General features: G+C 41.6%; 1 protein-coding gene and 1 pseudogene across 1 annotated transcript; one reads left to right on the top strand and one right to left on the bottom strand.

Moving 5' to 3' along the window:
* Positions 1-429: 429 nt before the first annotated feature.
* On the bottom strand, positions 430-321,709 carry STK39 (serine/threonine kinase 39). Its single transcript, XM_070357864.1, has 18 exons — positions 320,970-321,709; positions 254,518-254,630; positions 233,671-233,779; positions 230,384-230,525; positions 229,102-229,157; positions 198,211-198,320; positions 197,842-197,943; positions 195,070-195,203; positions 186,351-186,399; positions 186,184-186,249; positions 130,288-130,410; positions 130,158-130,187; positions 122,163-122,225; positions 119,532-119,599; positions 66,295-66,347; positions 61,779-61,847; positions 14,933-14,997; positions 430-1,979 (listed from the first exon to the last, which is right to left on the bottom strand). The coding sequence occupies exons 1-18, from the start codon at positions 321,154-321,156 to the stop codon at positions 1,905-1,907; spliced, it is 1,614 nt and encodes a 537-aa protein (XP_070213965.1). The 5' UTR covers positions 321,157-321,709; the 3' UTR covers positions 430-1,904.
* Positions 142,536-154,525, top strand: LOC138990453 (tudor domain-containing protein 10-like; annotated as a pseudogene).
* Positions 321,710-413,041: the final 91,332 nt, after the last annotated feature.

The following is a 413,041-nucleotide window of genomic DNA, read 5'->3' on the forward strand; positions in this document are numbered from 1 at the left end:
AAAATTAAGCATTTATTCATCAATGTATCGCAAAACAGAGTTCTATATAGTTCCTCATGTATGTTTTACTCTGAATAGAATGTGTGGGTTTTTTCTTGCACTGTTTTGGCCACAAGTTGTGCAGCAGATGTCAGGAGGCCAAGAAGCTGTGAAAGGCCCTGGCCAAGTCCCCTAACCGTTCTGGCCTTAGTGGTTGGAAGGAATTCTTCCCACTTGTCTGTGGCAGCCCTTTGTTTTTGACGTAAAGATAGACTGTCTACATTGAGAGTGAACGTCTCGCATTCTTTTTGTCAAGCTAATTGTCAAACCTGATTCTCCGCGACTAGCTGGATGCTTTAGTCTTCCTCCAGGGCACTTTTCACCAGGTAATTCTCACTAGGCCTTTTACGAAAGTGCTAAATGTCACTGCAGCGGGAGGAATGAGACAATGCCACGCTCTCTCTTTGTGCAACAATACACGTTTATTGTCCTTTTACCTCTGCAGTCATCTTTGAGTAATTGTTGTGTAAACAATAGAATGGAATGAAATTACATTAAGTTGTATGCAAATGGCTCTAGAACACCTTAACAATTATGACAAGGCAATTATAAATAACTTTTTTCCTTAGTAATATATATTTGCTTTTTAAAGTACATTAAAGAGCTGCCATATCTAGGGTTAGCTAGGAAAGAGCAAATGGTACCATCTGGGAGCCACTACCCTGAAAGTTTAGACTCCAATTTTGAAAATCTGATGGTGTACTATTCCATAATGTATAGTCAAGCAGAGGGCGATTTGGGTTGAAAGTATGTATTCTTGAAACTTAACAGCGTTTTACCTTTTAGTCATTGCACAAAACCCTTTCTATTATTTTTCACTCCATCTGGGTATTCTGCAGAATTTCAAGTAAAACACGGATTCTGGTATTTTTCAAGTTTATCGCCTTTGGAACGACAGATTCTATCATTTCAGGAGACATCAAATCAGAGGTGGGTACAGAATTAGCAATCTAACAGAATGGCGCCATTTTATAGAGCATCCTAAACGTTCCAGTGAAGCAAAACTTACATATGCCACTTTATGTAGAGGAAATTTTAGATCTGAGACTATTCCAGAGTAAAGCAGCCTCAGGCACATTCTTAATATGAATTTTTTTTTCCCACAAGGCACCTCCCTCTCCCAGGAGACAATCAGATTGTGAACTGGTTTTCAGGCAAACCAAGAGAGTAAGCATCCTAGTTCCTAATTCAGTCATTTCAAAAATCACAAGTTATAAATACTCGAAAGATAGACCTGAAATTTTTTGTTGAAATAACAAGAGTAACTGCAGGAAGCATATATAATCAAAAACTTTTTTTTTCTTTCTTATAGCTAAGGTGTGTAATGCATAAATATATGAAAAATAAAATTCACAGTCAGTTTTAAAACTAGAATTCAAGTTTGGCTAATAAATCTTAATTTTATAAGTATATTAATTTCTAAATACAACATAAGAGGCAGTATTGTCAGATGTACAATTAAAGTATTATAACAGAAAGGACAACTAAGAGAGAAGAAATAGGCTTCTGATAGAAAAGATTCCTTTTGTTGCCAATAAATCGGGCCACCTGAGTGTTTCAGCTTCTTTTCACTTAAGGGAGATCCAAATTGGTTGCTGAGGATATTAAATAGATTTTGAAAAACTGAGCAACAGTCGTGCAGCTGTGGCATTTGCTTGTTCTCATACTGTGGGTTGCTAGAGAATAAAGCAGAACTCAGTGTTGTTAAGTTTAAAAAAAATACTCTTTTATCCCGTTACGTTGAAGCCGGCCTCTTCACAATCCTCTGATTTTGCTAGGGGGTGGGAGGAAGTGGCAGGAAAGGTTGGAGGGAGGGTGTGGCGAGGGGAGGCATGACAGATCAGGGCGACATCAAGGGACAGGTATCAGCTGACACTCAACTGAGCAAACCCGATCAGCTTCACTTCGTCGGGAATCTCCGACCCATCACAGCCAGAAGCCTGAAAAGGTAAAAAGAAAGCCTCAGTGCCGGCTGGTTGGTAGCGGCCTTTTACGGAGTTGTTCGTGGGAAGGCGGGTCCATGTGCAGTCTATGGGGCCAGGGGTTCCATCTCCGCCAGCAGACATGCTAAGAATCCCTTTCTTCAGTGACTCCTGGGTGTCAACTGCTCTGAGAAATCTGATCATCAAGCCCATTGAGGACAGAGGCGAGAGGCTTTGCTGCCCATGAAATGGAACCGCCAGTGAGCCAGCCACAGGACTGCCGGGAAGGTACATACACATTCTCAACAACTACTATGTAAAATGTAGTTTTAAATATGCCTACTTTTAAAAGACTATTATGAAAATGAGCAGAAGAGATCTAAGAGGCCACACTCAAGGGTAAGTTGGTTTTTACCAAAATCATCATCTCTGTCAAACTGGTCAGGAAAAAAAGGTCACCAAGTAGTAGAATGGCTCATGATAGACAACTGTTGTTTAAATATGAGTACTTTTTACAGGGAAAGGTACCATATGTTTTTTTCTATAACAGAATTTGTAAAACTTTAGGACATATTTAGTGCCTTAAAACTGGCCCAGATTACAGAATGCAAAGTATTTTATCATGTCAAAATTCAAAGAAACTGTAAATAAGCCCTTGCCCATCAAAATTCTCACTGGCCCTAATCGACAACTTATTCTCCTCTTTACCTCCCTTTCCTATATGGTGGCTCAGTAGTAAAGAATCTGCCTGCAATGCAGGAGACGCAGGTTCGATCCCTGGTTGGGAAGATCTCCTGGAGAAGGAAATGGCTACCCACTGCCAGTATTCTTGCCTGGAGAATTTAATGAACAGAGGAGCCTGGTGGGCTACAGTCCATGGGGTCACAGAGAGTCGGACACGACTGAGGAACTAACCTATAGACACACAGAGTACTCAGACCACCATTCTAAATTGCCTCTACAGTACATAAATCAGAACTGGACATTACGTAAGCACCACAAAGTGGGGTGAGAAAAGTTTGAATGTCTGGGAATGGGCAATTAATTACCAAAGGGACATAGGAACCTTTTCTTGGCTGACCGCCTGCTAAATAATGGTGAAAACAGCTAGTTTCCCAGGGTCCAAAGCCCTTTCCAATCCTCACAGTGAAGCCGCTTAGCACCGTTCCAAAACACTACAGAACTCAGCCCTTTGCCAACCCCAGCATTTTCCTTTAAAATAGGCAGCTAATTAGAACATATAACTTGAATATTTGAAATAATTATCCTTAACATTCAGTGTGAGCAGTTATGCTTAATAAGAAAATCCATAGCGTAAAGAGTAGGAATATTAGATAACGTTTAAATAATTTACTTTGTGCCTGTCTCTAGTTTCAACTGACAGATAAAGTACAATTTTCATTGTTTGCATTGCCAGGGGCAGAAAGATCAGAAGCTCTCCTTATCACTGCTAACAAAGCAGCACTGGCAGAAACGGCTTCTCAGCTGAGATTTCTGGTGGGTGTTTATCACACCAACACTGTGACCTTTACCACCACCACCACCCCGCCCTCCCCTGCCACCCGACCATTCTTCTCGTACTACCACTGTTTCTTGACATCTTTCTAAACCTTCCCTTCTTCTCTCCTTGTAGCTATTGCTAACAGCACTTCCTCAGCTCACTGATGGGGGCAGAGATGACCTGTGTAGAAAACTGACAAACATCTGAGGCCAAACTGTTGCTTTTAACAAGTGTGAAGCCACATCCATGCATTTGAAAGCTGTATCTAGCTGTGACTAGCAGGAGCTGAAAATAGCTAGAAATAAAAACTAAGTCTTGTGGTGAAGACTAATGAAAGTGAGAATTTGTGTAACCAAAGCAGTGATTATGTGGGTACAGTGAGGTCATGTCCCATTCTAGGTTCTGTCTCCTGGCAAAGAGGCACAGGCCAGGTGATTGGCTTTGCTTCAGGACACTCAGCCTTCCCTCCTCCATGTTGCTAGCTCTGATTTAAGCCTCTTAAATCAGAGGCCTCAAATCCTCTTAAATCCTTACCTCTTTGTGGCCTGAAAAATGATCATGAGGACAACAAGCAAATGATACTGAAATCTCCACAAAAGAGACCAGAAACCCTTAAGGCAGCAGTTCTCAAACTTTATCAAGAACTCCAAATGATATGTCCACGTGGATTGTATTTATTGTACTTAGAAATATTAAATATTTATATAAACACATGTGACTTAGAAGCTTTTGCACAGTAAAGAAAATCATAAACAAAATGAAAAGATAACCTACGGAACGGGGTAAAATATTTGCAAACGACGCCACCGACAAGGGTTTAATTTCTAGTATACAAAGAACTCAAAGAAACAAAAAATCCAATCAAAAAATGGGCAGAGGACCTAAATAGAGATTTTTCCAAAGAAATACAAATGGCCAATAACCACACAAAGAGATGCTCAGCATCACTAATTACTAGAGAAAAACAAATCTACAATGATGAACCACCTCATACCAGTCAGAACAGCCACAGATGCTAGAGTATGGAGAAAGGGAGCACTCCTACACTGCTGGTGGGAATATAAGTTGTCGTAGTCACTGTGGAAACCAGTACAGAGGGTTCTCAGAAAAGCAAACATGGAATTACCTACCCTACAATCCAGCAATCCCATTCCCACCATTGTAGATACCAGTTCCAGTCTCTCATTTACAACACATAAACAGACTCACAGACATAAAGACTTGTGGTTGCCAAGGGGAATGAGAGGTGGGGGAGTGCTGCATTGGGAGCTTGGGGTTAGCAAAACTACTACATGTAGAAAAACAAGGATCTACTTTATAGCAGAGAGCTTACAATCAGTATTCTATAATAAACCATAATAGGAAAGAATGTGTGTGTGTATATATAACTCAATCACTTTGCTGTACAGCAGAAATTAACACATTGTAAATCAACTTCAATAAAAATATTTTTAGTAATGTTAAAGTATTGAATCTATATTAAAACAAAATATGTTTAGGTTATGTTGTATTTACTGTCTTAGAAAATAAAAGGTGTTTCTAAAGTATTCAGTTACTGATTCATTAAACATCACAGAAATAAGCCCACTGCATGCTAATAGTTTCCCAAAACAAAATTAAGAGTGGCACTGCTTTTTACACTTTCTCAAATCTCAAATGTTTTGCTTAATAAAAATGGCCAGATTCTCACACCTGCATGCGCAGTCACTCCACTGCTGTTTTCCTTAAAGTATACAAAGAAAATCCGGTCTCTCACAAATATCTAGTTGGAAAAGGGGAGAGTATCTTAATAGCCTTTCCAAGTAATTGTGGACATCATTTGTCACTATGCCAAAACTTTCCAAGTGCTATTTTCATAAAGCTTAGTTGCAATATAAAATGTAAAACCAACATGTTAAACTTTTCATAAATGTTATGGTAAACATTGGTCTATTTTGATGGATCTTTTACCCATGTATAATTTTTCAGCATCACTGAGCTAGCAAATGTTCCAAATGTTGACATATTACACAGTATCAATACATTATTATTACCAATCTCATCGGATAAGGCTTTAAATACTGGGGGTAGGGTTGTGGGTGTCTGTCAAACTTACTACGGCAGATACAAGTTTTCTAAAATCCTGTTTTTTGCTTGAAATGTGAAATTTCTTATTGACAACAAATACTGTCCATTGTTTTCCTTGATGTGTCAGGCTTACTGGGTTCATTTTGAAACAAATGTCTGCCAGATCCCTAGTCTGAAGAGCCAATGTTTCTCAGCTGTTCTTCCAAGTAAAAGTGATGTTCCATGAAAAAAAAAAAAAAAGCTAGTTTGGCTCACAACTCAATCTCACCAGTGCTTTCCCTAGAGACAACCATCACACTTAAGTACTGAAGAGATGCTTCCCATCTCATCGCACAGAATATTAAAAAGATGTGTTCTCAAGTGGGGATTTAAGCCAGTTGCACTTTTTAAATTTTTATTTATTTACGGAGTGATAGAGTGAGTGCTTTAAAGATGATGGCTATTACTACAGTTTGATGTTTCTGCTTTGGTTTCTGCCAACATTACTAGGTTTGACCACAGTGGCTTTTACACCAATGTTAACACTACGGAAAAAGCCAAGTAACATCTTAGTGTTCTTATGAACATTCAGGATCCCTTAAAATAGAAGTCTCAAGGAACCCCAGAAGTTCAAGACCCACGTTTCAAGAACCTCCACTTCAAAGGAAAATGTACACGCTATCAGGAACTTACCGTGGTGGTGTAATACCACTGTCACTCAAGTGTCTGAACTCTGATTCCTGAACGTGCCCACCAGACCAGCAGGTGTGGCCTTCATCGTGTAGAGGAGCTTAAGATGTGGCTGTCCAACGTCAATCCTAAGAATTCCCTCCACTGCCAGCCTGGGTGCACTTTGGAACCACCAGGAGAGTTTGAAAACATACCCGTGCCCATGTCCACTCCAGAAGTTGTGACTGAACTGGTCTGGGGTGTGGCCTAGGCACTGGGATTTTCTGAGCTCCCCAGGTGAGTCAGTGGAGTTTGAGAACCTCTGTTTTACCCTAGCGTCCCTTTCCTTTAGAGCCATGGTTCCCAAACTTTAGCATCAGAATCACCCCAGAGTGTGTTAACGCAGGTTCCTGTGCCTGATTCCCTCCAGATTCTGATTCCTCAGGCCTGGGATGGAACCCCAGAATTCACATTTTTATAAAGGTTCCAGGTGAAGCTGACACTATCCGTCTGAGGACCACACTTTGCAGAACCATTGTTTCAGACGGAATAGGACACAGAGCTGCTACATGGACCTTCTTGAACTGACACTTTCAGCAGGAGGAGTAAGTTAATACTCTCAGCTACTTTTTATATCATTTGAGTCCTGGCTTTACGTGTACTTTGGGAAATATCACCTTAATCACTCAGCCTTGATAAATCAGGCTCTTTGGCCATTAATTACCAAAATGCATATAAAACTGCTATCTGTTCAACATCACCAATTATTAGAGAAATGTACCAGCTCACAGCAGCCAGAATGTCCATCATTCAAAAGCCTACAAATAACAAATGCTAGACAGAGTGTGGAGAAAACGGAACTCTCCTATGCTGTTGTCACAGCCACCATGGAAAATAGTATGGAGGGCCTCAGAACACTAACAATAGAACTACCATGTGACCCAGCAATCCCACTTCTGGGTACAAATCCACTCAAAACTCTAATCCAAAAAGATACCTGCACCCCTAGGTTCAGAGCACTGCTATTCACAACCGCCAGCACATGGAAACAGCCTGAATGTCCACTGACAGATGAATGGGTAAAGAAGATGTGGTGCATATACACGATGGAATACTACTGAGCCATAAGACAGAATGAACTATGGACATGAGTTTGAGTGAACTCCGGGAGATGGTGTTGGACAGGGAGGCCTGGTGTGCTGCGATTCATGGGGTCGCAAAGAGTCAGACACAACTGAACTGAACTGAACTGAATGCCATTTGCAGCAACATGAGTGGAACTAGAGATGATCATACTAAGCGAAGTCAGAAAGACAAACACCATACTGTAACACTTATATGTGGAATCTAAAATATGACACCAACGAACGTATCTTTGATACAGAAACAGAATCAGGCATATAGAGAACAGACTGATGGTTGCCAAGGGACAATGAGTTGGGGGAGGGTTGGAGGCTGGGGTGAGCAGATTCAGCAGATGTAAGCTTCTATATATAGAAGGAATTTTTATATATAGAAGGAATAAACAACAAGGTCCTACTGTATAGCTCAGAAAACTATATTCAGTACCCTTTGATAAACCACAATGAAAAAGAACATTGAAGTATATGTATAACTTTTCTGTACAGCAGAAATTAACACACTGCAAATCAACTAGACGTCAATAAAAAATTGCTATCTGCAATGCACGTTAGTAAACTTTAGAAACTAAGTTCATACTGCTCATGTGGGTACCAGTTGGGTGTTAATTACATGTATAGTTGACCCTTGAACAATGGAGGGGTTGGAGGTGCCAGCCCTCCAAGCAGTCAGAAACCCACATATAACTTACATTTGTCCCTCCTTAAATATGGTTCCTCTATCTGCAAGTTGAACTAACCACAGATTGTTATTACCTGTTTATTGAAAAAAATTCATGTCTAATTGGATCATGCAGTTCAAACCTATGTTGTTCAAGGGTCAGCTGTACTTACAATTTGTGTTCTATCTTCTCTCTGTCTCTCTTTAGTCATTAAGTCATATCCTACTCTTGCGACCCCATGGACTGTAGCCTGCCAGGCTCCTCTCTCTGTCCATGGGATTCTCTGGGCAACAATGGGTTGCTATTTCTTTCTCCAGTTCTATCTTCAAGGGGAAATTAAATATTTTGTATTGTCACTAACGCAGTTTCAAAAATTCTACATTGAAAGCAGCAAGACTTACCTACTTTACACAACTGCAAGGTAGCAAATTAAAAAATGACTTAAAAAACATTTATGAAAACTAGCCTCAAGGCTTACAACAATAAAACCATACTGATAATGTCAAACCCAAAGCACGTACTACTTGAGCTGAAATGCCCTCTATGCCTGAACTGCTTTGTTGAAAGTGAAAAGGTTTCTGATCTCCCAGTTCCCAGCAGTGCCAACAATGAAAATCATACTTCACTTATTATCTTTCCTGTCAAATGAAGCTAGAGATCTCACTGGGTGGAGGAAAAAAAGTGAATGTATTTCTTTAAATAACAATATTCTTGCTCCTCAAGGCCATTTTTTTTTAAAGTTAAAATATATACACAGATATACAAGAGACACTTTTTTAAGCTTGAGCCAAATATTTCTTAATAGCGGTGGGAGTTAAGAGGAAAGAGACTGGAGAATGAGTTGTCCACATACAACATGCTTTCCAGCCTTGGCTAAACACTGGGACCACCAGAGGGTGCTTTCAAAGTTCCCAAAGCCCAGGCTGCAGGAAGAACAATTAGGCTATTTGGAATAGGACCCACGCATGAGTAATTTTCTAAAGTGTCCTCACCATCCCTTGAGTGAAACCACTGTGCAGCCAGTTGAAGAACCACAGTATTAATAATTACATCATTTTCAGGTCCCTGACATTCTCCTTTAGAAAGCAAAGAAAGCACTGAGATTAAAATGATGAACAGTTGACAGGACTATAAGCAGTAGCAGCTTAGGAGGAAAAATGCTTCCAAAACACTTTGATCTAAATAACCAGACTGGATCTCTGTGGTTTTACCAGGATGTTAAGTGTCCCACAGACGATTAAGCCAAAAAGCAGTTCAAACGAGCTGTGTCAAGTGGGTCTCAAACTGGCTGGCAACAGAGAACCACAAAGAAAACCTTCTCAGGCTTTAACTAACTAGAGCTAGATGGAAAGTTAAATGACAGAAATAGAAGGTCATTCCTGAGTTTGGCTTTATTTAACATCTTTATCTTTTGAGGAAAAACCATCACTTTTCATTCACCGGGAATGCCGCACATTACCGCCTTCTCAAGCCATAAGGGAGAAGGAAGACTTGCATGCTTCTCCTGCAGGTCTCCTGCACCAGACAGGCCGATATTACTCTGCTTAAGGGACAAAGGAGATCCGGTCTCAACCAGTGTGTGTCCAGTCCTCCAAAAGGTGAATCCGTAAAGAACCAGAAAACTGTAATACCATAAGGGTGCGAGGTCCTGACTGTAAGACTGAACAGTTGTTGAGCATGGGGCCATGATGCTAGACCAGAGTTGAACTCCCAGCTTTTGCACCATATGATCTTGGGCAAGTTAACCTCACAGAGCCTCTGATTCCCCAAACATGGAATGGACCCAATGACATCACCATCTTGGGGGATCATGAGGACTAAATTAACTGAAATGATGTAAAATACTTCATGCTCTGTTCTGCAAACAGTGGATGCACATGAAACAGCAGTGATTCCTGTCATTTCTACAGGCAAGGCCAACGGATTTTGACAGAGACTTCAAAAGAGGACATGAAGCTGAGGTCACAATCTTAGTTTTCAGGAATCAAAACAAAGGTAAAGAAAAGAATGATGGCTCAAGTTTTTAAAATGAGGCTTGTGTTATTCTGATGTATTTTAATTATGATCAGTTGAGTTCAGTCGCTCAGTCGTGTCCGACTCTGCGACCCCATGGACTGCAGCATGCCAGGTCTCCCTGTTCATCACCAATTCCTGCAGTTTACCCCAAACTCATGTCCATTGAGTCAGTGATGCCATCTAAAAATCTCATCCTGTGTCGTCCCTTTTCCTCCTGCTTTCAATCTTTCCCAACATCAGGGTCTTTTCAAATGAGTCAGCTCTTTGTATTAGGTGGCCAAAATACTGGAGTTTCAGCTTCAACATCAGTCCTTCCAATGAACACCCAGGACTGATCTCCTTTAGGATGGACTGGTTGGATCTCCTTGCAGTCCGAGGGACTCTCAAGAGTCTTCTCCAACACCACAGTTCAAAAGCATCAATTCTTGGGCACTCAGCTTTCTTCACAGTCCAACTCTCACATCCATACATGACCACTGGAAAAACCATAGCCTTGACTAGATGGACCTTTGTTGACAAAGTAATGTCTCTGCTTTTTAATATGCTGTCTAGGTTGGTCATAACTTTCCTTCCAAGGATTAAGTGCCTTTTAATTTCATGGCTGCAATCACCATCTGCAGTGATTTTGGAGCCCCCCAAAATAAAGTCAGCCACTGTTTCCCCATCTATTTGCCATGAAGTGATGGGACCAGATGCCATGATCTTAGTTTTCTGAATGTTGAGCTTTAAGCCAACTTTTTCACTCTCCTCTTTCACTTTCATCAAGAGGCTCTTTAGTTCTTCTTCACTTTCTGCCATAAGGGTGGTGTCATCTGCATATCTGAGGTTATTGATATTTCTCCCGGCAATCTTGATTCCAGCTTGTGCTTCCTCCAGCCCAGCATTTCTCATGATGTACTCTGCATGTAAGTTAAATAAGCAGGGTGACAATATACAGCCTTGATGTACTCCTTTTCCTATTTGGAACCAGTCTGTTGTTCCATGTCCAGGAGATCCAAGACAGAAGGGCCTCTAGATGTACATTAGAGACACAAATAAGATTCTACACAATTTTGTTAGGTAGAAAGTTAAGGGATGAGGGATGAAGGTGACCTAGCCAAAAAGGATGCAAGCTGATCTCTAAACCCTACCCCAGAAACGCCCAGGAGAGCTCACAGATATGCTACAAAAAGAACCTCAAGAGATTTTTCTAACTCCTGCAAGTAGGCCCTAGGCACACAGTGGATACAAACTAACCACAGGGGCTTCTCCAACTCCAGCACATGCACACATGCACAGCTGTGTCAAGTAACCTTAGGCAGCTAGCAGTCTGTTAAGGATTCATAAACATTCTATACATACATACATTTGATTATAACAGACTGAATTATGGGAAAGACATAAGTAATAGAGCCTGCTGTGCAACTTGCAACTGTCAATCAAAACTCAGTCCACACCCATCTAGATGAATATGTAAAATGACTATTTTGCATGTGCCCAGACATGTCCCATTCCCTGATTGTCCTCGAGTGTACCTATTTGCATTCTGCACAGGGCATGAACCAAGAGGAGGAGACAGGGAGTATAAAAAGGGAAGACAGGGAGTATAAAAAGGGAAGTCAAGAGGCATCATTGCCACTCCTTCAGGGCTGGCCATCTTCATCCTATTTAATACAAGAACTTGAACTGTAACCAGTCTGTTGTTTCAAACCCTTGCTATGATGAGACAGGAGCCGAGAAATCCTGCCTGCTTGAGCTGTAACAAGACTAGAACTGAGGGAGAGAAATACACCAACCTAAAAGTTTCACTATAATATAACCTTCCAGAGAGAGAATACTGGAGGAGAACCAAGACCAGAATTGGATGTCCAAAAGAGCTTGCTGGATAAGTGAAATTAAAGCAGAAAACTGGAACGTGCCTAGGTGTTGTGAGTCAGAGACCAGGCTGGGTAAAGTTGGGAGACAAGGAAATTTTAGTAAGATGGAAAAGTACATTCAAAGGGTCAGTGGAGGAAAATAGGAACAGGACTAGAGAAAAAAATGAATGAATGGGGGGTGGGGTAAAGAAAGGCAGAGCAGGATCTAAAGGAGGTTTGATTGGGGTGTACTTCCTTAGCCACATTGTTTGAGTTTCAGAAAAGGACAGTGGAGAGCCAGTCAAGTATCTGTGGGCATTCTGGAATTAAGGATTCATGGCAAATAGATGGGGGAACAGTGGAAACAGTGGCTGACTTTATTTTTGGGGGCTCCAAAATCACTGCAGATGGTGATTGCAGCCATGAAATTAAAAGGCACTTAATCCTTGGAAGGAAAGTTATGACCAACCTAGACAGCATATTAAAAAGCAGAGACATTACTTTGTCAACAAAGGTCCATCTAGTCAAGGCTATGGTTTTTCCAGTGGTCATGTATGGATGTGAGAGTTGGACTGTGAAGAAAGCTGAGTGCCCAAGAATTGATGCTTTTGAACTGTGGTGTTGGAGAAGACTCTTGAGAGTCCCTTGGACTGCAAGGAGATCCAACCAGTCCATCCTAAAGGAGATCAGTCCTGGGTGTTCATTGGAAGGACTGATGTTGAAGCTGAAACTCCAATACTTTGGCCACCTGATGTGAAGAGCTGACTCATGTGAAAAGACCCTGATGTTGGCAAAGATTGAGGGCAGGAGGAGAAGGGGACGGCAGAGGATGAGATGGTTGGATGGCATCACGGACTCAATGGACATGAGTTTGAGTAAACTCCGGAAGTTGGTGATGGGCAGCAAGGCCTCACGTGCTGCAGTTCATGGGGTCGCAGAGAGTCAGACACGAACGTGCGACTTCACTTTCACTTTCAGTACTGTGAAAGGGCTGGGGTAGCCACTCTTATTTTATAGGTAAGTGAATTTAGAGACAATGGGAATACACCAGCATAAAAGTTTTAATCTCTTGTCCCTAGGTTTACGTGTTCAAAGTTTGGAAAATGTCCTGGAGGTATTATATGCTGTAACTTCTTTTTTTGCAGAATAAAAAATAAATAAACGTTAATTCTGACTCGAAATGCAGACACGGGGTGCCATTTTTCTCGTCCATATATCCTCATATAAATGAAATATGTTTACAAGATGCAGGTGAATTAGAAACATAACAGAAGTGAAAAGAAGAGTCCTAAGCTAGAAGATAAAGTTTCCAATTTGTTAATTTCTCACTCTTTGTCTGACTAAAATGTTCTTTTGTTATCAAAACAAAATTGATTTCTTCAGCTGAATTCTTTCTGTGAAAATCCTTGTGTTTTTCTTTTATCACCCAGCCTGGCCATCTGAAATTAGATGAGGAGCAAGGTCCAGAAAGTTAATTAGCACTAGGCTAACATTTACTGTAACGAATCATTTAGCATTTTTTGGCCATGCACATTTTCCATTAAATTTTCACAAGAAATAAAAAAGACCATTAATATGTTGTGCACAGCAAAGTGTTGGTCATCTAGATCTTAAACTGCTTAGCACTCTGGCTGGCCCTTGCTAAGATTAATTTATAGTTTAAAAAATTTGTCATTTACTATACCGTCTGCAAAAACTTTCCAGAAAAGCATCACTTTTGACTAGTTGGATTTCTCTCCATTTCTAGCCAGGATCACAGGCTCTTAGTTTCACAAAGACCCCAGAATGCTCCATATCTGTATCTCTGTGGCCACCCTATTTATAAACCTAAAATCTACCAGTGCAGAAAAACTGCTGGAATATTTCCTCTCCATGAGAATCTGTTACTGTGATTTGAAATGTGGAGTTAAAACGTCATGTCTTTGTTCATTAGCTTTCAGAGGGCAGTTCTACAATCGCTTCCAATTACTTAAACCATTTCTACAACAATCGGCCTCCATTTTTAAAAGTTAGGACCACTTGGCTTTTGCTTCAGAAAAGGTTTGTTAAAAGTGTTGCTTCAAACTCAGATTAATTTGTCTTTCTGGTCAAGTTGCCGTACAAACTGGAAGCAAAAGGGTACAGACTTCAAGACTTCTCAAATGGTTAAAGATATGATGGTAAAAGAACAAACCACACTTATGGAAGAGGAAATTTCCAGTCATGATTAGAACGTATTCCCAAGTCATAAAAAAGAACAAAATAATGCCATTTGCAGCAATGTGGATGGATATAGAGATTGTCATAATGAGTTACAGTAAGTCAGAGAAAGACAAATATCATATGATACCATGTATATGTGGAACCTAAAAAAATGGTACAAATGAACTTATTTACAAAACAAATAAAGTCATACATGTAGAAAACAAGCTTATGGTTATCAGTGGGGAAAGGGAAGGTGACGGATAAATTGGGAGACTGAAACTGCCATATACACACTGCTGCTGCTACTGCTAAGTTGCTTCAGTCATGTCCGACTCAGTGCGACCCCATAGACGGCAGCCCACCAGGCTCCCCCGTCCCTGGGATTCTCCAGGCAAGAACACTGGAGTGGGTTGCCATTTCCTTCTCCAATGCATGAAAGCGAAAAGTGAAAGTGAAGTCGCTCAGTCGTGTCTGACTCTTAGCGACCCCATGGACTGTAGCCTACCAGGCTCCTCCGTCCATGGGATTTTCCAGGCAAGAGCACTACATAAAATATATAACTAGTAAGGACCTACTGTATAGCACAGGGAACTCTACTCAATACCCTGTACAGACATATACAGGAAAAGAATCTGAAAAAAAGAAGTAGATATATGTATAACTGATTCACTTTGCTGTTTCCCAATTCACTTTTCTGTACACCTGAAACTAACACACCCTTCTAAATCAATTATATTCTAATTAAAAAAAAAATTTCTCATGTTGACCAGCCAAATAACGAATCCAAAAATGGATTCCCACTTCCCTACCCCCCAAAACCAACAACAGAATTATGGAACAGGTTATTAAATGACATTACTATTACTTGTTGGCACAGCATGGCGAAATCTTTACCTTCATTCCGTAACTTTCCACTTACCAACTTAAATGTCAATGTTTTTAAAGCTTTGGGATCATCTACAATCTTCTGTAAATTAGCAGCCACTGTAAAATATAAACACAGAGAAAAAGTGTCCAGATTATTTCCAATAACACTGGATTTTCACATCAGTGCTTCAGAAAATTTGACTAATGATGCAATAACCTGCAAAATAATTTCTTTCACAGACATTACAAAGTCCATATAAATGACCAAATTACTCTCATAAAGACATTTTCTACCACAACCTGCATCTTCAGTGCATCAATTAATCAGTATACACTGGTCCCACATTTTCTACAATAAAAGAGAAATTACTTACTAGTGGAAAGTAGAAAATGATAGTAGCCCCCAGTGTTTCCACTACCTGGACTTTCTCAACACTCATTAATAAGAGATGTATTAGCCAGGACGGGGCAGTTCAAAACAAAGAGGAAACTGCTTTCTCTGGAAATAATAGGTCAGCATTTTGAACTCCTGTCCCTATAAATTCACTCAGTTCTCTGCACCCATTTTTCTCAAAGTAATAAAATACAGTGGATACCCTCCACAACTCAGGCATGTGTCTTAGTGCTTTCAGAGCATGGCGATCTGTCAAAGCAGTGATACCACCCTGAGCAACACCTGAGCTGGGTGCACAGGGCCAAGCACTAAGGTTGTCCATTTGGAGCTCAGCAGGGCAGATACGTTTTTAGTAATAGCCAGATTCATCAGAGATCTGTCCTGCTCTCTGTGGTGCCATGATGCTTCATAGAGAAGTCAGCCTTCCCTGCAGAGGGTCCTGTTTATGAACAGGATTCTCATGAGATGATGCTGATAAAAATTTAACACCTTGCTCCTTCTACCTCCAAACCCAAAGTATAAAGCTGAATGTCAAGTACGTGCTGTTGGTCAAAGAAAGAGAAGTTGGTATTGAAGAAATTAAGAAAGTCCTGTCCATCATTTTTATTTTCCAAGAGGAAAATCCCCTGCTGCTTCAATAATCAGCCATCTAAAAAGTTATCTGAATACTTGAAGAAAAAATTTAAGAGAAAAATAGTAAACATACAGATATTTTGAGAAAAATGTTTCAAGTATAAAGTTTCTAAGTAGAAAAAAAATCTGTGCAAATTTTATTTTTCTCTAAGGTAGGCTGAAAACAACCTAGATACATGGATTTTTGACTGAATAGTTTCATTTAATCCATCTGCTGCAGAGGAAAAAAAAAGAAAATTAAATCTTCACTATGGCCTGTTTCTCTTCATAAACCGTTGCAAACACCGTTTTATCTTCATCTTGACCTCTTAATACTCCCAAGTAACTGACAAAGTTTCATTTGTGCTAACACCCCTCACCCCCATTCATCTTTTTCTCTCCCATGTTTTTGCCCACACAAGCAAATGTACACATATATCACATAGAGATCCTGAGCCACCAACCTCCATCTTCTTTTGGCTTCCTCTACAGTTTCCCAAACTTATCTCAGATACAAAAATCATCTGCTAATCAACAAAAAATACCAGCTCATGGAGTGCAAAGCTCTGCTGTAAAATTCTGCCCACTAAAGCCAGTACTGATGATGTCAGGGCGTTCTGACTATATACAGATTGCAGCAACTGAACAGAGTCACCCTCTTTTTAAAGCATAAAAGTGTTCTAATAGTTCTTTGGATCTGAGCTGATTTCATGAGTGGCCATAAAGTCTCCACATGAATTTCAGTCCTTTCATTAGAGTCTCTCCATTAATGTAGATGATTTACTGCCTTGTTCTGGGTCATCTATTTCCAGTCTGCTCTCTAACGTTCCGCCAAAAGCAGAGCTGCGTCCTACACTAATTCACAGCCCTCTCTCTGGTGGACACACATCTGCACTAGGGCCAGTTTCCAAGGAACGTGGCTAGAAGCAGGCTATAGCCTAGAGGGCAACACTGAGCTGCTGGCATCTTAAACAATCGTCCCAGAAACCACATCCCCAGTTGTGAACCCTGCACCTCGAAGAACATTAGAAATTCAAATTCTGTCTTCTGCTCAAAGCAAAAATAGCAAAACTGGCCACTTACCTGATTACTTATCCCAGCTGCTAGGCTTATTTTCAATTTAGTTGATTCTAATTTGTTGTAAAGTGCTACAAAATAACTTCATTTAACTGACATCACATAAAATTCAGGGTGATGCTAATTTCTCTTCTAGTAGCAATGCTCATTAAAAAGATGGGTGTCACTGTTTTCTCCCTTCTCCTGACTGCACCTGGAGTTCTAAAATAAAAAAATGCTCCTTACCTGGAACGTGAGCTGAGAAGGAAGGGCTGGGTGTTACTTTAGACTTCCTCAAGTATGTGCTGAAACTTCATGTTTTAAGATACTCTAGTTTCCAAAAACAAAAAAAGGCGGGGCGGCGGGGAGGTTCCTGAACTCAGTGACTGTCAACTCATTTCGGACCCCTCTCAGCTTTCCCAAGACTCACGCGCCTAGTTTCTGAGGCAGACTCTGTTACTCCTTGAACTTGTCCGTTCCCTCCTCCCCAGCCCACTGTCTTTGGTCTTGGTGCTTTCTCTGTGTCTTGACCACACAAGACACAGGTGATACTCACTGAGGCCTTCTTGCCTACACTGGGGTACGTGACACCTTTTTGTGAACAGTCTATTTTTTTTGTTTGTTTCCTATTCTTGTGTCCCTGCATCACACTTCAGGGTTGAATCTCTATCGGGGCTAGAAGTTTCTGTCTGCTCTCTCGGATAACATCTGGCCTAAGTATTGTCCTTTATAAAGCTGTAATAATAACATTAACCACATGGGAGAAGGATGCTAATGTTCAATACTCCCGTGAATCTAACAGAGAAGGAAATAGGACTGTCCCAGGGGATAATGGAGTTGATATCTCTCTGGCAAACTAAGTCAGGCATTTCCCAGACACTAGCTTCTCCATAATTTCCTTGTACTACTCAAATTCTGCACACTTTGACAGCAAAATCACAGTTAGATAACGAGTATTTACAGTTTGTGTTTGTATTCTGAGTGATTATTCAAAACGTGAACTTTTCTCCCCCCATGCTAGTGTGTTTCACCTTAATCTCATATAGTAGTGATGTTCTAATGGAGGTGACTTAATTGGAGCTATCCTCAAACAAAAGCTTTGGGGAAAAGCACACCAAATGAACCCCAAAGCTGATGTATTCCCCTAGCAAGAAATTCTAAGACAAGGGCACAGACTTGGGTTACCTGACAAGATGATAATAACATCATAATATGTTTTACTCAAAGACACACCCTGTAGGTTGCATGGGTACAGAAAGGTGGCATGAGATTACAAAGACAGAGACATGGGTGCCAAAAGAGAATTGAAGCCCTAAATAAGGAGAAGAGGAGAGGCTGGGAGGCTGGGTTTCTGAGATACTGCTGTAACACTAATGCAAAGTTGTGGCTAATTAACAACTCAGTTCGGGACAAAGGAAGAGATCTGCCCTATAATTTTCTCTAAATGTCTGGGCTCCTATCTTCAGGAGATGCAGTGCAGCACAGTCTGCAACAGCCTGAATTCTCCAGCCAGGGTGTCTGCGTTCAAATCCCCCTCCTTAGAGCTGTGTGGCCCCATGAACTTGGGCAAGTTTCCTTAGCCTCTTTGTGCTAGAAGTTATGCGTCTGTAAGAGGTGGATGGTAACGGTGCCTACTAATAGGGTTGTTCTTAGGATTAAGTTAGTAACAAAGTGCTTAGAATGGTGCAGGATGTGTAGCAAGTGCGTAATAAACATTAGCTTATTGCCTCTACCCGGGACACATGCAAATCGTAACTGGTTTCCTTGCCTTCAGTCTAAACTTCTCAAGAGTCCCGTTTCTCACACCAGAGTTACCTGGAGAATTTAAGTCATAAAATGGAACATGTTGCCTCCTTAGGTAATACTTTTGAACTGTTCCCATCAACTTTGGGATAAAGCTCAAGTTTTTAATGTGGTCCATCAGACCCTCCACGGTCCAGCTTCACCTACCTCCCTAGTTTTTTGTTTTTTGTTTTTTTTCCCATTTCCTACCCTAAAATTTTCCCAGGAAAAGTTCTGCAACCCTCACTCTCCTCTACATCTCTACCACCAAGTACTGAAATTGTGTTTTTTTTTAATAGTGATTTCCCCACTATATACTGATAACTCAGATAAAATCTTAGCCTTCTACGCAAAAGGTTTAACTTGGACATACATGCATTCATTCCTGTTGTTCAGTCAGTAAGTTGTGTCCAACTCTTTGCAACCCCATGAACTGCAGCATGCCAGCCTTCCCTGTCCTTCACTATCTCCCAGAGTTTGCTCAAACTCACGTCCATTGAGTCAGCAATGCCATCCAACCATCTCATCCTCTGTCGCCCTCTTCTCCTCTTGCCTTCAGTCTTTCCTAGAATCAGGGTCTTTTCCAGTGAATCAGCTCTTCACATCAGGTAGTCAAAGCATTGGAACTTCAGCTTGAGCATCAGTGCTTCCAATGAGTATTCAGGGCTGATTTCCTGTAGGACTGACTGGTTTGATTTCCTTGCTGTCCAAGGGACTCTCAAGAGTCTTCTCCAGCACCATAATTAGAAAGCTTCAATTCCTCAGCGCTCAGCCTTCTTTATGGTCCAACTCTCACATCCGTACATGACTACTGGAAAAGCCATATATGTCATATATATATATATATATGTCTCATATGTTTCATATGTATATGAGACACATATCCACCTACACAGAAACTGATAATTTCTCACGACCTCACAAGTCGTGAGAAACACGACTTGCTAGAACACAAGTATAACCTCCACCATCTTCTCTAGATTTGTACAATAACCTGTTGTCTCCCTGCTCCCATCCCACTCGCTCAGGTCTGACCTCCACCCAGCAATCAGATGAGCCCTCTAACATATAATTAAAGCATGTGACTTTTCTATTCAAAGTCCCCTGCCAGCTTTAGAGCTCAGAGTAAAAAAGCAGTGTCTATAAGGAGGAAGCCTCCCAGTCCACGTCTGACCTCATCCCACATCATTCCATTTCCAGCTGCCCCTGCTCCAACCACAGCAGCCTCAGGGCTGCTTCTCAGGTGCTCAGAGCCAGCTTCCCCTCAAGACCCTCTGTACATGCCATTCTCTGCTTCTCCACAACTCCCCCTTCCAAGTTGCTGCTCACATGTCTCTGGCTACCCTATCAATACCCCTACACAGCCCACTCTCTACTTCTTTACCTAGAATTTTTTTCATAGTATTTATCATCACCAGACCTGCTATATATTTATGAACTTCTGGATACAGCTTTTCACTCACCACCTCACCGCCAACAAGGCACAAAAACAGAAACTCCAGTGACTGGAGGAACTTTGTCTGTTCATTGCTACGTTCCTAGTGCCTGACACTAGTGTCAAAACAGAGGGTTCTAAGGTTCTAAACATCTTGGGTTAATACCCTCTTACAGAAGAATTATTCATATCTTAGGAGTTCTACAAATGTGTCTCCTAAGCAGCAACCTAGTTTATTTTCCCAAAGCAAATCAATTAACTCTTGGCTCATCCCAAATGAATACTGAGTATCCTAGGCAACCATGACTTTAAAGACTGGCCATCAACAGGCACATGGAAAGATGCTCAGCATTGCTAATTATTAAAGAAATACAAATCAAAACTACAATGAAAGACCACCTCACACCAGTCAGGATGGCCATGATTAAAAAGTCTACAAAATAACAAATCCTGGGGAGGGTATGGAGAAAAGGTAACTCTCCTACACTGTTGGTGGGAATATAAGTTGATGCAGCCACTATGGAAAACAGTATGGAGGTGCCTCAAAAAAGTAAAACTGTAACTACTGTATGACTCAGCTATCCCAGTCCTGAGCATATATACACAGAAAAAGCCACCGTTCATAAAGACACCCACCTGTGTTCACTGCAGCACTAGTCACGACAGCCAAGATGCGGGAGCAACCTGAATGTCCATCAACAGAGGAATGGATAAAGAAGATGCAGTGGATAGACATGGCTATCTACTGAGTAGTTTTCCATCATGGAAAACCACTCAGCCATAAAAGGAACGAAATAATGCCATCTGCAGCAACATGGATGGACAGAGATGATCATACTAAGTGCAGTAAGTTAGAGAGCAAGACAAATACCATGTAATGTCACTTGTGTGGAAATCTGAAATATGGCACAAATGAACCTGTCCACAAGCAGAAACAGACGCACAGACACAGAACGGACCTGTGACCCCCAAGGGGTGGCGGGGACAGTGGGAGAGGGATGGACTGGGAGCTGGGGTTAGCAGATGCCAACTATTACACAGACAGTGGATAAACCACAAGGCCCTACTGTACAGCACAGGGAACTATGTTCACTATCCTATGAATAAACCATAACGGAAACGAATATAAGAGTGTATATATATGTATAACTGAATCACTTGGCTGCACAGCAGAAATTAACAAAACATTGTAAATCAACTATACTTGAGTAAAAAAAATGATAAAGACTGGCCATGTTTCTTTTAAAAGTGAGATGTAATTGACACATAATACTGTATTAGTTTCAGGTGTACAATATATTTTTTATGTATGTATATATTATGTGTGAGCCCCATATCAGGTCTAATCATCCATCACCACATGCCGGGCCCAGGGTGTAGCCACAGGGAGTCCCCAGAAGCCCACTGACAGCTGTTGCTCAGCCCACCGTAGCCTTGTGTATTCTGGGGATACGAGCCCCTTTGGCTTTCAAAGCTAGGTGGGTTGGGGGCTCATCTCTCAGGTGCAGGTCTTAAAAGCTGGGGAGCTAGAGGTGGGGTTCAAACCCTCCTCAGGGAGAAGCTTGGAGTGAGTTCCCTCCCAATGTGGGACATCATGCCATGGTGGGCATGCTTAGGGCACAATTGTGTCTCAGCCCCTTACACTCATTTCAATGTGGGCTTTTTCTCATTTGCCCGATATGAAGGAGCTGCCCAGCTAACTTGGGGGTTTCTTTCAAAGGAAATTATCCCACACATAGCTACAGATTCAGTGTGTCCATGGCTGATTTCAGCATCCTCCTGTGTCAACATCTTGAACTGGAACCCAGAATTTATCTTGACCTATTTCTCTCATCTGTTACCTCTCATCTGTCTGCAAATCTGTCTGCAATTTCCGACAGTTTTGCCTTTAATATAGATTTGCAGTGATTTATCTCTTCTCATCTCTATCTCCTTCTATTTAATCCACAAGGAACCACCAAGATTGACTGAATTTCACTCCTTTTTTTCAGAGGAGAGCCTAGCTCACTCTCCAGGTAAACCAGCCAGACTAGCATAGGTGGTCCCCAGACAAAGAGAACCCTCAGTGGGTAGTAGAGGATGGACATGGTGAGTATCGGCGTGACCTCAAGGCCAGCTGCCACAGTAGGGACCAAAGGTCACACCACTGACCTTCCCTGGTCCAGCTCCCTGGGAAATGAGAGCGCCTGCTCCTGGAGGAACAGTCCCCAGATGGGTCCACGCAGGACCACAGCAGTGAGCGCCATAGGTGCTGCCCAGGCCTTCTCTTCAGGAACGAGGCAACTGTCCTGCAATCTGCAGGGGTTTCTCGTGGCTAATGAGTCTCAGCTTCATCCCTCTTTGGAGATTCCCTTCACCAAAGTGTGCTGTCTCTCCCCAAAGGCAGCCTGCGTCCATGGACTGGTCATGAGGGCAGAAAGGCCCCAGTGCCTCAAGGCAGGACCATTCCAAGGGTCAGCTCTGATCCAAAGCTCCTATGGGATTAGCAAAGGCTTTGGCTGTGGTTGAATCCTAGTTTTAATTCTTCCATCTGCAAAGTTCTACTTCCTTTAGTCCCTCACAGATGTCAACCATGAAAGTACTCCTCAAAAAACCACCTGCATGCAAACGTATGCTCTGAGTCTTCTCCCTGGGAAAACTTAGGACTCTATCCATGGATAGACATTGTACAATCATCTCAGAAGGTGTTCTCATTATTGAAATTTTAGGACAGTACAAATGATAAATGAAATGTTCAGGAAAAAGGGGGGAAATCAGTGTATCATATGACATTTTTCTTTGCATTTTGCTCAAAATTGGGATCCTGGATGATGGGAAAAAGCAGTAGTTTAGAAGAGATTTTAGGAATGTTACAGGTACTATAAGCAAGCAACCTTTGACATCACAATTTTAAACAGAGTTGAGTATTACTATTATTTACATGTAGCAGGAAGGGATTATGGGGAAATAATAGACACAGAAATCCACTTGCCAGTCTCATTAAGGTTTGGGCAAATTCCAGTTAATTACTATTATCCTGGTATAATGGGAAAGTCAGAAACAGTATGGAATAGCTAAAGTGGCTGGTATTGAATGTGTCCTCTAAAATATAATAATAAACCTGATATTTTTATCCTGAACTTCCTTTACTGTGCTTAAGGTATAGTTTTATGAACTGGACCACAGCGTGGCAATCAAAGTGTCCAATAATCATTATGTTATTATTGTTCATTTTGAAAGCAATGAAATGGTATAATCAATGAAACTGCAGCCTCATTTAGCTGGTAGAGGTGCTGTACCATTCTGTTTATAGTTCACTGTGAAGAATGGCTAAACTTTAAAGTCGTGCTTGCCAAGAATACCCAAGGTTCATCTGGGATAAAGATAAGAATTTATCTATTTGTTTTGGAAAAGAAAAGAGGATTACTGCTTAGGAGACACAGTTGTTGAAAGGACATTAGTTCTTTAAAAAAAAAAAAAAAATTGGAATTCTATTAGCCTGGGATTTTTAATATTGGAACCCTCTAAATTGTAGGCAAAATTTTGTCCTCACATTACTGGGGAAAGGGCGTGTAGCTTTTACCAGATTCTTATGGGGTCATGTCCTTAATAACCTTAATAATCCTTGTTCCAAATATTTATTACCATCTTCTCTGACACTAATGCAAGCGACTCGGGGGTGGGCCTTTGTCTCTTTCTGTAACAGTCTTACTGAAGTACAGGTGGCATACAATAAACTGCACATATTTACAGAGTACAATGTGGTGGATTTTGACAGGCTGTTATAAGCTAATAAAACCATCAACACAAGCAGGATAATCAACATATTCCTCACATCCCCAAATTTCCTCAGACCCTTTATAATCAACCCCATTACCCCTCCCTTTTATTCTCTCCAGGAAACCACTATTCCATTTTCTGTCACTGTAAATTAGCTTGCATTTTCTGAAATTTCATTCAAGTGGAGTCATAAAGTCTGTACTCATTTTGTCTGGCTTTTCTCACACATCATAATCCTTTTGAAATCTATCCATGTTGCAGGTGTATCAAAAATTCTTTTTTTGCTAAGAAGTGTTCCATTGTACGAGTATATGACAGTTTGTTTTTGTGTTCACCTCTTGATGGACATTAGGACTGTTTCCAGGGTTTGCTATTAAAAATAAAGCTGTCATCAACACTCATACACACGTCTTTGTATAGACATATGTCTCCCTTTCACTTGGGTAGATACCTAGGAGTAGAATGGCTAGATCATATGGTGAAAGTGAAAGTCAAAGTCGTTCAGTCGTGTCCGACTCTTTGCGACCACATGGACTACACAGTCCCTGGAATTCTCCAAGCCAGAATACTGGAGTGGGCAGCCTTTCCCTTCTCCAGGGGATCTTCCCAGCCAAGGGATCAAACCCAGGTCTCCCACACTGCAGGCAGATTCTTCAGCAGCTGAGCCACAAGGGAAGCTCAGATCAGATGGTAGATATATATTTAACTTTTAAAGAAATTACCAAAATGCTTCTGAGGGTGATTGTGCCATTTTTATAATGCCACCAGCAGTGTACAAAAGAGATCCAGTTTCTTACACACTTTCCAGCACTTAGTACAATCAGTCATTTTAATTTTAGCCATTCTAATTAATGCGTAGTGAAGTTCCACCATAGTTTTAAATTGCATTCCCTTAATAGGACATCCTTCCATGTTCATATTTGGTAGTCTTTTTATAGCCACTTTCTGACAAAGTATTAAGAGGTTCCACAAAAACAAGTGTGGCTTTTCTAAGTTGAAGGCTTTTTTTCTACAAAGAACCAAAAGTTTTTTATGAGGAACCCTAGGCATTTCTTCATCTAAGAAGAAAAATGTTCTGAGAGTGTGTATTAGATCTTCTAGATCATGTAGCCAATGAATAACACATTTATACAGGTATCAGACAGAGCTCCGGCAGCATCTGCCTACATCCTGGGAAAATCTCCCAGAGCTTCTTGTACTGTTCAGATACCTCAGTTCTCTTCCCTTAGGGGTTTGTGAACGTGTAAGTCTCAAGTCTGAGTTGAATTAAAGAAAAGAAGGAAATGATATCACAGAAGGGAGAAGAGATAAGACATAGGAAATTCATCCAACTTTGATTTCTGGAGGCACTAAGAAAAGCTTTTCCATGTCTACAGCAAAAAGGTTTTATTTAATTATGCTAGATATCTAGATTCCAAGAGAAGAGTCTTACACCCAGAGGCACATTCTGGAAATATTAACAGGACTACCTGTATCAAAAGCATGAAGCCAAGAAAATACTCTGGGAATTTGAGGACAATCTCACAACCACTGTTGAGGGAAGACTTACACCTGCATTAACTAAGCACAAACCAAGACAAAAAGCTGACTGCTCTCCAGTGTACTGTATGTATAAGACTAAAAACGATCTGTCTCCCTCTTGGTGCCTATAATCCCTTGATTAAAGACAAAAACACTCACACAAATAAGTCTGTACAACCTAAGTCTGTATAAGTCTTTAAGCCATCTCTACAATCTTGTAAAATCTTATAAATTTTAGGAAAATTCTGATCAGTCAGAGGAAAGATGCCAAAGGGAAATCACACAATGAACTTCACAGGATGGATTTTTATTTTTTCTTATTGTCACTCTCGCTTTACCTTACTCTGTTTTATAAAGAGGTTCTGCAATAGCCATGTATTAATAAAATGCACACAGGCTTAATGATTAACCCAGTGGCTTCTGGGCTGGGAAAAACTTTGGAAAAGTTAAGATTAATGAGACAGTAAACACCCTGATATGAGGAATACTACTTAAATTACAGGCCAATGCAGCCAACTGAGGCCAAATCACCTGGCCTGAGCACAGAGAGGAGAAATCGGAAGGCCTGAGCCTGGCACGTGGTGGCAGCCTGCCAGACACAAGCAGTTCTCACACTGGGGGCCCACCCACACAGTGGAGGAGAGAGCTGGGCTTCTGTTTACATCTCCTGCCACTGCCCCAGAGAAGGATACTTCTTTTATCTTTACCACTTGAAGTCTCTTTTTTCTTTCTCGTGCTATATTCCAAAGCCTTTCAAGTAAGGGTTTAGTAGCCAGTGAGTGGTACGGAGCAAGGCTGAATTGTTATCTTCTTTAATAATAAGAAATCAAAACAAGGGCTGCCCGAGTCTTCACTCTAGGTTAGTTCATGGCCTAAAAAACAAAGGACATGGTCACCCTACTTACAAGGGACCAGGCTGAGGCTCCTTGAAAGCAGACGCCACCAGTCACCTTGAGATCTCCTGTTAGTATCCAGCACTAGGCCTGGCCCCCAGCAGACACTGGACAAGTTAACAAAGAAAAGATCAGCAAGTACTTGGCTGCCAAGATTAGAAAGCACTGTTATCAGAAGCTGACATCACCTCACCTCAAAGGTGAAGAAGATAAGCAGAGCTGATTAGGGTGAAGTTACAAAAGCTTGTTGTATGAGAACTCCACCCTCCACTGAACAGGACCATCTCACCCTGCAGAAGTCACCTACCTCCCTGACAACCTTCCCTCTCCCCAAGCGGCAAAGGCCAAGGAGGCGCTTAGGCTCCTTGTCTGTTTAGCTTACTGCTGTACACCCAATACCCAGCACAGGGTCTGCCTCAAAGGAGGCATACATAACTCAAGATGGAATGAATGAAAAGAAACTAGTGGTATATTATTTTCAAAGATAACATGTTAACTCTTCTAGGCATCTGCAATTAAATTTGAGACTTAATCTCTCCTTAGGATAGGATCTGTTTCACAGAAGGAAAGGCTGGGCCATTAGAAACTAGTGCAGATGGATTTATTCTCCTTTATTGTGGAAGGAAGGGGTGAAGTCTCTCTGTCCCTAAAATTTGACTAAACTTATAAGGAGTTCAGGCATTCAGGTGTATACCTTCTGATTAAAGCACATTTAATTTGAGACATCCTCACTCCTGCCTCCTGTGGTCTTTCAGAGGCTGGAGGTTGGGTATGAACTCACACTTGGCCCATCTTTTAATTATACGAGATGGTCAAAATAATGCCCTATGACTCCTCTCCCTCAAGTATACTGTAGGACGCAGACTGTGTTCTCCTGCCTTCCTGTGCCTGCTCCCATCCCAACTTGAAAACTCAGAGCCTTCTGGACTCTTTAATTTCTGCTGTTTCCAACCCTCCAGAGTCTCAAGGCAGGGAGGGGTGGGCAGAAGTACTAACTCAAAGATCCTTCAGCCATCTATTTCATCATGAGGACATATTAAGAGCTGATGAGATCACTGAGAGCTCAGCTCCTCTGAGTTATAGGGCAAAGGCTGGGGAGAGAAAGCACAGCGTGTTAGAAGTTGGGTTCAAGAGCATTCAAGCTATTGCTTGTTAAAACCCATTACTTCTTAAAAGCAGGTGTGCATTCTCGTATGTATACTGTAAGCATCCAGCTATTAAACTAATTATTAAACTAATCTTACAAGAGTGTGTACCCTAAGTTGGTGTTCCTGCTAGATTTAGGGGATATGCAAATGCAAGTATTGCAAACCTTGCCTTGCTTACTGTGGGGTGGATTCATAGAGGAATAAGCACATGAGCGCTGCTGGTGAGGTAGGAATATGGAGCGAGGACGGCACAGAGGCACTGCCCAGAGAGAGAACCCGCTGCAATGCAGGAGCCCTGGGTTCCATCCCAGGGTTGGGAGGATCCCCTGGAGGAGGGCATGGCAACCCACTCCAGTATTCTTGCCTGAAGAATCCCCATGGACAGGGAGACTGGCGGGTTACAGCCATGGGGTTGCAAAGAGTCGGCACGACTAAGTGACTAAGCACAGCAGAGCAGGCTTCAGAGACAAAGCAGAGCAGGCCTCTGACCTTGCTGCTAACCTGCTTGGACACTGCCCTGACTGTGAGCTTCAGCCTGCTGACTTCCAGCAGGAAGACTTCCAGCACCACAGGTAAGATATGAGGAATCTTGAGACTGTTGAGCCCCTGGAGGGGATCTGGCCAACCAAGCTCCAGGTTTAACAATATTCCAAGTTTTACATGACAAAACAAACAGCATTAACATGAAACCAGAGCCGCAATTTGCTCACAGATTTATGATGACGACAGTTTTCAACCTGGGATTATAACCCGGGACTAAACTGCCATCTTTGAAGTCTCACCCACGGAGCGGATGCGCTGCCTGGGACCTGTTGCCAATTGGGACTCCAGATGTGCTGTGACACGGGACCTCCCCGCACTGTTTGAATCTGGATGGTGGTCAAAACCTAATTTGGTGATGTATCCTCTGCTGTGTCTATTTCTCTTTTGAGTATATTAAAAGTAAGCTAGATAATTCTCTCATAAATATTGGTATTATTTATTTATATATAATGAGTGGCTTATTTTGTTAACAAATCCTTTGAACCTCAGACAAATGTGAAAACTTTCGGCAAAACAGGGATGAGGGGAGACACAGGTGAGGAGCCAGCTGATGCCAGGCTTCCACCAGGGAGTGCGGACTTTCTGCTGCAGGAACAGGGCTTTAAACATGACAGCAGGTAATAATGATGTTAAGTATACATATTGAGGGATGTTATTATTTATGAAAGCTTGGAGAAATAAAATTTGGGTTTGGCTTTGTAAAAGTAAAAATATCTTAACAGTCAAGTGACATGCTGACTAGAACTAAAAATATCATTATATATGTCAACTTATTGTGTGCGTGTTAGTCACTCAATTGTGTCCGGCTCTTTGTGATCCCATGGACTGTAACTCGTCAGGCTCCTCTGTCCATGGGATTTCCCAGGCAAGAATACTGGAGTGGGTTGCCATTTCATCAAACCCGCCTCTCCTGCATTGGCAGGTGGATTCTTTACTGCTGAGCCACCTGGGAAGCTCTGACAACTTATTAATACATTTTTAAATGAAAAGCTTTATACATGTACAGCCAGTATTCATATTTACTGCTCATGTAAAGTGATGTCCTCACATAGACTGTGAAAGGAGTTAATAAATAAAAAATATTGTCTGGGTTAAGATAAATTAAAGTGAGCTTTAAAATACCCAACTTGGGACTCTCATGCTGGCAGCTCTGCCTCATACATTCTAAGATGCCTGGGTGCATGGGATGTGGGTTTTAATGCAACTAACCTTACATAGAGGAGCTTTTTCCTCCCAATGATTCATTAATTGAGAAATCACTGTATCTCGCTATGTTAATTGCCCTAATTGAACAGATAAGAAACCCCCCTAAGAGGGACTTCATTTTTCTTTCCTGTTACTGTTTTCTTACCACTAGGGTAATGGAGAAGAGCTATTATTACAAACAGATTTAAAAAAAAAAAAAAAAAACAGTGGGGGGGAAAAAAACCAGTGCAAGAACTTCAGAATTGATCATTTTTGTTTGTACATTTGTGTACTTTACCAAAACACTGTATGAATAAAGGTATCAGTGGAAAAGCATCTGACATTGTGTCCCGATGTGAGGAGGGACATCCAGGGACATCAACTCCAGCCTTTCTTCTTCAGGCAGGATTGTTGTACATCATTCAAGACCGGGAGGAAGTTGTTTATCCTTTATCTGAGATTGTCTACAGAAGGACATTCTGATATTTCTTTATTACTCATTTTCATAGCATACCAGTTATGATATTATTACATGGTAGCTCATCTTATTGAAACCAGTAGCCTTACTGAACTTTTGGTGGATAAAGGACATTAATTTAGAGGGAACAATGTCTCTCTAAATAGTAAAACATAGCCTCAAGGACTCCAAAGTGTATTACTATTATCAATAATAAGTATTAACTCGCATGCTTTGGGGTATCAAGACATTTGTTCAGCGCCTACTATAAATCATAAGAAGGTACTTTAAAAAAGGAAATAGCATAAAAATTCAACAGCTTCAAAACAACCTTACATTTAAAATTCTTAGCAGCCTAAGACTCTGTTACAACAGGCCTGAACTTCTAACTTACTCATTAAGTAAAATGCAGTATTTGGGGAAAGAAAGAAAATACAGAGTATGCCAGACATTCAGATCACAGAACCTGTAGTCACAGCTTTTCTAAGTCTTACAAATACCCCACTAATATCTCTCTCGACTGGAATTCACCAGTTATATGTGCATGGCCAGCACCATCTGGTTGAACATACACCAATATATTAAGACACTCCAACCCCATTTGGGATGGAGAAAGCAGAGATCATCTTAAACATATGCTTTAGGAACACTGCCGTTAATGCCAGCATCAGTCGAAATAATTATCAAAAAGATACTTTTTGTTGCTGTTATCAGAAATTATGTGAAAGAATGGCAGGGGAAGTAAGACAGCCTGCAGGGAGGATGTGCTGGGTCTCTAAGGATTGAACGGGGATTAAATCACTCGTATGCTTAAAAACACCAACCTAAAGCAACCCAAGAAACAACTACTGAAATTTTTGCTTTGGTCCTTGCAATGATAGTGGAACTTCAGAACGAGATTAGCAACCTTTCAGAAATGTTATATATTTATAAAGGGGTCAGTTACCACAAGTTCTTTGCATGTACATGAAACATAATAAAATGAATTGAATTTCAGATTTCCACCCCCCATCGCTAATAAACAGAGATCAACCTGCCTTAGATACCTAAGCCCAACAAAATGGATTTAGACTTTATGGCAGGTAGCAAGTAAAAAATAAGAGGAATAGATAGCGTGTTGATTTGGGGAACAAAAATCAGAGGGAGACAAACGAAACACTTCTGGCAAAGGAAAAGACAAGAAAGGAACACTGGTCAGGTTATTAGAAGGCACAGGTAGCTCACTATCCACGTAAATAAACTGCTGATTATCTTCGGGAAGGAACCCTTTTGTTGGAGGACATGGAGGGCCCTCTTGCAGTGCGGCACAAGCAATCAAAACACAGAAGAGAGGCCAGGAAAGAGATGCTGACTCAGAGATGATCACCAGTAATGCACTAAGGAATACAAAAATCAGAAGAATGTTTGGCAGCAGTGAAAAAGGAAAACAAGACTGAACTGTGTGTGCAGTATCAGAGAACAAGTCAAGGCTACTTATTCCAAGGCTGTTGAAGGCAGCAAGATCTCCTTAACTCTGGGCAGATCTGGCTTTTCCTACCCACTGGAAGAAATGGAATAAAATGCTGCAACTGAAGTCCATTCCGAGCTGAAAAGATGGGGGTGGGGGGGGGAGGGTTCAAGGGAAGACAATGTAGCTCCCAGCTCCACAGCAGTTCCACTACAAAACTAAAGCCCTCTTTTCCCCTTCCAGGGTTTATCATAATCTTATACTTTCAGGATGTTAAGAAGAGGATTAACAGATTTAGATTAGCCAACTGTGAGAAGAGTGCGGATGTATAGATTCTGCAGCCCTTGTAAACTCTGCGATAACATCACTTCTCTTCACAGACACTTCTATGGCAGCAAAGCAGTTATGAGAAAAATAAGATTTGCTAATCCTGAGGCAAAAGGTAAATAATATTTCTCTTTCTTACTGGTGTATTTTGTCCATGGCTGTCCAGTCATTTAATAAAACCAATCATTAAGGAGATGATCACTGAACTTCTAATCAGATCCTGGGAAGGGCACAAGCAGAAGTGATCCCAGCTGGCTAAGAGCCTGATGTTTTCACAATCAGAAAGCATTCTGCAACTAGTCACGCAGGGAATACTGAAGCCTCCAAATAACACCCAATTAATCATGTCTTTCTGTGTTCCTTTTAATGAGATTTTAATTTCATTGATGGCGAATGACCAATGGTTGATCATGTCCCTCAGTTGCCAGTTCGACTTTGAGGAATTCTGCAAACTGCAATAATGAAGTGGTTCTGTTTGTAAACTCTTATCAATGATCGATAAAATGTTCACTGAAATTTACCATGTTCTATGTGTATCAACTTGTAATCCTTGCAGTCAGCCTGGTTGGAACTAGCATCTGCCCCATTTTACAGAGGAAACTGAGAGATGAAGCACTTTGTCCAAGGTTACATGGCTAGGAAGGGGGTGGGGAGTACCCAAAGGCTGGCAGTCTGGCTCTCCAGAGCTTGTACACACAACCCCAGTGCATGCTGCCGCTCAGACAGCTGCCTCCTTAGAACAGTCAGTTACTGTCTGAAGACAGTTAAAATTTGGGATTTAAGAAGCACTGCTGGTGCCTTTCACGTATGGGTCCTCTCCCCTACATCAAAGAATAGGTGCCAGCACAGCTTCCGATTTATTTAAAAGCCAATTTTGCCACTGCAAAGCAACTACCAGGTTTCTACGAAGATCTCCTTGGGGATCCAAAGAGTGAACCAAGAGAAGAAGCGAAGTGAAACATACATCACAAAGCCCTGTGTTCTCCACCTTGACTCTTTTAGAAAGAAATGGGACTAACATTTTCCAGCATAACAGAACATCATCACATCATCATTTTGATCTTCGTGTCCTTCAACCAAATTTTTCCAGATGCCGCAACACTGAAAACACTCGCCAGCTGGTCCCAGTCAAAGCTATAAAAAAGCAAGCTTTGAGGATTACTGGGTTATTGGTGCTTTTATGTATTTTTTCCTGCTTTGAGGAAAAACAAACAACCAATGTTTTCTAAGGTGAAGACTTCATCTTGTTAATTTCAGGGGGAAAGTGTTGCTGGAATAGAATAGGGAGACAGTGGAGTTAGTTTACATTAAATGACAGTTTTAGAAATTCTCAAGTAAAATTCCTGGGCAATGACGAGTGTGTTTAAGACCACCTAAAAACAAACAAACAAAAAACCCAAAGCTGTGGTATCCGGATATATTAGGGAAAATGTCTCTAGCAGGCAACGTGGGTGAGGAGATGGGCCACTTCACGGCTTGCGAATGGTTTATGCTTTGTGTGTGGGGGCAGCCATGGTGACAAATAGGGTACAATGAATAACCCATGGCTTGAACCGAGAGCGTCCCTGAAGACACCACCATCCTCAGACCAGGGACCCAGGATAAGCGGCACTCCCAGGTGTTAGCTTTTCTTCCTAATACTGACACCCCGTAATTAACACCGCGGGACTACGCCAGGGCAGGGCTATGATCAATGTCCCATCACTCAGGGTGTAAACCCACTCGCCATCATCATAATGAACCACTATATGGATGGCTCTATCCTCTAACAAATAGAGCCAGTCATTCTCTAAAATGAGGAATGAAAAAAAAAATGTGGTCAAGTGGGACCATGCATGTGGCTTTGAAAGTCCAGTGGTTACAATAACTTCAGGGAACTGATCCTTACAGCAAGGTGTCAGGTAAGCTGTCTCTACTAAATAGCTGTCCTCAGGTAGCATTCCCCTTCTACCCAATGCATTCCTACCCACTGTCCCTCAGGAACCAACAGTACCTGGCTCAGGGAATTCACCTGATTTTTATGAAAGAACAAGTAAAACAAAACCAAGATGCTAAATAGTCAACCACTGCTGGAAGGGAGGTCCTTGGTGAGGATAGCCAGGCAGCACTGAGTGGGTGATGGACTGAATCGGGCTGAGTTGAAGGTTTGGACTCCAAAGTGCAGAATAATCATTCAAGAAACTTTACAAGGATATTATTTGTAAGTTTTCATCCTTATTTCTATATCTAAAAACATATTTCAAAGAAGAGCAAAAATGAAATAGTCACTTGGTCCAATTAAGTGTTATTTCCATCATACACATTATGGACAGGGAATTTTTTTAATTGGAGGAAATTCTGAACTAGAAAAGGAAAACACACCCATCACCCATCAGAAGCAATAACTAAAAAGGGTGTGAGGCAACAGGAATGTCATGATCCAAGTTGCCCACCCAGATACAGAAGAGAAATTATTTTTAAGTATAGTGATGGTAGGTTAAAATTTCTAGTGGCTATTAGAATAGAATTGAACGTTAGATGTAATAGTGAGGCCAACTGGGAAGAAGAAAGAGGTTGAAAACTTAAGAACAAATTATAGAAACATAATCAAACACAAACTAAATGGTTAACAGAAACAAAACTTAAAAAAAACCAAAACTCAGATATTTCAGTAAGGTAAGAATGCTAATGACAAAGGATGACAGTTATATCTGTTTACCAATCCACCTTATCCAAGATGCAACTGCCTGGGATTACAAAAGAGACGCAGAAAAGACCGCAATGGCTTGGTATTTGATATGCAGGCTCTCTTAAGACAAATGAGGGGCTCTGTTCACAACCAAATGACATTTGGGCAAGGATTAGACACAGGATTTATTTCTGACTGGCTGAGAGGTCAGTCAAATATATATATTTTCCATCTCTTAAAAGTTAATCTGCCATAGGCCCACCGTGTACTGTTCAAATATGCATTCAATTCTTAGTTTAGCAGAATCTGAAACGTGGCAGTGTTCTAGATGAGATATTGGCATTAGGCTTCTAATGAGAAATGGTGAGATAAAAATGATGAATTCATTCTTGCCTGGGTAATGTAGTAAAAAAAATGACTGCATTCCAGCTTATGGTTTCCGAGACATAATTCTGGAAGACAGAAAGCTCTGGAATGCCCATCCTGCTTAGTCTATAAATCTAAACAGTACAAATGCAGACCCCAATTTTGGCTGCTAACACATGCCAGCAATTTGACTACATTTTTATAGTCTGTACAAGGGTATGTTTTAAGTGAACCCATCATTCATTAATTCAACAGATATTTACTGAGTATCTAACTAAGCACTTAGTATTATTTTATTCTTCTAGTGTTCTAGTTTAAGGAAAAGATTGAGGGCAGGAGGAGAAAGGGGCAACAGAGGATGAGATGGCTGGATGGCATCACCAACTCAACGGACATGAGTTTGAGCAAACTCCAGGAAATAGTTAAGGACAGGGAAGCTTGGCGTGCTGCAGTCCATGGGGTTGCAAAAAGTCGGACACGACTGAGCAGCTGAACAACAACACAAGGATACACCAGTCAATAAAGCAGAGTGAAAAAATCCTGTGTGCGTGACGCTTGATCAAGTGATTAGTATACTCTCTCAACAGAGCCACTGAATGGCCAGCGTTTCCCAGAAACTTCACTTTACCAGGTATTACTAGCTACAGTGCTCAAATAGAGTCCAAAGTGGCAACAACCTAGGAAGCTGGACCAGAAGGGAAGGCCCTGGGGACTAGCTAGCTTCACTTTTAAGGACTATCCAGATTACCCAGTTGGGCCAAGTAACAAACATTTACCACCTGGGAATCCTTAGTAGATGTTATAAACACTCCTCAACCTTGCTGGTCTACAAAATCCTATTAATCATAAAAGTGTCATAAGTTACTACTGAGAGAACATAAAGAGTTTCTTTCAATTTACACACTTCTCCAGTGATGGAACTTTCCACTATCAACATCTAAACCAGACTAGAAAAACAAAGCCAAGAACAGAGCATTACTTTAAGATGTGTATCTGCTCTGAGGCTACCATTAGTGTTGGAATATTCAGCCCTGGGCAGCACTGATGTACGGAAGTGGGAAAATGGTGACCTAATGAGTGATAGTCTCCCTAAAGATAACCTAAAGGAATGTGAATTAGAGTTTTTAAATGAGTTCGTCTGATGGGGGTGAAAGAGGTCTTGGAGTTAGGTCAAAATTATAATGCTCAAGAGGAATGTGGGATGTTAGGATGACACTGGAATCACCTTTGAGGAAGAATGCCAGTGTTGATTACCTGGTCATAGGAATAGGGCACGTACATTCATGCTGCAGTTTTACATGTCAGGTGGGAGCACATATTGACAGAGTTTAGCCCTGATGAGCTCTATCAATAACGAATTAATAAACGAGGAAGGACTCTGTACAGGAGACAGAATCCCAGCAGGAGTGACCCCACAGTAGGTGTTGTTAAAGGGGATGCTCCTGCAGGCACCAGCTGCAACTGACCACGGCCTGGCCCCCTGAGATGTCCATGTCTCCTTAGGTACCCATAGTCAGTCCTGAGTACAGATGGCCCTGCCTCTCTTACAGGAAGTGGTTTTAGGTCTTCCTACTCTACTGGTTTGGTAGTAAATCTTTTCCTAAACTGGCCAATTAGGTATCTACTGAATTCTTCTGGTCCAAGGTCATATCTAAGTGTGCTGTTGATTTCCAGTGAGATATATGGGAGATGGGAATCTTTAAAAAGCTAGAGAGCCTTACATCAATAGCCTAATCCAAGAGGAAACAACCGTACTTGTATTCTGCTCAGAAAAATATTCTTAAGCTAACTTTATCTAGGTCTGCAGAGATGACGTGCTGTGTGTCAGAAAACAAGACAGCCCCAGCTAGCACTAATAACACTCTGCAGGGGGCAGACACTCCAGTGTCTTCAAGGGCCAGCAGGTCTTGTAAATCATTCAGAGAGAAGGGAGCAGAACTTTCTGCCATTAGGATTGTAAGTCCAGCTGTTTTCAGATCTTCTGGTTTTCCTAAGACAAGCCAGAGCTGGATGTTAATGTCTACTCTTTCCTTTTTAAATGTTGGCAACTAATTCCAAAATTTAAAAACATTGTCTAGGCCAGGCAAAATACAGTAGAGAATATCCAAGCCTTGAGGGCCACCAGGTGGTAACCCCTAGAGTACAGCCAAAAAAAAAAAAAAAGGAACTGTCAGGAATCGGAGTCAGGGCAGAAGAAAGGATGTGGGATGGATTATAGACTAAAATGTGCTTCTGAGGCGTGGCGGTAAAAACTTGAAGCTCAACAGATTTCAATTTTGGTATGCCGACAGAGGAAAAAAATTCCACAGGCATAGAAACACTCAATTAAGACTGCCTAGGCTCATTTCCTCAAGAACTGTGATTAAATTAAGACCTGAGATAGAAAATGCAGGCTGAAGTGATTTTAAAAATCACTTTTTCACAGTTGGGGACTTATATTTTTTTTTACATAGTCAAACAAAAGGAGTCATGGCTTAAAGTCAGGGGGAAAATCTATGATACATAATGAAGGCTGAACTTCTGCATACCAAATGCACTTAAAGAAATGGAACAAAACAACACCATCAGCAATGAAGCACCAAGGGTACCTCAACCTGAAAAGCAGGCTTGCCTATTCAAAACAAACTTAACCAGCCTGCAAAACCCAAGAAAAGGGGTGCAGAAACAACCTAGATTTTCCTTCTCTGTCAAGTATCTTGACAAGGTACTTGCCCATGAAATATGAGCACAAAGGGTAGCATATTTTGGGTTTTCCTTCTCTTTAATATTTCTTGCTTTTGAAAATGGGCTGCAAATAGCACACCTCAATAGAACATTTGAAAGATATGTTATGCTGCCATGGCATAACCTAAACACAGCACAATAAATATTTCTGAAGACTGTCTACATGAAGACAGTTTAAAAAGACAACGATTTTAAAAGATAAAAGATGGGTAAAAAGCCCACGGGGCCAGCAGTGGCTGATCCTCCACAATGGGTTTAGGGGGGTCTCAGTGCCCACCCCACAGGGCCTGTTCAGGGTTAGGCAGACAGGTGTAAGCCAAGGTGGACAGCAGCACAGGGGGAAAGGTTTGTGGGGAGGTTCTAAGAGAGAAACTTTCTTGCTCCTTAGTAAGGACCACAAAAAGCCAAATATGAAGCAGGAAACACGCAGAGCTTTTTGTGACTGGCAGCCTCTTAGGACAGTGCAGGTAATGAGCCTTGGGATAAAAAGTCAAAGCTGTGGAGAACTGGGCTAAGCAAGGAAAGAGCTCGGGTCCTGACTGATGCTGGTAAGATGCTGAGCAACCCGGAAGCCTTCCCTTCTCTGCACTTCCACTTCCAGAAGTCCTTCTTGTTAAAACCATTTTAAGAGAGTTTTCTGTTACTTGTAGCTTAAACCACTCCAACTGAAAAAGCGCTTTCTCCTGCAGAATCATTCAAATTCTTCAAAGTGCTAAGGTCCATTTTCACTCAGTGTGGTTTCCTGGTAGGCACTGATTGTATCCCTGCAAAAACACAGAACTTAGAGAAAAAGATTCCCTTTGTCTTAGCAGTCTCTTAAAACATCATCGTCTGCTAGGAATGATGTATTTTATCTGGAAATGAATGTCAACAGGCTAAACACCAATAGAGCAGTTTTTACATTCTGTCTAGGAGAGATTCCTTTGGAGTGTCCCCAAAGAAAAACTGTCTGGGTTTGACCCAACCACGTTCTTTTGCCATTTCTGGAGTACAGCCTCACACCAACCAGTGACGAGCTTAAGTGAATGGCACGAGTCCATACCAGTACCTAAGGCATTTCTAAAAATGTACAGAACTTACCACTGCTGTGGGCACACTGAAACCAGTCTCAAGTATTACATGAACTTAATTTGTTCTTAAAACACTTTCTATAAGAGCTGCTCCACTGTCGATAACCACCTTCCCACTTACCAAGAAAAAAGCAGCACTTGAAGTTAGGCATGTAGTGAACGATACTCATAGTAGTTACTTGTACTGCATTACTGATTTCAATATTTATATGCAAGGCTCAATGCTAATATTTAAATATCATTTTATGGGCTTTGTTTTTCTATTGATATGAAATTCACATAACAAAAAAGTACCTCTTTTTAAAGTGAATAATCTGGGGACATTCAGTAAATTCAAAATGTTGTACAACTGCCATCTCCATCTAGCACCAGAATATCTCCAAAAGAAATCCCATACCATCAATCAGCTGGTCACCCCACACCCTCACGTACCCCCGGCTCCTGGCAACCACTAATCCGCTTTCTGTCTCTACGGATTTATCTATTCTCGATATTTCATATAAATGGAATTGTACAATATGTGACCTTTTGTGTCTAGTTCTTTCACTTAGCATAATGCTTTCAAGGTTCAAGAATTTTAATAAACTTAAAAAATTATGCCAGAGTGTTCAACTTAGCACTCCCTGGAGAGAGATCTTGAGCACAGCTACAGAGACCCCGCGTACAGGCCCAAGCAAAGAGAAATAATAACAAAGTTAAAACCTTCGGGTCATAAAAATCAACTATACAAACACAGAATAAGAGCACACGGGATAAGCAGCATCCAGAGGGGAAGGGGGATGAAGGAAGGGACTGACCAGCAGCAAATATGTCAACAATTAAATCTCAGTAATGAGCCTGTGAGTCTACGGTACTTTACAGACTTCTCTGGATATCTGAAATATTAATAATAAAAACATGAAAAAGCTTAAAAAGTGGGTTTTTTTCTGGCTGAGAAGTTCAATATAAAAGAATGCCATCTATTTTATTTAAAATTATCATATAGTATTTGATGCCACTAGCTGAAAGGTCATACTCCTCTCACAAATGAGGGGGTCCCTAAGCCCTGCAGCCCCCACGTCGCATTAGGAATTTGGAGTTTGTATACAATGTTGACAGGCACAAGCCTTTAGGAGGGGTCAGAAAAATGACAGGACATTGAGAGAGATGAGATGGAGGGTTTAAAAAGGATATTGCCATGCAAGAAAGTTCATTAAGGAGAGAAGATAAGGCAAAGCTTTGGCATTATTTATTCAAATATTTGAAAAGGGGATTAGATGTGTTCTGTACTGTTTCAGGGGCCAGAAATTAAAGAGAGTGGATTTGGCTCAGGATAAAAACCTTCCAAACAGTAATTCACAACAACTGGTGCCTCTCACCAGGAGAAGCTCCTCGGCACTAGAGGCAGTCAGAGAGCTAGTAACCCTCCCCCATGTCTCCTTCCCAGCCCCCTGCCTGTGCAGACACACAGGCCCCCAGGCTCAGAAGGCTCTGTGCTGGATTTAACACTGTGCAATAACCATTCTGAACTTGCTAACTTTAGAACAAGGGACTCTGCATTTTCATCTTGGACTGGGCCAGTCCTGTGTATGGATATAGAAGAAACACTCTTCTCTGATGAAGTCAGCAGCAGTGTTTGGTTGGTTAGCGTAGAAAGGCAGTTCAAACAGGGAAACATAAGACTGTAATACAAAAACCTTTAAAATTAATATTTTAACTTAAATCTTATGAATGTACACTCCTTTACCAATATTGTGATACAGGATCAAGGCCATTTTAAAAATTATAGACTTTAAACATCTCTTTTGTTTTCACAACGATCTTTTTCCATACTGAATGTAACAATAGTTTGTGTTTAACAATTTGCCTTTATCAATGGACTTCCCAAAGCATGCCACTTGTTTTTCGGACAAACAACTCACTTTTTGAACTCATCTTTTATGAGTTATTTAAATGATATGATTTTAATAAGAAGTAAGTGAACTGTGGTGTTGGAGAAGACTCTTGAGAGTCGCTTGGACTGCAAGGAGATCCAACCAGTCCATTCTGAAGGAGATCAGCCCTGGGATTTCTTTGGAAGGAATGATGCTAAAGCTGAAACTCCAGTACTTTGGCCACCTCCTGCGAAGAGTTGACTCATTGGAAAAGACTCTGATGCTGGGAGGGATTGGGGGCAGGAGGAGAAGGGGACGACAGAGGATGAGATGGCTGGATGGCATCACCGACTCGATGGACGTGAGTCTGAGTGAACTCCGGGAGTTGGTGATGGACAGGGAGGCCTGGCGTGCTGCGATTCATGGGGTCGCAAAGAGTCGGACATGACTGAGTGACTGAACTGACTGATTGACTGACCGAAGTGGCTCAGTTGGTGAGGAATCTGTCTGCAATGCAGGAGACCTGGGTTTGATCCCCAGGTTGGGAAGATCCTCTGGAGAAGGAAATGGCAAACCACTCCAGTACTCCTGCCCGGAGCATTCCATGGACAGAGGAGTTGGGTAGGCTGTGTCCAAGGGACTGCAAAGAGTTGGACACGACGGTGCCACTAACTTTCACTTTCAAACCCGCATAAACAAATGTGGGAACAAATTCTTTTCAAACATGGAACCTCCTTGGTGGGAGGAGACGTGAGGGTGGCGGCAGGGCAGACTGGAGGGTCATCTCCCAGCGCCCTGGGCTTCACCAGTGCATTTTATAGAGGGAATAGAGAGCACCACTGAATTTAGGAGGTGAAGTTCATGGAAGTTGGTTATTCTGTAGAAATACCAGGCTTATTGCATTGTGTTCTGTCTGAGCTGTCCTTCTGAGGCTGATGAGCACGGCCACACGCCTGTGACAAAGAAGTGTGAGCTTCCTTGAGACAGAGGTGTAAACGCCTCCTGAAGCTGGTGGACACTGCTGCTGCCAAGTATAAGACGAAGAGGCGGGTCTGTGGTGAAGGAACTATAACTCCAAAGGCGAGGGGGAAAGCGGTGGCTCGTGGCTATGGAAGTAGGACTCAAAGGCAGGCCTCATGGGGGACAAGGGGAGTCACATTTCTCTCCAGACCTCGCTTCTTCAGCTACACAGTATGCACGTGTGAGAGGTCCTCCAGACAGTAGGAAAGAGAAACTTCAGTCACAGGGAAGCAGGCAGAAAACTATAAACAGGGAGGCATCCTGAGAGTCACAGCTCTGGTCTGACTACCAGTAAACTGCTGCTGCTGCTAAGTCGCTTCAGTCGTGTCCAAGTCTGTGCGACCCCATAGACGGCAGCCCACCAGGCTCTGCCGTCGCTGGGATTCTCCAGGCAAGAACACTGGAGTGGGTTGCCATTTCCTTCTGCAATGCAGGAAAGTGAAAATGAAAGTGAAGTCGCTCAGTCGTGTCTGACCCTCAGCGACCCCATGGACTGGAGCCCACCAGGCTCCTCCATCCATGGTATTTTCTAGGCAAGAGTACTGGAGTGGGGTCCCATCGCCTTCTCCGAGTAAACTGTTGGATAGGACCAATTATCTAGCTGCCTGCTCCAGAGTGTCCATGTTCATTTTGTTGTTGTTGTTTACATTTATTTATTTAATTGGAGGCTAATTACTTTACAATATTGTGGTGGGTTCTGTCATATATTGATGTGAATCAGCCACAGGTGTACACATACATGTACGTGTACATGTACAGGCCCCTAGTCCTGACCCTCCCTCCCCCCTCCCTCCCCATCCCACCCCTCAGGGTCGTCCCAGTGCACTGGCCATCGAGTGCCCTGCTTCATGCATGGACTGTTCATCTATTTCACATATGATAATATACATGTTTCAATGCTTTCTCTCAAATTATCTCACCCTCACCTTTTCCCACAGAGTCCAAAAGTCTGTTCTTTACATCTGTGCCTCTTTTGCTGTCTCACATATAGGGTCATTGTTACCATCTTTCTAAATTCCATATATATGCATTAATACCCCGTACTGGTGTTTTTCTTTCTGACTTACTTCACTCTGTATAATAAGGTCCAATTTCATCCACCTCATTAGAACTGACTCAAATGCGTTATTTTTTATACATTTAGTTGTTTTCATACCACTTCCCAGCACTGCTTGGACTGGAGGAGTCATGGGAGACTAACTCCCACGGCTGGCATGGAGGCGGCAGAGGTGACGCGGTGACTCTCATAAACTCTACGTGGACCACAGTGCTGTGGTCATTCCGTCCCAGTGGGAGTCCCTACCTCCATTTCCCACTAAGGACCTGAGCTTCATTGTATTCTGGGAAACCGCAGCGCTGTTTCACTAAAGAGTTACAGTGGAGAGGAGGCCAGATGAACTTGCTCCAAAACAGAAGAGGAAAGAACTCACTGAGTCCCTCTATGGGCCGGCTGTCACATCAGCCTCTCCACGTCATCGAGTAAGACAGAACAGCTCTATGAGTTAAGTGGCTCCCTCCACAGGGAAAGAAGAAACTGAAGCCTAGAGAGACGAACTAACTTCCCAGTGTCGCATCTAATAACGGACAGAACTGAGATCTGAACTCAAAGCTGTCTGATTCAAAAGTGGGCACTCCTTCCCTACACCACACAGTCTCTACATGCTTCAGATTTGGAGAGTCTTAAGAAATAAGACAGAGTATGTTTGGGGACTTCCCTGGTGATCCAGTGGTTAAGACTGCACTCTCAACGCAGGGGACCTGGGTTTGATCCCTGGACGGGGAACTAGATCCCACATGCCACAACCAACACTCAGCACAGTCAAACAAACAAACAAAAACAAACCAACCAGCGGACGTTTGATCAGTATAATCATAAGAAGCAATGAGCAACATGGAAAGCAGCCATTTAAGGGATATGTACAATTTGATTTCACCAAAACTTACTAATAACGAATCTGAAATCAGTTATTTAAATAATCACAGGAAATGACAGCTAAAGGAGCCTAGAAAGCTGTATAGAAATTTCTATGCCATTGAATGCTTTTACTACCTCTACCCTTCAGAAGTTAGAAAAGGATTTTCTCCTAAAAAGAACTGCATAGAGAATAAAGCCAGTAAAGGGGAGACGGGTTAAAAAAAGGCATGACCATCCCTGTCAGACAGCTTTACTAGCTTATCAACACTCTAAAAATCACCACTGTGAGAAAACACTGTCCTGGTTCTACATCCGGTTTACTAGGACAAAGGTTAGCCAAACGAGAACACATTTTACTATGTCTGCTTTCTGAATATGAGGTCACCTGAAAGTCTCCTTCAGGTAATGAGAATATTAGTCCCTGACTAATTAATGAATGGACTTGAAATGGCAAGTTTGCTTTAACCCAACGAACATGAATATTTTATGTCTTCTGTGCTCTATGATAATGATAATAATCCTGTTGTAGGTATAGCAGTACCTTAGCCCACTCCATAAATTGTGTGAGAATTAAGCAATATTTTGAAATGGAAAATATACTTCATCCTCTTTGGGAATATACATGAAGGCCCTCTGGTTGCAATCAATTAAAAAAAAAAAATGCCTGCCATTAATGTCGAAGTTTTGCGTTTTCTAGGAATCCTAATTTCCCTTTGATAGTGTAATTGGATTCAGAAATACTGGAAGGCATCTCTGAAATTCTCCTGATCCCCAAACAATAAATCACAAGTCACTTTTCAACGCCCTCAAACTTAAATGAACCTAGAATGTTGAGACATCACTTCAGCTTTTATTTCTCAATTCCTCTAGGGCAACTGCCCTTTCCTTCCGTAATTCCTCCTCACCTCGGTCAAACAGGCATCAGGTCTAGGCAGCAAAGGGATCCAAGCCAGTGTAAACTAAATACTAAAGATTCTCTAGCAGAATGAATGAGGCTAAGGGAAAGCATTTATTTGCCCTGATAGGAAAAAGGCAAAAAAGGTGCGAGATTTCTACGGGACTTACCTAGAGACTTGAAAGCTGAACAACTAGAACTTATAATAGCATTCACAAGGCATTGCGGCGAATCCTACTTACCAAGCCCTGCACTGTGCGGCCCGCTCCTGTCTGGCCTTATTTCATACCACCTTCTCTTTGCTCCCTTCTCCTGATCACGTTGGTCCTCTTTTACAAAGTTAATGAACTTTGCACACTTGCACACTTGTGTGTCTGCCCAGAATAGCCAGGCAAAATCTAAGACTTCACCCAAATATTTCTTTCTGTGGGGCTCATTCTGATCTTGAATCTCAATGAGGAGCACCCCCCAATTGTTACTGTCTCTATATACACATTTTTTCCTGCATACTTCTCACAATTTGTAAGTTCACGTCTACCAGTGTACTCATTTATGTCTGCTTCTCTTGTGAGACTGCAGGCTTCAAGAGGGACAAGAACTCTGTCTCTCTGGTTCACCTGGGGAACTCAGGACAGCACAGACTGAGTGCTTTATTCATGGAGTAAATGAAGGAGAAATTTCAGGGCCTGGATGACAAGTGTGGTAGAAGGCCAGTCTCCCCACTTCTGCATGAAAGCAAGACCACTGTGGCCGAAGAATAGGAAGCCCGCCAGGACCTTCCAGAAGCAGCACTCCTGAGCTGGGCACTAGGGCCCTCGTGTTGGCTGGTGACACTGGTGTGGCTTCTTAAGAGTCTCTTGGGCATGAAAAAGTGGGAGCCAGTGAGGGTGCCACATGGCAACCAGCACCAACAAAGTGATTCAAGGGACCCTGGGGACATTTCTTGAGACTCCCAGTAATATCCCAGAGGAGTATATATATTATTGTCGGCTAAGCAACAGTTAGAACTGGACATGGAACAACAGGCTGGTTCCAAATAGGAAAAGGAGTACGTCAAGGCTGTATATTGTCACCCTGCTTATTTAACTTACATGCAGAGTACATCATGAGAAATGCTGGAGGAAGCACAAGCTGGAATCAAGATTGCTGGGAGAAATATCAATAACCTCAGATATGCAGATGACACCACGTTTATGGTAGAAAGTGAAGAAGAACTAAAGACCCTCTTGATGAAAGTGAAAGAGGAGAGTGAAAAGCTGGCTTAAAGCTCAACGTTCAGAAAACTAAGATCATGGCATCTGGTCCCATCACTTCATGGGAAATAGATGGGGAAACAGTGGCTGACTTTATTTTTCTGGGCTCCAAAATCACTGCAGATGGTGACTGCAGCCATGAAATTAAAAGACGCTTACTCCTTGGAAGGAAAGTTATGACCAACCTAGACAGCATATTCAAAAGCAGAGACATTACTTTGTCAACAAAGGTCCATCTAGTCAAGGCTATGGTTTTTCCAGTGGTCATGTATGGATGTGAGAGTTGGACTATAAAGAAAGCTGAGTGCCCAAGAATTGATGCTTCTGAACTGTGGTGTTGGTGAAGACTCTTGAGAGTCCCTTGGACTGCAAGGAGATCCAACCAGTCCATCCTAAAGGAGATGAGTCCTGGGTGTTCATTGGTAGGACTGATGTTGAAGCTGAAACTCCAATACTTTGGCCACCTGATGCGAAGAGCTGACTCATATGAAAAGACCCTGATGTTGGGAAAGATTGAGGGCAGGAGGAGAAGGGGACGACAGAGGATGAGATGGTTGGATGGCATCACCGACTCAATGGACATGGGTTTGGGTGGGCTCTGGGAGTTGATGATGGACAGGGAGGCCTGGCGTGCTGCAGTTCATGGGGTTACAAAGAGTTGGACAGGACTGAGTGACTGAACTGAAGACCTATATAGTCTGCATACATCTAAACTGCATGGGTATTTCAGGTCATACCAGCAAGCCTGAGCTGTTAACATTTAATTATTGCAAATTAATCATGTAAAGCCACTGCTAAAAGTTCTCTTAAGTGTAGAGTTCTGTTTATGACGTGAAAAATTTCATCCTGAAAAAAATTAATTTCTTATCCCCACTGCTTAACTAGTAACAATGTTCATGAGCACTAAATAAGAAAACCAACTTTTCAGTTTTAAAAACCTACTTAGAGCTCCAGTCTGCTGTGCCAATGGCCAAGAAGCCCATGAGTCAGATAAACTATAGCATTTCCCCCTTCCTAAGAGTTGTGCTGTCCAATCCATGTCCTCTCACCTGTATTCTACCTTTCTATGGCTTCCCTAGTAGCTCAGTTGGTAAAAAAAAAATCCACCTGCAATGCAGGAGACCCAGGTTCAATTCTTGGGTAGGGAAGATTCCCCTGTGGAAGGGAATGGCTACTCCTAAGCCATTTGGAAGCCCTTCCTGTCCTTCTGACCATGCATATCCCAGACAGATGAGAAAGCGCAGAGAACTGGAAACAGAATTCTGACCCCAGATCTATCTACTCAGTGACATCAAGGATCACAAGCATGCTGAGTTTCTAAAGATCCAGCTCATCATTACAAACTGGTCGCTGCTGTTCAGTCGCTCAGTCGTGTCTGACTCTTTGCAAACCCATGGGCTGCAGCACGCCAGGATTCCCTGTCCCTCACTGTCTCCTGGAGCTTGCTCAAACTCATGTCCATTGAGTTGGTGATGCCATTCATGTCATCCTCTGTCGTCCCCTTCTCCTCCTGCCCTCAATCTTTCCCAGCATCAGGGTCTTTTCAAATGAGTCAGCTCTTCTCATCAGGTGGCCAAAGTATTGGGAGTTTCAGCAGGAGTCCTTCCAATGAATATTCAGGATTGGTTTCCTTTAGGATTGACTGGTTTGATCTCCTTGCAGTCCAAGGGACTCTCAAGAGTCTTCTCCAACACCACAGTCCAAAGAACTGATTCTTCAGTGTTCAGTCTTCTTTATGGTCCAATTCCCACATCCATACAAGACTACTGGAAAAACTATAGCTTTGACTAGATGGACCTTTGTCAGCAAAGTAATGTCTGTGCTTTTTAATATGCTGTCTAGGTTTGTCATAGCTTTTCTTCCAAGCAATGAGTGTTTTTTAAATTTCATGGCTCCAGTCACCATCTGCAGTGATTTTGGAGCCCAAGAAAATAAAGCCTGTCACTGTTTCCATTGTCTCCCCATCTATTTGCCATGAAGTGATGGGACTGGACACCATGATCTTTGTTTTTTGAATGCTGAGTTTAAAGCCAGCTTTTTCACTCTCCTCTTTCACTTTCATCATGAGGCTCTTTAGTTCCTCTTCACTTTCTGCCATAAGGGTGGTGTCATCTGCATATCTGAGGTGATTGATATTTCTCCCAGAAATCTTGATTCCAGCTTGCGCTTCATCCAGCCCAGCATTTCGCATGTTGTTCTTTTCATATAAGTTAAATAAGCAGGGTGACAATACACAGCTTTGACGTATTCCTTTCATAATTTTGAACCAGTCCGTTGTTTAAGGAATCTCAAAATCTATTACAAATTAGACCACCAGGGGGCCTACTACTGAAAAGATGCTTTAAATTTAATGTTCTCATTTCAAGTAACAAACTTCTCATGTCGGATCAAGTTCCCTAAGGGTGAAGATTAAGGCATTTTTCTATTAAATATTTAGCAATTAAAAAAAAACCCCACCAAAACCTGTCCACCAAATCTAATGGGACAGCCAGCCTTTCTTCACTTTCTACCATAGGGTACTCTGGCCAGAAGGGGCTTTTAGAGCCATGGGCTTTTATACCCATGGCTATTCAAATGCTACCCTGACTACAAATTCCCCTTGGATGGTTCTACGGCTCATCAGACAAGGGCGTGTTTCGCAGCCTATTAGAATGTGACTACTCAGTCTCTCCTTGTCTGAGGTCCGAGTCCGAGGTGAAACATTTTCATACACTTTTTGAATGCTAAACTTAAATACTGCAGTATTAAATAGTGTAGGATTAAGAAGTAGGTGTTCTTAAGAGTCAGCAAGAAGGACTTCTTTGTTCTTAAAAAAACAAACAAACAAAAAAAAACTGGCAACCAAACACAAGATATAGGATCCAGGTTAAAATTAGATATAAAGCCAAAAATAAAATGAAAATATGCCCACACTGTATCAAAACTGTTGGCCGAATTTTCTTTCTTGGCTTTACTATGTTTTTGATTGGCTATGTAAGGAGCTTCTGTTATACAAGAAAAAAAAAAGCAGAGAGATTTGGTTTGGGATTAAGAGATCTATTTGTCAATCTACTAACAAGCTTCTAAGCAGCTTCTTTGTTCTTGTTCAGTCACTCAGTCATGTCCAACTTTTTGCGACCCCATGAACGGTAGCACATCAGGCTTCCTTCACCATCTCCTGGAGCTTGCTCAAACTCATGTCCGTTGATTCAGTGATGCCATCCAGCCATCTCATCCTCTGTTGTTCCCGTCTCCTCCTGTCTTCAATCTTTCCCAACATCAGGGTCTTTTGTAATAAGTTGGCTCTTCGCATCAGATCAAAGTATTGTAGCTTCAGCATCAGTCCTTCCAATGAATATTCAGGATTGATTTCCTTTAGGATTGACCGGTTTGATGACCTTGCAATCCCCCCTCTCAAGAGTCTTCTCCAGCACCACAGTTCAAAAGCATCAATTCTTTGGCACTCAGCCTTCTTTATCTACAGTATTGTACTGCTGATGGAATAGTTAAAATTCACGTGGACCAGAGATTTCTGAAGTAGGTAAACACATACACACACATACTAACAACCCAAAACAGAAATCTAGGAATGAAACAGACTATTCAGCAAAAGAGCCATCTCCTTTAGTCCTATACACTTAAAAGCATTAGAAAAATATACATCAGAAAAACTAGGTTTCCTGTACCAGAGTAAACCTACTATCCTTCCACCAGAAAGACATTCTCATTGTAAGCAGGGATTGGTGTTGGGGTTTATTATAATTCTATAATCAGAAACTTTGGCTGAATTGAATGTAATCCTCAACTGTATCTGATTCCAGAGTTACGAGACAGATTAACATGAATTACAACAGGACAATTGAAAGTAACTGAAAAAAGCAAGACTCCACTGACAGAGGATGTCTGAGACTAATCCACTAGCAAGCTCTTGTTTCACATAAGTGAAATTAAGCACAGACTTTAAATGGAGTCTATCTCTATCAGTGGTTTTAAAGAGGATCCACAACTCCTAACTAAATAAAAATGACAAAGTTAATTAGAAAACCAGGGCTTGCAGTGTGGTTTACTGCTGCACAGATTCATAATCATATGACACAGAAACGGAGAACACCTTGGGGGAGATTACAGATTTTATGCTTTTTAGAACTTTCTGGAAATAACCTTTGTTCACATTTTGAAAGGTAATTTTGAATTTTTCCCCCTCCTCCCAAATCAGATGTCTTCATAAACAATAAGTCTGTGAACTCTTATCTGGATAGTCAATCATTTTGCATTAGAATCTGCAGATCAGTAAGCACAGAGGGTGGCTGGGGCTGGCAGTGGATTCAATCACAGGAGCAGGCAGCCTCTTTTAGGTTTCTGAAATTTGGTTTTCTAGGAAAACATTTCTTCTGTTGAATTTCCTTGAATTTTGGGGGTGGGTGGGAGGAGTATGGTCAAAAGATTATTGAAATGATAGCTCTGTTACAACAAAAATTCTATTTTATTTCAGTCTATCTTTCTGATGCAATTAAATAAACTTAAAGATATATTAACTTTTAGGTTTGAGACTAAATTAATGCTGAGTGTGTGTGTGTACGCGTATACTGCATGCTCTTTGCATATTTATTCAGGCCTGGCTCCCAACATTCCACAGAACAATCAGCTTTTTGTATATTTAAGCAGCAAAACTATGACTCTACCACCCTGCCAAAGCATACAATTGCTGAATATGAGGGTGAGTCATCTAACGCATGGTACTTTTCAATTATATATTAGATGATTCAGCTTATCACTTGCAAATATTTTAAAATAATTTTTATATACTATTTTTCACATTAAAATTAATAAATTTTCCTATTTAGGGAATAAATCCCTCAATAAAGACTTTTTAAAGAAAAAATGGTACCTGGAAAACCAGGAGCAATGAGCTACAATCAAATGGCAGTGGCAGTTTTTAAAATGGTAATGCTATGCCATATCAAACTGATTAACATTTATTTCTGATAAATATAAACAAGGAAAGTAATCAGTATAGTTCTCCCAAGCCACTTATAGTCCCTAATTCCCTAGACTATTAAAATTAACATACAGACAACTTTTAATCAGGAGTCACTCAACTGTATTTATTGACTTCATTTAACTAACACCAAGCCTTTCTAAACCCAGGAAGGGCTAACGGAATTTTCTGCCTTTTTTTTTTTTTATTATCAGTCATCATTTAAAAGCATAGTAAAATTGTTTCATAGAGACACTATTTTTTTTTTAATGAAAATTTTCCTCCATTGAATTTCAACATCAATAAACATCACAGCATAATCCCTGAATTGAATATAAGGGAAAAGATGTTCACTCTTTTCCAAGACTTCCATTGTAAAAGTGCATGGCGGTGCAATAAATCCTAGATTTCTCACAGAAGACTTAAATATCCCTGGCTATAGCTGGGGGAACAACACACTTCACACATCCAACCATATGCTCACAAATGAGCAAATATTCTGTTGCTTGCATACTCTGGAGCTTAAAGATACTCTGCCATTGTCGGGAAACATAAAAGCTGAAGGCCACCTGGAGGATCTACTGCACCCTGAGCAGCAATTGTAGTTTTAATAAAAACTGTAATGACTCATTATGGTAAAAATTTATACTGATGAGGCTCCTCCGCACATTTACACCATTTAGACACACAGTTTTTAAAAGTTAATTGGCACAGTTTTAAAAGAGATTCCCAAAGAGAGAAAAGAATTGAGGCTGAAAAGCAAAGGAGATGAGTGAGACTGAAAAGGATATACAGATGATAACATGATGGCCACAGAATTGTATTGCATTTAAGAATCACCTGGGAAGCTTGGTAAAAAAATGCAAGTTTCCACATTCTACACCTAAGACTCCAGATTTTGTTGTTCTAGGCTGGAGTCAAGAAATGTGCATTTTTTTAATACACACCCAAGACAAGATGCTGATGCAGGCAACTCACACTCTGTATTTTGAGACAAATACTGTAATGCCAGCAAGCACTGGAAGATAGAAGGCCTTCTAGACCAACCACATTTCCTTACCAAGGAGGCAAGACTCAAAAGTCAGGTGAAAAGTCAATTAAGAAAGACAAAAAAGAGGGGAAGGTAGGCAAAGACAGAAAAAAATCAATCATACAAAAATTGAAATATAAACCAATGGAATAGGATAGAAAACCCAAAATAAGACCATGCACTTATAGTCCATTAATCTATGACAAAGGAGGTAAGACTATACAATGTTGGAAAGACCATCTCTTCAACAAATGGTGCTGGGAAATCTGGACAGCCACATGTAAAAAAATGAAATTAGATCATTCCCTAACTCCATACACAAAAATCAGGTCAAAATGGGTTGAAGACCTAAATGTTAGACCAGACACTATAAAACTCTTAGAGGAAAACATAGGCAGAACACTCTCTGACATAAATTACAACATCTTTTTTAATCCATCTCCCAGAATAATGGAAAAAGCAAAAATAAGCAAATGGGACCTACTTAAACTCAAAAGCTTTTGCACAACAAAGGAAAAAATAAACAAAACGAAAAGACAGCCCACAGATTAGGAGAAAATATTTGCAAATGATTTAACTGTTAAGGGATTTATCTATTCCAAAATTTACAAACAGCTTATGACCCTTAAGGTGTGATCACTCACCTAGAGCCAGACACCCTGGAATGTGAAGTCAAGTGGGCCTTAGAAAGCATCACTACAAACAAAGCTAGTGGAGGTGATGGAATTCCAGTTGAGCTATGTCAAATCCTAAAAGATGATGCTGTGAAAGTGCTGCACTCAACTGCCAGCAAATTTGGAAAACTCAGCAGTGGCCACAGGACTGGAAAAGGTCAGTTTTCATTCCAATCCCAAAGAAAGGCAATGCCAAAGAATGTTCAAACTGCACAATTGCACTAATCTCACACGCTAGTAAAGTAATGCTCAAAATTCTCCAAGCCAGGCTTCAGCAATACATGAACCGTGAACTTCCAAATGTTCAAGCTGGTTTTAGAACAGGCAGAGGAGCCAGAGATGAAACTGCCAACATCCGCTGGATCATGGAAAAAGCAAGAGTGTTCCAGAGAAACATCTATTTCTGCTTTATTGACTATGCCAAAGCCTTTGACTGTGTGGATCACAATAAACTGTGGAAAATTCTGAAAGAGATGGGAATACCAGACCACCTGACCTGTCTCTTGAGAAACCTATATGCAGGTCAGGAAGCAACAGTTAGAACTGGACATGGAACAACAGATTGTTTTCAAATAGGAAAAGGAGAATATCAAGGCTGTATATTGTCACCCTGCTTATTTAACTTATATGCAGAGTACATCATGAGAAACGCTGGGCTGGAAGAAGCACAAGCTGGAATCAAGATTGCCGGGAGAAATATCAATCACCTCAGATATGCAGATGACACCACCCTTATGGCAGAAAGTGAAGAGGAACTAAAAAGCCTCTTGATGAAAGTGAAAGAGGAGAGTGAAAAAGTTGGCTTACAGCTCAAAATTCAGAAAACTAAGATCATGGCATCTGGTCCCATCACTTCATGGGAAATAGATGGGGAAACAGTGGAAACAGTGGCTGGCTTTATTTTTGGGGGCTCCAAAATCACTACAGATGGTGATTGCAGCCATGAAATTAAAAGACTCTTACTCCATGGAAGGAAAGTTATGACCAACCTAGATAGCATATTCAAAAGCAGAGATTACTTTGCCAACAAAGGTCCGTCTAGTTAAGGCTATGGTTTTTCCAGTGGTCATGTATGGATGTGAAAGTTGGAGTGTGAAGAAAGCCAAGCGCTAAAGAACTGATGCTTTTGAACTGTGGTGTTGAAGAAGACTCTTGAGAGTCCCTTGGACTGCAAGGAGATCCAACCAGTCCATCCTAAATGAGATCAGTCCTGGGTGTTCTTTGGAAGGAATGATGCTAAAGCTGAAACTCCAATATTTTGGCCACCTCGTGTGAAGAGTTGACTCATTTGAAAAGACCTTGATGCTGGGAGGGATTGAGGGCAGGAAGAGAAGGGGATGACAGAGGATGAGATGGCTTGATGGCATCACCAACTTGATGCACATGAGTTTGGGTGAACTCTGGGAGTTGGTGATGGACAGGGAGGCCTGGCGTGCTGCGATTCATGGGGTCGCAAAGACTGGGCCAGGACTGAGCAACCGAACTGAACTGAACTATGACCCTTGATAGTATCAAAACAAACAACCCACTCAAAAAATGGGCCAAAGACCTGAAGAGACATTTCTCTAAAGAGGACACACAGATAGCCAATAGTCACATGAAAAGATGTTTAACATCACTAGTTATTAGATAAATGCAAATCAAAGCTACAATGAAATATTACCTCATACTGGTCAGAATGGCTAGCATCAAAATGTCTACAAACAACAAACGCTGGAGAGGATGTGGAGAGAAGGGAACCCTCCTGTACTGTTGGTGAGAATGTAAATTGATGCACCCACTATGGAGAACAGTATGGAGGTTCCTTAAAAAACTAAAAATAGAGCTACCATATGACCCTGCAATCCCACTCCTGGGTTTATATCCAGAAAAAAACAGGGCCCCAAAAGATACATGCAACCCAATGTTCACAGCAGCACTGTTTACAATAGTGTGTGTGTGTGTGTATATATATATATATATGTGTATATATATATATATATACACGACATCTTTATCCATTCCTCTGTTGATGGACATTTAGGTTGTTTCCATGTCTTGACTATTGTAAACACACACAGAGATATACACACAATGGAATATTACTCAGCCATTAAAAAGAATGAAATAAGGCCATTTGCAGCAACATGGATGGACCTGGAATGTCATACTGAGTGAAGTCAGTCAGACAGAGGAGAAACATCACATGACATTCCTTATATGTGGAATCTAAAAAGAAATAATACAAATAAACTTACTTACGAAACCGAGACTCACAGACTTAGAAAATGAACTCATGGTTGCCAGTGGGAAAGGGATAGTTAAGGACTTTGGGAAGGTCATGTACACACTGTGATTTCTAAAATGGATAACCAACAAAAACCTATTGTAGAGGACATGAATTCTGCTCAATGGTATGTGCCTGGATGGGAGCAGGCTTTGGGGAAGAATGGATACATGTTATACGTATGACTGAGTCCCTTCATCAGCTATACCCCAATACAAAATGTTTTTGGTGTTAAAAAACAAAAATTTTAAAAAAACTAAATTTAAAAAATCAATCATGGTGAATTATTGTTCAGTTTTGAGAGGGTGCCATAATATTTATATTGCCCAGGTCATCAATTCATGAACAACTCCAGTGTTAAATTTCCCAAATGGAATTAAATGTATTGATTTATACAGAAGTATATTTAAATGCCTATGTGTGGCAAGCATAGTAGAGATTAAAAAAAAAAAACAACCCCCACCCCCACCCCCAGAAAAACAGGCATTGCTGTAAAGGTGCACTCAACCTCCACACAAAGAGAAAGTAGGCTCTGGGAGTACAGTAGGATGAAAGACATGTGTCGTTAAAGGTAAAAACCATTCTCTGGGGTTTCTGGCGAGGAAAAGCTGTCTTTCAGATTTCATTAGGGAGGAGGTGAGCATCAGAGAAGGCTTCGTGGAGGTGGCATTCACAGTGACTCTTAAAGGGCAGACAGGTTTTTGGGGAAGTCTTTTCTTTTTAATTGGAAGATAACTGCTTTACAATGTTGCATGTATGTGTGTGCACATCCCCTCCCTCTTGAGCAACCCCCATATCCCATCCATCCAGGTGGTCACAGAGTGCCAGGCTGGGCTCCCGTGTTATACAGCAGCTTCCCATTAGCTATCTATTTTACACACGGTAAGGCAGACAGGTTTTGAACAGGATTCTCCATGTGCAGCAAAAGAGCATGCCAAGGACATGCACAGAATGTCCAAAAGTGCACTGAGAGACCTTATGAGAATGTATATAGCTAATATTAGCTTCCACTGAGTCCTAACTAGTCAGCTAGGCTCAAAATCTCTCAAAGGAAAATTGTATAAATAAATGCAGAAACACATCTCCCTTCTCAGGAAACAGAAATGCCAACATCTGGTTCTCAACCCCACTTAAAGCGGAAAAAAAAATAGACATATGTTGTTACAAAGCGAGGAAACGGTGGTATTAAAAACCCAGCAAAGAGCTGTCAGTGGGCACTTTCCCAAAAGGCAGCTGCCAAGCGCTTCACTCACTGTCACACCCTGGATGCTACATCAGGCCTTGCAGATCGAACATCAGGAGCAGGAGTGGCTGGGCAGCAAAGGTTAACTGGCCAGCTGAACGTACGCATCAGTGTTCCTTCTATTGCTGAGGTCCTAACACTTATCCAAGAAAGACTCAAAAATACCATGTATCACAAGACCTGAAGAGGATTCAGAACTTTTGCTGTCTTTGGTACATATGAGTTTGTTTATGTGTTTTCTCCCCTTTGCTTCTGTTGCTGACAAAACTTCCAATGGACCATTTCTGAGCTAGGAGGCTAAGGAAGCAACCTTCTCAGCTGTCTCACTGGAGGTCCATCTTTGAAACAACTGTGTTGGGTACTGAGATCTGGTTTATTTCCACTTGTCATCCATGCCAGTCTGGAAAGAGAAGCAAATTCATACACGCATCTTGTCTTGCATCTTGCAAAGTTAACTCATATTTTTAAACCAACATCCACCCAAAGCCTTGTCAATCTCAGTTCTGATGTACACCAAGTCTAAGCGTACTTTGTTTCCTGCCTAAGGTAGTGCTGCACTGAAGCCCAACTGAAGTGAATTCATGATTTCAGACCATAAACACTGCATTTAAGTTTTGCTCTGCTTCTGCATGACAGCAATCACTCTATGTCACTACACTGGTCCCTCAGTCTAAATTCTGCTTTGTGATGGTTCGTACACTAAAGACAGATTACCCTGAAGCTGGGTACTGAAGATTTTTTTGTAACATTATGTTCACTACATTATAGTAAAAGTCATAACATTCACTGCTCCATAACATACACTATTGCTTTTATTCAGATTTTTATATTGCCCTAAGCATTTACTCTGATTCAAGAGGAAATTCTGATAGGGAAAAAAGATTTTAAAAACTATTTAAATGTTAGCTGTTTTATATTATGGAAACTGAAAAAAATACACATTCAAAATATCACTCAAACCTCTATATGCCAATGTTCTACATTGAACTGGACTATATTTTAGTACAACCTTTTTGTCAAGGGACTATATTTCATATTTGTAAAATGCTACTTGATTTCTGTACTCTTGAAAGTAAGATTCTTAAAATAGTAGAATCCCATATAGCCTTCTTTAGAAAGTGTTATGAGATATTTGTATATTTCAAGGTGGTATATGTTTATCTCTAGCGGTTAACTATATAAATGTAGAGTTTGGGGAACTGGAAACATAGCATTTAATAAAACAAAAATCCTGGCCTTCAAAAAACTTATGCTCAAGGGAAGATCCTATATAGTTAAAAATAAATAAATAAATGAAATACAGCCAATTAGATGGGGAGAGATTAGGAAAAGTACTTTAAGGATGGGGGTAGAGAGTTGGGGACAGGTTGGAATTCTAAATAGGCCGGTCAGGGAAGGCCCCTTTGAGAGGCAGCATTTAAGCACTAGGAGATACCCAGGTGAACCTGGGGAATGAGCATCCTGGCCGAGGGCAGAGCAAGTACAAAAGCCAGCGTGGCTGGGGTGAAACGGGGAGGAGGGGCAGTCACAGAGAGGGAAGACGTCTGAGAAATGACAGGGGACAGATCATACAGAGGATTGTAAGCCGTTGAGATATGGGATGGAAAGCTATTACAGAGTTTTATTTAAAGCATTAATGTGATATGGCTTACATTTTTTTTATTGAGATGTAATTCACATATCATAAAACTCACCCTTTGAAAGGGCACAATTCAGTGGTTTTTAGTATAGTCACAACGTTGTGCAACCACTTCTAACTCCAGAACATTTTCATCACTGCAAAAAGAAGCCCTCGACCCCTAAGCAGTCACTCCCCTTTCCCATGCCCCTCTCCAGCTCTGGCAACCACGATCTACTTTCTCTATGGATTTGCATACTGTAGTCATTTCATATATATGGAATCATAATGTGTGTGGCCTTTTGTATCTGACTTACTTTTTACATGGATCTCTCTGGCTGCTGTGACGAGAACATGCTGAAAGGAGGCAAAGTCAGAAGCAGGGAGACCAGTGAAGAGATGAATGCAGTAATTCAACTGAGAGATGAAAAGAGTCTGAAATAGGATGGGAGGTGAGATGGTAAATAACGGCTGGATCTTGAGTCATTTAGACAGGCTGGATATTGAGAATGAGAAAAAGAAAAGGAAAAGACAACTCTGGTTTTTGTCTCCATTCTAAAAAGATGGGGCTGACACCTACCTAGGGGGCAAGGCCTCTGCGGGTTGCAGACTGAGAGGAAACCACAGGGGCATGTTTTTGATGTTAATTAAATCTGGGATGGTGATGAGCCTTCTGTGTCAAGATGCCACAGAGAGAGATGAATATGAGTCTGGAATTCAAAGGACACATCTGGGCTAGAGACAGAAATGTGGGAGTTTGAGAGTGGGAGACGTTAATATCATAAACTAGATGACATCATCAAGGATGTGAGTGATTAGAGAAAAGTGAAGAAATACAGTGAACGAGCCTATGGACATGTCAATATTCATAGGTCAGAGAGATGAAAAGGAATGGACATAAAAGACTAAGAAGAAAACACAAAAAAGGTGAGAAGACCAAGAGAGAAAAGAGTCTTAAACATCAAATGAAACCACTTATCACGGTGGAGGGCATTGTCCACTCTGCCCAATCCTGCTGACAGATCACTGAGAATTAGCCACTGGATTTAGGAACCTGTCAGGTGGTCATTCACAGTCCATGGATTTTCTCTTCCTCCATCTTGTTCACTCCACTCCAGCCATATCTACCTTTGCATTTCCCATTTCATCTGCTAGGTGTATGCTTTCCCCAGATACGGCTCTGAACTAGTCTGAGTGGAGTGAGGAAGTCACAAGTCTGACTGGAGTGGTTTCAAGAGACAGTGGTAGAAAAAGAAGTGAAGTCAGCAGCAATTCTTTTGAGAAGTTTAATTGTAAGGGGATGAAGAGAAACAGCTGAAATGCGAGGTGGAGTAAAAAAGCTTTAAAATGGGAGACATAAAGATATGTTCGTGTGCTGGTGGGACAAATCAGTAGAAAGGGAAGAAAATTATGCCAGAAGGAACACAGAACGGCTGAGATAGGGGACAGACTTAAACACATATCATCTGCTCATCAAATAATCAACATAAACCATCTACTCATACAAGAAAAACAAATAAGGGCAAGTTATTTTTTTCCAGAGACACAGAAACCACTTAAAGTTATCTGGATCCATTCTTCAAGGCTAAAGATGTTGGATTAACTGTATACACAGGGTCAGATTCAAGCTTAGGCTCTAGGCTTGGAGTCACAGGATCCAAGTTCAAGGACCATGATAAGTTACAGTATCCCAGAAACTTCTTTTGACCTCCCTCTTTTGTTCATAAAATGCTTATTAAAAGCAGCAAGTCCTCTCTACCTTGTATAATTGATACAATGATCAAATGAAAAACGTAGACATTGTCACCCTTAGGTGTGCTGTCCCTGTGAGGGATGTTCAGTGCTACTAGACGAGGAACAACTGCACACCCCTGAGTCTCACTCCAACACTCCACACTCCAGTTCCAAGAAGGGGAAAAGGCAAAATGAAAAACTGGGGGAAGAATAAATAAAGCATCAAAAAGTAGAAGCTTTCTGGTTATATATTTAAACCACACTCAATAAGCTGGACATGCATTATGCCTTAATTTCCACTTTTTAAAAAAAACTCAATGACCAAAAATCCTCTGGTTTAGATTCAGCTGAGCCTGGGGCAAACAAAACAAAACAAAACAAAAGAAGTACACTAAATTTGACTGTAGATCTGAAGCAAGATCATGCTTAAATAAAGATGTGACTTAATACCTCCCATCAATCTCTTTTATTCTCCACACTACCTGCCACCTACCAAGTGAAAGTGAAAGTGTTAGCTGCTCAGCGGTATCCGACTCTTTGTGACCCCATGGACTGTAGCTCTCCAGGCTCCTCTGTTCATGGAATTTTCCAGGCAGGAACACTGGAGTGGGTTGCCATTTCCTTCTCCATGGGATCTTCCCGACCCAAGGATTGAACCCACATCTCCTGCATTGCAGGCAGATTCTTTACCATCTGAGCCATCCACCTGCCAAGATCATGTTAAATAAAAGGACTATGTGCTCCTCGACTTTTTGTCAAATAGATACTAGCAGGTGTCTTGATTAATTTTTATCTGTTAATTAATTTTTAATTCTGCCTGCTTTGTATATGGACTATAGCTCTCTTTAAGGAAGATATTCTTTACAGGGTATCTTGATCTAGCCATTAATTTTTCTCTTAATTCTTTAGTGTGAACTAAAACACAAAGGTGTGTGCTCATTTTTTCAAATGAGAAAAATCTACCTTTATCAAAGAATGATTAACATGAAGAATTCTGATATGGAATTTACAATAAATGCCAAAGTAGAACTGACCTTATTGCTCAGCTCCCCCTCACATTTGATCAGAAACTAAAGAACTCAGCTAGCCATGGGACCTCACAAGGCTTTAAAGTGTATGAAAGACAGAATATATGAGAAAATACACACACACACACCCCTCTATGTATGTGTGCACATATATATCTTCTTTAAAATATGTCTATATAATCATATACACCACTTGGCAGAGGAGTCAGAGTTTCCTTGTGGGGACTTCCTTGATGGTCTCGTGATTAAGAATCCACCTGGCAATGCAGAGGATGCGGATTTGGTCCTGGTCTGACAATTAAGATCCCATATGCCACGGAGCAACTAAGCCCATGCTCTATCTACAGAGCCTGCGTGCTCCAGGGTCTGTGCACCCCAACTGGAGAGCCTGGGTACTGCAATTTCTGAAGCCGGCACACCGCAACTAGAGAATCTCTGCACCACAAAGAAAGACCCTGCATGATGCAAGGAAGACATCAAGTGATGCAACTGAGACCTGATGTAGCCAAATAAATATTTTTTAAAAACAGCTTCTTTGCAAAATCAATGTGTACACTTCCTGTATAATTAAGAGGAATAAGAGCTTACTTTTTTCTAATTACAAAGATAACTTTGTATCTTTACATTTATGAATACTTGTATAACAGTAACTTAGATACTGATTCTCTAGTCAGAATTTCAACATCTCACTAAAATCCCTATGACTCTTTTTTACATAAAACAACTCATTTTGTAATGATGTAAATTACAGAGATTCTAGGAACAAATTATTCTGATGGGTAAGTGTATCTACCTCAAGCTCCAACTTAGTGACACACTCCAGCATTACTGAGGAAGAAATTATTTTAAGTAAGTGATTTTTTGGAATTAGCTTTTATCAAAGTATAGTTGCTTTCCAATGCTGCGTTAGTTTCTAGCTGTATAGCAAGGTGAAGCAAAGTATAAAGCATTTCATACTTAAAAAAATAAAGTGATTTTTCTTTAAGTTAAAACCTATCACTTAAGGGGCCCAAGTCATTTCAAGAACTGGTTTTGATTTGACTTTAAAGAAAGTTTTATCATAATACTATTATAGTATTATAATTATATAATTAAAAATATAATGAATGTCATAATTAACACTGTTAAAATATTAACTCATCTCAATTACTTAGGGTCATCATTATAAATATGCAATAATAAGCTACATTATAAGATCTTCATAAATTCAGAATTTGTTGCAGAATATGGATCCCTTCACCCCCACCCCAGGTAGATGCAGGCTACACTTTTTCTTAGATGACACCGTCTGCCTCTTACAGCTTTTCTGCCTTCCCTGCCTTGGCAGGAGGCCAGCAGTCATTTCTTGCTCCTATTAGTGTGTCTGTAGCTAGCAGGCTCCCCAATTTTCACACAGCTTTTTCTTGATTCTAAAAAGTAGCAGTAGTAGAAAAAGCCACAGTCTCAAAGTGTGGTGGTTCTGCCATAGCCCAGCTGCAGGCCCTCGACAAACCACTGAATCACTTTAGGAATTTGTTTCCTTATTCACACAATGAAAGAACTGGACTGAATGATGGTTAAGTTTCATCCAACCTTGAAACTTCATAATGAATGAATTTTTCTAAGAGCTAGGAAGTCCACCACCTAAGTTTATTAGAACTGTGTCCAAACAAAGAATAGAGAAACTCAGAGAAAGGACCTCAGAAGTTTCCACACTTCTGTGTATGGAATTTACAGTATCTTGGGCTTGCTAGGTCATGGACTTTTCGGTTTTCTAGGTTCTTTGTTTTATCTCCAGTAAGTGAGGTTTTGCATTGGATAAATCATGTCTGGACAAATGGGACAGAATTATATTAAGTGCCTTTGGAACAGAAAATTAAATATGACTCTTAAATATACTTCTTTCACATAAAAGATAGGAATTGAAGAAATTTCAGAAATTCACAGAATAAATTATTCCCTTCTGAAAACTTTTGTTTCTAAGTGCAGTTCCATTTGATATATAAACAAAATGCATGACACTACATGCATTAAAAAATGACTCACCTATAACTACATCATGCCCATCAACCAAGCCGGCAGAGAAGAGCTCCTGAGAAACGCCGTCTGCAGTATCTGCCCAAATGTGAAATGAAGGTGGATCAGAAACCACACAATAAAAATTAACAATCTAGTACAATGTAAAATATATATACTTTTCATTTAGAAAAATCATTCATGTGTATTTCAACAATTCAGGTTCTATCAGGAGGAAAAATCAGAAGCAATGTGAAATACATTTGCCACATACAATTTGCATCCTGTCTTTGTTCAAAAGAGGTTCTACAAAATCACTGCTTCATTTTTGGTGAGCCAAGAAATTTTTGCCTTTTGTCTACTACCTGAATTAGTCCTCAAATGCACCTCTAGAAGTTAGCTCATAACTGGTCCCTATGACAATGTGTTTCTTTCTTGCCAAGGTTAATTCCAGCCACCATCAATCCTTTCCTATCATTAGTAGCTACTGAGTTATAATTTATGGCAAAGGTTGAAGAGGTAGCGTTTGATACAACCTTATGTTTGGTACAAACAGCCTGTGAGCTTGTTGGACTATTAAGATGAGCTATTTAAATGAATGCTATTAAGAAAATCCTTTAACATGACATTGATCATTCGATAGCAAGACTCATTCTCTTAGAAAATGTGGTTGAATAAAAGAATGTAGCCTCTCAATGATAATTGACAGGCATTAGCAATCTCATAAAGATGAGATTGAACAGGCTGTAGCAAGTGAATATAACAGAAATTACTTAATTGAGAGGTTATCGTGAACATGACAATAGTGAGAAGTCTGTTTGAAGACTTTGTAAAGGGAAACTGATAAATTGCCACGTGCTCAAAGAACCATTATGAACCTTGATGTTTTCACAAGGGAGATTGCATGCTCTCCATGGCAGCCTGATATTATTACAAATACACAGTACTAGAGTTAGATAAGAAGAAACTGGGAAAGTACAGCTCCTGAATCAAGTAACCACCTAAGCTGAACTACAGTTTGCTATGCCAAAGGCTGCCTTCATCACAAAATGGGTTTCAAATATGATGACTATGTAAGTGGGCTTAGTGTGTGTTGTGTGTTTAAGTGTGTACTCATACTCAACATGAGCACGTAGCTGAAGGTACAATTACCTTTCATAGTGGGCTTTAATATGTTTAGCCTGGTGTCTGACTCATAGTAATTACTCAGCATATGGTAACTGTGATGATAACGAGGCAACCAGAGACCATTTGAAATGCACCTTCTTTCTCTCTCTCATACATGGCTCAATTTTCCAAACTGCCAACAAGACTTTGAGAGTTGATGTATATTCTTTGTACTTTCAGAGAAACTGTGGTATTCTATCACTTTACTCATCCGATGAAATGAAATCAAAGAAGGAAATGGAAAAGAAAAACACGGGAATCTTACTAAAAAATGAAATTCCATTTAAGGTGGGCTTATCTTGGACCTTGTCCTCACTATTAGAAGTACAAGAAACACCTTACAAAATTCTCTCAGAGATAAAACAATCTCAAAGCATGAACCTTGATGTTGTTTAGTTGCTAAGTTGTATCCGACTCTTTGCTATCCTATGGACTGTAGCCTGCCAGGCTCCCTTGTCCATGTGATTTCCTGGCAAGAATACTGGAGTGGGTTGCCATGTCCTTCTCCACGGGATCTTCCTGACCCAGGGATCAAACCCATGGCTCCTACATTGGCAGGCAGACTCTTTATTGCTGGGAAGCCAGCAATATTTATTCTATCACCAGGGAAGCCCACAGCATGAACCTAGGACAGCATAACAAAAGGCTCTAGTCTGAATATGATGTGCTTTATAAAGTCAGCTAGAATATTCAGCCTCAATCTCCATCTTCCTGGAAGCCACTAGAAACTTCAGGAAAAGCAGCATATTGAATTAAAGTGCCTGCCTCATAGACACCAGGCATACAGTAGGTAGTGGTTACATGCTACTATCTGTTAAAGCAACTGGATGTGATACCACCATCTCTAAAGTTACCAATCAGATCTTACACTTCAGTAAGGAGCTATAATCAAAGAAGTCAGATGAGAATGGAATAATCAAACAAAGCCACATTAAGGGCTAGCACTAAAGCAGTACTGAAGCAAAGAACATTCCCAAATCATTAAAGTGTGTGGCATCTCTGACTATTTTCAGGACTGTTGGGTACCAAATGAGTCATATCAAAATAGCACATGGGTGGTGCTCGTTGGTCAAAAATGGAAATGTTCCTGGTTTGTGTGTGTGTGCCATTCAGCAGTTATTTTTCATGCATGTTAAGTAATATGTCAGTAACAGTTTAGAACAAAAACTTGAGGTAACTGATAACTTATTTTTCATTAAGCTAACAGTCCTGATGCATAAACAATCATAAATGATCATGTATGCTCTGCTTTCTAGACCATTACAGCAACATAATAAACACAAAGGGTTTGCCCTCAAATGAGGACAGAATATTTGATATGTTCACTTTATATATTCAATATATATATTCAATGCCATGTGTATTTACGTGTGTATATAGCAGAGACATAGTACATGTGGTATGCATGCACAGATGGAGTGCAAACAACATCTGAAATGCTTGACAGCATCAGTAATCACACAAGTACAGTGATTCAACTGTGGTGTTTCTGAAACTATTAATAACAGGCTGTGCTCACTGCCCAGGGAGGGCCAGCTATCATCGGGAAGTCAGCACTGTGGTCTCTGTCTGGGCAACAAAAGCAGAGACTGAATCTAACCGTGGCAAACGAGGCTGCCAAAGCCAGCACAAAGGGCCAGGTCATGCAGATAGGGCTGTCTTATCCCCAGCAATCCTCAACTCAGAAATTCATTTCTTTGTTTCCTTTGAAAAAAATTGATTTTTATTGCCACTGTCAATCTTAAACAATCAGATGAAAAAAAATACTGTTAAAATAAGAATCTGTTCTTTCTATTTACTACACTTGAAACTCTTACTATATAATTGTTAGATTTTATCACAGAATTGGCTAGTCAACATTTTTATGACGAAATAGCTTTTAGATAACAGCAACCGGCAACAGTTCAATTTCACAGACTGACTCTAAGCTGTCAAAGATTGCCCCCAGAAAGAAAGATCAGTTAGGAAACCTACTATGTTTTTTTGTAAAAAGATATATTGAATTTAAATACATTAGAAATCATGATGATGATGATGATTATTTTGACTACACAGCACAGCATGCAGGGATCTTAGTTCCCCAACCAGGGACTGAACTTGTGTCTTCTGCACTGGAAGCACAGAGTCTTAACCACCGGACCACCAGGGAGCCCTCTGGAAATCTTGAAATCTTTGTGCTTACAGGAGACTAGAGATCGGGGCCACTGAGTCCATAACCACCTATGGCCCAGGAACATATTTTGTTTGGTGGGCAGGGTTTGTTCAAAACTGAACTGGAATGTACTTTGAACTCTCTGGTTCCCACAATTCACTTTGGCTCCTGTAAGCATTTGAGTTTGTGTCCTCTTACAGGTGGTAACAGCAAGGAGATCAAGCCATTAACTGACTGACCAGCTATCAAGTCAGGAAAGTTTCAGGTTTTCAAAATTTTAGCACATAGAATTTCAACTTATTTAATCAAGTCAAATTTGACATGGCGTTCTAATACATAAAATAATTACAGCGTGTTATATGTTCAAATGTATGAGATTAATGAAATATCAAGGCTATTTTCATGTAAAAGTCTGAAACCAGAGGTCAAGGACAGTACAGTCATAGCATTAGCACCTGATTTTCACTTCTTTAGACTGTTCTGGTTATGAACTAAAGAGTGGAAATAGCAATTTTGTTTAACAACTAGTGTTGTGATCTCTAAAGCCTGAATCCATTAGTTAACCAAAATGACTTGGGATTCTCCTGCGTACCAGGTGCTTGCCAGGTGCTAGAGACACCTAGAAACAGGACATGGTTCGATGACTTCCATGCATCCCAGCACTAAAAGAGCAACCAGTCTAGCCCTGACGCTATTTTAGTAACTACTCAAAATACTAAAATTACATTCTGCTGCCAGACTGGCATTGTTCCTACCAAGCCTCCTAGTGGTGCCTGTAGCAAGCAGCAGCCCAGACACTGCTCAACACAGGCTTTGTATAATCAGAACGGACAACAGAGAGGCCAAGTATGCTACCTTTTGGTCTGATGTCATGGTTTGTTGCTCAACCATAATTAGGATTGCTATGCGCATCTCATCACACCCATCATAATGTCCTTTAGGCCCTGCATCACCATGCCAGCACTTCTTTTCACGCTTGAGCTAATAGATTTAATTTATAAGTGTGTGTATTCTGTGCAGCACGTGTCATTAGAATTCATACAATCAGTAGTAGGTTTGGTTTGGATTCTCTGCAATTACTACAAATCCTTCCTTTCTTCCTTCCTTCCTTCCCTCCTCTATTGTTAGAGAATGCATTTTTGAATACCAAATTATAACCACATGCTTATAATCAATTTCTGAAATGCTCTCTGTAGCAATAAAATAATAATTTCAATTGAAACTTACCTCTTCCTGGAGTAAACTCAAATCGTATGTCATTAAGTTCCTTCCTGGAGTTTCTGAAATACATAACATATAGCATATTAAACTCTAATGAAGCAGAGTTTACCCAAAATAAATGTATTGCAATTTTTATAAGATGCTACTGACACACAGATAGCATTTAACAGTTTTAGGGTTACCTCTAATACTTCTTTAACTAGAAGAGGCAGTTGTGACAATAACAAAGGAAAGTCTTTGTTGAACTGATTGAATTTACCTTATACAAACATGATTATATCACAAAATTCTAAAAATAAATGTTCCTTTTATAAAATCTACACTAGATCAGTAACCTTAAATTTAATTCTATAATTAAAATTTTCAGGAGCTTTTAGTCTAGCAAAATAATATTCAATACAGTTTTCATATTTTCCTTGGAAAATACCATTTTATCAAATTATTTTTAAAAGTGAAACAAAGGGGATAGTCTTAGAGGTAATTTCATGACAGCACTATACACTAAACCATCCAACAAACAGCTGGAATAAGGTGTGTAGTTTCCTTTTAAAAATTTTATCTAAATAGACAGGACCTGTGAATGTTGCAAAATTGCCCACTGAATATACAAAATTCGAGAACAATTTTAAATGACTACATAAAAGTAAAACAGACACATATATGTACATGCAACCAAAAAGCTAAATGACACTGAGGAAATATGGAACAAGTAAATATCTAAGATATGAGTTTCCCAGAAACAGATTAATAGAGAACAAACTTATGATAACCATGCAGGAATGGTAGTTGGGAAGTTTGGGATTGAAATGTACACAACTGCTATATTAAAATATATATATATGAGTTTTCCATTCATAATAATATCAAGATACGATAAGGGCCAGTGAGTTAGAATGGTCTTAAATTCTCTTAAGAACGCTAAAATATTATGAGTAACTCTCAACAGCTGCTAGAATTAAAGTTAATTAAAAAAAAAAAACTTTAAGAAACCGCAACAAGACATATGAAATAGTACTTTCTGTATGCACTCAACTCTGCTCTGTTGCCAAGGGTGCCCAAGGCTGAGACAGAGACAGTCTGAATACCCAGCCATGAGCATTCTCCTTCCCATGCCAGGACAGTTTGATTAAATCTTCTAATACTGCAGTTTGAATCTCTAAAACTTTGGGTAACTCAGTACAGTGCCTGAATCTTGATGACATCAGTCTCCGAGCCTTCTTTGTTCCCTAAACTGACGGTGGTTATGTCCTACCACACCCTATGACACCAGGTGAAAGGAGGCTCAGAAAGATGGCAAAGGCATCGTACTGACCGACAGAAAGCCCTTCTCCTAGTGCCTAGGGAAGCTAACCCGTTTAACACCTCCCACAAGCAGGGAGGAAAAGGGGCAAGAACTCTAGAGATACCCAAGCCCACGGTATCGACATGGGAGCCTTGAACCTCGGCATATCCTCTCTGGTGCCTGCACCATGATTTTATCATTACTTCTCTGGGAGACAAAAATGGGGCCAGCAGATAATTAGCAATTGCTACAGCTGGGCTTCATTTAGGACCTTCTGAGGATCTGAACACTGTGAAAATTGTGGACGTTCACACTAAAAAAAAAGTAGAAACATGATCAACATGTGAAATTGCAGGCAACTATTATATAGATAGTTCAGAGATTTTGGACCCCAGACTAAATAAACCTGCCCTGAAGATGGAGTGGGCACCAACCAGTGCCTGCAGCGGCAGGACTATGCGCACGTTGCCAAAATTTTCTTAACACGACAGTGTCATCACACATTGCACAGCGCTTTCATATCCATCGGCAGTTCTCACATGTTTTGGTCTTAGGACCCCTTCACATTCTTAAAAAGTATCAAGGACCCCTAAAGAGCTTTTGTTTGTGCTGATTATGTCCATCAATATTTACTGATCGGAAATTAAAACTAATTCATTAAAAAACATTTATTAATTTACATGAAAACAATTAGCATATCACATGTTAATGTAAAAGAATTTTTATGAACAATTATTTTAATTTCTAAAAGAAAAACAAATCAGTGAATGCCTTGTTTTCTATTTTTGTAAACCTCTCTATTGTCTGGCTTAAGGTAGCTGGTATATGTTGTCCTTCATAGTCAATCTGCTGCAATATCACATATTGTGGCGCCAGCCACTGGAAATTCCACCATACGTATGTGGAAGAATGAGAGTGAAAAAGGCCTATAATTTCTTAATATTGTTATAAAAATAGTTTTCACCTCATAAGCTCCTTGAACGGTCTCAAGGACCTCCCAGGGATCACAGGACCACACTTTGAGAAATAGTGATAACAGATTTCACTGGATCCCAGCAATCAATCTTTGAGACATGCAAAGTAGGTATTACTTGTTTCCCACTTCTGATGAGCACATTCAATGGCTTTTCCAAGTTTACAAAGGTAATGAGTGGCAGAGTGAGGACCAACAATTCTATACTGTAAATACCTACTGCAAATAGAAATGTTTGATTCCCTTTACTTTTTGAGAGAAAACAAAGTAGTCCCCAACATTTTGCACGTTACCATGAGAAGATTAGTAAGCATTCACTTACTTTACAACCTTGGTCTTGTGAGTTATGTATCAGCAAAGATTGAATTAGGACTAAAACAATTCAATGAGGGGGGTGGGAAACACCAGGAAAGCCAGTATTTAAGGTGTATAAGTAATAAAGAAATGACAGAGGGAGAAAATGAGAATCAATTAGGTTTGATGCTAATGTATCCCACCGTTCCTTTCCTCTTTCCTCTGATCAGATTGTCTTAAGTTATTTTGTTCTACTAAGGTCATGGACTTCCCTGTAGCTCAGATGGTAAAGAATCTGCCTGCAACGCAGGAGACCTGGGCTTGATCCCTTGGTCAGGAAGATCCCCTGCAGAAGGAAATGGCAACCCACTCCAGTATTCTTGCCTGGAGAATTCCATGGACAGAGGAGCCTGGTGAGCTCCTCTGGGGTCCACGGGGTCAAGAAGAGTCGGACACAACTGAGTGACTAACATTACTACTAAGGTCATGGAAGAGAGGTATAAGAACTGTAACCAAATCATCATGCATATTCTGATTCTTTAAATATTAATCCCACGAAGTTAATATCCAACATCCATAATCTCTGTGCACATCAATGGTGGCTCAAGTTATGGAGGTTGCCTAGCCAAGTCATTCTCCTTTAATTCTGAACCAAAAATACCCACCTTTGAAAAGATCACAGTGATTGAGTATGTGTAGTAGACATCTCCCATCAGGGTGAAATATAGTTGGAAAAATGCCTAATTGGATCTGACTACTGAAGGTCATCCTTTTATAAAGAATTAATCTTTTCAGACTCATACTTAACACCTTTAATTGAAAGTACATTTACTTTAATTGATATGGCACAGGATACTCCTAATTTCAGGGAAGCTGAAAATAGGTATGATTTAAGGCCAGAAACTATATGCAACTTTCCAGGGCAAATGTTAATAACTTGAGAGTTTCAAGACCCAGGTGACCTCTGGTAACTTAAAAACTCTTTCAATCCTAAAAACAATAAAACAAAACAAAACAAAGAACAAACTCAAATTGGTTAAGGCACAACACCTCTGCATCACAAATGCAAATACCTACAGGGCTCGGGCAGGAAATTTCTTTTTTAAAATAGGTGATAGCATGGTTTAAAGATCAAAAAGTACGGTATAGAATGGGCATCCCTGGTGGCTCAGACAGTAAAGAATCTGCCTGCAATGAAGGAGACCTGGGTTCAATCCCCAGGTCAGGAAGAGCCCTGGAGAAGGGAATGGCTACCACTTCAGTATTCTTGCCTGGAGAACTCCATGGATAGAGGAGCCTGGTGGGCTACCGTCCATGGGGTCGCAAGGAGTCAGATACAACTGAGTGACTAAGCAACAGGCAGGTTCAGTGGGTATTCTGTGAAATCTAGCCCTCTCAGCTCCTTTTGCTCATCCGTCTGGTCCCCCTCACTGAGGCAATCATGCTATAGGCTTTCTGTGTATGCTTCATGAGATGTTTTACATATGCACTAGCAACTACACAGCGTTCTCACGAGCCTATTTAATACAGTGGGAGATGACAATAGCATTCTATATCCACTGTTCTGCCTCTTGCCTTTTATTTAACTTAATAATATACCTTGGAATTTCTTCATATTGCTTCACAGAGCGCTTTCTCATTCTTTTCTGTTTGTTTATAGCTACACAGTATTCAATTGTTTGCTCTATCCTTCTTTAACCACTTCCCATTCTGTGGGTAGATTGTTTCCAGTCTTTCACTATTATGAACAATGGTTCAATGAATAACCTTGTTCTTAGGTCCCTTGGCAAATATGTGAGTATAAAAATAAATTTTCTGGAAGCAAATTGCTTGGTCAAAGGATATATGCATTCACATTTGATTTGACCGATACTGTCAAATTCCTCTTCATTTATGTTGCATCAATTTATACTCTCAGAAGCAATTTGAAAGCACCATTGCAGGCACTTTTAAACGAGTATGGCAGGAAGTATATATAAAAAAACAACAACCAAAAGACAGGGAGATGCAGGGACTCTGCCAGCTGAAAAACATATTCCCCATTGAAAGGGGGAAACCAGCACCAGCTGGTTAGGGTCAAGTAGGACTGGAGCTTAATTTTGTTAAATATTATTTTTCCACATCCATTCCAAGCGAGGGGTTCCAAGATACAGGTTGGTAAGTACAGGAGTTTTCTTTTTGCTCTTTCAAGTCATCTGCAAGGGACACAGTGAACACTTTAACTGAGGCAGCTGGCTAACAGGGTGGTGAAGACAGATGGGAGTGAACACGTACCCCTCCTGGTGAGGGAGGTGCAGGAGGCCCGGACAGCTGAAGTATATATTTTACAGGGGGTAGCATTTTTCTGCACCTCTTAATTTACCATGTCAAGACAGCCTGAAAGACTTACTGCTCTTGGAGGACTCCCAAACTAAAAGGCCAGCTCAGGACTATATGCATCCCTCAGCTGCATGGTAATGTCTCTCAGCCTATGCCAACAACTGTTCAGGGACACATGAGCCCCAAGAATTGGATCTGAGCAAGAGGCTGAGCAGTCCAAAGACCGCTCGCTGTCAAAGGGCATCATAAACTCTAAGCACTGGCACTGCATGCCCTCCACCACAGGGTGCTCTGGAGTGAGGCTGAAAGCCAACCATTTTCTCAAGCTCTGAGGGGGAAGGATACAGTTGGGGTGACACCACTCAGAGCCCCTGTAAGGGAAGGAAGGACAGAGTTTCCCGGGATCCAGAGGTGCCCCTCTCTCCTAAGCAACAGGGGATTTTCATAACCACCGACAGCCCTCTTCTTCCTTACTCTTCCCCAAGATTCCAGGTCAGGGCAAAGCTGTGAGACAGCCACACACTCCGGCACTCCTGGAGTGTCTCCCCTTATCAGGAGCAGGATGGGGACCTTTCAAACATGTCAGGCCGGGAATCACTGGGGGGCAACATTCAGCTTCTTTCCTACTCTTGGCACTGGACTGAAGTCCTCTCCCACGGGTTTAGGAAGAGACACAGACTCTCTCCACACCAGGAGGCGAGCTGGCATGGATAACAAAATACCATGGATGGTGGCAAGAAGTCCGACTTCAAATCCACCCTCTACTCGTCTGGCCTCTACTTTGTTTGCTCAGCTGTGAGATGGGGAAAATAATGAACAGCATTTCCAATCTGCTGGTACATACGTGGTACTTCACATCATTACTTCATTCCATGGTCAAAACAACCCTTGAAGTAGGGACGATTCTTATCCCCTATTACTTGACAGACAAGGAAATGGAGGAGGCTTAGAAAGGGTGAAGCATATGTCCCAAACCAGGTGTCTGACAGATCTGGACTAAATCTAGAACTTAATCAACATCACATATCATCTTCTCCAGTGCACAACCCTTAACCTGAGGCTCTACCAGCCCCTTAATTTGCAGGCGCTCCTAACTGGTCTCTTGTTCAAGTTCATTGCTCCAGAGGATCCAGTCAACTTGTTTCCTGGAAACCTCATCTTGTCATTCCCTTGTTGAAAGCCTCCATTTCCATCCCTTTATTCTTAAAGCAAAATTCCAAGTCCTTAGCATGACCTTCCAAGACCTGCTTGTGCCCACCATCATCATCCACCTACCATGACCTCTGGGCCATGCCCTTTTTAAACTCCTCCAATCATCCATTTCCCTACAGCTCCACTACTACTGACGGAGGGTAGGTCACCGTTATCTGCTGTGCACAACAACAAATGATTTAATGACCAAAGAAGACGCCATGCAGACATAGAGAAACTCCAGTTAAAGCTAAAGATGTAGCAGAAGGGAGAAGGGCCGTAAAAGGTAACGGTGCAACCCTTGGTAGATGAATGTGTAGCCCAGGAAGAAAAATGTACTTCGTGAGATGTTAAAAATGCCACAGTAGTGGTAAGATGACGGACACCTACAACGTAAGGCCAGTAACTCAAGAATCAGGGAGAGAAAAGAGAAGTTTACTGCGGCCAGCCTCTGGGCTTTCCCAGAGCAGGGTCTGCCAGTGAGCTAGTGAGACCAGCTGGACTCACCTGAGCTCACTGTCTAGTCCAGACCCTCACCTGCTTCTTCCCCGTCTCAGGTGCAGTTTCCTCAGCTCCCCTCACAGACGACACGAGCTGAGGGAAAGCACTGTGTGGCCCCCTCACCACACAGACAGGCGTCATGATGCCCTAAATTCCGAGGTGAGCAGTAGGTCATGCTTCCAGTCCTGAACGAGCTTGCAATCTTCCCAGAGAATGAAGAGAATGAGAGCTGGCCTATGTAAAAGCACCCGGAAGACCCCAAGGTAAACGTGCGCTTTAACAACAGTCGCAGAGGAGGAAATATTAGACTAATTCAGATAAAGGAGCATTCCCTCTTTCTTGGCTTTCACTCTATCCATCCTTCATACTCCTGTCAAATTAATCTTCCTCTGAGGTAAAGGTCCAATCACGGAATCATATAATTTTACAACCGAAAGGGGCCCTTGAGGTCATCTAGTCCATTTCCCTCATTCCTCGGGTGAGGAAACAGAAGCCAAAGAGATTAAGTGGCTTGCTTAAGACTACACAGCTGGTTAATTCACCCAACACTCCTTAAATCCTTATTGATCGCCTACTAGGCGTCAGTCCTATCTTAGTAGCCATTACAAAGGACACTCAAACCAGGGGCTGAAGTTCCTAGATGACTGCTCTTTTAATCTCCATTGGTGGTTCTCAAACTGCAGGCAGGAGGTGGAGGCATACTCTCTAAAGAAACAGGCTTTTCCGCCCCAGTACACTCCTGCCCCTAGTTAAGAGTGACTGAATGCAATGAGAGGTGTTACCGACGGGTATGGACACACTTCACACATGACTGATGTGGTGGCAGAAACAAAGGTGAGAGCCACCGCTGTGCCCACCAGCCCCGCGTCCCAAACCCTGCCTGAAATCAAAGTTCTCCTACATGCATGTATCTCCATGTACCACAAGCCACGTTTCAGGAGTGTGAGAACAGTAACTGAGTTCTATACTTCCCCTTCCCCCAACCCCTTGCCTCAAAAGAGCCTTCTGGATCTATGAGTGTCCTACAAAGTGAAAGTGAAAATACCTTTCAGCATTATACCTCCAGGCACCCAGAAATATGCCAATGGCCTAGAAAGCATAAGTTGGTAACCTCCAGAATTCTATCTGGTCTACGTGAAGCCACGCAGCATCACACAGCCTGTGATCACTGTCAGATAGATCAGGACATCACACTGTTCCTTTAAACAATGACAACAAAAAAAGGAAAAAAACAAAAAAAAAACAAGAGCAGTGATGTGTGTATATATACAAACGCACACACACACTCACTCACAAGGTTTTCTTTAAGGCAGTTATCTTGACATATCCAAAAATGTGACCTTACATGATGGTTGTCTGGAGGTTTTTCTGCAACTAGAACCACAGGCTACAGACTCGGAAGCACCGTCCCCGCCCTCCCCGCGCCCTGCTGGCCGTGGAGCAGCCTAAAGAACACTTCAGATCTGCAGCCTGCAGGAAGCATGCAGTTTGGCTACCTGTGATTCCACACAGCGGACACTTAAATTAGAGCTGCATCTGCAGAGCCTTGCATACAGAAATTTCTGATGCTCTGTACCATGCTGACATCTATGAATAAATCACATGCAAAAATGATAAATAACCGCCTCTTGCCATTGACAAAAAATAGTTTTCATCTGGAAATAATCCAAACTGGGTTAAGGTTTTGTGCTTCTTTCACAGAAACCTCTTGAAAATCTCCATGCCTGCCAAGAAGATACACTGCTTCCTCTCCTCTACCTGATCCACTCTCCAATGTAAAGAAACACGTTTGATCCTGTTTTCTCCAGTACACACTTTCAAAAATCATGACAGACATACAGCATAATGCAAAGAAGTAATAAAACAAACACATATGTACCTACCACCAAGAAATTTTAAAGTGGTAACATTCTGCCATATTTTCTTCAGAGCTTAATACATCAAATTTGAAAAATGTTTGACCTACACAATATAAAATCAGTTGTGTTACATCTGAGCTGTGGTAAATCATGAGCAAATAGATTATTGTGTAAGGGCTCTGCTTCCTGTCAAGATTAGGGAACTGTTTCCTGGGTAGCAGTTCTTTTCAGCATTCACAATGCGCAGTGAACGCATTTATTGAACCCATTTTCACCTACAGGGCAAAAGGGAGACAGAGTGACTGCACAAAAACCAGCTCATGTGCAGGGCTGGTGAGAGCAGTTAACACAGTCAAGCTGGAGTTTACATTTTTGTTTGTTTTTTTCCAGCTCCAAATCCCCTTTAAACTGCCAGCCACAGCACTGCTTTTCACGGACTAAAGCAATCTTGGCTACTCAAAATTCACCTCTCTAAAAGTCAGTTTCTTCATCCCTTTTATCAAAGGATTGGACTAAACCATTTCTATTTATTTATTTATTTTTGGCCACACCATGGGCATGCAGGATCTTAGATCCCTGACCAGGGATTGAACCCATAACCCCTGCAGAGGGAGTGCAGAGTCTTAACCACTAGACCGCCAGCAAAGTCCCCTGGAGCTCATTTTTAGTAGCAGGAAAAATTTTAACATGCATTTCTTACTTAGGGTCTTGTGTATGCCTTATGAATTCCCTGGTGGCTCATATGGTAAACCATCTGCCTACAATGCGGGAGACCTGGGTTTGATCCCTGGGTAGGGAAGATCCCCTGGAGGAGGAAATGGAAACCCACTCCAGTACTCTTGCCTAGAAAATCCTATGGACGGAGGAGCCTGGTAGGCTATAGTCCATGGGGTCACAAAGAGTCGGACATGACTGAGCAACCTCTCTCTTGATGACAAACCACTGATAAAAGAAGCAGACTTCATGAACAATCGTATATGAAAGTTTGAAGTATGCTAGGGTTTACTGCAAAAAACCCAGATTCATCTATGTTTCTGTGATAGAAACCTCTCTTCAGTGAATCAGGATCCTGCTTCCACATGCCAAGTCAATTATACAATAAAAACATCAAGGTACCTCTAAGACATGGATTCAGTGAAAGTCCAATTAGGCTCTGGACATTGTGTCAGGGTTGGTATATTTATGCAGCAGACATAGTATATGGGGAGGTGGGGAGGGCTCAACATATTTATGGGATTCTAGGAAGAGTTAATTTGCAAGACAATAGAAGTTTATTTCTTTAAGGCATAAACCATTACAAACTCTATTATGGGCAAGTAGCATCTCCTTTTCTACTTCTTTGGTTCATTTAATCCTTGCAAAAAGGATGGTAAGTACTTTTAAAATTAAATCAAATACATAACCAAACACCTGATTACTAAAAATAATAGAAACTAGTTAAAATGAACACAGAAAGAGACATTACACATGCTTGAGATGTCAAGTACTCCAAATGAGCACCAAATTTAGCTCTGTTTGCTTGCAACTAAGACAAAAAAGGAAATACTGCATGATACAGTTCTTAATTTGTCAAAAGGAAACATGAAAGGCACATTTCCCCACCTTGGCGTTAGTATCATGGAGAAATTTTCTATGGAAGCCCCTTCATAAGGGAAAGTGAGTAATGTCTTCAAATCTATGGTGTAAAAAGACAAACTTTTTTTCATATAAATGTCTTCAACTATGTGGTACAAAAGATGGGATTTTTTTTCCCCCCATGTGCTGAAGGCACAATATTAAATCTTACCTGAATGATGGCATTTCTGCTGGGAGCTGAAATAATACAGCCAAGGTACATTGTTTCCTGATGATTTACCTCAATAGAGGGAGCTCAGAGAACCTGGAGAAATTAATGGCCTAAGCAGACAGCTTCCTGAAACCCCCAAAGTGTCTTTGCCAAGTGCTGCTATGGGCAATTTCATGACTGAACTCTGACAAGTATTAGAAGGAGTCTGATGGTCTGTGGGATGATGAAACATAGATCTTTCACTTTAGCTAAAACATATGTGGGAAGCAGAGGTAACATTCTGCTGTGAGCCTGTAGGAGACTGAATTATGTTATGTCCTCTCCTGGAGAGCTGGTTAACCAGCTTAAGGGAGGTGGGCTGCAGGGTGTCTGAAGGTCAAAAGGAGGCTTTGTGGCTGGCCAAAAACTTGCACACGTACTCAGCTGAACACTGAACTATGTTGCTTCAAAACAGAGAAAGGATATCTTTTTGTTTAAAAGCTTTATAAAGAATTTGTGCTACTAATCAAGGGAGAAGACATAAAAGAACATTAGAAGAGCTGCAATAATGTAAAGTGAGCAGACGATAATAAAATTCTTTAAACCTTAGATGAATGATTACAAAAGTAGCAAGAACCATGCTTTAACTTTCCCATTCCTGTAATTTCCCTATTGATTTATATGTATAACCCAATCCAGAGAGAGCTATACTAAAAATAAGTGAAACAAACAAAAAACAAAACAAATAGAAAGCCCTTAAGTTCATGCATATAGAGAAAAGATTGGTGGTCACGAGAGATGGGGGTGGGGAAAATGGGCAGAGGGTCAAAAAAGACAACCCTCCAGTTATGAAGTAAATATGCCTGGGGGTATAATGCATAGTAAGGCAACTATAGTTAATAATACTGTACTGTATGGAATATTACTCAGCAATATAAAAGAAGAATAATCGCATTTGCAGCTACATGGATGGACCCAGAGATAACAAAGCTAAGTCAGAAAGATAAATACCATAGGATATCACTTACATGTAGACTCTAAACTATGATAAAAATGAACTTAACAGAAACAGGATCAGAGACATACAGAATAGATTTGTGGTTGCCAAGGGGGGAGGGCAAGGGGGGAAAATTGGATTGGGAGTTTGGAACTAACAGATGCAAAGTTTTATCTATGGAATGGATAAACAACAAGATCCTACTGTATAGCACAGGAAACTGTATCCAATATTCTATAATAAACCATGATGAAAAAAATATGAAAAATACATATAGATATATATGTAACTGATATCACTCTGCTATACACCAGAAATAACACTGTAAATCAAGTGTACTTTAATACAAAATTTTTAAAATAATAATACTCTATTGTATATTTAAAAGCTGCTAAGAGAATAAATTTAAAAGTTTTCATCACAAAAAAACTCTGTAACTATGTACAGTGACAGATGTTACTGTGGCGAACATTTCACAAAACATACAACATTGAATCTTTATGTTGCACACCCGAAACTAATAGAATGTATGTCAATTATACTTCAATAAAAATAAAATACCCATCCAATAAGGGAGAAAACTATAAAGGCATAATGAATAATAAATGTTAACAGCAGTGTCCTCTAGGGTAGAAACATAAGCACAGTTCTCCTTGGCTTTTCCACAGGTGAGATCTGAAGACAATTAAATTTAATGATAAATGAGGTTGAGCAAGTATTTCCCCTTTTTGATCCATTTCAGAGAAATGGCCTATAATTAAATGTATTTACAAGCTAGTGTGGATGACCCTTTGGCAAAGACAGCATAAATCCTCAAGTTGGACATTTCTGAAATTACTTTGGCAAATGGCTATTTATAAAATACGCAGTTGCACAGAAAATAACCTTGTTACTAAGCATTTGATAGGTTGCTGATGGGCATCTGAAGGAAATAAATGTATATTGGAGCACATCAAGCCATACTTGTCAGGAGGCTGGATTAGGACAGGACCTTTATTCAGAGTAATATGAAGACAAAAATTTAAAAAATCCAAAACCTCTCTCAAGGCCAAAAAAAAAAAACCCAACAAACTTGTTTTTGAGACTTGTATCAAGTGATTCTCCAATTCCTGGCACTAGCAGGACTGAAACGAAGGAGTTCATTATTTGCATATGATTTAAAGTGAGGACAAATACCTGGAAATATTTACAGGTATTTTAACAAAATTGATTTTCTTTTTAAATCTGAAGATCACCATGAGCAGGAGAATGGAAATCTGAAGCTTGGTCTTTTCTGCTTTCCCTGGACGCCCTTTCGAAAACCCGCCTGCTGCTCTAAATGCATGACTATTACTATTAATACAAAATGGCCTTTAAAACACAGCCACCTTGTGATGCCTTCTTCCTTCTTACTGGATCCTGGCAAATCTTTGAAAGTCAACATTTACATTAAACTTTAGCAAACACTAAATTTGTTTTTGGCCTCTGGAGCACTAATGTATGGCACTCACTACAAATGTTTCAGAAAGAAACCATCCCTTCAACAATCCTAGATAAAGTAAATAAAATGGCATGGATGACCTGACGTAGAAATCAAACCATCCATATTGGAAAATTCCAAGTATCCACTCAGTTCACCAAAATTGGAAAGACCCATGGCTGAATCATGAAGATTATACTCCAATGGTGTACATCACCTCCTCCATGAATGGCATATCTGAGGGCACGGTTCAAAAGCAGATTGTGTAACATAATCTATTAACCTTATTCCAAATGCTCAGAACAGTTGCTGGCCTATGCTCAAACACATGCTGTACAATCATCAAATAATAAAACTGATTTTCATGTGTGAATTGTGGAACCATTTGGAGCCATAACTCAAAATTCCAGTGATTTTGAAAAACATGCTGAGAATGTTTAGTAATCAACGCCCATGAGTGTTGCTGCACCACAAAGTGAAGGACTCAGTACGATTGCACGCTTCATGCACTTATCTAAAAATCACTAATAAAAAATATACCCAAGGATTTCCTTTACTGTGTTTTTTTTTGTTTTTTTTTCAGTCACTGGTCTTTAAACCAGGTCGGTTGATCTTTGATAAGTGTTTGGGATTGACTGAGCTTTCTAGATCTCTTGACTTAGGCGAAAATTTAATAAAGGAGGTCAGGCTGGATATAGGAGTTTTCACTCCTCAGAAGTACTTATACAGTACATTCAGCAAATTGTTTGCTGTTTACTGCTTTAGTATAAGTTGACCACCTGACCTGCCTCTTGAGAAACCTGTATGCAGGTCAGGAAGCAACAGTTAGAACTGGACATGGAACAACAGACTGGTTCCAAATAGGAAAAGGAGTACGTCGAAGTTGTATATTGTCACCCTGCTTATTTAACTTATATGCAGAATATATCATGAGAAACTGATGTACTCATTGGCTGGAAGAAGCACAGGCTGGAAGCAAGATTGCCGGGAGAAATATCAATAACCTCAGATATGCAGATGACACCACCCTTATGGCAGAAAGTGAAGAGGAACTAAAAAGCCTCTTGGAGTGAAAAAGTTGGCTTAAAGCTCAACATTCAGAAAACTAAGATCATGGCATCCGGTCCCATCACTTTATGGCAGACAGATGGGAAAACAGTGGCTGACTATTTTTCTGCGCTCCAAAATCACTGCAGGTGGTGATTGCAGCCATGAAATTAAAAGACGCTTACTCCTTGGAAAGAAAGTTATGACCAACCTAGATAGCTTATTAAAAAGCAGAGACATTACTTTGCCAACAAAGGTCTGTCTAGTCAAGGCTCTGGTTTTTCCAGTGGTCATGTATGGATGTGAGAGTTGGACTGTGAAGAAAGCTGAGCACCGAAGAATTGATGCTTTTGAACTGTGGTGTTAGAGAAGACTCTTGAGAGTCCCCTGGACTGCAAGGAGATCCAACCAGTCCATCCTAAAGGAGATCAGTCCTGGGTGTTCATTGGAAGGACTGATGTTGAAGCTGAAATTCTAATACTTTGGCCACTTGATGCAAAGAGCTGACTTATTTGAAAAGACCCTGATGATGGGAAAGATTGAGGGGCGGAGGAGAAGGGGACGACAGAGGATAAGACAGTTGGATGGTATCATCAACTTGATGGACATGGGTTTGGGTGGACTCCGGGAGTTGGTGATGGACAGGGAGGCCTGGTGTGCTGCGGTTCATGGGGTCATAAAGAGTCGGACATGACTGAGTGACTGAACTGAACTAATAAGTTGACAGATATGCTTTTCATAAAGGAAGCACAAAACGTAGTGTTGCTACACTAGGGAGGGGATAGGAGTCCACAAAGAAAAGTCAGGGGCCCTTTCCAAAACGATCAGGAGAGACTCTTTCTTCCACTGGTTTGAGGCAAAATAAAATAATTATTGATTATTTGTCAAGTGTAATAAAATTTCAGATAATTAGTTGATTAAAAAAATATGCAAGCCACTAAATATCCATAAGGAAAATAAACAGCTGGTCAAGGTGAATGGTCATGAGCACTCTAAGTAAAAATAGAGAATCCAAAAGATAGGCCAGAGGAGCCATAAGGTGATGTCATGTCTTCCCCAGCATGCCCAGCAGGGCATCCACCACATAGTAAGTTCTCAATAAATATTCAAGAAATCAAACTGAAGTAAATGGGTACAGCTCCTTCCCAGCTGCATGAAAGAAAAGTGAGTTGCCCAGTCGTGTCTGACTCTTTTGTGACCCCATGGACTGTAGCCCACCAGGCTCCTCTTCCATGGGATTTCTCAGGCAAGAATACTGGAGTGGGTTGCCATTTCCTCCTCCAGGGGATCTTCCTGACCCAGGGATCGAACCCACGTCTCCTACATTGCAGGCAGATTCTTTACCATCTGAGCCACCAGGGGAGCCCAGCTGCATGACATTGCATTAAACAAAAGCACACTTAACAAAACTTTTAGGTATGCAGGTAACCAACCCTACATCAATACCCAAATAAGCTAAAAACTGTGTTTCTGGGCTATGGGCATTTAAGTTGCTATGTGAACCACAGCTATGATCAAACAGAGTAGATGTCACATTAGGAATGAATCCTAGAGGGAAGAGGGGTCTGTTGTTTAGTTGACAAAGAGATCATGAGAGTTTTCCCATACCATCTTCCAGAAAAACCCAAACGAACTCTTTGGCCAACCCAATATATTGAAGAGATTTCTGGCCAAAAAGCCACTTGTCATAAGCAGTGAGCCAACAGTCAGCATCCAGGGTGGTGGGCTCAATCTGGATAAGACTCAAATATAAGCTGTGGGCTGGGCTACTGAGCACCAAGGCGCTGGGTGGCTAAAAATCCAGTTAGGAGATGCTGCTGCCATGTCACCTGTGCACCGTGCTGCAGGCTGCTGTAATGCCTACATGACACGTCTTTGTATTTCAATAAAGAAGGCAAGGGAGCACATCCCCTTACAACCAGCTTCTTCTCTACCTCGTGTCCTCTCCTACCTTCTATTTAAAATCTTTGAGTTGGTTTCACGTGAAGTCAAAGGACACAAAGCACACTTGTTTGCCGGGTCCTGGCGGGTCTATCATAGCTTCAATTCTGAGGATAACACTCTTGAGTGCATACGCCAACTGTAACACTGACTTGCAACATTGACTAGTCATGACAGCTTTTGGCAATTCATCTAATTTTCTGAGTCTTACTATTCTCATCTGTAAAATACAGTGAAGTGGAAGTTGCTCAGTTGTGTCCAACTATTTGTGACCCCATGGACTATACAGTCCATGGAATACTCTAGGCCAGAATACTGGAGTGGGTAGCCTTTTCCTTCTCCAAGGGATCTTCCCAACCCAGGGACTGAACCCAGGTCTCCCGCATTGCAGGCAGATTCTTTACCAACTGAGCCACAAGGGAAGTCCAAGAATATGGAGAGGGTAGCCTATCCCTTCTCCAGCGGATCTTCCCGACCCAGGAATCGAACCAGGGTCTCCTGCATTGCAGGCAGATTCTTTATCAACTGAGCTATCAGGGAAGCCATAAAATACTTCATAGGTACTGGTGCTGAAGCTCCACCTGATGCAAAGAGCCAACTCATTAGAAAAGACCCTGATGCTGGGCAAGATTGAAGGCAGGAGGAGAAGGGGATGACAGAGGACAAGATGGTTGGATGGCATTACCGACTCAATGAATATGACTTTGAGCAAGCTCCAGGAGATGGTGAAGGACTGCTCTGGTGTGCTGCAGTCCATGGGGTCACAAAGAGTCGGACACGACTGAGTGACTTAACAACTTCATAGGTAACTAAGAGGATCAGAAAGAAGGCATGGAGTACCTGGTACACAGCAAGCATTCTAGTCGGTATTTGTTAAAAATCAACAACAGTAACAACAAATTTATTCTTTAGCCTTTGAGTTCTTCATATCAGATATTGGCCCCTGCCCTGAGATCTTAACCCTTCACCTGAGCAGTGCAGGCATCCAATCCTCCACGGAGTCCTCTACAGTAGATTCTAACCACAAGAGCCAATACATAACAAGAGGTCCGGGAGGAAAGGCCTCTGCACCTCCTTCAGAATCCCAGGGATGGCTGAATGAATGGAAAGGTGGAGAATGACACTCTCCATCTGAGAGTTTGAAGAGACGGAAACGGGCTGCTCTGGATTCCTGGATGACCTTCAGAAAGTGAAATAAATCCACGACGAGCTGAGAATTCTGACGACCCATCCTACCACCCTTCATCTTATGAATAATTTAAATTCTCCACTTCATTTGGTCCAATCAAAGACCATGGTTTATGTTAAGGTAGAGAGGCTTAGCAGAAGACTGAAACAATGCCTGGGGTACAAAATCCCAGCTGCCAGATGAGGGGAATTCCCTGAGGAAAGAGACACAACAAAAGCACTCATTTTGCTGATGGCCTGACCAGCATTTCTGACGACTTACTCTCCTTTGCACCAGAGGTCCCCCCCGCTGCTCCCCACACACATCATTCATATTATATACTCTTCACCATCAAGGGCCTCCATGGACTCATGAAGGCCTGAGGGAACAGTGCTCCAAGCTCAGAGTGCTGTGTAATTGTGACTCTCATCATCACTGTTATTACAGATCTGTCATCAGAAACATTCTCGGCTATTAGAGAGAGCATGGCGCATTATGAAGATGGCATTTCCGTGTTTTGTGTTCTGAACATTAAAAACCAGTTTGGTTCACCAAGTGAGCAAGCAGCGGGTGCCATGCTAATTATATAACTCTTTAGAACACTAATAGGATCTCCTACTGGGCCAACTGGGAGGGGAAAAATACAATACTCATTTTTGTCTCTGCTTCAGCAAATTGATCTCCTCTCAGCCCGTTGATGTGACCATTAATAAAAACACTTAAAAATGACCCAAAAGGTTTTTTATGAACTAGAGGCTGAAGCTGGCTGCCAAACAGCTGTGTATTTTAGAAAACTTGGAGCTGGTACCAAAGGTGGCTGTTGATGATGATTCAAGCTTGTTCTAGGAACCTCTTGTGCCCAGAATGTTGTTTGTGCTTCTGATTGGTTATGGACAAAAAAAAGAGTCCCACTCTTAAGGATTTTGTAGAGCTAGAAATAAGGATGCCTGATGACAGTCTTGCTTTGCTTGGGACACATAAAGACTTGATTTAGTTTCACTTCAGTATCTTGAATGTGAGCACCAACACACTTTCTTATAAGTTCTTTTCAATGTTAGAATAGTAATTTCAAAGAATATTACTACTTTTTCAATTCTAAAATATTCTAATGGGTAGTTTTTGAAAGCAAATCAGAGAGAAGAGTTGGATCCTTTCCTACCTTGTCCTCCCTTTCTACTGACAAGAATAACAAAGTAAAAATATGCATCAAATATAATTATTTAAATTTCAAGCACCATGCATAACATGCCATTTAACTGGGAAGATGAGATCAAATCTATCTGAGTGAGTTTTAAATGAGGCAAACAGAGAAACTCATTCAACTTACATATATGACACATGTAGGCAACACAAGTCTTGGGAGGAAAGAGCAGACAGACAAAATGATATACAGACTGTGCCCAGTGGGTTTATGACCAGTCACAGAATTCAGAGCTGGAGAGAAACTCTACGTGTGAGCAAACTGATGCTCATCGAAGGTGTCTACTCTGCTGTCCTGTCTCAGATACTGGGACCAGAAACACCTCTTTCTTTACCTTCAAATGTTTATCCCATCCTGCGACTCTCCATCCCCACCATCCTCTCCCTAAACACGCACACTTAGAGAACAAGCGACCTGCTTATATTATGAAGGAAGCAGTAACAAAACTGAGGTCACTCTCAGACTTGATATTTCCTAAAATAAACTGGCAAGTAAATGCTCAGTGTAGAGAAAATTCGAATCTCTCAAGAAAGGAAAAAATGACTAAGGAATGTCAATGTCCCTTTATGTGCTTCTTACATTAAAACAGACAAGGGCACATTTACTAAAGATCAATGTATAATTCCTAATATTTTTCTGTGGTATTAGCCCAGATCTTTGTGTCTACTGTGCCAAGACCAAAGCCACAGTTCTCTGAAGGCTGGACAGGGAGAGGACTTGCCGCCCTGGTGGGAAGATGGTGAAGCGGGCAAAGGAGGCTCAGAGTGGGCTCCCCATCATTAACTCACCCCAGTGCTTCTTAGTCATGCATACATGACCCCAGGACCCCATCTGAGGCAGAAACATGTCACCATGTGCCTTTGTGGGAAAACAGATGTCACAGCATTGATTTCCCCTTGGTATCCGGCAAGCCTGATGATACTGGCCCTAGACTTGAGAGCTCTGCTAAGCTCTGTCTGTAACTGGGCTTACTATTCTTAAGTGGCACAATATTGTTTACCCATGTCAACAGACAACAGATCCTGGAGCAGAGATGTGAATGGAAGAAGGCGACATATAGTTCCAGGCTTGTCTGGGTATCTCTGTCTGGCTGAGCGCTCAGAAGAGCGGAACCCCCTGAATACTCGTAAGTGAAATGTTTCCTGCAGACGCCCTGCTTCTGCTCCCTAAAAGCCAGTAGGGACACCCAGCGACCAGATTCCTACCGCCACTATAGAGGAGGAGTAAGGGCGAGAACATGCGCACTGTCTTTTTAGGGAGAACTTAGCAAAGGAGAGGAAACAGGCTGCTGTGAAGAGGCTGCTCCTCCACATCTCAGTATTAAAGGGACGATCTGAGAGCACTCAAAAGAGGAAATAATAATCACCAGGCTGCAGCAGGTAATCACTAAGAACAAATAAGTTCGGAATAACCTAATTTCTTTTCTTTGCTATTTTAATAAACTTTTCAATTTCAAGGGAAAGCCTTAGGCTTGCTTTGTTAAGACTCTCACACATTTTGGGACATAGTGTGAATTCTTTCAGGTAATAATAGAAATTTCAATTTCTTCTTATTAGGGGTAAGTTATTTTACTGAGCTTGGACATCCTATAACAAAGGGTCTTTCATGCCCTCTCTGACTTTGTCTATCTGGGGATTATGAGATTCGGCTGAACAGAAACGCAAACTAAAAATCCAATTACTACTTTTTTAATCTCGCAAATTAAATTAGCAAAGACTACAAAATGATCATAGGAAACACGAAATGCTCACAAGGATACAGTGCCTTCGACTTTCTCTGCTATTGGGAATACACTCTCTCTTGACAGGGTTGTTTGGCAACGTTTCCAAAATTTCAAAGTAGTCATACCCCTTGATCTACTAATTGTACGTCTATGAATCTGACATATAAAATGAGAAAGTTGACGGTTTTCTGTATAAGGCCAGTCTTTACAGCATTAATTCTGTAACAAAAATCTGGAACCAAATTAAATCCCCAATGATAGGGAGACAGTTAAATAAACTGCAGTGGGATAACCACCAGATGCAATATTATGTAGCTATTAAAATGTCATTTATAAAGGATTTTTAATAACATGAGAAAATGGTTCTAATGTAATACTAAGTATAAAAAGCAGAAGACTACATATGTAGTATAATTGGAACAACAAAAAATATATACGCAGAGTAAAACAAATAGAAGGAAATACACCAAAATGTTCACTGTGCTTACCTCAAGTCATGGTTCAACGGGTAATCATTCTCGTCTTTATAATGTTCTGTATTTTTCAAATTTTCTCTAATGAACAGGTATTACTTTCATAATGCAGGGCGGGGAGGGGGGGGGAATCTCTTTAAAAAGATCCATTAAGACTTGAAAGGGAAGATGTGCTACAATGATTCAACATCATTTGGTAAAAAAGACTTAAAAGAAAAAGGAGAGAATTGAGCTCAAAAAAAAAAAAAAAAAAAAGCAACAACTAGTGAGTGCTTTTGGGAAAAAACAGTGAAACAGGGATCCTTGGGTGAGGTTTAGATGATAATCTGAAAACAAATAGACTAATGTTACCTGAAGCTAAACAGAGTAGGTTACAAAATCATGTTTATGGCAATAATTACCATAATTACAAATACATACATAAGCACAGAGAAAGTGCTTGAAAGAAAGAATCAATAGGTGTATGGTTTAGGTGGGAAATAATTTGAGTTTATTCTTCTGAGCCCTCCCCAAAACATTATTTAAATTATAACAAACTTTTGACAAGTTTTCAGTTCATTGTACAAATAAGGCTGCAACTATGTATCTGTAAGGACAACAAAAAGGAGCACTGACCTTTACCTTACAGCCACACACAAAAATTAGCTTAAAATACAAGCAAATCTAAGTGGAAAATCCAAAATGGTAAAAAACTTTTGGGAAAAAAGAGGAAAATAAAGAAAATATTTGCAGCCTTGAGGTAAGAATTTCTTAAATAGCATATGAAAAGCACAAACCATTAATAAATCAATAAGCTTTTTAAAATCAAAGTTTAAAACTTTTTAAAGGACACTATTGAGAAACCAAAGTATGAGAGAATACATAATCACAATACATACATCTGACAAAGGACACATTCAGGATATAAAAGGGAATCCTACAACTCAGTAATAAAAAGACAGTTCAATAAGATATTGACACAAGATTTTTAAAGATAAACAAATGGCTGTTAGACACATGAAAAGATGCTAAATGTCTCTAATAAGAGAAATGAAAATTAAAACCATAAAGAGATCCTGCTGCTGCTAAGTTGCTTCAGTCGTGTCCAACTCTGTGTGACCCCATAGACGGCTACACACCTATTGGAATGGCTAAAATTTAAAAGACTGACCATACCAAGTGCTGGCACCGTATGTGGCACACTCAGAAGTGGCAGTGGAACTAGCACTCACGTAGACTGCTGCTGAAGGTGGAGAATCCACTTTTGTTTTGGCAGTGTCTTTAAAAAGTTAAACACACACCTACCATCTGACCCAGCTATTCTACAACTAAGTATTTTCCCAAGGGAAATCAAAATATAGTCCACAGAAAGACTTGTACATGGATATTCACAGCAGCCTGACTCATAATAGTTAAAAAAGTGGGGAATAAAACAAACATCCATCAGTAGGTGAGTGAACAAACAAAATGAGGTAGATCCATAAAATGAAATACTACCCAGCAATAAAAGGGAGTAAACTGCTTATATGTGCAACAAAATGGGGAATCTCAAAATAATTAGGTTAAGAGAGGTCCCTCTTTCAGCACATGACAACGCCACCTGGTAAAGATACACAAACCCCATGCATGCATCCCCCCCTTAAATTTTATGCATTATCAGAATGGAGGGTACAATACACCTCCTAATATAGCCTAACATTGAGTCCACTCTCAAAAGGGCTTCTATCCAATTTCTTTTTCATTAATAAATCTAAATAATGTCTTGGTTTCTAAATTACATAGCATACACAATGGTAAGAATCTGCTTCATTTATCCTTTTAATAAGTATTTAATAAGCTCTTCTAACGGGAGGGATGTATGAGACATAGAACATACAGAGATAAACAAAACAGACACACAGTCATGGTTACTACAATTGATAATACTGTATTATATACCTGAAAAGTGATAAGAGTGTAGACCCTGAAAGTGCTCATCACAAGAAAAAAATTGTAACTTTGTCTGGTGATGGATGCTAACTAGATTTACTGATCATCTTTTAATACAAATATTGAATCATTATGTTGTATACCTGTAACTAATATAATGTTATATGTCAATTATATTGCAATAAGAAAAGGAAGTGAATTTTGATCATATACATGGTTGAATAAAGAAGTGGCTAGGCATTTAATTTAATTAAAAAAGAAAAAAACCACAGATCTGGTCCTTGTCTGCTGGGACCTTACTACCTAGTAAGAAGCCAGGATCGAAATCACCAGGAGTCTCCCAGAGCAAGTGATTCATGCCCAAACCTAACATGAGTGTTTGTGATGCACATTTGCTAACACTAAAAAAAAAAAAGGCAATCCTTCCAACTCCAAAGCAAAACTCTTAGAGATGTATTGAAAACACAGCATTTAATATAATCAAAGTTCTAAAGGATGTATTTACCTCAGGCTTACAGAAGAGGAAGCCATTAATCACATCTAGCCCTAAAGCACTTCTGCTCAAGATAAAAATACTTCTCGTATTGTATGGTTCAGAATCACGGGGTGTAAACCAAATACCTGGGGGAAATACTAGAGGCCTTCCTGTGTGTGATTGTGTGATCTATCCGCATAGTTCCTTCTCTGCAGCAGGTGTGCAGAGGAGGACGCCGCCATCTGAGTGTTGTACAGGTCAGCTTCTTGAATGCTCCTGTGAGAATGGAAAGAGCGCTAGTTGCTCACCTAGGATCTGCACAAGACTCTTCTTTGAACAATGCCCTGCAAAGGAGCACTGTGGCTGTCGGACTCGTAACTTGGAGTTACGGCTCTTCTCTTCCTGCCTACAGCCCCTCCTTAACTTCTCTAAGCTCAGGGCCCTCTCAGAGTTGTTGAGCAGAAACAAGAGATCTGAACCTGGTTTAGCCCCTGAAGAGATTGCTTTATGCTGTAGTTCAATGAGGACAAGCCCTTGACCTTTAAGGAGGGTCAATCTAAGGGAAAAACAATTAAACGGCACTTTTTTTTTTTGCAAATATACAGGTAGTCAAGCTTTCTGCTATATTATCCATAGTGCTTTATAGAAAAAAAACCACAAGGTAAATTTCTCTTGAATTTAGTTTCAAGCAAAAGTTTGCCCCTCTATGTAATCTTTTAATGGTACAGGTTTGTTTTATCAGAAAACAAAAACTACACAGACAACTACAATCTCCTGGTTGCTAAGAAGCTGGGAGCTAAATTTACTTCTCAGTGACTGTAATTATACCACTTTGGGTTCCTGGGCCAATTCTCTTTCCACTCTCAAAATAGCTTTAATAAAATAGATAGCCAACAGGAATTTGCTGTATGGCTCAGGAAACTCAAACAGGAGCTCAACCTAGAGGGGTGGGATGGGGAGGGATATGGGAGGGAGGTTCAAAAGGGAGGGGATATATGTATACCTATGGCTGACTCATGTTGAGGTTTGACAGAAAACAACAAAATTCTGTAAAGCAATTATCCTTCAATAAAAAAATAAAAAGGAAAAAAAGCTCATTTTTTTAGCTTCATTTTCTCTCTCCTGCTTGATGTTTTCCTATTGGAAATCATTTCAGATCTTCTCTGGAAAAAGGCAAAGTAGAAATAAGTCATTCATGTACATTGTGTGATTAAACAATGCTTACCTGAGTTCTGGCACCTCTAAACATCTCTATGGCATATCACACCAATTCCCCTTTTCCAAGTCATTAATCAATATGTTATTTTCCATGCACATCAACAAAGCTCTTCTAGTTAAGAAATTCTTGCTTGGCTTAAAACAACCCAATTTAAGTTTGTTTGTTTTTTTTCCCTCACAATGTTTACTCCCCCATTTCCAACAAGCGGCATACTCTCAAAACATAATATGTGGAACATATGGGACTATTCAGAATTTTCATATGAATTACACGTCCAAGTCCAGCAGCACCCCTTCCATACAGAACCTGGTGACTGGCCCCTCTGAGAGGTTTCTGTTCTCTGGCAGAGGACAACATGGACCCAGAGAGGAGAATTAGGCAGGAACCAAAAGCAACAGAGGAAGGAAATACAAGGGGCCCCCCAAAATCAGATCAACCAAAAATAAGCTGAGAAGCCAGAGTGTGGACTAGGGCTCTGGGAATGGAGTCAGGGAAGCAAGCAGAAGACGAAAAGCCAACGAGGACGGATCCTAAGCAAAGGCCTACAGTGGAGACCACTGACTGAAGCTTATGGGGCTTCAGCAGGCGCCCCGATGCAGTGTTTAAATGCATGGGTTTTAGTGGAGGATTTTAGATCTCTCTTCGTGTATCTTGGCTTGAATCGGGGCTTACCACCTTCACCGCTTCATTTCTCACAAATACCTAAGTGCTTCAATGAGTAATAAGCAGACGTTAACACTGCAAAGGGGTCAAATGAATACAAATTATTTTCTGAACATTTATGGCAGTTTTCATTCATCTGTTTTGCCACTAGATTAGCATCAGCTATATCTACCTACCTACCTACAGAAAAGTTCTCCCTCTAGAAATCACCTTTGCTATCTACCTACCTACCTACCTATGGAAAAGTTCTCCCTCTAGAAATTGCCCTTGAACGTAGCCCATACTCCATGGTAAAAGTGAGCAATCTTTCTTTTGTACATTCAAAACAGCAGACAAACATGTTATGACATAAATTCATATTTCAAGTCAGGTTAACACTGTTCAAACATAGGGTTATAATGGAGCCTGGACATTCATGGGAAAATACTAACAACAGAGACAATGAGTTATAAGGATTCCAATTCTAGCTCCCTGCTTTCTAATCTAGGAGACAGCAAACTCACCTAAACTGCATGCAAAATGCTGTGTAAATGTTAAATTGTATACAGGGAGGCAGCCCATAGCTTTAGTCTGATTTTTAAAAGAACAACCACCTCCTCACATGGTTAAAAGCTAGTACCCTTTTGACCCACTGGACCCTACTGCCCAACTCCACCTAATCAATCTTCGGCTACAGAATCTTGACCGCAAATGCACAACACAGCTCAAAGAGTACTTTTGACTCATAAACAGAGTATGTTTCCCTTTATCTTTTAGCTTGTTTTATTCATTTCTATACCCTAAGCACAGTGCTTGACATATGGTGAAAATAACAAAAAAATTGTTGAGCAAATATATTTAATCTGAGGAGTTGTTGTATCTATTACTCATTGATAGCAAAAAAACACTTACCAATAACTAACAGTAGTAAATCTAATCTGGAGGCCAAAGAATCCTAATTTTTTAAATTGAAAATAAATATAAACCACAGTAATAGGAGCAATTAAGCGCGTATGTACAGAAAAGAGGCAAACAAACAACCCCCCAGATATAACTAAACAATATTTCTTTTCCTGCTTGATTAAATCGTATCGCAGCTGTTTCCAAACCTTAAAACACATAAGCAATGCAAATGTGGAATTTTTTCTGCAAATTCTCCTTGCAGGAATGAGACAGCAGGAAGAAGTTCATGAGTCACAGCGAAGTCAGAAGCACAAAGCAGGCACAACTTCTCATCACTGCCAAAGATGCGGGCCACTGCTAAGACCACCACAGTCCTTTTGCGAGCCTTTCCCTGGTTTCTCCCTGGACCACTCTTCTCAAAAGTACATGCTACTTACTCTGCGAATATTTTTAGTTTCTCCCAATTTCTGACCTTGTACTTTTGGCAGCATTATCATGTATACATGAAAACTAGAGGGTTCTAATTTTCGTTTTTTATGTGAGCTCAGGAGGCTGCAGATTAACAAGTATAGAAATCCCCTAGGATGAGGATCTCACCATTTTTATAAAAATTCTTATTATACCTTTCTCTGGAGACGCTGTTTTAAAGCCTTTGTTCTTATCTGCAACGTGTTAAAATGCATTATGTTTATTTCTCTTTGACTCAAGACTTTACTTTTAAAATTTCCATTCAATTTATTTAAACTAATAAAACAAGACAAAACCAGAGTTCACCCACTTCTAGCCCCCTCAATCAGGGGCTATAGACTCCCAATCCATTCTTCATATCTTTGAGCTTGTTTATATTATTTGTTTGTTTGCTTTAGATTCCACGTGTAAGAAAAATCATATAGTCTTTGTCTTTTTCTGACTTTTTCACTCAGCATAATGCTCTGGAGGTTGCAAATGTTACAAATACCAATATTTTATTCTTTTTAGGGCTAAATAATGTTCCACTGTACGTATATCCCACATCTTCTTTATCCATTCATCCGCTGATGGGCACCAAGACTGTTTCCATATCTTCTAATTCAAGAGTTCAGGATATCTTTCCATTTATTCACATCTTCTCTTTCACTGATGTCTTGCTCTTTCACCTCATTTTTGAAGTTCTGTGTTCATCCATCAATCTCCTCAGTTCAGTAAGCATCTTTATGACCATTACTTCAAATTCTTTATCAGGTAAATTAATTTATCTCTGTTTTATTAAGGGTACTTTTGTCCTCTTGAGGTTTTATCTTGTTCTTTCATTAACATATTCCTGTTTCTTTGTTTTGGTTGACTTTATATGTATACAGTAGATGAAACAGCTACCTCTTCCCATCTTGAAGGAGTAGGAGATGAACTTTTCTGTCCAGTCATGACCCAGCTCTTCATTTCTCAAACCTCTGTGCTTGTCAAAACAGCCCATTATATTTTAACAGCTCTCAGTAGTTGAAGATGTGCCGAGACCTGTCAGTGTCTCACCACCACCTGGGTTCAGGTTGACTATAACCCAGATCCACAAGAAGCAGCTTTAAAAAGTATATAAATATATACAATCTTGAGGGGACCCAAGCGTAAAGCCCTGCTGGCTACCTGAGCCAGACGATCAGAGGTGTCCCCTGGGAAACAGTCACAAAAATTAGGGCTCCAGATAATGGGATAAGCTCTTCTGTGGGTGTTGCTGGCAAGCTGGAATAAGGCTGTGGGAGTGTGCTAGGACTGTGTCCACAGCCCAGCTCCACAGGACACTAAATGTATCTACAGGCTATGGAAAATGTATCATTTTTATACAGCTCCTTTTTTTTCTGAGTTAGCAGGAGCATAAAGAAATAATAGCTGACTTTTGAGGGACAGAGGAAAGGTCTCTGCAATACTATTGAGTACATTAAGGAATAGTATTGTCAAGTGAATGGTTGAGATAGACTCCCATCATGGTAGCCTTAGACTTTAACGAAACTTCCAGCTTCAACAGTAGTAATACAGTAGAAAATAAAATGGGAAAAAATATGTCTTCTCTTTATCACTCAATACGCAACTTGAAGTCCAAGGCCACTAAGATAAATTTGGAGTCCTTAAAACTCGGTGATTTAGTGAATGCCATAAATTCAGTTCTAGCCTTAGAGAGGTTACCCAGTATCAGCTTGATTTGTCGTTAAGGTAATCTGGATAAAATACTGGAACATGAGCCAAAGGCTGTTTATATAAAAGATGACAACAAGGAAGAGAGAAGCCTCTAATAATTCTCTAAGAAACAAAAAGGAAAGGATAGAAAGACCAGGAGTTCACAGAAAGGGAAGAAAGTGGAAGATTAAAATGTATCTGCTACCAAATCTATCAACACCTCAAACTCACACACTTTCTCTATTGCTCTGTGGTGGGACAGACTCAGTGAGACAGTGACGGCTTTCTTGGGAAGGAGACTAAAGACTGTCTAGAGTGAAAGGAGAGGTGATAAGCATGTTGGGTATGGATCACGGAAGACAAGACAGAGGGGAGGAGGTTGAGAATGCAGCACGCTGCAAACCAGAGGCAAACCCACCAACCACATCTGAAAACCCAAGCATAGTAACAATTCTAACAGGACCATTACCAAAGAGGATGGGTATTTTTAATTTCCTATCAATTAAATACAGTGAAAAATAAACCAGCACACTGAATTGGAATAAAGCTAACAACAGAGACAAGAAAGAATAACACAGTAAATAGCAAGCTTCTGGCAACTTCTATTTAATCCTTAAAAGTAAAAGCAACTCTCAAAGACAAATTTCTCATTTGCACCTTTGCAACTGTGAAATCGGTCCTGAATATTCATTGGAAGGACTGATGCTGAAGTTGAATACTGATGCCAATACTTTGGCCACCTGATGTGAAGAAGTGACTCATCTGAAAAGACCCTGATGCCGGCAAAGATTGAAGGCAGGAGAAGGGGATGACAGAGGATAAGATGGTTGGATGGCATCACTGACTCAATGGACATAAGTTTGAGCAAGCTCCAGGAGTTGGTGATGGACAGGGAAGCCTGGTGTGCTGCAGTCCAGATTAGATCAGTCGCTCAGTTGTGTCCAACTCTCTGCGACCCCATGAATCGCAGCATGCCAGGCCTCCCTGTCCATCACCAACGCCCGGAGTTCACCCAGACTCACATCCATTGAGTCAGTGATGCCATCCAGCCATCTCATCCTCTGTCGTCCCCTTCTCCTCCTACCCCCAATCTCTCCCAGCATCAGAGTCTTTTCCAATGAGTCAACTCTTCGCATGAGGTGGCCAAAGTACTGGAGTTTCAGCTTTAGCGTCATTCCTTCCAAAGAAATCCCAGGGCTGATCTTCAGAATGGACTGGCTGGATCTCCTTGTAGTCCAAGGGACTCTCAAGAGTCTTCTCAACACCACAGTTCAAAAGCATCAATTCTTCGGCGCTCAGCCTTCTTCACAGTCCAACTCTCACATCCACACATGACCACAGGAAAAACCATAGCCTTGACTAGATGAACCTTTGTTGGCAAAGTAATGTCTCTGCTTTTGAATATGCTATCTACGTTGGTCATAACTTTCCTTCCAAGGAGTAAGCATCTTTTAATTTCATGGCTGCAGTCACCATCTGCAGTGATTTTGGAGCCCACAAAAATAAAGTCTGACACTATGTCCACTGTTTCCCCATCTATTTCCCATGAAGTTGTGGGACAGGATGCCATGATCTTCGTTTTCTGAATGTTGAGCTTTAAGCCAACTTTTTCACTCTCCTCTTTTACTTTCATCAAGAGGCTTGTTAGTTCCTCTTCACTTTCTGCCATAAGGGTGGTGTCATCTGCGTATCTGAGGTGATTGATATTTCTCCCGGCAATCTTGATTCCAGCTTGTGTTTCTTCCAGTCCAGCGTTTCTCATGATGTACTCTGCATAGAAGCTAAATAAACAGGGTGACAATATACAGCCTTGACGAACTCCTTTCTGTATTTGGAACCAGTCTGTTGTTCCATGTCTAGTTCTAACTGTTGCTTCCTGACCTGCATACAAATTTCTCAAGAGGCAGATCAGGTGTTCTAGTATTCCCATCTCTTTCAGAATTTTCCACAGTTTATTGTGATCCACACAGTCAAAGGCTTTGGCATAGTCTATAAAGCAGAAATAGATGTTTTTCTGGAACTCTCTTGCTTTTTCCATGATCCAGCAGATGTTGGCAGTCCATGGGGTTGCAAAGAGTCGGACACTACTGAGCGATGGAACTGAACAGTTAAACCCTCCCCCAAAAAAGTTATAACCAAGAATATAATGTAATTTCAAAATTCAACTTTTTTTTTTTTTTAATTAAGTTAGTCTTAGAACTGTGTATTAGTACCTTTTCACACTTCCTCTTCCATTCCTCCCATTCCTTGCAATCTTCAGAGCACAGTGAGGAGCCACGGAGCACAGCAGGAAGGCAGTCTACTCAGCTGCTCCTCACTCACCCCCTCCCACAGTCCCTGCCATGGGTCAGAGATGTGGCCTTGGGGACTACTCCAGTGGACACTAATACCTGAAAAACTATACCATCTATCCTTTTATTACATTTACTGGAGCAATTCACCACATGCTGCCTGATACAGCTATTTAATATTCCCTATGTTTATATTTTTATTTCCTTAAACTAAAATGTAGTATGATCCTTAAAGGCCCAGGGTTATATTTCATGATATTCCCTGCGTCATTTGCCCAGAAGTAGTTCTACGTGGAGATGAATGACGATATCAGCAGATGCTGAGTGCCCCTTTTCCTGTTACCCTAGCATTGGTTCTCAGATGCTAAGGCATCAGGAACCCTATATTCCAAACAGAGCCACAAATATTAGAGGTCAGCACTCCAATGCTTATTAATAACTTGCAAAAATTGCTATGCTAGCACCAAACATGACCTCAGACTCCATCAACCCTTATCTATATAAATAAAATTTGAGGGTCAGGGTGCCAAATGACAAAGACTCTCCAGTGGTGAATTACTGCTGGGATGAGAGATGGGATACCCCAAGCCAAGCCAACTGCAGGAGTCTCCCAGACCATCACTTAACACATCAGAGGTGCCTGCAAGGAGGGAAGGTTGGCATCTCACTCCCCACATGTTTATCTGCTTATGGGGCAAATTTATCATCTGGCCTTACCCCCTAACTACCAGAGCAAGGAGAAGAAAACTGGTAAGACACAACAGAGGGGAGAGAAGGAGCAGTTGTAAAGCCTATGTCCACACTTGTTCTTCTTGGTATGCCAAAGGAGTCAAGTGGAAGGTGGCCAAAGCCAAGGCATCTTGCTATGATCCTACTTCTGAGGACCTCCTGTCCACCTGCCCAGGTGAAGGGAAGAAGGGGCTGGGCCAGAAGTCTTCAGAGTCTCCCAGCAGGCTCCTCACCAAAGAGTCAAAGTGAAGTGAAATTGTTAGCTGCTAAGTTGTGTCCGGCTTACTCTCTTGTGATCCCTTGGACTGTAGCTCACCAGGCTCCTTTGTCCATGGGATTTTCCAGGCAAGAATACTAGAGTGGGTTGCCATTCCTTTCTCTAGGGATCCTCCTGACCCAGGAATCGAACCTGGGTCTCCCGCACTGCAGGCAGATTCTTTATCATCCGAGCCGCCAGAGTCAGCCTTGCACACTTGGTACAGAGAACACTGGCAGCCAGTCAGTCTTTGAGAAGCACTGACATCCAAGAGGAGAAAGCAGCACAGAAAGGGGAGAGTGGAAGAAGGTGAAAGAGTGGAATGTGACCCCTGCTCAGCCAGAGGAGGCTGGTGGGGGAGGGGAGGAGACATAAAGGTTAAATGAATAGAAGATTGAAGTTAAGACTAGACTCACCAGAGAATTATGGCCTAATAACCAAGATGCCATTGTAAGATGGGAAAGGAAGACTGAACAATGCTGTTTGAAACTGGTGACTAAAGAAAACTAAAACTTCCATTTTTACCCCAGATAATACTGACTATTCAACAAACCGAATGAAGGAATGATTTATTAAATATCTTTTAGCCTCTGCTTTTTTGGGGGGCAGGTGGCTTCCCTAACAGCTCAGAGGGTAAAGAATTCTCCTGGGTTGAGAAGATCCCCTGGAGGAGGGCATGGCAACTCACTCCAGTATTCTTACCTGGAGAATTCCATGGACAGAGGAGCCTGGCAAGCTTCAGTCCATGGGGTTGCAAAGAGTCAGACAGGACTCTGTTCAGTCGTGTCTGAAGCAACTTAACACATACGCACGTACATAGCAGATTAAAAATATTGTGATAGTTTCAGATGGACAGCAAAGGGACTCAGCCATACATATACAAGTATCCATTCTCCCCCAAACTTCCCTCCCATTCAGGCTGCCACGTAACACTGAGCAGAGTTCCCTATGCTGTACGGTAGGACCTTGTTGGTTACCCATTTGAAGTATACAGCCCTGCCTTTTTCAGTTCCTTATTTTCTTTTAGATTTTCTGAGAATGGGATGGTAAGGGAAACAGAATATTTTGAGAAAGGAAAAAGATTTATCTTAGCTACTTGGATACTGCTCAAAGGACTCTAGGCAAACACTACACTTTCCTGCAACACAGCAGTTAGCCTAATGCAGTCAAAAGGTCAACCTGATGAGGATCCTTGGTGTGATTTACAATGTAAGCATTTAAAATGGTATAGCTCTTGCTGTGGTAATAAACATTCATTTTAAGCCTTTTAAAGGACTAATACTTCATCTGAACATTCTTAAAGAAAGCTCTCTACTTGAGGGAGGGAGCAAAATGGTTCAATCAAGCCATAAAAAGAGAATGAATCAAAGTACAGAAATTCCAATAGCTTTTTCACTGAGCAAACCTTGAAATTCACTCCACTGCATGAAAATCTAGAACCAACTCCAGACAAATGGGCACAGTTTGATTTGACTGAACCCCCAGAGGTTCTCCATTAAGACAACAAAAGCAATCAGCTGGAAAGTCAGCAAATCTCCATGTAGGGAACTTTCATGAAGTAAGTTCCATGGACGAGTCATCTTCAAGTACCCATTGAAGTACATGCTGACTTACATGACCAGCACAGACACAGGGCCCCAAACCAGTGGATGTGAGAGGAGCAACCCTTGACCCCATGTCACGGAAAGTGGTTTCCCTTCCTACCCAGGGCAGAAGCCCTCCAGTAATATTTATTCTTTTACTATTTATTTAAAAAAAAATCTGGCCACACTGCACAGCATGTGGGGACTTAGTTCCCCAACTAAGGATTGAACCTGTGCCCCCTGTTTTGGAAGCATGGAGTCTTAACCACTAGACTATCAGGGAAGCCCTTCCAGCTCTTCCTTAATAAAAGATGTATTTCTGCAAATAAAAATGAGCTGAGGGTTCTAAAGAAGACTTACATAAATATTTTGTGGCCAGGTGTACCTGCCTATAAGCATGCCAAAAGATGCTATAAGCATCTCCAGTGTCCAAATTCACTAAAACTCCACCAAAATTCATACTTTCTTTTGGAGATTAAAGTTACTTAAGTACATACCTCACTGGGACAACTCACTAAGATACGAAGATTGCCAGAGGAAAGGGTAGAGTTCTATTTTCTGAAAAATCTTAAAAAAGAATAGTGTCTATATTTGTGTAATGGTGTGATTTCCACGTGGCCCAGAGGCTGGGAACTCAAAAGAAAATCGTGTGTTGCTCTATGCAGCCAAATTCTGATTAAATTAAGATCCTTATTGAGCGATGGGTTTTCATTTTGCTGTGGTTCCCTAAAATCTAGTGGGCATTTTCTACCTCTTTCTCAAGTCTGTGCTTTCAAGTTCAGGTAAATCAATGTTTTTCATCTTCTTTTATAAACACTGGGCCAAGTTTAGCCATTTGCACAAGGCCACCTCCAACCCCCAGGCACACACCTTCCTTTACCCATCTAACACCATCAACAGCATCTCTCACATTAGGCTGGAGCCCTCATCAGCTCCTGCAACAACCCAATGCATCATGCTTTTGAGAAGATGATTTTTCTCACCACTTGCAAAACCAATGACTAGCGACAGCCCTTATACCCTACGGTGACTGAGTGTCTTATAAACAGTCAGGCACTTGCCCAGAAGCTCTGCGAACTGTCAACTATGCTGAGTCAAGGAGAAACGGTGTTAAACAAGCCCTGCAAAATACTCCAGGTCTGTCAGAGTGAACTGGAGAAGGCAAAGACTCCCTGAGTTAACCAGTTCCCTCCCAGCCACCACTTAACGCCTAGGAAACACAGGTAATGCTGGGTAGTGACATATTGAAGGCAGCATGAAAAACAAACTCCAATTTCTGAGTAAGTCAAAGTCCCGATAGTCTCTATTTTGTTTACTATTTTGCTTACCAGAGATAACCTAGGGTATAGTGATGTCTATGTAAAGACAATACCAAAGGCATAATCCATGAAAGAACTGTGATAATCTGACTCCATTAAGTTATAAACCCTCTGCTATGTGAAAGACAATGACAAGAGAATCAGACAGCCATAGATTGGGAGGAAATACTTGAAAAGATGTATCTGATAAAGGACTGTTGTCCAACATATACAAAGAACTCTTGAAGCGCAACAATAAGGAAACCAAAAGAAAAAAAAAATGAGACAAAGACTTTAACACACTTCATCAAAGAATAAACACAGATGGCAAATAAGCATATGAAGCGATGTTCCACATTGCATATCATCAGAGAGATGCAAATTAAAATGCAGCCACCACCACACACCATTAGAACTGGCCAAAATCTGCCACACCGACACGGACGGCACCAACGCTGGCGAGGATGCAGCACAGCAGGAACTCTCACTTACTGGTGGTGGGAACACAAAACGGTACACCCGCTTTGGGCAGTCTTTTTGCCAAAGACAATTTGGTAATTTCTTACAAAACTAAACATACTCTTACCACATAATCCAGCAATCATGCTCCTTGGTGTTTAACCAAAGGAATTGAAAACTTGTCTGTACAAAAACCATGCCCACGGATATTTTATAACACCTTCTTTCATAACTGTCAAAACCTGGAAGCAATCAAGATGTCCTTTAGTTGGTGAATGGCTAAACCAACTATGAAACATACAGAAAATGCACAGTGCTCATAGCTAAAAAGAAATGAGCTATTAAGTCAGGAAAAGACATGGAGAAACCTTAAATGCACATTCCAATGCACATTTTAGGAAAAGCAAAACCATGGAAACAGTAAAGATCCGTGGTTGCCAGGCAAGTGGGAGGAGGTTAGCAAGCAGAACACAGGATTTTTAGGGATGTGAAAACACTCGATATGGTATTATAATGGTGGTGCCTGTCATTATACGTTTATCCAAACTCACAGAATGTGTAACACCAAGAGTGAACTGTAATATACAACTGTGGACTTAGAAGAATAAGGATGTGTCAGTGTAGGCTGACAGGCTATAACAAATGTACCACACTGTTGGGGGTGTAGATAGTCATGGCAGCTATGCATGTGTGGAAACGAGCGATAAATGGGAAATCTTCATACCTTCCTCTTAATTTTGCTCTGAACCTAAAACTGCTCTGAAAAATAAAGTCTTAAAAAAAAAAAAGTCAAGGAAACAGATTCTTCTCTAGAGGCTCCTAAAAGGACACAGTCCTCCTGACACCTTGATTTTAGCCCAGTGAGACCATATAGACTTCTGACTTGCAGAACTATAAGATAATTAATTCGTGTTGTCTTAAGCCAGTAGGTTTGTGGTAATTTATTATAGCAGCTATAGAAAACTAATACAAAGACCAACCAATGCAATTCACTGGACAGCAGAGATTTCCCACTATACCACCAGCTAACAACTATGTGAATTTTACCAAAGGGAACAGAGAACTCTAGCACTCTGGGAATTGCAAAATAAGTTGAAAGTATATTCCAGGGAGTCTGGTTTCAATAGGGAAAGAAATGTTAGTGCAAAGAAAGGCCCCAAACTTAAATATGCTTGTTACCTTTCCAAGACTCAACATTTCGAGGAAGAAATCTTACCGTTCATTATCTCCAGGGATATGGTAACTGAGAATTGGAATAATTTTGCAAACAGACCTCAGAATTATTCAGCTCTGATCAAGAGGACGAGTCCTAAGAGACACCCTTCCCTGAGAAAACTGGAGAGAATTTTTAGAATGCTAAGAGCAGCAGGTTACCTCATCAGCAGCTAGGAAAGGTGGAATATAAAAAAGGATAAGAGAGACAGCCTCTGCCCAGTGACAGAAAGGAGAACTTAAAATACGTAGCTGTTTGCTAAAGTTTTGGGCTATTTGCAGCCAAGGTATCAGGTAATTAACATTGACTTAAATGATGCCAAAATTTAAGGTACTCACTATTTTTAAGACATTTTTCTCTTCATGCCAATCTGTGTGATGACATTAAAAAAAAAAAAAAAAGAGAAGAAGCAGGAGAACACAGAAAATGTGAAAGTCCCAGAAATGCAGTCAGTCTAGCAAGACTGACTGACTGCTGACCAGAGGATGGCAGGACTTACAGTGAGAGAGAGTTATAGCAAAGGGGCTAACCCTCCACAGGCTGATCGGGGGCTCTGGTTCCGGGCACTGATGGTGCCTGGGATACTGCACAATTCCCTGCCCTTTGGAGGCTGGATGAGGAATGCCCTGAAGACATTCTGCATCGGAACTGCAGTCATGGGTAAGCTCCACCGAGGCATGCTGGCTGCCACCTTTAAGCTGCACGCAGGACTGAGGACATCTTTTTTTTTTTTTTAAACTAGGGAAACTTCTACTAGAGAAGGGTCTGGAGGAAATAGCATTTCATGCCAACACTTCAAAACTCACACGCTGAGAACTGGTCATGAGACCCAGGGGCAGTACAGTCAAAGGATGCTGGTAACAAACCCTTGGGGAAGTAATCCAAGCTGGACACATAGGAAAGGCAGAGGATACTTCTGTAGGAATGTTCATTCAGCATGATTTTGTTCATATCTCTGCCACAAAAACAATCTCACAATTCTTATAGCATACAGTCTGTATGTATTCTAAAAAAAACCCAAACTGCAGGGATGTTCATTCAGCATGACTGTTCATATCTCTGCCACAAAAACAATCTCACAATTCTTATAGTATGTAGCCTGTATGTATTTTAAAAAATAAACTAGAGATTATACCTAAAGTATTATTTTACTTAGGAATTTTTATAGAGGAAATCTAGTTTAAAAAAAAAGAAAGAAAGTATTTTTGTACACATTTCCACTACAACATCAAAAACTATTGTTCCACTATAACATCTTTAGCCATGCTATGCTATGCTAAGTCGCTTCAGTCCTGTCCAACTCTGTGCGACCCCATAGATGGCGGCCCACCAGGCTCCCCCATCCCTGGGATTCTCCAGGTAAGAACACTGGAGTGGGTTGCCATTTCCTTCTCCAATGCATGAAAGTGAAAAGTGAAAGTGAAATCGCTCAGTCGTGTCCGACTCTTAGCGACCCCATGGATTGCAGCCTAACAGGCTCCTCCGTCCATGGGATTTTCCAAGCAAGAGTACTGGAGTAGGGTGCCATTGCCTTCTCCGATCTTTAGCCATATACATACGTAAAAAACTTATGAGGCACTGTGATATTAAAAGTTTGTGGAAAATGTTAAGAATCATTCAGTTGGCATTTGTGCAATACACATGTACAATATTAAGGGTCTAGCACATGCTAAGCGGTGTGTAAGGCTCTAAGACAATAAAGGCAAATCTCTCATCTCCTCTAATGGTTATATGCCCCACATGTCACTTCCTCTAACCCCAGGCTGCTCACAGCAAGCAACCAAGGGAGGATGTCTTAAAGAACATGCATTGGAGGGAAGAACCCAAAAGAACAGCTGCAAAGTAGAGCCTGGTGTTTATGTTCTACTGTTGTGAGCACATTACACCCAGAAATCACTCATTTCTGTGGCTTCTCGGTGCAATGGCTTAGTTAAAACCCTAAGAACTTAGATTTAACAGAGTAAGGTAGCTACTATGTGATCAGTGACGTCTCCTGATGACCAAGAGCCACAACCCACCCCATGTGCTTTGATACTGGGCTTGCTCAGCTATGTCTCTCCAGGTTTATCAAAGTCTGAGAGCATCTCAGTCAGTCAGTTCAGTTCAGTCACTCAGTCGTGTCCGACTCTTTGCGACCCCATGAATCGAGCAGCACACCAGGCCTCCCTGTCCATCACCAACTCCCGGAGTTCACTCAGACTCATGTCCATCAAGTCAGTGATGCTATCCAGCCATCTCATCCTCTGTCGTCCCCTTCTCCTCTTGCCCCCAATCCCTCCCAGCATCAGAGTCTTTTCCAATGAGTCAACTCTTCCCATGAGGTGGCCAAAGTACTGGAGTTTCAGCTTAAGCATCATTCCCTCCAAAGAAATCCCAGGGCTGATCTCCTTCAGAATGGACTGGTTGGATCTCCTTGCAGTCTAAGGGACTCTCAAGAGTCTTCTCCAACACCACAGTTCAAAGGCATCAATTCTTCAGTGCTCAGCTTTCTTCACAGTCCAACTCTCACATCCATACATGACCACAGGAAAAACCATAGCCTTGACTAGACGGACCTTTGTTGGCAAAGTCAGCAAGGTCTAAATCCAATGCTAGAGGGGATTTTTCTACTGGGCAGTTTTCAACCATCATTTTTGCACATATAAGCTTTCATATACTGCCATTCTGAAGAGCTGAGAACTCCGTAAATATCAAATAATACTTTTAAAGTAATATGTTTTGATTCATTCAGTCAAAATATAAGGAAGTTATTTAAAAGGATTGTGTAGATTTATACTCATGGATATGACAAGATATCAAAGACATTACAAACAAAGCAGATCTTGAAACACTATGTGTTACGTGAAATAAAATATAACATTAAACAATTTAAGTGTAAATTAACATAAGTGTAGAAAAGAGTAGAAGAATACTTGTCAAGAGGCTAATAATGATGTATCTCTGGGTATCTCTTATGAGATTCCATAATGATTATGGAAGACTTTATTTCTTGTTCTTTTAATTTCATTTTCTAAATTTCTAAGATGCCCATATATTGCTTGAAAGTAAAGAACTCTAGCGGTGGGTAAAGAATCCTCCTGCAATGCAGGAGGCCCGGGTTTGATCCCTGAGTCAGGAAGACCCGTGGAGGAGGGCATGGCAATCTACTCTAGTATTCTTGCCTGGGGAATTCCATGGAGGAAGGAGCCTGGCAGGCTACAGCCCATAGCGTTGCAAAGAGTCAGACACAACTGAGGGGACTGAGCACAAAGAACTCTACACACTCCCTATTGCTGAAAGTATTTGCACTCACAAACATCCTCTTGCTCTCAGAAAAAAGGGCATTATCTCACAATGGGTCTTCTCAGGTGGCACTAGTGGTAGAGAATCTGTCTGAAAATGCGGGAGGCACCAGGGATATCTGGAAAATTCCATGGACAAAGGAGCCTGGTGGGCTACCGTCCATGGGGTCTCAAAAAAGGCAAACGTGACTATGCACACACCCACAACACACACATCCCACAATGAATGGTTTTTCATTCTTCTATTTTTCTTCCCTTACTTGACCAAATTTTCCTGAATACAAACCTTCCTTTAGCACATTTACCAGCAGAAGGATTTTGTAAATGCAAAAGACCAACAGCCTGCACTACCCATCTACACTTACACCATCTCCTTGGACCACACCATCAATAACACTGGATTAACATCCAAACACCCAGTCTCCAGCCTAAGTGTATTGTCTCTGTGACGGCAGGAAAGTTACTTAACATCCCTGATCTTTCTTTGCCACCTGTGAGTAGCCAACACAGGATGAAAGGAAAAATTAAATCAGGCAAGTGATGCGGCAGTGCTTTTAAAATTTTAAGACACTAGAAATGCTAACTGCTATTTTCATCATCATCTGTGGTGTCTCCTCCAAAATATTTTCAGGTATTCCTGTCACAATATTTAATGATGAGCCTATCGTGAAAAACTGTTAAAAGACTACTTAGGTAAAATGTCAATGAGAAGACAGGTAAATATAACAATCCTGTGAGAACACGAGTTTCTAACAGCATTCAGAATGGAGCTGAATAGAGCACAGCCACAGGATCAAGTGGTGTTGATCAGCATGTTCAACAGACCCAGATTCAAGACCCATCTCTGCTTCATCTGGACTGGAAGATATTGGTCAAGTAACCCCCATGACTTTACATCTTAGTTTTTCACCAGTGAGATATTAGGAACAAGTTGTAGAGGTTCTGTGATGATTAAACAGGACAAAGCACACACAGTGCTTATCTTGGTGCCTGGACCATGGTAGGAACCCCATCTTTCTGGAGGACCTCACTTACAATATAGCCGAGATGTGCAACAGTGATTCCAATTCTCAGAGGAAGGCAAATGATCAGAGGAGAATATTTCCAAAAATAAAGTAAAATGCTAATTATTTTTCATATTAAAGAATAGAATTTGTAATAACTTGGTGCCTGCATAATAATCCATACCACTCTACTTAAAAATGTAGTCTTGTCAGAAATCATTTAAGTCTGTTAAAGCCCATACCAAAGACCAGAGCCTGACAGAGTCTCTGGATTCAACCCAACCATTACTCTTCTTAAAACGTGAACGTTGAAAAAAATAAACACTGGTTACTATGGGAACAAGGAACCCAAAGATAACATTTAGACAAAAGGGCCCTTGCCTTCCTTTAACTACCCAGAGCTCTTCTTTTCACCAGTCTTCTTATGCCATTTATTACTTTCTACCTTGTGTTAGAGTCATTTGTGCAGGGTCTGATCTATCCGCCTACACAGTAAGCTCTTTGAGTGCAGAAACCGTGTCATATTCATCTTTGGATTTCCAACAAAGCCTTGCACAAGAAAGCCATAAATAAGTAGTTTGTTGAGGGGGGAAGAAGAGCACATACTAAAAAGCACTGCCACAATTGAAAACTATGATTAGACTATTTAACCCTTGGGGGAAAAGTTAATCAAGCCTCCCAACCACTTGACTAGTAAGAATTATGCAATTAACCAGATTTTAGGCTAGAGAATCATTTAAGAGTTCTAATTCCTGCTGCATGATGATAACATGGAATTAGAATTCAGGCATACTGATACTAAAATGGTGAGCAAAGTTGTTTTTAACAGTGTTAGCTTTTGTATGAAATTATAACAAGCTAAGTCTATACTTCACCCATATCCATGTTTACCTATTAATAGAAAAACTAAAATAATATTAGGAAGTCAAATTCAGTAACACTGTCATGCTAAAGGATTTCTGTAAAATAAATATCCAATTCTAGAGCTCATTTCCCCCTACAAACAGGAAAGCTATTTTGTTGGTGTACAGTCTTTAATTGACCCATCAAGGTCGAATGGTATTGCTGATTAATAACCAGGTAAATTCATTATTAGCAAATTAATGGAACAGATCAAAGCATATGTGTCGCAACTGTCACAGTTGCCTTCAGCTAAACTAACTGCAACCCACGGGGCTGAGCTGTCAAACCATGAACAGCATCCAACACAAAGGAATTAACAGTTTGACTAAGTTTATCATTTTTCCATATCACTGAGCCTGACTCCAAAAACATGTTTTATGTCAAATATGACTATTCTACTTTATGAAAAATATACTAGTGACAAAATATTTGTGCAATGCCTAACTCGAAACAGAAACTGTAATCGCATCTACAGACAGTTATATAAATTATGAGGTAGCTCACTTGGTAATTTTCTCCAGTGATGTGTTTAACAGGATTTCCTTATCTTACACTAATTTTTTAGTGTAAGATTGATACTTACTAATTGATACTCAATTTTTTTGACATTACCATACAGGAAATGGTAACCCACTCTGGTGCTCTTGCCTGGAAAATCCCACGGACGGAGGAGACTGGTGGGCTACAGTCCATGGGGTCACAAAGAGTAAGACACGTCCGGGTGATTTACTTACTTACTTACTTACACACAATGGACAAAGCAGCAGAAAAATACATACAAAGAAAAAGAAAAACCTACATGTTAACTATCTCCAGCACTTAACATGGAGATCTAAGGTCTAATCCTTTCTCTCCAACCTTACATATAACGGCTCAGTTTAAAAAGCAAATTAAAACAATACTGTATTTTTCCAAAGAAGATATTAACCTTTGTCTTCTCAGTCTTTTGCCTATGTGCCTATGATCACTAGACATGAGTAACTGAGAAATAAATGTATTCCTAGTAGCTAAAATGGATTTGTCTTTAATTTACAGAATGTGATGCTTTGAGAAGAATTTCTCAGGAAGGTGAGCTTTATCTGGCATCTTGGAGGAAGGAAGCATATTCCCAGCAGGTAGGTCTATAAAATGCTACGTAAAAAAGGAAGAGTCACCTTTTTAAGAGGTGAAAAAGAACCCATATAGTATTAGTTAGTACTTGATGAAATGCTTGCTTGAACTGATGTCTACTCACCAGCCTGTGGAGCATGACACACATACATTTCATGCTCAAGTCATCTCAGGGGATAAGGCAGGCAGGCACACTGCTTCCTGACACCCAGCAGCCATGTGCTGTCTAATGATCCACATACATATGTCTGAATCTTAAGGTCTAGATGGAAATGCGAAAAGGGTACAAAGCAGCACATGGATTTTCTCAAATCTGATCCACACTTGGCCAGAACAATCTTTTAGCTTCCTCACACAGGCTGCTTTGAGAGGGACAGCTTGTCGGGCTCAGAACAAAGGGCCTGCTGGCAGGGACCAACACTAGATGGCAGATTTTCTCCTTGTACTTTTGCTGCTGTTTCTTAATTTTTACAATGTTGTGCTGCTTTCTAGATTGCAGATTTTGACATGCTATGCGCATGCAACTTTGAAGGTTCTGAGAGAATTCAGACCTATAAGGGGGTGCTGGTGGTAACAGAAGAGGGCAGGAGACTCACCCTGCACACAAGAGATCACTGAGGGCAACTCTATAACCCATATATGCTCCATGATTCATACTCTAAATCTGAAGCCATCACTCTAAATCCTGCAAGGGTGTGCTTGTAGAATCCTCTAGGAGTGTTTTTATATGCTGTTCCCATTTCAACGGTAATTACACTCACGTGCACACTTATATTCTGGGTGTGTGTGCGTGTTCAGTTCCAGTCGTGTCCAACTCTTTGCGACCCTATAGGCTGTAGCCCACCAGGCTCCTCTGTCCATGAGATTCTCCAGGCAAGAATACTGGAGTTGGGTGCCATGCCCCGCTCCAACGGATCTTCACAACCCAAGGATCCAACCAGTGTCTCGTGCGTCTCCTGCATTGCTGGCATATTGTTTACCGCTAAGCCACCAGGGAAGTCTTTATATTCAAACATCAGGATAATGTCTATTTCAGGAGCTAAGCTACTGATTCAGTTGGAATTCACAATCTTTACCCTCAAGTGATCGCTTACCTAGAGTCAGACATCCTGGAATGTGAAGTCAAGTGAGCCTTTAGGAAGTATCACTACGAACAAAGCTAGTGAAGGTGGTGGAATTCCAGTTGAGTGATTTCAAATCCTAAAAGATGATGCTGTGAAAGTGCCATCAAATTTGGAAAACTCAGCAGTGGCCATAGGACTGGAAAAGGTCAGTTTTCATCCCAATCGCAAAGAAAGGCAATGCCAAAGAATGCTCAAACTACCACACAATACTCATCTCACACGCTAGCAAAGTAATGCTCAAAGTCTCCAAGCCAGGCTTCAACAGCACATGAACTGTGAACTTCCAGATGTTCAAGCTGGAGTTAGAAAAGGCAGAGGAACCAGAGATCAAACTGCCAACATCCGCTGCATCATCAGAAAAGCAGAGCGTTCCAGAAAAACACCTATTTCTGCTTTATTAACTATGCCAAAGCCTTTGACTGTGTGGATCACAACAAAGTGTGGAAAATTCTGAAAGAGATGGGAATACCAGACCACCTGACCTGCCTCTTGAGAAATCTGTATGCATGTCAGGAAGCAACAGTTAAGAATCGGACATGGAACAACAGACTGGTTCCAAATAGGAAAAGGAGTACATCAAGGCTGTATATTGTTCACCCTCCTTATTTAACTTATATACAGAGTACATCATGAGAAATGCTGGACTGGATGAAGCACAAGCTGGACTCAAGATTTCCGGGAGAAATATCAATAACCTCAGATACGCAGATGACACCACCCTTATGACAGAAAGCAAAGAACTAAAGAGCCTCTTGATGAAAGTGAAAGAAGAAAGTTGGCTTAAAACTCAACATTCAGAAAACTAAGATCATGGCATCTGGTCTCATCACTTCATGGCAAATGGATGGGGAAACAGTGACAGACTTTATTTTTGGGGGCTCCAAAATGACTGCAGATGGTGACTGCAGCCATGAAATTAAAAGACGCTTGCTCCTTGAAGAAAAGTTATGACCAAACTAGACAGCTTATTAAAAAGCAGAGACATTACTTTGCCAACAAAGGTCCATCTAGTCAAAGCTATGGTTTTTCTAGTAGTCATGTATGGATGCGAGAGTTGGACCATAAAGAAAGCTGAGCACCAAAGAACTGATGCTTTTGAACTGTGGTGTTGGAGAAGACTCTTGAGAGTCCCTTGGACTGCAAGGAGATCCAACCAGTCCATCCTAAATGAAATCAGTCCTGAATGTTCATTGGAAGGACTGATGCTGGAAGCTGAAACTCCAATACTTTGGCCACCTGATGTGAAGAACTGACTCATTGGAAAAGACCCTGATGCTGGGACAGATTGAAGGCGGGAGGAGAAGGGGATGACAGAGGATGAGCTGGTTGGATGGCATCACCAACTCAATGGACATGAGTTTAAGTAAACTCCAGGAGTTGGTGATGGACAGGGAGGCCTGCCATGCTGCAGTCCATGGGGTCACAGAGTCAGACACGACTGAGCGACTGAACTGAACTGAACCCTCAAGTGATAATCACTGGTGCAGCCTATTCATCCCACCAACATTTCCCTGGTGAATTTACTCTCCAGGTCTCCTATACAACTATCTCCTCATCTCTCCAACCTCAAACATCTTTTCATTCATTTCTGTCAATGATGACATTCCTTACCTTACTGAAAGAGCAGAATCAACAGAAAAAGACTTCTACAAGTCTGTACCTAAACCCACCAATCTCCTTGAACTTCTGCCTGCCCTCCCATCACTGTGGCTGCATGTCGAACAGTCATCTCTCCATTCTCCTGTCTAAGGCTGACATCTACTCTGATGCCTGGTCATCATTGCTTCCCATCCATCTGAGGACATTAGGCTTACCAATGTCCCTTCTCTTATTTCATTTTCCTACTCTACTGGATCATTTTCATTAAACAAGCTTTAAAAACAACCAACCTCCCTTCATCCTTTATTTTCATTGAGCTATCATCCCATTTCTCTGCTCCCCTGTATAGAAAATTTCTAGAAGAGTCATCCATACTCGTAAGTCATCTATCTTTGTTACATCATGCTTTATCTTGCCACTCTGCCCTGAACCCAGTATTGTAACACAGCACAGTAAGCCCAAGCCCTTAGCACAGAAGCCATTGCTCTGCATCATCACTCCACAGCCTGTTACCAGGCAATGGGTCCGGCCCAGCCATTGGTCAGTGCCTCAGTGGGCCCCGCCCACAAGCAACCAACAGTTAAGAAAAGACAGTTAGTGAGGGGATTCAGGCAACAGTGGAGTGTGGTCATGAGGTGGAGAGTGTGGTAAGAGGCAGATCCCGACCTTCGCCCCTAGGCCCTCCAGCTCACCCAACGTTGGGCCAGCCCGTGAGCTGGGGGGCCCAGAGAACAGGCTTGGGGCTGTGTCTTAAAGGGCTTCAGAATCCTCACCAAGGCCACCCACCATCTTTGGCCCAGGCCTTGAGGCAGTGGTGAACCTTGCCACCATCCTGGTTTCTGCGACCTAAGAGCAGAGGCAGTGTGCCTGGGTCACAGTCTATGGGACCTCCTGGTCTCTCCCTTTTGGGTGGCCTGAGGAGCCTAAGGGTCAGTTGGGTTGGACATCTGGCTCCTTCAGCGACGACGGCTGGGCAGGATGTGGGAACCTGGCCCTGAAGGAGCTGCCACCTGAGTTCTGCTGCCTCTTAGACAGGACCTTGGAGGGTGAAAGCTGTACCATGGGATCTCGCCCTTTCTTGTCAGGAGAGAGAATAACATTCATTTGCTAGAGATTTACAGGAACATTGTTACTTGATCATGACCTGACTTCAAAAACAAAGGATCTGACACCAGTAAGTCTGCAACAACTAACCACACCCCTCCCTCACCTTTCTGCTTTTAAAGAGGCTTTGCTGAAAGCTTTCAGTAGCTTTGGGCTCAGGCCTTAAGAACCATCTCCTTCCATGGAAGGGCCACCTCCTTCTATGGCCCTGTAATAAATCTTTCCCTGTTCCAAACTCCACTGTTTTGGTATTGTTTGGCCTAACTGTGCATCGGGCACACAGACTTGGTGATGTTCCATAACACTATCAGGCTTTTGTCTCCAGCACTCCACTGAAATAACTTGCCAAGGTCAAGAATGTGCTGCCTTTTGCCAAATACAATAATGAATTCTCAGTTCCCGTTGTACTTGATCTACGAATAACAACTGATGCAGCTTCCCACTCCTTCTTTCTTGAGATACTTCCTCTGTTTGGCTTGACAAAGTATAAGGCAAAGTGAAAGTCACTCAGCCGTGTCCAGCTCTTTGAGACCCCATGGACCATACAGTCCATGGAATTCTCCAGGCCAGAATACTGGAGTGGGTAGCTATTCCATCCTCCAGGGGATCTTCCTAACCAAGGGTCGAACCCAGGTCTCCTGCACTGTAGGTGGATTCTTTACCAGATGAGTCACCATTCTCTCCTTGACCTCACCAGCCTGTCCTCACCCACCTGCTGACTGCTCCTTATCCACGCACCACCCGAGTGTGCAAGACCAATTTTCTCTTCACCACTCCCCTCCTACGTAAGCTCATGCAATTCTATCGCTTTAAAAACTATATGCACCAAACAGTTCTCAATTTATCTTGGCCCAGAAATATATCTCCTTTGAAATCTCAGCTCATGTACCCAAATGCCTACTTGACATCATTACATAGATCTCCACTAGACAACTCAAACTGAACATGCAAAACTGAATTCTTGATTCTGCCCCAAACCTGCAACTCCCTTCCCAATCTCAGGAGACAGCAACTCCACTCATTTGTACTTTCAGGCCCAAACCCTGAGTAATCTTTTTGTACTAGAGCACAGTGAGGACAGCCCTTAGCGTGCAGGTATTGCTGCAGGCCATTCCCCTGTGCCCTTTCACCAGGCAGTGGTCCCACTCAGCCACAGGTCAGTGCTGCTACAGGCCCCTCCCACAAGAAAGTGTTAATGAGTGACCACCGGTGGTCCTGCTCAGTCACTGGTCGCTGCTGCAGTGGGCCCTGCCCACAGGCTACCAACTGTCAAAAAGCCACAGTTAGTGAGGGGATTCAGCCAACTGGGGAGTGGTAGCTGTGAGATGGAGAGTGAGTTAAGACACAGATCCCAACCTTTTCCCTGGGGCCCTCCAGCTCATTCAGCCTTGGACCAGCAGGTGAGCTGGGGAGCCCAGGGAACAGGCTGGGGCTGTGTCCTGCAGAGCTCCAGAGCCCTCATCAGGGCCACCCACTGCCTGGGTCCAGCCCTTGAGGTGACAGCAAACCTTTTCCCCATCCCTGCCTCTGAGACCTAATGGCAGTGGCCGTCTGCAAAGGATACAGTCTGTGGGACCATACAGGTGGCCCGGGGAACCTGAGGACCAGCTGGGTCCTGGGCTCCTGGCTTCCTCAGCAATGACAGCTGGGCAGGTCTGTGGACCTGGACCTCAGGGAGCTGCCAACTGAGATCAGCCTGCTCTTAGTCAGGATCTGGACCTTGAAGGGGGAAAGCTGTCCCTTTCTTGTCAGGACACGGACTAACATTCATTTGTTACCCTACCAAACCTGACCTCAAGTACAAAGAATCTGACACCAAGAAGTTTGCAACAACTAATGACACCTCCTCCCTCACCTTTTCTATAAAAGGTCTTTGCTGAAAGCTTTCGAGAAGTTTCGGGTTTTTAAGACATGAGGCACCCATCTCCTTGCATGGTCCTGCAATAAACCTTACTATGTTCCAAACGCCAGTGTCTGGCCTCACTGGGTACACAGACTTGCATTTTGAATAATATTCTGAGTTCTCTCTCCTCCATCCAGAAGTCTCCAGATTATCAATCTGTTTATTAATCGCCACCTCCATTATTCCCCACCCTGGTCCAGGTCACAGCATCATTTTTTGCACCACAGCAATAGCCTGACAACAGGCTCTCTGCTTCTACCCTAAAGTCTCTCTATGGGATCTATTCTCCATAAGGTAATCACAGTGCTTATTTTAAAATTTAACTCAGATCATGCAGCTCTTCTGCTCACAAACCTTCAATGGTTTTCCATGCACAAACAGTGAAATCCAAAGTCTTCACCACAGGTTATATGGCCCTACATGATTCAGCCCCTGATAATCCTCTGACCTCACTCCCTACCACTCTGGCCACACTAGTTCCCTGGCTGTTTCTATAACTGCTTAAGACATGCTTCCTGCTCAGAATCTTTGCAATCAGCTTTGCTCTGCCTAAAAGTCGCTTGCTCCACACAACCTTACGGCTGATTCCTCACTTCTGTCAGAGGTCTGCTCAAATATCCCTTTACTTAAACAGCACTTTTATGGTATGTAGAATTCTATAATGGCCTCCAACCTTCCTGTCCCCTGGTGTAAGTGCCCTGTGTAATCCTCTCCTCTGAGTCTGACCCACAGCTTTAAATACGATGGACTCTCACTCCTGTAATTATGTTACATTTTATGGCAAAAGTGAAGGGATTTTGCAGATATAATTCAAATTCCAAATCAGTTGATTTTTACTTAATCAAAAAGAGGATTAATTCTAGAGACTTCACTGGTTGTCCAGAGGTTATGACTCAGCCCTCCCAGTGCAGAGTATCCGGGTTTGACCTCATCAGAGAACTAGTTCCCTCATGCCACAGCTGAAGATCTCACAAGCTGCAACCAAGACCCAGTGCAGCCAAATAAATATTTTTTAAAACAGGAGATTATTCTAGATGAGACTGGCTAAATTAGGTGAAAAATCTTTAACAGAGGGACTGAGCCCTTGGAGGGGAGGGGAGTTGGTCTCTGGCTGCCTCTGAAGAAAGCAGTCACGCTATTAACTGTCTAGACTGGGGTTGGCCTACAAGAGCCAAGGAAGGAACCTGCAAGGAACTGAATTCTGCCCACACCCAGATGACCTTGAAAGAAGCCTGTAGCTCCAGGTGAACAGGCCTTAACTGCTGTCTGGTGAGACATGGCACTCTCCTACAGTCTCCTAGGTAGACTATGTCTGGATTTCTGACCTACAGAAGCTGTGAGATAATAAATTGACATTGTTTTAAGCCACAAAGTTTTTGGTAACCTGTTACACAGCAGTAGAAAACTAACACGCATTCCTTAATAGAGAATAGCACCATCAGACTTTCTAGCCTCCTGATGGCAGCTTTTCCATCAGAGAAATCAAGATATCATATCAGTAATGCTCCTATTGGACTCGTTCCCTACCTCTAAAATGTAAGCTCCTGGAGGGCAAGAAATTTGTCTTCTGTCTCTTCCCTTGTTGCATCATGAGGCCTAGAACAGTGGCGTGCACAAGGCAGGTGCTCGATAAACATCTATAGGATGAATGAGTGTATCTGCTGTTTATGTTTACATCAGCACAGAGTGATCTCAAAAACTTAACAGCATTTAACTTTTAAGTTTCAAAGGCTACTTCTCAAATTACAGTTGACCTTCAAACAACAGGGATTTGAACTGTGCTGGTCAAGTTATATATGGATTTTTTTTCCCAACATACCACAGGCCTACACAGCCTGTGGTTGATTAAATCTGTAGATGTGGAACTGTGTATACAGAGGGTTATAAAGTTAAAAGTGGATTTTCTACTTTGTTGGGAGTCAGTGCCCCTAATCCCCACACTGTTCATTACTGTATAAGGAGTGCCCTTGAAGGAATCCAACAATATATTCTGAAAGATTTGTGAGTTCTCAAATCAAAAGAAAAACACTAGTATAAACAAATACCCTGTAAACAATTAGACATAAACATATGTTTGCTAAAAATAAGCTCTATTAAAATTCACTTTTTTTTGAAAGTATCATTGATTCATTTCATTTTCAGAACACTATTAATAGATCCTTTTACATTAGCCTTCTCAATAGCTAGTTAAATGTTGACTAAAAGGCAGTAGAATCAATGGGATTTGATTGAGCAACTATACCAAAAAATACTAGTTAATTGTTGAAAGTCATTCAGAAAGCAAATAGTTTCTAAGAGATACCAGAAAGTTCTGTCCTACTTGAACTGTTGAACACATTGATCAGTGTTTTGAATAAAGACACAAAAGATAGGGTCATCAAACTGACAAATGATGTATATACAAACACTGTCTCTAATAAAGACAGACACAGTGACAGGAGCGAAATGTACAGAGGGCAAGCAATGAGTCAAAATCAACAGGTCCATTATTATACTGACAAACGGTAAGACATACACAGAGTTTTACAACACAAGTAGCAATTCAGAATCAGATTTGGTAGCATTTCAAATGGGGAAAAAAAAAAAAAACAACCAAGAACAGAGATTTTTTTAATTTGACTGATGGGTCAAGCTAAATTCATCACCAAATTACACAGCTATTGTAAAAGGCAATGAAAACTTGGGCTGATTTAGGAGAAATAGAGTCCAAATTGCCAAAAATCACATGATATATCTACTGTTCCAGTCTGCTTAGCTCCCACCTGGAGTCCTGCATTTAAATATGAGTGCTACATTTAAAAGGAACACGGTTAAATGGAAAAGAGTTTTAGAGGTCAAAGAGGTCTTGCAGTAAACAAAAGTAAATGAATTCCTATCCTGCAGAACTTCTTAGAACCTTTAATGTTAATGTTCTTTGTGATTTCAAAAAAAGTGTGTGTGTGTGTGTGTGTGATAGATGGATATGACACACTGTTTCTTAATTTATTTGAACATGGAACTCTTTCTTCATGGAGAATCTTATAACACTAGTGATCTAAGCCGTAAACTCAGGAAAACCACCACCTAGGCCCAATGTTCAACATCACTAATTATTAGAGAAACACAAAACTACAATAAGGTATCACCTTACACCAGTGAGAATGGCCATCTTCAAAAAATCTGCAAACAATAAATGCTGGAGAGGGTGTGGAGAAAAGGGGACTCTCTGCACTGCTGGTAGAAATGTAAATTGATACAGCCACAATGGAGAACCGTTTGGAGACTCCTTAAAAACTAAAAACTGAACTATTACATGACCCACCAGTCCCACTACTGGACATATACTTTTAGGAAACCATAATTCAAAAAGACATTCACCCCTATGTTCATTTCAGCACTGTTTACAAGAGCTAGGACATGGAAGCAACCTAAATGTCCATCAACAGATGAATGGATAAAGAAGATGTAGTACATATACCCAATGGACTATTACTCAGCCATTAAAAGGAATGAGTTTGGGTCATTTGTAGAGACGTGGATGGACCTAGAGACTATCATACAGAGTGAAGTAAGTCAGAAAGAGAAAAACAAATTTTGTATATTAACGCATATATATAGAATCTAAAAAATATATGAAAGTAAAGTCGCTCAGTGGTGTCCGACTCTTTGCGACCCCGTGGACTGTAGCCTACCAGGCTCTTCCATCCACGGGATGTTCCAGGCAAGAATACTGGAGTGGGTTGCCATTTCCTTCTCCAGGAAATCTTTCAGACCCAGAGATTGAACCCAGGTCTCCCGCATTGTAGGCAGACGCTTTACCATCTGAGCCACCAGATGAACCTATTTGCAAAACAGAAATATAGACGCAGACGTAGAGAACTAACAAATGGACACCAAAAGGAGAAGGGGCAGGCAAGATTAACTGAGAGACTGGGACTGACATGTATGCACTACCATGCATGGAACAGGTTACACTACCATGCCTGGAACAGGTAACCAGTGAGACCCCGCTGTACAGCACAGAGAACTCTACTCAGTGACCTGTGGTGATCTAGATAGGAGAGGAATCCAGAAGGGCGCGGACACGCATATACAAATGGCTGGCTCACGTTGCTGTACAGCAGAAACTAGCACAGTGTTGTGGTGCGACTATACTCCAATTAAAAAAATGTAGACTAGATGTAGACTAAATGTCAGTAAGGGCCATAAACAAGGAGGAGTAGAAGGGGGATATAGAACTGTATCATGAGAAGCAAGGCCAAAACTATTTTGCCGAGGAAGGGTGAAGAGTAAGCCTGGCAACCAACAAACACTTCTCAGAAAAATGAGGGAATGCAGTTGTTCTGTACTGTCCTGGTACCTAGAGCAATACAGTATTTCCAAGAAAGGCTCAAAATATGCTTTTTAACACTCTCTTCAGGAGATTTTTATCCAGAGGGCCCGATAGTTGCTCTAAGGGTCAGAAATAGAGTCCAGAACAGGATGGTCAGCCAAATCTTCAGGAAGACCACTGCAATTAAAGCTTTTTACTATCACAGGGATGATGGTGGAAACAAGAGTGAGCTGAAGTATGTACAGGGGCTGGTTAATACCCAGCAGGGACATCAAAGAAAAGACACCTGCATTCGTGAAGCAGGAGGTCGGATGACTTCCAACACTGCACTTCCAACAGCACATGCTCAGGGGGCTAGTCTGAAACCTCCACAGTCTCACTCACCCTTATGTCTCAAAGACAAATATGGAGCCCAGCACAGAATGGCTCTCTCAGAAATACTGGTGCAATGTGTGAATAAATGAAGTGAAAAATAAAAGTGTCTGGCTCCAAAGTCAAATGAAAAGAGAATGGCTATTTCATTTTTTGGAGATTGCTAAATACACCAATTGTGAATCACAATCAAGGTTACTCATAAATATAAGGAAATAGTCTTGTAATAATTTCACATCTTGACTTGGAAATCAACTCTGAATTAAATCACACCAAGGGTTGCTGTGAGGTTCCCACAGTAAATATGTGAAAATGCACTGCAGATTGTAAATGACTATCAGAAGGACGGGGTGATTACGGTAATAATAATCCAGCCCGACAGATTATGATAATTCAGAGGGCTGGAAACTAACCTTGAAAATGAAACCAACTTTTATAGCCACAGGTCTGAAAAAGGTCCATTAGCCATGTGTTCTGTTTAATTGTCAAAGGAGGGCATATTTTAAAACACCTTCAAAGATGTGATGGTGTTCTAATTGACCTGGTAAGTTAAGCTATTTATAGTTAACTCTAAGCAAATTTCTTTAGTCATGAGACACCAAATTCTCAACAAAGAATATACATTAAATCAACCTTATATTTAGAAATTCTCAAAATAGAAAGCTTTCTTTCACTAGATACAAAGACTAGACTGTCAGATACTATATTTGTATCCCTTTCCTAGAAGACTGAGGGTTCTTTCAAAATATATCTATCATTTCTCCACAGTGGCTGATCAAACCTGTCACTGAAGAATGTTCTGAACAGGCAACTTGTAGTACAAGCAAGGTTTATTTCTGTCAGAGGCTGACTGCTGAAGTGTGAAAGAAACTCATTAAAAATCTCTTACTGTGAACTTACATTGTTAAAAAAAAAGAAAGAAAGAAAGAAAAGGGGAAAAGAGAAAGAAAAACCCAAGAAAGAAAAAGGAAGGAAAAAAAAAGAAAAACTTAATGAAGGGTACACTGAGATACACTCATATGGTGCTTTTCTTTCTTATTCTTCTTGAGGAAACAATTACAAGAGAGCAATTAGTCCTGGGAATACAGCCCACACTGACTATCCCAGGAAATCAAATAAGATCATTTTATTTTATGCTAATATTACGAAAAGCTAAGGAAGTAGATTAGAATATTGTACTATAGGAAAAACGACGCAAAACAAACAACATTGTTTACCTTAATCTTAAAACGAGGTTTACGGCACAAGAAGCTTCTCTGTAGTCTTCACTAGCATTGGGTAGGCCCTTTAAAAACAAAACAGCCAACAGTTATAAACTCGGGAAACAAATGCATAAAATCATGATAACCATTGATTCGTAAGTCCTTTCTTCCTGGAAATTTCAATACTAGGCCTTTTATTACAGGCCTATTATTTGGGCACAAAACACCTCTGTGTGAAGGCTGGAATGATGTTTATCTCCCATCACAACTGTGGATCTGAATGTTTCATATAGAAAGCCTCAGTAGGAGGATGGGCCCTGTGAACAATTGGTATATGCTGCAGTAAGTCCAAAGAAGAAAGATCAGCCATCTAAAGGGGCACCTTGCAACCTGAGCCATGGACGGCATCTACTGGGCCTTGGGGATGCACAGAGGTTGGGCACTTTAAACTTCAAAGATGCAGAGGAAGAAGGAACGTAGCAGATGAGGCCAGTTTGCCTTTCTCACCTAGAGCCTGTTTCCTTGAGCACAGATCATCAGTCATGAATGCCTCTACAGAACAGGCCCTTCCTACTTTATGAATCCTTGGACATGAGACCTTCCCATCAGAGCAGAAAAAATAAGGAATTTTTGGTCAAGACTTGGCTCTGCCACTGACCAGCTTTGCAAACGTGGGCAAGTCATTCTGTGAACGTATTTTCTCATCTACTAAATGGGGATAATATTTGCCTCGAAACTTTCCTGGGAGAACAAATACTATATATGAAAAGGAGTCCAACTATACCATGTTATACAATACTAGGTATCCTAATTCCTTTTTCCATTTCCTTTATTCTTTGCCTTTTGATCCTTTATTATTCCTACATCTCCTTTCATCATTCAACCAATCCCTACAGTTTATCTCAAGGTGCTATACTAAGTTGCCTGCTAAGTTGCTTCAGTTGTGTCTGACTCTGTGTGACTGTAGCCTGCCAGGCTCCTCTGTCCATGGGATTTTCCAGGCAAGAATACTGGAGTGGGTTGTCATTTCGTTCTCCAGGTGAATCTTCCTGACCCAGTGATCGAATCCATGTCTCTTATGTCTCCTGCAATGGCAGGCAAGTTCTTTACTTATGACTAGCACCACCTCGGAGAAGGCAATGGCACCCCACTCCAGTACTCTTGCCTGGAAAATCCCATGGATGGAGGAGCCTGGTAGGCTGCAGTCCATGGGGTCGCTAAAAGTCAGACACGACTGAGCAACTTCACTTTCACTTTTCACTTTCACGCATTGGAGAAGGAAATGGAAACCCACTCCAGTGTTCTTGCCTGGAGAATCCCAGGGATAGGGGAGCCTGGTGGGCTGCCGTCTATGGGGTCGCACAAAGTCAGACACGACTGAAGCAACTTAGCAGCAACAGCGCCACCTAGGAAGCTAAGTTGCTTAATACAAAGTAAAGACATAAACTGAATCCTGGTTCCACCTCTAAGCTGTTGTGCAACCGTGGATGAGCCACTTGACCTCTGCAAATCTTTGCTTCCTCATCTATAAAACAAGGTCAAAGACTAGATGTCTGACCTGCAACCATGAAAGCCCATCACTCCCTCTCCTATGCATATAGCTATTTCATAAAATAGAGATCAGGTGGAATAGAAATAAATTTAAATGGAATATGCAGATTCAGGGGGAAATTTGATCACCGGGCTGGTAATACTTGATAGTATAACCACTTTGAGCTTCCCGCATAGCTCATCTGGTAAAGAATCCACTTGCAATGTAGGAGACCCCGGTTCCATTCCGGGTTAGGAAGATCCCCTGGAGAAGGGATAGGCTACCCACTCCAGTATTCTTGGACTTCCCTGGCAGCTCATATGGTGAAGTATCTGCCTGCACTGCAGGAGGCCTGGGTTCGATCCCTGGATTGGGAAGATCCCCTGGAGGAAAGCATGGCAACCCACTCCAGTGTTCTTGCCTGGAGAATCCCATGGATAGAAGAGCCTGGCATGCTACAGTCCATAGGGTTGCAAAGAGTCAGACATGACTGAGCGACTAAGCATAGCACATAACCACTTTGAGAGCCGAAGGGCTTACTATTAACTAAGTGGCAAAATCAAAATGGGGGGCCTACACTCTGAGTTTGCATAGTCCCTACCCTGGATAGGTCAGCATCCTTCATCAGGACCCAACACAACTCATGGCACACGAGTTCTGTCATATAATTTTTAATATGAATTCATTTCACAGTCACTGAACTATTATTTTTACAAGGAAAGTTGTAGAGATAAACTGGCTCATGAAATTCAAGGATAAAAGAATTACAAAAACGTCATAGAAATCCAACCAGGAGCATCAATTAACTATAATGTTTTGTGACTGGAACCTAGTAGAATCCTTTTCCCATTTCACACAGTACCAGCAATTTTGGAAGCAGTCTGGTAATCAGTTCTTGCTTTTGAACCTATCATTTAAAGGTTGGAGGCCCTGAGAAGCATGGTCAATAGTGACAGTCCTCTATTTTCCCATACCCATTAAAAAAGAGAGTTTACAAGCCCCTGCTCTGGAAGCACTACCCTGATACTGTCTATCTTCCTAAAACGTCAGGTTTGTTTTTTTTTTAATCTGTCTGCAAAGCATCTCAAACGTAAATGACAGGCAGAGAAACGTACCTGAGAGTCCTGCACAGAAAGGGACTGTATCTGCTCGGGGATGTTGCTGGCGTTCACCACCATCTGTTAAGAGAGCCACCGTGACAGCACGTTAGGGCACCAAAATGGGACATTAAGGTCAGTGTGGTTACATTAAGTCTCAGTTATCAGAGACAAAAATCTTAAATAATTTAAGTAATTTTAAAGCACCATTTCCTGGAGTGTGGTCCTTTGACAACCTGCATTGGGATCACCAAGGACACCACCTGGCCTAGGATTCAGAATTTCATTGAGACAGGAGAGAATCTGCATCTTTAATAAGGTGCCCGGGTGACCCTTATGCTTCTAGAGAACCACTGAGCTTAAGTGAAAACACACAGACAATTTGGTATTTTAAACTTGATAACAGAAAGATGCTCAAGGACCATTTTTTTTTCTCGTTGCACAACTTCATCTCAAGATGGGAGCCCCTTAATGAAAGGATGTTAGGATTAGCACAACTTGCCCCTTTTAATCATTACTTTGAACAATTTATTTGCAGCACTGGATTTCAAAAAATATCTTCCCCAGAAGAGAATCTAGAGCGAGAGATTATATTTCTCCCTCTAAGCTAGAAACCTGACCCCAATGTGATACCCCAAATATTTCTGCCTCATGCCCCACTTTTGTGAACTCTGCCCTGGAACACAACTTGAAAGACAAACTGAAAGAGACACAGCAGCAAAAAAGAATGAAAAATACATATTATTGCCTAAACTTACTACCAATTCTAAAATTATCGGAAGTCATCAGAAATTCTTTGTGCCAAGAGTTTTCTAAAGTTTGAGCATAAAATTTTTGTATGCTTTTGCAAAGATAACTGTGTGCATGTTTCCACAAACAATAGTTATTTTTGTGTTAGTAATGAAGAAATAGGGGGAAGTGCACCTGCATCTGCAATTTACTCTGAACTGCATCCAAAATCAAAGATGGACCAACAGATGAATAGACAACTGTGAGATGAAGCAAGTACAGCAATGGCAGAATTGAGGTAATTGCTGGGCAGATGTTCACTATGAAATGCTTTTAATGTTGTCATATTTTGGAAATTTTTCACAGTAAAATGTTGGGGTGAAACGATTATCTTAGAAGAACAATTAACCAGTATTTACTAACCAGCCAGAGGACCTTCGCCCACCCCAAATGAATTCTTGTAAAGAATTTTCCAGACCAATTCCACAATCTTCTTTATCTTTAAATTTAAAAAAAAATATTTATTGAAGTAGAGTTGATTTACAATGTTGTGTTGCTTTCTGGTATACAGCAAAGTGATTCACTTACACATATATATTCTTTTTCATATTCTTCTCCATTATGGTTTATTACAGGATATTGAATATAGTTCCCTGTGCTATACAGTAGCATCTTGTTCATCTGTTTTACATATACTAGTGTGTATCTGCTAATCCCAAATTCCTAATTTAACACCCCCCTACTTTTGCTAATTATATTTGTTTTCTATGTCTGTGAGTCTGTATCTGTTTTGTAAATAAGTTTTTTTTTTTTTTTTCAATGTTTTCGTTTTTCATCCCGAGGCATGTGGGATCTTAGCTTCCTGACTAGGGATTGAACCCTCACCCCCTGCATTGGAAGGCAAAGTCTTAACCACTGGACTCCCAGGGAAGCCCAGTGAAAAGTTCATTCTTAGTTAAGGTTTGAGATACAACCAAAAGCCACATGAGCACCTACAGAATATTCTACCTTTTGTCAAAGAAGTTTTGTAATCTGGAAAATTCTTAATGGCATTTACTACAGGTGACAGCTTCTCTCGTCCCTGGGGAGGTCCATCTCCCGCCCTGACCCTTACTCCTGAACCATCAGGAGCACTGAGAACTACTTAGCTGGACTGGGGGCTGGAACCCCATGCATACCACATAGCCTCACTGTGTAGGTATAACCCTGCATGTGAGAAAAAAACCAGTCTGCAGCCCCCACTGGTATACGAAGCATGCAGAGATGTACAGGAGTGGTGGACAGAGGGTGTCCCTGCACAAAATCTCTTCCTTGACAACCAACTCTAGTCTGCTAGAGCTCACCACCAAAGATCCCGTTCTATTAGTTTAGGGCATGACTTCTGGGTATACATTTTCAAATGTCAAAACTTACAAGAAAGCTAACACATTAAGCAGCTGTCATTCATTAACAGTAAAATATATATTTGTCTAATGAGTTTTTTTTTCTTTTTTGCTTTTGAACAGTTCGCTTTAAGATGGACACTTGAGAAAATGAATGTTTTTATAGGAAGAGCAAAGAAAAATCATAGATTAATACTGGACACAGCCCTGGAGCCAGGACTCTGGGACTGAATGAAAGAGGAAAAGATCTTGGAATGGAGAGAAAAAAGTGACCACATCTGTTTTTCTAATTTTTCATAGTCTCTGTCTAATCTTCTCATTTTCTGTTTTTAACAAGGCCATAGCTAAATGCAATGTGTTATCCTGGATTGGATCCTGAGACAGAAAAGGGATGTCAGTGGATAAACCAGTGAAATTCAAATAAAATCTGAGATTTGGCAGACAATAACGCAGCACTGACATGACTCAGCGACTAAACGACGACAAACAAAAGATCACTGATGAGTTTTAGTTGTGACCAATGTACCAAGGCTACAAAAAAAATTAACAGTGAAAGAACACAGAGGAGGAATGGATGAGAACTCCAACCTATCTTTGCAAGTTTTCTGTAAACCTAAAATCACTCCAAAGCAAAAGGTTTATTCTCAGAAATACAGAAGACTAATTTTAGCCACAACTAAGAAAGCCAGTCACCTGCAAAAAGAACACCTTTTAGGAAGTGATATCATAAAAACATCAAGTTAAAGCCAGCTGTGATGACTACGGCTCGGTACAATCAATTTGGAGGGAGAAATCAAATCTTGGCCTCCCACGACAAATGGATATAAGACCAACAACATGAGAGCTGACAGGCTTTTGGAAAATGCAATGTCATCAGAAGTAATTTTAAAAAGCTAAAGGCAGTTTTAACAATCATCCAGTGATGCAATGAATTTAGCTTTTACATGGTGTCTAAGCTGTGGTGCAACTCACTTACCCGAAATCCACACCAAATGTATTTTCTCTTCAGAACGAAATATCAGAGTTTGGAAACGATGAACCTAGCCTAGACTCCATGACAAAATTCTTCAATATACCTGCTGTGGGCCCTACAGAGCTTCTGTCATCAAATCTGCCCACTTGGCATCATTGCTTTCAATCATTAAGAAATGAGGACAACTTTCCCAAAAGGATGTCTGAAGGGTCACAGTTGTTTGGGAGGAGGGAGGCTTGTTTGAGACTTCTAATAGGCAGTTATTTAAAACAAATCTTCAGGGATGTGGAGCACACAACCTTCCTGGATTCCAGTCTGGACTTCTGAATTCAGAGCAGCTGGTGTGGTTTTCCTAGTCAGTGGTCCTTGATCCTAGTTAGCCACATGTCAGAATCATGCGAGCAGCTTTTTATAAATCAGAATTGCCCCGGACATCATTCCAAACCACCAAATTGTAATTTGATTTGCTGGGTCTAGGGATCTGCATTTTTAAAGCTCTCAGTTTTTCTGATATGGAGCCAGGATTGCAAATCAAGTTTTCATGTCACCGAACATATGAATTATTTACTTACTACAAATTAATAATTAATAGTAGGTGACTAAAACTTTGCAAGGCTATTTCTAAAAAACCAAGTTAGGGACACACTAGGACAAATTTCTCACTGAGTCTGGCTATAAATCTCAGTAGATAAGTGGTGTAACTCTGCAACTTGACAGTTTATACCAGAATGTCTCATCTCCAAATACGGCCCACTACCAGGCACATCTACCAGTGTCCCTCTGGCAAATACCCAACTCTGGCCTTCTCGATTTTCTCCAACTAATGCTATTAATAACTGGACATTCTGTCTTATGCTTCCTGGGAAGCCAAAGAGTCCCTCACAAAACCAGCATTTCTAAAATGCCCCTCATCTATTACAGCATCTCAATCTAAATAGGGAATTACTAAGATTACTTTCTCTAAACTTCAGCTCGATTATAAAACGTCTTCTGTCTCTTCCTCCCTTTCTCATCTATTCATAAATACGATAGAAGTATTCAGACATTTGTTTAATGTTTGATTTTCAGTACGTGGGTATCTATGTCACCAGCAAAAATGTACAGCACACCTACCTGATGCTAAGGGAAAACAGGAATAAAATACCACCCCAGGCACCCAGTGGTTTATAGTCAAGTAAACAACTCAACTGCAATTTAAATGATAAGTATTACTGAAAAGCTTATTAACATGTAAAGACAGTGGCATTTCAATGTACCATTTAGTACAGACTAAGCGTTTTCCCTCTAAAAGATGTTTAAAGGTAAATGGTACACAGTCTGAGACTGTATATAGCTTTTCCCCCCCAGTTTTATTGAGGTATAGATGACAAGATATTTAGCATGACACAGCTTTTGATAATAGCAGCTATAAAAATCCAAAGTCAGCAGATTCTATCACAATTTTGTGTACTTATGCTTTATTTATATGTGCACTCCTCAAAATGCATACACAAAAAATGTTAATGGAATATAGTCTGTAATAGCAACCTCAATGTTCTCACCAAGAAAGAAATGGTTAAACCACTGTGATATGGAATACCCCTCAGCAGTTAAAAATAAAGAGGCAATTCTATAGCAAGTACTGTGGAAAGATTTCCAAGATATAAGGCAAGATGCAACACTTTATAGTTTTTATGATCTTAATGTTTTTAAAATGATATGCTAGATTTCTTTACATACATATTTGTATGTGAACAAACAAGAAAAGTTCTGGAAGAAAACAGTGCAAACTGATAACCTCTGGAAAGACAGGACAGTCACAGGGGTCTGAGGGGCAGCAAGATAAAATGGTCCTTTAGAGTTATTTCTCTTTAATTCTCCCATACCTTTTACAAGTCTTCATGTCCCTCTCAATAAGGCCTACACAGACCCACACATTTAAAATCATAAACTCCGACCATACCATAGCTCACCCTCTACCCTATTTGATTTTTTCCCCATTACTCTTATTCCATTGTAACAAACCACATAATTTACTTATGAACACTACTGGATATAATTTATCTACTCCCACCGGAATGGAGGCTTCACAAGGACTCTGTTTTCCTCACTGACATATCCCCCAGTGCCTACTAAAACAGTGCACATCGAACAGTGCACATCATATGCTCATTACACATATTTACTATATCATTTATATTTATATAATTTACTTATATTTGTTGAATATATTCAACAATTTCAATTTCCTTTATAATAAATTAAAAAATAGCTTTTGCTTCACATCCAAACAGCAATTTGGTGTGACTGGCAAATCACAGGGCTACCTTAATTAAAAGCTGAAAGGACACAGGAACCATCATTGGAGAGAATGAACATAGCACATGATACTGAAATGTTAGCCCTGCCAAAAGCAAATAAACAAACAACAAAAAAAAGAAACAAACAAAAATGGTGGAAGTTGTATAACAGGAGGTGGAGCTGGTGATTTCTAAAGTTTGGTAGGAGTGTTTACATCCAAACTAATGTATACTTTCACAGAAATAAGCCTATCTTGAGGCTGAGCGCCAAGAATTGATGCTTTTGAACTGTGGTGTTGGAGAAGACTCTTGAGAGTCCCTTGGACTGCAAGGAGATCCAACCAGTCCATTCTGAAGGAGATCAGCCCTGGGATTTCTTTGGAAGGAATGATGCTAAAGCTGAAACTCCAGTACTTTGGCCACCTCATGCGAAGAGTTGACTCATCGGAAAAGACTCTGATGCTGGGAGGGATTGGGGGCAGGAGGAGAAGGGGATGATAGAGGATGAGATGGCTGGATGGCATCACTGACTCGATGGATGTGAGTCTCAGTGAACTCCAGGAGTTGGTGATGGACAGGGAGGCCTGGCGTGCTGTGATTCATGGGGTCGCAAAGAGTCAGACACGACTGAGCGACTGATCTGATCTGATACACTTCCTTAATTATGCCCAAGTTCCCAAGATGGGCACAGATGCCACTGGGAAATCAAATGAGTCTAGATACAGTGAAGTGCCCAAGACTTCAAATCCCACTCAAGAAGGTTAATGCTTAATGACAAACTGACAGCATGCCATACACCGCTCTCTTTCCTGGCTATGAAGACAATACAGTTGCCAAAAAGATATTGCTTTTATTCAAATAACAGATCAGTTTTCAGAGCAATTTCAACAAGCACATAGTAAGATATTCTCAAAGTAAACTTAACAAATCCTCATGAAGAAAGAAATGCTAGGTTTCTAGATAGTATATCTAGATAGATATCTAGAAAGTACCCATCTGTCTGTACTAGTAAGGCATGACTACAGTGAATACCATCCAAAGAAGATGTCCTGCAGTGAACCAATAACGAATGATTTTTGAGTCAAGAATGCTATCGAATCAAGTTACTGTGTTCTATTTCCAGGGAGAACTGACACTTCTTGTTCACAGAAACTCTTAGTTGAAAAACCTTGATCGGCACTTCACTCTAGATAAACAGAAAAGTGGGCAAGAAGAAGGCAGAGTTCATGACAACAGGTCAAGATCATTCCAAAAACATGGCAGGATATGTGTGTGGCCAGTGTGTCCTTCTATGAGACTTACCACCATCTATGTAACTTCCTTGATCAAAGCTTATATTTTATGTATAAAATAGATTCATTCACATGATAAATAAAGGTGGAAACAGGATCTGAAGGAGTTACCAATAGGAGGCAGGCCCGTCAATGAGACATGAGAAGGGAAAGAATGGCTTGTGTCTCTGATGTTCTCTTCTTAGATGGTCCATCTGGTTATTTCCACTTAAAGCACAATGCTAAGATTTACTCCTTTTAATTAAAAGGAAATGTCTGCGAAATTTAGAGAGTTGGAATGGATATCACGTGTAACCCAAAGTCTTCAGTTTTCTTACTGAGAATATATTAATTACTAGCTTTGTAAATATTTGGAGCTATTTAAATGTGTTCAAACTTCCTCTAGGAGAATTAGCAAGTTCTCTGAACTACAGTCATCATTAGTCATTAGGATAATTAACCAGTGGAGGAAATAAAGTTAATCAAAAGATAACCAGTTCTCAAAGCTGCTGCTGCTGCTGCTAAGTCGCTTCAGTCGTGTCCAACTCTGTGCAATCCCATAAACGGCAGCCCACCAGGCTTCCCAGTCCCTGGGATTCTCCAGGCAAGAACACTGGAGTGGGTCGCCATTTCCTTCTCCAACACGTGAAAGTGAAGTCGCTCAGTCATATCCGACTCTAGTGACCCCATGGACTGCAGCCCACTAGGCTTCTCCATCCATGGGATTTTCCAGGCAAAAGTACTGGAGTGGGGTGCCATTGCCCTCTCCGAGTTCTCAAAGGGAAGAGGATAAAAGAGTGTGTATTGCCTACTAAGTTGCCCAGAAGACTTAAAAATTAAGACCAACAAATTCAACCTAGAGTTTCTAGCCATCTGAATATTTTGCTTTATGGTAAACCAAAAATCAAGGAGAAATTTTCCTGTATGCCTACTCTGTTTCCTAAGTGACATAAGAATTTAAGATTAAGTGAGCAACTAATTTGTGCTAAGAACCCCACTGAGTGCTTTATTAAGTGATTTTATCAGTCTCACAGCAATTCAATAAGTACTGTGATCACCACCATTTGACAGAGTAAGAAGCTGAGGTTCAGAGAGTACAGCAATCTGCCCCAATATACACAGCTCCAAAGTATTGGATTGGCCAAAATATTCTGTTGGATTTTTCCGTAAGATGTTATGGAAAAACCCGAATGAAGTTTTTGGCCAACCCAATAAGTCAGAAGGCATGAAGATTTGCCAAGTTTATGTGCCTCTTTTTTTCCTATACCACAAAAACAAAATTCTGAAGGTTCTTCCCCAAACAGCTCAGACTCTAATACTGGCAGGCAGAGGTAAAGGCGAGAGAGGAGGCAAAGAACTAAACAAGTAACCACACTCACCTCTGGATTTTCTTCTTTTACTCTTCGTGACTGTAAAACAAATACATATTTATTAATACATACATGCCTCAAGAAAATCACAAAAATAAAAGTTGACACAAGTCAGCTAACCATCATCAATGTGACCTACCTTTTCTTGAGAAAAGGCTGCTTTCCCTTCTTCACTTTTCTCATCCATCTCGTCGTCGCTCCACTCCCAGTCACCATCTTCGGTTTTATGAAGGTGACCGCTTGACCCTGGAACTCGTCTCACCTGGATCAAAAGAAATCCACTCAAAGCTTCACCAGTCGAAAGTGAACAGTGCTTGCGAGTGCTGCCACTTGAGTCACAAAGCATACACCGACCCTGAAAATAACCTCAGTGGTTATGAATTCAGGGGTAACTAGCAAGGATTGCCCCCAAAAGCCACCCACAGCCACCCACACGCATTCTCTATCCAAAGATACTGTTTCTTGAAATGAGTTACTAAATGTGTGTAGAACAAAATATTTTGGAAGAGTACCACACATGTCAGCCATGAAGGATCAAACCCTTTTTTCACTCTGGCTTCAGTTCATATTTTATGAATCACTACACAGGAAAGGCCACAAGGGAGGTTTCAAAATTGCTTAAGGAAATGCATGCATGCATGCAAACAGACTGTTGATTAAGAGAAGGTGAGGGACCTGGGCAGCCACTAGCCTAAGGCACCTGCCATCTACAACCTACATCACAGAAGCAAGTACCCCTCTATTGCCACCTTGCTCTTTTTCAGAATCTGACATCATGATTGTTTTCCCAGGATTCTGCCCAACCTACTTGAGCAAAACAAAACAGTACTATTCTTAACACACCTGATAGCCCTTTTGAGGCCTGTGAGATTGCTAGGAACACAGCAAGATAATCAGCAACTACGTCAGATGACCTTAATAGATAACAATCTATTATATCTATAAAAACTAGATAGCAATTAGCTCAAAAATATAGAGATGTGGTCCATGCGGGTATGCTTTCCTAGTGTCTGTGTTTGAAAAGGCAAAACTTTTCAAAGGAGAGGATGACTGAGAATAATGAGCCTCTGACCAAAGTAATTTGCTTTAAAAAAAAAAACACACTCAGATCTATTTAAACTAAGCAATGTAGCAAGTGAACATAATAACCTGTGGTCCGTCAATTCAGAGAAGCCACAAGTGAAAAAAAAAAAAACTTTGGAGACTACCCAGTCAAACCCCCTCATTTCACAGATGGGAGAACAAAGGCCCAGAAGTGACCCAAGATCACACAGGTATAAGGACAAAATGAAAACGCCCATTCAAATTCAAGTCTTTCTATGCCAATGAATAGTAACTGTGAAAAAGCAGCTATCTAAAAATGTTCTTGGAAGACTTTGAAAGAGTATGACATGAGGAAAGACTATTTTCCATAATAGAACCTATTCACTTTTACTGTGGGAAGTTCATGAGTCCCAAGGGAAATAGCACAGACTTCAGACGTAAAGCAAGCATTTACACGCGTTGGATCAATGTGAAGTCATAAACAATGCAGACTCGGGGGTGGGTTCGATTTGAAGGCATTACCATGTGGATCCTGTACAAGCAAGCCTGATCACTTTGTCTTGAGCTGCAACATGGAAACTTGAAAAACTACCAAAAGGTTCTTACTCATAATCACAAACGGTTATGCTCAATTTTTTAAAAAAAAAACTTTTTTCTCCACTTCAAAAAATTTTTTTCTAAGTCACCTTCAAAACACTTAGCACTTAGTAAAACTCCCTCTGTGCTTGGCATATATATTTTTCCACTTGCATTCTGAGTCACTGGAAAGACCTATTTAATGATGGTGATTTTAATGATGCTCATAGATGTTGGCAAAGTACTGCAGAAAAGATGCTGAAATGCACTTCAGGATTTTCAGAACAGATTGCTCATTTTAAAGCTATATCAAAGAAAGGGATAACAAGAAAATTTTCTGTTGACGTATACAGTAAAATTAATTATTTTCTTAGCAACACTAATCATGATGAGAGCAACAGAGGAAAATCTGTTAATGACTACATTAAAAGAAAGCATTTAAAGCCACATCTACTACAAAACATACTATTAATTAAGAAGTGAGAAGACAAGTAAAATTGTGGATCATAAACAGAAAAATACCTTCATTCAGACTGTAAAACTCAAACATGGTTGACAATTACTAACATTCACACGCTCATTTAAAAGAGCATACCACGGAAATCTCTCTGAAAGCAGCCAGATAGTACAGCTTCCCACCCTAAAATTCAGTTGATGTTCTCGTCCCTCTCATTCTACATTTAGAAAATCTGTCCATTTTGTTTCTACAAGAGGCATCCAACTACAGACAATAAAATGGCCAGCTTCTATTTCATTTTAGAACCCTGTCTCCCTCCTCTTGGTTTTATTTGCTGGAAGAGCAAAAGATAAAGCAAAATGTCTAGGATTATAGCCTCGGATACTGAAAGAAATGGTGGCGTTGGCCTTTAAGCAATAAATAGTGATTAAACAAATGGAATGCAGAAATTAGGACAGAGAACAATTAAAAAATCTATGTAGCATAAAATGTTCGTATAGTGTAGCAAGAATAAGAACACAAATATATTCCTTAAGGATGTTATCTTGGTTTACTGGAAAGGAAAAAACTCTAAGCATAATTTGAAACCCAGGTTTCACGGTGTAGTTATATGACACTGACCTCTAAGGAAGAGACCAGAAAGCAATTTTACAAAGTTACAGCCTTGTAGGGAGTTTATAAGGATGACAGGAAACTTGGAGGTCTTAGAGGTCTTAGAGTTAAGGCGACTAAGTTTCACATAGTTTAAACAGTTTTGTTTTGTTTTTTTAATATATTAGGGAACTGAAGAATAATCTACAAAACAGATGCTTCAAAAATCAAAATGTGTAAAAGCTTCTATCTCGCCCCATTCCTTACAATGATGAAAATGGAGGTTACTCACCTTTAGAACAATGCTTGCATGCCAGTTACATTGTTCTTATTCTATTAAATGGCCCACTCACTTAGTAAAGCCAAGAGGTGACTGAATGAAATTTTTCCTCTGTCAGGGGTTTAAAAAATAACCCGATGATTCTCAGAGAAATGAGCTCAATTTAAGTCATAGCTAGAGGTATTCATAAGCTCACAAACTCCTCAGGTCAGAGCTGGCAACAGCGAGGTTAGACAAGCCTTTACATGCAATAACATTCATTGCCCAAACTGGGAATAAAATACAACCGAGCAGTTCTATTTATACCAAACCTCTGGGAAGGAAAGTGATATTATTTTCTCTTTCTCAAAACAGTATTTTTATGAAAATCCATTAAAGAAATGAAGTTATAATTCCCACAAAAAATAAGTCAGGCTCCACCAGACAGAGGGAACAAGAGTGTGGTTCCCAGGCCAGTTCTTGTGGCCATGGGGTCGGGTGTCAGAAGCAGAGCTAGGACAGATTGGCTAGGGAGAGGGAATGGCAGCGACAAGCGAAACAGTCCCTGGAGCCGCCTGACTCATCTTGCCAGGGTTGCTGCTCGGAACAGGAGCTTTCTATAAATACCAGGACCTCCATACAGTATCTCAAATTGCCACCTGGCTCCAGACATAAAAACAGGAGGAAGCATGGGTACAGGAGCATACAAGAAAGCCAACGGAAGCACTTTCTGCACAAGGTGTTAAATGTTAGAAATGGAGGTATGTTTCTCTAACAAACTCCTGAATAAAGGATGAACGTGACCCAAAGAAACCCAGTTTATTTCAGTTTGTCTTAGAGACACTGGCCAGCTGCTTACAGTGCCACAGTAACTCCTCCAGGAGTGGATTTGGGGATCTCCTTGGAATGATTTTCCTGCCCCTGGAAATTGTGTATTCCACTTCCCCTTCACTGGCTGGACAAACTGCCTGCCCCACTGCAGCCTGAACCCAAGAACTCGTCTCACATCCACACACCGAGAATACTCTGGGCATGGCAGAAAACAACACTCAGTAACTTTTCTCTTACCAGGCATTCTACTAACCAGACCTAGAAAACATGCTTCTAATCTACTGTTACTTATAATGTCCCTGAGGCAAGGCCAAGCAAACAAAAGAGCCTTCTAAATCATCAAAAATTAAAATTAAACTCACCAAATTTTCAGTAGTAAATAGTTTACTGTCCCCACAGCTTATACTCCGACATTTCCCCTGAGCCCACCAGCTCTCTGGCACCTCCATCCCATGCCTACTGCCTGGCCTCCCTGTGCTCTTGGGCCCTCTGTCCTCTTCTGCCTCTCCCATCAGTCCCTCCTGGCTTCTCCCCTATCATAGAAAGCCTGGAGGCCACAGCTGACGCTCTTGATGCTGCACGTATTAGCCCCCGATGCCCTCGTGCCCACTCCTGGCCAACCCACACCTGGAGGAAAGCTGCGGGCTCAGCCCGAGCCAATGGAACGGAGGCACACTGCCTGGAGCCATCACAGGTGATCGGTGGTGCTCCTGGCTGACACAGTCCAGCTGCAACCTTGCCCCTCGCCCCCAGACGAGCAGCAACAGCATCATCTAAAAAGGCTGAATCTTGGGCCCCAAGCCAGACCCACCAGTCAGAATCTTCCTTCCTGCAAACTCGGGTGATTGACAAGGCACGCAGGTTGGAGAAGCGCCTTGCCCACTGTTGTTCTAGTCTGTCTCACCAGCCCTTGATACCAGCTGTTACACATATAACAAAAGTGACTTGCACCTGAAACATATTAACGGATTTAAGTCACTCCCAGGTGTAAAGAATCTGCCTGCCAATGCAGGGCACTCAGGTTCAATCCCTGTGTCAAGAACATGCCCTGGAGGAGGAAATGGCAACCCATGCCACCGTTTTTGCCTGGAGAATCCCATGGAGAGAGGAGCCTGGTGGGCTACAGTCCACAGGGTCACAAACAGCTGGACACGACTGAAGCGACTTAGCATATCATAGGAGTATTTACACAAAGGAAAACTGGAAAATAGTACAAATTAGGCATTGAACTCCCCACTTAAGGCCAAAATAGGAGTTCTCAAGGTTTACAAGCACACCACTGATCAAAAGACTCAGCTCATGGAAACACTGTAAAATTTGATGACATTTCACGTGAATTTAGTAGTTCACATGAATTTAGTAATAATTCCTGAGAATACTTTGATTTACAATGGCAAATATCTCAATTTTATGATATAAGCCTCTCACATTTCACCTTTAAAAGCAACACACTAATTGATTTTTACGTACCAAACATTAGTAATATACTTTACTGGAAGGACGGGGATGTAGAAAACTATCTTAATATTTCTCAAACTGACACCTATGGCTTGGGATAACATTTCTTATGAAAGCATCATGAGGAAACACAGAGGGATATATATTTTTTTAAATGCAGACAGAAGTGAAAAGGGTATCCTCTGAAAAACTGTTTTACATGATACAAAAAACTGGTTTTTTGATGGTTATTGCCAATACTGAAAGTCAAAGCCTAGATAATACTGTTGATACAAAGTAAGAAAGGAAAACTGTGTACTTCTAAATGAAATATTTTATATAAATTGTTTAAGTTATATATAACTATACTAATCCATTATTATAAGTAGATATTTTATTTCATCTATTTCCATAAATGCTCGTAAGTTCAAACTGACCAGAAAACTCTTTTTTTTCCTAATTTTAGATTCAGAAAATAAAGTGTCACAATAGTTTCAAGATTCCTTTATATTTAGGAATACATGATAAACTTTACAAACAGGATCATAAATTTTACCTGTGATTGATTTTCCTGCAAAATAGAAATAAAGATCCTTCTCATTAAAGCATGAAGTGAGGTCCTCGAACTTTCTGTAATTATTAGTATGACAACAGATCAATGTTAAATTTAAATGTCATGGAAAAAATAATATTCATTTTATTTATAACAATTTGGAACTTTAATTATCCAATAGGATATTTGGGAAAAGTAAAACGTGAAAAATGCAGAACTACTGGCCTAGTTGACGTTTCTGCCTGTACCTTCTAATACACACAAGTATTATTTCTACTACGCATGTGTATGCATGTGTTTGTATATACATATAAAGTTTATGCATGGGGCATTCACTGGATAACAAGACATTTTTAAAATAAAATTCCATTTTGACTTAAAAAAGTCAAACTTCCCTACCCCTGTCATTTTGACCGAAGGGCACAGTCATTTAAGGTTCCTAACATGACGCCTGGCACATAAACAGCCAAGACATGACAGGTGCTATTATCGTGACTACACTCCATCTTTCTCACAACCCAAATCTATCAAACACTATATTCTGCAAAGTTTACCTCCTCAGCTGCCACTGTGCTAGATGACAGGGCCCCTTCAACGTTGACCTCTTGTCTCTCCTATTAAAACAAACTGCTAATTCATCTCTGGCTTCTAAACTCTTACTATTTTATCCTTCATATTGCCATGAGTCATAGACTAGAACTTTCTCCAAAAGAAAAAAACACAAGAGCTCACTATAGCCTACAGAATGAGTTCAGTCTCTCCATAACCTTGCCCCAAATTAGTTTTCCAAGACTTACTTCCCGCCATATTCAATCAGACACCCACAACCCAGTTTTATACAAATTAAATAACTTCACAACTCTACTTTTTATATCACATATATATCTCAGCCTGATCTGCCCTTTCAAAATTTCTACTTACTTCTTTTCTTCTAACTTAAGAAGTGTCGGCCAATTCTCCCAATTGGTATTTCATCTGCACCTTTATATCACTCTACTCTGTGTTACATATAACAGGTGACATACTGAACTGTATACTCCTGCAGGGCAGAGAACAAGCCTCAGCCTTTTAAAAGAACCACTTATTTTCTCATTCAGTCAACAAAGTCTTATTTAATACCTGCCTGGTGACAAGTTCTAGACAAAAGATGAATAAAATCAAAGCCTACACCTTGGAGTAGTCCACACTCCAGAGATGGACAGACATTTAGGCTAATAATTTCAATAAAATGTGAATGCTATGTAACCAAGATATGAATGCTGTGAGATCTCAGGAGAGAGGATGACTACCTGTGGAGCTCACCAGGCAGAGGAAGTAAAGACCTTATTCCACCCAGTGGGAAGGTAGGGCATGAAAAGCAGAGCCAGTAGGGAGCTGGGTGGTCTGGACAGGACCTGCCCCGCCCCCGCAGAGGGAGAGCCCAGAACAGAAGACTGCTGCCACAAGAAGGTAGCCAGTGTTGCCAGAATTTCCAATTCTTCCAGAGCAGTGGATAGCTTGGGTTTTTATGTGAATGCTTTTTTTTTTTTTTCATGTTAACACGTTTATGTCAAGTGAAAGTAAAATTCTTCTACACAGCCTAAAAATGATGTGTCTGTGGGACAAATCTGGCCCGTGACAGGCAGCCTCTGTGGTCCACCAAGTCAAGGGGCTTGGAATTCAGACAGTGGAGAAGCACAGAGGCTCTCCAGTGCTATGGGGTAAGGGGAGTGTGGAATCTGGATTTCTGAAAGCAGAGCAGACGTACGGGGACTTGAGGGTGACCACGGCCAGAAAGAAAAGAAGCAGTGGTAATGGTTCCTGGTATTACTAGCATATCACTGCTGCTGCTGCTGCTAAGTCGCTTCAGTCGTGACGGCATAGATGGCATAGACGGCAGCCCAGCAGGCTCCCCTGTCCCTGGGATTCTCCAGGCAAGAACACTGGAGTGGGTTGCCATTTCCTTCTCCAATGCATGAAAGTGAAAAGTGAAAGTGAAGTCGCTCAGTCGTGTCCGACTCTTAGCAACCCCATGAACTGCGGCCTACCAGGCTCTTCCGTCCATGGGATTTTCCAGGCAAGAGTACTGGAGTGGGGTATCACTAGCCACACCCAAACTAGGCAACTTAAAGAAACAACAATCCCAGCAGCCCAGGGGCAGTCAGACCAGCTTCCTTGGTGCCTGGGGTACTAGCAAAAGTGCTTCCCCTCTGACCCTACTTCTGGAATTCCTGACACGCAAGATAATGGAAGATGAAGAAAAGACTGTTGTTTTAAGAAGGCCGTCAGTGAGAGCTTACAGGAAAGTGAGAAGCTTATTACTGGATGCTAGAGGATGAGACGACCCTGCTGTGCAGTGACAGAGTTTGGCAAAGCTGATATCTATGGTAAAGCAGGAACAGAAATGGATCTAATGATCTAGCAGAAGACATTTCCAGGCAAAGAGCTTAAAGGGACACCTGGGTTCTGCTTGCTGCCTGTGATAAATCATGAATTGAGAGATGAGCGAAAGGACTCACTGTTAAATACAAACCGGTTTCTCATCCACAGCCTCTCTAGACATCCAGCAAGTCTCAAACCCAGCCCCGGCTTCAGAGCAAAGATCAAATTCAGGCTGTGACCAGTGACACTCTGTTAAGACTTTAGAAAGATCTAAGGTGATGCTTCCTGGAAGCTTTTAAACAGACCTAAGGCTTTCTAAGCTTCCCAAGTGGTGCAGCAGTAAAGAATCCACCTGCCAATGCAGGAGATGCAGGAGACATGGGTTCGATTCCTGGAGAAGGAAAGGGTAACCCATTCCAGTATTCTTGCCTGGAAAATTTCATGGACAGAGAAGCCTGGCAGGCTACAGTCCATGGGGTCACAGGGCTTACACAACGGAACACACACGCATATACACATACATCAGGCTTTCTAAAGATCTTAAGAGCAGACCTTGTAGAATCTCTGCGTTACACAATAAGCCTTCTGAGAATCTTAAGGGTGTGGTCTGCCAGTGTCACAAGGAGTCCAAGGTAGACAAAGCATCTTGAGGTCATGACTTCTGTCTAATACGTGAACCTATCAACATTCAAGAAAATCCACAGTTTTACAGATACTTGTACTGTGAAATTACTGCCAGGTTAGATTATAACAGAGAGTACAAAATGAAAACAGCATTCAGATCCCAAAACTTTTAGGGCCAGGAAAGTCTGAGAAGGCTACTCAGCTACAAACGTTGACTCCTTCAGAAAAATGAAGGGTCACTTAAAAAGCAGAAGCAAGAGCCCAGAGCATGGAGCCGAGAGACAAACAGAACCCTCATAGAGGTACAGGCAACAGGCCAAATTTCACAAATGTCGTGGGCCCAGGGCCTCTGGTTTTCCCACTTCGGCACAGGCCTTTAAGAAGCCTGCCCTCCTACTTTGTTCTGGCTGTGTGTCAGGAAGATGACTGGGACAAGGCCCTTGACTTTGGGCCTGAGCCTGAAGCCATAAGACAAGACTTCTGGAGAGTCTTGGAAACGCAAGAGTGTATTTTGCATGTGGGAGGTATGTGGATTTTTGTGGCCAGAGGGTAGACCAGGGCAGGGCAGGTTTCCCCCCACCCCCGAAGATGCCCATAATAACACCTCCTGATCCAAGTGTTCTTCCAGAATCCTTCCAGCCCCACTATCAAGAGATGGAGTCCAGTGCCCCCTTCTTACACCTGGGTGGGTCTTTGCCTTGCCCATAACCAACAGAGTCAAGTGCCAGAGAAGGTGATGTGGTTTCCACCGAGCTCAGTGGAATACAAGCAGAGCATGCTGCAGTCACCGTATAGGCAGTATAGTGCAGGCAGCCCTGAGGCCTCCATGCTGCAGGCAGGAGAACCCATGAGGAGAGGGCTTGACCACCTGACTGCAGCTGCACGGGACCAGAAAGCAGCCTGCTCAGACTTCTCCGAACCCCTGACCCACCAAAGCGTGTTAAAACGACTTATTGTCTGAAGCTGCTATAGATAACCAGAATAAGGATGTTGATGAGGTTATTTATGGAATTTCATTTCCATTTTTTTTATAGTCAGGAATTCTTTAAAACTTCGTAGGTCATATTTGATATCCTATGAGTGTGTGTGTGTGTGTGTGTGTGCGTGCGTGCGTGTTCAGTCGTGTCTGACTCTTTGAGCCCCTGTGGACTGCAGTCCACCAGGCTCCTCTGTCCGTGGAATTTTCCCAGTGAGAATGCTGGAGTGGGGTGCCATGTCCTCCTCCAGGGGATCTTCCCAACCCAAGGATTGAACTCATGTCTCCTGCATTGGCAGGTGGATTCTTTACCACTGGGCCACCAGGGAAGTCATTTGATACCCCTTCCCATGACAAATAACATGCTCTACCATGCTTTGCTTCTTGGTCAGTGTTTTCTGACTGTGGATTTTCTGGGCAACTAAACACTCAGATTTTAATTTATACTTCCACATTTTTTTTTCTGTCTGACTATGTTATTACTTATTAAAATACCAAGAAGAAAAAAGTCCATTTCTATCAATTATAGATAAGTGGCTCCAGCTAAATCTTGGCCCTTTTGCCAGTGATCTGCATTACTTTTTTTTGACCTCTTGGAATTCAATGTTTACCTAGTTCTGCTAAAATTTGGCATTCTCTTTTTCCAGAATATAAAAAGACAACAAAGGAATGAGAATATTAAAATGTTCTATAGGCAATTGGAAGAGATTCTAGAGAAACAGAGACTCTTATAATTCAATAATAACAATTCAAAACACTAAGCTAGATCAGTGAAGGACACACGTATAGCAACTTCCTTATAATGCTTTAACATTTTCTAATGTGAAAGAATCAAATCTGATAAATGCTGCTTTTCGGATAATGGAACTTTGTAACTTTGGAAATCCAACTTGAAAGGGCAATGCCGTGAAAGAGAATGTTCTGGAAGCAGGAAGGGAGCTATTCTGAAGAAGCAGCACAAAACAAGAAGTAATTAGATTTCTTGTTCGGTTTTAGTCCTATCAAACCTCCAATATGGCATTTCCCAAGACAGGGTGACGAAGAACAATGAGAACAGCTAGCAGCCAAGAAAGCAGCATCCAATTTTTCAACTATTGTCTTTGAGAACGAACGCTCCTGCTGGAATGGGTGCCAAGCTGATCTGTGATTTCAGCTAATGAAGAAAACAATGGCAACGTTCTGTCCTGGTGAGACAAATAACATAGATGAGAAAACACACATCATATAAAACCAAAGGGTAAAAAGGGAGAATAAACGTTTAGCAGCGGAGCAGAGCCGAAGATGCTCTGGATACAGCAGTGAGTTACCAAGTTAACTTAATTGCAGGGGAAGGAGGCATGGGAATGAGAAAGAAGAGCACACAGCTAACAGCATACTGCTCCAGGCAGGCGGCAGAAAGGACCGTGAAAACCAGCAGAACCGTAACAAGCATTAGAGACACACTGTGATGGTCGGGTTTAGGTGTCGACTTGGCTATGCCACCAGTTATTCAATCAAACACTAATGTAGGCACTGCCGTGAAGACACAGTAGACATAATGAAAGTCCATGATTGTCTTTAACCGCAGGGAAATTATACCTTGATAACCTGGGTGGGCCTGATTCAGTCGCTGACAGGCCTGAACAGTTGAGCTAGGGCTTCTCTGAAGAAGAAATTGCAACGCCTGTGGACAACAGCTTTGGCCATGCCCAAGAGTTGTGGCCTGCTCTTCCTATCCTTCAACCCTATAGGCTCTACTCCTTACTTATGTCAGACTATTTCTTGCGATAAATCTCTTTACCTTCCTGGTTCTGTTTCTCTGGTTGAAGCCTGACTGATACACTAAATCCAGCAGCCTCACAGTGGTATTAAAAAATAAAAGGCAAACTAGCTAGCAGAAGAGCAGTGCCAACAAGAGCATCCACTGGGTTTTGGTAATGGCGCATGTTAACGTCTCCAAATGAAACAGAAAGAGAGCTGCATAGAACGGACAATGAGAAGAAAAATAACTAAGATGGACTGGATGATCGTAACTTACTGCAGACTGTGGACTGGATTCCAACCTTGTAAAGACAGCCAACATAAAGATCAGGGGTGAGTTACCCGTTAAACACCATTCATGTGAACTCTGAGTGGTACAAGCAATGCTAGCACCTTGAAAAATGTTCTGCCAAGACCTAAATTTGCTCAGGGATTAACAATCCATGAAAGATACTCAAGTGCATTTGAGTCTGGTAGAATGGAAACTCATCCAGACTCAGCAACTGTTATATAGAATGCAATATAGAAAATATTTGTCATATAATTTCACCAAAGTATCTGCTTAAAAATATACACATCCATACAAACATTTCTGAATAATTTTTAGATGTCAGTGCCAAAGAGTTCCTTCACAACAATTATGACTAACTGCCCTAAAGATGCATTCCAGCTAATACTCAGCTTAAAGTTCCTAATTAAATACCAGTAATAGGGAGGGATTGGGGGCAGGAGGAGAAGGGGACGACAGAGGATGAGATGGCTGGATGGCATCACCAACTCGATGGATGTGAGTCTGAGTGAACTCCGGGAGTTGGTGATGGACAGGGAGGCCTGGTGTGCTACAATTCATGGGGTCACAAAGAGTCAGACATGACTGAATGACTGAACTGAACTGAATAGGTTCTCTGAAAAAGTAGATCCCTACACAGATTTCCAGCATGCTCTCCATTACCGAGGATGAAGTCGTCTTATGGTGAGATACATGATATACCTCTTTTGTGTGGGGAAAGAAAAGGAATGGGAAAGAGTTGCTATCTCTATTGGTCACCAGCAGAACTTTACAGTTTCTCACTGTTTATCAGGGCGTGAGGCTCAAATGGAGGCATGTTTATTCTTTCTGGTTGTAAACTAAATACAACATCATATTGTAAAATATTATGCACCCAACAGCAAGTATCAAATAGATCATCAAAACACAAGAAGACGCTAGTAGAACAGAGTACTCATCACTGTTGAACATAAGAAGGGGGTTCGCATATATACATTTCTCGATGCATCTGCATATGCACAGAGCATTTCCAGAAGAACTTATTAGGACTTGGTGATGGCTCTGAATTGAGAGAGGGACTTCTTTTCACTGGGTCATGTACATTAAGGAACCCCAATATATATCACCCATGCCCCGCCCAACCCAGTTCTGAACTAATTTAGAAGTATGACCAGTAAGTTCGGGTGGGGGGCGGTCAAAACATCACCCTTTTTACAAAGGTGATAACTTGAGAATGTGGCTTAAATGTTGAGCCACCAGCCTTCCTTGATGAACGACCCCTGGATTTAGACAAGACTTACCTATCCTGTCCCCAGCAAGCACGTCCAGCGCATTCCGACCTCCCCCAGGCAGGGCCACGGTGACTGACCAATAGCACCTCTCTATGAGCAGTCCAGCTCCCTCAGAAAGGGAGGGCAAGGGGCTGGGCCACACGTGCCCACTTCCTCCCTCCAAACTCACCAATCAGATACACTGCTAGGTAGAGACAGGCCAAGAATGTTTTGCTCACCCCACGAGCAGTGAAGAAACATTCCCTCTGCCTCTTCCTCTTTTGGCATCATTTGTAATTTTATCATTATTATGTACAATGCTGTCAGTCAAAAATCAGGTATTTAAAAATTAAAGATATACATACCTCTTGTTAAAAAATGCCAACAGAATTCTTTTTATTAAAAAAATAATAATAAAACAGAAAGTAAAAGTAACCACCTCCTACCTCAAAACAATATTCAAAGATATGACTTTTCTAGGAGGGGAGGAAGTGATAGTAAGATGAGCTACTAAATTTTTAAGAACGAAAATGATGAAACCTTCTAAAATCTTGATGTGACCATGAGGTCAACTTATGGTTCACCTGCATTTGCCACAATATGTGTACCATTTAGGATTTCCAACATTTTTTTGATTTTTATGCAACGAATTCTGGAATGAAGACTCACCATTAAAGTCCTGGTCTGGTCAATGAAACAACCATCAAACTTTCGACCACATAGGGCGTGTGATGACAATACACAGGGCGTGCAATGACAGGAGCTGGTGCTTTTTAGTACTCTGCCTTTACACTTCTCTCCACCAGATGGATGAGTCTGTGTTTGTTACAGAGTAATGGATTCTGTTGTTTTTGTTAATCTGCTTAACCTGGTATCTTGCTACAAAATCCAAAGATACTAAGAAGATGTTCTAACATGCATGACAATTTGGAGCTCTGAAAGCACATGCCCTGGGGGTAAGACACAGTTCAATATATTCTGAGTCCTCACATTTAGAGTATCTTGTGTTTTGTTGTTGTCTAGTTGCTAAGTTGTGTCTGACTTTTTGTGACCCCGTGGACTATAGCATGCCAGGCTTCTCTGTCCTTCACAATCTCCTGGAGTTTGCTCAAACTCTTATCCATTGAGTTTTTGGTGACGGCTAACTAATATGTGTTTGTTAAATGAGTGAATAACATTTTCCTGCTGCCTGAAAAAAATTTTCCAAAGCAAACTTTGTATCAGGAGGAACTTCTCCCCATACTTCTCTCACCATTGCCCCTGGAGAAGGAAGTCAGAAGCTGCAGATACAGCACCACAGGGATTTTGAAGGGATATGAGGGGAGGGGCAAGTTAAGATCCCATTACATCCTGAAATCCTTTTAGCTTCTCATATCCATAATCCCTAGAGTCAGAGCACACTTGAAATTTGCTGCAATGAACACAAAATCCAGCTCTGGGAACCACCACTCAATACAGGCTGCTAACAGGTAACAGACACTTAAAACTTGTTAGTTGGATGCATGAATGAATAAGCCACACTTGGCTAAAACACACAGACACAGGTTCTGGGCCAGATCATCTCAACTTGCAAGTCAAAGGCATTTTACCATGTCCTTAGACAGTTACTACCCTTTGCCATCAGGGACCCTGTTATTGTGGTGACATGATTAATAGACAAGTCTGAGGAAGCTAGGGCTTCCCTGGTGGCTCAGATGGTAAAGGATCTGCCTGCAATGTGGAAGACCAGGTTCTGATCTCTGAGTTAGGAAGATCCCCTAGAAAGGAAATGGCAACCCACTCCAGTATTCTGGCCTTGAGAATCCCATGGACAGAGGAGCCTGGTGGGCTACAGTCCATAGCGTTGCAAAGAGTCAGACACGACTGAACAACTAACACTTCACTTCACATGAGGAAGCTAAAGGGCTTAATTTATTCTACCAGTTTAAGCAAAGCAGCAGCTGCTGTCGAGAAAACTCTGGGCTTTCCTCCTAGCATCTGAAGATCCTGAGAGGAAAAGCATGGTTATAATCGTCAAATCAAAGCAAAGTGGATGATCAAAATGCATGGGCCCATCTGCCGCAGAGACGACGTATTAATGTCTTGCTGTGCTGGGAGTAATTCAAAGAAGCAAACAAGTCTGTGGTGGTTCACTGCAATTATGTCCCCTTTGTGATGGACTCCATTCCCTATCCTTGTGTCTGCAAAGGGCAGAGACTTCAGATGGGAGTTTAGTTATGAAAAAAAAAAAAAAAAGTACATACGCAGCACTGACTTGCACTTTGGGTTGAAAGAGTGAAGAATCTGATTCCAGCTCAAAATTGAACTGATTAGAGAAAAGAGCCAACAATGACATCATAAGGTCTCTATGTGAAAATACGCCTGCTATTGAAATCTCTACTTGCTCCCATTCCAGCTGTCTTTACAAACCACCCCACCCAAGTTGTTATCTCAGTCAAAAGTCTCAAAAACGTAACAGGGGGCAAGGAATCCCCCGCATGGTTACTTCCACAGGTGGCTGAAGCCTCTGAGGAGGACAAGACAGGAACTGCCCAGACCACCGCCCGAGTACCAGGTGGTCGGTCAGTCAGTCAGTCACCATGAGTTGCTCAGTGTGTCTGACTCTTGGCAACCCCACAGACCATAGCCCACTAGGCTCCTCCATCCCCAGGCAAGAATACTGGAATGGGTTGCCATTTTCTTCTCCAGGGGATCTTCCCAACCCAGGGGTCGAACCCTGATCCTCTACATTGCAGGCAGATTCTTTACAGTCTGAGCCACCAGAGAAGCCCTCCTGGGTGGTGGGGTGTGTCAGCCACAATGGCACAGTCTAACAGCAGTGCAGTACTCCTTGATTCGAGGGTCAGAAAGGCAAAAACCTTGTCACTCTATGTGTGGAAAGAGTACCGGTGTCCACAGACGTGTCAAAACCAAATAAGCAGCAGCCCTTCAACTCCCTCCTGTTCCTGGCTACTACATTTTACTACATTCACTTTTAAGTCTTTTTTTTTTTTTTAAACTGGAACTGCCCTGCCACTGAGATTTCATCTTTACACTCTAACTCTTTATGCTTCAGTATTCTGAAAGCAAACCTCAGACTTCAGATCATTTTACCTGTAAATACTTCAGCACACATCTCTAATAGAGAAGGACATTTTAAAACACGATCATGACGTTTTCACAAACAACAAAATCACCAATGATTTCTCAGGAGAATTAAGTTATCAGTCGATGTTGATTCTTATCCCACTGTCTCCAAAATGTCTTTTCAGCTTATTTATTCAAAACAAGATCTAAACAAGACCCACATGTGATCCATACTCTTAAATCTGTAATAGTTCTCATTAGGGTTTTGCTTAAAAGCCAGCCATCATAACCATTTAAGTAGGCTCTGACTTAGATGGAAAGAGCCTGTTTTCTTATTGCTAACAAGAAACACCCACCACCTCCAGAGGGAGAATACTCACTTCCTTTATATCACTGGGAAAATTAATTCTCAGTAATAACTGAAAGCTACGATGAAGGTTCCAGTGTAAAAATGCTCCAGACAGGAGTTTTATTTCTGGGGCAAAGTCTCAACTGTGTTTCAATTCAGGGTAGAAAAGGGCCATAAATTCTATTTTTGTTAGTCAATTCAGTAATAAGAAGAGGCTGTCAGAGCAGTAAAGTAAGTTACATAGATTTCCCTGCAATAGATTCGGAAAAACTATATATTCTAATTCTTGTATTTGCCAAAGGCAACACTGTCCAACTACCGAATTTAAATAGAAACCAAGATACATAATGGTTGTATATTCTCATTGGGTTAACTTTAAAAAAAAAAAATTTGGAACTTCAGCTTCCTTGGTTAGGGCTAGATGGGGGCCACATGGTGAAATATAAATGAGTTTAACAAGTAATCCAAGCCTAACTATGGGATCTGATGCTCTTCTTCTAAGGATCCAAACCTCTCATCACATCTGCTAATCGGTAGTAAAACGAAGTATATGTGGATGCCATCATTGTTTTTCTTTTCCTGCCTAATGCCACTAAGAGTCCAGTGGCTAACCTGGAAGACAGCTAAGACTGGAAAGGTGGAAGGCACTCAGAAAATGGATCATTAATGCTTGAGGCAAGAGGCTCTGCACATGTGCAGGAGCCATGCCCTGGGATTTGTTCTGCATGCTGGTCTCAGCCATTGCTCTTGTGCTCAGCGTGTCCATGTTTCTCTCTCCAGGCCACACCCTCCCGTGATCTGCAGATACAGACCCTGGTCTACTCTCCCTCCATTTGAGACGAGACATCCCACAAGGTTTACCACATTCTAAACATTTGGTGTCATTCCCAGCAAAGGTTTCCTACCTGCCAAACTCAACGTCAGAAAGGAAGTCAACCTCAGCTTTTCCTGACATCTCCTCCTCTCCCTTCCCACCCTCTCAAGCTCCATCTTCATGGAAACCTTGCAAATCCTCAGTTCCATCCAAGTATCTCCTGCTTCCAAGTATCTACCTTTATCCTCCACTGATTCTCACCTGGACTAAACACCAGCCTTCCAACCTGGCTGCTGCAGCCAGTCTTGCTCCTAAACCACTGTCCACAATGCGGCCAGGATGGTTTTCCTAAAAGGCAAACTAGATCATTGCACATCTCTTCTTAAATTCTTTTTATTTATTTATTTTTTGGCTGCAGTGCGGGGGCTTGTGGGATCTTATTATAATAATAGTTCCCCAACTGGGGACTGAACCCAGGCCGCGGCAGTAAAAACACTGAGTCTGAAACACTAGACCACCAGGAAATTCCCTCTCTGCTTAAATTCTTAACAAAAGTTCCCCAAAGCTGGCAGGGGGTAGGGGGAGGGAGGCAAAAAACGCAAAAACCTAAACTCATCAAGACACATCAGACATTTTTTGTTCTGGCTCTTATCCACCCCTCCAACTTTCCTCGACTTCAATCACACAAACAATTTTGCTTTTCCAATACATTTTCAAGCATTTGCCCAGGAAGGCTCCCCACCTGAGATAAGCTACCTTGCTGACTGGCAAAAGAACACACATCCTCCACAAGACAATGAAAGCATTGTGTCCTCGATGAAGTCCTCGGCCACCTCGCTCTCCTCAACACACCTTGGCGTCCATGCATCGTTCCCTCCCAGTGCTGACCCTGATGCTCCAGATGTGGTTTCCTGTCCAAGGCCTCCCCTCGACTGTGCAGCCACCACCCCTGAGTCGCCCAGGCTCAAATCTCACTGTCAACATTTTTAACTTTTTATTTTATATTGGAGTATAGCCGATTAACAATGTTGTAATAGTTTCAGGTGCACAGCAGTGTGACCCAGCCATACACAGACATGTATCCATTCTCCCCCAAACTCCCCTCCTGTCCAGGCTGCCACATAACATTGAGCAGAGTTCCCTGTGCTATACAGTAGGTCCTTGTTGATTATCCATTTTAAACATCGCAGGGTGGACCTGTCGATCCCAAACTCCCTAACTATCCCTTCCCCCTTACTATCAACTTTCATTCTTCTCTTGGGATACTTACAGATGATGGCTGTCTTACCTATGGACTCCAGCACAGTCCTGGAACTTGATACATGAAAAGCCAGTGTCTTTAGAATCACCACCCTCTAGAGTACTCTGGGTCGTACACCATGCCTCCTCTGCATGGAGCCTCTGAACATACACAAGTCTCCACTGACCTCAAAATTTTCTCAACCCCCAAGCTATGACAGACTCCTACTGCCCTTTCCCATCAAGCTTTGAAAAATTACCCACTAGCACTTCCTTACCATCTCTTTACTCATTAAATCTGAATATCCAGCTTCTCCCCTTACTGCTAAAACTGAGCTAAATCCAATGTCCTTTGAGAAGACCTCATTTTCCTTCCCCTCACTGCAGAAATCAAAACCGCTGACCACTTCCACCTTCCTGGCTCCTGTGATGGCACTTTCTTTCCCTTTGTCCTCCACCTGGCCCATTACTACTCCCCAAGGACTTCACCACGGTCCCTGTAACATCCTCCTTAGCAATCTCACCTGACCACGTGGTCTCCACAACAGCCTCCATGGAGAGGACTGCTAAATACAGCTCTTTCGGTCGTGGTCTCTACTGAGTCCCACATTTCTGTCTTCCTCAAACTGAAGTCCCAATAGAGCTTCACACTCCAATAGATGGCAACAAGCCTGGCACCTCTTTCCCCTCCTCAACTTCCACCCTTCTGCCCACATGGCCTCAGTGTCTTTCCAGCATCTCCCTTGTGTGATTTGCTCCTCTCTCCATCATTCGCCAAGATCTTTCAACTCTGATGTTTTAATAGTGCTGACTCATGTCCTTTCCTCCCCACACCTCTGCCATGGTCCTAGCTGAAACCTGCACTGACTCATGCCTCAAGGTCTTTAACAGCTTCTGCTGGCCCATGGCTCCTCCTTCAGGCTGCCCACGACTCTCCACTTTTCCAATCCAAATTTCACAGCTGCCTCCCTGCTTCCAGGGTGCCCTTCATTGGCTCCTCACACCTTAGAGCACCACCTCCAAAATCCATGGATTAGGACTCAAGGCTCTTCATATTCTGGACCTAAAGTGAAGTGAAGTCGCTCAGTCGTGTCCGACTCTTTGCAATCCCGTGGACTGTAGCCCACTAGGCTCCTCTGTCCATGGGATTCTCCAGGCAAGAATACTGGAGTGGGTTGCCATTTCCTTCTCCAGGGGATCTTCCCGACCCAGGGATCGAACCAAGGTCTCCTACATTGCAGGCAGACGCTTTACCCTCTGAGCCACCAGGGAAGATTCTGGACCTAATCCAACTTTAAAATCTCATTTTCTACTGCTTCTCTTCATTTTTTTATGCCTGATCATACAACTTACCTAGATCCTTCATTAAAAATGCAGACTGTCAGGTCCTACTCAAGACCAAATGAGGCAAAAACTCCCAGGATTCACTGTGACTAGCCAAAAAGGATGGATGTTTTGGGAGTGGGGAGGCACGTGCTCCGTGTGTGTGCATGTGTGTGTGCTTAGTCACTTCAGTGGTGTCTGACACTTCTCGACCCCGTGAACTGCAGCCCACCAGGTTCCTCTTTCCAGTGGTGGTGGAGTGGAAGGTTAAATAAACAGCCTAAAATAAGCTGATTTAATTATCTAAATTAATTTGTCTCCCATAGTATTGATAACTGCTCCTAAGATCAAATTATACTGGTGGTGGTTTAGCTGCTCAGTCATGTCCAACTCTTTGCAATCCCATGGACTGTAGCCCGCCAGGCTCCTCTGTCCACGGGATTCTCCAGGCCTAGAATACTGCAGTGGGTCGCCATTTCCTTCTCTAGGGAATTATATTGGTAGGGCAAGAGAAAGAAGAGGGGGGAAAAATGCTCAAATCCCCACTATTATCAGAAACCTTTACTGAGTTCTCTAGCCATGCTCTCCCTTTAATCACAAAACTCCCTTACAATTACCCATAATCTTTCCATATACATAAATGTCTACTACAAAGAGGAAGGAAATGCTTTTCTTGTCCTTGTCCCAATCATGATGACAATGAAATAAAATAATCAATTTTATTATCTGGGATAAAGCTCTTTAATCAATAAATGCTATTTTCCCAAGAAAAATAACTGAAGCAGAAACCTTAATGTGTATCTACTATGTTTTATTTTAAACATTAATTATATTATCTAACTGTTAAATATAGGGTTATAATATTAAGATTCATGTAGTTTTATATTTTTCACATCACAGAGAAGAATGTTTTTTAATCTAATTTCACTACAATACACATTTTAATGATATTGGTTGAGATTATTGGAATATAAAATTGATTCACATTATAGAAAATTTGGGAAATAAAGAAAAGAACAAAGATGAAATTAGTATTTTTCCACTAGGTGACAGCACAACATAGCAGTTGCCAACCAAAGGGCTTTTGTATCAGACAGATTTGAGGCTTAGTTCCAACCCAACCACTCACTGGATATCAATACTCACCCTAAAGGTCCCTCTCTTCACCGGCAAAACTGAGTCACAACACCTACCTCATTAGGTTATAATGAGGACAAAGGAGACGACATGTATAAAACGTTTTTAGTCCAGTGCTTCCAGATTTAGCAGGTGTTCAAAAAAGGCTGCTTGGTCATGAATTCTACTCCAGAAAAAAACAAAAATTGGGCATGTCCTCAGCCTCAAGAACCCCCAGAAAATGAATCACTGTAGACTCTATCCAAATACAAGGAGTTTTAAAACCTGCCACAGACTTACCAATTTTCTTAGAAACATCCAGCCTGATATGACTATTTTTGGATATGTGAGCTCATCATTATGAACACAGTTAATAAATGAGTGGATGAAGATGGCATCAGGCCAGAACTGTTCTCTAAAGTCTCCATACAAGAAGAAAGATGTGGCACTCAGGTTATAATGTTATAATGAGATTTAAAGTATTAATGATACAATGTCTGAATTAAAGATAAACTCCCTTATGAGAACTTTTCTATATTTAAATTCTGAATTATACTCTTATAAATATCTTTGTTGAATCAGTGAGCATAGAAAAAATCTTGCAAAGGATATAACTGTGCCCCAAATGACCACAAGGGAGAGAGAACAAGCTATAAACTTATTATTGTAGGACCATGTCTTAACACATGCCTCTGTGTCCTTGACCTACTAAGCTTGGTTTCCTAACACCAGCCTGGGTTAAAGTTGACAAGTACCACCAAGTAGACCATTTCTCCAGCACTCGAAACTATCCAGGTGATACAATGCAACCAGAGATAACGTCTTTGAAAATGTTAGCATTCTACTACATCATTAAAGAGAGAAAGAAAGTAACGCTAAGTCATGTCCAACTCTTGTGATCCCATGAACTGTGGCCTGCCAGGCTCCTCTGTACATGGGATTCTCCAGGCAAGAATATTAGAGTAGGTTGCCATTTCCTTCTCCAGGAGAACTTCCTGACCCAGGAATTGAACCCAAGTCTCCCACATTGCAGGCAAATGCTTTACCAACTGAGCTATAAGGGAAGCCCACTACATCATTGCTGACTGCTTTTTAATGACACAAAAATTCTTCCATATCTATCTGAAACAGAAATACTCCTTCCAAAAATATACACGCACATAAGTATTCATGTGTCTATACCACATTTTCACTAAATCACATGCATTTTCAGATCCTCTTCACAGAGGAGTCCTCCTTATGTAGGTTCCACAGAACAGACACATTGCCCAGCTTGTTGATCCCTGAATTCCAGAACCTTGGACCCTAACTGGCACACTTTAGATATCCAACCAAGAGCAGTAGAATGAAAGAAGTCATACAGTCAGTAAATGCTTGAATTTATGCCAGAATTTATGTCCAATGATTCTGCTTTGCAATATGCAATAGAATCATGGTCAATAAAGGTGCTAAATTCAGCATTTACTGAGTTCTTCCTGTATGCTTTTCATTTTACAAACCTGTCTCCAACACCTACAAGAGCTGTGCAAATAGGTACAATGGATAAGAGTCTCAAAAATAAGAGCCTCATCAAAGCTGAATTATAATATTTATTGGAAGTCTCACAGCAAGCTAACACTAACCCTTTCTCAAAATTCATGTAGAGTAATTGAAACAACTGTGTAAGACAACCCGAAGTCCTCACCAGATTTATTCATCTTTACTCTTCAAGTATCCCAACCTAGAATAGTGGCTAGCACATTGTAAGCATCAACAAATGTTTGATCTTTTTTATCAAGTGCACTTATTTTAATAATCGAAATAAATATTTGTTGCAAAGGAAAGAGGGCATGAGAAAGGACAACTGTTAAGTATACACTCAAGGTACACTTGAATTTTCTCATTCAAGGTCTGCACAATCATTGTTATCTAGTATCTTTTATTTCCTCTTACAGGAAGATTAGAAATCTCCACCTATCACAAGGTGATTTTGAAACTACACCTATTGGACTTCATCACATGCTATCTTGGCTAGTTTATCATGGCAACAAGACTGTGGGCCTGCTGCCTCCCAGATGCTGAACCTGAGGGGTGGATATGCCTTGTACTCCTGACTGGGATACCATCAAGGACACGTTCTCAGTAGACCATTTGCAGCAACATGGATATGACAGTAGATGAAATAAGTCAGAAGGAGAAAGACAAATACCACATGACATCACTTATATGTGGGATCGAAACTACGACACAGGTGAACTTACTTACAAAACAGAAACTGGCTCACAGACATACAGCACAGACTTGTGGCTGCCAAGGTGGATGGCAGGTGGCGGAGTGATGGATTGGGAGTTTGGAATTAGCAGATGCAAACTATTACCGGGTTGGCCACAAAGTTCATTCAGATTCTTACGTAAGATATTACAGAAAAACCCAAAGGAACTTTGTGGCCAACCCAATATATATAGAATGGATAAATAACAAAACCCTACTGTACAGCATGGGGAACAATAGTCAATATCCTATAATAAACCATAACAGAAAAGAATATGAGAAGAATATATATACACACATAATATTCTGAGGAGGAAATCCAATGCCTTCTAAAGGACTTCAGCCCTCTCCCTGTCCACAGAGTCCAGAATGGCTGCACACGCTTCGCGTTCATAGATCTGGGCTCTGTGCACAGACTGCACTTGCAATCCAGGTACCGAATGGGAAGCACTGCCACAAACGAAAGCTGTACGTGAATCCTGACAACAGGTCTCCCAAGAGGATCCCTGCCGTGACTGAGCGGCCCCATGCACTGCCGATTTCGGAGACGCCCTCTGCTCAAAGATTTGCCAGAACCACTGCTTGTCCACAGCTCACTCCTAAGGCTTCTGTTGAGCCCTGTGAGACAGAGAAACCCAAGACAAGCTTCTCTGCAGTTCCCATGGAAATGAGAGGGTCCTTCTTGGTGCTGTTCCTGAGGGAATGTTTCCGAGACCTGGGCTGGCTGGCCACCATCCCCAGCATCAGCAGGGAGGTGGGGCTGCTGGTGACCAGTACTGTCCCTCAAACCCCCTTCTTCTGGGCCATGCACATCACCGAGACTCTGCAGCAGAACATGCAGGCCCTGTTCAGCGCCCTGGCCGAGGCGGAGCAGCAGCAGACCTACCTGCACGACTTGGCAGTACATCACAGGACCCCCGGTCTGGCGAGTACCACCTGGGCGATTAGGGACGAGCCTAGAACAGGTGCAGGGTGCTGGACCATGTGGACTCCTGGGCAGTGGTCATATTCGTGGATTTTGGCCAGTCAGCCACCATCCTGGTGCAGTCCCTGCACAGCCTGGACAGTGACGACTTCTGGACCATCCCCCCACTTCCACCCTACTTAGCCATTCATGCTGGAGAAAGGTATTTTGAGTTTGAATCAGGTTACCCAGCGCATCCTTGAAGGGAAAACCACCAGTGCTTTGAACTTGGGAGTTGCACATCTTGAAGTCTGAAGAGTTTAAGTGACGTGGCTACAATCAGCAAGTTCCCTCTCCCATCTAGGTTCTGCCTGCCCTGCCCTTTTACTCTTGAGGTCCTGGGGGTGAAAAAGGTCACAGTGGTGCCTAGAACTGATTGGATTTCCCTTTGCCTTCCCCTGGCTCACTTCTCAATGTGTCTTCACCGCGAACATCTGAACCAAACAGGGAGGCTTCCATGAGGTTGAAAGTCTGATGTGGCCAGTGTATTCTCTCCTGTCTCTTCTTTGTACCCCTAGAGCATAATCTAAGTTGCCCTGACAGATTCTGGAGAATGGAGAGGCCCATTGCTTTATTTTCCTGGCATCCCATTGTAGAATCAGGTAGGGAGCATCTAAACCCTGATCTATCAGCTTGGTGAATAAATGTTAGCATGCTTCACACACAAAGAAAAATTTCACTGGATTGAGAATATCAGGTTGATAACAAGCTTCATAATTTCTTCATGTCACAATGACTTGGCAATATCCAGATGCAGAGGCCAAAAAAAAAAAAAAAACTTAAAAAAGTGATATAAACATTAAAAAAAACTGTAATAGGAAACCAAAATTTCATTTTATACCGACTCTACTTGTTACCAAGAAACCTTGAGAGACGATGGAGAAACCTCCAATGCTTTTGATTGCCCAGCGTATTTTGAGAGAGAAGTTTGGAAAGTGAAATGGCCAAAGACAGCCTGCATGGAGAAAAAGTTAAAAAGCTGAGAGCCTGGAAACTCTGAGGCAGGCTAATCAGTCTCTGAAAAGTCAATAGCAGACAGAGCCATGAATCAATTCAAGCAGTTCATCATGGCTAATTGAAAAATTTGCTGACTCTTTCAAGGTTTATATTGCATCCACAATTGGGAAACTCAAAAGTCTTTTTACAGTGGCAAGGTTCAAGGCCAAATGAAAGTCATCTGAAGTCAAAATAATCCAAGACCATGTTAGATGGAGCCACAGGGCCTCTACAGCTGCTCTCCTGTAGAAGGAGAGAACTCTGATTTACTTCTAGGAGAACTGGGCTCTGGGTTAGGCCGGGGAGCCACCCGATCCAGGATAAGGTGTTTCAAACAGTTTCATCACTTGTTCGAAAAAGAAAAGCCTACCTTTATTGAGTATTTACCTAGTATACGGCTTATTTCACTACACTAAGAACTTTGCTGTGCATTATCCTGTGTGTGTGTGCATGTGGCCATATACATATAGCTTTGGTGGTGGTTTAGTCACTAAGTCATATCTGACTCTTGTGACCCCATCGACTGTAGCCTGCCAGGCTCCTCTGTCCATGGCATTCTCCAGGCAAGAATACTGCAGTGGGTTGCCATTTCCTTCTCTTTAGATATAATTCACCTATGACACAATTCATCTATTTAAAAAGTATAAGTCATAGAGCAACCATCACCACAATCAATTTTAGGCAAATGTTATCACCCCCCAAAGAAACTCCATGTCCAGTAGCAGTTATTCCCTATTTCCTGCACAGCCTCCAGTCCTAGACAATCACTCATCTACTTTCTGTCTCGAATCACTTGCCTTTTCTGGGCATTTCACCTAAACAGAAACATGCAGTACACTGCCCTTTTTTCCATTCATTAGCTGATGACATTTGGGTTGTTTCCAATTTGGGCACTTAAGAATAATGCTGCCATGAACATTTGTGTACAAGTTCTGGTGTTTTCTCCTCACCACATATCTGAGTGGCATTTCTGGATCATGTGTTAAGTTCTGAGGATTTCCCGAAGCAGCTGCCCATTTTACATGCCCATCAGGAGCGTCTGAGGCTTCCAATGGCCCCACATCCTCACTAAAGCTTGTTGCATCAGTCTTCCTGGTTACAGCCATCCTCCTGGGCACCAGGTGGGGTCTCACTGTTCTGATTTACACCTCCCCCTCTAGCATCATCTCACTTAATCCTCATGGCGATCCCATGAGGTAAGAACCAGCCCTCACTCCTGTTTGGTACACAAAGAAACTGTGGCTTGGAGAGCAGAAGCAACTGGCTGAAGTTTCTGGTCGTGTGCAGACTCGGCGCCCCGCAGAGCCCCCTTAAGAGCACGACACATCTGCAAGGCCTCACACCATCCTAAGGAGGGAGAACCGGATGACCTCCTAAAGGCCTTTCCAGATGGGAAATTCTACTTCATGAATTCACACTGCGTAAGTCTCTTCTCTAGGTGCACTGTCACTTGGGCCCCCAAATCAGTAACATCTGAACTTCTTCTGAGTAGGAGGGTTGTGTTCTAATCATAATAAGATGAGGTTACAACCCAACGTGCCAGCTCAAGGCCAAATCTGAGGCCAACTGGAGTGAGTACACAGGACTTAATCTTGTGACTGAACCATACCAAACTGCCCACGTGCAACTCTTCTAGAACTTCAAAGATGGCAATTTCATCTTGTGTGTATTTCGTGAACTAACCTTACTCTTGGCTTTCTATGTATTTTCTTACCCTCACTTTCCCTTTACCTCCTTTTAGTCATCTACCAAATAAATTTTATCTGGTCAATTGTTTGCATCTTTGCAAAATATCTCAATCTTTTCTGAAATCAAGTGGAGTAGTAAAGAAATAAACATACCAAAGTGTTTTCAAGTAAGCTTCAAAATAGCCCACAGCTGCAGCCTCTTTCATCAGATTGTGTACTTTCCTAAGCAAACTGTTCTCCAAGAAACAGAAAACACTGCTCCTCTCTGTACCTTGACAGGAGAGAAAATGCTTTTATGATATTCTAAATTAGACAAGCTTCCCTAAATAGTTTATGGAAGGAGAAAGACAGGTACTCACTGCCCAGCAGGAAGAAAGGCAGAGAGCAATGATTCATTTGTACACTCACAAATACATGCAAAGGTTGTTTCTCCTGGAGTACCTCTTTGAGATTTTTTTCCTTTGATTTATGTCTAATATTTCATGATACTTTTTGATGACTGAATGCTGTACTGAAGGCCACAGCTAACTATTAGAATTTGACAGGTGTCTAGGAAAATATTCAACACTGCTTTAAATTTTCTTCTCTTCTAAAGGTAATTATTTAGATCCCATAAGGTATATCCATGCTTTAATGCAGTTCTTTCATTTCCAAGACTTTACCTTATCTCAAGAGATCATCACACTAGTACTGACAGATGCATTGACCCAGAGAGAAAACTACAAGCCACAAGTGTCCATCAGTTCAGTACTGCTTAAATGAACTAAGCTGTGTGCGTGTAGAAACTACGATACAGCTGTTAACAATTAGAATGCTACCAGCTGACATGGGAGAAGATACAAATTTTTTATTGAAGAAAACCAAGGTACTTCATCACTGGAATAGTGTGAGGTCATGTGTAAAACGGTACATCACATCTATCTGTATATTTATTCATAAGCAGGATGGATGTGTAACAACACGTCAAGAGTAGTTATCACTGGGCAGTGACAGGTCAGGGAGTTTTTCTACATCTGGCGCTTTTCATTTTTTTCTCATAAAAAGCAGATGTTATTAGCTTTTAACTGAAACACTGTATCTGTTTTTGTCAGAAGCTTAGAAAAGAAGCCCACAATGTGCAGAGCACTGTCCTAGGCAGTAAGAAGTACACAAAATGTGAAAATGAAAGCTAAGAACCCTCAACCTGCTGATAATCTGGCTGGAAAGGTCAGACTTTGCAAAAGAAGCAATTCAGTTGCAAGCAGCATAAGATGGAGCTTCAAAAGGGAGTCGAGTGTGCACATGCCATAAATCAGAAAAGAAGAGCAACGGCAAACTGTGCAACTGTGAGCCCATAAGAGAGAAGGGTTTCCTGAGTGTTTGGGAAGGATTTGTGAAGGTGTAGAGTGGAAGGAGAAGAGGGTGACAGAGGATGAGATGGTTGGATGGCATCACCAACTCAATGGACATGAGTTTGAGCAAGCTCCAGGAGATAGTAAAGGACAGGCAAGCCTGGCATGCTGCAGTCCACCAGGTCACAAAGAGTCAGACATGACTGAGCAGCTGAACTCAGGCCTCAGAGTGGAAGGAACAGAACGAAAGGATGTTTTGAGAAAGTTAGGAAACAGGTGAAAATCTTTATCCTATTTACCAGGACCACTAATTAGTTTAGCTGAAGCCTAGCATCCTGACTGCAGAGTAATGAGAGATGAGAGTTTTAAAAACCACAATGATTTAGAAGATGACTGGGTGATATCTACCCACGATATATACACATACACCCTCTGACCCTGTATTTCTGAGTATTTAGCCTACAGAAAAACTTAAAATACATGCAAACATGACATGTATACACAAAAAATTAATGAAACGATGTTTGTATGGCAAAAGTTTGCAAGCATCCAGATTTCCAATAATCGGGAACTGGATAAATGAATCATATGTCTTGTAAAAGAATATTAGGTAGCAATACAAAAGGATGGGGAAGTTGTATACACACATGGGAATAAATTCAGTGAAAAAACCCAAGATAAAGAACCGTATAACATGTTGCCTTTCTGCATTAAAACGGGTGAAAACTGGGACTGTGTGTTCACACTGGGCAGATAAACAACATATGAAAAACGATTTTAAAAAGGTGACTCTGGCAGAGGTTACGTAGGTTGGATGTTCAAAGTGCTCCTTCATTATAACTTCCAGAAAACTCATTAGTATGAGAATGAAAGGGAACTCAGTCCACCCTAGTGATTCCGAAGAACTTCAGACCGCTTCCCATGCTCTCCTGCAACCTGATATTCAGTAGGAACAACATGTGGCCTAGGCTCCACTAGGGACAACATAACTCAACGATTGAGCAATCTGCACACAGCTCCAGACCGTGTCGGTACCCTGAAGTCATCTTACGAAACAATGAAAGCCAGCAGATTAGACCTCAGAAAGGCAGGTGGCTGCCTTGTTTCAGTGGGCACACTTCAGAAAATCCCCACAGTATGATGTTATCTAATTGGCTTAGAAATAAGAAGTCTTGGAAAAGGGAATCTGGGCTTTTAAAGTCAATTTCAAATGCAAGCTTAAGCTGACAGAGTGCAGCTGTAAAACCTGGAAAATGAAAGGGAAAATTTTAAATAAGCAAACGCCATTTCTTTGAGGAGCTTATATCTACAAGAAATACCAGTCATGTTGGAGAGGGATTGTGTGGAGATGATCACATTTAATTGAGATTTTTAAAGCCAGGATTTGCAGGCTTCATAACCAAAAGGGCAAAACTTTGTGTGAGTAATGACTCCAATTCTGGGAGAAATGTAATCGGCCGGGCCCTACTGAAGGGCTGTGCTGATTCCAGAACCTTAGGCTAGCACTGAAATTCAAGATAAGAATTGCATCTTCCTCTAAAGAACAATGATGGTTTCATGGAAGGCAGTGTTGCCGTGCAGTCTTAGTGTACAGACCTTGAAAAGAGTAATAGATCCTGACGCCAATATATTTGTAAAGTAACAACATATAATGTGGAGGCAGGAATGAACACTATTTTTAAGCATCAGCTTTAGAGTCAGACTGCCTCTATACACATCCCTACACTTACACTTTAACAGCTGTCAGACTCCCCATAAATTACTTACATTCTATGCACCTCAGTCTCTCATCTGCAATATGGAGACAGAATAGTACCGGCCTTGTAAGGATTTTGTAATGATACAATGAGAAAATATCAGTCAGGCACTTAGCACAGTATTTGCCTAAATTAAGCTCAACAGAGATTAGCTATCATGGTTATGATTCGTGTTACTATTATTGCTGTTACCAGTACTTCCTCTCCGAGAGCTATACATATGTTAGAACTAACACTCAGAAGAACAAACTATATCCAGATTAAGTTACATCTAGGTTGAAGCTTAAACTATAATCCAGAATTACATGGAATAAATACATAATACAAAACTCACTCAGAAAAATTAAAGAACCATTTTTTGATAATCTACTGTTTTGACAACAGATGGATCATCTGGAGAAGGGCAGTTGCTTCACAGTAACACAGCCGTAAACATAAAAAAATTATCTCAGTTATTTTACCATATACATCTACTCAGCATTAATGGCACAGCTGACAAAATATCTTAAAAATAACCATTAGTTAACTTCAGGGCAATTAAACAGAACATCAGAAGTGACTACGATTTTAACCTCAGGTCTTATTGTCAGATATTCTACACTTGGCTTTTTTCTCATTTTAATTCCCAGATGAATCATTTCACAACACGATGAATCAGTTTTTTAAGAACCCATGGGTCTTGGACTGAACCTCCTATAGGAAAATCTTCTGAAAGGTTTTAGGAATCTGGAGCTTTCCAGAATGATGACTCACCTCACTTACCTGCCTACTTAAAAGAAGAAAGCATCTGTCCTAAAAGACATTAGGGATAACTATACTTTGTGTATTGAACTAAAACCCAAAAAAGATGTCCTTTTCATTACAGGGGACTGGAATGCAAAAGTATGAAGTCAAGAAACACCTGGAGTAACAGGCAAATTTGGCCTTGGATTACAGAAAGAAGCAGGGCAAAGGCTAATAGAGTTTTGACAAGAGAACTCACTGGTCATAGTAAATACCCTCTTCCAATAACACGAGAGAAGATTCTACACATGGACATCACCAGATGGTCAACATTGAAATCAGATTGATTATGTTCTTTGCAGCCAAAGATGGAGAAGCTCTATACAGTCAGCAAAAACAAGACTGGGAGCTGACTGTGGCTCAGATCATGAACTTCTCATTGCCAAATTCAGACTTAAATTGAAGAAAGTAGGGAAAACCACTAGACCATTCAGGTATGACCTAAATCAAATCCCTTACGATTATACAGTGGAAGTGAGAAATAGATTTAAGGGACTAGATCTGATAGACAGAGTGCCTGATGAACTATAGACAGAGGCTCGTGACATTGTACAGAAGACAGGGATCAAGACCATCCCCATGGAAAAGAAATGCAAAAAAGAAAAATGGCAGTCTGAGGAGGCCTTACAAATAGCTGTGAAAAGAAGAGAAGCGAAAAGCAAAGGAGAAAAGGAAAGATATAAGCATCTGAATGCAGAGCTCCAAAGAATAGAAAGCAGAGATAAGAAAGCCTTCCTCAGCGATCAATGCAAAGAAATAGAGGAAAACAACAGAATGGGCAAGACTAGAGATCTCTCCAAGAAAATTAGAGATACCAAGGGAACATTTCATACAAAGATGGGCTCGATAAAGGACAGTAATGGTATGGACCTAACAGAAGCAGAAGATAGTATGAGGTGGCAAGAATACACAGAAGAACTACACACAAAAAAAATCTTCACAACCCAGATAATCATGATGGTGTGATCACTGACCTAGAGCCAGACATCCTGGAATGAGAAGTCAAATGGGCCTTAGAAAGCATCACTACGAACAAAGCTAGTGGAGGTGATGGAATTCCAGTTGAGCTATTTGAAATCCTGGAAGATGATGCCGTGAAAGTGCTGCACTCAATATGCCAGCAAATTTGGAAAATTCAGCAGTGGCCACAGGACTGGAAAAGGTCAGTTTTCATTCCAATCCCAAAGAAAGGCAATGCCAAAGAATGCTCAAACTACCGCACAATTGTGCTCATCTCACACGCTAGTAAAGTAATGCTCAAAATTCTCCATGCCAGGCTTCAGCAATATGTGAACCGTGAACTTCCAGATATTCAAGCTGGTTTTAGAAAAGGCAGAGGAACCAGAGATCAAATTGCCACCATCCGCTGGATCATGGAAAAAGCAAGGGAGTTTCAGAAAAACATCTATCTCTGCTTTATTGACTATGCCAAAGCCTTCGACTGTGTGGATCACAATAAACTGTGGAAAATTCTGAAAGAGATGGGAATACCAGACTACCTGACCTGCCTCTTGAGAAATCTGTATGCAGGTCAGGAAGCAACAGTTTGAATGGGACATGAAACAACAGACTGGTTCCAAATAGGAAAAGGAGTACGTCAAGGCTGTATATTGTCACCCTGTTTATTTAACTTATATACAGAGTACATCATGAGAAACGCTGGACTGGAAGAAACACAAGCTGGAATCAAGATTGCCGGGAGAAATATCAATAACCTCAGATATGCAGATGACACCACTCTTATGGCAAAAAGTGAAGAAGAACTAAAGACCCTCTTGATGAAAGTGAAAGAGGAGAGTGAAAAAGTTGGCTTAAAGAAAAAGATCATGGCATCTGGTCCCATCATTTCATGGCAAATAGATGAGGAAACAGTGGAAACAGTGTCAGACTTTATTTTTCTGGGCTCCAAAATCACTGCAGATGGTGATTGCAGCCATCAAATTAAAAGATGCTTATTCCTTGGAAGGAAAGTTATGATGAACCTAGACAGCATATTAAAAAGCAGAGACATTACTTTGCCAACAAAGGTCCGTCTAGTCAAGGCTATGGTTTTTCCAATGGTCATGTATGGATGTGAGAGTTGGACTGTGAAGAAGGCTGAGCGCCGAAGAATTGATGCTTTTGAATTGTGGTGTTGGAGAAGGCTCTTGAGAGTCCCTTGGACGGTAAGGAGGTCCAACCAGTCCATCTTAAAGGAGATCAGTCCTGGGTGTTCATTGGAAGGACTGATGCTAAAGCTGAAACTCCAATACTTTGGCTACCTCATGTGAAGAGTTGAGTCATTGGAAAAGACTCTGATGCTGGGAGGGATTGGGGACAGGAGGAGAAGGGGACGACAGAGGATGAGATGGCTGGACGGCATCACTGACTCGATGGACCTGAGTTTGAGTGAACTCCGGGAGTTGGTGATGGACAGGGAGGCCTGGCATGCTGCGATTCATGGGGTCGCAAAGAGTCGGACACGACTGAGCAACTGAACTGAATTGAACGGATACTTTGTGTGTGGCATATACGTGTTTGTGGGCCTCTGTAAAGCACTTAAATGCAGAATTATTAACCTCTCTGTCTGATTATTTTCATCTTTCTATCTGCCTGTGTTGCATTCTTGGTAATTTCTTCAGTTTACCAGTTGTTTTTTCATCTGTGTCTAATTTTCAAAAATTTTTTCATCTAAGACCTTCCACTAATGATTTTTATTTCTCTTACTTTAACAGTTATAAAATTCATATCTAAAATATGTTTATTTTTCAGATCTGCTGATCATTTTTGATATTTTGTTTGTTCCTTTTCAGGATTCTATTTTCTATTTCTTTAAATATTTCATATACAGTCTTTTTAAATAGAAAGCATAATATAATTCCCATATCTGAATTTCTTTGGGGTGGCAGCTAAATTACTTATTTTTAATGTTTTATTTTGATTTGGAGGAAAGTGTTCCTTCAAAGAGTATTTGTGTTTGCTTCTACCAGAAATCAAGAGGCACCAACTACATTTTACCCATCTTCCAAGTCAGGAGTTTATCAGCTAAATTCAAGAGTCCTGGGCTCAACTTTTAGTTGTCAAACTTCAAAATAAATTAAACTCAGTGCACAGGCTAAACAAACATGGGTTAGCTCTCTTCCCTTGTTGCTGCAGAGTTAATACAGTCATTCACCCTCACAGGTCACACCCACCTACCTTTCAACCTCCAGCTGTTTCTTTTCCCCTGTTTTTGGATCCTTATATAATTGTCTTCACTTTCTTTGAACCCAGAAATGCAGTATAATCTATGCTTAAGGTAGGATCCCATTATTGGGATACTCATTTTATTTCTCAGATGCACACAGTAAGGGGAAAATATACTCTAAAATAAGAAAAATTCACTCCAAAAATTAGTGATTTTCCCTTTATAAATTCAAAGGGAAGTTTTCAGTATTTACTTGAATTCCCCTTTTATATTATTCTGTATTTTCTAAGCTTCTTGGAAGTTTAAATGTAACATGTGATGTCAGACCTTGCACCATGCTCAATTCCAACAGAAACAAACAAACCTGCCCTGTTCCCTCCAAACACTGGTAAGAAATAAATAGTCATTACAGGAGGGTTGAAAGACATCTGGCCCAACTTCCCAGTGGAGTCAAAAATAAATCTCACCACATTCATTCATTTGGCCAGCATCTACGAAGCAGGGAGTTTGTCACAGAACACGGTAAGCAGTGAAGATGGCCAAGTAAGACGGTCCCTGCTCCTCAATGAAGCTTTAACCTACTAATTCATCTTATTTTCGTCAGCTGGCTTCAGTATATCCAATATAAAAAGAAATAGAACGAAACCAGCAGCCAACAGCAGTGATCCAGATCTTGGTCACTGATTGAAAAATCCATTAAATCTCCAGAGAACTCAATATCTGGTCTCTACACCAGGAGGACAGGTTCAGGCCAGCAGTCTCCATGAACTCCAAAGCTTCCTCAAAATCTCCTATACCAAAATTTTAAACTTCCAGATGAAGTTTTTTGTTTGTTTGTTTGTTTGGTTTTTTTTTTGATGGTTCACAGAATTTTAATATTCAGTAGTTTGGATGATTACATCACAAACTAGTCACCTTATGGCACATGTAGAAAATAACAATATTTATACAGCTCACGGGATGACATGCTAGACTGATTTACAGCAACTGGCCCCAGAACACCAGCCATCCCAAGCCCTGCTCAACTGCCCTGAGTGATGGGGTGATCAGGAGCATGGCTCATCGGTCACCCACTCACCGTCCACTGCTGTGCTCTGGCCACTGGTCGGGAAGCGCTGGTGGAGATGACAGCTAGGGTCTCTTCCAGTCCTGTGGGTCCTTCATGGTTTTAATTCCAGTCTATTTAATCTCTGGACAGTTTCCACTGTTAGAAACTCTCCTATAGTGTGAGCCCACGGCTATTTCCTGACCTTCTCTTCACTGCCCAGATATGAACTCCCCAACAACTCTGCACGTAGGTATGCCAAAGGCTCATCCATCCATCCTGCCACCTCAACATGTGAGACTGCCCCCACGCCTTCTTATATTATGCACTGAAGAAACCAGCATTAGGAGGAAGGCAGAAACTGGTACCTAATAACGCCAGTAAAATGAGAGCACTCTCAAGACAGAAGGCCCACTTGAATAGGGAATACAAGATCTATTAAGCAACACAAGACACCAGTTTAAGAAGACATCGAAGCCCTGCTTCACAGGGATAGCCCAGTGAGCAAGTGATGGGATGCTGCTAAGATAGGTCCTACAAGCAACAACCATAAGGGGCTGCTCCAGCAGAGTTCAGAGTATAAATGACACAGAGGAAGGGACCACATACCCCAAAGGTGAGTAAGAAAAAGGAGCATTTTAGTTGTGTGGCTAAATAATTGGCGGTGGGGGCGGGGGGGGAAGGACTATTAATTTTTTGTGAAGTGAGCTTAGCAATATAATTTCCTTCCAAACCTGAGACAGAGCAGAAGACTTGTCTCAATCCCCAGTATAACCATTGACTGACCTGCTTATGAAAATTGCAGAGTCCTGGGTCAGGGCCCCAGACCCACTGAATGCTGATCTCTGGTTAAGGAGCCTGGGTATCTGGGTATCAGATCAACTAGGTAGTAAGCTTCTGTAAGGAAAAATGACCAAGAATATCACTCAAGGTGGTGAATAAGAGAAAAGCAAGAGGCTCCCAGGAAGTACTATCCTATCACGGGAAGCTTCAGTGGGGGAGGCTGGCTTAGAAGTCATTTATTTCACAAAACTTTTACTTTATTCTAACAGATAAACTCATTATAGCTGTTAAAAATACATTAAATAGGGAAGCTTTCCAACTGTAACTTAAATTTTCGTAAGTAAACACAGGAACTAGAAATTGTAATATTAAAACAGGAACAAATAATAGAGTTCCAGTCAAACTTCAGTAATCTGAAGTCCTCAAGGAAACTAGAAAGACTGCGTGTGTTGTCAGAAGAACAGTTTTATTTGAAGAACAAGGGTTAGCAGCTGAGGTTCTACAGAGACAAGAAGAGGGAAGGAAACAGAGGGATCCAATTCACTAACCTTAGACTTTAATTTCCTTGAGAAAATAAAAGTCAATCCTCACATGACATTTAAATACTTCCTCCTGCTCACTCGTGGAATACACCCTCCTTCCTTACAAAACGTCCCCTGATGCACAGCAAGGGAAGGAGATGAAGGCACAGGCAGTAATGAATCCCTGCTATGTTACAGATGCTGTAAAAGCATCTGATAGGATAAACTGTCACATTTAAATGTCACAAAACTCTTGAAGTTTGGGAAGGTGAGAAAAGCAATGCTCCGAGAACCTGAGTAACTCCCCCAAGGTTTAACATCAGCCAGGGGGAAGTATAATCTCAAGCCTATACTTTTTAAAAGACATGCTATGGGACTGCCCTGGTGGCTCAGTGGTAAAGAATCCATCTGCCAATGTAGGAGACGTGGGTTCGATCCCTGATCCAGGAAGATCCCACGTGCTGCCAAGCAACTAAACCCAGGCACCACAACCGTAGAGGCTGTGCTCTAGAGCCTATGTGTCACAACTACTGAAGCCCAAGTGCCCTAGAGCCTGTGCTTCGCAACAAGAGGCGCCGCTGTAATGAGAAGCCCATGCGTCACACATAGAGAATAGCCCCCATGGGCCCAGATCAGGTCAGTCGCTCAGTCATGTCCGACTCTCTGCGACCCCATAAATCGCAGCACACCAGGCCTCCCTGTCCATCACCAACTCCCAGAGTTCACTCAGACTCACGTCCATCGAGTCAGTGATGCCATCCAGCCATCTCATCCTCTGTTGTCCCCTTCTCCTGCCCCCAATCCCTCCCAGCATCAGAGCCTTTTCCAATGGATCAACTCTTCGCATGAGGTGGCCAAAGTACTGGAGTTTCAGCTTTAGCATCATTCCTTCCAAAGAAATCCCAGGACTGGATCTCCTTCAGAATGGACTGGTTGGATCTCCTTGCAGTCCAAGGGACTCTCAAGAGTCTTCTCCAACATCACAGTTCAAAACCATCAATTCTTCGGCGCTCAGCCTTCTTCACAGTCCAACTCTCACATCCATACGTGACCATTAGAAAACCCATAGCCTTGAATAGATGAACCTTTGTTGAACCTTTGTTGGCAAAGTAATGTCTCTGCTTTTGAATATGCTATCTAGGTTGATCATAACTTTCCTTCCAAGGAGTAAGCGTCTTTTAATTTCATGGCTGCAGTCACCATCTGCAGTGATTTTGGAGCCCAGAAAAATAAAGTCTGACACGGTTTCTACTGTTTCCCCATCTATTTCCCATGAAGTGATGGGACCGGATGCCATTATCTTCGTTTTCTGAATGTTGAGCTTTAAGCCAACTTTTTCACTCTCCTCTTTCACTTTCATCAAGAGGGTCTTTAGTTCCTCTTCACTTTCTGCCATAAGGGTGGTGTCATCTGCATATCTGAGGTGATTGATATTTCTCCCGGCAATCTTGATTCCAGCTTGTGTTTCTTCCAGTCCAGCGTTTCTCATGATGTACTCTGCATATAAGTTAAATAAACAGGGTGACAATATACAGCCTTGACGTACTCCTTTTCCTATTTGGAACCAGTCTGTTGTTCCATGTCCAGTTCTAACTGTTGCTTCCTGACCTGCATACAGATTTCTCAAGAGGCAGGTCAGGTGGTCTGGTATTCCCATCTCTTTCAGAATTTTCCACAGTTTATTGTGATCCACACAGTCAAAGGCTTTGGCATAGTCAATAAAGCAGAGATAGATGTTTTTCTGGAACTCTCTTGCTTTTTCCATGATCCAGCGGATGTTGGCAATTTGATCTCTGGTTCCTCTGCCTTTTCTAAAACCAGCTTGAATATCTGGAAGTTCAAGGTCCACATATTGCTGAAGCCTGACTTGGAGAATTTTGAGCATTACTTTACTAGCATGTGAGATGAGTGCAATTGTGCGGTAGTTTGAGCATTCCTTGGCATTGCCTTTCTTTGGGATTAGAATGAAAACTGACCTTTTCCAGTCCTGTGGCCACTGCTGAGTTTTCCAAATTTGCTGGCATATTGAGTGCAGCACTTTCACAGCATCATCTTTCAGGATTTGGAATAGCTCAACTGGAATTCCATCACCTCCACTAGCTTTGTTCGTAGTGATGCTTTCTAAGGCCCAGTTGACTTCACATTCCAGGATGTGATCACACCATCGTGATTATCTGGGTCGTGAAGATCTTTTTTGTACATTTCTTCTGTGTATTCCTGCCATCTCTTCTTAATATCTTCTGCTTCTGTTAGTTCCATACCATTTCTGTCCTTTATCGAGCCCATCTTTGCATGAAATGTTTCTTTGGTATCTCTGATTTTCTTGAAGAGATCCCTAGTCTTTCCCATTCTGTTGTTTTCCTCTATTTCTTTGCATTGATCGCTGAAAAAGACTTTCTTATCTCTTCTTGCTATTCTTTGGAACTCTGCATTCAGATGTTTATATCTTTCCTTTTCTCCTTTGCTTTTCACTTCTCTTCTTTTCACAGCTATTTGTAAGCCCTCCCCAGACAGCCATTTTGCTTTTTCGCATTTCTTTTCCATGGGGATGGTCTTGATCCCTGTCTCCTGTACAATGTCACGAACCTCATTCCATAGCTCATCAGGTACTCTATCTATCAGATCTAGTCCCTTAAATCTATTTCTCACTTCCAGTGTATAATCATAAGGGATTTGATTTAGGTCATATCTGAATGGTCTAGTGGTTTTCCGTACTTTCTTCAATTTAAGTCTGAATTTGGCAATAAGGAGTTCATGGTCTGAGCCACAGTCAGCTCCTGGTGTTGTTTTTGCTGACTGTATAGAGCTTCTCCATCTTTGGCTGCAAAAAATATAATCAATCTGATTTCGGTGTTGACCATCTGGTGATGTCCATGTATAGAGTCTTCTCTTGTGTTGTTGGAAGAGGGTGTTTGTTATGACCAGTGCATTTTCTTGGCAAAACTCTATTAGTCTTCGCCCTGCTTCATTCCGTATTCCAAGGCCAAATTTGCCTGTTACTCCAGGTGTTTCTTGACTTCCTACTTTTGCATTCCAGTTCCCTGTAATGAAAAGGACATCTTTGTTGGGTGTTAGTTCTAAAAGGTCTTGTAGGTCTTCACAGAACCGTTCAACTTGAGCTTCTTCAGTGTTACTGGTTGGGGCACAGACTTGGATTACTGTGATATTGAATGGTTTGCCTTGGAAACGAACAGAGATTATTCTGTCGTTTTTGAGATTGCATCCAAGTACTGCATTTCAGACTCTTTTGTTGACCATGATGGCTACTCCATTTCTTCTGAGGGATTCCTGCCCACAGTAGTAGATATAATGGTCATCTGAGTTAAATTCACCCATTCCAGTCCATTTCAGTTCGCTGATTCCTAGAATGTCGACATTCACTCTTGCCATCTCTTGTTTGACCACTTCCAATTTGCCTTGATTCATGGACCTGACATTCCAGGTTCCTATGCAATACTGCTCTTTACAGCATCGGACCTTGCTTCTATCACCAGTCACATCCACAGCTGGGTATTGTTTTTGCTTTGGCTCCATCCCTTCATTCTTTTTGGAGTTATTTCTCCACTGATCTCCAGTAGTATATTGGGCACCTACTGACCTGGGGAGTTTCTCTTTCAGTATCCTATCATTTTGCCTTTTCATACTGTTCATGGGGTTCTCAAGGCAAGAATACTGAAGTGGTTTGCCATTCCCTTCTCCAGTGGACCACATTCTGTCAGATCTCTCCACCATGACCTGCCCATCTTGGGTTGCCCCACAGGCATGGCTTAGTTTTATTGAGTTAGACAAGGCTGTGGTCCTAGTGGGCCTATGGGCCCACACCACAGCAAAGACTCAGCACAGCCATAAATAAATAAAATTATTTAAAAAATAATAATACTATGCAATTGATACAGAAAAAAATGGGGGTTACAATTTTAAAAGCTATAATTTGGTTAAGATCATAGGGGATCTGAACTAGGACATGAGTATATAACAAAAGCCAAAAAAAAAAAAGAGGCAAAGCTCAATATCCAAACGGCGTGGTACCACCCTTCAGCGTAGATGCTGGGCATGGCCGACGCCTGGTAAGGTGCAAGTGGCTGACATCAGACCTCGTAACGAGAATTCCAAACCATACACCCAGGGGTGATGGAAATGGTTTGATCATTACTCACAGGCTGGCAGCTGGTTTATCATTTGTTTGTTCTGGACAGAAGAGATCGAAGTGACAGAATAACGGGCAGAAACACCTTGTAACAAGGCACGCTCGGCCTCGTCCGCACACTGAAAATAATTCCTTACCCAAGAGCAGACTGAAGAAGAATAGGGCTTGTCATGCTTCTCGCCAACAACAGCTCTCTCTGAACTACCTTTAATGGCTCTAAGACTTTAGGTTCCCAAGCTGGGCCCTCCATAATAGGCTCTCTATCGATCATGGTGAATTCTAATGTCTCCTAAAGTTACTGAAAGTCTCAAGGTTGCAAAACTGCTGGAAGTTCTCTCACGCTCTCTACAAAACAGCTGACTGCAGATCTAAGAAAGACTGAAAATAAATGTACAGGGAAAACATTTCAATACCAAAAGTAAATAAGTAATAATACTGAATATCAAACTCTAGGTACTGGACTAAGCATGGTGTAAGTAATATAGTACTCTGCAGATGAGAGACCTGAGGCTCAGTGTAAGATTTCAACTACAAAGACTCCCACTTTAGACATCAATAAGACACCAGACATCGATCATTATAAGGCATATACTCTTCGACCACCCCTAGCAAGCAATTCCACCCCTAGGAACATTTCCTAAGAAAATAGGTAATATCACACGCAGTAACACACGTACAATGATGTTCATTTGTACAATGATGTTCATTCCAGTATGTGAAGTGAGTGAAAATTGCTCAGTCGTGTCCAACTCCTTGTGACCCTATAGACTGTAGCCCACCAGGCTCCTCTGTCCTCGGAACACTCCAGGCAAGAATACTGGAGTGGATTGCCATTTCCTTCTCCATCATTCCAGTATGGTTAACAACAACAACAACAAAAAAAAAGGAAACGATCTAACTGTCCATCAAGAAATAACTCATTATTAATCACAGTCATTCTTGTAGCAGAATATAATACTGTCATTTAAAATGATTGTATAAATCTTTGTTGACATCAAAAAATGTCCACAGGTATCTTAAATGAAAATGCAGGTAGATCATAGAGCAGTAAATACAGCATAATTCCAATTTTGTTTTCTGGAGAAATGACGGACCTGAGACTGAGGTCAGCTAAGGATGGAAAGCCTAACACCTCCAAACACAGGGGCAAGCAGCTCCTCTAAAAGCCTCAGGCCAGCAGACACATGGAGAACCAGGAGAGAATGCAGAGAAGTGCTAAAGGTGAGACAGGGACTAGACCGTTCCAAACCCTAGAGGCCTGATGAAGGACTCGGGTTTTCACCCTGGACCACCAATGGGAAGCCCCTGAACAGTCTGCATTTCACAGATGCAGCACAGGGCGCTCAGTGGATGCTCCAGGCTACCCTGGAGTGAGCACCAGAGCCAGGGTCAGGCTGGGGCCTGTCTGCTCAGCCTACGCTTGGTCGTGAACTTTCAATCACAGACTTCCATGGATCCCTGCTTTCTGACCAAATGCTTTCCCCTCTCCGGGCCTTTTCTGCCTCTTTCCAAGCTTGGTTTTTCATCTTCCTCTTTCCTTCTCTGCGTCATCTACCTCCTTCTGCTTTCCATAAAGTCACAGAGAAAAGCCCACCACTCAGTACCTTGTTCTATTCCCTAAGGGGTCCTTCTGGTCTGGACAAAAAAAGCAGGACCTTCCCAGTTCCTCCCCAACTGATATAATCAGCCAGCAAGCTGGTTGCACAACAATCAAAACAATTTCAAATGGTCTTTTAAATTTGGGTTTAATTAAAGGCTGTTGTTTGAATCTCTTAGCTTTGTTATTGCTTTGTAAGTTCTACAAACGCTCCTTTCCTTTCTGTATGTGTGTATGTAAGGAAAAACAATTTTTTAAAGTTATTATATACTTTTTAAAATCAGTATTTGAATCTGTGGGACTAATTTTAATGGGAAGCTTAGAAAATCCTATATCAAAGCACAACCGCAACTGGGCCTCTTGAATTTTAATTCCTTTTAAAATTACTGAATTTCAAAGTAAGAAATTTTTAAAAATACTACTCAATTAAAAAAAAAAAAAAAAAAAAAAAAGAGTCATCCATCTCTATTATGCCAGTCAAATTTGATTAACATAAAACAAGCAGAGCCCTACACCCGACTCTCCATGATTTTTTAAGCATGTATACCACACCCTCTGCTGGCCTCTCATTTCATTATACAACTTGGTAAGAGGCTAGGGAGGAAAGTGCCTGCAATGCGGGGAGACCTGGGTTCGATCCCTGGGCTCGATCCCTGGGCTGGGAAGATCCCCTGGAGGAGTGCAAGGCAACCCACTCCAGTATTCTTGGATGGAGAATCCCATGGACAGAGGAGCCTGGTGGGCTACAGTCCATGGGGGTCGCAAAAAGTCAGACATGGCTGAGCAACTAAGCACAGCTCAGCACAGGGAGGAAAGAGGGCAAAACAAGTGCATTCCTTCCACTGAAAAGGAGTTCTCTTGTTCTGAACCAAGTACAAAATTCTGTCATTTTCTGTCTCGTTCACCTTCCCTTCTCCATAATGTCAGCCTTGTTTTAAAGATTTACAGAATCATGATGTAAGGGTGCAATCTAATTATTTCCCCTAAAATGAGGAAATAAGTAACAGGTAATCCAGAATGAAAGAATACTAAAAACCAATTTAAATGTAGTTTCAAAATATGTTCCTAATTAGATGTGGCTTCAGGTAACAGGAAACCTTATATGCATACTGACTGGGTGAGGAAGATTACAATATGGAAATATGCTGAGTGCCAGGGACTACATTTTTGCTCTCGAATAGTCCAAAGTGGATAATACATAACTGTTAGACAATAAAATCTAACCATTCCATTTTATGATAAGATGGCAAAGGTAAATACAATTAATTGGCTCACCCAAGACTCTCAGCAAATTGGAGATAACAAAGGATTTTCAACCTAAGATCAGATAAACTCCAAGTCATAGACTTGAAATACAAGGATGGAGCACCAACTGAAAAACAGCTTAACAATTCTCCTGCAAAACTAAAAGCAGATTTACTTTGTCCCCGCTCATGCTCTCACGCCAACTCCCACAAAGTCTGTCATCGTAACTTCACAACCTTGCTTGCCAAACGTTAATTCCAAAGATACTTACTGATTGACCAAGATACTATGCTGGGAACTGGGGGACAATATGACACCATGCCTGCACCCAAGGAGCTCACAGTCTAGAAGGCAAAAGTGGAAGGAAATAAACTACCAATGATGCCAAGTGCAACAAGGCCCAGAGCAGGAGGAGTGAAGGAAGGATGAACTGTCTGCAGTGCAGGGCTGAGGGGCTGAGGTGTTGCTAAGAGAAAGCTCCACTAAGGAGGTGACAGTGCTGGGAGAAGCCAAAACAGAGTGACCAGTACATGTACCTTCATGGAAAACACGCATGGGATTTCAGGAGTGTGTTGATTGGAAAGTAGAAGAATCATAATTCTGTAAGAGTGTGTCCAGGGTGAGATGGAGTGGCTCATGAAAAGCTGGATAGGCAGCCAAACACAGATCACAGGAGCTTTGTGTGGCCCTAACCCTGCAAGTGTTGTTGTCATTGTTTGGTCGCTCAGTCATGCTTGTTCCACCCCTACGGACTGGAGCCCACCAGGCTCCTCTTTCCATGGGATTTCCTAGGCAAGAGTACTGGAATGGGTTGCCATTTCTCCAGGGGATCTGCCTCACCCAGCGATTGAATCCACGTCTCCTGCATTACAGGCAGATTCTTTACCACTGAGCCACCAGGGAAGCCCAACCCTACAAGTAACATGGAACTTAATCAGTGGCAGGAACTTGACACTTACCCTGTAATTGACAAGAGGCCACTGACGTTTTAAACCAGGGAGAAAGAACAATCATATTAGAATTCTCACAAGTTCAAAAAGGCATCTGCCAAGTTTTTATACTAGCTTTTCTGCAACCATAGCCAAATTCCTTTCTGTTCCTCACGGTTCAGCTACTTTTAAAAGAAATGGTATTAGTGTGAGTTGTAACAGTGAATAAAGACAAACTTTCTTAATGGTAGTCAGTATATTATCAGTAACACTCAGTGAATACTAGACAGGCAGGCAGTCAGGGCTCTTCTCCTGGCACACGCATGCCAATTAAGTTTCAAAAAGTTAGCAGATGCACACAAGCTTTGGAAAAAGTCGTCAAATTTCCGAAAGGCAAAAATGACGCACATAATGCATCTGAACACACAGATCTCAGAAATCCAATTGGATGTGAAATAAGGCCATTGATTCCGCCGATTCATTTCTGGTAACAGAAAACAATCAGTTCTCTACAAATTCATCTGTATGAACACTATCTCTGATAATATTTTGAGAATGTCATTATGTTTAAATTTCTAAAAGTGGATCTCCAAGATGAGCAAAAGTTTAAAATGCTCTCTTAAGCCATTGGTATTTTTAAAAGATACCTCAATCTGAAAATACAAACATTCGCCCTTAAATGAGGCCGGTGGGATTAGCAAATCACAATTTCCAGAGTGGATCCTCTCTGCTCTAAATCAAATGTCACCAGAAAGAGGCCACTTACCCAGAATGTATGAATTTTTAAATTCAATTCACCAACTGAACTGAAAGTGATGTATGATGCTTTTTCCTCTTCGTTTTTGCTCTATCCTCCGCTCTGCCTAATTCACTCACAGCATAAACACCAGTCAAGCTCCTTATATCAGGCATAGAGCAAAAGGAAAACATCTACAAGGGTTTTTACACGCTGGGAAGCAATTCCTGTCCAGATTCTGAGGAAATTAACTATTCTGATGGCACCCTCTAGTGGCCTAAAGCACTTTTCTGGCCAAAGAGACTGCATTCTAACCTGCCTAAAAGCAACGAATTAAAATTTTTTTAAATAATGAAAACAATGACGTTATACTCTGGGAACATCTGTCCAGTTAAATCAATAACTGTAACCTTTGGCCAACTGTTCTTTCAGCTTTAAAATAGGAAAAGTAACACCCCCCAATCACCAATCTCCTCCCTGTGAACATGAGCTCCTCAATACAATAAATTCCCAGTTGCTGCCGCTGTTGCTTGGTCCTACGTTGTGTCTGACTCTTTTAGACACCATGGACTGCAGCCCGCCAGGTTCCTCTATCCATGAGATTTCCCAAGCAAGAATACTGCAGTGGGCTGCCATTTCCTTCTCCAGGGGATCTTCCTAACCCAGGGATCAAACCCAGGTCTCCTGTTTGGCAGGTGGATTCTTTACCACTGAGCCACCTGGGCAGCCCATATTCACATAATGGCTGTTTTTAAACAAGAGGAATACAGAAAGAAACACAAAGCAGTAATTGAACATGCATCCTCAAACCTACTTAGATCATCAGGAGTATTTACGTTAAATCCACAATGTATGTGGTGACACACACAGAGTTCTGTTCACTTCTTCCCAGTTATGCACTTCGACTTCCCCCTTCTTTACTGATCTGGCTCTGAGGAGAACTGCAGGGACCACTGAACTTTCTGGAAATTTCTTCATCGCCCAGAACTGTATTAATTTGACCACAAAATACAATCATCTTCAAAACTGAGATTTTTCTTTTGGAGATGAGTTTTATAAAATGCATGTCAGATTACTGTGATTTGTTAACAGGAAATGTAATTTAAAGTGAGAAGTGGTAATAACAAGAAATACCTAAACCATCACCCTTCAACCTCCTGCCCAATAAAAAACAAAACAAAACAAAACCATCTGATAGCGGTGCCTAGTACTCAGTACTAGTACCTAGTAGCTCAGAAGAGACCTAACATACTTTAGATCCTTCTATTCTGAAGGCAATGGCACCCCACTCCAGTACTCTTGCCTAGAAAACCCCATGGACAGAGGAACCTGGTAGGCTGCAGTCCATGGGGTCGCTAAGTCAGACACGACTGAGCAACTTCACTTTCACTTTTCACTTTCATGCATTGGAGAAGGAAATGGCAACCCACTCCAGTGTTCTTTCCTGGAGAATCCCAGGGACGGGGGAGCCTGGTGGGCTGCAGTCCATGGGGTCACACAGAGTCGGACATGACTGAAGAGACTTAGCGATTCTGACCAAACCTGAGACCTTCAACCAAGCTGGACCAGCCTGCAGTTCATAACCACACAGAATTAAAACCTACTGCTGCCCTCTACTGGGCAGACCTGGAACAAAACTAACATCCACCCATCAAGTATTTGAAATCACATAATTTCTTCTCTGGTTTCTTGATAATGTATAAATTTCAACATTTATAAATTAATGATAAGCTTCCAAGAAGTGGGGGAGCAATTTTACAAAAATTCAGACCCATTTTCCCTCTTTATCAACTAAAAGAAGCGACAAAATGGTAGCAAACTGGGAGCCTGGCTTCAGACTTGGCTACTATATGACAGCATGAACTTGGTCAGGGCCCAACCAACCTAGGTCTCAATTTTCAGGTCTGCAAACGGAAGAATCACAAGCCAGGAGATATTTATGGTCCTGGTTGCTCTTTTTCATTCATTTTTCAAAATGTATAGCTTTTTCTTACAAAGCTGTAATAATCTAACATATTATACCTCTATTCTGTTACTCAGGACTTCACTGATTATTACAAGGACTCAATGGACATGAGTCTGAGTAAACTCTGGGAGTTGGTGATGGACAGGGAGGCCTGGCATGCTGCAGTCCATGGGGCTGCAAAGAGTCGGACACGACTGAGCGACTGAACTGAACTTAGTAATGAGATAGATGTAAACCAAGGGTTTTGCATTGCATGAAGACCCACAGTAAGTATGAGTCCCCCTCTCTCCCTTTCCCACGTTCCCCCTGGGACCAGCTCCAAGACATTTTCTATTCTTGTAGGACATTCTACACCCATATCCTTAAGTATTTGTTCTCTGCTGCTCTCTGAGTTTTCCAGGTCTGGTGATGCAGGCACTATATTCCCCACTGAAAGGCAAGCCCAACGGCTGCACTGTATCCTTTTATCTGTCTGCACACCCTGTGTCCATTGTTGGCAGCAGTGGTTGTGATGGCAGCAGCCCTTACTGCAGCAGAAACAGCAATGGTAGCAGTGGTATCCCCAGCGGCCGGAGTGAAAAAGGTTACAGAAAAGCAACAGTGATATTAAAATAACAAAACTGTAATAGTAAAGCCGTGTGTGTGTGTGTGTGTGTGTGTGTGTGTGTGTGTGTGTGTGTGTATGTTAGTCGCTCAGTCGTGTCCAACTCTTCCAGACCCCATGGATTACAGCCTGCCAAGCTCCTCCGTCCATGGAATTCTCCAGGAAAGGATACTGGAGTGGGTTGCCATTTCCTTCTCCAGGGGATCTTCCCAACCCAGGGATCAAAACCGGGTCTCCTGCATTGCAGGCAGATTTTTTTTACCATCTGAGCCACCAGGGAAGCCCAGTAAAGCCATATATATGATTATAAAAATAATAAAATTTACCATGATTATGATAATAACTAGATTTATAGAGTCATTTACTATTTTGTGCCAACTATTGTGCTATACACTTCCTATGCTTACCTTATTTCGTCCTCAAAAGCCTGAGGTGGGTTGTTATTACCTCCCCCATGTTATGAATGAGACACTAAGCCTCTGGCAGGTGTTAACAACTGCTAATGCTACCAAACTCCTACTAGCCATTTCTCTTCCCTTTAGAATCCCCAAAGCCCTTTTATCACATTATTGTCTCCACATCTGCAAGAACCCTGGCAAACTCACCACATTCCTACGATGAAATTTACAGGGTTCTCCCTGCGCCCACGAATGGCATGGACTCCCCCTGCACCACCTTCATGTGTATTAAACAGCAGACTGTGGGCTCTGAGAATGACAATTGTGCCTCCCCAACAGCCTGCTTTTCCTGACAGCAAAGTGTTGGTCACTCAGTTATGTGTGACTCTTTGCGATCCCATGCACTGTAGCCCACCAAGTTCCTCTGTCCATGGAATTCTCCAGGCAAGAATACTGGAGTGGGTGGGCATTCCCTTCTCCAGGGGATCTTTCCGACCCAGTGATCAAACCCAGGTCTCTTGCACTGCAGACAAATTCTTTACCATCTGAGCCACCAGGGAAGCCCCTGCCTTTCCTATTTGTGCTGTTTAATCCTGCCCACCCTCTCCATCTGTATCTCCTTCCTATCCTCTCCCTTTCCTTCTTCTTTCTTCTGAGGTACAATTCAGTGGAAAGAGCACCGAAGCAGAAATAAGAATTGCCTGTTTAAGCAATGCGACTTTAAGCAAATCTTTTCAGCTCTCATGCATTCCTCCGCAGTACATAATAACACCTGCCCTGCCTACCTGTCTTGGAGCACAATTGTTTCAAATACATAAGGAAGCATATCTGAAAGCAATCTAACAGGTGTGAAAGGATAGCAGCTCTATGTGTATTTAATTCCTAGTGTTCTTAGGCTCTTCACAAACAAGTCCCCCACTTCACACAGTGGAGGGGATTGCTGTGGAGAGGGATGCCCTGGCCCGCACCCACTGCCAGTGCCTTGATGAGGCAGAGAACATTGGGACAATGGCGATGAAATAACGACGGTCATTCTTTCCTTCTTTTGGCAGGCCTCCGTGGGCTCTTACTCCATTCTACCCAGAGCAATGGCAACAGCCACCCACATCACTCCTCCTCCCCTACCTGCCTTAAGGCCTCTTTCCTTGCTTCCTGTTTCACTGCATATTTCTAAATTGCCTGTCTGCGGTAACCACAAGAATTATTCTCCTTATTTATCAATACATGATATCCACAGCAGCCACTGTTGAATGGAGCGCCCAGTGTGAGTCAAACGCAGCACCAGACTCCCTGGGCAGATCCTCTCACCCCCAGGGCAGCACCATGTCAGTGTCCTTGGCTGCATCTGAAAGATCAGGCAGCACAGCCAACAAAGGACACCGATTCAAATGCTTCCGCTTCCAGACCTGGTACAGAAGCTGGAGCAGCACCATTGCCACCACTCACCTCGATCTGAACACCACATGCTAGCACAATGTTCACTGTCTGCAAGGCTGCTGGGAAATTACAGAGAACTCCTATCATTTATATCCTCTGAATGTACAACCACAATGCCACAAAGCAGAAATGTTTCCTCGAAAAAGGACTAACGACCCAGTAAATATTCACTTTACCTTTTAATGTTTAATATAAAGAGGGAATGTAATATTAATGCGTCCTTCCTATTAAGAGCTAATTGTGTTTACAGTGAAGAAGCTGACAGATGCTCCTTAAGCACGTGATAACATCACCAGTAAAGGATTAAATCAACATCATGTGCCTTGTAATATGATACGCCAAGAGGAACATGGCATCACTTACAAGATAGTCCCATCAAAAATGCACACACTGCATCTAATCATGAAGAATTACCAGACAAACCCAAACTACAAAATAGCTGTCCTTACTCTTTAAAAGTGTCACAGTTGTAAAAGAAAAAGAAAGACTGTTCCAGATTAAAGAAGACTAAAGGAGAGATCAAACTATACGATCCTGGATTGGGTCCTACACCAGGCAAACTATCATTGGCAGAATTTATATGAGATCTGAAAATTAAGTAATAGTTTTGCACCACTGTTAGTCTCCTGATGTTGACAATCATACTGTGATATAAGAGAATGTCCTTGTTTTTAGAAAATACACACTGAAGTATATTTGAAGATAAAGGGCATCATGTCTATAGCTTTGAAACGTTCCAAAAGAAAGCATGAGAGAAAATAGAGAGAAATGTTTATACTATTCTGCTAACATTTTTGTAAGTCTGAAATTATTTCAAAATAAAAAGTAAAAACAGTACCAGTTATCAATACATGTCAAGTTTCAAATGTGAACTATAATATTCCTACCTACTGATTCCTAAATACACAGAAAGACCACATGGAGCCAACAGCCTTGGGTCATTAATATAAAACCAATCTCAGAGCCTGATATAACAAATTCCGGTACCCACAAACACCATCCGAGTTCTTTGAATTCACAAGGGCTTCACCCAAATGTAGTAGTGATGAAATACCCCCTTCCTCCTGATAATCACTAACCATTTTTAACTTCTCAATTTCATAATTAAGAAAATTCAAACCATAAATCCTCCAGTGAGTCTACTCCCCATGAAAACACAGACAACCATATTAAAAAGATACACTGTGTTTTGTTTCCCCACTTCATCCCTTCTCTGGCCAACATACTTTTTAGCTAAGCAGTTGGCATTTAGACAGGGTGCCCCTGTCCTGCCATCAGTGAGCTTTAGCCACACCAAGTATATGAATATGAGTGTGAGTGTGTGGGGACCCAAGGTTTATTTCACAAACATAAAGCAAAGACTTCAGCCAACTCTGATACTCAGATGCTCCTGCAGGAAGTGCACAGAGTTCTAAGCATCTGCATCTGATTCTAACAGAATGATTTACACCTTTTCCACCCAGCGATTCCAGGAATGTTAATGATGGAACAATACTTGGCCAAGCTTTCAAACACCAAAAGACAGCTGGAGACAGGCCCCTAAAAAAGCCACATGAGAAGAAAATAAAGCCTTTTCTTCTCATGCACGAGGATAAGGAATAAGCTAAGAAGTTATACAGCTGCACTTACTCTGTCCTCCTGGGTCATTATTAGCATGTTCTCATTTAGAATTTACAGTGTCCTATGGTCAGTGAAAAAGTTGGCTTAAAGCTCAACATTCAGAAAATGAAGATCATGGCATCCGGTCCCATCACTTCATGGGAAATAGATGGGAAAACAGTGGAAACAGTGTCAGACTTTATTTTTTTGGGCTCCAAAATCATTGTAGATGGTGACTGCAGCCATGAAATTAAAAGATGCTTACTCCTTGGAAGGAAAGTTATGACGAACCTAGACAGCATATTAAAAAGCAGAGACATTACTTTGCCAACAAAGGTTCGTCTAGTCAAGGCTATGGTTTTTCCTGTGGTCATGTATGGATGTGAGAGTTGGACTGTGAAGAAGGCTGAGCGCCGAAGAATTGATGCTTTTGAACTGTGGTGTTGAAGACTCTTGAGAGTCCCTTGGACTGCAAGGAGATCCAACCAGTCCATTCTAAAAGAGATCAGCCCTGGGGTTTCTTTAGAAGGAATGACGATAAAGCTGAAACTTCAGTACTTTGGCCACCTCATGGGAAGAGTTGACTCATTGGAAAAGACCCTGATGCTGGGAGAGATTGGGGGCAGGAGGAGAAGGGGACGACAGAGGATGAGATGGCTGGATGGCATCACTGACTCGATGGACGTGAGTCTGAGTGAACTCCGGGAGTTGGTGATGGACAGGGAGGCCTGGCGTGCTACGATTCATGGGGTCGCAAAGAGTCAGACACGACTGAGCGACTGAACTGAACTGAACTGATGGTCCAGAAACACCAAATCTCTCATTACCCCTTCTCCACATTCCTGAGGTCAGAAAGAATTTCCATTTCATAGACAGAAAAATCAAGGTGAAAGAAAATTAAGCACTTTCCTGGTGGTCCAGTGGTTAGGAATCTGCCTGCCAATGCAGGGGACACAGGTTGGATCCCCGGCCTGGGAAGATTCCACATGCCATGAGGCAACTGAGCCCATGCACCACAGCTACTGAGCCCGAACACCTAGAGACTATGCTCTGCAACCAGAGGCCCCTGCACCTAGAGAAAGCCCACAGGCAGCAACAAAGATCCAACACAGACATAAATAAATAAATAAAACTGATTTCTGAACAACACTACCTTTCAGCAAAAGAACCTTGAATGGACCAAATACTCTGCCTCCAGGGGAAAAAAACAAAAACAAATATCCTTAATTTCTGAAGTTACTTTTACATCCAAAAAAACAAAATCATTTTATGTCACTAAATTACCAGAGAAGACGCACTGGTCTGTCTCTATTTTTTAATGTGCTTTTCCTGATTTAGAGGAGTCATTCTGGACGCAGACAAGATCACCTACCCACGTGGAATTATGTGGCTCTCAACGAATGCTTCACATTTGGGGCAATCATGAATATGAGAAGCCTCTTTCTTTCACATCAAAAGACTGCATTGATGGGCTCCATGGGCAGTCCTAAGGGCAGCTACAATACCAGTCCCTCTCTCTCTTAAATATGAGGGTTGTTCATGTTACAGAAAAACACGTATTGAAAAACAGCTCTTAACTTGGATTACCATAAGGGAGGAGCAGCAGAGATTATGGTTTATGACAACGAATTTCAAACAGCTTGGTTCTCAAAATGTCCAAAGCTTGGTCAACACACCCAGTTGTCATGTAAACACTGGTATATCAATGAACTGTTTCTGTTTTAAAAACAACAAACTGAGGAGACAAAAATCAAGGGACTAACAAAGAGTAGCCTGTGAGGAACATATCCCCAACCAAGAAACTAGAGTACAGTTAACTAGGGGCACCACAGCACACAGGAAGGGAGACCGCTGAGAAGATGCCAATCAAGACAAGTCCAAGAAAGAGTAACACAGAGAGCACTAGCGGCTCCTCTGTATCGATTTTAAATTACATTTACTTAAACACTTTAAGAACCTACATGTAAAGAGTCATCTTACCACAAGGGTTTTCAATTCACATAGTGATTAAAATAGTATTTACTTCCTAGTGGCCACGCCCACATGAGGGTTTCGAATGAGGAACAGCAGGGATGCTCATCAACATCACGAGCCCAGGAGAAGGAGGGTGGTTTATTATTAACAGGAAGCCCAGGAACAAGTATATGCCAAGCATGTGAGAGGTTCAAGAGAGTGACAAACGAGTTTCAAATGGCTTTTCCTTGGCCCACTGAAGCATGCATTCACTGAGTCAACAAACACTTGTGGGCACTTACTATGAACAAGACACGCATTCTGATGGATGCTGTCCTGGTTGGCATACCTGCCATGGAACCTACGGGCAAGGAATGGCGTGTAGTTGAGAACCAACTTACACTGTAAAACGAGAATTATGACAGGAAAACAGCCAACGTAATGAAGCTGGAGAGTCAGAATAACATTACTATGGGGCCCTTCTCTTTTCTATTATGATGTTTAAAGAACTAATTCACATTCTGTGTGACTTTGAAATGTGTGGCCATTTTCCTTTCAAAGGAATGAAAGACAAGCCCTGAGGTTTAAGTCTCAGATCAAGGAGCAAACAAAAGGGCAGAAGACATGGTTGGAAAATCATCTCCCAAAAGGAGCTCTTTGTTATTTAAGATACATTCAAAATGAAATTTGGAATGCACAGCACAATAATATGTAACAATATGTAATCTAAATTTTAAAAAAAGGGAAGTGACAGCCTGAACAGTCTTTGCTGATGGAGTGTCAAAGGAAAGTACGGGTTATGTAGTAAGAACTAGAGGTGCTTTAAGTTTGGTATACAATAGAGTTGACTCTTAAACAACACAAGTTTGATGTGCAAGTCCATTCACATATGGATTTTTTTCAGTGTTCACTACAGTACAACACAATCCACAATTCAGTGAATCTGCAGGTACAGAGGAACCATATACACCGAGGGCAAACTATAAATTAACGCTCAGATTTGAGACTGCACAGAGGGCTGGCGTGCTGTTCAAGGGTCAATGGTATAAGGCAGGAAGTTGAAATGGTGCCATGAATTTAAGGCTAAGGAGCTTGCACTTTATTTGATAGGCAACTTGTTTCCCCCCATTTATTTGCTTTTGTTTAATTTTGGAAATCACGTTTGAGCAATTAAGTGACATGCTTAGACAGTTAATCTTGCACTAGTGCCCAAGGTGGAATGGGTGTAGGAGAGTAGTTATTAACAGAAATCTACAGCAAATGTTCAATTAAAAACAGGAGGAAACATTCCAAGAAACGGTGCAGAGGGAAACATGGAGAGGACTCAGAAGACAAAGAAGGTGGCGTCTGATACAAAAAGCAGCCCAGGGTCCTGAGGTCAGGCGGCTCAGGGAGTAGCACCAAACACAGGCAGGTGCGGTCTGGGAGGGGAAACACGCTGTATAAGGAGCCGAGCTGGAGGCCGGAGGGGGAGGCCTGGGCAGGACGCAGGCTTGGGAAAGCCCTTCTGGGAGCAGCTACAGGATGAGATCAGAGGGAAACCGAAGCAAAGGCCTTTGGGGGCACACACTGTGAAAGGTAGTGGCTTTCTAACAGCTTTCTTCACCTGTGGCTGACATTCTAGTTATCTGATCAGAGGACCCCATGCTAGACCCCAACACCCCAGGCAAACACTCCAGGCACCTCCTTAAGCGTTCTGGACGGAGTCCCCGCACTCTGGTGGGTACTCTCGACTTTCTGTTGCCTCAAACTGAAGCTCTGGCTTCTCTATGCTGCCCCTTGGGAGGTCTCACTCTGATGCTGCTGCTGCTAAGTCACGTCAGTCGTGTCTGACTCTGTGCAACCCCATAGACGGTAGCCCACCAGGCTCCCCTGTCCCTGGGATTCTCCAGGCAAGAAAATTGGAATGGGTTGCCATTTCCTTCTCCAATGCATGAAAGTAATAAATGAAAGCAAAGTCGCTCAGTCGTGTCTGACCCTCAGCGACCCCATGGACTGCAACCTACCAGGCTCCTCCATCCATGGGATTTCCCAGGCAAGAGTACTGGAATGGGGTGCCATTGCCTTTTCCAGTCACTCTGATGGAATATTGCTAAATTTTCACTTTTCCTTCAGAGCCATCCCAGAGACCAGCCCTGGTTCACATCTCCACAGTCAGGATAGTGATCCCCCATCACCTGCCCAGACTCACAGCCTGAGAACCAGCCCATTCCAAAGAATTCTGCAGGTCTAGGAGACGGGCTCAGATACCCGCACAAGATGGGTCATTTCTTGAAGTCTATTTTAAAATCTAATATTTAAAGCAATTTGAAAGCATCAGCTAAATGTATTTCATACCCAGTGATTTAGAAAAAGCAGTGTCTAGACGTTAACAGTCCAAGTTACTAACACTTAGGTATCCTGAGATGCAACCTCTCATGCATGTATTTCTTGGCCAATTTTATTTACAGAGCAGACAACTTAGATTCATGTCAACTTCCCCTGTAAGTATTAATTGTAAAAAGGAAATAAAAAGAACCTTCCCCTTTCTAAATCTGTGCCTACATCAATATTTTAAATTTAAATATCTAATACAATTTTAAAATCAAACTAAACCAAATCAAATCTGAGGTTAAATTTTGTTAAGTTTCATACCATAATAAAATCTGTCATTACAAGCAAGAAAAACTCTGGGTCAAACATAAATACACTCACACATACATACCATTTTTAAAAAAATTTTAAATCCAGTTTTTTAGGTAATTATTAACATAATTTAGTTAACATAGCATAGACTACAGAAAAAATCAAGGTCTTTTATGAGAAAAGAAACTATGTCACTCAGATATTCAAAATAACCATTAAAAATGAAAGTTTTGTTTTTCATTTTGTCATTTCAAGCTGATTACAAATGACTGTTCATCTTTGGTAAAATCCACCCCCCAAAAAAGATATTCAAAGATATTTTACCTCTCCAGTGTTTTAGTCTCAACACAAGCCCCTCCCCTCCGAACTTCTTTAAGCAAAGCCAATAAATGGAAAAATGAAATCATTTTGAGTTTCACATTGTTTCTACACCCAAACACATAGCTGCAGCCTGAGGTAACCAAAAGGCAAAATGCAGTTATCTGAGTAATCACTAACCCAGTAATCTCTAAATACACACCCTGACTATGTGGAAATCTTTTTTCTTATTCTTCTACAGGCTCCACTTCCCTGGGTGCGGGAGAGGCTCCCACTGGGGCCAGAGTGCTCATGGCACTTACCTTTTTGGCTCTTTGGGCTATGTCTGGTGTTCTTGTAAGCAGCTTTTCAATCAGGTACTCTCTGTTCTGCAAAACAAATATTCCCAATGTTTGACATCAAATATGATACACTGAAATTCATAGTGATTTAAAAATAGCAGATTTACTTGGGTTTTTAAGCATGTTACCTTGGCTTTCTGGAAGAATTTGCATTTTAAAAGTTCTGCTGCTGTGGGCCTGAAAGATCAATAATAAATTAGAGTTGAAACAATGACCACTCAATAAAGACACTGCCTTGATGAAACAACCTAATCCTAGAGTCTTTCTGGAAGACCAGTTTCAGGAATAGCACACCACAGACTAAATTCATCGTAAGCCGGCACCAAATAAACTGGCGCCGATTTTCCAGTTCTTTTCAAACACCTCGACTGCAAAACACACACACTCCTGTAAGTTAAATATGTGGGGCATGATCAGCTTTCCATCCTCCATCCTCACACTTCACTAAGTGAATGCAGGGTTTCTAAAAGGTGGCAGACTGACACGTCCGTGAGCTAAATCCCTGTATTATTCAGAAGCAGGACAAGCGGCAGTGTGACCCTATCAAGGAAACTATGTCCACAGTGTTCTACGATTCTCCATGAGCGGCGGTGGCTGCAAGGGGACCACGCATGCGTACAGGCTCTATCCACCCACCGAGTCACCCTGTCTAAAGTGTACTTGGACTACTGTTTTTCAAGGAAACATAAATGTGACAGTGACTAATAGAATGCAAAGTCACTTAAAAGCATTACGAGACTAGTCTGATTGTTTCCTCATGTGTCACTTGTTTCTCTGTCCTGTATTTTCCATAAACTGACAGTTGGGTCTAAAGGACTGGCTAGGCTGACACAAGTATTTGGGGGAAGAACACTTCATAGATGATGCACATTGTAATTACTGCAGCACTGGGAGGCACATGATGATAGGTTATTTCACTGGGACAGATGTTATGTTGAACCACTTGGTCCCCAGGCCCGAGATCTCTCCAAGGTAAGTCTGCCCCACTGCAACCAGCAAGTTTTCTGTTAGATAATACTTTGCCATGATATGCATATCCTGTCCTGGAGAATCTTTCACCTGCTGGTTGTAGCATCTTTGCCTTAAATAATTATTTCATTGGAGGTGGCAGGACACTGATTTTTCTACTTCTATCATTCCTTCTACATTAAATAACTGGCACTCTTCCACAAAGAACCACTCCCTTCATCAACAGGTCCTGCAGGCATACAGGAAGAATCACATAAACCTAGAGGACAGACAGACAGCAAAATAACTGGGCTCCTCTCTTAAAAATGCTGGTGTCGTAGAAGAAAAGGGGAGGCGTGAGGGGACTGTTTTAGATGAAAACAGATTTAAACATAAAACTAAAATCAACGTGTGACCCTCTCCTGAGTTTTGAATTTTAAGAGGAGAAGAAGCTACAAGAGACATTGAGAAACAGAGATGGGTGAATGTGCTAGGCAGCGGACAATTTTAGGAAATTTCTGTTCATTTACTTCAGCGTGGAAAAGTATTTTGGTGATGGAGGAATGTGTCTTTATTTGGAGGAAACGCATGCTGACGTCGTAAGTTTGTTCCTTATTTTCTGTTCAGCCAATAAAATTTAGATAAATAGGGACAGCAGATATGAGAAAGGTGAATAATTGTTGAATCTAGGAGTTTACAAAGACGTAAACACTGTTATTTTATCATCTTTTCTGTATGTTTTAAATTTTTCATAATAAAAAACTGGGAGGGGGGAAGGAAGCCTGACTGAGTATCATTAGGTCTCTTCTCAGGCAGTGATTGTTGAAGTGCCTAAGACTATGGAATCCAAGTTTACAGGGAGCCCTCACACTTGAAGAGACTGGAAACCAGGGCTCTGAACCAGGAAGCCCCACTAAAATGTTTCCAGGGACCCAGCATACAAAAGAATTAGGGAACGTCGTTCGGTGCAATGGTGAACTGTGACAGTCTACAGGGGCCATAGACTGCATTTCTGTGCAAAGACATTTTCTCTTTAAATTGTTACTGTGCTTTTCCTCAATTTCAAGTGGAACACTGGTTACAAGTACCTAATAAAGAACCCCAAACGGCCATAGCCATTGCAACCAGCAGCCTCTAATTGCTAATTTCTTTGAGTAAACAAAGGTCTACATGACAGGCGGGCCACACTTTACATTCTGTGTTCCATAGTCCTTGGCAAGTCGATTCAAATTCAGCAATTTTTACCTTGGACCTTGTTTCTGTTCTTTGCTTACCAGGCAACTAGAACTAAAAAGGATAACTCAAGTGATTTAACTTTGGTTGCTTTTTTTTTTTTTTTTTTTTAACGTAGACTACTTTTAAGAGATCACTGGTAGAGTTTTTTGCTTTCAGCAACTGCAAATTCATCCTTTCACTCTCTCAGTAAGTATGCAACGAACACCTGCTATTTGTCAGGTATCATGCTAATACTAGGCACACTCTGATGACGATGACAGGCATAAACACCACCCTCGTCGGCTTACAATCTGCCAGATAAGAGACTATGCTGTCGGGCAGGGAGAGGATGGTCAGAACATCCTAACACATGGGTTGTGTCTGTGGGAAGGAGACGGCTACTGAGAGAACATTCAGAACCATTACACAAGGGACTGGGTATGTTTGGCAACTTACGCTGTGAAACCAAATTTCAAAAACCAAGACACGTACAAAATAACCTAGATTTAATTTTTCAAAGTGAAAAGAAAAGAAACCTAAGAAAATTAAGATGATGAAGGAGCTCAAGGCTACTCTTTTGGTTGAAAGCCTCCACTCTCTCTGGTCAAAGGGCTTCCCTGGTGGCTCGGATGGTAAAGAATCTGTCTGCCGTGTGGGAGACCTGGGTTGGATCCTGGGGTTGGGAAAATTCCCTGGAGAAGAGAACGGCTACCCACTCCAGTGTTCTTGCCTGGAAAACTCCATGGACAGAGGAGCCTGGCAGGCTACAGTCCATAGCGTCACAGAGAGTCGAACACGACTGAGCCACTAACACTCTCATTTTTTTTCTGGTCATTACTGTTTTGACACAGTCTCCTGGCTGGTCTCTCTGCCACTTCTCTCTTCCTCATTCCAACCCACCATCCACACTGCTCCCTAGCTGGCTTCTAAGCAAAAATATTTTCTTATCCCTCCTAAAGGATTTTAGTGTCCTGAGATCCCAACTCCTCCAGCCTCACTTCCAATCATGCCCCACACCAACTTATCCTCCAAACACAGTGACGGTCTCACCCACGCCTTGCTCTTTCATGGCAAAGCACACTGCTGTGCTTCAGAATTGTTTGTAACCAACTGGCACACCCTTGCTTATCCATCAAGAACCCATTTAAACGGCATCCATCTTCAAAGATACTTCTCCCAGCTCCTACAAGTAGAATTCATTGCTCACACACCAATCCACCCACACTCATTTTGCAATTATCTGTTTCTGTATCTCCCTGCTCCACCTCACTAGGTTACAAGCCCTTCCAAGGAAGGGACCACACAGTGTTCATTTTTTCATAGCCCCAAAGCCTAACACAGACCACAAAACTGCTACAGCTCAATTTCATGCCAGAATCAAATACAGGGTAAAAGTGATGTTACTAGACATCTGAGCACCAAACTACAACTTCTGGAACTAGAGTTAGCACCAAATTCTAAGCATCTATTCAATATAGTAGAGAACAGGAGAATGATGTAATGAAGACAAGACTCAGGCTAACAAGAAACAAAAGGAAAGAGGTGTATCTGCGTGCGATGGAGGCACTGAGGAGCAAAGTCACAAATGCCTTCCTTTCTTTCTCCCCTAAACCCCCACCTCCTCGCTTTAGCTTACCAAGGTCAAGTGTAGGACCCATGTAAAGAGAAGGCTGGGAAATGCCAGATATACCTGGAGATGAAGGAAGGCAAAAGCAGAAGGAGGCTGCAGAGGATGAGATGCTTAGATGGCATCACCAACTCAAAGGACAGGAATCGGAGCAAACTCCAGAAGTGGAGGACAGAGGAGCCTACAATACGGGGTTGCAAAGCACTGGACATGACTGAGTGACTGAACAACAACAACAACCTGGAGATACAGGCCTGGGACTGTGTTTCCTTCCCCAGCAAGGTCATTTCTGAGGTCATCAAGACTGTCAAGGGGAAAAGCATGCTGAAGAGAAAACTCTGTTCTCTGAGCTCTACTCTTAACTTCATCAACAGACACAGAAGCACAGTGACATGAGAAATGAGAAGTCGTTTAAAAAGCCACACTCCTTTTTTAACAGGATTAATATTTAAATAATAGGTAACCCTGACTCTATAAAAGAGAACAGCTAAATAGCAGATCCCTTTGGAGTTGAATTCTACATATGTCAAACTGCCTCCATAAAAAGTTTGGAAAAGTAGGAGGAATGATGAAAATGAGGAAGGGAAGAAAGTGAGGGAAGGTATGAGAAAAATCAAGATGCACGTTGCCCATTTGATTTTAGGGTTTTCACGTTTTGGGCTTATGTTATAGAGATTACTATGTGTGCGTGCTCAGTCGTGTCCAACTCTTTGCGACCCCATGGACTGCAGCCTGCCAGGCTCCTCTATCCATTGGATTTCCCAGGCAAGAATACTGGAGTGGGCTGCCATTTCATTCTCCAGGGGATCTTCCCAATCCAGGGATCAAACCCACATCTCCTATATTGGCAGGCGGATTCTTGACCGCTGAGCCACCTGGGAAGCCCATGGAAATGACCAGTGCAGGGTTAATGCAGGAACCATCAATGCTGCCTGCCTCTTAGCCGAGTACTACAGTAGAAAGAATTCTGCAAGCATTGTTATGTCTTACAAGGCCACTAACAATTATCAAGCAATACAATATTACAAGCAAACAGCATATTACAAGAAATGCTAAATTGCTATACCAGCAACTGTAATGATGTCCCAGGCTTTGAATAATGATTCAATTTTAAATCCTTAAAAACAATGCAGAAGGAGTCTGCAAGCAGCAACATTCTCAGAAGAAAATCCCTTAAAGGATTCAAATACATGTGGATAAGCCAAAGTCCACCAAGACTTAAAATAATGTTCAAAGGATTCAGGATGAATATGATACAGTTTAAATAGTTCTGAAAATTTGTATTTTAACTTCTAACAATACATTCACCTCCGGCAGAGCTGTATTTCTCACCCTGCCCCCACTCCCAAAGAAATATTTAAGTTTTATTTGCTTCCAATGGATTCATCTATGCAACATCCACTCCTTTGTGGATGGAAAAATGTGCCCAAAAAATGCTAGTTATTTTTATAGTTGCCATCCATATAAAATATGTAGCCTCTAAGAGAAAGGATTTTTTTAAGAATAGCAAAATGTTCTGCTATGCAAATACAAGCAAATCTTTGTCTATGCAAATGCAGGGCACAGACTTGGATGAGGCAAAGAACTCTGACACCCAGCTCTCAGGCAATGGGAAGTTCCAAGAGTTCTTGAGGTTGACAGAAAGCACAGCTCCTTCTCAGCTAGCCTGAGGGCTCTCACACTGCAATGATTCCGTCTGGTCACTGTTACCCAGTGATATGTTTTCACTCATTGCTAAAAAAAGGCACTCAGTAAAACCAAGGTGTTGGTACCAGTTAACTGCTTTTAGACCACAAGCAGAGGATCTATATGCTGGCAACAGAAATAAATATAAGGATCAAAATTCCTGCCTTCACCCCTCTCTCAACCCACTACAATCTGGTTTGGCTCTGAAATTCTTTTCAGTGAGTCTAAATCATCCCCAAACTGCAAGCTCCCCATTGCTTCCAGGTGTTCAAGAAATACCACTGAGTATGTAATGCAGACCAGTCACTGTGGACAGAAAGACAGAGAGACAGAAAGATGAGACACACAGACTCTCCTTCTAAAAACCTAAGGAACTCATGAGGAAACTGGATATGTAAGTCAATTAATCTACATAGTGCAGTAAGTGCTACAAGAGACATATCTTCAAATAGGAAGTAGGAAACCAGAAGTTGCAATGACTCCGCTGGTCAGGAAAAGACAGGTAAATAATGAAGAAAGAAAGAAAATGGTAATCCCAATTTCATGAATACTTAGAAATACTCAGGCACTGTGTTCTCTGCTTTAAATGCATTATCTTGTTCCATCCCCATAGCAACACTATGACCTGATGTTATTAAGCCCATTTTACAGACAAGGAAACTGAGGCATACAGATGATGAGGAAGAAGGGCTAGGACTCTCACCCAAATGTATCTAACTTTGAGAATATGGGGCCTTTGAACTAAGTGGTGAAAGACAGGTGGAAAGGGGAGAGGAGAAGAGGAAAAATATTTGGACAATATAAGCAAAGGCAGAGAAGACAGGAAATATTCACACTTTCAGACTTGCACAACAATTAAATGTTTACTTATTAATTCAGTCATGAATATGTATTTTAATTGCATCCTATCATAATACTGTTTTTTTCTACCCTCACATCTCCCAAATCATTTTTACCCAAACTTCCTACACTGTGTTTTTTTCATTACAAGAATGAAATACCTGGGAAGTTTATGCACCAATAATACTCTGTTATAGAGGACAGTTGTACAACAGTGAGAAGATTGTCATAGAGAAAAATACCTTTTAAAAAGTCCTTAAACTATTCATACTTTGTAAATCAATACCGTTACTAAGAGAGTACTTTGAGGGAAAGACGTTTTGAATATCTGCTGTACATGTCTTTTCTAACAGTTTTGTTGTTATTGTTTAGTGGGGTGATGGGAACCTGACATTTGAGTTCATATAACAAATTAAACCTGGAAACACTCAAGATTATTGAGAAAAATAGATGGAATGTTAAATATAAAGTATGATGGTCTATTTTGACAAAATTATGAGTCTCCTAAAGGGATATATTTTCATATCAGTAAGTACACTAACAATTGTGTGTATGTTCAGTCGCTCAGTTTTGTCTGACTTTCTGTGACTCCATGGACTGTAGCCTGCCAGGCTCCTCTGTCCATGGGACTATCGAGGCAAAAATACTGGAGTGGACTGCCAAATTTCTTCCTCCAGAGGATCCTCCTGATCAGAGATCAAACACGTGTCTTCTGCATTGGAATGAGGATTCTTTACCACTGAGCCACCTGGGAAGCCCAACAATTCTACCCTCCAGAATCTTTTATCAACATAGCTGGAATTGTGATTACCTATCACTACCACTAGGTGGGGTCTCAACTAAGAATCACAAAGACCATCAGTTATAATCTAGTGCTAAAGGGGAGGACAAGTTCTTCTCTCACTGGGTTTGCAGGATCAAGTTCTGTTTTCCTTGCCAAAAACTTACATTTGCAGATAAAACTTACATTTGCAGATGACACCAAATACAAGAAGAAAGTAAGCAAGCCTTGCATCCCTGTTACAATAAATGATTTCAAGATGCTTAACAGCAGAGTCTTTGAACCTGGCTTCAAGAGAAAGGTGACTGCAGAGAGAAGCTTCAAGGCAAGTTCAAGGGCTTCCCCGGTAGCTCGGTTGGTAAAGAAGCCACCTGCAATGCAGGAGACCCCAGTTTGATTCCTGGGCTGTGAAGAGTTGCTAGAGAAGGGATAGAGATCCACTCCAGTATTCTTGGGCTTCCCTTGTGGCTCAGCTGATAAAAAATTTGCCTGCAATGCAGGAGACCTGGGTTCGATTCCAGGGTTGGGAAGATCCCCTGGAGAAGGGACAGGCTACCCACTCCATTAGTCTTGTCTAGAGAATTCCATGGACTAAGTAGTCCATGGGGTCACAAAGAGTCGGATACGACTGAGCAACTTTCACTGTCCTTTTCTTCTTTCAAGGCAAATTCAGTGAACGTAAAGAAGTCACTGCAAAGAACAGGTAACATAATGCAACGTGTGTTTATTCTAGAGAAAGGTAGCCAACTCAAACAGTAGATCACTGTGTAAAAGCAAAGGCTCAAGTTTCACCAAGAACTTAAAAATGAAGGAATCCTTCGAAAAGCAGGCCCTGCCCTGAAAAAGAAAGTTCCAGAAGAGAAGCCAGTTTCGACATTTTGGAATATGAGTATCAAATCAGAGTGCTGGATGGATGAGGGTAGCCAGAAACTTCTCAGCAGCCTCCACAGGTGTGTAATCCATTTAACGGTGTGTGAGGACAAAGCCACACACAGCCAAGCACCACAAAGGGAGGCTATTCAGCGAAGGAGTGTGCTCCCTTCCTGTCATGAACCTTCTCTAAGTGACAAAGGACACTGGGCTCTACTCTTCACTACTCAGGATATTTCAAAATCACAGAAAGGGAGAAGGAAGAGACAAACTCAGAAAACAGACATACCACAGTGCAGGGTATTTAGTCCCAAGACTAAAGAGGAAATACTAAAGTTAATTTAAAACCATTTGCTTCTGTTTATATGATTAATCTTTTGAATGTAAAAATGTTAATCTTCTTTACTGATAATCTTTTAAAACAGCACAAACAACTTGTTCTGCAACTCAAAGGAAGCTCATGCAAAATTCAATAGCTCTGCCTGGTTTAGACTGGAGCTGGCAGGATATTCAAATCCTGAGAGGTCAGCTCAACCTACACAGTGCAGAATATTAGCTCAGCTTCTGAATGTGCCGCTGCCAACTGCTTCTGATTTCTGTTTTACTTCATTTCCTTTGCTGACAGAGCCCACACCTAACAAGCACAGCCAATCTTATTAACACTGAAAATTTCCCTCTGTCTCTCCCTGGTCCTCGCTCACTTCTGTCCCTTTCAGATCCCAGCTTCTACTAATAGGCTGAATGGAAATTCGGGGACCAGAGCTGGATCTCCTTGAACTAGAAGTCCCATCCGGGCACAGCCTTTTCCCCATCCACAAACCATGCTTCGTCAGGACTCCACCCAGCCATGGCCACTCACTTGTCACTCCGTTCGACATACCTTTTGGAGGGATCCTTCTGAAGACACAGTGAAAGTAACTTTCTGAAGGACTTGCCATACTTTTTCATCATCTCCTTATCCTCTACTCCCGTTTCCAAAGTGGGTGGATCATTTTGCAAAGTCAACATCAACACCTGCAGCAGAAACAAGTGGGAAGACATGATCTCAGGACAGGCATTGCTTGCTACAACTGAGTTTTCTTCATCAAAGTCTCAAAGACCCTCCTCCAGTAGGTACACATTAAGTGCTTCCCCATGATTTTCATTTTCTAAGAAATGTATATTCAAAGTATTCAGTTCCCTTTGCAAAGCTGTTCACGTGCCCTTTAACCTTTTTTCTTATTCCATTGACAAAACTTACAAAATCTGCTCTATGTGTTAATGTGATCTCCCAAAGGGGCCGGGGCAGAGCTTCCTGGGAACTGGTTCTCACACAGCCTGCGGGAGCACGTAGCCTCACAGCTCCAGCACCAGCTTAGTGCAGACAGGGGCTCTGTCTGGGAAAGGGGGCGGTGGAGGGGGAAGAGAGAGGTCCAGAGCAGCAGGGAATGTTCATGCTTACAGGCTGTTCCCAAGTAAGGAACTGCCCATGCTCAAGGCTTCTGTAACACATTACCAGCCTTAGAAACAAATCCACAACATCCCAGGAGGTAACACACGATTTCCTTCTTTTTCTTAATGAAAAAACATACAGAAATGCTTAACGGCTTGGCAAAACAGAGACACTGAAAGATAGCCAGGATACAACGGAGTTGCTAAAACCCATAACCAGGAAAAGGCCATGCTGCTTCTGGAAAGGGACAAAACTAAGTGAAAATACAGTTTTCACATCGGAAAGGTAAAAAATTCCATTCTTTCACACTAACGTCAAAATTATTTGCTTAAAAAAAAAAAGAGTAGACTTTGTAGCAAACTATTGATCTATAAAATGAAAAAAACTCATTAATGCATAAATCAGCCTTAATTTATGCAAATACTGTATAGCCAAGACTCTCTTCAAGTGCTTTCAGACGTGGGAAAAGATGAAGGATTAAAGTGACAGTTTATTGTTTGTAGAGGATAATAGCAACCCGAAGAAAAGTGGAAAATCTGTCAGATCTGAAGAAGTCCTACAGGACTTCAGGCTGGGATTAGCAATGTGATGGATTCAAGTGGAAAACACTAAAAAGTAAGGGGGAAAAAAAAAAGACCTAAGAAAAAATAATAGAGAAAAACCAGATAGAAGGAAAGTCCTCAGAGTTATTTCAGTACTTTTTCCCTGAAAGGTCACTTCCATTGTTTACACCTCAATTTTAAATTTTCAGCTTCAATGTCTTTCTCCCAAATCTTCCCACCCTCTCCCTCTCCCAGAGTCCATAAGACTGTTCTATACACCAATGTCTCTTTTGCTGTCTCGTACACAGGGTTATTGTTACCATCTTTCTAAATTCCATATATATGCATTAGTATATTGTATTGATGTTTTTCCTTCTGGCTTACTTCACTCTGTATCATGTAAAATATCATGTAAGAAACGAGTTGCCAGGCCATGTTCGATGCACGATACTGGATGCTTGGGGCTAGTGCACTGGGACGACCCAGAGGGATGGTATGGGGAGGGAGGAGGGAGGAGGGTTCAGGATGGGGAACACATGTATACCTGTGGCGGATTCATTTTGATATTTGGCAAAACTAATACAATTATGTAAAGTTTAAAAATAAAATCAATCAATGCAAAAAAAAAGAAAGAAACTAACCAGAAATTAACATAACATTGTAAATCAACTATACTTCAATCAAAAATAAAAGAGAGATTCCTGCCAAAAAAAAAAATTTTCAGCTAACAAAATCAGGTGTGTACATGCCTGAATCTTATTTACATTAAAAATATGTATATTAAGTATAGAGAAAACAATGTAATGAACTATGCTACAATTTTAATAGGGGTTATCTGTGGTTGATGAGATTATGGATGGCTGTTTTCTTTATTTATTTGTACTTCAACATTATCTCCAACAAGAATGTTATTAACTTTTTAATCAGTAAGATTATTTAACTTTTTTAATCCTGCTTTGTTTTTTTTCTAATCCTCCTAAGCTTTTCCAATAAAATCCTAGAAAAAAGTTGAAACAAACATACACCATATTCTCTGTAAAATACCTTCATAATTTCCACTCAAGCTATTTCAGCCTCAAGACAAAATCCAGTTGGATAAAACAGTCCTGATACCACCGCCTCAAAACTAACAGAAATGATGATGTAGGCCAGTTAAAAGAATAACAAAAAAATCTAAAAGTAGTATCCAAATGTATGTTAGTTCCTAAAAACACTGGGCTCCCTTACTTCAGATGAATTACCAACAGGACACTATGAGAACAAGAGTGAAATGTTATAGATCATGGAAAAGGAAAAAAAAAAAAAAAGGCCTGAAAATCTGGAAATCCTCTGTAAAGATGATATCACTATAATCTATTTTTAGATTTTTCTTGGGGAGTCTGGGGTATTCCACCATTCAGAGAGTAATGGCCAGCATTTGTCACAGCTCTCAGCCTCCACCGGCCAATCTGACCACATTCCTCTGTGCTATGAATGTAAAGCAGGCTTCAGGGCTGGGGACCAGGCTGCTTTTGTTCCATTCTGTCCACTGAGAACATCAGACAGCATTTAACTCAGCTGCATCCCTCCATTAATTCTCCTTGGGCCTCAGAAAAAATGACTATGTTAAAGAGAATTAGCGAATGGATTCTGTTAAATCATCCTTCAAACCCGACATATTATTTCCGAGAGTAATTACTTTCATAGGAGGATACTTGTGATAAGGCGCTGCTCCTGTGGCTAGTTCGATGGCAGTTATTCCAAAACTCCACATGTCAGCCTTGAAGTCATAGCCTCTCACCTAAGAAAGGAAGCAGGAAAAAAACACAATTACATGGCAGGCATGTTACACATGATGGGGGCGGGGGGCTCAACATTATGTCAGAAGTCCACGGCTCTGTGTGCTCAACTTTGATATTACTTTGCTGAGGCTCAGCAATCGGGAATTAAACCTTACATGATTCATTCTAGTAAAACGACTGATTTGAATGAAATGTTAGTGGAGTAATGATATGTACAACTATACTGTGTCAATCAAAACATTATTATTATTATTTTTTTTTTTTACCTGTTCCATGACTTCAGGAGCCATCCAACACGGGGTGCCAACGAATGTTTTTCTTACTTTATTCCGGGTAACATCACCCCCTGTTGCTAAGAAAGCACTTACCCCAAAATCTGAAAGGGAAAAAAAAATCACCCTTATTTTATATAAGACATTATGGCTTATAAATTTTGAGTTTATGAACATCTCTATTCCTGGCGGGCCTCACAATGGTGATGGAGTTGTCTCAGCCACACACCAGGGCACTCCTGCCACTTACCGCTCCCTACACTTCAGAGTATGCCCTCATCACAGGTCAGCAAGCCCAGTCCAAAAGCTCAGCATATCAAGTTATATTTTCTACCAGAAAGTCATCACAAGTCTTAACCAAACATAAAAGTTTACAGTAAAAATATAAACACCTTCTCAAAGCCCTAAATTAACTACAAGGGATCTTAGCTTTTAGAAAAAGGATCTTAGCTTTTAGCTATGATTCATTTTAGAAAATCATTTATAACACTGAAGACAGTAAAACCAGCATGTGTTTCTTTTTATGTTCTTTTATTATGATTATTTTCTAGCCTCTCTATACATCATCAATGTTTGGGGAATGGATTTATTTTTTGAAATAAAGGATGAATAATATCCAACTTCCACATTCCCATGCCCTTGCTTGAACAGTGCTCTGTAACATTCTAGCCAAAAACATAATGGCAAATCCACAAACCCAGATACATAAAGCCAACATGCCCAGGTTTGTCTACATATGGCCATCAACACAAACGAAAAGCCCAGTCAGCAAAGATTGTTTTTTTCCCCAATGTGTGCTTTCTGGATAATTTTCATAGGTGTAGACAGAAAGGTCTGTAGAATGAAATAATACTCTTCTTGATATCCATCATATACTGGAAGTTCTTCTCGTGAGGTGATAAATTAATTAAGCATATTGTATATGTGTCTGCATTTATACAAAAACGGTTTTATATGTAAAAGTAGAGAGGGAATGTTGTATTGTTGTGCTTAGTTGCTCAGTTGTGTCCAACTCTTTGTGACCCCATTGACTGCAGCCTGCCTGGCTCCTCTGTCCATGGGATTTCCCAAGCAAGAATACTGGACTGAGTTGCCATTTCCTTCTCCAGGGGATCCTCCTGATCCAGGAATCGAACCTGGGTTTCCCACACTGCAGGCAGATTCTTTACCGTCTGAGCCACCAGGGAAGCCTGTATATTCCTACACATATTGTATTTTCAAAGTGGAGAGAACTTAAGTGATTTGCTGCTAGTAAGCTTTTTCTAGGTCATGATGCTAACATGGACTTGATCTTAAAATCAGCAGTACCCACATCTCTTGCCTCTCCTGAATTGGCAGGTGGATTCTTTACCACTGCAGCATCTGAGAAGCTCATAGAGATGGAACACCCCATGATTATTAATTCATGAATTTGTGCTTAGATTTTTACTAATGGTTAAAATTAGTTAATAAGCTAAAGGATCAACTATCTGGAGCTAATGCAGACCTATCAGTAAGAGCCAATTCAAGGACAGGTAAATAGTAATAAGGGTACCCACTCAATGGACTCGAATTTGAGTGAACTCCAGGAAAAAGTGAAGGACAGGGAAGCCCGGCGTGCTGCAGTTCATAGGGGTCACAAAGAGTCGGACAAGACTTAGTGACTGAACAACAACAAATAAAAATGAGGGGGTCAATACTTCAAAACACTGTAGCAGATCACACAGTGTGAGCCCCTTCAAACTGCTCTCACATAACTCTCCATAGCTGGGCCCTCTAGTGACTGCCAGGATGACGGCAATTACCAAAGAACAGCATCAAGAACAAACCAAGGTCAAATACTGGCATTTGTGTTAGATCTACATTATTGAGTTATGCAATAATACTGGAACCAGTTCTCTGAGTTGAAATCTGTTGACTGTTTCGTTTTATTTACACTTAAATGTACTTCACTCTCAACAGGATTACAACTTCAAGTAAAAGGACAAAAATTGACAAAGGGAGTCTTTATTCCAACTGCTATTTTCATGTTAATAGTAAGCAAAAGTATATTCTGAAAATGTCATATACTTTACTTTGCACACATGTGCCAAACTCTATTTTAACTCTTACATTATAGTCAGAAAAAAAAAAAATCAAACTTTGTGAAAAGAAACCTCTAAAACCACTGAACCAATCTCTTGCAAGTAGCAGGAGATAACATTCATTCTCTCACAGAAGAGCTAGATGGAGTTATTCATTTGTAAGCATCTACCATATTGGCTAGAGGAAGAGACAATACGAGATAAGGCTTTCGAAAATATAAATTTCAACTTCACCTGTATTTCTGAAAAGTAGTTTAAAAGTGAATCCAACATTCCATTTTTATTAAACTAATTTTGAAATATGATAATGTTAAATAAATACATACCATCTGTAAATAAGATATGGGTAGAAGTTGCTTTAAGGAAAAATAAATTCTTTTCCATGGTGTTGAAGCAACTCTACACCCAAATAAACATATATTTTCCTAAAAGATATAATCTAGATAAAAATCCATTATTAATTTTTTAATTCCTTAAAAATACCATCTGATTAGATCTTTTTAAAGCTCCAAAAATAGCTGAGAGAGATGTACAGTTGTAATTCATTACTGACAATACCTCTTCAATGTATTTTTCTGATTCACATATGTACTCACAGCCTCCATTTAGAACACTCCCTTATAAGTTATAAACAGATCATTAAACGTCTTAAAAGCTCAGAAGAATTCCACAAGCAGAAAACACCAATCCTAACATCTGCTCACCCTATGACTACAGAATAAAGGTACAATTTGCTCCTAAGTATGGCCAATGTAGGAGAAGGCAATGGCACCCCACTCCAGTACTCTTGCCTGGAAAATCCCAGGGACGGAGGAGCCTGGTGGACTGTAGTCCATGGGGTCACTAAGAGTCAGACACGACCGAGTGACTTCACTTTCACTTTTCACTTTTATGCATTGGAGAAGGAAACGGCAACCCACTCCAGTGTTCTTGCCTGGAGAATCCCAGAGACAGGGGAGCCTGGTGGGCTGCTGTCTATGGGGTCGCACAGAGTCGGACACGACTGAAGTGATTTAGCAGCAGCATGGCCAAGGTATATAGAAAAAGATTTATATGTACTGAGAAAGAGAACTTTTGGACTGAAGTATACAGTGTGCTAGTGTAAACAGGAAGGCAGGTATACTCTGTGTAGCAGCTCACAGGAGACAAGTGGAAGGAGGGGATGGAGCACTAACAGTGAACAGGGCCCTTGACTGCTGAGAGACCGCTAGACAGCTCAAGGGAGTGGAGCCAGATACACGTGGGTCAGAAACCACGAACACTGCTCTGGCAACGTGGAATCAAAGGCTACACATAAAGTTCACCAGCCTCCAGGAATAACTGCATCTCAAACCAGAAAGAATGCTGTCATCCTGGTAACGAAAGGCTCTCACGCCTTTTGAATCCATCCATTTCTCTCCTTCCCCACTGCTCTTGCTTTGGTTTAAGCCAAGATTCCTGTGGCTACCTTCTAATTCACCAGTGGCCTGCTTTCCCCAGATCCAGCCTCCAGCAACCAGACCCTTCTATGTCTCAGACCTGAAGGCTCCTTAAAAGTCTTAAAGGCTCCTTGCTCTCCCAGGATCAAGTTAGAATCCCTCAGCACAACACGTTAACTCTGACTGTCCCTTCCTCTCCCACCTCATCTATCACTACTCCCAAATTACGACCTTGAGCCTGTGCATGCTTGCTAAGTCACTTCAGTCATGTCCCACTCTGTGCGACCCCATGACCATAGCCCACCAGGCTCCCCTATCCATGGGATTCTCCAGGCAAGAATACTGGAGTGGGTTGCTGTACCCTCCTCCATAGGGTCTTCTCAAACCAGAGATCAAACCCAAGTCTCAAGTCTACCTGGATTGGCAGGTGGGTTCTTTACCACTGGCGCCACCTGGGAAGTCCAGCCTTGAGCCCAGCCCTCCTAAACTACCTACTTTTAATTGCCTGAACCCACCACCATCCTTACGCTCAGCAGTGCAGCCTTTGCGCTTGGATGATGCCTTTGCCTCTGCATCATCATCTCGACACAATGTTCCCTCCACTAAGGGCAGGACCATCAGCAGAGGACACTCTGCTGGTCCTCATTAATGACAGAACCATCTTTAGCATCCTAACTCTTGATGCCACAGGGCTTTTCCACAGCTGCTCTGTTTAGGTGTGGTTAGTTTAATATGCATTCACCACCTTTGCCTAATTTGTGATGTATAATTTTAGTGACTTTGGGAATTGTCGTGTTTTGATACGTGAACACTGCTGAGCCCTGGGGAGGATCTTCAAGGTTTTGGGCTGCCACTACCTGATCTAGAAAGTGGCAGAGCTGTCAGGAAATAGCCCAGCTCTAAGGGACCAGGTACAGGATAGGTAAGTGATTAGACCAAACACTAAGCTATTCCCCAACTGTGTGACTCCAGCAAGGCACTTAATCTTTCTGGATCTCCGTTTTCAGGCTTCTTGGTAATGTCTGTTTTTACATTATTTTCACATTTACAACATTCCCCTATTTCTTTTTACCATGGATAAAAATACTGTAAAATAATTGTTCAGTTCAGTTCAATTGCTCAGTCGTGTCCGACTCTTTGTAATCCCATGAATCCCAGCACACCAGGCCTCCCTGTCCATCACCAACTCCCAGAGTTCACTCAAACTCATGTCCATCGAGTTGGTGATGCCATCCAGCCATCTCATCCTCTGTCGTCCCCTTCTCCTCCTGCAATCCCTCCCAGCATCAGGGTCTTTTCCAATGAGTCAACTCTTCACATGAGGTGGCCAAAGTACTGGAGTTTCAGCTTTAGCATCACTCCTTCCAATGAACACCCAGGACTGGTCTCCTTTAGGATGGACTGGTTGGACCTCCTTGCAGTCCAAGGGACTCTCAAGAGTCTTCTCCAACACCACAGTTCAAAAGCATCAATTCTTCGGCACTCAGCTTGCTTCACAGTCCAACTCTCACATCCATACATGACCACTGGAAAAACCATAGCCTTGACTAGACAGACCTTTGTTGGCAAAGTAATGTCTCTGCTTCTTAACATGCTGTCTAGGTTGGTCATAACTTTCCTTCCAAGGAGTAAGCGTCTTTTAGGTAGATCAATAAGCTACTGTTCTTTGCCTTTTAACTGGGCTAAGGAGATAAGCATTAATGATTTTACAGTGGTGGGTATAAAATATAAGAAGGTGATGCTGGAACTTCTCTGGCTGCCCAGTGGTTAAGACCCCACACTTCCACTGCAGAGTGCACGCGGGTTCAACCCCAGACCCCGTTTGGGGAACTAGGATCCCACACGCCACTCAGGCAAAGGGAAAAAAAGGAAGGCTAAGCTTCCTGACCTTAGGAATATTACCATCAAGGAGGGAGAAGACAGGAAACAGAACAACATGTAGAACCAAATGCTGTGCTCTGCGGTCTGTGTAAAAGCAGAGGAGCCAGGATCGTAATAGTCATGCAAGTCTCCATCTTAAAGTGGGCCTTGGACCTGGCCTTGGAGATGGGTCTGAGATCTGGACAGACGAGCCCAAAAGGAAATGACATTCCAGACAAAGCAGCAATGAGCAAAGCGCAAGTGTTGAGCCAAGAAGAAAAACTCTCTGACAGCTGCAAGGCTCAAAAACCCAAACACCCACAGGAGCCCAGGCAGGAATAGGAGGGGAGAGGGTCCTGAAAACCAACAGCATGATCCCAGTGATGAAAGGCACTTGATAGCTGTCTCAGTGGAGGAGGGCAATAGGAAGCCCAGGGCCCTTCCCAGCAGCCCACTGTCAGTGTCTTCTAAATCAAGCCTCCACTATTCAGCTGGAGAAGAAAGTTGTCATAGAGGAAAAGGGCCCTGGTGTTGCAGATGCCCCCATTTTCCCAGAGAAAGCAAAACATCACAATCTTGATATATTAATAATTTTACTCTTGTCGTTGCTGTTACTGACCACAAATTCAGTATACGTAAAAAAAAAAGATGGAAAAGTAAACTAAAGCAATTCTATCTGCCTGATTTAACCTGCAAGACTTATCTGCAGGGACTTCCCTGGTGGCTCAGTGGTAAAGAATCCACCTGCCAATGCAAGAGACACGGGTTCGATCCCTGATTCAGCAAGATCCCAGATGACGCGCAACTGAACCCATGAGCCACAATGACTGAGCCTGTGCTCGAGAGCCCAAAAGCTGCAACTACTGAAGCAAGTGTGCCCTGAGCTCACGCTCCACAACACAAAGCCACACAACCAGAAGCCTGAGCACGCAAGTGCAGAGTAGCCCTTGCTCCCCACAACTACAGAAAGGCCCATGCAGCAACAAAAATCCAGCGCAGCCGTAAATAAATAAATTTAAAAAAAAACCTAATCTGCTGATTGTGTTATGTTTAAAATTTACCCACAATACTTCAGTATACACCATGCGATGCTATATTCGTGGTACTGCAACCCAGGTGGTCAACTGGCATTCTGAGCCCAGGGTCTGGCAGCACTTGACTCAGGATGCCAGAGGCAGCTGTTAGAATTATTTTTGTTACTCATATCTAAGTATAGATGAGTAGGGGCCAGGTGAATGCCCAAAAGGGGCTATCGCTGGGGAAAACAGTCACCTGTTGACAGGCATGATGCATGTTAGAAACAGGTTTTCACTGGTGAAAGTCAAAGTAGTGAGCACAAAGAGAGTGGCTAGAAAATTTTAGATATACTCTCCGTCTCACATGAACAGAAAGAAAGCATCCAGCCTGGCCCGACTGTAAGCTAAACCCCTAACCAGTATCCTGTCTAGTTAGATTCTAGATGCCAAGAACAAGTGTACAAGGACACCGCATCTAGAATGCTGGCATGTCTGCTTCAGGTAAAGTTTTTTTTTCACCCAGGAAGCCAGACAACAGGAATCTCCTTGATTTTACGGAACTGTGAATCTTTAGGGTTCTTGCTTGCTAACGAATGGCAAAATTTGGTCTGAAACTTCATTTCCTTAAAAGTTGGGCATGACATTATGGGTGAGAAGCCCACCCGAACCTACCCCTAACATTTATAATACCTACTAACATGTGCAAAAGGGAACCTGAGTTGGGCATTTAAAAAAAAAAAAAAAAAAGGCTAATTCCACTCCACACTTGGCTAGAGAGTAATGGAATCAACATTTGATAGCTCAGAGCTTCCTAAAATGTATTCAAATGGGTTGCAACAGATACTGATTCCTGCAGATCTCCAAGTGGCTGGCTGGGGGATTGAGGCTAGCACAGTAGCTAGCAGGCCCTGGAACCTCTTTCCTCGAGGTCTGGAAAAGCCAAGAGGCACTGAGCTTATCAAAGAGCCCAACCACACAGTCTGAGTTCTAGGTACGGGAAACTGTACTTGATCCAGTCACCACCCTAGACTTCTGGTGCTTTCTCTCCAGTCAAGAGGAGAACTGGGGAAAAGAAATCCTGCAGGGATGTTCAGGAAAGGAGAAAGACTGGACACAGGGAAGACCACAGGCACTGCCCAAGAATAAAATCAACAGAGTCTATATTTGAACAGAGATATTGTAAAAGGACAGGATGAGACAAATTCTTAAGAAAATGTGATAATTTAATGAGTATTGGAACCGACGATAAGGAAAAAATAAAAAACGTGAAATGACTTGCCAATGACCACGCAGCAAGTTATTGAAAGTCTGAATAAAATGCACAGTCCTTCACAGAGGAGATTTAGCCACACAGCCCCAGGCTCCTTTGTGGGGAAATTGAGTATATTCTTCAGTACCAAAGAGAAAATATAAAAAAGGAATAACAGGGTTAATACTGAACAGCTTCTGAGCTCATCTCTGAGTAAAAATCTAGTTGTGATTACCCAACATAGAAAAACTAGTTTGAGGTGTTCTGGTTAATCCTGAATGTCAGATTTATATCATCAAAAACAATCCCATCATAATTTGGTTTGATTCCCAGTTTTGTTTTTATTTTTCTCATGACAGACTCAAAACTTTACTCCTGAAACTGAAATGTACTTCTAAACACCCAGGAACATTTTCAGGGCTGCCAGCATTCAGTCTTCATGAGTCCCACAGGTTTCCTTAAAATGAAATACCACCAACATTGGTGAATAAAGAACATACAAAGAAGCACATTACGATTTAAATTATGCAAAATACAGTAATGAGTATAATACAGAATTAAGAAATATTTTCTTAATTGTTAGGAATTGTATGGACAGTTATTTTGTTTTAAACAAGGTATTTAGTTTTGTATATTGTTTTTTTATTGGGTTGGCCAAAAGTTCCTTTGGTTTTAAAGTAAAAATAAGACATTCTTCATTGTCACCAAAAACTTTATTGAACAATGAACTCATCGTTTTGTTACACTATCTTCTGCCATTTTCCAGGCAACTTCATCATTTCATCTTCCCACAACTTTTTATTATTTTGAGCAAAGAACTGTTTCAGGTATCTTTTACAGTCTTCCAGGGAATTGAATTTTTTCTCCATTAAGAGAATTTTGTAAAGACCAAAATAAATGGAAATCTGAAGGTGCAATGTCTGGTGAATATGGTGGATGAATCAGAGCTTCCCAGCCAAGCTATAACAGTTTTTGCCTAGTCATCAAAGAAACATGCCGTCTTGCATTATCCTAATGGAAGATTATGTATTGTCTGTTAACTAATGCTGAATGGTTTTCATCGAGTGTTGCTTTCAAGTTGACCTAATTGGGAGTAGTACTTGCTGGAATTAATCTTGTTTGATTTTCCAGAAGGAGTTCACAATAGAGGACTCTCTTTCAATCTCACCATACACGCAATATCACATTCTTTGGATGAAGACTGGCCTTTGGTGTGGTTGGTGGTGGTTCATTTCACTTACCCCATCATCTTCCACTCCTCATTACTGTACAGTATCCACTTCTCATTGCCGTCACAATTTGTTTTAAAAAATGGAACATTTTCTTCACATTTAAGTAGAGAATCACATACAGAAATATGGTCAAGAAGGTTTTCTTCACTTAGCTTATGTGGAACCCAAACAAAAGGATGAACATAACCAAGCTGGTGCAAATGATTTTCAACACTTCATCTGGATATTTTGAGTATGTTGGCTATCTCCCATATGATATAATGTTGATTTTTTTTTCCAGAAAATTAACATCTTGACTTGATCACTATCAGCTTCAACTGGTCAACCCAACAGTGAAGCATCATCTAGCAACAAGTCTCCAACATAAAACTTTTGCAAACCACTTTTGACATATTTGATCAGTCACAGTATCTTAGCCATCACTGCACAAATCTTTCTTGGTTCATTTCAGCTGCATTGTTAACCTCTCTTGAAATAATAAAGCATAATATACTGAAAATGTTGCTATTTTTATTTCACCTTCAATGTTAAAATGGCTACACAAAAGTTCAATTTTGGTAAGTTTTTTTTTTTTTTAATACACACTGATATAACAGCAGTCATAATACAAGCTAACAAAATTATTTCAAATGAAGTTAAAGACAAAGCACTACTAGAGCCTTCTTATGGAAAAAAACGAATGCTTTGGCCAACCCAATAGTAAAATGTGTGTCAATGGTGCATTCCCCATCTATGTTCAGGAAGCACCGGGTAAGCACAGTGATGTCCAACTGGAGTGGCTGTAGCTTTAATTTTACAGAGCCTTGATTTAAACGCAATATCAGTCTTCTAGTGAGAGCTAACATGGGGAAATATGACATCAAACAGAGTGACTATTAAATGACTGAACAACATGAATAGAAAAATTATGTTAAAGGCATCATCCTCTCTTTGCTAGTAATTCCAAGGTGCCCTTTCCACCCTCTGATTTTCTTGGTGAGAGAGTAAAAACACAGATCAGAGTAAGTGAAGGCTTTAGCGATTACAGAATCAGAGGCATGCCTCCTCCAACTGCAAATCCAATTGTCTTTCTGAAGCACTGCTCTGATCACAGCCCTCTCTAACTAAACTCTCTCCCCACAAGGCATCCGAAGTAAAACAAGGCAAAATCCTCAGACATAATTCATCCTGTATGTGGAAGCCAACAGTTTTCCAGTATTGTTCCCTTCTGACTGCGACACTTACCCCATTATCACATCCTTGAGCACTGCGCTTTTCACATTTTTAACTGCCCAAATTACTGTTTCTCAATTTTTTTTTTAATGTATAATTAAGCCCAGCCTTTTCTACCAGTTTTTCTGCTTGCTTTATTTCTGTTTGTAAATTAAATAGGAACAACTTTTCACTCTCCTGGAGGTTTGCCATCTTCAGAGCGTCATCAGAGCTCCAGGCACTAAAAGCCAAGTCTGTGTGGAAAGAGAGCGGGGAAGGGGAGGGGCCGCCGAGGGAAGCATCGCCTCGTGCCTGCTGGGAATCCCTGAAACCAGGCAAGAGAAAGAGAGGGTCAGCATGGACTCAGACGGGCAGAGAGGATGCCTCAAGTCCTCCAGGGGATGCTGCACCTCCGGGTGTAGCACTTGGCAAATCCAGGGCAAGAAGCACAGCCCAGGACCCGGGGGGCCAAGGCAGGATGTGGCAAGACCTACATTCACAGTGGCCGCCAACATTCACTGGGCTGGTTTCCTTCTTGAAATAATGCCACTTTGCTCAAAGGCAAAGTCTTCTCTCCAACAGTGGTGTTTCATCGGACCATGAGTATCAGCATAACTAAGTTAGAGGCCAAACAGTGACACACTTGGTGAGGAATACATGGCCCCTGTTCAGAGGCCCACCATGGGGTCCTGATGAGTCCCCATCAAGTACCCCGAACTGCAGGGAAAAGTACAGGAACCGAGGGAGGGCACCGTGAGTAGGGAGCAGCCACATTTCTACCTTGACAAGGTACTTTGGAATCAAACAGGCCTGTGTGTGATCCCATTTACACTCCCTGCTCATCCATTTAACTTCTCTGAGCAACAGTTGCACAAGCTATACAATGAGGGGCACAGAAAGCATGCAGTAGTTTCTTCAGAATATGAGTCCTTGGCAGCATACGTTGTTGGCTGCCTACCCAACACCCATACCCCGTTCTCTACCAGTATTCTGATCAACTGTACAAGAGCTAAGTTAATCATGGCCTCTGGTGACTGGTCTGAGGGTCTCCCCTAGTCCTGGCTCATGGGATCCAAAGGGAATATGGTACAGACCCTTGTGGGAAAATCTTCTGCCTGAATACAGAACCACCCTACAAAGGCTCCTTTCCTTGTCACATGAGGATGTGCAGAACAAAAAGTAGGAAAGAGCCCGTCACCTCTGTGCTACCCATGGGCTTCTGCACCAACCCTGAAACTGACTAATGTTACAGATCGTTAAATGTCCGTATTGCTTCATCCCCGGACAGTACTCTGGTATTTGTACCCAAAGGCTACTTAATTCTTACAATCCCCGGTCCTTCTCCAGCCCAGCCATGTTTATTCAAACTTCCTGGCTGCTAAGGGTTAACCATTGCATCAGAGGCCAAAATCGATGCAATCCCCAAGTGGACTCAGTAAAAATCAGCAAGAAAAACAATTTAGCACATAGTGCAGTTTTGGAGTTTTAAACAGTTCCAGCATTAAGCATGGCTTTTAATGCCAGAGGCACAAATCAAAACAAATAAATGCACAGGCGTCTCAAGGGGAGAAAAACATACTGCAAGAAGTGACTAATTCACTTTTTGCCAATAGTTTCTGTTTGGGGCGATGCTTACATAAATATTCCAGAAATGGAACAATACACTTCTAGGAAAATAGAAGTGAGGCAAATCTTCAAAATTCTCACCTAGATTGTTGCTATTCAAAGAGGGGTCCAAACACAGCAGTGGAAGGAGAGGGCAGGATGAATTGAGAGTAGCACTGAAACATATACATTACCACATGTAAAACAGACAGCTAGTGGGTAGTAGCTGTTATCTCACAGGGAGCTCAACCAGGTGCTATGTGAAGACCTAGAGGGGTGGGATGGGGAGCAGGGTGAGAGGCAGGCTCAAGAGGGAAGGAACATATGTGCGTATACTTATGGCTGATTCACATTGTTGTGGAACACAACGTTATAAAGTAACTATATTCCAATTAAAAAAAAAAATTCAAGCCAGCTAATAAACAGACACTATTTAAACTTTAAAAAAAAAAAAAGGTGGTGTCCACAGACCAGAAACATCACCATCTGGAAACCACTGGAAGAGGCAGAATCTTGGGTCCCACCTCTGACCTAGTGGATCAGAATCTGCACTGTAGGAAGAGCCCCAGCTGATTCAATGCAGCATGATTCAGTCTGACCAGAAGCCTGCCAAGTACAGCCAGCTCCAGGGCGTCCCTCCCTCATCTCTGAGGAGAAGAGAACCAGAGAGGTAGAAAGAGAGTGGCATGGAAAAAGCTGAGCACACAATAGTGTATTTCATGACAGGCAAGTCCAAGGTCAACACTAAAAACGACAATCATGTCCTACACAGAACTGTCTGGCCCAGTGATTCTAATGTGTCACGCAAGACAAATTCACACGCGTGGCACAGCTTTGGGGGAATACTCAGGTTTGTACAAAATCTCTTTATAATACATTTACATAACTTATCATCACAATGCTTATCAGCAGTACGTCTGTAACAGCTGCTCGATGGAGGTGCCAAGGCCCAGAGGAGAAGGGCTGTGAGTACGCGTCAGCCTCAGCACAGACTTGTGTAACACTATTCCTCCCTTACCACTCGTGAAACCTCTGATATGCAATCGTGTGAGGGTGACGGCATTTATATCATCGAGGTGATAACACTGGATCTGCTCATCTTTCAGGCAAGGCAATAATAAATATGTCGCCACCTTATCTACTACTAGTAATCAATTATTCACACACCACTTGTCCTGCTCAGGAGGGACAGACCCCAAGAGAAACCTGATAGAACCGAAGAGTTTTCTGAAAAATTTGCTTTCCACCCACACTCCTTTCCCGGAATCAGACTCCCGGTTTTCAATTCTATCTAGTCCTTCTTGTAAGCAAACGGTACTCAGTGGCCTAGGCTGGTTCGATAGGATGCAGCCCCCACCCACACATGGCATGATATCCAAGGCATTCATGATCAGATGATAGGCCCTGCCACGTTTCTGGAGCCTGGGCCCTAGACAGACACTTGCAGCTGCTTTCAAGTCCATGTTTCCCATTAGTGGGGAGAGGCGGTCCTGACTGTCTTTGAAACATCACAGAATGACAATTTCATAGACTTTTCTGACAGCAAAATGAGAAATCAGAAGATATCATTTTACTCCCTAAAGCTAGAGTTTCACCTTTAAAAAAAAAAAGACACACACACACACACAAAGAAGCAAACCTTCCCATGATAGGTGTTTCATGTAGGCAGACTCTCAGAACTGCCATCAACAGGTTCCCTCAAATGTGCTGTATTTCTACTTATAAAGGAAAAGTTCTCAGCACTGGTTTCTGCTTTGTAGATGGAATCAAAATGAATCCACAATGACACAGACAAATGACTTTAAAAATTCAACAGAGAATTCAGAGGCTACACAAGCTCCAACCCTCCCCAGTTCCTCACCCATTCTCACAATCAAGACAACACACACTGAGACAAAACCACAGAAGAAGATTAAGTGGTGGCTAATGTCAATTCCCATTTGGCTCACAGTGTGGCTGACCAATACAGCCAATCAGCCCCAGCATGAAGAATACTACTTTAAGATGATGGCAAACTACTGATAAATCTGCCCATCTGTGTCAGAGCCACTGTACCTTCCCCAAAGCAGGTGAACTTCTGGGGAGAAGCGGAGCCAGAGGCCACACTGGTGAGGCAACAGCAGAAGGAAGAAGCAGTAATCCCAGACCAGCTGTGGTGCAGGAGGCATGAGCCAGCTTTCTCAAGTCTAAAGACAGACATGACCAAGAGCTCACTAAGTGATCAGCTTTCTATCAACTAGGATAATTACAGTGAGCAAAGGAAAACCACCAATAAACCCTAAGTCACAAAAACCATTCTTCCCTGGCTCCCCAATCAGGGAGGGAGGGATATTGTTGAAAGATGCTCTGGTGAAAGAAGTCACAGGACACATGCATGGCTTTCTCTCTGCTCCACGCCCAAGACCACCCTCTGATTTGAATGCTTTCAAACAGGACTGAGGGTGCCTTTAGTGAGTGAGGTTAATGAAGGGACACTCAAACACTCTGATGCAAGACAGGTCCTCAGAGAACATCTTGTCAACTCTCCTTATTTTACAGCTGAAAAAATCGGCCCCAGGACAGCCAAACTGTCAAAAAGCATAGAGTTAAGAGGCAAACAGGGAGGGGGTGGGAAGCCTAATGGCAGGGACAGTGACCCGAGGATAAAAAGTGAAGTCTGGGGAGGTCTGGGAGGGAGGAGCTTTTACAACCTTCAGAATGACCTCAAGAGAGGCCACAATCACTCAGTCGTCCTCAGTCCCCTCATCTGTAAGACCAACTCGGCTGAGCTGACAGCAGAGTAGAGGAACACCCTAGGTAAGCGTATTACACAGGAATCATCATTCCTCGAGTCAAAGGCAAACTCTGAAGTCTCTGGGGGCTCCTGGCTGGACATACCTGTAAAGACAGGCACAGGCAACTTAGATCAAATATTAATGAGTCTAAATTTCCAATGCAATATTCATATACCTCCAGGCGGCCTTTTTCATACAAACCTCCACTCAACTAGCTCTACCATCAGAAGCTTCTAATAAACCAAAAAGACCCATCTGTACACTCTTAAAAGAGATGGTCCCTATGGGAGATGATTAAAATAGTACAATTCCATTTGCCTGAAGTATTTAAAGCAACAATTCACATCATTTTCACAAAGTTTCAAGACAGATTAGTGGAGGATAATGCAATCTTCAAAGAATCTGCAGATTTTTAAATCTGTGATAAAGAAAACTTCACATTTAAAACTCTCAACATTAGGAGTGACTAAAATATAAGGAACATAACAATAAACTCTATTGCTCAGTATTCTTTAAATTTAAATTTACTACATAGTCACACTCGTGCTTAGTCCCTCAGTCATGTCCAATTTTTTGTTACCCTTTGGACTGTAGCCCACCAGGTTCCTTTGTCCATGGTATCTTTTTCAGGCAAGAATCCTAGAGTGTGTTGCCATTTCCTCCCCAGGGGATTTTCCAGACTCAGAGATTGAACGCTTGTCTCCTATGTCTCCTGTAAGATTGTTTATCTGTTGGGCCATCAAGGAAGCCCATTCATTAACTGATTCAACCACGATCTACTGCACTTACTAAGTACCATTTCCATTCTCAACTCCAGGACTGTAGAACAAAACCCCTGCCTTCATAGAGCCCAACCCTTAAGTTGGGGCAGGTGTGGGGAGGAAAGATTAAAAACAGATAATACAATTATGAAGCACAACAGACAGCAGTGATTCTCAGATTTTAGTGTGCAATAAAATCATTAGAGAGATTCTCAAAATATGGACTGCTGGGTCCCACCCCCAGAGTTTGTGATTCGGCAGAACTAGAGATGAAAGAGCACAAGAATCTGCATTTTTATAAAACTCCTAAGGTGATGCTGCTGCTGCTGATTTAGAAGCACATCTTGAAAACCACAGTGATGTGTACAATAAAGAAAAAAAAGATCACGGGATGGGGAGTATTGAGAAGAAGCACTGCAATTCACCACCGGATGCCATCCATCATTGATGGGACATGTGAGGTCCTGAGAAGAGCATCCCAGGAAGAGGAACAGCCCACGCAAAGGCCCTGAGGCAGAAGCACAATGGCAAGAAGGCCCTTCTGACTGCAGGAGAGTGAGGGAGACGGAGAAGTAGGAAATGAGGTCAACAAGATAATGAGGAGCTAGCTCTTGTAAGGGCCACCATTAGGATTTTGACTGAGACGAAAAGGCTTTGCCAAGTTTATAGTAAAGCCATGATACAAGCTTGCTTACTCCAACAGCATCACTCTGGATGCCATGCAGAGAAATGAGCACACAGGGGAATGGGCAGAAGGATCTCTTAGGAGGCTACGGTAATAATCCAGGCAAGAGCTGATAGATGGTGGCTTGGACCAGGATGACTGCAGGGCAGGTGGTGAATCAAGGTTCACAACAGCATGTGCTGACAAGTTGAACAGGTCATTGGGTATAAGAGAAGAAGGATCAGGAATTCTAGACTTCTAATCTACTACATAGGAGGATGGGATTGCCATTAAAAGGAGCAGGGAAGCCTATGAGAAGGGCAGTTTGTTGGGCGTCATAGAGTTCTTCTGTACTGCAGTTCTACAAGTTTTAGAACTGAAAGGAAACCTGAGAGCCTAAGAGCCTCGTTTCATAGGTGACATATGGCAAGCAAGGAGGGCACAGGGTAAGTTAGTGACCTGTGGGCTAGATAACCCTTGGCTACTGTGTTCTCAAGTGTACTCTGGGAAACCAAGTGTTAAACTATTCTCCATATGGGCTTCCCTGGTGCCTCAGTGGTAAAGAATCCACCTACCAAAGCAGGAGACTCAGGTTGAGTCCCCTATCCGGGAAGATCCCACACACCTGAGAGCAACTAAGCCCAAGCACCACGACTACTGAGCTTGCACTCTAGAGCCCTGGAGCTGCAACTACTAGAGCCCACGTGCACCAGAGCCCACGCTCGGCAACAAGAGAGGCCATCACCATGAGAAGCCCACGCACCACGGCTAGAGAGCAGCCCCACTTGCTGCAACCGAAGAAAAGCCGGTGTAGCAATGAAGATCTATCACAGCCAAAAACACATAGTAATATAAATTATATTCCACAGAGTATAAATACACATTAAATCTATGTAAATTTCCTAAAAATCTCTAATCTACATATGATACATGTTATTGATCAAAAATATCACATCCCAAATCATACGTATTTACAATACTACATATTTAAGACTGGTCCCCAGGACAACACATTAAACTAGACCTAGTGTGTAGCTAACTTAGATCCCATGGATATATGCATTTCTTCCCACTCACGAATTTTTCAAATTAAATTGTACCGCAAACAGTTAATAGCTGTCTGTTTCACCTGAAATGTAAACTCCAAGAGAGTGGACACGATGTCTCCATTCCTGACCACAGACCAGCTCAGACTGTGCCTGGAACACAGTAAATGTTAAATAAACATCTGTCAACTCAAAGGAGACAAGAATATACAATGGGGCAAAGACAGCCTCTTCGATAAATGGTGCTGGGAAAACTGGACAGTTACACGTAAAAGAATGAAATTCCTAACACCAAACACAAAGATGTATTAAAATGGATTAAAAATGGATTAAAGACCTAAATGTAAGACCAGAAACTATAAAACTCTTAGAAGAAAGCATAGGCAGAACACTCGATGACATAAATCAAAGCAAGATCCTCTGTGACCCACCTCCTAGAGTAATGGAAATAAAAACAAAAGTAAAGTGGGACCTGATTAAACTTAACAAGCTTTTGCACAGCAAAAGAAACTATAAGCAAAGTGAAAACCCTCAGAATAGGAAAAAATAATAGCAAGTGAAACAACTGACAAAGGATTAATTTCCAAAATATACAAGCAGCTCATACAACTCAATACCAGAAAAACAAACAACCCAACCGAAAAGTGGGAAAAAGACCTAAACAGACATTTCTCCAAAGAAGAAACAGATGGCTAACAAACACATGAAAAGATGCTCAACATCGCTCATCATTAGAGAAATGCAAATCAAAACTACAATGAGGTATTACCTCACACTGGTCAGAGTGGCCCTCATCAAAAAGTCCACAAACAATAAATGCTGAGAGGATGTGGAGAAAAGGGAATGCTCTTGCATTTTTCATGGGAATGTAAATTGATACAGCAACTATGGAAGACAATATGAAGATTTCTTAAAAAACTAGGAATAAAACCACCATATGACCCAGCAATCCCACTGCTAGGCATATACCCTGAAGAAACCAAAATTGAAAGAGACACACTTTCACTGTTCACTGCAGCACTGTTTACAATAGCCAGAACATGGAAGCAACCCAGATGCCCATCAACAGATGAATGGATAAAGAAGTTGTGGTACATATACACAATGGAATATTACTCAGCCATAAAAAGGAATGCATTTGAGTCAGTTCTAATGAGGTGGATGAACCTAGAACCTATTAAACAGAGTGAAGTGAGTCAGAAAGAGAAAGATAAATACCATACTCTAATGTGTATATACAGAATCTAGAAAAATGGTACTGAAGAATTTATTTACAGGGCAGTGATGGAGAAACAGACACAGAAAACAGACCTATGGACATGGGGAGAGGGGAGGAGAGGGTGAGATGTATGGAAAGAGTAACATGGAAACTTACATTACCATATGTAAAATAGATAGCCAATGGGAATTTGCTATATGGCTCAGGAACCTCAAACAGGGGCTCTGTATCAACCTAGTGGGGTGGGCTGGGGAGGGAGATGGGAGGGAGGTTTGAAAGGGAGGGAATACATGTATACCTATGGCTGATTCATGTTAAGGTTTGACAGAAAATAGCAAAATTCTGTAAAGCAGTTATCCTTCAATAAAAAATTAATTAATTAAAAAAAAAATCTGTCAACTAACCGCCTCAGAGGCACTGAGCCCAAACACCTAATGTTCACCTTTTAACAGGAAAGGACCTTGATTGTTAGAAGAAATGGAGGCTCTGGGAAACAAAAATAATCAATGAAAAAACTAAAAATGAGCCAGCAAAAAACTGAGTTGAACTGCTCTGCTCTCAGTCTAAAAATTCTGAAGAGGGTGTGGAGAAAAAGGGAGATGCCTAACACTACTGGTGGGAATTAAGCTGGTATAGCCACTAGGGAGAACAGTGTGGGGATTCCTTAAAATACAGAGTTATTATATGATCCTGCAATCTTACTCCTAGGCATATATCCAGAGAAAACCATAACTTAAAAAAATACATGTGGGCTTCCCTCATGGCTCAGTGGGAATCCACCTGCTGATGCAGGAGACACAGGTTTGATCCCTGATCCGGGAAAATCCCACATGCCACAGAGCACCTAAGCCTGTGCACCACAACTATTGAGCCCGTGTTCTAGAACCCACAAGCCAACTACTGAGGCCCACATGCCCAGAGCCTGTGCTTGGAAACAAGAGAAGCCACCACAAGGAGAGGTTCATGCAGTACAACTAGAGAGGAGCCCCTACTCTCCGTGACCAGAGAAAAGCTCATGCGGCAAAGAAGACCCAGTATAGCCAAAAATAAAAATAAATAAATTATTTAAAAAGATACACGCACCCCAACATTCACCGCAGCACTGTTTACAACAGCCAAGACGTGGAAGCAACCTAAATGTTCATCAGCAGATAGACAAAGAAGACGTGGTACATGCATACAGTGAAATATTACTCAGTCATAAAAAAGAATGAAATAAAGCCATCTGCAGCAACACGGATGGACCTGGAGATTATTACACTAAGTGAAATAAGTCAGAGAAAGACAAATAGCATATGATATGTGGAATCTAAAAAAAAAACAAATTGTTACAAATGAAAAGAAATAGGCCCACAGACAGAAAACAAACTTATGGTTACCAAAGGGGAAAGGGAGAAGGAAATAAAGGAGAAGTTTAGAATTAACGTACATATATTACTATACTGGGCTTCCCTGATGGCTCAGATGGTAAAGAATCTGCCTGCAATGTGTGAAACCTGGGTTCAAACCCTGGGTTGGGAAGATCCCCTGGAGGAGGGCATGGCAACCCACTCTAATATTCTTGCCTGGAGAATTCCCATGAACAAAGGAGCCTGGCAGGCACAGTCCATGGGGTCGCAAAGAGTCAAACACGACTAAGCACAGCACATCATCATCATTACTATACATAAAACAGATAACCAACAAGGACCTAGTGTATAACACAGGGAACTATGCTCAATACCATGTAATAACCTAAGGGAAAAGAATCTGAAATAAATAAATAAATATATATATATATATAACTGAGTCACTCTGCTGTATTTATGAAACTAACACAGCAATGTAAATCAACTATACTTCAATTAAAAGTTTAAAACTTTTTAAAAACTATTTTTTTTCTAGACCTCAGTAAGCCTGCAGTAATACATAAAAATTTAATAAGGACAGTGCAGACCTTTAGCAGGAAGAAAGGAAGGGATGAAGAGAGAGGGAGGGAGTGAGAAGGGTCCTCCTACATGCTTTCCTAAAGTTCAACCCCAGCCCGGTCCCCCTGCAGCCGAACGTGCACAGCTGAGGAAAAATTCCAGTAGGAGCACAGAGCAAAGCGGTTCTCCCCCACTGTGTTCAGCCAGTAAGATTTCCTTAGACTGTTGCTCAAATAACTGCTAGCAGCTGTTAAAGGATGAGACGCTGCTCAAAGTCTCCCCAAGTACTTCTCCCGGATGGTATACAGATAGAAAGGAAAACTAAGTTCCCAGAACTCATTGTATATGTGGTTCACACTAGAGAGTTCACCAAATGGTACCATCTGTCAAGATCATGAAATTCAGGAAGTCACATGAATTTGTCGCCTTTATTTACTTAACCCCCCTAAAAATGAATAAATGAGAGTTTTGGCATAATTTGCTAAACCATAATTCACATAACTATCAACTTCCTGAAACTCAAAACATATTTTGGTTCACTATAAAACAATTTATACCCCTCTGAAAGATTTTCATTTGCCCTGTACTCTATTTTCATAATGTGCTCCCATGTCTCTCAATTCATGTTATAGCTCTACTCTTTCTTGATTTAATTACTCATTTCATTGCTAGCTGGCTAAGGCAGAGCTCGTCTAAAATCAGAGCTGAAAAATGTTTGTTAGCAAACTATCTCAGCCTTAAAAAATAGGCATTATATATAGTATACATGCCTAAATATTTTAAATATCTTCACCTTCCTCTCTGTCAAGCTGATATATTCTTGCTTGTTTGAACTTTCAGCTGTGACTCACATGTGCAACCCATCACTGAGCGGTGCTTGTGTGTGCAAAGCCAGCCGAGACAGCTCAGATCACATTGGCCAAAAGTTCATCAACATCTGCCACATGCCAGGCACTGCTGGGTGTTACTGAGATGAGCACCATGGCGTTTCTACCGCTGGTAAGCATATCGTCTGTAGGGAAAAAGGGGACGTAGAAACTCGACTTCACTATCCCATAACAGGTAATCTAGCCGGAGTGTATTAAGAACACATTCAAACTATGAAGCTAAGGTGCTTAATGTGGCGAGGATGTGGGTGGTAGAGGAAAGGCTGGGAAGGGCTTTCTCAAGAAAAGAATGCCCCAGGTTGAGTCATGAAGGAGAAGAAGTGAGCCAGGTAAAGAAGGGGGATGACAAAGAAGAGAAAGCACTGGCAGACAAGGCTGGAAAATCAGTCTTCATATGCCACATTAGGGAGCTGGGGCTTTATTCCCTCAGCAACAGTTTTAGACTTTATGCCAGGAAATCAAGTGGTCAGATCTGTACTGTGGATTCTTCTCTCTGATGACACTGAGGAAGTTGATGGAAAGAAGAATAAAAGGAGAGCAAAATGTTAGAGCAGGATGTCACAGGCTGCCTTCAGCCTCGCCTTCCCAGCCACATCCCTGTGATCTTGCTGCTGCTGCTAAGTCACTTCAGTCATGTCTAACTCTGTGCGACCCCATAGACAGCAGCCCACCAGGCTTCCCCATGCCTGGGATTCTCCAGGCAAGAACACTGGAGTGGGTTGCCATTTCCTTCTCCCCCTGTGATCTTCAGTTCAGTTCAGTCGCTCAATCATGTCCGATTCTTTGCAACCCCATGAATTGCAGCATGCCAGGCCTCCCTGTCCATCACCAACTCCCGGAGTTCACCCAAACTCATGTCCATGGAGTTGGTGATGCCATCCAGCCATCTCATCCTCTGTCGTCCCCTTCTCCTCCTGCCCCCAATCCCTCCCAGCATCAGGGTCTTTTCCAATGAGTCAACTCTTCACATAAGGTGGCCAAAGTATTGGAATTTCAGCCTCAGCATCAGTCCTTCCAAAGAACACCCAGGACTGGTCTCCTTTAGGATGGACTAGTTGGATCTCCTTGCAGTCCAAGGGACTCTCAAGAGTCTTCTCCAACACCACAGTTCAAAAGCATCAATTCTTCGGCACTCAGCTTGCTTCACAGTCCAACTCTCACATCCATACATGACCACTGGAAAAACCACAGCCTTGACTAGACGGACCTTTGTTGGCAAAGTAATGTCTCTGCTTTTGAATATGCTATCTATGTTGGTCATAACTTTCCTTCCAAGGAGTAAGCATCTTTTAATTTCATGGCTGCAGTCACCATCTACAATGATTTTGGAGCCCAAAAAAATAAAGTCTGACACTATTTCCCCATCTATTTCCCATGAAGTGATGGGACCAGATGCCATGATCTTCATTTTCTGAATGTTGAGCTTTAAGCCAACTTTTTCACTCTCCTCTTTCACTTTCATCAACAGGCTTTTTAGTTCCTCTTCACTTTCTGCCATAGGGTTATTGATCTTAGGATGCCTTAAATAATTAAAGGTGTCCCCTATTTCAATAGGAAAGCAATATGAGCTAACTAATTCTAACATGGAATGTGTGTTAACTCCTTTAGCCCTCTGGTATTTTCCCATTACACAGAAGTGGAAACTGAGACGCAGGGAGGTTAAATGACTACAGGGCCAGGATTGAAGCCACAGCAGTCAGGTGCCAGAGCCCACCCTCTAAATCAAAGCACCCATGAACACAGTGACATCATCATTTCCTCATTCAGATGCCTTGTGGACTTCAGAACTCTCTCATATGAATCAGGGCTACATCTGGTGCACCAAGGGAGCCCAAACCAGCTTGCCTGAAGCAGCAGCTTCTCTTCGCTATAACATGAGAAACACTCCTCTCTCGCACTGAAGTACACCTCATCAGTGCCAAAGAACACAGAGAGAACACACAGGAATCCAGCAGCTATGGGTATAAAACTCCACCACCTTGCACACCTTTTTCTGGGTCCCTGAGAATAATACCTGAGTACTGGGAACAAGTTAAGTCTAGTCGCAAGTTGTCCTGGAGGAAGTTTTTAGTCATAGGGTTTTCAGTGTTCAAGGAGCTGACTAAAGCTGAAAATGTATTTCCATGGTTAACTAAGGGAAATAATCTCCCTCCCAACAAGCAGAGATGCTACCCAAAGTGACACCATTGTGCCTTAGACAGTGAGACACCCAAGGCGTAAGCTTGATTTGTACAGGCTAAGATACTCTGAGACAGATGGGAGGATAACTTTCTAAAGTTCTAGGCTGCCTTAGTTAACTGGGTTCCAGGTTCAATCTCTGACATGAAAAACTAGGGATGGGAAATTCACACTCACTCATGCACACCTAAAAGGCACGAACCTGAGATCTCCCGAGATCTCCCTTACACACGCAGTCCTATGTCTCTGGAAAGCCCTTCAGAAATGAACCATTTTTAAATCAACATTCTTCATGTTTAAGAGTGGTCGATATTTTTTAAAAAGCCTAACATAAATATACTTGTAGTGACCACCCCCAAAGGGACCTGTTTTATATGAATTTTAGTTTTAGAATAGCATCTCATTAATTCCAGACGAACAGGCTCAGTCACTTTCCAGACAAGGCACTAAGCCCTTCCTGACATTACATGACAGAGATCAAATGGGAAAATAAAATGCTAGGCCGTGGGAAGAACATGACATTCAAATAACCACTCCTTCTATCACATTGTAGCAAAGACTATTATACTCACTAAGGCATCCTCTCCAAGTTTATTACCAGGAAGACAGACAGACAGACACACACACACACACAGGTTTTCTGAGCACAGAAAATACACTAAGAAGTAAAGCATTTTCTATTAAACCCAGAGTAGGCCATCCTCAGGTTTTAATTCACTACATGAAACCTGAAGTTTTCTAGTCTGAAAAGAGTGTGGCGTCACTACCATGAGTAATTCTGCACCAAATGACACTTAAGGTGATGGCTTCTCCCATTCCCTGAAACCTCACCAGTGATGCTGTGAGCAAGGAGGGAAAAGGTGCTGAATATGTTTCCCAGCCCCAAACAGAATCAATTTACGCCAAGAGGGAGAAGCACTAGCGATCGCTGTTGGTCTTCCACCCAAAACAGAGATCATTCAAATCCAGGTTTAGGGTTCTCTTCCCGGAAATCCCACAGTTAGGGGGTCACAGGCTTGGAAGCCAGACTGCCCAAATCTGAAGCCTGACCCTACCACTTATTCCACATGTAATCTGGGCCACTTACTTCCCCTCTCTATCTTAGCAGCTGGCGGGTAAAGTGAGCATAATGAGAGCATCGGCCCATGGGGCTCTACTACAGCCTACCCACTTTGTGAGGCTGAGTCAGCGCACTCAGCACATGGAACCAGGCCTGGCACACAGGAAACACTTGACAAGATCAGGTGCTGATTTTACAGCCACACTCACTGAAAATACATGGAATTCCCATGGAATTGCTACTGTTGGAAATGGAGCCAAGCATTCCAGCCTTAGTCACCACACGTGTTGGCTGCATCTTAGGCAAGAGTTTCTAGTGATCTGAACCTGGCCCCTTCATTTTCCCTTTTCTAATAAAAAAAGGTTTTGAGAAAGGAAATATATATATATATATATATTTTATATATATATACACACATAGAATATGTGACTTTTTAAATAAAAATGTTATGTTTCTATTAAAAAGCAGAAAAAAACTCTTTTAAAAAATATTCATAATACTCTCAAGGTAAACAAACACAGCATTCAAAGAAGTATATGCAAACCTCTCCCAGTTTAACTTGTATTGCAGAAAACAGAGACTAGGGAGCTTAAAGACATGAAGGGAAGAGAGTACAAACACTCTTAAGTACAAGAAGTAGATTATTTGTCCAAAAAGTGAAGAGAAACTAAAGAGCCTCTTGATGAAAGTGAAAGAGGAGAGTGAAAAAGTTGACTTAAAGCTCAACATTCAGAAAACCAAGATCATGGCATCTGGTCCCATCACTTCATGGCAAACAGATGGGGAAACAGTGGAAACAGTGGCATGCTTTTATTTTGGGGGGCTCCAAAGTCACTGCAGATGGTGACTGCAGCCATGAAGTTAAAAGACATTTACTCCTTGGAAGGAAAGTTATGACCAACCTAGATAGCATATTCAAAAGCAGAGACATTACTTTGCCAACAAAGGTCCATGTAGTCAAGACTATGGTTTTTCCAGTGGTCATGTATGGATGTGAGAGTTGGACTGTGAAGAAGGCTGAGTGCTGAAGAATTAATGCTTTTGAACTGTGGTGTTGAGAAGACTCTTGAGAGTCCCTTGGACTGCAAGGAGATTCAACCAGTCCATTCTAAAGGAGACCAGTCCTGGGTGGTCTTTGGAAGGAATGATGCTGAGGCTGAAACTCCAATACCTTGGCCACCTCATGTGAAGAGTTGACTCATTGGAAAAGACCCTGATGCTGGGAGGGATTGGGGGCAGGAGGAGAAGGGGACGACAGAGGGTGAGATGGCTAGATGGCATCACCAACTCCATGGACATGAGTTTGAGTGAACTCCGGGAGTTGGTGATGGACAGGGAGGCCTGGCGTGCTGCAATTCATGGGGTCACAAAGACTCGGACATGACTGAGAGGCTGAACTGAACTGAACAGCAACAAAGAGACAGTCTAGCTCTGCTGCTGCTGAGTCTTCTTCAGCTTTGCCACACTCTTGCCCTACCCTGCCCACACAAGGTACCAGCAAAAGACCTGAGGACCCCTGGCCCAAGTTTGCTCAGACAGCAAGCCACTGCCTGACTGAGAGTGTCAAAATCCTGTACCCGGCGAGAGCAGCAGCAGCCAGCTTTTCCAAGGAATCACTGCATGTTTTTCTTTTAAAGGCAATAATCTTGAGAGTTAAAATAAAAAATTTAATTTGAAATACTGTATAAACTCAATGTTATGCTCAAGTCAGAGGATATGAAAAACATTAAACGTGAATTCTAGAAAGCTATAGCTGAGCTGCAGAGATGGAGACAGTGTACACTCACATGCCTGATAACCCACCACAGCTCATGAAGATTCATACTTCATCACCACACGAGCCACGAAGACGCACATACAATGACACCCAGAAAAGCTGGGGGGAAAGCCCAGACTGACTGTCTACAAATTCCTCACCATGTGCTGGGCACCGTCCTAAGCACTATAGACACGGATCCATTTAACCTCATGATAGCCCAAGTGGGGGCTTCCTGCAAGTGCCCTTCCAAATGCAGCAGTCCCTGCCACACACCTGCTGGGTTACACTCAACACCGCCACCCGCAGTGAGGGAAAAAAAAACCCAGTCCTGAGAGGGAGAGGAAAAGTCGGGAAATCTTACCTCAGGGGATCTCAACTGAGAAAAAAAGAAAAAGGGCAATGTGCTCCCTGGGGCCCAGAGCACGAGCTGGGCTTCATTAGTCTGACAGGAACACCGGGACAGAATGACTGGCAGAGAACCAGGTGGCGCAGAAGCCAGGGGCTGACGCCCCTCAGCATTTCAAAAGCAGTTCGCTGCCACCTTGACTCTCTCAGTGAGAAATGATGGTTTCATCACAAAACAGAAAAAATTCGTTGTATTTTTTAATTAGCTTACAGCAAAAGTAATAACAAGTTAGCTTCCAAGTGCCATAATTAATAAGCACTTCCTTTTTATAACTCATAAAGCCCCTCAGAGCTGAACCTCTTGCAAGACAAATTTGAGGTACATGTGATCTTCAGGCAGTGGAAGGGCTGGTAGGCGCAAGTCTGTCAGTAGGAGTTACAGTAGTAACAGCAACAAGATTAGCAGTGGCAGCTGCTGATATTTCCTGCGTGCCAATCATGTGCCAGCAGCTGTTGGAAGATCACTAGATACAAAGAGTCTCATCTGATTTCAGGAAAAAAAGATGAAGAGGGCTTCCCTGGTAGTTCAGCGGTAAAGAATCCATTTGCCAGTGCAGGAGACACGAGTTCAATCCCTGATCCAGGAAGATTCCACTCAGAGCAACTAAGCCCGTGCACCACAACTACTGAGCCTGTGCTCTGCTGCTGCTGCTGCTGCTGCTAAGTCGCTTCAGTCGTGTCCGACTCTGTGCGACCCCATAGACGGCAGCCCACCAGGCTCCCCCATCCCTGGGATTCTCCAGGCAAGACAGCCTGTGCTCTAGAGCCCAGGGAACAGCAACTACTGAAGCCCAAGTGCCTAGAGTCTGTGCTCCACAAGAGAAGCCACTGCAATGAGAAGCCTGCATCTCAACTACAGACTAGCCTCTTCTCTCTGCAACTAGAGAAAAGCCCTTGCAGCAGTGAAGACCCACCAAGCCAATACATAAATACATATATATAAAATTTTAAAAGTCTAGAAAATGAACTTGTTTAAAAAAAAAAAAAAAAGATGAAGTGGCTTATACCTGTATCTCCTTTTAAAGAAACTGAGTCTTTAAGATGTTGAGCATGAGAACTGACCAAGGTCCCAGAGCTTGAGAATTGACCTGGGAATTTCAACCAAATGCAAGTTCCTCAGTCATGTCCGACTCTTTGTGACCCCATGGACTGTAGCTTGCCAGGCTCCTCTGTCCATGGAATTCTCCAGGCAAGAATAGTGGAGTGGGTAGCCATTCCCTTCTCAGAGAAAGAGGATCTTCCCAACCCAGGGATTAAACCCATGTCTCACACATTGCAGGCAGATTCTTTACTGTCTGGGCCACTAGGGAAGCCCAAGAATACTGAAGTGGGTAGCCTAGTCCTTCCCCAGGGGATCTTCCCAACCCAGAAATTAAACCCAGGTCTCCTGCATTGCAGGCAGATTCTTTACCAGCTGAGCTACTAGGCAAGCCTTCAACCAAGCTAGCTGATCTCCGATATCCTCTTCTTAACAACTAGACTATCTGATGCTGGAAGGTTCGAAGCTTTTGTTCACACATTTTTTTTCAGTTGTTTAATTGAAGTCTTTTCTTCATAATGCCCCTAGCCTGTGGGATAAAGTCCACTCTCTAAAGGAAGGACAAGATGTGCATATAGAAACCACTGACTTGGCTCAAAAACAATAGTCAGCATCAATAATGATAAGAGTCTCCAAAGCAGGGAGGGGAATGAGAGATGAATTGGCCAAAGACTGCTGAGTACTGAAGCCAGGTGATGCATACCAGAGGATTCTTCCTATTCTTCTCAACTTTGGGCTACGTTTGATAACTTTCACAATGGCTTCTAAAATGGCTTTGATTTATTGACAGTTCATTAAGTTTGTGGAGTCCTTTCATTTGTTTTACTAGGTCATATATTGACATGGTTCAAAATTCAGAATGTTTTAAAAGGTATATACTCTACCACCCCCACTGCCATTATACTTCTAATACTTCTTTGCACAAATATACAGAGATATTCTTATTTCTACTTCTTTCACAAAAGGTGGCATATTATATACAAAGTATTTCACCTTGTGTTCACTTAACCACGTAACCCAGTGATTTTCCCCCATTGGTGTACAGAGAACTTCTCATTCTCCATGGGTGGGTCTTCCATAGTATAGATATACCATAAACCTACTTAACCAGGACACCTCAGCTGTTCCTAATCTTTTGCTACCACAATAAATAAGCCTATACTGTCTTTTTTCTGTCGATTGCCCATTTTGAGGGTCACACTAACCATTTCTCACATTTATTTACTTACTGCCAAAACAGTAAGCAGGGGTGGATCCAGGTTTCATGGGGCATAAAGTTTAGACAATTTGAAAGATCCTCTTTAAAACAGAGAATACAAAATCATGAGTACAAAATGATATATAAATGTGTGTATTTCTTTTAAATTAAAAATTCTTACCAATTCACTGGAGTCTTAAAGATTAAGGTCCTTTCTTCCAGGATCTTTTTAGACAACTTAACAAAAAATGTTTATACAGAAATACCTCCCCATTTTGCAAACTGACATCTCTGGGTGGAGACACCTAGAATACTCTGTAACTTTCCAAAACCTACTGTATTGCACTTATAGGGGCTTGAATCCTACCATTTAGTAGCTGCACAGGAAGTCCCTGTCTTTGAGAATGACAGGCAATATCATCACGGTCTCACAGATGTGGAAACTGAGGCTTAGAGATGCAGTGATTTGCCCCAGGTTGTACAGCGGTATTAAATCAGGCCTGCTTGATTCCAAAGCCTTTGTGCTTGACTGACACACTGCGTGCCTTCCCGGTGGTCTTAAACTCGACTAAATTAATCTTTTCAAAAGAGAAGACTAATAAAAGATAACATTGCCATTATTACTTCCCTAAGGAAGAAACATCTGATCTCAAACAAATCCTCAGTTTCCCTTTTATATTTTCAAAACATCTTTCTTTAAAAAAAAAAAAAAAAAAAAAACTTGGTAATAGTCTCTGTAAGTGTATCTAACTAAACCCAGAGCCTAAGGTCAGCATCGTGCTCACTATATAGCTGGGACATCACCTGACTGGTCCTCTGGTACCCAGAGAAGGGGCACAATGAATCAAAGAGATGACTCAATGCTCATCCTTTGTGTTGGGGGTATGTTTGTTTTCTGCTGACCTCTCACTTTTTGAATAATATCCCCAGATCCTCAGATCTGTCTAGAAACAAGAGTGGGACCAAGGACTGCCATCAATTTCATTCTAATAACTAGATATGCAAAGACTTTAAACCTATCCTAGAAGGTAAGACTCTTCCCATCCAACTCAAATAGAAGCAGATCAGACTGACTAAATGTTTTCAACATTTTTTCAATAACACAAGCCAGGTGGGTGACTGATTGTCACCACGGATATTGCTAGGATGTGCTGCTAGTGACATGTCATGCCTGGAAGCCAGAAGGCTGAACATCCTGTAATGACACGGACAGTCTAGTACAGAGAGGGGACTGTGGAGCCAAAAATGCCCAAAGTGCTGCTGGTTGAGAGGATTGCTGAGACAGCCCTTCACAGAAGGGGGATAAAACAAGAGTGGATATGCACATGGCTACATTTTATCCCAGGCCTTTCAAGTTATTCTAGGAGCATTAACAAAATGAGAGGTTCTGCATGGAGAAGGCTCCTGTCAATGCTCTCATTTGATCTTTACTACACTGCCAGGCCCCATCAACTGTCAAGAATCGAAATGAAGGGTCAAATTTGAGAGTAAATTAAGCCCTAGGTTTCAAGAATTCACAAATCTTTCAGCCATCGCTTGAGAAATAAAGGGCTTAAAATTAATGTGTACGGTGTTTTAAACTTTCAAACTCATTGAAAAAAACTTCCCAAAGTGCTTCTTGCATTTATATAAATATCACCATTATTCAATCTGGAAGGTAGAAAATAAAATTAAAATTGTCCTTTATTAAAAGGCTGTGTTCTAAAACAGCAATTTATAGGAAGATCTAACAAAGATCTATCAAAACAATAGGAAAACATGTTATACCTCAGATCAAAACATTCAATAATAAGGCAGCCCAAATACTGGGGTACCTACAATGGAATTCTACTCAGCCACTCAAAAGAATGAAAGAATGTTGCCATTTTTAACAACATGGGTGGACCCGGAGGGCATTACAATAAACGGGAAGTAAGTCAGAGAAAGACAACATCTGTATGGTATCACTTGTATGCAGAATCTAAAAAATAAAACAAGCTAGTGAATATAACTGAAGAGAAGCAGACTTACAGAGAGAACAAACTAGTGGTTACCAATAAGGAGAGGGAAGTAGGGAGGGGCGGTGTAAGAGGCACAAACCACCATGCACAAAACAAGCTACAAGGACATCTATCCAACACAGGGAATGTAGCCAGAATTTTATAATAACTACAAATGGAATACTAACTTTTAAAACTGTGGAGCACTACACTGTATGTCTGCAACTTACATAATATTATACATCAACTATACATCAAGTTAAAAAAGAAAAAAGACTACATGCATTATTCATTTCTTAGGAAGGACTCTACATTCTTTGAAGTTGTAACACGTCCATAAACAAGCAGAGAATGCTTTATCTTTGTCAGCTTTACCTGCTATTTGTACTGAACCATCTTCACCCAGAAGAATATTACCAGCTTTCAAATCCCTATTAGGAAAAAGACAGAATTTAATGCTAGAGTACAGACAATATATTGCATTAATTCACTCAGGGAGATTTTAAAACATATCATATAATTTAGCTGTTTGACATAATTATTATTTTACAAATATAATATTTGTAAAACAAATTTAAAAAGTTACAAGGGCACACTGTGATTTTATAGTTTGCTCCTGAAGGATGGTTAGGGTTTTATATTATAACACTTAGTTTTTGTGATACTATTATCCAGATTTAATTAAAACAGTGAGTAGATACTTTATGTTACAGAATTAGAGACTGTCCACATACTCACAATACTATCATTTTATCAAGAATTAAAGCCCAGTCTATGTAAAACTGCTTTACTTCAACTTAAATTTGTCTGTGGTACAATTTCAAATCAAACCCATCAGACTCTTAGACAATGGATTTGATCAGTCTCTTCTCTGGGGAGATCCTGATTACAAATACTAATTATAATAGTCTATATTTCTTCACTATATAAAAGTTGTGCTCAGTAGCCTTAACACTTAAGAAAAATGACAATTTACAAGTTTGATTTCTAAAGTAATATTTTTCTAATCATTAAAAGACATAGTAAATATCATAAACCATATAGTTCACTCATGGTTCAGGGCCGGGGAATTACAAATATTAGTATTATGGTTAATGGTGGTTTACTTGCAACTATTTCTAAGAGCCCAAGTAACACTAACCCATTTGAAACATCAAGTGCTCGCATTCTATGCTATTTCGCTGTGTAAAGAATTAGCACTGTATGTCACAGAAGAGATGAAATTAGTGCCTCTCCTCCTCTCCCACCACCATGTCAAAAATAATTAACATATTACATGTTTGGAACACTCTTGCCTGCGTTATAAAGCTAGAGATGCCGACCTAAGTTAGAAATGAGGCTTCCTAGGTGGCTCAGTGGTAAAGAATCGGAGACTCAGCAAGCATGGGTTCAACCCCTGGGTTGGGAAGATCCCCTGGAGAAGGTAATGGCAACTCACTCCAGTAATCTTGCCTTGAAAATCATATGGATAGGGGAGGCTTGTGGGCTTCAGTCCATGGGGTTGCCAAGAGACAGTCACAACTTAACGACTGAGCATACACATGCAAGTTAGACATATATCAATACTTAACTGTGAGGTGTGTTTCCTTAACATCCTCTACTAACTAGGACTGAAGCTATGGACAGCTGAATTGAAACACCTCTGCAGAAGCCATACCTGTGAATCTGACCGTTTCTGTGTAGATAGTCTAAGCCTTCCAAAACTTCTTTAAGAATTGTTGCTATTATTGCCTCTTCCAGAACCCCATTCTTGTGTTCTCCTCGATTGACGATGTATTTTATGATATCCAACATTGAACCTAAGTGGACAGACAGAAGAATTAAACAATTGTATAAGCACCTTCACGATCTTTCCAGAACAGGACTCCCTACTTAAAAAACTAAATATTTTGTTGTTGTTGTTTATTTAGCACAAATATTCCCAAGGCATACAAACAACTGCATGGCAGCCCATGGCCAGAAAAACATTAAATCCAAGTCTGCAAGCCCACAACCTGCTGAACTTAATGAGAGGGGTTCTGGGTCAAGAACCAGAAGCCTGCGCATGACCACTGCAGTTAGTCCCTTTCCCCAAGACATGCAATTGGTTACAGATTAAAAGGAGGTTCAGGATGTCTACACAGAAAAAGAAAGGAACAGGAAGCCAGGGGAAAAGATAGCAGGGAACTGCTGAGAGAAAGGAGCACAGTTCTTCTGTAACCCCTAAGACACAGGTAGCAGAAGCGAGAAGAAAGTACACTGCTTCTAGAGACCCCTGCTTGTGACGAGAAGACTTCTTTCTGTGACGCTAGGCAATCTTTATTCCATTTACTTGACACTGATGCACTGAGTTTAATAATAAAGAAATGAATGCATACTACTTTGTTACTATACACAGATTAGTATCCTTGGCACTCTGAATTCATATTTCAACACATGTGAATTAATATTCTAAACCTCCTGGGCATTTTAAGAGCCATAATTACCTGGGGGTTCAACATTTCTGAAGAGTTACCAAATAGCTCACCTCAGGACCTGAGTTTGGCTCCAAGCTCTCTCTGATTAACTAGGAGGATTGAGTTTCCCCATCAGGTATTACTACAGCAGACTAGCCACCTGCCCTTCATTAAGAGATGTGCTGTGATGAAACAGTATAGAAGAAAACAAATGCAGAGTTTCCCCTCTCTGAGAGAAACAAAACACCTCTTGGCTGACTCTTGGATTTTTGGATTATTTAGAAATAACATTTCCAAAAACATTTTATTTTTTAGTCTTACAGGGATATATCATACCAGGCATGGATGCATTTCTGGGGCTTCCCAGGTGGCACTATTGGTAAAGAACAGACCTGCCAATGCAGGAGACATAAGAAACTCTGATTCAATCCCTGGGTTGGGAAGATCCCCTGGAGGAGGGCACAGCAACCCACTCCAGTACTCTTGCCTGGAGAATCCCTTGGACAGAGGAGCCTGGTGGGCTACAGTTCACGGGGTTGCAAAGAGGCAGACATGAGTGAAGGGACTTAGCACGCACACACCCATGCATTTCTGGACTGCTGAAAGAAAAGTGGGCCATGTCTGCCCACATTCCCCTTACCTGTGGAAACCTGTTTAAAACTTGTTCCTCTTACCTAAAGCCTGGGAAGGCTAAATTTAATTCCTTTAAAAAGACAATGAAATTTTCTATCCAGTCCACAAGGAAGGGCACAGGGGATACTTTCAAGCTTACAAAAAGTAATTGGGATTAAAAATAAAGAGAGGAAGTAAAACCTGCAAGGTCCCAGGTTACCAGAATTTCTTGTTTCCTTCGTTAGTGGACCCCACAGGAAGAGACCTGGTTAAGGTCATCATTGATAAAGCACCACCCTCAGCAGAACCAAGACGCAGTCCTGAGGCTCAACACTGCAGTCAGCTCCAAGGGCTTCCTTTTCCTCCTTTCCTTTTTAATTAAAAACCAGAGTCGGCACTCGAGGAAACAATGACTAACAGGACTGACAAGACCGGGAACAGAACCGAACTAAGTTCTCCCGGGCTCCCTACCGAGACTTACACAAGCAAACCCGAGGCAATTACAATGCCTTCATCATCTCATGGCAGGGCCTTGCTGGATCCAAGACAGTTTCTTCTTAAAAAAAAAAATAAAAATTGAGATGTTTCCCTGATTCAGCCTTAGCTGAACTGGGCTTGCAAATAAAAGTGGCCTCCACAGTATCAGCCCCACTCTGTCCGTTCTCACTGCATTCAGACACTACCCTACGTTCTCCCCTGCTCGTAATATACTTCATATCTCAGAAAGACAGATATACAGGGAGGAAGGGATGCTGGGTGTTGGGTATGCTTGCGCTTTCTCAGCTCCAGTTTTCAGCTCTGTACAATGAAGGTGATGATACTTTTAGGGCAGTGTGGCTTGTAGGTCCACAGCTCCCAGCGTCAACACTTATGACGTGTGTGACCTTGGGCAAGCTGTCTAATTCTCTTGGGCTCTTGTGTACTTTCTGAAAAATGTGGATGATGACACCTGCCATTCGAGGGTGTTGCCCGGATTACATGAAATAAGGCAATAAATCACCTTGCAAGGGATCTAACCATGGAGAAAGCATTCAAGGAAACTAACCGTGATGATGATCCTTCCCTATCAAAGAGTGAAGCTAGAAGATGAAAGGGAAAAAAAAAAATGGGCATGGGAAAGTGTCTTACAAATTACATTCAGTTCAGTCGCTCAGTCATGTCTGACTCTTGTCTGTGGCTTTTTTAACTTCCGTGATCTGAGGCTGGAAAGATAAAGTTCCCTTTCCTTTCCCACGTGTTCCTTCATGAAACCCACAATCTGAAAATACCCTGTCCAATACCGTAGCCACTGGCCACCTGAGGTTATTTAAATAAAGTTGATTAAAATTGAATAGAAATTCAGTCCCTCAGTAACACTAGCCACATGTCAAATACTCGATCCACCAGAAGAAACTGGAGAGCACAGCACACATTTCCATCAGCACAGACCTTTTAACAAACAGCAGTGAAATAACTTGTTATCTTACAAGGTGTGAAAGATTTGAATAATGTTAAAAATGAATGCTTTAAAAGAGAAAGGCCTGGTTAACTTTTCCGAAGAGACAAAGATGATGAGATCCTGCAGGACATGAGCACATGGAGAAGGACAGACTGACATCCAGGGCTGAGGAGCAGCATAGAGACCTCAGACAGCAGAAGACTTTTGGGAAGTCTCACCCACGCCAAGAAGGCTGAGGTAGAAGAGGACACAGATAGTCCAGGAGTTACGCTGAATTATGGAAGGCTTTGAATATGAACATGAAGCAATCCAGACTTTACTCTCTAGGCAAATAATGAACCAAGAAAACTTTTAAATACAGGAGGAAGGGGATCAAATCTGAAATCTTATTCAATATACTGACTCACACAAAAGGAAAAAAAAGAAAAAAACAAGCAAATAATGAAAAAACCCACTTACCTCCACTTAGTAATTTCATGACCAGCCAAAGTTCGTCTTTTACCACAAAAGAGGTGTAATAGGTCACTACGTTGGGATGGCTGCACTGACTCATGGCTTGAATTTCTTTCTATAAAAAGAGCAAAACATGACATAGTACCATCGGGTGAAACCCGGGAAGTAAAAACAAGCGAACCTGGTTGAGTATTCAGGTAACGTTCCTACTTACAGCACACCTGGGCGAGGGTGAGGGGGTGGGGCTGCCTAGACCATTACTTTATATAAACCACATGAGAATTAACTCCCTCAATCGCATCATCCACTTGCTAGAATTAGGGAAGCCTCCCTAGAATTAGGAGACCACAGAGCCCTGTGGACCATCCGAGGAACAGAGAAACATCAGATCAGCACGCAGCCCACATAACCCTCCTCCCCTGCCCGCCATACGTGACAAGTGTCTCTGACCTGAACTGAAAGCATCAACAGAGACAAAAGATGGGTGAGCTACTAGGACACCTAAGTCTAGGTGCCAACCTGAGCTCCAGTGGTTCTTAGAGCCTCCCTCATCCAAAAAGGGACAACAGAGTTGCTTCTGTTTCTCAGGTCTGCTAAGACGGTAAATGAAAAACTACATATAAAAACGCTAGAGTATCATCTTCCACATTATCTTCCACGGGAGACAGTAGTGGTGGGAGACACAGCTGGTAAAATGAAATAAGCTTGGGAAACATCAGATACTATATCTCACTTTAAAGGCATCACAGGCTACATTAGTTCTGTCAAAGGCTCTGAGAAGTCCTGCGGTAGATAAGCTGTCATAGTTGAATCCATATTAACAATGCAGGAAAATAATGCTTTGTGGGTCACGGCTTAGAAAACACTGCTGCAGGAGAAAAAGTTTTATCAAGAGACAAAATCACGAAGCTCTGAAATCAAACAAATGAGCAACTTCCGTAAGACACATTTTTCTGCAGTACTCAAGTTCATATTGGTTTTGGTTTGCTGTTTTGTTATGGCCAGGTCAGGTGATGCCTATAAAAACCGTAAGTCAAATGCTGACCCTCAATCAAAGGTACCAAACCAGCATAACTCAATTTCAAGGTGCTGACCAAAAGCCACCAGAATAACCTAAGTCATCACAGAAACCTCACTTATATGATTGTGTATTTATGATGACATAAAAAGTATATTTGTGCACCTATACATTACCTTTATATATCCAGTATTATTTTAATCCTCAAATTACTAAGACAACCCTAGGTGTCAATTAACTTGGCCTAAATATCATGACATGTAACACATACATGTGTCTCAATACATGTTTTTTTAAATGCTTTTTATCATGGATAAACTCGTAAGAAAAAAAAATCATATAAAACTATATAAAACTATAAAACTCCTAGAGGAGAACATAGGCAAAACACTCTCTGACATACATCACAGCAAGATCCTCTATGACCCACCTCCCAGAATATTGGAAATAAAAGCAAAAATAAACAAATGGGACCTAATTAAACTTAAAAGCTTCTGCACATCAAAGGAAACTATTAGCAAGGTGAAAAGACAGCCTTCAGAATGGGAGAAAATAATAGCAAATGAAGCAACCGACAAACAACTAATCTCAAAAATATACAAGCAACTCCTACAGCTCAACTCCAGAAAAATAAATGACCCAATCAAAAAATGGGCCAAAGATCTAAATAGACATTTCTCCAAAGAAGACATACAGATGGCTAACAAACACATGAAAAGATGCTCAACATCACTCATTATCAGAGAAATGCAAATCAAAACCACTATGAGATACCATTTCACACCAGTCAGAATGGCTGTGATCCAAAAGCCTACAAATAATAAATGCTGGAGAGGGTGTGGAGAAAAGGGAACCCTCTTATACTGTTGGTGGGAATGCAAACTAGTACAGCCACTATGGAGAACAGTGTGGAGATTCTTTAAAAAACTGGAAATAGAACTGCCTTATGATCCAGCAATCCCACTGCTGGGCATACACACTGAGGAAACCAGAAGGGAAAGAGACACGTGTACCCCAATGTTCATCGCAGCACTGTTTATAATAGCCAGGACATGGAAGCAACCTAGATGTCCATCAGCAGATGAATGGATAAGAAAGCTGTGGTACATATACACAATGGAGTATTACTCAGCCATTAAAAAGAATACATTTGAATCAGTTCTAATGAGGTGGATGAAACTGGAGCCTATTATACAGAGTGAAGTAAGCCAGAAGGAAAAACACCAATACAGTATACTAACGCATATATATGGAATTTAGAAAGATGTTAACGATAACCCTGTATACGAGATAGCAAAAGAGACAGTGATGTATAGAACAGGCTTATGGACTCTGTGGGAGAGGGAGAGGGTGGGAAGATTTGGGAGAATGGCATTGAAACATGTGAAATGTCATGTATGAAACGAGATGCCAGTCCAGGTTCAATGCACGATGCTGGATGCTTGGGGCTGGTGCACTGGGACGACCCAGAGGGATGGTATGGGGAGGGAGGAGGGAGGAGGGTTCAGGATGGGGAACACATGAGAAATAAAGGAATAAAAAAAATAAATAAAAAAATAAAAAATAAAAGAACTTAATTCATCCATGTAAAAAAAAAAAAAAACTATTTTTCCTATTTAAAAAAAAAAAATCACCCATCATCTGTTTTCCTTTCATTATACAGTAACACTTTCCCATCATTTTCCTAATCCATTTAACTGATCACAGGTTTTCTAAATCTAACACTTTTCGATTCTGCACCTTTTGTCCTTTGAAGAAGATCTAAAACCTGAGCCCTAGTTTCCATCCGTTTCGAGTGTTAGGTTTCGATACCGTCAGACGTTCTGAAGGAGAACTGGAACGTTGCCCAGCACCCCTATTTCAGGTGGCCAGCATCTGCTCCTGTGGGCATGGCCCACTTTGAAGGCCTGCAGCTCCAGGTAGGGTCCAGTTTAAACAGATGCCCCTGTGGTTCACAGAAATGAGAACGATGTTTCTTCAAAGTATGGGTGTTCTACATTCTCAGTTTTATATCCAATGTAAATGAATGCCTTTCTAGTTTTCGAACACCAAACTTTTAAATCATTAAAGCATATAGTCAACCACTGGTGCTCTTATGAAAGGAAATGCTTTTGCATGGAAGCAAAGTGGGTCAGAGCCTGGAAAAACACTTTTAAGACCTTTGTATTTAGATGGCCAGTATCACTCCCTACCTGGGGATCAAGTTCTCTGATACAGCAGTGAACAACTGTGTGGGTGTGTGTGTGAGAAAGGAAGACCCGGGGGTAGGAGGGGACTCTTGTAAGTAACCTATGGAGAAACTATTTTAGATAGTATATGGATATAACTTACCAAATTCTATTCCTTCAAAATTCAGGGCCTTAAAATTACCAGCCAGGTATTTAAAAGTCCTGAGGACTTTTAAAGAAAAGAAAGAAGAGACACAGATGCTGCTGCTGCTGCTAACAGACCTGCAGGGGCAGAGTCAGGGTGGGTCACAGAAGAGGCGGGCTCTGAGAAGAGGCAGGACTGGCATCGGTCTGGCTACTCACCATCTCGCTGCCCTCGGCATCACTTGGCTAGGGCTCCGTACCCCAACTCCCACACCACCCATTTTACTGCACAGCCTTTCCATGCAGTGGAGCGGCTAATGTGTAAAGACATGATGAAACTTGCCTTAAGGAAAAACACTGGTCACTCTCCCTTGGGAAATGACCTGTACTTTCACTGAACCCCACATTAAGTAATATTTCCACCACGGGGTAGAAATGCACTTTTAAAAAGTTAAAAATAGGTGTTATGCGGCCTATCCAATCCTTAATTTAGTTTATACATAAACTTGTTGTCTAGCTGCCTTTAGAGAGATACAAAATTTTTACACAAGCACCCCTTGAACAACACGGGGATTAGAAGCACCAACCCTCCATACAGTCGAAAATCCTCCCTAGGTATCCAAGATTTGTTTCCTCAGTGTCCTTGGATTCAACAAACCATAATCGTGTAGTGCTACAGTATTTAAACTGAAAAAAAATTGAGTATAAAGGGACCTCCACATTTCAAATCTGCATTGTTCAGGGGTCAACTGTATTTATAATTTTGCTATGGTCTGAATGCTTGCATCCCTGAAACATTCGTAAGTGGATGGTACTGGGAAGTGAGGCTGTTGGGAGGTGATTAAATCCTGAGGGTGGAGCCTTCATGAATGAGATTAGTGCCCTTATCAAACAGACCCCAGAGAACCAGCTCACTGCCTCCTCAACATGAGACAGCAGAGAAATCTGTGGACTGGGAGAGCGCACCCACCCAGTGATGCTGGCACCCTGATTTCAGACTGCCAGGCTCCAGAACAGTGAGAAACAAGTTTCTTTGTTTATAAGCCACCTGGTCTATGGCATCTTTGTTCTAGAGTCCCAGACAGACCAAAACAATTGTATAAACTTTTTTTTTCAATTTGAAAAATATAACTTATTTATTGATTCAAATATTTTTTCCACAGAACTTTCAACACAGTGATGATGGTTATTTGAATCCTTCCTTGTTGGAACAGTCTGTCAACTAATTATCCAAGCTTTTCCCAATGCCTTAACTTTACCATATGGGTAGGTAAAGCCATTTATCCCCAAACATACGCATTTCTTCCTATCCCTGCTGCTGCTGCTAAGTCGCTTCAGTCGTGTCCGACTCTGTGCGACCCCATAGACGGCAGCCCACCAGGCTGCCCCGTCCCTGGGATTCTCCAGGCAAGAACACTGGAGTGGGTTGCCATTTCCTTCCCCAATGCATGAAAGTGAAAAGTGAAAGTGAAGTCGCTCAGTCGTGTCTGACCCTTAGCGACCCCATGGACTGCAGCCTTCCAGGCTTCTCCATCCATGGGATTTTCCAGGCAAGAGTACTGGAGTGGTGCCATTGCCTTCTCCATTCCTATCCCTAGAAGTGATCAAAGTATTGCCCACAGTTGAATAAATGGATGGAAAAAACAAAAGCACCTTTTCATCCAATTCTTCCCACAGAATGACTGGGTTCATTTCTATCCCCTTATTTAGGACACAATCCATGGAAGATGTGTGACTTAGAGCAGCGCTTCTCAAATCTGAATGTGCACACAGATCATCTGAGAACCCTGTGAAAATGCAGATTCAGATCCAGTAGGTCTGGGGCGGGGCCTGAGGCTTCTAACTGCTGCTGATGCTGCAGGTCCAGAAACCAGACTTGCAATGACAAAGTGGTGGAAGGCAGGCAGACAGGCCATTGGGTGGAGGGGATGTGAAAGGAAGGAGCACAGACAAGTGGTTGCAACCAAGGCCCAGGGGCTGGAAATGGAGAAGAGCCAGCCGGTGGTGCTGCCAGGGTGACTGAGACCTTGTAGAACAGGCAGGAGGCAAAGCTGGAAATCAGAGACTCTGGGATTAAAGGGTTTGAATTTCACAGCCACAGGAAAGGGTAAAAACTTCAAAGGGAGAAAAAAGCATGAGGTCAAACTGGAAGAATTCACAGACCTCTGAAATCCAGGCAACACATCAGCTAAAACCAGCTCAGCTGGTAAAGAATCCACCTGCAATGTAGGAGACCCCAGGTCGATTCCTGGGATGGGAAGATTCCCTGGAGAAGAGATAGGATACCCACTCCAGTATTCATGGGCTGCCCTGGAGGCTCAGGTGGTAAAGAATCCACCCGCAATGCGGGAGGATCTGGGTTCAATCCCTGGGTTGGGTAGATTGACATGGGCGTGGCAACACACTCCAGTGTTCTTGCCTGGAGAATCCCCACGGACAGAGGAGCCTGGAGGGCTACAGTCCATGGGGTCGCAAAGTGTCGGACACGACTGAGTGACTGAGCACGCACAATTCAGTGGCTCCCTTGACAGAACTGTGAAATCAGACTCAGATACATCAAGTGCCAAACCAAGCTACGGCACAATATTTAAGCTTCCTTGTGGTTGGATCTGCTCTTGCAGCACAAGTGATCTCTCTCAAGAGTGGGAAAGCCAACCTAAAATGGGTTATTGAGTAAAAGGCCTTTCCATCTGCTAACACCAAAGTGGCAGTCACAGCAGCATCTCTGCTGGGAGTGATGTGGGAGGCAGGCAGATCAAAGAGGGACACCCACATACTGCGGCTGGGCCAACCTGGACGAATTTGCCAAAACAGGGCATGACACGTGCCTGTTACATGAAACAAAGGAGGAGAAGAGGGCAACAGAGGATGAGATGGTTGGATGGCATCACCAACTCAGTGAACATGAGTTTGAGCAAGCTCTGAGAGATGGTGAAGGACAGGTAAACCCGGTGTGCTGCAGTCTATGGGGTCACAAAGAGTTGGACACAACTAAGCAACTGAACAACAAAATATTTAAATATTTATGAGCGACTTTCCAGAGAAGGCAATGGCACCCCACTCCAGTACTCTTGCCTGGAAAATCCCATGGATGGAGAAGCCTGGAAGGCTGCAGTCCATGGGGTCGCTAAGGGTCAGACACGACTGAGCGACTTCACTTTCACTTTTCACTTTCATGCATTGGGGAAGGAAATGGCAACCCACTCCAGTGTTCTTGCCTGGAGAATCCCAGGGACGGGGCAGCCTGGTGGGCTGCCGTCTATGGGGTCGCACAGAGTCGGACACGACTGAAGTGACTTAGCAGCAGCAGAGCGATTTTCTAATACTGCTATATGGACTTTGTCCTACTTCCCCCCAAAATTTTTGTCTCCTATTACTGTTACTGAGAATAAGCAGGAAGCGTGATTAACAGGGATGTAAGCCAGCAGGAGCCACTGAAGAAGGGCCGCATGCTAAGTCACAGCTGGCTTGGAAGCTTGGCTTTGCCATGGACCACAGACTGGTTACCTGGACAGGTCACCCAGTCTCTTTGAGACTCAGTATCCTTTTCTGTAAAATGAGCTTGATGATGCCATTGGAAACCCGCTATAAAGCACAGGAAGCTCAGCTCAGTGCTCTGTGATGACTTAGAGGGGTGGAATTGGTTGGGGGGAAGGGAGGTCCAAGAGGGAGGGGATATATGTATACATGTAGCTGATTCACTCCATTGTACAGCAGAAACTAACACAATATTGTAAAGCAATTATACTCCATGTTTTTTTAAGATGCTTTAAAAAAATACCATCTACATAGGACTGTTGTGAAATAAGCAAAATGAGATCTACACAACTCCTTGCAGAAGGTCAAGCATCTAACATGAATGTTGCAGTCACCCTCTCGACGTCTCAGTTCTTCCCAAACGAGCATCCCCACACTGATCACTAATCTCAAAGGTCCCAAGTTCCCAACTAAGTCTCAGGCACAGAGACAGACCTTGGCAGCAGCACACACCTTTCCCAAAGAAAGATCTCCTAACAAATGTGCTCTGTGCGCTGCTGGCTCAAGAAGTGTCCTGTGACACGTGGTCAGCTAACTGGGCCATGAATTCTTCACTTCATTCCTAACTCTACATCATCCTCACCTGTGTTTTCCCTTATTACTACACTCTGAGTTTAATTTATATTAATACCACCTTATCATATTTCATGTATCTTGGAATACTGCCTCAAAAGCTTTTGGAATAAGATGTCTAAACATATACTTATGCAAAGCTTTCAGAACAAAGAGAAACAAAAAAGAGTCCGAAGGACTAAGAATTAGGGAAAACGTAAAGCCACGCTTCTTTCATCCTGAAGACAATATGATTTACAAAGCACTAAAAAGAAAGAAATTTCTTTTATGAAAGAAAATGCTTTAAATGGATCCTGAATTCAAAATATTAAACTATACTTAACCAAATTAGCATAATTTCACACCTTAGCTAAATCTTAAATAAATTCTTCTGTATCTGATGTTGGTAGCAAAATATTCTATTCAGCCTTAGCTGAGAAATCAAATCCACCCAAGTTCCAACATCAGTTCAGTTACTCAGTCATGTCTGACTCTTTGCGACCCCATGAATAGCAGTACGCCAGGCCTCCCTGTCCATCACCATCTCCCAGAGTTCACCCAAACTCATGTCCATAGCGTCATTGATGCCATCCAGCCATCTCATCCTCTGTCGTCCCCTTCTCCTCCTGCCCCCAAGCCCTCCCAGCATCAGAGTCTTTTCCAATGAGTCAACTCTTCGCATGAGGTGGCCAAAGTACTGGAGTTTCAGCTTTAGCATCATTCCTTCCAAAGAACACCCAGGACTGATCTCCTTCAGAATGGACTGGTTGGACCTCCTTGCAGTCCAAGGGACTCTCAAGAGTCTTCTCCAACACCACAGTTCAAAAGCATCAATTCTTCGGCACTCAGCTTGCTTCACAGTCCAACTCTCACATCCATACATGACCACTGGAAAAACCATAGTCTTGACTAGACGGACCTTTGTTGCCAAAGTTATATCTCTGCTTTTGAATATGCTATCTAGGTTGGTCATAACTTTCCTTCCAAGGAGTAAGCATCTTTTAATTTCATGGCTGCAATCACCATCTGCAGTGATTTTGGAGCCTAAAAAATGAAGTTTGACACTGTTTCCACTGTTTCCCCATATATTTCCCATGAAGTGATGGGACCAGATGCCATGATCTTCGTTTTCTGAATGTTGAGCTGTAAGCCAACTTTTTCATTCTCCTCTTTCACTTTCATCAAGAGGCTTTTTAGTTCCTCTTCACTTTCTGCCATAAGGGTGGTGTCATCTGCATATCTGAGGTTATTGATATTTCTCCCGGCAATCTTGAGTCCAACTTGTGCTTCTTCCAGCCCAGTGTCTCTCATGATGTACTCTGCATAGAAGTTAAACAAGCAGGGTGACAATATACAGCCTTGACGTACTCCTTTTCCTATTTGGAACCAGTCTGTTGTTCCATGTCCAGTTCTAACTGTTGCTTCCTGACCTGCATATAGGTTTCTCAAGAGGCAGGTCAGGTGGTCTGGTATTCCCATCTTTTTCAGAGTTTTCCACAGTTTATTGTGATCCACACAGTCAAAGGCTTTGGTGTAATCAATAAAGCAGTAGATGTTTTTCTGGAACTCTCTTCCTTTTTCCATGATCCAGCGGATGTTGGCAATTTGATCTGTGGTTCCTCTGCCTTCCCTAAAACCAGCTTGAACATCTCGAAGTTCACGGTTCACGTATTGCTGAAGCCTAGCTTGGAGAATTTTGAGCATTAATTTACTAGCGTGTGAGATAAGTGCAATTGTACGGTAGTTTGAGCATTCTTTGGCATTGTCTTTCTTTTTCCAGTCCTGTGGCCACTGCTGAGTTTTCCAAATTTGCTGGCATATTAAGCGCAGCACTTTCACAGCATCATCTTTCAGGATTTGAAATAGCTCAACTGGAATTCCATCACCTCCACTAGCTTTGTTCATAGTGATGCTTTCTAAGGCCCACTTGACTTCACATTCCAGGATGTCTGGCTCTAGGTCAGTGATCACACCATCATGATTATCTTGGTTGTGAAGATCTTTTTTGTACAGTTCCTCTGTGTATTCTTGCCACCTCTTCTTAATATCTTCTGCTTCTGTTAGGTCCATACCATTTCTGTCCTTTATTGAGCCCATCTTTGCATGAAATGTTCCCTTGGTATCTCTAATTTTCTTGAAGAGATCTCTAGTCTTTCCCATTCTGTTGTTTTCCTCTATTTCTTTGCATGATCGCTGAGGAAGGCTTTCTTATTTCTCCTTGCTATTCTTTGGAATTCTGCATTCAGATGCTTATATCTTTCCTTTTCTCCTTTGCATGAAGCAGGGCAAAGGCTAATAGAGTTTTGCCAAGAGAACGCACTGATCATAGCAAACTCCCTTTCCAACAACACAAGAGAAGACTCTACACATGGACATCACCAGATGGTCAACACTGAAATCAGATTGATTATATTCTTGCAGCCAAAGATGGAGAAGCTCTATATAGTCAGCAAAAACAAGACCAGGAGCTGACTGTGACTCAGATCATGAGCTCCTTATTGCCAAATTCAGACTTAAATTGAAGAAAGTAGGGAAAACCACTAGACCATTCAGGTATGACCTAAATCAAATCCCTTATGAATATTCAGTGGAAGTGAAAATATATTTAAGGGACTAGATCTGATAGATAGAGTGCCTGATGAACTATGGACAGAGGTTCGTGACATTGTACAGGAGACAGGGATCAAGACCATCCCCATGGAAAAGAAATGCAAAAAAGCAAAATGGCTGTCTGAGGAGGCCTTACAAATAGCTGTGAAAAGAAGAGAAGTGAAAAGTTCCAACATCATATGCAGTTAAATCTGAGGAGGTGCTATTTCTAACTTTATTCTAAAGCAGTTGTTCTCAACCTTGGATGCACAGTGGAATCGCCTCGGGACCTTTAAAAAATACCAACACCTGGATCTCAGACCCAGAGACACTGATATAAATTGGTTTAGGACCCAGCCTGGGAATGAAAATTTTCAAAAGCTCCCAGGTGATTCTAATGTGCAGCCAAGTTTGCGAAGCACTGCTTTTCAGCTAAGCACTGACATGCACCAATTCTTTCAACAGAATGCTGAGAGAACATCAACCTCCTACATTTTCCATTTGTGGCAAAGCACCATTTCCACACTGGAATTTCATCTTAAAAATAAATATATGACCCATGTGCTAAGTCACTTCAGGAGTGTCCGACTCTTTGCAACCCCATGCAGATGCAGCCCACCAGGTTCCTCTGTCCATGGGATTCCCCAGGCAAGAATACTGGAGTGGGTTGCCATTTCCTCCTCCAGGGATGTGATTCATGAATAGCAGCAAATAAAACGTATATTTCCAAATGTGAGAGATAACCAAATATATCTTTAAAATGTTAACAACGCCCCTCTAAGCATGTAAATAATTCTTTATCAGGGGTCCCCTACCTCTGTGTCCTAATGCCTGATATCTAAGGTGGAGCCAATGTAATAATAATAGAAATAAAGGGCACAATAAATGTAATGAACTTGAATCATCCTGAAACCATCTTCCCCCCACCTCCCCAGTCCATGGAAAAACTGTCTTCCACAAAAGAGGTCCCTAGTGCCAAAAAAGGTTGGACCGCCGCCTTAATGATATGAGGGTAACCGGGTTAATTGAAAACACTCTTCAAAAAGTCATCATTCAGCTTGCACTGCCATAACATCATCATCATTATGAAGGGTAATCTCATCCATATTCACAAATAACCCAATACTGTAAGTAGCTGAATTTTTTTTTTAAAACAAGAAAAAAAAACCCATGAACTTCAATGATTTCAAATGTCAGCCAAGAAATGGAAGGAAAAGATTGACAAAGTTCTAAAAGCAATACATTTTTTTGGACTGTCACTTTCAATCATGAAAAATGTTATTTTTAATTACAAAAAATCAAATGGCACACATACAGCAAACTCCTACCTCTTTTAGAACGAGAGTACCAATGGGAAGAAAAACCCACTCAAGGAAGAGTTAAGTCAAATATTCTGACCTGTACTATTTATGAATATATCAACCAGTGTGCCTCGCCAGTTAGTTTTATTTTTCTATGATTTAGTACTTATTTATCCAAGTACAGTCAAACTGAAGACAAGATTAGAAATGGGAAGGTCTGGGTATTTTGAAGTCAGGGAAAAACACATGCAAGATTTAGGAAAAGGAATCACATTTTGTGACAGCCTTAATCATGTCTGTGGAAAGTGAAAGTGAAGTCACTCAGTCGTGTTCGACTCTTTGCAACCCCATGGACTGTAGCCTACCAGGCTCCTCTGTCCATGGGATTTTCCAGGCAACAGAAATGGGGTAGATTGCCATTTCCTTCTCCAGGGGATCTTCCCGACCCAGGGATCGAACCCAGGTCTCCCGCATTGTAGACAGACGCTTAACTGTCTGAGCCACCAGGGGCGTAAACTAAAAAGAGCAGTTGTAAAAGGTCAAGTGTCAGAGGAGGTGGAGGTCTGGAAAACCCCAGGAGATCAGCAGAGAAATCACAACGGGTAAATAGCTCCTTCCCACAGAACACAACTTCCATCTCTGGGCCTCTGTGCTTGGTTATGACATCATGACAATGAGCCTTCTGCAAAAACTGGTCTTAAAAAAAAAAAAAAAAACTACAGAATTTTGCTTAAAAATGAAGAAGTTGCTGAAATAGTTAACAAGGAAAGAAAGCAAAGAAGGAGTGACATTGAAATCACACAGGCAAACTCAATGGGGAAGAGCCATTTTCTTTCAGAGCTGACTGAAAAAGTTCTTCAGCAAACAGTAACAAGGACGCCTCATGGGTTCTGAAAGCTCTAAAGCTGGCCATCAGGAATCCAAACCAGGCTGAGCTATCAACAACCGCTGTTTGAGCCTTTAATGGTCCATGACTGGGACTACTGGGGAAAGTAAAGTCGAAGACTTCATTAAAAACAGAAACACAGAGACTCTTTCCTTTTGGCCAATTTATGCTGCTGGAAACCTCGAGGCCAGCTTTCAACACCACGGCTACATTTGGCTTCATCACCAAATGACGAGAATGGTAGGTGAAACATATCTTTTTGTTTTGTGTGGCCTACCCTGGGTACAACTACAGTCTGGGGTTTTGCCAGGGAATAGTAGCAGAAACCCCACCAATCTCTCTCCAGCCTTCTCCTTCAGTGTTTCCGAGTCCTTCTCTTTCAGAGGCAGCTTAATTAACTGTGGAAATAACCAAAATAAGATGATAACATCAGTTCAGTTCAGTTGCGTCCGACTCTTTGCAACCCCATGAACTGCAGCATGCCAGGCCTCCCTGTCCATCACCAACTCCCACCATGAAAATAATGTCATGATTATTAAAATATTTTAGTTTGTGGTGGGTGACAGATGTGAGCAAAATCATTTCAAAAAACAACTGCACCAGTGAGGAATACTGAAACTTGTGACAGAGGGCTGGTTGCTTCCTGGGTCAGATGGCCTGCGTTCTCCACCTGGGAACTGGACTTGGGATGAATCACTTCCACTTCTGGCCCTCAGCCTCCTCAACTGTTCAGTAAGAAAGTATACTCGATGGCAAAAATGTATTTCCACCACCAAAAGTTCTATGATTCTATGAATTTAAAAATTAATTTTTTAAATGAAATCCCCTTTTAAGATCATTTAAATAGAAACACTAATTACTAGCAAATTGTGCTTTACAATTTGGGGTAGTGTCAAATCACTCCAGTATTGTGGTGTAACAATAAAAATCCACTGTAAATTCGTAGGTTTGGGTACACAGAGCGCCATCTGTTTCTCCTGTGTACATAATGAAAAAATTTCTCAGTCTTGAACTAGAAAAATTCTGGCATTTGCCCTTCTCTCCTTGTATCATCTTTATAAAGGTATTTTGCTCTCACTGACAGTATGTTTAAGTAACATGGGCTCACTTTCCTCAGAATGAAGCCTTGGTCTCATTTTGCTTTCTGCTCTAGTGTGATTTTATTGATTATTTCGCTTCTCTTGATCTGCATTTCCTTCCATACTTCCACTCCACCTTCCCCGCCAACCCTGCCCTGCACAGGCTCCCTCCTTCTTTCCACAACTGCCTTCCTCTCTAGAGGAATGAATTAGCTATGATTTGTAGCTTATTTTGGAGAATAAAGCTAGATATTTATTTTGCCTAATGTTCATTTAGTAGAATAGTTATCTCCTATTACCTGACATAGGTTTCTCTCATTCTTTTAATGTTTAATTATAGTATTTGGGGACCTCTAAGCAGTTTCTCTTGTCAGAAGAGTTTTGTTTTTGTAAATTGAGATTTTTAAAAATTAAGAAAAAATTTCTTCTGGTGCATTTTAACTTAATCTCTATAACTGTTAACACAATTACAAAATATTTTTGCAAGTCTTTTTATTATAGACAAAAATTATACATTATACTGGATTGAGGACATCAGCTTAAAAAACTGGAAGCTATAATGTGCATGTGTGTGTTTTGTCTATTGTATCAGTGAAAGTATTTTTCATTCTTTTTGAACTGAAGAACTTTCTAATTAGTAAATAAATGATTCATATCCCAGCACATCCCTTGACATATGTGGTAACAAATTGCATTTGTCTGTTTCTTGTAAAATCTTTTATATCAAGAGAATAGCATTAAAATACAAGCCCACATTGCTGAATAGTACTGTTCTGAGGATTTCAGTCTCGAATATCAAATTTTATACTGTCATGTGCCCCTTGCCCATTTGACTTTGTAATTATTTTCATATGATTTGTGTCCGTGCTTTACTCAAATATAGTCCAACTGAGGGCAGGACCAGAAATGGGAAATTTTTGGATAAACTGAAGACATACCATTTACAAGGAATTGGAGACTATCATATACGCAAAAGTAATTTATTTTTACAGCTCTAAAGTTACATTTGCTTAGGAATATGTATGATTTGGCTAGAGAAAATTTCACTTTGGAAACAATTTTAAAGTTTTATCGTAGCTGATTCAGCTAATTAAATATCCTAATTGAATTTACACTGAAGTATTCACTGTACTGCAGATGGTGACTGCAGGCGTGAAATTAAAAGACGCTTACTCCTTGGAAGGAAAGTTATGACCAACCTAGATAGCATATTAAAAACCAGAGATATAACTTGGCCAACAAAGGTCCGTCTAGTCAAGGCTATGGTTTTTCCAGCAGTCATGTATGGATGTGAGAGTTGGACTTTGAAGAAAGCTGAGCACTGAAGAATTGATGCTTTTGAACTGTGGTGTTGGAGAAGACTCTTGAGAGTCCCTTGGACTGCAAGGAGATCCAACCAGTCCATTCTAAAGCAGACCAGTCCTGGGTGTTCATTGGAAGGACTGATGCTGAGGCTAAAACTCCAATACTTTGGCCACCTCATGCGAAGGGTTGACTCATTGGAAAAGACCCTGATGCTGGGAGGGATTGGGGGCAGGAGAAAAAGGGGACGACAGAGGATGAGATGGCTGGATGGCATCACCGACTCGACACACAAGTTTGGGTGAATTCCGGGAGTTGGTGATGGACAGGGAGGCCTGGCATGCTCCAATTCTTGGGGTTACAAAGAGTCGGACACGACTGAGCGAGTGAACTGACTGATTCTTATGCACTTGTTAGAAACGGCTTGCCTAAATGTTTTAACATCCTTTTAAAAAAAGAAAAAGAAAAATAAGGAGAAATTAACATTACAAGGCCACTCAGATTTCTGGACTTATGTGTTTGGTAACAAAGAGACCCAGAACATATATGTATTTTCAGAGTAGGACAAAATGGTGAAAATATTCCCAGTTTGAATACAACTTCAGTTGTGTCTCTCTTTTTTTATACTTCACTTTTGCCATCCCCATAGATTTCTGGAAAATGTGTAATATAATCAGTTTTGTATAATATAATCAGTTAACTAGACATTTTTTCCTTCTTTTATTTTTAAGAAATAAGCACTTTGGGGGCTTCCCTAGGGGTCCAATGACTAAGACTCTGCACTGCCAGTGCAGGGGGCCTGGGTTTGATTCCTGGGCAGGTAACTAGATCCCACCCGCTGTAACAAAAAGTTCACCATGCCACAACTAAGACCTGGAACGGCCGAAAAACTAAAATAAACACATACATTTCTTTAAAAAAAGACGAAATAAGCATTTTGCCCAATTCCAGGGCCATGATTTTTCCTACACCTAAGGCACTCCTGCCCCTAAGAATTAAACTGTAAGATGTGATGTATATGAAAGAATGAGAAAATGGTACTGACTTTTCTGTGACTCAGTACCAAGGACAGACTGAAAATACGAGAATTCTAGTCTAGAGGAAAAAAGTTGAGAAAGATATGATTGATTAAAGTCTAAGGATCAAAATGTCAAACAAGGTGATGAACCAAAACATTCATCAATCCTTGGGTAAAACTAAAGAGTGTGTTCCAGAGGCTAAAAAATGTAGGATTTAGGGTAAATAAAAGAAAGGGCCGTGTCACATCTATGGAATTGTCATCTGGTGACAGAGACTGAAAAAGACTCAAGCAGATTAATGCTTCACTTATGTAATGAGTTTTAAGGGAAGCCAAGAGTGCCCTCGAGTAGCATCCCTGACCTCTGAGGTTGACCACAAACTGAAGAACCAAGTTTCTTCAAGAAAACCCCAAGGCCATCCTTAACCAGAATATACTAGTCTGCATGACTGTGGGTCAGACCCACTTAGGAAACTTTAAATTCCTACTGGAAAGCGAAAACTTCCTCAGTGGGGTACACATTAGAGAATCTGCCTATCAATCTGATAAACTGTTTCTAGACAAGAAGAAGGAAAAGTGCAGAAAGATATTCCTCACTCAAACATCTCACCAACCCAATGCAAATATGAAGAGACTCATTGGCTAGTCCCGGGCTCCACAAAAAAGAAGACTCTCTTTTGTTTTCCCACCACCTAGTCCAGGGCCCAGCATCTAGTAAGGTTCTCCTAACTATGGAGTTAACAAGCTCTGCTCTAAAACTGTAACTATCTCCCAGAGGGTGTTACACTAATTATAATTAGTCATTTATACTGGAGTGGGATTAACAAATATGGAGTTAACAACAAATGTGGGATAACAAATCTCAGCATTATCCAGGTTGGGATGGTTAAGAATATAGAACAGACCAGTAACACTCCTAAGCTCCTGGAAAATTAACAACCAAGACCATCATACCCAGAGAGATTAGGATGTAGTTAAAGACCAAAGCCAAAAACACAAATGAAAATTCATAAGAATGCATAGAAAATTAGTTTAGATTGAGAAGGTTAAATGCTATTCATGCCAAGGAAAACATTTAAGGGTGCTCTAATCTAATTTTTGTCAAAATGAATTTTTAGTGAGCACATACCTTTGTCCTCCCACGTATACCCCCAAAACTCATCCTTTTTGTGGGCCTAAGCACAATGTAGAAACTCATGTGTGTGTGTGTGTGCTAAGTTGCTTCAGTTGCGTCCAACTGTGCAATGCTATGGACTGTAACCCGCCAGGCTCCTCTGTCCATGGGATTCTCCAGGCAAGAGTACTGGAGTGGGTTGCCATGCCCTTCTCCAGAGAATCTTCCCAAATCAGGGATTGAACCAGTGTCTCTTCTGCATTGGCAGGCAAGTTCTTTACCACTAGTGCCACCTGGGAAGCTCGTAGAAACTCAGGTATTTACCAAATAATTAGAATCTCTGAGGATATCACAGTACTCATTTGAAGAGCATAATTTTTACTTAAATTACCAATTATTTAGCACCAGTGATCTCATTGAACATTTCTTTTCCTCCCTTCACTCTCAGAAGTGATACTAAAGATCACTTTGCTTTAGAAATCATAATAAAAAATGAAAGTCGCTCAGTCATGTCCAACTCTTGGTGACCCCATGGACTATACAGTTCATGGAATTCTCCAGGCCAGAATACTGGAGTGGGTAGCTGTTCCTTTCTCCAGGGGATCTTCCCAACCCGGGATGGAACCCAGGTCTCCCGCATTGCAGGTGGATTCTTTACCAGCTGAGCCACCAGGGAAGCCCAGAAATCATAATACTTCAATATGACTTTAAAAATAATTTTACTATAATACTTCAATACTTTACTACAATACTTCCATTTACTTTAAAAATAAATTAAAAAAAAAAAAAAAAAAATCATGACCACTTAAATCTTCAGTCAAACCGTGAATAAACTTCACAACCATACAAAAATCTACAGAGCGCCTCCATCACATAAAGAAGCAAAGTCCAGGGCCAGTTGTCCAAACCATTCTCTGCCATCACAGTCAACCTGTGAGGATAAATCCAGCTTACTATGGGAGTCAGGGCTGGTGGGTAGGGGCAGGGCAGACAGCAGGCATGGGAGGTTGACAGAGCTTCAGCAAGGGAGGCAGCTGTTCCAGTAGCCAGCAAATAGCTGGTAATTGTGACTTCCATGACATAACACTCCCACAAGATAAGGATTCCAGTGGCCGTTGTTTCTTTAAAGAACAATGGTTTCCAGTTAACACATGACACAGTTTGTGAAATGACGCCGAGCACTGACCTGTATATAATACACACACACTCACGGAATTAAAGGATTATTAGGATAGCGGATGTCCAGACACTGCCAAAATGTGAACCCACAGAGATAATAAAAGCGCGAGCAGCAGCAGGATTAGACATTGAAAGGATTACGGCAACTTTGCTCCGCACGAGTCATGTGCCGAGAGCTCGGCCACCACAAAAGCCTGGCAACAGCAGGAGCCTACACTGTCAGTTCTATTTCTTTTTGCTCGCAGAGAACCTGGGAGCTGTGTGTCCTACAGAACCATAGCCGTTCCCTCCATCCCTAGAAATATCAAGACATCAAAAGGCCAAAGACTCAAAATTAAGGAAAGATTAGAGCAACAAATCAAACATCCTTTAAAGTGAAAAATAGATAATTATGCTAAATTCCATTAACACAACATGGGCATGGGAGCAGGTAGAAAACGAAAGAAAAAATTAACTGCTAACAAGCAAACTTGTAAATCTTAAAACTTCAGGTTAATGTAGCCAAGCACTAAGCTAGAAAAGCTCTAGTCCTTACACTGACAGCTCTGGCTAAATTCTGAGTCACTCCAAATGACACTGATATGGCTCCTGGTCCCAGGTAATAGAGGAAAGGGCCTGGAACGCCAGTAGTCCTGGTGCCTCCAGGAGAACCCTTACCTAGGTGTCATCACTGGCAGCCGACTGTTGATAAAAAGTCAGCAGCGGGAAAACATGGAGACTTTGGGCAACTGCTGCTGCTGCTAAGTCGCTTCAGTCATGTCCGACTCTGTGCGACCCCGTAGACGGCAGCCCACCAGGCTCCCCCGTCCCTGGGATTCTCCAGGCAAGAACACTGGAGTGGGTTGCCATTTCCTTCTCCAATGCATGAAAGTGAAAAGTGAAAGTGAAGTCACTCAGTCATGTCTGACTCTTTGTGACCCCGTGGACTGCAGCCTACCAGGCTCCTCCGTCCATGGGATTTTCCAGGCAAGAGTACTGGAGTGGGTTGCCACTGCCTTCTTTTGGGCAACCCAAAAGAGGGTTTGTTAGAGGGCTTGTTAGAAACCAGAGACCACAGCATCAGCCCTGAAGGCTGGTTCCAGAACTATCAGATACAAGTACATACAAGCCTTGTACATATTCTGTCTAAATATTCTGCTGGTGGCAAAAAGATGACTGTGAGACCTCCAACAGAACACCATAATCCAATACAACTGCCATAGGCAAATTCAAGAGTAATATTTCCAAACAGGGCGTAGATCTTTAAAAAATTATTATGTACCTAGTATAGCCACAGAATTTGAGACTCCTAATGGGATCCTGGAAAAGACCCTGATGCTGGGAAAGATTGAGGGGAAGAGAAGGGAATGACAGAGGATGAGACGGTTAGATGGCATCACCGACTCAATGCACACAAGCTTGAGCAAACTCTGGGAGATGGTGAAGGACAGGGAAGCCTGGTGTGCTGCAGTTCATGGAGTCACAAAGAGTCAGACATGACTTAGTAGCTGAACAATGGCAATAAACAATGGGATCTTAGAGATTTTGTGATTCAATTCTCTTTACATGGTGCAGAGCTGTTAGGTAATTTGACTAAAAAAAAAAATTAGTGGCAAAGGCAGGACACAGCTCTCTCCAGTTTGTTTAAAGCTTTTTCCATGCCAGAAAGTGACCTTGAAAACTGGTCAGATGACAAAGACAGTTTTATTGGTCACCGTGATAGCATGCAACAGAAGTATGCAGTAATAATTTCAGTAAGAGCAGAGCAGAGCTGAAATTCTGAGGAGGGTAAAAGTGCTAAATGTATGCAAAAAAAAAAAAAATTTTTTTTTAATTAAATTGTGGAAGCCCCCTTCCTTTAATTGAACTTTTAGCCAGCAATCTGTTGTTTCAATCCCAGCGAAAACTATGCTTTATGGAGCCTGATTTAAAATGTAAGACCAAACCGATCTGGAAAAGTACAGCTTTATCCTTGTACTTAATTTATACTATAGTGTACTGTAATTATGCCTGAAATAAAAGCTATATTCTGAGTAAAGACAAAAGGCTCTTGTTAATGACATTCCATTCCCAATGTAGACTATGACAAAAGGCCTCTTCATTTGGAGCCAACTGTCATTATACTTTGTAGCTTGTATGGAGCTATTGGACTAATATTTGTCCTGGGATTAGTGGTGGGATAACCAATCAGTCAACTCCTCCACTGCAGTTTTCCATTATCCTCAAACAAATGACCAAAAGGAAAAAAAAAGAAAATTGGCAGGTGGAATGACAACTATATTTATGAGATTAAACTCTCAAACCCTTCACAGTTTGCCGGGCAACTAATAACCATTTGCCAAGCTGTTCATTTAATAATGAGTCAGCTAAATCCAAAGCAAATGATCCTCCAACCAACCAGTGCTACTATAGTCACAGCCACACTGACAAGCTCCAGTTATTTATGTAACATACTTTACTGAGAAGAAGTACAAGTTGGCCTGTACCAAAAAAAAAAAAAAAAACTCTTCTCATTCGCCAATAGGAATGCAAGCTACCCTGTGGTATTTTTGAATAACTGAAATTTATAGGAGATTTTGTGATTTATGAAAGCCAGAAGGGCCAGCAAATTGTTTAGGGAGTAATTCCTCTTTGTGTACGACTCGAGACGGAGGGCCAGAAGCTCGTCATCCAATTCAGTATAACATGACCTTAGGTCATCTGAGTCTATTCCCTCATTTCATAAAGCAGTGTCAACACTGAGACCATCCCCACCTGGGGATTATGAGGACTGAGTAAAATTCTATTTGTCAAAGCAAAGTAAGCTGTATATTACACAACACAGTCATAAGGAGGAAAAAGCCAGGTGGGCTGCTTTCCAAGAAATACATGTGTCCAAATGGGAGAAAACATCAAGTGGCCTCTGCTCTCTCCTCTCCTGCTTCTCCGGCCCATCTCTACATAAGATAAGAAAAGCAACCAGCAATATCCCATTCACTTTGACTTACTAATAGTTCATCCATGCTGGTCTGGCATTTTTCCAAGTTGATCCGCTTTATTGCTACACGTTCTTGCCTGGGTTTGCATAGAGCAGCCTGAACCACAGCTGTAGCGCCACTGCCTGAAAGGAAATGAAAACAACGTCAGCTGTCAAATGGCACACTGTCAGATTACCCACATAAATTTTTTTTTTTTTAAGTTTCTGTAACTTGGGTATTCAACCCATTACCATCTGACATCCTTTTAAAGAGTTTCTTAAGTTCGAAAATAATTATCTGGATGAGATAAAGGAAAATCTGGATTTTTCTAGAGGATACAAAGACAGTATCTACACTCCAGAGGCTTAACAATCCAGGAAGGTGACCCACATCAAAACAGCCCACTGCAATACAGCGTGTTCACGGCTGCCTAGAATAAAGGCTGAGAAAATAATATATCTGATGTCACAAGAATAAAGGACATGAGCAGTTCATTACAACCCTGCGTGGAAGCCATTACCATCCTCGGGTACTGGCATTTTCTCATTGTGATGACTACAATATCTCAAGCTCTTCTCCCACTTCAGCGCAAACCAAACCACTCCAGCCTAAGCTACTTGAGGGCTTCCACCAGATGCTATGACTTCTCTGCTCTGAACACTCTCTGAGTTTATCTCTTTCAAGCTTGGTCTACAATTAGAAGAACAGGAATCAACCCGAGTATTCTCATGTTGAAAGCAGGCCTCTTCAAGGATGCCAAGCAAAATGATGCAAACCTGTAATTACAAAAGCTCTCAGCATTCATATGCATTTCCCATTTCTAAGGTTTCATGATCATTAGCTAATGCACTCAAACTCCTAGGAGACAGAGTCATGTCATTATCCATATTTTATAAGAACAAAATGTAGACGTGTAATGACTTGTGGCAGAGCACAAAGAGCTTCTAATCGAATTTATATTCCGAAGGGGCAAAAAGACCTCCAGGTTAAGGCATCTCAATTCTGCAAAGAATATCAAAAATCTCATTCTCATCACATATATCTTCTCCCACTGCAAGACTGCCAAGAAGAGAAACAGCCTGTGCAAAAGGGGGCGGATATGACCGTCTTCTCCTTCAAGTTTTCCTTTGGGTACTTTTTCCCAAATGAGTTGCTAAATATCATCCAAATGGGGGAGGGGAGATTATTTTTGTCAAAAAAGAGGAGAGACCAGTATCAGCTATCCTGATACATGTGAGATAGAGGCATGACATTTCCCGTGCAAATCAAGGCTTCCCCACCCCGACCAAAGTGCCCAAATGAGTGTCTTTGGTGCAAAGGTTCTGCCCTGTGGTCTCACCATCAGCTCTGGCCCCCTGACCTGGTGACCCATCAGGTCACCCAAATGCTCCAAAGACAGGTGTCCAACTTCAAGGATTCTGTTGCAGGAAGCCCCACCTGTGTTCACCAGTGGAGTAAATCCACATATACTGATCACCCACTATACAGTCGGCATTTTCCTTGTATAATTGTTGTTACAAGCCTGTGCATTTTGTTGTTGGTGTTGTTAATAGCCTCGTTTTACATGTGAGAAAACTGGGACCCCCACAGCTAACAAGTACCTGAGCCAGGGTCTGAGTCAGGTCTGCCATACTCCCAGGTCCATGCTTTTTTCCTTCTACCCACAAGCCAGAAGCACACTTTTCCCTTGCAGCCTTGTTTTGCCATTGCTAAGAAAATATCTTCTACATTGTCCTATATTGTTAGAGACAAGAGAATCAACCTAGAGGGAGGGTCTGAGTGAGCCACACTCTCTCTAGAGCTCAGTTCTCAGTTCTCAGAATTATCAATTCGTCAGTTGGTGGTTCAGTGGTAAGGAATCTGCCTGCAATGCAGGAGACTCTGGTTTGATCCCTGGGTTGGGAAGATCCCCTGGAGGAGGACATGACAAACCCACTCCAGCATTCTTGCCTGGAGAATCCCATGGACAGAGGGGCCTGATGGACTACAGTCCATGGGGTCACAAAGAGTCAGACACGCCTGAGTAAGTAAACCACCACCACCACCCTCTCCCTTACCTCAGTGCTTCTCCATCAACTGTTACTCCAAGTCCCACTGGATCAACCTCACCAGTGTGCAGATTACAGCATGCTGGGCTCAATCCAGAATGTTCCAGATACCAGAGCCAAACACTACAAAGAGCCCTGCTGATAGCAGAGTGCATTTTCCAGTCAAGGTCTCCAGAACAAGAGCCCATCGCTGAAGGGAGCCCACAGAGAAAGTGATAAGTAGCTAGTTAGCACTGGGCCTGGTACCCAGCAGAGACATCAACAAACACCTTTAACGAGCTGCTGATGGGAAGCTCAGCCCTATCTATTACAAAACTCCCCCCAGTCCCACCCCTCCATTCTCCATCCACATCTCAGACCATTTTCAAACTGGGAAAACTGGAAAACAGGAAAGAAGACAACAAATTCCCAGAAAGGATAAAATAAGCATATGTGATATGGGGCTACCATTCAGAGTCAGTTAATTCCTTGACTATAAAAGTCTTCTGGCTTCCACAGACAAATGCAAGAACATGGACACAAAGAAGAATTCTATAAAGGGGGAGGGATGTTGAGTTGGCTTTTGCACAGCAAAGGATACCTCTGACAAAATGAAAAGACAAACTACTGAATGGGAGAAGACATTTGCAAATGATATGACTGAAAAGGAGTTAATATTCAAAATATATAAACAGCTCATACAACTCAACATCAAAAAACAAACTGATAAATGGGCAGGGAAAAAAATAAATTTTAAAATAAATAAATAAAAATTTTAAATGGGCAGAACTGAATAGACATTTTTCCAAAGAGGACGTGCAGATGGCCTACGGGCACATGAAAAGATGCTCAACGCAGCCAATAATCAGGGAAATGCAAATCAAAACCAAAATGAGATAACACCTCATAGCCATCAGAATGGCTATCATCAAAAAGAGCACAAAAGGTTGTCAAGGATGTGAAGAAGAAGGAAGCCTTGTACACTGTTGATAGGAATGTAAATTGGTGCAGCTACTGTGAAAACTGTATGGAGGTGTCTCAAAAAGCTCAAAATAGAACTACCATATGACCTGGTAATTCCACTCCTGGTTTATGTATCTGAAAAAAACCAACACACTAACTCTAAAAGATATATGCACTCCAATGTTCATAGTAACATTATTTGCAATTGCCAAGATATGGAAGAAACCTAAGTGTCCATTAACAGATATATGGAGACGGAAGATCTCTCTCTCTCACACACACACACACACAATAGATATATTACTCAGCCATAAAGAAAAGAAATTTGCCATTTGCAGCAAGCGCCATGAATGGCCTTGGAGGACATTATGTTAAGTGAAATAAATGAGAGAAAGATGAATACTGTACAATATCACTTACATGTGGAATCTAAAAAATACAACAAACTACTAAATATAACAAAAAAGACGTACACTTACAGATATAGAGGTTACGCTATATAACCAGTGGTTACTGGTGGGGAGGGGAGGAGGGGCAACAGAGGGGTGGAGAAGTGGGAGATACAAACTGCTGGGTATAAGATCGTTTCAAGGATGTACTGTACAACATGGGGTATACAGTCAACATTGTGTAACAGTTACAGGTGGAAAGTCACCTTTAAAAAGTGATAATAAATAATAAAAACTTTTATTTTTTTTTTAAAGGGGAGGGAGTGGTGGGAAAATCTTTTATTAGAGCCATACAACCAGAGGACCGTTATTGCTTCATACATACAGCTGACTAAAGAACAGCTGGCAGCTTCTCATCTTGATAAAGAATAAATGTGAAGCTTTAGAACCTGAGGTGACTGTCACTTCACGTAAGGATTTAACCACTCATTGGACAATTTGGAACAGTCTACTTTGAATCCAAAGATTTCCTTCAACTATAAGAGAGATCAGGAACAACATTAGAGGTGCAGGGAGCCTCAAAGATCATCACTGAGTCCAACCCCTCACTTAACAGGTAAGGAAAGGAAGGGAAGAGAAGAGAGCTCTCATCGGAAACCAGATCAGCCAGCACCTTGAACTGGACTGCCCAGCCTCCAGCAGAGTGAGAAATAAATTTCTGTTGTTGAAGGCATCCATTCTTAAGGTATTTCGTTAGGGCAGCCCCACTGATTCATACAAAAGACTTTCCTTGTGTGTTCTAAAGTCACAATCACCTATGCTAATTATGCTATACAACTCAGAAGTTCTCAAAAACTTCCTTAAGTGAAAGTGAAAGTCACTCAGTCGTGTCCAACTCTTTGAGACCCAATGGACTTATACAGTCTGTGGAATTCTCCAGGCCAGAACACTGGAGTGGGTAGCAAGTCCCTTCTCCAAGGGATCTTCCCAGCCCAGGAATCAAACCAGGGTCTCCTGTATTGCAGGCAGATTCTTTAGCAGCTGAGCTACCAGGGGATCCCCCCAAAACTTCCTAATTAATTCAAATAGCACTAAGAGAAAAGATTCAACTGAAGGGCCTCTGGTAGGCCTCTGTAACCCTCAAGACTCTTGAAAGGATGGTTGGTCAGAGATTCTATCCAATCCTGATTCTGATTCCCAGGGTTCAGTGATACTGGGCCTATTCCTACCTATACCTCCGTTTCCTTAACAGGCATAATAAAATGACCTGCACCACCAAATAACACAATTGTCTGGAAAACACATCCTTGGAAAACAGCGACTCAATAAACGTAAGGCTCTCTCTCTAGGACTCATTTCTCCATCTGTAACGTGGAGACAGAATACATCCGTAGTTTATACTGGGGAAAGCAGCCGCAGGTCGGGACTCAGTTTCATTATGCTTACCAGGAAGATGCAGCTGGTTTAAAAGGAGGAAGAGGTGGGCTAAACTGGGAAACTAGAAGAATAAATGATTTCTAACATTTGATACAGCGTGATGAGCTTCAGATCAGTCGCTCAGTCGTGTCCGACTCTTTGCGACCCCATGAATCGCAGCACACCAGGCCTCCCTGTCCATCACCAACTCCCAGAGTTCACCCAGACCCATGTCCATCAAGTCAGTGATGCCATCCAGCCATCTCATCCTCTGTCGTCCCCTTCTCCTCCTGCCCCCAATCCCTCCCAGCATCAGAGTCTTTTCCAATGGGTCAAGTCTTCGCATGAGGTGGCCAAAGTACTGGAGTTTCAGCTGTAGCATCATTCCTTCCAAAGAAATCCCAGGGCTGATCTCCTTCAGAATGGACTGGTTGGATCTCCTTGCAGTCCAAGGGACTCTCAAGAGTCTTCTCAACACCACAGTTCAAAAGCATCAATTCTTCGGCACTCAGCTTTCTTCACAGTCCAACTCTCACATCCATACATGACCACAGGAAAAACCATAGCCTTGACTAGACAGACCTTTGTTGGCAAAGTAATGTCTCTGCTTTTGAATATGCTATCTAGGTTGGTCATAACTTTCCTTCCAAGGAGTAAGTGTCTTTTAATTTCATGGCTGCAGTCACCATCTGTAATGATTTTGGAGCCCAGAAAAATAAAGTCTGACACTGTTTCCACTGTTTCCCCATCTATTTCCCATGAAGTGATGGGACCGGATGCCATGATCTTCGTTTTCTGAATGTTGAGCTTTAAGCCAACTTTTTCACTCTCCACTTTCACTTTCATCAAAGTGAGAAAGTACTTTGTACTTTTTCAAAGTACTTCCTACCACATAGGAAGCACTAATTAAATCTCAGCTAGTACTTCTCCTCAGGGAAAACCCTCCGGGTCAACTGGTGTCCTGTCAATTTGTTATGTTAATACCACACAGCATTTCACAATGTCTATGTACACAATTCATTCAGCCCTTCTTTAATTGATGAATATTCTCTTTTGTGTTCAGTTCCCCCACCTTTACAAACAATGTAGCATAAACATCTAGTACTTTTAAAATATACATTAGTCGAGGACAAGAACTTTCATGTTAAAGTTAGGACGTGGTCAGTAGTCACTTTCCATAAAAGTCAGGATTTAAAAAGCAAAAAGATAAACAAAACAAGGCATGACATTAGCCTGTGACGTGAATGGTTGGTGGGGAAGCAATCTATCATCACATCCGACTCAAATGAAGAGCATCAAGCCAAAGCTTTAACCAGAGTTTGCCCATCTCTTAGCACATGAATGAGCGAGCTCCTTAAGTATGCTTGCTTAGCTGTCTTTCTTGGCAAACAGAGTCCAGAGCTGTATCAGGCATTCTTTTTAGAGGCTGGCTGCTGGTGTGTAGTAAACAAAACAAATGACTTTGGTCCAGCTGATAATTTCTTCCAAATCTCTTTATCCATCTTACTCAAGGTGCTCTATTTATATCACATGAGCAACCTCATAGTCCAAGAGGCCAATCAGGTCAGATCACATGAGGGTCAGAAGCTGGCCAGGGTATGAATGGACACACACACATGAGCCCCATGGGGACACAGCTGCCACTCTGCCTTGGTCCACTGTCACCAGGTGACATCACCTGCCGGGCGGGGTGAGACTGTGACTCTTGCAGACAAGTTGCAAATTCAAAATTTTGTGTGAGAGCCCCTGAATTAAGGTTAGCAATTAATGTGTAAAAATATAAAAACATTGTGAGTGATATAAAAGCTCATCACAGGCTGTATTTGCCTCCTGTATTTGAGTTACTGCTGCTGCTGCTGCTACTGCTAAGTCGATTCAGTCGTGTCTGACTCTGTGCGACCCCGTAGACGGCAGCCCACCAGGCTCCCCCATCCCTGGGATTCTCCAGGCAAGAACACTGGAGTGGGTTGCCATTTCCTTCTCCAATGCATGAAAGTGAGAAGTGAAAGTGAAGTCGCTCAGTCGTGTTCGACTCCCAGCGACCCCATGGACTGCAGCCTACCAGGCCCCTTCGTCCATGGGATTTTCCAGCCAAGAGTGCTGGAGTGGGGTGCCATTGCCTTCTCCGGAGTTACTGCTAGTTGGCTTCAAAAATGTATCCTTTCTTACCTATGTGTACAAATTTCAAATTATTCAGTTACCCATATGAAATTGTCATTCTTCTAGATCAAAATGTTCACATTTCCTACGTTTCAACATAATATGTGAATGTACTCAGGACATGGGACCACGCTGACTTACCACAGGTCAGCATGTTGCCATCCACTTCATCCTGCTAGCTCACACAAAGAAAAAACTACCAGTGCTGTTTGGTGGTTCGAGGTGTTTTATGTGAAAGGAACCCAGGTACAGCAAACACCAAGTAAACACACGGTAAACACAAACTCCTCAAACAGAGAACAGGAACTGTGAGACAAGTGTCAGGTGCCATTTGGCGGACAGATTCTTTTGCAAAACAGATGTTACTGCTTGCCTGTCAGGTACAGGGGGCAGGCACAGCAAGGCCGCATTTCTCAAGCAGCTACAAACACAGGTGACCTTCCTAAGTGACCTGGATTGTGTAACAGCCAAGCTGGTTGAGTTATATCCTTCTGCCTCTGTCCAAAGAACCAGTGAGTACAGCCTCTTTCTGGGATTGTGGGAGGAGATTTAGAGCTTACTATTAAAAAATCATCAAGCTCAGGGTGAGGGGTTTCCTAATGGCTAAAAATCTGTCTGCCAATGCAAGAAATAGGGGTTCAATCCCTAGTCTGGGAAGATTCCACATACGGAGAACAACTAAGCCCAGAAGCCACAACTGTTGAGTCTGTGTTCTAGAGCCCAGGAGCCACAATTACTGAGACCATGCATTGCAACTACTAAAGCCCATACACCCTAGAGCCCATGCTCCGCAAAAGAGGAGCTGCTACAGTGAGTAGCCCACGCTAGCCAAAACTAGAGAAAGGCCTGTGCAGCCACTAAGACCCAGCACAGGCAAAACATAAAATAAACAAATAAAAGTATTTTTAAAACGAAACAGGGTGAGGTGGAGAAATGGCTACTCAGTGAATGAACTTGCATTTCACCACTGACCTGGATAAACTACCTTCACTGGGAAAGCCTACCTTGTTAAAACCTTTAGAGGTCACAGATCTCACCGAAGAAAAGCAAGGCTTACCTGCAGCTCAGCAAGAACCATCTGATAATAACCACAGAAAAACAAAAAGGCACCCCGGGCTCTGATTGCAGGGAAGATAGAGGGAAACTGGTGTGTGGAATCAAATTGGAATTAATATCATATGCTCACCTTGGGCCTCAAGCTACACCTAAAGCAACAATTAATCTTTTTTTTTTTTTAATTTTACACAATTCTGTACATTTACTAAACTCAGAAGGCAGACTGGGATTATCTAACATAAAGAAAATTATGATTAAGGGATCAGGTAAAGTCTAGTTACCTGACTAAAGAGGAGTGGTATGTATAGGATAAAAAGCTGTTAAGTATTAGGCTCTAATGTGCATCTCAATCAATGTGATCCATACTGCAATTCACTCCTAGACATTTTTGGTTTTCTTAAAGATACACAGTAGATAAAAGAATCACTCTGTAAATATGACTGCTTGCCACTTAAAAAAAAAATCAGTTACAGCCATTCCCCCCTTTTTTGTGGTTTCCCTCTCTGTGATGGTATTTACCCAAGGTCAATCATTGTCAGAAAATATTAAATGGAAAATTCCAGAAATAAACAATTTGGGAGTTTTAAATTCTGAGCCATTCTGGTCAGTGTGATGAAATCCAACTCCCTCCCACCTTCAACTTGAATCATCACTTTGTCCAGCATATCCCACCTGTAAATCACCTAGCCATCTCGGTTATCAGATCGACTGCCAAGGTTTCACAGTGCCGTGTTCAGGTAAAGCCTTACTTACTAATGTCCCCAAAGCAAGAGTAGTGATGCCGCAATTTGGGTCTGCCGAAGACAGGCTGTCATGTGCTTTCTTTAAGCGAAAAGGTGAAAGTTCTCAACTTCATAAGGAAAGAAAAAAATCATAATGCAGAGGTTGCTAAGATATACGGTAAGAACTAATCTTCCGTCTGTGAAATCGTGAAGGAAAAAGAAATTTGTGCTAATTTCACTGTCTCACCTCAAACTGCCACCACAGTGCATAAGTATTTACTTAAGGTGGAAAAGGCGTTAAATTTTTAAAACATTGTGAGAGGGAGAGAGATTACACTCATCTAACTTTTATTATGGTATATTGCTGTAATTGTTCTATTACTAATTTCTTACAGTACCTAACTCATAATTTAAGCTTTATCATAGGTAGGTGTGTAAAGGAAAAATCAGCGTGTATATATATATATACACGCTGTTTCAGGCATCCACTGGAGGTCTTGAAAATGAATATCCTCTGTGGATAAGGAGGAACAGCTGTAGTCTAAAAAGCACTCGCTTCAAGGTTCAAGTTCTAACGTTGACAGTGACCAACAGGAAATGTAGAGTAAAACATACGCTCTCTCTGTCCGTGAAAGTGTATTCATTGTTTAAGAAAAAGATCATCCTATTTTGATGGGGTGAGGAAGGGTGGGGAGGGTTGACAACCCAACCCCATGGGTTAGCTATGAATCATTTCTTCAGATGCTGCCTTCTCTAACAACTCCAGGCAGAGTTAGTCACTTCCTCTCTGCTCTCAAGGACTCAGTACAGCCTCATCTCAGCACTTAACATGACAGTCTTAGGACTCTAGAACCAACCCTTCCACTGAGGCCCTGCCTGGAACGCAGGAGATATTCAATAATTGCTTGCTAAGTGGACGAAACGCACATACATCAACCTCTCCCTGGGTTGACAAGATAAATAAGGGAGGTGATCTGTTCTGCTCAGCCACTAAATCGTGTCTGACTCTGCAACCCCATGGACTGTAGCATACCAGGCTTCCCTGTGCTTCACTATCTCCCAGAGTTTACTCAAATTCATGTCCATTGAGTCGATGATGCTATCTAAACATCTCATCCTCTGCCACCCCTTCTCCTCCTGCCCTCAATTTTTCCCAGCATCAGTGTCTTTTCCAATGAGTCAGCTCTTTGCATCAGGTGGCCAAAGTATTGCAGGTCAGCATCAGTCCTTACAATGAATATTCAGGGCTGATTTTCTTTAGAATTGACAGGTTGGATCTCCTTGCAGTCCAAGGGATTCTCAAGAGTCTTCTCCAGCACACAGTTCAAAAACATCGATTCTTCGGTGCTCTGGCTTCTTTATGGTCCAGCTCTCACATCCATACATGACTACTATGTAGCTGTGCTCAAAGCTGGCTGCATACAAAGGAGTCTAGGCCCAGATAGGCTGTATAACCAACCCAAAGGCAAGGAAGCAGAGCATTTTTACACCATCTGCTCACTGCGTATGTTTGTAAGTAGGCAGAGGTTGGAGGACCTGGCAGCTAATGTCAAGGAAGAAGCCTAGCAAGGCCATCTGCCTGAAGGCATTTCTGATTTGCAGAACATCCCTTTCCATTCTGGTATTGAGTGTCACAGCAAAGCTCAGACCGAAGAGCAATGTTCCATCAGAATAGGCTGGGACCCTCAATTTTTAAAAACTGGATCCCCTGGCCCCTGCTCAGCATACAGATATCATGCAAAATGAGGCAGGCTAAAACAGGGTAGGGCCTTCAGTGATTCCACTTGATGAAAAAGAGGTGATACAAAACACCTCGCACTGTAGAGAGGTGACAGACAGGGGCTGATGACAATCCTCCAAATACATCTTAGGAAACGCGGCATCAGGCCCTGGACTCCACATTCCTACAGAGCAAGCTGGATTTTTACACTCAGTAAAAGGTCACTTTGAAGTCCTCGCCCCCTGCAAACTCAAAGCCCCATGATCCAGCAAGACTGAAAAACTTCCTGTTCTTCTCTGAGGGGGTAGCAACTCCTCCCAGCAAAACCCACTCGTTTCACTGATTAAATCAACCAAATAGAAGCCAACATTCCACAAAAGAATGTCCACTGCTATCCACACAGATAAACAGATACACCCACTGGTAAAGGCCAAAAGACATGAGTGCCCTGGTTCTCAAACAGTATTTAAACAAGGTATGGGGGTGGTCTCCTGGTCTCCAGCTCCTTATTGCTCCAACCTTAAGGCCCCCAAAAGTGGGAACAGCTCTAAATGCAAAAAGAAGAGCCAGTATCTACTTCAAAGTCAGTACCATTTAACCATCTCAGCCATGGACACGTTGCCTTTGTATAAATAACAAAAAGGCATGCCCCTCACTGGGTGCCGACCTGGAGCCCAAGGGCTGGCCAAGTGGATAATGACTAGGGGGAAAGTTCTTCTCGCCAGCTGATTGAATCAGAACTTGTTGGGCTGAACAATGATTTGGTGTTCAGCCTCCAGGGGTCAGGGTACAACCTGGGGGCAGCCCCTTGGTTTCAATTTAGCACATCCATAGCCCCCAGCCTGTTGTGAAAATATAAGTAAAGTCTGTTTCTAAGTCTCACTTCATATCCAAGAAAGAGCCCCCATGCGGAGTCCTGAGTCTCAGCCGATTTCTCTGAAAGCCTGTGAGACACAGTAATTAGTATCTGAACTCATCTCAGAAATATCAAAGATGCTTAAAATGCAGATTCTTTTTTCATGATGAACTGATTTAGTTACTACTGCGTAGTTGATTTACAGCGTTTCATGTGTACAGCAAAGTGTACCGTTATACAGATGTATTCTTTTTCAGATTCTTTTCCATTTGTGTATGTGTGCACACACTCAGTCCTGTCCGACTCTCTGCGACCTCATTATAGATAATTAAAAGATACTGAACATAGTTCCCTGTGCAATACAGTAGGTCCTTGTTGCCTATTTATCTTCTATATAGTAGTGTGTATCTGTTCAAAAAGCAGATTTTTAAGCCTATATCCAATCTATTGAATCAGAATTATTGCAAATGAAAGACTAGAATCTGCATTTTTAATAAGCTTCTCTAGCAATTTCTCTATATCCTTAAATTTGAAAACCATGGATACTGGGTGTAGGCTTCTCTGCCCGCTCCACAGCCAGGACACCAGGTCCTCGGAAATTTTATCAGCAAGCAGTCAGTTAGGAAAATCAGGTACACTAAATCTTGTAACAGGTGTTATCTAGTATAAAGAACTGGTTCCACAGGCATCAGGGCCACAGTAACTGCAGGAAGCAGCTTCATCCACAAGAGCCAGGAAAATCAGAGGAGGGATGGGGTTATCAGAATCTGGCAGTTCAGAGGAGGAGACCCATAGAGCTGGGACCCAGACCTCTGAGGGACAGGGGCTGACACCTCAGGGGCTCCAAGGAGGGCCTCTCAGTAAGGGTCCATGGCGGGCTGGGAGGTCAACATCCTCCCAAGGGAGGACTGGCTGGTGTGGGCATCTCTGAGGGATGCCAGGAGGCTGGTTCCAGGATGTAGAAAGAAGCTGGAGGACAGAACCAACTGCTGCTAGGGCGAGAAAGACCCTTTCTGGAAGGAAGCTGAAAAGAACCAGAAGCAAGCAGGATGAAGTCCTTTCTCCCTCCTCCAGCCTCCCAGAGTCCCCCAGCATCCCCAATTAGCAAAGCTTAACAGGGAAGAGCAGGCAAAGGAGGAACATGGTTTGCTGGGTACCAGACCAGATCTAGAAAGGTATGTCTAGCGTTTAGAGACCACCACTTAATGAGGAGCCAAGGGAGTATGCTGTGCATCAGCTCCAACAGAAGACGGGGTCTACTCCAAGCTCCCCCAACAAAAGCTTTGTCTCGTTTCACTCTGTTCACAAACACAGCTTCTATCGTGGCCCTTTTTAACATCTAACACTCCTCAAAGGTTCACTCTGTACTTCCACGCCCAACATGGCCCCACTCTGTGTCTTCCTGGTCATGTAGAAATTAGGAGTAGCCACAATTAGCCACACAGCCCAACCAGCCATGAGACCTCGGGCAAGTTGCTTCGGCACGCGTGCCTCTTTCTTCTCAATTACAGAAAGGGAATGGCAGCAGTTATATATGTACCTCACGGGATGGCTGTAAATATTAAATGAGACAATACACACAAATGTAATAATACAAAGAAACACGCCTGGCACTAAAGTGTTTATGTTTTGACTGTGAATATTTTCAACAGTATGATTACCCCAGATACCCGGATGGAAACTAAAACAAGACCAACTACAAGCTGCTGCAAAATGCCCTTCCCTGAGGTCACCTCTGTTCGCTCGGAGCCCCAGCTCCTGCCTGCTTCTTCTCAACCCCACCTCGCCGAACCTGACTCCTGGTAGTCTTGATATCAGTGACTGGGTATACAGAAAATTATGTGGAGGGAAATGATTCATTGTTCCAGCTCCACTCCTCTAATAATTAAATATCCTTGGCTACCACACCCATGAAGCAGCAAGAAACTAAAAAAATTTCTCCTAGCTCAAGGACAGAAGGAAAAAAGTCCATTTCACTAAGGCCACCCACTGCTCCCCATCTTTCTGTCTGATTTGACTTCACTCATAATCATTCAATTATCTGGTCTCCTCAGTCACCTGAGGTTCCCCCCAAGCTACATCACCCAAGGGGAAGTACAGGCACCCCTACAGGGAGAGGGCGTCCCCTGCCTCTCTCCTGCTGCAGTCTCACCCAGCAGCAGGAAGATGATGCTGTAGGCAGTCTGACTGACAGCAGAAGAGGCACGGGGACAGCAGTGTGCTGGGAACCCCATCGGGGCCCGAGAGCACAGCTACATGAGCAGGAGCTGAAGAAGAGCCCCGTGAAGGGACCCCTGGAAGCAGTAGCATGCCGTCAGCGCCTGCCTCTACTGGCCCTACCACTCAGGTCTTCCTGCAGGATCCCCCTCTCATCGGTCGGGCCTGGCAGGACTTCAGGACAACTTGCCCTCTCATTCTTGGAGCCAAAGATTAGGACTATACAGGAATTAAAAAGATATGCAGGTCACCTGAATACCCTGTGAAAATGTAGATGCTGACATAGTTCTGGGGTGGGGTTTAAGATTCTGTGTTCCCAATGATACATATGATGCACCTGGTCCACAGAGCCCTCTTTGAATTGCTAAAGCATGGGGGACACAGCCTTTTCATACTGTTCATGAGGTTCTCAAGGCAAGATTACTGAAGTGGTTTGCCATTTCCTTCTCCAAACAATGGAATGGGAAAGACTAGAGATCTCTTCAAGAAAATTAGAGATACCAAGGGAATATTTCAAGCAAAGATGTGCACAATAAAGGACAGAAATGGTAGGGACCTAACAGAAGCAGAAGATACTAAGAAGTGGTAGCAAGAATACACAGAAGAACTATACAAAAAAGATCTTCATGACCCAGATAACCACGATGGTGTGATCACTCACCTAGAGCCAGACATCCTGGAATGTGAAGTCAAGTGGGCCTTAGGAAGCATCACTATGAACAAAGCTGGAGGAGGTGATAGAATTCCAGATGAGCTATTTCAAAAGATGATACTGTGAATGTGCTGCACTCAATATGCCAGGAAATTTGGAAAACTCAACAGTGGCCACAGGACTAGAAAAGGTCAGTTTTCATTCCAATCCCAAAGAAAGGCGATGCCAAACAATGTTCAAACTACCGCACAATTACTCACATGCTAGCAAAGTAATGTTCAAAATTCTCCAAGCCAGGCTTCAACAGTATGTGAGCAAAGAATTTCCAGATGTTCAAGCTGGATTTAGAAAAAGGCAGAGGAATCAGAGACCACTGGATCATAGAAAAAGCAAGACAGTTCCAGAAAAACATCTACTTCTGCTCCATTGACTACACTAAAGCCTTTGACTATGTGGATCACAACAAACTGTGGAAAATTTTTAAAGAGATGGGAGTACCAGACGACCTTACCTATCTCCTGAGAAACCTGTATGCAGGTCAAGAAGCAACAGTTAAATGGAACAACAGACTGGTTCCGTTTGGGAAATAAGTATGTCAAGGCTGTATATTATCACTCTGCTTGTTTAACTTATATGCAGAGTACATCATGAGAAATGCTGGGCTGGATGAAGCCCAAGCTGGAATGAAGATTGCCGGGAGAAATATCAATAACCTCAGATATGCAGATGACCACCCTTATGGCAGAAAACAAAGAGGAACTACAGAGTCTCTTGATTAAAGTAAAAGAGGAGAGTGAAAAAGCTGGCTTAAAACTCAACATTCAAATAACAAAGATCATGACATCTGGTCCCATCACTTCAAGGCAAATAGATGGGGAAGCAATGCAAACAGTGACAGACTTTATTTTCTTGGGCTACAAAATAACTGCAGTTGGTGACTGCAGTCAAGAAATTAAAAAATGCTTGCTCCTTGGAAGAAAAGCTATGACAAACCTAGACAGCATATTAAAAAGCAGAGACATTACTTCATCAACAAAGGTCCATATAGTCCAAGAAATGGTTTTTCCAGTAGCCATGTATGGATGTGAGAGTTGGACCATAAAGAAAGCTGAGTGCCAAAGAATTGACGCTTTTGAACTGTGGTGTTGGAGAAGATTCTTGAGAGTTCTTTGGACTTCAAGGAGATCAAACCAGTCAATTCTAAAGGAAATTAACCCTGAATGTTCATTGCAAGGACTGATGTTGAAGCTGAAACTCCAATACTTTGGCCACCTGATGAGAAGAACTGACTCATTTGAAAAGACCCTGATGCTGGGAAGGATTGAAGGCAGGAGAAGGGGATGACCGAGGATGAGATGGTTGGATGGCATCACTGATTTTATGGAATTGAGTTTGAGCAAGCTCCGGGAGTTGGTGATGGACAAGACTGGTGTGCTGCAGTCCATGGGGTTGCAAAGAGTTGGACAGGACTGAGTGACTGTACTGAACTGAGGGGACACAGCTTCCCCAAACTGACCCCAAAGGTTCTAAGTACTGACCTCCTAATAAGGAAGTAGAAAGTTTAGAATCTGCCTGACCCACTTCCTGGTCCCCTGTGGCTGGATGGGGAGGGAAGCATGAGCTATGGGAAAGCAGATGCCTGGGAAGTCAGGGATAAGAGGGACCAGCTTGATATATCTAGAAAATCAATTAATTGCAAAAGATACATGCATCCTAGAGTTCACAGCAGCACTATTTACAATACCCAAGACAAGGAAGCAACCTAAATGTCCATCAACAGATGAATGGATAAAGAAGACATGGTATATATATATATATATGTGTGTGTGTGTGTGTATATACACACACATACACACGCACACACCAGACTATTACTCAGCCATGAAAAAAATGAACTAAGGCCATCTGTAGCCACATGGATGGACCTAGATGTTATCACATTAAGTGAATTAAGTCAAAGAAAGACAAATATCATATGATATCACTCATATGTGGAATCTTAAATAGATCCACAGATATAGAAAAGAAGCATATGGTTACCAAAGGAGAAGTAGGGGGCAGGGATAAATTAGGAGTTTTGATTTAACATATACAGACTAAGGTGTGCTACTGGTGAAGAACCTGCCTGCCAATGCAGAAGTCCTAAGAGGCGCTGGTTCAATCCCTGGGTCAAGAAGGTCTCCTGGAGAAAAGCATGGCCACCCACTCCTTGCCTGCAGAATCCCATAAGCAGAGGAGCCTGGGAGGCTGCAGTCTATAGTGCCACAGAGTTGGACATGACTGAAGTGACTTTGCACACTTGCATACATAAAACAGATAACCAAAAAGGGCCTACTCTATAGTGCAGGGAACTATACTCAATATGTATATAGAAAAGAATAGATAGATAAAGGTATACTTATATACACACATCTACATACATTTGTACAAAACTGAATCACTATGTTGTATACCTGAAACCATTAATAACATAATGTTATAAATCAACTACACCTCAATTAAAAAAAAAAGAAGGTCCAGTGTGGTGAAGGGGCTCCCAGCCTACAGAAACCAGAAGGAGCAAATCCCTTTCCAAGGAACCACATTTAGGAATGTTATGCATATTTAGCTCTTCAAAAATGAAGACTCAACACTCCTCCCCTTGACACCTAAGTTTATCATTTTTTAGGTATATTTTCAGAAATTCACCACAAAAGATGAGGACAATGCTGCTTCCTTGCCTCAGTAAACAAAGTGCAATGAAACTTAGAATTGTTTCCAGCAACTCTGGCTGAAATTAAGTTGGGCTTCAGTTGTCTGGAAATTTATTAATCCAGAAAACATAATTTCTCAAATATTATCATTAACTATACACAGTAAACAAAGGTAAACAGCCAGATTGCCATAAATGCTTTTATTCACCCCTAGTCACACTCACATTAAATGATTAGTCTTTACAATAACAATACAGTGTTGATATTCAACAGATTACTTTGATGACAGTTCAAGAAAAAGAATCATTACAAATATTAACTGTTTAACTGAAACTTTCTTACAGCCTGATGCACAGATCCTCATATCCATACAGTATCTCTAACTGAAAGCAAACGTGTATCCTATGGAGATCCGCTTAGGATGGCATGAGTTTTAATATGTCTTGTAGTCACTCGTTTATTACCTTTTTTAAGAGCTGGGCTGAACTGGATTAATAAGTGCTTGTTAAATTGATCTTGTAATAGATAAACCTCTTTATTTCCTTTCTGTTTCATTTACTTCACAAATGATAGGAAGTATTTAGTTTTATGTATTGCTGTCAAGTTTTTGGTTAACTAGTGTTTCTACCTTAAACTCTAAGCTCTCAGAAGGCAGTTACGTGCCTTCTTGATTAGCCTTGTTCACCACCAAGACAGCCCCTCCTGTGCCTAATGTAATGAAAAACCTGTTGGTGATAATGGCCAGGCCTTCAGGACCACAGTATGTGGACCAAAATCCCCAAAAGGCCCAAGTTTCAGATTCAATCTCCTCACATGTCACTTAGCTTCACTCTGTTGTTTTACTCCATCCAGTCCCAGTAAGAATAAAATGGATAGATACGTATAACAACTCCACCACCAAGGAGGTTAGGGAGAGGAGGAGCAACCAAAAGCCTGATCTACTAGCATTTAATAACAATTATAATAATGCCTTCAGCACATGAAGAATAACAGCATCTTGGAGCTGGAAAGAACTTCTATTTATAGGTCACACAATCATATAAGGACAGAGAATATGTACGTGTTTATTCATTCAACAGATTCTATTGAGCTTCCTGTATGTGCCAGGCACTAGCTGAGGAGCTGGAGGCAGAGAGCAAAAAGTGCCTCCTTCCTAGAGTTTACATTTTAATCGGGGTGGGGGCTAGATTTTTTAAAATCTGTGAACAACATAAGTTTATTTTGTGGTAAGTGCTATGAAAGACATGCGTAATATCGATTGGTGGGTGGAGTCCTGGAGCTGGGACAGTCAAGGAAGCCTCTCTAAGGTGCTGACATCTGGGTGGACAAGGAGAAGTCACCACACTAAGATCTGTGGGCAGACGTGCCAAGAAGAGGGGCAGCACCTGCAAAGGCCTGGGGCAGGGAAGAGTTTGGAGAGCTTTGTTCGACTATACAAAGGCAGTATAATCAAAGCTTGTGGACTAAGAAGGCAGATGGGAAAAGGGATGCTCAGATGGTAGGCAGGGACCAGAAGGAGAGACAAGTGAACCAAAATAAGTGCTCTCGAGGATTTTGAAAAGAAGAACTGGATGATCTGGCTCACGTGTTATAAAGCTCCCTCTGGCTCCTCTGTGGAGATACAGCTACAAGTGAAGAAAGAGTAGATGTGGCAAGACTGGGAGTTGCCATAAACGCTCAGGGACCAAATAAGGATCAGCTAGGATGAGCGCTGATGTATTAGAAGTTATCTGGCAAGGGGAAACCTTGAAGTACCAAAACCAAATATGTATCACCTCTACTCTGGTCATCACTGAATTTTATAATGAATAACCCTGATTCTCTCTTTACCCTTTCAAAACTTGTACACCAGGACTGGTCGGTCCACCAGAATAAATTCTACTCACTCCAGATGACAATTGAAAAGCCCTGAGCTACCATGCATTGCTCAATCAACCTCTAACAGGAAGAACAAAGAAGGCTGAGAATGTAGAGGACAGAGACATAAAAACCAAGTTGCCGTCATTCTCCATCTACTAACTGAGAAGAGCCCAGCAAGAGTGGGGCGTGTGTTTCTACATATTCGAGAGAGAGTTCTGGGGAAAAACAATTTTTCAGTCATCTCTTACAACTGGATATTTGTGGGTGCTGCCTCCTATGAAGAAGCATTTTGTAAAACCAAAAGAAAAAACAAAAACATTTGGTATTTGAAGGTATTTTTCCCATCTCACTTTTCTACTTTTGGAGGCTAACAAGAAATAATTAACCAGTTAAATGAAAGCTCTTTCTCGCCATTCCTTAAAATTAAACCATACTAAACAACAGTGACTAAGAGTGTTTAATCTAAATTTTTAAAAATCCCACTATCCAGCCAGACACAGCTATTTTCATAGTCACATATTACAGTCTAATCCTTATTCATACACACATTTATATGCATTCACATGCATAGTCACAATAATTATAGCTCTGTATTATGCTATTTGCATTGTGAATTAGATCATAAGCATTTTTCATGTTTCTAAAATGTTTATAATTATATTAGTTGCAACACAACATCCCAAATATTACTGAACCATAAACTGTTGCCTTTAACCCTAAAATTGGGCACATGAATTCTCTTTTCTCTCAGTTTTGTCTTACAATTTCAAAGAGATAACCCAACTTTTGTGCAAATAAAAGCTAAAACAAAGCCAAATGCATAAATTTCAAGGCTCTTATAAAATTGCTGTATTCAGTAACTCATTAAATTGCTTATAAAATCATTCATCTGTCAATGATTTGCCAAATCAAGTGAGTAAAAAGAAATACATCAATTTCATTTAGGGATTATTTACCTAGGATACAAGAATAACACACAAACCCAACAGGAAATTAGCTGAACCTGCACCGTAGAGTGTGTACTTTTTTCTTTAATAAGTGAATGGAATATGGACTTGGAGGAGACATCACATTCTCTGCACTGTAATTTCGCCAAAGTCTTAGCTTTCAGTAGGTGGCTGAGTACTTATAGGTAAGAATCCACAGATGAAACGCTGCAGGAGGCAACTCTCTGAATGTTTTAAGAAATGTACTACATTGGGCTTCCTTGGTGGCTCAGCGGTAAAGAATCCGAGTGCCAACGCAGAAGATGTGGGTTTGATCCCTCATCCTGGAGGATCCCCCACGCTGCAGAGCCACTAAGCCTCTGTGCCACGACTACTGAGCCTGTGCTGTAGAACTTAGGAGCCACACTACTGAGCTGCAACTACCGAAGCCCGAGTTCCCTAGAGCCCGTGCTCCGCAACACGTGAAGCCACCGCAAAGAGAAGCCCACGTGCCGCAACTAGAGAGTAGAGCCCGCTCACTACAGCTAAAGAAAAGCCCACACAGCAATGAAGATCCAGCACAGCCAAAAATAAGTAAATTGTTAAAAAATTTTTTAAGAATAGTGCATTAAAATAGTTCACATTTAAATACGTAAGGGTAATTTAGAACTATACACATAGAGATAAATGTTGTATATAGAGAGAACACTGTTGTTGTTTGGTCACTCCGTGGTGTCCGACTCTTTGTGACCCCATGGACTGTAGCCCATCAGGCTTCTCTGTCCATGGGATTTCCCAGGCAAGAATACTGGAGCAGGTTGCCACTTCCTTCTCCAGGGGATCGTCCTCCAGCGATCGAACCCGTATCTCCTGCATTGGCAGCTGTGCCACCTGGGAATGGTAAACGTGGCTCACCTTTACCAATGAGTCACCTGGGAAGCCCAGAAAATACAGAACTGTGTTCTAAAGGTGTCTTTCCTTTAAGGATTCCTAACTCCCCAAGGCATGCCTAAAAAGGTGGAACAAGCTCAAGCAACTGACAGCTTCCCAGCTGTCCTCCAGATTCTCCACAAGCCATTGTATTTTAGCAGTGCTAAAAGTAGCAGAGGGGCAGGGGCTTCAGTGACCTTCAGGGGCTTCAGCTTCAGGAAATGCTTAAAAGAAAGATCCCATATCCTTTGATACCCTGATCCTTGACAAGGTTATACCCTTCAGCAGACGAGAGGCTAACACCACTAAAGTTTGTTCTCAGCTTTTAAAGGAGGCCAGCAGCAGCCTCTCAGTGAAGACTCTCTCCAGACATGGAGACCACAAGGGTCACCTCCTCCACAGTTTCATGCCCCATCCTTAACTCACGAGGCCAGTCATTTCGGGAGAATGTCTGAAGGAGAAAAAAGGAGATGGCCATCTACAGATCAGATCCCATCCTGGGAGAATCTGAACTCCGTCCTAGAAAACTGAGGAAGTTGTTCAGTTTTGCAAACTGTATCATATTTCAAAGCCACTGGTGGAGAAGCACCACTTTATGCTCTTCCCTTTGTAAAGGGAAATGGGAAATGTGAACCCTTGCATCTCAACATTCTGTCCGTGCAGACTTTCACATCTTCTGCCAGGGTTCACCCTGGACAAAGACTCCAAAAGGATGTCCAAATTCTTTGGACAATTGGTATTCAGCCATATCAAATACTGTTTGAAATAATTAAGCTGTCAGCAGGGCCTTCGAAATGCTGGGGCTTTAAGAGTATCTAGATGTCTTATTATGTTTCATGATGGTATCTGATCAGCATTACAATTCCTCACAGTCGCTAGACAGAACCAAAATGACCAAATAGGGCTGGCAAAACAATGTTTCTTTTCCATTCACCTTCCTTTCTCTCTTGAACCTTAAAGTAACATTTCCATGCTTTTATTCATCTGTGTATCAAAAGCCATATCAAAATATTTAAGAAGTGGGAAAAGACAATGACTGATGAGACCTCCTCCAAACCAAATCCAAGGAAATCCTAAATGCCACACCATTAGTCTTAGAGATCAGCACATTTTAAATCGACAAGAGGCACACACACCCAACTACTATCTAACCTCACTCCCAACTCAAAATCAAATGGATTTAGAGGATATCACTAGTTAAAATTAGAATGAAGAAAAATAAAAAAAAACCATTCAGTGATGCAAACCCTTCTTTCTCGTTTTTTATTACATTTTGCCATTAAACATTCAACTTTTATTTTTGTTCAGTTCATTTCAGTCGCTCAGTCGTGTCCGACTCTTTGCAACCCCATGAATCGCAGCACGCCAGGCCTCCCTGTCCATCACCAACTCCCGAGTTCACTCAGACTCACGTCCATCGAGTCAGTGATGCCATCCAGCCATCTCATCCTCTGTTGTCCCCTTCTCCTCCTGCCCCCAATCCCTCCCAGCATCAGAGTCTTTTCCAATGAGTCAACTCTTCGCATGAGGTGGCCAAAGTATTTTACCAGTTCATAAATAATTATATGTCCTCTATTTAGTTTTATTATGATAAAATACACAGAAATGTCTACCTGCTATGGGCTCAGACACCCAACATTATCAAACAAAACAATTTTCTGCTTATTCAGGGAAGCTAGGACTTATTCAACAAATATCTTATTCAGGACTGAAAAATATCAAGGCAGAGCAACCTGATTCTTTGGTTTATATACTTTCCATGTAAGATTCATATTCACAGCTTCAAACTCATTAAATCCAACAGACACAACTTTAAAGGGAGCTCTAGGGGGGAGGGAGGAGTTTAACAAGGATGTTAAACTTTAAAGGCACATCTCACATGGTTTACATTTCTAACTACACTCTCCAGTTGACTTTTGATTTCTACCTCACACTTTCATTTATTAAATAAATGATGAAAATTCCTTCCAAGGTTTTCTTTATAAATGTTTTGGATTCGCAGCCCACACTGCAGAGGCCAAACCTCAGCTGGCAGCCAGAAGTTGTGCCTGACTGAAAGTGTGGCTAAAACACACCCCGCAGAAAGAGATCTGAGAACACACAGAGACCCAAAGTTGCGGCACAGGGGAAGCACTAAAATATATTCCTGGGCAGGCCTTGGATGTTGATTCTGTCCTCATGTCAGGAAATTTCAAACATTCATGTCAGGACTTAGCAATCCTGGTCATTAGGGGTCCTTTCAATGAGTCAGCCTCCCACCTTCGAAACACAGCTGCAAAAAGAAACTGTTTTTAAAATACTAACACGGTCAATATTCTAGATCACCGGGCATAAAGCAATGAAAGAAGAGATACACTAGACACAAACAGTTTGCAAGCAGATAGAACATGGTCGGTTTCATCCCATTCCTTAAGGAATGCAGTTTAGAGCTGGGAGGAATCCAGTCCATGTCTCACTTCTCTTTCCCCCAGTGCCTTCCAAAACCCCTGTAGAGAATAAACACCATCTCCCTCCAACCTGCTCCTTCCCCACCCCAAAGCACAATCCCATCAGCCAATGGTCAAGGCGATTTCCCCTGCCTGGGTTCCTGAGCGGGTTCCCACGAGACTTAAGACTCTGAGTCAAAACAATGTTCAAGGTGACCACCCAACACAAAGACACCTTTAGTTATCATTAAAAGGAAGAACAAAGAACAGCTTTGTCCTGCTTGAAACAGCTTGGAAAGATTATTCTCTGTCTAATGGCCCCAGACTCCGGGAGTTGGTGATGGACAGGGAGCGTGCTGCAATTCATGGGGTCGCAAGGAGTCGGACACAACTGTGAGACTGAACTGAATGGCCCCAGAGAAACAGAAAACAACTAGTTGGAGGCAGGCTTCTTGAGAAGGCGGGGCTCCTCCTTTAGGCTCAGCTGGTAGCCATAAACCAGGATTTCGACAAGTGTTACCTGTGCACCACCTACATGAGAAGCACCTCTGTTACTGTGACAAACGCCCGAAGAGAATTTCTGGGGCTGTAACCTGAGGACCTACATTCTTGAACAATCACCCTGGAAATTCCCCTGCATGACAAAGTTTGAAAACAACCATCTAATTCAAACTATGTCTGTAGACGTCCCAAAGTTTTGAGTATCTTCTCCAAGGAAAACCATGGATGCAGTTAATTAAAACAAGTCCCTACTTACCCCAAAGTGCTCATGATTATTCAAACAGAGTCTCAGTCACTTAACTCTCGCAACAACCCTATGAAGTATTCATCCTCATATTATGGCTCAGAAAACTGAGGCCTGTGGCCCACTTTTTGCATGTGGCCCTGTAAAGATTTTTACCCTGCTGTCCATTACATGGAAAAGGACTCCCTCTAATGAGCAGAAGTAACTTTTTCTTAAGTCTCCTAGAGGTCATTTACAAGGTTGGTCATGACTTTTCCTCCTACCCGGACCAGCTCCACCTCAAAGATAACCACTTTCGTCGCATGTGGCATTGGCCAAACTGCTAGAATGTGGCCTCTGGATTGAGTTGCCACAATGTAAGAGACATAATACATGAAAGTTTTGGAAAACATCTCGAGAGATTAAAATGAGATAAAATAGGCTACAAGAGAATAAACTTTAAAAGTTAACTGAGATCAGTTTGGGAGAGTGTGATCATACTCAGAAGACGGTGAGCACACATTTTCATCTCCACTTCAGAGCAACTAACTGAAGCACGAGAGATTTAGGCTGGATGTACAGATGAACTTTCTGATAAGGGACAATGCAATATTGGCGTCATGCTCATGCTTAGTCGCTCAGTCATGTCCAACTCTTGGCGATCCCACGGACTGTAGCCCACCAGGCTCCTCTGTCCATGGGATTCTCCAGGCAAGAATACTAGAATGGGTTGCCGTGTCCTCCTCCAGGGGATCTTCCTGACCCAGGGATCGAACCTGCGTTCCTTATGTCTCCTGCACTGCAGGTGGGTTCTTTATCGTCTCAGCCACAGAGGTCATATAATGCCATTGATGGGAAGATTTTCCCCAAAGCACCTTTATATCTAGGGCAGGGTTCCTCAGCCTCAGCACTACTGGCATGTAGACCAGATAATTCTCTGTTTTCGGGGCCTATCCTGTATGATGTAGGATGTTTAGCAGCATCCCTGGCCTCTACCCTCAAGAGGTGAGCAGCATTTCCTCAGCCCTCCACAGCTGGGACAACCCAAGATCTCTGAAGACACTGAGGATGGCGGGAGAAGAGGGCCAAACCTCCCTGAATCAGAAGGGAGAGAAAGCAGAGGGGGTGCAAGAGAAACCAGCTCTTCTTTCCAAGAATCAAGGTCCCAGCCAACCCAGGCACTGAGAACTGAAATGGCCTGCGGGGAAAAAATTCGAGGAAACTGGGTAATTCAGAAACCAGATGGTGTGCCTGAGACAAGTGCTAAGAATCAACTGCCCTAAGGAAAAGAAAAAGAAGGAAGAGATGAAGACCACAGAAAAAGGGAAGTGGGATGGCCTTGTGGGGCCCAGTTACATAAAGTCAGGACTCCACAGCCCCCAGCTCCCAGGAAGGCAGTTTAGCTACGGGTGAGTTTATGAGAAAGAACAGGTGAGAGCTGTCGCCAATGTCAAGACCGAGGCTTCTTATCGTTTTCAGCGATGCTGACGTGACACGGAGACTGAACACCCTGGAATGTGACACAGGGGAAAGGAGAAGGCGCAGGAAAAGGCACAGAGCCTGCTCTCTCCGGGGCCCACAGCCACTTGCAAACACAAGAAAAGGTGACAAGGTCTGTACAACCAATCCGTGTTCTTAAAATGCCTGTGAAAGGCAGTGCCTGCAGAGCAGAACAACTAACTACAGCGTTTCTGGAGAGTTTAACAGAACAGGCTACTTGGCAATCAGTGTTTATTAAGGCCTAAACACACAGGTGTTCTGTGCTGGGAACGGCACACAGCAAGGCCGCCGCTCCTGGCCTTGCCCCTTGGATTGTACAGCTTTAAAAACAGGCATCGGAGAGACACAAGCCATAAGTGTTTTGTGCCCACCTCAACATTCCACCGCCACCACCTAAACAAGAGAAAGAACATGTCATTCAAACAGGAAGGCCACAGAAGCTCTGCCCTCAGAGTCGGAGGCAAAAGCAAACAGGGAAAGAGCGTTCGGGGGCCACAGGGCAGCTGGGAGTCGGCCGCCCCACCAGGAGCCAAAGTGCTTTTCCTCCTAACTCGGCCGTCCACGATCACTATTCACCCAGCGCCGGGGGCTCTGACAGCATAGGGAACCATAAGTGAAAGAAGCACTGGCCTTGTCCCCACGCTGAAGTCTGCTTTAGGCATAAAAGCAGGTGAGTGAGGTGGATGGAGACCCTTTTCCCTGGTTCTTCATCTGCCACCTCAGATGCTAATGATGCACTCTGCTACAAGGCAAAGTTTAAATCCCTGGATGTCCTTTCTCACTACGCTCAACAAAATTCTCCCGGCATGATGTCTGGGCTTTCCTTCATGTGTGCTCAGAGAATACAAATCCCTCTGAATATTGGTATAAACCAAAAAGAATTATGAAGGTTAAAAGCAATACACGGCACTGAAATTTACTCTGAAATGCAGGGGGCAAGTAGTAATATGGATTGATGAAATGGACAGAAAAGGTAGAGAGATGGACAAGTGATGAAATAAGTATGGTAAAGTATTAATGCTAAAATACAGGTGAGGAACATATGCGTGTTCACTGTAAATTTCTTCCAACTTCGCTGCATGCTTGAAATTTTTTCAGAAGAAATTGTTGAAAGCAATTTTTAAAGAACCCTGCATTTACCCTAGAATAATAGGTAAGGACAAGGGCAAATTAATACTATATTTTTTAATAAAAATAGGTTATAAAATACCATGTATAATGTAATCCCAATTTTGTGCATAAACAGTAAATACCAAAATACTGCTTTCTCTTTTGGAAACAGGATTACGGGTGATTTATACTTTCTTCTCTGTGCCTTTCTACATTTTCCAATTTTTCTTCAATGAGCATGTATTGCTTTGCAATCAAAAATTTACTTTATTACATTAAAGTTTAAACAAAATCTCTGAAGCCAAATCTCAATTACTTACTATTGAGAATTATATGGACTGAAATAAGTTTTATTTTTGTGGGTTTTTTTAATATAGACATGCAGCTCCGTAAGTACCAGATCTCTGAACAAACAAACTCAGTAGAGGGCAATCCCATAAGCCCTACTTTTGACAAGACAATAAATGAGGCAGTGTGTTTTAGCAGTCAGTGCTTCCCTTGTGACTCAGCTGGTAAAGAATCTGCCTGCAATGCGGGAGACCTGGGCTTGATCCCTGGGTTAGGAAGATCCCCTGGAGAAGGGAAAGGCTACCCACTCCAGTATTTTGGCCTGGAGAATTCCTATATAGTCCATGGGGTTGCAAAGAGACGGATACAACTGAGTGACTTTCACTTCACTTCGCTTCCTTTTAAGCGGATTTGCAATTTTATATACTGCTACTACTAGTACTCTTGCCTGGAGAATTCCATGGAGGGAGGAGCCTGGTAGGCTACAGTCCATGGGGTCGCAAAGAGTCAGACACAACTGAGCGACTTCACTCACTCACTCACTCACTAGTCCCATCACATCCATCTGATTTGCCATCAACATATAGCACATCCCAATCAAAACACAGGACATCAATGTCCTCACAGGGGCCTTCAATGGGCTCCAGAAAGTCCCACAGTATGTTTACATGAGTTCCCCTGCCCCATCCATACAGCATGATACCTACACTTACTGGCACAAACAAAAGAGACACCTGATGAGACCATTGATTCCCTGGGGGACGTCGAGCTAAGCACATGACCCCTAACTGTGAAATAAGAGTACTTGCCTCACCACTCCAAGGTCTCTGTGTGTTCTTAACACTATATAGCGCTACAGACCACAAGGCAGACCCCCAACAGCTCACTCACTTCCAAAGAGAATAAAGGAACGAAAAACAAGAGTTTTTGTAAGGATGTCTTTCAGAATCCAGTGTTCAAAGACGGTGATCAATCTGAGGTACGTAAGGAGGGGAGAGGGAACTCACACGCTAATCCTGAAGTGAAGAAGTGAAGTGAAGTGAAAGTCACATCCAACTCTTTGCGATGGAATTCTCCAGACCAGAATACTGGAGTGGGTAGCCTTTCCCTCCTCCAGGGGATCTTCCCAACCCAGGAATCAAACTGGGTCTCCTGCATTGCACGCAGATTCTTTACCAACTGAGCCACAAGGGAAGGCCATGCCCTGGAGGCAGAGGCAGGACGACCAAGGAGGTCCTTCTAAAAGAACAATACAAGCATAACTTCAGGTAAATCCACTCACTTAATGAGTCCATGCTCCTTGGAAGAAAAGCTATGACAAACCTAGATAGCATATTAAAAAGCACAGACATCACTTAGACAAAGGTCCATATAGTCAAAGCTATGGTTTTTCCAGTAGCCACGCACAGGTGTGAGAGTTGGACCATAAAGAAGGCCAAGCGCCAAAGAATTGATGCTTTTGAACTGTGGTGTTGGAGAAGACTCTTGAGAGTCCCTTGGACTGCAAGGAGATCAGACCAGTCAATTCTAAAGGAAATCTATCCTGAATATTCAATGGAGGGACTGATGCTGAAGCTGAAGTTTCAATACTTTGGCCACCTGATACAAAGAGCCAACTCACTGTAAAAGACCCTGATGCTGGGAAAGATTGAAGGCAGGAAGAGAAGGGGATGACAAGGTGAGATGGTTGGATGGCATCACCGACTCAATGCACACAAGCTTGAGCAAACTCCAGAAGATAGTGAAGGACAGGGAAGCCTGGCATGCTGCAGTCCATTGGGTCACAGAGTTGGACACAACTTAGCGACTGAACAACAGTGAGTGTGAAGCTTCAGGAGAGACTCATCTGACACCTCTCTTTTTCCTTACCAGGTACACCTTCCCATAGGCACAACCAGTCAGAATGCTATGAGCCCCGTAAGCAGCTGAGCACAGAGAAATGAAAGCCACCTTCTCAGTGATATAAATGACCAAGGTCATATTAAGTTCTCCTCTGAGTACTGGTGAATTGCTACTTTATGACAGTGATTATCTTTTATGCTATTTGCATTTTCATTATTTTATTTTCTCTTTTTTATTAGTTTCAATTACATTAACAGTGACGATCACATGTATTTATATGCATGTATGTGTGTATGTATACATATACACACATGCACACATACATACATGCTAACTAGAGAAGTAACTCTCCCCTTCTACCTCATTTGGATCAGTTTAGCCTTTAATTGACACCAGTTACTTGCACCACACAATGATGGTGATGCAGCAGATTCCGCAATGAGTGAAAGGTAAGTCCCAGTACACAAGTACACATAAACAAAAAGGTATTGTCAGCAAATCTCAAGTGCTTTGGCAACTCAACGGAGTATATCATATCCACTGCCTAGTGAAACAATGAAGTAAGCAAGCTTTCATTCTGATATCAAGGGCAAGTGATGAACACTCTTGGGAAAAAAAGATAATAGAAAACCAGCATCCTTTTAATGTTTAATATGAGTAAGAGCACACACAAATTCTCTCCTAATCCTACTGAGATTAGTAATAATAGTAGTAATAAGCATTTTTACCAGCTTTCTACCTAAACTCTGGCCAAGATAAACTGTCATCAAGATTTAAGGACCTGCTAACCTACCAGACTGCACCACCCCAAATGATCAATCGATCTGGTGCAAGTAAACTTTGGGAGGCAGACAATGTCAATAAAGCACAGAAACCCAAAAGGACCAACAGGAACTAACTTTCTTGACATGGCAATAGCTACCTTTACACTCTTTTAGGACAGCCTAACACAGCCTAGGTTGTAAAGAAAGATACGTACAGAGAAACCATCATGGAAAACTACCTCTTCTTTGCACATGTTCCCTTATGAACTCACTCCACCTTTTTCCTGTGCTGTCAATGGCTTCTCTCAAATCCTCACATCTAGTTCCAATCTCTCCTCTGAGACCCATGTGACAGATGTTACAAGGGCTCACCAATATCTCGTTTCTAAGCACAACAGCACTGCGTTACCTTGCGATTGACAAGACCACGTGAATGGTGGGGCCAGTGAAATGTGGGCAGTGTTGAGTCACTCATCATGGCTGAGGCAGAGCAAAGTTCCCGCAGCCCCTCCCCGTCCTGCAGCAATCGGATGACAGAGCCACAAGACTGAAGCAGCCTGGATCACTGAGTTGCTGCAGGAAGGACGGCTGACCTGGAGCGTCTCCCAGACTCAGAAGACTCTGAGAACAAGAAGTACACTTCTGTTGTGTTAAGCTCCTGTGAGTTCAGGATTGTTTGTGACCAACCTCAACGCCCAGCTTACCTGAGAGAACAAGCTTAGTGGACATATCAAGGGCACCAAAAATCCATCTAAAATTAAATCACCACCATCTTCCACCTGACTCCAGAGAAGCCTGCCTGCTCTGTTTTGGTTAATCCTCCCAAAATTCAGGGTCTGCCCCTTTCCTCTACATTCCCCAGGCCTGGATGAAGAAATTGCACTAAAGCAGTTTGATAAATTATTATTGTTGGTGATCAAAGTCTTGGGCAAAAATCAAATGAGCTTTAATAAGTTAGCCTTTAAAAAGAATGATGGAAATCATCAAGAAACCACCAGAAAAATCTTTGGGGGAAAAAATAAGGCTCAACCATGAAACTGAATGTCTGCTTAGATATACACTTTTCTCCTCCCATGAGTAACTAATGTAACTGAAAAAAAAAAAAATCCCAATTCCCCACCCTCATCACCCTTACTGCAAGGATATGCCAAGTTTGAACTCATCCAAACAGATAAAATAGGCAAATAAATGTGCTTTACATTTTTTAAGGGTCAGAATGCCACTACTCAGAACATACTGGAAACTCTTCACAAATATCGCCCACAATTGTAAAAATTAAAAGCTTAAACCCACAGAATTGTAACGCAAATATCAAAAGTTCACTTCAAAGGTCATTTATCACCATTTTTCCCTCCCCTTCTTGAAAGGGGCCCACACATGCTGGCTCAGAATAGAGCTATGAAAGAAAATATGTATTGCGGTTTCATAAAATTTTTCTAGCTTATAGGTGTTGCAAATTTCATTACCGGTTCCCAGATCATATAAGCTGCACAAAAACATCAAGACACGCAGTCCCATTGGTTTATCTACCAGTTAAGCAACTGTCACACTTGAATAATGGATCTTAAATCCACACTCGGAAAAAAAAAACTTTAATTTCCTTGTTTTCTGTGGGAACACCAGGGAAGGTTTTCTTCTCATCTGAAAGGCAATCTACATAATATGATATACAATATAATTATTATTCCACTGGTCTTTCTGAAACAAAGCGAAAATGTTCTCATTGAAATTTCAAGCATGAGGAGGCATTATATAATTTTAAAGGAAGGGTAATTAATCAGCCATTCTCTCTATGGTCATCTAATCCCACTGAACAAACTGTTTAGTTCCTCTCAAGCCAACTTAAAAATCTCACACCTTCAATATTCTAGGCAAAAGATTACTAAGTAGCGATAAATCTAGTTAATAGGAAAGTTTTAACTTAGATTTACCCAGAAGGCAAAGCTCAACTGTTCTCTCCCCCAATGCCCTTCTTCTGTCTCAAGACTGTTACTTAACGTGGCAGGATTGCTCAACACAAGTCTATGTTGCAGTGAGAAGGAGCAGCCCTCATTTTAGCCAAATGAGTCAAGAGAAAGTAGTATTATTTATTGGTCAGCACACACCCATCAGATACTTACCACACATGCACACCTGTTCACAAGGGTCATTTCTGTTCTAGAGTTTACAGAGAGTTCACCAACCCTAGGAAGACAAGAGAAGCCTGCAGTTCTGCCTTCTGAACCATGCTCTGCTCTTTTAACTTCCATACCAGTGAGTTTTGGGTAATATGTAGAGAGTAATATTCCTGTCTTAAAATTGTGACTTTGTATCTGCATCTGCCTTTCAATATATATATTTTTTTAATTTTACTAAATTATAAGTAGTAAACATGTGTCTGCTTCATAAAGCACCATCCAAAACATGCTGTCTTCTGACTCCAGGTAGATCATCAGAGGAAACTGGTTATTATCAGTGGGCAATAGTTTAAAAAAAAAAGAACCTATTGTTGTGGATGTGTGCAAATACCTCCTCTTTCTGGGCAGTGCATTGGTGTAAATGTTCCTATTCTAGGTTCTGAAAGTAAAATTTAGACACAAACATTCACTGGTTCTGCACCTGTGAATAAACTGGGTATAAACCAAGCTGTGCACCATGATTAGGATGTGGGTGAAGGTGATGACACAGAGCCGGGAGAAGTCCTTGAAGATAACCACCCAGCTTGACCACACCTTATGCAAAAGGTGACATTGCTCGCTATGCGTTTGCACTCCTTAGAAAGAATGAGGCATCACAAGTTGAAAATACTATCCCAGAGGAAACACAATGGCCCCTTTAAAAAGTACCTCTTCAGTCACCCAGAACTCTTCTTTCCCCGACTTCAGAAGAGGTGAAAGAAGGAAGCTTGAGTTCAACATGAAGGTCACACACCCTCACTCTACAGAGGACTAATATACCCTGTGCTTAGCAAACAGACCAAACTAATACCTTCATTCAGTTAAGTGTTTGTACAAGGAAGTTACTGAAACTCACTGTTCATGAGAATGTTCCCTCCCCACCTTACCTGCAGGAAGGTAGTTATTGACTTCCTCCCCAAGTCTTCTGCAGTAGCCCAGCTCTCCAACTCCACAGCAAACCTGGCCAAGGCTCCTGACCCTGTGCCCTTGGGAAAATCACTTCTCTCTGAGCTACCTGCCCGGGGGGCAGCGTGGGGGTGAGGATGGCCTGGATTACATGTCTAAAGAGGGCTTACAGGTCTGAAGTGTAGTCACTCAGTCGTGTCTGACTCTTTGCAACCCCATAGACTGTAGCCCGCCAGGCTCCTCTATCCATGGAATTCTCCAGGCGAGAATACTGGAGTGGGCTGCCATTTCCTTCTCCAGGGGATCTTCCCAGCCCAGGGATTGAACCTGGGTTTCCTGTATTGCAGGTGGATTCTTTCCCATCTGAGCCACCAGGGAAGCCCAGGCTTACAGGTTGTACTAGAATAACTGTTCAAAGCAGGTCTCAAAAAGCACTGAGCCGCCAAAGATCTCATCCATGTGCTATGACTAATCTTCATGCACGCAATCACAATGCAAAATGTATTCACAGAATAAAGCAGTACACTTTAGGTAAAGATCAGGTTTCCAGACCACAGGAAACGTAAAGCATGGAAGTGCAGACTACAGCACAGGCATTCTGGAGAAGAATCTACCTCGGTCTATCTAGACTCTAAGTTCATACATCCTCCCATGATCCATGTATCCCGTTCCTAGACATACGTCCCCATGAGTCCTCCCGCAGGTCTGAAAGGGCACGATGAGGGTGTGCCCTACAGACCTGTGCCTGGAGCTGGAGGAAGAGATAAGACAGGAACGATGTCTAGGTAAACATAGCAAGATTAATCATAAGATCATAGTGCTGAGTTAAAAACAGTAAAAGATAGTAAAAGCTAGCATACAATATGAACTTAAGACATGAACAAATGTCCTCATGTGCTATAATAACCATACACTCTATATGTGATTCCTGTGAAATGGTAAAAAACACCTAAAACAGTCTGTCACATTTTAAGCACTTAATAAATATCAACTATTATTAGACAAAAAGATGGTCACAACATATTGTAAACCTTCTATTAAAAACTTCATCTATGTATCCTCCTTTCTCCTAAAGGGCTTTCTTTTCCTGTATTAAAAAATGCATAAAAGAGATTAGAAAGTTATGTTTAAAAATGTTTACAGTGGTTACCTCTGAGGAGACTTGTATATGTGTTTTAGCTTGTTCTCCTTGCTTGGCTCTATTTCTACAATGGATAAACATATGTAACTTTAGAATTGTCTTTAGTCCTTAATGTCCCTTTCAGTATGATTCATGACACACAAAAAAGTAGAAATATCTCAAAAATGCACCCCATCAATGGGGAAATACTTCTATCATGGTACAAGCCGAAAGCAGAATATTTTATAGCCACTTTTTGTCAATGTGGGAAACAGCATATACTGTTGTATGGAAAAAAGCAGGCACTGGAATTGCACATGTAAGAGATCTGAAAGGACACGGACAACAGTGGTCAGCAGAATGGGCTCTGGAGCTGGCCCACTCCCTGGTCACATTCTGCCTGCAGGATAACATCTCCTGCAAGATGGAGATGATGACAGTGCCTCTCATGAGGCTGCTGTAAATAAATGCAAAATACGCACAACAAGCAGGAAAAAGTATGTATAAGGTCCACTAGGAAATGTCTGCCTTCTATTTATGGAGATTAAACCCCAATAAAGTTGATTCAAAAACACACGCACACACACAAAAGGTCACAATATTGTGTAATTTCATTTGTAAGAACTATCCAAAAGAGGTAAACTCTTAGAAATGGGAAGCGGAGCTCTTGCCTGGTGGCCCAGTGGCCAGGACGCCGAGCGTCCACTGCCGGTGCCTGGGTTCAAACTCTCGTCGGGGAACTAAGATCCCACAAGCCAGGCAGCATGATTTAGAAAATAGAATAGCACACTGGTGGTTGCCAGGGGCTGAGATAAGGGAGAAGGGAGAGGAACTGCTGACGGGGCTGGGGCTTTATTGTGGTTGATGGGGGTTTGGGAACCAGGCAGAGGCTGTGGTTGCATGATGTGAATGTACTAAATGCAACTGGACTGATCGTTTTTAAAGGGTTAATTTTATGTTTATATAATTCTGCTTATGTGAGTTTCACCTTGGTGGGGGAAAACATGAACACAAAACAACATTTGTCAGGAATACATATAAATTAATAAAAGATGAAAATACATAGTCATAAAGGTTCAAAGGGGGAAAAGAATGATTAAGGGGATTAAGAATAAGCGCAAGCCAAAAAATAATGTGACGCAGCATAACTCAAAAACAAGCCCTGCTGACAGAGTGTTCCCTGAACAGACTCTGGCGTGGCTTAACCTTCATCACCTGGGGCCAAAACACTGTCTTGGTCTGCTGCCACTTCCTTTTTAAAAAAGAAATGGTATTCACCTCTATTCTTCATTTTGCCATTTGCTGTTCTTACCTACTGGTGTGTATCTTGGAGCTCTCCTCATGTTAGTACATATCATCTTTTGTCACTGCTTCAAAGCACTACAGATGTATTAATATCAAGATCCAAACACTTTTAACTTGCTTTATTTGATCATACGTGGTATTTTGCCCTTGAGCATACATAGCATGCCAGTTAATGACAGTTTCATAAAGAAAAGTTAAACGTGGTATGCAACTGCCTATACCAAACAAAACCCTGACATACGGTTAGCTTTTAGAGCTAGCTTACATGCATCCTTCAGAGACAAATGCCTCCCACAAATCATTAATGCTACAACCAAACAGCCAAGGGTACAATGATTTTCCCCCCACCTCCACTTCCACACCCTCCAAACTGAGGCTGATTTGATCTGATTTCATAGGGGAAGAAAAAAAAAAAAAATCTTAGCTGGATAGGAGCTCATTGTATGATTCTTTGACCCAAGCTGCTTGGTATTAAGTTTAAAGGCTTGGAATTCGTTCAAAGGATACACTCAGTGTCAGCAACAAATCCGTGAAGTTCACCTTGGAGCTTCTGGCTCCTCTGACGACCATGCCAAACACACTACCTTGTTTTCTGGATCTGTTTTCCAAATCCCAAACACCAACATGTTCACCTGCTCGTGTGTATCGAACAGAGTTCTCTGGGGTTTTGTTTTCATCAAAATAAACTGGTATAAAAGGCTGCCCTTTTTAATAATTAGTCACAAATGTCAGTTGCCCCGAGGTGACACAGGATGGACAAACTTGAGATTTGTGAAGAAACAGCAGCTGGAAACAATCACACAGGGAAAACACACATACACTCAAGGAAACAGCCCCTTCTGGGCTTAAGGAAAGACAGGCATTTTAGAAACCTAAAACAAGCCATTTATCAGAGGTGGGGTGGGGGTGGGGGGTGGGGATGGGGGAGGTGGGGGGTGTAAAGGTCATCCCCGAGGTACCAGGGTGGAGGACAGAACCACCTCTCACAGGCGCTGCCTCCTGTTCTCATAGGACCTGCCAGCAAGAAGGGTCTGTTCCGGGGCCAAGGGCTATCTGGCATCTCTAAGGTTTGGGCAGTTATACAATACAATTATTTTTTTTTGCATAGCATCCCTCCCACGGGGCATTCCAATAAGCTTGACAAAGGGAGTCATTCATAGACTTGATAAAAGCAAAGCAAGGAAAACTTTGTAACCCGGAGAAAGGATGGGAAATAAAGAGTGGAGAGGAGGAAAGGGCCCCAGGCTTCCCTCGGAGGCTTTCATCTCCCAACCCGACATGTGGGCTGAGGCAATAAGTGAGAGGGATATAAGGGAGAGCGAATAAAGTCAGAGGGTGACAGAGGAATGGCCTCCCACCTTCCAGAGAAGGTACATCCTCACTGCTGACAAACAGGGAAACAGTCCCCTGCCAACTGACCTGAGATTGGTTTGGATTTTTGTTTTTGTTTGGGGTTTTCTGAGGCCAGCTATTTACTCCACTTGTTAAATAATAAACACAAGTTTCAAAATGTTTTCCTCATTTATGACTTACCAGCCTGCTTTACTCTGACAGAAACAGAAGTGTGTCTACACACCAAGGCAAAAGTTGTGTTTGGCTGTTAAAAGATCTTGGAATTCCGACAAGACATTCCTGGGTCTGGGCACTCTGCTGCTGCTGCTGCTGCTAAGTCGCTTCAGTCGTGTCCGACTCTGTGTGACCCCATAGACGGCAGCCCACCAGGCTCCCCCGTCCCTGGGATTCTCCAGGCAAGAACACTGGAGTGGGTTGCCATTTCCTTCTCCAGTGCATGAAAGTGAAAAGTGAAAGTGAAGTCACTCAGTGGTTTCCGACTCTTGGCCACCCCAAGAACTGCAGCCCACCAGGCTCCTCCATCCATGGGATTTTCCAGGCAAGAGTACTGGAGTGGGGTGCCATTGCCTTCTCCGCTGGGCACTCTAGAAGGAGCTAAATGTCTTTTTTTCAGGGAGGTGAGCCATCTAATGAAAAGAAGAATCACTGTTCTTAACTGGAGCAGAGTGAAAGTCGCTCAGGCATGTCCCACTCATTGGGACCCCATGGACTATATAGTCCATGGAATTCTCCAGGTCAGAATACTGGAGTGGGTAGCCTATCCCTTCTCCAGCAGATCTTCCCGACCTAGTAATCGAACCGGGTTTCCTGCACTGCAGGCGGATTCTTTACCAACTGAGCTATCAGGGAAGTCCTTACAGATACGCGCGTCTTTAGGCTGAGAAACATTATAGGTTGCCTTCAAAAGAAGACATGATGCAGGTGCTTTCAACCTTCTAAAAGCAAAGCCCATTTCACCACAGCACCTCTTATCCACAGATGAGCTTGTGAACAAGAGAAAACCCTCCTCTCCCGAGCAGGTCTCAGCCAGGTCTCCCTAGCTGGGCGGCTACCTACACAGCCCACCCCTTCTAGGTCTGAAGTCTGAAGTGTAGTCGCTCAGTCGTGTCCAACTCTTTCAATCCCATAGACTGTAGCCCACTAGGCTCCTCTGTCCATGGAATTCTCCAGGCAAGAACACTAGAGCGGGTTGCTATTTTCCTCTCCAGGGGATCTTCCCGACCCAGGGATTGAACCTGGGTCTCCTTCACTGCAGGCAGATTCTTTACCATCGGAACCACCAGGGAAACCCAACCCCTTCAGGGTGCTAGGAAGTATCCCTCAGTCCAGGTGCTGCAGGGGAGTGAGAGGGGACAGCTGACTGGGAGGAGGGATGAGGTCAGCTCCAGCCCTGAGTTCTCAGCAATAGCAGATGCACTGTGGCAGGTAAAGGAGACTTCTCTCGGGCCTGCCAGGGCTGTCCTGCCACAAGGCACTTCCTATCAATCTGAACCAACTGCCAAAACCCAACTTGGGGATGTATTTCACTGCAACTTAACCAATATTTTCAAAAGCATCCCATTCCTCCAGCTTATCTAAGAACATTCCACAAAGGAAGCCTGGAAAGTAATATATTGGAATTCCTTAAGTTACATGGGAATGTGTTCCATTACAGATCTACCTTGTTCAATTTCCTACTGGCCTTCATATATACAATGAATGAAAAAAATTTTTTTCATTAATATAGTCAATGAATAATATAGAGATATGGATATAGATAGGTATCAAAGCCAGCCCAGGAAACAAATGTGCTCTATAAAAGAAAAAGCATCAATTACTGATTTTAATATCAAATCCATGTTAGCATCACAACTTAGAAAAAGCTTACTAGAAGCAAATCACTTAAATTCTCTCCACTTTGAAAAATACAGTATGTATAGGGACAATATGAGCTTCTCTGGTGGTTCAGACAGTAAAAAAAAATCTGCCTGTAATGTGGGAGCCTGGGGTTCGATCCCTAGCTCAGGAAGACCCCCTAGAGAAGGAAATGGCAACCTACTCCAGTATTCTGCCTGGGAAATCCGAGCGATAGAGAAGCTCGGCAGGCTAGGGGTCCCAAAGAGCTGGACAAGACTAAGTGACATACGTTTTCACTGTCACTTTTTCATAGGGATAATAAAACATAATACTGTGTCATCATTAAGGAGGAAATATACGGAAGTTACTCTTGCTGATGGGCATCCCGACAAAGCAGAGATTGAAAGAGCACCAGCCCACACATGGGGAAGAGGGTGCCACAGACGAGTCCTGTGCTCTGCCCCAGAAAGCCTTTCTCTGGAATCGGCGGCACTACCCCTGTCACTGACGGAAGTCCCACAGGACAGACAGGACTGTGTTTCATTTGTACAGAGGGTCCTGCAGCCTGGCCTGAATGTCCACAGTAGGCAAGTGACTTGTACAGAGCCACCAAAGCGGAGAAAATTCCCAAAAGGATGTCTTGGGAAAGTTCACTTTCACAGCATCAACATGTATCATCTTTCCTGGGAAGCTGACCAGTCAGGTCAAAGTCCTACCACCAAAAATGATGACCGTGGGATACGCAGGCACCACACGTACCAACATGAAGGCAGGGGAGCTCTTGTCCTCTGCCCCCCAGTCCTCCCCAACACTCCCAAAAGACAGTGAGCAAAAACACGGGCCAACTCAACTTAAAAGACACGACCATACTGACAGAAACTTCCCATCGTGAGCCTGGAAGGCCTGAGACAAAATCAGGAAGTGTCACGTTTCTCTAGAGGTAACTCCACCCAGAGAGCAGGCAAGAGCAGAGGACAGACTTTTCCTCCCCCGCCAATCCCCCCAAAAGTAAAATAAGTAAAAACAGATCCCAGAAGGTCTAAAAGGGAGGTGGGAAAGCCTGAACTGGACACTCTCAGAACAGTCAAAAGATTGATGTCCATTCAGCCTCTCAGCAAATAACCACCGGCTCCTGCCAAGTGGCAAGAACCCTGTTGAATGTTACTCAGGATATAAAACATGGGACAAGCATGTTTCCTCTTCTCAAGGATTTGAAAGTTACCAGGGCAAATAAACTTTATGCCCACACAGCTGCATTACCCAGTTGTAGGTGATTTTCCCTAAGAACTGAATAAATCAAGAGTTTGGGATAGGCATTTGGGTTGAAACCTGAATGATACATGTAACTTATATAGCAGAAAAAAAAGAGAGAGAGAGAGACTAGCACTCTAGAAAGTAGCCAAAGGAGCAATGAAGGCAAAAAGGTGGGATGAACCATTTATTTTCAGGAAGCAAAAAATACAACAGGTGAAAAATAACGAAAGGAAAACAAAACAAGGATGAAATACTGAAACAGGTCACTAGCAGGGCTGGAAGTAAGAGCAGCAGAGATGTATCAGGGCAACTGACATCACCTACTATGATCACTGACTGCCCTGCCTTCAAAGTGAAATCAAACAGAGCGGCACAAAATGTGGGATGATGACAGCTTTTGTCTGTTCCTTTTCCATCAAGTACTATTTGTTTATGAGAGAAGAGGTATCCAATTAGTCTAAGAGATGTGCAATGATCCCAGGTATCCAGGAAGGTAACCCCAGTCCTCAGTGGTGGGGGAGGGGGGGCACTATCACCTTGGCCAGGCAAACTCCCAATTCTCTTACGACTTATGTAGTATTTAAAGCACCTTAGAGCTTCCCTGGTGGCTCAGACAGTAAAGAATCTGCCTGCAAAGGGGGAGACCTGGGTTGGGAAGATACCCTGGAGAAGGAAATGGCTACCCATTCCAGTATTCTTGCCTGGAGAATCCCATAGACAGAGGAGCCTGGCAGGCTATGTTCCATGGGATTGCAAGGTTGGACACAACCAAGCGACCAACACTAACTATAGCACCTTGGTAGACCAAACATGTCTCTTTGTGTCCAGTAAGTGAAAAAAAGTTTTTTCAAAATTTTAAATGTGTTCAGATCTTTTCCTGTACACTTAACTCTCAATTTGTTGCTTCCCCGGTAGCTCAGACGGTAAAGAGTCTGCCTGCAGCATGGGAGACCCAGGTTCGATTCCTGGGCCAAGAAGATCCCCTGGAGAAGGAAATGGCAACCCAATCCAGTATTCTTGGCTGGAAAATCCCGTGGATGGAGGAGCCTGGCAGGCTACAGTCCATGGGGTCGCAAAGAGTCAGACACGACTGAGCGACTTCACTTTCTCAATTTGTTGGTCAGCTGCCCTGCAAAGTACAATAAGTCCCCTACATACAAATGAGATCAGTTCTAAGAGCATGTTTGGAAGTCCAACAAAGTTAGCTAGGTACCCAACTAACACAATCGGCTATATAGTACTGTCATAGGTTTATAATACTTTTCACCCAAATAATACATAAAAACAAACACAAAAAATAAATATTCTTAATCTGACAGTACAATACCTCAAAAAGGACAATAATACAACAGCTGACACACAGGGTCAACACTGAGTGAACAGACACTGACGAGAGGAGGGGGAGGAGACAGCAGAGCTGAAGGACCGTCAGCAGGAGGAGCCGGAGGGCAGGCAGCAGTCATACTCAGCCTGATGTTGCCGGAACATATATTCGCATCTTTCAAAGTTCTCAACTTGAAGGTTCACACGTAGGGGACTTACTGTGTAGCTTAATCATGACTAGGAGGACTTCCACCACACAGTGAGATGGCCCGTGGCCTTGTCCCTTCCTTCCGGGGGAGGGGAGGGCTTTTCCTATGGCTCCTTTTACTTCCCTCCCTCTCACATCACAGAGTTGTTTGTAGGCCTCTGTCCTTCCACTGTCTAAACCCAATGTCTGGCAGAAAGATGCCCTCAGCTACAGAAGAAAACTTATCTAGCCCATCCCTCATCTTTTCTCTGAGTGGTCAGTAGCAAGCTAGCACTCCCCTCTCAATGCAAAAGCTCTGGTCTCTCAACTGCTTTCCTAGCAATCTTGGCACCACCTAAAGATGCAGCCTTAGGAACATAAGTAGCCATTTCTTAGAGTCAACCTTTAAATTGATGAGACTTCACAGGGAGCCCTCCAGACTCTCACTTACTTTGATGTCTTGATGGAGGACAAGTCAAGTTTCCTTCACCTGCTTTCCTCGTTACATACCTATTGCTAATTCTGATTGACTTGTTTTCTTTAAACTTTATCATGTAAGCATCATGTGCTTATCTTATTGTGCAATGCACCTCAGAACATGCTGGCGTGCTATGGAACACTCACAAAGAAAAGAAATGAAGTCTTCGTTTCCTTGCATACTTGAACAATCGTGACAATCAATGTTTCTCTTTGTTAACAGGTTTCACTGTGAGAAAAAGTAATGGGATGAAACTAAACAGCTCAATTAGCAACGGCAATAGATGCCAAAGAAAGCGTCTCCACAGAGCATTGACAGTGGCGCAGCTGGCTTACTAGGTGAGAATTCTGGGATGAAGAGAAAGCCATTCTAAGCTGTACAACAACGATGGTTAAGAGTATGGACTTTGAAGGAAGAGAAACTAAATCTGTCCTTGGCAAATCTGTGTAATCTTAAGCTTTGGTTTCCTCATTGGCTTGATATGTGAACTAAATAAAATACGCATGTAAAGTCCTGGGCAGAGTGGCCACTAATACAGCACTGATGAAGTGCTGATGACCAACAACGTGGATTCAGAGCTATTTCCCTCAGAGATGACACATAATAGGCAATGCCAAGGGAGACATCGAAATCAAAGGCAAGGCATTTCTACTGCATCAAGAAAAACAGTCCATCAAATGAAAGCCAGTATTTCTAGTTAAAGTGTTGGTTCTAAACTCGTCTCCACTAAACGCTTTAGTTTCTTCCAGATTAAAAAAAAAAACTTATTTAAATTGTCAAAGATAATATAATTGTAGTTGTGGGCAACGGAGGGAATTAAGACAATACACCCTGCCTCACTCACCAAATAACGCCTCCAATTAAATCTAGGCTACAGAGAAGAGGTTGTATTTTTAAATGAAGGACCAGCTTACATACAAAAATATTTTTCCAGTAGAAAGTTAAAATCTTTGACTTCAAATGCTGATCTAGGAGACGGAGTCAGAAATAATGGTTCCTTCTGCTTCCCAAATCCATTTCTTTTGTACTGAAATTATTTGTTGAGTTGGTTAAATCATAATGAACTGCGGTTGATTTCAGAGGAAAGGGAACATGTGAGCAGGATGATGAGAAGTAAAAAAATTCCACTACAACCAGGATATCTTTGTTTAAAGGCACAAGTTGATTAAATTCACATCCTGTGGTCCTTTGTTGAGTTTTCAGAACAATGGTAAATGTAGTTACTGGGAAAACAGAAAAACCATTGTTCCTTTTCATTAGTTCTCTTCCTTGTCAAAAGTTTAAACACTGATTGTCTAAAAGTCTACAGCTTATAGTCAAGATAAAAGCATGATGTTAATACATGCACATCAAAAAGCTAAACATAGATTCATACATACACATACTTATATATGCAAATATTCAACTAATGTTAGCATTTAAACCATGTTTGTATAGACAGTACTAAATTTCAGAAGTTGTCTTTATGAAGAGAATTATCAAGTTTCATCAAAACATTAGCTCTATCTCTCACCACAATTCTGCCTTGGAATAAACTTTACAACACACAGTGGATGGCAGGAATGTCACAAGTTGGAGTTGCAATCCCTTCCTTCAGAATTCTAACAATAACAATATGATATGCTGGCGCAGAGACAGGACTTTGGAGAAAAGGTGATCAGCACTGAGTCTTAGTTACACGGCTCCGCTAGAGAATGACCTCACTGGGATGTAATCGGTTCCCTGTTTTCTCCTGGAGACTTTCTAAGTTCCTTCAAGGTCAACCCTCAAAGGGAGCTCCTCTTTATATTACCAAGATGTAGCAATGCCTGGCACACACCTGAGCTGAGCAAACACCAAATAAATAGACTGAGGATAATCAACCCACCCTCTGATCAAGTAAAAGCAGGGAGGTGTATAAATTCTGACCTTTGGCCAGCTCAAGTTGGCTCAGGTCTTTCTATACAGAACAGACTCATTCCCATCCTCTTCTCTGGATCCTGAGAACAATCATCCCACTTTCTATAACACGTGAGGAACAATCTTCTTAACCCATAAGGCCTCTAACCACCAGGCAAGGGATTCCAGGATATTACAGGCGTGTTTAAAAAGTAGGATATCTGCACAGGTTAGTTTTGTTTTCTTTTAAACGTTTAACAGTCTGCTATTTTGGCTGAATTTTTTTGTCTGGTTTCAATGTTGGGAAGTACGTGAGCAAAGCTCTATAATTTTCTCTCTTCTATAATGAAAGGTCTTGGAGTTCACTGACAGAATTCTGTGTTCTCTACGGCTGTCAACATTTCAGCATTAATGTTAGTAACTTTCTTAAACCTCCCAAACCCCCATCATTGATTTAGGTAGATGACAGGCCATGAGAACTGCTGCTTTATGCAAATAGTCACTGACTGAATTTTGGGGTACTCTGTATGACAAAGAAAGAAATCTATTAAAACATTTGTTATATATGAAACAGCTACTACTAAAATAAAAGGCTTGATAAATAAGGGCTTGATAAAATCACGTGATCTACTTTAATGATTATTTTAATGAATATTAAAGTTTACTAAATGGCAGTGGATTTCCTAAGTTATTGGATACTCAATTATTCATACCAATGGAAGGGTAACTGGAATGGAAAATATAAATAATATTGCTGTATACCTGAAACTAACACAGCATTGTAAAGCAAGTATATTCCAATAAAAAGTTTTTCTAAAAAAAGAAAATATAAATAATAAAAACAGTCTTCACATACTGACAACTTTCTATGTCAAACAAGGGTAACTGAAGCTGCCTCACTGGGTTAATGTGAAGATTACATGGACTAACTATGAAAAGTATTATATCAGGGGTTGACATAATAGCTCCCCAGTGCTAACTGTTACTATTATAATCACCTTTATTATTATATTACTCATTATGCATTCTTATTGTTGTTGTGGTTTAGTTGCTAAGGAGTATCTGACTCTTTCATGACCCCATGGACTGTAGCCCACCAGGCTTCTCTGTCCATGGGATTTCCCAGGCAAGAATACGGGAATGGGCTGCCATTTCCTTCTTCAGGGGATCTTCCCAGCACAGGGACTGAACCAGCGTGTCTGGCATTGCAAGCAAATCCTTTACCACTGAACCACCTGGGAAGCCTCATTATGCATTATATTATCCTGCAAGGCCAACATGATGGTCCTGATTTGGATGACGAAACACTGTGAAGCCCAATAAGGCCCAGACACTGGCTTGCAGTCTCAAACTTGGTAAATGATGCCAATGAGATCCAAGCCAAGTTGGCGTAATGTGCAAGTTCTAGCTCTAATGTCACGTGATGTTGCTTCTAAAGTATGGACCTTTCTTCTGGAAGTTAACTCCTTGTCGTGATAGCTTGAAAATCCTAAAGGCAGACGACACAACAAAAGCTGAGGAGGCAAAGGGAACCCTGGAAAAAGCAGAGACTCTGCAACCAGATGTCACTGGGTTCAGATCCAGCAGTGTGATCTTCAAAAAGTGATGCGATCACCCAAGCCTCTGCTTCCTAATTTGTAAAATTGGGATAATTATACCAATCCTGGCAGGAATAAGCTAAAGACACAATATAAAGCACATAAAGTACTTGGTCCAGTCCTCAGCACACAAGGGGTGCTCCACAGATTGGTATCAAAATCATCCCATTGACTTGAATCACTTTTACAAGTACTTAAGTCTTCATGGTATAGAGAAAATTTTTAAATCTCCCAGATTTTTAATTTTCAATATTTTTTTCCAAAGATAACTGTATCTCACGGAGTATAAAATGAAATTCTCCCTCAAGACTCAAGTAACTTTTATTACCCCTAATTTTTCTTTGGTCATATGTAAGTTTTGTTATTTTACACACATATAAAGAAAGAAAGTGATACAGTCACCTATTCTATACATAACTGTATTTATGCCAAGCTTTGGTGCTTTCAAAGGAGAATGAAAAGAATGTAATAAAAAACTAAACCAAAATAGAAAAGAATGGGAAATTCTTAAAACACACACACCAAGTCCATTTTCCTAGAGCACTATCTTGCTGCAAAGTAACTGATGAAAGGCCTCTACACATACACTACATACACGAGCATCAAAAAAAAAATAAACAATGGGACACGTCACCAAAAGGAAAGGTGGCTAAACTTTTTTTTTAAATCCAGTAATCAGATGAACAGTCAAATATAATAAAACATGTAGGAAAATCCACTTTATTGTTTCACAAAATGAAAACCCAAAGAAAGCACATTTATAAATGCACTCTAAAGCCAGTACTCGGTGATCTCCAGCTCCCACCAAAGCAATCAAACACGGATCAGCATGCCTATCAGCTAAGGCCAGGCTGTCAAAATGCAGGCTTTAAATTACACATGGCCTTACCAGAAAGTATTTAAAAGATTTTTCTCCTAAATAATAAAGAGTATTGTGCACACTGTAATAAAATAATGTTTAATTTTGCTTATGTGCTAAAAGGCATTTTTAAAAGCAGATTAAAACACAGAATTCAAGACCACCAGAAGAAACATCCCCAAATGAAAGAAAACCACTTGGCTGTCTTTCCTAAAGGCAAATATGTTGTTCATCTTTCTCTGACCCAACAAAAATTCCTACAAAATGATAATCAAACAGGAGCTTAAGTGCTGCCTTGCAAATCAGATTACATTTCAAGTGGTCTGAGGGCAAACGAAGATGGCATTTTATGAGCATGGTTCTGATTTTTAAAAGTAACAGGGAAACTGCTCTTCGAGGACTGGGAGACACGGGCACCAAATTAAGGACTCAGGCATTCAACAGTTACTGAAATGTTCAGCCTGCCAGCATTTACTTGAAAGAGAAGGAAACTGGGGTCAAGGAGGGAAGAAAACAAGGAAAAGAAGGTGTGGGTAGATACTTAATAAATAGTGACTCTTAGGAAGTAGACAGAGCGGCTTAGAGAAACCTTCCAGAACTATTAATACCTGGTCACCTTTGAAACACTGGAGCACCAAACACCTAATGAAATTAAGAAGGACCAGACACTCTTCCCAATGTGTGCAGAAAAGATACAGTTAAGATTAAACTATTCACATAGGAAAATGAGCTATTCCAGGAGTTTCAGGTTCCAGGTATATTTTTCATAACTTCACCATCATTACATAAACAGGATGAACTATTTCACAGCACTTTCGAGTTGGCAGAAAAGGCAAGACCGTATCTCATGATCCAGGCATCAATATTTCAGAACTGAAGACAATTTACAACTAAGACAGGGCAGAAACTTTCCCAACTTACGTTCCATATGGAAAAAGGAAGGCTGCATCCCAGGGAAGTATTTACTGACTTAAATGAATAAACTGCTTTTAAAGCACACCATAAAGTATATATTTTTTAACAACAACAAAAAAAGTGCATTACTAAGGATTACATTCTAGACTGGTTACTTACCTAGGAGTAATGTTACATAGGTTCCAGCCACATCCAAGTTTTCTTCCCAGGAGGGAGCTCGAGATGCTACACCCGTACCCGAGGAGGGCGCCTGAGTTTAAGGCAGCAGTTTATAGGCTGGGAGATGTCCTACGCAGCCACTAGCTAAAATTTGGATTCTCAACCTTTGGGATTAAAATTGAGAAGCAGAGAATCTGGCAGTTAGTAGCCAAAGCTATGGCTAAAGAGGAAAAGAGAAGCAGAAAGAGCCATAAGGGTTATGAATGAGCCAAAATCCTGACTCAGCAGAAGACAGGAGCAGGCTGTTGTTTTACTTGCTAAGTCGTGTCTCACTCTTTGTGACCCTGGGGACTGTAGCCCACCTGGCTCTTCTGCCCATGGGATTCTTGTCCAGGCAAGAATACTGGAGTGGGTTGCCATTTCCTTCTCCAGGGGATCTTCCCGATCCAGGGATTAAACCCACATCTCTAGCATTGGCAGGCGTATTCTTTACCATTGAGCCACCTGGGAAGCCCAGAGGAGCAGGTAAACACAAGCAAAAGCACATGCTTACTGACGGGCTACGTCATACCAAGGTTAGAGGATCTGGAATTGGGGAATCCCAAAATTCCTGCTGCTAAGGTCTTGTCCACTTCCAGGGTTCGTGAGAACACGCTTGACTGCAATCCCCAAAGACCTAGAGGCTCAGTTTTTCCTGGGCAAAACCTGGGATGATGGATGAAACTCCTATCTCCCCATTCCCATATCTACTTTTATAAAGAATGCCCTGTAATGTGGGAGTAATTTTAATGAGTCCCCAGTCCTTCTAACCAAAAGGATATGTTAATCAATTTAGTTACACTGTATAGCCCAGACTTTTTACCAATTCTGAAATTCTTTCCATAAATTTGTCCATAGTAACACACTTCACAACATCTCACTTTTTTAGTTAATAAAGTGAAGCAACTTTGATTTCTTAAACTTGGGTGATAATTTTCCTCTTTTCAACCCATCACTACCCTATCCCTCCATCCACCATTTTCTCCTCCAGATCTTAGATATTGTAGGTCTCAGTCAAGTAGGAAATAAGGCAAGATGCTGCTGCTGCTGCTAAGTTGCCTCAGTCGTGTCTGACTCTGTGTGGCCCCATAGACGGAAGCCCACCAGGCTCCCCCGTCCCTAGGATTCTCCAGGCAAGAACACTGGAGTGGGTTGCCATTTCCTTCTCCAATGCACGAAAGTGAAAAGTGAAAGTGAAGTTGCTCAGTCGTGTCCGACTCCTAGTGACCCCATGGACTGCAGCCTACCAGGTTCTTCTGTCCATGGGATTTTCCAGGCAAGAGTACTGGAGTGGGGTGCCACTGCCTTCTGGGTCTGACATTCTTTTATCTTTAAGACCAGAAACCGAAGCAACCAAGAGGGCAGTTAATTAACATAACAAGTGGAGAAAATTTTCATGGTATCTATCAGAAGTACAAATGCAATGCCACAAGTCCCTGCAGTCCCACTTCTGGATCTCCATCTACAGAAATACGGACCCCTGGAGACAACCAATGAGTTAACTGTTAAAGGACTGGTTATAATAGAAATGGACCCCAAACAGAAACAAACTGGCATGTTTTAAAGTGAAGTGGATCTGTAAGAAATGACCTAGAATGAAAGCTGTGAACATTTATAATATTTTACTATCAGTCAGTTCAGTTCAGTCACTCAGTCGTGTCCGACTCTTTGAGACCCCATGAATCGCAGCACGCCAGACCTCCCTGTCCATCACCAACTCCCGGAATTCACTCAGACTCACGTCCATCGAGTCAGTGATGCCATCCAACCATCTCATCCTCTGTCATCCCCTTCTCCTCCTGCCCCCAATCCCTCCCAGCATCAGAGTCCTTTCCAGTGAGTCAACTCTTCGCATGAGATGGCCAAAGTACTGGAGTTTCAGCTTCAACATCATTCCTTCCAATACATATAAAAATACATGCAAGTAAAATATACATGTAATATATTATTACATATTATATATATATTACATAATATATATTATTTGTAGAAGTAAAGTCTGTAAGTTGTAGAATATGATGCACAGTTACCACATTTCATGTATAATATTTACATTTGAGAAAAAATTGATGTGTGTATTTATACACAGGAAAACAATGTGGAAGGATACACATCACACTGACCATACAGGCTATGGCTGGGAAATGAAATTGAGGGCTGTTATTTTTCACCAGCATGACACCTAAGTATTCATTGTATCTTTGTAATTTTAAAACTTTTTAAAGAAAATAAAAAGTGCCAATGGGGATTTCATCCTTTTGTTCAAAACGCTATGAAATCCAGACTTAAAAGACCAAAACACTCAACCTTCAGATCATTAAATTAAATTCCTAGAGATTCATTTCTCCCATATATCCCTGAAATCAAAAAGCTAGTTCTACAAAAAGGTATTTAACCAATCTAGAAAATTCTCGCTGCCAGTTCAAGGGTTGATATGAAAGGCCAATGTGAAATCTCAAAATCATTACTGTGCTCAAACACACCCACAAACAACAGGAAAGTTACTTACTCTTAACTTCCCTCTGTCCCAGAACTCTGTAAAATGTTTTCACTTTCCATCAGACAAGTACCAGATACCAGAATAAGGTGATCCATAACACCCAGAGGACAAAGACAAAGCAGAACAGATACTTCTAAGAAACAAACAGTAACACAGACGTTAAGACTAGATTGTAAATGCATTCTGAGAATACGTGAGAAAAATACACACATGTTTTCTGTCCAGTAATCATCAAGTATGTTTGACTCTTGTGCTCTCACGTGTGCTCTGTCATGTCCAGCTCTTTGTGACCCCATAAACTGTCGCCCACCAGGCTCCTCTGTCCAGAGAATCTCCCAAGCAAGAATACTGGAGCGGGTTGCCATTTCCTTCTCCAGGGGACCTTCCTGACCCAGGGATCAAACCCAAGTCTCCTGCATTGGCAGGCTGATTCTTTATCACAGAGCCACCTGGAAAGTTCCAAAGTTTCACGTTTGACTCTCTGTATGTACCAAATTCTCAAGAAACAAATCACTTTTGCCAAGCAGGTATTAATCTAAGACTAGTTTATTTTTCTTTCTCCAAACAGAGTGTGAAAGTACTGGGAATGCTAAAATGTATCAATTTCCAAAAACATCAATTTATGCTTTTTATCTACAGTCCTGTCCCATTTAAACTTACACTCCTATGGCAAAATTCAAACAGCATCTACTCCTGGGCCATTATGTAATTGGTGATTTTTCCGCCTTTCCACGCACTTGTATTATCTAAACTTTCTATAATGACCATCTATTATTACTTACATGATATTTGGGAACTTTAAAATAAATAAAATTGGAGGTTTGTTGTTGTTGTTTCTAGGTAATATCCTCTTCTAATGAGAAATGGGTGTGAGCCAGTCACATTTCCACATATCTTATCCAGTACAGATGTGTCGCCCCTTTGGAATGAACAGCAAGCCACTTAACATTTAAATACCTAAAAAGATAACACCAGCCCTCTTTCCACATCTAAAAGCATATAATATCTTATGACAAGGGCTTTTACCAGAAAGACTTTTCAATTTAATAAATGGTATACATGCATACCTCCCATCCTTCTATGATTTCTATTAGTATATGATAAACTAAAGAAAGTGGGCAAATTCTGTTGATAACTGTTAATGGGTTTCTAATATTTTTATCCTAATAGGCTGGCAATTCTTTTCTGAAAACTGATTTATAAAACAGGGAGTACAATATCACTGGATTGACTTCAAAGTAAAGAAACTTTCATGATTGTCTAGGCAACAATCTACCTTTAAACCGAGTGATACAGAGAAAACGTTATTTTTAGAGCTGTGACAGACCTACTTCACTGACTTCTACGTGGCAGGAGAAATAATTACATATGCATGCAAACAATCTATATTTTTAATGTGGTGCTGCTGAATTTTAAGAAGGTCAGTCTGGAATAAAATACCTGAAGGCTAAAAAAGGATCAGCATCACGCGTGCGCGCGCACACACACACACACACACACTTAACCCTCTGCCCTTCAAATGTTACATTAGAATAGATATGTTTAGATTTCTTAGCAAGTTATACATTTCTAAAGCCACTCTTCTTGCCAAAATGAATCTGATGGATGGTTCATACAACATATTAGCTTATGAAACCTGTAGTCAACCAGACTAGAACCTCCAGGGGGAAGGTAGTCAGGTAATTAGCTCCCCAATCACAAGTAAAAAACAAATGTTCAGTGATTGACAAACACTGTGCATTCATCACCCCTGAGCTAAATAAAGCTGTTGTGGTAGACAATTTACAAAAGATGGCAATAAGGATTCCTCCCATCTCCGTACACATGTTCCTTTTGCCATGTGATTTAACCATTCTTTCCAGCAAGCAGGAAAATCAACCTCCCCCTGGCCTGAATCTGAGCTAGCCCTGTGATATGCTCTGATCAACTGAAAGAGGCACATTGACGCTTCGTGACCACTAAGCCTAGGCCTCAAGGCCCCTGCAGCTCCACTCCAGCAATCCTGGAAAGCAACTGCAGCCAAGGGATGAAGTACAGGTGGACTTCCTTGGGAAGGACTCAACGGAAAGAGAGGGCGAGCCACCCACTGGCACCAACCACAACACACACAATGAGGCCACCTTAAAATAGGCAGCCCAGACCAGCCAGCCACGGACTTTCCCTAGGTGAGACCAGCAGAACGGCCCAGTGCAGCCCAAATGGCCAATCCATGGAATTGTAAGCAAATAAAAAGGTCATTATTTTAAGACATTAAGTTTTGGGATGGTTTGTTACACAGTTATACATAGCCGATGCAGAGACCGCGAGAATCCGCACCTGGAGAACTGAGCCTTTCTGATGGTCAGAGACACCCTTGAAGGCAGAGCCTCAAATGCGGTGCCCAGCCCAGCAAGATACAGCCACTGAAACTTTCTGGGAAAAGTTACGTTGTCCCCACTTGCCTTGGTCCCTTGCTGAACCCCTGTGAACCTGAATAGTTCCCTGCGTCCTTATTCTCCGTTTTATCCACTCCTGCCAGGGTCTGAGGTCTTTTGCTGCCTGTGCTAGTCTTTGCCTTCCAGTGATGCCATCTTGCCTCTGGCTTTACAGATCTGATTTTAGAATCTCACGACCCACCCCCCTCCCCACTCTATGACGCATCCTCTCAGGCCCTCAGCTTTTGCTATTGCTACTCCTGCCTCTAGACAAACAGCTCATTGTAATGGCAAACCACAGTCCTGGATAATCTCATTATTGCTATGAAGTAGTGGTGCAGAATCTATTAAAAAATAAATAATCTGCCTTTAAACAACTAAAAGCACTGTGAAGGCTAGGTCATTTTGTAAGGTTAAATAATGATTCTGATCAGGCTGCAAACTGCTAAAAACAGCCTAGGAAAGACCTTAAGAGCAAATTACTGTCACATCAGAAAATCAGTCTTCTTTCTTCACATGAGGCCTGATGGAAATGGGTAATTTTTGAATTTAAAAATAAAAGATGGCTATAAACAAAAAGTGGACCCCATCCCACTATGTCCCCTTGAAGGAAACAATACTTTTTGTGTATATCAGTTCTGATACAATTAATTTTAAAGTTGGTCAGACCTCATCAATATCACCTTTTCACATTTTTGTCACTCCTTTTCTTTCAAGTGTAATAGCTCCAAGAGAATATTTCATTTTTAAACAGCTACATACAGCTGAAAACAATGTCCATTTTTTTTTTCTTTTTGCCAAGACACACAGTGTACAGGATCTTCCCAATCAGGGGTTGAACCTGGGCGATAGCGGTAAAAACGCAGAGTCCCAACCATGAGGCTACCAGGGAACTCCCAACAATGTCACTCTTAATACAACAGCCTAAATGGACCGTCCCCTGTAAGTGAAGCCAAACAAGCGCCTGACTGCAACTTCTCCCTATCCCAGCGACTGCAAGGCAGTTACTCTCTTTGCCTTTAAAGACTACTTAAGCAAATATATAAGCTACAAAGCTGCCCATTTGTCTATTTCTAGAGGGCTCTAAAGTGTAGGATGTAAAATTATAGCCTTTAAAAAGCCTTGCTGCTTCTATGGAAACAACTGGAAAGATGGCTACAGATGAACTAAGAGGTTCGTTCTCTCTCCGCCCCAGAGACTGTCACTTTTTAAACAACCAAAGAGCATTTATCTTAGTAAAGATAAACAATTTACCTGATCTTGACTTAAAAAAAACCTGTGCCAAAAAGATCACTATTCTTAAATTTGCCCCAATGATCAAAATTTGAAAATACACAGAGACACTTCCCCTCCTTCTATTTCAGCCACACATACGCCCAGGAAAGGCGCCACATTAAAAATGTTTCCACAACAGCCCTTGCTGAATGAAGGTCAGGCACTGGATTTAGGACTCCAGAAACTGGAAAGGGCATCTACAAGGAAAGAAATAAAAAAGGATTACATAGTAAAACATTCTCTGTGATTGTCCCGGTCACCCTAGGGACTCTAAAGGTGATAAAGTACAAACCGTTCCTGAACTGCCCCAAATTAAACCCAGTTAATCTCCCTACACAGATACTTTCTTCATCCCTCAGTCATTAACTCCCTCTCCTAATAAAGCAGGTGTCCTACCCAAACAGTGGTGATTGAGTTTGAATTTCTATTAAGGTTCTGACTTCAATACTGGATGTTTTATTTGCTTTGTGGTATAAAACTTAGACGAAACCATTAAATCCTTTAATCACTCAACCACCAAAATGTTTTAAAGCCAAGGGGGAAAAAAAGGACCATGATTCAGACTCACCATTGAAGTGACTAAAACTGATATAGCTATCATTTTTGTAAGTGGAGTTAACTTGACAAGGTCTTTGTTAATTTCACCAAAAAAAACCTATTTACTCGGTTCTTTCTTACTTCATTACCTAAAAGAAGATAAACTGAAGTGATTCTGTCTATGGCATTCAACCCCAAGACTCTGAAGAGATCTCTTGAGGAAATGTAACATTTTGATACTTCTAAAAATACTGGATTTCATTTGGGAGGATTCTGTGTTTACAGTAATCACAAGAACATCCTAAAAGAATTAAGTGGGTAAGATAAAATTCAAACTTCAAAACTATCTTCCTGCGTCAGTGGGGGCATCTGCTCTACCACACACAAAAAAGAGTAACTGTTGTTCTGAAATAACAACCAATGGAGAAGGCAATGGCACCCCACTCCAGTACTCTTGCCTGGAAAATCCCATGGGCGGAGGAGCCTGGTAGGCTGCAGTCCATGGGGTCGCTAAGAGTCGGACACGACTGAGCAACTTCATTTTCACTTTTCACTTTCATGCATTGGAGAAGGAAATGGCAACCCGCTCCAGTGTTCTTGCCTGGAGAATCCCAGGGATGGGGAGCCTGGTGGGCTGCCGTCTATGGGGTCGCCCAGAGTCGGACAAGACTGAAGCAACTTAGCAGCAGCAGCTTTCTAATAGAGCATATAGTAAAAAAAAAAAATTATTTTAACTGAGGTTAGCATTGTCTGTTTCCTCTCATACTTCTAAGTAAATGGCAATGCTTTGCGTGCTAGCAGGAGGTGGCCTCAGAATATTTACAGCCAACATAATATTTAGTCAGTTTTTGAACATTTCTGAGAATCTAACATCCAGTACCGTCCAATAAAACTTTTTGTGGTCATGGAAATAGTCTGTATCTGCACAATCCAAAAGGTACTTTACTGGATTTGTTTAGTGGCTAAGTCGTGCCTGACACTTTGAGACCCTGTGGACTGTAGCCCACCAGGCTCCTCTGTCCATGGATTTTCCAGGCAAGAATACTGGAGTGGATTGCCATTTCCTTCTCCAGAGGATCTTCCTGACTCAGGGATCAAACCTGCATCTCCTGCATTGGCAGGCGGGTTCTTTACCACTGAGTCACCCGGGAAGCCCACTTCACTGGACTGTGCAGGTTTTACAGACCTTAAAGGAACTAAATAAAATACAGTCCTCAGCTGCACTAGTCACAGTTGGTTACTGATTAAAATGTGGCAAGTGTCACTATAGAACTGTATTTTACTTTATTTTTAAAGCAGTTTTAGGGTCACAGCAAAATTGAGAGGAAGGCAGAATTTTCCCTGTAACCCCCTGTCCCTTCCTCCATGTGCACAGCGTCCCCCATTATCAACATCCCCCGACCAAGTGGTACACTTGCTACAACTGATGAACTTACATTAATACATCCTTATCATTCAAGGTCCACAGTTTACTCTCTTTGCATTACATTCTATCACTTCAGTTCAGTTGCTCAGTCGTGTTCAACTCTTTGCAATCCCATGAATTGCAGCACGCCAGGCCTCCCTGTCCATCAGTAACTCCCAGAGTCCTACCAAACCCATGTCTATTGAGTCAGTGATGCCATCCAGCCATCTCATCCTCTGTCGTCCCCTTCTCCTCCTGCCCCTAATCCCTCCCAACATCAGGGTCTTTTCCAATGAGTCAACTCTTCCCATGACGTGGCCAAAGTACTGGAGTTTCAGCTTTAGCATCATTCCTTCCAAAGAAATCCCAGAGCTGATCTCCTTCAGAATGGACTGGTTGGATCTCCTTGCAGTCCAAGGGACTCTCAAGAGTCTTCTCCAACACCACAGTTCAAAAGCATCAATTCTTCAGCACTCAGCTTTCTTCACAGTCCAACTCTCACATCCATACATGACCGCTGGAAAAACCATAGCCTTGACTAGACCTTTGTTGGCAAAGTAATGTCTCTGCTTTTGAAGATGCAATCTAGGTTGGTCATAACTTTTCTTCCAAGGAGTAAGTGTCTTTTAATTTCATGGCTGCAATCACCATCTGCAGTGATTTTGGAGCCCCAAAAAATAAAGTCTGACACTGTTTCCACTGTTTCCCCATCTATTTGCCATGAAATGATGGGACCAGATGCCATGATCTTCGTTTTCTGAATGTTGAGCTTTAAGCCAACTTTTTCACTCTCCTCTTTCCCTTTCATCAAGAGGCTCTTTAGTTCCTCTTCACTTTCTGCCATAAGGGTGGTGTCATCTGCATATCTGAGGTGATTGATATTTCTCCCGGCAATCTTGATTCCAGCTTGTGCTTCTTCCAGCACAGCGTTTCTCATGATGTACTCTGTATATAAGTTAAATAAGCAGGGTGACAATATACAGCCGTGACGTACTCCTTTTCCTTTTTGGAACCAGTCTGTTGTTCCATGTCCAGTTCTAACTGTTGCTTCCTGAGCTGCATACGAATTTCTCAAGAGGCAGGTCAGGTGGTCTGGTATTCCCATCTCTTTCAGAATTTTCCACAGTTTATTGTGATCCACACAGTCAAAGGTTTTGGCATAGTCAATAACGCAGAAATAGATGTTTTTCTGGAACTCTCTTGCTTTTTCCATGATCCAGTGGATGTTGGCAATTTGATCTCTGGTTCCTCTGCCTTTTCTAAAACCAGCTTCAACATCTGGAAGTTCATGGTTCACATATTGCTGAAGCCTGGCTTGGAGAATTTTGAGCATTACTTTACTAGCGTGTGAGATGAGTGCAATTGTGCAGTAGTTTGAGCATTCTTTGGCATTGCCTTTCTTTGGGATTGGAATGAAAACTGACCTTTTCCAGTCCTGTGGCCACTGCTGAGTTTTCCAGATTTACTGGCATATTGAGTGCAGCACTTTCACAGCATCATCTTTTAGGATTTGAAAGAGCTCAACTGGAATTCCATCACCTCCACTAGCTTTGTTCGTAGTGATGCTTTCTAAGGCCCATTTGACTTCACATTCCAGGATGTCTGGCTCTAGGTCAGTGATCACACCATCGTGATTATCTTGGTCTTGAAGATCTTTTTGTACAGTTCTTCTGTGTATTCTTGCCACCTCTTCTTAATATCTTCTGCTTCTGTTAGGTCCAAACCATTTCTGTCTTTTATCGAGCCCATCTTTGCATGAAATGTTCCCTTGGTATCTCTAATTTTCTTGAAGAGATCTCTAGCCTTTCCCATTTTGTTGTTTTCCTCTATTTCTTTGCATTGATTGCTGAGGAAGGCTTTCTTATCTCTCCTTGCTATTCTTTGGAACTCTCCATTCAGATGCTTATATCTTTCCTTTTCTCCTTTGCTTTTCGCTTCTATTCTTTTCACAGCTATTTGTAAGGCCTCCCCAGACAGCCATTTTGCTTTTTTGCACATAGGTCTGGACAAATGTATAATGACATGGATCCATCATTATGGTATCACACGGAGCAGTTTCACCGTCCTAAACATCCTCTATGCTCAGCCTCTTCATCCCTTGTCACCCAGAAAATTTATTTAATTATTCGAATTGAAATAGCCACATGTGGCTAGTGGTTACCACAGGGGATGGTTCCAAACTAGACACTGCTGGGAATGTTGTTGCTGCTGATTATAATAAAGTTATGAGCCTGGCAGCAGGGAAGCTGCCCTGCAGAAGCTCTGCTCCAGCGAATGATCAGCCCTGAAGGATCAATACATCTACTTGCTGCTCCTCAGCCTCTTATTTGCCAACACACAGAGACATACACACTCTCACACCTTTCCATGTCACTAACAGGTTCTAACCAATCATTAAAAATATAATCTACTCCAACAACCCAGGCAAAAGATGATGGTTGAAACTATTTTATGTTTATATATCACCTTCATTTACATGTTAAATACATATGCCCTGGTGAAGAAAGAAATACATATAGAGATCATTTGATCCCCTCTAATGCAATACATCCAAGAAGGCAATGGCACCCCACTCCAGTACTCTTGCCTGGAAAATCTCATGGATGGAGGAGTCCATGGTGGGCTGCAGTCCATGGGGTCGCTACGAGTCGGACAAGACTGAGTGACTTCACTTTCACTCTTCACTTTCATGCATTGGAGAAGGAAATGGCAACCCACTCCGTTGTCCTTGCCTGGAGAATCCCAGGGACGGGGGAGCCTGGTGGGCTGCCGTCTATGGGGTCGCACAGAGTCGGACACGACTGAAGCGACTTAGCAGCTGCAGCAGCAATGCAATACATAAGATTTTTACTATAACATCTATATGGTAAATATGTTCCCAGATAAACTATACATGTACTTTATTAAAACGGTAGGTATAAAATTCACTGAGTCAATAATATCTCTAACTTCCTCCTTCCCACCAATGAGGAATCAACGTGATGTAAGTGGAAGAAAACACTGAAATGAATAGGAAGAAATGGCCTGAGATTCTAAGAACTTCTGGACCACAGGCAAATTACTTTCAGGCAGGCTGAGAGAATCTTCACTTGTAGAAACAAAGGAACAGGAATGAACTTTCTCTTCGGTTTCCTCCTAAATTAAACTTCATTATTCCCCGGTATTCTTATGTGGTAATTCTTAGGAACTGACCTTAATAAACCAGCACTGACCTAGCAGAAGATCAGATGGTTGGATGGCATCATCAACTCAATGGACATGAGTCTGACCAAACCCCGAGAGGCAGTGAAGGACAGGGAAGCCTGGCATGCTGCAGTCCACGGGGTCACAAAGAGTTGGACAAGATTGAGCGACTGAACAACAACAACCAACCTGTGGTTTCTCCCCTGGAGCACTCTCTTCCTCTTCTTCTTCGAGTCAGCCCATAACTGAGAAAGGTGACGGCGACACCGACAGTTTCAAAGGAAGGAAGGAAAGGAAGGGAGGAAGCGAGGGAGGGAGGGAGGAAGGACAGACCAAATAATTCAAAGTAAAATGTCAACAACACAAGGCAGACCAAATGCATCAACCCCTAAGTTTAATCCTTTTCAACCCCCAAAAGAAACAGAGCAGCAAAGAACATAATTGGAATGCCCCTTATCACAAACCCTGCTACAAACTAATGCTACCTGTTCAAAAACGATCATAAATCTTCTAGGATCTCAACCATCAATAGAGTCATTGTGAGAAGTCTCAGAATCGTCAAAGGTCACTGGCTTCTCAAATACTCCCCCAATGAAGATCTATCATTCACATGAGAGGAAGTCATCAATGTCTACTTACCATACTAGTTCTTCTGGTAAATTTGTGACTTAATGCTGGAAACCGGAACTCCATAAATGTCACCAGAGTACACATTTTCACCTAAGGGAAGAACTGAATGAACACCCTCAGGACTGCCTCTGACTCACACTAAATGCCACTTCCTTGGAAGAAGTCTGAAAATAAAATATCTTAAAACGATGTTTTAAGTTCTATCTTAAAAAGATGTTTTCCCATGTATCAAAATAAGCAGTTAGTTTAAAAGATCAATTCATCTAATCCCTCAGTGTCCAAGAGATTTATTCCCAAATAACTGTTCAGCAAATGAGAAGAAACGTGAAACACGTCAGCATTTACTCACATCAGATTCCCAAAGTGTTTCTCTAAATCAATTCTGAACTACATGCTTGCCAATCCATTCTCTAAAGGACTGCTTCTTCTCCTCTGTTTCCCAGTTAACCCAAATCTAAAATGCCTTTTTTAATTACTATACTCAATTCTTCTTTCGTAGCCCAAACTGCAATGAACAGCACATTTGGAAAAAGAAACACCTGAAGCACTCGAATCACTGCAGCCATCTTGGAGCTGTTTGGGGATAATTTAAACAAAACTGTCCTGGAGGAAAATGTAAAACTTCACTTGATTACATGGACAGTTTCATTTAATGGGGAAAAAAAAATAACTTTCCCAAAAATACAGCACAGAGGAATTATAACACAGATTAGATTGCTTTGGGCTTACAAGACCTACCTCCATAGTCTCAGCATGTACCACACCAATCCTATCATCCCTCAGTCCCTTGTCTAAAAAATATAATTCCTGACTTCATGACAACCTCTGAAAACCACCTGTCCTGATAGTCTGCTGCGGTGTTTCACCTGTATCCCTGATCTTCAACAGTCCTGATTTCTACACAGCAAGAAGCCCCACAGAGCTTCAAGACTGGGTTATATATAACTACACAAACAGCGAGAGGTCACGGGTACACTCAAGAAAGGAAAGTTTGAGAGGAGAGATGTGCCAGGGCTTCCCCACCCTGCTCTGCAATGCCCAAGTTTTTTTTTTAAAAAAAAGGGCACCGTTACTGCTCTCTGGATCCTTTAATCCAGACAGGCCACCTCGCAGAACGATGACCTCAGGAGAGCCAGGCCTCTGCCTGCCTACCTGCCCAGCACAGGCAGGTGCAAGTACTCGAAGTGCTTACTCTTGATCTGGGAGGATTAACGAGCTAATTTCTCCAGAGCCCTTTAAGCTGACTGGCCCAAACACAACGAAATGAGCATCATCATTAACCACAGGCAAGATTAAATCTTCAGGATCCAAGGAGGCTAATATTCAGAAGTGAGGCAATGTTCCTCTTCCAAGGTGGGGGGCAGGGAGTGTTTATCCCTAAAATTCAGACTTTCACCCAGAAAACATTTATCAAATCTTTAGTGGGCGGTATGGGGAACGGAGGCCAAAGACCTGTCCTCAAGGAGGAGTGACATCTAGCGCCAGGATGGGCAAGGAGGCAATAAGCCGCAAGGGTATGAGGATCACCAGGGATGAAAGGGCCAAGAGAGGAGGCAGAGGGGAAGGAGATTTGGGGGCAGAGGACTGTTTCTGTGAAGAGAAACCGTTTATTCCAGGTCTTAAAGGGGAGCCTGGATCTGGGTGGGTTCTGTTTATGAACACGAATCAAGCTATACATTTATGATATGTACTCTTCGGTGTGCCTCTTATACTTACTTCAGTAAAGGTAATGCTTAAAAGGAGAGACAGAGCTCTCTGTTAAATATATGACAATGGAAGAGAGGTGGAATGGTGTTGCAGGCAGAGAGAAAACTTGCCTAGAAGGGGCTGGGAAAGCAGGAAGCATTTCAGCAGCTGCAAAACGTTCCCCCTGGCTGGGAGTCTGTCCTGAGAATTGCAATGACAAGGGTTGGGGGGCACTGAATGGAAGGCAAAAGACAATTCCAGAAGGCCTTACACACCTGCTCGGAGTTCATCCTGAGCATCATAGAAGAGCCACTTTTAAAAAGATCTAAGTCTGGTGGTAACTGATAAAAATTTGGGTATCACTTTGGTAGCAATGCTTACTAGAGCTGGAAGCAAGGCTGCAGACAAGAAACATGGTTATGAAGAGATTACAGTCACTCAAGTAAGAACTGAACCAACGATGACCAAGAGGAAGAATGAGAGAAGCCTCAAAGACGGGATCCAAAATGCTGAATACCAATCAGATGCGGGAGATGGAGGAAGCCAGGAAAGGGTGGGATGAGCAGCACGTTTCTGCTTCATACTCAAGGGTCTTCAGGAAGATGGAGAATGTAGAAGGAACAGGATTAGGACTGAAGCAAAGGTGGAGGGACAGTGAGTTTCACTGTATAAGGTTCTGTGAAGTATCTACAAAAAGACGTTTGAAAGGGAGCTCTCACACCAGTCCAAAGACCAGGCAGGCCCTGGGCATTTTAGGCTGCAGTTAAAGCCTCAGAGCCACCAAGAAGTGGATCCTGGAGCAGGCACAGTCAGGAAAGTAGGAGGAGAAATGGTAGGTGGCATCAACTCCTGCAGAGAGAGGAAGAGAAGGAAGCCCTGCGGTGTCACTGGCTGCAATCACAGAAAGCCATGGTGATCATGGAGATTCCAACTTTGGCTTCTTAGCAAGGGGGTAGAGGCCAGATATAAGTAAGCAGTGGAAGGGAGGTTCTCCACTGGGAAGGGAAGGAAAGAGATAAGGCAGGTGCTAGAGGAGGGAGTAGTGAAAGTGCCCTGGTTTTGTTCTCCTTGGCTGTGAAACTGTTAAGAGGGAGACTTGAGAGTATTCATAAGTGGCGGGAAGGGCAGCGAGGCAAGGAAGGAGACAGGGGAGCCACAGTGATGACCTGCTCTGCAGACAAATGCCCTCTGCCTTGCTGGGGCACACAGGGATGATTTCTTTGAGTCAGCAGCATTTCCTGCCAGCGCGGCAGCCTCCAGAGGTGGGGGAAAAGTGCAGTCTGAGCAGGTTGCTCATGAAGCCCTTTGAGCCGGGCCTTTCCTCCACCAATCTTCCTGCAGGATGCCCTTAACACTTGTCAAAGAGCCATCTGGCACCCAAAGCCCTGAGCTGTCCGATTCCACAGGTCTCTGCAGCTTCCTCCCCGCAGGGCCCTCGGGCTCCCCAGCCAGCCGCCCACCGGAAGGCGGGGACTCGAGAGCCAACTCTCCTGGGCAGAGAAACTCCAAGATGCTCCAGAGTCTGGGCAGGATTCTCTCCGGGTAACGCGGATCTGATCAGCCGGCGCAGCCTACAACAGTTGTGGGCTCAGGCTCCCGGAAAGCTCGCCCTGAGCCAGGCACTGTTCTAAGTGCTCCGCAGTCAAACCCTACTGTTAGCATCTCCAAGTCCTGAATGAGGATACCAAGTGCAGACACCTCTAAGCAACTTGGCTTGAGATCACACGGCCAGCAACTGTCATTGCCTGGCCATGAAACAGACCAGACTGCCCGACTCCAGAGCCCACCACGTTTCAAGTTACTCTCCAACACCATCAAAAATGTGGTACACAATAGACTACAATAGATGGAAGGAAATTCATGTTACTGGTCACAAATCAAATACATAAATAAAGCAAATACTATGGAAATTCTACCATGCATTTCTCTTAACCTAGAGATTTTTCGTACATGCTAGTTTGAACAACAGGTTTAAAAGCATTTCTGCTGTCAATGTAATTAGCACTGCTGAAATGTACACTTAGAAAATGGTAAATCTCATGTTACGTATATTTCATCACAATAATGAAAAAACACGAGGAGAGTTCTATATACATTATTCTCCTTACCAAGAAGAAAAAAAAGTGACATGATATGAAAATCGAAACCCCTGCACAAAGCTAAGCATCTCAAGACTCTTTTAGTTTAAAAAAAAAAAAATTAACAACTGACAGCAATGGCAAAGCAGCCCGGTTTATAAGTCTGGGAGATCAGAATGCCGGCACTCAGTGCTCCATGCCTCTGAGGTCCCCGGCAAACAAGTGTAGCTCCACCGTCCTCATGATGCTTCAGACACCTATAAAACCAGTTCTAAACCCTAAACCATAGAGCTCCACAGAACTTCCGATAGCACAGAGCAGGATTGCTCTCGGCTGCTGCTGCTTAAAGACCTGGCCAGTTGCCTGTTAGCTGCACCTGGGGGAAATGCACTGGAATGGTTAAACAAAGCCCCTGGGAGAGAAAGAAACCTGAGTACTGGAGAAGCCCTCTGTCAAACTACAGTTAGGAGACGAGAAACCAAATTCTTTTTGTTGACAAGGACCAGAAATGAAGTAGGTGGCCCTTGCGGATGATTCCAAGTGACTGTCTAGGATGAAAGTGAAGCAATGCTTAGAAATAAGGTGCAAAACTACAGAAAGCCTCCTACTGCAAAAAAACTAAGAAAAATCAAACATGTTCTGAGGCCTAAGTCTATTTAGTGTTTTTCACAGGAAAACCAACAAAGATACCAGCCTCTGCTGAAATTATCTGAGTCAAATACAGAAAATGATACTGCATTGACTACAACTTTTTGACAGGAAAGTTCCTTGAGGTTGTTCAATCAATTAAGGATACCCAAGTCAACATTTTCATGATTCATCTTTTGTTCTTTGTTTAGCAAACTGAAGTGATAATACTAATACCACCAACAAATAAACTAATTTTTCAATTGGCATATCTTTGGGTGCCCCATATACTTCTAAAGAAAGAATCTGAGGAGAATGAGATGGGGGTAGTTGGGGGTGGTGAGGAACAAAGATTAATGAGGCTGAAGGGTATTAAACAGGCTAGAACACCTTACAAGAGCAGTTACTTCTCCATAGGAGACAGAAATATTTGAAATCTACTGATGGCTAAAACAAGGAATTTAATCATTTTACAACATAGTTAACCTCTCTCCAACAGATTTTGCATCATTTCCAGGTTGCCCATAACCTTTTGAACCAGATTACCATTACAAATTCTCCACTGATCTTTCATCACGCAAGAACGAAATAACAAAGAGAAAAGTTTATTTTTAGACTTGCAAAATCCTGTGTTTATTCTTCTAAAACAGAAATCAAACAACTGAACCTGCTTTGTTTGGATTTCAGTAAACCTCTTCTCTCCTAATCTTGAGGCCCCAACCTCTGCCAGAAGGAAAAGAAGAAAAAGTGCTCCATGCCACGCTGGAGAGTTAAAACACCTGGCCTCCCCTGGCCTTCTGCTCAGGCACATCTGAGCCTCCTGCTGCTCACGGTTCACACTGCCGGGGTCCCATCACATGTCACCTGCCTTGTGGCCCCAAGAGGCCAAGGCTGTCCACCTGTGTTCACACTGAAACTGGCTCCATGTTTGAACTACAAACTTCTGCGTGTAATGTTTAAGCAGAAGTGCTTAACCGCAAGTTCACTCATTACTTAACTAGCAGTAAACACTAAATGGAAATGGGTGTGTAATTCCCTACACCATTAAACCCTTGGAAAACCCTACTCCAGCAATGTGACTTTTCAATCACACGGCCACCACACAGACCGTCTCTTTCAATTGGAAAAATACGAGATAATTTTAAATGTAGGAAAACCCTTCCTGCAGTGTGAATGTACAAAAATCAGCGTAGAAGTAATAAGCAGGCATTTCTGCTGGAAAATTCCTCAGGTAAATTTTTTTTAAATGAAATTGACCAACCGTAATTAACAATGCTGCTACTGCAAGCAGAAAGAAGCCCTGAAATCAATCCTTTCTCTTTAATTAAACTTTTATTCATTTCAGTTCATAAAACTGGTCAACTCAAAACATTGCTTTCCAAAGACAAGCATATGTCTTCCATATTGCAAACTTGCATACTGACCCTAATAATTGACAAAATAAGCCTAGAAATTGATTATAATTAAATGCTGGTCCTAGACCCTATGGAAACATGTGGCAGGTTACCATCAATTAACTTTTATGGACCATCCCTATGTACTGGAGTAAGAGGGATAAATAAGACCCTAAAGGAGTTCACAGCTGACAAAGAAAAGCAGCAATGGAAATAATCAAGCAACTTATAAACTTATTCAGACGTCAAAAGTCAGCTCAGATGTCTTCTGTGGAATACCCTGCTTCCTTATTTCTTCAAGCAAGCAGTTAGTCCCTCCTTTATGCTCCACCAGTACTCTCTCATGACATCCTATAGAATCAATTACTTAAACTTGGGAAGCCCTAAGGGCAAGGACCATTTTATTCATTTCTAAACGCAAAAAACCTAGCACAATGCTTGGGAAAGAGTAGGCCTTTAGATTTTGTTGCGCAAATAAAAACTATGGGATTACATGCTGTGAGCCGTGTAAAAAAAGGAGCAGAAAAAGCCACCATACTTTGCCTTGGAAGAAGCAGAAGGCGTCTCAAGAACATTCACCGCAAGCTGAGTGAGATTAACTACAAAGATGGGCACTTAGAGAAGAGCCTGTGAAAGACAGCAAGGAGTGGAAGGCCAGGTGTATCCCAGGACAGCTGACTATTCAGTGTGCAACCCGTGCAATCAGAATATGGGTGGGGGCAAGTAGGTTGAGAGCAGACGGTAAAACTGGGAAGAGGAAGGGGCTTAGCTAGCAGGTGAAAGGAGTTTTCACTGAACAGGCTTAAAAAACCCCTTGAAGATACATAATTCATGCAGGGACAGGAAGACATACTACGAGAGTCTTTGGCAAAAAGTTATAAAAGGCCTGGGTTTTCGAAGAATTTTGCTTTCATATCCTAGGTTACTGTTCTGCCCATCATTTGTCTATTTATTTCAGTCTATGCTATGTTCCATTCCTACAGTAGCAGGTGATAAAGGGTAAACACCTAATGAAATTCTTATTACCGGTTTTAATTTTTTAAAGGGAGGGAGGGAGGGCCGCATTCTTTATAATGAAAAGAAGGGGGAAAAGTTTAAAATAAATATCCTGAATTCCTTTTTCATCATGTACTTAAACATCAAGATATCAGAAGGCAGCATCCCATCCCACCGCCAATAATGAGGGCCCACTTTATCTGGAGGGTGCCCTAACTGGGTTTAACAAGCCTCTCAGACGAGATGATCCAACAACGGTCAACACAAATCTGGTCCTTCACGTGCTTGGCCCAGGGAAAAGTAACGGCGGCTTCCTGCCATTCGACTTTCCCAGATTTTTTAAAATCTAAGATAAGGGGATATTGGTGAGCCAACTAGAAGGCACCGACAGGCAAGCCAGCAGGTCACCGAGAGCCTCGGCTTTCACTCATGCAGTTCGGCCCTGGACCAGAGGGGAAGCATCGGCCCAGCACGGGGCAGGAGGCCAGGGCGCCTTCTTTCTCCCGGCGACCGGGCTGGGCAGCAGGCGGCGCGGAAAGCCAGGCTGCAAGGCGGGCGTGGAGCTGGGGCTGTCAGGAAGGGAGGCCAGCATCCTCCCTGGCCTCAGGAAAGAACCTGGGCCCCCGGAACTCCTACGTAGCCCGGTTACCCATGGCGAGAGGTTGCTGATGGGAGGCAGTGGTGCGGAGCTAGAGAGCAGAGGCGCGGCTGCGCCGGTTGAGTCCCCCAGGACGCGGCCCCCCGGCGCGGCGCGAGGGCGCTGGAAGACCAGGGCGGCGCCCCCGCAACCCCACCCCGACCGCGGCTGCCTGCTCGCGCGGCCACCGACCACAGGCTGCGGGCCCGGCACGCGGGAGGAGGGAGATGCGGCGGCGTTGCCGGGTCCCCAGTTCCGCCGCCCCAGCGATCAGGGAGATAAAAGTTTGCAGCATGCGGCTCGTCTGCAGTGCGAGTCACATCCGCCGCGCCACCTCCTGCAGCACCCGCGCTCACCGAACGAATGAAAAAAAAAAAAACTGTTGAAGCCGGTAGGCCCAGAAGCCGACCGCTCTGCCTCCAGGGCGTGCATGCAGACAAGCCCAGCATCCCACGTCCCCTGCCGCGCCTCCCGCCCGGCCTGGACCGGCCCCGCCGCGCCCGCCGCACTGACCGATAACCTCCTGCAGCTCGTACGCGTCCCTGCAGATGGGCCAGCCGATCGACTGCGCGGCCGGAGCCGGAGCCACCGGAGCCACCGGAGCCGGCGCTGCTGTCGCTGTCGCCGGGGCCGCCGCTGTCACCGGGGCCGCCTGCTGGGGCTGCTGGACGTGCACGGGCGAGCCGCTCGGCTCCGCCATGATGCTGCCGGAGGAGACCGGGAGGACGCGTCAGCCGGCGGACGACCTTCCACTTGAAACTTCCCTTCCCTCGCCACCGACACCTCTCGGCCGGCGCACGCCCTCCGCGCCCGCCGCCGCCGGAGCCAGCCACGAGGGGAGGGAGCGAAGGAGGCCGAGCCGGGCGGAGGGAGGAGGCAGCGCCGGCGGAGGCGGGGAGGGGAGGAGGCGGCCCGGTCGCCGCGCTCGCCGCGCGCCCTGAGCCTCGCGCGCGCAGTTCTCTGCCTCCGCGAGGGGAACCGCCGCCCCGCCGCCCCCTCCCGCCTAACTCGCTGCCGGGAAGTTTCCACCCGAGGAGAGTGAGGCCGGGTTGGGCTGGCGTTCTGGACCCGCGTCCCTCGCCCCTCACTCCCTGCCCTGAGCCTTCGCCCCAGACAATCGGGCTCTCCGGAAGATGTCCCTTGGGGACCCCGAGGGCGGGGTCGTTGAACCGCCGCCAGGTTCTCAGATTCAGAAAGGCTCCCCAAGTGAAGAGAACCTGAAGTTCATTTACAAGTTAGCGAGTGAGCCACCTACACGCCGGCCGTTTGTAGGGCGCCGGTTAAAAAATAACCCGAGTTGTAACTTTCCGGCGCCCTACCTGCCAATAACCCATTCCCCACCTTGCCTAATCTAATCGCAGACCTTCTGGTTTTTTTCTTAGTGAAACGTGATGCCTTAGGTCTCTGGCTGTTCACAGACTTCATTAGTTCCAAGCCGCTTGGATCCCAGGAAGGTGATGTAAGGGCCTAAAAAGTTAGAATAAGTGTAAGAGATTTGAACTCTAAATCTCAAATTTTAGACCCTTAATAACAAAGCCACGCTAACCCGATAGGTCAAGAGATAGCAGGCTTTTCTTTTACAGAGCATAACTGGGTGTCAAAGAATGTACCGCAGCACAAGCTGCGTTGAAAACTTAATTAATTGCTGCTTTTTCAACGCTCCTAAAATTACCTCATCCTTAAAACTACTCTGGTATAACCATAGGGCTTCCTAATTATAGGTGTCATATTTAACACTGAGTGTTCTCTGTGTTCCCCCTGGTAGAGATGACCACGATTGCACCATCCTTTTCTTAAGCTGAAACGGTGCAGTGACCCAATGGTCATAATGGTCATTGGGCCAAAATTATCGTGTGTAGTTGTCGTGATGAGAACTATCGGATAAGAAAAATGAGCATTTTTTTTTAAAGAAAACAGAAAAATCGTGATACTTTGTCTCCTCTATTTACATATAAAAATCTCCTTAAAACTTTTTAAAAGATAATTCAGATGAAACCCAGAAATTCATTAGGAGAAATGTTACAAGTTCTAATCAAAATATTGATGGAAACTGAACATGAGTATGCTTAGTCTCTCACAGCATGATGCAACAGTTGGGGTAAAGGAGATTCGGTGCTTTGGTCTGCACACAGGGCTGTATGCTGAACAAAGAAGCTGTACATTGTTTTATGAAGGAATGTTCCAAAGCGGTGTGTGGATTTTAATGTCTGTCAGGAAACAGACAACTTCATGAACAATTAAATTCTAGCCTTTGATGTTTTAAGCAGGGGAATAAGAGGGAACAGGAATGCTCCAACTGTTCACCTCTTCGAGTGCTGTTCCCTACCTGAAGAACTTTTAAGGACTGTTTTTAAGGGAAAAGAAAAATGCTTAAATGAATATGAATTCCATTTTATCATATAAATTTTTACTTTGACTTTCGAACCATGAAGGCCGGGAAACTCTGAAGGCCAGGAAAGTTCTTGGAACTTAATAAGAAAATATAATGCTGTCAAGACTAATAGCTCAGATTTAAATTATATCGCTTAGTTTCTCACAAAGAACAAGGTTCTGTAGTCATATACCAGATATCTGTACCGAGCTGACTACTTTCCACGTGGCTCCCAGGAAGATGACTTGAAAGAACTGATGACTCAATGCAGACCCATCACTATTACCAGTAAGTCGGTCTGAAGAAGAATGTTTACTATCAGTGGCCTTTGGCATCATTTTTATATAGGAAGAACAGAGCATGATTTATAGTTTTAACTTAGAGAAGCACTGGATTAGAATTTTAAGTTAATGTTTCCATAAACAACTGAGTAAAATGGCACTTAAAACTTGGAAATATGTGTATTTAAAAAGTATTCAACTGATATGCAGTTTTCCCTCAAATCCCATTTCTAAATTTAAACTGAAAGATGACAGGGGAGGAAGCCTTTAAAATAACAAGGTTCATTTCAGTACATAAAGAATACGTTCAGTCAGAGACTGTAAAACATTAGAAAAAAATAAAGAGGCTAAACTTTGTTAAGTGTTTACACCTACCTCAGTATATGCCCGGGTATAGTAACTTCAGCACTTCAAATATTTTGTGCCAGATATTCTCTGTGTTGTAGAGGTCTTTTCTGGCCTCAATTCACTAGATGCCGTAGCACCTCACTCTCAAGTCATGACTATCAAAAAGGTCTTCTCTCAGTTGAGCCCGACTCTTTTGCAGCCCCATGGACTGTAGCCCGCCAGACTTCTCTGTCCATAGGTTTTCCCAGGCAAGAATACTGGGGTAGGTTGCCATTTCCTTCTCCAGGGAACCTTCCTGTCCCGACCCAGGGATCAAACCTACAGTTGGGGTGAATGCTTTTATCTCTGAGCCCTCAGGGAAGCCCAAAAAGGTCTCCAGACATAGCCAAATGTCCTCCGAAGAGCAAATCACTGCTTTAGGTAAACTGAATATACAAAATTATCCTTTTTTTTTTAATTTTATTTTATTTTTAAACTTTACAAATTATATTAGTTTTGCCAAATATCAAAATGAATCTGCCACAGGTATACATGTGTTCCCCATCCTGAACCCTCCTCCCTCCTCCCTCCCCATACCATCCCTCTGGGTCGTCCCAGTGCACTAGCCCCAAGCATCCAGTATCGTGCATCGAACCTGGACTGGCAACTTGTTTCATACATGATATTATACATGTTTCAATGCCATTCTCCCAAATCTTCCCACCCTCTCCCTCTGCAACAGAGTCCATAAGACTGTTCTATACATCAAAATAGATAAATGCAGTAGTTATTTGCTTTATAAAGAACTTAAGATTTAGTTATTCATAAAACCTGAAGATCAGAATATGCTACCCCAACATATATGCCACTTTGGCATAAGAATTATTTTGAGCTAAAACCAATTAAGAAACAATACAATAGACACAGGAAGAGATCTCTTTCCTTCCCCAAACTGCCTAAAAGCAGGACATAAATTTCCCTTTTGTAAATGAAATTTCTACTTATAAAGGAAATTTTCATTTGCAAAGGTGCCCCCTCTGCCATACCAGGAAGAGAAGAACAACTCTTATCATGGAGATGGTGTTGAGATGAGTCTGCACAGTTTCTTGTCTACCATTTGTTTCTCCCATACATTTCCTAGTTACCTTCCTACAACTTGCCCCCCACACCAGAAGCCCAAACTCCCTTTTCCTTGTCCAGTCACTTCTCCATAATTTATCACCCTTTGTTAAAATGGTATACAAGTTCCCAATTCTAACCACCTCCTTTCACTCAATGTTGATGCTGCTGCTAAGTTGCTTCAGTCCTGTTCGACTCTGTTAACCACTGAGTATTCCTGTACAACTGTGCATTTCACATGCAAATAAACTTTGTTTTTTTTCTCTTGCTAATCTGTCTTTTGTCAGTTTAATTCACAGGCCTCCAGTTATGAAACTTGAGAAGTTAGAGGAAAGTTTTTCCTCCTGTACAACCTTTTGAATACCTAAAAGATGTGTAGTGTAATGGCCAAGACCTTGAAGAAAGAATGTGCCAGATTCAAATCTTACCATTACCATCCTTTTTTTTATAATGTCCAACTTTGGACTGACTTTAACCCTCTGAGTCTCTGTAACATCATAACTTTGACATGGGTTGTTAAAACATGATTTATATGTAAACAATTTAACATAATGGCTGACACATAGTAAATATTCAATAAAATGAAAACCCTCAATATCATCATCATCATTTTTTTTTTTTTTTTGGCCTCACAGCATAGCATGCAGGATCTTAGTTCCCCGACCAGGGATAGAACCCTTGCCCCCTGCAGTGGAAGTGCAGAGTCTTAACCACTGGACTGCCAGGGAAGTTCCATCATCATCATTATTCTTACCTGCCAAGATTTGTAATAAAACATAGAAGAGAAAGATTTACAATAATGCCGACCATGAACTGTACAGAATTCTCCCTGTGTATGTTGGTTGCTCAGTCATGTCCTACTCTTTGCAACTCCATGGACTGTAGCCCATCAGGCTCCTCTATCCATGGGATTCTGTAGGCAAGAATACTGGAATGGGTTGCCATTTTCTTCTCCAGAGGATCTTCCCGACCCAGGGATTGAACCTGTGTCTCCTGCATTATAGGCAGATTCTTTGCCATTTGAGCCACCAGGGAAGACCAAAAGCATTCCGAGGGCAGGCATTTTTGTTCCTTTGGTTCATTGCTGTATCCCAGTGCCTGGAATAACATCTGGTACAGAACATACTCAGTAAGTATTTGTTGAATGAATATAACACTTTCAAAATGGATAAAAACATGCTTTTAAGCATCTAATGAGTCAGCCATGTCAAGGGTGGATTGGATGGGAGGAAACTGAAGGCGGAGAGACCTATTTGGAAGCCACTGAAATAGTCAAGTTAGAGAAATGTATATGTGAATAAAGTCATGATATTGAGGATAATGATGAGGGGGTAGATTTAAGAATTATTTAAGGAACAGAAAAATGGAACTTGATGACAGATGAGATGCCTTTAAAAGTAAAGTTTCCCAAATGCATTAAAAAAGTAGATGTATACAAGTACAATTTCTAAAGTGTTTTAGAAATACTTTTTTTGAAGGAATGAGAGGCTCTCTCGATTGACAGATGGTCTTTCTCCCATGGCTAACATATTGTCTATTGGAAAGTCACTCCTATTGCATGGTGGGCAAAAGCCAGATATTCTTGGGTATGAATATCTATCACCATATTTCCCATCTCCAACTCTTTTTATAATTCCTGTATTAGTAACTATGTTTGAGGGGAAAGTTGTAAAATAGTTGAATTTTTATTTCATCAGTTGCTTCCAAAGACAGGGATCCAGTGTTTTTTGAGTTAGGGTAATGGCAGGGCATAGGAGCAAAGTTTAAGTCTATAATAGCTGGATTTACCAGAGAAGGCAATGGCACCCCACTCCAGTACTCTTGCCTGGAAAATCCCATGGATGGAGGAGCCTGGTAGGCTGTAGTCCATGGGGTCGCTGAGTCGGACAGGACTGAGCGACTTCACTTTCACTTTTCACTTTCATATATTGGAGAAGGAAATGGCAACCCACTCCAGTATTCTTGCCTGGAAAATCCCAGGGATGGGGGAGCCTGGTGGGCTGCCATCTATGGGGTCGCACAGAGTTGGACATGACTGAAGCGACTTAGCAGCAGCAGCAGCAGCAGCTGGGTTTACATACTTGATCTGTACTTACTAGCTGGTGGCTTAGACCCTCTGAGCTTCTCTTTTCTTCAAAGGTATAATTCTCCCAGAATGACTGGGTTGCAGTAAGGATGAAATGAGTTGGTATGTGTAATACACCTTACCTACAGGACACTCTTTAGCAGTATAGTAATGGCTCCAGAACTTCCTCCCAGGAAGGACTCAAGGGTGATGGTCTCAGGGAGATGTGGGTCTTATTGATTGAAATACATCACCCCAAAAGGTGTGTCAATGGCCCAAATCCCAATATTTGCAGACCCTTATCTGCAAATAGGGTCTTGACAAGTTAAGATTAGGTCTATTGCAATGACTGGCATCCATACAAGAAGAGGAAATTTGGACCCAGGGACACAGACACACCCAGGAAGAATGCCATGTGAGGAGGGAGGCAGAAATTGGAGTGACATGTCAAGGAATGCCAAAGATTGCCTACAGCAACCAGAAGCTAGCAGAAAGGCATGGAGCAGGTTCTCCCTCAGGAACCAACCCTGCTAACACCTTGATTTTGGACTTCTTAGCCTACAGGCTGTGAATCAATTTCTGTTGTTTTACTCCACTCAGTTTGTGGTACTTTGTTACAGCAGCCCTAGGGAACTAATACAGTGGGATTATGGAATTCATTCTTTAGTCAATTATGTTTGATCTGGACCAACTTTAGCAGTGAGCACCAACAGAAATAGTCACTCCTTTGGAGCCATCACTCTAACCAAAGCCCTGGACTTTATACTACAACTTGGGGGAGGGGGTGGTTTGAGGTTTTGTTGTTGTTTGGGGTGTCGGGGGGGTTGTTTGTTTTATTGTTTGCTTGTTTTGTGTGGGTTTTTTGGTGGGGTTTTTTTTTTGGTATTTTGGTTGTTGTAACATTTTGATTGTTTTGTTTGTTTGTTTGTTTTTGCCACACTGAGAGGCACGTGGGATCTTAGTTCACTGAACAGGGATAGAACCCATGCTCCTGGTATTGGAAGCATGGAGTCTTAACCACTGAACTACCAGGGAAGTCCCTGTAAGTTGTTTTTAATATAATTTTAAGTAAAAAAAAAAAAAAGCAGAGTAAATATCTAAATGAGTTTTCAGCAGAGATGTCAAATAGCCATTTAAAAAAATGCATTTGAGAACATATGAACCTTTCCAACTTTGAAGACCAAGGCATCCTACACTTAGCATACCCATAGAGATGTCATGTGCTTGCCACTGACACAGCTGATGTTCTCAAAGTCCAGAGCCAGTGTGACCCAATTTTATTAGATTAATGTGATTTAGTGTTAAGGGGTCATTGGCTCCTATTTCCCAACTATAATGGAAAGAAAAGCTTGAATCTATATTAGCTGAATTATTACAGACATTGCTTTCAAAATTCGTGTGATTTAAGGTGTTAAACTTACATGAATTATAATGTCCAGACATGTGTTTTCATTTATTTCCCAACCCACTGTTGAAACTGACTTTCTATTGCATTTTATGTTACAGACAAAATTGCAATGGTGACAGTTAATGCCTCCTTACTTATCTCAGAGGTTTCTGACCATGATTTGGGCCCTCAAAGAGAGAAGCCCTACTCTATCCACTGGGGAAGCCCTCCCTCCATATTTAGCAAGGCTTGCCCTTTGCTAAAACATCTAAAGGCATTATAGTAAATCTGTGTGGCATATGTATATATGTTTTTTATGATGTAATCTGTCTAAAAGCTGATAGTCTTATTCCAGGCAGACTGACATAAAAATGTAATTAAAAGCAATTTGATTCTTTATTGCTCTCTCCAATGAATCCCATTCATTACACAAAACAGCATTTTCTGAAAAAATTCGCTCAGCCCTTCTCAGCTTTAAATTTTTCCAAACGCCAAGGCTCTCTTTTCCTCTCTATTAAAAAATCTTCCCACCAAAACTATCCACAAACCCTGAATACTCTTTCATCTCTGCCTCTCTTGCCTCGCGGCTAGATTCAGATCTTTATCAGGAGAGGCACCTTGAGTCACCTGTATTCTGAAAAACAAAGGAAGGTCAGGGGCTGCCCTGGCTTATAAGGGGTTTGAAGTAAAACACTTAATAATTAACGTATTAATTTTCTTTCATTCAGTAAACACATTTTAGGGACTATAATTTTCATGACACTTTGCCTAATGCTTTAGAAAAATAAAAGACAAAACTTTCTCAGCCCTTAAGAATTATATAACCCATACAATCCCATTTTATCCAGTGTCCAATCTCCCAGCATCCCAGCTGCCCACAAGTTACTGAAACATGTAAACAACACTTAAAATAAGGAGAATAGCCCAAACCACAAGTCACAGAGATGTAATATGATGGGTTGATTTCTTGATCAAAATAAATCACTTCTATTACCGTTGACTGGAAAAGTCTAAAAGACAAAAACAAAGAACCCATGCCCTACTGGCACTAAAGTCAAGAATTCTAAGAGAAATGGCAGGAAATAGCAAGAAAATAAAAATGAAAACTTAGGATTTCCCTGGTGGTCCAGGCTAAGACTCTGTGGTCCCAATGCAGGGGGCCTGGGTTCGATCCCTGGTCAGTCAAATAAATACAATAAACTGAAAATCAGACAAAAGAGGGGAATTCCCTGGTGGTCAAGCACTTAGGACTCAGCACTTTCACTGCCATGACCTGTGTTCAATCCTTGATCTGGGAGCTAAGATCCCACAAGCCATGCGTGATTAAAAAAAAAAAAAGACAAAACAAATAGAGAGCAGAAGAAGAGATGGATATTAGAGGCAGCTAGAGAGGTAGCCTGGTAGGCTCCAGTCCATGGGGTCGCTAAGAGTCGGACACGACTGAGCAACTTCACTTTCACTTTTCCCTTTCATGCTTTAGAGAAGGAAATGGCAACCCACTCCAGTATTCTTGCCTGGAGAATCCCAGGGACAGAGGAGCCTGGAGGACTGCCATCTATGGGGTCGCACAGAGTCGGACATGACTGAAGCGACTTAGCAGCAGCAGCAGCAACAGCAGAGAGGTAGATGCTTTTGCTATTAAGCAGTTAGGTGAAGATGCAGAAATGGCCTTGAAGAAAGCAAAGAATCATAAGGAAAGGAAGTTCAGCGTCAGGGCCAGACCTGAATCCAAGGAGACACAGTCCAGGTGCAAGCACATATGTCTACACAGTGTGAGCAGCGGGACGGTGTCACACCGACCAGCGCTGGCCCAGCCCGGCATGCCGGCATGCCAGAAAGCTCTCCCAGGGTTGCCAGATCTTCCGGCTGCTTTAGGAGAAGCCAACAGATCTCATGCAACGATTTCACTCAAAATTTTTCCATTTTTAAATATTGGCCTGACTTGATAAAATACTGCACAGAATCTGATACCATATACATAATGTTTTAAAACAAGAAATGCTAAACACACTCTTTAATAAATACATAGTGAAACATGGGTCTGAATGACAAACAGGGATAGAGGTTATCCCTGGAGAGGACAGGGAGGGGAGAGGCATGCAAAGGGGTTCTATAGCATTTGCAATGTTTTATTACTTTAATAAAAATCTGTAATAAGTATAGCAACAGGAAAAGATTTGTTAGACTAGATGGTATGTCCATGACTTTCAACTCTGGACTATTATATTATATCACTATTATATTAGTGATCCTACTGTTCCATACATTTGAAATATTTCACCATTATAAAACAATAATACTGCACAGGCCAAACAGTTTTAGTCCACGCTGCACCAGTGGAGCAGAGTTTTGCAGCATCTGCATAGCACGATTGCAAAGGCATACAGCCCACACTCAGGTTAGAGCAGGCCAAATAACACTTTGGCCACCCCTCCCACCCTGAGTAAAACATAGGTGGTCCTGGTGGGCTTCAACCTGGATGGACATCAGAGTCACCTGCTCAGCTTGTTAAAACTTCCCATGCCTGGTGTCACCTAGATTCTACTAAATCATAACCTGCATTTAGAAACTGGGCAGCGAGGAGATTCTGATGTGTAGCCAGAGTTGAAAATAACTGTGATGGTCCTGAGAACATGACTGTGACACAGGAAAGCCACAGCAACAAGAAAAGCAACCAAGTCAGGGGCTCCCAGTGAGATGACAACTCTAAAGGCTCAGTGGTCACAGATGGCTTTCCTGAATTAGACACAACAAATGACAATGAAAGTAAAGTACTCATTTAAAAGGACTGAGTCTTTTTGTAACAAGAAAATTGAAAGAAGAACTGTTGAAAAAGTATTTTTCAAATATTTTCATTGAAATGGTTAGAAGAAAGTTTAACTCAGTGCATTATTTTAAAGACACAAACTGTATACCTGTGCAAAGCTTGGGACGGTGGAATGATGGAAAGACGGATGAGCGCCATCCCTTAACTCTCAATGAAACTTAACAGCTAATGGGACAGACAGACATATCAAAAAATAATTTGTCCCTTGGGGAGATGGAAACTGGTATTACATGATTCTAGTTTGGCCTCAAAGATTCCAAAACTAGAGCATTCAAGTTATTGGGCCACAGTGTCTTATTTTAGGGAGAAGGCAATGGCATCCCACTCCAGTACTGTTGCCCGGAAAATCTCGTGGATGGAGGAGCCTGGTAGGCTGCAGTCCACGGGGTCACTAAGAGTCAAACACGACTGAGCGACTTCACTTTCACTTCCCACTTTCATGCACTGGAGAAGGAAATGGCAACCCACTCCAGTGTTCTTGCCTGGAGAATCCCATGGACGGAGAAGCCTGGTAGGGTGCAGTCCATGGAGTCGCAGAGAGTCGAACACGACTGAAGCAACTTAGCAGCAGTAGCAGCAGCAGTCTTATTTTAACCATTCTCTGATGGCCTGGGTTTGGTACAGAGACCTTAGAAGCTGGGGAAGAAGAGCAGAATGGAAAGGAGTCATCTTAAAATGATTTCAATTTCATATGGCATTACCTACATAAAGAGTTCAAAAATGATATGTTGACATGGAAACAATATAAATGTCCATTGATAGAAGAATGGATCAAGAAAATGTGGAACATAGAAAGTGGAATACTATTCAGCCATAAAAAAGGAATGAAATAATGATATTTGCAACAACATGGATGGACCTAGATATTATCATACTAATGAAGTTGGAAAAAGACAAATACTATATGATGTCACTTATTTGGGGAATCTAAACTATGACACAAGTGAACTTACCTACAAATCAGCAACAGACTCACAGACATAGAGAACAGACTTGTGGTTGCTAAGGGAGCGGGTAGAGGAGGGATGGGTCGGAAGTTCGGGATTAGCAGATGTAAACTATTATATATAGGATGTATAGCACAGAGAACTATATTCAGTATCCAGTAAGCATAGTTGATTTACTTCAATATACATTTTTAAAATGATGTCCTGAAAAACTGTTCTTACTATAAATTAATCAGGTTTATCCACAAAAGCCTTTTTCCTGATATGAAGAGATTTTTGTCCTTTGCAATAAAGAAGACATCAGTGTGACTTTCTCTTTCAGAACCCCACATGTGAATGAATCACTGGGTGAATGAATAGAATTTCAATCCTCATAACCAAGATAGCATTGGATCATAATATACTCTTTTAGGATAAATTTCAGGAATGTCTATAATTCAAAGCATTTCCTTTTATAGCAGTAGCTACAGATTATGGGTACATTATATTAAGCATTTTAGGTGCATTATCGTGATTCATCTTCACCTACAACCTGCTGGAGTAGGTCACATTATGTGCATTTTTATAGATGGATAAACTGGAGGTCACAATGGGTAAACAACAAACTGAACCACATCTCACTTTACTTGCAGCAGAGCCAGGATTCAAACACGCTCTAACTCAGCGCTACTTGACAAGGAGTATTTGCTATTATTACATTAAAACTTTTATTTTATTTTATTTTTTTTTTTAGTTTCCAGAAGAGATTTTAACCTCCCCTCGACAAGTTCAAAGATGGGGCCAGAAACCCACCCTCCCACTGCCCTACATTAAAACTTTTAAACAAAGTTTTATTAAGTTAAATTTCAATTTAATTTTAATTAAAAACTCCAGCTGATAGACTATGTGGCTTAAGTCCATTTAAAGCGAGAAGGTCAGGCTGTAAATAGCCAAGAGACAATCACTGAGAGTGGTGTGTTCCTTCTTCAGGCATCAGTTTTTGGTAATTTTGAGTCTGGAGACAAATATTCCGTATGTGCCTCTATTCCTCCACCAGAATATTGTAAATATTAGCTCCAAAACTACCTTTTTGTGCTCTCAACAATACCCTGTGAACAATGGCCATTGTTAATCATTGTTTTAAAAATGCTAAAGTAACAGTCTGAATAATCAATATAAATAATTTATTAGTTTGGTCTCTAAATCAAGTAAAAGCTACATGACGGTATTTCATGGTTCAGTGAAGCAGTTAGTTTAGTCAAGTAGTGAATAATCTTCAAATCAATTGTTCCTCAAATACAAAAAAAAAAAAAAAGTGATGTATAGCTAAGTAATTCAAGAGACTAGAAAAGGCTAGGTAATATTATAGAATTTTGACACATATTTCAATAGATAATCCAATAATTTTTTCATTCTCATGCGTTCAATTCTTTAAAAACATAAATTTTTGAAAAAAGAGAAAAGAATCACTGTGTTTTAGTGTTATTTTCAAGCCAATTAATTCACATTGAATATTGAAAATTATAGTGGGCTTACCACTTTGTGTTCCTGTGACTGGGCTGTCAAAGCAGGCCTGTCATTGCCTTAACCATTTGAGTGCATAGAGAAAGGCCATTATGTTTTCCTCCCTCATGAAAATTCATGGCCCATTTTGTATTTTCCACGGATATGGCATGGATTTAATTCAGCAAGCGAGGTACTCGCTACCCTGAAAGAAAGGGCTCATGGGAGTAATATGATGTCAGGAAAATATTATTTTATTGGCACAAACATTTTGTTCAAAGATAGCAAGAATGTTTACTGTGTGGTGGGAAGCAGTAGCACAGTAGAAACCCAAAGAGTTCATGTATCTGTTGACAGAGTTTTGTTCTTTCAAACAAGCAATTAATCATGGGAACAGTGGCTGATGACAAATTTAGATTATGAAAGAGCTTCGTTAATTTTTTATTTTGAATACATATTTGTACAAGTTCTAAAAATTTAAAGTAGGAAGGGCATAAAGTGAAAATTGCATCTCTCTCCTGCCCTTATCTTTCACCCATGTGTTTCTCTTTCCTAGAAGCAACAATTATTACCTTGTTCTTGCATCCTATGCATATACAACCATATTTATACATTGTTTTTTATACTAATCATAATATACATACTGATCCATAGTCCCATTTCTTTACTTTAACAAATGTCTTGGAAAAGGTGTCAGGGAATCCTAATTGTTGCTGTTGTTTTTTTAACCTAGCTCTATGCTGTCCATGTTCCCCTTTTCACTGAGGTATAATTTTCATTTTGTAAGATACAGAGATTCACTTTGATGCATTTTGAGAATTGAATAATAGGGCGTAACCATCTCTCAAAGCAAGACGTAGGACATTTCATAATTCTTTTTTGCATGGATGTGCCATGACTGATTTAACTAGATCTCTGTTTTTGCACTCTTTCGTTGCTATAAACAAGCTTGCAGTGAATAGTATATATATATGTATGATATTGTATATGTCTAGGTGCACCTATGAGAAACTTCCTAGAATTAGGATTGCTAGATCAAAGGGTATATGCATTTTTAACTTGGAAGGATATTGACAAATTACATGTCATAGGGGTTGTACTAATTTACGTTCTGACTGACAATTTATGAAAGTTCTTTTGCAGTATGCTGTGGTTAGTAAACTTCTTGATCTTTGTCCACTGGTAGGTGAAAAAGTATGATTGTAGCTTTAATTTTGTTTCTCTCATTAGGAAGATGCTGAGCATCTTTCCCTGTGTTTAAAAACCATGAAACAGCTTCATTCCAAAAGAAAATCTGAGCCAAAGCAAAGGTGCCGTGAAGACTGTGCGATGCGTATGGAGTGGTGAACAGAAACACAGAAGACTTAACATTTATTCTGACCTTTCAAGAGAAGCTGGACAAAGGAATGTGTTTCTGAGGACAGTAGAAACTTGAGGAAACTTGATATTTTCAGTATGACCTGAAAAGGAGATGCCAAAATCTTGAATTGAAAAGTTCAAGAAACCAAAGTTCTAAGAAAGTATGCCTGTCAGAATCACAAATGAGGACAATGTTAATTTGTTTCCTCAACATAAATGTTATTGTCCAAGCTGAATTAATCAACAAAGTCAAACAACAACAGGCTTCTTATGCAGAAATTCTAAAACATCTGTGGGATTGTGTACCATACAAATCACCGCTTGATCATCCATTCTATTTACTACACTTTGCTTTGGACAACCTTTGAAAATCAGAGCCATTCTGAAAGGAAAAAAGCAACCCAAACAAGAAAGAAAACTCACCACTGAGTTGACTCATTGGAAAAGACCCTGATGCTGGGAGGGATTGGGGGCAGGAGGAGAAGGGGACAACAGAGGATGAGATGGCTGGATGGCATCACCAACTCAATGGACATGAGTTTGAGTGAACTCTGGGAGTTGGTGATGGACAGGGAGGCCTGGCGTGCTGTGATTCATGGGGTCACAAAGAGTCAGACACGACTGAGTAACTGAACTGAACTGAACTGAACTGAAGGATATTAAAAAGACAGTGACTTCAATTCTAATGGCAGTTCCAACAGAACAGATTAAAAATACTTAGGACAATACTGGAAATCACTACATAGCTTCCAATGTGACTTGTTTGAAGGAAACAATACTCTTCTAGATTTAGAAATTCTTATTTTAAGTTGGTTCCATTGCTGGATAATTATTTATGCCATGTTAATCTATCAATCAGGGATACTTAAAATCCTTCAGCTACCCTTCCTCTCTCCTATAAAGTATTTCATGGAACAATGGAACAACAGAAAAAATTATTCCTTAATTTATTAGACTCCCACTCATTAGCTGCAGAGTATTGTTAAATTTATTTCTCTTTCTTGGACATCAGTTTTATGTTGAATTCCTATAACAAATTGTGGTGCCTAATTAACTAATAAAGTCTCTGGTATATAGTAGTCTCTCAAAAAAATGTGTGTTCACTTCCACACATTGGTATTTGATTAGGATTTGTTGCTACACCCAGAAGTAACAATTAAAAATGAAACTCTTGAGATTTCAAAGGACTGAGTATGAAAGATTTAGGTTTCAAATTAGGAAGAATTTTCTTTTACCAACACCTGTGATAAAAAAACAAACCTTAATAGGAACATTTAAGGAAAATAATATACAAAGACATATTGTCAGAGTTTATTTGCAAAGAATAGAATTCAGTTTAGCTAGTTTACAAGACATTAAAAGACTTTCAGATTTGGGGAAAGGGATAACGGGACTTAGTCTGGGTTGAAGTTTCAGGAAAGCTTCCCACAGCCATATTTCACTGTTGGGGCATTAACCTGCGTTGAATAGTATCCCCTCAAATTCATGTTTAACTGAATCCTGTAAATGTGACCTTTTTTGGAAACAGGATCTTGCAAATGTTATCAAGATGAGGTTGTACTGGATTAGGGCAAGCCTTAAGTGAACATCTAGCATCCTTAAAAGGAGGCAAAGCAGAAGAGACACTGACCCATGAGAAAAGGACATTTGAAGCTGAAGACAGGGATTGGAGTGAGGCATCTACAAGCCAAGGAAAGCCAAGAATTGTCAGCAACCCCCAAAATCCAGAAGAGTCAGGGAAGGATTGTCCCTAGAGCCTTCAGAGAGAAAGCAGAGCTCTACCAATAACTTGATTTTGGACTTGTAGCCTGCAGAATTGTGAAAGAATACATTCACGTTGTCTTATTTTTATTATTATTATCATCATTTTTTAATTTATATATTTTAATTGGAGGCTAATTACTTGACAATATTGCAGTGGGTTTTGCCACACATTGACATGAATCAGCCATGAGTGTACGTGTTCCCCATCCTGAACCCCTCTCCCACCTCCCAATCCCATCCCTCAGGGTCATCCCAGTGCACCAGCACATTGTCTTAAACTGCCCCACTTTGTGGGGCTTTGTTAGGGCAGCCCTGGGAAACTAATATAAGCGCCAAGGGATCTGCTGAATCTTCCATAATCAGGGATGCTCCAGTTCTAGAACCACCCTTCTGCCTCAGTAATTAATAAAGTTTCAAGATCAGGAAACTACTACAGTCAAGAGCCCAGGCAACCTGAGGTGGTCAGAAAATATCCCTCTTGCTGGTTCCAGAACTGTGGCACATCTGGTGCTAGCAGTCTACACTCTGTCATAGGGTATAATGTGGGGTTCCTTGAACAACAGGACTTTAGCTAATACTCCTAATACAGAAAAAAACAAACACTTCATCATCATTGTATCCAGCAGTGGAGGAAGAAAATGCAGGAGGAGCACAGCCTCAGAGTGGCAAGACCATCTGACAGGTCAATCCTACATCACATCCAGAATTCCAGCTGCTAGGGAGTCTGTGTGCGTGCTCAGTCAGTCACTCGCGACCCCATGGACGGTAGCCTGCCAGGTTCTTCTGCCCATGGGTTTTTCCAGGCAAGAATGCTGGAGTGAGTTGCCACTCCTTTCTCCAGGGGATCTTCCTGACCCAGGGATTGAACCTGTGTCTCTTGCATCTCCTTCATTGGCAGGTAGATTCTTTACCACTAGCACCACCTGGGAACCCTGCAAGGGAGTCTTGGAAGTATAGTTATTGGTTCTCCAGACCCGCACAGTACAGGAAGACGAAACAGACCCTAAGTACCAATCCACCATATTTACTACAGAAAGTTCATGCGATTATTCCTTATTCTTTTTTCTGTGTGAACATATGCTTTCATTTCTCTTAGGTAAACTCAACTTGAAATTTGAAATGAAATTATTAGATGATTGGGTAGACATATGTTTTGTTTTATAAGAAACTGCCATAACTTTTTCCAAAGTGGTTTATCATTTTACAGTTCCTCCCACTAACCGTGTGTGAGCATTATGGCTAGTTCACACCCTCTCCAGCATTTGGGGCTGTCAGTCTTTTTAATTTTAACCATTCTGGGGATGTATAACCAGTTTACTTTTTAACTGTTAGATTTGAGGAATGTTACCATAGTCATCTAATTCAAAATTCACAAGGCGCAAAATACTATACTAGAAGGTAAGTCTCTGTCCTGGCCTTTACTCTATCATGCAGTTTCTTGTATATTCTTACAGAGATGGTCTGTGCATTTCATAGTGCATGAGTATAAATACTTTTCAAAGACATTTTTGTACAAAATGGCATCCTGTTAACAATATTTCAGATATTTCTTCCTAGTATATGTAATACTTAACCAGTCCTCTGTTTCTGTACATTAAATTGTTCCTACACGAGTCTGTTTTCTCTCTCCCCATAGAAGTTGTCTTCCTCTATCCCTCTCTTCTTCCCCTATTCAGTATTAGCCTACCACAAAACTAATAACAATAGTTTATATATTTATAAATATATCTTTATGTATTTTTAAATTCACTCTTACTAGGTTACCTCTAAATTTTTTTCACCATTTTTGATTGTTAAATTGCATATGAGTCAACAATTAATATTCAGGGGAAATATATACTCAGTAGGGTATAAATAATCTTTATGTGTGATGTGAACATATAAATTAAAAATGAAAGATTTTAGGCTACAATCGTATCTGACAAAAAGAGAATAATCTGTAAGTATAAATGCCCAAATGGTAGGCTGAAATTGTTCCTTTTGCTATATTCTGGTAGCCATGAAGATATTAATATATTAATAGTAAACAAGAAGCACCATTAGAGATGAGACAGGGGGAGCCATATGCTTATATATATATATACTCTGTTTCTTGTTAGCATTGTTATCAGTTCCTGTTTTTATGTTTGATGATAAGGAAGAGCATGTGGATTTTTGTGATACTTAACTGTTTTCCTACCAACTTGTAGTTATGTCTCCTAAGAATGCATTGTTTATCCATGAGACCTGATGATCGCAAAGCTTGTTAAACTTGTTCATTAAAAAGGAATCTGTGCTTTTTTTAAATAACTCATTGAGTGCATCAGTCATAGGCTGGAGCCAGCACATATGGCTTGTGAGAGTCAATTGGACCTTTCATTAAGTAGCTTATACTTGGAGGTGTACTTATTTATTTATTATTTTTGGCCACTCCGCACAGCTTGTGGGATGTTAATTCCCCCACCAGGAATTGAACCCAGGTGCCAGCAATGAAAGTACCAAGTCCTAAGCACTAGACTGCCAGGGAATTCCCTCAGAGGTGATCTTTTTAATCCAATCTGAGGATCTTTTTCATTATATAGTAAAATTCAAACAATTTGCATTTATTGTAAAAATGAATGTATTTGGCTTCCTTAACTTTTTATTTATTTTATGTTTTCTATTGCTTCTTGTGTGTGTGTGTGTGTGTGTGTGTGTTGAGTTGCTTTACTTATGTCTGACTCTTTGGGACCCTATGGACTGCAGCCTGCAAGGATCCTCAGTCCATGGGATTCTCCAGGCAAAATTACTGAAGTGGGTTGCCAAGCCCTCCTCCAGGGGATTCTCCCAACCCAAGGATTGAACCCACATCTCTTAGGTCTCCTGCATTGGCAGGCAGGTTCTTTACCACTAGCACCAGCTGGAAAGCCTATTGCTTCTTACTTTTTGTAATTCAACAGTTGTGATTTGCATTTCTAAGAGCACTTTCCTATTCTCTCATCATTACCTGTTACAGTTTCATCAATGTATTATCTTTATGAATTTTGTAAGCATACATATAATTTTCCAAATCTTCTTATTTCTTCAGAATAACTTAATATGATAATTCAGATTGGCTCCAGCTTTTTAAAATTGTATGTAGTTTTCAATAGTTGATTTTCTCTATTGAATCATACTAACAGAAAGGATTCTAGCCAAATTGCTGTGCTGTGTGCTATGCTTAGTTGCTCAGTTGTGTCCAACTCTTTGTGACCCCATGGATTGTAGCCCACCAGGCTCCTCCGTCCATGGGATTCTCCAGGCAAAAATATTGAGTGACTAGCCATTCCTTTCTCCAGGGGATCTTCCTGACCCGGGGATTGAACCTGGGTCTCCTGCATTGCAGGCTTTACCTTCTGAGCCACCAGGGAAGCCCAACAATGCTTATTGTGCACTTATTATGAAGCAGGGTTTGTGCTAAATGTTACACATACCGTTTTATTTAATCTTGACAACAACTAGGAACTACATAAGATCATCCTCATTATCCATGGCCACTGCAAGTTCTCTATCCCTCTTCAAGGATAAGGCTGCTTCACACAGAATTCTGCTCACATTCCAATCTACCCACCTACAAGGAACAAACACTTAAGCAAAAGGAGATGATCCCCCCGCACACCCCTGACCATTGTATGAATCTTAGTTTCTCATCTGCTCCCTCTGAGTCAAAAGTTTTCTTCCCCTCACAGCTGTATTCTATCTTGCTTTGCTCTTTTGAGGATTAGCTTGGCAGTTATGCTTTGATCTTCCTGCCAATCCCAGCCACAGGATGTAACCTTCCTTACATGTCTTTTAGAGACTTACGTAAGAAGGCAATATTATATGTTTTTCAAACTTACAAAATTTCTATGAACAATTTATATCACTGAGGCACTGGCGTCTGGATTTCCCAGTTGGTGCTAGTGGTAAAGAACCTGCCTGCCAGTGCAGGAGATGTAAGCAACATGGGTTTGATCCTGGGGTCAGGAAGATCCCCTGGAGAAGGAAATGGCAACCCATTCCAGTATTCTTGCCTAGAGAATCCCATGGACAGAGGAACCTGGCAGGCTACAGACCATTGGGTCACAAAGAGCTGGACACAACTGAAGAGATTAGCATGCACGCATGAAGCACTGGAACAAATTCTGGCTCATCTCTCTGTGTTGGTTCCTACTGCAAAGCCTCAGACCTGGAACAAGTAATATTGTGGTACTTGTGTTTCCCAGTCAGCTTAGAATGGCCAGCATTCTTTGGGAATGTAGAGTGATAACGGGGAAGCTACTGCAGGATGCCTGCATTCCACATCACCTGTAGCAGCATGAACATCCCTGGGGGACTTTGTCCCATTTTGTTGCCTCCTATAGTTGCCCTCATTATCAGTAAGCCGTGGTTGGATCCCTTCTCTTCTCCTGACCCTGCCATCCTTCTCATTTGAAGCCCAAATTCAAGCTAGATTAATGGGTAATCTAGCTGGGCAGGTGTTTGGGCTGCCAACATACAGGGTGATATAAGTCAGCTTTCACTGTGTAACAAACCACCACAAAACTCAGTGGCTAAAAATGACAACTACTTACTATCACTTATGTGTCTGAAGGTTGGTGGGGATTTTCTTATCTATGCTGTGTTAGTTTAATGGCTCCATTACTCTTGGCTGGGTTTATTCTTTAATCTGTTGATCAACTGATAGGAGAGATTGTTCTATTTGTTTCTTTTTCTCTTGGGTCAGTGGGCTAGTAGCCTGAAGGAAGAGATGCAAGAGGAAATGCATAAAGATTCAGTTTCCTGTGGCCTAAGCTTAAAACAAGTACACTGTCAGTTCTGCCCATAATGAGTCATATGATGAGCTCAAAGACAAGGGCATGCAAGATGGTCCACAGACATTTGAGGCTATGGGAAGGGTGTAGTTGCAGAAAGGGGTAAAGAATCAGTATTCATTAATTAATAGTGAAATCTAGCTCAGGGGCCAAATCATCACTGCAAATGGATTTATCAAGACTTCCTTTTAAACAGAATACTTTATATGTTTAGAAACTAAACTTTGTAAGAAACTGTAGGGGAGGAAAAGAATATTTTTTGCCTGTCCCTCTTGGGTTCTCTGGCTGGAGTCCTATAAATTAGACTAACAAAAGCCAGATTAACAAGAGAAAATACAGATGGGAGTTTATTAACATGTACAATGTGTATACACATGAGAACACTTGGTGATGAGTGACTCAAAGGGATGGTTAGAGCTTGGGCTTCATAGCATCCTAACAAAAGAACAATCAACTTTTAGAAAAGTGACAGAACAAAGGAAAAGGACTTTGAGTATCTTAATTATGGGAAAAAATATATGGGAGAACTCTATTTGTTTGTCACACAGTGAAATGGAAAATAAGGTCTGGTTATTAAAGTTTGGTACGTTGATTCCTCTGGTGCCACCATCTCTGGGCTGATAAGAATCTATAATTACTAGTGATTACTTCTGTCCTTCCTGGTAAGGAGGGAGGAGGGCATAACTTTATACATATATGTCCTGATTTTAGGACATAGAGGACAGACAGTTTTCCTTATATCTGCTTCCTCTTAGTTGACTTCAGCTCAAAATAATCCTTTTGTCAAAGTGGCATATTTTGGAGTAACATATTGCTATCCTTCAGAACTTCAGGTTTGAGATGCTTGCTGCACGCTACTGCTGCTAAGTCGCTTCAGTTGTGCCCGACTTTTAGCGACCCCACGGACTGGAGCCTACCAGGCTCCTCCAATCCATGGGATTTTCCAGGCAAGAGTACTGGAGAAACTAGCTAATTACTAAACTACTTTACAAAGAGGGATGTCAAGTAAACCAAAGATGTTTTGTTTTACAGAGTGCGATATGAGAGTCTGGACCAGAGACAAATACTTGGCGGGAGAGAGAAGAGACTTAGTATGGCTACCATTCTGTCTTTTGTTCATCGAATACTCAATCCCACCTGAAAGTAGGTGCCAATCAATAGAAATTCATTTCGATGGGCAAACTATTTCAGAACAGCGACAGGCCCCCTAATATCGTGTTCCAGCCCTACTTATAGGAAGTCTCCCTGTAGAATCATCACCCCCAGGTGCCCACTGTATTTCTCAGAGGAGCTGCTGGGCTCCGCTGTGCCTCCCCTGAGTCCTGCAGCACCTGCAGTCCATTATGGTGAAACTCACAAAGTCTAAAGCAGATAGCAGTTTTTGTTTTGGTGTGTAATCCACATGGTAACTGGTGTTTCAGCCCAGGTCTAACCAGGAAACAGAAACCCCTGGATATTTAGATGAGTGTTCAATGCAGAGAATTGGTTATCCACAGGGGAGAAAACAAGCTGAGAAGCCAAAATAGGGACACCAAAGCAACCTAGAGATGAACAACAGCAGGAAACCTCTGCCTCTGCCATGTCTGGAAGGACAGAGGGAAGATGTGGTGTCACGGGGGTGCAAGATCATCTAAGGAAAGTGGAATCATGCTGGTCTGACAGTGTGAGTCCCAAAGCAGAGTGAAGGGGAGAAAGAGCCTGGTCTCTCCTTCCTTCAGTCGCTAAGTTCCTCCAGCTTTTCCTATCAGTGACCCCATCTATCAACAGCCATCACAACAGCCTGGGAAATGGAGTTTACAGCCAGCCTCTCCCTGCATGGAGCAGGGAAGTTAAAGGAAGGGCTCCCTCTCCCCATCCTGTGCTGTGCTCAGAGGCTCAGTCATGTCCAACTCTTTGCCACCCCATGGATTGCAGCCCGCCAGGCTCCTCTGTCCATGGAATTCTCCTGGCAAGAATACTGGAGTGAGTTGGTATTTCCTCCTCCAGGGGAGCTTCGTGACCCAGGGATCGAACCTGTGTCTCCTGCATCTCCTGCAGTGCAGGTGGATTCTTTACCCACTGAGCCACCTGGGGAGCCCCTCCCCATCCTCACACTTTAAAATCCCATTGCCCTCCCCTGCTAGTGCCCTGTGGATTCCCAGGAGACCCGCTTGGCTTTGAACTCTCCTCCCACTGACTTTGTTAGGTTTAGAAATCATCTCAGCATCCTAGATGTGCCATTCCTATTGACCCACATACAAACTTTTCTTACTTTTCATGAAACAAAACAAAATTAAAAAGAAAACTTACAGCTAAGGCATTTGGTGAATGTATCTGTTTCTATAAAGATTGACAGGAACAGAGATTTACTGAAGAGTAATAAATTTTTTAAGTGGCTATTAGAAAATCTTGTGTTTTAAAGAAGTCTGTCATTTCTACAGACAAAAATGGGCTCCTGTCTCCTGTCATCTTATTCAACCTTCATCTCTCTGGTTTCTCTGGTTCACCTTCACTTCACTTTATTCCTCACAGGGTCAAGAAATAAAATAAAAGTCTACCACTCTGCCACCCCCAGCTCTTATCTGTGTCTGTGTTTCAATTCTCTTGGATCTCTCCTCCCAACTGAGCCCAAGGCCAGCCTTTATACATCCCAGACCCGGGACTGAACTTTGGAAAATAACTTTGGAATGCTCTCATAAGGTCAGAGTAGAAGGGAGATCCTCTGTCTCCTTTTGCTCTGGAGAACCACGTCCTGACCAGTTTCACATTAATCTTTGATTTTTCATTTTCAATGAAGCATTCTTATTAAAGTTGCATGACAATAAGCCAGGACAGGTTCGGTAGAACCCCGCCAGGCACATCTGGCTTCTACATGAGAGATACATGTAAAGAAAGCTGAGTTCTCACTTCACCATGTGGTTAAGTCTGAAAGAAGACCAGTGATAATCTTCTAGACCCTCCCCTGAAGCAATGTAAAAATAATCACCTTTCAACAACAGGTGGGCACTCACTGATACCTGACATGGGTGGCTAGAACAAGCCAACTGCTTATCCTCTGCTAGAAAAGGGAGGACTATCCCCACCTACACCGTTCCTGGTCAATCAGTTACCTGGTGTTCTAGTTGGTCAGGCTGTGTCTGTGGCTCTACCAATCATTGATGCTTAAGGCCTCCAGGAGAAAGATGGCAGGAAGAGGAGGACATGTGGGAAATTATAGTTCAAGAGTATAGCAACATACGTAGTAAGTTGAAATGGGCCCTCATTTTATTACTGAACATAGCAGGTAATTTAACAATCTTTCTTAGTATAAATCTATGACTAACTTTGCTTTATTGTTTCACAATCCTTTTTATTTTGCAATAAAAATTTCCACAGCAATGATATTTTTAAAAAGAATATGCATGTTTAGAGGGGCTTCCCCAGTGCCTCTGGAGAAGGAAATGGCAACCCACTCCAGTATTCTTGCCTGGAGAGTCCCATGGATGGAGGAGCCTGGTGGGCTACAGTCCATAGGGTCACAAAAGAGTCGGACACGGCTGAGCGATTTCACTTTCACTTTTCACTTTCATGCACTGGAGAAGGAAATGGCAACCCACTCCAGTGTTCTTGCCTGGAGAATCCCAGGGACAGAGGAGCCTGGTGGGCTGCTGTCTATGGGGTCGCACAGAGTCGGACACGACCGAAGCGACTTAGCAGGCCCAGTGGCTCAGCGGTAAAGACTCTACGAGCAATGCAGGAGATGCAGGGTCGATCCCTGGGTCAGGAAGATCCCCTGGAGGAGGGCATGGCAACCCACCTCAGTATTTTTGCCAGGAGAATCCTATGGACAGAGGAGCCTGGTGGGCTGCAATCCACAGGGTTGCAAGACAGTTACACACAGCTAAAGTGAGTGGGCACAGCACAGCACAACACAGGCATGTTTGGGATAACTTTACTTAACATTCCTCCCACCCCGTCTTTTATCATAAGTTATATTCAAAAATAATTATTTACTTAAAAAAACTCTAGTTTCCTTATGTTTGGCTATATTTTTAATCTAGGGGCAACAATGGTGTTAATGAGCAATTTAAAAAAAGCCTCCTTTCCTGACTTTCCTCAGCAAACCTAGAACCAGGCATTATTAAGTAACTACTGAAGCTAGAAAATCAAATCCCTACCCTCACAACTATACAGTGGAAGCGGGAAATAGATTTAAGGGACCAGATCTGATAGACAGAGTGGCTGATGAACTATGGACAGAGATTCATGACATTGTACAGGATACAAGGATCAAGACCATCTCCAATAAAAAGAAATACAAAAAACCAAAATGGCTGTCTGAGGAGGCTTTACAAATAGCTGTGAAAAGAAGAGAAGCAAAAAACAAAGGAGAAAAGGAAAGATATACCTATTTGAATGCAGAGTTCCAAAGAATAGCAAGGAGAGATAATAAAGCCTTCCTCAGCAATCAGTGCAAAAGCAATAGAGGAAAACAATAGAATGGGAATGACTAGAGATGTCTCCAAGAAAATTAGAGATACCAAGGGAATATTTCATGCAAAGATGGGCTCAATAAAAGACAGAAATGGTATGGACCTAACAGAAGCAGAAGATATTAAGAAGAGGAGGCAAGAATACACAGAAGAACTGTACAAAAAAGATCTTCACAACCCAGATAATCACAGTGATGTGATCACTGACCTAGAGCCAGACATCCTGGAGCGTGAAGTCAAGTGGGCCTTAGGAAGCATCACTATGAACAAAGCTAGTGGAGGTGATGGAATTCCAGTGGAGCTCTTTCAAATCCTAAAAGATGATGCTGTGAAAGTGCTGCACTCAATATGCCAGCAAATTTGGAAAACTAGCAGTGACCACAGGACTGGAAAAGGTCAGTTTTCATTCCAATCCCAAAGAAAGGCAATGCCAAAGAAAGTTCAAACTACCACACAATTGCACTCATCTCACACGCTAGTAAAGTAATGCTCAAAATTCTCCAAGCCAGGCTTCAACAATACATGAACTGTGACCTTCCAGATGTTCAAGCTGGATTTAGAAAAGACAGAGGAAACAGAGATCAAATTACCAACATCCGTTGGATCATGGAAAAAGCAAGAGAGTTCCAGAAAAACATCTATTTCTGCTTTATTGACTATGCCAAAACCTTTGACTGTGTGGATCACAACAAACTGTGGAAAATTCTGAAAGAGATGGGAATACCAGACCACCTGACCTGCCTCTTGAGAAACCTATATGCAGCTCAGGAAGCAACAGTTAGAACAGGACATGGCATAATAGACTGGTTCCAAATAGGGAAAGAAGTATGTCAAGGCTGTATATTGTCACCCTGCTTATTTAACTTATATGCAGAGTACATCATGAGAAATGCTGGGCTGGATGAAGCACAAGCTGGAATCAAGATTGCTGGGAGAAATATCAATAACCTCAGACATGCAGATGACACCACCCTTATGGCAGAAAGCAAAGAAGTACTAAAGAGCCTGTTGAAAGTGAAAGAGGAGAATGAAAAAGGTGGCTTAAAGCTCAACATTCAGAAAACTGAGATCATGGCATCTGGTCCCATCACTCTATGGCACATAGATGGGGAAACAGTGGAAACTGTGACAGACTTCATTTTCTTGGGCTCCAAAATCCGTGCAGATGGTGACTGCAGCCATGAAATTAAAAGATGCTTACGCCTTGGGAGAAAAGTTGTGACCAAACCTAGAAAGCACATTAAAAAGCAAAGACATTACTTTGCCAACAAAGGTCCATCTAGTCAAGGCTATGGTTTTTCCAGTGGTCATGTTTGGATGTGACAGTTGGACAATAAAGAAAGCTGAGGGCTAAAGAATTGATGCTTTTGAACTGTGGTGTTGGAGAAGACTCTTGAGAGTCCCTTGGACTGCAAGGAGATCCAACCAGTCCATCCTAAAGGAAATCAGTCCTGAATATTCATTGGAAGGACTGATGGTGAAACTCCAAAACTGGCCACCTGATGCGAAGAAGTGACTCATTTGATAAGATCCTGATGCTGGGAAAGATTGAGGGCAGGATGAGAAGGGGACGACAGAGGATGAGATGGTTGGATGGTATCACCAACTCAATGGACATGAGTTTGAGTAAACTCTTGGAGTTGGTGATGAACAGGGAAGCCTGGAGTGCTGCAGTCCATGGAGTTGCAAGGACTCGGACGCGACTGAGAAACTGAACTGAACTGAAAAGGTCTCTATTATTTGCTCATCTATTCCAAGGCTAGGAAACCAAGCCCATGAAACTCTCTCCAACTTACACTACCTCATCTTTGTTCAAGTTCCCCAGGTTTGCCAAGGTCCCTGGCCTGCTTACCACCTGTGAGGCTGGGATTCTGACAGTCATGGAAAAAGATCAAGCCATTTGTCTGCACTGGCTTTGTGGGTATTGATTCCACCTAGAAAGTACAACCCTTGTTCCTTCAGGGGGACTAGTTACAATAACTGGTCAAGAACTAGTCTCAAGTATGACAACCCACATACAAGCCTCAGTAGTACCAATGTTTGGTCCAAATTTATCTGGTAAAAGGAAGAGAGAGTCTTACTGAGCTTATGGAAGTAACTATAATACCATGAAAAACAATAAGACACAGTAAAAAATATTGGATTCTTTTGAATGTGCTTTCTCATTCAGCTAAACTAAATATTAAAAGCACAATAAGAAAAGAAAAAGTATATATGAAGAATACCAATAATTTTTTTTTTTAAAGCACAGACCACAGGACAATTAAATGGCTCTCATTAGTTCATTCAGTTCTATAATGAATTCTTGTACCTCTGGATTTTGAATCACCACTCTGCTTTCCTGAAGTCACCTGCCTCTGAACTTCAAAGAGCCTTGGAAATCTCAGCCCAGTCCTCAAGTACAGTCGTCTAAGTACTGACAGCTCAGAAGCTAGTACCCAGAGGTTCAGCTTTGAATTGTACAGTCCTTCCCAAGATACTGAGACTGCACTGTGTTGAGGACTCAACTCCCATCTTTTTGCTTATAGCAGAACCTTCAGGAAGCATTCAGGAAAAGAACTACCTTGTAGTGATGCAACTAACTGGCTGTGGTTAATGTGTTACAATGGCCTTCCCTGGTGGCTCAGACGGTAAAGCGTCTGTCTACAATGCCAGAGACCTGGGTTCGATCCCTGGGTTGGGAAGATCCGCTGGAGAAGGAAATGGCAATCCATTCCAGTACTATTGCCTGGAAAATCCCATGGACAGAGGAGCCTAGTAGGCTACAGTCCATGGGATCGCAAAGAATCGGACACAACTGAGCGACTTCACTTTCCTTTAATGTATTACAGTAGCTAGTAAAATCATAAAGAGGATTAATACCCCCTATTGGGGTAAAAATACGTGACTATTTCCTAAGAATAAGATCAAGAATTCTCCTAAGGATGAAAGCATCATGGGCGGTGAGGACATTGATACATCTTCAAAGGCTTTCTTTTCTAGTTTGCAAAGTGTACGATCTTTGCAACATTTATATTAAATGCACTCTACCAATATGAAGTATTGGTAGATTTGACAATTCTTCTCATACAATTCTTAAATTATCTTGTCAGTTAAGAAGTATGGAGTATAAAAAGCGCCTAAATGTTGATAATACCCCTCTTTTTATAAGATGAAAAAATAAATTTTTGTCATTTTCCCAAGTCTCTGAAAATCTCAGTTTTAGGTGAAAAAAATCATTCTAAAAAATGTTTTTATTTTGTTTTTGATTTCTGAGGGCTTTTTAAATGTAATGTTTATTTATTTTTGGCTGTGCTGGGTCTTCACTGCTGTGTGGGTTTTTCTCTAGTTGCAGTGAGTGCTGTGCTCTAGTTGTGGTACAGGGGCTGCGCATTGCGGTGGCTTCTCTTGTCAGCACAGGCTCTAGGGTGCACAGGCTTCAGCAGTCGTGGCACACGGGCTTTGTTGCCCTGCAGCATTTGAGATCTTTCCAGATTGGGGATTGAATCCGTGTCTCCTGCATTGGCAAGTGGATTCTTTACTACTGAGCTACCAGGGAGGCCCAGGTTGTTATTGTTCTTCTGTCCCGTACAACAAATTTTATTTCATAGTTATTTCCAAAGGTGACAGAGAAATGGATCAAATATCCTAGTTAGTTGCGACTGCATAAAATGTTCATAATCACTTCATAGAAATTGTACTTTATCCTATACTGAGAGAAATTTGCGATGGACACATTGTATCTAAATATTTAATCCATAAAGCTTACAACATTAACACCCAGAGGCAAAGATTTGGCCATCAGAAGGCAAAATCAAAAGGGTTCTCAGGGTAACTTTGGTCACTGACTTCCCACATGGCACTAGTGGTAAAGAATCTGCCTGCTAACGTAGCAGATGCAAGAGACTCGAGTTCAGTCCCTGGATGGAGAACATCCTCTTGAGAAGGAAATGGTAATCCACGCCAGTATTCTTGACTGGAGAATGCTATGGACAGAGGAGTCTGGCAAGCTATAGTCCATGGGGCTGCAAAGAGTCAGACATGACTGAGCGACTAACATACACACACACTGAGGACCTATGCAGGCTCTCTGACCTCTCTTTCAAGGTAAGATTATGGATTCTTGAGAACAATAGCTTGAAACTGCAGTTCATCTCAAGGTCTCATTTCAGTAGTTTAAACAGCAAAAGCAGGGCTTCTCTGGTGGCTCAGAGAAGAATCTACCTGCCAATGCATGGGACAGGGGTTCGATCGCTGGTCTGGGAAGATTCCATATTCCTCGGCGCAGCTAAACCCACATGCCACAGCTACTGAAGCCCCCGCGCCTAGAGCCCATACTCTGCAACAAGAGCAGCCACCACTGAGGAGCTCTTGCACTGCCAGTAAAGAGCAGCCCCTGCTTGAGGCAACTAGAGAAAAGACCACGCAGCAGTGCTGACCCAGCACAGCCAAAACTAAATAAATAAAACTGTTTTTTAAAAAGTAGAGTTTTCACCACTAATTCACAACATATAGCTTAAAAATCACCAGCACACTTAACATAAGGAGTATAAGGATCATGAAAGAAAATTGAAAAGAGGGAGTTGAGGGAAAGTTGACGGATAGTGGGAAATAACACAAAGATATATCCCTGGGATTGAGTGTGTTAGGAGGGGTATTTTAAAAGTGTGAGAGAGCAGAAAATAGATGATAAGCATCTGTGCTGTGTTTATCTAGCACTCTTGCCTGACCCTATGCCCCACTGAACTACTGCAAGCCTCCTGACAAGTGACTGTTCTATTTTTTCTGCAATTAATTATTTTTAGGAGAGGGTGATGTCCTTATGTGAAGCTACTGTCCTGGTCAGGTTTGGCACCTGAAACTCAGAACTTGAAGATGGTGTTTCCTGAATGGAAGATGAAATATTTAACATTTGGGAAGCCATAAGACACACTTATTCTAAAGCAGAGAAAGTCAGTCCTTGGTGTCAGACAATAAAGTCAACACTCAGAAGGAAGCCAAGATGGAAGATGAAGTGCCCTGTTGAGGAGAATCCCTGGTTACTGGTCCCTGAGGCCCAGATGTATCAATGAATTTCACATGTTTGTATTGGTTCATCCTCCCTTAAGTTACATCTGCCATTAGGTTTCTGTCACTTGCAACAAACTCCAAAGGCAAACAGCCTACATCACAATTTATTTAAGGATCACCTTGTTTAAAAATGGATGTACTCTGAGTTTCAATCTACTTTGTAATTTAAGTATCTCAGCTTCTCTTTAAGACATTCACATTTTTAAAAGTCATGTCTTTACATGAGAATGTTATTTATGTTAAACAAATAGCTATAATGCTTATGAAAAAGCTCAAAAATAATTTATTGGAAATTTAGAAATCAATTAATGAAGTAGATTAAGACCCTCACATTTCCTACTCTAAGAGAGTCAGAGTTTAGACAGCATCACACACCCACCGTGTAAAAAGTCTAAAGTGGTCTACAAAACCACACTGCCAACACTAAAGGTCAGGTTTTCACGTCCAAATGCCTGTTAGATGCTCTACTAATCTTACAAACATTTTCTTCATTGATATTTAGTTCTACGGACATCTGTGTTGAAAATTTTCTTTTCCTATTTATTTGTTTGATTTTCTTTCATATCATGTTTAAGGTCAGATGACAGGACTTAGTGAATATGTCTCAGCTGGGTAGTATTTACAGGAAAGTGTATATGAAGTTTTGAGTGGGGTGTCTTGAAGGATAGCAATGTTAGAATTTGGTTTATACATTTAAGGAGGCATACCCCCTTAAATTAAGCAAAATGAGATTCTAATGTACTAACTCCTCAGTCTTAGGTTCTAGGGAGCTAATTCATGATGCATAATGGATGTGAAGTTCCTTTTCCAGGTGTCCTCTTCACCACAGTGACCAGAAAAGACTATTAATGGCCAGAGAGTGCTGCTAAAATGAGATTGCAGCACAAAAAGGACAGTCACTTGGGCTGGTACTCAATCAGCTCCAGCTAGGAACAGGGAGGGTTTTTATGCATTTCTCCACTGTCCCTGGCCTGTCAGCTTTACTAGGACTTTGCTAGAGATGCTGTTAGAATGCAGATTTTTGATACTGAGTAAAGAATAAGAGTTGGACTGTGAAGAAAGCTGAGCGCTGAAGAATTGATGCTTTTGAACTTTGGTGTTGGAGAAGACTCTTGAGAGTCCCTTGGACTGCAAGGAGATCCAACCAGTCCATTCTAAAGGAGATCAGTCCTGGGTGTTCTTTGGAAGGAATGATGCTAAAGCTGAAACTCCAATACTTTGGCCACCTCATGCAAAGAGTTGACTCATTGGAAAAGACTCTGATGTTGGGAGGGATTGGGGGCAGGAGGAAAAGGGGATGACAGAGGATGAGATGGCTGGATGGCATCACTGACTCGATGGACGTGAATCTGAGTGAACTCCAGGAGTTGGTGATGGACAGAGAAGCCTGGCATGCTGCGATTCATGGGGTCACAAAGAGTTGGACACAACTGAGCGACTGAACTGAACTGAACTGAACTGAAAGAATAAAAAGTAAAGAAATAGCTTTAAAATAATTATAAGAATAACTGCTAGGGGACTTCCCTGGTGGTACACTGGATAAGAATCAGCCTACCAATGCAAAGGACACAGGTTCAAGCCCTGGTCTGGGAAGATTCCACATCCTGAGGAGCAACTAAGCCCAGAGCCACAACTACTGAGCCTGTGGGCTGGAACTACTGAACCTTGCACACTAAGAGCCTGTGCTCTGCAACAAGAAAGCCATGGCAGTGAGAAGCCCACACCTCACAGTGAAGCATAGCCCTTACTCACTGCAACTAGAGAAAGCCTGTATGCAGCAAAGAAGACCCAGGACAATCAAAAAAGACATAATAATTGCGAGGGAAACATTTCTATTAGAGTCCTAATGGGAAAGGGAGTATGTCAAGGCTATATACTGTCACCCTGCTTATTTAACTTATATGCAGAGTACATCATGAGAAATGCTGGGCTGGAAGAAGCACAAGCTGAAATCAAGATTGCTGGATAAATATCAATAACCTCAGATATATAGATGACACCACCCTTATGGCAGAAAGTGAAGAGGAACTAAAAAGCCTCTTGATGAAAGTGAAAGTGGAGAGTGAAAAAGTTGGCTTAAAGCTCAACATTCAGAAAATGAAGATCATGGCATCCGGTCCCATCACTTCATGGGAAATAGATGGGGAAACAGTGGAAACAGTGTCAGACTTTACTTTTGGGGGCTTCAAAATCATTGCAGATGGTGATTACAGCCATGAAATTAAAAGATGCTTACTCTTTGGAAGGAAAGTTATGACCAACCTAGATAGCATACTCAAAAGCAGAGATATTACTTTGCCAACAAAGGTCCATCTAGTCAAGGCTATTGTTTTTCCAGTGGTCATGTATGGATGTGAGAGTTGGACTGTGAAGAAGGCTGAGTGCCGAAGAATTGATGCTTTTGCACTGTGTTGTTGGAGAAGACTCTTGAGAGTCCCTTGGACTGCAAGGAGATTCAACCAGTCCATTCTAAAGGAGACCAGTCCTGGGTATTCATTGAAAGGATTGATGCTGAGGCTGAAACTCCAATACTTTGGTCACCTCGTGCGAAGAATGACTCACTGGAAAAGACCCTGATGCTGGGAGGGATTGGGGGCAGGAGGAGAATGGGACGACAGAGGATGAGATGGCTGGATGGCATCACCGACTCGACGCACATGAATTTGGGTGAATTCGGGGAGTTGGTGATGGACACGGAGGCCTGGCATGCTGCAATTCATGGGGTCGCAGAGTCAGACACGACTGAGCGACTGAACTGAACTGAACTGAATGTTAAATCAGAGTTGGAGAAAACCATGTTGACAGAAAACTTAAAAACCTAGTCTTCTTTGTCCTAATTCAGGATTTGCATCATCCCTAAGAGACTGTGACCACCTAAGGCTCCTCTCCTCCTAGCTAATAGTTAAGTTTTCATATAAACCCAGGCTGCCCTGTAATGTTTAGAATGGTTGGAATAACTTACTGCCAGGATTGTGCATTGATATGTTCCAGAAAGATGCTTAGAGCCCCAGGAAAATCAGCCATCACAAGCATTCCTCCTCTCTCTATTATTCATTATGGGATTTCAGATGATAAACTGACTGGTTATGGAAGGACTCATAAGAAAGTGTAGTACCATCTGGTAGGCATTCATCTATAACAGTGTCATGAAAGCTTTCTTCTTTGTGTCAGGCATGGTATGGCTTTGAGTCAACAAAGTTTCACAGCAATGTTCTGTAAGCCCAAGAATTTCCAACATCTCTTCAGTTTTCCAGGTCTCTGAACATCTCAAACATTCCGTGAAATATCTTATAATGATTAAGAACATCGATCATGTCCAAAGTGAATAGACTCAATCTAAATTGAAGAAAGTAGGGAAAACCATTAGAGCATTCAGGTATGACCTAAATCAAATCCCTTATGATTATACAGTGGAAGTGGGAAATAGATTTAAGGGACTAGATCTGATAGACAGAGTGCCTGATGAACTATGGATGGAGGTTCATGACATTGTTCAGGAGACAGGGATCAAGACCATCCCCAAGAAAAAGAAATGCAAAAAAAGCAAAATGGCTGTCTAAGGAGGCCTTACAAATAGCTGTGCAAAGAAGAGAGGTGAAAAGCAAAGGAGAAAAGGAAAGATATACCCATTTGAATGTAGAGTTCCAAAGAATAGAAAGGAGAGAGAAGAAAGCCTTCCTCAGTGATTAGCGCAAAGAAATAGAGGATAAGAATAGAATGGGAAAGACTAGAGATCTCTTCAAGAAAATTAGAGATACCAAGGGAATATTTCATGCAAAGATGGACTCAATAAAGGACAGAAATGGTATGGACCTAAAAGAAGCAGAAGATATTAAGAAGAGGTGGCAAGAATACACAGAAGAACTGTTCAAAAATGATCTTCATGACCCAGATAATCACGATAGTGTGATCACTCACCTAGAGCCAGACATCCTGGAATGTGAAGTCAAGTGGGCCTTAGGAAGCATCACTATGAACAAAGCTAGTGGAGGTAATGGAATTCCAGCTGAGCTATTTCAAATCCTGAAAGATGATGCTGTGAAAGTTATGCACTCAATATGTCAGCAAATTTGGAAAACTAGCAGTGACCACAGGACTGGAAAAGGTCAGTTTTCATTCCAATCCCAAAGAAAGGCAAGGCCAAAGAAAGTTCAAACTACCACACAATTGCACTCATCTCACACGCTAGTAAAGTAATGCTCAAAATTCTCCAAGCCAGGCTTCAACAATACATGAACTGTGAACTTCCAGATGTTCAAGCTGGATTTAGAAAAAGCAGAGGAACCAGAGATCAAATTGCCAATATCCATTGGATCATCAAAAGAGCAAAAGAGTTCCAGAAAAACATCTATTTCTGCTTTGCTTGACTATGCCAAAGTCTTTGTGTGTATCACAATGAACTGGAAAATTCTGAAAGAAATGGGAATACCACCACCTGACTTGCCTCTTAAGAAATCTATGCAGGTCAGGAAGCAACAGTTAAAACTGGACATGGAACAACAGACTGTTTCCAAATAGGAAAAGGAGTACATCAAGGCTGTATATTGTCACCCTGCTTATTTAACTTATATGCAGAGTACATCATGAGAAATGCTGGGCTAGATGAAGCACAAGCTGGAATCAAGATTGCTGGGAGAAATATCAATAACCTCAGATATGCAGATGACACCACCCTTATGGCAGAAAGTGAAGAGGAACTAAAAAGCCTCTTGATGAAAGTGAAAGTGGAGAGTGAAAAAGTTGGCTTAAAGCTCAACATTCAGAAAAGTAAATCATGGCATCCGGTCTCAACACTTCATGGCAAATAGATGAGGAAACAGTGGCAGACTTTATTTTTGGGGACTCCAAAATCACTGTAGATGGTGACTGCAGCCATGAAATTAAAGATGCTTACACCTTGGAAGAAAAGTTATGACCAACCTAGATAGCAATATTAAAAAGCAAAGACATTACTTTGCCAACAAAGGTCCATCCAGTCAAAGCTATAGTTTTTCCATAGCAGGTATGGATGTGAGAGTTGGACTTTAAAGAAAGCTGAGAACTGAAGAATTGATGCTTTTGAACTGTGGTGTTGGAGAAGACTTCTGAGAGACCCTTGGACTTCCCTGGTGGCTCAGACGGTAAAGTGTTTGTCTACAATGCGGGAGGCTTGGGTTCGAGCCCTGGGTTGGGAAGATCCCCTGGAGAAGGAAATGGCAATCCACTCCAGTACTATTGCCTGGAAAATCCCATGGACAGAGGAGCCTGGTAGTCTATGGGGTCGCAAAGAGTCGGACACAACTGAGCGACTTCACTTTCACTTTCACTTTGGACTTCAAGGAGATCCAATCAGTCCATCCTAAATGAGATCAGTCCTGAGTGTTCATTGGAAGGACTGATGTTGAAGCTGAAACTCCAATACTTTGACCACCTGATGCGAAGAAGCGACTCATTTGTAAAGACCCTGACTTGGGAAAGATTGAAGGCGAGAGGAGAAGGGGATGACAGAGGATGAAATGGTTGAATGACACCACTGACTCAATGGACATGAGTTTGGGTAAACTCCGGGAGTTAGTGATAGACAGGGAGGCCTGGCATGCTGCAGTCCATGGGGCCACAAAAGTCGGACACGAATGAACAACTGAACTGAACTGAACTGAAATGTAGAAGGCGATAGGTATTAGCTTTCTTAACTAACATTCTATCAGTAAAATTTAATATTGTTTTGGAGGTGAGAATTATAGTATTGTCATACTGACTGCTTTTTAATCAGGGTTTTAGTGCCTGTAACTATTATTTTTAATCAACTCAATGGTACCATTATCTATAGCATCTCTTCTGCATGGAAGGCAGTTTGTTTTATTAGTGGAATTGTTTTGATCCTTAACCAAAACATAGTGTTTTCTGTGTGTTCTGTATTTTTCAATTTTCTGATTAAAAAAAAAATATATGTAATATTTTTTGGCTTTTTCTCCTATGCATTCTTGTGTTTAGATAACTTGTCATGCTTTCATTTGCAGAAGATTAGAAGGTTTCAGATGTGTATTTGTGCAGTATTGCATTTCATATTAAGAAGCCAAGTTCAACAAATAAAAATTATCTTTCAGTGGATTCAACATAATGTTTGAATTGAAAACTAAACAAATGGAGAGTCTGCGAAACGAGTAAATTGAAAAAGATTAGGAAAATAAATGTCCTATGTTAAGATAATTCTGGAAACTATTCTAATTATCTTTACTGGCTCTTTTTGAACCCCAGAATTGTATAAATCTTCAGGGAAATAAACATCTCTCTTTTATTTTTATCAGAATAATGGGCTTTTAAAAAAAGATATTTTATTTATCCTTTTGGTCACTCCATGTGACATGCAGGATCGTAGTTCCCCAACCTGGGATGGAGCCTGGGCCCCCTGCAGTGGAAGTGTGGAGTCCCAGCTACTAGACCAGGAGGCAAGTCCTGAGGGAAATAAACACATCTTGCCAACATGTAGTACTACGGAGGTGGAAGGTATAGCTATAGTTTCAGATTTTGTTGTTTTTCCAGTTATTCAAAAATAAGTTTCTGGTATATTTTACCTAATATGAGGATTCTAAAATTTATGTCATGGTGAGAAGGCCTGACACTGCTTGATTTTTTTTTCCCAATAAAATGATAATATCAGCTGTTTACTTGTTTCTCATCTCTTTTTCATAAAAAGAGAGACAAGGAACAAGACACAATTTATCTGCTATTTGAGCTTTTTGATTGCTTGAACTTTAGATGCGTAGAAGTTTCAGTTAATTGTATGTTATATTAAGGAATTGTACTGTATTCTCTCCCCCATATTTCCTTTTCAAATTACTCTTCTTATAGTTGAAGGTGTCCCTTAGGGCCAAAAATATCCTGAAAGCAAAGCAAAAACACTCCATATCAGCTTATTGCTATAGTATTTTGCTGGATCATTTGTCCTTAACCATTACCAAGAATTATTGTGTTCTTGTTTTTAAGAACATGTTGTTTTATAAGAAAAGTAATTATACCACTTATTCCAAAATGATTTCCCCTTTGTTCTTTTGTTTGCATAACAAACTACCCTCAAATTTTGTGACTTAAAATGAAGACTGTTTTATTATATTTCATGGTTTTGTGGGTCACAAATTGGGCAGGGTTTGGTTGGGTCTTTCTTCTGTTCTACATGGTATCATAAAGGTCTTTCAGTAGCCTGGAAGACCTAAGACAGTTTCAGTTCTATGATTAGGGCCTTGATGAGGACAGCTGGATGTCTGAGCCCCTCTAGGACTGTGTTTGGAGTACCTATAAGTGGCCTTGCAACAAGGTAGGTTCAGCGTAGTTGGTCTTTCATAGATGCTCTGAGAACCCCAGAATTCCTATGACCTGAAAGTCACACAGCCTTGTGACTGCTGTCTTTTATTGGTTAGTCCATCCGCCACCAACCTGGTGCTGGTTGGTGGTTTAGTTGCTAAGTTGTGTCCAACTCTTGTGATTCCATGGATTGTAGCCTGCCAGGCTCCTCTGTCCATGGGATTCTCCAGGCAAGAATACTGGAGTGGGTTGCCATTTCCTTCTGCAGGAGATCTTCCCAACCCAGGGATAGAACCCAGGTCTCCTGCATTGCAGGCAGATTCTTTACCAACTGAGCTATGAGGGAAGTCCAACTTCCCTTTTGATTTATTGGTTGAATCAATCACAAACCCACTCAAATTCAAGTAGAAGAAACATGGACCTCATCATTCACATCATTTGGTGTGTGAAGTGTTCAAGATTGCAGTCAGGTTTCAAAACCATCAAACCTTAACTTCAGGCAACTTTCCCCCATCCCTCCTTCGAACCTCTGAAATATTTTCACTTTTCTTTATTCTAGAAACTGTGCAGTTCTATGAAATCATTTAGATTTAAATTCATTGATGGTAGAGTTTAGTTTCATGATCTATATCTTTTCTCTAGTATTTCTTGCCTGAAATAAGGGTACTGCTATCTATGTTTACCATATGAAAAAATAGTAATACTAATAGTTCTTTTTGGTGGGAAGTAACTCATTTAGTAACAGCTTTTATATTTCCATGATAAAATATAGATTAAAAAAAAAACAAGAATAGAATCCCAGCTTGTTAAATATAATGTATTTTATATTTTCATAGAAATACAGAAGTAGAATACTCTCAAAGTCCTGGTTTTTAATTTTATTGCAAATATGAATATATATATATATATATATTTGGCTGAATTATTCTTGTTGCAGCATGCAGGATCCTTAGGTGCAGCATGTGGAATCCAGTTCCCTGATCAGGGATTGAACCCAGGTCTCCTACGTTGGTCAGGGAGGCCCCCTGAATATATTTTTTAAATTTGAAAACCTTTCCTCTAGTATTTCTCTACCAATAATCAAGCAAGCATTGATTGACAGATTAGGCTTAATAATCCTGCCTTCCTCTTTCCTAAGCGAGCTGTTCTACTTACATTTTTGACATTTAGAAATGACTGCTTGTCGACATTGTCAGTGATGTGTTGAGTAAGAAACTGTTCTTTTACATAGTTCTCCAGTCTCCCATTTTTCTTACTTTTCTTTTTCTCTTCATATTCGTTGTGCTTATGGACATGAAACAATTACAGATGAATAGGAATTGTGGCTTCCCTCTATTTACTGTTCAAAGTTCATTGATGCTTTGCTTAATTGTGTAAATTCAAATTTTAGAAAATGGAGTAAAAGATGCGAATACTCTGCTTGCTAATCTTCATGACAATGAAATTGTCTCATCCAGTTAGCTCTGCCACCGGTATTCCCTGTCAGTAGGGCTGGAGTCCCTCCATCCTGTAGCTATAGGATATCGTAATCACATTCTGGCAACGGAGGACCAGATTGTCTCTGGGATACTGTGCATTGTCCCAGATGCTGAATTATAGTACTGTGGTGTTAGGAATACTGGACTAGAATCTAGGATGCTTGGTTTATTACTTTGCAGTGGACATCAGTCTCCTGAGAAAATAACTGGAGATGTCACTACTCCTTATTCTCAGTCATGGGGGTCACACAGGGCTAGAGTCATCTCCTAGATCCTGACAGAGGCACGTGGCCCTGGCTTGACCAATCAGCATATCTCATATCCCTGGCCATAGTTCAGGGATAAGCATATTCTCCAGGTAAATGTAATAAGAATTACACTTAGCACTTTTGCTACAATTACCTATCAATTACATAGAAAGAAAGAAGTATTCTTTTTACACTGAGATTATTAAACAGAACATAGTACTTGAGCTTCTGCTTGCCAGATTTGCCACTGCTAAAGGAAGATCTGCTGTGAATAAAGTCAATTAGGAGGAAGAAGAGCTGAGAAAAAGATCAATTCCTGATTAAATTTGTAAATTTAATTAAAAAGAATTGAACACTTCTAGAATTCAGAACTACGCCCTTGACTTTTCAGTTATAAAAGCAACAGGCTTTGGTTCCATTTATAAGCAGTTCTAACCCAGGCATCCTCACTCATAGAGACAGGATTTAGATCTCCTTTAGAATGGACTGGTTGGATCTCCTTGCAGTCCAAGGGACTCTCAAGAGTCTTCTCCAACGCCACAGTTCAAAAGCATCAATTCTTCAGCGCTCAGCCTTCTTCACAGTCCAACTCTCACATCCATACATGACCACAGGAAAAATCAAAGCCTTGACTAGATGGACCTTTGTTGGCAAAGTAATGTCTCTGCTTTTGAATATGCTATCTAGGTTGGTCATAACTTTCCTTCCAAGGAATAAGCGTCTTTTAATTTGATGGCTGCAATATGTCCACACAAAAAAGAATAAGGAACAATTGAATGAACTATCTGAGTAAATATGGCAGATTGGTGCCTAAGGTCTGTTTCATCTTCCTGTACTGTGGCAGCCTTAAAAACTAGTAACTATACTTCCCAGACCCCCTTGCTGGGCTTCCCAGAGAGTGCTAGTAGTAAAGAATCTGTCTGCCAGTGCAGGAGATACAAGAGACACAGGTTTGATTCTTGGGTTGGGAAGATCCCCTAGAGAAGGAAATGGCAACCTGCTCCACTATTCTTGCCTGGAAGATTTCATGGACAGAGGAGCCGGGTGGGCTACAGTCCATGGGGCCGCAAAGAGTGGGACATGACTGAGCACGCACACAAGGTGTTTCCTTATGGTTTGATCAGGTTATGCATTTTGGACAGGATGCTAAAGAAGGGATATTATGCCACCCCAGTCAGCACTTGAGGAGGAATATGATGTTAATTGTCCTATTATTGGTGATGTTAACTAGTGACTTCCAGATTCCTCCACCGTAGAGTGACTATTTTTCCTTATCATTAATTTGTATCTTGCAGAGACTTGGTGAATAATCTGTTTCTCACCATACTTTTGGCCACTAACTTTATCATCCATTGGTGATTCTTGCCTGAAGCAATTACTACTGTGATGGTTGACAAATAGTAATTTTCTAACATTTTTACAGTGTCTGAAATCCACCATACAAAGAACTTTCTTCTGTTCCCTATTTATTCATATATATCCATATACAACAATATATATGGATCCAACAATATATATATAACAATATATATGGATATATTTCAGTATATATATACATATCAATAGATATGGTGTATCAGCACAGATTCATGTGTTCTTATTTTATGGATTTTAGCCCATTACTCTCATTATTTATTTATTTTGCTCAAACTGATAAGATAAGAGGAGAAGTCTCTTCAAGATGGCTGTTCTCTCCACCTGGTATCCTATTTTGAGAACCTCCTTACTTTTTGTACAAGATGTTTGTTTTGAGGAGGCAGAATTCTAAGATGGTCCCTGAGACTTCTGCCGCCTGGTGAGAACAAACTTGGCATAATCCTCTCTTCCTCTTGGCATAATCCTCTAAGGAATCTCTTCCTTCCTTAGAGGGAAGCTGAATAGTCATTCCCATGATTGGGTTATATGGTATAAAACTGTTACATTGTATAAATCTCTCTGCAGGGATTGTCCTTCTGGCTTTGAAGAAGAAAGCTATCAGGAAGTAAGAGGGTCATAAAGGACCTTCCGGCAGCTTCTGGGATGTGAGAGAAAGCACCACTGACAGCCAGAAAGGAAATGGGGGTTTCAGTCCTCACTCACAAGTAAATAACCTGAACAGACTTGGAAGAGGACTCTAACCCCAGATGAGAATGTAGCCTGGCTGGTCCTTTGGTTTCAGCCTAGCGATATGCTGAGCCTTAATCCAGGAGTTGGTGATGGACAGGGAGGCCTGGCATGCTGCAATTCATGGAGTCGCAAAGAGTCAGACACAACTGAGCAACTGAACTGAACTGAACTGAATCCATTTGAGCTATACCTGGACTTCTGATCTACAGAAATGGTGAGACAACAAATGGCTGTTATTTTTACATGCTAAGTTTGTGGTGATTTGTTATGCAGCAATAGCAAACTAATACAAGGTTCCACCCTCCCTTGTGCCCTTCCTGCCCAAGTCCTACAATCAGTCATTTTTTCAAGGAGTCTTCCAACAATGAGAAAGCTGGCTATAGTGCTATATAAATAATAAGCCTGGCTATAATTATATAAATTTATATCCACACACACTCACATACACACTTTCTATATATTAGAACAAAAATACAAACTTAGCTCTCTATCTACATATGCCCCACCTCTTTTTCTCTTCTTTAACGTTTTATTCTTTTCTTTGTCAGTTTTTACTGATATAATTTAATTCACATCTATTGCTTACACAATGATTAATAAATGTATTTAACTTTCCTCTTTCCCTGTTCAAAAACCATTTTTTAATTTCATTCTCTATTGTTTGCCCTGTTTCTGTTTCACAAATTCCCTCTTTCAATTTATTCCTTCTATTTTTTGGTTTACTTTGCTCGTATTTTACATCTTCTTGAGGTAGAATCTTAGGTTTGAAAGAAAAGATTTTTTCTACACAAGCACTTAAAGCTATAACTTCCTTCCCTCTAGTTATTGCTAATCCCACAAATTTTGGTAAATTGTGTTCTCATTATAATTTGGTTCAAATGTTTGCTAGCTTCCTTTATGACGTCTTTGTCTGATGTTTAGAATGTTTTTTCATTTCCAACTGGAAACTTTTTGATATTTAAGTTAGTAATTAATTTCTAATTCTATTGTAACTGAAAAACACTCCATGAGACTTTTTTCATTTTAAATTCCTTGAAATGTGTTCTGTATTTCAGTATATGCCTTTTGATAAATGTTCCATGTGCATTTCAAAAGGATGTATTTTGTTTCTTTATCAATTAGATGAAATTGGTAGTGTGGTAAAGTTACTTCTATTCTTAACAATTTTCAGTCTCCTTGTTTATCAGCTACTGAGAAAGGAAAGTTGAAATCACCAATTATAATTTAAATTTGTCTATTTCTCATTTCAGTTCTGTCATTTAACTTTGTTATTAGATACATACATATTAAGATTTTTATATCTTTTAGAGAAATTCATCTTTAATCTTTATGTAAAATACTTCTATATTTTTAGGAGTATTTCTTGTACTGAAGATTATATTGTCTGATATTAATATAGCTTCTTCAGTTTTTTATGATTAAAGTTTTCATAATATAGCCTTCCATTCTTTTTTAAAAATTAGCTTTATTGTGCTATAATTTACATACTGTAAAAGTAACCCCTTTAAAGTATACAAGTGGCTTTTAGTATATTCAGAGTTATGCAATTACTGCCTCTATTTAATACTAGAACATTTTGCCACCCCAAAAAGAAACCATGCACCCATTAGCAATCATTCCTCCTTCCACCTAGCCCTTGGCAACCACTAATTTACTTCCTGTCTTTATAGATTTGCTTATTCCAAACATTTCATGTAAATGAAATCATACAATACATGGCCTAGTGTGACTGGTTCTATAATTAAGCATGTTTTCAAGATTTATTCATGTTGTAACAGGTATCAGGGCTTTATTCCTTTTATGGCTGAATAATATCAGGACTATAATCCATTTTAAGTTACATTTTTGTGGACGGTATAAATTAGGAGTTCAGCTTTGTGGTTTTACAGGCTCAGATAGTAAAGATTCTGTCTGCAATGCAGGAGACATTAACTCAATCTCTGGGTTGGGAGGATCCCCTGGAGAAGGGAATGGCTATGCCTCCAGTGTTCTTGCCTAGAGAATCCCATGGACAGAGGAGCCTGGTGGGCTACAGTCCATGGAGTTGCAAAGAATCGGACACAACTGAGTGACTAACACTTTAACTTTTCATACATTTAGCCCAGTACTTCTTGTTGAAAAGACCATTTTCGCCCAATAAATCGTCTTGGTATCCTTATCAAAATCAGTTGACCATAAATGTAGTCAACTGATTACTTTTAGACTCCCAATTCCATTTCATTGATCTGTCTGTCCTTATGCCAGTGCCATATTGTCTTGATTATTGTTGCTTTGATATCAGGAGGAAAGTTTTGATATCAGGGAATGTGAATCCTCTAACTTGGTTCTTTTTAAAGATGGTTTTGTCTAATCTGAATCTCTTCATTCTGTATGAATTTTAGGATGAAAAATTTAGAAATTTTTGTCAATTTCTGCAGAAAAAGAAGACAACTGAGATTTTCTTTCATGATGTGATGTCAATCAGCTCTAGCATACATTAAAGATGGTTTAATACTACCATCTTTCTATACATTTTAGCTCTCTAGTTTTTTGTTTCTTTTTTTCCTTTATTCCATGCCTTTTTCTAAGTTGAATTATCTTAGAAGTTTGTTTAGTCTTCTCTACTGAATTATACCTCCACATTCTACTTATACCCCTAGCCCAAAGCAGTCATTAGTCTATTTTCTATTCCTATGATCTGCCTTGTCGACTTTTCATATAAGTGAAATCACACATTTTTTCTTTTGTGTCTGGCTTCTTTCAGAAAATACACTATTATTTGAGATTTGTCTGTTCTTTTTTTTAATACCCTTTTTTCCGAGCTCTCCCTCAGCTTTGAGTTTCCTTATTCAAGTTCACTTATTCTGTTTTTCTGCAGTGTCTAGTATACTAAGTCCAGTGAATTTATTTCGGATATTTTAATTTTCAGATCCAGAAGTTTGACTTGACTTTTTTTATAGTGTCCATTTCTTTCTTCATTTTATATATGTTTTCCTTAAATCTTTACAGTTATTAAAGCTGATTTGTAGTCCTTTTCTGTTAATTCTGGGTTTGCTTCCATTAACTAATTTTCTTCTGGCTATGGGTCACATCTTCCTGATTCTTGTACTTTCAGTAAATTTTTATTGTGTCCCTTCTATTGTGAATGTCATCGTATAAGTATATTAATTTTTTTAATCCTTTTTTGAAGAAGGTTGCGTTTTATTCCTGAGAGCAGTTACGCTATTGCAGATGCCCTTAATCTTTCTGAGACTTGTCTCTAAGCTTTGCTAGTACTTGTGCAGCATAACCAATATGTAGTGGTAATTTAGCTCTAGCGTTGGCAAAGCCTATCTGGAGCCTCTACTGAATGCCCAGTTGTTCAAGGATGTTTCTCTACTCGCTCAGGTACAGACATTGAATGTCTTCTAATTCTGTGGATACTCTAGTGGTTTTTCAGCTTATAGTCTCCAAGTCTTCTGCATTACCAGCAGATTTTTTTTACCATCCGAGCCACCAGGGAAGCCCTTTCTAAATTTTTCAGCTTGTGGTGCCCTGGTAGTTGTCCTTATATGGCTTCATTGAGTGTCACCCCATGCAATGCAGGGAAGTATTGCACCAAAGACTCAAAGGGATCCCTATGAAGATTTCTGGAGCTCTTATTCTGTGCACCTCCCATTCTCTTGTTTTCTGCGCCACAGATTCTAGCTGCCTCAGCCCCCTTCACCCCTGATCTCTGTCTTTTAGTTCAGTGAGACAATTGTGCTTTGCTTAGGTTCTCTCTCCTCCTGCATGGCCTGGAAGTTGCTTCCATGCCGTCATTCTGAGTAACTGTAGGTTTACTTTGCTTGTTTTCCATCTCTCAGAGATAATAGTCCTGTACTGCCTATAATCCAATTTCCGAAGATAGTTGTTTCAAACAATTTACCCAGTTTTCTAGTGTTTTACCACAAGAAAGTTAGTCTAGTACCAGCACACTATCGTGGCAAAAACTTTTAACTTCCAAGACTGTACATATTTAAACCAGAAATTTCTTTTCCAATAGATATTTTATCACTTTAAAAAGTATTTTTAAATGATTTTTAAATTGGAATATTAAAATAAAGGGATATTAGAGTAAATTGAAAATAAGTGTGAGAAATCAGCAAGGTATTTTGTAGTTATTTTGTAATATTTTGTAGTTACCTTAATGGAGGGCAGTAAAAAAGCAAAACTTTGACTGAAAGAGTAATTAGGAGCTTATGTCAAGATTTTTCAGTGAATTTCCCTCCCGTTTTTATCTCTTCCTGCATCTTCTAAAGATAAGCCATTCATGTGCAAAATATTTTTCTTCTAAAAAGAAATTATTTCAAAAGGGGGTTTATATTTGATTTAAGACAGTTATTTGGAGAATATTTAAGTACAAAAAATATATTTTAAATTATTCTCTAAGTGGAAATTGCATTGGCTAGATAATTACATGGATTCAGAATAAATGTAAAGTCCAGCTTCCCTCTATCAACCTGATAATAATACTACTAATAAGAGCTAATACTTATATATATTTTATTATGTCCCAGGTAATCCAAGTGCTTTATATGCTGTGCTGTGCTTAGTCGCTCAGTCGTGTCCAACTCTTTGTGACCCCATGGACTGCAGCCCTTCAGGCTCCTCTGTCCATGGGGATTATCCAGGCAAGAATACTGGAGTAGGTTGCCATGCCCTCCTTCAGGGGATCTTCCCAATCCAGGGATAGAACCCTGGTTCTCCCCCATTGCAGGTGGATTCTTTACCATCTGAGCCACCACGGAAGCCCGAGAACACTGGAGTGAGGAGCCTATCCCTTCTCCAGGGGAACTTCCTGACCCAAGAATCGAAGGGGGTCTCCTGCATTGCAGGTGGATTCTTTACTAACTGTGCTACCAGGGAAGCCCAGTGCTTTATATATGTTAATATGTATCTTGCTTAATAAGCCTATGAGGTAAATGTTATAATTTACTTACTCTGCCGATGGAAAAACAGACCTACAGGGAGATTAAATAATTTTTCCAAGGTCACACAGCTAGAATGGTTCAAATATATTCTGAATAAATTTTGGAGAAGGTGCTTCTGACCTAGCCAAAAAGCAGACCTCACTAAATGAGGTAATCATTTACATTTACAATCCCTTTTGATTGCTGGCTCAAGGCCCAAACTCATACTCATACCTAAGGAAGATCTTGCCAGATTAAGTCAACTGGAATGTTGCCTGCATTCATTGTATAAAATTTGTATCATCACACATATCCTGTAACTTAGGCTAGCTTTTGGGCAGAAGTGGTCATTCACATCAACAGTATAATTTGGGTTGAAAAAACTGATGATTTTGCTAGCATCACAATAGCTTTATTTAAGACATTGTTCATGTCTATTTAAACGAAAACAAAGTTCTAGGTTGGTTCACTGAAAGAAATCTGATCTTTCCTTATAGGGTTCGAGGTTGAGAGACTTGGAAAGTAGCTATGCTTTTTGAATTCTTGGCAGGAGACAAATCTTCCTTTCAGCACATAGAATCTTAGTGGTTGAACTCTATGTGTTAAAAGCCCCCAGAAGAGAATTGCTCATCTTATTTGTTAGAGAATCTAGTGATAGAGGCACAGTGCTCAGAACTGTACATGTAACAATAGACTGGTTCCAAATCGGGAAAGGAGTACGTCAAGGCTGTATATTGTCACCCTGCTTATTTAACTTATATGCAGAGTTCATCATGCAAAATGCCGGGCTGGATGAAGCACAAGCTGGAATCAGGATTGCCAGAAGAAATATCAGTAACTTCAGATATGCAGAAAACATCACCCTTATGGCAGAAAGCAGAGAAGAACTAAAGAGCTTCTTGATGAAAGTGAAAGAGGAGAGTGAAAAGTTGGCTTAAAGCTCAACATTCAAAAAATGAAGATCATGGCATCTGGTCCCATCACTTCAAGGCAAATAGATGGGGAAACAACGGAAACAGTGACAGACTTTATTTTCTTGGACTATAAAATCACTGCAGATGGTGACTGCAGCCTTGAAATTAAGACACTTCTCCTTGGAAGAAAAGCTATGACCAACCTAGACGGCATATTAAAAAGTAGACCCATTACTTTGCCAACAAAAGTCCATCTAGTCAAAGCTATGGTTTTTCCAGTAGTCATGTATGGATGTGAAAGTTGGACTATAAAGAAAGCTGAGCACTGAAGAATTGATGCTTTTGAACTGTGGTGTTGGAGAAGACTTTTGAGAGTCCCCTGGACTGCAACCAGTCCATCCTAAAGAAAATCAGTCCTGAATATTCATTGGAAGGACTGATGTTGAAGCTGAAACTCCAATACTTTGGCCACCTGCTGCAAAGAACTGACTCATTGGAAAATACCCTGATGCCGGGAAAGACTGAAGGCGGGAGGAGAAGGGGATGAGAGAGGATGAGATGGTTGGATGGCATCACCGACTCAACGGACATGAGTTTGAGTAATCTCCGGGAGTTGATGATGGACAGGGAAGACTGGCGTGCTGCAGTCCATGGGGCTGCAAATAGTCGGACACAACTGAGCGACTGAACTGAAGCATGTTTAGTCTACCCATTTAGTAATTCAGCAGAGTTCACCAGCCAGCTCAAATGTGAACTTTTTTCCCATATCCCATCTTTATTTTATTCTTGAGCTTATTTGCCAGTCATTCTCAACACCACAGAAAACTGAATAGTTGTATGAGTATGTATCTATGCTAAGACAAGGATGGGCTTCCCATGGCACTAGTGGTAACGAACCCTCCTGCTAATGCAGGATATGCAGGTTCCTCGGGAAGATCCCCTGGAGAAGGGAACAGCAGCCCACTCCAGTATTCTTGCCTGGAGAATCCCACGGAGAGAGGAGACTTATAGGCTATGGTCAATAGGATCACAAAGAGTCAGACGTGACTGAAGTGACTTAGCATACATACACACAAGACAAGAGCGCTTAATTTTGTAAACTTGGAAAAAAGCTCAAAGAGAATTACATTAGCTCTTTTGTATTTTATCATCATACATATCCTGTAACTGAAACCATGATTTAAAGTGGGAGCAGCAGGCTTTGGAGATTAGGTGGGGTTGAATGAGGCTCAGCATACCCTATCTGAAAACATATTTTGATAAATATTTCTTCTGGGAAACCAGGGAACTGAACGATTAAAAACTTTCATATGGTACTGGGCAGGGCAATGTCTAATAGTTACAGCTAATAAATTGGTTTTGGAGAACTGGAATATGTAATGGAGGAGTGAGAAAGCATTGAATTGTTATGCACATTAATATCAATCTGATTCATTTGTAAATGTGTGACATTAATAATCTAAGTACATAAGTGAACATAATTTTATGATTATGAAATAAAGGACCTAATTTCTAAGAAAATCATGTGAATTCAAAGGAGTCAAATATTTCAGATCACCATTCTTTAAAAAGTCATCTTGGAACTTCCCCAGTGGTCCAGTGGTTAAGACTCTGCATTCCCAATGCTGGGGCCCCAAGTTCAATCCCTGGTCAGGGAACTAGATCCTGCATGCCTCAGCTAAGAGACTGTATGCCATAACTAAAAGATGCTGTGTGCTGCAACTAAGACCCAGTGTGGCCAAATAAATACATATTTTTTAAAGTCATTGTGACAATTATGGAAATATTTTAAATTAGCAGAACTATTTTCCAAAGTCTAAGTCAATAAAAAAAATCCCCATTGCAATTTTGAAGATGAGTTAATTCATCTGAAAATAGGACAGTTTTTGCCAGGAATTTTAACACAAAATCTGTTAACATACAGAATCATATTCGGAAACCAATTATTTGCAATGCAGATCAAACCTGCCTAAAGAACAGAAAATGTTCATTAAGAACTTAATAAACAAAAAGTCAATATTTGCAAATATGCTATTCATTGAGATATTATGGGTTTGAAAATTGTCAATAAAATTATAACACAGGAATTTAAATACATCTTTAAATTTTTTCTTATTTACTTAAAAAGTGTTTTAAAATTAACTTTATCATTTAATTCCCTGAATTAAGTTTTCTTAGCAGGTGGGCACATTCCATCTTCTAATTTACCAGTTATTTGGGTCTCTCACCAACTGAAGTATTTCTGAATACAGGCTATTTATACAAACTGCTCAGGGGTGAGCCGTTAGCCCTCAGCTGCCCATGTCTTCAAAGATAAACTACTCTACCACATGAGGTGCAAATAACATCAAGTCTATTTCCATTTTCCCAATTTAAAATGGAACCTGCTTGAACCCCTTCAAGCCAGATGGGAAGGAAATCCTACAGTACACTCTCGGTGTTCCCTCAACCCCTTTGCTCATCCAAAAATTGTGGTGGCTTTTTATCCAACAAAGAGGTCCATCCACTTTCACTTCTATCTGGAGAGGAGCTTTGTGTCTTAAGAGCTGCTGTTGTTTTGTGGTCATTGTTCCTTGCTGTTACACACTGTCCCTTGGGTATGGCCACTTGACTGTCCAGAGCTGCAGGGAAGTCACCCTCCACAAATGGCTGATGCAGGTCATCCTAAGCTTTCACAGGAGACCACATCTGGAAGAGGCTTCACTTTATCCAGGGTTTCTTCCCTGGGCTCTCTATACATCACTTAAATATCCAGAGGTGCTGTGCTTGAGCTGATTAGAGGGTCTGTTGCTGCTAAGTCACTTCAGTCGTGTCCGACTCTGTGCGACCCCATAGACGGCAGCCCACCAGGCTCCCCCGTCCCTGGGATTCTCCAGGCAAGAACACTGGAATGGGTTGCCATTTCCTTCTCCAGTGCATGAAAGTGAAAATTGAAAGTGAAGTCGCTCAGTCGTGTCCGACTCTTTGCGACCCCATGGACTGCAGCCTTCCAGGCTCCTCCGTCCATGGGATTTTCTAGGCAAGAGTACTGGAGTGGGGTGCCATCGCCTTCTCCCATTAGAGGGTCAGCCCATCACAGAATAGGCAATTACTGTTGCTCTTTCTAGTCTCAGAAATTTGGAGAGCCTGCTGGAGGCATTGACCAGCCTCCTTTCCCTTCTAGCTCCAAAGACACAGAGTATTTATTCCACATCCTTTACCAGAAAACAGAACTTGTTTGCCTTTGAGTTGGGCCGAGATTATTTTTAATGAGAAATACAGTCTCTGTTTCCCTGATCAGTCATCCTGCCTAGGATAATCCAAGAGAATCTCTGGCATCTATCTTGCTAACACAACAAATTCATAACCACCACTACTACCGACAGCAGCACAATTCAAAACAGAAGTTAAATCTTCGGTGGCCACCCGACCACTTTTATGCCATTGTGTAGCATGAGTATCACAATGCCTCTCTATATTTTAAAACCTCTACTGTTTCCAATGAATCACCTGTATCTTCTCTTAAGTAATGAATTTAGATAACAATTTCTTTTCATCTGTTCTCCAGGTAGGAACTAGAGTAGTACTGTTTAGTAGAGCTTTCTGTGATGATGAAAATATTCTCTATCTGTGCTATTTAATATGGTAGCCACTAGGCCCATGTGGCAATTCAGCACTTGACACGTGGCACATGCAACTGAGAAACTGAACTTTTAATTTTGCTTGATTTTAAATAAATGTAAATGGCATGCATGGCTAACAGCTAATGCATTGAACAAAGTATCTGCCTTAATTACTCTTTATGAAAGAAACGAATCAAAATTCATTTCCAGAGTGAATTTTTTTTCTGAGCTCTAAGTTGAAACTCCTCTTCAAATCAAGCCAAACAAATACTTCATCTGGTATTTTAAAAAGACACACATGCTGGAAATATGTATTTTTGTTCTTTTATCAAAACAAAAGATTATTATAAACTTTAGAACCAGATACTTTTGCTGGATAAGCCTTACCCATCAGCCTTTCCCTCTTCCACAGCATGCCTCTTATAAGTTAAACATTTGCAGTGGTAACATAAATAATTTCTCTCCAAAATTAACACACACTGAATTTCAAGTGTAGAGGGACATTCTTCACCCCCACAACCCATCTTTCTGTCAACATAACCTGTCTCACAAAGCTGTTCTATGAATTGACTCACTTATGAATGTGTTTTTTTGCCTCTTAAGAATAAGACTCTACTGTGTAGAGAAATTGGATATTAAAAATAAATGTGAACTGATGTTATTTCTTTGGGCTATCTCTTTGACAACTTGCCTTCAACTTAAATAGGACTGAATTTGGTTAAGAGTCTCATCTAACAGATTTGGGTTTCTGTCCTACCCCCAAACTAAATATATATGAAGCTCAATTGTCTTCAGCAGGAGGTATTTTAATTTACCACAAGCCCACAGTTTGCCCATGGTTATTTTTAGAAGCCTGTTCATATTGGACAATTGTTTACTCTGCCACAGGGGCTAAAGTTAGCTGCCAAAAATCCATTTATCTTCCCGCTCATTCACTGGGCCCTCAGTCTCTAAAATTATTTTCTTAAGTGTCTGACCACTCAGGAATAACTCCAGTGTTCAAACATCATACATTTTGGGGTAGCTGAAAAGTGAATCTGCAAAAAAAGAATGATTCACTTTTGCTTCTGTGTCAAAAAGGCTAAGGAATTTCACTTGGAAAAGATGTCTATATTTAGGAAGTCTAGTTTATGCAACTTGTGGTCAGTAGGTCTTTTAATAAACAATTGGCGTACCTAAGTCTTCAGTTAATGTGATTTAAAATGCTAGCTCTGAGAAACCTGTTGGAATAGAATTACAATTCAAATGCATTTACTCATTTGCCCAACAAATTATTTTCTACTGGAATGGAAGATTACAGTTGATTTCAAGAATGTATTTTGCTTCAGACTGTCTAATATAGTCACCTGGGGGATGCACCATGGCTATAATAATAATTTATTCAAGAACTCAAAGCTGCTGTATAGCCTATGTAAGTATCATGGAAAATTATACTTCATTTAAAATGCTTGTGTTGAAAAAGTCATACATATATGAGTGTGCATCAGCAGTGTACCAACAGGGATGTGTACTGCACAAATGCCAGGAAATCCAGGCTGAGGCTTTAGAAGTTTTCTTCTGTGGGTCTGAGTGTTAAAAAAAAAAATGACATACTGAAGGAAGCATACTTGTACCAAACAGTAGTGACACTGCATCCCTGGGTTGGTCTCTGAGCCCAAATTGGGATTGATTAAATCTCTCATCCACACCACTCTACGACTAGGGACAAGCACATGAGAAACGCATAGATATAAATTATTTATTTCTAGTGTACTTAGCAGAATGGGATCTGTGCCCTTTAAAAATTAATTACGTAGATACTGAGATGGGTAACTTGGAGTCAGTGAAGGGTTTGTTATACTGAGCATGTTTCCTGTTTTCACCAAATAAATGATAGAAATAAAGGGACTCCTATCATAGCAAGAACTTTGCTGAAGGGGGGAAATTAACTTCCTAAAGGAAGTAATGAGATGCAAAGACAACTCTTGGAGAATTGATACAATCCCTGTCCCTAAAATATGTCAAAAAATAGGGTACTCCTCATTTGTCTGATAGGAGGATCTTAAATGCACTTCTCTGGAAATAGGGCTGTTCTACAACTAAGGCTGGGAGTTGTCTGTGTGGGGCTATACGTCTGAGATATAGCCGTTTCCCCAGGTGTTCCTTTGCTGTGTACTCTGCCACAGACCTTGCTTTGCAACTGAGCTAGTAGAACTCAATAGTTATTTGTTGGGTCAATTGAATAAAAGCAGGAAGAAATAAGGAACTTATTTATCTATTACTATGCAACAACAGTACCTTGTATTTAGCAGCTTAAAACAATCATTTATGATCTCACAGTTCATGCGGATCAGGAATTTGGGAATGGCTCAGCTTGGTGGTTCTAGCTCAAGGTTTCTCATGAGTTGCAGTCAAAATGTTGGCTGGGCTGTGGAGGCAGAGACTAGGGCGTCTCTGCTACTGGAGTCTGGGAGCCGAAGGGCAATGATTAGGGATGGGGGCAAGCACAACGAAGCAAGGGGTGGAAATCCCAAATTGAGGGTTATGTGAAATTTGGTCAGAGGAAATGGAACTATATAATGAAAAGCACTAGGAGGAGTCAGAATGTCAAGGCCAAATGAAGATGAATGGGGGTGAGCCAAGGAGCAAACAGATAGTCCATGACTTGGAATGGATAGGGTAGGACGGGCCAATCGCATGGTGAGAAAAGAACCAGGCTGGGAAACGCCAGCCAGAGCACCCTGATTTGGGCTTTCAGCTGCTCCAAGTGCTTGTACCTGCTCCCCCCAGGTATTAGGGAGGGGTTAGAGCTGGGGAGAGGTAGAGAAGGAGTTTTAGGAGGAAGTTCAGAAGAGGAGGAGTTTTCACCCTGACAGCATCCCTTGGTAGACAGTTGACTGCTCACCCTCGGCTAGTGTGGGCCCTGCTTCTCTCTTGTGTTTCCATTAACACCCCCACGGTCCAGCTCCTGATCTTGCTGGAGTCGGCCACCATGGGATCCTGAAAATATCTATTCACAACCCTCACAGACAGAACAGAAAATCAGTAAACACTGGGATCCATCACAGTCTTTGAAAATTAGAAAATGGGCTGGGTCAGTCAGTCAGTCAGTTCAGTTCAACTGTTCAGTTTTGTCCGACTCTTTCTGACCCCATGGACTGCAGCACGCCAGTCCTCCCTGTCCATCACCAACTTCCGGAGTTTACTTAAACTCATGTCATTGAGTCGGTGATGCCATCCAACCACCTCATGCTCTGTCGTCCCCTTCTCCTCCTGCCTTCAATCTTTCCCAGCATCAGGGTCTTTTCAAATGAGTCAGTTCTTCACATCAGGTGGCCAAAGTATTGGAGTTTCAGCTTCAACATCAGTCCTTCTGATGAATATTCAGGACTGATTTCCTTTAGGATGGACTGGTTGGATCTATCCTTTGAAAAATTAGACTGGGTACTAGAAAATATTAAGTAATACTTCTTTTTTCCTTTTTTTTTTCTTTTATGTGTGACAATAGTATTGTGGTTACTTAGGAAAATGTCATTGGTGCTTAACGTTTGAGAGCCCCAGCTTGGACTCCGGCTACAATCTCACTAGAAGAGTACTACTTTTCAGTGATTTTGATCTGAAATTCTACCACCATATATCTGACCCCTTCATACCAAGCAGTCTTCACCATGATCCACTCCCTTTGTCCTGTCTCACTCCCTGACTCTGGAGCTCTGGTTAGTCTTCTAACTTCTGACGTAGTTACTTGTTAGCTAATGATGGTCTCACCTCACTCCTTAGACCTGAAATTAGGCGCTACTCCATTTCTGGCTCGGAGAAGGCAATGGCACCTTCAGTATTTTTCTTCTTTCCTCAACTATGAGTTGAACTCTCCTTCTAGTTTGACCTGAGTTTTCCCAATCTATATCTTTGGATTTACTTTTCTTTGTTTGGAGTGTGTGTCCTTGGTGGATTCGTCACAAATGTGAGACAAGATCTTCACACTGATGACCATGCTACCTTGCCTGAAACCTATGTGAAATACGTTAGTTTTTCTTTTCCTGTTTCAAAGTCCATGCCCCTCCCTAGACCACCCACTAGGTTTGCTTCCTGTTTAGAGGATGCTTCCTATACTTAACTTATTGTTGAGTGAAAATGACTGACATATATGAAATTCAGTAAATGACCAGATTTATCCTGTCCTGGAAGATCAACCCCACTCATATTTCTTCAACAACGTATCAGGCATGTTACTCCACATGCCCACCTCTACACTTTGCTCTTGAATATCACTGAGTCATGCCAGAACTTCTCCTAAATGTTTGCAGTAGTTTTAGAGAGTCTCTCAAGAGAGTTCCTGGCTAGGGAAACTTCTGATCCTCACGAATCTGGAGCATAAACTCCCAAATTCCAACATGAAAATTCATGTAAAGAATGATCTAAATCTATCACTCACTACTCAACTCCATACACGTGAGGATATCTTGGAGTAAGTGACATCTTCAGGCACTAACTCACCTGTGTTCTTCCCTTGGCCAGAGGAGCATTTCCAGCAGCCCCTGTGGGTTCACTCAACTCCTGGCTTATCCTTCCACTGTATTCTGGGACACCGGCTCATTGGAACAGCTTAACCTGAGACCCAGGTAAAGAGGAAATTTCTCATCTATTTTTAGGAACCCAGGAAATGGCTTATATTTATTTAACCCTAATTGAATTCAATTACAAATATTTAGTCAGTTTATTTTGTCTATAACTCATTTTTACCAGATGCTGGAATGCAGGGAAGAATTTGGTAAAAAGAAATAAGTAAATAAGAAATGATCCCTATGCTCAAGGAGCTTTCAGCTTAATACAAATTTATACACATAATTATTGTATAATAGAGACCAGTAAGGGCTCTGAGAGCCCAAGAAGGCCCTAGGTTGGTTTGAAGAAAGGAGACATTTGGGCAGTTGGGCAGAAAGGGATGTGCGGGGCTGTACTTGGCATTTAGCACAGGGCTGCAGTGACCAGTGTGATTTTTACTGCAGCAGTAGAAGAGGGAAGGGTGCTGTCTGGTCTAGGGGCTGGCAAACTTTCAGTAAAGGTCACATAATAAATACTTTAAGGTTTACAGGTCACATCCTGCCTCTGTTGCCTACTCCTTCCCCCCTCCTCCTCTACCTTTGAAACATGGAAAAGCCATTCTTGGCATATGGGCTGCAGAAAAACACGCTGCAGCCCCGAGCCCACAGGGCATAGTGTGCCAGCCCCCGTCGTCAGCTACATGAGCAGAGCGGTGGCTGTGGGGAGCTGCGGTGTGTTTTCTTTTGGCTGAAGGTTATGGAAGTTGGGGCAGGGAGAGTGGGAAATAGGATGGGAAACGTTGGTTAAAGCTCTAGTTTGCCGAGTCTTGGATGCTGATATAAGTTCATCAGGCATGAGAGAAAAGCTGAAAGTTTCCAAACAAGGAAAATGATATGACATAGCTTCAATTCTGGAAGCTTAATTTGATGAGCATATGCAGGATGGAATCGTGTGGGGAGATGAAGTACACCAGGAAGAACAAATGGGGTCGGTATTAGATGGTAGAGTGTTTGAAAGATGGAGACAAACGGGAGGGGCCAGGCGCCTTTTTATGAAGAAAAGAAATCAGCAATTGTTATGGGAAGTATATTTGCATAAATAAAGCATGGCATGATGGATGCAGGACTTGGCAGAACCAAATAAATCATGAATACCGTCATTAGTCAAACAAGATTTCACAATGTCACTGTCAAGTTTGACTTCACCAATTGAAATTTTGATTATCAAGCTGCTGAAAGCAGCAAAGTAATTTCCTGTCAAATTGACACCTGGCTCAGAGAGATTCTTTCAGAGATCTCCTATTGGGTGGTCAACCAAGGAGTTATTAAAGAATATTTGTCATGTGAGATGCCATGTCCGGAGAAGAGCACACAAGAAACATGTAGGAAAAGAAGTTCGGGGGAGAAAGAGAAATTCAAATGCATTTCTTAAATATGAAGAAGAAAGCAGTTGAATTAACATTACTGGAATTAATTCACAAAACTAACAACTTCTGGGTATACCTATGGCTGATTCTTGTTGATGTGTGATAGAAAACCACAAAATTCTGTAAAGCAATTATCCTTCAATTTCAAAAAGAAAGAAAGAAAGAAAACTAACAACTTCTCTTTAGCAAAACTGTACAGAAAAAAATGAATAAAAATTGAGAACCCCCCCACCCCCACCCCCAGCAAAGTCTGACATCTCCACAGGACAACTGAGCAATCCCAACCTGCCTCACAGACATCAAAGCATTTCCTTCTGGAACAGAAGCTCCTTGCCAGCACTGTTCTGCCATCGCCTACAATAATTGCCCATGGAAACTACTTGTATAATTCCCAACCCGACCTTGAATCAGACAGCACCCAAAGAAGAACCTTCTTCATCAACATCAGAAAGAACTTGAAGGGAATACAGAGGTAGAGGGGTGAAGGAGAACCCTATAGCTATGTATATAACAGAGAAATGTTGATAGTGAAAATAGTTTTATTAAAATGATAAACAGAAATGAGTGAGTGCTCCAAACAGTCTCATGTGTATTTGAGACTTCTTCCTAACACCCAGAAATTATTGAGTCTCTAGAGACATCAACTGGAGTAGTTTTCTAAGAAGTCCTAAACGGTGTTGGCTGTGTGACCACAATCTATAAATAACAGGGGGCGATTTCCGTCATGAGCTTCTTGAACAGAGGATTTTAAAATTTTCTTAGTTTTTATACTCGCTGCTCCCTGTATGCACTGAGTAGTTTTTAAATTTCATATAGTGAAAACAGCTTCTTTTCATGTATTAGGAAATTGTAGCATAATTTTAAATAAGATTGCTTTTTCCATTTAGCCTGTATAGCTAAAAACGGCCAACTTAAAAAAACAAACATGTTTTTCCTGTCACTATACACAGCTTGCAAATTTGAAACAACACACTACAAACCCATCAAAATTCAGAACTCTTGAAAAATTACGCCTTTATAAAGAAATAAACACCATCTTCAGTGTTTAAAATATTGTAAATTATATGTAATGAGGGATGATGGGAAATCTGTGTTTGTAGCATAAAGGGTAAAAGTTTTCAGAATCTTCCCAATTCTCTTCTTTCCTTTTAAAGAATTCATTGCAAATGAGTACATTCATTATTTTCTATTGAGTACACTTAGCTGTCATTACATGAAAATGTATTATAAAAATAATTGCTTTTCATCCTCATTAACCAACTATTAGGAAGAAAAATGATGGAAAAATCATTCAACATTTTATTAATTCTACAACAGTATTTCTAATGAATCCTTTTATCAAGTTATGTGTAGAAAAGCATTTCCCTCCCCATTTTCTAGTGAATTAGGCAGCACTTGAATAAAGAAAGACACTCCCATTACGAACACATTACAGCGTTCCCTGTGGACTACAGAGACTCTTCAGCATCTGGGGGAAAAATTAAATCTTGCCTTCCCACCGTTGCTTCTCACAGGCTTTGTAGAAGCTTTAATTGAATCTGGCACACTCTGCTAGATTTTCTACACATAATTCACTACTTATTCCTTTTTGAGTAATGGCAAGGAAGCAAATGCATCCTCTAGATTCTTTGGGCCATAAAGCTTGAAAGAAAGGGGAAGGGCTCTAAGACATCTCCAGAAACCCACAGGGAGCAAGCTAAGGAACAAAAGCCTTGCACCTGTGCTTGGCTGCAGCCCTTTCCCTCTGGTGGATGTGAGCAGCTCCAGTTTCCCACTCCCACTCCTCATCTGTGGTTACAACTGTGAGTGCCAAGTCGCTTCAGTCGTGTCTGACTCTTTGCAACCCTTTGGACTGTAGCCTACCAGGCTCCTCTGTCATGGGATTAGCCAGGCAAGAATACTGGAGTGAATTGTCATGCCCTCCTCCAGGAGATCTTCCCGATGCAGGGATTGAACCCGTGTTTCTTATGTCTCCTGCATTGGCAGGTGGATTCTTTATCATGAGTACCACCTGGGAAGCCCCTTACAGCTGAGTCACCCTTATTTCCTGAAGGAAATGTTTATCAGGGTGCCACCTGATTGGCGTGCACACCAATTCACACCACCCACCTTTGGTTCAAGGGCTGGTTAGTCATGGTGGGATTTCTGTCTGATGGGTCTGGCTCTCCTCATTCATGATTTAGGACTGACAACATGGCACCCCAGCTGGTCTGAAGGGACCTGGGCTACAGTCTGAGGAATTCCTCCGCTTCCTCTTAAAGGCAAAGAATCTGCCTGCAGTGCAGCAGGCCTGGATTCGATCCCTGGGTCAGAAAGATCTTCTGGAGAAGCGAATGGCAACCCACTCCAGTATGCTTGCCTGGAGAATTCCATGGACAGAGGAGCCTGGAGAGCTCTAGTCCATGGGGTCACAAAGAGTTGGACATAGCAACTAAACAACAGCAAAAGGATGGATAAGCAGCAAGGGCCTACTGTATATAGCACAGGGAAATATATCCTATATCCTGTGGAAAACCATATGGAGAAGAATATGAAAACATATATGTATGTATAACTGAGTCACTTTGCTCTACAGTAGAAATTAAACACAACATTGTAAATTAACTATGCTTCAACAAAACTTTTTAAAAAAATTCAGTAGAGGTAAAGCAAATCCACTTGAATCAAGAAATGCAGTATTACATGTCACATGCAAGTCACAGAGGATACAGACCAGTACAGGATGAACTGCCAAGGGCTCCCAGAAAAGGGTCCAGCAGAGCTGGGGATTCAGTGGAGGGTCAGTGAAGAAGGTAGCAAATGACTCGGGGCTTGGAGGCCACACAGGATTTGAATGGGCAGGAAGAGAGGATAATCTCTGCCGAGTGGGATAGTGTGAAGACAGATTCATGGGTGGCGTGTTTTCGGAAGACGATTGCAAGTTACATGGCAGCAACAGTGGATCTCATACTCAGAATCACCTGCAGGGCTTGTTAGAACACAGGTTGCTGGGTTCCACACCCCGCCCCCTCGTCTTCATTGAATAGACCTGAAGCCCCCTCTTCCTCATTGAATAGATCTGAGAATTTGCATCTCTAACAAATCCCCAGGTAATCCTGATGCTGGTGGTCCAGGGAGCATACTCAAGAAATCCCTAAGTAAAAGGGTAGAATTTCCAAGCGAAGATGAGGCTGAAGATGGAGCCCAACTCTGAATGGTTGTATGGTTTTGGAAGAAGTTGGGATGTATCTGAAAGGTGAGAAAGGTGCTTTAGAAAGTGTCCTTGGACCACTGTGCTGAGAATAACTTGGAAAAGGATAAGACTCATCACAGGAGAATCTAATAGGAAGTGAGACCCAAGGCTTTAGGTCCTGAACATGAATGTGCAAGAGCGAATAGCAAAAGAAAAGAGATGGTGCAAAAGCCCATTCATTCATCCTTCTTTAAACTAAATTTCAAGATACATTTGCAAAAGATTTGACAAAACAATTTACTAGTAAAGTCTCTAAGCTAGTGGCGTCAAAATTCAGGGCAAGAGGCTCACGAGAGATGCTTGTTAAAAATGCAAAATACATCTCAATATATACACAAAAGAACTGAAAGGAACTCTAGCGGATATTTGTACCCATGTATTCATAGCAACGTTATCCACTACAGCTGAAAGGAGGAAATAACCCAAATGTCTATTGATAGATAAACAAATGTGCTGTGTGTATATATATACACACACACAGGAAAGTGAAAAGTGAAAATGAAGTCGCTCAGTCGTGTCCGACTTTTAGCGACCCCATGGACTGCAGCCTACCAGGTGCCTCAGTCCATGGGATTTTCCAGGCAAGAGTACTGGAGTGGGGTGCCATTGCCTTCTCTGACACATATATATAGGAATATTATTTAGCCTTAAAAAGGAATAAAATGTTGACACCTGCTGCAACATGGATGAAACTTGAAAACGTTATGCTAAGTGAAGTAAGCCAAACACAAAAGAATAAGTACTGCATGATTTCACTTATGTGAGGCACCCAAATTCATAAATACAGAAAGTAGAATAGAGATTACTAAGGGTTGAGGGTTGAAGAGAAGGGGAGTTACTTTTTCATGGGTATAGAGTTTTAGTGTGAGATGATGAAGAATTTCCAGAGATGAGCTGTGGTGATGGTTGGACATCAATATATTATTTTTGCCACTTAGCTGTACACTTAAAATTTGTATATACCATTATACACAGATATATATTAACACACAGCCCCCCGCCACACACACACACAGACAAAACTCAAATGCCTGAGGCAGTCCCCCAACCACAGACTGTGATTCAATGGGTCTGGGCAGGGCCTAGGAAACTGCACTTGAACATCTAGCCCAGCGTGCTTCAAAACAAGTGTCAGAAGAATACATTCTCCACCTCAGCTCTAGAAAAAAACAGCTCCTTTGCAGTAAAGCCTTATGTGAGTGAGGGGTTTACTTAATGTGAGATTTCTCAGGAGCCACTTAGACCAGAAGCTGCTTTTTCCCCGCAAGGTCACAGAAGGGCGTAACATTTCTGACTATGAGAAAACTGAATAGAAGCCTTTGTCCAGGGCTCTGCTCCTCATCTGAAGGCAAGCACACGGGAGAGTCACGTCTCCTGTGATTCTCGAATTGCATGTTTCCTGTAATGACTGCTAGCAGTAGAAAGAACGCCACATGAACACAGATGGTGCACTTTCTGTAGCTGCAGCAGAATGCCTGAATTTTATGGCTTGAACTTTGTACAATTATTGACTGGCTGAGAGCGCTCTACAATGAGTATTAATTAACGTGAGGCAGGAAATAGCCCAGCAGGAGACAGAATGGAACATAGGTGAGGATCGGAAGCAGGATAACAAATGTGAACTAGGATCTGCATTAGGACCAAAATGGAGATGTCATCTCAGCTGCTGTCTGATGATTGAAACCTGGAGACCACAGAGATTATTCCTCCCCAGCCTGAATGTGTGCATTATAAATTCAAGTATAATGCATATTTACTTCTTTGAGTCTCTTTCAGTTCAATTCAGTTCAGTCGCTCAGTCATGTCCGACTCTTTGTGACCCCATGAATCTCAGCATGCCAGGCCTCCCTGTCCATCACCAACTCCGGGAGTTCACTCAGACTCACGTCCATCGAGTCAGTGATGCCATCCAGCCATCTCATCCTCTGTCGTCCCCTTCTCCTCCTGCCCCCAATCCCTCCCAGCATCAGAGTCTTTTCCAATGAGTCAACTCTTCGCATGAGGTGGCCAAAGTACTGGAGTTTCAGCTTTAGCATCATTCCTTCCAAAGAAATCCCAGGGCTGATCTCCTTCAGAATGGACTGGTTGGATCTCCTTGCAGTCCAAGGGAGAGTCTCTTTAGGACCTGAGAATTATAGGATCTGATATATTTGATTCCCAGTTGCTCCACATAGTAATTTAGGGAAAAAAACCATACTTCAAATAAAATTTAGTAATTTAGGAACTGTGATGAAACCACACAGGTGGTTTCAAAGGCAGACAACAAAAAAGAAGAGACTTAGTATGCATATTATCTGGCAATAAAACAAAAGGAATTTTAAAGTACTTTTTAAAACTGAAAATGTGGTACAGGGCTCGTGAGATGGTTAATTTTATGTTAACTTGGCTGGGCCACAGGGTGCCCAGATATTTGGTCAAGCATTATACTGGGTATTTCTGTGAGGGCGTTTTAGATGAGATTAACATCTAAGACAGTAGTCTTTGAGTAAAGCAGATTGCCCTTCATGTGATAGGTAGGCCTCATCTAATCAAGTGAAGACCTGGATAGAGCTAAAAGAGGCCTCCCTGGAGCAAGTAAAGCAGTCTGCCAACCTTCAGACTTAAAGTTGCAGTATTGGCTCTAAGGTCTGCAGCCTGCTGGCCTATACTGAAGGTTTTGGAGTTGGTCACCTCCATAATTGTGTAAGCCAATTCCTTCTGAAACAGTCCCCAGCACAAGGGTTAGAGACACAGTCTGTGCGGTCAGAAACCCTCATATACCCTTTTAGTCAGCCCTCCAAAGACTGTGTAGTACTGTGGTACATATTTAGTAAAAAAAAAAAAATCTTTTATAAGTGGACCTGCACAGTTCAAATCCGTGTGACTCAAGGGTCTACAGTGTGCATGTATATGCACATGCTGTTGGTCTGTTTTTCTGGAGAACACTTACTAAGACAGGTGGCAGATGAGATCTGTAACTGTTTCTAGTAAGTTAGGAGGGGTGAAATGTATGATTGTTGTGGTTTTTAAACAGTCACAAGCTCTTTGATATCCTTCCCAACAAAAGATGGGTATATGTTCCCACCCCATGAATCTTGGGTGCATCTGGACTGTTTTGACCAGAAAGTATCACAGAATTGCACTGTGTGACACCGGAGGCTCTGTCATAAAAGCCATGCAGTCCTTACTCCTGATTCACTGAACACATGCTCTTGGAGCCTGAGGGGTCATGAAAGAACTCTGATCATCCTGTGGCTGCCATGCTATGAGGAAGTTCAAGCCATGACAAGATATCTTGTGTAGGGTCTCTGGTGGCAGCCTCAGCTGTGCCCAGCCTTCAGTTCATCATGGCCCACGTGCCAAACACCAGACTGAAGAAGTTCTCAGGGGATTCTAGCACACCCACTTATTAGTTTTCCCAGGTGAGGGCCCAGACTCTGTGATGAGAGACAGGTCATCCTTCCTGAGTTTTTGGTCTGCAGAATCCAGGGACTTAATAGTCTTTTTTTTTAATTCATTTTTAATTGGAGGGTAATTACAGTATTGTGATGGTTTTGTCATATATCAACATGAATCAGCCATAGGTATACCTATGTCCTGCCCTCTTGAACTCCCCTCCTGTCTCCCTCCCCACCCCATCCCTCTAGGTTGTCACAGAGCTCTAGGTTTGAGTTCCCTGCATTGTACATCAAATTCCCACTGGCTGTTTCACATATGGTAATGTATATGTTTCAATGCTGTTCTTTCTCATCCCACTCTCTCTTTCCCCCACTGTGTCCAAAAGCTTGTTCCTCACGTCTGTGTCTCCTCTGCTACTCTACACATAGGATCATTGGTACTATCTTTCTAGACTCCATATATATGCGTTAATATATAATATTTGTCATTCTCTTTCTGACTTACTTCACTCTGATTAATAGGCTATATGTTCATCCACCTCATTAGAACTAATTCAAATGCACTTTTAACTATAAACTTCCTTTTATAGTTGAGTAATATTCCATTGTATGTATGTACCACAACTTTCTTAACCCATTCAACTGCTGATGGACATCTAGGTTGCTTCCATGTCCTGGCTATTGTAAATAGTGCTACAATGAATATTGCGGTCAGTTCAGTTCAGTCGCTCAGTCGTGTCTGACTCTTTGTGACCCCATGGACTGCAGCACTCCAGGCCTCCCTGTCCATCACCAACTCCCAGAGTTTTCTCAAACTCATGTTCATTGAGTCGGTGATGCTATCCAACCATCTCATCCTCTGTCGTCCCCTTCTCCTCTCGCCTTCAATCTTTCCCAGCATCAAGGTCTTTTCAAATGAGTCATCTCTTCATATCAGGTGGCCAAAGTATTGGATTTTCAGCTTCAGCATCAGTCCTTCCAATGAATGTTCAGGACTAATTTCCTTTAGGATTGACTGGTTGGATCTCCTTGAAGTAAGGGACTCTTAAGAGTCTTCTCCAACATCACAGTTCAAAAGCATCAATTCTTCAGTGCTCAGTTTTCTTTATAGTCCAACTCTCACATCCATACATGACTACTGGAAAAACCATAGCCTTGATGAGATGGACCTTTGTTGGCAAAGTAATGTCTCTGCTTTTTAATATGCTGTCTAGGTTGGTCATAACTTTTCTTCTAAGGAATGAGCATCTTTTTATTTCATGGCTGCAGTCATCATCTGCAGTGATTTTGGAGCCAAAAAAAAATAAAGTCTGCCACTGTTTCCACTGTTTCTCCATCTATATGCCATGAAGTGATGGGACCAGATGCCATGATCTTTATTATTGGGGTACATGTGTCTTTTTCAATTATGGTTTCCTCGGGGTATTTGCCCTGTAGTGGGATTGCTGCATCATATGGTAGTCTTATTCCTAGTTTTTTAAGGAATCTCCATACTGCTTTCCATAGTGGTTAATCAATTTGCATTCCCACCAACTGTGTAAAAGGGTTCCCCCTTTCCATGCTCTCGCCAATAAAATGGTTTTTTGTCATTAAGTTTTAGGGAAGAAGCTTGTTATAAAGCAAGAGGTCACTGAAACAATGCTACTACTATTTAAAATGTATAAAAGTCACTGATTTCTCATTTACTTAGCTGTAGAATCTATTCCTTTATTTTAGTGAACTTCAAGAAATTTTTATAGAATTTATAAATGTACCCCTAAACTTGGCGCCTAATTTGATTCTTAAATTCTTTTCAGTGACATTTTCTACTTTGGGAATCTTTAAGGATATAATCCTGGAAGATGAGAGAAACTTAATTTCTCATACATATTTGTTAGCTGTTAGCTGCTGCTGCTGCTAAGTCACTTCAGTTTGTGGCCGACTCTGTGCGTCCCCATAGACGGCAGCCCACCAGGCTCCACCGTCCCTGGGATTCTCTAGGCAAGAGCACGGGAGTGGGTAGCCATTTCCTTCTCCAATGCATGAAGCTAGCAAATTGTAAATAGTTAATTCCAAAGACTATTTTCTGTTTTTTTCCAACCTTTCTTTTTATTGTAGTCATAAAACGTGGATTTTGACAATTCTTAACAATTACTACCAAGGATAGCTAGCCAATCTGGTGTGGACCTTACTTGCATTTGAAAGTACCATTTTGTTTCCTATTTATCTGATTGGGTAGAAGGTAGATTTTTAGTTGGGTTTTTATAAATTCCAATGATCTTAGTACTTTCAGCTACAAAGAGAGAGTATTAATATTGTTCAATGCAAGAAATATGAATCTCTGTAGTAGGCAAGTTTAGAGCTAAAATAATTGAAGGAACAATTACTCTTTAAAAGCATATAGCTATTATGATAAGGTATTCTATTATGATAAAACTGTAGTTACATAATCACTAGTGGTTTATAAGAGTTCCTTGAAATTAAGTTAATTCAACCATATTCATGGGCTTCCTAGGTGGCACTAGTGGTAAAGGAGCTGCCTGCCACTGCAGCAGATGTAAAGATGTGGGTTGGATCTCTGGGTCGGGAAGATCCCCTGGAGGAGAGCATGGCAACCCACTCCAGTATTCTTGCCCGGAAAATCCCACGGACAGAGGCGTCTGGCAGGCTGCAGAACTAGACTCAACTGAAGCTACTTGGCATACAACCATATTCGTGGTTTCTATAGTGTGTCAATTATTCTCTTGACGTCTGTGATGAACATTTTAAAAGTTCATGTATGTATATATATGTGTGTGTGACCGAATCACTTTGCTGTATACTTGAAACTAATACAGCATTGTAAATCAACTGTATTTCAACTGTATTTAAAAAATAAACATCTTTTAAAACTTAAAAGTTATTATATAGAACGTGACCTTATGAATCCTATAGTCTAGTGAACACAGTAAGATTTGCTTACTTGAAACAACTAGATAGGAGGGCTTGGTAGAAAAGGTACATTCAGATGAGAATCCAGGAGAATCACCTCTGACTCTCCAGACCCTTTATGTCGTACAAGAAGGAAGTAATTCCTTAAATGATGGGGAATGCATGCTTTCAGATCTTTTTCTAAGGCGTTCTAGTCATTTAAATTTGGAAAGTTTTTTTTTTTTTTTTTTTTTCAGCCTGGTTGATCACAAAACAAGGAAGAGCAATAGAAAACAGCAAAACCAGCTCTCCACTGAACTGGCATATTACTGATCTGGACTCTTGAATTGGATAATTTTGTATTATTTGAAAATGCTATTGAACTGCCTCTTGTAATTAACATTTTTTATGAGAATGACTGCAGTAGATTAGTAAGTAAAACAATGCAGGCTACGCAAAAACTTCTTTTGTTTTCATCTTAATTCTGTCTAATACTGTGAACTAAACTAGTCTTCTTCCTGCCTACTCTTTATATAAATAACTTGATCCTGGGAATTCTGCCTCCCTTGGGATCTCAGTCATCTTCAATTCTCTGTTTCGTGTCTCACGCCTATGATTTCCAGAAGCAGGTGGGTGCTCAAAGAAGCTGTAAGAAAGTTGGATTTTGGTAACAAAAAATCACATTAACCCCATTAACATATGTATTCTACATTTTGAGAGAGAAAAAAAGGAAGCAAAACAGTTATTGCCTTCAATAAACTTGGAATTTAAAAGAAAAAATAAATAGTACTTATACATGAACACTCCAAGTCTCATAAAGACATCAAATCTTATAAAGACATCAAGTTTTGTAAAGATGAAAATTTATTTATTTTAATAAACTTATTACAACTTGTAAAAATCATGAAGGTTTCAGAGTATATAGATTTCCTACATGTCACCTGGCTTACTCAGAGAGAGTGTTCCGAGAGACAGGATTTGGAAGCAGCAGTCTCATAAGAGGGCAGGCTTCCCTCGTGGCTCAGCTGGTAAAGAATCTACTTGCAATGTGGGAGACCTGGGTTTGATCCCTGGGTTGGGAAGATACCCTGGCAAAGGGAAAGGCCACCCACTTCAGTATTCTGACCTGTATAGTCTGTATAGTCTCATATAGACCTGTATAGTCTCATAAGGCCTGAGCTCAGAAACTGGCACAGCATCACTTCTGGCAGGTTCTATCGGCGAAAGCAGACATAGAGTCTGCCCGGATTCAAGGGGAAGGGACTACTTGCTACTTCTCAGTGGCAGGATTGTCAAAGAGTTTGAGGCCATCTCTAATCTGTCTTGACCCCTTTCCCCTGAAGTCCCTGTGACTTTCCCCATGGATAAGATTAGGAGCCACTAGATCACCTGTGCTTGAAGCCCGTTATGCCCACGCTGCATCTAGCAGGTCGTGCTCCAGGATGGATGACTGCCTAAGCCTTTCTTAAGAGCATGCTGTACCCTTTGGAGCACAGTGCTTGTTTTGCCCAAATGCCCCTTGATTTTCACACCTATAGTCCATTCACTCATATTCATTCATTGATTTATCAAGTGCTGGGTGCTGGAGATAAAAGAGTGAGAGGAAACAGATGTATCTGTTCTCAGGGAGCGTATAGTCTATTACAGGAGATTGATGCTAAAGAATCTCACAAAGCAATATAAATTTATAACTGTGAACTGTGGCCCAAAGGTGAGGTAATAGTGGTAGGAGAGGGAAATGGGCCTTGTCCCTGAGGACATGATCTCTGACCTGATACCTGAAGAAAGGGTAGGCATCTATCAGGGGAAGGGGTGGGGAGGGGCACCATGTTCCGGGTAGAGGGAACAGATTTTGCAAAAACCTATGGTGCCTTCCCAGAACTGAAAGAAAGCTCGTGTGCCTGGAGCACAAGCCCCATAGAGCAGGGTCGATACTAAACCCATTTCACAGATAAGGAAAATGAAGGCCAGTTACTGAACTTCGTTTGTCTGATATGCCAGCCAAAGGTTGGCACTTGCCATCTACCTCTACAAGGATTAAATCATGAGCTGCTGCAGCTGCTGACCTGAAATACCCCGTGAAAGGCATTCAGCATAGGGATCAGGCACTCTGTGCTCTGGGGAAAACTGGCAGAATAGGTCTTCAGATAGTCAGAAAGTTTTAAGAGAAGATTTTACAAGCCCAGTTCTCATATCACCTTGTATCTGGAAAAACACTAAAATCTTTCATGGTGATGTCTGCTCCTTGAGACCAGCAGTAACTTTCTGCAAAAATATGTGCTTAGTTGCATGTCCTCCCCCTTCAACAAAATCACGTCGACACTGACCTTCCCCTCTACCTCTTCAGAGCGCTTTCTCAAAACTATGTGAAGCTGTAGTCCTTATTTTGCCCCAAATAAAACTCAACTCACAACTCTCACATTGTGGGTTTTTTTTTTTTTAGTCAACAGGTAATACAGCCAGAAGGCTACAAAGCCAGACTTTGAACACAGTTCTTCTCATTCTCCAGAGCCAGGTCTATTTTAGTTATGTTTTCAAGGAGGGTAAAAAGGTATCAGGGCCAGGGTGGGAAACCCACCTCCCAGGCAAGGAGCATGGCCTCTAAGCAGAGCCTGGAGGAGCTGCAGAGAGCATGAGTGAGAATTTTAAGTAATGGAGCCAAGTGCCTGTGGGGAGCTCAGAGAAACAGTGACCAAGATCAAAGCATTGAAAAAAAAAATGACAAGAAAGTTGGGGGGAAGCTTGCTTTGTGATTAGGATTCTGGATTTCAAATAATTGTATGTCAATTAGATTAGGTTAATCTAATCACAGCAGAAACTAATTCTGGTGTTTGAGCAGTCTAATCTCTGACACTTTTCATCCCTGGTGGTCTTTAGAAATATGATCAATGATCCTCTGATAACAATTTCATTTTTCTCCTCTCTGGAGGGTGGGACTGAAAGGACCCCAGGACTTCTCCAATTCCTGGTGATTCACAAAATCAAAGGCTTTCTAAGTGTGTTGTGAAATACAGAGTTGGGGAAAGTAAGGCTTATTAGGTCTACAGAGAGGCTGACCTCTATTCTCTAGATAATTAATGACTTGGGAAATGGAGAGAATGACAAGATGACTAAAGATCCTCCAAACAGTGCTGGTTAAAATGCAGATCTCCAGACTCCTCAGAAACAGTGCCTGGGAAGTTGAATTCTTAACAAATTTCCAAGGAGCTAGTTAAGGATCTAGGCAGTGAATGAATTCCAAATTAAAAGAAAGATGCCTCCATTTCACCTCAATCCAATGAAGCCCCCCAAGTGAGAACCACCCAACTGAGCCCAGTCAATCCACAAAGCTGATAGAGATTATTATAAACTGTTGTTTTAATCTACTAAGTCTTGAAGTGGTTTGTTATGCAGAGATAGTAACACAACCTCAGGGCCCAGTAAAGTGTTTCTGGTTGGCAGGCAGTTGTAATCCTCTGATGACCCAGAGGTCTTCCATATGCAACTCTACCATTTTCAATACAGAGTTTCCAAGATCATTGTGAAAAAGAAAAGAGCCTGAAGAATAATGCAAGGGAGATCTTTCTGGAACCAGATCTGGAAATGGAATATATCACTTGCGCCCACATTTTGGGGCCAAAACTCATTCTCATGGTTGCACCTAACTGCACAGAACGCTGGGAAATACAGTCTATGAGGAAGGGAAATGGGTTAAGTGCACAAGCTGGTTGGTCTCTCTGTCTCCTGAACTCATGTTCCTCCTGGGTTTCCTTCCCACTGGGTAAGGGGGTAGAAATAACTAAACGAGACAAATCTCAATCTGTCTCCCTCTCAGTTTGAACCTTTTCTGGTTCAAACAGTCCTTTTAGATTATATTTCTTCTCCCTTCTGCTGCCCCTTACCAAAATGGTATCTTGGTTTTGGGGCCTGGGGAATAGGTCACCTTGGGGCTTGAGAATAAGGAGGCCTCAGCTCAGCACATGCTGGTTCTAGTGAGAACTGCTGTTTTACATGTAGAACCAGAACACTGGCATAGAGTCTGACCTTTCTGGTACTTACGGTTGCTGTGTTCTCAACTTCAGAGCTAAAGCTGATGGTCTAGCCTATCTCTGCCTTCGGCCGCTTCTTGGATACAACCTGTGGTTGCTGGCACTTCAGGGGCTCCCTTAGGACTTCCATGTCCCCTCGGCAGGGACACAATGGAAGTTCTGTATTCCCCCCAGCCCCGCACGCTTCTTGTAAGTTTTGGAGAATTTGATGCCCTTTGGCTTGGAACCATTAACTTGGGTATGATCTACAAAGAAAAGTGGAAGCCCAGTATGACCTAGAAGGAAATGGAAAAGAAATGGAAAGAGAATCCATGGGGCCTTAATGCTTCTCCTTTGAGTCATCAGCATGGTTAAGTCAGAGAGGACAACACCTCCTCCTCTATGGATCCTAGCATACTACTTGGCAGTTCAGTATATAATGTTCACATAATCAGAATATATTTGTATTATTAATATAATTATAATGATTATATAAAAATGTGTTAAATTTTTTGAAACCTCTAACAAACGCAGAAATTTAGAGAAAATTATAAATGTAATTGGGTTTTCCTGGTGGCTCAGATGGTAAAGAATCCACCTGCAATGTGGGAGGCCTGGATTCGATCCCTGGGTCGGGAAGATCCCCTGGAGCAGGACATGGCAACCCACTCCAGTATTCTTACCTAGAGAATCCCCATGGACAGAGGAGCCTGGCAGGCTACAGTCCATGGGGTCGCAAAGAATCAGACGTGACTGAGCAACCAGGCACATAAATGTGATTAACCTGAATAACTTAAAAATTGTAATAATCATAATATAGTTAATAATTAAAAGAGGAAGACATCAAAAGTATGTTAAACTTCCCAGCTATCACTGAGGCACATTCTAATACCGAGAAATCAAGAATTAAAAGTATCTGTATTTAGTTCAGTGAGAAGGTGATGTACCTAGAAGAGCAAAACCAAAAGTAACACAAAATGACAACAACAAAACTCTAGGGAGCGGGCACTGGAATGGAGGGTGAGAGAAGAGTCTTCAATTTCCATGTCAGAACTCTTCATGGTTTAGACTTGAAAACTCACATGCAGAAACTACTTTAATTAGAAAACACTAATACTGAATTTCAAAATGTAACAAAACAAGGGCAGATTCATCAATAAGGAAATGCTGAAATAAGATGTAATATATTCATCAAATGAATATACATATTGAGGTAAAAATGAAATAAATGTATAGATTCTGACAAGGAGGGATATACAAGATGTAATGTTAGGTGATGGACAAGAGTTACAGAATGATACAGCTAGAACATCTGTTTATGTAAAAATTATAGATGTTCTTGTACACAGTCATATATCATGTGTGTAAATAATACATTTGCACATACAGGGAAAAATGTCTTCAGGGATATATATACCCCCAGTTTGGAATGTAGAGATGTGAAAGTTGCTTAGTCATGTCCGGTTCTTTGCAACCCCACAGACTATACAATCCATGGAATTCTCCAGGCCAGAACACTGGAGTGGGGAGCTGTTCCCATCTCCAGGGGATCTTCCCAACCCAGGGATCGAACCCAGGTCTCCTACATTGCAGGCGGATTCTTTACCAGCCGAGCCACCATTTTTACATCTCATACTTCTCTATTATTTTGTTCTTTTGAAAAAGCACACATATGTCTTAGTTATCGTTTTAAAATGTGAATTTGCATTTTGGCACTGCCTTTTCCAAACCGTGTAACGTGGAGAAGCCCAGCAACCTCTCCGGGCCTTGGTTTCCCCATCTTCACTAGAACTCCCACCCTTTGCGTGGTGGGCTATGCAGATGAAAGGCACGGATGTATTCTAGCAGCTTGTGAGGATTTTAGACAAATTGCATCCTTTCCTTTTCGTCTTTTCCTAGTGAGAAATGGCAATCTGGGTGACTCAGGAAGATGGGTGAGTTGGAGGGTGGAAAGTGGAGAGATGCTCCAGACAGACAGTGTTTAAAAACAGCCCTCACATACATATGTATGCAGTCATCTCCAGCCCCGAGATCACAGCCTCCCTTTTCCTATAATTTTCTTCCCACTCCTTTCCCTTCTAGACACCTCTTCGTATTTATCTTAACCCAACATTATCTGTGTAAAATGTTCCAAGGTTATTAAAATGTTCTAGATAGGAATAGCCTCTTTTTTATGTTCCCCTAAATTATCACACTAATTAATGGTGAATGCCTGACCCATTAAGCTCTTGAAGAGTATAGACATTATTTTGTAATTTTTTCCTCTGGTGCCTTGCACTGTGCCTGTCACACGGCATTTACCCAATAACATATATTGAACGAATCCCAAAAAAACCTTTCTTGGTCCTTTCCATAATATTCTCATGACTTCTATGCCAGAGTCACTGCCAATTATACGACAAAAACATTTTCAAGGAAATAACACATCTAAAATATTCGAGATGTATCGCGACCCACTCCAGTATTCTCGCCTGGGAAATCCCATGGACAGAGAAGCCTGGCAGGGCTACAGTCCATGGGGTAGCAAAGAATCAGATACAACTTAGCAACAATAAACAACCATTTGTTTATTAGCACAAATGCACTTATTGGTCAAAGTCCAGACTAGGATATTGGTTTAGCCTTGTGTGGAAGGAGGAAAATGGAATATTTCTGAGTCATTGAATCTTCATCCCTGTAAATAATGGCTGCTTTAAGCTAAACCAATCCCAAGACTCTAAGATTCTGGTTTATGGTAACTTTTCTGAGTGTTTCATGTTGGTTTGCCCCAGTGGAAAAGAGATTGTGAGGATGGCATTTGGTTGGGAACCATCAACCGCATGGGCTTCCCAGGTGGCTCAGTGGTAAAAAGCCCGCCTGCCAATGCAGGAGCTGCAGGTTTGATCCCTGGGAAGGATCCCCTAGAGGAGGAAATGGCAACCCACTCCAGTATTCTTGGCTGGAAAATTCCATGGGCAGAGGAACCTGGCGCGCTACAGTCCATGGGGTCCCAAAGAGTTGAACATGACCGAGGAATTGAGCACATACCCAAGCATGCACCAATCTCAATGACAAAAATAGGATTCTTCCTCAACCGTGTGTCACTCCCTATCCCAGCCACCGAGCAAGATAGGCATCTGTACAGAGGGAAAATTCGTACAATTTCACACATTTTATTGCCATAAGGATTTCACCTCCATCCTCCACACACACCCCCGGACCACACTGATGATGCCCTGAGTGGTAATGAATGGGAGGCAGGCTGGCAGCTTCTTCCTAAGATCTGCTTCAAATTCTCCATGTTCTGTGTCTCACCATCCAATGCTGAGGAAAGGAGAGTCTCCCAAGAAGACGCTGCCCTTCCCGCACAATCTCCTCAGCATTCTCTTCCTTGGAGACGCAGTGAGGGAAGGGGCAGGGCAGGGACAGGGGTCAGGAGCTCCAAGGGGCTCACACGCTTGTCAGCTGGAGCCTCTTCCACCACCTGGACGATTGTTGCCAGAGAAGTGGTGGCAATAAAAAGACCTGACCTCCTGATTTTTCAATCCAGGGTCCTTTGTGGAAACTGCAGAACAACTTCCTGCTCTCTCTAAATTGTCTTCCCTACAGCTGACTGTGGAATCACTTGGTTTGGCTCTGTTGACACGACAATAATTACAGTCATTTTCATTAATTGCTCCCTATTTGAATCTAATTGCCATGCAATACAATAAAAATTAGGCACATCATTCAATGTGCCATATTAACTTCAGATTTTATTTCATTATAACACGAGATTTGGTTCACTTTTATATAGTATTACTCACATGACTTGGTTTTATACACTTTTTTTTAATAGAGAAAAAGACATATTTCAATAAACCAAGCCAATGAAACTAGCAGAGGAACCTTATGAGGGTTTTGTACCAAGAATGGAAAATTGTCCTCTGTGCTTTTCTCTGTGCTTTACTTTATTCTTTCCTTTCTCCTGATCACATTTTTTTCTGTTTCTCCATGCACACGACTCCTCACAGAGCCCCCTGGATATACATGACCTCTATTTAAGTAAGGGCTTCCCTGGTAGCTCAGTTGGTAAATAATCTGTCTGCAATGCAGGAGAACAATGCAATGTTTGATCCCTGGCTTGGGAAGATCCCCTGGAGAAGGAAATGGCAATCCATTCCAGTATTCTTGCCTGGAGAATCCCACGGATAGAGGAGCCTGGCAGACTATGGTCAATGGCATTGCAAGAGTCGGACGTGACTTAACGACTAAACCACCACCACCATTTAGGTAACCAGCCAGACCGAAGGTTCTCTTTGAATCCAATTCCAAATTACCAAGAAAAAAAAAAATCTGGGTAAAGCAGTTTGGTTGACTCTTTCTGGTATAACCAACTCTGGACAAGTAATGGGGTGAAGAAGTTCAAGAATAGCTTCAGGGGCTCCCAACCTGTGGCTGGATGGGTAATGGTGGGGGTGAAGGTGCTCTCAATTTCTTTAAGCCTTTCTGTATATTGAGGGTGGGGAATGCACAGAACTTATCTCTTAGGCTGTTGGTGAGTGTTACAAGGAGCAGGGATCACAGAGTATTTTGCATATTTCTGGCACATAGAAAAGACTGAATATGTTTACCATTATTGTTATTTCTTTGAGTAGTTAAACCATTTATTTTGAGGTTTGGGGACAGATATGATGTGAAAATCCATAAACCGCACCCCAAAGTTTATACAACTTATCTGAGAAACTCAGGGAAATCGTCTCAAAAAGCTATATTTATTCCCCCCACACTTGTCAAAGTTCTAAACAGCGGTTATGCTATGCTATGCTATGCTAAGTCACTTCAGTCGTGTCCGACTCTGTGTGACCCCATAGACGGCAGCCCACCAGGCTCTCCCGTCAGTGGGATTCTCCAGGCAAGAACACTGGAGTGGGTTGCCATTTCCTTCTCCAATGCATGAAAGTGAAAAGTGAAAGTGAAGTCACTCAGTCGTGTCCGACTCTTAGTGACCCCGTGGACTGCAGCCTACCAGGCTCCTCCATCCATGGGATTTTCCAGGCAAGAGTACTGGAGTGGGGTGCCATCGCCTTCTCCGAAACAGCGGTTAAGGCATCTACAAATTTTTAGACCCCGTTTTGGAGAGCTTTGAAAATATGGTATGTAATATTTCACTAATCCAGCAGGGGGCAGGCTTCGCAAACATAAATGATCTGTACCAAAGAGACAGCTCCGTGAAAAGCAAAGGTGATTCCAGTGATGCGACTTCGGTATAGCAACTGTTAACATTCGGGAATGCAATAATACTATTGCCTTCAAGAAACGTAAGGAATAAAAAACACCGGAACACTTTTAAGACCCAGCAGAATTCCTGGACGTGTGACCACAGGGGCTCCTTGTTACCCGCCAGGTCAGTTGGACTACAAGATTGGGAAATAAGCAAAAGTCATTACTAGTGCCGTCAACTATCCTTCGGAGAAGCCGATGGCACCCCACTCCAAAACTCTTGCTGGAAAATCCCGTGGACGGAGGAGCCTGGTAGGCTGCAGTCCATGGGGTCGCGAAGGGTGGGACACAACTGAGCGACTTCACTTCCACTTTTCACTTTCATGCATTGGAGAAGGAAATGGCAACCCACTCCAGTGTTTTTGCCTGGAGAATCCCAGGGAGGGGGGAGCCTGGTGGGCTGCCGTCTATGGGGTCGCACAGAGTCGGACACGACTTGAAGTGACTTAGCAGCAGCAGCAACTATCCTTATCTCTGCCTTCCGGTTCTCTGCTCCCTTTCTCCCTATTAATTCCTTCTTCTTTTTGTCCCCTTATCCTATGAAAATGTATCTTCATGAAAAATAACTGATTTATTTTAAAGAAATAAAAATCCTAGCAATTTTAGCTTACTGTCCACATGATCAAGAGAATGAGAGTTATTAAAAATGGCATTTGGATTTTCAGATGCCCAGCCAGGACTCATATTAAGGTAGGTAGAGTTTTAATGGTTTAAAGCAAGGGCCTTGAAGGCAGACAGGTCTGGGTTTGCCTCCTGGCTTTGGTTAGATACACATCACTATCTCTGTGACGAGGGACCATCTTTGCTACCTTGGGCTAGTTACTAGGTTTTCTCCTTACCTGTGAAATGAGGATAATAATAAAACCTGTCTTAGTGTTTCATGTAAAGTATATCGTGTTTGGCACATAAAACACATTCAATAGTATTTGCTATTATACTGTAAGGTTTATGACAGTGACATTACATTAATGAATTATCATTCCCACACAGGCTAGAAAATTTCTAGAGTGTTGCCTTTAGAGCTGAACTGGACGAAGAGGGCACATTTTAAATGGAATATTAAAACACAGAAGAAAATGAATAGCGGTGGTTCTGAAAACTGTTGTATGAAAAGTATTTGACCGAGTTAGGACCATTTCAACTGGAGAGTATAGGATTTAGGGGGAACATAAGAAGCATTTTCAAATCCATGAGTGGCTAAAAGAAGTTCTGACAGTTCTGGACAAGAGCCTCATTTTCCAAAGCAAGTGGGCTTTGCCTTTGTTTCTGTTAGCTGACCAAGGGGAATCATCTCCTGTGCCTTGGTTTATGAGAATTTCTCAGCTTGGGTATTGTTGGAACTAATGTAATGACAGACCCATGGTTACAAATTCTCCAGGGAAACTTTGTCCACAGAGCCAGACCAAGACAGAAAAGCATCCTTCTTGTCTCCATAAGTCACTGGGTGTATTTTTCCTGATTCATTTTTTCCTTATGGTAGTTTTTCTAGCTCTATAATATTTTTAGGAGTTTTTCTTTCACAAATATGGTCTTTGGTTGTCACAAGAACCTTGTGTAATAGAGATTATTGTCTCCACAGTACTTTATCTAAGGATACACAAGTAGACAAGACAGGACTTGAGTTAAAGTCTTAGGCCAGATCATGTGATACCGAGTCTTCCGCATGTCAGTAAGTTAATGTCCTTGGTTGTCTCCTACAGAAACTCTAGGTCTCTAGTACAGAGTCTCTGCTCTTACTTGATTGTGTCTGGTTGAAATACATCTTAGAGAAGCAGATTAGTGAAACGAGTCTGGTGACTCTTTGTTCTATTCCAGGGCTCAAAGACTTCTGTACAAATTCCATGCCTTTGGTACTTGGGTGTTAAATTACAACCAATCTCAGGTAACTTTGCACAACCATTATAAAGATTAGAGCACTATGTAAGGCATAAAAGGTTGCCTTTATTAGTCACCATAGTTTTCTTTTCTGAGGCTCCTCTCTGTCCTGATCTGGCAGCATGATACAATATCTTGGATTTATTTCTTCCATGATGATTTCACATAAAGGCTCTGTGTGCCACGGGTCCATTAACCTTAAGCTGGGAAATGTTCATTAAAACCACTATATCAGGCTGGCTTTACCAGCTACCATGTGTATTCTTGTCATAATCACTATTACATATTTTCCCCTAGAATTCACAGGAAAATGTAATAAAATCTAGAAATAATTAGAAGTCTCACAGGCCAAGGCAGTACAGAGGTAAAGAATCCCCCTGCCAATGCAGGAGATGCAGGAGACATGGGTTCAGTCTCTGGGTTGGGAAGATCCTCTGGAGGAGCAGATGGGAACCCACTCCAGTATTCTTGCCTGGGAAATCCCATGGACAGAGGAGCCTGGTGGGCTACAGTCCATGGGGTCACAAAGAGTTGGACACAACTGAGCATGCACACACGCACACACACACACACACACAGACTAAAAGAGCTCATTCTGATTAACAACAATGGCCAGCAACTCATATCAATAGCCCTGTCATCTCTCTGGTCTTCATCTAGCAAATATGATGGTGTTACTAAGTGCTAATAATCACTAATGATATCTATTAAGGCAAATGCAAGATATCATCGTCACAGTAGGAAATAAAGGGGTTTATTTAAATCACAAGACTTTCAAAGAAGTCACGTAATAACGATGTGAATTCCAAGATCTCAGTCATTTCTTTCCAGTGGAAAGTTATTAGAAACAAACAGAATATTAATAAAAGATTTCAGTCTCATAGAGTATAAGTCTATAAATATTGTAGAAACGACTTTCAGAGGGATGATAAGCATAGTTCTGTTCCCTTCAACTCAGCTGAATAATCCAGCTAAAACACCAATGACCCCTTCTGATGGCTGTAAGATTTATAACAGGCAGGTTGGATGACGTCAATGAAAGTAGGTGCATTTATGTAGTGGGAGCCGAGCCAGAACTTGAGCATTCATTCATATAGCCTCACCACCTCGTACCACAACCTGGCTCCTCACTTCTCTGATCCTGAGGTATATTGTGAAATTTTTCTAGGAAGCTCTCAGATTTCTGGTTTCACCAGTATTCTTGATGGAACCCTCTGGACCTGCTCAGACATTTCTCAGCTCTCAAGAAAACTAATTTTTACCAAAGTGTGATGCTGGAAATAGTTTAAATAGCAGCTCTTTCCCTCTCCTAGGGAAGTTACAGTTAAACAGGACTCACAATTCTGAGCTAAACATGGAGCAAAACAGTGTTATTTGTGTGCTATCTTTTTGTGTAAGAAAATATATGATCCTTTATGCCTTTATTTGCAAAAATACACAATGAAAGATGAGACAAAAGTTTAATAAAAATGGTTACCTATAGAGCAAGAGAGGGAACCAGATGGAAAGGATAGGTAGAAGCAATCCTTTCCTGAATGTGCTATGTTCTAGAGATGTGCTAGAGCCAGGTCACATCAGCTAACAAGAATCAATTGTTAAATTTCCAAGCATTTTGTGAGCCAGTTAGTCAATCACCACTATTAAAAATTAAACTACATAGACTTAATGTTAAATAAATTACATTAAAAATACATTCTCAAAACTCACCACTTTGTAATTATTTTACTATTATCTATGCTACTGAGATTATTCTATTTGTATGGTAGAAATGTTATATAAATACATATTATATAATGATTTACTACTGCATATCTCCCAAACTCTGCATCAATAATGTGATTTTGGTAACTTGGAATCGGTTGTGTTAATAGCTACACCATCAGTCACTTCAGTTGCTCAGTCATGTTCTACTCTTTGCAACCCCATGGACTGTAACACTCCAGGCTTCCCTGTCCATCACCAACTCCCAGAGCCTGCTCAAACTCATGTCCATCCATCGAGTCGGTAATGCTATCCAACCATCTCATCCTCTGTTATCCCCTTCTCCTCCTGCCTTCAATCTTTCCCAGCATCAGAGTCTTTTCTAATGAGTCAGTTTTTCACATCAGGTGGCCAAAGTATTGGAGTTTCAGCTTCAGCATCAGTCCTTTCAATGAATATTTAGGACTGATTTTCTTTAGGATTGACTGGTTTGATTTGCTTGCTGTCCAGGGGACTCTCAAGGGTCTTCTCCAATACCACAGTTCAAAAGCATCACTTCTTTGGTACTCAACTTTCTTTATGGTCCAACTCTCACATCCATACATGACTACTGGAAAAACTATAGCTTTGACTAGACAGACTTTTGTTGGCAAAGTAATGTCTCTACTTTTTAATATGCTGTCTAGGTTGGTCATAGCTTTGCTTCCAAGGAGCAAACATTTTTAAATTTTATGGCTGTAGTCCCCATTTTCAGTGATTTTGAAGCCCAAGAAAATACAGTCTACATCATAGAAATTAACAAAATTAGGGTTCTTATCCCAGGGCTTCCCAGGCGGCTCAGTGGTAAAGAATCTGCCTGCCAATGCAGGAGACACAGGTTTGATCCCTGGGTTGGGAAGATCCCCTGGAGGAGGAAATGGCAGCTCACTCTAGTATTCTTGCCTGGGAAATCCCATGGACAGAGGAGCTACAGTCAGTGGGGTCACAAAGAGCTGGACACGACTGAGCGACTAACACTTATCCCAGGGAGCCAATTGTCAAATATTTAACAGCACATTGTTACTTTGGAACCACGTTACTATTTTGCATAATTTAAAATTAAAAGTAAACTTTAAAAAGAGTAATCACTAAAAATAAAAATCAAACTGAAATAAACAAGTTTATCACATGTATATCATTTAGCTGCCATAACAATAGAATGAAAAATTATTTCAAGTGACTTTAAAACACGGTGTTTTGACTGTAAATTCTTACTGGAATATATCTTAAATGAAAACAAGTGCAAAGAATTCTTAATCTGCACTAAGTAATCTTATTGCTACTAGTAATAATCATACTGTTACTGTGAAACTATCACATACATATATAATAATTTCAAAGTAACAATATAATTATTACTACTAACAATAAGACCACTTAAACATACATATGAGTATATTTGTACATATATGTGTGTTGTGTGTATATATATACACATGATATTTCTTTAGCATAAAAGGAAAGACATACAAATATAAAGCCAAAAAATTAAGTAAAACTTATAGTCTTAAACTTAAATTGCAAATATCAGATTGAATTTATGATGTGTTTTTCTCTTTCCATAAATACCCATTTCTAAGCTCCCCACTGAATATCTCAGAAGCAATGACAACCCAGGAGAAACAAGCAGCCTTAGCACCCAGATTATGATCTCTAAATATTATTTCCTACTGAAAAGATTGAGGGCAATCTAGACAAATAGTTTGTTCCATGGCTGGGTCAAGAAATATCCAGGATGAACCTGGGATATTGTGTTTTTTCAGAAAGCAATAAAGCTATCAAAGACTACTAAAATAAGTCAAAAGGACATAGAAACCAATTTGTAGGGACTTCTTGGCATAGGTAGAACAGCTTGAACATTGAAAAAAATTTAAATACATTAAAACTCATTAAATATATTCAGTTCAATGAGCTCATAATAACAACTTAAAAACTTTTTTTAGAGTGAAAATGAGATTTAACAAGAAAAAGAGCAGAATAATTGGGGCAGACAGGAAGTATAAAGAGTTAGGACAGAAGGACAGAAATTGAGGGCCTCCTCCAACTTCCCCCTTAATCAGATCCTCCTCTTTGTGGGCCAGGAGACGTGAAGGCCAGTGGACGGGCACTATTCTGCTTCTCTTTAGCCTTTGGCCTTGTACCTGTGTCTCTCCCCTCCACAGCTACTCTGTAAGATTAGATCACCACTTATTATGAAAGGATATAACACAAGACAGAAGAGATGCCTAGGGTAAAGTCTGAGGATACAGTGCGGTGTCCATGCCTTCTCTAAGCCTGCCACTCTGCCCAAATCCCCACGCATTTACCAAGCTGGAAACTCTGAAACACAACTTTTAAAGCTCACTGATTACCTTTAGAGAATGCTAGTGAAACAGCTAAGTATTCTGAAAACTGATAAGCATAGAGAAACAGTACTTGCTCTTTCTTTTTTTAAAAAAAACAAACTATACTCTGAGGTAACAAACTGAATGATGCAGAAAAGTTCTTTTAAAATAATTCCATCTAAGAGATGCAGGAATAATGAGAGAATTAAGTATCATCAGTTTATAGCCCCTAATAAGATAATGGCTCTAGGACTTGAACATCAATGATTGCTAAAACAAGTGGAAAGCTAAGGGATTAAGACAGCATACATCAAACAAAGCATAAGTCTTCTCTAAGAGATGGCAAACAAATGAAGTGAATGCTACAATTGTCACAGCTTTGAGATTACTTTGAGAGACTTTCCAGGCCACAGGTCAGGGAGAGTAGAGCCAGGTGAATCTTGGTGGTTTCCTTGAGTAAAGGAGTAAAATATTTGGCATTATCTCAGTAGGAGAAAATAATTAGCTTTAGACTAAACACACGCTCTGAATCATCGAAAAAGTAAGAGAGTTCCAGAAAAACATCTACTTCTGCTTTATTGACTACGCCAAAGCCTTTGACTGTGTGGATCACCACAAACTGTGGGAAATTCTTAAAGAGACGGGAATACCAGACTACTTGACCTGCCTCCTGAGAAATCTGTATGTGGGTCAAGAAGCAACAGTTAGAACTGGACATGGAACAACAGACTGGTTCCAAATAGGAAAAGGAGTATGTTAAGGCTGTATATTGTCACCCTGCTTATTTAACTTATATGCAGAGCACATCATGAGAAATGCTGGACTGAAAATTGAAGTTCTCAAAGGAGAGGAAAGAGAGAGGTGGAAAAGAAGAAATCTTTAAAGATATCATGGCTCCAAATTTTCCAAGTTTGATGAAAACTATAAACTATAGTTTCAAAAAGCTCAGTGAATCCTAAGCAAAAGAAAAAACCACATCAAAGTACATTATAATCAAATTACTCAAAGTCAGCAACAAAGGGAGAAATTTTAAAACAGCCAGACTGGAGGATAAAAGATATGTTATGTGTTAAGAAAGAAGATAAAGATGATGGTATTTTTTCACTGGAAACAGGGTAAACAAGAAGATGGTGAGTAACATCTTTAAAGTAGAGAAAGAAAAACCTGTCAACCTAGAATTCTATATGCAGAAAAATATAGTAAATATAGCTATCATTCTCAAAATTTTACTCGTCGATTTTTAGATCCTCCCTTCTGCCAGTCACTCCCCTGTCCTCAGTCCCCAGGAAATCACGGATCCTTTCTCTGTCACAATTGATTTGTTTTCATTCTCTAGGATCTTATATAAAAGGAATCATATAGTATGTATGCTTTTTTTCTGACACCTTTCACTGGACATTATATTTTGAGATTTATCCATGTTGTATGTATGAATGGTTTACTCCTTTTCATTGCTGAGCAGGATTTTATTTTATAAATATACCACAATTTATCCATTTGCTTGTTGATGGATACTTTGAGTTGTTTCCAGTTTGGGCTATTACAAATAAAGATGCTATGAAGATTCCCCTGTGATGTATGCCTTCCTTTCTTTTGAATAAATACCTAGGAGAAGAATGGCTACATCATATACATCATATACTAGGTGTATATTTAACATTTTATGAAACTGCCAAGCCATTTTTGAAACTTCTAAATGGCCTGGTGAGATAAGAATAACTAACTATTCCATTCCCAAAGATGGAGTAGTAATAAGACCTGTTTATATTTGTTTAGTCAACTATTTTCTAAATATGTATCAATAATAAACATGTGTTAGAGATGTGATTAACTTAATGAAATTTGAATTAGGATTTGCTAGTCATGATAACAGCACAGGCTTATTTTACCTGGCCCTTCAGGAACCATGAAAGAAAGAAATTCAGGCATTAAAGTGATATTCCTGTATTGATTGCCTAGATATCAGAATAAAATAATTTTATTCTTATACTGAACCAAAATCTTTTGGGGCTTGTTAATTTCAAGCTGAGTTATTCTTTGACATTTTGAACTTCACTAAAAGAAAGAAAATCTTTAACGCATTTCAGAGCTGATGAACAAACTGTTAAGTTGGAAGGACATGTCTTCTCTTGAGTTCTTGTATATCACGGGGCCTCAATGCAATTAAGTGAAGTTGAAAGAGTTAAGAACAATTTGCCTATTTCAATGGTCTTTGTCTGCAGGGACCAGATTCTACTTAAACACCATGTTCCAGGTTGTATTTCTGTTTCAGAAACAAGGCCCAGGTTGCCTCTTTAACCTGTTATTGTCCTTGTTTTGACTGTGATTTTTCCTTCCATAAAGGAATTTGCCCCCAAATCTAAATGGAGAATATTGCAAAACCCAGGAAGAATTAGTTTAGCAATTCTTCCTGTCCACCCACACTCTCAATGACTTCACAGAGTGATAAAGAGGTGGGCAGAAGGGAAGCCTGTGTAGAAAGGAACTCTCTGAGCAGGTTATTCTCCATTTGTCATTTCAGACCCAGTCTCTGTCTTCTCCCTCCTGCTCTGTGTCCAAGGAGGTTGGCCTCTACCAACTTCATCACTCTTGTTCTCTTTCCCTCTGGCTTTTAATTGAGATTGGTGTTCAGTCGCTAAGTCATGTCTGACTCTTTGCAACTCCATGAACAGCAGCTTTCCAGGCTTCCCTATCCATCACCATCCTCAGAGTTTGCTCAAACTCACGTCAATTGAGTTGGTAATGCCATCCAACCATCTCATTCTCTGTTGTCCCCTTCTCTTCTTGCCTTCAATCTTTCCCAGAATCAGGGTCTTTTCCAATATTGCAATGAATATTCAGGGTTGATTTCCTTTAGGATTGACTGGTTTGATCTCCTGGCTGTCCCAGGGACTCTCAAGATCCAATGGGCAACGAGATATCACACCCGGGACTCCTTCTGCTACCCCCGGTCACCCTCCCTGCCTGGCTGTGCTATCGGCTGAGGCTGCCTGCACCTCCCCTCAGCCACACTCCTCTTGGGCCACCACCTTCCCACAGCTGCACAGCTCTGCTAAGGCTCTGGTTCCTTCACCTCGCCATTCAGACTTAGCGATGGACATGGCTTCCCAGCATTGCTAATCCTAGGCGCTTCACCATCCCTCAGCTTTTCCCTTGATCTCACCTCTGTCAATCGTCCTCCTATTAACCTTCTACCCCTAGTGTGCCAGCAGTTTCCTGTTGTTATTCTGACACATACTTCTGTTCTGATGTCAAGATTCCTACCAAATTTCTCAGCATCATGTTATGGTTAAAAGTTGGGATATGAAAGTCTTTCAAGTTAGAGGTCCTGCTTTGAAAGAGAAGCCTTTTAAAATGTAGAAGTTTAACATGACTGAAGGTATTTGATACTAAAATGATGAATTATTGTCTTTTTTCTCAGTGAGTTTTGGGAACATATTTCAGTTAATTAGACTGACTGTCCAAAGAGTATCTTGTCTTCTTAGTTTTCAGAATACACTCATGAAAAGTTCTGGGGCACGCTGGTTTCAACTTGGACCATCTTCTCCCCACCTCTCCTTAAGACTCCTCTGGATAAAGGTCACTCATGTGATAAAGGACCTTGGATAAAGGACAAAATCAATATGTTTTCTTTATTTCCAAACACATTTGCTAAGTTAGGGGAAGTCAAAGAAGCTGGTATTCTAACCCTGCATGCACGCTTGTGTGCTAAGTTGCTTCAGTCCTGTCCGACTCTTTGCAACCCCATGGACTGTAGCCTGCCAGGCTCCTCTGTCCATGGGGATTCTCCAGACAAGAATCCTGGAGTGGGCTGCCATGCCCTCCTCCAGGGGATCTTACCAAATGAATGTGGATGTCAAAGTCACTCATGTGAAAGTTGCTTAGTTGTGTCCAACTCTTTGACCCCATGGACTGTAGCCTGCCAGGCTCCTCTGTCCATGGAATTCTCCAGACAACAATGCTGGAGTGGGTTGCCATTTCCCTCTACAAGCGATCTTCCCAACCCAGGGATTGAACCCAGGTCTCCAGCATTGCAGGCTGATTCTTTACCATCTGAGCTACCAGGGAAGCACAGGTATCAAACCCATGTCTTTTATGTCTCCTGCATTAGTAGGTGGGTTTTTTATTACTAGCACCACCTGGGAAACCCATTCTAACCCTGCATACTGCTTGCCAAATTCTATTCCATTTCACCCCTCTTCTCTTTCCCACCTCTTTTGATTTTCTGTAAAAGTGGTTTTTCTTCCTTTTCCTTGTAATTCTGCTCTTACTATTTGATGACCAAATTCCAAGGCTGTCTCAATCACATGTGAGGTCTATCACAGGAAGGCATAACCAATGGGAACTAAAGTTCTCGTTTGCAAGCATTTTAAATTTAAAAAATTCATGTGAGTGGATTCAAATTATTCCCCCAAATAACATAACTCTCAATCATCTAAAATCCATAATGCTGTCTTGAGTGGGAGAGTAAGATTTGGAATTACCACTAACATATTAGGAATTAAGCATAACTAGCAGTCTTGCTTATCTATTACTGATCTACATTTAATAGCTTTGTCAATGACAAATAATTGTATGCTTTATTTTGGCACACACAAAAATTGTTTTTGATTCATTAAAAACTAAGCATGCCTGTGGGACTGCAAGGAGATCCAACCAGTCAATCCTAAAGGAAATCAGTCCTGAATGTTCATTGGAAGGACTGATGCTGACGTTGAAGCTCCTATACTTTGGCTACCTGATGTGAAGAACTGACTCATTGGAAAAGACCCTGATGCTGGGAAAGATTGAAGGCAGCAGGAGAAGGGGAAGACAGAGGATGAGATGGTTGGACGGCATCACCAAGTTGATCGACATGAGTTTGAGCAAGCTCCGGGGGTTGGTGATGGACAGGGAACCCTGGTGTGCTGCAGTCCACGGAGGGGCAAAGAGCTGGACATGATCTGAATTGAACTGATGCCTGTGGGAGTGTCAAATATTTAAATGTCATTCAAGTGAGTTTGTAGTACAAAAAATGTTGAGCTGCTCCAGGGAACAACTAAGACAAATCCCATTACTGTGGGAAACCCCCAGTGGAAGCCTTGATATGATTTGAAAGAGAAACTCTCTATTGTAATAATTGCATTATTATATCCATGAATCTTGAATGGGTCCTATCTTATCTGTTGAAGATCATTTCTCCATGCTATATTTGCTTTTTAAGGCCATTTTTTTTTCTGTAGTATCTGAAAAAAATCCAAACAGGCTAAGGTTGTTAATTAGTCCTATTTTGCTTCATCTCTTACTTTCTCTCAAATGGAACAAAGTAAATTACCCTATTTTCAATCTTTTGAACTCATCAGTCCAGACTTTATGATGCTGACACATTGTAATTGCTTGAACATAATGTGTATGTTGACATTAATCTTTTTTCAAGCAAAGAGGAAAATGCAATTTAATGGGACCCATTATTAAGATACTGGACTGTATCTGCACCCAATGTGCAAAGGAACACACCAACAAAGATCAGAGATACATGTGTTTATTGTCTTGAGGACTGGATAACTGAGCTTTTTTTTTTTTTTTACTGTTGTTTAAGTATTTGGATTAATGCTTCTCTTTCCTCCCTTGATAGTGGCTTTGACATCTGAAAAGAACAGCTGAAGGTGAGGGGATGGGTGCAGGAAAAGTTAAAAACAGGCTGGTGGAAATGGTCTTTAGCCTTATTTGTAGTACCACCTAAGTACATGCCAACCTACTACCTATAATTAATTTTTTTAATGAGGAATTTAAACAATATTTAACACTTCTGTTTTACAGGTAGAGTTGTTCTCAGTATTTATGGGGAATGCCAAGCCTGTGTTGAAAGGCAGCTGTGCACATGGTTTTTAAACTGCAGTGTGTGGTTTGTTTTCCCTACAAGCTGACATCAGGATCTGCAGTTCTGAGAAGGGATTTATCAGGGCCTGGCTTGAGAGGCTTGGAGAAGGTGATGGCACCCCACTCCAGTACTCTTGCCTGGAAAATCCCATGGATGGAGGAGCCTGGTGGGCTGCAGTCCATGGGGTCGCTAAGAGTCGGACACAACTGAGCGACTTCACTTTCACTTTTCACTTTCATGCATTGGAGAAGGAAATGGCAACCCACTCCAGCATTCTTGCCTGGAGAATCCCAGGGACAGAGGAGCCTGGTGGGCTGCCGCCTATGGGGTCGCACAGAGTCAGACATGACTGAAGTGACTTAGCAGTAGCAGGCTTGAGAGACTACAGTGGAGGTCTGGGACAAGTCCACTCTCTAAGGAGGGCCCTGGCTGGGAAGGGCCAGCCAAATGGGCTCCAGGAAGCAACAGACTCAGGGAAGGATCCAGTATGGCGGGCAGGACACTGTGACCTGTGGGTCGAGGGACAGCTGGCAAGTGTTGCAGAGAACAGCAGATGACATCAGAGAGGGCCAGCAGAGCACGTCCCCACGAGAGAAATGCAACGGGAAATCAGGCAGCAACAAGTCTAACACAGCTACGCACAGGCCGGTGGCCAGGATGCTGTCTTCCTCCAGCTAGGCCCTGGAACATCTGGGAAAGAAACGACAGAGCCAGGTCTAAAGGGACCTGGGCCAGGCAAGTGGGTCAGGTACTAGAACCAGAAGAGCCCTGTTTTCAGAACTGGGTGGAAACTGGGAGTTGGGGCTCAGATATGGATCCTGTTATTAAAGTGGGACATGAGAGCAGAGTCAGAGAGCAGCAAAGCCAGAAAATCAAAATTCAGAGTTTTAGAACAGAGCTCGTCAATCCCATATGCTTGAAGTCTGATTTGATTCTGAAAAGTAAAGACTGCGCCTTCAGACCTGCAGAAACTTCTTTTTCAGGGCTTAAATTAATTAATTAATTATTTATTTATTTGGTTCCCTGAACTTGCCTAAGGCACATATAGCATCAGTGGGGATATTTGGAAGGGAGTGACAGAAAATCCAATTAAAATTAGCTTTAGGCAATCACAATGAGAAGAATTGACTGGTCTATGCAACTGGAGAATGCAAGGGTGGATGTGGCAGTTATAAATACTTCTGGATCCAGGGGCTTAAAAACTATCCCTGGAGCTCTTTTTCATCATTTACTTCTACTTGTCTCTGCAGTGGTGGGCTGGTTATGTTCAACAACTAGGTCTCTGAAAAAAAGAAATGAACGTATGTATATACATACATCGGCTAATTGTAAACTTCATCACTCTGAAGGATATTCAGCACAATTTACTACTAAAAACAAAATATATCATCCTTTTTACATAGACTTGATATAGCTACTTTATTCTATAAAGTGCTTTTGTTGATTTTTGCCAGGCTTTTATACCCATAGCCAAATGTGGTGATTACTGAAGAATGAGTGTAGTTCGGACTTGAATGTTAATTGCTGTTTTCATTTACAGAGAAGACAATATTATGGACTGAATTGTGTCTCCCCACCGTAAACTCATGTTTGAAGTCTGTTATGGACTAAATATGTCTCCCCAAAATGCATATGTTGAAGTATGAACCTCAAAATGTAATAGAATTAGGAGGTGGGGCCTGTGGGAGGTAACTAAGCTTGGAAGAGGTCAGGAAGGTGCCTCATGATGGAATTAGTGTTCTTATAAGAAAACAGAGACTGGAGCCCCATCCCCCCTCCCAACCCCTACCTCTCCACCAGATGTGAGGATGCCATGAGAAGGTGGCCATCTGCTAGCCCAGCACTCATCAGAACCTGACTGTGCGGGATTTCTGATCTCAGACTTCTAGCTTCCAGAAGCATGAGAAAGTAAATAGTGTTTAAGCTACTAGTCTATGATATTTTGTTATAGCAGCCTGGTCAACCAAGACAAAGCCCTAACTCCCAGTGTGACTGTACTTTGAGATAGGGCCTACAAGGAGGTGATGAAAGTTAAATGAGGTCATAATCAATCCTAATCTGATAGCCTTAAAAGAATGAGAAATGGGCAGAAGACTTAAATAGACATTTCTCTAAAGAGACATAGAGATGACCAAGAGGCACATGGAAAGATGCTTACCATTGCTAATTATTAGAGAAATGCAAATCAAAACAACAATGATGTACCATATCACACCAGTCAGAATAGTCATTATTAAAAAGTCTACAAATAATAACTGCCAGAGAGGGTGTGGAGAAAAGGGAACCATCTTACACTGTTGGTGGGAATGTAAATTGGTGCAGTCATTATGGAAAATAGTATATGGGTTCCTCAAAAAACTAAAAATAGGGTTGCCATATGATTCAGCAATCCCACTCCCGGGCATATCAAAACTATAATTCAAAAGATACGTGCACCTTGTTCACAGAAGCAGTATTTACTATATAGCCAAGACATGGAGGCCAGCTAAATATCCATCAACAGATGAATGGACAAAAAGATGTGGTATATATAACTGTATAAAAATATTGGAGTGGATTGCCCATTTCTTCCTCCAGGAATCTTCCCGACCCAGGGATCAAACCTGCATTTCCTGCATTACAGGCGGATTCTTTACCGACTGAGCCACCAGGGAAGCCCTTTTGGACAATGATGAAAGTGAAAGTGAAAGTCGCTCAGTCGAGTCCGACTCTTGTGACCCCATGGACTACAGAGTCCATGGAATTCTCCAGGCCAGAATACTAGAGTGGGTAGCTGTTCCCTTCTCCAGGGGATCTTCCCAGCCCAGGGATCAAACCCAGGTCTCCAGATATGGCCTGCAAAATCTGTAAAATGTTTACTATTTTGGTCCTTTATAGAAAAAATTGGCTGACCTCTGATCTAGAAAATCAATCAAACAAAAATTCCAACCTGGATTTGTAGGGTTTATTAGTTAATGTAAATACATCCATGTTGGGATTTCAACTATAGCACTGAACACAGAATTGGGAAGAGATGTTCAGTAATGCATCATTATCCATTACTTCCACTGCTGCTGCTGCTGCTAAGTCACTTCAGTCGTGTCCGACTCTGTGCGACCCCATAGACAGCAGCCCACCAGGCTCCCCCGTCGTAGGAACAATAGCCATAAATTGTCTCGATAGCATGGATAATAATAAAATGTAATATGATAATTGGGAGATAATGAGTTTTAAACAGGTATTACCTTTGTTTTTATTATAATTTACTTCAGGATATGTTTATATAATTTTTTTTTGATGACTGTCTTTAAAAGGGAACCCTTCTACAGTATTGGTGAGAGTGTAAATTAGTGCAGCCACTGTGGAAAATAGTATGGAGGTTTCTCAAAATACAAAAACACAGAGCTGTCATATGATTCAAAAATCTCCCCCATATATATATATATATATATATATATATATCTCCAGAGAAAACTATAATTCAAAAAGATACAGGCACCCCAGTGTTCATAGCAGCACTGTTTACAATAGCTGAGACATGAAAGCAACCTAAATGTCGGATGAATGGATAAAAAGATTGGCATATATACACAGTGGAGCACCACTCAGCCATAAAAAGAATGAAATAATGCCATTTGCAACAATATGGATAGATCAAGAGATTATTATACTAAGTGAACTAAGTCAAACAGAGAAAGACAAATACCATGTGATATCATTTATATGTGGAATCCAAAATATAACACAGATAAACTTTTTTACAAAAAAGAAACAGACTCTTAGACATAGAAAACAAACTTAAATTACCAAAGGAGAAAGGGGTGAAGGAGGGATAAATCAGGAGTTTGGGATTATGCTATGCTATGCTAAGTCACTTCAGTCGTGTCCGACTCTGTGTGACCCCTAGACGGCAGCCCACCAGGCTCCCCGTCCCTGGGATTCTCCAGGCAAGAACACTGGAGTGGGTTGCCATTTCCTTCTCCAATGCATGAAAGTGAAAAGAGAAAGTGAAGTCGCTCAGTCGTGTCTGACTCTTAGCGACCCCATGGACTGCAGCCTACCAGGCTCCTCGGTCCATGGGATTTTCCAGGCAAGAGTACTGGAGTGGGGTGCCATAGCCTTCTCCAGTTTGGGATTAGTAGATACAAAGTACTATATATAAAATAGATACACAACAAGGCCCTACTGTATAGCACAGGGAACTATATTAACTGTATTCAATATTCTATAATAATCTATAATATAAAAGTATATATATATTATTTACATATCTACATCTATAAAACTGAATCACTTTGCTGTACACCAGAAACACAGCATTGTAAATCGGGGGAAGGAGACATTGGGATGAACTGAGAAAGCAGAATTGACATATATACACTATTATGTGTAAAATAGATAGCTAGTGGGAAGCTGCTCGGAGAAGGCAATAGCACCCCACTCCAGTACTCTTGCTTGGAGAATCCCAGGGATGGGGGAGCCTGGTGGGCTGCCGTCTATGGGGTCACACAGAGTCGGACACGACTGAAGCGACTTAGCAGCAGCAGCAGCAGCAGCAGCAGGAAGCTGCTATATAACACAGGGAGCCTGGCCCAGTGCCCTGTGACAACCTAGAGGTGTGGGATGTCGGGGGAAAGCTCAAGAGGAAGGGGATCTGTATATATAATTATGGCTGATTCATGCTGCTGTATGGCAGAAGTTACAACATTGTAAAGCAATTATCCTCCAATTTAAAAATAAAGTTTAAAAAATTTTAAATAAAACTAAATGGCTGCCTTTAACTACTGGTTCACAAAATTTCATGAAAATGTAATCACTGTCTCTCCTGACACAGTTTGAGCTGGCGCTAGCACACCACTGCCTCTGTTTCACATGCTAACTGTGCTCTCTTCTGCAGGCAACAGTCTCCTTATGGCCAGATAATTGGTACCTGACTGCCGCAAACCTACATTTTACTGCCTGTCATAAAAAAAAAAAAACTCTTGAACTTCAGATACACAAATCTAATCAGTCCCTGGACTAACCTCTTTGGACCAAATAATAGGGAGGATACAATGATGGATACTCTCACTAGGACCACATGGAATAAAGGGGCAATTATTTCCCTTCTTGTAAAAAAGGGTTCTGGGTATATACAAATTGATTGCAATTCTATTTACTTTACTCCAAAATGATTTCAATGAAGTGTGTGCATGCTAAGTCACTTCATTTGTGTTTGACTCTTTGCAACCCTATGGACTCTAGCCTGAAAGCTCCTCTGTTCATGGGATTCTCCAGGCAAGAATTGTGGAGTGGGTTGCCATGCCCTCCTCCAGGGGATCTTTCAATGAGGTGCCAAGAATTAAACATAACA

Source organism: Bos mutus, chromosome 2, assembly GCF_027580195.1.
Source record: "Bos mutus isolate GX-2022 chromosome 2, NWIPB_WYAK_1.1, whole genome shotgun sequence".
NCBI classification, from domain to species: Eukaryota; Metazoa; Chordata; class Mammalia; order Artiodactyla; family Bovidae; genus Bos; species Bos mutus.

Coding starts and splice junctions, on each gene's coding strand:
- STK39 (XM_070357864.1), bottom strand. CDS start 321,156: ATGGCGGAGCCGAGCGGCTCGCCCGTGCACGTCCAGCAGCCCCAGCAG. Junction 229,158..230,383: donor AGAAACGGTCAGATTCACAG/GTATGGCTTCTG, acceptor TTTTCCTAATAG/GGATTTGAAAGCTGGTAATA. Junction 61,848..66,294: donor TGAGTTTACTCCAGGAAGAG/GTAAGTTTCAAT, acceptor ACATTTGGGCAG/ATACTGCAGACGGCGTTTCT.